Source organism: Pseudorca crassidens, chromosome 1 (assembly GCF_039906515.1).
Source record: "Pseudorca crassidens isolate mPseCra1 chromosome 1, mPseCra1.hap1, whole genome shotgun sequence".
Classification (NCBI taxonomy): domain Eukaryota; kingdom Metazoa; phylum Chordata; class Mammalia; order Artiodactyla; family Delphinidae; genus Pseudorca; species Pseudorca crassidens.
This window is the reverse complement of record NC_090296.1, coordinates 132882954-133459669: the sequence shown is the minus strand read 5'-3', so window position 1 is coordinate 133459669 and position 576716 is coordinate 132882954. Positions and strand designations below refer to the sequence as shown.

The window sequence follows — 576716 nt, the reverse complement described above, 5'->3', positions numbered from 1 at the left end:
AAAATAAGCCCTTTGCATGCTCCCTATCTACCCCAGGCCTTCTGAAAGTGCACAGGTTTTTCATGAAAAAGCTACCTCACAGACTGGACCATTTTCAGAGAACAATTTCTCTGTCCCTCAAGATCAGGGTTTCTGCCTACAGCATCTGGGAATGCTCCCTAAACCTGCAGGTAGAACTGGCAATGGGTGTAACGATGGGGAGAGGTTCTGTAGCTTTTGTTTCTCAAAGACTGTGACTTTGCTCTGCCTGGTGTAAAGGCTTCAGTCTCTCAGAGCAGCGGGAATCTTATGAAAGACTTTAAGAGAGTGTGAGCCATCTCCTCCTCTTTCCGGGCATGCAGCAGACCCTGCTTCCCAGCATCCCTTGCTGGCAGGTGTGGCCACATGACTGGGTCCCAGCCAGTGCGATGTGGGAAGGAAGATGGCGTCTGACTTGGCCAAGGCTTTTAAGAAGTGGCTGACCCTCTTTCACATCCTTTCTCCTTCTACCAGTGCTTGGAGAGGATGGAAAGTGTGTAGGGCATGTGGAACCAGAAGGCGAAAGGAACTGGATTCCTGAAACACTGTGTGGAAGAAAGCTTCCTGCCAGCCAGGAACAGCTGCCTCAAACTATGGAGCAAAAAATAAAGTTCTAAGGTGTTGAGTCATTATACATGTTTGTATAGAGTAGGCTGATCTACTTTAACACAGAAAGTGAGCAACATGGTCAGATTTGCATTTTAGGATGGGTCTCACATTTCAAATATAGTTTTTGTGGTGAAGAGAGACATCAGGCTTTCATTTTACTGAAATATTTTTTGTATTATCACTTTTCAAAGAGCCCGATACATCCCATCATTCCCAAAGCGCCAAAATCTTAGACAACAACAAAAAAGCATTTTATTTATGGATTAGCCGCTGGGTCATCTCCTTCAGATATCGAACACAAGGGCAAAGAGTCTTCCAATGCTATTTCCCTAAGTATTACATCCAATTTTCCCTTGAATATCTCTAGTTCTAGTGTCTTGACAGCTTCCTGAGCAAAATTATTCTACTGCCTGATTGACCTTCATGGTTCAGAATGTTCTCTTTCCTCCATGTCAGACTTTAGTTTTCCTTCTTCTACCTTAAGACTGGCCAGACTCCAGTGAATGAATTAGCTCTATAGTAAAACTCAGAAATATGGTTTTAAATGACTTAAATTAGTCTTGATTAAGTTCTCCCTGGATGAGATCTAATTTAATCATCATAAAAAGGGTATGAACATGATCTCCATTTGACTGGCTCTGGGATTTCAAATAACTCGGCCATGGCTACAACACAAGGAGTGAGATCATGCCAGAGATGAGGGCTGATGAACACAAGCACAGACCCATCCCAACCCACTTGGCTTCCTCCCATGCAAGTGATAGAAACACTTTGGCCACTGACTCATGTTCAAGTTCCTCAACAGTCTGGGGAGATAAAACTTTGAATTCATTGAGTATTTTAAGAAGGGTCCATTTCCCAGGGTTGGAATGACCTTGTTTTCACAAGCACTGTAATTCTTTTGAGAGTGGACCAGGGAGAGCATTTTGTAAGCAGGAGGTATATGAGGCAGTAGATTGAAAAAAAACTACTGTCTCATGGCTCAAAATGAGCTTCCAGAACTGATCTGAAAAGGAGTTGGGAAATTTGGAAATTTTATGTTGGTCTTGATCGGGTCTCTCTGTTTATGAGTTAAGAATCTGAGACTGGGGACCTGGGTGTCTCTCGTCTTCTCCTCCTTCTGTTCCTTGCCCTCCCATGAGGAAGAGGAATGGTCCCCCCAGCCTCCAGCACACCCTCACACTCCAGCAGTCCTTGTTCGGTGACCACAGCTGGTCTCTGCTGCGGGCAGGATCAGCAGCCTTCCTAAGTCAGGAGAGAGGCATTCACACCCACCACGCTCCCCTCCCAGGACAGAGGCGCCAGGACTTGGGGGCCAGGCAGCCCTCAGCAGCCGGTAGCTGTTAACGAGGCTGTTCCAAGCTCCTCGCCAGGGCTGGGTAATGAGGTCAATATGAAAACAATTGGGAGACACGTTCACCAGGAAACACAGGCAGAGTGGAAACAGCCCAAACTTATGTCGTAGAATCCAAACCCATGGAATCAATTACCAGGAAACATGACATAACCTTTCAAACTCAGGGAACATCGCTCGGAGAGCAGGCTGCCCTGCTCTTTTCCATTTCACTGCTGCCCCCGAGGCTGCAAGTCACTGTAAATAATAGTCCAGTCTCCAAATCTGTGCTCCTTTAATGAAACATGCACACGCAGCATCGAGTTTGACACTGGGGCACACACACGCACACACACACACACAAGCATACATGTGTGTATATATGCATACAAACATACATGTATATACATGTCCTGTGTATATACATTTTTTAATTTATTTCAATCCCTTCCAACTTAATATTTTATATCCTTTATTAGAATATTCATCCTAGCTTATATTTTGAACAGAAATCTTTGGGAGCCAGTGCATATTTTCAAATGAGAAAATAACCTTTACATCTTTGTACAGAGTAGGCTGATCTACTCCAATGCATATCATTCTCAGCAGAAGCCAGTGATCCCTGTATTGAGATCAGCAACAAAGCCATTTTCCAGACCAACACTGATCCAGCCCAGAAAGTCTACTCAGCCCTGCACTTCCCTTTTCTATCATCTTTCTTCCTTCCATCTTCTCCACACCCTGTTAGAATCCAGACCCAGAGCATTTTCTTCACGACCAGCAGTGTCATGTGTTCTCTCTTCAGAAAAGCTGTTTGTTAACTCTTGTGGTTGGGGTCTAAACCTCTAGCCAGGAATTCTTGCCTTGGAAACCTAAACGGGTTATACAAAGAAGCAGGAAAAAGAGCTAGAGCATTTCTGATCAGGAAACTGCTTTATGAATAATGTTAAGTCAAGGCCCACTACACATTACTGTATACCCTTCGAAAGATTTTCAAAGAATCTATAGCTCTAAACTTTTTAACAGAAAAATAGTTTCTCATAAGAAAATGGAAAATGCTAGCACTTCACTTGGAGTCTGAAAAGTATGATCCTATTTTTGAAAAAAGAAACTTGGCGGTCTTCCCTGGTGGCGCAGTGGTTGGGAGTCCGCCTGCCGATGCAGGGGACACGGGTTCGTGCCCCGGTCCGGGAAGATCCCACATGCCACAGAGCAGCTGGGACCGTGAGCCATGGCCACTGAGCCTGCGCGTCCGGAGCCTGTGCTCCACAGCGGGAGAGGCCGCAGCAGTGAGAGGCCCACGTACCGCCAAAAAAAAAAAAAAGAAAGAAACTTGGGGTGGGGTAGTTGGGGTCCAATAAGCAATTCACACAATATATTCCCTATAGATTACAAAATACTTTGAGCAATCATTAGAAAATGTAATCACTATTTTATCATATAAAGCTGTTTCTCACTGTTGGAAGTTGATTTTTGTAGGTTTAATATAGATCTAGGTCATGCTTTATGGATTGCTCTGAAGAAAGGCTTTGCTGGAAGTTTTCTATCAAGGTTAGCTCAGCAACAAGGAGGGAAGGGGGCCTGTGCAGGGGTGTAGCCTTCCTTCCCACCAAGCTGGAAGAAGATCATAATTCTTGGGCCCCCTGAGAGGACTTAGCTTTGGAGATACGCCTAGCAGAGGAGCCCTGCTCTTTGTAGGTTAGCCCCGTGAAATTTATAAAATCAGCAAGTAATGGAAAAATCATGTGGAGTCAGATTTGCCCTTGAAAATCCCATAAGTAACTTAATGAGTTGAGTAAGAATAATTGTGATAATACCTAGCACCCAGTGAGAGCCATGTGCCAGTACTATTCTATTCTATCCTTAAGAAGTAGGTATGATCATGAGTTCCATTTTATAGCTGTGGGAAACTAAGGCACAGAGCAATTCAACTACACTCACCCAAGGTCACAGAGCCACCAAGTGGTGGAGTCAGGATTCGAACACTGGGAGTCTGGCTCCAGAGCACTCTCCCTAATCCCTCACTTTATTGCCTCTTAGCACACGTGGTTGGGTGTATACTACCCAGTACATTATTGTGTTTGCATAAAGTTTGAATATCTGATCAACTGTGTGAATGCAGATGAATCCTGTGTATCTTCCAGGGATGAGTCTCTCCTTCCAAAAATGCCATCTTGGAAGGAGCTCATCGAGTTGAATTTGAGTAAGTTAGGTGTTCATCCAACAGGATTCCAGTGTGCATGATGTGATTTTATCCAGCCAGAGATGAATAAAACTGTAGACTGCCTGGGAGACAGTTACATCCTGCCCAAACTGGGGCCATGAAGTCAAGGGCACAAGGCAGCACGTGTGGTCTGAAAATGCATGATGGCTGTGACAGGGACTCTCACTCCTCCTCTGAAAAACATCAGGACCAAATTGTGACTCACGTAGGCATCCTTCTGGCTCGGGGTGCTGTTTGTTACACACCTAATGATAGCAGCATGCTTCATAAGCCCTTCTATTTTGAAGAGGTCACAGTTAACAGTGTTACCCCCATCTAACCAGGAAGGACCCCTGGGGAGCTTACAGGATATTGTATAATTATTGCTCTTGTCTTAAGACGCCAGGCATGAGGAAAAGCAAAACTCATGCCTAGTTAAAAAAAAAGAAGGAAAGAAATTAGGCCTCTCCAGGACAACAAGAGAAATATTTAAGTACTTCTTCCTTCATAGACTTACATAATTAATCTACAAAATCTTTTGCTTAATAGGAAAGATATGTTGTTCATTTGGAACACTTCCAGGAGAAAATGGAGTGGGATATCTCTTGAAGAATTCACCAGAGAGCTGTGTCATAACCTTCAGTCTTAAAGGCTCAGAGTCCTGGTCTTGTCAACCCTCATCATAGTCAAATTAACCAAGACTGATGAATAAACTCAATGCCTGTGGGTTAATGGCCTTGGCATGGTTGGACTGTTTTCTTGGGCATGGCCAGGAGAAAATACAGAATAGAAAATCAAATTACAATCAGAAACAGACTTGAAGAACATGAAATTAGAACCAAGACGTGAACCAGATCTATAGAGTGTAGCTCAGCTGAAGTGATGGAGGCACTCTTCCCCATGATGAGAAGAATGTTGCCAAAGTCATCAGCCTAAACTGCTGCCCAGTCCACAGCCCCACCAACCTGGAAACTGATTCCCTCCCTGCTGTACACATCATCCTTCAGTTACTCTCTTACCTTTACAGGAAATTCCTCCTTCTTGTTTCAGTAGGCTTCTGTCACTTGCAACCAAATAAATTATAATGATGTCAGATGGGATCAGCCATCAGCTGCCTCTATAAGCAGTGCCTTTCTCTGAACCTCTGAACTGACTGGTCCCCCTTAATATAAGTAAACACATTCAAATCAACTTCTGGTCCAGTCTGACTACACTTAGAGATACTTTCTTTAAGGTAACTGTGGGTCTCTCTCTCAGCTGCTATGTGTTGGATTAATCCTTTTAACTCTTTGAATACTGGTTATTAAACTATTGCCACTCAGCTCCAAACTCACCCTTCTGTACTCTGCCCTGTGATGCTGGGTCTAGCATTTCTCCTTTGTTTGCTACCCCTGTTAGGCTCTGCCAATGGGGGGCGATAGTAGGAGATTGCAGGGCTGGAGACAGAATAAAGGACTGGCTCCTTAACTCTTCCCATCAATGATGCCCAAGCCCTGGCACTTCACCCTGGCAGCAGCAATGGTCCCAACCTCCAGCTTTTTTGACATTCCCAGAACCAGCAGCATGCAATCTCTCTTTGGAGGTCTGAGTCCCAACTCCATGGTACCCGTTTTGCACTCTCCTGAAGTTCCATCAGCAGCCAGCTGTGCCTCCTCCTCCAAGATCTGAGTCCCAGCTCTGCAGTGCCCCACCTCTGAGCTCCTAGTTTTGATAACCTGAGGTTCTGGTAGTTGGTATCTCTGTGCTACTTCAGAATTTGTGTTTCACTATTTCAATCTTTCTGCATTTATTTAACCCCATATTAAATTATCCCTACTGAAGTATCTACTGTGATTTCTGTTTCTCTGTTTTCTTGACTGGGCCCCAACTATTACACAACTATCTTTATTTCATTTATAAGTTCTATAATGGACCTCCTTGGTTCTCCAATGTTGTTCCCAGACAATGTGATGCAGTTTGCTTGGGAATGGTGGGGGACTGAACAAGGGGAAAGAAGCCAAAATCTTGCCCTATTTCTCCATGAGATGTGTTGGATTTATGGCCATCATCCAGAGTCTTCTACAGTGGACCTATCAGAATCACCCTGGGAGTTCATTTAAACACACAGATGCCTGGGTCTCACATCAGATCCACTCACTGAGAATCTTCAGGAGTCAGACAAGGCAGCTACAGATTTTAAAAACTCCACAAATGACTAAGCTTAGTGACCTAGACTGAAAATCACCAAATGGACTGAGTTGTGCGTGGTGACTGCAGGCTACTCTAGACAGCACAGTGACGGACCCATCTCTGGACTTCAGCAGCTCACAACTGAAGACAGCTTAGACCAAACAGACTTCCAGTTCCAGCCCTGACATGTAAAGGGCTAGGAAGCTGTCTCTCTCCTTCTTACAAGAAAAGGCTGAACAAACTAAGAATCAACCTCTTTTCTTGGAACCATCAGAGAACTGAGTTCTAGAAAGACAGGCGTATCCAGAGTCACAGTCGAGATCTGCTCATCTGGAGCAGAAGCCCATGCAGCCATAAACTGGCCGCATCACTTAAATGGCAATTTTGAGGAATTGCTGGAGGCTGGGTGTAGTAGTTAAGAGTGAGGAATTCCTGGGGCTACAGCTTTGGGGGCCTCCATGCTTTTGTGCATTGTGCCATCAAATTCTCAGTATGGGTCTGAGAAAGATCCCCTCATGGCTTGGCAGTAGCAAGGGAAGAGTCATCATTGTAAAATACCCCCAAGGGTTCTGAAGGCCAACTCTCCAAGGGGAAAGAGCCTCATCCAAGCTGGGCGAAGGGCATTCCTCCCACTCCAGCCCCTCAAGACTTCCAGTCCCGCCCCAGTGGGTAGGAAGTGGGGGTGAATAATGTACACCACTGGAGAGACACTTGTGAAGGTCACAGCCCAGACACAGAGGCCCACTAAAATACTGAGATTTAATCGTAAGATTAGAGAACACTCCCCATCCCCAACCAATGGGGCTCCAGAAGAACATGAGGGGATTACAGCTGAAAGAGCTGCAAGATTCAGACCAGTACTTATGGAAGCCCAAAGTCAACAGGAGACACAAAAATAAGGCCACTGGGGGAATTTGAGGCCTCTGGTTTTTTAAAACTAAAAACATTTTTTAAAATAATATTATATACTATACAAATGTAAACAAAATAAAGCCTCTGGTACCTACAACTATAGCAAACATTAAACACAGCCCAATTCCTAGCCAGATTAACATAAAATCTCACACCAAAAGCCTATTACCCAATATGACACGTCCAACTTTCAACAATTACTAAATATGCCAAAAGACAAGAAAAACACATAATGAAGAAATAAAGCAAGAATCAGAACCAGACTCAGATATGGCAGAGATTTGGGACTTATCACACCAGTAATTTAAAATAACTACGATAAGTATGCTAAGGACTCTAATGGATAAAGTATACAACATGGCTAACATGAGCAAAGAGATTGAAACTCTAATAAAAAAAATCCAAAGGAAATTTAAAAATAGAAAACACCATAACAAAAGTGAATGTTTTGATAAGCTCATCATTAGACTGAATATGGCCAAGGAATCAGAGAGATTGAAGAAATGTCAAAAGAAATTTCTCAAACTGAAATGCAAAGAGAAAAAGGAATTTAAAAAAAAAAAAAAAACAGAACAGAACATCGAAGGGGACAATTTCAAAAAGTGTAACATGAAAATTCAGAATACCAGAAAGACACAAAAAACAGAACAGAGCAGAAATATTTGACATAATAATGGCTGAGAACGTTGCAAAATTAATGACAAACACCAAGCCACAGACCCAGGAAGCTCAGGGAACACCAAGCTGGATAAATACCAAAATAAATAATATAAATAAATAAATACCAAATAAATAAGCATATCATATTCAAACTGCAGAAAATAAAAGAGAAAATCTTTAAAGATTCATAGGCAACCTGTGACATGTGGACACAAACATTTTTAGAAATCACAGCAGTAGCATGAGAACCAAAGAGAAACTCAAAATTCCACTGAAGTGAATTAAATCTAACATAGCTCTTAATTAAATTTATATAAGTAATGTTTTGCATACCATGCTTTAATAACTAGTGTGTTTCCAAATTTATTCACACCATACTCAGATGCGCATTGAAAATGCACTTAATATATTTTCTCCCTGGTAGCAGAAAAATTTTAACATGCCAATTAACCATTCTCCTGTCTCTCCAGGTTTGAATAATCCCCTCTTGGTTTAAATAGCCACTCTCTGCAAAGTTTGACCTCACGGCAGGAGCCTTTCTGTTGACTCCCTCTCATCAGGCAGAAGCTTGTCCTGTTCCCTAAGGTGGGCCTGCAGATGTGACAGAAGCTCACTGTGTCTTCATGGGCATGGGCTAGGGAAGGAGAAAAGGTCCTTGGATACAGTGTCTTCTGGATCCTCCTTGGTCTCTGCTACCAAAGTATCAATGGTCTCATGTGGCTTTTTGTCCTCAACGTGATGGAGTCTCCCTCTAGAGTCATGGCTAGGGTCAGTTACTACCAGTCTCAAAGGCCCAGACCCTGGCCCCATCGCACCTGCACATCCCATTGCTAGGGCACAGGAACCTCTGCATACCAGCCTCTGCCATGTTCAGGCCAATCTCAAGCTCACTGATCAAGCCCCCTCCTGCCAGTACTGCTACAGTATCAGTCTGTGTCTTGTTGGAAGTGACAGAGAACAGGCAGCTCCCTAGAGGATAAGTCAGGCAGGCATGCCATTAGCCCCATCTCCTGTGAACCCCCCAAACCTATCTGGGTGTTTCTAATGCACCACTCATGCACCTCAAGGTGCAGGCCTCCATTCTATGACTCTGTCCCTTCTTTATCCCACACTCCACTGCCAGAGAAGCAGGCTTAACCTTTCTACTTCTACTGGCCAATGAGCCAGTAGAAGTAGGCTTAACCTTTCTACTTCTACTGGCCAATGAGCCTCAAGGTCTAGCCTTCATTACATGAAGGAGGACCTTCTCCACATTACAGAAAAACTATGTGATCTGACGCCTCCACTTTGTTCTAGTTCCACTAAAGAATTTGGAAATCCTTTGTCCTTTGATGATGCCAATAGCATCAAACCAAAATCTAATTTGAAGGGCAAAGTTGAGCAATGACTCATTCTAGTAAATACTCACACATCCCTAGAACACCTAGCACCCATTCTTTTGCCAGCATGAAGCCCAAAATCACAGAATAAGAAATTACGGAATACAGAAAAAGAGAACTATTCCGCATAAAACAATGGCGTGCTTGGGTAGTGCCTGCAGTTTGGATCTTTAGAAGTCTAGCATGATTACAGACTATATAATATGAGGTAAGGAAATTAACATCTTATTGAGCCCTTGCCATAAGCCAGGTACTAAACAAGGCACTTTATATCATGTTATTTAACTCACCAAAAATCTTGAAAAGTAGATACTATATTACTATTCCCCATTTTACAGATAAAATAACTGAGATCTCATCCCAGGTCTTACCTTTTATAAAAGGGTAGAACTGAGTCTTGAACCCAGGTCTGTCTGGCTCTGATGCACTACATGAAGTTGCATTTTCTTTCCTGTCATCCCCTCCTCCCTTCACAGTAGTCAAACAAGTAATAAGTGAAACAAGGCTGATGATATTTGAACTTCTGACCATTTCCAACAAATCTGGTAGAGAACCAATTTCAATACAACACTCCCTGGACAAATTTTTCAGATCAGAACAGATAATTTGCTGACTCTGTGTCTTGCACATCAGTCTTAGCTGCTGTGTTAATGGGCTGGGGATGCCCAGGCAGGGCTGACAGGTTGGCACCACCCAGAGCCCCCCAGTTAAATTGCTGGAAAGAGTAAAACTCATCTAGTTACTTTTGTGTCCTGCGTTCCTCACGGGGCAGTGCACAGAGCATAATTTTCAGAAGCCCATAATTAACACCTTCATTTGAAAGAACAAATTCTATAAATGGAGAACAGGGAGCTCCCTCAACACAGATCATTAATCCTACTCTGGAAGCCTCACCCTAATGAATGAGGAAAATGAAGTGGCGTTTACTGCAGGCTGAAATGGGAATGCCCCTCCACATGGCAAACACAGTTTCCTATTGATTATAATGAGGCAAAGTCAGCCCAAACGCTTCTTTTCAGAGCATTTGGAACATAATGTATATCTTAGGAGAAAGTGGAAGGAAAACACACCAGTACAGAACCAAGGAAAATGCCCACCCTGTGATTTTTCTTGTTACAAGACTTTACGTTTCAATTGTCCTTTTCTCTCCTCACCCTTCTGGAATATGAGTGTTGAACGATGCAAAATACACAGGCTGAGATTAAAAGTGCTCAGGCTGGAGAGTTCTGACTGACACCAGAGCCACGGAGACCCCCAGATTGGAGCAGATGATGTCACAGAGACCAGGGAGAAGGGGAGTGAAGGTCCAGGACATGCAGGGAACCTGGTGGGTCCCAAGAGTATGGGGAGCAGGTAAGCACCAAAACACCAGCAGGTGAGGCTGGCTTGGTGTATCAGGACCTGGCAGAGGAAACCAAGAAGAATAAAGGCAGGGATCCATCCGAGGGGTGCAGCCTTGGGACACACACACACACACACACACACACACACAGGAAGGCCTGCGACCTGCAGGCACAGGCAGAAGCTTGAGTGCCCCGGGCAAAGAGGTGGAAGTGCTGGTTCTCGCTGTCAGCCATGGGGCAGAATCTGGAGAAGTTCCCATCCCCCAATGCCAGGGTCTCCCCCACTGTCCTGGGATCCAGGACCTGCAAAGGGAATCCACACTCGATAACAGGCAGGACAGAGGGGCCATAGAACTGGGCTCAGGTGTCCTCTACAGCACAGCTTTGGGTTCCGTGTCTGCGAAAATGGCTCCAGCACATCCTTTCTGGAACCCTGTAATCAGCTCACTTGTATAAAGGAGTCAGAGAATAAGTCAGAGACAATGAGATGAAGAGCAGTTCTGCGTTAATTCCCCACAGCCACAACTACAGTCACAAAGAACCACAAGCCTTGTGGCTTAAAACAACACACATTCATTCCCTTATTGTTCTAGAGGTCAGAAGTGCAAAAGAAGTCTTACAGGGCTGACCTCAATGAGTCAGCAGGGTAGCAATCCTTTTTGGATATTCTAGGGAAGAATCTGTTTCCTTGATTTTTCCAACTTCCAGGGGCCACCTCCATTCCTTGGCTTGTGGTCCCTTCCTCCATCTCCAAAACCAGCTTCCTGTCTCCCTCTTACAATGACCTTTTCATTACACTGGACCCACCTGATAATCCAAAATAATCTCCCCATGTCAAGGTCCTTAACTTAATCGTACCTTCAGCGTCTCTTTTACCGTATAAGGTAATATGTTCACAGATTCTAGGAACTAGGAAGTGGATGTCTTTTTGGAGCCATTATTCATCCTACCATTTGTTCTTACATTTTTTGCATGTATTATTTTGCTAATTTTTTTCAATACAGCATATAAAGTCAAGCACACAAGTCTTTATTAAATAGCTCTGTCAGAGGTCAGGTTTTCCTGTAGGAAGCAGCCTCTGACATGGAGATTTGTGTTCTGGTAGTTTACAGGGAGTGATCCCAGATCCACACCTGAGGCAGAGCGAGGTAATGACTAGACTAATGTTATATGGGGGGAAACGTCCAGCAGATCACCTTGATGATAATACAGCAAAAGCCCAGAGGTAAACAGAAATGGCACCCAAGGAGACAACATACCTGTCATAAAGTACAAAGACTAAAGACTTATAAATGTTAAGACTGGAGCTCTTATAACCTAACTCTGTCATTTTACAGGAGGGAAAACTGAGGTCCTGAGAGATATACACCAGCAGCTCTCAGTGCAGAGTTTGGGTCCACACACTTGAGTTCCCACACAGAGCCTAATGCCTTATTCCTAACTCACTGACTCTTTATTTAACTTACAATACCAACAATATTAATTATCTATTTTTCAATCTCAAAGTTTACATTATGACTGGAGGGTGGAAGAGAGGGGAACATTAGACAGAAACAGCAGCAAAGAGAGAAAAATGAACAGCCTGGCAATGCAGGAGACAAAAACAATGAATTATAAGTTCTAGAAAGCAGCCTAGGAATGTTTAGTTTGAGAACATTTTGAAAACTCTTGAAGACATTGCTATGCTCCACAATTTAGGTTTGTAACAACTTTGAGTCATGAAGGAAAGATCAAATTATATTCATTTTATGAAATGGCGAGAAATGTGTCATTCTTATTAAAATATTTTCCAACCAATACACTTTGTATAAGGTTTAGAGTTAAAAAAAAAAAAACCTGTCCCAGTCACCCCAAAATGGACAATAAGAGGTTCAAATGCAATACCTTTACTGAATATAATGTAACTTGAAAAGTCTGTTGCTGTGGCATAAACATTTCATCACCCAAATACAACACTAAATAAAACCAGTTCTGGGAATGCAGCCCAGATTATGTAGGCCTCTAATCACATTTTATATTATTTCCCAAAGTGATAAAGAATAAACTGATCAAAATTTTTTCAAGTGAGAAAAATACAGACAAAATGAGTCTAATCATATGCAGAGCTTCATTCACTTCTTGTATTATTTACTGAGGCATAAATTTATTATGTATTTTACGTTGTTATCTGAACTCTTGGAATTTAAAAAGAAAAGAATTTGAAGCTTGGGAATATGGAGGAGACAAAAAACAGGCACAGTAATAACCATAAATCCTGAAGCATGCAGATAAATGGAATGCTGATGCATTGAAATAAAAAGCCACAATAATGTGGTGTTAAAACAAATACAGACTCCTACGTAATAGAACAGAGGTCTCAAGTGAAAGGAGATCCATTCATGTGAAAGGATCAGCAGATTTCTGCTCCAACATAACAACTGTTATTATTATTTATTAAGCACCTATCATATAATGGATGCCTGAGGCACTGTCCATAAATGAAGGAGAAAATATTTTTTTTAAAAAGTCATTGCTAAAGGCTTTATGAAATAAGAAGATTCTACATCCAATTTAGCAAAGATGGTAATTGGAGCAATGTGCTTTTCCCTTATGCTCAATTTAATGGTTCTAATCAACACCAAAGTAAGCTTCTTGTCTTTCCTGGCCTTGGGGGAAAAAAAAATCAATTATGAGTGCCTACAGTAACATGGGACTATAGGGCAGTTATCAAGGATCCATTGGATCTTCAAATATCACAAAAGTTCTACCTTTATTAATAACATGTACCTATTTATATATATTAAGAATGAATGGGGAATTCCCTGGTGGTCCAGTGGTTAAGACTTGGTGCTTTCACTGCTGTGGGCCTGGGTTCCATCCCTGGTCGGGGAACTAAGGTTCCAAGGCCATGTGGCATAGCCAAAAATCAAAACAAAATTAAATTTAAAAAAATTTTTTAAAGAATGAATGACATGACAAAAATGGAACTGAAGATAAAGACAGATCCCACTCAATATTTTTTTAATTGGGACTATGTGCTAATATTTTAGCTGGTTCTATATAACCAAAATAATTGATTTCATTGAATAACCAACAAAGTTGACAAATGAGTCAACTCTAACTTGTTTGGCAGAAGAAAATGTTCTGACAGTATGCAAGAAGGATGGATGGATAGATGGATGGATGGATGGATATAAGAACAGAGAACAAGAGAGAGAGGGAGAGAGAGAATTTCTAGCTGCTAAAAGCTCATCCAAACCTGTTCCTAATCCCAGGCTCCAGATTTGGGGCATCTTCATGTACCATGGGGGAGGTGACAGGAAGAAAAGCCAGACAGCTGTGGGCAGGGCCAGCTCATGGAGCATGTCAAATGTCATCAACAGAGAACATAAAACCAAAGCAGAGACTAAGAAGGATGAGCAACTTGACCTCAGAAGTTATTAGGGAGGAGGAGATGGGTTCCCTTAGGGTTAATCCGGGGAAGCCTCTTAGAAGGCAAGATGGGACTCAGAAGGAGCAAAAACTGCTCAGTTTTAGAGAAAAGGAGAAACTGTAAGCAAGGATTTCTTCCCAGCAAGAATACGTTTACCACCCATGGGACCACAAAGACTCAGGGAGGGACTCCTCATCTGAGAGCCCACCTCAGGGAGTGGAGCAAGGACATGGCATCATGCCGTGTCCTTCTGGCCCTGGATCTCTTCATCTCATGACCAGATGAGACTCATGCATCCCCCAAGGCAGAGCTATGGCATGAAATAGGTCAGGGCCCCGAAACGTTGTCTGAGTCTTAACTCTTACACTAAGACAGAAGACGGACCAGAAGATAGGGATAATAAAAAGTCCTGGCATCTTTAGATAACAGGAGGCAGTACTACCCGCAGGGAGCTAATTTGCTGCCATGAGAGTAGAAGGCAATTGTCAAACAGACTTCTAGCACCTTTGAGCTGGCTCAGCTCAGCCCTGGACAAGAGCAGCCATGAATCCCACGCCCCTACTCTGCCCACTACGGCATCCTGCTCACCTCTTACCTACCCGGTCTGCATCAAAGTCCAACAAAGGACACACACACGTACAAAGGAAGATCAGTTCAGACAGTGTTTAAACTCTTCATTACTAATGAAGAACCCCTAAAGCATCTTAAGGTTACCTGCAGAGGGAGGCCTGGAGAGAAAGTGACCTGGCCCCTGAGAGAAAGTGACCCAGCTTCCTGGAGTCTTTCTTGGTGAAAAGAGCATTTAAATCTCACCTCCTCAACTCTCTATTTACATATACACAACAAATTTTTTCTTCTTTCTGTCCTCACCATTTCACAAAGCTCATTATCGGGTCTGTTTTCCACACTTTGCTGAGGAGAAATGTGGCTGCAGGCTCGGACACCCTGGGGCTGGAGTCCCAGCTCTGCTCCAAAGTAGCTCTGATGTGGGCCAGATGTTTGACTTCTCCAAGCCCCAGAGCCTCCTCTGGGAAATGGGAGCCCTGACACCTACCTTTAACGTTAGTGTGGGGTGTGTACAAAGTGTTGTATTCGCTTGCTCTTGCTGTGTAACAAGTCACCACAAACCTAGAGGATTAAAACAGTGCACACTTATTATCTCACAGTGTCCCTGAGTCAAGAGTCCAGGCACAGCTAGCAGGGTCCTCCACTCAGAGTCTGAAATCAAGGCTGAGGCTGTGGTCCCCTACAAAGCTCAGGGTCTTCTTCCAAGCTCACATGGTTGTTGGCAGAAGTCAGTCCTCGTAGGGTTGAGGCCCTCGGCTCTTGAAGGCTGCCTTCAGGATCACATCACAGCAAACTTCCCCCACAGCTTCACGCAGGACAACAGGGGCACCACTCGCTCCAGTCTGCTGGCACAGTTTTATATAATGCAAACAGTCACAGCAGTGACAGCCAATCACCTCTGAAGTCTATGGGTTAGAAGCACGTCCCAAGTCCTGCCCATGTGCAAGGGGAGAGAATCACACAAAATCATGGACACCAAGAGGCAGGAATTTTTAGGGGCCACACTAGGGTCTGTCTGCCCCAGTGCCTACCACAGTGCCTGGATATAATATGTGTCCAAAAGTAGGTTTTATTTTCGTGTGTGATGATTAATTTTATGTGACATCTTGGCTAGGTTACAGAGCCCAGTTGTTTGGTTAAACACCAGTCTAGATGTTTCTATGAAGGTATTTTTTTTAAGATTTAAGATAATTTCTCCAATCAGTAGACTTTGAGTAAAGTAGATTACTCTCCACAATGTGGGTGGGCCTTGTCTAATCAGTTGAAGGCCTTAGGAGCAAAGACTGGGGTATCCTGAAGAAGAAGCAATTCTGTCTCAAAACTGTGACATGGAAATCCTGCCTGAGTTTGCAGCCTGCTGCTCTGTGGAGTTCAGACTCAAGACTGCAACATCAATTCTTAGCTAAATTTCCAACATGCTGGTCTGCTCTATAGATTTTGTACTTACCACACACCAAAATCATGCAATCCACTTTCTTTAAAATAAATAAATAAATGAATCAAAATATGTACGTATGTGTTTCTCTAGGCAAATCCTAATACAATGTCATTGTTTTCTTGTTGCTACTGTTAATGTTTTCTAAAAATCCAGTCAATAACTAAAAACCTATTCATTCAGTCATTTCAAAATATATGTACAAATTATATATACATTTATATATTATATATTCACATATATATCACATACATATATACACATAACTTTAAGCACCTACTATGTGGTAGGCATAGTGCTAGATGCTAGAAACTGGAATACTTGACTGAATTAAAAGGCATACTCCATTTGTTGAGATAAGGAAGACTCAATATTAAAAAGATATCCAGCCTTCCTAAATTAATACATAAATTTAATGCAATCTCAATATAAATACCAATCAAAAATTATAGAACACAATCTGATTCTAAAGTTAATATGGAAATACACAAAAAGCCAGAAAAAAATTGGAAATAAAAAGTTGAGGAAATACTTGTCCTTCTAGGTATTAAAATATATTGTAAAACTACAGTTAAGATATTGTGGCACATGAATAGTTAGATCAATGCAACCGGATAGAAATCCCAGAAATAGACCAAAATAAATATTAAAATCTAGCAGATTATTAAAATGGCATTGAATATCAGGTAGGGGTGGGGAATTCAATACATTAATAGTTTTGAGCAACTGAGTAGGTATTTGGGGAAAATTAAGTTAGATCTCTATCTCAATTCTTAGACCAAATGAAATTAATTCCAGATGATGGAATATTTTTAATATAAAAATGAAAATGAAATCATACTGGAAAGAACATGGAGTCTTTTAAGTTCTTAAAATGAGAAAAGCCAGTTAGAAATTGTGTTCTTGGAATATAGAGAATCACAAAAGGATAGACCTGTGCTGCAGTTGGTTCAGAATATCAATGATGTCAAGTATCAGGTCTCTGAAATTCTTTTGTCCCTTCCTTCACAAACCAAAGATGGCTGCTGAAGCTCCAGCCATGTTTTCTGCTTCCAAGGCAACTGGAAGAGAAAGGTAAATTGACTTTCACTGAAGCCCCACAGTCTGCTTTAACTACTCTACTCTGCAAAGAAGCTGGAACAATGCCCAGGGTTCTGTTAATAAGGAAGGAGGGTAAAATAAATATCAGTTAGACGGTTGGCATCCTCTGCTAAAATTGCAAATGTTTAACTTTAAAATGCCTAGAAAGTTATAGAGAGTTTTTACATATCTCCCCCACCACCCAGCTTCCACTAATGTTAATGTCTTACATAACCATAATATAATTATCAGAACCAGAAAATTCACATTGGCACAATACTAAAGACCTTATTTCAATTTCACCAGTTTTTCCATCAATGTCCTTTTTCAGTTCCAGGTCCTATTCAGGATAGCATGTTGCAGTTAGTTGTTATTTTTCCTTAGTATGAAAAGTATTACATTATTTTACATTACATGTCAAATGTTCCTCAATTTTGATTTGCCTGATGTTTTCTCATAAGTAGACTAAGGCTATACAATTGCCAAATTTGATTAGATAAAAATTGAAATTTTCTGCATGAAAGAAACACTATAAACAAAGTCAAAAGACAAACATCAAATGGAAGAAAATAATCTGAAAGACAAAACCCAACACAAAGCCTATTTCCTTAAAACATTGTGTCAACAAATCAATAGAACATACAGTCCAATAGAAAAATTGGCAAAACACACTATTAGATATTATAAATGGCTCTTAAATAAATGCAAACTTATCCATGTAAGAGAAATGCAAAATAAAACTATAATCATATCTCATTGTAGTTCTTTATCAGTTTGGCAAAGAAGAAATAAGTTAGCAATTATTCTGTGCTGGCAAAAGGCTGGAGAGAGTTATGTTGATAGAAATGTAAACTGGTAGAGTCCCCTTAAGGAACAACTTCATCATCTCATCCAAACTTAAAATGCCCACGTTGTTTTACCCAGAAATTCCACATATAGGAATTTATCTTTTAGGTAGATAATAAACGCACACATAAAATGACATGTGTATAGTATATGCATTCCATATCTGATGATAACCTAAATTTTCATCAGTACAGCACTAGTTAAATAAATTTGGGTGTATTCATATGACTGAACACTATGCAGCCATTATAAAAAACAAAGCATGTCTATGTAGAACAGTTCCTAAGACGTATTTTTTTTCAAGTGAGGGATAGTGTGTATAATATGCTGCTATTTCTCGGGGGAAGGAAAGTATAAACAGACATGTTTGCATGTGTGTAATTTTCTCTAGAAGAAAGATAAGAAGTGCATATTACACTATAATGGGAATCAGATTGCTAGGAGATAACAATGGTAAAAAGACATGGTTTACTGGAAACACAAAAACTAACCTATATAATCAAAGAAATGCAAGCATAGTATGATATTTGACTCTCCAGGAAACTGTAGTCATATAGACATAATGATATGGACAGTTTTCGTTGATTTAACTAACGGTTGTGATAGCATATAATCATACAGGGAAGAGGAGAGGAGAGACCTGGTGGGGTGCGGTGGGGAGGTGCCAGGGAGATATTGCTTGTCCATATCACCAGGAAGACGTGGACAAGACCTAAAGTGGGAAAAATCAAGAAGTAGCAGGATGAGCATATTATTTAGAAATCTGGGAGTAAAAACCAAAAGAGACAGCTGAAATAATTAAAAGTGATTGCCGGTAGGAAAGAGCAAGGCAGTGCCTCTTTTCTTCATTACAAATCTATTTGGCACTACTAGATTTTTAACAATGGGCATGTTTTAACTTTGATAAAATTAAAATGTTAATGCACAAATAATTTGTGGTAATAGGAATACAATCCAATGTTGTAAAATAATATTAATAATTGGTATGCAGGTAAACTGTCTCCTTGTTCTTACCGACCCCCCAGATAACCACACTCTCATGAATGTACTTATCTTTTTTTTTTTTTTTTTTTTTTTTTTTTGCAGTAGGCGGGCCTCTCACTGCTGTGGCTTCTCCCGTTGCGGAGCACAGGCTCCGGATGCGCAGGCTCAGCGGCCATGGCTCACGGGCCCAGCCGCTCCACGGCATGTGGGATCTTCCCAGACCGGGGCACGAAGCCGTGTCCCCTGCATCGGCAGGCGGACTCTCAACCACTGCGCCACCAGGGAAGCCCGAATGTTTTTATCTTTGCATGCATTTCTCCATGCCTATGAGAACATAAACGCAGACTCAAATCGATACACTATTTGTAACATATGAACCTGTCCATGTGTTTATACCTGTTTATATACATATTATTTACATATTTTTGTATATGTATATATTTATATATAACATACAAATACATATTACATAGGAAAAAATACATAGTACATAGGAATATAAATATAGAAAATCTTTGAAATTGAAAATTTTGTTTGTAAATTCTAGAAAATCTTCTTTTGCTCTACTGCATGCCATTGAATTGACCTATATAGATATACAGATTTAAATATAGATGATATAGCTATAGATATATGAAAAACAGGGAGAGGGAAGATTATATACCATATATATATATATATATATATAATGTATATATATGGTATATATCTCCATCTTCATCTCTCTTGCTCATTGTCTCCTGTCTCTGTTCCTTCATTTAATTCCAGTTTGCAAACCGGTATTCCTCCCTCAAGTTACAGAGCCCACTTGCACAGTTATGCCATGCTGGCCTTTTCATGGTTGTATGAAGAATAGGCACAGTTCAGGTTGTTTGGGTCTTTCCAGCAACACAAGCCAGAAAGCAGGAAGGCAAGGCAGACCTTGCTCTTCTGTTCTGGTAGCAAATGAGGGGCTCAAGCTGTACCCCTTGTAGCAGCCGTACAGTAGCTGTTCAGATGTCCCTGCAAGAACCTTCCACCAGGAGTGCAAGTAGCAGCCTTCAGCTGCAGCATATTTAGGATTTGCCACAGTGTTCAAGCCGAGGCCATATTCTCCTCAGGCAGCTCACAGCCAGTGACTGAGCCCGGCCGAGGTACTAGGACTGGCCATTTCTGTCCTGAGACACTGTGAGCAATCTTTGCGCTGCAGCTCCATACTGGGATGACTCACTTTCTCCAAGTTGCTTCTCCACCCTTCTTCCCTCCCCTCTTCTGAACAGAAACAGCCCCACATCATGGTCTGAAGGTTTTCCTTGCCTAGTCCTCCTCCTTCTCTTTGCCTTTCACAAGCATTAACTCCCAGAATACCTTGCACTTCTCACTGTGTCTTCCAGCTGCTTCCTGGAGGACCCAAACCCAACTTATTTCTCAGCTGAGAAATACCAAAGAAGCCTCACTACTCAGGTTTAGTCCATTTCAACCAACAGGTTATCTCCCAAACAGAAGCCCACAAATGGTTTCCAGACTCTTTGTGGGGTCCCTCCAGCTTTCTGGGGTCAGCACTATGGGCAACCCCAGAGCAGAAGGTTCAGGAAGATCCCTAGGGAGGGCCCAGACCTCTGCTGGCCGGGCCGTCTCAAGGAACACCATGTCTGCAGTCTTCCCTCTAGGCCACCAGGGGAGGCAGGCCTTCTCCTCTGTGCTGGTCCCTCCCAGTTCACCCCATGCCCCATGCCCTGGAGAATGCCTTGCCTGTTTTCCTCAGAGAGTGCAGACCAACTCACAGGCAGGCCTGCGTTGGTCATGGGTCATTGTGTTACTCCAAAGAGGAAGAGGGCTCAGAGATACGCATTCTAGCTGCTATCTTCCCAGAGTTCCTTAGGCATGACACAGGAAGTGACTAAGGAGAGCCCCAGGTGCCTAGACGGTCAACAACAAGGAAGGACTATGGGGAGAGTGTCAGGGGTCACCAGGACAAATGTGACCCACCACACAACGTGCCAAAGAACTGGCCTCTTGGACAGATCTCAGGCTAGCCTTCATGCCAAACAGTATGACACAGATCTTCGTCTAACAAGACAAATCTCACCAACTGATTACTTTCATTCTGTGGGTCTCCACATTCCCAAACCATCACAAGAGAACCAAGACTACACAGGATTTCCAAACTGACTTCCACTCCCTCAGAAGTTCTGAATCCTTTAAATTAGTATCTGTCAACGAGTCTTGTCAAATAATGGGGAAAAAAATAGGTAGAAAGGGAATAAAGAAATAAAAGATGCCCAACAGCAGTACTATGTTCTTTCTATTCAGTATTGATTGTACGTCATTAGCTGTTGGACTGTTTTCCACCTTTTCACTTCAAACTTATTCCAAGAAGAAATGAATATTTTTCAGCAGCTGACAGAGATCATCAAACTTCTGAACTCATCTAATGAAAGACAATTACTTTACGTTGCCTTAGGCTCTTTCCAACCAACAGAATGTCAATGTCAATTTCTCCAATTAAAAGGGACATTTTTGAAAACGACTAATAAAAATTTTAAAGAATAAAGTTGGGTTAGCAGCCATGCTAGCAATCAGAACTAGCATGGCTGCTACTGCTGTGTAGTGGAAAATACACTGAGACCTCCCAAGATCCTGGGTTTGAATCCTAAATCTGCCACATAAGCTCTACAACTTGAACAAAACACCTATCCCCACTAGGCCTTAGTTTCCTCACTTTTCAGATAATGAATTTTCAAGATACTTAACAAAAAACTTCTGTTTTCCAACAAGTCTTATCCAAAGCTCCAATGTATTATAGGCATCTGTTATGAGTTAAATAGTGTCCCCCCTAAAAAAGATATATTGGATTCCTAACCCCCAGTACCTCAGAATGTGACCTTATTTAGAGAGAGTGTCAGTACAGAGGTAATCAAGTTAAAATGAGGTCATGTGAATGGGTCCTAATCCAATATGATTGATGTCCTTATAAGAAGGGAAATTTGGACACAGAGACATGCACAAAGGAAAGACGATGTGAAGAGACACAGGGAGAACATGATCTTCTACAAGCCTGAGGCTACCAGAAGTGAGGAGAGAGGCAAAGAACAGATCCTTCCCCCTCGCCCCGCCACCCCCCACCCCGCATCCCCTAGCACCTGAGAGGGAGTATGGCCCTACCATTGACTTTGAATTTCTGGACTCCAGAACTGTGAGACAATAAATTTCTATTGTTCTAAGTCACTCATGCTGGTACTTTGCTATGGCAGCCCTAGCAAGCTAATCAGCATAAATGCCCAGGTTAAATCTTCCATTGTTTATAGAGTCCCACAGAGCACAACACAAGATCCCCTGAATGAAACGTTGGCTAAGAGCCCTGTGCCTCTCCTTGTCCATGACGGCTAGTGTTCTTACATGACCCTGAGGCCCTAAGACCTCTGAGTCCTCATCCACAGAAGGACATTTCCTTCTATAACATTCAAATGTGAAGTGTATGCTTGGGGTTTCACTGTCCTTAAAAATTATTGAAGTGTGTCTAGTTTACCTGCTATTCTTTATTACAAAATTTAATTGACCTCAGTATACTATGCCCTACTCAGGACAGATAAAAGAGAAACTGATTTGGACCCGTTATTTAAATAACTGGTGACAGAGAGAGAGAGATTAAGATTATATGTGCAGGAAATAGTTAATCAAGTCCAGGAAGCTCAGAGAGTCCCATACAGGATAAATCCAAAGAGAAACACATCAAGACATATATTAATCAAGCTATCAAAAATTAAATACAAAGAAAAAATATTAAAAGCAGCAAGGGAAAAACAACAAATAACATACAAGGGAATCCCCATAAAGTTAACAGCTGATCTTTCAGCAGAAACTCTGCAAACCAGAAGTGAGTGGCAGGACATATTTAAAGTGATGAAAGGGACAAACCTACAACCAAGATTACTCTACCCAGCAAGGATCTCATTCAGATTAGACGGAGAAATTAAAACCTTTACAAACAAGCAAAAGCTAAGAGAATTCAGCACCACAAAACCAGCTTTACAACAAATGCAAAAGGAACTTCTCTAGGCAGGAAACACAAGAGAAGGAAAAGACCTACAATATTAAACCCAAAACAATTAAGAAAATGGTAATAGGAGCATACATATCGATAATTACCTTAAATGTAAATGGATTAAATGTTCCAATCAAAAGACATAGACTGGCTGAATGGATCCAAAACCAAACCTGTATATATGCTGTCTACAAGAGACCCACTTCAGACCTAGGGACACATACGGACTGAAAGTGAGGGGATGGAAAAAAGATATTCCATGCAAATGATAATCAAAAGAAAGCTGGAGTAGCAATTCTCATATCAGACAAAATAGACTTTAAAATAAAGACTATTACAGGAGACAAAGAAGGACACTACATAGTGATCAAGGGATCAATCCAAGAAGAAGATATAACAATTGTAAATATTTATGCACTGAACATAGGAGCACCTCAATACATAAGGCAAATGCTAACACCATAAAAGGGGATATTGACAGTAACACAATCATAATAGGGAACTTTAACACCACACTTTCACCAATGGACAGATCATCCAAAATGAGAATAAATAAGGAAATACAAGCTTTAAATGATACATTAAACAAGATGGACTTAATTGATAGTTGTAGGACATTCCAGCCAAAAACAACAGAATACACTTTCTTCTCAAGTGCTCATGGAACATTCTCCAGGATAGATCACATCTTGGGTCACAAATCAAGCCTTGGTAAATTTTAAAAAATTGAAATCTTATCAAGTATCTTTTCTGACCACAACAGTATGAGACAGAAAAAAAATCTGTAAAAAATACAAACACATGGAGGCTAAACAATACACTACTTAGTAACCAAGAGATCACTGAAAAAATCAAAGACGAAATTAAAAAATACCTAAAACAAATGACAATGAAAACACGACGACTCAAAACCTATGGGATGCAGCAAAAGCATTTCTAAGAGCAAAGTTTATAACAATACAATCCTACCTCAAGAAAGAAGAAACATCGCAAATAAACAACATAACCTTACACCTAAAGCAATTAGAGAAGGAAGAACAAAAAACCCCCAAAGTTAGCAGAAGGAAAGAAATCATAAAGATCATATCAGAAATAAATGAAAAATAAATGAAGGAAACAATAGCAAAGATCAATAAAACTAAAAGCTACTTCTTTGAGAAGATAAACAAAATAGATAAACCATTAGCCAGACTCATCAAGAAAAAAAGGGAGAAGACTCAAATCAACAGAATTAGAAATGAAAAAGGAGAAGTAACAACTGATGCTGCAGAAATACAAAGGATCATGAGAGAATACTACAAGCAACTCTATGCCAATAAAATGGACAACCTGGAAGAAATAGACAAATTCTTAGAAATGCACAACCTTCTGAGACTGAACCAGGAAGAAATAGACAATATAAACAAACCAATCACAAGCACTGAAATTGAGACTGTGATTAAAAATCTTCCAACAAACAGAAGCCCAGGACCAGATGGCTTCACAGGAGAATTCTATCAAACATTTAGAGAAGAGCTAACACTTATCCTTCTCAAACTCTTCCAAAATATAGCAGAGGGAGGAACACTCCCAAACTCATTCTATGAAGCCACCATCACCCTGGTACTAAACCAGACAAAGATGTCACAAAGAAAGAAAACTACAGGCCAATATCACTGATGAACATAGATTCAAAAAATCCACAACAAATTAAGAGCAAACAGAATCCAACAGCACATTAAAAAGATCATACACCATGATCACGTGGTGTCTATTCCAGGAATGCAAGGATTGTTCAATATACACAAATCAATCTACATGAAGCACCATATTAACAAATTAAAGGAAAAAATCACATGATCATCTCAATAGATGCAGAAAACACTTTTGACAAAATTCAACATCCATTTATGATAAAAACCTTCCAGAAAGTAGGCAGAGAGGGAACTTACCTCAACATAATAAAAACCATATATGACAAACCCACAGTCAACATCTCTCTCAGTGGTGAAAAACTGAAACCATTTCCACTAATATCAGAAAGAAGACAAGGTTGCCCACTCTCACCACTATTATTCAACATAGTTTTGGAAATTTTAGCCACAACAATCAGAGAAGAAAAAAAGAAATAAAAGGAATCCAAATCAGAAAAGAAGAAGTAAAGCTGTCACTGTTTGCAAATGACATGATACTATACATGGAGAATCCTGAGATGCTACCAGAAAACTACTAAAGCTAATCAATGAATTTGGTAAAGTAGCAGGATCCGAAATTAATGCACAGAAATCTCTTGCATTCCTATACACCAGTGATGAAAAAATCTGAGAGGGAAATTAAGGAAACACTCCCATTTACCATTGCAACAAAAAGAATAAAATACCTAGGAATAAACCTACCTGAGGAGACAAAAGACCTGTATGCAGAAAACTATAAGACACTGATGAAAGAAATTAAAGATGATACAAACAGATGGAGAGATATATCATGTTCTTGGATGGGAAGAATCAACATTGTGAAAATGACTATACTACCCAAAGCAATCTACACATTTAGTGCAATCTCTATCAAACTACCAATGGTATTTCTCACAGACCTAGAACAAAAAATTTCACAATTTTTAAGGAAACACAAAAGACCCCGAATAGCCAAAGCAATCTTGAGAAATAAATACAGAGTTGGAGGAATCAGGCTTCCTGACTTCAGACTATACTACAAAGCTACAGTAATCAAGACAGTATGGTACTGGCACAAAAACAGAAACATAGATCAATGGAACAGGACAGAAAGCCCAGAGATAAACCCACGCACATATGATCACCTTATTTTTGATAAAGGAGGCAAGAATATACAATGGAGAAAAGGCACCCTCTTCAATAAGTGGTGCTGGGAAAACTGGACAGCTACACGTAGAAGAATGAAAGTAGAACACCTGCTAACATCATACACAAAAATAAACTCAAAATGGATTAAAGGCCTAAATGTAAGGCCAGGCACTATAAAGCTCTTAGAGGAAAACATAGGCAGAACACTCTATGACATAAATCACAGCAATATCCTTTTTGACCCACCTCGTAGAGAAATGGAAATAAAAATAAACAAATGGGACCTAATGAAACTTAAAAGCTTTTACACAGCAAGGCAAACCACAAACAAGACGAAAAGACAACCCTCAGAATTGGAGAAAATATTTGCAAATGAAGCAACTGACCAATGATTAATCTCCAAAATTTACAAGCAGCTCATGCAGCTCAATATCAAAAAAACCAAACAACCCAATCCAAAAATGGGTAGAAGACCTAAATAGACATTTTTCCAAAGAAGATATACAGATTACCAGCAAACACATGAAAGAATGCTCAACAACACAATCATTAGAGAAATGCAAATCAAAACTACAATGAGGTATCACCTCACACCAGTCAGAATGGCCATCATCAAAAAATCTACAAACAATAATTTCTGGAGAGGGTTTGGAGAAAAGGGAACACTCATACACTGTTGGTGGGAATGTAAATTGATACAGCCACTATGGAGAACAGTATGGAGGTTCCTTAAAAAACTAAAAATAGAACTACCATATGACCCAGCAATCCCACTACTGGGCATATACCCTGAGCAAACCATAATTCAAAAAGAGTCATGTACCACAATGTTCATGGCAGCTCTATTTACAATAGCCAGGACATGGAAGCCACCTAAGTGTCCAACGACAGATGAATGGATAAAGATGTGGCACATATATACAATGGAATATTACTCAGCAATAAAAAGAAACGAAATTGAGGGCTTCCCTGGTGGCGCAGTGGTTGAGAGTCCGCCTGACGATGCAGGAGACGCGGGTTCGTGCCCCGGTCCGGGAAGATCCCACATGCCGCGGATCGGCTAGGCCCGTGAGCCATGACCACTGAGCCTGTGCGTCTGGAGCCTGTGCTCCGCAACAGGAAAGGCCACAACAGTGAGAGGCCAGCGTACTGCAAAAAAAAAAAAAAAAAAAAGAAACAAAATAGAGTTATTTGTAGTGAGGTGGATGGACCTATATTCTGTCATATGGAGTGAAGTAAGTCAGAATGAGAAAAACAAATACCGTATGCTAACATATATATATGCAATCTAAAAAAAAAAAAAAAAGGTTATGAAGACCCTAGGGGCAGGACAGGAATAAAGACGCAGACGTAGAGAATGGACTTGAGGACACGGGGAGCGGGGGAAGAGTAAGCTGGGACGAAGTGAGAGAGTGGCATGGACATATATACACTATCAAATGTAAAATAGATAGCTAGTGGGAAGCAGTCGCACAGCACAGGGAGATCAGTTCCCTGCTTTGTGACCACCTAGAGGGGTAGGATAGGGAGGGTGAGAGGGAGACGCAAGAGGGAGGAGATGTGGTGAGATATATATATATATATATATATATATATATATATGTATGTATGTATGTATGTATAGATGATTCACTTTGGTGTAAAGTAGAAACTAACACACCATTGTAAAGCAATTATACTCCAATAAAGATGTTAACAACAACAAAAAAAGATCATATGTTTAAACTCTTAGTTGTGTGAGCAAAGTCTAAAAGTGCTTGAAGGTACAATCCCCTGCTGGAAAGAAATTTCACCATTAGATGATCATGGTCACACACAGCATTCAGTTCTTTACCTTTCCCATCCCTGCTTGACAGATCCCCAGCTCCCAGTCCACCAGATGAGAGGACTCACGAAAGATTCTTAAGAGACATCCTCTACGTCCTTCAGAATGAAACACCTGCAGGACCATCAATCATTGGTCACCTCTTACAGCACAGCTTAGACAAACTATAGTGTTAACAGACTTTTTCTAATTCTTGCCACCAAAATAATATTTTAGGAAAAAACACAAGGCAGAGAAAAGAAGGGGACAGAAAAAGCCCATCCTGCCATCAATTTTATCTATGTTATATCTGTATGGATATAAGTCTAGATAAATTTTTCCATACTTACACTCATGTCAGTACAAAGATAGGATATAAAACCCCAAGGGGGAAAAAAGTTAAAATTTGAATTTAAAACTTGGGGATCGACTAAAAGAGAGAGACTGTTTCCGATGACAATAACTCCAAGTCATGGTTGAAAGACATACATAGTGACATTAAATTTAAGCCATTGGGGGCTTCCCTGGTGGCGCAGTGGTTGAGAGTCCGCCTGCCTGTGCAGGGGACACGGGTTCGTGCCCCAGTCCGGGGGGATCCCACATGCCGCGGAGTGGCTAGGCCTGTGAGCCATGGCCGCTGAGCCTGCGCATCCGGAGCCTGCACTCCGCCAACGGGAGAGGCCACAACAGTGAGAGGCCCGCGTACCGAAAAAAAAAAAAAAAATTTAAGCTATTGGACAGTGTCATTGACACTCTCATTGATCCCAAGTGCCCTCTCTTGGGGAGGTCATTGGTTCGCCAGTGAAATGGAGCCTTGAGTGCTGCACATTTTTGGCTCAGATAGAGAGTCACCAACTCAATGAATATAAAGCATGATGGCTGCCATGTTTTTAAAGCCTCCATTTTTGGAGCATTTGGTGTTCATTGTTTCATTTCATCCACAGCATGCCTAGGGCACTATTTATCCTCATATATGGTCAAGAAGGAAACTAAGGATTGAGCCAGTGTCCCAAATTGCCTGAACAGAAGGACACTCTAGTTCTCAAGAGGCTTGGATGAGGACAAAGGCCGGCCACCCTCAACTTCCCACAGGAATTAGAACAACCCTCGATGTAGTTGTCATATTTCAAGTCCAAGCCCGGGACCCTTCTCAGACCTGGAGCTTCTGTCCTCATGGCACCCAAGCTCTTATTCAAGAGACAGTTCAAGAAGCACCAGGAGTCAGATAGCCCTGGTGGAATCTCTCAGCCACTCGTTTTCTTGTAGACAGTGAAAAATGCTTTGTACTCCTTCTGAGCCTCGGATCCCTCATCTGCAAAGTGAAGACAAATTCTGCTCCCTGTGTGGCACGTTCTGAAAATTAAATGGGATAGAAAATAACGGGCACAAAAAATGGAGGCATGACAACACAGCAAAAACAGCAATGATGTGGGATTTGTATTTATTTGGTGGGGATCTTTACCCAACCCAAAGATCTGCAACCCCGCAGACTCCATTTCACAGCAGAACCTCTCCAAGGAAGGACATATAAGAAGCCTGCAAAATTCTTTTCCAAAATTTCAGAGTCCCACCAAGCATCACTGAAACTCTTACTGAGTAGTATTAGCAGTGAAAACAAGAGTACCTCTCACTGAGTCAGTTACCAAATTCAAATCCCTTAATGTCTATTGAGGAATTTTTTTTTTTGGAGTTTTCTGAACCTAACTTTATTGACATATCCTGCACTTTGAGAGAAAATAGAAATTCTGCTTGGTTTATATGAGTTTGAATCTTATTTTAATCATTTGGAGAGGTGATTTACAATTCTTGAGGGATGCCCCATAGTATAAAACTAGAACAGAAAACATAATTCTAAACTCTTTTCTTCTATCCCATCTTTCTTAAGAGACACAGAGAGAGAGAGAGAGAGAGAGAATCTGTCTGTCTATGGAGAAAGAGGTTGTCAGTGCAGAGAGATAAGAAGATAAAAGAGCAATTAAACTCTCCATTTAGAAAATGTTTATCAAGCACATACTTGTGGCCAGGGCCCGAGCATAGAAAACAGTGACACGTGTCTCTGCAGCCACAGTATAGCAGCAGAAGCAGCCCAGAAAGTTTATAAAGACAGAACAGTGTGGTAGAAATGAAGATGCTAGGAACCCCAGGGGCTAAGGAAAGTCAAAGAAGTAATGCTTAAACCCAAGGGTGGAGACAGAAAACTGCTTCCCATCCTTTCTCAGTGAAAGTTATGTGCATAGTTCTCTGTTTCACAGGCTTATTCCTGCTTTGGGGTATGAGGTCAGCCTAATTCCATGAAAGCTCATTCCAGCCTCTAATTCTTCTGCTGCCTCCATTAAAAAAAAAAAAAAAAAAAAGCAGAGAGGGAATCTCCTTGCCAGAGAGCATTTCTCACATAGGACAGTCTCTAACAGGTTGTGATAGTCATGTTTGTTTGTCCCGGTTAATCCAGATAATGTGTTGCTATTGACCCCTGCCAACTCTCAAAAGCTTTGACTTAGTGACACTCCCAAGCAGAGCCCTCCCTGTGCTGCTCCAGCACCATGTGCCATCGTGAAATGAAGCCCTGCATGCCCGGCTCTGGAGCGCCCAGCACTGGGGTGTCATTGTGAAAAGCAGCCTGGTCCTGAACCAGACCGTGGAACTTGGAGGCTCTGCACAAGGGCTCACTTCTCCATTTACAACCAGAGCACCATAAGCCCCCACTTCAATGGGTAGATACAAGTGGTATTCTGGCTTCCAGGAATTAGCAACAATTCAGAGTCAGAAAATCCTGAAGGGTCTATGTATTTATTTTTCCTCAGTGTGGCATCATCCTTGTTAATGACCCCATGACATTAGAGCATTGGAGGAAGATTTACAGTCTATACTTGTGACAGTGCAGCAGTCCTCAAGGGGACCCCGCCTGCTTGCAATCAAGGGGCTCCCCCTCTGTGAACTGGCTTAGGCCTGGGATTGGAATGAGAGGTCGGAACTCTCCACTGCGGCACCTCTGTCCACAAGACCTGAAGTTTCCCCCGTTATACAGATGTATTTTAGTAGGCTGCCCAGCTTTTTCATTCCTGAAGACACCAGAATTTTTACCAAACCCAGGTTCAGCTGCTCGCTGCTCATAAGCCAATACTTCAAGAGGCAAGTGTTAGTAGGAAGGAAAGGTGCTTTAATCAGAAAAGTCGGCAATCTGGGGAGAAGGACGACTTGGGTCCAGAGACCAACTCTGAAGATTCTACTCAGCCATGCCAGTTTTTAAAGGGGAAAATGGGGGAGGGGAAGAATCTCAGTGAATCATCGAGGCACGAGGCTGGGTTCTGCATCATGCTCCATTGCATGCAGACTGACTGACTCTCCAGATGTTATCTTGCCTGTGTGATCTGCCTGCAGGATTGCTTAGGGGGCGCTGTTGGGGTTAGAGTGCTATTCATCATTTTCTTTTTAACTGCTTCATTCTTCATTCTTCTTTTTATCTAGGAAAAGGATCAACAGGTTAGACAAGGCAGGGTGTGCATTCAGGAGAGAAGAAGTCAGGAGTTAGGTTAAATTGCCTAGTGATCTGATTCCTATAATTAGGTTCTCTTAAGGTTAGAGGGGAACAGAAATGGGCAAACAGGAAAGGGGCAAAAGAGCTGCTTTCAGAATCATTAGCCACTGCCAAAGTCCCTGTGGGGACAGCCATCTGTTCCTGCACAGCCCCCCTTGTCTCTGGTGTTAAGAGCAGCATTTGATCTCTGCTGCTCCGGGATCCCATCGTCCCCACTGGAGCCACAGAGTGCACCTGAGCCACAGCATCTCCCGTCATCACATGGCCCACAGTGAAGACCAATCAGCAAAACTTTTCAAGAATGCTTGTGTTCCCCTCACACCTGCATTTCTCAGACCCTTAACAAAGGGGAGACACTCAGGCCTCTCATGAGAGCTGTAGTGGGGAGAGGAAAGTGAAACTTTCACAAAATAAATCCACTTCAACTTCCCCACATCCCTACTCCTTTGGGTGCCTCCCTCTGTATTATGCCAAGGAACTTCTGGCATCTCACTATCATTAAATGTGGGACACCACACCAATCCAAGCTTGAGTCATCCAACCAAATAAACCACTAGATCCAATTTCAGGTGCACATGAAATCCTGGATCTCTGATAAGTGCAACTGTGTAGAAAAATTTCTCCTCCAGGGTTGTATCCAATCTTCTTTGTCTAACATCCTTAAAATACATGACTACACATATTCCCCAGGTTTCTGGTAACATAAATTAGCAAACTCTTGCAAATCTTTTGAAATATACGCTGTTTCCTCCTGTGTAGACTTTTCACTTGCTCTCTGGAGCATGCTGAGCCGTGAGATGTGGTTAGTTAGGTGTTGGGGAGGGTGGGTCTACCTTGCAAGGCAACTTTCCCGCATGAGATTCTGTCAGTGGCTTCAAGCAATAAAAGCCTGGTCTTCTCAGACGCAGATGGCAAGTTGCTTCCACTGGAAAGGAAGGATCAAAGTGTCTCAGGGTTTCACAAGTATCAGCCTCATCTGAATCCATCTAGATGTCTCTATACCTGGCCTCGGGGTTCCAGTCCTTCCCAAACAACACCTTAAATTTCATGTGAGAGAATTGTCATAGCTTTGAATTCACTGTAGGTTGTAATTCTGCATCCCGCACAATTAAATATGTTGTCTGATTTTCAGCAAGCTCAGCCCTGGGTCTACAAGAAAAACAGATTTGGGGTGGGTGGGTGGAGAGTGGGGGTCACTCTAGAGGCTCTCTGTTTCTGTGTAAGACTTGAACTTCGAGTTTAAAGACCTGAACATGTTGATTTTCTTTCTGTAAGGGCCCCAGCACCCTGAGAAAAAGCCATCCCATCTCACAGTCCTTGAGGTCATCATGACTGCCTGACAATCACAGGAAGTAGCCTGTGATTGAGCTGCATGGTCTTTGCTTCAGTAAGCATTGCACTACAAGCCAACACAGGGGGTACATAGGTTACTCATGACACAACCACATACCACAACAAGGGCTCAGCACTTAGTCAAGTCCACGGACATATCAACTCATGCCTCAAATCCCAGCTTTAAGGATCTTTCTCTTGGGGTCACTCCTGGAACCATTTTCTGTATCATCAAGGGTTCAGTCATGAGGCAGGAGCCACACCAATTATTTTAACAGAGAAAATTTGTTTCATTATATGTTTCGGGTGCACAGCATTATAGTTTGACATCTGTCTACACTGCAAATCGATTGCCACCACATCTAGTTACCATTCATAACCATGAAGTCTACCCCTTTCACACATTTCACCCATCCCCCAACACACTTCCCCTCTGGTAGCCACCAATCTGATCTCTTTCACTACGAATTTGTTTTTGCTTTGTTTTGTTAATTTTTATTGGAGTATAGTTGCTTTACAATGTTGTGTTAGTTTCTACTGTACAGCAAAGTGAATCAGCTATACCTATACATATATCCCCTCTTTTGGGTGTTTCCTTCCCCTTTCGCTCACCACAGAGCATTGAGTAGAGTTCCCTGTGCTATACAGTAGGTTCTCATTAATTATCTATTTTACACATAGTAACAATAGTGTATATATGTCAATCCCAATATGAGTAAAATCATATGGCATTTGTCTTTCTTCCTCTGACTTATTTCACTTAGCATAATACTTTCAAGGTTCATCCATGCTGTTGCAAATGACAGGATTTCATTCTCCTTTATGGCTGAGTAGCATGCCACTGTGTATATATACCATGTCTTTTTTTATTCATTCATCCATCCAAGGACAATTAGGTTGTTTCCGTATCTTGACGACTGTGAATAATGCTGCAATAAACTTAGGGATGCATATATCTTTTCCAATTTGTGTTTTCGTGTTCTTCAGATAAATACCCAGAAGTGGAATAACTGGATCATATGGCAGCTCAGTTCTTAATTTTTTGAGGAATCTCCATACTGTTTTTCATAGTGGCTGCACCAATTTATAGTCCCACCAACAAGTGTATGAGTGTTCCCTTCTCTCCATATCCTTTCCAATTCTTGTTATCTGTTGTCTTTTTGATAATAGCTATCCTAACAGGTGTGAGATGGTATCTCATTGTGGTTATGATTTTCATTTCCCTAATAATTAGTGACGTTGAACATCTTTCCATATGCCTTTGGCCATCTGTATGTCTTCTTTGGAAAAATGTCTATTCAGATTCTCTGCTCATTTTTCAGTCAGGTTGTTTTGCTGTTGTTGTTGAGTTAATGAGTTCTTTATATTTTTGAATATTAAAACCTATTGAATATGTGATTTGGAAATATCATCTCCCACTCAGTAAGTTGCCTTTATGTTTTGATGACAGTTTACTTCACTATACCGAAACTTTTTACTTTGATGTAGCCTCATTTGTTTACTTTTGCATTTGTCACCCTTGCCTTTGGAGTCAGATCCACAAAGACTGATGTCAATAAGGTTACTGCCCATGTTTTCTTCTAGGAATTTTATGGTTTCAGGTCTTGCATTCAAGTCTTTAATCCATTTTGAGTTAATCTTTGTGTATGGTGTAAGATAGTTGTCTAATTTCATTCTTTTGTATGTGGCTGTCCAGTTTTCCCAACTCCATTTATTGAAGAGACTATCATATGTTCTTTGCTCCTTAGTAGAGAATTAATTGTCCATAAATGTGTGGATTTATTTCTGGGCAATCATTTCTGTTCCATTGATCTGTGTGTCTGTTTTTGCACCAGTTGCTATACTGCTTTGATTACTATAGCTTTGTAGTATAGTTTGAAATCAGGGCATGAGTTACCTCCAGTTCTTCTTTCTCAATATCATATTGGCTATTTGGGATTTTTCTGTGGTTCCATAAAAATTTTAGAAGTACTTTTTCTAGTTCTGTGAAATATGCCATTGGAATCCTGATACGGATTGAATTGTATCTGTAGATTATTTTGGTTAGTATGGATATTTTAACAATAGTAATTCTTCTAATCCATGAGCATGGAAAATCTCTTCATTTACTTGTGTCTTTTTCAGTTTCTTTCATCAGAGTCTTACAGTCTCAGTGTATAGTTCTTTCACCTCCTTGGTTAAACTTATGCCTAGGAGGGAATTCCCTGGCGGTTCAGTGGTTGGGACTCTGTGCTTTCACTGCTGAGGCTGCAGGTTCAATCCCTGGTCAGGGAACTAAGATCCCACAAGCTGTGTGGCATGGCCAAAAAAAAAAAATTATTCCTAGGACTTTCATTATTTTTAATGCAATTGTAAATGAGATTGTTTTCTTGATTTCTCTTTCTGATATTTCATTATTAGTGTATAGAAATGCCACAGATTTCTGTATATTGATTTTGTTTCCTGTCACTTTACTGAATTAATTTATTAGTTCTAACAGTTTTTTGTGGGGTCTTTAGGGTTTTTATATACAGTATCATGTCATCTGCAAATAGTGACAGTTTCACTTCCTCCTTTCTGACCTGGATGTATTTTACTTCTTTTTCTTGCCTAATTGCTGTGGTTAGAACTTCCAGTACTAAGTTGAATAACAGTGGCAGGAATGGGCATCCTTGTCTTGTTCCAGATCTTACATTCCAGATCTTACAGGAAAAGCTTTCGGTTTTTCACCATTGAGTATGATGTTAGTGGTGAGTTTGTCATACGCAAACTTTATTATGTTGAGGTACATTCCCTCTAATACCCACTTTGTTGAGAGTTTTTACCATAAATAAATGTGGAATTTTGTCAAATGCTTTTTCTGCGTGTATTGTGATGATCACATGATTTTTATTCTTCATTTTGTTAATGTGATGTATCACATCAATTGATTTGTGGATGTTGAACCATCCTTGCATCCCTGGAGTAAATCCCACTTGATCATGGTGTATGACCCTTTTAATGTATTGTTGGACTAGGTTTGCTAACATTTTGTTGATGATTTTTGCACCTATGTTCATCAAGAATATAGGCTTATAATTTTATGTGTGTGTGTGTGTGTGTGTGTGTGTGTGTGTGTGTGTGTGTGTGTGGTGTCCTGGTTTTAGTATCAGGGTAATGCTGGCTTCAAAAAATGTGTTTGGAAGGTTTTCCTCCTGTTCAATTTTTTGGAAGCATTTAAGAAGGATAGGTATTAAATATTCTTTGAATGTTTTGTAGAATTTGTCATGAAGCTGTCTTGTTCTGGGCTCTTGTTTGTCGGGAGATATTTTTATGACTGTTTTGATATCTTTACTAGTAATCAGTCTATTCAGATTTTCTATTTCTTCATGATTCAGTTTTGGAAGACTGTATATTTCTAGGAATTTATCCATTTCTTCTAGGTTGTCCAAATTGTTAGCATATAGTGGTTCATAGTAAGCTCTTATGATCCTTTGTATTTCTGTGGTATCAGTTGTAACTTCTCTTTCATTTCTGATTTTATTTGAGTCTTCAGTATTGCCTCTATGCTTCCTTTATATTTTTACCACCTGTGTAGGCATTCCTAAACACTATAGTTTGTTTTTTTTACCAGTTTTTAAACCTACAATATGTATGCTCTTATGCCTGAATTCTTTCACTCAACATGTAATTGCGTGTAGCTATAATTTATTCATGTTTGTTGCTGTATAGTATTCCATTGTATGAATAGATCATCATTTATTATCCATTATAGTTAATGGACATTTAGGATGTGTCCTAAAAACAACTGATTTTTAAGGCACAAAAATATACATCAGTGCACTGGAAGAGACCACTAGGATAGTTATTCTCAAAACTCCTTTACACGTTTAAAACTTATTGAGGACCCCAAAGCAATTTTGTTTATGTAGGTTTTATCTATCAATATTTACTATATTAAAAATTAAAACAAAGAAATGTTTAAAAATTTATTAGTTCATTTTAAAATAACCATAATTAAACCCATTACATGTTAATATAAAAATATATTTATATTTTTGAAAGAAAAACTATATTTCCAAAAAAAAAAGTGAGAAGAGGGGCATCATTTTATATTTTGCAAATCTCTTTAAAATCTAGTTTCAAAGAAGACAGCTGTATCATTGGGTCTGCTTCTGTATTTAGTCTGTTGCTACATGTTGTTTGGTTGAAGTATGTGAAGAAAATCCAGCCTCACACAGATATATAATTGGGAAAAGGAGGATCTTGCAGAATCTCTGAGAGTCTTGGGAATTTCCAAGGGTCCTCGGATCATCCTTCACAAAAGGCTGATTTAGAAGATGCTCTAGGAAGGTAAATGCAATTCTTAAAGATTGTACGGAGGAAGGCCAGGTGCATTTTGGCAGTCCTTATGATTCAAATGCTCTGGCTTAAGGTACCTCTTCTCCCTTAGCAAGCCTCCTACTTTGTACCTCTGCAAAAATAAAATGAATAGTAAATTCACACAGATAGACAGGCAGGGGCAGCGGGGAGGGATGTACATCATCTCACTTGTTGATCAGGCTCTGCCGTATCTCAATCCCAATTTAAATTCAGTTAGAGCATCTTCTCCAAGGGCATTTTGTGCCGTTTGTACAGAAAACACGTAATACTTTTGTAATAAGAAAATGTGTTATCTTCTAGAAGAAAATAAAAGGAGGAGGGGGAGAGACAGAATATCCAGAAACTTCCCCCACTTTTCTCCTGGACAGTGGGATCCCCAAGGCAGAGAACAAGAGGGTGGCTGGGAGGGAAGAGCAGATTAGAAAAGAACAACCGAGCAGCCGAGAAGCCCAAGGCTCTGCTCACAGATGAGAAATGCACATGATACATGTCAGAATTGATTTCCTGTTCTGAAGTAAAGAGGAAGGTATTTTTCTGAGTTCATATGTCCCCATTCATGGGACTGAAATGCAAACCTAGAGTGCCAGGAATAGAAACAATGGGCAAGAAGCACGCATTAAGACCCTTCAACAGAGACCCCCAGTGCTGCCTCCCTTTACACACGACTCAGTGTCTCAGTTCCTGCTTGAGTAAGTCTAGTAATAACGCCCAAGATCCCAAAGCCATCCAGGAACTCAGATAAAGAAACCAGCCGCAGAGTAGAACCACATCAAAGCACAAAAGGTGGGTCCTCGCTAATGAACAGCAGCCGGTTTGACAGCCTGGGCTGCTGGCCAAGCTCATTTGTTTCCAGGCCTTCGCTTGCCAACTGAAGTGGTTGAAAATTAATAGGTCCCCAAAATATTTCTTTGGATACATAATGTAAGAGCTGCCAACTCTGGCCACTTCGACTGATGTTAGAAGAAGCAAAGTTAAAATGGTAATGAAAAGGAAGTACCAGGTACCATAAAGCAGCACTCCAAGTGGAAGGCATCCCAAAAGGACAGCAAGTGTAGTTGCTGCATTCACCGAGAGGAACGTACATTCTAAATTCAGCTTCTGATCTCAAGTGTCAGCAGGCTGCTGCTGAGAGCGTGAGAAGGGAAGCCTTCTTCTACTACCATAAATAATAAATAAGGGTTCAAATTTACGAGACTTTTCACTTAAAACAAGCCCCGTAGTATATACTAACCTGCCTTGAGGGGAATGATAGAAAGTCGATTTTAACTGAAACAGAGGATAAAGGGTGAAACACAATAATGGAAAAAAAGTCCTGGAACCCTGAGAAAATGTAATTCTTTTCAAAGCGTTCAAAACCTCTTTTTAAAAGTAGACTGTTTGAAGCAAATCAGTAGCTGCACTTCCTCTCAGATTAGATATCTTCTCATTGCACACCTACTATCAAACTGCTATTTAACAACTTAAGAATCTTTGGATTTGCCCCAGCCTGTGATTCAACCCTGGAGACAAGTCTGTGCAGTTAATAAGCATCAGATCCCCAGGTGGTGGAGCCCAGGAAGCTCAGTGCCCATGCTTTACCTACATGATCACATTCTGCTCTCACAACAACCCAGAGACATGGGTATCTTTATCTCCATTTTCCCCATGAAGAAACTGAATTTCAGAAGTGAAGTAACTTGCACTGCACTCGTACATATAGACACAGTCTCAAACACACCACTCTTGGGAATCAAAACTCAATATGACTTTGAATTCTGTGAGTGTGAGTGTGTGTGTTTGTGTATGTGTGTGTGTGATGGGGAGGGTGACAGAAGGTGATGAAGACGTCTAGAGCTACTTCTACGACTTGAGAATTCTCTGTAAGCTAAGTTCAGGAAGTGGTTGCAAAAAAATCACTTTTATGTTTACAGAAAAACCCAAGGAGGAATTCAGTTTGGGGACTAAGTTATCATTAAGGGAAAATTCTGAGAGCCTAAAGACAGGCAGAATTGATAACTGGGGGCTGCAGGTTATATTCACACTTCAGTGGCTCCATCCCTAAAAACATTGCACATGTCAGCCATCTTCAGAGACATGTGGTCACAGGAATCTCAAATTGTAAGAGAATGTCTCCACAAAAAACTTATACCCATCTCAGAATATCTGGGATGTGGTTTCTTCCCACTAACCGGTCATGACTTACAAGATCCAATACAAACATTTGTGTGTCAGCAACACCAGCCGCCTGTATTGGTCAAGGTTAGTAACACTAGCTGATGTAACAAACAGGCCTCACTGGTGTGACAGACCAGTATAAGTTAGGCGGCTCCATTCCAAGACACGTCTTGGATACCTTTTACTCTGTGGCTCTGCCATTGACAATGGGACTTCTTAAAGTCCCTCTAAGACTTTAGATCCTCCACAGTCTGGGTCCTCATCACACAGGAATTTTTATTGTCCAGAACTGAAAGCAGCAGGAATCATTTCTGCCCACATCCTTGGACTGAACTCGCTGTGCCATCCAATACAAGGGAGGCCTGGGAAAGCACAGTTTAGTTGTGTGTCCAGGAAGGAGTAGAAAACTAGATGTGTGAATTCAAGCAGCTCAGGCAACAGTCCCTGTCATTCCTGGGGTTGCAGCACAGGAATGTGTGCAGGGTGGGGGTGGGGAGGGCAGGGAGCCAGTGTGGAGGCAGAGATGGGAGAAGGAAAAAGGTTCCACGGAATTCAGGCCCAGCTCTGCCTCAAAGGAGTAACTTTGAGACCCAGATGTCAAACCTCTTGCAACCTCAGTTTCCCCATATGTGACTTAAGGCTAAAAATAACTAGCTCAAGTTGTTATGAGGACCGATTAAAGCGATGCATGGAAATGCAGGCTTTAAATGATGAAAGACCGAATACCGGACCCTTCAGCCAGGAAAGGACTTTGATGTCATCCAGCAAGTGTCAGGGAGCTGAAGGTTCCTGCCGGGGGAAGAACGGTTTTCAGCAAGCACCGGCCTGAGAGCTGTTCCCTGCCCAAATCCAGGAGGGCCTTGTCGGCACACACCCCGGCACCCCAGTCCCCCCACAGAGCCAGCCCATCACAAAGAGAGTCAAGGCAGAGGCATGGCACCCTGAGAAGGAAACCCAACCCCAGATAATAAGCAACTACAGTGGATCTTTCACAGAGATGCCTGGAAGGTGGGCAACATCCTCTGGCTCAGCTTTGCCTGCATCCAAACAGCAGCATCCTAGGAACAAGAGAATCGGCCATGCAGAAATCCGGTCCTCTCTGTCTAGACAGTGACCTTTGGATATTGACAGGGAGAAGGATTGAGGGTTTTTTTTTCTATTAGTCCTAAAAGCATTGATACAACTATACCTCCTGTTCAACTCAGAATCCAGAGTGAAGGGAACTGATCAGGGCCCTGGAGGCAGCTGTGATACACCAAGGGTGACTGGAGAGACCCAGAGGGGACAAAAAGAGCCACATCCCTCAGCCACACACCAGAGGAAGCCATCAGCACCTCCTCCATTCTTCCTGTGCCCAGAGAATGCACCCCTGCGGGCCCAGCTCTTCCTCTCAGGGAAGATTCACACTGAGTCATCCCAAATGGCATCACCATGCTGCCCATGATTGGATTTCTTTTGGCTCTATGCCTGAAATCAGCAAAATGATTTTATTCTAAATCAAAAATTCATGACTTGGGGCTTGATCAGTTAAGATGCCTGATGGCAGGGCCTTCTCCTTCCCATTTGCCCAAGGAAATCACAAAGAAGCCAGGCTCCTTCTAGTTCCACCACCCTTAGGACAGAAACTTCATCCCTATGGTGACAAAATGGCTACCAACTTCCAGCCCTTCCATTGCTATTCCAGACAGGGAAAAGAGCAGAAGAGGAGGGCGAAAGGCACACGCTAGTCAACTAACTGATTTTGTCCCTTTTTATCAAGAAAAACAACTTTCCCAGAAGCCCCATCCAGTATATTTCCTTTTTTTTTTTTCTAATTTTTATAGGAGTACAGTTGATTTACAATGTTGTGTTCAGTATATTTCCTCTTGAGTTTCTTTAGCCGGAAGCATGCACACAGCCACCCCCAACTGCCAGACTGCCTGGCAATTCCCTTCTTTGGTCTGTACACTGTCCACCTGAAAAAAAATTTGTTAGGAAAGAAGAAGGGAAATAGGTAAGCAGCCAGTAGTATTGACCGCAGGTTGTATCCAAAAGGCCCACAGAACTTCACTTTGGGAAAAAAAATTAAATCTAGAGTTGGGACTAAAGTGGGTACAATGCCCTGTTCAGCGTCCTCTGACGGTTCATCTCCACCAAGGCCCAAATGCCCGGGACAAGACTATTGACTCATCAGCCACCTGACTCCCTCAAATAGCACAAAATGTGTGCATTTCCACATAATTACTGACTTCCTCAACAGATTTAGTGTCTAAGTTTATCTTCACTTTAATCCAATTTCATACTTGGAGCAGAGGGATTCCAGCAGCAGGTCTTTCTTAACCTTCTGATATCATTAATTATTGCTACACTGGGAGTTACTACATGGAACAAGCAGGTTTTTAAATAGAAATCATTTGCCTCTCAGCAGGGAGACTCACGGATTTATTTCCGAATCCTCAAACTGCTGCCCTTGAGTAATCAGTTTCATGGTGATCTCCCTGTACTCACCTCTGTGCAGGGTAAACCCTTCCTCTTTGGCTTCCAGATCAGACCAATTTGCCACCTATAGCGGGAGGCGTCCATTTCCTCGTTTAATTGTTGAATAGGGTTTTCTAGAAGGAAAGACCAGCCTTTCCCTGAGCTCTGGGCATTTGGTCATGCTTCCTGGTGATTTTCTGCTGAAGGAAATCCCCTAACTCATTAAAAAACAAAAAGATAGATTAATTGACCAGTTCAGTAACAAGTCGCTCCAGGACCCAATAAACCTGGCAAAGAATACATTCCAGTTACAACTGTGCTCAGCGGGAACCCAGTGGGTAAGCCGGCGTAATCTTTCTCCAGCACAGAGGAATTTTTACATTTTCTTCTCCATTCATGTCACTCTTTTGCCTAAGTGTGGGCCTCGGGTCCATCTGTGGTTCTCCCATCCTGTCACTCTACCTGCTGCTGTGACCCAGAGTGGATGCAAATGATTCTGAAACCAAAGGGGGTCTCCGAAAGGGTCACTGCAGGCCTGAGTTTGCAGGAGCCCTTGCAGTGGGGCATTGGGGCTGAGGAGGGACCGTCGCCCCTGCAGCACAGACATCTGGGAAGCTGTCGGGGTCCTGGCTGGCGGTGCAGCTGCAGCCCACCCTCCCCAGCAGGAGAAGGTCAGCAGGAAACAGGGACTTTGGTAACTAGCCTGATTGAGAAAGCAGGCAGAGTGGGAGCTAATGGCCTTGCTGGGAGTGTCCGCGGAGGCTGCTTCTTCATGGTGTTGCTCCCTTTAGGATATGCTCCCTATCACTTGGGAACCTTGGACACCATAAAAACATTGCCCCTGAAAGTGCACCAAGTAAAGAGTGTAAGAGATTTCACGCAAGACCAGGTTCTAAATCAAGTCAACAAATGTTTATTAAGCATCTCTTATGTGTCAGCTCTGAACCTAGAATTCATGGGTTGTCAGCAACTCAGTAAGGCCCTTGCCTGCCTCTACAAATAAAATACGATGTAGAAATAAAATTTAAAGGACAGCTAGGCATTCTAAATTCAGTCTATCTTTCCTTAGCTGTTTTCCCTCAACTTTTTTTTCCCATTCCAACTTCCCTGCGCTAGTCTCACTTACTTCTCATGTAGGCCAAGAAAAGAGCTGGCCCAGCAGTGAAGGAAGGAAATGGCTTGTTTTTTCACATGAGAAAGGGCAGAGCAAACATCTTGGTCCGTACATGGACTTGGGCATAGGTGCTCCTGTTTCTGGAAACACACAGCTCACAGCCCTTCCTTGGCCCCCAGCTATGTGTCTCTAAGTCTGCCCTTGCTGTAGCTCACAAGTTCCTCGAGGCCACTGAGCAATTCTAATTTATGTCAATATTTCCAGTGATTGGCACAATGTCCAGAGCTGGTAGGTACTAAATCAGGGTTTCTCAGCCTCAGCACTGTAGACATTTGGGGCCAGATAATTCTCTGCTGTGGGCTGTCCTGTGCACCGTAGGCTGTTTAGCAGCACCCCTGGCCTCTAGCCAGTAGATGCCATGCCAGGAGTACCGTCACCATGGTTCTGACAAGAAAGATGTCTCACTCTGGACATCTTGTCTGGTTGGGAAACCACTGAATGAAATGAATGTTTGTTAAATCAACTAAATAAACGGTTGCTGCAGTGTCTGAGACTGTAGCTGCACCAATATTGCTTTTGAATTCTAAGCTCCAATAATGTTTAGCCTCACAATCTTCACAGAAGTAAGACCCCAGGGTTGGTGGGTGGGGGTGATTTACTCTTTGTGGTCTATGGATCACAGAGTATTCAAGAGTTAAATGAAGTTCCCCTGCCACAGTGTTGATGCTACAGCCCATGAGTTGCTTATCTCAGAGACAGAGCCATCAGTGGCACTAGTGCACTTCCCCTATGGAAGATCCCTTGGGCTGAAGTCCACAGTCCTCAGTCCTTGCAAATTCTTCCATGATCTCGGGTCCCTGTGTCCTCGCCAGCCTCATGCCCCACCCCCTCCCGCGGGCCCCTCACCTGCCAGACGCCGAGCCAACGTGCCAGCGTTCCCCAAGTAGGCTCTGTCCTTCCTCCTTCCGCCTGGACCATCTGGGCTCCTCACACCCTGCAGGATGCCTCTGTGGACATTCAGCCATGGACTCAGAGCTCACTACCGCCCCCCTTAGGCAGGGCAAATACCTCTCCCAAACCCCCACCTGCTGCTTTGCTGCAAATGCTGGCTGCCCTGCTCCAGCCCAGAACTAGGAACACACGTGCTCCATGAAGGACTTCATTCATGGGTTAAAGCGTGAATCGCAGCTGCTGTGTCCTCTTCGACCTGACGTTGCACTGAGTGACGGACTCTCCCCGTGCTCCGAGGCAGTAACACAAAGTTAACTCGGTTTTTTGGCATCATTTGGGGGGGGGAAAAAAGTTGATTAACTGAATTTGGGGGGTTTTTTCTACTGGTTATCTGGGCACTGTGGATACACCATCAGAATTCTTGGTTCTTGGGACCTTACAATGGTATTCTAAGCATGCTATAGAGATTCAAAAATTACACACTGCAGTGGGAGGTGTTTAAAAAAACACGCACACATTAGTAAAATTGGATCTGCAGCACCAAGTGTTAGCAATGGTTTAAAATATTAATGCGTGTTGGATGCCAAGTTATTTTGAAGGCTCAACCAGACTTCTATTTGGCAGGAACAATTTCGCATAGGCAATTAGATACACGTGCAAATATTTAACTATAAATTGCTGCTTATACCATTGAAATATAGTGGTTCATCAGCTGGCCACCTGGTTAGCAGGGACAATTAAGGATTTGCCCAGATGACAACAAAATCTCCCCACCTTCTAAAATCCTGCCACCTTTGCAGCATGCTAGGAATACAAACAGTTGCTCTCTTTGTAGGGGGAAGGTGAGAAAGGTTAAAAGATACCTCGGAATTCTAAATTCTCAGTGGAGTCCAAAGGGCTGGAGATATGCCAGCTGTATATGCGTATCTCTAAGTCACATGTCATGTCTCCTAAAAGATCATGAATCACTGAGTTGGCTAAACACACTCAAACTCATTCTTCAGTTTGGGTGGATTTTAAACAATTGCACATATTCAAAAAACTAATTAGCATATGGAAGATCAACTTCCATCATCATATATATTAAATAGTAAGTGTTAATGTGTATATAAACACACACAGGAATGTGGAAGACATATCTGTGGAAGATACTTCTATGGAAATGTGTAAGGAAACTGGAATTCTCTCTGATGTTACCACTTATCCTGAAGAAGCACATGACAGGAAATCCAGCGTAGCATGCAGGAACAAGAGCTGGACTCGGGCTCAGAATGGGGGAACATGTCTGGCTGTTTTGTTTACTAGCGTCTGACCCTCAGTGAGCTGACCCTTCTGATCCTCAGTTTCCTCCATGGGAAAGTGGACAAAACAATATCTATCTTAGAAGGTAGTGGTGAGGATTGAAACAGACAAAGCCAAATGCTCATTTCCTTCCTTTCTTCTATCCAGAATGAAGGAACCCAGCTTTGGTCAGGGCCCCTGGTCTTCTGAGAGGCTCATTTACAGGGCAGGGAGCTTTCTCTGCGGTCCTGGAGCGTGCTGTTGAGAGTGGTCCCTCAAAAGCCACACATGTCTCCTGGGACACATTTCTGAATTAATATGACATTTTACTCCAAGTCAGCCTGACGTAGGATGAATGCTTTAACGAGTGTGATCTACAGGGAGGCAGCACTCACTTTCATGAACTATTCCAGAGTGAAGACACAGGCTTTCCAGCAATTCCAAGACCAACAGTTTCCAAGAAAGCGATGGCCCATGTTAGCCATGATGCCCGTATGCCATGCTTCTAGTTTTAAAATATACAAGCCCTTCAAATTCCCTACCCCAAGTCCATCCAAAGAATTTTCAGATACATATATTCTTTATCAGGGAGCCCAAAGCAGCCAACTTATAAAGCATTTTGTTTAAATGCTTCTGTGTCTTGCAAAGATGAATCTCAATGCTAGAATGTCTCTCATCTTTTTATCACTCAGCCATTTTGCATTCACAGTTGCATAGTTCACCATAGATAAAAGGTGAAAGCCATCCGAATGCCCACTGATGGATGAATAGTTAAACAAAAGGTCGTCCATCCATACAATGAAATGTTATTCAGCCTTAAAGAGGAAGGAAATTCTGATGCCTGTTACAACATGGATGAACCTTGAGGACATTGTGCTAAGTGAAATAAGCCAATCACAAAAGGACAAATACTGTATGATTCCACTTATATGAGATACGGAGAGTAGTCCAATTCATAGAGACAGAAGGTAGAAAGGTGGTTGCCAAGGTTTGGGGGCGGGTGGAGGAATGAGGAGTTATGGTTTAATGTCTTCAGGGGTTCCGTTTTGCAAAATGAAAAGAGCTCTGGAGGTTGGTTTACAACAATGGGAATATACTTAGCGCTACTGAACTGTACACCTAAAAATGGTCAAGATGGTAAATTTTACATTATGTGTATCTTTACCATGATTCAAAATTTTAAAAGATAAAAATGCAAATAAAATTGATTATGATCATGTAGCCTGCACATTCTGGATAAACTTTGGTGTCATCCTGAGGAGGACAAAGTATGAAAGAGCGGTTAAACACACAGCCCCTGGAATCAGGAAGACCTGGGTTCAGATCCCAGCCTGGGATATTTACCACGTATGTGGCTTCCGCCAGGCCCTTAACTATTCTGTGCCTCCATTTCCCCATCTGAAAATGGCAATAATTACAGAACATATCTCATGGGGTTTTAGGAAGATTAAATAACATAATGCTTTTAAAAGGTGCTTAGCCTGTGTTTCGTGCTCAGTGAAAGCAAGACCTTGGCTTTTAAGACCATTGCCCTCCTTGTGGGCACCCCAAGACCTTCCTGCAAGATGGGACCTGGGGGTGGTACTAAAAGGGGCCGATCACCAAGCAGAGCAGGAACCGCATTCCCAGGTCAGCACCTGCCCACTGAAGGACATGGGAACCCCAACTCACCCCAGGAGTGCTCTGACTACCCACCCAACCCACTGCAGTTTTATCACATTTCTACTGATTTTAAGTCCAGACAGTTTTGTGGGTTTGTGCCATTTGAGTCCTAAATCCCACTTGCCCTGCATTGGTAGCTTAAAAAATGTGAGAGGTCAAGGAAAATATAGGCCAATGAAAATAACATTGCAGCAAGATATTAATTGCAAAGCCTGTTTAATATGACAGGGGACTCCCTAAAATCCTATTATATCGTCCCCTGCTTCCCTTCGTCGTGTGCACTGATTCTGTGCACAAAGGCCAGGGCAGGCTCCCCAGTGCATTGCTGCATTAATTTGACATTTCTGGCTCCAATTAACCTTACATTTCAGCTATTTTCTAAAGATTGTTCTTTTAATTTGTGATAAGGTTATTTTTTTTTTCTATTGGTGTTCACTGGCTTGTGCACAAAGGCGTGTTGTAGGAAAGTCAGCCAGTTTCTACATGGTTCAAGGTAACGCGCTGTCATCTGTACTGGGCCTATTGGTAAGCAGAAGAGTTGAGTCAGTTTCCTGCCATGTATGAGCGTGGGACAGGTTTCCATTCTAGGAGAGCCAGGTGGGGTGACCCTACACTGCACAGTGGAATTCTGAGCCTGTAGCCCACACTCCAAGGCAAGACCAAAGAAATCATAGTGTACAAAGAACACTGGATTCTTACTCAGTAGATCTGCACTCAGATCGCACCTGCATCTCCTACCAGCTCTGTTGCCATGGGCAACTGGCTGATGCTATGGAGCTTCGGGGTCCTCATCCACCAAGTGGGGCAAGGCCGCCTCCCTGCTTGAGTATTAAATGAGAGATCAGGAGGAACGTTTCCTTTCAGAAGAGACCTTCAAGAATCTGTTCCCTATATGCCTCACCTATTGGCACAAACAGTTTTAGAGCAGCAGTCAGCAAACTACGGCCCATTGGCCATACCGGCCTACCACTTGGCTATGTAAATAGTTTTATTGGAACACAGCCACGCTCACTCATTTATTGTCTATGGCTGCTGGCTCGCTAGAATGGCAGAGTTGAGAAGCTGTAACAGAGAACTTCTGGCCCTCAAAAACTAAAATATTTACTATCTGGCCCTTCATAGACAAAGTTTGCCAACTTATGTTCTAAAGGAACGAAAGAGAGCAAGGAAGCCACGGATGCACACGGCACCCCTCTCTTACCACTGTCTAGTGTTGGGTGGTGGCTGGACCCTAGAGGTCTGAGAACTGGGGAAGATGCCTATGAGGTTCCCCATCTCTGCTGTACCACAGCCTTGAAACAAGGCTTCAGCCGATACTGTGGATAACTCCTCCCCACTCAGTTGGGACGCTAGGATTTAGAATTCTTAGCTTCCATCATTTATTTTCTGAGCTACCCTAATTTTTAAAAAATCATCTTTAGAGTTGAAGCCCATTACGGGACCAGGTTTAACTTTTGCAAACACAGAATGTATTTCCCATGAGATACTTTGAGTGAGGGAGTCTTCCTCCAACTTCCTCCGATAAACTGCTACCTTTCAGCTGAGAGTTGTATCTGGGAAAAGCACTACGATACGAAGGACACGTGAAGGGGAACGAAAATGAACCAGACAGGGTTCCTTTTCTCCTTGACGGCTACACTCTAGCAGGGAATATACACATAAAGTAAAACTTGTGATACAAAGTGCCACCCAGCTGGCAAACGAGGGCTCACTGTACTCAGTGTGTGGTCCAGGGACCAGCAGCCACACCTGGGAGCTGGTGAGAAATTGGGAATCACAGGCAAGTGATTAATGAGCACACGTGTCAAGAGATTTGTAAAGGGAACAGGGATCTCAGGAGCAGGATGGGAGCCTTCAGTTTGTGATGCAGGTCTGACAGCTGGGAGAGAAGATGGGAAGGAAGGAGGGAGAACTGGGAAGGAAGAGCCTCCAATCCAGGTACCGCTTTCAGAAAGTCGTGGCCAGCCCTGCAGAAGGCTCGAATGAGCTAGAGAGTGTAGTAATCATTGCAGCGAAATAACATGCCCTCCGTCTTTCTAATTGTGCTGACCTTACTTCCTTTAGCCCTGATTTCCTCACCTGCTTCTTGTACATTTTTGTTTTGTTTTGTGAGCTTCAAAATCTGTGTGTAATCACATAATTTTTTTAAGTCAGATAAATCTATTTTAATTTATCAAATTTGAGTAACCTTTTCTCAAAAGATTACCCCTGTCACTGAACATTTGGATCTTTTTTCTACCAAACCAATATTTATTTGAAACAGTTTTATGGCTGAAATGTCAGGGATCATTCCTAAATTCTTCTTGGAACAACAGAGAAGTTACCCTCACAACACTGACATTTTCTGTCAATGCTTTAGGTTCCCTGGTAAGTTAAGAAAAACTTTCCCAGCTTTTGGTATGCACATAAAGGATGAAAAATGTTTTTTTCACACCTCAGGCATCAGATTCTGGGTTTTTAAATACCCCGTCTGGTGTGAACTTAGCTTTCAACATCAAATGCAGCTTTTCCAAGTCTGAAACCAAGTGGCTGAGAAATAAGGATGTTGGACAGCAAAATGCACACCGCAGAGAGAGCATCACGGCACTACATTGACATAAGTGTGGGCTAGTGTGGCCTTTCACACCCAAACAGACATCTGGAGGTCCTTACGTGATCCTTAATCATCCCCCTCAGTGGGCATGCACACACACACACATACACACACACCATATCGGTTACCAGATAAGCCAGCTGAAGTGTTGTGTGTCTTTTGCATTAATATGCGATTCCATATGTGTATCCAACATCTGTATGGAATTGGGGCGGGGGTACTGCTGTGGAAATACCTGATGAAACAGAGCCGCTCTTCTTCCTCTTTCAGAAAGAAATCACCCCACACACTTTGGAAATCACTGTGATTATGTATCATCCTGATCTGTTACATTCAAACAACCCAGAGTATCTAGGAATAAAATTTTTTTCAATAAAAAGCCTCAGCTGAGCATCTATTGGATGGGGGCCTTGTTGGCTGCCTGGAGGAGAACCCGAAGGTGACACTGCTGGTGATGTGTGTCCCTGGACCCCACGCTCATTCCACATTCCCGAGTTTAGCCTCTGTGACGGGGCGTGTACTTGTGGCCGCCCTGTGTGCTAAGCCTCAAAGAAGGCAGGTGGGCAATGCAACAAAAAGAAACCCAACTTCGTGTCATAAGGTCTGGCACCAGTCCTATCTCTCCCCGGGACTTCCTCTGTTTACCAAGTGAACCTCAATAGCCTCATCTGGAAAATGGGCCCACGTCATTTCCTCACATGGCTTAAGTAAGGATACAAGGAATTCAGGCGAATGGGCTTCATCAACCATACAGGAGCTCACAAACCAAGGTATCCTTGGTGGCTGTCACCAAGGAAAGCGCAGACCCAGGCCTGCCCAGATCTGAGAAAATTCAGGAAGCCAAAGGCCTTTCCTAGACTCGCCTTCCAAAGTGCTTCTTCCTAGAGAAAAACCAGTTTAATATTTAATAAAGTATGACAAAACCTTTTCAATGTATTTCCTTCCAACCTTATCTAGCCCTTGCAAAGCTCAATCTTTGGGGAAGTCAGACTCCTAGTTTTTGTTGTTTTTGAAGATGATCAAATGCATCATTTTAAAGCTTTTAATAATAATACCATAATAGCTACAGTGATTGAGTGCTCACTATATACTATGAAGCACTAATAAATGTTGTTTTAGGTTCTTTAACCTTCATAACAATCCCTATTTTACAGATGAGGAAAATTGAGGCACACGAGGTGAAATAAGTCACTTTAGGTCACAGAGTTAATAAGGGGTGATGCCAGGACGTGTCTCCTTAACTATTGAGCTCTTCTGCCTTCCAAGCGCTGCTTCGGGGGGACTCAGCACTACTGCTTTACACATTTTACACCCATAGGAATATCCTGGTGGAGAACCTGAAGCAAATATCAGGATGGTAAAGGTAGAGACAAAGAAAGAAGAGGCCATGATTACACTGGTGTCTAGTTTCCTGAGAAACCGCTTCTGACAGTCCTGGTTAATGTCTGATGTCCCCACTTAATTACTAATAGCTTCCCCTTTCACGCTAAAAGTGGCCAGGCTAGGAGAGTGAACTACATGGTCATGCTAGGGTTAATATTTTTGCAGAGATATATACACTTTAAGTGAATAATAAAAGGAATTCCAAGAGACAGCCGTTATGGAAACTATTTTTTCCATGCAAAAACCCCGGGCAGACTTGACTTCATGCTGTGAGATTCTTAGGTACCAAGTCCTTGAACCTAATCTGTATTATAAATTAGAGTTATTTCTCTATAATTGAAATGTTCAGTGTCTTAGTATGCAACACCACAAATTCAGGGTCCTGGCGATTGGAGGATCATTCCAAAATTGTTTTAAAACCTTGTCACTTCCTATTTTGAAACGTAAGTTTGTGTGTGTGGCTCTGTTTTGTTTTGCTTATAAGTTATGTTCCAACTTCAGTTTACCTCTTCCTTCCTAATGTATTCCATGAGTGCAGCTAGTAAATAAAGGAGCTAATTATCAAATCTTATTCTAATTGCATAGTTTAAGACAATGTTTACACTAAAACTGGTTAATGTTTATATTTAATTTGCGTTAATAAAGAGTTCTGTTTTATAGAATTCTTTCCAGTTACCTCTGGACACTATAGCTAGTCCATAAGGAAAGTTGAACACAGAAGTATAATTCTCTAAATCTTTCCTACGTAAGAGTTAAATGTAGTATTTGGGTTAGTAATTAGCTCATTGGTGTCAGGAAGATTCCTCTCTGTGTCAAAGGCGTACTTTGGTGGGAAGAACTTCCTGGAAAACCACCCCTTGGGGATCTTAGCACAAGGGACCACAGAGTCAATTCTACTGGCAAGAGGTGTCAGGGAGAATAAAGAACCTTCTGCATACAAACCTCACAATGCGAACTGAAGCCCCCAGAGGCCAGAATTCTCTCCAGAAACCTACAGATTTGCTCCCTGAGACCTGGGAGCCAACCGATGCCTGCCCATTCCTGGTGATTAGCCCAGGACACTTGGAAACACGGCAGGGCCCCCTTGGGAAAATCGCTCTGCATGGTTCCTTGGCGGGAATGTCCACTCCTCTAGGTTGGGGAAATTGCAGACAGGTAAAGAGTTCCAACTTCATCGACCTTAAATAAAGCATCTATTTTCCAGGAACAAGAATTTTCCTGAGCTGCCTTTTACATAATGAAATTATCCACATTTCAAACTCTTTTCTCAGAGCCCCAGAGCTGGAACATTAGTTTCCTGTGAAATTGGGACCTCTGCCCTTCCGACGTTGAAGTGTATCCCAGGTTGGGGCTACTGATTATCTCTTTTTTATTTTAGGTAGTTTCACTCAAAGGACAAAACATACCGGGCCTTGGGCGCTTGACCCTCCAGAAAATATTTAACATCTGAATTAAACCGACAGGCTTTGCCAGAAGTGCTCTTCGAATTTTATGTCTGAGGCTATTTTCCCCCAGCACCAAATCACTAAAACCTAAGTAGATAAAGACAGCTCTGATAAATTGTGTTCCCTGAACTATATGCCATCAAGCAAATTCTTGATTTCCCCTTTTTCACAGCGAGTGTTATAAAGTGTTCTACACCCTATGTATCCCCACTGAGTTCAATTATTCTGGAAACAAACATTATTGTTTAAAATGAAGATCCAGGGGCTATTAGCGTGATCCAACCGCTGTACTAAGGCTGAACCCAGATGCAATGAGGCAGAGCTGTGGATGGAAGCAAGGAAGCCAGCTCTGATGGAGGATGAGAGACAGTAAAATTATACAGCCATCTTTGTTTACTGCCCTTCTGGGATTAATGCCAAAAGGCCCATTCCACGACAATCGACTGCAAAAAGGAATAATGGGGCTTACTGGACGTTTCCAGAAGGCATGCCTGGACCACCTTTTTCCCAGTGAATCCGTCAGAAATATTTATTAAGCACTTCTGTCGTATAAAACATGCTGCAAGGTGCTGTGGGGGTTAGGAAAGCAAGCAAGCACAGTGCCTTTCTCAACAGAGATGTGCACTCTTCTCACCGGTAACCTAAGTACCTATCCCATGCAAAGTGATGGGCTGGACGCCAGGGACTGTGAAGAAAAATACCATCCAGCCCCAGGCTGCAGGAAGCATGTTCCAGAGGGCCTGCCCAGCTCTCGTCCCGCCTGTGGCTTCTGTGGCCATGTTTGGGCTGGTGGTCTTCTGGCCCCGGCCACAGCTGGGCTCAACAGGGCGAAATCCAGATCCCAGGTATGAACTTAACCCTTCTGAGGTCTAGCAGAAACCAGTGGTGGTCTTTCTTAGGAAGCTGCACCACAAGACAGAGCAGGTAGATGTGGTCCAGGCAGCAGCAGTAAAACCCCGCGGAATCAGGCTTGCAGAGGAGGAGTAGGTAAACGTGGACGTGAGCAAGGTCACATGCAGCCTGCATGGCCGGAGCTGGGGGCCACCGTGCGGTCCCTGAGAAATGGGACAGGACTCCAAGTGTTGACCTCACCTGAGGCTTCAGCTGGCATGGCTCGCTGAAAGGGGGGCTTCAAGCAGATGATTGGCGAGCTAGGCAACAGCCCTGGAGTGGGGGATGCAGGGGGCTGAGTCTGGCCCATGCCTAAGGGATCAGAAAGAGAGAGGCTGGAGCCGAGGTAGAGGGTCTTCCCTCCGCAGGTGAGTCAAGGACCCAGATCGGAATCCACAGGTGGGAGCTTGTCCTGGGAACATTATTAAAGGGATCATACCACAAAGAGGTCTGTGCAGGGAGACAGGTGGAGAAACTGGGCCTGAGGAGGGACAAGAGCTGGAGGTGAGTACCACCTCTTCACAAGGGCCATAGCCTCTGAAAGACCCACATCTGCATGATGAAGGAGAGGCAGCTTTGAAGGTAGGCTAGATTCAGAGAGCTGCTAACATCTCCCAGTGGTATGAGTCAAATGCTATGGACTGAATCATGCCCACCCAAATCCACATGTGAAAGCCCTACCCCCAATGTGATGGTATTTGGAAAAGGGACCTTTGGGAGATAATTAGGTTTAGATGAGGTCATGAGGGTGGAGCCCTCATGGTCAGATTAATGCCCTTATAAGAAGGGGCAGCAGGGAGGGCAAGCGAGGTACCCCTGTACACTGCCACCCCTGCCAGAGGGCAGGCAGCTGGCCCTGGTGCCCAGAGGAGAGGTTTTAACTTCAATCAGATTCAGAACATTGAATATTACTCAAGACCGAGTGTCTTCAGTCCTGGATGGAAACTCTGTTTGCTGTCAACACTGCAGGACCTTCTATTGCTTTAGAGTGGCTGGTGAGGTCATGGAGTCCAGCTGAGGCAGGAAATGGGGATAAAATCATTGCATTTTGATCATATCCCCAAGCCATGCATGTTCAAAAGAAACCGTGAGAGATTTTGGAAAAGCCTCCACTGGAGAGGTGGCCTTTAAGTGAGGTCATGAGGAATGAACAAAGTCACGTACGTCAGTGGTGGGGAAGCAAGAAGGTCAGGACAGGAAATTGGAAGGGTAATTTGTGGCCAGAATGTGAACTGATCTAAGCAGGGAAGTGGCATGAGGTGAGTCGTGTTTGGGGACAGTATCTCTGCAGAGAACGAGAGGGTTAAGTTGGAAGTTAAACAGTTAAACAGCTTTAAAAATTCTTTAGCCAAGAAATTATTAAGGCCTGAGGGACAGAAGTACAAACAGAGGAGAGTGGGCACAGCTGAGGCATTCAGAGGTGGACTCGGCAGAACCTAGTGACTGATGAGGAGTTGGGGGAGCGGAGGTGACAGAGAAAAAACGGCCACCGGCTTTCCAGGCTTGAGGACTGGAAGGATGGGACACCATTGAATGGAGAGAGAAAAGAGCAGATTTGAGAAAAAGATCTGCATTAGTCAGGGTTCTCCAGAGAAACAGAACCAATAGGAGGTGTATAGGTATAGACAGAGATTTATTACAGAGAATTTGCTCACATTATGGAGGCTGGGAAGTCCACATCTGCATTGTGGGCAGGAGGCAGAGACCTAGGAGAGCCAATGGTGCATTCCAGGCTGAAGACAGTCTGCTGGAGAATTTTATTTTATGTTTTGGCTTGGAGAGGCCAGTCTTTCTGTTCTATCCTGGCCTTCAACTGATTGGACGAGGCCCACCCACATCATGGATAGCAACATATTTTACTCAAAATCCACCAATTTAAAAGGTTAATCTCATCCCAAAACACCAAGTTTGATACATTAAATTAACCATCACAAAGATCATCAAAGCGTCCATTGGGCTCACTGTCCCTGAGCACAGTAAGAGCTGACTGCTCCCCTCAGTGCAGAATGTTAAAGTTCCCAGCCTCCAAGGGCTGGAGACACATTTCCTTGAAGAACCAGGTGAGAGACTTCTGCTGACACCAACAGAAGTGGCACCCAGCCCTGCTGAGGTCCAACCTGCTGCACAAAATTCACAGCCTTTCAGTGGAGTCTTTGGAAACTTTCCCTCTGTATCCATGAGCCGACCACAACTCCACTATTAATTTAAGAGGGAAGTGTCCAGAGTTCACAGTCACTATGGTGAAGGAATGTGGAAGGTGATATAGATTTGTGCAAATGATGGGGACTTCCCTGAAAAAGGAATGATGTCTTACCTAGCAAATATGATATCTCTCTAGTACTCCAGGTTATCTAAACCCCTCTAGCCAGCCTGCAGAGTTCACTTACTGGGTAATCTAAAGGAGACTCGGACAATTGTATAATCTTGCATCAGCTGGATGGTTTATAACAGCTGAAATGTATGCAGGCCCATCCTCTCACTCAAGCCTTAAGACAGCTCTGACAGTTGGGTCATTATTCCCCATTTGGAAATTAGGAAAGGCAGCCAGGTTGCTAAATGAGAGCAAGTGAGGACTTCAGTCCACGGACTCTGGCTCCAACCTCAGGGCACCCCAGGCAGCAGAGCCGCTTCCAGAGGGGACACCAGGAGAGCACCCAAACTATGGGGTACCAGGGTCGATCACAGCAAAGACCATAGCTTACCATGGTACGGTAACCCCTAAAAGGAGGAAGAAGGGGGGATAAAATCAATCGGGGGGAAAAGGGCTGGGAGTAAAAATGGAGAACAATGAGGACCCCTTCCCAGTAGGTCAGTAGAAAGTGCACAGAAATGACTCAAGAGAATAATGCATTCTTCATATCACTGCAGCCCTATCTGCAGGCGACACTTTTAGAGGCAAGCAAACCCAGATTAGCTCCCCAAACAGAGCTGGAATGATACACTTTTTTTTGCTTTGTTTTGTTTATGAATTTTTAAATGTTTTCATTGGAGCATAATTGCTTTACAATGGTGTGTTAGTTTCTGCTTTATAACAAAGTGAATCAGTTATACATATACATATATCCCCATATCTCCTCCCTCTTGCATCTCTCTCCCTCCCACCTGCCCTATCCCACCCTTCTAGCTGGTCACAAAGCACTGAGCTAATGACCCTGTGCTATGCGACTGCTTCCCACTAGCTAGCTATTTTACATTTGGTAGTGTTTATATGTCCATGCCACTCTCTCACTTTGTCCCAGTTTACCCTACCCCCTCCCCTTATCCTCAAGTCCATTCTCTAGTAGGTCTGCGTCTTTATTCCCGTCTTGCCCCTAGGTTCTTCATGACCGTTTTTTTTTTTTTTGGTTCCATATATATGTGTTAGCATACAGTATTTGTTTTTCTCTTTCTGACTTACTTCACTCTGTATGACAGACTCTAGGTCCATCCAACTCACTACAAATAAATCAATTTCGTTTCTTTTTATGGCTGAGTAATATTCCATTGTATATATGTGCCACATCTTCTTTATCCATTCATCTGTTGATGGACACTTAGGTTGCTTCCATGTCCTGGCTATCGTAAATAGAGCTGCAATGAACATTGTGGCACATGACTCTTTTTGAATTATGGTTTTCTCAGGGTATACGCCCAGTAGTGGGATTGCTGGGTCATATGGTAGTTCTATTTTTAGTTTTTTAAGGAACCTCCATATTGTTCTCCATAATGGCTGTATCAATTTACATTCCCACCAACAGTGTATGAGGGTTCCCTTTTCTCCATACACTCTCCAGCAATTATTGTTTGTAGATTTTTTGATGATGGCCATTCTGACTGGTGTGAGGTGATACCTCATTGTAGTTTTGATTTGCATTTCTCTAATGATTGTGTTGTTGAGCATTCTTTCATGTGTTTGCTGGTAATCTGTACATCTTCTTTGGAGAAATGTCTATTTAGGTCTTCTCCCCATTTTTGGATTGGGTTGTTTGGTTTTTTTTGATATTGAGCTGCTTGTAAATTTTGGAGATTAATCATTGGTCAGTTGCTTCATTTGCAAATATTTTCTCCCATTCTGAGGGTTGTCTTTTCGTCTTGTTTATGGTTTCCCTTGCTGTGCAAAAGCTTTTAAGTTTCATTAGGTCCCATTTGTTTATTTTTGGTTTTATTTCCATTTCTCTAGGAAGTGGGTCAAAAAGGATCTTGCTGTGATTTACGTCATAGGGTGCTCTGCCCATGTTTTCCTCTAAGAGTTTGATAGTGTCTGGCCTTACATTTAGGTCTTTAATCCATTTTGAGTTTATTTTTGTGTATGGTGTTAGGGAGTGTTCTAATTTCATTCTTTTACATGTAGCTGTCCAGTTTTCCCAGCACCACTTACTGAAGAGGGTGTCTTTTCTCCATTATATATTCTTGCCTCCTTTATCAAAGATAAGGTGACCAGGGCTTCCCTGGTGGCACAGTGGTTAAGAATCCACCTGCCAACGCAGGGGACATGGGTTCAAGCCCTCGTCCAGGAAGATCCCACATGCCATGGGGCAACTAAGCCTGTGTGCCACAACGACTGAGCCTGCTCTCTAGAGCCCACAAGCCACAACTACTGAAGCTCACATGCCTAGAGCCCATGCTCCGCAACAAGAGAAGACACCACAATAAGAAGCCCGTGCACCGCAACGAAGAGCAGCCCCCGCTTGCTGCAGCTAGAAAAATCCCGTGCACAGCAATTAAGAGCCAACTCAGCCAAAAATAAAATAAATTAATTAAAAAAAAAAAGTAAGGTGACCACATATGCATGGGTTTATCTCTGGGCTTTCTATCCTGTTCCATTGATCTATATTTCTGTTTTTGTGCCAGTACCATACTGTCTTCATTACTGTAGCTTTGTAGTATAGTCTGAAGTCAGGAAGCCTGATTCCTCCAACTCTGTATTTATTTCTCAAGATTGCTTTGGCTATTTGGGATCTTTTGTGTTTCCTTAAAAACTGTGAAAATTTTTTTTCTAGTTCTGTGAAAAATGCCAGTGGTAGTTTGATAGGGATTGCATTGAATCTGTAGATTGCTTTGGGTAGTATAGTCATTTTCACAGTGTTGATGCTTCCAATCCAAGAGCATGGTATATCTCTCCATCTATTCGTATCATCTTTAATTTCTTTCATCAGTGTCTTATAGTTTTCTGCAAACAGGTCTTTTGTCTCCTTAGGTAGGTTTATTCCTAGGTATTTTATTCTTTCTGTCGCAATGGTAAATGGGAGTGTTTTTTAATTTCACTTTCAGATTTTTCATCATTAGTGTCTAGGAATGCAAGAGATTTCTGTGCATTAATTTTGTATCCTGCTACTTTACCAAATTCATTGATTAGCTCTAGTAGTTTTCTGGTAGCATCTTTAGGATTCTCTGTGTATAGTATCATGTCATCTGCAAACAGTGACAGCTTTACTTCTTCTTTTCCGATTTGGATTCCTTTTATTTCTTTTTATTCTCTGGAATGATACACTTATAATAACAAGGATTGCTGTGGCCGGCAGAATTCTGGGATGGTACACTCGTATGTTCTCCCAGATGTTCAGTCAAACACTAATCTAGGTGCCCCTGTGAAGGGATGTCACAGATGTAATTAAGGTCCCAAATCTGTTGACCCTAAGAAAGGGCAATTACACTGGGTAAGTCAGACCTAATCAGGTGATGCCTTAGAAGGGACAGGGCTCCTCCTGGCTAAAGAGAGTCAAAGCCTGACAGGGATTCGATGCAAGGACAGATCTCTCTGGCTGGCTCTGAAGATGGAGAAGACTGTGTGGCAAGGCATGTGGGTGACCCCTAGGAGCTGAGAGCAGCCCCTGGCTGAAAGGCTAGGCTAAAGAAACAGGGGCCTCGTTCCTACAGTGGTAAAGAAGTGAATTTGATCAACAGTCTGACTGAGCTTGGAGGCTGATTCTTGCCCAGAACCTCCGTAAAGGAACACAGCCTGGCCAAGACCCTGATTCTACCTGTCAGACCCTGAGCAGAGAACCCAGCCGTGACATGCCCGGTCTCCTAACCTACAGAACTGTGAGTGAATACATGGGCATCATGTGAACCCGCTAAGTATGTGCTCATTTATTACACAGCAACAGAAAACTAATACAATTGCTAACATTTTGTCAATGTTCCCTCTCTGCAGGCCAGTTCTAAGTGTAAATAATTCAATTAAGTTTCAGGACCCTGTGAGGTGGACACTTACCATCCCCATTTTACAGGTGAGGCAACCAGGACACTGAACATTTAGCCAGTTCTTACCCATTTCTTTTGTTTTTTTTAAATAAAAATTATATATTTTTAAGGTGTAGAACCTGATGTTTGGATTCACATACACACAGTGAAATGATGACTACAGTCAAGCTAATTAACCTGGCCATGTCCTCACATAATTACCATCTTCTTGTTGCTGTTCTCAGTCATCCGACATACCTGAAGCTTTATACTTTTTGACCAACATCTCCCCATTTCCCCCACCTTCCCGGCCCCTGGGAACCACCGTCCTACTCTCTGCTTCTATGAATTTGACTTTTTTAGATTCCACATGTAAGTGATATCATGCAGTATTTTTCTTTCTGCAACTGGGTTATTTCACTCAGTATAATGTCCTCCAGTTTCATCCATATTGTTGCAAATGGAAGGAACCCCTTTTCTAAGGCTGAATAATTTTTCATTGTACTCATATATTTTATATATATGTATATATATGTGTATATGTATACATATATGTGTGTATATATATAAATTTCTTTATCTCTTCATCCATTGATGGACACTTAGGTTGTTTCATATATTGGCTACTGTGAATAATGCTGCCATGAACATGAGAGTGGGAACACCTCTTCAAGATCCTGATTTCAGTTCCTTTGGATAAATACCCAGAAGTGGAATTGCTGGATCATAGGTTAGTTCTATTTTTAATTTTTTGAGGAAGCTACATACTGTTCTCCATAGTGGATGCAACAATTTACATTCTCACCAAGAGTACACACGGGTTCCCTTTTCTCCACATTTGTTATCTCCTGTCTTTTTGAAAACAGCCACCCTAACAGGTGTGAGGTGACATCTCTTTGTAGTTTTGATTTGCATTTCTTTGCTCATTAGTGATGTTGAGCCCCTTTTCATGTACCTATTGACCATTTATGTATCTTCTTACCCTGTTCTCCTAACATTTAGTCAGCATTGAAATTCTAGGTGGCTGCTGGCCTCCCTCCTGAGAGGCTCTGGATCACATTCCCAACTCTTCATTTTACTACTCATAATTTATCTGAGGGGTGCCTGCCTCCTGCCTCTGCCATCAGGGCTCCAGTCACCTTCTTAAGGCTAACAGGGTGCCTCATGGAATGAGGTGAGTTTCTGGCCCCCAAAACAGTGCTGGGTGGGAGACGGTTTGCCCAAATCGAGCAGAGTGAAGGGTCCTGTTCATCTGTTCAAGTGGCCATAACAAAATAAGACACACTGCGGGGCTTACACACACCACAGTTCTGGAGGTTGGAAGTCCAAGATCAAGGCATAAGCGGGGCTGGTTTCTACTGAGGCCTCTCCTCGGCTTGCAGACTGCCATCTTCTTGCTGTGATCTCATGGGTCTTCCTTCAGTGCATGTCTGTGTCCTAACCTCTTCTTATAAGGACATCAATCCAATTGGATTAGAGTCTACCCTAATGACCTCATTTTAACTTAATTACCTTTTAAAATATCCTATCTCCAAATACAGTCAAATATGTTCTGAGATACTAGCGTCAGGCCTCCAACATATGAACTGGGGGCAGGGGGACACAATTCAGCCTATAACAGGCATCAAGTGCAAAGTCAAAGGTTTGAACAAACTTGTCAGAGCCCAAGGGAAAGGTCCCCTCAGGGTTCCCAGCCAGCAATTCATCGTCTAATACCCAGCAGAGCTGCAGGTGCCCCCAATTTCACCTCTTCTGTTCCCAAAACTTCCCCACCACTTGCTCTAGGTCCCTCGGCCGAAGTCACCACTTCCTGCCCCACACTCAGAGACATGGGTGCCCCAGCGAGTACCAGGTACCAGAGCAGAACCAGCTCATATCTTCAGAATTTCAAAAGAGAGCAATATTCAGCAGTTCAAGCGGGGCCAAGGGCTGACATTAAGCAAATTTCAAGGGTTATTTGAAGTTAATTGAGTTTAATCATATAATGATTTTATAATTAGTCATAGTGCTCTTGTTTCTACATGGGTAGACCCAGACTCAGAAGGAAATGACTGTATCAGGAAGGGAAGGGGCCAGGGCAGCAGAGGAAGGACAGCGGGGCCAGGGAGAAGGAGGTGGTGTCTGAACCCATGGAAACACTCCGCTTCACTCTCTGGGCCCCCACCTGCACCAGCCACAAACTGGGGTCCCAGCGGGGGGCTCCCATACCCTGCCGGGTCTGCTGGTACTTTCCACACATTTGTCCTGCTTACTTGAGGGCATGTTCCATCTGTGTTGAGATGGAGCTTTGTAACCAAGGGGTCAGCATCAGGGAACTTCTAAGGTGACCAGACTCATTGCAAGCTCCACAAATGCTACCGCAGACCCGACTGTGTAGTGAGGTTTTTCGTCCAAAACCTGACTTAACCTAATCAACCAACAGCATTTACCTCCTGGGCAGTCATCAGAGCTATCAGGTTGCAGCAATTAAATCTCTGCACGTCTCTAAGGGGCGCAGTGTGGGTCCCCCCAGTCCTCTCACCCAACCAGACCCGGGTTTAAGTTCTGCTTCCAATGCCACAACATTAAGCCCCTTGGGACTTCACTGTGCCCCTGAATAATGGAATTAGGGTGACCCCCAGGGTGTCCTAGGAAGGCTTCTTCTCAGAGACAGCTCAACTCTATGGGGAGCATAAGTGAGGCCTGACTGACCAGTGTGACAGCATAAAATGTATGTGATTCGCAAAAACAGCAGGTACTATTTTCTCTTAATTGGGTGACCACACGGGGAGGAGAGCGGAGAAGGAAACCACCATTTCTTGAGCGCTCACCATTGGTCAGACCTGTGCTGTAGCACTTGTTTCTCACCTTCCAGGTCATAGTGGACAGAGGCTCAGAGAGGTGGTGACACACAGTGCCAGGTGTATCTGACTCCAGTGCCCAGGGACAGTCCACAGTAACACCTCAGGCGCCAGGTAGAAAGAAGGCACAGGGGGAAACCGGGGTGCATTAGCACAGAAGCCCTCAAGCCCTAGGTGAACAGCTAAGATGCCATGAGCAGGGTCCAGCCTCCTGTCCTCCCTAAGGGAAGCCCCGGGTGCCAGCTCACAGAGGATTCCATGAGAGACACATGAATGCTTTTCTTTGCCTCCCAAGCCCTTTCCTCACAGAGGTCAAATTAACTATGAGTAGGATGCCAGGGAAATGATTCAATGTAGGTAAATGAGAGTGTGGACTCTGACCTCATGGTTTTAATTACTGGATGATGGAAACACTTTTAAAAGGTACCATGCAACTCTTCATCAAGGGATGAATGGATGAGCAAGATGTGGTAGATCCTTACAATGGAATATTACTCGGCCTTGAAAAAGGCAATTCTGACACCTGCTACAACATGGATGAAGCTTGAAGACATCCTGCTTCAAGTGAAATAAGCCAGTCACAAAGGGACAAATACTGTATAATTCCACTCACATGAGTTACATAGAGTAGTCAGGTTCACAGAGACAGAAAATAGGATGGTGGTGGCCAGGGGCTGGGGGAGCGGGGCATAAGATGGGCAGTGGTGATGGTTGCACAACAGTATGAAGGGACTTAATAACACTGAAATGTACACTTAAAATGATGGAGATAGTCAATTTAATGTTATGTGTATTTCACCACCATTTTTTTTAATTAGAAGGGAAAAAAGGGTATATGCAAGTCAGGGCCTGTGCTGTTTCCCAGACCTCCTGGGCAACCACCCAAGTCCAGGAATCCCCAGTGGAACTTACATTTCTGGAACAAGTCCGGTGAGGCTGCAGAACCTGAGGGCAGGTGCCAGCCTGTCTGAATTTCTTCCTCACCCTACAGAAATGCATCTTTAATGAATGCTGAGCCCTCCATTTGGGCTTTACCTGGGACAGTTTATCCTGTACAAGCTCAGGGCCACAGGGTCCAGGGCAGATTTCCAACTAGTGGAACCACTACTGTGGGGACTGTGCTTGGCTGCCCCTGATTTCACTGTCCCCACCCCACCCCACCCCCACCTTCCCCAGGCTCCTGTCACTACCGGTCAGTTGCCCTTCTCATTTTTAGAGACAGACCCAAATTTGATGCACATTGTACGTGGCGCTGTGACTACACAAATCACATACATACGTCGCACTGTGGAATAACATAGGCTGTCTCCTCCTCTCTCTCTCACACACAGTTAACCCCTCAGTCAACTTCATTAGTCCCTTCCTTCCAGACAGCACCCTGTCATCTTCAGCTTCCCTACTGCCCCTATCACTGCTAGTCCTCAAAGTAATCATCCAAAGGCTTTATCTACAAAAAAAAAAAAAAAAAAAAAATCTCCTGGGAACACTTGTTGAAAATACAGAATTCTGAGCCTCATCCCAGGAGACTATACTTTTCTGTAAGCCTGGGGCCAGGAGTACACAGTCCCCACTCACAGTTTACGGAGGGTGAGTGAGTAGCACGGGGATCACCGCCTTCCTCGCCCCTGACCCTGAGAAAGTGTTCTCTCCCTGCGCTCCAAGTGTGGAGTTGTTCTTGATACTTGAAGGTGTTGGAAAGTTGGTCTCTGACTATTTGAGGTTCTGCTGTTCTTTAAAGCACCATTACACGTGATTCCCATCAGTCATGGGACGACAAATCATTAAAGAGTGTCACCATGTGGAACTGGTATTGTAGACCACTTTCGACTTAATGACTCGCCCAACCAGTTCTGTGGCATCCTACACTCACACTCCCTCCCTGCAGGATGTCACCCAGGAAGACCCTCCATCAGGAGATCTGTTATTAACCCCACTGTCTTCCTATGGGCAACACATGCCCTTTTTTTCAGACTTTCTGTAATTCAAACTCCCTTCCCATATCCAGTGGCCCAGATTGTGGTTTTTTATGTTAACCAGCATTATTTGACCGCAATCCAGGATCACAGCTGTACCACAATATCTGCCCAGTTTAGATGTTTTCAATTCCAAGTAACAGACAACTCAGATTCAAACTGGTTTTAAAATATGAACATTGATTACTTCCTATAATAGGGTGCCCAGGTTGGGCACTGGTTTCTCAATTCAATGGTGTCTTCAAGGATTGTGCTCCGCTGTCCACAGTCAATTTCATTATAACACTGGTCTCCAGGAAGTTGAAAGATGGTGGCCAGCAGCAGCTGTCCATCAAACAGGTGGGCTGGAAGGTAGACTCCTTATCTTGCAAGAGAGAGAACCCTTCCTCCCTCTGTGGACTCTGGAACTTTCCTCATATTGGCCAGCACAGTTCGTATGCTCCCACCTCAACTCACCTCAACCACCAGGGGACGCTACACACAGATTCCCCTGTCACACTTCCTGCTTCCCACAGCTGTCCCTGGGGCGTGGAGGAAGAGGGACTGGATGCTGGGTAGACAGCCCTAAGAGCCACTGCAGCTGCTATGTCATTGGCTCTTTCAACACAAATGCTGGACCAGACCCTCCTGACAGACACGTGATAAGAAGCCAGCACCTGCTCTGGGTGACATTTCTCTCCAGAAAGATAGCGTGGGGAGTGTCATAAGCTGTCCAAGGCAAAGCCAGCCTCCTCCATCACAGGACCCTTCATCAGTCTTATGGATTTGCAGGAGTTTTTAAAGTGCTTTGCTCTAAGCACCTGATTAAACATTAATAAAAGGTCAAGGTTATGGTCCTAGGGACCTCCTGACAAAATCACTCTTTATCTCTCTTCCTCATGAATCCTCCTGTTGCAATACTTATCTCTTCCCTACCTCCCTGCAAACCCCATGACTATTTAAGGGCTGAGGGACCCAGAGAACAAACTACCTTTGGTTCATTCAGAGGGAGCATTTCTAAAGCCTTGGCTTGAAGGAACATTGTCAGGACTGCGGGTGTTTGTGGCTCTAGTTTGGAGAGTTTTGCTTCCCTACAAAGCACTTACAGAACAGAAGAAACAGCGGGTCAACATGATGGGATTTCTGCATTCAAGGCCATCTTTCCTATAGGTTAGTGTCATTGATTACCTGCACCTCAGGCCCTGACAGGTAATCAATAGACCCTCTGACCCAGATATGTGAGTTGGCCTGTGGGGGGTTGAAAAACAAGAAGTGAACATGGCAACTCTGGTTCATGCTTTGCATACATGAGAATTACATTTTTTCCCCAGAGTAGCAAAGCCATTTCTGCTCAAATTACCCCAGCCATCTCAGGAGCGCATAATCAGAGGGTCCTGTTCATTTTTCCTGCTGGAGAAGAGTTCTGCAACCAACCCCAAGCCATTAAAAGCAAAAGTTTGGAAAAATCTTTTTATGCCTCCAGAGATCTAGGACTCTTTAGGAAGGGCCACCTAACCTTCTCTGTAAGGGATATAGGGAAACGGTGACTCTTACGGGGGCAGGAGAACAGGAAGGGGTTCGATCACCTGCCAGGGAAAGAGGATGGACTCTAGGAGCCACTGATGTTGCAACTCTCAAAAACAGAAGGATCTTGGCTGATGATAATGACACTGATCCTCAGGATATGGATTTAATGGGATGGGGTCCAGGGGTGCAAACAGTGAAAGACTCTCAAAGACACATAGAAGACAAAAAATAGTCTACAACTATTTCTGGTGTCACTTCCTCCAGGAAGTCAGCCCTGACACAACTTGGTACCCCATTTAGACCAGGAGCCGCCTCTGCAGTGGGCCCAGACTTTCCTGGACATGTCTGTAACACTTTCTGTGGGTCTATATGCATATTGCCATGCCCTCAAGGCTGTGAGTCAATTGAGGTTGGGGGTAAGAATCATAACCTGGTCACATCTCAATCTCAGCCCCAAGCAAAACCCAGCACCTAACAGCATCTCAACAAAGCCTGTTGAATAGGTGAATGAATGAATGAGTGAATAAATTTATAAATGAGTGCGTGTGTGAGTGAGGGAGTAAACTAATGAAAATATAGCATCCAACCAAAGAAAGAACATCAAGGTACTAAGTCCCCAAGGATAATAGCCCTAAGGAAAGGGGCACCTTTCATCCCTTTCCTGGAAATTTTGCAAAGGAAAAGTGGTTAGATACAATAAAAAGAAGATTGACTTTTACATCCAGAGTTGGGTCCAAATCTTGGCTCCACTAGCAAAGTGAGTTCAGGCAAGGTATTTAGCCTCTTTGTCCCTCAAAGTTATCATTGAGAATAAGACCTACCTTATGAAGCTGTGCTGAGAATCAGAGAAAAGATATGCTCAGTGCCTGGTACACGGTTAGCACTCACTAAGTTGTAGTCACTACCAACATTAACCAAGCCCTGCCATGGAGTGGCATGGCCAAAGCTGGGGCATATGTTATCAAGCCAGAAAGGTAACCACACAAAGTAGGCCAAGGTCATTCTAAGATATCAGACCACTGGGCTGAGTGGCCAAAAACAGACCACAACTTCTCTCTTCCAAATTTTGCAAAGGACAATAAATTCTGACCATCCAATAGGCCATCAGTAAAACTTCTCTCAAGGAATGTAAATTGATAAACCATGAAAGGCAAAGACATTGCCTCTGTGTAAGTGAAGTTATGGCAAATATTAAGTTGCCAAAAATTCCAACATTATGTATCAGTCAGGGAATGCTAGGTTGTGCTGCAGTAACAAACAGCTCCAAAATCTCAATGAGTTAAAAATCATGTCACATATCCTTTGCAGGTCAGCAAGGGGACTCTTCTTGGAGATCCAGGCTTACTGAACAATCAGTATTTCAAATGGTGGTGATCACCAATGCCAGGAAGAAAGTGAGCTCTGGAGGGTCTCATACTGTCAATGAAATGTCCCCTCTGTGGGTGTCATGGTCCATGAACAACCATTAGCCTGAACTAATCACTTGGCACCACCTAATCACGGGGGGGGGGGGGGGGGTGGCGGCCAGGAGGTGCAATCCCAGCATGTGCCCAGACTAGGAAGAAAGGGAAATATTTTGTGGATCATGCTAATGAGCACAATACACTGCAAGAGAAGGAGATGCCTAGGAAGCTCCATCCAAACCAGCCCTGGACAGTGGTGACAAAGACGACTGGAAGGCAAAAGCATCAAGTCCTTCCCAATATCTACAAGTTCAGAGTGGAAGGGGATAAGTGCAGAAGACAGCTTGATTTTCCATTTAGCATGGCCATCATCGAAAAGTATACAAATAATAAATGCTGGAAAGGGTGTGGAGAAAAGAGAACCCTCCTACCGTGTTGGTGGGAATGTAAATTGGTGCAGCCACTATGAAGAAAACTATGGAGGTTCCTTAAAAAACTAAAAATAGAGTTATCATATGACCCAGCAATCCCACTCTTGGGTATATACCTGGAAGAAAATGAAAATTCTAATTCAAAAAGATATATGCACCCCAATGTTCCATAGCAGCACTATTTACAATAGCTAAGACATGAAAATAACCCAAGTGCACATCAACAGACAACTGGCTTAAGAAGATGTGAGATAGATAGATAGATAGATAGATAGATAGATAGATAGATATACACATATATACACACATATAATGGAATACTACTCAGCCATAAAAAAAATGAAATTTTGCCATTTGCAGTAACCTGGATGGACCTAGAGATTATCATACTAAGTGAAGTAAGTCAGATACAGAAAGACAAATATTATATGATAACACTTATATGTGGAATCTAAAAAATAATACAACTGAATCTATATACAAAACAGAAACAGACTTACAGACATAGAAAAACAGACTTATGGTTACCAAAGGGAAAAGAGATGGGGGGAGGGATAAATTAGGAGTATGGGATTAACAGATACAAACTACTATACATAAAATAGATAAGCAACAAGATTTACTATATAGCACGGGGAACTATATTCAATATCTTGTGATAACTTATAATGGTAAATAATCTGAAATATATATGTATACACTGAATCATTTTGCTGTACATCTGAAACTAACACAACATTGTAAATCAACTCTACTTCAATTTGAAAAAAAGGCCGCTATTTTGCATTTAGGAAAGTGTGGGGAGCTCCGGATTTGCTCACTGCTCTCTTTAAAAATCAACTGTATTCATATTTTAAAGAAAGAATGTATATATATGTATAACTGAATCACTTTGTTGTACAGCATAAATTAACACAACATTGTAAATCAACTATACTTCAATAAAAAAATGGAAAAAGGAATCAACTGTACTCATACTAATGAGCGTGCACGCCATACCTCAATACCGCCTGTGTTGGGCAAGAAGAGGACAAAACGGCTCAGAGAATTTGGATTCTTGCACGGGGGTGACAAAGTGTTTCTTTCCCTAATTTGGAAGTGAGTTTAAAATGTGCAAAGAAGCAGAAATTCCTCTCGGCACATTCCTCTGCTGGGTATGGCTGTGAGTTCCCAGTAGCAACAAGAGTCCCAGCGCTGCCAGGCTCACACGGGACTCGGGAAAGGCCCTCACTTTCCAGGTCAAGATCATTAGGGAGTTTAATTAGCACCTTGGTTCCAGAATCTATACGTAGATTCAGAATATATATGTCCTCTGAGGCCCACATAAAATTGGCTGGGGACCCCTGTTCCTTGCCAGCTGGAAAGTTCAGTGCTCCCCAAATGTCTTTGGACTCTTGGGGCTTACATTCACAGGGGCCCCCCATTGTGCTGCTTCCTCTCTCCCCTGCTCTTCATCCCACCGCTAAAGGGAAATAGAAACAGGGTGCCAAGGTGGGGAAGTTCCTGGTGTGATGGTAGCAGCAAGGGTCGTGGTGCCACAGAACAAGACATAGCGTGAGAAGAACCCGGGGAGCGGGCTGGAGGCTGTGTCCCAGAGTCTCAGAACCAGAGATGGAGGCTGGATGTTATACAGCCCTTGATGGGAAGGCAGGCAGGGATTTAAGCAAGGAGTGAATGTGATCAGACATGCACTTTAGATGGATCACGGGCAACTGTATCTCTAGAAATTGGTGAGGAAGTAAACAAAAATGGAGAGCTAGTCCAGAAAGGAGGCTCCTGCAGGAGTCCTGGGGAGAGAGAGGTAGGCATCTGACCTGGAAGATGAATGACCAAGTGAAGGGAATAAGGAGACCTGTTAGACAGCCCTTGCCAAAGTTTAGGGAAGACATGTGAGGGGCTGGATGAGGGAGGAGGGAACAGAAAAGACGGGAACGCCCATGACTGCTGAAAGATGGAAACACTATGGATCTCGGTAACTAGTGGATGATGAGAAGTGTAGAAAAGAAAGATCAAGGAGATTATTCAAAGGTTTGGAGCCCGAATGACTGAGAGGGACCTAAAAGCCTTTGAAAAGGAAATTATGTGGATCTGTCATTGTCATCATAAGCATCATCACCATTGTTAGTTTGGGTATTTAGTACAGGTTTCCTTTTTAAAAATATCTTCTCAAAATTGGTGTCTTATGATTTCACTTAAAGGGGTTTCCAAACTTGTCATTTCAATGATTGAAACAGCCAAAGCATGTCTTGTTACACTAAAAAGTTTCCATTTTCGTGTCTTGCTTTCTAAAATGCTTGTAATCATCCTTGAGCATTTGAGGAACTTGAAGCAGGCATGGCCTCTTTCAAAGGTCAAATGAGGAAGATAAAATCCTTTCCAGCAGCATCTTGTAGCACTTTAACCGAGTATGTGTTAACCAAGGAGGTAGCTCACACGCACGCATGCACACAGGCACAGAGGCGCCCACTAGAACTCCCAGCTGAGATAAAATTGCAAGTATGGCATTGATTGACCCATCAACACTTTGGGCTGAGCAGAGAGAAAGAAACCCAGCTGGACACAGGGAGGAAGATGCAGGGGGTGTTGACAGAGTCTCCTGTAGAGGATTCTTGAATCAGATGGTCCTCTTCCGTTGGACATCACAGGCAGCATATGTATATGCCTTCGCCAAGCTCAAGATACAGCCAAACGCTTGGCACAAGCTGAGGTTGGCCCCCTGGATCAGGCACAAAGAAATCCATTTGCACACTCTCTTTGCCTCCCCTTCAAGGGGCCACGGAAACACAGAGGGAATTCGAGGTTTACTCGAAAAGTGGACAAAATTCAGATTGTAGGTCTGCCACCAAATGAATGCACTCTCCTACACACAGTTATTTCAAGGTGAAGGAAAGGCCAAAACAGAATAACAGGGCAGGTCATTTTGCCCCTTATCTTATTCACTGATACCTCCACCTACCTTTTCGGGCGGTACCAATTGAGAGCTTCCATGATGATCCCCCCACGTTATTAAGACACGTCTCTCTTGCACTGGAGTTTTATCTGGGGACCTGTGGTCAATCACTTTCTCAACAGGCACATACTAAGTGCCATCTGCCAGCTCCACTGGCCTGTGAGCAGGAGGTGACCCTGGAAAGACGCCACTGAGACCCTTCATGCTCCATAAGCTGGGCTGCCTGGGGAAAATTAAGTCGTCTGTCTTTCCCACTGGATCAGTGGTTCTCAAGCAGGGCAACCGGGTCACCCAGGGACACTGGGGAAAGTCTGAAGATATTTCTTCATTGTCAAAACTGTGGAGAGAAGGGAGTTGCTACTGGCTTCTACCAGATAGAGGCCAGGGATGCCGCTAAATACCTTCCAGGGCACAGGAGGCCCCATCACAAAGACTCATCCAGCCCCAAGCTTGAGTAATGTCGAGACTGAGAAACCCTGGTCCAGGTTATCACTCCATCCAGGCAGGCACTGGGCCTTTCCTTGTTCACTCTTTTGTGCCCAGTGCCTAAGACACAGTGACTGGTTCACAGATGGTGTAGAAGGTGGGAAGGGAAGCAGGCAAGGAAAGAAGAGAGGCAGGAAGGGAGGTGGGGAGAGAAGGAGGTATCGCACATTCTCTGGAGAAACTTAAACGTTGGTTAAAGGGCCATTGCTAATTTTGGCTCAACCAACGTGCTGTAGTCTTCTATCCAAGAGTTTGAACTCTTCCACAATTTCACCAATCCAAGCCCATTGATGCTATCAGACCAGACACCTCCCCCGCCCCAGCCCCAGTACCTTGGGCAGTATCACTCCTAACTGGGAGCCCCTTCTCCCCAGTCAGAGAGCTGAGCAAGAGGAACCTTTCTTCTCCGCACCGGGTGCACACTCACGGGGGCCCAGGAGAGAACTTCACCCTCATCCCTAGAACCCACACAGCTCTGACCGCCGCACAGCCTATGCGCACACACATACACATGCACACACACGTGTGTGCACACACGGAAACTAATGTACAAGGCCACTTGACTCTAGTGCCCTGCCCTGGAGCTGGTGACCTAGAATGGTCTCATTCCCAGTTGTAAACAAAACCTGGTAAGTTCTGAACTCTCACATTCCAGAGTGTGTACAATTTTTTCTTCTCCTCCCAAGTTGCCATCAGAAAACACAGAAACTCCAGTGAGACACAATGCAATGCACAGTCACCATGCCACCCTCTTCTGGAGGGGTCATCGTTTCCTGGGCATCACCAGCCCGTCCGAGGCTGGCATCCTTGGTGGCCACCCTGGTGATGAGTGTGCAAGAAAATGATGAAAGAGAGGCTCTCCACGGGGCATCTGTGAGCACTGCTCTGCCTGCCGAGATTTGTGCCATGCTGGAAGTATCTCTATTCGAATGAAAAGTCCAGCCTTTCTGCAGTCACCCAGGAAGTTTTTATTTGTGGCTGTGAAATATGCATTCTAGAAGATCACAAACACACGCCATGGCCTTGAGGGACCAGAGCACAGCCTGGCTGGGTGGGATCCCCAAAGTCAGACCTTCCTCCTTCCTGGGGATAGAAGATGCCTGTATTGACTGTGTCATTTATCCTCTGTTTTCTGATGCCCTGACATCTTGGGCCTTGCTGACCCTGGAAGGACTGCCCCTTCCAGGGTTAACCATTTCCTACAGATAGTTAAGCAATTCCGTGACACGGAGAATGCCTTTCTCATGCAGACAGGCCAATCCAGAACCCACACTCCCAGCCAGCTCCTGTATCAGGCTCTACACTCAGACCCACTCTCTGCCTGCCCTAGGGCCAGGCATCAGACAACCAGGGACAGCCCCATGTGCCCCAGAGCTCTGAAATTACTCAAACCAGCCCATCCCAAGGCTGTGTACCCTGCCTCAATCATTCCTTCCTTGGAAACCACAGTAAAGGCTCGTATCCACATTTCCCCTGCTCCCTCTGCCTCCTGACCCACCCAGTGCTTCCTCTTTGGCCCAGGGTGGAGTCCTATGCCTTCTGTTCCTAGAAAACTGTGAGTATGATCAAATTCTTCTTCAGGACAGCCATCACCTCGGTTTCTGGATGTCTTACTATACCACATTCATAACAAGTCCTGGGTACCCCACAAACAATGCCAAACAGCAAAAGTCAACAATGCCAGGGCAGTGGGAGTTTATAGACACCTGTGCCCACTCAGGCCTGGATGCAGGCGGCACACCTAGCACCTGGGCCTTCTGTTAGGTCTCTCCCTGTCCCCCTGCCAGGGGAGTGAGCAGAAAAGGCAGCCAGGAGGTGGGAGGGGGGAAAGGGCACCGCACTTTGAAGGCACCAACTGTGGGCAGACACGATGCCCATTACACACATTCTCTGTCATTGCTACAAACTTTGAACAGTGAAGAGGCTCTGGAGTACTTAAAGCCCTACATTAGTCAGATATAGAACCAAGATTTGAACTCAAGACTCAAACGTGGGCTCTCCTTCCACGTCCCCAGGCCACCTTCCCAGTGGACACATTAAAGCATCAAAACAGATGTCTTTTATCTCTCCTGGGACTGGCAAGGACCATGCAGCAAAGGCTGCCCACAAGGATGTCACTGCTGCAGCCCAGAGCCCCTGTGCCCCTGTGCCCCAGCACTCCACGATCCCTCCCCCAGGGACACTCAGGTACCGGGTCATCCCTGGTAGCCCATGGCCGGTAATAGCTTCTTGGGGTGTGAGCATTTTGGCCGCTCTCCAAGTGTTCCCACCAAACCCCTGCCATTTGTGGCATAACACACACTGGAGTGTTTTCAAAACTATGCAGTGACACCACCAAGGAGGGAAAAGGTAGATGGTTCCCTGCCTGGATCTGCTCCTTGGGGAGGACTGGCAGTAAGTCCAGAGGAAACGGCGTTTGGGAAGCGTGGGAGCCGCCGGCATCACTCACGCCTGAAGCCGGGCCTACCTGTTGGAAGCCAGGAGGCTCAACGAGGTCTGACAACCACAGCTGAGAAGAAGAATGTTCTCTTTAGAGCCCACATTGGAAAAGAGCCAGCTCCTGAGGCAACAGCATTTGCACAGATCCCATGGAAGCAAAGAAAAACAGAAGAAGGCGCTAAGAGAAGGTGCTCAAGGAAGGTTCTGACTTTAAATTTGCCTCCAGATGTTACACCTGAGAAGGAACAGCAACGGTACTCCATGCTTCAAACACGTCAATGTAATTTAAAAAAAGAAATGTGGAAACACTTAGGGTTAAAAGCCCATGCCATGTGTAACAACCTCAAATGGCTCAGACAAAAAATCACACACAGAACAAATCTGGGCAAAGGACACAGGGGTGCTCCTTGTACTATTTGCATTTTTGCAACTCTTGTAAATTTTCTAATTAATTCCAAATAAAAAGTTGATGTTTAAATCTGATCTTGAGCCTCTGCAGGCTCAAGTCATTATAGTATTAGTTGGTAACAAGGTGTGATCGGGCAGGGGTGGGACCAGTGTGGGGCCCAGGAGAGGACCAATTCCAATCTTCTCCAGTACCCACTGGGTTCCAGCATCTTCCTTAGGCCCGAGCACAGTGGGGATTGAAACGGACAGTGTCATGGAGCTTACGGAGTAAAGAGGAGCCAAATGGCAAACCAGAGAGCACACAAGTAGATTCATCATCACGAACTGTTGAAAGCTCTAAGGGAGAAGTCCAGAAAGATATAAGAAAGTAAAATGGGGACCCTGTGAGGATGTAAAATCGGAAACCTAAATTTGATCATGTCTCAGTCTTCCCTGGGACAGACCCCCTGCCCCACGTCCTCCACCTGCCTCTTGTCTGTAGAAAAACTTTAGCCTCCTAGGCCTTCCCCAAATTCCAAAGAATAAATTTAATCAGAGAAGTGAGAAAATGCAGAAAAAAAGGAAAACAGTCGAGCAAGACAAAACAGTAATAGTTCAGCCATTAAACAAAGTCAAGGACTTTAATTCCTCCTCAAGGGCTATAGAGAACATTCTTAGCCAGGTCCTTTGAGCAGTTATGCAGATACTGAATCCCCCACCAGGTGGAAGAAGTTAACTGTATGCTGCCCATAAGCATGTAGACCACAGACCGGTTGGAACCAGAAGGTTGATGAGATTGACTCCCGATTACCTCACCACCAACCAATCAAGAGAATGTCCACGAGCTGATCACACACCCCATAATCCCCCTCCCTCACCCTGTCTTTAGAAACCGTTCCCTGAAAGCCTTTGGGGAGTTCAGGCCTTTTGAGCACTAGCTGCCTGGACTCCTTGCTTGGTGCCTGCAATAAACACTGCACTTTCCTTCACTACAACCCGGTGTCAGTAGATTGGCTTTACTGCACAAGGGTGAACAGACCCGACTTCTGTTCAGTAACCCTCAGGAGGCGTGAGGGGCTAGGCATTTGGGGGTGGTCCTGACAGTCTCATGGTTGTGTTTGCTCTGAGGCAGAAGCCAGGGTGGGGCATGGGCTTGAGCAGTTAGGTGAAGGGGTGCCACCCACCAAGCTGAGACCACCTCAGGCTCCCGTGGACATGCCTGGCTCTGGCGGACTGCTTGCCCTGATCTGGGGGTTTCCACTTGCCCTCACCTGGTCTTGCCCCTGCACCTGTGGACCAGGTTCTCTTCTTGAGAAGAAGCCTCATTCTTTTTTTTTTTTTTTTTTGGGGGGGGGTATGGGGGCCTCTCACTGCTGTGGCCTCTCCCATTGCAGAGCACAGGCTCCGGACGCGCAGGCTCAGCGGCCATGGCTCACGGGCCCAGCCGCTCCACGGCATGTGGGATCCTCCCAGACCAGGGCACGAACCCGTGTCCCCTGCATCGGCAGGCGGACTCTCAACCACTGCGCCACCAGGGAAGCCCAAGAAGAAGCCTCATTCTAAAGCTGCAGCTTCATCAATGCCTCTGCAGCACAGCCTTTCGGGGCCTGAGCCCTCTAAAAGAACCTCCCTGGTGGAACCAAAGCTGTGCATTTTGGGAGCTGATACGGCTCCTCAGGCAACCTCAGGACCTTGGAGCTGATCTGGGGGAGAAGGTGGGCCTCCAGCAGAGCAATGTCACCCCACAGCGCTGGGGCCCTCTGGCTCCTCTTTGGCCCTGATGCCAGTGAGAAGAGGTGAATCCCAAGAGGCCCCAATAGGGCCAGCCCCTCCCTCAGTCAGGAGGCAGCTTCCAGGGACCACTCCTAGAGGCCAAGGGCCACCAGCCTTGTGACCAGGAAGCTCTGGAATCGGAGAGCCTAGTGGTGAATCCTGCCTCTGCTCTTCTTTGTGGTGTGGCCTGACTCACCTCTCTGTGCCTCTATCTCCCCACCTGTAAACTGGGACACAGCACTTTCTCCTTCATGGGGTGGGGTGGGAAAACCACAGGCAGTAGTTCTTTTTGAACAGCGCCCTGCACATGGTATGCATTTTATTGTCACTGCTGCTGTTGTGTTTATTACCGTTACAGCCTCATCCTCCAAGGAGACCGCCACGTCCTGGGGGGGGGGGGGGGTCGCTGGACGTGGCCCCTCTGCCACCCTGCAGTCGCGTGCAGTTCTCGGGCGCTGAGGCTGTCCTGGGCTCTGACCGCCCCACCCCCACCCCCGCGCGCCCAATCGGCCCTAAACCGGTCCCAGCCTGGCCTTGCCTGCCCTCCCTCGGCCCCCCATCCACCACAGGCCCACTCATGCACGTGCCCGGGCCCCATATCCTCACATCCGGCAGGTCCTTCTTTATCTGCGGGGTCTTCCGCAGGGCCCCTGCCAACCTACGGTGTTTTTGCTTTTACTCCCTGTCATGGTTGAATTGATGCACAGACACACAAAACAAGAAGAATGCGCTCAGATTAGAGGTCTCCCCAGAGAAGAAAATAGCCTGTCGCCACTTTTATGAGCGCTCTTCCACCCGACTGATATTAGGGCCTGTGACCAGAACTCTACCAGCGCAGGGGAGCCGTGCTGTGCGTGGGGATAGAGACCAGTAAAGTCCTAAAGGGATTTGCAGCTCCAGTCCCACAGTCCGCGTTCCCTCTGGTCAAAGCCTCCTGGCTGCATATCATGTCCTGGACATCTTAGTGAAACAGGCCTTGGCTCACAGAGGCTCGTTGTTATTTCACTTCGGGGGCCCTGGTGGGAACCGAGGAAGCCGGGAGGGAGCCCGCAGGAAAGTGCAACAGCGCCATCTAGTGGCCGTGTGGGGCAGCCGCGGAGATCCGCGCGCTGTGAGCCGGGATCTTCCCTCCCAGGGAAAATGTGGATCCGTCGCCACAGAACAGTGATACCTCCTCCGGAGCTTCTTAGACAACACGAGTGGCTACCGATGCCACATCATTAAGAGAATTAAAGGCCAAAATGTACACAAGGATGGACCTATTCGGTTTGGGTGCTGATGAAGGACCTAAAGGGGTCGCTGGAGTGGGATTCCCCGGACTCCCCAGCACCTGGAACCTCGTGCGAGACCTCTCAGGTTCTCAGGGACTGCTTCCCTAGGCTAGAGCCGGCCAGCCTGGGGCCTGTATGCTGGGTCTGCAGGTAGGTTAGCAAAGCTGTCATGGGAAGGCCTCCTCCAAATAAAACTGTTCTTTCAAGAAGAGATCATAGCAAGGCACAGGTTCTCAACCTGAGCGTGCATCAATGTCACCTGGAGGGCTTGCTAAAACAAGGATTCCTGGGCCACATCCGGAGTCTCTGAGAACCTGCATTTCTATCATGTTCTCTTGGTGACCATCGATGTTGCTGGTCTAGGGCCCCACTCTGGGACCCGCTGTTTAAGCTTAATAGTTATTTACGCTGAACCGCTTCCTCCTAACATTTGGAAAGCTCCCGTGGTCTGCACTTATCTCGCTCCAGTTATACTGACAGAGTTCCAGGGCCTCGGTATGGGAACTCTTTTAGGAAAAGCCGAGGAGGAGCTGGGGGGACATGGGAGAGGAGATAAGATAGAGCAGAACATCAGGACTATCTTTCCCACCCCCATGCCCTTGCAGGCTGGAATCCACTGGGAGACAAAGTTGGTCCCAGCCCCAGACCTGCCACGCCGTGAAGGCCCTTGGTTCTAATCACAGCATCCAGACAGTCAATGAAGTTAGGATACCTACAACCAACTTTCAGGGACAAATTTAGGTCATCTCTGCATAATGAATGTTCCTGGGTTTTCCATAACCTTTACAGAAAGACTTGTATTGGGGACATTTTAAGCTAGAGATTTATTGACACAGATGGGGAGCTTCTGTGCTGGTACAACCAGCATGATGCCATGACAGTGTGGTTTTTTTCAGCCTGCAGTCTTGAGCCACTATTTGCATTCAGCCAATCAGAAGTGAGCAGTGCTCTTAGTACCAGCCTATCACATTCTAGTAAATCAGACCAAGTGTATTCAGCCAATCAAAAGTGAGCATTACCCTAAGCCCCACCCCATCACAGTCAAGCCAATCACACCACAAATGCATTCAGCCAATCAGAAGTGAGCCAGAGATCTGTGCGCCACCACAACACCCACCCTCCCCATCGCAGTAAATCTGACCACAAATGAATTGACCCAATCAGAAGTGGTCAATGGTCTGAGCCCCTACCCACCAGAATCCACAACATTGCTTATACCTGTAAATCAAGAAATGGATCTCAGTTGATATGGCTCTTAATTGCATCATACATCAATTGAAAAAGCAACTTGCTTATAACTAGAAACTATCTGTTCATTACAAATGTATGCCCACAACAAAAATGTATACAAGCAGGAGAAAAGCTCACCCCCTTAGAGGTGACTTATCCATCAGCACAGTAGGCACCATGCCTAGGGCCCAAGGAAATGTTCTGATTTATTTTTAACTAAGAAAAAAAAAATGAATACAATCTGTCCTGGTTTAGATTCATCTTTATGCTAACACAGTAGCAAAATGGGCTTTTTGGTTTGGTTTTTCATGGAAGAAGGGGCCCACAGAGGCAAAAGTGACAGGTCCCATGAAAGTCATGTGTCAGACAAATGGGCAGAATTAGATGGTCCTGAAGGCCTGTAGAAAACTAACCATCTGTAGTTCCATGTAACCTTCCTTTTCCTTCCATTATTACAAAAGACAGAAAATTGGAGAAAAAGAATGTATCAGTCTGGACTCTTGGAAGGAAGGAAAGCAAAGAAAGGAAAGAAAGAAGGGAGGGAGGGAGGGATGGAAGGTAGAAGGAAGGAAGGGGGAGAAAACTCAAACTGGATTAGGCAACAGAGGGGGATTTTTAACTCTTGCAACTGAACACTCTAGGGATGGAGCTGGCTGGATTCAGGGACTCAATCACTGGGATCTGGTGTCTCTCCCACTCTTAGCTCCAATTCTATCTTCTGGCCCTCCTCTGTAGCCACAGTACGGCAGCAGTCTTCCCACACATTTCCCACCAGCCTCTTTTTAGTCTGTTTAGACTGATTCTATCTCAACCAGCTCCTGCTCTGACTGGCTTAGGCCTGGGTCACCCACCACACTCAAACTGCATGGGGCGTCCTGCACTCAGCACAGCCAGTGTGGCAACCCAGTTGCACATGCCTTACAGCTGAGAAGCCTCCGCATACATCAGCTTATCCGACCGCCCAACAAACCCTGGGAACCAGGATCTCATTATCCTCATTTCCCAGATGAGGAGACTGAGGCCCAGAGAGGCTAAACTCGCCCAAGACCACCTGCATGCAGAATGGCACAGTCAGAACACAAAGCCAAATCTCCAGACTCCGGGTACGTGTCCTGCCATTTTACTGCTATCTCCTTACAGTGTAAGAATTGAGGAGAAAAAATTATCACAGACCCAAGAGAGATGTAAGGGAGAAAAACAGGAAGGACGGAAAATCCCTACCAAAGTTGTACCGTGGCCCTTGCTGGTCAGTTCACTGCTAGGAGTTTAAGAAACTTCCTTCCAGGGTGAGTCTTCCTGATGTTTTCCAGCTGTATTTATATCCATATCACCCTTGCAGTTTTGCCACTTGTATTATTGCTTACTTATTTTTCTTAAGTCAACTCACCTCTTATACATAGATTTTAAACATCACCTTCATATCACAATTGTAAATCAAAACAGTATCACTTGCCTCAAATAAAAATCAACCCGGAACTATTAAACTTAAAAATGGTCATCAGCACACCAATCCAAACATCTCACATTCCAAGCAGGGTCCACAGGCTCTCTTGGGGGAATCAGAGCCGGCTGGTCACACCAGAACGCGGGCAACCACTGTGCTATATTCTGCTACAGCTCTTTCCAGTGTGCCCGCAATCTCCCAAAGACCCTGGGATCCAGGTGAGGGAAGTCAGCCTCCTCTGGAGCAGGAGGCATGGACAACCTACCCCGAATTGTGCCGCCAGCTTACCCTCCTCACAAGGCTGCTGGTTCTGCCACAGCATCTGGGAGAGCTAATTTTATGTGTCAACTTGACTGGATCGTGGGGTGCCCAGATATCTGGCTAAACATTATTTTGGGGTGTGTTTGTGGGGGTGTTTCCAGGTGAGATTAGCGTCGGAATCAGTGGTCTGAGTAGAGCAGATTGCCCTCCCCAGTGGTAGGGCATCATCCAATCCACTGAGGGGGAAGGGAGGATATTCTTTCTCTCCTCACCCCCACCCCCAGCCCCCTGCCTAACTGCATGAGCTGGGTCCTCACTCTTCCGCCCTTGCATTGGGACTTACACCATCTTCACTCCTGGTTCTCAGGGCTTCAGACTCGGACTGCAATATACACCATCACCTTCCCTGGGTCTCCAGCTTGCAGATGGCAGATCTCGGGATTTCTCAGCCTCCAGAACCGCAGGAGCCAATTCCTCACGGTAAATCTTTCTAGAGATAGAAAGGTAAGTAAGCAAGTATCAATAGATAGGGTAGGTAGATAAATATCCCATTGGTCTGTTTCTCTGGAGAACCCTGACTCATACAGCACCCTTAGCCTCCTGCCCTCACTGATACAAGATCTTATTCAGGAGCCACTAGGCCCTCGGTGGCTTCCAGCATCTTCTTTCCTGGCCATTTACTCATTAGATCCCTAACTTCTTCCATGACTATCGCTGGTTTGGTGCCCTGGGCAGAGGAAGGTAAGCTTGCACGTGGGCCCGGGCAGCCAGGCAGCCCTGGGGTGAGCCACAGTCCCACCTGCATCTTTGTCCACTGTCACTCTGGCCAGCTGTTTCTCAGGTGTATGCTGGTGGCCAGTCTCCATGGGGAGACAGGAGCCACTAACTCCAAGAACTGGAAGTGCCTTAAGAGCACCCAGAGGGAGGCCCTCACTGCTGGGACAAGAAAGCCAGTCCAAGGGACCATGTCTTCCCATCTCACTCGCCAGCTCAGGGCAGAGATGGGCTAGGTCACAGCCCCCCAGCTCTTGGTACAATTTTCCCTCTTACTTGACCAAGAATATTCCCACCCCAAATTAAACTGGGTCAATTAAGTTTCCTACCTCCAAGGAACCTCAGTGTGCCTCAGCGGAAGAATCTAGAGTCTCTGTGGTACGGCCATGTAGCCACGAGGACATTGTCTCACCTAGGAGGGTACCGTGGACCACGCACTGGTCACCTTGTAGGAAGAGAAACCAGAGGCTGGGCCATCAATGTAGCCCGAACAGTCCCCATGCCACCCTCACCCCAAAGCTCCAAGATTCCCCATCCTGTGGATGGGGATGCCCTTGCGGGACTGCATGGTTAGAACCATATTTATGGGCTAAATTTCATCTTTCTTGGGCAACAATACAGAAACGGCATGTCTGCCAGGAAGCAGGCATGGTCTGTGCCCTCTTCTCTTGCAACTGGACGTCTCTGCTCCACGGTTCTGAGCGCTGCCTCACAGCTGAGCGTCAGTCCAGTCCGTGCCTCTCCTCTCCCTGTGCTTCCCATCCACCCAGGAGGAGAGCTCAGAGCTGGGGGTCCCAGGCAGAGAGAGGCTGACGGGGGAAGGGGGTAGACTCTTAAAGCCAAAGCTTGTGCCAAGGAAACAGAATCCCCAGGAAGGGTGGCCTTGGGAGGAAAGGGTCTCAGAGATATTGGAAATCCTCCCCAACCAAATACATCTCCCCTATCTCCACGCTTTGCCTTTATTCCTTTGGATAAGATCTCTACATTTGGCAGATAGTTCTTTATAATAGCTAAAACCAGGAAGCAGCCTAAATATCCAAGAGGAGGAATGTGGTCGTGTAAATTATGGTATTCCAGGAGATCTTGGGCAGTCTTAAGTATGATGGTTAAAATACTGGGGTAAAACAACTCAGGTAATTTAAAAAGCAAGAAGCAAATTGCATGTACAATATGATCACTACTCTGGTCTTTTAAAGAAAAAGATCTAGAAGTATAAACACCAAGAAATTGCAGTGTACCTCTGGGCCAGGTAGAAACGTAGCAGGATATGACTCCCTTAAAGGCAAGGGCACCTGTTCCCACGCAGAGCCTCAGGGCTGCTGGGTCACCCAGCCCTGCCCTGCAGGCCCCACAGAGCTGTCGCCTGGAGCACAGGCCTCCTAACCTGGGTGTGTGCCCACCCACCCAGCCCAAGGGCTTCTCCACAGGGGACACCCACCAGATTTGACAGCATCCAAGTTCTCTGGGCTTTCTTTCCATCTATTCTGGCTGTCAATTGATAGTCACAGACCAGAGCCGACTGCCTCAGTGCTGTAGGGTCAGGAGCCCCCACCATGAATTCAGGGAGCTGGCAATCAAGGTGAACATCCAAGTGGACTTTCGCTTCCAGGCTGCTCCTTTAGCATCATAACAGAAAGTCCAGGGTGGCCAAACAATGCCACCAGCCACTGCCACAGACCTTATCCACCACGCCCCAAATCCTCCTCTGCTTCCTCCCCCCTCCTTCCTGCCTCCCCCTCCCTCCTTCCCTCCCTTTCTCTGCCCCTCCCTCCTCCCCCTTCCCCTCCCCTTCTCCCATCCCTCCCCCTTCCCTTTCTCTGTCCCTGCCCCTCCCTCCTCCCCCTCTCCCTCCCTCTCTCTCTTTCTCTCTTTCTCTCCCTCCTTCCCTTCTCCCCACCCCCACCCCACCAGCAGCACCCTCTTCAGAAATCCCCCCCCCCACCTCTCTGCATTCACCTCACTGGCTGTACTTGTATCTGGCCCTTGAAGCCCAGAGCAGTGGGAGGACGATTCCCCCCTCCCCCTTCCGTCTTCATCTGCGACAGGCTCTGTGCTTATTCTCCCAAAGGAGCTCTTTTACCAGCACTTTTTAATGTCATGTGTCACATGCTGATTATTCAGGCCAGGAGGAAACCAGAACCCCTGTCCCCATTACCATCATTGCTTTTTGCAATAATAGCAGCTGCTACTCACACTGGCCAGAACGTTCCAGGAGGGGAGGGGCCACGGCTCCACGTGCATGAGGCTGTCCCGGCCTCAGCTCAGCGCCTGGCCCACAGAGGGGATGAACGCACACGCACTGTTTCATCCCAGGAACAAGGACCCCCAGAGGCAGAAAGCATGCTGTCCCCGTGTGGAACGCTGGCGCTGGGCGGGCTCGGCTCCTCTGGGAGCTGGCCCAGCTTGGCTTAACTTGGGGGTGGGTGTCAGCCAGAAGGGTGTCCCCACCCGTCCCACCCGACCTGAGGGCCAGACTTGCTCCCCATCTCACCCCCACACAGCTCTCCCTCCATGGGGTAGACGGCCAGGCAGCAGCTCTGCTTGCTATTCTGCCTCCCCTCTTCTCACCCCCAATTCCATTTTTCTCAGCATTACAGCCATGGCCACCAGGACCTGGGCATCCCTGTATATAGGGCATTTAACCTTAAGCCTCTCAGTGAATCCTGCAAGGGGGACACTATTCCCATTTTATAAATGAGCAAAACTGGCCCCAAAATGTTTTAGATGCTGCTGCTGAGAAAAGGCCGAGTAGCATATCAGAAAACTAAAGGTGAAAATGGGGCCACACTGATGACACAGAACAGAAGGGAGTCCAGATCACAGCTGGATGGTGACCTGCCTCTAGGAGCACGGGCCCCAGGGCTTCCTGAACCCCTCCTCCAGGGAGGATGCTGAAGGGCCGGGGAGCTGAGAGCAGGGACGGGCAGGGGCTGCACAGGAGCACAAAGGACCCCACATGTGTTCCTCCCCAGAACCCTGCTCTGGGTGTGGGGGGGTCAATGCACATTTACCCAGAGGTAGGCATCGCACAACCCCACCCCCACCTCCCTGCAACACAGTGGTGCACAAAAGGAAGGGAACAGGTTGCATAAGAAAAATAAAATGGGGACTTCCCTGGTGGTGCAGTAATTAGGAGTCCTCCTGCCAACGCAGGGGACACAGGTTCGACCCCTGGTCCAGGAAGATCCCATATGCCACAGAGCAACTGAGCCCAAGCGCCACAACTACTGAGCCTCCGCTCTGGAGCCCGTGCTCGGCAACAAGAGAAGCCACCGCAATGAGAAGCCCGCGCACCACAACGAAGAGTAGCCCCCGCTCGGAGCAACTAGAGGAAGCCTGAGCGCAGCAACGAAGACCCAGCGCAGCCAAAAATAAATAAAATTCAAAATAAATAGTCATTTTTAAAAAAAAAAAAGAAAGAAAAGAAAAAGAAAATGCCATCAAATGCAAAAAATGAGTCTGACTGAAAGAGTCCTGCTCTGGGAGGTACCATTAAAGAGAAAGAATCAAAATCAGGATTTTTTCAAAATTTATTTGATTGAAGTATAGTTGATTTACAATGTTGTAGATCTCTGCACCCCATGTTCACTACAGCATTTCTCACAATAGCCAAGACATGGAAACAACCTAAATGTCCAATGACAGATGAGCAGATTTTTAAAAAGTGATATATATATGCAATGGAATTCTTTTTAACATCTTTATTGGAGTATAATTGCTTTACACTGGTCTGTTAGTTTCTGCTTTATAACATAGTGAATCAGCTATACATATATATGTATCCCCGTATCTCCTCCCTCCTGTGTCTCCCTCCCCGCCTCCCTATCCCGCCCCTCTAGGTGGTCACAAAGCACCGGGCTGATCTCGCTGTGCTATGCGGCTGCTTCCCACTAGCTATCTATTTTACATTTGGTAGTATATATAAGTCCATGCCACTCTCTCACTTCATCCCAGCTTAACCTTCCCTCTCCCCATGTCCTCAAATCCATTCTCTATGTCTGCGTCTTTATTCCTGTCCTGCCCCTAAGTTCTTCAAAACCTTTTTTTTCTTTTTTTAGATTGCACATATATGTGTTAGCATACGGTATTTATTTTTCTCATTCTGACTTACTTCACTCTGTATGACAGACTCTAGGTCCATCCACCTCACTACAAATAACTCAGTTTCATTTCTTTTTATGGCTGAGTAATATTCCATTGTATATATGTACCACATCTTCTTTATCCTTTCATCTGTCGATGGGCACTTAAGTTGCTTCCATACCCTAGCAATTGTAAATAGAGCTGCAATGAACATTGTGGCACATGACTCTTTTTGAATTATGGTTTTCTCAGGGTATATGCCCAGTAATGGGATTGCTGGGTTATATGGTAGCTCTATTTTTAGTTTTTTAAGGAACCTCCATACTGTTCTCCATAGTGGCTGTATCAATTCACATTCCCACCAACACTGCAAGAGGGTTCCCTTTTCTCCACACCCTCTCCAGCATTTATTGTTTCTAGATTTTTTGATGATGGCCATCCTGACTGGTGTGGGGTGATACCTCATTGTAGTTTTGATTTGCATTTCTCTAATTATTAGTGATGTTGAGCATCCTTTCATGTGTTTGTTGGCAATCTGTATATCTTCATTGGAGAAATGTCTGTTTAGGTCTTCTGCCCATTTTTGGATTGGGTTGTTTGTTTTGTTGATATTGAGCTACATAAGCTGCTTTTAAATTTTGGAGATTAATCATCTATCAGTTGCTTCATTTGCAAATATTTTCTCCCATTCTGAGGGTTGTCTTTTCATCTTGTTTATGGTTTCTTTTGCTGTGAAAAAGCTTTTAAGTTTCATTCAGTCCCATTTGTTTATTCTTATTTCCATTTCTCTAAGAGGTGGGTCAAAAAGGATCTTGGTGTGATTTATGTCATGAAGTGTTCTGCCTATGTTTTCCTCTAAGAGTTTTATAGTCTGGCCTTACATTTAGGTCTTCAATCCATTTTGGGTTTATTTTTGTGTATGGTGTTAGCAGGTGTTCTAATTTCATTCTTCTACATGTAGCTGTTCTTCCAGCACCACTTATTGAAGAGGCTCTCTTTTCTCCATTGTATATTCTTGCCTCCTTTATCAAAAATAAGGTGAGCATTTGTGCGTGGGTTTATCTCTGGGCTTTCTATCCTGTTCCATTGATCTATATTTCTGTTTTTGTGCCAGTACCATACTGTCTTCATTACTGTAGCCTTGTAATATAGTCTGAAGTCAGGGAGCATGACTCCTCCAGCTCCATTTATCTTTCTTAAGATTGTTTTGGCTATTCGGGGTTCTTTGTGTTTCCATACAAATTGTGAAATTTTTTGTTCTAGCTCTGTGAAAAATGCCATTGGTAATTTGATAGGGATTGCATTGAATCTGTAGATTGCTTTGGCTAGTACAGTCATGTTCACAATGTTGATTCCTCCAATCCAAAAACATGGTATATCTCTCCATCTGTTTGTATCATCTTTAATTTCTTTCATCAGTGTCATATAGTTTTCTGAGTACAGGTCTTTTGTCTCCTCAGGTAGGTTTATTCCTAGGTATTTTAATCTTTTTGTTGCAATGGCAAATGGGAGTGTTTTCTTAATTTCACTTTCACATTTTTCACCATTAGTGTCTAGGAATGCAAGAGATTTCTGTGCATTAATTTTGTATCCTGCTACTTTACCAAATTCACTGATTAGCTCTAGTAGTTTTCTGGTAGCATCTTTAGGATTCTCTGTGTATAGTATCATGTCATCTGCAAACAGTGACAGCTTTATTTCTTCTTTTCTGATTTGGATTCCTTTTATTTCTTTTTCTTCTCTGATTGCTGTGGCTAAAACTTCCAAAACTATGTTGAATAACAGTGCTGAGAGTGGGCAACCTTGTCTCCTTCCTGATCTTAGTGGATATGGTTTCAGTTTTTCACCATTGAGAACGATGTTGGCTGTGGGTTTGTCATATATGGCCTTTATTATGTTGAGGTAAGTTCCCTCTCTGCCTGCTTTGTGGAGGGTTTTTACCATAAATCGGTGTTGAATTTTGTCAAAAGCTTTTTCCACATCTATTGAGATAATCATATGGTTTTTATCCTTCAATTTGTTAATATGGTGTATCACATTGATTGATTTGTGTATATTGAACAATCTGTGCATTCCTGGGATAAACCCCACGTGATCATGGTGTATGATCCTTTTAATGTGCTGCTGGATTCTGTTTGCTAGTATTCTGTTGAGGATTCTTGCATCTGTTTTCAGTGATATTGCCTGTAGTTTTCTCTCTTTGTGACATCCCTGTCTGCTTTTGGTATCAGGGTGATGGTGGTCTCATAGAATGAGTTTGGAAGTGTTCCTCCCTCTGCTATATTTTGGAAGAGTTTGAGAAGGATAGGTGTTAGCTCTTCTCTAAATATTTGATAGAATTCCCCTGTGAAGCCATCTGGTCCTGGGTTTTTGTTTGTTGGAAGATTTTTAATCACAGTCTCAATTTCAGTGCTTGTGATTGGTCTGTTTATATTTTCTATTTCTTCCTGGTTCTGTGTCAGAAGGTTTTGCTTTTCTAAGAATTTGTCCATTACTTCCAGGTTGTCCATTTTATTGGCATACAGTTGCTTGTAGTAATCTCTCATGATCCTTTGTATTTCTGCAGCATCAGTTGTTACCTTTCCTTTTTCATTTCTAATTCTATTGATTTGAGTCTTCTCCCTTTTTTTCTTGATGAGTCTGGCTAATGGTTTATCAATTTTGTTTATCTTCTCAAAGAACCAGCTTTTAGTTTTATTGATCTTTGCTATTGTTTCTTTCATTTCTTTTTCATTTATTTCTGATCTGATCTTTCTGATTTCTTTCCTTCTGCTAACTGTGGGGGTTTTTTGTTCTTCTTTCTCTAATGGCTTTAAGTGTAAGGTTAGGTTGTTTATTTGAGATGTTTTCTGTTTCTTGAGGTAGGATTGTATTGCTATAAACTTCCCTCTTAGAACTGCTTTTGCTGCATCCCATATGTTTTGGGTCGTCGTGTTTTCATTGTCATTTGTTTCTAGGTATTTTTTTTATTTCATTTTTGATTTCTTCAGTCATCTCATGGTTATTATGTAGTGTATTGTTTAGCCTCCATGTGTTTTTATTTTTTACAGATTTTTTCCTGTAATTGATATCTAGTCTCATAGTGTTGTAGTCAGAAAAGGCACTTGATACGATTTCAGTTTTCTTAAATTTACCAAGACTTGATTTGTGACCCAAGATATGATCTATCCTGGAGAATGTTCCATGAGCACTTGAGAAGAAATTGTATTCTGTTGTTTTTGGATGGAAAGTCCTATAAATATCAATTAAATATATCTGGTCTATTGTGTAATTTAAACGTGTGTTTCCTTATTTATTTTCATTTTGGATGATCTGTCCATTGGTGAAAGTGGGGCGTTAAAGTCCCCTACTATTATTGTGTTACTGTCGATTTCCCCTTTTATGGATGTTAGCATTCGCCTTATGTATTGAGGTGCTCCTATGTTGGGTGCATATATATTTACAATCATTATATCTTCTTCTTGGATTGATCCCTTGATCATTAGGTAGTGTCCTTCTTTGTCTCTTGTAATAGTCGTTATTTTAAAGTCTATTTTGTCTGATATGAGAATTGCTACTCCAGCTTTGTCGGGAGCCACATAGGAAGTGCCTTTGAGTCTCAGCACGGACGAGACCCTTAGTGTCAGCAAAGCTGGTGCTGTCAGGTATAAATATGGAGAGGCAAAGTTCTCCTCTGCAAAGCTGATGCTGTTGGACATAAAAATGGAAAAGCAAAGCTCTCGTTTGCAAAGCTTCCTGAACACAGGGTTTTCTACACTCCCCCTACCCTGTTGTTCCATGAAGAGCAGCTCCCTCCTGGTGGCTGGTGCCGTGTAATTGGTCTCTCTTGCCCAGTGCTGTAAGCTGGGCCCTCTCTGGAGGAGAAACCTGGGTTCCCGAAGACATGTGATCAGAGCCGGGGCCCCGCCAGTTGGCGAGGGAATCCCAGGGCAGGTGCTGGGCGTGGAGGCCACGGGGGCATAGGCTACCAAGGTGACAGAGAACTGACCTTCTCTGGGGGCGCTGCACCTCGCTCACTCGCACACCTCACATCTCCCTGCTTGGCCCCGGAGGATGGCTGGTTAGCCAGAGACGGGTAAGATTCCTCAGGGAAGGAACAACCTAAGACAGGCACAGTCGCAGAGGGGCCATCAGGAGAGAACTTGGGGGCCAACAGAGGTGGGGCATAGACCCTCACCCCCCCAACTTTGCAGGAGCCTGAACCCTCACCCCTTTTGAGGGAGGTCTCTTGTCCCCATGGCTGCTTCGCTTCCCACGCCCAGCTCAGATGGGAACCCAGGTAGCAGATAAGAGACCTGGCCAATGGCAACTGCTCTCCCGCCGCAGCAGGGCTTTGTTTCCCATTTTCTCCGTGGACCACAGCTTTCCTCTGTGTGGAAGCAAAGCTTTGCTCTGTGTGATTCCCCTTGTTTTCCCCTGCCTTTGCCTAAGGTGATTTTTGTAGGATTGTTATTGGTGTTGGGAAAAATGTATAGTTTTAATGCAGGGGTTTAAGAAAAACCCCAAGTTAGGGTAAAAACCAAGAGAAGAATTGTAGCTACTTCGGCTCCTTTAATGATTATATTTGTTGGGGAAATACAATGGTGGGAATATTTCTGCAGTAGCCTTTGATTTTAAAAGAAAAATTGTAAGAGTCATGGCCTCCCAGTGGAGTTATAAACATGTTGGGAAATACCTGGGAATGGTGGCGAGGAGGTTTTATGCAACGGTGGGTTTATTCAATACTAAATAGAATTTAATATTAAATAGAATAGGCTATATGGCAGCTGTTTATAACTTCCCAAGGCCTTTTAGAAGTATAAAAAATAATGTACATTGTTTTGATTATAATGATAGGGTGAGAAAATCTGTGGATGAAATGTTGTATTATTGTTTTTAAGTATTAACAGAATAATGGCTTGATTGAGCAGAATGTGCAGGTACAAGAACACTTTAATCTCCTGAGAAGAACAAACAGAGTTCCTGACCTAGATGTGACCAAGATGTACCTAACCACAGGGGACGAAGGAGACTGGAAACAATAAGAAGATTACTTAACTTGTTTAACCTGCTGATGTAAATTACTTTTGTTTTCATGATGTATGTAGGGGATTTTCTGGCATGGGAATGAAGTTTTTAAGATTGAAAATGAGATTGCCTTACAGTATAAGTATTTTGGAATCATGCGAATAAATTTGGCAGATCCTTGCATCCTCTGAGGTGTCTTGTGCTCTGTCCACGCCGACTCCGTCTCCCCTTTGGGTGAAACCTGTCCGGCTGGGGCTGGTCCCCGGCACAGCTTTCTTTTGATTTCCATTTGCATGGAATATCTTTTTCCATCCCCTCACTTTCAGTCTGTATGTGTCCCTAGGTCTGAAGTGGGTCTCTTGTAGACAGCAAATATATGGGTCTTGTTTCTGTATCCATTCAGCCAGTCTATGTCTTTTGGTTGGAGCATTTAATCCATTTACATTTAAGGTAATTATCGATATGTATGTTCCTATTACCATTTTCTCAATTGTTTGGGGTTTGTTACTGTAGGTCTTTTCCTTCTCTTGTGTTTCCTGCCTAGAGAAGTTCCTTTTGCATTTGTTGTAGTGCTGGTTTGGTGGTGCTGAATTCTCTTAGCTTTTGCTTGTCTGTAAAGCTTTTGATTTCTCTGTCAAATCTGAATGAGATCCTTCCTGGGTGGAGTAATCTTTGTTGTAGGGTTTTCCCTTTCATCACTTTAAATATGTCTTGCCACTCCCTTCTGGCTTGCAGAGTTTCTGCTGAAAGATCAGCTGTTAAACTTATGGGGATTCCCTTGTATGTTATTTGTTGTTTTTCCCTTGCTGCTTTTAATATTTTTTCTTTGTATTTAATTTTTGATAGTTTGATTAATATGTGTCTTGTCATGTTTCTCTTTGGATTTATCCTGTATGGGACTCTCTGTGCTTCCTGGACTTGACTATTTCCTTTCCCCTATTAGGGAAGTTTTCAATTATAATGTCCTAAAATATTTCCTCAGTCCCTTTCTTTTTCTCTTCTTCTTCTGGGACCTCTATCATTTGAATGTTGGTATGTTTAATATTGTCCCAGAGGTCTCTGAGACTGTCCTCAATTCTTTTCATTGCTTTTTCTTAATCTGCCCTGTGTTAGTTATTTCCACTGTTTTATCTTCCAGGTCACTTCTCCATCCTTCTGCCTCAGTTATTCTGCTATTGATTCCTTCTACAGAATTTTTAATTTCATTTATTTTGTTGTTCATCTTTATTTGTTTGCTCTTTAGTTCTTCTAGGTCCATTTTAAACGTTTCTTGTATTTTCTCCAATCTAATTCCAAAATTTGGCATCATCTTTATATCATTACTCTGAATTCTTTTTCAGGTAGACTTCCTAATTCCTCTTCATTTGTTTGGTCTGGTGGGTTTTTACCTTGCTCCTTCATCTGCTGTGTGTTTCTCTGTCTTCTCATTTTACTTAACTTGCTGTGTTTGGGGTCTCCTATTCGCAGGCTGCAGGTTCATAGTTCCTGTTGTTTTCGGTGTCTGCCCCCAGTGGCTAAGGTTGGTTCAGTGGGTTGTTTAGGCTTCCTGGTGGAGGGGACTGGTGCCTGTGTTCTGGTAGATGAGGCTGGATATTGTCTTTCTGGTGGGCAGGACCGTGGCCGGTGGTATGTTTTGGGGTGTCTGTGACCTTATTATGATTTTAGGTAGCCTCTCTGCTAATGGGTGGGGTTGTGTTCCTGTCTTGCTAATTGTTTGGCATAGGGTGTCCAGAGCTATAGCTTGCTGGTTGTTGAGTGGAGCTGGGTCTTAGCGTTGAGATGGAGATCTATGGGAGAGCTTTCGCCGTTTGATATTATGTGGAGCCAGGAGGTCTCTGGTGGACCAATGTCCTGAACTTAGCTCTCCCACCTCAGAAACACAGGCCTGACATCCGGTCGGAGGACCAAGACCCTGTCAGCCACATGGCTCAGAAGAAAAGGGAGAAAAAAAGAAAGAAAGAAAAAAAAAAGGAAATAAATTTATTAAAATAAAAAATTATTAAAAATAAAAAATTAAAAAGTAATAAAAAAAGAAAAAGACAGGAAGAAGAGAGCAGCCAAACCAAAAACAAATCCACCAATGATAACAAGCGCTAAAAACTATACTAAAAAAAAAAAGACAGACAGAACCCTAGGACAAATGGTAAAAGCAAAGCTATACAGACAAAATCACACAAAGAAACATACATATACACACTCACAAAAAGAGAAAAAGGAAAAAATATATATATATCATTGCTCCCAAAGTCCACCGCCTCAATTTTGGGATGATTCATTGTCTATTCAGGTATTCCACAGACGCAGGGTACGTCAAGTTGATTGTGGAGATTTAATCCGCTGCTCCTGAGGCTGCTGGGAGAAATTTCCCTGTCTCTTCTTTGTTTGCACAGCTCCCAGGGTTCAGCTTTGGATTGGCCCCACCTCTGTGTGTAGGTTGCCTGAGGGCATCTGTTCCCACCCAGACAGGACGGGGGTTAAAGGAGAAGCTGATTCGGGGGCTCTGGGTCACTCATGCTGGGGGTAGGGAGGGGTACAGTGTGCAGGACGAGCCTGCGGTGGCAGAGGTTGGCGTGACATTGCAACAGCCTGAGGTGTGACATGTGTTCTCCTGGGGAAGTTGTCCCTGGATCACGGGACCCTTGCAGTGGTGGGCTGAACAGGCTCCTGGGAGGGGAGGTGTGGACAGTGACCTGTGCTTGCACACAGGCTTCTTGGTGGCTGCAGCAGCAGCCTTAGCATTTCATTCCCATGTCTGTTGTCCACACTGATAGCCGCAGCTCATGCCCATCTCTGGAGCTCATTTAGGCCATGCTCTGAATCCCCTCTCCTGGCTCACCCCGAAACATTGGTCTCTTGCCTCTTAGGCAGCTCCAGACTTTTTCCTGGACTCCCTCCCAGCTAGCTGTGGCACACTAGCCCGCTTCAGGCTGTGTTCACGCAGCCATCCCCAGTCCTCTCCCTGGGATCTGACTTCCGAAGCCTGAGCCTCAGCTCCAGCCCCCACCCGTCCCCGCAGGTGAGCCGACAAGCCTCTCAGGCTGGTGAGTGCCGGTCAGCACCGATCCTCTGTACAGGAATCTCTGCTTTGCCCTCCGCACCCCTGTTGCTGTGCTCTCCTCCATGGCTCCGAAGCTTCCCTCCACCCCACCATACCCCCGACCATCTCCGACGGCGAAGCGGCTTCCTAGTGTGTGGAAACCTTTCCTCCTTCACAACTCCCTCCCACTGGTGCAGGTCCCGTTCTTATCCTTTTATCTCTGTCTTTTCTTTTTTCTTTTGCCCTACCCAGGTACGTGGGGAGTTTCTTGCCTTTTGGGAAGTCTGGGGTCTTCTGCCAGCGTTCAGTAGGTGTTCTGTAGGAGGTGTTCCACATATCGATGTATTTCTGAGGTATTTGTGGGGAGGAAGGGGATCTCCACATCTTACTCTTCCGCCATCTTGCAGGTCTCTCCATGCAATGGAATATTCTTCAGCCTTGAAAAAGAAGGAAATCCTGCCATTGGTGACAACACGGATGAAACTGGAGAACATTACGCTGAGTGAAATAAGCTGGACACAGAATGAAAAATATTGCATGATTCCACTTACATGAGGTACCTAAAATAGTCAAACTCATAGAAGTAGAAAATTGAATGGTGGTTACCAGGGGCCAGGGGAGTGGGGGATGCAGGAGCTGTTGTTCAATTGATATAAAGTTTCAGTTACATAAGATGAACACATTCCAGAGAGCTAACGTGCAGCAGCGCCTGCAGTCATGACTAGCGTATTATGCACTTAAAAATTGATGAAGAGGGCGTATCTCCTGTTAAATCTTCTTACCCCTCCCCAAAAAAAAGGGACACAGGAAATGTTTGGAGGTGATGGACATGTCCATTACCTTGATATGGTGGTGACGGCTTCACGGGTGTGTGCATATGTCCAAACTAACCGAATTATATACAATAAGTATGTGCAGTTTACTGTATATCAATTATATCTCAGTAAGCTGTTTTTTTTTTTAAAAGAGAGCTTGATGGAATGATCTCCCTGTTTCTCTGCACCTAGTGCTGATGGGAACAGTGTGAATCCCACATGCGGGTGCATGGAAACCGAGAGGGAACAATTCCCTTTGCTGGGAGCACACCAGACCTCCACAGATGGTTCAGTGTTCACCCAACATTTTTTTCTTCTTTTTTTTGCGGTATGTGGGCCTCTCACTGTTGTGGCCTCTTCCGTTGTGCAGCACAGGCTCCGGACGTGCACGCTCAACGGCCATGGCTCACGGGCCCAGCCGCTCTGTGGCATGTGGGATCTTCCTGGACCGGGGCACGAACCCACGTTCCCTGCATAGGCAGGCGGACTCTCAACCATTGCGCTACCAGGGAAGCCCCACCCAACATTTTTCATTCTCTCCCTTTAACCGCAGCATCGCCCAAACGCTCACCCTGTGAGCTACCCGGGGAGCAGGTGAGCCTCACAGCCTCCTCTTTCAACCTGTGGCGGAGGGAGGTAGGGTGAATTTTAGTGGGTTGGCAGCTCCAGGTCCTATTTTTTTGCTGGCAGGCCTACCGGGTGAGTGAAGAAATTAGGAAACTTTGAAATCTGTCTGCACTCCTGGACTCACAATGAAAGATAAACATTTTTTCCTTAAAAGAAAGAAAGGAATAGAGATTTGAGCTCTCTCAAGAATAAGTCTAACTTATTATCCGTCTTGTTGCACACTGAAATGCCAGAGAGGCGGAGCGGGGGGGGGGGGGGGGGGGGGAACTAGTTCCATACTGAAACCGATCAACAGAGGCAGGCATGAGCAGTTTGCACGGCTGTTTCTTTCCCTTGTAAAGCACCGAGTTTCCAGCTGCGATTAAAGATGCCCACCCAGGCTGGGCGTCCGCGGATTCTACAGGAGGCAGGCTGGGTCCACTGCCTGGGGACACACACCAAGGGCTGCCTGCCGCCTGGGCTGAGCGGGCTTTGGTTTGTGCAAGGCTGCCATCGTGTGGCCGCCGTGGGTATCTCCCTGGGAAAACTGCCCACGCTCTCTGCAAATCTAAGATCACCGTTTTCTGCCACCAGCCAGAAGGAGGGCTCAGGACATCGATTACGAGGAAAATCAAGTTCTAAGGTTCCCATCCAGGTCTGAATCTTCTCAAAAATACCCGATGCTGAGGCAGCCTAAAACTCTGAGGGAAAATCTGTCTGAGGTCCAGTGCATAGCAATAAGTGTCACCACCGCTGCCAGACACTGAACCCCTAAGGCAAGCTTCTGCATGACCCTGGGTCCCCAACGTCCTCTGCCCACCTTGCATCTGGTTTTCTTTACTGAGCAGGATTTTAAGGTTCATCCATGTTGTAGCATGTATTAGCACTTCATTCCTTTTTATAGCTGAAGAATATTCCATTGTATGGCTATACCACATTTTGTCTATCCCCACTGCCAGTTGATGGATTTTTTAGTTGATTTCAGTTTTTGGTTATTATCAACAATGCTGCTATGAACATACGTGTACAAGTTTTTATGTGGACATATGCCTTCAGTTCTCTTGCATATATACCCAAGAGTGGGATTTCTGGATCTTATGCTAAGTTTGGGGTAGAGCAGCCCACAGGGCACGGGCCCAGGATCTGGGCATAGCTTTCTTCCAAGTAATGACTTCCCTGTGAATTTTTCTATATATATTCATTGTAGAGTCAAATAACTTCCTCCCCGTTAACTCCCTTTAGATGGGAATAAAAGGACATGCATTTATAAAACACAACTATTACTACTGCAACACAGAAAGCCACCAAAGGAAAAGCAGATAAACTGGACTTCATCAAAATGTTGCACTTCAAATTACATCACCAAGAAAGTGAAAAGACAACCCATGGAATGGGAGAAAATATCAATATTTGCAAATGATGTATGTGATAAGAGACTTGTATCCAGAATATATAAAGAACTATTACAACTCAAAAATAAAAAGACAATCCACTTAAGAAATGGGCAAAGGAACTGAATAAACGTTCCTCCAAAGAAGACATAAAAAGGGCTGACAAGCACATGGAAAGTTGCTCCACGTCACTAGTCATCAAGGAAATGCACGTGAAAACCATTACAAGATACTAGTTCTCAAGCATTAGGGTGGGGCCATAATCACAAAGATCAAAAGCAAAGAGTGCTGGCTGGGATGGGGAGAAACTGGAACACTCCCCTATTGCTGGAGGAAACGTAAAATGGTGTATCACTTTGAAAAATAATTTGGCAGTTCCTCAAAATGTTAAAAATAGAGTTACCATATGACCTGAAATTCCACACTTGGGTATAGACCCAAGAGAATTGAAGGCATATGCCCACATAAAAACACAATGTTCATAGCAGCATTATTGATGGTTGCGAAAAACTGACATCAACCCAAAAGTCCATCAATCAAGAAATGGATTTTTAAAAAGTGGTATATCCATACAGTGGAATATTCTTCAGTTATTCTGATACATGCTACGACATGGATGAACCTTAAAAACATTATACTAAATGAAAAAAAGAAAAAGATGCAAATGACCACACGTTGTATGATCCCACTTCTATGACATGTCCACAACAGGCAATTCTGGAGAGAGAAACTAGAATTTGTGGTTGCCTAGGGCTGGGTGGTAGGTGGAAAGGGAGAGGCTGCTAACGGGTACAGGGTTTCTTTTTGAGGTACTGACTGTGGTAGTGGTTGCACAACTCTGTAAACATACTAGAAACCACAACAGTATATACTTTAAAATAAACTTGATGGATTGTAAATTATATCTCAACAGAGCTGTTATATAATAACAGGCAAGAACATGGAGGAATGGAATAATAAATTTTAAAACGGTGATTTAATAAAACAACACACCAGAGAAGCAGAGTCAAGATGGCGGAGTGGGAGGACGCAGAGTTCACGTCTCCCCACAACTAGGGCATCTACCAGGTGGGGACTCCGATGCCCAAGGAAAAAGGAGGAACCCCCGAGTGACCAGGTAGGATGTGGGGGGGAGTGAGGGGGGGAGGAGAAGTGGAGATCAGACAGGACCGGCACCCCTGAGGGGTGGCTGGGAGAAGGGAGGGGTTACCACACCTGGGGGGACCCTCAGAGGCTCAGAGGATCAGGGGGTGTGTGGCTAGCGTTTCTCCTGCCCACTCGGGCCCTGAGAAGCCTGCAGGGGCCCCGGGCCTGGTCCTCCACCCTCCGAGACCCCCTCTGGCAGCATAGGTCCTAGGGGCATAGGAGGGACAGAGGAGGGGGAAGAGGAGGAGAGGCAGATGAGGTGGGGGTACCCACCAGGACCAGAGGATCAGGGAAAGTGCAGCTGGTGTTTCCCCCGCCCACTCAGGCCGTGGGAAGCCTGCTGGGCTCCCAGGTCAGGTCCTCCGCCCTCCAAGGTACCCTACAGCCGTGTGGGTCCTAGGGTTGTGGAGGTGTGCAGGGAGAAGAGAAGCGGCGACCGGGGAGGGACCCTCCAGGGTCGGAGGATCAAGGGAGATGCAACTAGTTTCCCCTGCCCACTCAGGCCCCAGGAAGCTTGCTGGGGTCCCAGGCCGGGTCCTCTGCCTTCCAGGGCCCCCTCCAGCCCCATTGGTCCTAGGGGCATGGGGGGTGGGGAGGAAGAAGAGGAGAGGCAGATGGAGAGGAGCCCTCTGGGATTGGAGGATCAGGGGGGAATGCGCCTAGCATTTCCCCTGGCCACTCAGGCCTAGGGAGCCAGCTGGGGTCCAGGACCTGATCCTCAGCCCTCTGAGGCCAGAGGCACTTGTGGGCCCCACTGGCTGTGCTGAGCCTAAGCCCCGCCCCTCACCCCCACCCCCAGGGCCTTTTCCTGCATGTGGGTCCTAAGCTTAGACCTCGCCCACCACCAAAGCCCTGCCCCCCACAGCCAAGGCCTTTTCCAGCTTATTTTTGCTTTCCTCTTTTTTGCTATTGTGGTTCTGTTTTACCTTCTGGTTGTTGTTTCATCTATATTTATTTTTTCTAACATAACTGTTAGTCTTCTAATCTTATTTTATTTTTTACTCTGTTATTGTTCTGCTTTTTTTTTGGCCGCCCTATGCGGCTTGCAGGATCTTGGTTCACAAGACGGGGGTCAGGCCTGAGCTCTGGCAGTGGGACCTCTGAGTCTGAACCAAACCACTGGACTAAAAGAGAACCACAGACCCCATGGAATATTCATCACAGTGAGGTCTCCTGGAGGTCCTCATCTCGGCACCAAGACCCAGCTCTACCGAACAGCCTACAAACTCCAGTGCTGGAAGCCTCAGGCCAAACAACCAGTAAGATAGAAACACAATCCCACCCAACAACAACAAAAAAATTAGATGACAAAAAAATATGTTACAGATGAAGAAGCAAGGTAAAAACCTACAACCAAATAAAAGAAGAGGAAATAGGCAACCCACCTGAAAAAGAATTCAGAGTAATGATAGTAAAGATGATCCAGAATCTCAGAAATAGAATGTAGGCACAGATTGAGCAAATACAAGAAATGTTTAACAAAGACCTAGAAGAACTAAAGAACAAACAGAGATGAACAACACAATAACTGAAATGAAAAATACACTAGAAGGAATCAATAACAGAATAACTGAGTCAAAAGAACGAATAAGTGAGCTGGAAGACAAAATGGTGGAAATAACTGCCAAGGAGCAGAATAAAGAAAAAAGAGTGAAAAGAATTGAAGACAATCGCAGAAACCACTGGGACAACACTAAACGCACCAACATTCAAATTATAGGGTTCCAGAAGAAAAATAGAAAAAAAAAAAGTGTCTGAGAAAATATTCGAAGAGATTATAGTAGAAAACTTCCCTAATGTGGGAAAGGAAACAGCCACCAAAGCCCAGGAAGCGCAGAGAGTCCCAGGCAGGATAATCCCTAGGATAAACACACCAAGACACATATTAATCAAACTAACATTATATTCAAAGAAAAAACATTAAAAGCAGCAAAGGAAAAGCAAAAAAATAACATACAAGGGAATCCCCATAAGGTTATCAGCTGATTTTTCAGCAGAAACTCTGCAGGCCAGAAGGGAGCGGCAGGATATACTTAAAGTGATGAAGAAGAAAAACCTACAACCAAGATTACTCTACCCAGCAAGGATTTCATTCATATTTGACATAAAAATCAAAAGCTTTACAGACAAGCAAAAGCTAAGAGAATTCAGCACCACCAAACCAGCTTTACAACAAATGCTAAAGGAACTTCTCTAAGCGGGAAACACAAGAGAAGGAAAAGACCCATAAAAACAAACCCAAAACAATTGAGAAAATGGTAATAGGAACATAACGATAATCACCTTGAATGTAAATGGATTAAATGCTCCAACAAAAAGACACGGACAGGCTGAATGGATACAAAAACAAGACCCATACATATGCTGTCTACAAGAGACCCACTTCAGACCTAGGGACACATACAGACTGAAAGTGAGGGGATGGAAAAAGATATTCCATGCAAATGGAAATGAAAAGAAAGCTGGAGTAGCAATACTCGTATCAGATAAAACAGACTTTATTTAAAATAAAGACTGTTACAAGAGATAAGGAAGGACACTACATAATAATCAGGGATCAATCCAAGAAGAAGATATAACAATTATAAATATTTATGTCCCCAGCATAGGAGCAGCTTAATACATAAGGCAAATGCTAACAACCATAAAAGGGGAAATCAACAGTAACACAATAGTAAGGGACTTTAACACCCCGATTACACCAATGGACAGATCATCCAAACAGAAAATAAATAAATAAACACAAGCTTTAAATGACACAACAGATCAGATAGATTTAATTGATATTTATAGGCCATTCCACCCCAAAGTGGCAGAATACACTTTCTTCTCAAGTGCACACAGAACATTCTCCAGGATAGATCACATCTTGGGTCACAAATCAAGCCTCAGAAAATTTAAGAAAACTGAAATTGTATCAAGCATCTTTTCTGACCACAACACTATAAGATTAGAAATCAATTACAGGAAAAAAAACTGTAAAAAACACAAATACATGGAAACTGAACAGTGCGCTACTAAATAATCAAGAGATCACTGAAGAAATCAAAGAGGAAATTAAAAAACACATAGAAACAAATGACAACCCAAAACCTATAGGATGCAACAAAAGCAGTTCTAAGAGGGAATTTTATAGCAATTCAATCTCACCTCAAGAACAAGAAAAATCTCAAATAAACAATCAAATCTTACACCTAAAGCAACTAGAGAAAGAAGAACAAAGAAAATACAAAATTAATGCACAGAAATCAGTAGAAGGAAAGAAATCATAAAGATCATATCAGAAATAAATGAAATAGAAAACAAGAAAACAATAGCAAAGATCAACAAAACTAAAAGTTGGTTCCTTGAGAAGATGAACAAAATTGATAAACATTTAGCCAGACTCATCAAGAACAAAAGGGAGAGGACACAAATCAATAAAATTAGAAATGAAAAAGGAGAAATCACAACTGACACCGCAGAAATACAAAGGATTATAAGTGATTATTACAGGCAACTGTATGCCAATAAAATGGACAACCTGGAAGAAATGGACAAATTCTTGAAAAGGTACAATCTCTCAAGACTGAACCAGGAAGAATTAGAAAATATAAACAGACCTATCACAAGTAATGAAATTGAAACTGTAATTAAAAAATCTTCCAACAAACAAAAGTCCAGGACCAGATGGCTTCACAGGTGAATTCTATCCAACATTTAGAGGAGAGCTAACACCTGTCCTTCTGAAACTTCTCCAAAAAATTGCAGAGGGAGGAACACTCCCAAATTCGTTCTACAAGGCCACCATCACCCTGATACCAAAACCAGATAATGATATCACAAAAAAAGAATATTCCAGACAAATATCACTGATGAACATAGACACAAAAATCCTCAATAAAATACTAGCAAACAGAATCCAACAACACATTAAAAGGATCATACAACATGATCAGGTGGGATTTATCCCAGGAATGCAAGGATTCTTCCATATATGCAAATCAACCAATGTGACACACCATATAAACAAATTAAGGAATAAAAAACATATGATCATCTCAATAGATGCAGAAAAAGCTTTTGACAAAATTCAACACCAATTCATGATAAAAAACTCTCCAGAAAATGGGCATAGAGGGAACCTACCTCAACATAATAAAGGTCTTATACGACAAACCCACAGCAAACATCATTCTCAATGCTGAAAAACTGAAAGCATTTCCACTAAGATCAGGAAGAAGACAAGGATGTCCACTCTCACCACTATTATTCAACATAGTTTTGGAAGTTTTAGCCACAGCAATCAGAGAAGAAAAAGAAATAAAAGGAATCCAAATTGGAAAAGAAATAGTAAAACTGTCACTGTTTGCAGATGACATGATACTATACATAGAAAATCCTAAGGATGCCACCAGAAAACTACTAGAACTAATCAATGAATTTGGTAAGGTTGCAGGATACAAAATTAATGCACAGAAATCTCTTGCATTCCTATACATTAACAACGAAAAATCAGAAAGAGAAATTAAGGAAATAATCCCATTTACCATCACAACAAAAAGAATAAAATACTTAGGAATAAACCTACCTAAGGAGGCAAAAATCTATATTCAGAAAACTATAAAACACTGATGAAAGAAATCAAAGATGACATAAACAGATGGAGAAATATACCATGTTCTTGGATTGAAAGTATCAATATTGTGAAAATGAAAATACTACCCAAAGCAATCTACAGATTCAATGCAATCCCTATCAAATTACCAATGGAATTCTTCATAGAATTAGAACAAAAAAAATTTTACAATTTGTATGAAAACACAAAAGACCCCGAATAGCCAAAGCAATCTTGAGAAAGAAACACGGAGCTGGAGGAATCAGACTCCCTGACTTCAAACTATACTACAAACCTACAGTAATCAAGACTGTATGGTACTGGCATAAAAACAGAAATATAGATCAATGGTACAGGATAGAAAGCCCAGAGATAAACCCACGCACATATGGTCATCTAATTTATGACAAAGGAGGCAAGAACATACAATGGAGAAAAGACAGCCTCTTCAATAAGTGGTGCTGGGAAAACTGGACAGCTACATATAAAAGAATAAAATTAGAGCACTACCTAACACTGTACACAAAAATAAACGCAAAATGGATTAAGGACCTAAATGTAAGACTGGACACTATAAAACTCTTAGAGGAAAACATAGGAAAAACACTCTTTGACATAAACCACAGCAAGATCTTTTTGACCCACATCCTAGAGTAATGGAAATAAAGACAAAAATAAACAAATGGGACTTAATTAAACTTAAAAGCTTTTGCACAGCAAAGGAAACCATAAACAAGACAAAAAGGCAATCCTCAGAATGGGAGAAAATATTTGCAAATGAAGCAACTGACAAAGGATTAATCTCCAAAATATACAAACAGTTCATGGAGCTCAATATCAAAAAATCAAACAACCCAATTAAAAGATGGGCAGAAGACCTAAATAGACATGTCACCAAAGAAGACATACAGATGGCCAAGAGGCACATGAAAAGATGCTCAACATCACTAATTATTAGAGAAATGCAAATCAAAACTACAATGAGGTATCACCTCACACCAGTCAGAATGGCCATCATCAAAAAATCTACAGGGCTTCCCTGGTGGCACAGTGGTTGAGAGTCTGCCTGCCAATGCAGGGGACATGGGTTCGTGCCCTGGTCCGGGAAGATCCCACATGCCATGGAGCGGCTGGGCCCATGAGCCATCGCCGCTGAGCCTGGGCATTCGGAGCCTGTGCTCCACAACGGGAGAGGCCACAACAGTGAGAGGCCTGCGTACCGACAGAAAAAAAAACAACTCTACAAACAGTAAATGCTAGAGAGGGTGTGGAGAAAAGGGAACCCTCTTGCATTGTTGGTGGAAATGTAAATTGATACAGCCACTATGGAGAACAGTATGGAGGTTCCTTAAAAAACTAAAAATAGAACTATCATATGACCCAGCAACCCACTACTGGGCATATACCCTGAGAAAACCATAATTCAAAATTCAAAAGGACATATGTACCCCAATGTTCATTGTAGCACTATTTACAATAGTCAGGACATGGAAACAACCTAAGTGTCCATCAACATATGAATGGATAAAGAAGATGTGGTACATATATGCAATGGAATATTACTTAGCCATAAAAAAGAACGAAATTGGGTCATTTGTAGAGATGTGGTGGACCTAGAGTCTGTCATACAGAGCAAAGTAAGCCAGAAAGAGAAAAACAAATATTGTATATTAACGCATATATGTGGAATCTAGAAAAACGGTACAGATGAACCTATTTGCAGGGTAGAAATAGAGATACAGACGTAGAGAACGGACGTGTGGACACAGGGTGGGAAGGGGAGGGTGGGACAAATTGGGAGATTAGGATTGACATATATACACTACCCTGTGTAAAACTGATAGCTAGCGAGAACATGCTATAAAGCACAGGAAGCTCAGCTTGGTGCTCTGTGACAATCTAGATGGGTGGGATGGGGGAGGGAGGGGAGATCCAAGGTCCAAGAAGGAGAGGATATAGGTATACATATAGCTGATTCACTTCATTGTATAGCAGAAACTAAAACAACATTGTAAAGCAATTATACTCCAATAAAAAAATAAATAAATTTTTAAAAAATAAAAATAAAACACACCACGCACACAGCCTATCTGACAGTCTTCATGCACCCCTGCCACTTGGAAGGAACCCTGCACAGAGCCCCACACCGACAGGGCTGTGTGCTGCCAGGGAGAGGCTGCTCTGAGCTCCACGTTTCTCTCTAACGCCACGTGGTTTGTTCGTACATCTTTTTTTTTTTTTTTTTTTTCGGTAGGCGGGCCTCTCACTGTTGTGGCCTCTCCCGTTGTGGAGCGCAGGCTCAGCGGCCATGGCTCACGGACCCAGCCACTCCGTGGCATGTGGGATCTTCCCGGACTGGGGCACGAACCCGTGTCCCCTGCATTGGCAGGTGGACTCTCAACCACTGCGCCACCAGGGAAGCCCTGTTCGTACATCTTTAAATGAATTACATCAACACATCAGTTTTTCTTCCTTGGGAGGATTCTCTTATTGATAGTAACTTCATCAAACCCCTGAGCCACTTTGATCAGTTCATTTCCTCATAAACAGAAAGTACCAGTGATTTGTCTCAAACAGTGAAATGTTCACAGCTCACATCTACACCACGTGTGAAAGGTTACGTCTGACGTCACACACAGCAGCCCCTCCACTACAGACTTGAGACCACTGTGCCTCCTTCCCAGAGAGCCTACATGCACTGGGGGACTTTACATCTCCGTACGGAGCTCTAAACTTTCTGTTCAGTTGGACTCATCCCTCTTTCTAACGAATGTAAGAGAGACAAGCGTATTGGAAGATTCCAGGAGGGACCCTTCCAGAAAAGTTTCCTTGAGTCCAGGGACCATGCTTCACTTATCTGTATGTCCCCTGTGCCCAGCACAGGGCTTGGCCCTGAGCAAGCATACTGAATGTCTATTGTACAGCAGGATGGATAGATGGATGGATGGATGGATGGATGGATGGATGGATGGATGGATGTGAACAAATGGGTAAATTCGTGGGTGGGAAGATGAGCGGAGAGATGGAGGGAGAGAGCAAGAGAGGGACAGGGAAATGGATGGGTGGGAGGATGGATGGATGGATGGACACATGGGTGAGTAAATAAGTAACAGAGGTCCCACCCCATGTACCCTTTAACCACTCAGGGAAGCAGCAAGTAAGTATCTTGCCAGCACTCGGCACCGGTCGTCTTCTTCCCACCCCCAGCCTCCAGGATGGACTTCACTAAATCCCTAAAAGGTTGAAACTGTCCTTCCACCCACCTCTCCAGGGTCTAGCAGCAGAGGAACAGAAGGAAGGTGTCACCCCTCACTCCTGAGGTGACATGTCACCATCCACCCCCCACCAGTTACCAAGGGCCAGGTCGGAGCTGACACTCAGCCACCCCAGGCTGACCCTGGTGGAGGCTCAGGGAGGCCCAGCGAGTGACGAGTGCTTAGAGGCCATGTGGGAAAGAGAGGACACCTGAGCTGAAACCAGATGTGTAAGCAGGAATGAGCCTGACTAACGTGTGTGCGTGTGTGTGTGTGTGTGTGTGTGCGCGCGCGCGCGCGCGCACATGCATGCGTGCAGGAGGGAGTGGTGAGGGCAGGGAAGGCAAAGACCCCCAGCAGACCCTAAGTGAGACCCTGGTGTGTCTGAGGATGGAGAGGCCCAGGCAGCCAGGCAACAGAAGACAGGGCGGGCGAGCCCAGAGGCAGGTGCGGCGTCAGCGGGGCCCTCTGTGACAGGCCCTGATTGCTGCAAAGACAGTGTCGAGCCACAGAGGGGGTGGGGTGTCCTTGGTGATACAATCAGGTTTGCACTCCCCAGAAGTCAAGGCGGCACTTGGGTTGCCCGCCCCAGGACGACCTGACCAGCCTTCCCTGGAAAGAATCCTGCTGACCCTGGGAGAGCCCATGCTGACTGCGGAGAAAGCCCATCCCGATCTCAGGAGACAGGCTCTGAGACCTCGTGAAGCTGCCTGGACTGTGCCTTGCCCTGTGAACAGGCTTCAGCACTTGCCACGGCCAGCCTCGCCTGTCCTCACTGAGGTCTGGGGGGGCAGGAACCCTGACGGCGGCTGGGCACGTGCTGGAGCAGGGCTGTGTAGGTATGTAGAAAGGGGGGCTGCTGTCACATGCAGGCCAGGATGTCACCTTTACAGTCACCTTTATTAGCACAAGCCTGTCCGCTGAAGGCACCAATACTATAGAAGGGCCATCAGCCTGAAGTCCCCTCTGGTGGTTCCCTTGGGAAGTAGGTGCTGCTACGATCCTGGTGCCCGCCTGGAGTCCACTCTGAGCGCCTCCTGCACCAGCCAGACGTGAGCCAGAGGCCTGGGTGTGCACCAGGCAGCCTGGTCCTGACCTCAGGGAGCTTCCGACGTGGCTGAAGCTTCTCCAGAAAGAAACATGTCTCCTTGGAAACCCTTCTGGTGTCTGGGGTCTCGCAGTTACAGCAGAGCTGTCATGGGCAAACCCCAGAGGGATTTCTGCAGTGTGGACGGGGCAGCCCTGGGCTTCCTTGTGCTGAAGAAAGAGGCGTAGTCATGTGGTTCCAGTGCAGTCTTCACAAATTCATCCTGAGCAAGAGAAACCATGTTAGGTTTAATGAATGGGCTTCTGAAATCTGAGCGTGGGAAAATGATTACTTGCCCCTGTACAGCACCTTCGGATTAAATGGGGGGCTTCTCAGGCTTCCCATCACCTGAGCCCACACATCAAGCCTGAGGTAGGAAGGTCTGTGTGGTCATTTGCTCCTCAAATGACAGCACAGCAAGGACAGAGGCCAGCTCCCAGCGACAGGAGCATGGAGTGGCAGGTAGCTCTCAAACCCACGTCCCCTGGAGCCTAGGCAAGCCTCTCGGTGGACTCAGCTCAGCCTCTGCGAGTTAGGGGTTAGGAGCTGGGACGCATGTGCTTCCGCCACGACCCTGGGGGCAGCCCAGCATCCACCGCCGTCCTCTTGGCTTCCTTCCCCTCCTGCTCAGCCCAGCATGCTCTCGCAAGCCACCCAGCTGCTTCTGTCACTGCGCAATCTTGATCTTTCTTCTCCACTTCTTCTCCACTGATCCTCTCCTGAAACCAGAAAAGAATCAACAGAGCATCCCAATTAACACAGGCCTGGCTGCGCCCCGCACCGCGAGCTCAGAGTCAGAGCAGGCGAGCCAGGTTCACACACCAGGCCGGCCGCGGGGACACCGTGTTCTGTACATAAGATGCTCTGAGCACAGATTTACTGATGGGAACATATATTTAGTGGTGGGACATGAAGTCCTGGCCCGGGGAGATCCAAGAGAGAACAAGGCAAGGAGGCACTACTATAAAAGTGGGGAAGCGCAGACTTCCCCAGACACACGCCCGCAGGCGTCAGGTCACACTGGACACCTCCTGCTTCCTCTAACGGCCTTCAACGTTTAAAAGGAGAGTCAGAGATTAGCACAGAGGCAAAGCACACGCTCGGTTCAGTAGCCTGACAGCCCATCTTTCCACTGTGACCCAAGGAACAGGAAGGCCCTCCTCTGCCAGATGGCTAGAACTGATGTCAGACACTAGTCAGCTTTTCTAAGATAATCCAGCACTTTCTGAGATGTTTTATGCCTTTGATGTTGAGTCTTCTATCCCAGAACCATCTGTTTTCCAATATAAGCAGCATTCCCCACAAAATGCATTTGTAAGTTTTGGAGTTTAATGTCATTATCGTTTCTTTAGGGATTCCAGAGCAAAGGCCCTTCCACGCCAGCAAATGGATGTCAGCACAATCACCTTGTGTGGACAAGTGTCTGGCTTGGCCTCAGGAAAATACTCATGGAATCGTATCACTCCAAAATCTTATAAACTACTGACGACAACAGGCCAGCAAGGAATATTCAGGAACCATCCTTACCCGCGGTTCTGTCTACCATTGCTCTGAACCATCTCATAACCTAATGCCCTATTCCATTTTCTAGCATCTGGGCTTGAGGGGCGGGGAAGGAAAGAAAGATAAATTTGTCCACACATTAGTTCTGCTTGAAAGATACTGGTCCATCACAGAATCTGAAATTCAGATTTTTCAGTATTTCCTTAACAATGCAAAATTACGGCTCATTCCCATGTGTTCTCTGTTTAGTTTTGGCTTTGTCAGAGCTTGTCTAGCTTAGAGAAGAGGACCGTGAAAAGTCTAATTGCAATGGCCTCTCCTTCCACTGCAGCTCGGAGATTCTGAGCGTAAATCAAGGGCCTACTGCCCCAGAGGAGCCCAGAGCAGAGGTGTTTAGGAAACTTCATGAGCATGACACAATGACTAGTCCTAGAATGACACACATTTGTCACTGTACCTTGTTGTCTTCTCCATTATGGGATATTCCGGGTCCACCGTCTTGAGAAGTGCACCCAAGAGCAGTCACTTCCTCCTTGGAATTTCCTGGGTGAGCTGCCCTCCCCAAGCAAGAGAGTGGGGTGAGCAAATAGGGTGACTCCCAAGGGACTGGACAGTCAAAAGATTAATAATATAATGGGGACACTTCCAAAAGCAAGGAACCCCACGACCCAGTTCTATCCTTTTGACCTTCACCCTGACACCTGCTACATGCCCCCCAAGGACAGGAAAACCTTCCAGGTATTGGGAGAGTGGTTCTATTCAAGCATTTCTGAGCTGCAATTTTGATCTATTCTCCCAACTATTCAGGCATTAAATGCAGTCAGATCTCCCATTCTATTCCTTGGCCCCCCTCTTTGCTCACTGGAATTCTTACTCACAAGAGAGACCATAATCACACATGTTAATTCAGCCTCTCTCCCCGCTCCCACCAAATCAGTACCAACTTGGAAGGGGGTGACTTTCTTATCCTACTGTGCACCTCCCCACACCCCAAAATCCATATGTGGAGGTGTGGTGAGGGGTTCAGATCCTTTAAGAAAAAAATATGCAGTTTTCCATTTGAGCTGAAAATACAAATGAAACACATGAAAATACAAATGAAACACATTTTTTGAATAAAGAATATTTCTTGTTACCTATATAAGTAAATGTTTAAAGTTGATTTCCAGACTCTATAAATGAGGAAAATTTGGTTTGGCAAAATTGAATCATAAGCATCTAAAAATGCCAGCCCTCTTTAGCCTTCTCTGATATGTAAGATTTTATATAATACAGTAGTAGCTGCCCATGTACTTTCCTTCACAAAAACCATAAGCTCATAAATGAGCTCAGATACTTCTCAGCCAGCCTCATTGACTACTGTATCCGGATCACCTGGACACTTCCCAGTGCTGAGAAATGCTCTGTTAACAGTAATCAACTGAATGAGTGAGTGAATGAATGAATGAGAGAATGAAGTAGATAATCCATTATCAACTTTCTTCCTTTCCTGATGTGTGAAACTTTGGTGTCATGTGTTATGGATGGAAGTATGTTAATAGCTATCAAACTTTCCCTTGTACTTTATTCCTAAGCAATGAAGGTGCAATACTTTTTTTTAAATTAATGATAATTTGGACTCACGAGGATGAGAATCTGAGAAGCAGTCACACAGGTAGGTCAAAGGCAGATGCCTATGATTTACCATCCGATGCTGCAGCAGATAACAGTGGCCACTAGAGGGAGCCACACAACCTTTCAAAGAGCAGCATTAGACCAAAAAGCCCATCCAGCGTGGTGGTTCTGTTCTCTGCCCTTCCCAGCCTGGCTCACCCCCATATGCTTGCTCTTGCTACTGCTCTGTGTAATGCCTGACTCTCCAGAACAAGCTGAAACAAGTTAGAGCTGCAGTCTGCTAAGCATCAGGCTTTTAGAAAAATGACCCCACTTCCTCAGCTCAAATATTTCACATCTCTTTATGTACATTCCCTCCAGCTTTAAAAATTAAATACAAACAGAAGAAAAGTATTTCCCCCATGGATGACAGCTGAATCTATTAAAACTTCACCTGGAAAGAAAGCAAAAATATAACCTAAAAATGAAAAAAAAATTCTTTTTTAATCTGTGTGCAATTACTTCCTGCCTCCAGCAACTTTTTCCGTTAACAACAACAACAAAAAAATCGACTGTTGACGTATTCAATTTCATCCCCCCCCCCCCCCAGTAAAGAAACTTAGGCATGTGCAAGCTAATGGGGAAGTCACATCGGACAGAATTCTGATCCTATTGGTCAAGTTTCAAAGGCTTCATATGTAACTGAGTATAGGAAGAAAAAAGTTTCCCACAAACTCCTTCTCTCAAAAGGTCTGAATAACCCTGTAAATATTTTCAGGGCCTTTATAAGCCACAGATGTTATCAACACTCAGGACCGTGCAAACTCTAAAATCCCCAGTCCACAAATGACACTGCTTCAAAAACAGATTTTAAAACATTTGAAAGGAGAAGTTAATTTCCCACTGAAATGTTGTGGAATATTGTAATATGTCCACACCTTAGTTAGAATGTGAAAAGCAACGGGCCCCACCGGGCTTCTGGCTTATAGTTCTATTTCTGTGGCCCATGAAATTGTAGGAAACCTCCTAAATAATAGTCAGAAATAAAGGGACAAAAGATAGAATTTGAAAAACAGAACAATTCAAGAAAGCAACTCTAAGAATAACTGATTAAAACTAAAATTAAAATAAGTGGCCTCGTGACATTTCCAAGGAAGAGAAGATTCCAGAATCTGCATTGTTTGGTGATGGGTGGGAAAACCCAGTGGGCTAACATTTGCTGATTTCCGTGAGGAGAGAATCAGACCAAAAACAGAGAAACTGCTGAGCATCTGGGCTAATCTGTGATCGCATCTGTGGCCCCCACTAGCCGGCCGGCCTGGAAAAAACCTGAATGTCAGCGTCGACTGACAAAATTGTTACAAAATGAAGCTGGTTGGCGGAAAACCTTCACGAGTGAATTAAAATCCTGACTGCTGGCCCTGGGGGGATACAGGAGGTGTGGGTGAAACTGGGAACTAGCCATGATTTACACAGGGAGTGAAAAGACCACAACTTAGAATTTTTCAAAAAATTATAGTCTCGGTAATCTAATTATATCCCTAATTATAATGATGACCCTTCTTCCTTCAAGGGACTCAAGCATGCTTCTGGAACCTTCTCTGTGAAAGTCCCCTCATTTGCCGTTTTAAGGAGAGAGTTGGTGCATCTCAGAGTGAGTTAAAGTGACAGGGCTGGCATCTGAATTCTAGCTCATTTCCTCTGACCAGACCACACCAACTCTCTCAGCTCTTGAAATAACCCCCAGTGGAATTCTCCTCAGAGGAAGCCATCTCCCCAATTATGCAAAAACGTCCTCCCCTGCAAACCCCCTCCAGCCCATGCAATTTCCACATGATTTCCACATTCTGATGGGCAAACCATTTTGTTTTCCATTTCCAGCCAAGGAAATGCAACATCCAAGCCACAAAGGCCAGGAGGCATGGGGGCTGCAGGCTCCTTTGTGAAGCCCAGTGAGAAACTCACACGGCTGGTCGGCCAAGGGCCTGGGACCCTGGCTGGCTTCCCATCATTTCCAACTTTCTACGCCACAGGGCAAGTCACTTAACTGCTTCATTAGGATCACAGTCACAGCCCTGCCACAGCCTCCTTCCCAGGTGCCCGGTCACCCCATTAATATCTGTAAAGACCCATTAAGCCTCCTAGCGGAAAGGCACCAGAGGAGCAAAACCTATCACCATCATCATCAATAAACTCCCAGGCACTCTCCCCTGTCGCCACCTCAGGGGAATCAGTCACCACGGGAAGAGAAAGCCTGGCACCTCAGCCTGCCCATGCATCCCCTAATGAGCTGCCTGCAGCCTCGGAAGTGGCACTCGACCCTGAAGGTACCTCAGCCATGCTTTCATCGTGGCCGGTGAATCTAAAGAGACGCTCCCTCGCCCCCATCTCCCCTGCAGCCCTGCCCCCAGCTGCACCTCCAGCTGCAGCTGAGGCCATCCTCCCCTACCTGGGAGAGGTGGAGGGAACGCGGACAGAAAGCAGCCTGGAGACCTAAAGACAATGTGTGTCTGCCACCCTGTTTGCCCCTCCGGCCCTCAGACCCACCACCTGGGCACAGACACCATCCATCAAAAACCCGCCACAGGGCTTCCCTGGTGGCGTAGTGGTTGAGAGTCCGCCTGCCGATGCAGGGGACATGGGTTCGTGCCCCAGTCTGGGAAGATCCCACGTGCCGCGGAGCAGCTAGGCCCGTGAGCCATGGCCGCTGAGCCTGCGCGTCCGGAGCCTGTGCTCCGCAACGGGAGAGGCCACAACAGTGAGAGGCCCGCCTACCGGAAAAAAAAAAAAAAAAAAAAAAAAACTCGCCACAAACTCGCTGAAGACGGCCTGTGTGTCTGTAACAGGGCTGCCTCACACCCACGTGAACCCTCCCCGGAGGAGAAGGGACAGAGCTCGCTCTTCCAGCAAACCCTCGTGTGTCTTAGAATTTTTACCAGATGCACACATTGCCTACGGGAAACAATGCTTTCCAGGGACCTTCTGCTAGACAGAGGCAATTAATCCTCTTGCATGTTTCAATGACCCTTTCCGACTGGAAACAGGGAACCCTTAGTCCCAGGCAGTCTCTGATTTGGCTAAAGTGGGGGAGATCTATTTGAGCAAGAGGGTCTGGAAGGTGTGGTTCGTTCAGGATGGGAGGTGGAGGAAGGCCAGGATGCCACCTCCCGGGTTTCACCCCCTCCTCTATTCCTGCACCAGCAACAAACAGAACGTCTGCGCAGCCTGACTCGATCCGCACCAGTGAATCTGTGCTTCCGTTACCGACACTGGAAAAAACCAGACCAAAGGGCATGCTTTCACCCCGACTCACAATCTGGACGCCTTGCCTGTTGAAGCTGAACCTTCAGCCAGATGTTGACTCGCTGGCCCCAGGCTCCTGGGGGCTCCGCCTCCCACAGGCGCCCCCGCTCCTCTGGATGCGCCGCCAGGAACTTCCTACAGACTGAGGGGAAGTTGCACACAGGAGTCAGGGAGGCCCACGCAGCCCTGGTGCACACACGCCGTCCCTCGTCTGCGTCCCCAGGCACGGCCACTTCCGTCCTTCCTGCAGCCTGGCCCGGCCCACCCCCAGCTCTCTGCTCTGCCGCTGGCCCACGCCAACCCCCACCACCCCGCCCACCATCCTCCTCACCTGCCTCCCACTTTCATCCATCCCATTAAGCCTGCTCAGGCGGCCACAACAAAACACCACACACCCAGGGCCTTAAACAATAGACATTTATTGCCTCGCAGCTCTGGAGGCTGGAAGTCTGAGATCGAGGTGTTGGCAGGCTTGCCTTCTCCTGAGACCTCTCTCCTCAGCTTGGAGATGGTACCTTCTTACTGTGTCTTCACACCGTCTTCCTTCCGTACCCATCTGTGTCCTAGTCTCCTCCTCTTACTGGGACCTCCTTTTACCAGTCCTATGGGATCAGGGCCCACCCTTATGACCTCATCTAACCTCACACTCAGTTACCTCCTTATAGACCCCATCTCCACATACAGTCCCCTTGGGGGTTAGAATTTGGGGGGGATCCAATTCAGCCCATAACGGCACCCCACTCGGTCCTCTCCACAGGCACTGTCCTTCCTCTTTCTGAGCTTCCACAGCCCTCTTCTCCCAGGGAGCCTTCCAGCTCATCCACAGACACCTTGACTCCAGAACCCCCTCAAGGTTGTAGACTTTTATGTTCACAGCATTTCCACGTGGCAGGGCCCCGAATCCAGCCGAATGGGAAGCTGCTCCTGGTAGTGCAGGTGCTGGGGGCTCCATCAGGCCCAGGGCAAGAGCACAGATGGAGACCCACAGAGCATGATGCTAAGTACTCAAAAGGCGTAAGCCAAGCTAGCCGAGTGCTAGAGAGAATGTTCTGCTCTCCTGTCTTGACAAATATAACTTCTTAACAGCAGGAAAAGCCAGTTTCAAATTTAGAATTCTTAGACTCCTTGGAGTTTTGCACCTGAATGTGGCGATGCCAAGAGAGCTGGCCCCCAGCTGGCAGCCCACCCCCTCCTCCCATCCCAGCTCCCAGCCCATGGCAAGGGGCCTGTGCATGCAAATATGGACACCACGCCCACGCTCCACCTACACCCCACCAGTAGCTGTCCCAGGGCCTAAGGATGTGCAAATTGGTGGCATCCTCTGCTCTTGGGGGCACAGATCCAGGACAGAGTCCACTTGGGCCCTTGGCAGCCCCTGACAGGAACCCTGGGGTTCTGGTAGCCTGACCTGCTTTAGGAGTGGCCTGCACCCAGGCGAGAACATCCTCTTGGACCCGCAGATTCCTCATCCCGTGGAGAGAGGCGCAGCTTCAACAGGGTGCTAAAGCGTGGGGCCCTGGGCGGGAGGCCCTCCGGGCCATTCCAAGGGCAGGACTGTACTGGATAAAAGGCGGTCAGTGAAGCCTGAAGCAGCCACATCCGGCCCGGCCTTGAGCCTCCAGCTGCTGCTTTGTCCTGCTTTGTCCACACTCTGCCTGCTCACGCATGAGCCCAGGCACAATCAGGGTGACGTAGAAGCTCAAGGCCCCAGCACCCTTGGCTGGGCCACTGAGACCCCAAGTGTGATTCAGAATCAGTACCTTCAGATCTTCTTTCTCTACCAGGTGGAGATACAGGCCCCTGCGAGGGTCTCTGCAGTGCTGGCCTGGGGGTGGCCCCCGCCCTTTGGAGCCTGCTCCTCCCCAGGGGAGACCTAGGTGGCTGCCCTGGGGGCCAACACACTCAAACAAAGTCTCAGAGCTGAAATGAGAATGAGGGGAGGGATAGACAGCAGGTGGGCATGGACAGAGAACCACTGCCGGAGTTCCAGAACTTTCCAAGACCTCCAAGTGAGCAAACCAGTGCAGCAAGCCTCCAGTATTCTTCGCACAAATTCAGGATCTTCAGAGTTTCGTGAGAGATGGAGAGTTTGAAAATACAAAGAAATGACCAAACCCACTTGAGGAAAATATGTTTTCGCCTGGTTTTCTTATGACTTCCGAGCAACAGAAGTTTCCTTGCCTTTCGCAGCTTTTCTCTCCTATCTGTTGTTCTCACACCATAAGGACACTGGAAACTCAATAGTAAGGGTCCAAAAGTATCTGTTTGACAAGAAGTGAGGCAGGGCCCAGTGTGGGGTGGATGTGCTTCATGGGGGACCGTGGATCCTGGGAGATGCTCCCCAGTATCTCCCACCCTTGCTGATTTGGAGTGAAACATTTAGGATAAGGGTTTTCTGAATTTCCTCTGGCAAATACATATTAAGATTTCTTTTCCAGAACCTGGAGAAGGATTGTGGTAGTTCATGTTATACGTCAACTTGAGTGGGCCAGGGGTATCCAGACATTTCGTCATACATTATTCTGGGTGTGTCTGTGAGGGTGTTTTTGGATGAGATTCACATTTTTAATTAATTATTTATTTATTTATGGCTGCGTTGGGTCTTCGTTGCTGTGTGAGGGCTTTCTCTAGTTGTGGCGAGCAGGGGCTACTCTTCATTGCGGTGAGCGGGCTTCTCATTGTGGTGGCTTCTCTTTTTTGCAGAGCATGGGCCCTAGGCGTGCAGGCTTCAGCAGTTGTGGCACATGGGCTCAGTAGTTGTGGCACGTGGGCTTAGTAGTTGTGGCTCATGGGCTCTAGAGCATAGGCTCAGTAGTTGTGGCACACGGGCTTAACTGCTCTGCAGCATGTGGAATCTTCCCACACCAGGGGTTAAACCCATGTCCCCTGCATTGGCAGGCAGATTCTTAACCACTGCGCCACCAGGGAAGTCCCAGGATTCACATTTGAATCTTAGACGGAGTAAAGCAGATTGCCCTCCCCATTGTGGGTGGACCTCAGCCAATCAGTTGAGGGCCTGACTACAAAACAAAAAGTCTGACCCTCCCACAAGTGAGAGGAACTCCTCCTGCCTGACTGACTGAGCTGGGACATTGGTCTTTTCCTATCTTTGGACTTGAACTGAAACACTGGCTTTTCTTGGGTCTCAAGCCTGTTGGCATTTGGACTGGAACCACACCATCAGTCCTCCTGAGCTTCCAGCTTGCTGACTGTAATCTTAGGATATCTCAATCTCCACGTTGTCTGAGCCAATTTCTTATAATAAATCTCTTCTCTCTCTTTCCCTCTCTCTCTTTCCCTCTCTCTCTTTCTCTCTCTCTCTCTCTCTCTCCCCCCTCCCCCTCCCCCTCCCCCTCCCCCTCCCTCCCTCCCTCTCTCCCTCTCTCTCTCTCTCTCTCTCTCTCTCTATATATATATATATATATCCTACCAGTTCTGTTTCTCTGGAGAAGCCTGACTAATACATGGACTCGGTAGGACAAGAGCAGATGTGGGGAGCCATCTTCTGTAGTAAGAGCTACACAGGTGCCCAGGGCTCAGTGCATTTGGAGCTTGCCTTCCCTCAGCTCCTGGTCCCCCTGGGGCTCCGAGTTGGAAAGGCAAAGTGATGACTAGCATCTTCCCGTGCAAGAGCAAAGGCCCTCTGAGGCCCAGCAACAACCAGCAGCACAGTGGGTTCCCTGGATTCTGCTTCTCTCTGACGCTGTGTTGATTTGGTTCTTATTACTTCTAAATCCAATTCTTCTCAGGGACTGGGAAAGGTTTGCCCCTTGTGATCAAGCTTAAAGTCTCAGTGCTGAAGCAACAGGAGATTTCTCAGAGGAAAGAGACAACTCACAGGTGTGTCATGGTGCCAGCGGCTCTGAGGGACCTCCCACCCCAGAATCATCTGGAACGCATATGAGTTACCCATCCCCGTTACCCAAGCGCTCCTCCCGATGCAGTGATTACCTTGGTACATGGCAGGGGAGATGGGCCAGCTAATGCCCAGGGCCTCGTCCTCTCGGAACGTCTGGCAGAAGTCCCTCAGCATGGCCAGGCCCAGGCCCTGGCGGCGATGGCTCCTCCGGACAAACACGGTGTCTAAGACAGGCAGCAGGTAGCACACACCCGTGCCATCACCACACAGGCTGCCTGCGGGGAAAGCAAGAGACACGTGCTGTCCCCTGGGCTGGACTAGCCTGCCAGGACCCGGCGGGACTCCCACTTGCCAGGTCACTGGTACCATCCGGAAGCAGTGCAGCCTCACAAACTAAACCACTAAAGACCAAACAGCAGATCACCCTAAACCACCAGCTCTCCAGCTTACTGGGCAGCCCACACATTGTCAATTACTGTGAGCAAGGCCACTAGGCTATTGCCCTGGAATGAAATGCAAACCCAGTGACTGAGCAGAGCGAGGCCGTCGCGCACCCATACTCCTCACACCCCTCCCTCACTGTGCACAGTTCAGAGACCCCCAAAACGAAGGAGGAACATCTGGGCAACATCAAAGTTCTCCGTGATGTGGGCTTGGAGACCCAGCCAACGCATCTCCATGGCATGGACTTGTTCAGAGTTCACCATGGCCAATTATGGCAAAGCACGCCTGACCCAAACAGCCTAAGTCCTGTTTCCCATAGAACATCAATGACCCTGCTATTGCAGAGCAAGAGAGGCTACAGCTGGCACCGCTCCCACTTTTCTACCCTGAATTTAACTTTACCGCAACCAGCACTAACAGCAGCAAAGTTGCTGCTTCTGCAACAGGAACCTACCCTTGCAGTCAGTCACCTCTGTTGTCACCCTAGCTAGAAATGCCACACACACCCAACTATATCACCTTCCTCACTTCCCAGCTGCACAGCTGCCTGTGCTCTAGATGCACTGGAATCCAGGAAAAGAAATATGTCGCATAGTCAGCTCCTATTGGAAGAGGTGGTATTTGTGTCTGCAAAGATTCAAAGGTGAGTAATTTCCCAAATAAACAAAAAAATGATTCTGAGTCTAATTAGCCAAGCTGAATTGCAGAGCTACATGCTACTGTAGTGAACTGTTTGAAAAATGGCCACAGTTATTCCCTGTCCTATATCCACACACCTTTGCATGTGATTTTGAAGGTCCTCCCATCAAGATATGGGGTCTACTTCCTCTCCCCTTCAATCTTGCTGGCCTGGTGACTCACTTTGAGCAACAGAATGAAGCTGGCAAGAGCACACCAGTTCCGAGCCTAGGCCTCTCGGGGTCCAGGGCCCCTCCATTCTTTCACAGATCCCTATCACTCAACACAAGAACAAACCCAGGCTAGCCTGCCACCAGGAGAGAAACATGGCCCAGGCACCCTCGTGGTCCCAGCCAACATCTAGCTGGTCTTAAGAAACAGGTGGGCAGGTGACCACAGACGCATAGGCCAGCCCAGCCTAGAGCAGAAAACCACCCAGCTGAGCCTCAGCAAAATCGCCAACCAAAAGAATGGTGAGCTAAATAAATAGTTGGTTTTGTGCCCAATATGAATGAATAAATAAATAATCTGTGACCAACGAGCAACCCCAATTCACTTGAGATGGTAATTGTAAAGAATTTGGAATTTACCCTAAATGTGCCTGAAATAACAGCACCAACTGGGTTGCAATTATATAACTTCCAATTTTATAGACAACAAGAACAATGGTCCCCAAACAGTGAAGTCCTTCAAAGCTAAGAATGTTTAAAATTAAATAAAGATACAATTCCACTCACAACAGCATTAAAAAGTAACTACTCAGGAATATATTTAACAAAAGAAGCATAAGCCTTAAATACTGAAAAGCACAAAACATAGTTGAGGGAAATTAAAGAAGATCTAAATAAATGAAGAGAAATTCCATGTTCATGGATTGGATCAGGGTCCCCAACCTCCAAGCCACAGACCAGTACCGGTCCATGGCCTGTTAGGAACCAGGCCACACAGCAGCAGTTGAGCAGCGGGCGAGCGAGCGAAGCTTCATCTGTATTTACAGCCGCTCCCCAACACTCGTATTACCGCCAGAGTTCCACCTCCTGTCAGATCAGTGGCGGCATTAGATTCTCACAGGAGCACTAACCCTACTGTGTACTGTGCATGAGAGGATGTAGGTTGCACCCTCCTTATGAGAATCTAATGCCTGATGATCTGAGGTGGAGCTGAGGCAGTGATGCTAGCACTGGGGAGCGGCTGCAAATACAGATTATCATTAGCAGAGAGGTTTGACTGCACAGAGATCATAATAAATCAATTGCTCGCAGAATCATATCAAAACCCTATCAGTGAGTGGCAAGTGACAATTAAGCTGCATCTTACATAATAGACTGGACATAAGCAACACACTTCAGGTGTCACTGTCTCCCATCACCCCCAGATGGGACCATCTAGTTGCAGGAAAACAAGCTCAGGGCTCCCACTGATTCTGCATTATGGTGAGTTGTATAATTATTTCATTATATATTAAAATGTAATATTAATAGAAATAAAGTGCACAACAAATGTAATGCGCTTGAATCATTCCAAAACCATACCCCACCACGGAAAAACTGTCTTCCACGAAACCAGTCCCTGGTGCCAAAAAGGTTGGGGACTGCTGGATTGGATGACTCAATACTGTTAAGTTGCCAATTCTTCCCAAACTGACCTGTAAGTTTAACAACAGTCCTATCAAAATCCCAGCAGGCTCTTTTGTGGAAATTGACAAGCTGAGAGTAAAATTCATGTGAAATGCAAAGTCTCTAGGATAAAAAAAACAGAAAAAAAAAAGAAGAACAAAGTTGGAGGTTTTATATGAACCAATTTCAAAGCTTCTTATAAAATCAAGGTAATCAGACAGTGTGATAATGGTGCAAAAGTGGGCATATAGATCAATGGAGCAGAAGCGAGAGTCCAGAAGTAAACTCTTACACTCCGAATTTCTACAAAATGCCATGGTAACTCAGTGGGGGAAAAGACAGACTTTTCAACAAACTGTGGTGGAATGACTGGACATCCATAAGCCAAAAATTAATTAATTAATTAAAAATGAACAAATTAATGAATGAAGCTGCAACAGAACAGAGCCCAGAATGAGACCCACACAAACACAGTCAACTTATCTCTGACAAAGGAGCAAAGCAAAGTGAATAGAGGAAGGACAGTCTTTTCAACAAGTGATGCTGGGACAGTTGGACATCCACACGCAAAACCATGAATCTAGACACAGACCTTAAACCCTTCACAAAACATAGCTCAAAATGGATCACAGACACAAATGTACAATGCAAAACTATAGAACTAGAAGATAACATAGGAGAAAATCTAGATGACCTTGGGTTTGGCAATAAACTTGTACATACAGCATCAAAGGCATGATCCATGAAAGAAAAAATTGAGAGTTGAATTTCATTAAAATCAAATTTTTCTGCTCTGTGAAGAACACTGTCAAGAGAATGAGAAGCCACAAACTGGGGGAAAAATATATTCAAAAGACATATCTGATAAAGAACTATTATCCAAAATATACAAAGAGCTCATAAAACTCAACAATAAAAAAACAAACAACTTGATTAAAAAGTGGGCCAAAGACCTTAATAGACACCTCACCAAAGAAGCTGTACAGATGACAAGTAACATAAGAAGATGTGCCACATCATATATCATCAGGGAAATAAAAATTTTTAAAAAGTGAGATACTACCATACACCTATTAGAATGGCCAAAATCCAGAACACTGAAAACACCAAAGTGCTGTTGAAGATGTGGAGCAAAAGGAACTCTCTTTCATTGTTGGTGGGAATGCAAAATGGTACAGCCACTCTGGATGACAGCTTAGTGGTTTCTTTTCTTTTTTTTTTTTTTTTTTAATTTTTGGCTGCATGGAGTCTTCATTGCTGCATGCAGGCTTTCTCTAGTTGTGGCGAGCGGGGGCTACTCTTTGTTGTGGTGCACGGGGCTTCACATTGCAGTGGCTTCTCTTGTTGTGGAGCATGGGCTCTAGGCGCACGGGCTTCAGCAGTTGTGGCACACAGGCTAAGAAGTTGTGGCTCACAGGCTCTAGAGAGCAGGCTCAGTAGTTGTGGTGCATGGGCTTAGCTGCTCCGCAGCATGTGGTATCTTCCCCAACCAGGGATCGAACTCGTGTCCCCTGAATTGGCATTCTTAACCACTGCGCCACCAGGGAAGTCCCAGCTTGGTGGTTTCTTACAGAACTAAACCTACTCTTACCATAGGATCCAGCAATTGTGCTCATTTATATTTACCTGAAGGAGTTGAAAACTTATGTCTACTCAAAAACTGGCACACAAATGTTTGTAATGCCTATATTCATAATTACCAAAACTTGGAAGCAACCAATATATGCTTCAATGGGAGAGTGGATAAATAAATTATGGTACATCCAGATAATGGAATACTAGTCAGTGTTAAAAGGAAATGAGCTATCGTGCCATAAAAGGATATAGAGAAACCTTACAGCACATTACTAAGTAAAAGAAGCCAATCCACAAAGGCTACATAGCATACAATTACAATTCTATCTTCTGGAAAAGGCAAAAGTACGAAGGCAGTAAAAATATTAGTGGTTGCCAAGGGGTAGGGGAGAGCAAGGGATGAATAGGTGGAACACAGGATTTTTAGGGCAGTGAAGCTACTCTGTATGATGGTACAATGATAGAACATGTCTTTATACATTTGTCGAAACCCACAAAACATACGACACAAAGAATGAACCCTAATGTAAACTATGGACTTTAGTTAATAATAATGTATTCTTATGGACTGAATTGTGTCTCCCCAAACCCTCAGTACATCAGAATGTGTCTGTATTTGGAGACAGGGCCTTTAAGAGGTGATGAACTCAAAATGAGGTCTTTAGATGGGCTCTAATCCAATCCAGTTGGTGTCCTTATAAGAAGAGGAAATTTGGACACACAGAGGGACACCAAGAATGCACACAACACACAGGAAAACCGTGAGAGGACACACTGAGCAGACGGCCAAACTTGCCTACACCCTGACCTTGGAATTCCAGCCTCCAGAACCGTGTGAAAATTAATTTCTGTTGTTTAAGCCACCCAATGTGTGCTGCTCTGTTACGGGAGCCCTAGTCAACTAATACATGCATCAATATTGGTTTATGAATTATAATAAATGTACCACACTAATGCAATATATTAATAATAGAGGAAACTGTGTGTGTGGAGGGGGATGAGAACTCTCTGCACTTTCTGCTCAATTTTTCTATAAACCTAAAACTGCTGTAAAAGGTAAAATCTGCTAATTTTTTAATGTATAAGATATTTTTAAAAATGAAGCTGGACCCTTACTTCACATCATTTAAAAAATTAATTCAAGATGTATCTAGACATAAATATAAGAGTTAAAACTGTAAAGCTTTTAGAAGAAAACACAGAAGGAAATCTTCACAACCTTGGGTTAGGCAAAGAGTTCTTAGCTTTGACATCAATGGACACAACCAACTGGTAAATCTGACTTCATCAAAATTAACTTGGTACTTCAAAAGACACCACAAAAAAAAATAAAAAGACAAGCCACAGACTGTAAGAAAATGTTGCAAATCACATTCCTGATAAAAGACATATCCAGACTATATAAAGAACTCTTATAATTCAACAAAAAGAAAACCAACAACCAATTAAAAACGGACAGATGATCTGAACAGACATTTCTTCAAAGAAGACACACAAATGGTTAATAATCAGTGAAAAGATACTCAACACCATTAGTCATTTAAAAATGCAAATTAAAACCACAATGAAATGCCACTTTTGACCTACTAAATGGCTATAATCAAAAAGACAAGCGCTGACAAGATGTGGAGAAATTGGAACCCTCATATATTGCTGCTGGGAATACATAATGGTACAGAAACTTTGTCAAATAATTTGGCAGTTTCTTGAGAAGTTAAAACATATGCTAACCAAAGACCCACCAGTTCTGCTCCTAGGAACCCACTTAAGAGAAACAAAAACATGTCCATACAAAGACATGTATGCAAGCATTTATACCAGCACTATTCATAACAGCCAAAAACTGGAAACCATACTGGTAAATGCATAAACAAAATGTGGTACAGTCATACCATGGAACATTACTCAGCAATAAAAAGGAATAAAATACTAATATATGCTGTAATTTGGATGAACCTCAAAAACACCAAGCTGAGTGAAAGAAGCCAGACACAGAAGACCACATACTGTATCTTTCCATTTATATGAAACATCCAGGAAAGGCAAATTGATGGAGACAGAGAGCAGAGCAGTCGTTCTCTAGAGCTGAGATGGAAAGAGACTGACACCAAAAAAAGGCAACTTTTTGGGGTGATGGAAATATCTAAGATCTGGATTGTGGTGCTGGTCATACAACTCTCTAAATTTGCTGAAAAACAAGTCACTGAATGGTACACTTAAAATTGGCAACTTTTATGGGATGTAAAATTATACTTCAAAAAAACTGATTTGAAAAGATACAATGAATTGTATTAAATTGTATTAGAAAGATACAATTAAATAAGGAAAGGGAAAAATAATAACTTTATAGTATAGAAAGGGGGTAGACACCCCCTTGAGTGATCAGGGTGAATATCACCAGTAGTAACGTTGGCATCTTGTACTCCACACCTGATATGACCACGTGAGGAGAAGCATGCTTCACTGTGCCCCAAACCCATAACCTTGGTAAATAATGAGATAATATCATACAAATCTAAATTAATGGACATTCCATAAATCTCCTGACCAGTACTCCTCAAAAGTGTCTAGGTCATGAAAGACAAGGAAAACCAAGAAATGGTCCCAAATTGGTAGGGGAGGCTAAGAAGACCTGAAGATTAAAGACAACAAAGACTCCTGATCAGATCCTACAAGAGAAGGACACTGCTGGAAGATCAGCCAGTGTTAGTTTCTCAGTTTTGACCACTGTGCCATGGTTATGTACGATGCTAACATTAGGGCAAGGTGAGTGAGGGTATAACAGGAACTCTCTGTCCTATCTTTGCAACTCTTCTGTAAAACTAAAATTATTTCAAAATAAAAGTATGGGGTGGGGCAGAGGAACACTGCACCAGCCCTTCCTAAAGGCTCATCATACTTTCAAGTTGGTCAAATAAAACCCATCTCAATTCACAAAGCAACAAATTGGCCTCTTAATAAGAATATTAATGAACTGTAATAAGAATATTGCAGCCTGATTGTGAACGGGGCTGAGAGAGTAAGCTGGTTGCACACAAATGGACTCCCCATTCATAATCAGAACATAAAATCCTAGGAAACCTTCCCACATACAATAGCACAGAACAGTTGGTAGGAACCCTAGCCATGATCTCATCCACTCTACCCATTTTATAGACATGGCAGCTGACAGGGGCAAGAAAGGTTAAAAACACAGGACTTGGCTCCTTTTTGTCAGTAACAGCTGCCCAACTGGCTTTCATCAGCTCATGGGGAGTGTTGATACCACAGCAAAGAAGTTAAAGGGAAGGAGACAAAAAGGATAGAAATGAATTAAAACAAAAACAAAGATACAACATAAAGTATTTTTTTTAAAATTCAAGAGTTGCTAAAGCCAGAAAGAAGACAATTCATAAAGCACATTAGGAATTAAAATAGATATATCACTACAGATGTGGCAGAAATTTAAAAGGTAAGAGAATACTGTAAATAACTGTAGGCCAATAGATTTGAACAGATGAAAAGGCCAAATTCCTAAGATAATACAACCCACCAAAACTGACTCACAGAAAAACAGAAAAACTAAACTATCCTATGACCATGGAAATCTGAACGCAGTAGTTTAAATCCCTCCCACACTGAACACGCCAGGTCAGGTGACTTTAGAGATAAGTTCTGCCAACTTTCCCAGGAAAGCCTTCCAGAGCACAGAAAAAGAGACATTAGTCCATGACTCAGCCTATGAGCACAGTGTAACCTTTTCAGAGAAAAAGATAAAAAGCAAATGAAGATCAGATAATTAAGCAAATAACAGTAGTTCCTGAACATAAGACAAAAAACTTAAACCAACAGTAGCAAACCGAACTCAACGAAGTTACTCCACTGGTAACTGGTTTCTCTGCTCATGCCCCAGGCTGTTCTGGGGGAGATACAAACGATCAATAAGGTATCCAGGGTGAAACTACCACCCCCAGGCATGAACTAACACCACACAGAGGGCTTTTCCATCAACAGCCTGGGAGGACCTGAAGAAGGAAGATCTGTGAGGATAAGATGAAGCCCACCAAAGAGTAAAGGAGGGGGCACCAGCAGGCTATCCCCCTAACAATACGTACCCCAACAGATCAAAGACAAAGAGGAAGACAGTTACTCTAGGAAGAGAGGAATATATTCTTAGGACACCTAAGACAGACGGTGCACCATAGGGCAGTGATAGCAGCAGACAGCCAGGAAGTAGCGGAATAAAGAGTATCTGCTTCAAAAAGATTTGTCAGAAGGAAGACGACATAAGAGACAAGTGGGCAAGACAAATGCCATAGTGTATTTCCACTGCCCGGATGTCTTGACACTCAAGACCCGGGCACCAGGAAAGTTAAGGTGTGGGTCCACAGAACTCAAAAGAGCCAAGCGCCCGGCCAAAGCTCTCTTCACACTTCCTTTTGCAAAGCTGCATTTGTGTTGGCTGTGAGCACCTGTCCGGGTTTGTACTGCTAATGCCCAAAGGCAATACGCTGACAGTAGCTGCTGCAGACACTTGGCTCTGTGGAGCATTTTAAGTATAATTGCTCTAAAAATCCAAATGCAGGCCAAATAGTCACAGTTGCTAGTCCAAGAGATTAAGTGCAAACTATAAAGATATTTGGGATACTCTTAAACCTGGGAAACTCAAAACAGTAGTAGCTAAAAGTGTTAACTTTTGCTAACCATTGACACTATCTTTTCATGACAATCATACTGCATGTCTGTCATGAGCCCGCTTCACAAGGTTAGAGCCACACTCCCTGGGCACCTGGGGCAGCTGAGCATCTATTGACAATACCACTAAATGGTCTGGATGTTCCCAAATTCTCCCCACCGAGGAGCATTACTAACATCAATTTGGATAAAATCTTTTTTTTTTAATATGAGACATTTAAACTGTATTCTCTAGAACAGGGGCTGGCAAACTATTTCTGTAAGGGTCAGGTAGAAAATACTTTAGGCTTTGGGGACAACCACTCACCCCTGCAGTTGTAGAGCAAAATCAGCCATGAACAATACGAATGCGCGAAGCTGTGTTTCAATAAAATTTTATTTACAAAAACGAACGATAGGCAGAATTTGGTCTATGGGCCATAGCTGCCAACACCTGCTCCAGAAAAACATCACTTTTGGGGGCTTCCCTGGTGGCGCAGTGGTTGAGAGTCCGCCTGCCGATGCAGAGGACGTGGGTTCGTGCCCCAGTCTAGGAAGATCCCACATGCCGCGGAGCAGCTGGGCCCGTGAGCCATGGCCGCTGAGCCTGCGCGTCCGGAGCCTGTGCTCCGCAACGGGAGACGCCGCGACAGTGAGAGGCCCGTGTACCGCAAAAAAAAAAAAATCACTTTTAACAAGCAAGACTAAGTGTTCAGAATCCTATTTGTATAATAATCATCTTTTCTCAAAAACAACTGAAAATAATGCATTAACATGAACCACCCCAAAACAAGATATACTGGGAGATAAGCTTTAGTTATATTGTTTCCTCTTTGAAAAGTATCATTTCTTTCTATATGTTTGATTATTATAACAGGAATTTATTTATAAGGTGCCATAAAATTAGATTCATTTTTAAAATACTGAAGAAAAACTTATTTGCTTAAAGGAAATAACCTTGGCCAAGTTGGATTTATCCCGGGTGGTTTAACATAAGAAAATTTGTACCAGTAATTCATCTCATTTGTCAATTACAGTAGAAAGAACTGCTTCAGTTTAATATAACACTGGACTCTGCACATTATCCAGTTCATATGACACAGAACATAGAAAAAAATTTTTTAAGCAAAAGAAACTACCACTGAAAATGCATGCCTTAGGTGAGTGGGTCTCAAACTCTAGAATGAAACATGAGAATCACCTGGAGGGCTTGTTAAAACATAAATTGTTGGGCCCCATTCCAGTGCCGGTGTCTGGTGCCGGGGGTCTGGGGCACAGCCCAAGAACTCCTGTGGCCCAGGACAGAGAAGCAGCACAGAGTGTGCTGCTGGAACATTCTATCCATTAGGCATTATGCAGCAACGAAGGGCTGCCTGATGGTCCTGACTGGAGGTGTTCCAGCCCAGGCTGAGACTTCATCAACTGGATCCTCCCACGGATGATTATGGGGTGTCTGCTCAGCCACGGTATTTCTTTAAAACTGCCCCTACCACAGCCCCAGTTAAAGAGCTGAGGCTAGGTGGCCATATCGGAAGCACGAAAGCCTGCCCACCAAGGTGGACCCATGATCCACAAGAACTCAATCTGCAGGCCAGCTGGATCAACCTGATTCTTTCAAGAGGTTTTGAATGAAGTGAAACTGGCACTATAATAGGTCTCAGCCCTTCAGGGCAGTACAGGTAGAGCTGGGTGGGCATCATGGCAAACTACAGTCAAGGTTATGAGGAAACAGGAAACATAAGTGAGCAAAGGAAGATGACTTGCAAAGATGAGAATGGAGCAGCAGCTGGGTACCCATCCCAGCACAGGAAGCCGGTCTGCATCCCATGAACTTCCCCTGCACCCTTCCAATACCCCATCTTGCAAGCCCTTCGCTTCCACACAACAGCAACCCCTTTCTCATCGGACAGCAGAGCTGGTACCTGAACCTACACCACACTCCCATTACTCCACTTTTGCTGCTTATGTCTCCACTAAAGTCCAGAACATGGCATGAAGGCCCCCTGCTTGAGGGGACAACAGGGTAGGAGTGGCCTGTGACATGGAGTATCAGGGGGAGGGGAGAGCAGAAGGCCCTGGTGATCAGCAGGGCAGCTGAGGCCACTTCAAGGCATCACAGCCATCTAACAGGTCACACGCTTGTCTAGATGGCAAGTCACTTAATTGAAGACTTTTAAGTGCCATTCCTGTTTTTACGATTTGCATGAGTGTTGGGCTTTCAGGAATCTGAGACACAAAGCTGTTCGTCATCTATTTTTATACAAAAGCAAAATACTTACTAGCCCTGCCTTAAATCGGCCGACTCTCCACTTACCAGTCCAGTGTTTTTTTCCTTGAATGCTGTCTTGTGGACTAATGGTTTGAGGGCAAAAGTAAAGTAAAATCCCACTAATTTTGGTTATCTAGGGAGAATTTCAGCACAAAATAATGAAATGACTAAAGTGTCAATATTTTGTAAGAAAGGCAATTATGGAACTATCAAATGAAGGGAGAAACTCAAACTGGCCCATTAACAAATGTTCCCAAAGAGAGGTCTACCTGAAAAGATCTCATTCATTCTATACCAAGGCACCCACTTGTTTCAAAACTGAATGTTCTCCTCACACTAAAGAGGCACAAACTACTGACAGACACAATGATTTGGGTGAGTCACAAAAGCATCATGAAAAAGTGAAACAAGTCAGTCTCACAAGGCTACATACGGTCTGATTCCACTACGTGACATTCCAGAAAAGATAACACTACAGTGATAGAGAACAGATCGGTGGTTGCCAGGGGTTACGGGTGGGGGGCTAAGGGGTGGAAAAGATTAGAACAAGAAAGAGTTTTAGAGGGGGGTGGAGAACTATCCTGTATTTTAATTATGGTTGTGATTATAAAATTCACAGAACTGAAAAGCCAAAAAAGAGATCAATTTTACTGTCCGACAATTTTTTTAATAATACTTAAAGACACACACATATAAAAATGAATGTGCTTAGGAACAATGTATACTCTTAAAAAGGTGCAACCTGCCCCCCCGTGATCCAGTTTATGCAATGAATCTGCATATTTTCTTTTCGTCACAGAATGAAATTATAAGCTGCAGCCTAGCTGAAACTAAATTAACAGATATTCTGAATCATGTGGATCTAAGCTAATGAAGAGAAATTGTACTGCTGCAAAGTTGGAAAGCATGCCATGTGCTACGCCCATAACCTAGGTATCAACACAACACTACATGAAGCTGTGACAAGCACCAAGGACAGGGCCACGACTGAAGAAACACCATTAACTGTTCTGAACTTTTGAACTATTAACTCCTCCTATAGTCAATTAAACCACAAGTATTCGCCAGTGATTTTTTTTCACAAATCATATGTTTAAAATAATAAAACATTGTAAATAATATCTGTTCACTATCTAAATTATTTTTTGCTTAATTTATCAGCATGTTGCTAATATCAACCATTTTTTAATTCATCAGAGCAAATCCCTCTCTCTACTTATAGAAAGGGATAGGAAAGCAAGGAATAAAATTCTATGATTCATCCCTGGACAGAGTCCCCATCAGATGATGATGGTAAATTAAGTGGTCATGCAGAGTCTCATATATAATAACTATTTTAGAAACAAATTTTAAAAAATTACTCACAGATACCATAAGGCATTCAAAAGCACATAGAAACCAGAAGAAATTTTAATTTCAGAAAATTGCAAATGAAATAGGTTAAAACCTGTGAGTTTGCAGCTTACTGGCCACAGGGTATAACTCAACCCCCAAGGCTACGGAAAATATTGGTGGGAAACGCTGCAGCCTTACCAGCTAAAGGCAACAAAGATCAAATTTTAGGACTAGGAAAGTAGTTGGAAATTTAAAGGCTCAGTAGCAACATGGAAACCACAGAATGAATGAAACCTTAATTCAGAGCAACTGCCCAAATCTCTGGCTCATAAATAATCTACACATGAGTGAAGGAGAATCCAGAGGACTCAACCAAAAGAAGTCAGAAACCAGAGAGATATCCAACCTTGAAAGATGGAACTACACATGATCAGATCTGTGACTCTGTTGCTTTTCTTAACCAAGTACATTCCTCAACTTGGGCAGCTCAACTGGCAGAAAGCTGAAACCAAATGGGTTTGACGGGTAAGGGTAAGAGCCCAAAACCAGCAGACGCAAGGAAACCACAGGGATCAGCAACGTCCATACCCAAATCTTTGTCTGGCCATCAACTTTGCAGGCACAGGGAAGACCTCTACAGAGCCAGGCTACAGAAGCAGCCATGAGACGTCATACTAACACGTGTCAGCAGTTACATAGCAAAGGAGACAGAGTTTGTGATTTGAATCCAGGCAAGCTAAATACCTCCCAGATCAAAAATCCTCAAAAACACACATAAAAAGTCAGAGTTGCTGCAATCTGCAACATCTAGCCTTCAACCAACACATGCAAAGAAACAGGAAACTGTGACCCACACTCAGGAAAAAAAAAAAAAAAAAACAGATATAGTCAATATAACTGATTTTATCTTTTTCTTTTTTCTTTAGATTTATTTTTTATTGAGGTAACATTGGTTTATAACATTATATACATTTCACATGTACAATATATTTATACTTTTGAATACCCTACACTGTGCTCATCACCAAAAATTTAGTTTTGTCACCATACAGTTGATCCCCTTTACCCATTTCACCCTCCCCCTTCCACTCCCTCCCCTGTGGTAACCACTACTCTGTTCTCCATATCTAGGTGATTGTTTTATTAGGTTTGGTTTGTTCATTTATTTTGGGGTTTTGTTTGTTTGTTTTTATATTTCACATATGAGAAATCACGCAGTACTTGTCTTTCTCCATCTGACTTATTTCATTTAGCATAATGCCCTCAAGTTCTATCCTACCCATGTTGTCAGAAACAGCAAGTTTTCATCTTTTTATGGCTGCATAGTATTCCATGGTGTATGTATGCCACATCTTCTTCATCCATTCATCTGCTGATGGGTATTTGTTTCCATGTCTTGGCTGTTGTAAATAATGCTGTGATGAACATATATCTTTTTGAATTAGTGTTTTCATATTCTTTAGAAACTCAGATGTAGGATAGCTGGATCATATAATAGTTCTATTCTTAATTTTTTGAGGAATCTCCATACTGTTTTCCATAGTGGCTGCACCAGTTTACATTCCTACCAACAGTGTATGGGACCATACAAAGGTTCCCTTTTCTCCACATCCTCACCAACACTTGTTATTTCTTGCTTTTTTGATAACAGCTATTCCAACAGGCATGAGGTGATATCTCACTGTGGTTCTGATTTGCATTTCCCCAATAATTAGTGATGTCAAACATCTTTTCATATGCCTGTTGGCCATCTGTATGTCTTCTCTGGGAAAATGTCTATTCAGATCCTCTGCTCATTTTTTTTAATCAAGTTGTTTATTTTTCTGTTGTTGATTTGTATGAGTTCTTTAAATATTTTATATATTAACATTTTATAAGATGTACATTTACAAATATCTTCTCCCATTTGGTAGTTTATCTTTTCATTTTGTTGATGGTCTCCTTTGTTGCATGGAAGCTTTTAAGTTTGATGTAGTTTATTTTTGCTTTTGTTTCCTTTGCCTGAGGAGACAGATCCAGAAAGATATTGCTAAGACCAATGTCAAAGAGTATACTGCCTATGTTTCCTTCTAGGAGTTTTATGGTTTCAGATCTTTCATTCAAGTCTTTAATCCATTTTGACCTGATTTTTGTGTATGTTGTGAGATAGTGTCTAGTTTCATTTGTTTGCATGTGGCTGTCCAGATTCCTCAACACCATTTATTGGAGAGACTATCCTTTCCCTATTGTATGTTCTTTGCTCCTTTGTTGTAAGTTAATAGTTCGTATACATGTGAGTTTATGTCTGGGTTCTCAATTCCATTCCATTGATCTATGTATGCTTTTCTGCAAATACCATGCTGTTTTAATTGCTATAGCTTTGTAAAAGAGTGTGAAATTAGGGAGTGTGATACCTCTAGTTTTGCCCTTTTTCTCAGCATTGCTTTGGCTATTTGAAGTCTTTTATGGTTCCACATAAATTCTAGAATTTCTTTGCTTAATTTCTATGAAAAATATCCTTGGTATTTTGATAGGGATTGCATTAAATCTGTAGATTGCTTTAGGTAATATGGATGTTTTAACAATTTTAATTCTTCCAATCCATGAGCACAGAATATCTTTCCATTTATTTTTGTCTTCTTCCATTTCAGGTCTTCCACCTCCTTGTTAAATTTATTCCTAGGTATTTGATTTCTTTTGTTGCAATTGTAAATGGTATTGTTTTCTTAATTTCTCTTTCTGCTAGCTCATCGTTAGCATATAGAAACATAACACATTTTTGTATGTTGATTTTATACCTTGCAACTTCACTGTATTTTCTTGTTATTGCTAATAGTTCTTTGGTAGAGTCTTTAAGCTTTCCTATATATAAAATCATATCATCTGCAAATAGTTTTACTTCTTCGTTTCTAATTTGGATGCCTTTTATTTCTTGCCTAATTGCCCTGGTTAGGACTTCCAATATTATATTAAATAAGAGTGGCAAGAGTCAGTACCCTTATCTTGTTCCTGATTTTAGAGGGAGAGCTTTCAGTTTTTCATGACTGAGTATGATGTTAGCTGTGGGTTTATTACATATGGCCTTTATTATGTTGAAGTATGTCCCTTCTACCACTTTATTAAGAATTTTTATCGTAAGTGGGCATTTAATTTTGTCAACTGCTTTTTCTAGATCTACTGAGATAATCATATGTTTTTTATCCTTCATTTTGTTTATGTGCTGTATCATGCTGACTGACTTGTATATGTTGAACCATCCTTGCATCTCTGGAATAAATCCCACTTCATCATGGTGTATGAACCTTTTAATGTATTGTTGGATTTTGTCTGCTAATATTTTGTTGAGAATTTTTACAACTATGTTTATCAGAGATATTGAACTATGTTCATCATAGACATCATCACTGTGTGTGTGTGTGTGTGTGTGTGTGTGTGTGTGTGTGTGCTGTCTTTGTCTGATTTTTGTATCAGGATGATGCTGTCCTCGCAAAACAAGTTAGGAAGCACTCCCTTCTATTACATTTTTTGGAAGAGTTTGGGAAGGACAGGCACTAAAGCTTTGAATATTTGGTAGTATTCACCTGTGAAGCTGTCTGGTTCTGAACCTCTGTTTTGTGGGGAGCTTCTTGACTACTGTTTCAATCTCTGTACTAGTGATCAGTCTAGTCAGATTTTCTGTTTCTTCATGATTCAGTCTTGGACAGTTGTATGATTCTAAGAAGGTGTCCATTTCTTCTAAGTTGTCCAATTTGTTGAATATACCTTTTCATAATATTCTCTTGTAATCCTTGGTATTTCTGTGGTATCCGTTGTTATTTCTCCTCTTCTGACTTTATTATTTCTTTCCTCCTACTGACGTTGGGCTTTGTTTGTTCTTCTTTTTCTAGTTCCTTTCAGTGTAAGTTTAAATTGTTCGAGATTTTTCTTGTATCTTGAGGTAGGCCTGTTTTGCTATAAACTTCCCTCTTAGTACCACTTTTGCTGCATCCTATAAATTTTGGTATGTCATCTTTTCATCTTAATTCATCTTCAGCTGTTCAGTAGCACTTTGTTCAGTCTTCATATATCCAATAGCTGTTCAGTAGCACTTTGTTCAGTCTTCATATATCTGTGATTTTTTCCATATTTCTTCTTGTAGTTGGTTTCTAGTTTCATACCATTGTGATCAGAAAAGATGCTTGATGTGATTTCAATCTTCTTAAATTTACTGAGACTTGTTTTGTGTCTCAACACATGGCCTACCCTTGAGAAAGTTCCATGTGCACTTGAGAAGACTGTGTATTCCACTGCATTTGGATGGAATGTTCTGTACAAATCTATCCAATACATCTGGTCTAATGTTTCATTTATCACCTCAGTTTCCTTGTTGATTATTTTGTCTGGACGATCTATCCATTAATGTAAGTGGGGTGTTAAAGTCCCCTACTATTATTATGTTGCTGTCAATTTCTCCCTTTAGGTCTGTTAATAATTGTTTTATATATTTTGGTGCTCCTATGTTAAATGCGTATATATATGCATTATATATACATATATATATATATATTAATCACTTAGTTTCCTTGATAAATTGTCCCCTTTATTATTATATACTGTCCATTTTTGTCTCTTGTTACCTTTTTGGGCTTTAAGTCCATTTTGTCTGTTGAGTATGGCTACACCCACTCTCTTTTGACTGGCATTTGCTTGGAGTGTTATCTTCCATCCCTTCACTTTTAACATATGCTTGTCTTTAGAGCTGAGGTGAGCCTCCTGTAATGTATGGTTGTTTCTTGTTTTTTAATCCATCCAGCCACTCTGTGTCTTTTCATTGGTGAATTCACTCCATTTACATTTAGGGTAATTATTGGTAAATGAGAACTTACTACTGCCATTTTATCTTTTGTTTTCTGGTTTCTCTATATCACTGTTGTTGCTTTGTTCTTGTGTTTCAGCCTGCCATCTTGGTTTGGTAGTTTTCTATGATTTTTTTCAGTTTCCTCCTTTTTTATGTTTATTGTCTCTGCTCTAGATTTATGTTTTGTGGTTACCATGAGGTTTGTATAAAACTCCTCATAGATAAAATAGTCCTTTTTCTGCTGATCACATCTTATCTTCATTTACCTATAGGGTTTCTGACCTTTTCCCCTTCCCCTTCTGCATTTTTGTTGTCTCAAATTATCCCTTTTCACGTTGTGAGTTTGTTGCCAAATTGAAGTAGCTATAATAATTTTTTCTGATTTTCCCCCTTTAACCTTTATGCTATAATAAAATGTTTAATACCTATTCTGATAAAGAGTTACAATTTTCTGATTCTATGTATCACCTTACTCAAAGTTTTGTGTCCTTTTACCTTCTTGTTTCTGGTACAAGAGCTCCTTTCAACATTTCTTGTAAGGCACATCTAGTGTTGATGAACTCCCTCAGTTTTTAGTTACCTGGGGAAGTCTTTATTCCTCCTTTATATCTGAGTGATAATACTGCTGGATAAAGTATTCTTCGGTGACAGTTTTTATCTTTCAGTATCTTAAGGATGTCATTCTACTCCCTCCTGGCCTGTCAACTTTCTGCTGAGAAATCTTCTGATAGCCTCTGTGGGTTCCCTTGTAGGTTACCATCCTTTTTTTTCCCTGGCTGCCTTTAAAAATTCTTTCTTTGTCATTGACTTTTGACAATTTTAATATGATGTGTCTTTAAGAAGGTCTTTTTGCATTGAGGCAATTAGGTGTTCTCTTAGCTTCATGGACGTGTATATCAAGTTTCTTCTGCAGGTTTGAGAATTTCTCAGCTATGATTTCTTTAAATAATCTCTCTGCTCCTTTTTCCCACTCTTCTCCTTCTGGGATACCCATAACCCTAATATGCACCCTTCTTAAAGAGCTAGATAGCTCTCGTAGAATTTCTTCATTTTTTATATTTTAATTCTCTTCCCTCTTCTACTTGCATCATTTCTAGATTTCTGTCCTCAAGCTCACCAATTCTCTCTTCCATGTGGTCTGATGTATTTCCAGTGCTTTCTAATGCATTCTTTATGTTGTTTATTGAGTTCTTCAGCTCCAGAATTTCTTCTTGGTTCTTTCTTAGAGTTTCAATATCTTCAGGAAAGTATTCCTTCTGATCATTAATTTTACTCCTGAGCTCACTGAACTGTCTTTCTGAGTTTTCTCATAGCTCAATGAACTTCTTCATGACACCTATTTTGAATTCTTTGTCAGTTAAATTGCAATATTCTGTGACTTTAAATTTGGCTTCTGGAGAACTGTCATTTTCTTTTTGTGGCATAGCGTTACTTTGGCTCTTCATGGCACATGATGAGTTGTTCCTCTGCCCATGCATTTGAAGTAGCAAATATCTTTCTGCTTGATTCTAATGATTCAACAGGTTAGAAATTAGAGGTCTTTCTTCTGTTTTCCAGTAGGTGGCGCTATAGCACAAGTTTATGGTTTTCCTTACCTGAGCTGCCTCCAGTTATGTTTGAGAGTTGGCACATTCTACCTTCCACCACCTCTGTCAGAGGTGTGGCCTGTGTCCTCATTATTGCTTCTTGTGTCTCCAGGGGTCAATGATGCCTTCCTGCTGCTAATGTCACTGGAATGATGGGCTCTTCCCTGGCATCCAGGATCCCCTGAGTTGTAGACTCTGCTGCCACAGGGGGAGGATGAGGGTGGGCGGAGCAGGGGTTGCCCAGGCACCTGTGCTATGCCCAGTGTTGTAAGGTTCACAGACTCCATCACTGTGCGTGGAGGAGTAGGGGGCCTGAGTTGAGAGCACGTCAGTGGCTGGAGGAATGGGGCCTCAGGCCCCACTGCTGCTGCTGCCCAGTTACCTGTGGCTGCAGGCACCACTGCGGCTGCGAGGCCAGAGTTGTGCTCACTGCCTCCCCTGCTGTTATGTGTTCTCTGGGGCTATGGGCTCAGCTTCCATGGCCAGAGAGCTGGGCTGCTGTTCCCTCAGTTCTGCCTCCCCTATGTGTTCCAGTCCACCCACCTTTAAATGTGCAGATATGTGGAAATCTCTGGCATCCCAGTGGGTTCAGCAGAGGCACCTTTGTTGAGCTGTGGATGCTTTACTGGCTGTTGACTGAAAGGGAGCTTTTCACTCTGTCATGTTGCTGATGTCACTCTAATATAACTGATTTTAAATAGGCCCAGATGTTGGATTTGGTAGACAAAGAACTTAAAATAGCTTTACAAATATGTTCAAAGAATTAATTTTTCAAATTAAAGGGAAATATATGCTCAATGAATAAATAGAGAATCTCAACAAAGAAACAGAAACTATACATAACAGAAATTATACAGCTCAAAAGTACAGTAACTGAAAATTTTAAATAGGTTCAACAAGAGTTTGGAGATGGCAGCTAAAGTTGGGAATATGGTTCAAGAGAAATTATCCAGCCAAAAAAGAGAAAAATGTTTGAAGAAAAATGAACAAAATTTCAGAGAGCTGCAAGACAATGTGAAGCACCCCAAGTACATATAACTGGAATCCCAGAAAAAGAAAAGAGAAAATAGCACAAAAATTTGAAGCAATAATGGCCAAGAACTTCCTGAATTTGGTAGAAAACTTTAAAGATTCAGAAAGCTCAACAAACTCCCAAAAAGATAAACAAAAATAAAATCACTCCTAGACAAATCAGTTAAACTGCAAAAGAAGCTAAAGAGAAAGTCTTAAAAGCATTCAGAGAAAAATGCCATGTCATGTAAGACGAACAACAATAGATTAACTGCTGACTTCTCACCCAAGACTATGAAAGCCAGAGGATACTGGAACAACATATTCAAAATTCTGAGGGAAAAAAGCTAACACTAAGGGCTTCCCTGGTGGCGCAGTGGTTGGGAGTCTGCCTGCCGATGCAGGGGACAAGGGTTCGTGCCCCGGTCCGGGGGGATCCCACATGCTGCAGAGCGGCTGGGCCCGTGGGCCATGGCCGCTGGGCCTGCGCGTCCAGGGCCTGTGCTCCACAATGGGAGAGGCCACGGCAGTGAGAGGCCCGCGTGCCACACACACAAAAAAAGCTAACACTAATTATTCTACATCCAGCTAAACAACCCTTCAGATATGAAGGCGAAATAAAGGCATTTTCAGTAAACAAAACCTGAGAGAATTTACTGCCAGCAACTCCACTACAAGAAATGCTAAAGGAAGTCTTTAGCCTAAAGGGCAACTGGGACCTATACAAAAAAATTGTAATGGTAAATATGTGGGTAAATATTTTTAAACTATGTATTTTTTCTTAACATCTTTAAAAGATATAACTACTTAAATTAAAACTTATAAGTCAGTAGCAACAGATTTATAACAAACAGATCTAACATATAACAATAGCAGTTATGTAAATAAAATGATGGGTACATAAAAATACACTATTGCAAAGTTTCTATATTTTAACTTAAGTAATTCAATATTCACTCTAAGTTAATTTAAGTTTAAGATGCATGTGTAATCTCTAGAGCAACAACTTTAAAAAGTACAAAAATATAAAGCTAGAAAGCCAAGAGAGAAATTAAAATGGAATAGTAAAAAATATCTGATTAAGGGCTTCCCTGGTGGCGCAGTGGTTGAGAGTCCACCTGCCGATGCATGAGACGCGGGTTCGTGCCCCTGTCCGGGAGGATCCCACATGCCGCGGAGTGGCTGGGCCCGTGAGCCATGGCCGCTGAGCCTGCGCGTCCAAAGCCTGTGCTCTGCAACAGTGGAGGCCACAACAGTGCGAGGCCCGCGTACCGCAAAAAAAAAAAAAAAAAAAAAAATCTGATTAAAACAAAAGGAGACAGGAAAGGAAGAACAGAAGACACAAAACAAATTGCAGCAGAGAAGATCTAAGTACAATCATATCAATAATTAAATGTAGGGGACTTCCCTGGTGGCGCAGTCATTAAGAATCCACCTGCCAATGCAGGCGACATGAGTTCGATCCCTGGTCTGGGAAGATCCCACATGCTGCGGAGCGACTAAGCCCACACACCACAACTACTGAGCCTGCACTCTAGAGCCCATGAGCCACAACTACTGAGCCCACGTGTCACAACTACTGAAGCCGCATGCCTAGAGCCCGTACTCCACAACAAGAGAAGCCACCGCAATGAGAAGCCCGCGCACCGCAATGAAGAGTAGCCCCCGCTCGCCACAACTAGAGAAGCCCACGAGGAACAACATAGACCCAACACTACCAAAAATAAATAAATCTTAAAAAATTGAATGTAAATAGACTAATGTTCCAATCAAAAGGCAGAGACTATTAAAACTAGATTTAAAATCCAAGACCCAGTTGTATGCTGTCAACAATACACATGCTTTAAATATAAAGACATAGACTGAAAGTAAAAAGCTAGAAAGAATATATTCTGTGCAAACAGTGAGCATAAGAAGATGAAGTGGCTGTATTAAAAACAGACAAAATAGACTTCTTAACAAGAGATATTACTAGGGACAAGTGGAAGGACACTTCATAATAACAAAATGGTCAATACATCAGGCAAATATAGCAATTATAAATTAGATGTGACTAATAACAAAGCTCCAAAATACACAAAGTAAAAACTGACAACTAAAAGCAGAGATGAATCCACAATCATAAAGATTTTAACATACTTCCCTCATAAATTCATAGACTCAGACAAAAATATTAGTTAAGAATATAGAAGATCTGAATGACACCATCAGTCACTTTACCCTAGCCAACATTTCCTAACCAAACAGGAAACCTAATACCTACAGAATACACACACTCTTTCAAGTCCATATGGAGTGTCTACCAAAATAATATACAGGGCCGTAAAACAACTCTCAACAGTTTTCAAAATATTAAAATTTAATAAGATAATATAGTTAGAGACTATATTATCTTATTACAACAGAATTAAATTAGAAATCAATGAAAAATAAAACATCTGGAACAGCTCACAAATATCTGGAAATTTAAAACTCACTTTTAAAGGAACCACAGAAATCACAAAGTAAATTGGAAAATATTTTGAACTGAATTATAATGAAAATTGGTAAATGATAAATTAGACCACTAAAATTTAACACTTCTGCTCTTTGAAAAAATTATTAAACCAAAATGAAAATGTTTTCAAAATATATCTGATTAAGAACCAATATCTAAAACACATAAAGAATGCTCAAAGCTCAATAATAAGAAAACAAATAACGCAATAAAAGTAGGCAAAAATATTTGAGCAGACACTTACCAAAAAAGATATATGACCATAACAAAAGCACATGAAAACATGATCAATATCATTAGTAAAATGCAAATTAAAACCAAAATTAGATACCACTTCCCATCTTGCAGAATGACTAAAATTAAAAATACAACACCAAGTACCAGCAAGGATGTAGAGTGATTGGAACTCTCAAACATTGCTGGTGGCAAGGTCTATATAATTATTCCATGGAAATGCTTTTATTCTGTCTCTCCAAAAATAAGCTAATCCAGAAATAGGCAGTAAAAAATGTTTTTAATTGGCAATGTATACCTGAAAAATATATTTTATTTACTTAACTTTCTACTCATTTGATACTTTTTAATATATAAATTTATTTATTTATTTATGTATGTATTTTTGGCTGTGTTGGATCCTCATTGCTGCGTGCAGGCTTTCTCTAGTTGCGCGAGCAAGGGGCTACTCTTCGTTGTGGTACAAGGGCTCCTCATTGCAGTGGCTTTGTTGCGGAGCATGGGCTCTAGGCATGAGGGCTTCAGAAGTTGTGGCACGCAGGCTCAGTAGTTGTGGCGCACAGGCTTAGTTCCTCCACGGCATGTGGGATCTTCCCAGACCAGGGATTGAACCCATGTCCCTTCGTTGGCAGGCGGATTCTTAACCATTGTACCACCAGGGAAGTCCCTCATTTGATACTTTTTAAACTAACTCAGTTGTTGAGTAACTAAGTCAATTGCCACTTAAAAAAATCAGTGCATGGATGAAAACAACAATACCTAGTAAGCAGCTTCAGAGAACTTTCCATCAAATTCGTGGAATTCGTCAGAAATGAAGAGGAGGCAGAAATCCAAGCACCTAGACTGATCTGCCTCAATTCAACACCATAATATCCTCCTTCCACTCCAAGGTTCTGGGTCTGCCTTGGGAAGAATGAGGCAGCCACAACCAGCCTCTGCTTAATTCTCACAGAACAAAGTCTGGGGTATCACTGCAACCAGGAGCAACAGCAGCAGTGGGCAAGACCAAGGTCAAGCTCCTTCTGCCCCTTAGCTGCAGTTCTCATACATCAGGTTGGAATCTGTTAACAGTTTTTGTTTCTATTAGCAGGACATCTACAGCACAAATGATTTAGCTACAGATTTAAGACAAGCCATTTGGTAGAAAATGACAACAAATGGGTCTCCTAAGAAAGAGGAATTAAAAAAATACTTCCATTTCAAGTATTCTCCAGATCCTTGGTCTATCTAAATAATGACTAAAGAATACAGCCACCCCAAAAAGTGAAACAGTACATCAAAACAAAGGACAAAGGGCTTTCATGACCCAAGGAGCTGAAAGACACAGGTGCTTCAGCCTCTGTGACTGACCTTGACAAATAAGTAATTACATGACTTGCTTGCGTGGGAAACTGGTCATCTCACACCACATCGAGGGAAAAAATTGAAACGCAGATTTACTCCACCCTGGACAGGTGGAACACATACACAATGTGAACACAGCTCAAAACCATAATCATAGCCTTTTTATCCCCAGAGAAAAACACTCAACTCAGACAACAGCATATCTATGGTGGTGTACCTGGAAATTTTATTTTTGCTAAAATTCAGAACTTTGTAAGAATTAAATGATGGGGCTTGGACCAGCTGGGTCAGAGATGTTGACAGCCTTTCAAAATCAAAGAAACTATTAAAGAAAGCATCATTAAAGAAGAGACTGATCTCTTAGACAAAATAGTACAAGTTCCACACTCCCTGCTCATCACAGCCCCTAAAAATAAGCCCCAGGATTTTACCCTAACCTCGTTATCGCGCCGACCTCCCTCTCTTCTGAGGTAATGTCTATAAATCTTGGCATCCAGTGTGCATTTGCACCACATGTCAGCTATTACCAATGGCATTTTTCCTGACAGCTAATTGGTAACATTAAAGAAAAGAAATGAAAAGCATTGAGCTTGCAAAGTCATTTTACAACCATTAACAGCAACAAGTATTTTACGGGGGCCATGGCACTGCCTGGGAATCCAAGGACCATGATGAATATTCACTCTGCCAGTAAAACGAGAAATGTGGTGAAAATGAAATCCATACCTTCGGCTTATTTACATGACAGCTGAATTAGTGATACTTCTCGTGCCAGAAGATTCTCTCCAAGTAACGCTTGGGCTCAAGGAGTCCTCCAAGGCAGGCAGACACCCAGAAGCCTCCCCCCCCGGAGCCTGAAGTGGCAGTGACCCCACACGGCCGCGTGGCCCTTACCTTTCCTTTTGGTTGTGTAAAATCCAACAGCTGCTCCGTCTCTCCACAGAATTTTAGCCTCCTCCTTCACAGAGTGAGGTAAAAAAAACATGTCATCATCATCCAAATTCCTCTCCAGTCTTCCAAAAATAACGACGTTTAGAATAAAAAGCACAATCCTTTCCCCAAATGACTGAACCTTTGAAGGAAAAACAAAAAGAACATCTAAGTGAGACAAGAGGGGAAAATCAGACACAATAAATTCTATGCTTGGAATCAACCCACACCCCGGGGCCAGGTGGGCTCCCCCACCATACAGTTCTTCTCATGCTCAAGATCCAAAATGCGGATCATAGTTTCTCACGGAGGTTTTCCCACCCCTGACCTTTCACATGCACTGGCCTCCAGGAGCGAGGAACATGGCCAGAGGGGCCTCCTGGGTCTCCAGGACCACAGACATGGAATGTGAAGAGACAGAGAACAATCAGTCACATGCCAGTGAAACAGGAGGTTACATAGAGGCAAGCAATTTCAGCAGAAACCCTGGATGTGTCCAGAGATAAACCCAGTCTGCCATTTTTAACAACAGCCCCAGAATTCTGACCCTCAGAAGGAGGGTAAATAATTGGGGATAATTATTGGTGTCCAGTTGCTACACCAAGAGCAACTGATTTTCAATGGCTTGTGACTGATTTTGAGCACATACTAGAGTCCCAACCCCAGAGAGTTACTGGGACTCAAGGCCTAGCCCATCCTAAGGCTACAAAATGGAACTGTCTCTCACCCATTGCAATGTCATGACAATTGAGGAAACTGTATTGTGGTCAAGGTCAGGCCCACAAAAGAGCTTGACCATTAACAAGTCAAAATGATTTCCTGCTCCTGCCTGTTCATATTCTCTGCATTTGTATAGCCCACGGATGGCACAGGTGTGGCATAAATGAAGGCCTCCCACTCCTACACCCACAGCAGACATAACTAATCAATCCCCACTCTATGTGGCTGAGCCTGGATATGGTCTCAGGATCCTCCTAAATGCAGTCTCCCGGACAACTACAAGCAACCGCTAAAATGTGGCACTTGAGATGAAACCAATCAGCTAGCGACAAAGTGATGGTATTGTTTTATTAGCTTTTATTTCAACAACATTGCTGTGTGACAGCCTAAGGGTGTGGGTGTTTGTCGCCCCTTCCTATGCAGCACCGTGAAATCAGCAAGAGTATTACCTGGGCTGAGATTGCCCCCCACCTGCTACCATTCGATTCTCACCACCCACCAGAGAGGTCCTAGTTTATAGGTGAGGAAATTGAAGCTCAAAGAGGCTAAGCAATTACGTGTACTGATTTCCCTGCCTTATTCTGAAGAGGCCTTAAGACAGCTGGACAAGGGCTCTGTCAAAGGCAGGCAGGTTTACAGCACCAGACCAGGACTTCTGAGTCCCAGGCCAGGGTACCTGCTACAGCCCAGCCAGTGGCTCCCTTCTGCACTTTCATCCATTAGAGCTTTGGGAAAGGGAAGTTTGATATAAATATGAAATGTTTGGTTTTGTATTTAATACTGGACCCTTAAATGTTTATTATCATCACCATCATCATTGTGGTCACGGCTTCTTGGCCTAGATTTGCTGGGAGATCTTCAGCAACTCACAACGCCTTTCAGTTTCAGTTTCCTCCACTAATCAAGGGAGAAGACTGCCTAAGTGGTCTCTCAGACATTTGTATGTTTTTCAAATGCTCCAATAATAAAAATAAGTTAGCTTGCAGCCCTCTAGCAAATGGCACAAAGTGTTTAGTGCCAATAAACTTATTAACTGGCCCAGAATGCAAAATGTTTCACCTTCATCTGGAGCCAAATCTTAGATGAGAAAAAGATTTGCAAAAGCCACACCAGCTTAACTCTGAGAAGCCACCTCAATTTTGTATCTCAGACAGTAGCAGCCAAATCAAGTTCAGAGTTTAAGAATAACTAGTTCATCACAAAACCCAAGGGGTGTAATGTGGGAGGCTATATTTTTCAACTTATAAAACCAAAAAGTTCAGAGGAAAGCCAGAAGAGAAAAACAGATTGCATCTGGCAGAAGGGAAATATCCAATCAAAAACTGGCAGGAGAAAAAAGGAGAAAAAGAAAATGCACTTAATTTGTCCAATTTCATTACAGGGGGAAAAAAATGTGTGACATGTGATTCTGACTTAGAAATGTTTCTCAAAACACAAAACTAAGAACCAGTTCTAATCCCTCAATTAGGACCACTAATTATGTTCACAGAAAGAACACTAAGAAAGTTGGTGTTTGGTTTGGTTTGGTTTGGTAATTTGTAAAGAAGAGCTGGCTAAGAAACAGAATGTAATTAAAAGAAAAAAAGGTCAAGACACCAAGTTCTGTAAATGGAGAGGGAAACTATCCCTACATACAGCTGGGGCAGACAGATCTTTACAACCTGCTTCATTAAGTGGAATCTCTCTGTTCACAACATAAGCCACATTTTCAGAAAATGTGAGGGTTTTCCTCATCTAAATTTAGAAGAATTGATACACAAGGGAAGTGACCACTCTTGTTCTGAAAAATATATATATATATTTAAAAAGCAAATCAAACTCTTCCCGGGATTCAGAACACCCAACCGCTCATACCACCTGCTTCATGCACAGACAATGACACACACAGGCAGATGTGTGTGTGTGTATGCCAGGCAGCACCCATTTGCTGAATCTCCAGCCATCGTTAACTTACTGGAAGAAAACCCTTTTCAAAATAATATCTATTGGGCTTCCCTGGTGGTGCAGTGGTTAAGAATCCGCCTGCCAATGCAGGGGACACAGGTTCGAGCCCTGGTCTGGGAAGCTCCCACATGCCATGGAGCAACTAAGCCTATGCGCCACAACTACTGAGGCTGTGCTCTAGAGCCTGCGAGCCACACTACTGAGACCACGTGCTACAACTACTGCAGCCTGCGTGCCTAGAGCCCATGCTCCGCAACAGGAGAAGCCACCACAATGAGAAGCCCTCGCACCGCAATGAAAAGTAGCCCCTGCTTGCCGCAGCTAGAGAAAGCCCACACGCAGCAACGAAGACCCAACGCAGCGTAAAATAAAATAAAATAAATAATAATAATAATGTCTATCAAGTCAATTAAAACCAGATCTGAAAACATCCTGCAATTTGTGACAACATGGATGGAAGTTGAGGGTATTATACTGAGTGAAATAAGGGGAAAGACAAACACTGCATGATCTCATACATGTAACATGAAAGAGCCAAACTCATAGCAACAGAGACTAGAGTGGTTGTTGTCAGGAGCTGGCGGTGGGGGAGAGGGAAAGATGGTCAGAAGGTTCAAACTTCCAGTTATAAGATGAACAAGTTCTGGGGATCTAATATACAGCATAGTGATTGTAGCTAATGATACTATATTACATACTTGAAAGTTGCTAAGAGAGGAGGTCTTAAATGTTCTCACCACAAAAAAGAAATGGCAATTATGTGATGTGATGCAGGTGTTAACTAACACTGGTGGTAATCATTTTGCAGTGTATCAAATCAACGCATTGTGCACCTTAAACTTACACAGTGTTATATGTCAATTATATCTCAACAAAGCTGGGGGAAAAACAGACTTGAAAAAGACAACCCATAGACTGGGGAGAAATATTTGTTAATCATATATGCAATAAGAACTTGCATCTAGAATATAGAAAAACTCTTACAACTCAACAGGAAAAAGTCAATCCAATTACAAAGTGGGCCAAGGGGGCTTCCCTGGTGGCACAGTGGTTAAGAATCCACCTGCCAATGCAGGGGACACGGGTTCAAGCCCCGGTCCGGGAAGATCCCACATGCCATGGAGCAACTAAGCCTGTGTGCCACAACCACTGAGTCTGAGCTCTAGAGCCCATATGCCACAACTACTGAAGCCCACGTGCCTAGAGCCCGTGCCCTGCAATGAGAAGCCCGCACACTGCAACAAAGAGTAAACTCGCTGCAACTAGAGAAAGCCCGCGTGCAGCAACAAAGATCCAACACAGCCAAAAATAAATAAAATAAATAAATTTTTTAAAAAGTGGGCCAAGGATTTTAATAGGTATTTTCCCCAAAAGGACACACGAATGGCCAATAAGGACATGAAAAGATATTGAACATCCTTAGCCACAAGGAACCCTCACCCTTGCCATCCTAGGTCTCTATAAAGCCACAGTGCTTCAAAGACCACCAGGCCTGCTGTCAGAGAGACTAGCATTTGTGTCCATTTAAATCACTTACAAGCTGTGTGGCTCAGCTTCAATTTCTTTGTCTGCAAAACAAATACCTTAAAGATTCTGAAGTCAGATAATCCCTGTGAAAAGTCTGGGTAATACACAGGCTAGCATCTAACGTAATATCTACCTCATAGTAAGTACCAATAAACACTACTGGAATGCAATAAAGAGAACCTCCCTACACTCTAGAGAGATGATGTGGATTAAAGTTTCAAAATTAAGATGTGAGAGGTCACTCAGGAAGGTAAGAGAGATTTACCAATAGCCAGGTATCTGTTGCATATAGCCATTTACTACTATTTTCCTTGCTGGCAGGGTGTTACAGATTGAACTGTGTCCCCCAAAAAGATGTTAAAGTCCTAACCCCCAGTACCTATGAATGTGATTTATTTGGAAATAGAATCTTTGCAGATGATCACGTCAAGATGAGGTCATTCGGGTGGGCCCTAATCCAACATGACTGCTGTCCACATGGAAAAGGGGAATTTGGACAAAGATAGACAGACAAAGAGGGAAAAGGATGGGAAGACACAGGGAGAATGCCATTGACAAGCCAAGGAAAGCTGAGGCCACCATAAGTTATGAGAGAGGCCTGGAACAGATTCTCCCTCACAGCTCTCGGAAGAAACCAACCCTGCCAACACCTTGATTTTGGACTTCTAGCCTCTGGGACTGGGAAATGATACACTTCTGTTGTTTAAACCACCCAGTTTGTTGGCACTTTGTTACAGCAGTCCTAGAAAATGAATCCACAGGGGTAGACTGCTTAAATTATTAACATGATAATAAGTACACTGACCTTTAAAACCTGTTTTGCAATGTCCACTTAAATTTGCAATACCTCACCTTCATCAGACCTTCTCTTGCAGGATCAGAGGTTCTTAGTACATCTTCAGTGGTCCACCAGGACTCCTTCATGTAAACAGCCACAACTAAAGAGGAAGCCAAGAGAAAACAATGATATACGCATGGCCAACTGGCCACCAAAGGGGCAGTTTTAGCAACATGCAGCCACTGTGAAGGTGCAAAGGAAAGTTATGTGCGGCAAAAGCAGGCGATGTTTCTAGAGCTGAGTTGTCTGAGAGCACTGACCAGGACAGAGTGACCACTGTCACCTCAAAGGACTTCACAGGTGTCTGCAGAGATGGCCTGTTGTTGACCCCAACACAGGATGGACCCCAATGCTACTGGGCGCAAGAGGCTACACACCAATATTGACAAATTCAATGGGTGAGAATTATATTTTTTTTCAAAGTCCAACTATGTGACACAACTTGGAGCTCTGCAAATTTAGTCAAACCCAACATTATCTAAGGGCATGGAACACACCATCTTCTTATCACCCTCGGTGCTGGGTTTGACGCTGGCTTCTTTCACGTGCTTTTCTTTCATTCTCATGATGAAATTGTCATCTGCCTTTTTCTGAGGACGCTAATATTCTGAGAAGGGAAGGCAAACAGCTAGGAGGGCTGAGGTCGGGTCGAACCCTCAGCCACTGGACTCCAAGTTCAGTGCTCTTTCCAAGAGGCCAGAGGTGGGTCAGCTGTTGATGAGGAATAATCATGCAGGGGTTGTGGGGGGGCTTTGGATAAGAAGACTCTGGGGCTGGGACCTGCAAGAGAGGAAGGGTAGAGACATCTCTCCTACCCCACTCATGCCCCGCCCTTGTCTAGACAGTCACTGAGGCCTGTTGATTCCACCCACCCTGAGTTTAGACATGGGTCCTGCTGCTTAGTAGAGGTGATCCTGGAACACTCTCAACCTCACTAAGCCCCAGATTCCTCATCAGAGCTGCCCAAACTGATCACCCAAGGTGGCTAACAAATTCCAATGAGGATCAGGTGTGAAACACCCAACGCAGGGCCAGGCAGGTAGGATGCCCTCAGCACCTGCTGATGAATGCGTCAGTTCTCCCCTGCTCATGCTGCAGTTGCCAGGTCCCATCATTCCACCTGCTGCCCCAGGACAGGATCCACTCCCTCCCCAACCCTGAATGCTACTGGTCCATCTCTCCAGGTAACTGAGAGCACTCCACCTGGTCCCCTGTCCCCCCAGTCTGCCCTGCCAATCTATCCCTCCTGAGGGGCCACTCCAAATGCAAATGCAATCATGGCCTCTGCCTCTTGTCTCTCCTTTCCTTGCTTAAAAATCACATTTTAAAACACTAAAGTCACTTTGGTTATTTTCTGGTATCTTTTTTTTTTTTTTAAGATTGTTTTCAAGAGAAGTTTTAGGTTCATGGCAAAATTGAAAGGAAGGTACAGAGATTTCCCATAGTCCCCCTCCCCCACACACACATCCCCCACTATCATCACCCCCCACCAGAGTGGTACATTTGTTACAACTGATGGACCTACACTGATACATCATATCGCCCAAAGTTCTAGTTTACATTAGGGTTCACTCTATGGGTTTGAACAAATGTATCTTCACATGTATCCATCACTATGATATCATACAGAGTATTTTCATTGCCCTAAAAACTCTCTGTGCTCTGCCTGTTCATCCCTCCTCACCACCCCTTACCCCTGGCAACCACTGATCTTTTTTCTGTCTCCATAGTTTTGCCTTTTCCAGAATGTCATATAATTGGAGTCATCAGATTAGTTTCTTTCCCCTAGTGAAATGCATTGAAGGTTACTCTATGTCTTTTCATGCCTTGATAGCTCAAAATTCTTCTCAGCACCGTATCTGGTGCTAAAACATTCCATTGTCTGAAGGTACCATAGTTTAGTTCTCCTCCACTATCTTTTTATACCCCTTTAATTGCCATTTTTATGCCTGTTTCTCAAGCCAGGTAACTGAGCCCAAGGGGTCCAAAAGCCACAGATAAAAAGATACATCTTCCCAGTCAAATCTTTTTGGCTGAAGAGTTGAAGGAAAATAACACAGAGTAGAAAACAAAAGTCCCTTGAACATTTACTATAAGGCTCAAGACTTTAAAACAAATTTTGTGGGGCAATCAAGTTAAGCTGCCACCACCTTCTTCCCTATTCCTCTCTGCTCTTTGAGGAACTTTCGTAGAAAACCCTATGAAGACCAGGTGATGACATTAGCTATTGTCAAGCACTAACTCTGCACAGTCCCTCCCTCCTCTCCGAAGACCAACAGCATCTAATCCACTGTCAGTTTCATACCATTGGCGAATTTTATCTTCTCCAACAATAGTTCCAAAATTGATACAGCCGACTGAGAGAGAAGTGCCAATTAAATGCCTGACATCTGCCTTCACTTATTCAACTAAATTCATGTTCCAAATGGCATCTACTAGAACTTGCAAGAGGCTTATAAAACCATAAGGATTATTTCCCTGCTTAACAAGGTGAATCAATAAAAGATGTTCAATTGACTAATACAGTGTATTACTGTAATACAGATGTTCAATTTACTAAGATAGTTTCAAACAGGAAATGTGTTATGATTTGGTGTTTGTGTGGTGCCTTGCAAGTTACACAGTGCACTGCAGAGCATTAATTAGCCACACAAGTTGTCACAAAATAGACTGAATTTTTTTCAAAACTAATAGTAAGCTGTTAAGTGTACATAACAATGAAGGTGAAGTCTGATCAAATGTAATAGATTTAAAATGAATTGTCCTCAAACAACTCTTGAAAAAGAGTCAGGCTTCCAAAGAATACCAGCTTTTGATCAGAAAAGACTGCTACCTAGTCAAGAGGAAAGGGGCCAGAGTCCTCGGAGAGAGGCTGTTTCCAGCTCAGCAAGGACAAAAGATGGACCTGGGGGACTGGCAGGCATTGCAGACCCAGCCTTGGGGCATCGCTTTTGAGACCCTGGAGCCAGCAGGTTCCAAGAGTTAGAAAGTGGAAACTGGGGCCTTCCCCGGTGGTCCAGTGGTAAAGAATCCGCCTTCCAATGCAGGGGACGCAGGTTCGATCCATGGTCGGGGAACTAAGATTCCCACATGCAGCAAGGCAACTAAGCCCACGCACCACAACTACGGTGCTCGCATGCCTCAACTAGAGAGCCTGCGTGCCGCAAACTACAGAGCCCATGCACCTTGGAGCCCACGTGCCACAACGAGAGAAAGAAAATCCCACACACCACAACTAGAGAGAAGCGCGTGCTCCACAATGAAAGATCCCACATGCCGCAATGAAGATCCCATGTGCTGAAACTAAGACAGCCTAAATAAATAAAAAAATAAAATAAAATAAAATGAAACTGGAAACCACACATCCATACTTTTAAAAGAAAAATACAATCCTGATCAGTACCCTCTGGCTCTCCACCATCTAGGACCTGGGAGACTGGACCCCTGCAAAAGGCTGAGCAGTGGTGACAGCAGTCGATGGGGCATTGTGGGTCACAGGCCAGCCTTGCTTCACTGATTTAATTCCCCTCTCCCCTTGAGTGACATGTAACCACAAAGAAGATGCCAGTAATGGATTTCATTCTATAACACCCCAAGGTCTTCCAAACATGTTAAGACAGTGAGGTCCCTAAGGCTGACTCCCAGTGGCCTGGTTTCATCAAGGCTCAGCAGGATGAACTGAATTCAACTACCTGGGGCTGAGTTCCCGAATGCACAAACGGCCCTGTCCCAGGTCTCCAGAGGCTGATGAGTAAGTCTCCATCCTTGCCCCTGGGAGTTGGTAGCCTGCAGAGAAGAGAGAGCTAGACAAACTGATGTGATATAGGGCAGGACATGATAGGTGCTAGAATCGAGCTGGGAGCCACAGAGTCCAGAGGACCCAGAGGAGGGGGTCAGTTCTGCTGAGGGGTTTGGGAAAGCATCCCTGGGGAATTTGCCAGCTCAGGCTCTGGATCACTGTGTAAGGCTTCAAAACAGGCAGAGATGACATGAGAGGGCAGAGTAACCCATGAGCAGAGGCACAGAGCCCTAAAAGTCCAAGGCCACACTCAGGGCAGCCTAAACATTGGGGGTAGCTGGGCAAGGCTTAAACAAGGGAGAGGCAGAGCTGCAAACATCGATTATAGCAAGGTTGCAGGATACACAGCTAATATGCAAAAGCCCACCACTTCCCTGTATGCCAGCAATGAACAAGTAGAATTTGAAATTAAAAACAATACCATTTACATTAGCACCCCTCAAAAATGAGATACTTAGGCTTATACAAAATGAAATACTTAGATTTATGCAATCTAACAAAAATATGTGTAAGAGCTATACAAGGAAAATTACAAAACTCTGATTAACAAAATCAAATAAAAATTAAAGAGATATTCTATGTTCTCGAATAGGAAACCTCGATATTATCAAGATGTCAGTTCTTCCCAACTTGACCTATAGGTTCAATGCAATTCCAATCAAAATCCCAAGAAGTTATTTTGTGGATTTCACCAAAATGATTCTAAAATTTACATAGAGAGGCCAAAGACAACACTGAAGGAGAACAAACTTGAAGGACTGACACTACTCAACTTCAAGACTTACTATAAAGCTACAGTAAACCCAGGCAGTGTGGTATCAGTGGAAGACAGATCAATGGAACAGAATGTAGAGCCCAGAAATAGACCCACGTAAATGTAGTCAACTTCTATTTGGTCAACTTTGACAGAGAAGCAAAGGCAACACAATGGAACAAAGATAGTCCTTCCAACAAATGGTGCTAGAACAACCGGACATCCACACACATAAAAATAAATCGCAACACAGACCTTTCACTCTACTCTTCACAGCCATCTCAACAAACGTAAACCAGTGCTGACGGAGAGCAAGACAACATAAGACATTTTGGATACATCCCTATGGACCTGGTGTAGGGAGAACACAGACTTCAGAGCCAGGTGGGGTTCAGATTCCAGCTTCTTCAAGGTGTGACCTTCACCCTTCCCCCACCTCGAGTCCCCCACCTGTCACATGGAGCCCACAACATCCTCTCACCTGGCCGTTATGCAGATTTGGTGAAAGAGCTCACTTCACCAAACTGCTTTGTCCAAAGGGAAGCTTTTCAGTGGTGTCCAAAAGCTTCCTCCACCTGCTTCAAGTGTTGCTCTGGGATTCCAAAGAAGTATGAAAAGCCCTTTGTTATTTGCTGGCTTTTGTCAGCGACACAATGGAAGCTGCTTGCTAACACTGGGTTTCTTCCTGGGAGCTCCCTCTCCAAACTTTCTGCTCTGGTTTGCAGGGAAATGTCTGTCTTTCTTCCCCAGCTTGATTGCTGCCATCCTATCCGCTGCCTCCCAACGTGAGTGGGGACACATTCCTACTCACTACGTTTGCTCACGACTGGTCCTTTTCCATCAGGGTGCATTAAGCCAACCATCATGTCCCTCACTTCCTCCTTCCAGGGCTGTGGGGACACATCATGCCTGATCAAGGCACACACTTTCACCTGCCCAGAACCTCCCAACAAGATTTTTTTTTTTTTTAAAGGGCTTCAAATGCTTGGCTTTTTCTTTGTTTGTTTATTTATTTATTTATTTATTTATTTATTTATTTATTTTTGGCTGTGTTGGGTCTTCGTTTCTGTGCGAGGGCTTTCTCTAGTTGTGGCAAGCGGGGGCCACTCTTCATCGTGGTGCGCGGGCCTCTCACTATCGCGGCCTCTCGTTGCAGAGCACAGGCTCCAGACGCGCAGGCTCAGTAGTTGTGGCTCACGGGCCCAGTTGCTCCGCGGCATGTGGGATCTTCCCAGACCAGGGCTCGAATCCGAGTCCCCTGCATTAGCAGGCAGATTCTCAACGACTGCGCCACCAGGGAAGCCCCCAACAAGATTTTTAAAACTTTCATCTTGCCTAAGATTTCTTAATGGAGCTAATTCCTTTTTTATTTAAATATTTTTAAATCAATCAATACAACAAACATTTTTTAAAAGTTAGTGTGATTTTTCCACAGTACAGGTCAGGGAGAGCTGATTGTCACCTGTCACCTTGGATGGGTGGGCTGTGGCAGTGGGGAGCTGTCCAGACAAGGACTTTGAGGCCACCGTCCAGCTCAGCAAGGAGGAGCACTGTAGAGATCAACACCCAGCGGGGAGCACTGGGCTCATGTGGCCGTGCTTGCTGTCCCTCCTCATCTGCCCAGCACCAAGGATGCAGGAGGCAGCAAAGTGGCTCAGGACCCTGCAGAGGTCACAATTCTGAAGCACATGGTGCTCATCCAACCCACATGTTGAGCAGCTATTATGTACAGAGCACATAATAAATCCACTGGAGGAATTAAATTTAGACTCTGGCTTAAGACACTTACAGCTTGGAGGAGGAGACAGTGCCTGGGACGCAAAGCACCTCTGGCCAGGGAGGGGTTGGGGGCCGTATCCTGCAGACCACCAGTGGCCGCCATGCTTCAGAGGAGAGGGACATGACCTGATTACTGTTTTAAAGTAATAATATTCACCAGAACCACATGTCCAAGCATCCACCAAGCGTCTGGCTGACTTTTTTTCAGGTGAGGCTCAGAAGGGTTAAGAACTCAAGATCAAGTGCCTGTAAACAGCAGTGTTGGGACTGGATGAGAACTGGCTCTCACTGACTCCAGAGCCCCCGCTCTAACCTCTATACTCCAGGTGAAGAATGGACAAAGAGACAAGGGGACAGAGCTGAGTCCAGACTCCATGAAGGCCGACAGAGTAGGGAAGACAAAGATGAGAGGAGAGACAAGGAGGCGACAAGCCAAGACAGCGATGAGAAAGGAGAGGCCGGCACAGAAAGACCTGAACAGAGTGGACCTCATTTTGCACGTCAAGACGGGGAGGAGGGCTGCCATTTACACAGCAAACACTGACAAGTTCAGGCACTGTACTTGGCACCAGGGATCTAGGGCAGAAGACACTGCCCAGCAGGAGTGAGACAGGCCACCAGGCCAGGACCACACAGACCATGACCAGCGCCCAAGATGGAAGCAGCATCAGGCACCTGCTCAAGGGCTACGTCTTCATCCATTCATGCTGCTGTGACAAAATACCACAGTCTGGGTGGCTTATAACAACATAAATTTACTTCTCACATTTCTGGACTGGAAGTCTGAGATCAGGGTGCCAGCATGGCCAGGTTCTGATGAGAGCCCTTCTGGGTTGCAGACAGCTGACTTCCCACAGTGTCCTTATTCGAGGGGACTCCACCCTCATGACCTAAGCACCTCCCAAAGGCCCCACATCCCAACCCCATTACATGGGCTTAGGATTTCAACATATAAATTTGCTGGGTGACACAAATATTCAGACCATAGCAAGCTGTCTGGAAGGGCTAGGCAGAGTTCCAAGAATAGGCCTGAGCCAGACGGGGCTCCGGTGCTGGGGTCTCTGGGGACCAGGTTGAGGTACTGGCTTTGTCAGTCTCTGGAGGAGTCCAATCGATGCGAGACATGATCAGAGTGGTGGTTTAGAGAGAGAACAGTTGGGTTATGCCCAGGTGGGAAGAATTAGTCCTTTAGAAATTAAGAAGAAAAAAAGAAAAAGGTTATTTGAGAAGGATCACACTGGATTCGGGTGTAGGTAAGGCTGGAGACAAGGAGGGCAATGGGAGCCTGTGGTCATCCAGCCAAGAAGTAAGGAGGGGATGAGTGCAGCAGTCATGCTGGCAGGGAGGGAGATGCTCGGGTGGCAGAAAAGACCACCTGGGAATCAAACTGGTCCTAAGGCAGAAGAGAGAGGGAAGGCAGGACAGCAGCCAGCTCCCAAGCTTGAGAAGAAGCACGCAGGTGTCTTCACCAGGAGGAAGTGAGGACGAGGAAGAGGTGTGAGGGTTTCAGTTTTGAAATGCCTGTTAGAGATAGCAACGTCAGGGTGGCCAGCAGGTGGCTGGATACACAGCCAGAGATGAGCAGAGACAGAGAAGGCCCATTCCCCACACCATCATAGCAACCAAGGAGGGAGGAGCTCTCATGCGCACGCTTGCACACGCGCACACACCCCTCCCACACACACACACACCCTACCTCCCCACAATAACTGCAAGCTGTTTACATACTGGCCCATGGTTTACACTTCTTCAGTCACAACCAAAGGAGCTTCAGGTCTGCCTGTTACCTCCCACCAGCCTCCCCCAATGGCTCCCCTGGAGTCTAAGCTGCCACTGCCCTGTTACAAATCTAAGAAATATGTACTTCCCCCAAAAAAGAGCACAGTTAAACCAAAGTGACAGGCCATCTTCCCAAAAGCAAAATACACGTAGGAAAAAAATGCTGAAAAGTTCTGGCAGAGGACAGCACATAAACACATTCCAAGGCATTGCATGACTTTTATGCAACATTGACTGAGCCGGTCAATAATTTAAGGGGAGGGGAAAAATACGCAAGTTGACATAGCAACTGTCATATCGCATTACTCGGGCTACCATTTTCATACAGATGTCTTCCTTAGAGGAAAACGCTTCCCCAGATGCCCTGTGAACTTGGGCACCTCTTTGCCAGGGAGAAGGAAACATCTGGTTTGTAGTATATCTGCATCAGCTTCCCTGTGGTTCTTAGGCCCTTCTTGCCTTCGGCGACTTTGTTTCCGTGAGTGGAGATTTTAACTCCAGGAAGACCAGGTAAGATGAGGTGCCTGGATCCTGAGGCACAGCTGGACAGCAAGGTGTTGGCGGCCGAAAGAAGCCCACACCAGAGCTAGTCTATCTAGGAAAGGCATCTTAAAATCACAGGCCGTACCAAGGCAAGTACAGCAAGTTTCTCAGGGTTGGGGGAAGCACAGAGAGGTGCAGACAGCCCAAGCTGCAGTGGTAAAGCCCTAGGATGCCTCAGAGAAGCGCCCCCAACCCCGCACATCCGTGACTCTCGGAATATTTTCCTTGGAGCTTCTCTGTTTTCCAAATACCATTAGTCCCTTGGTAAGAATGACATGTTTTTTGTTTGTGGGATGCTGTTTTCCCCTACACTGACATCCAACTCACAGTAAGTGTCATAAATTAATAGGGAATAAAGAAGGAAATCCCAAACAATAGCCAACATGTGCTCCCAAACACACAGCGCTGTCACTGCAAATAGCTCTTCCATCCGCATCCGTCACAGCCCACGGAAAACAGAACTCTCCTGGTTTCTAGCACGGAGCTCTCTTAGCTTATGTGAAGTCAGGTCCCACTCAACCTGGGGGCCACCTGACACCGGCTGAGCTTGCACAGCCACACGGGCGCCTTAGCCACCACGAGAAGCAGGTATTTAGATCGAGCCTGAATTTCTGGCCAGAACTCTTTTCCCCCAAACTGTCAAACCCACTTAAGCGGGACTCCCCCATGTAGAAGGTTGGGAGGATGGGATCCATTTCAGGCTAATGTCTACCTCTCCTTTATTCAAAATGCAAGCACAGACTTAAACGTAAAGATTCAACGTCCATGGGATCACGGGAGGCTGCACCAACGAGGCTGCTAATCAGGCGGTCCCTGAACCCTTGGGGTTCGTGAGTCCGCGGGGGTCATCACACTTCAAAGCCAGGAAAACTGTAATTAGTTCTCCACATGCTGAAACTCAGACTTCACCAGGGCAACGAGCCTCTCCTCCACTCCTGCCATATTAGCTTGGTTTTTACCAGAGATATTAAAAACCACTTCACTGACTCAGGTCCACAGGTTCATCCTGCTAACAGAGCTGGGTTTAGCCCCATCCATCCCACTCACCGGGAGGCCTGACCTCTCCCTTCAAGGCCAACAGGGGACCAGGAGCTGCTCTAGCGGGGTGCCCCCTTCCTGAAGGTCAGAAATTCACAGCGCCTCCCCCTACCCCATCTTCTGGCCTTTCCCCCAACCCCTCCCCCAAATCTGGGCAGCCTTCTCAGGGGTGAGGAACGTCCCAGAAAGGGCCTTCCAGTTCTGCAAAAGTTCTCTGGGCATCTCAGGGCATCTCAGTTTCCACCCACCCACCCCTCCTGAACCACCACCCACCTGCCCCAAACGCAGCCCAGAGAAGGCCTGGCCCCAGGCCCGCTGTGTCACAATCACCTCTCAGCCCACGACAGCCACCAGGAAGGCGGCTACACAGCGGCTCTGGTTTCAACTGAATGTTTGCCTTGGCTCTCGCTGTCACTGCAGGCCTAGAATGGGCATGCTTTTCCAGGAAAAAATCATCATTTTTTGATTCCCTGCTTGTTTTTCTCAGGGTGCACATGACACGCAATCACCAAAAGCCATAAATAAATTAGCAGCAATTTGAAGGATGAGTGTTATGCTTGGTCACAAAACGTCCTGGAAGCAGGCTGGGGGGATAGATGTTCCAATCAGGGAAGCCAGCGTGTGGTAACAAACACAAACAGCCGTCCCTCTGTCCTCTCTCTCCGCAAGGACCCCGCTTTCTGTTTCTCAGCCTCGACACTTCCCCTGCACAGGGAATTCACAACACACCCTCCAGGAAGAAAGAGCCAAGAACGGCTGCAAAGTGATGTACACCTGGGATCCAGGTCCCTGCCCAGACCCCTCCTTCAATTTGACAGCCCACAGACCCTGCAGAGGAGCTCAGGTTGCCCTCGCCCCAAGCTCTTCCTTCCAGATCACCCAGCACTGTTGCCCCAGCCGGAACCCCAGTCATTTCCAGGCCTCCCTCCTTGGCCCCTCCAATTCATCCCAAATCCTGTCGTTTCCACTATTTCACCAACCCGAGTTCTCCCCACCGGGCGAGGCCTCAGCATCTCTCCTGTGGGCGCTCCCAGACTCCTGGACACCCAACACTTGTCCTCCCTTCTCTCCATCCTTCCTTCCGATCATGACTAAGGCATTCTTCGAAGGGCTGAGATCCAAAGGCGGACCCCTCTCCAGCCCCAGTCCCCACCCATCCTCCATAACGTCACCAGGCAACTGGCCAGCTCCCCTCAGCATGGCCTCCCCACCAGGCAGGGGCCAGGAGTGTAGAGAAGGCTTTATGAAAGGAAGCTGCAAAACGTTCAGAGAAGGGGTCAGTAAGACTCAGGGCCAGAGTCTGTAAGGTGGGGCACTGCCTGGGATGAGGGGGCCTACTTTCCAGATTCCATGCGCCTCCACAGGTACTGCTTCACGTCCAGAGCACCCAGCCCTGCAGGGCAGAGGAGCAGCTGTGTGACCACTGTGTGACCACCAGTCGGCCTGGACAGTGGGAGAGGAGAACAGAGGTCCCGGTGAGCGGGCAGTGGAGAACTGCTCAGGCCTCCTACCCCATATGCTAGCCAGACAGGCACTTCCCTGCCAAGAACTCATGCTCCTCCTACACCCAGCAATACCCAAGAGTCCCCTTATTCTGGAAGCTTCCATAGCACTGTGGCATTAGGTCTCTTTCATTTGACTCAATTATAAATAGACTTTTTTTTTTTTTTTTTTTTGCGGTACGCGGGCCTCTCACTGTTGTGGCCTCTCCCGTTGCGGAGCACAGGCTCCGGACGCGCAGGCTCAACGGCCATGGTTCACGGGCCCAGCCGCTCCGCGGCATGTGGGATCTTCCCGGACCGGGGCACGAACCCGCATCCCCTGCATCGGCAGGTGGACTCTCAACCACTGCACCACCAGGGAAGCGCTAAATAGACATTTTTTAATCAGCCTCTGGACACTCGTTGCTCTGTCCTCTGATCATCAACCACTACGTTTTATGGAAGAAAAAAAAAAATCAAACAGGTATTGTCATAAGGAGAGCTGAAAAAAACCTGACAAGTTTCCTGACAAGGAAAGCAGGAAGAGATCATCTAGGAAAAGTATCCACGTGGCCTAGGAGCTTGCCAAGAGGGCTTCCATCAGAAAGGGTCAGATGTTAAAAGGACGAGTGCAAAGGGTGGAAGAGGCCTCCCCACAGCCAAGGTCCCCAGGCCCAGCACCATCCTGTAAGACCAAAGTAGGAAAAGCCGGGCACTGAGGAAGTTCAGGCAGGCTGGGAAGACGTTCAAGGAAACAGGACAGCTGCCTGGGTAGGCTGGCGGGACTCGGAGGGGAGAGCCCGAGGAAGAAATACAACTTAGCCAGAGGCTCTACTGGCCACAGAGAAGGCAAAGGGCCTCCAAATTAGGAGCAAGCAGCTGGAAACAGTGGAAAAGCAAAGGAGTGCATTAGCTCCTTTTAGAGAGGCATAAGCCTCAGTGAATGTACATCCCAGGGGCCAGAAGTCCTGCGAATGTGATCCTGAAGTTGTAACCTTTAGTCGCTGAGAGCATGAGATGCCGGAAGGGGCCAGAAAGACACATGAGCCAGTGCCATCCTGGTGTGTGTGGGGAAGGTGCAGGTCTTGGAACTAATGCCTGGTTCCCTGAACATCCCTTCCTAATGGTGGTCTAGAGTGAATTATGAAAGATGATCTGTAAGTACCCTAGAAAAGAAAGACTGGACTTAAAATCAGCATGAATTCACCAAGACCAGAAGAGACAAATTGGCCTCACTCCCTTTTCTGACGAGTGTTCTAGGCAAGTGTTAGGAGAATAATTAAACATAAGTCATCTTAATTTCAGCAGCCAGATTTCCCTCCATTCTTTTTTTTTTTTTTTTTTTTGCGGTACGCGGGCCTCTCACTGCTGTGGCCTCTCCGGTTGTGCAGCACAGGCTCCGGACATGCAGCCTCAGAGGCCATGGCTCACGGGCTCAGCCGCTCCGTGGCACGTGGGATCTTCCCGGACCGGGGCACGAACCTGTGTCCCCTGCATCGGCAGGCGGACTCTCAACCACTGAGCCACCAGGGAAGCCCTCCCTCCATTCTTAACTGCAGGCATGTATTTCATAAAGTCTCTTGACTTGCATTTTATGAAAGTCTCTTGAAATCTCCAGAAATGTATGCTAAATAATGGGTTAGGTGTGTGTTTTGTGGTATAATAATTGCATGAATTTTTTAATAAGCATTTTTAAATACTTGTATTAAAAATAAAGAATGCACACCTTCAGAACTTCAAATGATATTAACTACACAGCCAGTAGGAAGAGTTAATATAACTGGATGAAAGGACTTACTCTTCAAAACAGGCAAAGTTTTCTTAGATTTAACAACAAAAGCACAAGCAACAAAACAACAACAAAAAACAGATAAACAGGACATGATAAAAATTTTAAACTTTTGTGTTTCTAAGGACACCATCAAGAAAGTAAAAAGATAACCCACAACATAGGAGAAAATTTTTATAAATCTGATAAGGGATAGTATCTAGAATATATAAAGAATTCTTACAACTCAAGAAGATAAATAACCCAATGCAAAAATGGGTAAAGGATCTCAATAGATAGTTCTCCAAAGAAGATATTAAAATGACCAACAGATACTTGAAAGGATGTTCAACATCATTAGTCACCAGGGATATGCAAATCAAAACCACAAGGACCCCCTGACATTGGTCTTGGCGATGATTTTTTGGACTTGACACCAAAAGCAAAGGCAACAAAAGCAAAAGAAAACAAGTGGAACTACATCAAACTAAAAAACTTCTATACAGCAAAGGAAACTGTCAACAAAATGAAAAGGTAACCTACTGAATCGGAGAAAATGTTTGCAAATCATATATTTGATAAAAGGTCCAAAACATATAAAAACTCATACAACTCAACAGCAAAAAAACAATGTGGTTAAAAAATAGGCAGAGGATCTGTGTGATGCTGTGATTTACATTAAGAAATATATATATTTGGTCTTCTTCCCATTTCTGGTGTAGTACTCCTAAAACCCTTGGAATTTCTTAAGTGATGAGAGCAGGGAAGGTGTCTCTTGTTATGTTACTGAGGTGATGTTTGGACCCACCTAAGGATGGGGGCTGGTTGCCAGAAGAACCAACCACGTGATTAGAGGGTTGGAATTTTCAGTCCCATCTGCCTGGCCTCCGGGGAGGGGCGAGAGCCTGGAGGTTGCATCAGCTGCCAATGGTCAGTGATTTCATCAATCATGCCTTTGTAATGAAGCCTCCATAAAAATCCAAAAGGACTGGGTTCAGAGAACTTCTGGGCTAGTGAACATGTGGAGGTACTGAGAGAGTGGTGAGCCTGAAGGGGGCACAGAGTCATGGGAACCTCTGATTTATAGCCAGTTGGTCAGAAGTACAGGTAAAGCGTAGGCTTGAGGCTGGTGTCTGAAGTGGCGGGCAAGGGAGTCTGGTAGGACTAAACCCCTAACCTATAGAATCTGATGGTATCTCCAGGTAGTGTCAGAATTGAGGTAAATGGAAGGACAACCAGCTGGTGCTAGAGAACTACTTGGTGCTATGGGAAACCACACACTTCCACACATTGGAAACTGAATCTCAGAATACATTTAATCTGAAAAGACATTTTCCAAAGACATACGGATGGCCAACAGCTACATAAAAAAGTGTTCAACATCACTAATCATCAGGGAAATGGAAACCAAAACCACAAAGAAATATCACTTCACATCTGTTAGAATGGTTATTATCAAAAAGACAAGAGATAGCAAGTGTTGGTGAGGATGTAGAGAAAAGGGAACCTTTATGCACTATTGGTGGAAATGTAAGTTGGTGCAACCATTATGAAAAACAGTATGGAGGTCCCTTAAATTTTTTTAAATAGAACTACCCCATGATTCAGCAATCCCACTTCTGGGTATTTATCTGAAGAAAACAAAAACACTGACTTAAAAAGATACATGCATATATATCTACACAAAAACCTGTACAAGAATTTTCACAGCAGCATTACTCATAATAGCCAAAAGGTGGAAACGACCCAAACATCCATCAATTGGTAAATCGATAAACAAAATGTGGCAAATCCATACAATGGAATAGTATTCAGCCATAAAAATAAATGAAGTACTGAAACATGCTTCAGAATGGATGATTCCTGAAGGCATTATGCAATGAAGGAAGCCAGACACACAAGTCCACATACTCCATGATTCCATTCATAGGAAATGTCCAGAACAGGCAAATCTATAGAAATGGAAGAGATTGCCTAAGGCTAAGGAGGATAGGGAAGTGGGGTTGGTTCCTTTTAGGGGTAATGAAAATTAAGTGTGGTGACAGACGCACAACTCTGTGAATATACTAAAAATCACTGAATTGTATGCTTTAAATGGGTAATTGTATGATATGTGAATTACAGCTCCATAAAACTGTTTGTTTATATATATCTATATATATAATGGGAATAATAGTAGTCCTTCCTGTGGGTTCAAAACATTGGAGGACAGAGCAATGTCTTGATAACAAGTTTGTGATAAAAGCCCAGGGGCCGGGCATGCATGGTAATGAGCCGTCAGCTAGAGGTGAGTCAGCCTTGGGCTGGTTCTAAGGAAATGCCAAGGTAAACTGAGGCTAACTTTGTGGAAACTGAATGTCCAAGAAAAGTGAGGAATGCTCTCACCAGCCACCACTCTCCTCTCACGGTTCTCTAGAGCGCATTTCTCAGATGGCTTCTGGAGATCTTGTTAAAGGACAGATTCTGACTCAGCGGGTCTGGGTGGGGCACAAGTGCCTGCATTTCTAACAAGCTTCCCTGTGCGGTGCCATCTCGCTGCTAGGCCACGGGCCACACCTGAGTAGGAAGACAGGAAACTGAAGCTCAGAGGTGCTAAATAACTTAACCCAGGCCACCCACTCATAAAGGGCAGAAGATTTGAACTCAGGTCTACTTGACTCCAAAACCCAGCTTCTTTCCACCAGACCATCCATGACGTGGTATCTGCACACCATGTTCCAAGAGAAGCCAGATCTGAAAGAAGGATCCAGGATGTGATGGGCTCTGGAGCCCACAACAAAGGAGGAACAGCTAAAGAATGAGAAACGTGTGAGTGATCTTAAAAGAAGACTCAGGAAACATGGCAGCTGGCCTCAGGCCTAGGAAGATCTGCCCTGTGGAGCAGCCATGCCCACCCGTAGGGGCACTAGGCCAATGAGGAGACACACGAGCATATCAGTTTGGGCTCTTTAAGAAGAACGTTCTAATAGAGCTGTCCCGGAACAGGCCAGGCTCTCCCAGACTACAAGCCGGTGCCCCAGACAACACCTTCATGATTCTGATATATCTCTATACTACCTTCTTAGCCCTACCATAAAAGAGGCATCATTTGCTATGATTATAAAAATAAATCTTACTATGATAAATCTTTAAAGTCTAGCTAAGGGTGCTCAGCTGGGAGACCTATTTTCTTTTTTTTTTTAAAAGGAGATTAACAAGTGTTAGCTAAGCATTAAAGCCATATTAGTAGGAAACAGAATCTCTTTCCTTGATATATTTAAAATTGAAATAAAATTCAAAAGATCATCCTTTTTCTCCTTCTGAAATTCAGCTGTACCACCTAAAATCATCTTGGAAAGCACTGGACCTAATGATCTAAACACCCTTTCAACTGTGAGCTTCTGGAACCTTGTCTCCCTTCTCTAAAGCTAAATAGCCCTAGTTTCCTCGAGCCTTGTTCAAATGGTTTCAAGCCCTCTCAACCCCCCCAGTTGCTCTCCACGGATAAGCACCAGTTTGTTTCAGCTGCATCCTGAGCAGCAACCAAAGAGAATGGGGCTGTAATTGAGCTGGAACATTATGCTTCCATTAAGGCAGCCCCAGGTTCCATCTGCTTTCCAGCAGCCCACTGCAATGTCCAGGCTCACTGCGCTTCCAAGGATGACAACTGCCACCTGTTTCTTTTTAGCCAGGTGGTGTAGAGGTACATCCTCCCCAGCCCATCCTTGATCTCTGGCTGCTTTTGGATGGACTGCATGACATTATCCAACGAGGCAGTTTTGGATTAGTAGAACGAACAATGGTCTTACCATTAGAGTAGTTCAAAAACAGATTAGATTGCCCTAGTGTGGTGTTACCTTCTTCTCCGTGATGTTTGCAAGCAGAATCCATCAGGGAGGTAATTCAGTTGCCAAAGTTTGGCCAGCAGTTGACAAGAAGGCCTCCCATTCTAAAACCCTGTGCTTCTATAACACAGCACTCAAAGACAGAGAAGAACATGCAAAAGTGCACCACGATGGAAGAATACTTCTAATTTCACGCCTACTCTCTGCCCTAGATGGTCCAAAGCATCAGATTTTCTGCCACAAATCATTTCATCCTCACAACTACCTTGTGAAGTAGCTAAGATGCCCCCATTTTGCAAATGACCAAACTGAGACTTGGAGAGGCCAAATCACTTATCCGGGTCACTCAGTCAGTTGTCAGAGCCAGGACGCCAAGTCTGTTGAATCTGATGCCAAAGTCCGGGTTCATCAATTCTATTCTGCAGGTCCCAGGAAGAAATGAGAGAAGCAAAAGGCCATCAGTTGATGGGAATCTGGAATGCCAGGATAAGCAGTTTTGATTTAATATAGGAGGTAAGAAAAGACTACTTTTTTGATGAGGAGAGTTATATTTTTAATCTTTGTAAACACTTGAGTTCAGTTAATAATTTAAAAATAAGAGGAATAGTAAAACAAGGGGAAATAAATGAAAGATAGGGCCGTGGGGAGGTACAAAACAACTAAGGAAGGGAGGGTTCTTGGCAGCCTTCGGCTGTGTGCCTTCGGCTGTGTCCCCTCAGTGACAGAAACCAGCCACTGATTAGAGAAACAGTCAAGCATGAGCCCCGCAGGGAACAGCCAGACAGAACGAGGGCACGTACTTCACAAACCACCTTCACGGAAGGCACATCCCCAGTTTCTTACAGGGGAAAGCTGGACAGCTGCATTGCAGGCAGACCTCATTTTACTGTGCTTCACTTTATTGCATTTTTTTTACAAATCGAAGGTTTGTGTCAACCCTATGTCAGCGTCATTTTCCCAACAGCAATTGCTCACTTTACATCTTTGTGTCACATTTTGGTCATTCTCGCAATATTTCAAACTCTTTCGTTATTATTACATGTGTTATGATGATCTGTGATCAGTGATTTTTGATGTTACTATTACAAAAAGATTACTATGACTTGCTGAAGGCTCAGATGATGGTCAGCTTTTTTAGCAATAAAGTGTTTTCAATTAAGGTGTGTACATTGTTTTCTTAGACATAATGCTACTGCACACTTAACAGACTACAGTATAGGGTAAATATAACTTTTCTATATTTGAGAAACCAAAGAATTCGTGTGACTCTCTTTACTGCCATATTCGTTTTACTGCAGTGGTCCGGAACCTGCGCAACGTCTCTGAGGTCTGCCTTAACTCAGTAGCCCGCCAGGAATATTAACTACTTGCCACCAGGGAATTCACAACTCCAGGATGTTTTTCATTTGCTCGCAGGGTTATTGGAAGTTACTATGATGGATTCAATCAGCTTACCAATAATTAACTCATACACGGGCTTATCAAACAGCTCTGATCCCTTTAGCTTCCATCTAACCACACAAACACAAGGCCTTCACAAATATAATTGGAAAATTATAAAGTAACCAGGGACAGCCTTCTTGATGGTCACAGCTAAGCACATAACTGAAGTGGCACATGTGTCAAAGCTGTGAAGAGGCTCTATGGTACCATCGGCTGCTTCGGAGTCCACGTGTTTCAAGGCACAAGAGGTGCATTTACATATCGTGCCTGCTTCAAAATACCAGACTAAAGAGCATGAGGTGTGGATAACACCTGAGTGCTTTTTGGAAATCACACAAAATTGCAGCAACCATCATAGAGCCCCAGCAGCAGGAAAACGTTTGGAAACTTTATTTAAAGTTCTATGAAATATAAAGAAAGGTCCAGAGTGAGATTTCTTGGAGCTTATGAATATTTATTATAATACATTCTTGAAAACGATCAAAAAATTAAGTACAATAGAAATAGGAAACAGATTTTTATGAGTCAGTCATATATTTGCATTTTGCAAATTGCAGTTAAAGACCTATAACCAGAATAGTGTTAAATGCCAAAAAAAGGCAGAGGGAGGGCTGCTGATATTTGGACATTTTCTTAAAACTGGCAAATGAGGGGCTTCCCCGGTGCCGCAGTGGTTGAGAGTCCGCCTGCCGATGCAGGGGACACGGGTTCGTGCCCCGGTCCGGGAAGATCCCACATGCCGCAGAGCGGCTGGGCCCGTGAGCCATGGCCGCTGAGCTTGCGCGTCCGGAGCCTGTGCTCCGCAACGGGAGAGGCCACAGCAGTGAGAGGCCCGCATACCGCAAAAAAAAAAAAAAAAAAAAAAACTGGCAAATGATATTTTCAGAGTTTTTTGACAATCTGTTTCCCAAGGAGTGCACATCCTGTTACTTTCACTAACCTGGTGCCAGCTGGAGTCACAAATTCAAGGCAATGTCAAAGGCCTGGGGTTATCATAATCCCTTTGTTCAACCAGGGCTTGACCTGACAGGAGTAGGAGATGTCCTGAACCTTGACCAGAAAGCTCTCACACACAGCTCAGCCACCCCCAGCCCTGGAGCAAGGAGGAGGCTTCGCCAACATGCCCAAAACTCCCAGACAGCTAGCTAAGCACACTCATGTCTCAGGATTAGTAACAAGAGAAGCGTTAACAACCGTCTACGTGGTGAATAACGTTCCCCAGTCAAGGAGGTCACCTTGGGCTTTGTGACACCCATCGAACAGGGCATCCTCTGACTACAAACCCCAGATGGACATGCGGTGTTTAAGGCAAAAGTCCATCTCCAGGGGAGCTGGAGAGCTGAAAGAGGCCCCTTTGCAAATTGTAAAGACCCATAACCCCAAACTTTCACCAGACACCACAACACTGAAAGAGGGCTAACTCACTAAGGGTTTGTTTTTTTAATTTCTTATTAGGAAAGCAATATATGGGAATTGTAGGAAATCTTTAAAACACATTAAAGTATACTAAAGGAGTAAATTTCTAAATAGGATTGAATTTGAATTGGGACTCCCTTGAGGTCAGAGACGAGGAGTTTGCTTCCAGCTCACTGGTGGCCTGGGCTCCAGGTGGACTGATAGCCTGGAACCCTCTCCAACCTCACACTGCTCACTGCCAACAGCCCCAGACCCCTGCCCTATATGCAACTGAGCACAGCCATCCACGTGTGCTCAGAGCACTCACTCCAAGAAGCTGAAATTGGTCAAAAACAGGCGCTCGATAATGCAGAGGGAGAATAAATGAGTTACAGATTACATAAGTTTCACCACCAGAAACAAAACCCCACCGGATAATCACCTTGCAAAAATCCCCTACCCTACACCAGCTGACCATCAGAGGCCTCATTTCCTCATCTGTCTGGCAGGGATAAGAATGGTCCCTGTGCTTTGCAGGGCTGCGGTGACACTCCAACAAAAGGGCTCCACCCTGTGCACACAATGTTATTAATAAGAACAGTAAATGCTACCCTTAAAAGCAGCTTTGAATACTGCCACTATGGGCAAGAAGGTGTCTGGTGTCTTCAATACAAAAATCAATGTGTGTCAATAAACAGAAATCATAATGCCTTACCAGATCTCTAAAAGCTGAAAATAAACCAGTTCTGCCTTGATGTCCTTCTAAGTCCAGCCGAAGAGTACAACCATCATTTCTGAGGTGTTTGATTCCATTTGTTGTAAACAAATCAGAATCCTTGTTTATTAAATTAATGAATAACTACCAACCTGTCTTTGTGTCCTGGGGATTAACCAAGACCAAGATTTTATGTTGAGGTTCATCACAGTGCACAGTGCAAAAGCAAACAGACGAAGCTTCAAGTTTAACCTGAAAAAATAGTAAAAGCACCATTTTGTTCTGTCACCACAGTAAGGGCACAAGAAATTGCTTAACAATTAAATTAGCACAATATTCACTGAAAGAACACTGTTGCACAGAAGTTAATTTGACAGGACGGGGCTTCCCTGGTGGCACAGTGGTTAAGAATCTGCCTGCCAATGCAGGGAACACGGGTTCAAGCCCTGGTCCAGGAAGATCTCATGTGCTGCAGAGCAACTAAGCCCGTGCGCCACAACTACTGAGTCTGCGCTCTAGAGCCCACGAGCCACAACTACTAAAGCCCACGTGCCTAGAGCCTGTGCTCCGCAACAAGAGAACCCACCACGATGAGAAGCCCAAGCACCACAATGGAGACCCAACACAGCCAAAAATAAAGTAAATAAAAATAAATAATTTTTTAAAAAAATTGACAGGATGGAGGCAACATGAAAATGGAAACCTTACCCACTCTGAGCTAAACACGAGGGCAATCTGACAACGGCCCTTCCTCTATCTCCCACCCAGCAAACCTGCTCTTCCCCTTGTTCACCTGTCTGTCTATCCAAGTAATGACTGAACATTTCCTCAGCTGACCCCCTTGCGGTCTCTCCTTCCATTCACTTCCTGCCCCAGCAGCCTTCCCCACCCGAATCCCTGTCGGGCCTCCACCTGCCAAAGCAGAAGGCCACATCCCAACCTCAGGCTGCACCTGCCAAGCCGACCTCAACTGTCCCCCTGCAGCCACTCTATGCAAACAGCCTAGACAAGCCTGCGTCCACCCGCAATGCCACTCAGGCTGCCTGCTGCCCTGGCTCGGATCCCTGCAAGCAGCCTCAAGAAACCCACACCCTCTCTGGGCCCTGCAGTCTCAGCTCTGGCTCTGAGGCAGCCCCGGGGGTAAGATCCTCGGTGCCCAGCACCCGTTTGCTCATGACCACAAGGAATACCAAGCAGCACATGCAGGGTCCCTGATGCTGGGCTGCCCCAGAGCCTTCTCTCAAGCACCCACTTGCCAAGTTCTGTTCCCGGCCATCGAACCCACTGGCATCAGCTCCCAAAGCAAAAGGACAACACGCTCCACTCCAAAGTCTGTTTTGAAAACCGAGGAGAGTGTAAGAAAATGAGAAAAGGACGTGTCGGCTGAGTGAGGCAGGCAGGCTGCTTGTAAAAGTTTACAGCAGGCCTCCTTGGTTTCAGAGAATTGTTTCTTAACAAATCCTGAGACCCATAAACATCTTGGTGGCTCCCAGTCTTCAAGTCACCTTAACGAAGAGTCCCCCAGCTGGCTCCCCGTGGTGGCTATATGAAGCACAATTCACCCATCAGATGGCCGTTACAAGGCCATTAAAAACAATATGTACAAAGCATTGGATTAACATAGAAAGATGCTTATTATAGACAATATTGTACTCTGAGTGTGATCTGAATGTTAAAAAAGCATGCCCAGAAATAAAATCCAATGGAAACACATCAAAATGTTCACAGCAATGAACATGGGTGATTTTATTTTCTCTGTCCTTGGCTATAGTTCCCAAATAGTATACACTGAGCATATACTGTTCTATAACCAAGAAAAATCAGTAAGTATTATTATATTTTAAATATGATAAGACAATTTCAAGACTGAAAACAGAGTTAATTATGAAAAGAAAAGACTTTGAGGAGAACCAGAGTGATGTGGTGTGGTACATCCTTGTCTTTTTTGTTTGTTTGTTTAAAAAAATGTCTCTGGTTTCAAAAAGAAAAGTTAAATTTGCTAAAAGCAATGAGGAGGTCTATCATCATCGCAAATCAGACTATTTCAAAACCTGCTAAATGGTAGGAAACTGCTACCATTTCTTAATTAATTGCTAAATTGGTAGGAAACCAAATGATTATTTTCAGGACTCTTTTTTTAGAAAGGGGAGAAGCAAATAGGTAGAAAGACATTTCAGCATTTCTATCACATTAAAACAACTTAATTTTAGTAACTGTCTTATTTTATTATGTTTTTGCTAATAACACTAAAATTATTCACTCTGTGAGCATACTACATATTGGGGGGTTTTGTTGTTGTTAAGCGATGTAATCCATAAATAAATGTGAAATAAAATCAGATAGATGACTGAAACTGCACCCTAAAGTACTTCAGCGCTAACTCTTGTATTTCGCCACACTTCTCAGATTACCTAGCATTCCCCCCCTCCCCGACTCCATCCAACAACCCTGCAGCCCACCAGCCCCGCAGTTCCCCAAGAGTAAGCCCCTAGTCTTGACTGAGAGCTTGCTTGCTTGCTGGTTTAGCTGTCACTAGGGGGCGCTGAAAGCGTGTGAGTACAGCCACCTCCCTCGGCAGATCAACAATAAGGAATCACCCATGGGAGCTGGATTCTTCCAGGAGTTAATTACAAACTAGCATCTCCAAAATCTCAAGGAAGCCACACTATATAAACTGTACAAGCCATTGTTTTAATTAACTCTGGAACAACTTCAATACAGCAAAATAAAACCCTGTCTTCCTCAACCAACTTTGCCTGCCAGAGAGCAATGATTTCTGTTATGAGTGAAATCTTATTCATATAAAACAAGAAAATCTTGCCTCTTTCAACGGATCAGCCTCAAATCTGAAAAACAGGTAACCAATTTAGGTACAGCCCAAGATTCACATATTCTTTTTATTTACTTCAGGGGAGGGGGGAAGGCCTTAAAAATAACACAATTATTAAATTTCACCCACAATCCCACTGTCCTAACAAATAGTTTTCATTTCTGTCTTCTTCCAGCCCATATTCAAAATTCAATCTTATCATTGCTAAAAATCATAATTGATACAACTTCATTCCAAGTCAGAAACTTTTAGGACTAAGTCAAACCTTAGAGACTAAAGGTCAGTCAATCCCCTCATTTACAAATGGGAAAACTGAGGCCAGTCAGGCAATACACACAGCATCTCAATTAGTCCTCATAACAACAGTATGAAGTAAGCGCTGTTATTGTCCCAACTTCTGAGATGAGAATAGCAAGAGCAGAGAGGTAAAGACACTTGCTCAAGGTCACACAGCTATTAAATGGTAGGCATGGGATTCACAGCAGGCTATTTGGCTGACTGCTTTATAGAACTGGACTTATCCTCAAGACCTCAGAATCCCAATCCAGGATTCCTTTTGCTTCTCAAAGTGGAATTATTCTAGTATTTACCCCAGAAGGATTTTTTTTTTAATCTGTAATGCTCTTTCACTAACATTCTCCTTTTTAATAATTTAGATTTTACAGAACTCTCCACCAATGAGGAAGACCACACATACCTGCTCCCCAGTGGGAAGAGAGAAAACCTCTGGTGAGGGCCATGCTCCTTCCCCAAGAGTGGCACGGTAAGCCAGAGCCGCTTCCCGATGCCCAGCAGGGTCATCTTCCAAAATATCCACTGGGTAAATGCCTGCTAGGGGAAAAAGAAGGCAAGAAATGACATGAGCTTTCCTCTATCATTGAAATAAAAGTCACTTATTTCTTGAATATGAAAAGAAAAAAGCAGCCAATTGAAACTTGCTTTAAAAATTCTGTTCACCGGGCTTCCCTGGTGGTGCAGTGGTTGAGAGTCCGCCTGGCGATGCAGGGGACACGGGTTCGTGCCTCGGCCCGGGAAGATCCCACATGCCATGGAGCAGCTGGGCCCGTGAGCCATGGCCGCTGAGCCTGCGCGTCCAGAGCCTGTGCTCCGCAGTGGGAGAGGCCACAGCAGTGAGAGGCCCGCGTACCGCCAAAAAAAAAAAATATTCTGTTCACCTGTTTTTTTTTTAAGTGAAAAAGAAAAGAGCAGTGTAGCAGCAGGAACCAAAAGAAAATAGAAGACATTCCTGATGGTGGGGTTGGCACCAACCCCAAGGAGACATGAGGTTCAATGCGAACCCTCTTAGACCACTGCAGAAACTTCCTTTCATACCCCCTAACTATCAAATGGTTTCCCAAGTATTTTCTAGTAGTGTCCTCCACCACAGCCACATGTACAAACAGGTACCCTGAGAGCTGACCCCAGCTGCTTAGAACCTTGCTAACTTTGACAAAATCCAGCCTGAGTTTTTAGTTTGCCAGCTTACATTTGCCACGAAGTTAAGATTTGTCAATTCTTCTCCTTTAATTGGACTGCTTTATTGTAAGAGAGTTTAAACGTACTAGTTAGTATGAACTATAAAACTACATGTGTAAACCGACATGGCCATTCACAGATAGACTATTGCACCTATTAACTTGCAAGTTATCTCCCAGCTCTACTCAGCATCTCTTTCTTATCACAGTACTTTTAGAGGAAAATTATATCCTCGAATAATCATACAAATTGAGAGCATACAATTCAGCTTGGAAATGGCAGTTGGTTTTCCCAGGAGGTGCTGGCTCATCTCTGGCTGGCACATCCCTGAGTGGGAGGGGGCTCTGTAGCTTCTGCCCTTCCATGGTCCCCTCCTCTGATGCATTTCTGGGCCTCCTATGGTGGGAAGGGTGCCAAAGCAGCTGTCTTCTTCTTCTTCCTCTCCTCCCCCTCCCCCTCCCCCTCCTCCTCCTCCTCCCCTCCTCTCCTCCTCCTCCCCATCCCATCCCCCCTACTCCCCTCCTCCTCCTCCTCCTCCTCCTCTTCCTCCTCCCCCTCCCCATCCCCCTCCTCCTCCCCATCGCCCTCCCCCTCCTCCCCTCCTCCCCCTCCTCCTCCTCCTCCCCCTCCCCCCCTCCTCCTCCTCCTCCTCCTCCTCTGCCTCCTCAAGGAAGATTAGCCTGTGCATAAACACCCACTGAAATATCAGCTTCCTACTTTCTCTCAGAATCTCCATTCCTTCTGCAGACACTTTTCAGAGAAGAGAGACTGCTCTTAGCAGCAAAAAGTTTCACGTCTCCAGTTCACCAAGCTTGCCTATGATGAATTTTACTGCTGTTGATTGGGGGCAGTGCTCATAGAAAACAGAGGATGTCAAGAGCAGGGGTGGACTAGGCCTCAGTCCTGCATGAGCCCCTCCCCCTGCCCCTGACTTTTCATGGTGAAAACATCACCAGCACACACACAGTGGCAAAGAGATGAGTAAATACTCTCCCACTATTCAATTTTTTTAAGTATTTATTTGAGTATGAAGTGCACACCAAAAAATTACAACTATAAATGCACTGATTAAAATGTTTCAAATAAAGACATGAAAAATTAACAGTCCATTCAGTGACAATGAACAGTCAATGATGAACTTGGGGGTCTCTTTCTAAACAAGGTTGTGCCTCTAGGTAGCAGGGATATTCTGCTGTTCAAGGCACACACTTGTGGTGTGTGTGCGCATATGTGTTTTCTCTCTATACACACACATTCAAGGAAGCCCAGGCTCCTTCTCACTGTGATGGGCCAGGAAGCCCCCAGCAACTGATCAGACACAGCCCTCAAGCTGAACCTCTACGCCCTCCCTACTCCTTACTGGGCCCTCCAGGAATACAGCTCAAAGCCGATGGATCCAAGCCAAGCCAGATGGTTCCTTGCTCAGGAACCACTTCAAACCTGCCACCAAACCCTCAGCCTGCATCACCTATCTCCAATCGTCCTGATGCTCTCAGTTCAAGGCCTCAGCATCTCACAATAACCTCTGGCCTCACCCCTTTCCACCCATCCTTCCTCTATCTGCCACCAATAAAAATATTGTAGCTATACCCTGGCCCCAGGTGCCAGCAGGTTGCTGAGTGCTACACACCTCTTATTTCACTGAGTCCAGCCTAACTCCAATTTACAGATGAGAAAACTGAGGCCTAAAGAGGAAACCATTTGGCTAGTCAGTGGCAACACCAGGGCATGAAGGTCTGTCTGATTTCAGAATGTGTAAAACACTCAGATGATGTTAGTGACCCCATCCAGACGGTCTCCTCTACCAAGCCTCGAAGGCCCTTTACAATCACATGCCCCCTTCCTCTGCAGCACCCCTACTCCCCAGCTCCTTCTGCCTTGCCATCTTCAAGGCCCATCTCAAACTCTAGCACACCCAGGGGCCTTCCTGGAGCCCCAAAAGGCAAGGGCTCTGTGGGTTATTGAGTCCCGTGTTAGAATCCAGCTTGGCTCAGGATGGGAATTGATACACCTTGGCCACTTCCCCTGTGCTGCAGGGCCTTACACACCTGAACTCGGCCTTTCACATGGGTCAGCAGGTGAGGCAGCCTCACCCCACCAGCAACGTGAAGACTCCCTCCAGGCACACTGAGTGCTTGTTCTCTCCTCTCCTGGCCCCAACACCCCTCGCCAACAAAGGCCTCTCCCTATGCCTTTCTCATCCTGAGCACTTCGGAAATGTGGGTGGTTGTTTAGCTGAGCTCTCTGTTCAAACTGCTATTCATCCAGTTGGTCTAGTGGCTTCCCACAGGTATGAAAAAAGATTCAGTGCACGTTCAAATAAATTAAGAAAAACATACTGGGAAGTGGGCTGCTTCAGCCCTAGGGCACCTGACTCATGCTGCATGATTCTCCCATGAAAGCAACTTCAATAGCTACCTTTCTCCAGACGCCCCCAGGAATGCAGTCTTACAGAGCAAGTAAAAATCCCACCTGGACTTTTACTCTCTGGCGCTGGCCCTGTGTCTTGGGAGAGATGTTTGTCAGAGTCAAGCCTTCAGTCCACTCCAGTGAGGTTGAGGTTTGACTGACAAGCCTTATCAATGACACCCCCCCAACCAATACACACACACACACACACACACAAGCTGAGACCTCTGCTGACAGGGCACTGGGAGGACAGCATAATCGTCCACGTTTTGCGGAGGGGCACAGGGTGGGGTACCTCACCCAAGACCACTGGGCCTAGGGGCCTCTGCCTGGCTCCCCCAGAGGCTGCCACAGCTTGCCTGGCATTGGCTCTGGCCGAGTGTGGTCAGGAGAAATGCAGTGAATGTATTTTGCTCCTTGTACACCATGAAATCACTTCCCTGGCCGGGTACGCTGCTGGAGCTGTGAGAGCCCCTCAAAGAACCTGACGGACAGTATTCCCAGGGCACCCTGGCCCCTCAGGGCTCTCCTGCCTTGCAGCCCAGGCGCGGGTCCCTGGGGGTCTGCCCGCTATCAGCCCGATAGCGTGAGCATGGGGGCTGCATCGGGCCTGGCTCTGGGGATAAATTAACCCTCCACGAAAAGGAATTTCCAAAGATCTCTTAAAGGTTCCCTTTTAAAACCTTTAAGCTGGGCCAGACCCCTGCACCCCAGGGAAAGGGCCCCCCAAGCTGGCCGGGGACAGGAGGAGGCTGCTCCAGCCTTTGGGGTTTTAATTCCTTCTCATCTCTCTGGGGAAACTGCCCCATCAGAAAAGTTCGGGCAGACTCCTCCTTACACGGAAAATGTTTGGGTTAGCTTTCTGGAAAACTGGGTGGGAGTGAAAAAAATAAAAAGGGAAATGCTTAGGGCAGGAGAGGGGAGGGGGCATCCAATGCTGCAAGGGAGACCCCTTCCCCAACCCAGGACGGACGTGTACATACACACACACACACACACACACACACACACACACACACACACACACACACACACACACACACACACACACACACACACACACACACACACACACACACACACACACACACCCCGCCTCCATTGCAGGGAGGAAGGAAGCCCCGCCCCCGCCCACCCGCCAACCACAAGGGCACATTTGGGCCTTGCAGAGGGGCCCTCGGGAAGTAAACAAGTCTGGGGCGTCTTCTGCACGCGCCGGAGACCAGCCTGGCCTCCGAGCTGCTGATGGAAGGCAGACTCGGGCAGGAGCTTCCAGATGTGAAATGCTAACAGGCTTTAATGGTTTGAACCCAACAGGAAATATTTTTCCAAAGCCAAAAGAATGTAATCTTTTCAGTACAATGCAAAATGCTTTTATGAAAAACGGCACACAGTTGAAATGATAATTCATTGCAGACAGCAAAGAAATAGAAATCCCCCAACGAACCCCGATTTTAAGAATTCACTTTAAGCATAAGTTGGTTGTGGTCACCCGAAAAACAAAAGCAGAGGTCTATCTTAAAGCATTCTTCCAGGGAAAATGCTGAAATCATTCAGGATCTTTGTACCAAATCTTGAGTTTCCAGGGTACAGAATTTTTTTATTTTTGCTTTTCTTTTTCACATAAGCTATCTGGTGGTTTTCTTCACAAAATAATTTGCTTCTAAAAGGAAATTATTAGAAGGAATCCTTATTATAGAAGAAATACGCTGAGTGGGGCTAAGCGCCTAATTCTGAGCTTAGCAGAGAGTTTGGAGCCTAGTTTCTAACCCGAGAGAGGGCATCAGACAAGAAGTGTCTGAACCCAGGTGTTTTGCACACCCACGGTGGTAGGGTAGTGCCTAAAGGGAGAAGATTTCCAAATGCCACCTCAATGGCTCAGAATTCAGCACCAGGAATTCACCAGGGTCCCTGATGTCCAGTGAGGCATGCACTTCAAAGCTGCCTGCTTTAAGAAAATTCAGTATTCACAAATGCAAACTTCATCCTGACCCTCCAAAGCATTCACCACAGGATGCCTTAAAGCTGAGAACTACTCTTAAAGTATGATTACATTTAATTTTTCTTTTTTAAGAGGGCCAAAGAATCCTACGTTCCTGACTTCCCTTGTAGCATGCATTTTCACACATATATTCTGTGGAACACTAGCTTCACAAGATATGCTGTGGAAGGAGGTTTCTGAGGCCAGCAAGTTTGGAAAAGGGAAACTGCTGTGATGCTCAGAGCTCACTGCTGGGGGTTCTTTGTGCCTATCACCAATCTGGACATTTAGAAACCCTGCAGCAATGAGATTTGATTAATCCAGCATTTATTTCCCAAACTTATTTAACTAGGGACCCCCGTCCCAGAACACTGATGGACAGATGACAAACAATATCTTAGAGAAGAGTGCTTTGACATAATGTCAGGGCAAGAGGACCCATCACTATCAGACAGATAGCAAATATGCAAATACCTGGAGCTCAAGGACCACAGGCAAGGGGGCCGTGGTGTCAGCAGAACAATCCTCCACATAGAGGAGAAGAGAACAGAAGGTGAAGTAAATACACACTTGGATATTTTTGTTGGTTTTTGAAGAGCATCTGATTGCCAAAATATTCTTAGCAAAGAATTGAAAAAAAATGTTGGAAGACAGAATGTAGAAAATGTTAGAATTTCTGAGCAGATGAGCAAAGTTGTCAGGGAACGGAGGAAGCTCTGGGAGAGGTCTGCAGGTGGTGGCAGGGTAGGTTTCATTACTGGTAACTGACAGGGAGCCTGTTGCTCTGTTATCACAGATTTAGTACTGGCCAACTTGCAACTTGTCATTGCCTTGGCTGAGAATAAATCACTTGTCCCAAATCTAAGATGGTAAAATATGCAGATGACTTTGTGTGCCACCCACACAAAGATTTATGTAATCCTAATTGCTTTTAATATGAAGGTCTCATAATCTGAGCACTGGTGCATCTTACCCTTAGGCAAATGATACAGAGATTAAACTATTTTTCCCCCTGAATCATTCAAAAGGATATGAAGTGGGTCTGAAACATACTGTTCCTTTTGCATTCAAAGAGGTGTCACATTTGGGGACAAATGTGGAGCCCTATTTGGGGCAGACAGGAGGAAACAGCATCTCAAATGTCTGCTTCCTCATGAATGGTAACAGAAGAGGGGTCCTCATCTGATACAGCTGCAGGAAGCTCAGGTCCACCCTTTGCCCCTGAACCTGAACTCCTCCATCCCATGTGGTCATCATTATGATGCCCTATTTGTCTAACCTTTACCAGAAGGAAGAGAGCTTTGGCACATACTCAGGAGAACATGGAGAGCCTGACTCTTTGTATCCTGAATTTAACTGACCAGGAACTTGTAAAAATATCAAATCCCAGTGTCAGTAACATCACCACAAGATGTGGTGGTCCTGAAGCTGGTGGGGAAAGGCTGGGCGGGGTGGGGGTGGGGGGCAGTTGGCCCGCAGGAAGCAGAGCCCTAAACCACACAGCACACGAGAGGAAGACAAATAACTCATCACCATAATGTTCTACCCATTAGTCACAGAATAACATTTCTCAGAACTTACCCAAAAACTGTGGTTGTTAATGGACTTTATAAACTTTCATCCAGAAATCACATCCCTATATGTCCATCTATTACACTGCTAACAATAATATTTCTGAAGAGGACAAAGTTAGGTCTCTATCTGGTATGCTCAGCCCTGTGCAAAGCAACAAGGAGAGCTGAAAGTAGACTAGTCCTCAGTCTCCATGACCCAATTCTAGATTAAGCTGGTGCCCCCTGTTTAAGCACTCAGCCTCATCACCCGGACTACCCCACATGGAGAATGAATGGAGAAGAATGGGATTACCTTAAACCTAGACAATGAGTCGCTTAGGGAAAGTGTAGTTACTTCCCAATGTCTGGAAATGTGTTGAGAAAGCTACATTTTATAAGGGCACGGGTCTCTTCTGTGTAAAACTGAAAAGTAGATGAAGAGGTACCTGCCTAATAGAAATATTTGCAACCACGTTAGTACCAGCCCAGTTTTAAACTGAAGACATATAAAAGAAAGTTAACATTCTGCCTTCTGTGGATAAACAAAGTTTCTCAAGTACTAGTTGGGAGAGAAAGCATTAGAAAAATAGCGATATGTTCTCACATTAAAATGTACCCTTTTATACCTTACATTTGTACAGTATTTTCCAGATAACAAAAGGGCTGTCACACTTCCTCGTTTGTTTGAAACTTACATCAACCCTTTGAAGTCAAGAAAGAACAAAGAACTGACCCCATTTTTCAGAAGTGGAAACATTCTCAAAATGGAAAGTTAGTAATGGGGCTGAGATTCAAACCCAGATCTTGAGATTTCCAGAAGTACTTTCACCAATTTGTGTACTTACTAATTTATATTGTGTCAAGGACCACACATTGTGTACTAGCACCAAAAGGCAGCTAGTGCTCAGTATAGTACTGTTTAAAATACCTGCCTTTTTAAGGCTGAATAATACTCCATTATATATACACACACACCCCATTTTGCTTATCCATTCATCTGTTGATGTTCACTTGGATTGCTTCCACCTTTTGGCTATTGTGAATAATGCTGCCATAAATAGAGATCTAGAAATATCTCTTCTAGTCCCTGCTTTCACGTCTTTTGGGGATACACCCAGAAGTGGAATTGCTGGATCATACAGTAGTTCTGTGCTTAATTTTTTGAAGAATTGCCATACCCCACAGTGGCTGTACCATTTTACACCAGCAATGCACAAAGATTCCAATTTCTCCACATTCTCACCCAACACTTGTCATTTTCTGCTTTTTCTGATAACAGCCATCCAAATGGATGTGGTTTTGATTTGTATTTCCCTAATGGTTAGTGATGCTGAGCATCTTTTCACGTGCTGACTGGCCATTTGTGTGTCTTTGGAGAAATGTCTATTAACTCTCTTGCCCACATATTAATAACTTTTAACAACTACTTTAAAAGCCTGTAAGAATTAGAATGACATGAATTCACAAAGAGATAAGTGGCAAGGCTGATGTGGTCTAAATGGGCTACCTACACAGGATTCATCACAGCACCTGCATCACAGGGCAATGATGCCACCTCTGCCCACTGTCCATCTGAGCCATACTCCCAAGAAAGAGGCAGAAGCTGGGAGGTGGCAGCAGTGAAAAGAGGACAGACTGAGTGTGCATTGTCATTTGTACTTTAAGGCTTGGGGGAAAAAAAACTACTTTTTAAAAAATATAATATATATATATATTTTTTAATATAATAATAGTAGTAATAGTAAAATATAATAATAGTAGTAATAGTACTGTAGTAGTGGTGATGGTGGTAGTAGTAGTAGTAGTAGTAATACCCTGAGGCTTCTATGATATCTGCTCCCAGGGTCCCTGCCCAAGGGTGACCTTAGCTTAGACAAAGGTCTTCCTGATACCCTACGGTCCTGGAAAGAGGTCTAATCAGACCCTGATCACATTCAATACCAACACCACAGCAAAGGTTTGAAAAAACTTTCTGCTATAAAGCTATTTTATAATGTATAATATAAAACAATCATGGTCATCATTTAGGAACTTTCCTACTATTGCCAGACACTGTGCTAAGTGCTAGTCGATACAGTGGTGAAAAAGCAGAAGTGGCCTCTGCTCTTATAGAACTTACCGCCTGGGCGGGAGACATAAAAACAGTTAATACCCCCATGGCATGGAGGGAGGCGAGTGACAAGGGAGGTGGGAGACAGGACAGGATGACCAGCAAAGGTCTCTCTAAGGAGGTAACCTTTAAGCAGAAGGACTGAAGAATAAAATGTTCGCCTCATGCAGAGCAAGATCAAGAGCCACCCAGACTGAAGGAACAGCCCCTGCAGGAGGAAGAAAGGAGTGGAGGGAGTCCAAGCGCTCAAGGGTGGCCAGTGTGCCTGCAGCATGGCTGGCCAAGGGGAGAAGAGCAAGGTCACAGGAAGCAGGCAGACAGGGGCTAGAGTAATAGGACGCTGGCCAAGTTCCGACTTCAGGTTTCAAGAAGAATGCAGTAGGAGGATGCTGAAGGGTCCCCAGTGGGGCATGATAACTGGACTGTGTATTTGCTGCCTCCTCCAGATCACACTGCAGCAGGAATCCGAACCAGGGGCAGTGCAAGTTGAGTCAAGTGATGATGATGGCTTAGACTAATGATGGCAGTTTAGATGATGAGAAGGAGATGGCAGGCTTGAGCTAGATGTTAGCAGTGGACATGGCAGAACCTGCTGCTAGATGGATGTGTGAGGTGAGGGGCTAAGCTGACTTTCTGCTTTAACCCCTCCACTTCATGTAAGTCAATGAAATTCAACTAGCAGCTTTCATATTGTGACATTTATAAACTAACATTGGAAACAGTCTAATTTCTGTTAAGATCCTAGCTCTTTCCAAAGGGGGAAATTGATGAACCTGCCAACAGAAGAATAAGATGTACATTATTCAAAAATACTATTTTCCTTGAGGTATTACAAACTGAACCAGTATAAAAACACAGATGAAGCACCCACAAAATGATGCCACCTCATCAGACCTCCCCAACATCAGGCCACATAGAGAGTGAGGTTTGGGCACGAGGGCAAGAGCTTCGGGGTCATTCAGACCTGATTTCAAAAATCTCTAACATATGATGAAATAAACTGCCACAAAAGAGCACAAACTATAGACTCAGACCCATAAAGACTGCAGATACTGAAATTATCTAATACAGAAGATAGAGATATGAAATATGTTTGAAGAACTTTAAATAGGGAATATAAAGGGCCAAGATTTTTTAAATTGTCCCATAACATTCTAGGGGGAAAGAAAGTAGAGCTTCTAGAAATTTATGTCTGAAATAGCCAATGAACAGAAAAATAGATCTGAAGAAATTACCCAGAAATGCAGCACAGAAAGACAGAACAAGTGTAAAACATGAAAGGCAGGTTAAGAGAGACGGAGAGTAGAATGATATGGTCTACCAACAATGTAACTGAAGTTCCAGAAGGAGAAAAAACAGTAAGGAAGAGTCAAGATTTGATGAAATTTGTTTGAAATTTTTCCATAATTAATGAAAGACACCTGTCCTCTGACTTTGGGATCCCAACCAACCCCAAAGGAGGAAAAATAAAGAAAACTCCCCTCCTAAACACACTGTGGTCAAGCTGCAAAACAACAAACATTGGGTTGGCCAAAAAGTTCCTTCAGTTTTTAAGTAAAAATAAAAGACACATTTTTCATTTTCACCAAGAAATATATTGAACAACCTATACACCGTTTTGTTCCACTACCTTCTGCCATTTTTCAGGCAACTTCATAATTCCGTCTTCCCAAAATTTTTTATCTTTTTGAGCAAAGAACTGTTCCAGGTGCCTTTTACAGTCTTCCAGGGAATTGAAATTTTTTCCATTAAGAGAATTTTGTAAAAACCGAAATAAATGGAAATCTAAAGGTGCTGTGTCTGGTGAACACAGCAGATGAATCAGAACTTCCCAGCCAAGCTGTAACAGTTTTTGCCTGGTCATCAAAGAAACATGTGGTCTTGCATTATCCTGATGGAAGATTATGCATTTTCTTTTGACTAATTCCAGATGCTTTTCATCGAGTGCTGATTTCAGTTGGTCTACTTGGGAGCAGTACTTGTTGGAATCAATCATTTGGTTTTCCAGAAGGAGCTCATAATAGAGGACTCTCTTCCAATCCCACCATATACACAACATCATCTTCTTTGGATGAAGACTGACCTTTGGTGTGGTTGATGGTGGTTCATTTCGCTTGCCCCACAGTCTCTTCCATTCCACGTTATTGTACAGTATCCACTTTTCATCGCCCGTCACAATTTGTTTTAAAAACCGGAATGCTTTCGTTACATTTAAGTAGAGAATCACATGTGGAAATACTGTCAAGAAGGTTTTTTTCCACTTAACTTATGTGGAACCCAAACATCAAAGCCATTAACATAACCAGGCTGGTGCAAATGATTTTCAATGCTTGATTTGGATATTTTGAGTATGTAAGCTATCTCCCAGCATGGTATAATGTTGATTGTTCTCAATTAATGTCTCGATTTGATCACTATCGACTTCAATTGATCTACCCAACTGTGGAGCACCATCCAGTGAGAAATTTCCAGCACAAAACTTCACCAACCACTTCTGACACGTTCAATCAGTCACAGCACCTTCTCCATACACTGCACAAATATTTTTTTGTGTTTCAGTTGCCTTTTTACCTTTCTTGAAATAATAAAGCATAATATGCTGAAAATGTTGCTTTTTCCTTCTATCTTCAATATTAAAATGGCTATACAAAAATTCACCAATTTTGATAAGTTTTTTTAAATGCATGCTGATATGACAGCTGTCACAACACAATCTAACAAAATTGTTTCAAATGAAGTTAAAGCCAACTAAGTGCTACTAGAGCCATCTTATGGAAAAAACTGAATGAACCTTTTCACCAACCCAATACAAAAAGGTGACCATGAAAGCAGCCAGAAGGGAAAGACACATCCTCCCAATAGGACAGCTTCGTTGACAGCTGCCTTCTCAACAGCAACTATGGAAGCCAGGAGACAATGGAAGAACATTTTTAAAGTGCGAAAGGAAAATAACTTTCACCCTCCATTCAGCAGAACTAACTTCCAACAATGCAGGTGAAATAAAAAACATTTTAGAAAAACAAAACCTGAGTTTACTACCAACAGATCCTCCCTAAAGTTATTTCTAAAGGATGCCTATTATCAAGGGAAAGGAAATTGACCTCAAGAGGAAGTCAGTCAAGAAGGAATAGGAGGGACTTCCTTCATGGCTCAGTGGTTAAGAATCTGCCTGCCAATGCAGGGGACATGGGTTCGAGCCCTGGTCCGGGAAGATCCCACATGCCACGGAGCAACTAAGCCCGTGTGCCACAACTACTGAGCCCGCGTACCTAGAGCCTGTGCTCCACAACAAAGAGAAGCCACCGTAACTGAGAAGCCCACACACCGCAACAAAGAGTAGCCCCCACTTGCTGCAACTAAAGAAAGCCCACACACAGCAATGAAGACCCAACACAGCCAAAAATTAAATAAATAAATTTATATTAAAAAAAAAAGAAGAAGAAGGAATGGGAGCAAAGAAAATGAGAAACATTTGGATAAAACCCAAGCCAATGCTGACCATACAAAACAAAAACTTCTAATTTAAGGAGGTTTAAAAAAAAATAATAACAGAACTAAGGTGCTACATAACACATAGCACAGAAATTGGGAAGGAAGTAATCTGAGTGAAGGCATTTCAAGGCCCTTATATGATTCCAGAGAAAGTTTAAAACTGATTAATTTCAGAATTAATTAGAATTAACATGCACATTAAAATGTCAAACCCCTAAGAGAATAGAAATATAGATATTAAATTTCAAAATAGGAGAGAGAAAAAAATGGAATTAGAGCCAGGGTGGGGAAAATCTCAATATAAAAAAAGGCAAGAAATGAAAACAAGATGATCTGTCAATATTCATATTTAATTCTTATGATTAAAAACATATTTGTCAAATTTCACAATTTGTATGGAACCACAAAAGACCCCGAAGAGCCAAACCAATCTTGAGACAGAAAAACAGAGCAGGAGGAATCAGGCTCCCTGACTTCAGACTATACTACAAAGCTACAGTAATCGAGACAGTATGGTACTGGCACAAAAACAGAAATATAGATCAATGGAACAGGATAGAAAGCTCAGAGATAAACCCACACACATATGGTCATCTTATCTTTGATGAAGGAGGCAAGAATATACAATGGAGAAAAGACAGCTTCTTCAATAAGTGGTGCTGGGAAAACTAGACAGCTACATGTAAAAGAATGAAATTAGAACACCTGCTAACACCATACACAAAAATAAACTCAAAATGGATTAAAGACCTAAATGTAAGTCCAGACACTATAAAATTCTTAGAGGAAAACATAGGCAGAACACTCCATGACATAAATCACAGTAAGATCCTTTTTGACCCACCTCCTAGACAAATGGAAATAAAAACAAAAATAAAGAAATGGAACCTAATGAAACTTAAAAGCTTTTGCACAGCAAAGGAAACCATAAACAAGACAAAAAGAATGGGAGAAACCTCAGAATGGGAGAAAATATTTGCCAAAGAAGCAACAGACAAAGGATTAATCTCCAAAATACACAAGCAGCTCATGCAGCTCAATATCAAAAAAAGCAAACAACCCAATCCAAAATTGGGTGGAAGACCTAAACAGACATTTCTCCAAAGAATATATACAGATTGCCAACAAACACATGAAAGGATGCTCAACATCACTAATCATTAGAGAAATGCAAATCAAAACTACAATGAGGTATCACCTCACACCAGTCAGAATGGCCATCATCAAAAAATCTACAAACAGGGCTTCCCTGGTGGCACAGTGGTTGAGAGTCTGCCTGACGATGCAGGGGACACGGGTCCATGCCCCAGTCTGGGAGGATCCCACATGCCACGGAGCGGCTGGGCCCGTGAGCCATGGCCGCTGAGCCTGTGCGTCCGGAGCCTGTGCTCCGCAACAGGAGAGGTCACAACAGTGAGAGGCCTGCGTACCGAAAAAAAAAAAAAAAAATCTACAAACAATAAATGCTGGAGAGGGTGTGGAGAAGAGGGAACCCTCTTGCACTGTTGGTGGGAATGTAAATTGATATAGCCGCTATAGAGAACAGTATGGAGATTCCTTAAAAAACTAAAAGTAGAACTACCATACGAGCCAGCAATTCCACTACTGGGCATATACCCTGAGAAAACCATAATTCAAAAAGAGGCATGCACCACAATGTTCATTGCAGCTCTATTTACAATAGCCAGGACATGGAAGCAAACTAAGTGTCCATCGACAGATGAATGGATAAAGAAGATGTTCATTGCAGCTCTATTTATAATAGCCACAATGTTCATTGCAGCTCAGTTTATAATAGCCAGGACATGGAAGCAACCTAAGTGTCCATCGACAGATGAATGGATAAAGATGTGGCACATATGTACAATGGAATATTACTCAGCCATAAAAAGAAATGAAATTGAGTTATTTGTAGTGAGGTGGATGGACCTAGAGTCTGTCATACAGAGTGAAGTAAGTCAGAAAGAGAAAAACAAATGCCGTATGCTAACACATATATATGGAATCTAAAATTAAAAAAAAAAAAAACATGGCTCTGAAGAACCTAGGGGCAGGACAGGAATAAAAATGCAGACATAGAGAATGGGCTTGAGGACAGGGGGAGGCGGAAGGGTAAACTGTGACGAAGTGAGAGAGAGGCATGGACATATATACACTACCAAATGTAAAATAGATAGCTAGTGGGAAGCAGCTGCATAGCAAAGGGAGATCAGCTCGGTGCTTTGTGTCCACCTAGAGGGGTGGGATAGGGAGCGTGGGAGGGAGAACGCAAGAGGGAGGAGGTATGGAGCTATATGTATATATATATAGCTGATTCACTTTGTTATACAGCAGAAACTAACACACCATTGTAAAGCAATTATACTCCAGTAAAGATGTTAAAAAATATATATATTCGCCAACAAGTAACTAGACTATGCTTTTGCACAAGGACAGATTTTTATTAGTGTATTGACCAAGCATTTTTGAATATCTTAATAATATTTTTACTCAGTTATCATGTATTCTGAAGAAATACAGAGCAATTCTTTTCCTTCTGCATAGCTTACAAAAATGTTTTTCCAGGACGTTCTAACAAACCAAACATGGGCAACACACATGCATTAAAGAAATCATTTGCTGGAAAACATAGGTCAAAATGAACAACTGAGTATAATTCACTGCTTGAGCCTATATGCCTCGCCCCACATACATACACTCACCAAGCCTGGTCCACTAAGCAGCATTTCACAGAGCACAGTGGGCGGTGAGACAGCACTGTGAGCAGAAGTCTCTGCAATGATGGCATCCCCACAACTTTGACTTCTCAAGCACTTATCACTGAATGAAACACTCAGGGACTCCAATTAGGGGTTATTTCAGCAAAATGCACTGAGTAAATGAATACAGCTTTCTCTGTCAGTGGAACTTGCGAGTAGTGGTTAGAGACTCGGTTTCCAAGAAAAACACATTTGTCTTAATTTCTGCAAGACAAGGAAACCAAGCAGTCTAGGAGGGTTTGGGCCTTGGGAGCCCCCAACACACACATGGACAGAACCTTCCCCTCTGCCCTCCCCAGGAGCCCCCAGCCCTCAGCCTCAGGCCATTCCCAGTGGCCCCCGTGGCTGCCCAGATTCGGAGGAGCAAAGAAGCATCGAAATGATTCTGTGCCTCAACAGATAATAGGCACTGGTTTAAGCAGGAAGCGAAGCCACTGCCTGGGCACAGGGAATGCAAAGGGTCTGCTGCGAAAGGGTTCCGAGTGGTCCAAAGAATCAGGGAGAGAGACATGCCCGGATTTCGGCAGACAGTGGCCTTTATATACACATGCTGTGTGTCCCACCCCCACTGAAGGTTGCTGATCGTCGGCCTTGGAAAAGGAAACACCCACAACAGACGATGGGTGCACTAAAAGGCATGGAATTTGTAAACCACAGCTGTTACATCCTAACAAACGTTATTCAAAGGCCCTGGACCTTCAGTTGCTACTGACAGTCACTTAACCCCCACAATAACCCTGACTTTAAAAGTCACGGGACACCAGGGGCATCTGACCAACAAGTGTGCTTGAATTGTGTCCTAAAATTGCTTTCTATACCACACAACACAAAAGAAAACACAGCTCTTTTCTATAATCCTCTGTTTGGAATTTCCCAGAGCTGAGCTACAAATAAGAATGTCATCAGAGGAGCCAGGAGCCAGCTGCTGTCAGGAACCCAGCTAAGGCCAGTCAGCCAGTCACCAGACTAGGGTTTCAAAGGTCAGAAAGACAACACTTCAGTGCCCACTGCCTTCCCACTGCCCAGCCCGAGTCCTGGATGCCTGGTCATTCACTCCATCCTGCCAGGCCACGGCAGAAGCCAGAGGTCAGGACAGCAGCCATCTCTGGCCTGGCCTAGTATAGCAGAGATCCCTGTTTAATACAGACATAATACACCCCTTGATGTCTAGAGATGGGGGTGAACAACGACCATCTATAGGATGGATTCCATTATACGGCAAAGAATCACAACCAACAGACAGGGGACATACAAAATGTCCAGGCCATTAGGAGGACTCACTGCGGACCAGGCCTTCCCAAGAAGAGTGGGACCCCTAGAAAGACATTTCCCAGGGGATGGGCCGACCAGGGGCACTCAACCCCAGGGGTGGCAGGCCAGCTTGAATCACCCCACATCCTAAAACACACAATCTGTAAAATCCTCCCAGCAACCCTTCCTGTAGCCAGGGAACCAACAAAGGTCTTCACCAGCACCTGAAAGGAAATGATTCCTCCATCCAAAGCTCACAGGGCTCTGACCATGTGCCAGCGGCAAGCAGGGCACTAGGACAGAAACATCAGTAAGGGTCCTGCCCTCAGTAGGATTACAGTCTGGTTACAGTGACAGGAAGTAACTGACAAACTTCATGGCCGAGTGGAGTTTTAGAGACCATCTTATCCTTTCCCCCCCCTCCTGATGAAGGAATGGAGACTCACCTAGGGCACAAAAGCACTTAGTGACAGGAGTCCCAGTGCCCAGCCCAGCCCTCTGTCATAACCCCAGTGAGGCCCTGCCCCTCAGGAACTGAGATTCCTCCAAGTTGCCAGGTCCCTGTTCCTCTAAAAGGACACTTCTACACCTTGAACTAGAGAAGATGCAAAATGACTGATGAATATCTGATTTTTTTTTGAAGTGTTATGTTAGCATGAGGTCATCTCTGAGGAGCTAGCTCATGGATTATCACGTTCCTGAGCCTCCATTTCGGTTTGGGGCAGGGGGAAGGGGGGCAGACATCACCCTCATTTTAAGTCCCTTTCTCTGGGGAGTCAGACCACCACCACCAATCACCCCCCAATTGAAATCCCAGCACTACCACTTACTAGCCAGGTGACCTTAGGCAAGTGACTATATCTCTGTGCCTCAGCTTCCTCACCAGTAAAATGGGATAATAATAGTATCTACATTTACTATTTACTATGAGGATCAATTAAGGTAACGCTTAGAAAGGGTTTAGAGCAATACTCGGCAGGCAGAAAAGTGCTCCTAAGGGTTAGTTTACTAAAAGTGTCTTCAAGTCTCCTCCACCAAAAACGCAAGGGAAAAGCCACCTCCCCACACTCATATCACCACCTCAAGCTCAGCCTTCTCCCTCTTCTTGTCCCTGAAACATCAGCTATGCTTGACCCCCTTCAGGGTCATGTGACATGCCGACCCCCTTCCCTGCTGGCCTCTCCCTCTCCCTGACCCTAGGCAGTCAGCACCTGCCTAGGCCTCCCTCAGCCCCAGGCCCTGCCCCCATGGGCCTTTTTCTTTTCAGTCTCTCCTCCTTGGGTCTCAACATCAGGTTCTCAGAGCTTCTCCCTCCCTGAGCCTTCGGGCTGTGCCCTCAGCTCCTCCCTACCTCCCATCTCCCAGGAGATGCCCGTGCCACGCCTCCAACTGCTGTGCTCCTCCCACTTGGCAACAGGGGTCCCCAACAGGGCCCCAAAAGGGCCAGCACTGGCCTTTCTAGATTCCTCCTCTGCTCCAGCGTCAGTGTTTCTGACTAACTCTTCAGTGTCTCCAACGGGAAGCTACTGAAACATTCTGAAGTCACCGTGTTTAGACTGCATCATGTATTCCCCCTCCCAGAATCAGTTTCTTTAGTGGCATCACCACTGTCCCAACCCAAGCTTTGGAGTCATCCGGATTTTCCTCCTTGCTTGCTAGCTTTCCTGTCTATAAAGCTCTGCTTGTATTACCACTGCAAACTGTCTGGCACCTAACTTTTCAAAACTGGAACACTAAACTGACTGCCTAAATGGAGATCATAAAACAGGTAATTCTCACAGATGCTTTCATTTGCTGTGTAAACAGAAGGGGGGGTGCAAAATAAAGGGCCTTCTCTGAGTCTACTCAAAATTTCACAAGGGGCCCAGCAGTCCGCTCTGATGAACACAAGGTCTCATCTAATCCTTATGCGGCAGGTCAAGACCTTATTTTATAGATGAGGGAACTTCAAGGTAAAGGATGAGAGGAGTAACAGAACTGGGTCGTGTCTGACTTTCTTCTTCCTTTCTACTATACTCCAAGCTGAAATGACAGCAACTGATGGTCTGGTGGAACCTAAGACGGTCTTCAGTATCAGGGAAATTAAAAATACATACAGACTCAGAGAGAGAGAGAGAGAGAGAGAGAGAGAGAGAGAGAGAGGGAGAGAGAGGGAGAGAGAATGTGTGTGTGGCCCTGGGGTATGTTTTGAATTATTGAGGGTACCCCTGCCCAGACACACCAATATTGAGGAACCTCATCTAGATACAGAGGCAACTCCCACGGGAATGTCATGTGCCCCTTCCCTACCTTTTAGTGCTAGAACTAAGTGGGGACCGGGACACAGCCTTACCTGAAAGCACAATTCTCAGTTTCATGCTTCCTTGCTCAAAGAAAAAGGATTCCCACGTATGCATGGTTGGCTGAAGCCCTTTTTGGAAATGGGCTATCAAAGCTCAGGCATCGATTCAGCTATGTAAAACTCCCATCCATTAGGATCTAGCACATGTGGAAATGATTAATGTGCAACTGCTGTGTGTCATCTGGGCCATCAGCAACCATGAAAGCCACAGCAAACGCCGACATAAATACAGGAAAATCCTGAAACCGTTTAGGCCAACTACACTTTTCCAGAAGATGAAATTACCATTACTTTTCCCATTAAAACAGTAAAGCTGGGTAGAATAAGCACAGCTCTAAGGCACTAGCTGGGAGGAACTTTCTGACTCATGGTACCACTCGGAGGGGGAGGGGAAGGGAGAAAGCTAAACTGAGCAGCTTTGTGTGCAGACCAGCTAAGTGTTTAAAATATATGAGATATTTCTGTACAGTAAGTCCCGAAGTGGGCAAAGTCTTCTCCGTTTTGCAGGTGAGGAAGGTGATAGCAAAAGAGCAGGTCACTTTTTCTTCTTGCCCAAGTTCTCAAACAATAAACTGGCAACAGCACTCACTATTAACCAACTTTCCAGAAAGGACCACAGAAAAATAAAAAACGAAATAGTACTTCTCCCTCTAAAACTAGAGACAAAACCCTTTCTCAATCTCTAGACCAATGAAAACTTTGACAAGGAATGTAAGTAATTCATACAAGTGACAGTGGCCACCTTCTCTCCTTAACTCCCTCACTTGAAATCGGGAAAAACAACTAAAAGTCACAGTTTTTGAATGCAGGTCACAATAACAAGTAATCCACCGCCGTTGGCTTCTAATAAAAGGCAGAGGAGCCTCTGTAAGATTGAGTTTTTCCTTAGAGATGAGTGGTGGGAGAAAGTGGCCAATCTGCGGTTTGACTGCACGTGGGCGCAGGGCTCTAGCGAGGGTCGGACTGGACATGAGCACCCAGCCAAGGGGCCCTACGTGCCGCGGGTCCCCGGGGGAACAAAGGAAAGATGCAGGAGAGAAAGAGTCACTTCTCGGCATCAAACGCCCCTATGCTTGCTCCCATCCAAATACTCCTTCCTTTGCAGGACTGCTGGAAACTCTTTCGGGGATCTGTCCCACGTGCTTTCAAATTCAGAAGTCTCACGGTTTCGCCCGGTTCTCCGGAGAGGGGGCAGGCATGGGACGCGAGGGAGGAGGCGGGCTCCCGGGCGCGCCCGCAAATCCAGGCTCCCCTGCTGGCCTGCAGGGCCCGGGGCGGCACGCCCGCCGCGCACCAGGCCGGGGGCCAGAACTGGCAGTCCCCGAACAGGGGCAACAGGGGCACCCGCCGTCCCCCGAGCTGCTTTACCGAACCCTCCCCACCGTGCGCTTCCCATTTCACAGACAAGACCACCAAGGCTAAGGGAAGGCAAGGAGTTCGCCAGGCCAGGCCATCGGGTCCCGGCTGCTGGGGGTCCTAGGGACGGCCGGGAGGGCAGTGACGGAGACCCCTCGGGGGTTGCCCCTCCCGGGGGTGGTCTCGCCCCTGACATCCAGGGCCGCCCACTATCTCGTTCCCTGGCGGCAACAGGTGCGCGGCTCGCGGCGCCCTGGCGCCAATTCCGGGGAAAGTTTCCCTGGCCGCGGCGCGCTGTTTACAGTCTCGTTTTGCAGCGCGGGGGCCCGGAGCGTTCAGGCCAGCCCAGCCATTGAAACCCGACACGTGGGGTGGGGCCCGCGCGGCAGACCGCGAGGGAAGCGGGCAGGCTCCGGGCCGGCCTGGCCGCAGCTACCCTTACCTGCTGCCCTGCCCGCGGCCTCCGCCTCCATGCTCCCGCTTTCTGGGCGCCCAGCCCCGCCCCGCCCCCTCTGCCCCGCCCGCTGCCCCGCCCCGCCCCGGCCCCTCCTCCAGGAATGCCCCCGCTCCAGCACCGCGGCTGCCCGGCCTGCGCCCCGATGTTTTCCCTACCCCCCCTCCCCCGCCCCCAGCGCCGGGGCCACAGCCCTGCGGTCGTAGCTGGCGACCCCTGCTCCCTGCAGACAGTTTCCAAAGCGAGCTCATCACTTCCGATGAGTAGTTAGTGAGTAGTTAGTATTTCTCTTACTACTCCTGTTGGAAGAGAAGCCGTTCGCAGCCCCACGCCCTCGCCAGCGCCCCTCGGCCTGGCACCCCACTCTCTACGCCCCTTCCCACTTCCTGTTATTTCTGTTTCTATGGGCAAGAATCGCTTGTATTATCCCTTTTCGAAAACGTATACAGTTGAAAACTAGCTCAAAGACAACGAATGGCCCCCATAACGCAGGGCCCCCAGTAATCTTTTCTGCCCATTTTTTCAGTCTTTTCAGTTTTTTTCCTAACAACTGCAAAGTGCTTTTTCTGATAACTAATACCTTTTTTTAATTAAATGTTCAAGCTTTTACTCACTTGAAGTAGCAAAATTCAATGAGAAGCAATTGTTTCTCTACCATTTCTTTTGGGCCTGTTTGAAGGTGTTTTTTACAGGGGAGAGGGGGAGCAGGGGTAGTTTTAAAATGCCAATGGCCTTGGAACCCAAAGGCCTGTCAGCTGGCACCTACCCTCTTTGGTTGGCAGCTCTGAAGTTTGCCCTTCTGGACCGGCTCCCTCAGAGCTGCATCCTCAGCCCTTCTGACCCTCTGCCCCCAGGATGGGTGTAGAATTCATTTGCCTGCTTTCTCCCTGTACCCCAGCAAACCGTGGCTCAGGGGGGCCTCTCAGCTACTCCCCACCATGCAACCTCACCTTTGAAGCAACCCACCTGAGGAAGACCAGGGCACCCCCAAGCAGAGGAAGAAAAATGGTCCCAGTTTCACTTCCATGGCACATTGCTGCAGTATTTACTGTGTCCGGAGCTGGAGGCTCCCCTTAGAGCTGAAACAGGAGGGGAGGGGGCAGGGCACAGCATTTGAAAGAATGACATAGCCCGAGGACATGACATAAACTGATTAAAACCAAATGGGCCCAAGATGGCAGACAGGTCCACTTCCACTAGAACCTGAGGCTCAGTATACGCTCACTGTAACACATCTGCAAGCTAAATGACACATCCACAGGTGCCATGACAGTTCCAAGGCCTACCATAAGGATCAAAAAGTGGGCGATGGCTCAATTTCTGGATATCCCCACCCCTTCCTGAGATAGCTGGAATACTCCTCCCACTCAGCCTATGAAATTACCCACTCCTATAAAAATTGACAATCCAATACCCTGGTGCCTTTCTCACCTTCTGAGATGGCCAACACTCTGCCTATGGAGTGTGTTTCTCTCTAAATAAGTCCACTTCTTACCTATCACTTTGTCTCTCACTGAATTCTTTCCACGATGAGACATTAAGAACCTGAGCTTCATTAAGTCCTGAAGCCAGGGGTGTGATCTCAGTTGGAAGACCGTGGGTTTTGGCCGGTTTGAGTCCCGGCCACGTGGGTTCAAGTTCCAATCTGAGGTACGTGTTTTCAGAGCCACCCTGAGTCATCTCTTGGAAGTGTGAGATTTCATTTTCTACAGTGATAAAAACACAGAGCTCCTTGGGTGATAGCATTCCAGACACTTAACTCCTCCAAACACCTTATTTTCATTCAACACATATTTGTTAGCTTCCTACTATGTGCCCTATATGGTCTAGATTCTAGGGATTCCGCAGTGAACAAAATGGACAAAACCTTGCCTTCATGGAGGTTACTTTCTGGGCAGAAGTGGGCAGGAGATAAAGAGAACATAATAGTATGTTAAAGAACAGCTAAGGAAAAAAATAAAACAGAGAAATGGGATGGGAGGAGGCTTTTATAATTTTAAATAAAGTGTTAATTGTAAGCCTTGTTGAAAGGATGACATTTGAGGAAAAACATGAAGAAAATGAAGAGGCTAAACATGTGGGAAGGGAAAATGGCCAAGGCTACAGCAAGTACAAATGTCCTGAGGTGGAAGGAAATCTCTTTTTTGGCCCCTGTGCCTTTTTTGAGCCCCTGATAATCGAGGGTGCTACTTAAGCTGTTGGCACATAGGGCTAAAGATTTATTAATCTCTGGTGCAAAACATAATTGTTCAAAGGCCTTGACATATTTTTTTTTTAATTACTCACATGGTACCTGAATACATGTTCCTTTTAAAAACAGAAAGAAACAGCAATAGACTGAAAAGTTCCTTGCTTCTCAGCTGCTTATTCAACTCCTGTCTCAAAGTCAGAACTTAGTCAAATACTTCCTCTTTTCCTTTATAGTTTCTGGGTTTTCTGTCTTGCTTGGGTAGGCTGAAGCCACCCCCAAATTAGAAATAAACCCTTCTACTTTTGCTTTCAGTGTTTGTACTGTTTTGGTCTTTAGATTTGGATTTAAATCCAACTAGATGGACTTCCCTGGGGGTCCAGTGATTAAGACTCTGCGTTTCCATTGCAGGGGGTGCGGGCTTGATCCCTGGCTGGGGAACAAAAATCCCACATGCCACACGGCATGGCCAACAAATAAAAATAAATCCAAATAGAATTTATTTATGTATACTGCATAAGGAATAGATCTCACTATAGCCAATTATCCCCACACCATCAAATGGTCCATTCTTTCCTCCACTAATTTGAGTTACTTCCTTAACCATATTTTAAATCCTTATATACATTATGGCTCTTGTTTTATTGCCCTGTTCCTACAATACCACACTATTTGAATTACGACAGCTTCATAATATATTTGGAAATATAGGAGGACAAACCACCCTCATCAAATATTGGAACAAACAAATTAAGGATATTGAGGTTTCACTGAGATTGTTTCTAGTTTTAAACATTAATTTGCAAAATATTAACATCTTTAAAGTTTTGAGTCCTCCCATCAAAGAACATAGCACACCTTGGTTTAGTCAGGTCTTTTCTTTTTTCTTTTTTTTTAAACATCTTTATTGGAGTATAATTGCTTTACAATGTTGTGTTAGTTTCTGCTGTATAACAAAGTGAATCAGCTATAGGTATACATATATCCCCATATCACCTCCCTCTTGCATCACCCTCCCACCCTCCCTATCCCACTCCTCTAGTGGTCACAAAGCACCGAGCTGATCTCCTTGTGCTATGCAGGTGCCTCCCAGTAGCTATTTTACATTTGGTAGTGTATATTTGTCAATGCTACTCTCTCACTTCGTCCCAGCTTACCCTTCCCCCTGCCACCATGTCCTCAATTCCGTTTTGTACATCTGCATCTTTATTCCTGTTCTAACCCTAGGTTCATCAGAACCATTTTTTTCAGATTCCATATATATGTGTTAGCATACGGTATTTGTTTTCCTCTTTCTGAATTACTTCACTCTGTATGACAGAGTCTAGGTCCATTCACCTCACTACAAATAGCTCAATTTCGTTTCTTTTTATGGCTGAGTAATATTCCATTGCATATATGTGCCATCTCTTCTTTATCCATTCATCTGTCGATGGACATTTAGGTTGTGTCCATGTCCTGGCTATTGTAAATAGAGCTGCAATGAACATTGTGGTACATGCCTCTTTTTGAATTATGGTTTTGTCAGGGTATATGCACAGCAGTAGGATTGCTAGGTCATATGGTAGTTCTATTTTTAGTTTTTTAAGGAACCTCCATACTGTTCTCCATCGTGGCTGTATCAGTTTACATTCCCACCACAGTGCAAGAGTGTTCCCTTTTCTCCACACCCTCTTCAGCAATTATTTTTTGTAGGTTTTTTTTTTCAGGTGTCCACCTTTTATTTTATTTTATTTTTTTAACATATTTATTGGAGTATAATTGCTTTACCATGGTGTGTTAGTTGCTGCTTTATAGCATAGTGAATCAGCTATACATATACATATATCCCCATATCTCCTCCCACCCTCCCTATCCCACCCCTCTAGGTGGTCACAAAGCACCGAGCTGATCTCCCTGTACCATGCGGCTGCTTCCCACTAGCTATCTATTTTACATTTGGTAGTGTATGTATGTCCATGCCACTCTCTCACTTCGTCCCAGCTTACCCTTCCCACTCCCCATGTCCTCAAGTCCATTCTCTACATCTTCATATTTATTCCTGTCTGCCCCTAGGTTCTTCAGAACAATTTTTTTTTAGATTCCATATATATGTGTTAGCATACAGTATTTGTTTTTCTATTTCTGACTTACTTCACACTGTATGACAGAATCTAGGTCCATCCACCTCACTACAAATAACTCAATTTCGTTTCTTTTTATGGCTGAGTAATATTCCACTGTATATATGTGCCACATCTTTTCTTTCTTTTTTTTTTTTTTTAATGGCTGCATTGGGTCTTTGCTGCTGCTTGCGGGCTTTCTCTAATTGCAGGAACTGGGGGCTACTCTTTGTTGTGGTGCACGGGCTTCTCATTGCAGTGGCTTTTCTTGTTGTGGAGCATGGGCGCTAGGTGTGTGGGCTTCAGTAGCTGTGGCTCATGGGCTCTAGAGCGCAGGCTCAGGAGTTGTGGTGCATGGGCTTAGTTGCTCTGCAGCATGTGGTATCTTCCCGGACCAGGGCTCGAACCTGTGTCCCCTGCATTGGCAGATGGATTCTTAACCATTGTGCCACATCTTCTTTATCAATTCATCTGTTGATGGACACTTTACAGATTTTTCTATGATGGCCACTCTGACCAGTGTGAGGTGATACCTCATTGTGGTTTTGATTTGCATTTCTCTAATGATTAGTGATGTTGAGCATCCTTTCATCTGTTTGTTGGCAATCTCTATATATTCTTTGGAGAAATGTCTATTTAGGTCTTCCACCCATTTTTGGATTGGGTTGCTTGTTTTTCTGATATTGAGCTCCATGAGCTGCTTGTATATTTTAGAGATTAATCCGTTGTCCATTGTTTCATTTGCAAATATTTTCTCCCACTCTGAGGGTTGTCTTTTCATCTTGTTTATGGTTTCCTTTGCTGTGCAAAAGCTTTGAAGTTTCATTAGGTCCCATTTCTTTACTTTTGTTTTTATTTCCATTTCTCTAGGAGGTGGGTCAAAAAGGCTCTTGAAGTGATTTATGTCACAGAGTGTTCTGCCTATGTTTTCCTCTAAGAGCTTTATAGTGTCTGGCCTTATATTTAGATCTTTAATCCATTTTGAGTTTATTTTTGTGTATGGTGTTAGGGAGTGTCCTAATTTCATACTTTTACATGTACCTGTCCAGTTTTCCCAAAACCACTTATTGAAGAGGCTATCTTTTCTCCATTGTATATTCTTGCCTCCTTCATCAAAGATAAGGTGACCATACGTGCATGGGTTTATCTCTGGGCTTTCTATCCTGTTCCATTGATCTATATTTCTGTTTTTGTGCCAGTACCATACTGCCTTGATTACTGTAGTTTTGTAATATAGTCTGAAGTCTGGGAGCCTGATTCCTCCTGCTCCGTTTTTCTTCTCAAGATTGCTTTGGCTCTTCAGGGTCTTTTGTGTTTCCATACAAATTGTGCAATTTTTTGTTCTAGTTCTGTGAAAAATGCTATTGGTAATTTGATAAGGATTGTATTGAATCTGTAGATTGCTTTGGGTAGTATAGTCATTTTCACAATGTTGATTCTTCCAATCCAAGAACATGGTATATCTCTCCATCTGTTTGTATCATCTTTAATTTCTTTCATCAGGGTCTTATAGTTTTCTGCATTCAGGTCTTTTGTCTCCTTAGGTAGGTTTATTCCTAGGTATTTTATTCTTTTTCTTGCAAAGGTAAATGGGAGTGTTCCCTTAATTTATCTTTCAGATTATTCATCATTACTGTATAGGAATGCAAGAGATTTCTGTGCATTAATTTTGTAACCTGAAACTTTACCAAATTCATTGATTAGCTCTAGTAGTTTTCTGGTAGTATCTTTAGGATTCTCTATGTATAGTATCATGTCACCTGCAAACAGTGACAATTTTACTTCTTCTTTTCTGATTTGGATTCTTTTTATTTCTTTTTCTTCTCTGATTGCCATGGCTTAAAACTTTCAAAACTATGTTGAATAATAGTAGTGAGAGTGGGCAACCCTGTCTTGTTCCTGATCTTAATGGAAATGGTTTCAGTTTTTCACCATTGAGAGAGATGTTGACTGTGGGTTTGTCACATATGGCCTTTATTACGTTGAGGTAGGTCCCCTCTAAGCCCACTTTCTGGAGAGTTTTTATCATAAATGGGTGTTGAATTTTGTTGAAAGCTTTTCTGCATCTATTGAGATGATCATATGGTTTTTAACCTTCAATTTATTAATATGGTGCATCACATTGATTGATTTGCATATATTGAAGAATCCTCGCATTCCTGGGATAAACCCCACTTGATCATGGTGTATGATCCTTTTAATGTGCTGTTGGATTCTGTTTGCTAGTATTTTGTTGAGGACTTTTGCATCTATGTTCATCAGTGATATTGGCCTGTAGTTTTCTTTTTTTGTGATATCTTTATCTGGTTTTGGCATCAGGGTGATGGTGACCTTGTAGAATGAGTTTGGGAGTATTCCTCCCTCTCTATATTTTGGAAGAGTTTGAGAAGGATAGGTGTTAGCTCTTCTCTAAATGTTTGATAGAATTCAACTGTGAAGCCATCTGGTCCTGGGTTTTTGTTTGTTGGAAGATTTTTAATCACAGTCTCAATTTCAGTGCTTGTGATTGTTCTGTTTATATTTTCCATTTCTCCCTGGTTCAGTCTTGGAAGGTTGTACTTTTCTAAGAATTTGTCCATTTCTTCCAGGTTGTCCATTTTATTGGCATATAGTTGCCTGTAGTAGTCTCTCATGATCCTCTGTGTCTCTCTAGTGTCAGCTGTTACTTCTCCTTTTTCATTTCTAATTCTGTTGATTTGAGTCTTCTCCCTTTTTTTCTTGATGAGGCTAGCTAATGGTTTAGCAATTTGTTTATCTTCTCAAAGAACCAGCTCTTAGTTTTATTAATCTTTGCTATTGTTTCCTTCATTTATTTTTCATTTATTTCTGATATGATCTTATGATTTCCTTCTTTCTGCTAACTTTGGGTGTTTTTTTATTCTTCTTTCTTCAATTGCTTTACATGTAAGGTTAAGTGGTTTGTTTGTGAGTTTTCTTATTTCTTGAGGTAGGGTTGTATTGCTATAAACTTCCTTCTTAGAAGTGCTTTTGCTGCATCCCATAGGTTTTGGGTCATTGTGTTTTCATTGTCATTTGTTTCTAGGTATTTTTTTATTTCATCTTTGATTTCTTCAGTTCTCTCCTGGTTATTTAGTAGCGTATTGTTTAGCCTCCATGTATTTGTGTTTTTTACAGTTGTTTTTTTTTTTGTAATTGATATCTAGTTGCATAGCGTTGTGGTCAGAAAAGATACCTGATATAATTTAAATATTCTTAAATTTACCGAGGCTTGACCCAAGATATGATCTGTCCTGGAGACTGTTCCCTGAGCACTTGAGAAGAAAGTGTATTCTGTTGTTTTTGGATGGAATGTCCTATAAATATCAATTAAGTCCATCTTGCTTAATGTATCATTTAAAGCTTGTGTTTCCTTATTTATTTTCATTTGGATGATCTGTCCATTGGTGAAAGTGGGGTGTTAAAGTCCCCTACTACTTTTGTGTTACTGTCAATTTCCCCTTTTATGGTTGTTAGCATTTGCCTAATGTATTAAGGTGCTCCTATGTGGCGTGCATAAATATTTATAATTGTTATATCTTCTTCTTGGATTGATCCTTTGATCATTATGTAGTGTCCCTCTTTGTCTCTTGTAACAGTCTTTATTATAAAGTCTAGTCTGATATGAGTATTCCTACTCCAGGTTTCTTTTGATTTCCATTTGCATGGAATATCTTTTTCCATCCCCTCACTTTCAGTCTGTATGTGTCCCTAGGTCTGAAGTGGGTCTCTTGTAGACAGCATATATACGGGTCTTGTTTTTGTTCCCATTTACCCAGTCTGTGTCTTTTGGTTGGAGCATTTAATCCATTTACATTTAAGGTAATTATCGATATTTATGTTCCTATTACCATTTTCTTAATTGTTGTGGGTTTGTTTTTGTATGTTTTTTCATCTTTTGTGTTTCCTGCCTAGAGAAGTTCCTTTAGCATTTGTTGTAAAGCTGGTTTGTTGGTGCTGAATTCTCCTAATGTTTGCTTGTCTGTAAAGGTTTTAATTTCTCTGTTGAATCTGAATGAGATCCTTGCTGGGTAGAGTAATCTTGGTTGTAGGTTTTTCCCTTTCATCACTGTATTTATTTATTTATTTATTTAACATCTTTATTGGAGTATAATTGCTTTACAATGGTGTGTTAGTTTCTGCTTTATAACAAAGTGAATCAGCTAGCCTTTCATCACTTTAAATATGCCCTGCCACTCCCTCTGGCTTGTAGAGTTTCTGATGAAAGATCAGCTGTTAACCTTATGGGGATTTCCTTGTATGTTATTTGTTTCTTTTCCCTTGCTGCTTTTCATACCTCTTTCTTCGTTTTTAATTTTTTATAGTTTGATTAATGTGTGTCGTGGCGTGTTTCTCCTTGGATTTATCCTGTATGGGACTCTCTGTGCCCTCTGGACTCGATTGACTATTTCCTTTCCCATGTTAGGGAAGTTTTTGACTATAATCTCTTCAAATGTTTTCTCGGACCCTTTCTTTTTGTCTTTTTATTCTGGGACCCCTATAATTCGAATATTGGTACCTTTAATGTTGTCCCAGAGGTCTCTGAGACTGTCCTCAATTCTTTTCATTCTTTTTTCTTTATTCTGTTCTGCAGTAATTATTTCCACTATTTTATCTTCCAGGTCACTTATCCGTTCTTCTGCCTCTGTTATTCTGCTATTGATTCCTTCTAGAGAATTTTTAATTTCGTTTATTGTGTTGTTCATCATTGCTTGTTTGCTCTTTTGTTCCTCTAGATCCTTGTTAAACGTTTCTTTTATTTTCTCCATTCTATTTCCAAGATTTGGGATCATCTTTACTATAATTACTCTGAATTCTTTTTCAGGTAGACTGCCTATTTCCTCTTCATTTGTTTGGTCTGATGGATTTTTACCTTGCTCCTTCATCGGCTGCATATTTCTCTATCTTCTCATTTTAACTTACTTAGTGTGTTTGGGGTCTCCTTTTCACAGGCTTCAAGTTCTTAGTTCTTGTTATTTTTGGTGTCTGACCCCAGTGGGTGAGATTTGTTCAGTGGCTTGTGTAGGCTTCCTGGTAGTGGGGACTGGTGCCTATGTTCTGGTGGGTGGGGCTGGATCTTGTTCTTCTGGTGGGCAAGTCCATGTCTGGTGGTGTGTTTTAGGGTGTCTGTGAACTTAATATGACTTTAGGCAGCTTCTCTGCTAATGGGTGTGGCTGTGTTCTTGTCTTGCTAGTTGTTTGGCAGGGGGTGTCCAGCGCTGGTTCTTGCTGGCCGTTGGGTGGAGCTGGGTCTTAGTGTTGAGACGGAGATTTCTGGGAGAGCTCCCACTGATTGATATTACGTGGGAATGGGAGGTCTCTGGTGTCCAATGTCCTGGACTCAGCTCTCCCACCTCGGAGGCTCAGGCCTGACAGCCAGCCAGAGCAGCAAGAACCCCTTTTAAGTAGAGATGAATTGGAGTCTTTCTTTGATAATAGGTAGTCTTCCCTTGCGGTCTCATCAGTGCAGCTTTTTTTTTCACTTTTCCTTCCTGCTTCGTCTAGTTTCATAGGGTGTAACATAGAGGCTTCTTACCTGGCGCTTCAGACCAGAGTTCCTAGTGCAAAATGGCTGCACCTGGCACCTCAGGTCAGCAGATATGTGAGTTACTTTTATCTTTTTTTTTTTTGGCCAAAGTTCTACAGTTCTTACAAATGGATCTCATATATTCCTTGCTAGGTTTATTCCTATATATTTCTGGTATTTGCCAGCTATTTTGAATGGCTCTTTCTTTTCTTCAATTAGATTTACCAATCAGTTATTGCTGGTATATAAGAAAACCGTTAGCTTGGGTCAATGCCAGTCTTACATTCAGCCACTTTTATGAGGTCCAGTAATTTCTAAAGTCAATTATCACAGAATTTCTAGGTAGACTATCAGATGGTCTGTAAATCAGTTGTTGGATTTCTAAATCTTGCTCAAACTTACTCAGGCACATGGCACTCATTTTTGACACCAAAATTGCCCTTAACTCTAACAAAGAAAAAATGAAAAATATTGTTTATATATATAAACCGGAAAATAGGGGCTTGGAGCATGTTTTCAGTATGGTCCTCCCTTCATTCCAGGAGGTTAAGTGCTCTGATGCGTCCTCCATCTGGCCTCATTTATCTACACAGGAATTTCCTCAGTGTTAAGAACACAACTGTTCTAGCCATTCCCAAGATATTTGTGAAATTCAAAAGAAAAATACAGTATTTAAACAATAGGGCTAGCAAGCTACTGGATTTCAATAAATAAACCAATTCCTGTAGCTGCAGTTGTTACTTTTCAGTCAAGGAAATGTAGTCCTTAGGAAAAAAAAAAAAATCAAGACAGCAAAAGTCAAAGGGAAAAATACAAGACAGAAGAAAAATATAGGCAAAACTTTCTCCTATAAAATGTAAGGAAACTATTACCTATGATGTATCACAGCAGACTGTCAGAAATTTTAAAACACTAATTTTTCAAGCTATTAATTCATATTGCGTAGGTGAAGTTATAAAAACTTGTATCTTCTATACCAGTTTCCCATGGAATGCTAAAGATAATCCCAGCATTATTATATGATCTCTCACATAGCAATTCCCTCATTGTTTTAAACCAGTTTTAAATGGTTGTTTCAGAATGTTATAAAAGTCTCAAATTTTTTATATTTAAATAAGTAAATGTCATAAGCATTTGAGAGCGAGGCTTTAGTAGGAAGATGAATATATGGCATGAATAAGGCATGAATATATGGCACCTGAATCCTCCAAAAAAATGAAGTACAGCTTCAGGATCCTTCCTTACCTGGGTTTTGAAGCCTAATCTCGCCTAGGACAACTAGCAATTACACATAGATGGGTGAGAAAAAATATTAATTGATAACTGCTTCAATGAGCTAATTCCACAGTGGTAAAAATCATAAATACTATCATTTTGAACACAAAACTGTCTACCACATTTATTCAGAATGCTCTTCTAATTTAACACCGGGTGAACCTAACAAAAAAAGGAAAGCAATGAGGTTTTTGATGGAACATTCTGAATTACTTAATCCTTGGTTTTATTTTAATTAAAATCTACTCATTTAATTGAAAATTTGTTCATGTATACCACAAGGTCACTTTATCACCAGCTCTATCATGTTCCATACCAGAGAAAAATTATATTCTAGGGCAGGGTTTGTCAAACTACAACCCACAGCCCCAACCCAGCCCACTGCCTATTTTTGTGCAGCCTGTGGACTAGAATAATTTTCACATTTGTAGATAGTTGAAAAAAATTAGAAGAATAATAGTTTATGACACATGGACATTCAAATTTCAGCATCCATAGATAATTATTGGTACACTGGCACGCCTGCTTATCTGCATATTATCTATGGCTGCTGGAAAATCCATATGGCCCACAAAGCTTAAAATATTTACCATCTACTTCTTTACGGAAACTGTGTATCCACCCCTGTTGGACTATTAAGCTGAAAAGGCAAAGTAATAGGAGAGGGCGATTCCCAAAGTCTACCTTAGAAGACTGACATTTTTGGAGAACTGGTTAGTGCTTTGACAAGAGGCAGTTTGGCTAGGAGTTCTGTGTTTTATGGTAGAGTAAGTAGCTGATTTGGAAGCAGTGATGTTTGACAGAGGAGTGTTGCTGTTGTTGTTATTATTATCATTTTAACCACCAGTACTTCTTGCTGATTTATATTCTCCACCTCCCAAGAGGAATTTGACCAGTTTGATTACATCTCATTTATGTGAAGTGTACAAAATATGTTGCAAGAATTGTTTGTGTCAAAGACAATAAACAAACTTTTTAATCCTTCTTCCTTAAGCAGGAAGTCACAACTTGCCAGTAAGCAATTTAAAACAAACCCCACAACGTTATATGTTTGGTTCAAAACAAGAAATATTTTAGGCCTTGGGATACTGTCATCTTGGCAACCCCATTTGTCCTCCCTGGTGAGAACACGTGCATACCGCTGCTTGCTTTCCGGTTCAGTGAGAGAGGGTCACACCTTGCCCTCTTAATCCCAGAGTCAAATATGATTACAAATTTTTCCTCCCAGGAATCTAACTTGTAAGGAAGATCACTGTGCTTTTTGTTAAACAAGACATCTCTCTTTAGTTGCCCTATTCATTCTCAGGCTTACTATATTTCATCGGCCTAAAGATTATGTTTGACATTGGCAATTGTTAGAGACCATTTGTTTTTACAGTGGAAAAAGAAATAAAAGTGCAAATGTCAGACCTCAAAATCCATACTTCTCTGAATTGTTCTCATTTTCGAGAATGAGAATGTGTGTGTGTCTTTCCCTCAAGTGGGGAAAATGTCACTGTGGCTAAGTCGAAATAGTTTATGTCTCTCATTTTCTTTTTCATTAACTGCAAAATTAGAGGAAATTTTAGGACATAATAAGTGAATTATGGGAAAGTGAAAATTCTAGGACACATCCCAGTTGCAGTTAAAATAGGAATGGCTCATGTCAAATCCTGAAAAACATAGAAAAGTAAAAATTGAAGCTTCATTATCAGAAAAGTAGCACTGTTAAAAACGGACAGTCTTAGCAGTTGAGAAGTCTGTTTTGAGGTCTGATAAGTTAACATTAGTAAACTAGTAAGTAACATTAGTAAACAAGTTAGATACTCAGACCGCGTTAGTTATGTTGATATCAGAATTTGACCTTAGCAGCAACCAACTTAACAAATGTGGGCATTTCTAATGATCTAATCGCCTCGTTTATAACTGTGATGAACAAGCAAAGCCCTCTTGATAGAAGGACTAGGTGAGTGACATGAACTAGGGGAGCCATTTACCAGAGGTGGTGGTGGGGAACATCAACCGTGAGAATATGAGAAACCGGTTAATTGCTCTCAAACTTGTAATTTTGTATTGTCTAATCTCAAAATAGGGTGACATGCAAAGCTCTCTATATCCTCTGCAAAACAAGCTGGCCCCATCTTCCCACAGCAGGCACGGGAAGGCCACTGGGGGCAAATGCCTCTTCCCACCTGTTCTCTGCTGTAAATAAGCCTGCAGCCCACACCAGGGGCCAATTAAAAGGAATGGCTGGGGCTTCCCTGGTGGCGCAGTGGTCGAGAGTCCTCCTGCCGATGCAGGGGATACGGGTTCGTGCCCCGGTCCGGGAAGATCCCACATGCCGCGGAGCGGCTGGGCCCGTGAGTCATGGCCGCTAAGCCTGCGCGTCCGGAGCCTGTTCTCCGCAATGGGATAGGCCACAACAGCGAGAAGCCCGCGTACCGCAAAAAAAAAAAGGAATGGCTGTTTGTTCAGTGGCCCAGGAAGGCATCAGGTGGACTCTAGTTCCTTGGAAGCAATCCCAGTTAAGGTGTGTTGTTTATCAGGGGGCCAATTAAGAAGATGGAATTAAGAAGAGGTCACGCCCTCTATTAAGGAGTAGTCTGAACCTGGGGAAGCAGTATGATGCCGGGGTTGGTGGGGTTCTCCTGGCCGCCCCTGGATGGAGCCTCTCATGGCCATGCCCAGATGGGGAAAGAGAATGATGGTTTTTGTACCTCTTATTAGACAGCTTTTGTAAAAAGTATTTTTAATTTTAAAAAAGGTGTTTGTTTGTTTTAAGTAGTATAGTCTGAAAGGTCAAGATGTCGCATAACTAGCCCCAAATGTTAGCTCTTTTGGTTACTGTGACACAAAAAGGAGGAGGAATGGGCTACAGAGCCAGGTGACATGCGAAAGCATTTAGTGGTGCTTGTAGCTAGCCAAGCGCCCTATTCAGCACTGATGCAGGCAGAATTGGGGACGGTGAGAGCACAGCCAGGGAAGCCCAAGCAGACACCGCTGGCCGAGTGATCCTCTGCCCCCAGGGCTGTGGGAGGTACGGGGACAGTGGGCAGGGGTAAGACTCCACCCAGGAAGCGGTGCTGCGATCATCCCCATTTCGCTGCAAGGAGAAGCGGATGGGGCACAGGTTAACTTGCCTACGGAGCCACAGCTTACAGGCAGCAGGTGCTTTCAACCATCACTTTTAACTATAAGCTTCATCTGTGGTTTTGGTTTCTTCTTCCTTTTTTTTTTTAAACATATTTTGCAAAATCGGTTTCAAGAGCTACCAAATTTCATCAAGCCAAGGTCTAAACAAAACAACTTGTAAGGTCCCCACCATCCTGACTCACTGGGGCTGTACGGGTTTCAGCACCTTTTAACCCCGTCCTATCCCAGTCCCAGGCAAACTGAGACAGTTGGTCGCCAGACTCGTGGCTCACGTTCGAACACACCGACCAACAAAATGACCCCGCCCCCAAGTGGCCAGAAAGACCCTGATGGCGCTCCGACCTTCTACTTTTCTGTTGCCGCAGCCTGTGCGTCCTGAGCTGGCTATTTCTGCTTTCGGAGGGGGGTTGTCTTACACCCTCCCCCCCCCACCCCAGAGTCTTCAGTCTTTCAGGGCCCCCAAAACGCTGCGGGGCGGGGTGGTTGGTCCCCACCCCAGCGGGAGGCCCGCGACCAGCCGGGAGGAGCGCGCGGGGCTCGGAGCGCCCAGGGTCGGGCCTCTGACCTGCGCAGGCGCAGAAGCGCCCTCCCAACTCCGGTTTCATGGATTCCCAGTCCAGCTGCGTGGTGGTGACCGGTAAGACGACTTTTCTGCTTTTCCACTTGCTGCTGCTTTTAGCCTGACCATGGAATGCGCACTTGCCTGATCCTGGACATAAAGTTCCCTCATGGGGAAAAAAGAGTGGCAACTGGTGGTTCCAATAATTCCAGATGGAGCTAACTTCCTGCTATGCCCTATTAAAAAAAAAAAAAAAAAAAAAAACAGGGGACAGAGAGGCTTTTCTGTTTCTGTCCTGTCATTCACTTCAAATAACCCTTGAGTGGCATACACAGTAGGTGCCCACATGTGGCTTAGGCTCAGACCTTGTCCTTCAGCCCATCAGGGGGGAGGCAGAGGCTGGCGCCGTCTGTCCGAGTCTGGGGCCCATGTGGCATCCACTGGGGTACAGCTGCATAGCAAGGAAGGGGGAGCAGGGGACTCAGAAAGAACAGAGCCTAATAAGGCTGAGACAGTCCATCTACAGTGCCCACCCCGACAGGGGCACATAGCTCCCCTACAAAACTAGAGGGCTTTTAGCCACCCAGGGAACTCTAAGCACCCTCTGAGAGCCACCAGTTAGAGACTTTGAACACCAGAAGGTCAACTCAGAAGGAATGGTAGCCACCCACTCCTGCCTTTCACCAGCACATTCAAAATCAACCCCAGACACCCCCAGTCGTTGTCACAGCTGGTCCCTGGAGGGCTTGATTTCTTCACAAAGCTCTTTATTTTTAGACACATTTGGCATATTTTAAGTTTTTTGAATTGTGTTGGATGAAGGAAACATTGAAGAGAGAAGGGTTCCTGTGTGTGTGGAAAATTGAAAGTTACCTATCTTAATATTTTCAGACTATAATCAAACTCCTGTTAACCTTCTGAGAAAAAGAAAGTTCTTTCGAAAACCTTTTATCTCCCTTGTTCTCATTTGTGTTATTTTGGGTATTAGAGATTGGTTCAGATTACCCTTGAATTCCTAAGGAAACTGTACCCCTGATAAATGTGACACTTGTCACAAATGAAATATGAATATTGAAGCACCAGGGCAAGCCTTAGACTCACATCAACCCCTGCCTCTGTCCTGTCAACTTGTGGTTTGCTGGCAAACTCTGGATTGTTTGATGAAGTACCTGATAATCAGCTGCGATCTGGGAATACTCACTGGCTTCCAGAGTGTGGCCTTCCTTTATTAAAAATGCTCTGAGCTGCTAAGGGCAGTCTTTTCGTTTAATTGGTTTTGCTTCACGTGTAAATCTCACTAAGACAATTGGCACGTAGACAGATGGTGGGGGAACAAGGGCTCTGACAAACTGCCTTAAGATCAAGACATTCGGACTGGCACCAAATGATGACAATGGGAGAGTGAGAAAACCTGCCTCCCTCCAGAGGGCCTCTCTTGATTCCAAGAGATTTCTCCAGCCCCTTTTCACAAGTTCCACTCGAGGGCCTGCCAAGTTTAAAGTGTAAGGTTTGACCCTGCAAAACAAGAGCCTCAAACCTTCATTTGCTGAGTTGTTTTGCCTAATTGAAAACAGATAAGAAATGATCTGCATACACTGATCTGAATATGATTCTAAAGCAGCATGTGATTTTTTCTGGTGTCACTGCATTTTTAGTATTCCTACAGTCATCCCAGGAGGTACCTGATTTCTCAGTGATTTTTCCTTAATCTCAGTATTTTCCTTTTTTTTCTTTTTCTTTTTTGCTTGGCAACTCCAGTCTTATTTATTCTGTAAGATTCAGTCAAAGTCAGAAAACACCACTAGCTTCCTGGGACATCGTGTCCCAAACTTTTCTATTCCCTGAGAAAGTTTCACCCTTTGTGAGTCAAACTTGCTAGTGCTCTAGACCCAGAGGTTCCAGAATTTCAGAGGCACAGCCCTCTCCAGAACTGACTTCTGCTCTAAAGACCTGAGGTCCGGGGTTTGGGGTGGAGGTGAGGTTTCAGAGGTAGGTATTTAATTGTAGCTCCTCCCCATCTCAGAATCTGATGATTTGAGAAATACATCACGGGAATCAGATAGATGGAACTCAAAACGTCAGCTGGGTTCCAGGTAAAGCTGAGCTGGAGAAAGTCACCTCTAGCTGCAGCCCAGTGCCCACCCTGAAGTGAGCCCACCAGTCACAGGCCCACTTGATAGCGGCTGGCCTCCCCTACAGGGGCCAGGCAGGAACTGTTGAGCTCTGCGCATGGGCCACACTGAAGGAGAGATGAAGCAAGAGGCCCCCAGGGTCCTGGTCCCTCCTCCTAGCCACACCATCCTAAAAGGCTTGTGATGGTTAATTTCATGTGTCAACTTGACTGGGCCACGGAGTGCCCAGATATCTGGTTAAACGTTATATGGATGTGTCTGTGATGGTGTTTTTGGAAGAGCTTAGCATTTGAATCGGTGGGCTCAGTAAAGCAGTGCCCTCTCCAGTGTGACTGGGCCTCATCTAATCCATTAAGGGTCTGAATAGGGTCTGAATAGAATAAAAAAGCAGAGGAGGGTTGAATTCTCTGTCTGAAGGCATGATCCGGCACATTAGTCTTCTCCTGCTCTCAAACTGGTGCTCCTGGGTCTCGGGCCTTCAGCCTTGGACTGGAATTTACTCCACTGGCTTTCCTGGGTCTCCAGCCTGTGGCTCATAATCACATGAGCCAATACCTTATAATAAATCTCTTTCTATATATATGCAGATATATATATATATATATATACACACATACATACCAGTACAGACCTCTCAATTTCTGGAGAGAGAAATAGAGGCCTAAAGTACACATGAAATCTCAACATGGAAAAGTAAGGACAGGGCCTCTGACTGATAGGCACGGTGCCCAGGCAGGGGGGTTGGGGCTGAGAAATGGTGGCATCAAATGATCAGAGAGAATCAGGGCAGAGTGAGGGTCTAGCTGGAGCCCATCCCACGCTGCCCAGAGAGACAGTATAAAAGGATTTAGCATTTGTTTAGCATCTACCAGCTTCTGGAAACAATACGTGCTGTACATGGCATTGTTTAATCTGTCCAGAGGTCCCAGGAGGTATGTAACTATAACAACTATGAAGGAGAACGCTGACACTGCTTCCTGTGTTTGAGGCAGTATTACAAATGCTCCGTTTTATTCATTTAATCTGCACAACAACCCTTTTAGATTATTATAATTAGTGTGCATTTTACAGATGAGAAAATCAAGGCACTGAAGCTAAGTAACTTGCTCAACGTCACCCAGCTGCTAAGTGGTGGGGCTGAAATGCAACAACAGAAGCCTGAACCCAGACACTGAGGTCTCTGACCACTCTTGGCTGCTGTTGCGCCACGGCCTGAGCTTTGGCGGGGTCACTGCATGGTGTGGGTGCCGTAAAAATAAGCAGCTGCAACACTGAGAGGGTGATGGTGTCCTTCTCCCCAGGCAGCAGGAGACATTTCCTAAGCTAGTCTCAGAGGAGGTTTGCTGTCCTCCCCAAAGCAAAATTCTGTTTAACTGCGTTTTATTAGAAATCTTCATTGCAATTAAATTACATAATAGTACACAGTGTAAATAAGTGTTCCCAGTTCTAGGAACAAGCCCTTCCGTCCACACACCTCAGCCAGAAGCTCCTTCCCAGAGTGAGGCCTCTCCTGGGTCTCACCTTGCCCAGGCTCAGCCCCTCCAACCTCTCTGCCTCCTCCTCCCCCATGAAGTCCTGGGTCACCGCCACCTCCTCCAGGAGACTTCCCTAACCACCTCCACCCATCTTCTCTCCCCGCTCTGTATTCTGATCCTAGTTGTTGTTCAAAGCCTTGCTATTCCAAGTGTGGTCCAAGGGCCAGTAGCATCAGTACCACTGGGGAGCTTGTTAGGAATTCAGAATCTCCAGCATCACCCCAGACCTGCCCAATCAGATTCTACATTTTAATAAGATATACATGTGTATTAGCATTTGAGAAACGCTGGACCAAATCTCACACTTTTTTAAACTTTTAATTTTGAAATAATTATAGATTCACAAGAATTTGCAAAGAAAATGTATAGACTGGTCCTCTGCATCTTTCACCCAGCCTCCTCCAATGTTAACATCTTCAATATCAAAGCTAAGATACTGATATTGGTATAACTCAGTGTGTATGTGTGTGTGTGTGTGTGTGTGTGTGCGTGCACATGCATGCATAACTCTATGTGGTATTATCACGTGTGTAGCTTTGTGTAACCACCACCGTCAAGATAAATAACTGTACCAACATCACAAGGCTCCTTCGAACTACCCCTTTATAGCCACACCTACCCTTTTCCCCCAGCTCTAACTCCTGGTAACCATTAATCTGTTCTTCATCTCTATAATTATGTTTATAGATGTAAATTATAATTTACAAATATTATATTGGGTTGGCCAAAAAATCCGTTCAGGTTTTCCCATAAGAGCTTATGGAAAAACTCGAATGAACTTTTTGGCCAGCCCAAGGTAAATGGAATCATGCAGTATGTATCCTTTTGAGATTGGCTTTTTTTCACTCAGCATAATTCCCTTGAGCTTCTTATAAGTTGTTTATACCAATAATTCCTTCACTTTTTTTTTTGTGTGTGTGTGGTACATGGGCCTCTCACTGTTGTGGCCTCTCCTGTTGCGGAGCACAGGCTCCGGATGCACAGGCTCAGCGGCCATGGCTTACGGGCCCAGCTGCTCCATGGCATGTGGGATCTTCCCGGACGGGGGCACGAACCCGTGTCCCCTGCATCGGCAGGCGGACTCTCAACCACTGCGCCACCAGGGAAGCCCTCCTTCACTTTTAAAGCAATTTTTTAACAGCTTTATTGAGATATAATTCTCATGCTATACAATTCACTCATTTAAAGCATACAGTTCAATGGCTTTTAGTAGTCACAGAGTTATGCGTTTCTCAACACAGTCAATTGAGAATATTTTCATTACCCCCAAAAGAAACTCGACTCCCTAATCCTCATCCCCACTCCCCCACTACATACACACACACACACACACACACACACACACACACACAGAGTCAAGCTCTAGGCAACCACTAATCTACTTTCTGTCTTTATAGGTTGCCACTTCTGGACATTTCACATAAATGGAATCATACAGTTTTGTGACTGGCCTCGTTCACTGAGCATGTTTTCAAGGTTCATCCATGTTGTAACATAACACTTCTTTTTATTGCCAAATAATATGCCATTGTATGGGTAATACCATATTTTGTTTATTCATCAGTTGATGGACACTTGGGTTGTTTCTACTTTTTTCTTTTCACTGCTGAGTAGTATTCTGTGATCTAGATGAACCACAGTTTATTTAACCTTTCACTCATTGAAGGACATTGAGTTGGTTTCTAGCTATGAGCTATTACAAATAAAGCTGCAGTGAACATTTGTGTACAAGTTTCTGTGTGAAAATAAGTTTTCATTTCTCTGGGGTAAATGTCCAGCAGTGCAAGTGCTTGGAAGTCCACTTTCAATTTTAAAAGAAACTGTCAAACCATTTCCCAGAGTGGCAGTACCATTACATTCCCACCAACAATGTATGTGTGACCTAGTTCCTCTTCATCCTTGTCAGCTTTGGGTGTTACCAGTATTTCTATTTTAGCCACCCTGAGAGAAGTGTAGTGACATCTCATTGTGATTTTATGGCTTTTTTTAAAATTAATTAATTTATTTTTGGCTGTGTTGGGTCTTCATTTCTGGCAAGAGCTTTCTCGAGTTGTGGTGAGTGGGGGCCACCCTTCATCACTGTGCGCGGACCTCTCACTATCGCGGCCTCTCGTTGCGGAGCACAGGCTCCAGACGCGCAGGCTCAATAGTTGTGGCTCACGGGCCCAGTTGCTCTGTGGCATGTGGGATCCTCCCAGACCAGGGCTCGAACCCATGTCCCCTGCATTGGCAGGCAGACTCTTAACCACTGCACCACCAGGGAAGCCCTCATTGTGATTTTAATTTGCATTTCCCTGATGGCTAATGATGTTGAAACGTTTTTCATGTGCTTATTTGCCACCTGTATATCCTCTTCAGTGAAATGTTTCTTCATGTCTTTTGCCCGTTTTCTAACTGGACTGTCTTTTTTTTTCTTTTTAATTAATTAATTTTTTATTTTTGGTTGTGTTGGGTCTTCATTGCTGCATGTGGGCTTTCTCTAGTTGTGGCAAGCGGGGGCTACTCTTCGTTGTGGTGCACAGGCTTCTCACTGCAGTGGCTTCTCTTGTTGCGGAGCACAAGCTCTAGGCGCGCGGGCTTCAGAAGTTGTGGCATGCGGGCTCAGTAGTTGTGGCTCGTGGGCTCTAGAGTGCAGGCTTAGTAGTTGTGGTGCATGGGCTTAATTGCTCTGTGACATGTGGGATCTTCCCGGACCAGGGCTCGAACCCGTGTCTCCTGCATTGGCAGGTGGATTCTTAACCACTGCGCCACCAGAAAAGTCCCTAGACCGTCTTTTAAAGTTGAGTTTTGAGAGTTTTCTTATACGATTTACATACAATGCCTTTGTCAGGTATGTGATTTACAACTGTCTGCAGAGTATCTTTTCATCCTCTCAGCAGGGTCTTTTGCAGAACAAAAGGTTTTCATTCTGATGAGGTCCACTTTATCAGTTTTTACTTTGATGGATCACGCACTTGGTGTCAAGTCTATGGACTCTTTGCCTAACACTAGGTCCCAAGATTTTCTCCCTTTTTTTTCCCCAAAAAGTTTTATAAGTTTAGTTTTTACATTTAAGTCCATGATCAATTTTGAATTAATTTTTGTATACAGTGCAGGCTGAGGGATCCATTTTTTTTGCCTATAGGTGTCTGATTTATCCAGCCCCATTTGTTAAAAGGCTGTCCCTCTCCATTGAATTGCTTTTGCACCTTTGTTAACAGACAGCTGGGCATATTCACATGGGTGTGTTTCTGGTCCCTCTACACAGCATGCATTTTAACTGGACATGTGTGCTCACACCTTCTCGAGCCCTCCTACTTGGTGGTGGATCAGCCCCACATTCCTTTAGGGCCCCCCTACAATGCCTCACACAAGAGGACTTGGAAAATGCTTCCAGACGGGCAAGGTTGCAAGCCTCCACAAGAAAGGGGGTGTGTGGAGTCCTTGATGGCCCAGGGAATCACAAGAGGTCCCCAAGGAGGTGCGGGGAGCAGCACAGAAGCAGAGACACCTCGGCCCAAGGCACGGACTGAGGAAACCAGGCTTTCTTTGGTTTCAGGTTTCGGGCCCTTCCGGCAGCACCTGGGGAATTCCAGCTGGGAAGCAGTAAAGGTAAAAACCCTCTAAGCCCAGACCCAGGAGCGCACGACCCAGCTGGTTCCTTCTGTGGTTCTGAGAAAATCCAGCACGTAGGCTCCTTGGTGACCAGATCCACACGGGAGGGGAGAAAACACACACTGGGTGCCCTGGGACACGAGCTAGCTTTTTGTCCTTGGGTTGTGACTCACCTGCCCATAGGGGGCCCATCTGGCTCAGTGGTAAAGAAAACAGGCTGAGGGGACACCCCTGGGAAGGATGGGGAGTGGCCCAGGAAGGCTCTGCTGCCCTGAGAGCTGGGAACCCCTTCTGGCTGTGGAGTGTCAGGAAAGTCACTGCCCCCAGCCGTGGTGTTCTCATTCATGACATGGAAGGATAATAGTGCTGATGTTACAGGATTGTTCTGAGGAGTAAAAGAGGTATGTGTGTGAAGCAAGTAAGTCTGTAAAAGCAGCTTTTTTAAAGCATAGTGCCTGGCACAGGGTAAGAGCTTAATACATGGTTATAATTATAAACAACATGGCTTCATTTTTAAGAAAGCAGCCAGGAGAGAGCATGTCCTCAGACAGGGCGTGAAGAGGGGTCTCATCCATAGAACAGAGCTCTCCTCCCTGAAGCAATTGCCCCACTCCTACCAGTCCCCACACGGTGTCATTTAGAGGCTCAGAGCACAGCTGGCTACTTATTCACACTTGACCATCAATTTCATGCTTCTGTTGGATCAAGCCAAAGGTAGGATCTTGAGTCTGTTCTCAGAGTTACCCAGTCAAGCTGAAAATGCAGCAAAACCACTTGAATCATGCGTTTGCAGCCACTGTAGCATTCATTTTTTAGCCTGTCCACACAGACGCGGTCAAGGAAACTCTCCACTCTTGAGTTAGAACTTGGGTTTTTTTCAACCAGGAAAAAAACTCAGAGAACCCCAGACTCACTGCCAAGACTCACTGCTGCACACAACATGCCAGAAAGGCAAGGTCAGGGCTTTATGAGTTCCTGGGTGTTTGCAGCCAGTTCCTCGAAAAACAGGACTTTTTCTGCTGAATCCCAAATGGTCCCTGAGTCCTTCTTTTTGTGCCTCAGTTTTCTTATCTGTAAAATGGGAAGGTTGTGATGACTACAGGTATTAACACCCATAAAGCCCTCAGAGCATGGCAGGGCAACTGCTGGTTCTCACAAATTTCATTCTTATTACTAAGAAGCTATTCTACCAGTCAGTTTTCTCAGTTGCAGGCAAATAGAATTGGACTTTGGAGATCCACACAGGAAATGGAATGAGGGAGGGGATTATTTTGTAGACTCAAGATTCACCAATAAAGCTGGAGAATCAGGGCAGAAGGGCAGAAACAGAAGCAGACTGGGGGTTTCCAGGAAGAGGTAGTAGAATGGCAAACTAGGTGCTCTGAGCGGCCCTTCCCCTGTAGATAAACTAGATAAGATAGAACTTCTGTGCATTGCTGGACACGTAGTAGTAAAGGAAAGCCCATATATGTCATGCCATGCACAGAAATACATCACACATACCCAGGGCTGCAGCCTGAAGGGGTGAGGGTCAGCACCCCCACCCTAACACACAAAAGGCAGGGGGGCACGTGCCATTATCAACATTGTTTTTAGCAAAGGGGATACAATGAAACCAAGGCTCTTACTGTAAGCCAGACCCTTGAAAGGAGATCCTGTGGTCTCTAGCACCCCTGACTCCCAGCAAAGCATATGCAATTTCTCTTGAGGATTTAAAACCTTAGATTTTCCACAAACTAAGATAAACTAAACATTTATTTCCAATCAAAGATCACCAAATATTCAAAGAAACAAACTACCCTCAGTAAGAATGAGCAGAAGCAGATTTAGAACCTCAAAAACTTGAGGTTCTAAATCATTCCGCTAGATATTATCAGAAAGTAACAGAATTATATATGGAATGCTTGAAGAAGTAATGATAGAATCACAAAAACTATCAAAAGATTAGGCAAATTGAAAAAGGGAGTAATAGAGCTTATAGAAATTTAAAACACAATTGTTGAAGTGAAGAATTTAACAGATGACTTAAAAGACAGTTTAGAATTATGCTAAGTGAAAGATGCCACTCACCAAAGACCACATATTATATGATTACATTTAGATGACTGTCCAGATGAAGCAAATCTATTGAGACATAAAGTAGATTAGTGGTTGCCTAGGGCAGGTGAGTGGGGGATTGGGGGAAATAGGGAGTGACTGTTAATGGGTATGGGTTTTTTTTAGGGTTGATGAAAATGTTCTAAAATTGACTGTGGTGATGGTTGCACAACCCTGTGAATATACTAGAAGGCAATGAATTATAGACTTTAAATGGGTAAATTGTATGGTATGTGAAATACATGTAAATGGCAGTTTAGAAACAGATAAGAAAAATTAATGAACTAGAAGATAGCTCTGATGATATTGTTTAAAGGGCAGCATAAAGAGATGGACAAGGAAATGAAAAAAGAAATTAAGAAATATGGATAATAAAATGAGATATTTGAACATATGTTTATTTGGAGTTCCATAAGGAGAGAATGAATGAAATAAAGCACTAGCCAAAGAGGTAATGGTTGAGACTATTGCAGAATTGGATGAAAGACATAAATCCACAGAGATAAGAAGTATAAAATATACCAAGCAAAAACAAATAAAATCAATACATATACACATCATGGGAAAACTGCAGAAAACCAAAGACAAGGAGATTTGAAAGTAGTCGGGGGAAAAGACAGGTCACCTACAAAAGACAATACAATTAGACTGAGAGTAAATTTTTCAAAAACAACAATAAAAGCTAGAAAACAGTGGAGTAACATCATCAAAATGCTGGAAAAATATTGTCAACCTGAAATTGCATACCCAGCAAAATTATTTTTCAAAACAAGGATGAAATGAAGACATTTTCATTAAAGCAAGCATCAAGAGTTTACTACCAGCAGGCACAACCCTAAAGGAACATGTAAAGGATATCATTCAGAAGGAAGGAAAATTATCCCAGAAAGATGGTGTGAGATGCAAAGAGGAATTGTGAGCCCAAAGGTAAAATCTAAACTAGCATTATTTGTTAACAATGATAATAATAATAAATGGCTAATTGTAAGTTTAAAAATAAAAGATTGAACTAAAATATAGGACAATGAAGGCATAGAAGTTAAGAGGAGTGATTGAAGTTTAAGTCTTCTAAGGCCCTTGTATAGACAGGCATCCTGATATCAAATTCAGACTTTGTTAAATTATATATATTTATATTTATATATAATATATATATTAATTGAAGTATAGTTGATTTACAATGTTGTATTAGTTTCAGGTGTACGGCAAAGTGATTCGATTGTATATATGTATATAATAGCTGAATATATATATATATTCTTTTTCAGATTCTTTTCCATTATAGGTTATTACAAGGTATTGAATATAGTTCCCTTTGCTATATACAGTAGGCCATTGTTGTTTATATATTTTATGTATATAGTGATGTGTATCTTAATCCCAAACTCCTAATTTATCCCTCCCCACCTTTCCCCTTTAGTAACTGTAAATTTGTTTTCTATGTCTATGAGTCCATTTCTATTTTATAAATAAGTTCATTTGTATCATTTTTTTAGATTCCACATATAAGTGATATCATATGATATTTGTCTTTCTCTGTCTGACTTACTTCACTTAGTATGATAATCTCTAGGTCCATCCGTGTTGCTGCAAATGGCATTATTTTATTCTTTTTTATGGCTGAGTAATATTCCATGTGTATATGTACCATATCTTCTTTAACCATTCATCTGTTGGTGGACACTTATGTTGTTTCCATGTCTTGGCAATTGTGAATAGTGCTGCTATGAACGTTAGGGTGCATGTATCTTTTTGAATTAGAGTTTTCGTCTCTTCTGGATATAGGCCCAGGAGTGGGATTGCTGGCTTATGTGGTAACTCTATTTTTAGTTTTTTAAGAAACCTCTGTACTGTTCTCCATAGTGACTGCACCAATTTATTCCCACCAACAGTGTAAGAAGCTTCCCTTTCTCTACACCCTCCCCAGCATTTATTATTTGTAGACTTTCTGATGATGGCCATTCTGACTGGTGTGAGGTGGTACCTCATTTTAGTTTTGATCTGCATTTCTCTAATAATTAGTGATGTTGAGCATCTTTTCATGTTCCTGTTGGGCATTTGTATGTCTTCTTTGGAGAAATGTCTATTTAGGTCTTCTGCCCATTTTTTGATTGGGTTGTTTGTTTTTTTGATATTGAGCTGTATGAGCTGTTTGTATATTTTGGAAATTAATCCCTGTGGGTTGCATCATTTGCAAATATTTTCCTCTAGTCTGTAGGTTGTCTTTTCATTTTGTTTATGGTTTCCTTTTCTGTGCAAAAGCTTTTAAGTTTAATTAGCCATTTGTTTCTTTTTGCTTTTATTAACATTAGGAGATGGATTCAAAAAATATATTGCTGCAATTTATGTCAGAGAGCAATCTGCCTATGCTTTCCTCTAGGAGTTTTATCGTATCTGGTCTTACAATTTTATAGTGTCTGGTCTTTTATGGTCTTTAATGCATTTTCAGTTTATTTTTTTATATGGTATTAGAGAATGTTCTTTTTTTCTTTCCTTTGTTTTTTCAGCCACACCACACAGGCGGCATGTGGAACTTCCCCAGCCAGAGATCAAACCCACGCCCCCTACAGTGGAAGCATGGAGTCTTAACCCCTGGACCACCAGGGAAGTCCCAGGAGAATGTTTTAATTTCATTATTTTACATGGAGCTGTCAGGTTTTCCCAGCACCACTTATTGAAGAGACTGTCTTTTCTCCATTGTATATTTTTGCCTCCTTTGTTGTAGATTAATTGACCATAAGTGCAGGGGTTTATTTCTGGGCTTTCTATCCTGTTCCATTGATCTATATGTCTGTTTTTGTGCCAGTACCATACAGTTTTGATTAATGTAGCTTTATAGTATAGTGTGAAGTCAGAGAATATGATTCTTCCAGCTCCATTCTTCTTTCTCAAGATTGTCTTGGCTATTCAGGGTCTTTTGTGTTTCCATACAAATTTTTAAAAATTTTTTGGTTCTAGTTCTGTGAAAAATACCATTGGTAATTTGATAGGGATTGCATTGAATCTAGATTGCCTTGGGTAGTATGGTCATTTTAACAATATTGTTTCTTCCAATTCAAGAACATGTTATATCTGTCCATCTGTTTGTGTCATCTTCCATTTCTTTCATCAGTGTCTTATAGTTTTCTGAGTACAGGTTTTGTTTCCTTAGGTAGGTTTATTCCTAGATATTTTATTCTTTTTGATGAAATGGTAAATGGAATTGTTTCCTTAATTTCTCTTTCTGATGTTTCCTTGTTAGTGTATAGAAATGCAACAGATTTCTGTATATTAATTTTGTATCCTGCAACTTTACTGAATTCATTGATGAGCTCTAGTAGTTTTCTGGTGGTATCTTTAGGATTTTCAATGTATAGTCATTGCAAACAGTGAAGTTTCACTTCTTCCTTTCCAGTTTGGATTCCTTTTATTTGTTTTGCTTCTCTGATTGCTGTGGCTGGGAATTCCAAAACAATATTGAATAAAAGTGGGAAAGAGGGACATCCTTATCTTGTTCCTGATCTTAGAGGGAATGCTTTTAGATTTGCACCATTGAGTATGATGTTTGCTGTGGGTTTGTCATGTATGGCCTTTATTATGCTGAGGTATGTTCCCTCTACGCCCACATTCTGGAGAGTTTTATCATAAATGGATGTTGAATTTTATCAAAAACTTTTTCTGCATCTATTGAGATGATCATATGGTTTTTATTCTTCAGTTTGTTAATGTGGTGTATCACATTGATTGATTTGCAGATATTGAAAAAATCCTTCCATCCCTGGGATAAATCCCAATTATATATGTGTGGCAAAATTTCAAGAGTAACTATGAAAGAGTAGAAATAGAGTATATGGTTTCCAAGGGAGCAGGGAAACAAAACAGAATAAGGAAAAAATGAACAAAACTTTAATCAAAGGGACCAAAAAATTACCCCATAGGAAACAAGGTAGATGAATACACTGTTGTTGTCCAGCTGAATACTAGTTATTGTAGCTTGTCCCAATGGCACTGGCTGCTGCATACTCCCAGTGGCTTTACTGTTACCCTGGGAAGATGGATGTTTCTTCTATCAGAGAGATTTGCTCCTGATTCAGAGTCAAAGATGAGTGTGCCTGATTGGTTGATCCTGACCTGGCCACAGTGAGACTGACCTTTTCAGCATTTGTGGGGGGAGCCAGGCTCTATCTGCCACCAAGACCCCAATATTAGGGGTTGCCCCAAATCAGAGGAAGGCCAAAGAAATAACAATGTTGCTATGGATATAAAATATTAAGTCAACTCTTCTTAGTTCAACCTATATTTATTCAGTTCCTGATTTGGAAGACAGTCTACTAACACATGAATCTCTTCCTGTTCCTATTCCACCCCAGCCAGGTACACTGCAGTACAATTCTGACACTAACCCCCTGGAGTACACACAAATTTCACAGATTAAGGGCAAAGTTCTCCGCAAGACTGCCCCTGCTTCAGACACCAGCTGCATTTCAGGGGTCCTCAGGTCACCTGTGCTTTGGGAAAATTCAGGAATTTTCATGACCCCCACAGTTTTGATAATTTGCTAGAATGACACACAGAGCTCAGAAAAGCACTAAACTTACAATTTTTTAAAATAAAGGATACATATGGGTTGAATTCTGGATGGGTCCCAAATGCAGAAGTTTCATGCCCTCTCCCCATGGAGTCAGGGTGCATCACCCTTCTGGCACATCAATGCATTCATCAACCAGGAAGCGCCATGGAACCTCCACATGCAGAGTTTTTATTGGAGCTTCATTGTGTAGGCAAGGTTGGTTAAATCACTGGCCATGTGATTGAACTCAGTCTACTTCAGTCTACTTCCCCTCCCTGAAGGTCAGGCAGCTGAAAGTCCCCACCCTCTAGTCATGTGGCTGGCTTTTCTGGTGACCAGATCCCATCCTGCAGCTTTCAAGGGACCACCATGAGGCACCCCAGCAGCATAACAAAGATACTCCTGTTGCTCTGGAAATGCCAAGAATTTTGAAGCTCTCTGCCTGGAACTGGAGACAAAGACCAGATATACTCTTTCTCATATCACAGTTCCCTAGAGGGGTTCCTGTGTAGGGGGAGGAGATGGCTCATGAATAAGATAATTATAACCCAGAGCAGATTCTGAGAAGTGCTACATTATGAGACTCTGAAGAGGAAAAGATTAATTTCATTCTGGAGAACGTATGAAAGAAAGGAACCTAAAGCAAAGTGAGAAAAAGCTGCACCCCTGGGAGGTCACTGGGAAGGCCATCTGGAAGCAGCAGTGAAGGACAGGGTAAAGGCAAGAGGGAATAAATTCTCTAAACCACCATGCGCTGGGTGCTCCAGACACTTCATGCAGAGTGGCTTGCTGAATTCTTCCTACAGTCCAAAGAGGTTGATACTGTTATTCCCATTTTGCAGGTGAGGAAATGTGTGCTCAGAGGTTGGCTATCTGGCCTGGGGACATGTGCCATGAAATGGCCATGCCTAGATTCCAGTCTCAGGTGGTCCTGCTGAGTGAAGTCCAGGTTCAGCCCACTTGCCTCGCTCTTCCCTTGGGGGAAATTAACACTTGGTTCAGAAGAAGAGGACCTCTTCCAGCACAAGAATGGCTTTTAGGGAATTCCCTGGCGGTCCGGTGGTTAAGACTTGGTGCTTTCACTGCCGGGGCCCAGGTTCAATCCCTGGTTGGGAAACAGATCCTGCAAGCCGTGTGGCGTGGCCAGAAAAAAAAAAAAGGAATGGCTTTTAAACTTCTTAGAACTCAAGAAATATCAAGACCCACTACCCAGTGACCCAGGGGTGAACAAAGTGAGGCTATTCACCCAAATGCCTCAGCCCTACATCCACGTCATCATGGCTGGCTTTCTGTCATGAGTTCATCTTTACCGTCTTTGAAGCTCTCCCGCCAGTGCCTGAGACACAGACAAGATGATCTGCTGCTTGGTCTTCTTGCTCACAATGTGACCAGAACAGAAACCTTCTTACCAGCTGTTGAGGAAGCAAACCCAAGCCCAGCTTCGGTGCCCTCTGCCACCCATTTGCCTTCTCCACGGGTCCCTGCTATCCATCAATAGCTTCTTCTTTCTCCTTCTTTCTGGTGTTGTGCTCCAGGGCAGAGGCACTGGCAGTCTCTTTAAAGGCTACTTCACTCTCAGTCCTCAGACCAGGCTCTCTTCCTGCACCATCTATGGTTATTCAGTGACCTCCACTAATGTGTGTGTAGACTCCGCTCAGTGTTAGACCTTCTGATCCTGGTTTGGGACCTCCCTGGGAGTATCCACTGAAAGTGCCAGCATATGGCCAACAGAGCATCCGTCGTAAGGCTAATCATCTAAGTGGGGTATTAAGACAAAGGTCCAAGCTAGTTCAGATATATACATTGGACCCATTATACAGATACAGAAACAGGCTTAGATGGACTAAATAATGCACAAGAGGGCACACAGCTCCCAGAGTCAGTATAAGCAGCACACTGTGGGGACCAGCATCAACATACCCCCATCCCCACAGAGGGCCTGGCCTGAAGCAAGCCTTCCAGTGGCTATGTGTTGACTGGATACGTGAATGATTGTCATTCTTTTCTATCCTCCTGCATCCTCCCACTGGAAGTCAACCTTGTGAATACCAACGTCTCATGAGTGCCTACTCCATGCCAGGCATTGTAAGTGGGGATGTATGAAATGATAGAGAGGGAAAAGAGTGCAGTTCTACACTCAACAGCATTTCACCTCTGAGATTATTTCACCTCTAAATAATAACTTGAATGCATTTTTGTTGTGGTTGCTCTTAAATGGAAGATTGTTTTAAAAGAAGGAAAATACAGAAAAATAATATAAATGCTGAAAGTTCCCAATGAACAAAGGCATCTCCTATAAACTCCCAGAAGGGTGACTTAACGCTGTTTACCAACAGCATGTACCAAAGACTTTAACACTAGGCTGGCCTGTGCTGGGCACCCTGCCCTCCCCAGTCGTAAGCCTCATCCCCTGACTGATGCAATAGCTGAGCATTATCTCCTGGTTTCTGAACACTTTCATTTTGGAGCCAGTACCACCTCATATTCTTTCGAAAGAAATTATGTCCTGAACTCTTTTAGAAGCGCCTGAGCCTGGAAAGGCAGCAAATAAAACAAGGGTTTTGTAAAACACACCCTGGGTCAGTTGGGCTAGGATATTATATAACTGCACTTAAAATAAACCCAGCCTGGGGGGCCAAGAGATCAGAGCTCTTGCCAGATTTGATCAACTTGATATGCAGAATAGCTTCTCTATACTCCAGAGATGAGGTGGCTTTGTGCCTTTCTTACATGTTGCTTTAAAAAAGCATAATAATAAAGAACAAAAGGCAGTGAATCAGAAGAGAAAAAGAAGCACCAAGCTGAAGAATGCTTTAGAATGAAGGATGAGTTATGCAGACCACACTCAGGGACAGGCAGGTAACTGCTTGCCTTTCCAAGTAGAAGTAAATTGTTTCTTTTGATTCTGCTTTATTTTCTTTCCTAAAATCCCATGATAAAACTTTTTCCAACCTAGGGGAAAACGGACCATACGTATGACAGACAGTTTTGGACATTTTTCAAATCTGGCCCGCAGTGGGGTTTGTTTTGTTTTCTTGATTAATACAGGAAGATCTGGGATAAAAGTCACCAGCATGAGGATACAAGGAGACCCCAACATCTCCCTGTAATGTGCAGGGACCTCACCTGTGATAGCAACCAGCTCAGTGCCAATCATTTCCAGGGCAACCACTTGGATGGGTTGTGTGGAATTTGACCTCGAAGGCTGGATAACCCCAACTCACTTGAACCCTTTTTCATGATTTCTTACACCTTATTTCTTTAATCTGGTGACTGTGTAGTGTGAACCCATCTTATGGGCTGGAAGAGAAGTAGCCATATTACTGTCCCCAGTTCATGCTGGCCCCTGTACAGCCTGAAGTAAGACTGTCCTTGTATCCTCATTTTGAAATGGCACAAGGATATGGAGAATATGTGAGCCCATGATGAAGAGCCTGGCCCTGGGCAGAAGGCTTGCTCCCATAGCAGTGGGAGCCCACACAAGCAGCCTGGCCGCAAGGGCCACCCCCCGAGGATGAAGAGGAAACCCACACCTCGGTGGAGGAAGCCCCTCCCAGTCCGTGCTCATGAGGAGTGTCTGCTGTAGCTTCACAGCCCTCCCTGTAAACCGTGCTTTTATTAAGCACTCAGGCAAATGCATTTAGTCTGCTTATCTGGAGGAAAACCTGACATTTACAGACAAGTGAGTCAAATGTTTACTTCTCATTACACCCTAAATCCATCCCCACATTGACAGGACGACAAATCAGAAAAAGCAGAGTAAGATCTTTTAAAATGACACCAGCACCTTTCCAGTGTCTTACTGGCGGTCCCCCACCCCCACCCCTGCCCCCAGCAAACGTGGAGTCCTCAACTCCCTCCTGGTGCCAAAGTAGAGCAAACTCTCTGACTGGTGTTCTGTGTGTTTGTTTGTTTGTTTGTTTTTTGCGGTACGCGGGCCTCTCACTGTTGTGGCCTCTCCCATTGCGGAGCACAGGCTCTGGACGAGCAGGCTCAGCGGCCATGGCTCACGGGCCCAGCCGCTCCGCGGCATGTGGGATCTTCCCGGACCGGGGCACGAACCCGTGTCCCCTGCAGCGGCAGGCAGACTCTCAACCACTGCGCCACCAGGGAAGCCCTGTGTTCGTTTTAAATTATGTTTTTATTTAAAAATACATTGAGATGTACAGAAAAGTTGTGAAGATAGTACAGAGAGTTCCCATATACACACTCCCCCACCACCAGTTTCCCCTATCATTAACATCTTACACATCATACATTAGTATGGTACATTTGTCACAATGAATGAACCAGTATTAATATATTATTATTAACTGAAGTCCATAGTTTATTCCGATTTCCTTAGTTTTCACCCAGCATCCTTTTCCTGTGCCAGGGTCCCCTCCAGGTGGCACATTACACTTAGTCCTCATGTGTCCTTAGGCTCCTCTGATCTTTGACAGTTTCTTAGAGTTTCCTTGTTTTTGGTGGCTTTGACAGTTTTGAGGAGTACTGGTCCAGTATTTTATAGACTGTCCTTCAATTGGGATCTGTCTGATGCTTTTCTCATGATTAGACAAGTAGGCTTGGGGAGGAGGAACAGAGGTCAAGTACCATTCTTATCCCATAATATCAGGGGCACATACTGTTGACGTGACTGATCACCGTTGACGCTGACCTTGATCACCTGGCTGAGGGAGTCCTTCCCAGTTTCTCACTGTAAAGTTGCTTTCTCCCCCTCTTTATACTTCACTCTTTGGAAGGAGATCACTCGGTGCTGCTCACACTCAAGGAGGGAGGAATTATGCCCCCTTGAGGACAGAGTGTCTCCATAAATTGTTTGGGATGCGTCTGCGTGGAGGATTTGGCTCTTCCTGCCTCACCTGTTGATGTATTTATGTAATCATTTCTTTATGTCAGTATGGACTCATGGATAATTTTTTATACTTTGGGTTATGGCTTACTTCCTTATCAAAGTCCATCTTCTCCTGAAACCTTTCCCACCTCCTATACTATCCCTGCTTACTAACACACCTCTTCCAAGGGAAACACAAGATCCCACATTTCATTTTCCACCATTGAAAGTTAGACTAAGGTGGGCACTTTTTTAAATTAACTGCATTCCTTTTATATATAAATCTGCTTGGGACTTCCCTGGTGGCGCAGTGGTTAAGAATCTGCCTGCCAATGCAGGGGAGATGGCTTCAATCCCTGGTCCGGGAAGATCCCACATACCGCGGAGCAACTAAGCCTGTGCACTACAACGACTGAACCTGCACTCTAGAGCCCGCGTGCCACAGCTACTGAGCCCACGTGCTGCAACTCCTGAAGCCCACGTACCTAGAGCCTATGATCCATAACAAGAGAAGCCACTGCAATGAGAAGCCCATGCACCGCAACAAAGAGTAGTCCCCATTCGCCACAACTAGAGAAAGCCCGTGCACAGCAACGAAGACCTGGTGTAGTCAAAAAAAAACTGCTTGTACTCCTGTCCTTATCACATCACTTATCATATTTCATTGATGCAAAGAGCCATTTCCTTTTTTTTTTTTTTTTTTTTGTGTGTGTTACGCGGGCCTCTCACTGTTGTGGCCTCTCCTGTTGTGGAGCACAGGCTCCGGATGCACAGGCTCAGCGGCCATGGCTCACGGGCCCAGCCACTCCGCGGCATGTGGGATCTTCCCGGACCAGGGCATGAACCCATGCCCCCTGCATCGGCAGGCGGACTCTCAACCACTGCGCCACCAGGGAAGCCCCACTTCCATTTTTTTAAACATTTTGGCATCCTGAAATCAGACGAATCTTACAGTCAATTCTATCTTACACTTTGTTACAGTTGAGCAGAGCTTTTGCTTTCTTGGTGGTTTATACAATAATGCTTTGCGTTCGCTCTCTGGGCTCAGATTTGACGAAATACATCATGTCTTTTCTGGATTACACACTCTGTCAGCATAGGAAACACTCTGGCCTATTTATCTTGTTCTGTGGAATCCACACCAGAATCTTGAGGGCTTTAGGGTTGTATTTGTGTTGCCATAAATATGATGAAAATATATCCTGCAACACTCACAGTCTAACACCAGAGAAAAGTTCACAAACAAGTGTGACCCTGGAGATCAGGCAGCAGAATGTCAGTTTGAACTGGGATTCAAAGACAACCCTTAGCTTCTCTGGGGAGGGACAGAGCTTTTGGAGAAACAAACAAACAAACAAATGAAAGAGGCTATAAGCAATGGTTTTTCTCATCTTCATCCTCACATCCACATTAGAAGCACGTTTCACATTTTGAAAAAACGTTGGCATTACATTAGGGATGCTACACCTGGGATTCCAAAACCCATGGAGGTCCTGGTGGGCCTGAAGGTTGTGAGCCAATTTGAGACACCATTGATGGGTCCCAGGCCTCTGAACTAACATCTAAGCACAGGTAATCACGCTGCACCCTCGACCAGCCTTGGTAAGGTTGCACTTCTCTGGGATGCTCCTGACTCTCCCAGCTTTTGGTCCCACCCCCCTCACAAGCTGCACCTTCTCTCTGGGCAGGAAGATATGCTGATGCAGTGTTTCCTCTCTCACAGGCATTTGCAAAAATATCTAGACAGGGACTGTTGAACCCAAAGCATCTATGGAGGTGAGATTTCAGGCCCTGGGTTCTCCAGAGATGGGGATGTGGCTGGGGAGCCGTAAGATGCGTTCGGGGTAGCAGTCCTCAGGCAGCATCCTGGCTGGGGTCATCCTCTCTTTTGCCCATTGTAAGATCATTCCTATCCTTTATCCGTCTTGGTAACTATGTTCTAAGAGCTCATGATTTGGAGACGACAATTACATAGTAAGCAGCCAGTTAATCAAGACGACATAGCCCTAAACATTTTTGTTGTTGTTGTTGTATCTATTTATTTATTTATTTTTGGCTGCATTGGGTCTTCATTGCCACACCTGGGCTTTCTCTAGTTGGGGCAAGCGGGGTCTACTCTTCGTTGCAGTGCACGGGCTACTCATTGCGGTAGCTTCTCTTGTTGCGGAGCACAGTCTCTAGCTGCGCAGGCTTCAGTAGTTGTGGCACTAGGGCTCAGTAGTTGTGGCTCATGGGCTTAGTTGCTCCACGGCATGTGGGATCTTCCTGGACCAGAGCTCGAACCCGTGTCCCCTGCATTGGCAGGCGGATTCTTTTTTTTTTTTTTTTAATTATTTATTTATTTATGGCTGTGTTGGGTCTTCGTTTCTGTGCGAGGGCTTTCTCCAGTTGTGGCAAGCGGGGGCCAGTCTTCATCGCCGTGCACAGGCCTCTCACTATCGCGGCCTCTCTTGTTGCGGAGCACAGGCTCCAGACGTGCAGGCTCAGTAGTTGTGGCTCACGGGCCTAGCTGCTCCGCAGCATGTGGGATCTTCCCAGACCAGGGCTCGAACCTGTGTCCCCTCCATTGGCAGGCAGATTCTCAACCACTGCGCCACCAGGGAAGCCCAACCCTAAACGTTTATGCCAATAATAACAGTGCCTCCAAAATACCCAAAGCAAAAACTAATATAACTGTAAGTCCTATTATTCCACAGTTATAGAGATTTTAATATTCCCCTTTCAATAATGGATAGAACACATAGATGGAAAAATCAGCAAAGATACAGAAGACTTAAACAAACTATCAACCAACTTGACCTAATTGACATTACAGAACTCTCCACCCCAAGCAGAATACAACTCTTAAGTGCATGTAGAACATTTACCAAGATCAACCATATCCTGAGTCATACGACAAGTCTGAATAAATTCAAAAGAATTGAAGATACACAAAGTATGTTCTCTGACTGCAGTGGATTTAAATTAGAAATCAAATACAGAAAGATATCTGAAAAATCTGCATATATTTGGAAATTAAATAATACCCTTCTAAATAAGCAATGGATCAAAGAAAAAATCAGAAGCAATATTATAAAGTCTTGAAATAAGTGAAAGTGAAAACACAGCATATTAAAATTTGTGGCATATTGCTAATGCAGAACTTAGGGGGACATTTGTAGCACTGAATGACAATATTAGAAAAGAAGAAAGGTCCCAAGTCAGTGAACTCAGTTTCTACCTTAAGAAACTGGAAAAAGAGCAAATTAAATCCAAACCAAGGAGAAAAAATGAAATAATAAAGATCAAAGCAGAAATCAGTGAGCTAGAGAACAGAAAGATAATAATGAGAATCAAAGAAACCAAGAGCTGGTTCTTTGAGAAAAATCAATAAAATTGATAAACCTCTAGCCAGAGGATCAAGAAGAGAGAGAGAGAGAGAGAGAGAACATAATTCCTGTTAATTTTTAAATTCATTTACCACTGCCTGGCTTCTAGCCCTGGTTCCACACTCAAGCTACTCCCATCAAAGTCACTAAAGACCTCTTTTTCTTTGCCATTTTACTTGACCTCCCTGGGGTCCTAATAATCTTTATGGTAGACACAGTATTGTTATTGTTCCCATCATACAGGTAAGGAGACTGAGGCCCAAGCTGACCAGATCCTCCTTTCTTCTCCCCTTCTTGGTTCGAAAGGTTGCTGTTAGGATTTAATCAAATAAAATAATAACCTGTAAAGTTTTAGCTCAGCTCGTATCCTTACTAGTTCCTCAAAGATACATCAAATAAACACCAGTTAATCACAAGCTTCCCTTTTCAAGACCATACCCTCTTCCAAACAGCTGATATCCTCAGACCCTGGCCACCGGAAAAGTCTGTACTCACCACTGTCCCTGCCTCTTCCCTAGTTCCTGGTAAAATAACCACATTTAGATTGTTCTGGATTTGCAATACAGAATTTTTGTGGGAATAATTGCCATCCAAAATTCTTCTCTTTAGAAGAAAAGAACTTCTCAAATCCTGAGACTCCTTCAGTAGGCCAGAAGCTCAGACACTGTCACCTTTCAGATTCCCTTGCTGTCGTCTCAAAGACAACTTCTAGATCTTGATGCCACAGAACTCCAGAAGGCTTTTGGATATGGAAAATGGGAGGGACTTCCCTGGTGGCGCAGTGGTTAAGAATCCGCCTGCCAGTGCCCGGGACACAGGTTCAATCCCTGGTCTGGGAAGATCCCACATGCCGTGGAGCAACTAAGCCCGTGCACCACAATTACTGAGCCTGCGCTCTAGAGCCCGTGTACCACAGCTACTGAACACACGTGCTGCAACTACTGAAGCCCATGCACCTAGAGCCCGTGCTCCACAGCAAGAGAAGCCACTGCAGTGAGAAGCCCACACACTGCAACGAAGAGTAGCCCCCGCTCACCACAACTAGAGAAAGCCCGCGCACAGCAACAAAGACCCAATGCAGCCAAAAATAAATAAAATTTAAAGAAAAAAGAACATGGGAGACTGTTAAAATCCCTACCTAGTTATTAACCCTGTCTGAAAGATGGAGATGGCAGCCTGACCTAAGTGATTTACTGTGAATTTAGTCTTTCTTCAGACTGTACTTTTTAGTCAGGTTAAAAAATATTGGTGGAAAAGAGTGACGGGGAATCGACACATATTTTTTAACTGTGGTAAAATACACGTAACATATAACTTAACCATTTTAAACATACAATTCAGTGGCATTTAACACATTCACATTCTTTTTTTTTTTTTGAAGAAGGACATCAGCTCAGCTTTCATTTATTTATTTATTTTTGGCTGTGTTGGGTCTTCATTTCTGTGCGAGGGCTTTCTCTAGTTGCGGCAAGTGGGGGCCACTCTTCATTGCGGTGCGCGGGCCTCTCACTGTCGCAGCCTCTCTTGTTGCAGAGCACAGGCTCCAGACGCGCAGGCTAAGTAGTAACACATTCACATTCTTGTGCAACCATCACCACCATTCATCTCCAGAACTTTCCACCATCCCAAACAGAAACTCTGTACCCATTAAACTCTAACTCCCCATTCCCTCCTCCCTGGTAATCACCATTATACTTCCTTTCTCTATGGATTTGACTCTTCTAGCAACCTCATGTAAGTGGAATCATACAATATTTGTCCATCGTGTCTTGCTTGTTTCACCATAAATCTTTATTTCTGCCCACATTTGCCGCTGAGCCTGGCCACCTTCCCTCCCCCATTACATTCTTCTCTGTATCTGTTGCTTCTCTCTTTTCTGTCCTGGTCTCCAGTTTGTCTCCAGCACCCAGCACAGGCCTAGAACTTGGCAGGGGCAATTAACATTCATGAAGGAATATCACTGTTAATGAAACTACATTCCCGAGGAAGCAAAAAAACATACATCTCACTTTTAACAATGTGCTTTGTTCTGTTTTCCAGTTACTGAGGAGCAATTACATAAGACCTCCAAAGATCACAAAGAAACACAGAAAAATAGATTGTAATTCCCCATCTAAAAAGAACCCCAAGTATAGTGCATGTCCTCTCAGTCTTCACTGTCATGTTCTGGGTTGGGTATCTGTTGCTGGCAATCAAGCCAGCCCAGAACTTAATGGCGTCAAACAACCACCATTTTATTATCCTTCCTGGCTGTGTGGGTCAGCTAGGCTCAGCTGGGCAGCTCTTCTGCTGGTCTTATTTGGGTCTCTCTTGTGGTTGTAGTAGGAAGGAGGCTGGGACAGGATCACGGAGCTTGGCTTGGGTGCTAGGACAGCAGACCTTGCCACAGGAGGTCTCCGCATGGGGTAGCCTAGGGGAGAAGCTGCTAAGCCCTCCTATGGCTTAGGCCCTGAACTGGCTGAATTATGGTGGTAAAATGAGTTCAGGCCAGCTCGGGCACACTGTGGGAGGAGATGACAGCAGGCTGTGAATACCAGAGGCATGCTCCACTGGGGACTGCCTTAGCTCCAGCTGCTATAACAGAATACCATAGACTGGTGGCGTAAACAATAAATATCTATTTTTCACAGTTCTGGAGGCTGAAAGTCTGAGATCAGGGGGCCAACATGGTTGGGTTCTTCATGAGGGCCCACTTCCTGGTTATGACCTCACAGAGTCTTTCCTGGGTGCATGTATGCAGCATGCAGACAGAGTTCTAGTCTCATCATGCCCTTATAAGGATGCTAATCGCATTGTGGTGGCCCCACCTTCATGACCTTATCTAGACCTAATTATCTCCCAAAGGCCCTATCTCTAAATACTATCACGCTGGGAATAAGGGCTTCAACATGAATTTTCGGGGGACACAAACATTCATTCCGTAACTGAAGCCACTGAAATCGAGTAGGACCCTGCTGGGCCCTCTCCAGTACAAAAGCCCCTCCATGTTCCGTGTTTCTTGTTTGTAGAAAAAGGCTTTCATCTCCTAGGCCTTCCCAGAGTTCCAAAGAGCAGATTCAAGCAGTTACTAATTAGGAAAGTGAGGGAATGCAGAAACATAGGAAAAGCAGTCAAGAACAAAAATTAATAATAGCTTAAACAATAGTTCAGCCATAACACAGAGTCCTAGTTCCTCCTCAAAGGGTATACGTAACAATCTGACGCAAATCTTTGTGCTGTTCTGCAGAAACTGAGACTCCCTACCCAGGTGGAGGATGGTGACTACACACTGACCACAAGCCCGTAGACCCAGATTGGTTGGAACCAGAAAGTTAATAATTAAGATTCCTGAAACACCACCCTGTTACCTCACCACCAAGCAATCAGAAGAAATTCATGCCCCCTGCACCCCTCACCCCAAATGTTGCCTTTAAAAATCCTTCCCTGAAAGCCATCAGGGAGTTTGGGTCTTTTTTTTCTTTTTTTGAAGGAATCATATAAAGATCTTGTTTATTTTTTTTAATAAATTTATTTATTTATTTTTGGCTATGTTGAGTCTCTGTTGCTGCGCGTGGGCTTTCTCTATTTGTGGCAAGTGGGGGCTACTGTTTGTTGCAGTGTGCGGGCTTCTCATTGTGGTGGCTTCTCTGTTTTTTTACATTTATTTTATTATTGTTGGCTGCATTGGGTCTTCGTTGCTGCGCATGGGCTTTCTCTAGTTGTGGTGGCTTCTCTTGTTGTGGAGCATGGGCTCTGGGCACACGGGCTTCAGTAGTTGTGGCATGAGGGCTCAGTAGTTGTGGCTCATGGGCTCTAGAGTGCAGGCTCAGTAGTTGTGGCACAGGCCTAGTTGCTCCGTGACATGTGGGATATTCCTGGGCTGAAACCTGTGTGCCCTGCATTGGCAGGCCGATTCTTAACCATTGCACCACAAGGGAAGTCCAAGTTTGGATCTTTTGAGCATGAGCTGCCCATTCTTCTTGCTTGGCCCTGCAGTAAATGCTGTACTTCTCATCACTACAACCTCATGTCAGTAGCAAACTGCCAAGTTCGGTTTGGTAACACCATCTTGGAGATATGTTACCACATATCCACATAACCCTTCTGAAGGGTTATACCAATTCCCCTTTGCAGTAGCAGTGAATGAGAGTACATGTTGCTTCATTACACACCCCAACACTAGGGTGTTATGGTTTCTAAAATCTTTGCCAGTTTGATTAGTACCACAGTGTTAATATAAATCCTATTAAACCAGTACCCTTAAATCAAGACAAAGGTCATTGAAAGGAGTGGAGAGGTATCATTAACTCAATTCCTTTGAATTTCCTGACTGGTCATTTTTTTTTAGGAACTGAAAATAACCTTCATAATAATATATTGCATCTGTATATTTGAACTTTTTTTCCCAAGATTTTTGCAGATGTCAATCAAGTGGTCTGGCTTGACTAGAATTAATGACCAATATAACACACAGGAAAAAATATCTCCCACATTCGATTTTGAAAAATAAACTGAAAATGAAATTAAACACCCCACTCCCTCATTTGGACAACAAAGACTCCTGCTTCTCTATTTAGTACATGCCCCACAGGGCACTTTTTTTGTCAGTCAAATATTCAAATCTAGGTGATTGGAAAATTTGTTTGATAAAATTCCAGAAGTCTAAGTAGACAGAGTTATTATTATGTTTTGTTTGGGATAATCCTGGAATCCCAGTGAAGAATGCAATCATGTAGGATTTGTGGGACAGATCATTCCATGTCATTCCACAACATCTGGAGCACACCACTCCGGTGGTGCTAGTGCTCCATGGTGGCAAAACTGACAAGAAACGAAAAACTAAGCAAGAGAATGTCAGCAAGTCCTACGGGCCACGAAGATCATAGGGCACAGTGATGTGTTGGATGGTGACTTGGGAACTCCTCTAGCAGATGTGGGCCAGGAAGGCCTCTCTGAGGACGTGACATTTTGACTGGGACCTGAGTGACCAGGACCAGCCTCCCTGGGAAGTGGTCCAGGCGGCGGGAGTAGCCACTGTAAAGGCCATGGGTAGCATCACAGGACCATGGGTATCAGAGCTGGAAGAGGCAGAGAGGAAATTGGAGGCGACAGGCTTGTACCTCGACTTTCCAGACCCAAGTTCCTTTGACTACATGCCTCTGGGTAATTAGAAACCAGACCAGCAGGAGGAATGTTCTTTTGGACTGAGATAATTTTGGTTAATAGTTCCATCTGTAGTTCACTGGGAAAAAGTCAGATGTGCTAAATGGTTGAGGGTGCATTTCCACCCAGTTGCAGAGACAGGGTAAGCTGAACAGACCTGAGGTTGAGGTCCTCTATGGCTCATAACGTCTGGGGGGATTGACACTCAGAGAACACTTTATTTTGTAAAACGTCTCCCTTGCAAGAAAGATCATGTGACTAATGATTGCAGTCCTCAGGTACCCAGCCCCTATCAAAAGCATGAACTGCTGATCTTATAGCCTGAACAGTACCTCCCCTCCAACACCCTTGATTTTGCTTGTTATGGATCAGGTAGCTGTTCTGGTTAAGCTTCTGCTCCTGGCTGCATAGAAGACCTGGGGCCTCCTTAGGTCTGGGAGCCACAAGCAGAAGCCTGAATCTGCCCAGGCTCCCAGACGGGGACCCACTGGAGCCGAGAGCACCGTTGACAGACAATGAAAGTGTAGTGTTATCCTTGGGACAAAAACCACTGGAGATCAATTCAGAGATGAATAACATCCAACCGTGTCCCTCTGAAAAGCAAACTCCAGTGGCAATCTCTACCTACCTTCCTTTCTAGCCAGGTCTCTGGACATGGCAGACTCCCTATTGCTATTCCATAGCTAGGCGGGTGATTCCTTTCTGTCTTTTCTCTTCCCCACTCAGTCCTGTCCAGTCCTCTCAGGGCAAATACAGCTGATAAACTTCTAAGCTGAAAGGCAGTATCCCTGATATATAAAGAGCTTCTATAAATGAAAAAAAAAAAAAAAAGGTGACTGACCCTAAAGAAAAGTATGCCTAAGATACAGAGAGTCACTTTATAGAGAAAGGAATGCAAATGACTCTTACCCATGTGAAAATATGCCCAAACTTGCTCATAAGAGGAAAGCAAATTAAAGCCATGCTAAGATCAGATTGGCAAAAGTCCAAAAGTTTGACAACTAGTGTGCAAGGCTGTGAGGCTGATGGGCACTGTCATACTTTGCTGGAGGGTGTGCAATGTGGTACAGCCCCAATGGAGAGGAATTTGGCAATCCCAGCAAGATAATATATGTGTTGCTCCAGCAATCCAGAAAATTTCTAGAAGCTCCCCCAAAGATATACTGGCAATAATAAGGAAAGACAGATGCACAAAGGTGGGGAAAGTGTATATAAGAAGGGAGGGGTGCCTAAATATATGTCACATATTTGTTTATGGAAATTAAAAATGAAGGATAAATCATACAGCTAAAAAATAGTTTCTTATGGAGGGGAAAAACAAAGGAACTAGACTTCTTTGAATAAAGCTTGTTCTGTAGATTTAACTGTGGAACCATGTAGCATATTTTACATACTAATAAAGCAACGTTAAAATTTTTAAAAAGGAATCCATAGAAATTACGTGTAAATTGAGTTAATGAGCCTAACAGTGTGTCCAGTTAGTGACACAATCACACAGAGAGGAACTATGATGAGTAGTTTTGAAACCCAGCAATTTACTTTAAGGACAGAAAACCAAATAGAAAACAAAAATATCTCAAACTTTTCAGTCATCATATTGTTAAAAGTGGAGTTAGTATTGTTATTCTGAGACTATTGTGTGTTGAGTGTGGGATAAAGTGAGATGTGCATTGAAGGATATTTAGCATCTCAGCCTCTGAGGCACTGTCAGTAGCTTTCCCTTAAACACTAAGAGCACTCCACATATGTTCAGACACCCTCTGTGGGGACAGTATCCCCATGGAGAGCCACTGCAAGGGCTCTCAGTTTTACAGATGAGACATCAAAGCTCTTAAAAGTCTAAGTCATTTTCCCAAAGTCAAATGCCTGAGGTGGTGCCCAAGGGGCAAATCTGGAATTGAACTGCACCCACTAGACTCCAAACCTGCTCTCCTGACTCCTACAATGAGTTGTGACCTCCAAGGTGACCCTAGTAGTACCATCTCTCCTGCCTGCCCTCTGCCTGCTCTGAGGATGTTTACTTTCCACAGGCATTTCCCACCCATGGTAGGAACAGGGCAGCACAGCGCTTGGACAAAGGAAGGACTTGAAAAATGTTGGAAAAAAATGAATGAATGAATGAATGAAAACAGAGAAAATTGCCTTCTTTTCTGCTTGGAAAAAAAGCTAGTAGGAGAAAATAAAGAAGAAATGATTCTTAAGGAGAGGCCAGGATTCAAGAGCCATTGAGATACCTCTGTGTCAGGGGGTTTCCAAGACCCCCCTCAGGCTTCAAGATTCACCTGAATCAGGACTCAGAAAAGCTGTTATACTCACGGTTGCAGTGTACTGCAGCAAAAGGATCCATATTGAAATCACCAAAGGGAAAGGTGCATGGAGCAAAGACCAGGAGAGACCAGGTACAAGCTTCCAAGTGTCCTCTTCCAGTGGAGTTGCATGGATACATGTAACTCTCCCAGCAATGCCATGTGACAGCAGGTGTGAAGTGTTGTCAACCTGGGAAGCTCATCTGAGCTTTGGTGTCCAGGGTTTTTACTGGGGTCAGTCACTTAGGTATGCAGTGCCTGCCTGCCTGCCCTCAGCTACTCAGACTCCAGAGCAAAACAGGCATCCACCATAAATCACACTGTTGGCATAAACTCTCATCAAACTAGCACAATGTGACCCAAGGCCACAGGCATACAAAACTGTTCTAATCAAGCAGAACATCCCAAGGGCTCAGAGCTCTTTCTCCCAGGAGCCAGCCAAGGGCCAGTCCTGAAGACAGGTGTTTCTTGGAAATGTGCAGAGTTTGAGCAGCCACAGACTCCTGGGTTAACCCTTTCCTGCCCAACCTCCTAAGCAGAGGTGAGAGGTGTGCAGGCCCACCCACCCCTTGTCCTCCAATACTTCCTACATCAGCACCTTCTTGAGGATCCAAAATCATTTCCAAAATGGGGTTTGCAAGTTGATCCATTGGAAGACAGGATGAAAATATCAGGATTTCCATTTCTATGGTTTTAAAAGAAAATTGTGATTAAAATCACATAAAATTTACCATCTCAACCATTTTTAGGTGTACATTTCTGTAGTGTTAAGTATATTCACGTTGTTGTGCAGCAGATATTCAGAACTTTTTAGCTTGCAAAACTAAAACTCTGTATCTGTTGAACAACAACTCCCCATTTCCCCCTCCCCCAAACTCCTGATGACTATTATTCTACTTTCTGTCTCTATGAATTTGACCACTTTAGATCCATCATATAGGTGGAATCATACAGTATTTGTCTTTTTGTGACTGGCTTATTTCACTTAGTATAGAATGTCTTCCAGGCTCATCTATATTGTAGCATGTGCCAGAATTTTCTTCCTTTTAAGGCTGAATAATATTTCATTGATTGTATAGATCACATTTTGTTTATTCATCCATCAGTGGACATTTGGGTTGCTTCCATCTCTTGGCTATTGTGAATAATGTTGCAATGAACATGAATGTGCAAATATCTCTTTGAGCTCTTGCTTTCAATTCTTTTGGATATGTACCCAGACATAGGATTGCTAGATCACATGATGATTCTATTTTTAATATTTTGAGGAGTGTCCATACTGTTTTCCATAGCAGCTGCACCATTTTACATTCCCACCAACAGTGCACAAGGGTTGCAGTTTCTCCATATCTTTGCCAACACTTGCTATCTTTTTTTTTTTTTCATAGTGGCCATCCTAATGGGTGTGAATCTCTATGTTTTTAGTCTATAAAACTAAATTTCATAGCTGGACCAAAGCTGACCTGGCTTTGTACATCTGCAGGTCCTTGGACAGGCTTGGTTTCCTGAGGGAAGAGGGAACGTGTCACCCTTGGAGCAAGGGACACCATGGTGATAGGCCCTCCATCTTTGAATAATTTTTATTTTATTACAGAGTATTTCAGCCCAGTTAATGGGTTTCAGAATTATATTATCCAGTTTTAATTAAACTAAGCCTCAAATTATGATCAAGGAATCCTTACAAAAATGATCTTCAAAAACCCCACAGATATAACCTGATGCAAACCTGAACAAACATGTGAAAACAGCCAAGTGACCCTTTCCTAACCTCATCTGAGTTCTCTCCCAGACACATTTTGATGTAAAAACAAGAACAATCTAATAAGAAATTGGCCAAAAAAGGGGAAGAATTAAGAAAACCACTGAAAATATATACATCGACTTATTAACAGTGAAGCCCACATGCAGTGTGTATCATGCCTTAAGACATGAAGACATCAGCTAATGATTGTGTGTGTGTGTGTGTGTGTGTGTGTGCACGTGCATGCCCACATGCATGTGTGCACACTAAAATCTTTTATCAATAGGGGCATACAATCAGAAATATTTGGAGACAACTGCTCTAGTTAGAGGATTAGGAATTACGGGGTCACTGTTTTTCATACTGGATTTTTCAGGCAAGAGGCCCACTAGTTTGGAGGAATAACCAAAAGATATTGGGCGCAGGCTGGGACAGTCATCACATATAGAGAACAGAACTTGGCTTTGTTAAGGAAAGGAGAGTGACCTGGGAACTCTCCCAAGCCTTAAACAGTTGACCCCAATGTTGTGGTAACATCTCCTTTGTGACTACTCCCTGGAACTCCTCCCTTCTTTTAAACTTATCCTCGGTTTTGTCATCTGTAAAATGGTGACATCATCGGGGGGCTGGGGTGAGGTGCTGGGCATAGTGCCTGCACACAGCGAGGATGCTCCAGGGGCAGCTAGTCTGATTACTGGACTCTTTGTTAAGCTTTCAGAGCCAGAAAAATATTACATACAAAAATATTCCATTGTGAAAATGTTATGCCGAGTATGGAAAGAAATAGGAATCTCCCCTAATTCTCCCCTTAAGGGATGACCATTTTCAGTATGTTTCCATTTCCATAAATGGCTGCAGGAAACAGTCTGAGATCCTGATTTTTAAACTTACTTCTTTTCATGGGTTTTCCTATGTCAATAAATTCTTTGTAAAATCATTTCGAATGGCTACATTATGCTCCACTGGTGGCTGTCCTATACTTAGTATGCTAGGCCTCCTGTCACCTCTATAGGCTTCTTCCTGTGCCTGGTGAGCCCCTCCCAAGTTCTGGCCTTAGTTTCTCTCTCCCCGGAGCGCCTCCAGCCTGATGGGGTTGGAGGGAGCCCAGGCCTGGGTCTCAGCACCCGATGGTTCCCAGGTCCCTTCCAGCCCTGCAGGTCAAGAAGAAGTAGCTGTCATTTCCTCTTCCATGGTCAGCCCCCGGACATGCACACACAGGCACTCCTAGACCCTTAGCCAGAGCCTATTACAGAGGCTGCACGCAGGAGTGCCTAGTCCGATGACTGATGGATAAGTGAACAAGAGAAGAATGGAAGGAAGAGGGAAGGAGGGAGAGAGGGAGGGAGGAAGGGCAGAAGGAAGGAAGGAAGGGAGGGAGGGAGGGTGTTTGCACATACCTCCAAGCTCCCACTATTCCTTTCCCTGGAACGCTCTTTTAATCCTCCAAGTGCCAGTCAAAGCCCCCTCTGTGCAGCCCTCTTAGGCTGCAACTCCATGTGCACAGCCTTGCTTGACCTTCACAGCAACCCTTGAGAGGGAGGTCCTGTTATTACTATGTTTTGCAGATCAAGAAACTGAGGCTCAGCAAGTTTTAATAATTTGCCCAAACCCACGCAGTAGGGAGAGGAAAAAGCGGGGTCTGGGCTCCTTCCTAATGCCCTAGTCAGGGGTCCTCACCCTCAGGCTTCCGCAGCTGGGGGCGGCCAAACACAGCCCTTGGAACCGGAACCAGGACTCTTGTGATCACGTCCCGTTCCTGGTCTGCGTCTCCTCTGAGAACGTGACCCTCCAGGACACGCCAAGCCCTAGCAGAGGACTGCATTGCAAGCACTTGGGGAGTTTTTCTTGAATGCCTGAGTGAAGAAATGCTTTCCTGTTTCCTGGTACTAGCCCCAGACTCTCATTTGATAAGGGAAGAATTAGATTTTGGAAAAACAGCAACCGCTTTGGAACACCAGTTGGTGCCACAGTCTCGGTGGATTTTTAAAAAAATTCCGAGAGCAACTGGTGTCTTTTCTCCTTCTTTCGGTTCCCTTTGTTAAACTGCCATGTGTTCCTGGTGACCAGATCTCGGATGACATGGAGGCAGGAAGAAGTGGGAGAAAGGCAGAAGGCGGGACTCTCTGATTCCCGAGGACCTTTGTGACTGGTGGGGTTCAGGCTTTTTGCGGGATTATGGGCCTGGCATGGGTACTCAGTTCCCTGCAGAGCCTGGTGGTTCCTGTGGCTAGAACAGTACCCTGGATTCCACTTTGGTAACGGTTATACCAGGCTTTGTCCCTGCCCCCTTGAGCACAAAACACTCTGCAGTTCTAGCTGAGAAAGTGTGCCAGTCTGGAAAGCACAAACCCCTGGCTCGCTCTGGTCTGCACAGAACGGATACTCTCTTTGCTAAAACAACCAACCCTCCTTGGCAGAAAGGGTGGTGGCAGCCAGTGGCCTGCCGACTGCTTTTGCAGAATGTTCTACTCACTGCTTCTGACAGGCCCAAGCTCATCAAATTCTAATAAATATCACTTTCAATAAATCCCTCTTAAACGACTTTCTCAAATTAATATGGATTAATTATAACCATCAATCCCTCATATAAAGTCCCGATTGTGCCAGATGCTGTGCTGGGCACTTTTTGTGAATCATTTAACATTTGTGAAAATCCCTCTGGCTTTTCATTATGTCCATTTCACAGATGAGAAAACTGAGATGCACCAAGCCTAAATAACATGCCCAAGTTTGCCCAGTGAAAGGTGGCAGAGCCAGATCTCAAACCTTTGTCTTTCTGACTCCAAAGCCCATGCCTTTCCCTGCATCACTATAGTTGGGGTCTCGCTTTGTATGTGCACCCTTCTGCCCTGTTCCCTCCTCATTCCAGGCTTAGGCTGCTGATGACCACCAGCTTGGCCTATTTTTTGTAAAATGCTATTGTCTGCCATGGGTCACAGTGTAGATGGCCCAGGACACCAAGTGTGTGTCTGTGAGACAGACAGAGAGAGAGAGAGAGAGAGAGAGCGGGAGAACACATGCTTGAGGGAGCAGAATGTCCACATAAGTCAGTGCCTGGAGACTCTTTCCATGATTGCAGGTTGGAAGGAGTTCCTCAATATCCCAAATCAGATTCTGACTTCAGTCCCACATTGGCTGTGTCACTTTCAAGAGTTATAATGAGTTGGGTGGATGAACTGGCATGTATCTGAAACTCAACCAGGCCAAATCTCATTACCAACTGGAAGGTCACCTGTATTAGTCAGGTTGGGCTGCTATAACGAAATACCATAGGCTGAGTGGCTTAAACAACACACATGTATTTCTCACAGTTCTGGAGGCTGGGAAGTCCAAGATCAAGGTGCCCGCAGATTTGGTTCCTGGTGAGAACTTTCTTTCTGGCTTGCAGATGACTGCCTTCTGGTTATGTCCTCCCTCACATTGCAGAGATAGAAAGGCTCTGGTCTCTCTTCCTCTTCTTATAAGGGCCCTAATCTCATCATGGGGGCCTCACCCTCATGACCTCATCTAAACCTAATTACCTCCCAAAGACTTCATCTCCAAACACCATCACATTGGGGGTTAGGGTTTCAACATATGAATTTGGAGGGGGGAAGGCATATTTTCAGTCCATAGCTCCCCCTCCCAACACCAGTACAGCTTACCACACATACTGGTGACCTCAGGATGGCTGCAGACTTCCCGTAGCCATCCAGGCAGCTTGGCCAAGGCCCTGGGAGACCTGTAGCCAGTGGAGGTGCAGTTACCCTCCTGTCTGCCTTCTGTCCTCAGTGGTGGATGTCTATTGGCTCCAATTGTTCCTCCCCTTGCTCCAAGTACTCCAGGGGAATCAGCAGGCCCCAGGACTTCCAGCCCCACAGTGTGGGCGACAGTGGTCACCTCTTTCCAGGGGAGGCTGACTGCCCCTTAGCAGAGTCCCTAGAGCTGGTGACAGGGCAGATCTCCCTAGCTGCCAGCTCTCCCTGTAGGGACAACTGGGAGAGAAAGAGGAAGAGGGAGACATTCTAGTTAGGGAGAGAAAATATGCCAGGAAGATACTGGAGAATAATTCCATGGTAATACTTGAACAAGTTCAAGTTTATACTGGTCCACAATCCCTTATCTGCAATTCTGACATCCAAAGATTTCTAAATATTAAAAGTTTTCCTTAATCTATTTGATGGCAAAACATGACCTGAGCTGATGTGAGGCAATGTGTGACATCTGTATTTATTCCACCTAGAGTGCCTATTCCTATTTCCTGCACTGAAATGTCAAGGTGGCTGGTTGTGGAGGGCAGCCCTAGACCAGGAGTTCCACTAGAACCCAACAGTGGAGGGATTCTAATGCCAACCACTAGCCAAGGATGTTTGAGCATCAGATTAGAGGCTTGAAAGGAAACAGCTGATAAGCCGAAGCAGGGCCTTTCAGTCTCCTGGGCATTGTCTTTCAGATAAGTAAAATACACAGAGGTGTCAAGTCCAATGTCAAATGCACTCCATTCCACACCTATAGCTCTATAAAGGCCACAGAGAACTACAGTTTGGCTTCCTTGCACTTTCTACTTTGGCAAGAGTAATGCCATCAACCTTCTGGAAAGCACCGCCTTATAGAGTGTAATGGGTGAAGTGTTCTTATAAAGCGGGGAATCTGGACACAAAAACAAGCATGCACAAACGGGAGGTGATGTGAAGACTGCAGTTATGCTGCCGCAAGCCAAGGACTATTGGGGGCTACCAGAAGCTGGAAGAGGCAAGGTAGGATCCTTCTCCTACCAGGTACAGAGGGAGGATGACCCTGCTGACACCTTGATTTTGGACTTCTGTCCTGCAAGACTGTGAGATGATAAATTCCTGTTCTAAGCTCCCTGTGCCTCTGCAGCTCCCTCTGCCCGGCACACTCTTCTCCAGCTTCTTCATCCAACTCACCCCCATCTGTCCCCTAGAACTCCTCTGCATCCCCTCTGTGAACTACTTCCTAACCTGCAGACTGGGTCAGGCATGCCTTTGGGGTACGTGCACCTTGACAGAAGCAGCTCTGTGGGGCCTTGTGTGTAGGGCAGGAACCATGGCCCCCCTGTTGGCCCCTTGCCACTCCTTGAGGGCAGGGTCCAGGCCCACAGAAGGCCCTGAGAATGGACTGGATGACCCCGATGTTGGCTTTTCAGGAACTCCCCTTGACCCTCCATAAGGAAAGGTGAGTCCACCTGTTTCTTTCTGCAGGAACTCTCCAAGCTGGGTCTGGGGCGTGACATGGAGGTGGAGTTGCGGATTCTTCAACTGCCAGTGGATTACAGAGAGGTGAAGCAGAGGGTCACCAGAATCTGGGAGGATCTTCAACCGCAAGTAAATGACAGCTGGGGAGGCAGCTGGGCTGGGGGACAGAGGGCTGATTATGTGGTGGAGACCCAGAACCTGTGAACCCCAGGACGCTGTTTCTAGGGTTAATGGCTGAAGTGTACCCTGCCCCCTCATCCCACCAGTAAGGGCCCAGATGATTTCATAAGGGTCTATTTGTAAAAGTTTAAGATGAAAGACAGAGTAGATCTTGGAATAAGACTCTGGAGAGAAAGAAGGAGGAAAAGAAATGGAAGCTTTATTCCCAGCCCGGACCCAAAGGTAGTTTCCACCTAACAGAGAGGCCCTTGGGTTAGGTCCCAGCCAGGCCCTTGCAGGGCAGGTGGGTTGTGAGGTGGGCTGAGAGGCAAGGACCTCTTGGACCTAGGAGAGCAGTTTGAGGGCAGCCCCCACTGGGAGACGGGAGAGTGGCCCACCTGGGGAGGCCCATCTTCATCACTCCCAGCCTATCTTACCACAACAGAGTTACTATATAGGAAGCTGGTACAAATATCCCCCAAACACGATGACCAGATAATATTAATAAAACACAGACCACCAAACCATTAAGACAACACCCCAAATATTTTGATAAAACAATCAGCTATTTTTTCAAAGAGGAAAAATAATCAGCTCAAAAAATTCTAACAATATTTTATTAGACTGTTACTAACTTCCTTTATTAAAGAGTTTCATAAAAGAGATGGAAGCCTCCACAGAAAGGCTAAACTTCTCCTGGGACACGCTTAGATACCAGCTGGATCCCCCAGGGAAAAAGGGAATACACTACCCTGTAAGAATATTTTAAAATATAAAAGATGCCACATGGGTTTCTATCCAGCTGTTTTTCATTCCAGCACATTCATCAGGGGAAGCAGGCAGGGGATGGGGGTGATGCTGGCACATTTGGGATGTTGAGGTGTCTTGCACCCCAGAGCTCTCCCTCTGTGTGGTCTGGGGGGCAGAGCAGACCTCAGTTTCCCTGATCTCCTGCCGCCACGTGTGTTCACACAGCTCGTTGTGCATGTGGGCATGGACCCCACCGCCAAGGCCATCTTTCTGGAACAGTGCGGCAAGAACTGGGGCTACAGGGATGCCGACATCCGAGGCTTCCACCCTGAGCGTGGCGTGTGCCTTCCAGATGGCCCGGAAGTGATCGCTTCGGGAGTCAGCATGAGGGCCGTCAGCAGGCGCGCGGTGGTCGAGGGCGTGGAGGTGGCCTTTTCCCGAGACGCAGGCAGGTGCGTTTTGTTCCTGGGCACGTAGGGGAGGAGGAAGGGCTGAAGTGGCCTCTGACCAGCCTTTCTCCTGGGATGTACCATCCTGTGCCATCCAGCTGGGTGCTTGGCGGCGGGGAACAGCCCAGTCACCCTGCACACTGGCCCATTGCTCACTCACGCCCAGGCCTGGTTCCGAGTCCCCCTCCCACTCACCGGCCTGGTGGCTGGCAGAGGAGAAGGGGTAGGATGGAGAAGTTGAGAGCCACTAACATTTTATGGATGTTTTATTTTTTTTTATTGCTGGCAAAGTTGTGAATTAACTTCTGGTTTAGCCCAGATGAAGATTAATTTACCTTTTTTTCTCCAGACTCTGACCCCCTAGGAGATAGTTACTCCTCCCTGCAAAGAATGAATGAACAAATTGGTACCAAATTAAGTCCTATGAACCCTGCTCAGGTCCTAGCCTGGCCTCTGAGTGTTCTTTTTCCCTTTGGGTTCGAGCTTTATTCAGTGGCCAAAGAATGGCGAAGTGGGAACTAAGTTCACAGATCAACTTCTCACCTACCTGGTGAGAGAGATTTAATTTTAAAGATAAAGACAAAGGGAGGCAGAGTGAGGCTGATGATGGGGAGGCATATGCGTTAGTCTGCCTGGGAAGGGGCAGGGCTTTTTTGAGGGAGTGAGGTGCCACCCCCTTTTTATCCTTTTTATGGTCCTTAATCGCTGGTCCTGGACACCAGTAGGTGTGTCTTATTAAGCATATTAAGCTAGTTTAGTAAAATCAACATATAATGAGACTCAGGGTCTGTTGGAGGTCAGGTTCCTGGCCATCTTGGTCCCAGCTAGTACCACCTGTTTTTGTTTGTTTGTTTGTAGCTTTCTTTCTTATCTCTGGATCCTTTAACTTAAAGATTTATGTTAACTCCTGCTAAAGGTGGGGGTTGGCAGGTTTTGAGCAAAGACCTGGAGCAGCTCTGGCAATAAAATCCCCCTTTCCTTGTTATTGCTCCTCATTCTTGAGGGGCGTTGAAGGGCAAAGGTCTGACTTCTGAACTGCTTCCTGCTGAATATGAGCATAATTTTTGCCTGGATTAGAGGAGCAGAACTGTTCCTGACTAGGCTAAAATAAGTCTGATTTTCGCCAAGCTGCAGTCCCAGTTGCTTGTACCCTTGTGTTGGTATCATCTGAAGTTTGATGGCTTCAAGCTGTTTACTAAGGAAGTTAACAAGGCAGTTAAGGAGGCAAGGCCCGGAGATAAGCAGGAGGATAATAGCAATTAGGCCTGGGTGAGATTTTGTAGAGTGATTTCATGGTGTGCGAAGCCTCCCCAGGGAGCTGCTAGTCTGGAGCAGTCCCTATTCCTGCCAGAATGAGTCCTATTGCTCTTTTATCTCAGGGCAGGGTGATATTATGAATGGTTATGCGTAGGTTCTGAGAATTTAGCTGGTCTAGCATGCAATGTTCCCCCAACTGGGCATTATCTAAACAAGGAAGGGCTAGAGCCCACCCCAGAGAAGGGAAGGAGGAGTTGGGGTTGGTCTGATGGGGCAGTTGGTTTATTCTTGGGCCACAAAGGAACAGGTACCCAGGGGGAGCTTACGTTCTGGGGAGTTGAACCACCTCCATAAGTGGCTAGCCCAAGAGGGGGTGCCCTTGCAGTGTGGGGAGAAAGGCCCACCTGCATAGCAGGGGTTACTGAGGGATTCTTCACTAGTGGCTTTTCCATAGGCCTTAGGAGGGCCATATACTAAATGCCAGGCAACTGGCATTTTCCCTCTCCAATAAGTACATCTCCCTTCCGGTCCCTGTGTGTATTCATCAGGTTGGTTCAGAGGGCACCAAGAGGTGAGATTTCCACAGGAGTCAATCCCGGGGTACTTAAATTGTGGGATAATGGAAGAAGCATTGATCAGAGTCCAGAGCAGCCCTAAGGTGTTATTGCAAGTTCCTCCCTTTGGTAGGGGCGTTTGATAGGGGCAGTGGCAGCAGGACGATCAGAGCAATGGCACTTTAGAGTGAGTGCTTTGTATTCGTTAGAGGGAATCCAAGCAGGGAAGCTGCGTTAGGGATGGGATATGAACTTCAAGAGGGGTAGGTTTAGCCAAGGTGAGAGTGAGGTTATCATTCTTAGAGGTAAAATGTAATACCTTTAATCCATAGGTGTCACTTGGAGAGTGGGGGTGACAGATCCAGCACTGGGATAGATTTTCTCCACAGGCTATAATTCTCGAGAAATTTACTATTGCATTGAATTCCCATTCTGTGTGGACGGTCGTAAGAGATAGATAGAGCAGAGAAGAAACAATAGACAATAATGGCCACTCATCCTGCTTCCAATGTTAGTATCCCATATGTCCAGCATGTTCAGAGGAGGCGTTTGCCAGAGGGAGGGGGGTTGGCAGAACAGCAGAAGCCAAGCAAGGCAATAGTAATGATGAGGCCAACTAATAAGCCTGTCCACCACATTACTTATCTATCGGTAAGTTAGTCCTTTTCAAAAGTAACTTAAGGTGTGTGACAGGTTCACAGGTGTACTGGGTGCATGGCTCAGTAACTTCTTCCTCAGGTGTAGGTGCCGTCTTCACTCTGGTATGGTGGGCCCATGGAGTTATGCCCTGCAATTGTCAGGCTGAATGAGTGGTCAAGATGAGAAGATAAGGTCCTGTCCACTTGGGGTCTAACTGGTCTTGTGGATTTCCAGCCTTCCAGGTTTTCAAATAAACCCAATCCCCAGGGTACAAAGAATGTAAAACCATGTCAGAAGGGGAAGGCAATTCCTGATTCCCTTAGGCGTGTAAAGCTTTGATGAATTCCCCTCTCTGTAAGGCATATTTCATTTGGTCCATATCCCTAAGGCTGGCTTTGTAGCCAGGTCCTTCAGGAATGGGCCTCCTGTACATGATCTCTTATGGACTTAACCTGAGCTTTCCTTTAGGGGCTAATTGCATTCTCCAAAGTGCTGTGGGGTGAAGGGAGATCCAAGGTTGATGAGTCTCTTGACATAGTTTGGCTAAATTTCTTTTGAGAGACTCATTCGTTCTTTTTACTTTTCCTAAAGATTGTGGTCTCCAAGAAGAGTGTAAGCTCCATTTAATTCCTAGGGCTCTAGAGACTTCCTTAGTAATTTGAGAAACAAAGGCGGGCCCACTGTCGCTTTGAATGGGTTTAGGGAGCCCAAACTGATGGATTACTTTTTTGAGCAGGGCCTTAGAGGTCTCCGAGCTAGTCTTGGTTTGGGTCGGGAATGTCTCCATCCAGCCAGAGGTGTCAGTCAAAACCAGCAAATATATAAAAATTTCCTTGTGCCTGGGGCATTACTGTAAAATCAGTTTACCAGTCGTGACCTGGATGTGTGCCTCTGTACTGGGTGGGGGTCACTCCCTTGACCTTGGTGGGCGGTAAGTGTTGGGGTTATTCTGGAGACAGGGCAAGCTTCAACCACCTGTTTAAGGAGACTTCAGAAGTTGGGATTAGTCATGGATTTGGTGAGCCATTGACACAGGGCCTCCTGCCCATAACGTGTGCTCTGGTGAGCTTCCCGGATGGCTTGGAGTGCAGTAGCTGATGGGAAGAACAGCTGCCCATGATTGTTAACCCTCCATTCCTGATATTCTGGGCTTTTAAAATAGCCCCATCTCAAAGGCTTTTCTCTTTCTTCTGGGGTGTATATGGGAGTGTAAGAGTTAGGATCTGGGGGTACCAGTAGGAGTGACGTTTGAAGTCTGTCCCCACCCTCTGCTGCTTGTTTAGCTGCCATATCTGCTCTGTTATTTCCTCTTATTATTTCTGCTTCTCCCTTTTGATGGCCTCTACAGTGAATACAGGCTATACTCTTTGGCAGGAGTATAGCCTCCAGCAGCCTCATAATTCACTTCCCTCCCAGTTTATAATCTGTTTATTCCCTGAGGTCAGCATTCCCCTCTCCTTCCAGATGGCCCCATGGGCGTGCAGGATTGAACAGGCATATTTAGAGTCAGTGTAGATATTGACAACTTTCCCTTTCCCCAGTTCTAGTGCTCTGATCAGGGTAATTAACTCAGCCCTCTGAGCAGAGCAGCCAGGGGGCAAGGCTTTAGCTTCTACCACTTCAGTGACAGAAACCACTGTGTAGCCTGCCTTTTGTTTTCCATCTTTCATAAAGCAACTCCCACCAGTGGACCATTCCAATCCTGCCTTCTCTCTAGGGAAGCTCTTTAAGTCAGCCCTGCTGGAATAAACCTGTTCCATAACTTCCTCACAATCATGAGTTAATTTTGGACCTGTCTGATGTAGCAAGGAGGCAGGGTTAAGGACATTACAGTGCCTCAGAGTCACAGACAGGTTGTCTAGAAGCATGGCTTGGACTTGCAGGGTTTGACCAGGGGATAACCAGTCTGCCCCCCTTACCTTTATGAGGTGGTGTGGGGTCCAGATGGTCAGGGGCTGTCCAAAAGTTAATTTGTTCGCTTCTTTGAGAAGTAGCAGCTACAGCCTGTAAACATGGGGGCTATCCTTTAGCAGTTTGGTCCAATTGTTTAGAAAAACAGGCTACAACCTGAGTCAGTGGTCCAAGTTTTTGTTTAAGCAAGCCCAGGACAGTTTCTCCTCTCTCATGTACATGTAGATGGAAGGGTAGACTCAGGTAACATGGGGATTCTCATGAGATGGTTTTTGAGTTCTAGGAATGCCCAGTCACAATTGGGGGTCTGCTCAAAATGGTCAAGTTCCTTCCTTTTTAATTGTTCATACTAGAGCTTAGCAATTAAGGCAGAATTGGGGATCCATATATGGCAGAACTCAGGCATTCCCAGGAAACCCTGGAGCTGTTTTCTCGTACTAGGAGTGCCATCTTGCAAATATGTTCTTTCCTCTCAGAAAGTGCTCTGTGCCCCTTTTCTATTATTAAACCCTAAGTGTTCTACCTGCTGGAGGGATATTTGGGCTTTTTCCTTTGAAACTTTATATCCTCTCTCGGCCAGATGATTTAAGGCATTAACTGTGTTATGGTCGAAAAGCTCTTTGGTGGGGTGGTGATTAGAATGTCATCCACATATTGAAGTATAGTACCCTGTTCTTTTTTAAAAAAAATTAATTTATTTATTTATATTTTATTTTTGGCTGCGGTGGGTCTTCGTTACTGCGTGTGGACTTTCTCTAGTTGCAGCGAGCAAGGTCTACTCTTCATTGCTGTGCGCGGGCTGCTCATTGCGGTGGCTTCTCTTGTTGTGGAGCATGGGCTCTAGGTGCATGGGCTCAGCACTTGTGGCATGCGGGCTCACACTTGCTCAGCGGCATGTGGGATCTTCCCGGACCAGGGCTCGAACTGGTGTCCCCTGCATTGGCAGGCAGATTCTAAACCACTGTGCCACCAGGGAAGTCCTACTCCCTTGTTCTAACTCAAGGTCACTAAGAGCCTCAGCTAAAACCTTTCGGAAAAGGATGGGAGAGTTTTTAAATCCCTGGAGCAGAACCATCCAGCAAAAATGTTGTTTTCTCATGCTGCCACCTGCCATTCAAATGCAAAAATGTACTGAGATTACAGGGCTAAGGGCACACAAAAGAAGGTGTCTTTTAAATCTAGCACTGAATACCAAATCCTTTCGCAGTTTAGGGTAGAGAGTAAGGTGTAGGGATTTGGCACCCCTGGGTGAATTTCCTCCATAGCTTCATTTACAGCTTGGAGGTACTGAACTAGCCAGTATCTCTTGGGCTTTTTTTTTTTTTTACTGGCAGATTAGGAGTGCTGCAAGGAAAATGGCAGGGTCTAAGAAGCCCTTGTTTGAGTAGACTTTCTACTTAATACCTGCTAGGACTTCTCTGCTTAATGGGTATTGTTTTTTATTTGGGTGATTGTAGGCGGGTCGCAGCTTGACCATGACTGGTGCCCTCCTGGCTCTGCCCACGGTGTCGTGGGCCCATACTGAGGGATTAATCCGAAGAGGGTGGTAGCATGAGTGCTATGGAATGGAAGGGAGTCTTAGGTATTTTGATGTTAAGTTTTGTGTCTCTGAGATAAATTGTTGCTCCCAATTTATATAGTAAATCTCTTCCTATTAGAGGAATTAGGCATTCTGGGACATACAGGAAAGAGTGAGATAACTTTTTTCCTTCCAAACTGCACTCAAGGTGCTCTATAATATTGCGTTCCTGCAGCTTCCCTTTCACTCCCATTATCTTACATTTATCTTTGGTCATTTTGCCTTGTTGGGTGTTCAAGACCCAGTAGGTGGCTCCTGTGTTGACTAAAAAGTCAGCCTTTTTACCACCTATAGTCAGGGTCAGCCAAGGCTTCTTGGGGGTAATTTCCGGGGCACTCCTAGGAGACCCTGGGCCCCTTCGGTCCTCTTCTTTTATGTGTGTGACCAATGAGGGTGGGCCAGGACATGGTGGTCCACTTAGTCTCCTTCTGAGACATTTGGGGCAGTCCCCCTTCCAGTGGCCCTCCTCTATGCAGTTAGCACACTGATTGGCTTTAAGCCCTTCTCTCCACTGTGGGCATGGTCTTCGAAATTCCAGGCGACTCATTGATGTTACAGGGTCCCTTGTGTGTGTGTGTTTGCGGGGGGGGGGGGTGTCATCCCTTGGAGGTCGATTAACCCTGAATTGCTAAAGCCAGAGAACTGACAGTTTGTTCTGCTCGTTTATCTTCCTTTGTATCGGCCTCCAGATCCCGGTTGTTAAACACCCGAAATGCTGATTCCACCAGCCCGGAAGTAGGTGTGGTGGGCCCTGTCTCCAACTTTTGTAATTTTCTCCTAATGTCTGGGGCACTCTGGGAAATAAAATGGTACTTAATAATGACCTGCCCTTCCAATGACACCAGGTTTATGTTTGTATATACTCGGAGGCACTCCCTCAGGTGCTCAAGGAAGGCTGAGGGATTTTCCTTCAGTCCTTGGATGACTCCTTGAACATACTCCAATTTATGAGTTTCTTCCCCGCTAATTGAATGCCCTTCAGAATCAAATTCCTGAAATGTGTGAGGTGCTGCTGACCATTTTCCTCTAGATGGCCCCACCCAGGGTCTGTGTTGGGAACAGCCTGGACTCCAGGCTGGTATACAGCACGCCCCGTGTTATTTTGATTGGTCTTAGAAGCTTCCTCCCTTGCATTAATTATAATCAGTACCTTTTCTTCCCCAGACAATAAGATGTTTAGGAGGGTTTGTGTATCCACTCAAATGAGTATGCAGTATTCCCCAGACTAAATTAAGGACTTCCTCGGGGTCTTCCCTTAAACCCTTGGATCGATCCTTCCAGTTATAGAGATCCAAGGAAGAGAAGGGTACCTAACACAGTGGTCAGTTTGCCCTTTGCATTGGGAACCGCCTGAAGGGGGAATAGCTTATTGATTCCAGAGGGCTGGTACTGAATGCTGCTACAGGTGTGCATTGGACTAGTCCCCAAGGAAGGTGTACTGAGAGTTGGAGGTGAAAGAGTCGGGGAGGGGGACCACCCATTGGGCGGAAGAGGGGGCACCAGGTAGGGAGGTGGTGAATTTGAGGGAGTAGAGAGCATCAGGGATTCAGGAGAGGTAGGGGTAGATGTCAATGACTCAGGAGTCTCAGGTGAACTGTTGGAAGCGGGGGCAGCTACCCTTAGCAGAGGGGGGAAGTCAAGAGGATCCTCAGGCTGAGATTCCAATTCCAGGAAAGAGAAATTTGAACTAGCCTCACATTTTTTCCAGAAGCCCTTTATTTGGCTAAGGGCCATGAAAAATTGGACATAGGAGATCTCATCCCATTTTTTTTTTTTAACGCTGGCAATAGAGGTCAAATTAAAAAATAGTATTAGAATTTAGAGAGTCGTTAGTTGGCCGACTTTCTCCATCTGCCAGTTTATATTGGGGGCATGCGGTGTTACAGCAGAAAATAAGCTGTCTCCCTGTTAGTGGGCGCTACTCAAAGAATTTCCAGTTATGGAGAATGCACCTTGACAGCGTACACTGGGATAGAGGCTTGATTACCCATACTGGGGAGTCCTTATTTAGTCTGTTTCCAACTTCCCAGTGGCCTCTTCTTAGGGTTGGTGGCTATGCAGATCCCACAAGATTGACCCACACCAAGCGGTTTAGGAGCTCTAACTGAAACCTGAACCAATCTTCGCAGGGGCTGGTAGGGGAGACACTGTCCAAGAGGGCCTTAGTTATAAAGTTCCCCCCTTTTATTTTAACGTTTATTTATTTTATTTATTTGGTTGTGTAGGGTCTTAGTTACGGCAGGCAGTCCCCTTAGTTGCGGCTCGCCGGCTTCTTAGTTTTGGCTTGTGGCCTGCTTAGTGGTGGCTTGTAAACTCTTAGTTGCAGCATGCATGTGGGATCTAGTTCCCTGAGTAGGGATCAAACCCGGGCCCCCAACGTTGGGAGTACGGAGTCTTAACCACTGCGCCACCAGGGAAGTCCCTATAAAGCCCCTCTTAAGTCAGTGACTAGATGTTCCCAGACCCGCTGTGGGGCTGTAGGAGATATCTTTCAGCAAACAGTCCCCAGAGACAGGGTGAAGGGGGAGTGGGAAATAAGGGTTCTCTAATCAGATAAATTGCTCAGATAAAGAGCCTCTCCGGGAGTCAGGGAGGCTTGTTCACAAAAGGTGTGTCCCTGCTCCGTTACAGGTAATCAGACAGGGAGGCCGAATGCCCATTTGGCACGTGTCCATTTTTCTATACTCTCAGCCACGAGGACCCAAGGACTTTGGACAGTTTGGGGTCCTCTTCTTCCTTCCCCAACTAGACAACGTGATTTTCCTGAAATCTGATGAAAACGAGATTTTTGAAGGGTTCATGTCTCAGAGGAGGGATCCCTAGGGATCTGTGGTAGAGGGTAGTAGGGAGGGACCTACCCAACAGAGACGTATACCTTGCCCCAGGATGGCAAGTTAGGGCAAGAGGAACCAACACAAAAGGTGTGCTCTTGCATTTTTGACTATACCCTAGAGGTGGGAGCGCGGTAGACGTTGGGGCTGTGAACGTTTTACAGTGTGCCTGCTTACACGGACATTTGCTTCTGCTTGGCAGGGTACCCAGTGCTCATCTACGCTGGTGCATGACCAACTTATCCTTTTTGGTGGCAAACGCCATAGTGGCCTTCAAGTGCTCAACCCGTGCCCACAGTTGTGGCATGTATTTCCAAGAGCATTAGGACAAACGAAACCACATAGAACAGAGATTGAAGCTTCACTCATATCAAGAACAGAGACTAGGGCTCACGTCACACACATGAAACAAAGAGATGTTCTTTTTTTTTTTGCGGTACGTGGGCCACTCACTGTCGTGGCCTCTCCCGTTGCAGAGCACAGGCTCCAGACGCGCAGGCTCAGCGGCCACGGCTCACGGGCCCAGCCGCTCTGCGGCATGTGGGATCTTCCCGGACCGGGGCACGAACCCGCGTCCCCTGCATCGGCAGGCGGACTCTCAACCACTGCGCCACCAGGGACCCCCAAAGAGATGTTCTTTACCTGAGGAGCGCTCCACTTGATCCTTGGCTGCTTTTCAATCTCAGGCTTAATTTAGTAGCCCTCACTGGCCCAGCGGTTGAGAACTGGGGCAAACAGCTCAGTTATTTAGCCAGCTTTGTTGGCCCTGGGTCAGTGAGTAACCCTGAGTTAACAGACAGAATGAGCCCCTTGTTGGATGCCAGAATTTGTTACCAAATGAAGTTGTATGGACGCTGCTCAGGCCCTAGCCGAGCCGATGCGCCCTGCCTCAGCGGGAGAGGGTTCTTTTTCCTGCTTGGGTTAAGCCTTATTCAGCAGTCAGAGATTGGAGAAGCAGGGACTAAGTTTACAGGTCAACTTATCACCCACTTGGTGAGAGGGATTTAATTTGAAAGATAGGAGTGAGGCTAATGATGGGGTGGCATAGGCATTAGTCTGCCTGGGAAGGGGCAGGGCTTTTTCAGGGGAGTGGAGTGCCACCCCCTTTTTAATGCTTTTTTGGTCCTTAATGTCCAGCTATGGCAGCCGGTAGATGTGTCATTTAATATGCTAATTTAGAAAAATCAACATATAATGAGACCCAAGGTCTGTTGGAGGTCAGGTTTGCGGCCATCTCTTCCCAGCTAGTTCCATCTAGTTTTTTTTTGTTTCTTATCTTCTTTTTTTTGTTTCTTCCTGTCTCATCTCTGGATCCGTTAACGTAAAGATTTATGTTAACTCCTACTAAAGGTGGAGGTTGCAGTGTTGTGAGCAAAGACCTGGAGCAGCTGTGACAACAAAATGACTCAATGCAGACATGAATGAGAAAGGTTCACGGGGTTGGGGGGAGAACGTTTTGGATTAGTTGGTTGAAAATCTGGTCCCTTCCAGGGTTCAGTCACTTGCTGGACATGAGGCCAAGAGCCGGTCTCTCCATGGCTCATTCCCAGCAGCATGTTCTTTGGCAGAAGAACAAAACCTGGGTCTCCCTGGTGGCAGTCTTCCCTCATGCTTTGCGGATGCTGCATTGCCACTTCTGCTTACATTTCACTGAGGTTAGAGGCTGGTCCAAGGAGTAACTTGGCATTTTGTGTGGTTGTAGGTACGTCTGCGATTACACCTACTACCTGTCTTTGCATCATGGAAATGGATGCGCGGCGCTCGTCCATGTCCCTCCATTATCTCCTTCGCTTCCGGCTAGCCTGCTGGGAAAAGCCCTGCAAGTTATCATCCAGGAAATGCTGGAGGAGACTGAGAAAGCCAGGTCTCAACGCCTGGTTCACAGGAAACTCAGCCTTTGCGATTCCAGACAGGGGGAACCAACTGGGAGACTGCTCCTTTAGAGAAAATTAAATGTTTCAGTCCTGTATGCAGCGTTCAACTGTGCTTTGAGAGGCTTTTAAAAATTTGCTTGTAAAACAGTTTACACAGAGGAAAAAAGTTCTGAATTAGCCCAATGAAATCACAAAGGGTTATTTTATTGTCAGAAGAAAGAACACTCTGAAAGGCAGGCATTTCACAAGGGCTTAACTAGCTTCAGTTATGGTTTTCCGGACAATAAAATGAAATGCTAGTAATTTTTTTTCCTCTTAAAAGTCTATGCAGCAGGCCTGTGTGATCCTGCCCAGATTTCTGGGACCCCAGACCTGTTCTGCGAGCCCCGTGTGGTGGGATGACCTGCGACTGGCCGACCATGGGAAACGCAGGTGCAGCTGCTACTCGGGCGCCCCACTCTGGGCCTCCAAGCTTGTGCATCCAGGTGCTGTGGGCAACTTCTGAGCCACTGAGTCTTTAGTGTTTGGTTTTTTCTTTTTTAACTTAATTGAAAAATTATTGTAAAATACACATAACATAAAATTTGCCATTTTAACCATCTTTAAGTGTTCAGTGGCATTATGTACATTCACTTGTGCAACCATCACCACCATTCCATCTCCAGGATTTTCTCATCATCCCAAACGGAAACTCTGTCCCCATTAAACAGTGTCTCCACCCTTCTCCCCAACCCCGGCCCTTGGCGTCTATTATTCTACCCTCCATCTCTGAATTTAACTTCTCTAGGGACCTCATATAAATGGAATCCTTGTCCTTTTGTGACTGGCTTATTTCACTTAGCATAATGTCTTCAGGGTTCATCCATGTTGTGGCATGCATCAGAATTTCCTTCCTTTGAGGCTGAATAATATTCCATTGTATGTAGAGACCACATTTTGTTTATCCATTCATCTTTTTGTTTTGTTTTGTTTTTGTGGTACGCGGGCCTCTCACTGTTGTGGCCTCTCCCATTGCGGAGCACAGGCTCCAGATGCGCAGGCTCAGCGGCCATGGCTCACGGGCCCAGCCGCTCCGCGGCATGTGGGATCTTCCCAGACCGGGGCGCGAACCTGCGTCCCCTGCATCGGCAGGCGGACTCTCAACCACTGCGCCACCAGGGAAGCCCCATTCATCTTTTGACGGACACTGGGTTGCTTTTACCTTTTGGTTATTTTGAATACTACTACTATGAACACTGGTGTGCAAATATCTGTTAGAATCCTGGTGTGTGTGTATATGTGTGTATACTGCTGGATCATAAGGTAATTCTATGTTTACTTTTTTGGAGGAGCTGCTATACTGCTTTCCATGGCAGCTGTATCACTTTACATTCCCCCAGTAGTGTTTGGTCCTAAAGCAAAGGTTAATAGCTGGGTTTAGCTTCTCTGCCATGGTCAGTGTTATCCCTACATTTTAAGAAACAGAACCTCCCCTTTTCATCTTTCATTTTGCCTTTATGACACGGTTCTAAGCTGTTCACAACAAGGTTTTACTTGTCCCGTGTTTTCTGGGGGCAAATTTCCATTGGGAACCCCATTAGCAACACTGTATTTTGGAGAAAGAGCTTGAAGGTGGCTAAGCTCTGGGAAATTTCTTCTTATGTTGGTATGCTCACAGCTATCATTTTCCACTTAATTCCATTAAAAAAAATCGTCACTTAGTACCCAGGTTTATTCACTGTAAGAAAAAGCAGCTGCACCTTAATAACAAAGGAACTGGGCAAAGGAACTCACTTTACCATTAGCCCTCCAGCACACTTGTGCATTTGTAATAGTCTTTACAGGACCCCTTTGCAAATGAAACTGGCTCACTTGCCATAAAAATCAAAGTCCTACTGTATCAGATCAAAGGCAGCAAGTGGGGTGGGATGGTCTGGCCAGCAAGCATAGGTCCTGCTGCACGGCTGTTAATGTGGAGAGCCTTCTGTAGTTGTAGGCAAACACCTGCTACCCAGAGCCCTGGACACCCCCTTATTTTAGCTTCTGTCTCAGGACGGTGGCAAGCAGGCGTCCTCTGGGACCCGGCTCCAGTGTTAGTTCAGATTGTAAAATGCGTATGGCTTGGCGCCAAGCAAACTCTTAGATGTCATCCAGTTGGAGGCCCAGAGCTCCCTCTTGATGAACGTCCCTGTCATCTCCCCTCTGTGGCCTCCAAGGTTTTTTAGGGAGAACCCCAGAGGCCCAGTTCACATCCTGGGCTAAGTGGCCTGCCATCCCCCGTTGATACACACTGGGGTCTGTTTAGTTATGGCTGATACGCAGCAGTTCTGAGACAGTTTGAAAGCTGACACAGCTTCAAAAGGCTGAGCCCTCGGTTGGTCATTTAATAGCTGGGGGTCTTGGACATATCTGCGTGTTTGCTCATCTGTAAAACAGAGTAATAAAAAATCCTTCCTTTGCAGAGTTGTTGTGAAGATCTGGTGAGAGAATGGATGTGAAAGTCCATCAGTGATGAGAGGAAACTTTACTGAATGTGGGCTTGTTGCTGGACCTGTGAGGGTAAATATGGAAATAGCCCTGCTGGATTGTGGCCTTAAGCAGTGGCATGGTGGGGAGAGGGTCTAACACTTCTAAAGACCCAGCACCTTCATCCTCAGAAGAAACTGCAGCTCCTCTGGCTGAGGACAGGTGCAGACTGCGCCTCCACAGCCTGGAAGCATGGCATCACCCACCGGGGAAGGTGGGAATCCTGCTGGGCTCCTGTGTCCTCCCCACTAGAGCCCAGACACCCACCCAAGCCTCAGAAATGAGCCTGTTAGTCATTGGTCATCTAGTAAGGGTCCCCCGAGTGCCAGGCACTCCGTGACAATGGTAAGCAAAACCCCGGGGCAATGCCAAGCTTGAGAGTCCCCTCTTTTTTGTTTTTAGGTCCAAGTATTTGAGACTCACCAGGTCTTTAGTAAGCATGGCCTTTCATTTACTTCTGCTGCCTACACCTTGCTAATTAGCGCTTTGTCCAGTAGCCTGATTTTATTACTGGAGTATAATTTCCCATGATCAAAGTTTAATGAATGATGAGCTTGTCTTCCTGATGTGTCTCAGGTTTGATTCTAGAACATGTACAGCTTGTTTCCTTAGAACATGTATTCACACTTCCTACCATAACCATTTCCCCTGGCAAAGATAACGATGCCCAGATTGTAGAGTCCCTGGGGCAGGCCAAGTTCGCTGGCTGGAAAGTAACTAACATTTCTGAGCAGCGCCAGGGAGCTGCACCCTGTGTGCGTGTCTATGGCCTCACCTGCGCCCTCTGAGGAGGTGACCGACAAGGACATGAAAATGTGCAGAAAGTCCTTTGCCCCAGAGTCACCCAGATCAAACCTGCCCTGACTTATGTCGGCAGAAAAGTCTACACATCATTCAAAAATCAAGTACAGATTTCTATATTTTATGTATTCAAATGTTCTTCTGGCTGATTTAATGGAGTGAGAAACAGAATAGCTTCCCTGTTCACCAGCAATTTGCATGCTGAGAAGGTTCAGCTGTCAGAAATAGAGCGAAGCCTTCATGCAGAACACCTCCCAGCGATATGTGTGAACACACATGCCACACGTAGCTCAGCTTCCCTGCTCAGAAGTGTGGTGATTCTTCCAGAAGGGGTGGAGGGTGGGGCAAAATCAGAGACCAAAAATGCATACGGAATTCTTTTATTTAACTTAAACCATGTAGTACTTTAACTACTAGAAAAAAGCAGAGTAAGAGAAACTAAAGTTGCCTTAGCTTCAGCCATTCAAAATAGACAGTTTCTTTTTTTTCCATAAAGAATCCAGAGTATATCGCAGTAACAGGAATAAATTCTTACAACAGAATATACAAAAAAACCTTTTGAAATTTTTTTCATCTACTGATTTTTTATATAAACAGAGGAATTTTTTTAGGAATAATTTATACACAGAAAGTCATTTTATGTAACAAATTGGCCATGTTATTACCTTTTTTTTTTTTTTACTTTTTTTTAAAAACTTTTTTTTTTATTTAAACAAGAAAACTCAGAAAATGCATTATTTGCGATGCATCCATTCCATCGCGCCTTCTGGTTTGATTTTTTTTTTTTTTTTTGTCCCAGAGGTAGACAAACTCTGGCAAACCTCTCACCTCAACCTCACTGGCTTAGAAAGCAGACAGGTGTTTTTGCCAAGCATCTACTCCACCTGTGGATGTGTCTGTGCAACGCCAAACATCCAAATGAAAAGTTGCAAACAAAACCCAAATTGTTTCTGGATCTTTCTCCCATGTAGAGCAAAACACCCAAATGTTGCCAATGATGGGGATTTTGTGGGGTTGTGTTGACATGGCCAATAACCCATTGGGAGCTAGAGGAAATGGAGTCAAACTTAAAAAAATCTGGTGTGTGTATAGTTTTTATTAAAAAGAATTTGTTTTGTACTGAAAAAAAATCTATGTTCGGTGTTCTGCCTTAAATAAAAATAAATAGGGTCTCTTCCTTATTATAGCAAAGCATTAATCATGATATGAGGCATGTAAGCAAATGGCCTGCGTGCACCAGAATTACCATCTTTTGTGTGATAAGTCTGTATGCTGTGCTCACTGTGAAAACCATTAGCTACGCAACGGAGTCCTTCCATCTCAAGGCATTGTATAACAGTACAACTACCAAACCGACCCAACCAGGTGCCGAAGGTGCCATGGCACCACTGGGCTGCAACACCTCTGCTCTTTCCTTGGCCAGTGAGGTTCTTTCAGTCTGTTAAAGTAGCTACACTCCAAAGGGAAATGACCAGTAAAAGATGATCCCCTGCCCAACCAGAGGGTTCTGGAAGACCAAGATACTGAAGATACAGAACTACTTCTTAAATCATCATCATTCCTTTGTTATAAACTAGGGCACAAAACATGGGGGGAAAGAGGGTGAACTACGGCTTGGGTCAGGGAAAAATCCTTTTTTGGCATATTGTAAAGCTAGCTAGTAAACAGGTGTCCTAAAAAAATGGATCACAAACACACATTTGCACACACAGAGAAAAAAAGTGTCTTTAAATTATTCTCAGCAATTATAAACTACAAACATTTTATAAAATTATTCTATGTTCTTACAAAAATGCAATGAAACATTTAATTAGTTCTTGTAAACCAGATCTTCGTCAACTGACTACCCGTAATCTACTGGACTTAAGAGCCCTATTGAAAACGCTAATGAGTGACTAATTACAACGATGTTTACCAGAAAGATGTGGACACACACAAACATGGACATACAGATGAGTGATCATTATGTTCTTGCAGAAACAAAATAAAACAAAACCCTAAAGTCATGCCCCAGAACTGACACCTGACGGGTGAGATGCAGTTTGCGTTCTTGGAACAATTTGACTGAACTCCGCAGTAACAGTTTCCAAAGTAGGATGTTAGGTTTATCTGTTGAAACCAAATGCCCATGGATGACTGTTGAGCCTTGATGTGGTCTGATACCTTCAGAAACCATCAAGTTCCAAGCACAGCCCACACTTCTTCCAAGCCCTGTACCTTCTGCTCGTGCTTCCTCTCTCCACGTCATTCATGATCCCTGTTAGAATGGTTTCCTGCTGCCTTATCATTCCACCATCAAGGAGTGTTCATCTGCTTTTTCTCTAAATGACCAACTAGTCATCTAAGCTGCAGGCCAAAAACGAAACCCTCTGGCCTGTCCAAGGTCTGTATCTTCAGCATCTCTGGCAACAGAGGTTCAATCTAAACAACATCCTCTCTTGAAGTTCTCATTGGTACCACCAACTATGTCAGAGTGGAGTAAGAAAGTTTGATTTTCATCACTGGTTCTTAAAGAGTGGATCTCTGGTCCATATCTCCCAATGCTGCTTAGCCCAGGAAATGAAAAGACAGCCAACAAACACAAAAGTACCATTAACAAAAGAACAAACCCCAAACCTTAAATGCATTACTGGGACTGCTGGAATGGGCCAAGGCATACCATGGAGCTTTACTGTCAACTGGAGGGCGCCTGTGTTTTCAAAAGGAGTTGCCTTTGACACTGTCTGGCTGGAGGACCCAACAGTGACAGCTGAGGACCTTGGACCAAGCATCCTAGCCTTCTCACTGATCTAAGTGTGACCTTGCCATAACAGCGGCCTGCATCCCGTGCAGCCACCTGCCAGCAGAGGTGGGCTGCTGAGAAAGAGGTTTTGGTGGAACAAACTGGCCTAGAATTTGGCGTCATACTTGGCTCTTACATCTGTTATCCCAACTGAAACACACCACTTCATGCCAAGCATTTTGCCATTTAGTTCCACAATAACCATTTTTTCTATCATTGAAATGTTGTTCCAAGTCATAAGAAACAGGCTGGAAGGAAAGGCCAGTGTCGGCCATGAACACGGTCTTCTATCTTCCAAGGGGGAAGCACATTCCAACTGTGTCAAAAGTCAGGACATCCTCTAAGGGAGTCCTGGGGTGGTCTGGGTCTCACCCAGCTGAAGTTCAACAACGTCTCCAGAATACACCAGCTCCTGCTGCCTCAGGGAAGGGCTGTGTGTGATCATGTTTTAATGCTCACATCAGTTCAATGATGTGCCTCAGTGGTTCACGTCACTTCAAGCACTGTGAGCTGCTGTCAGGAGGCTGCATGGAGAATGCCACAACTCAGCTTAAGTTATTTGGAGCATACAAAGGAGGAAACCAAGAAGAGGTGGGAAAATCAGCATAAAATTAGGCTAGAACTGTGGATAGATGATGCCTTGGTATAGTTAAGGTGGGTGGTTTGGTCCAGTAAAATGACTGCACCATCACACAAGCAAAATTTTCTTTTATTTAAGTGTTTCTGAAGCATTTGTTATGATGGGCACTATACTGTTAGTGTTTTCTTTCTACTTAAAAGGAAAACCACTTACGTAAAACAAAAAGTGACACCAACAACTCGGACAGTTTAAACAAAACCCTTATAACCAGCTGAATGATCTGTAGAAATCCAGTTGTGGAAACCGGTAGGTATGTGCAAAAGAGAGGAGAGGCCACTATTCCAAGGGGTCACCTACAGTGTGGAAGCGGGAAACCCTGATCAAACATTATTTCTCAATGACCTTAAGATCCCAGGGGACTTGGGAAAGAGGAGGGGTGCTCTAGCAGGAGGGAAGAGCTCCTGAGTGTAACTGCAGTCCTGGGACTGTAAAGGAGCCGCCACACTTTGGGAGACGCCCACTGCGTTTCCCAGAAAAAACGCTAGTGCCTGTGAGAGCAGCTGCTGGAGGGGGTGCGCCGTCCACCCCGTGAACTGCGGGATGAGGGGGTGAGGCACAGCCCCAGCGGGGGCACGGCGCCCACCGCTGGCCCCTTCCAGCCCGAAGGTTTGGTACGTCTTTGTTTGCCCCTGGGGAGGAGGTGAGGGTGAGGTTGAGAGAACTGCCCGGAGAGGGAGAAGGGGGCTCTTCTCCGTACATTCCACATGAGACTGGCCGTCAGGTCAGGAACCCGGAGCGGGCTTTTGGCGCCCAAACGGCTGCACGAGGGGCTGAGCCGGCCTAGCCGGAAGCCCAGCACCCACCCTACGGCCACAGGGACAACGGGGGCCCTAAGGAGACACCACCTGACCCCGGCCCCAGCACTGCCTGTCCTCAAGACCTGGAAACCACTGCTGTTCCCTGTCCGCCACCCAATCTGCACCAAGTAGCTGGTTTCCAAGACAACTGGGCCGGGCCCCTCTCCACCTCTTGGGATACCGAGTCAGGAGAACAACAGAAGCGACGCAAAATGAGACGTCGCAGAAAAAGGAGAGCTGTTCGAAATGAGTGGAGAGGTGAGCTAGTGTTGCTTTGACCCCGGAATACAGCCTGGCCTCTCCCTGCGTCACCTGGTGTGTACGGCCTGTGGTGTGGATGAGGTTACCAGTATCAACGGCATATTGTCAGGTGCTGAGAAATGTGAGATGTATTCTTTTTATATATACACATATAAAAAATAAGAGTGAGGTAGATAAATGTTTGGAAAAAAACCCAACAAAAACCCAAAAACTGTCCCGTCTTACACACACACACACACACACACACACACACACACAAAAACCCTTTTCTCAGTATTTAAATTCATAAGGGGGCTTCTCTACAGTGATTGAAACTGGTATCACAAAATAAATTAAAAGAAAACTACATATAATACCTTCTTAATTAATTTTTTCTTTTTTTCATTTTTTTTTTAAGGGAAAAACTATGGGACAGAGACTAGAGAAAATAGTGGGACTGAAACTACTGACAAGCAAAAAAGCACTACAAACTTTCTTTTTTGTGTTTAATCTCCAGTCACAACTAGCAATCATTATGTTGTAGCTTTGTTCTTACTCATAATTTAAACATTTCCATCCCAGAAGCAACTCTTGTGCTGTCATCACTCTGGTGAGAAGTGCTAAAAACTAAACAAAACAAGAGCCCCCGGCCCCGAGGACGCGGCTTCCTGGCCGAGGAACAGCGCGCCTGCGCCAGGGCTCCTGTCCCCTGGAGGGGAGCGCCGGGCTTTGGCCCCGCGGCGCCTGCGCTTTCCCGTGCTGGCAGCGGGCTGGCCGGCACCCCGAGGATACTGCCCCTGCGCCCTACTCCCCGCTGGTGCCAGGGGGTCTCTGGGGAGTCCCTAGCTCTAAGGACAGGGAGGTCGGTCTGGAGGGTGGTGGCGGGAAGCCGCAGACGGGCCCACTGGAGCGCGCTCGGCTGCACCCCTGGCCTCAGCAGCTGTTTTCCATGGGATGGAAGGGTTAAATATCCATTAAAAACAAAATAGTAATCCAAATGCCTAGTGTCTGCAGTTAAAACTGCTGTTGTACCCAAGAATTAAAAAAATAGATATATGTGTGTCACAACCAAAACAAAGGCAAGGGAAAGAGAAGGTGAGACTTTTCAACAATGATGAATATAAACACTGAACAAGGATGTGCGAAATATTTAACCTTTTTTTTCTGACCTGAGTTTGTATCATGTCTTGCACTGTAACAGACTCAAATGCTCTGTGAGAGCAGGCTGGGGAGAGAGGGTCCAGGGCAGGCGCCCGCCTTCTCTCCACCTGCTCCCCTCACCAGCCTCGTGCCCACAGAGCCTATGGGGTAGAATAGAACTAACGGGGCAGGGGGAGTGGGGAGGGGTATGTATTTATAAAAAGGCATCAAACAGTTCATGGCAAATTATGTTATATAAGTATCAATTACTGGGAAAAGAGGAAGAAAGTCACGCACTCTAGTACAAAGCATAAGAAGTTTCTTGGAGTGAGCAGAGAGGGAAGAGGGTAGACCTGAAGGTTTTCATAGATTAAATCCACAAAGATAAAGAACAAAAAAAATAGCAGCTTTTTTTTTTTCTGTACAGACGTATAGATGAATATCTGAACCGTAAAAAAGTTATAAAAGTGACATTAAAGACGATGTGTATGCAAATGTTTCATGGTCTAACATAGAACTGTAAGACCCATGAAGAAGTCCTAGTAACAGAGAAAATGTCAACAAAGCTTAGAATGCTTGAATCCATTTACTGCTTTTCTTCGTACTGTTGTTGTGGTATTTGAATTTCTTTCCTTGCAAACTTGCATAAACAGTTGGGCTGAGTCCCTGGATACCCCTTCCCATCTGTGTTCTTGGGGGCCAGGTGGGGAGCTGGGGCGGGGACAGGAGACTGGCACGTGGACGACCTTTACTCAAAGCCTGTCTTCCAGGCTCCCGACAGGACCTGTTTCCTCCAGAATTCCTGGGGGCTAGAAGGTGTGGGTGCAGAAGGGGGAGCGGGGAAGCCATCTTCACTGAGAGGAAGTCTCATTCTGTCCAGTTCCCCCAAATAATAACCTCGTCAAAAGCAATCAGACCTGTGTGAATGTGAGACTTGAAAAGAACACCAGGGGATGATCGGATGGAGAGCATCACCAGCGTGGCTCTTAACGAGTGACTAGCTACCATGCTCGCTCAGGCCTCTGGAAACAAAAGAACAGTGCGGGGACGGTGCGGGAGAAAGTTCGGGGTTTTGGCAGAATTTGGCAGCGTTAACATGGTAACAACCTTGGATGAACGATGGCCCTTTGTAAATTTCGTATGTCCCTAAAAATGTTAAAGATACGGTTAAAAAATCCTGTCTCAACGTGTTTTATAAAGACCTATGGTGACCGGCAGGTGTGTTCAGGGGGGCCATGGAGGGACAGACGTTGCCTCAATCCAATACAAAGGGCGTCGGGCTTGCAGCAAATGTGTTTCCATCATGAAGCAGAAAGAAAGAGAAAGGTGAGAGAGAGGGAGAGAGAGACAGGGAGAGAGAGGAGACTTGATTCTCAAGTGTTCTGTTGCTATTAAGTGTTGTCATTAAGGTTCTTGAAGGCCCATGTCAGTTAAGGGTTTGGGTAGGGAAATAAAAAGCTGCTTGCATATTGAAAAAAGGAACATCCCAAATGTGTTTACTGCAGAGAAGCCGTCTCCCGTGGGCAGCAATGGCAGTTCTGAAGATCCACTGAGGTACAGGAGGCTGTGAATAGATTGTTAAAACTCTCCCCCCCACCCACCGCCGTGTGCGCACGTTACTGTTTGCACGGATCGGGATCCAGGATCAGCAGGTCGAGGACTGGGGCAGAGGCAAGGCCCGCTCCTTCTTGCGGCCCCCGTTCATGTGCGCATAAGGCTGTCTCTCGTCGAAGCTGGCTCGAAGGACCAGCACACCAGGGCCCGGACCGTTCTCGGCCTTGTGTCCTGAGTGTCTGTCGGGCAGTGGCAGGGAGGACGAGGATGCCGAGGGGTCCAAGGGGACACTCTCCATGTTCTCCGGCTCTAGGTCCAGCTCCTCTGGCTCAGGTGGCTTGTTCTCCTCGCTGTAGTAGAAGGAGACCTCCCGGAAGCTGGGCTCCATCTCGTCCTTGATGCTGCTGATGATTTCCAGGAAGGAAGGCCTCATCTTGGGGTTGTACTGCCAGCACATGCGCATCAGTTCAAACCTGAGGGGAAGATAGACAGAGATGGGCCCAGCCTAGAAGGGGGCCGCGGCCGAGCAGCCCTGTGGCTACTTGCTGTGGCTTCCCCACCTACATGTGTACAGCAAGTGTGCCAAAGCAGTTCTGCTGCCTGTCTGGGCCTCTGGCTTTCTATCTTGATGGCGCAAGTAGCCTCCAGCTTCTCCTGACTTAACGTCCACCAGTGCAGTCACTTCATCCAGACCCAGGACCCTCCACAATACAAAACCCAAACTCTCACTTCCTGAGAAGGACAAATACAGGTTCCACACAAGTCTGCTATTACAGGTATTATTTACATTAAAAACAAACCAGCTTTCTATTTGAAGCATCTCTTGCAGCCACTGATGAAACATTATTTCCAGAATTAGAATGCAAGAAACCTCTGGTTTCTCACTAATAAGGCTGAGCAGTGATCACAGCTTTCCCCACAGTGATCTCGCCTTCAGTTCCACCCATGCTATTTCTACTCTTCCTCCTGGTGGCAGGGGACCACTGGCAGAGAACTGAGGACAGGCAGTGCCAGGCAGCATGGCTGCAAGACAGAAGGGGCGCACGACCCATGTCTGGCGCCAGGGCTCAGGCTGCTCACTGCATGCCCTGGGGTGGCAGAGCCGGCCTGGGAGCCCGGCTGCCCTGAACCCAGTGAGAGGCCCAGGGGGTCCCTGAGCCAGATGCCAACAAGCCAGCAGGGACAGCCTGGTGGCAGAGTCCCTGCACAGGCCTGGGGCAGGCAGAGAGGGCACCTGGGCTGCAGCCCCTGGGAAGCCCTCAGAGTCACGTGGCCACAGGGAGGAACCCGGCGTTGGGCCTGAGCCCCCAGGGCAGGAGGCTGCACCGGAAAAGCAGGGTGCTGCCAGGACAGCCAGGGAAGGCCCAGGCTCTGACGAGGCTCAGAATGGCCGCAGGAGGAGAGGTGCTTCTTATTAACCTGGAATGCAGAGTGGTCCAGCCAAGTAGACCGCTGGCGCACAAAGGAGGTGGCTGAACAAAGGTCCAGGCTGGCCAGAGTGTGGAGAAGGTTCCGAGAAGGGACTGGCCAGCAGTCCTTTCTCAGGAAGACCAAAGTGCCTTCCCTTCCACTTCTGTTCTCGCTAGAAAATTCTATTCTATGTTTTGTTTTAAAACTTCTGGCTAATGAGATCGTTTTCAATAAAAATGGCCAATGGAACTACCCACATCTAGGAAGCTCAAAGCACCCCAAACTGGCTTCTGGCCCCTGTCAGGCTGACACTTGACAGACAGAGCAACTGCCTAAGTCTGGCCCCAGGGAAAGTTCAAGTTCCAAGGAGAGAAAGCCTGTGGGGACAGGAAAACTCCCATGTCGATCCGCCAGCTACCTTGAAAGATGTGGGAAAACGGTGTCGGGTCAAGTCAGAGGGAAGAGGATGTGACCTTGAGGGAGGGTGGGAATGGGAGAGAGGCCTGCTGCCTGCTTTTGTAAATCAAGTTTTATTGGAACAGAAACACTGTTTGTTTACATATGATCTATGGCTGCTTTCAAACCACAACTACGAGTTGAACAGTTGAGATGGTTTGGCCTACAAGCCCGAAATATTTACCGTGTGGGCCTTTACAGAAAAAGCTTGTCACTCCTGCTCTAGTGGAAAAAGAATTAGACAAAACATGAAGACTGACTAGTTCTTTCCCCTCCCAACTGAATCACCTACACTAGGTCACAGCACTAACCACACGGTAGTTAATTAATGCTCTCGGTAGTGTTATGGGTGTAAATGGCTTTGCTCTTCACGAGCCTGGGAAGGTGTGTATCATAATATAGCCCCATTTTATAGATGAGGAAGTGGAAGTACCAAGAGATTAAATAATTTGTCCAAGGTTCCCAAACGAGTGAGGGTGGTGCAGGGATGGAGTTCTCGTGAATGGTGTTTTTACACTTTGAACGCCACCGACCTCGAAAGAGGAATTTTCTCTCAACCTAAACAAGAGAAACCACAGTCCTGCCTGGAGGCTCTCCCTCTCCTGGCCGTCCACCGACAGTCACAGGTGTCGTGCGGGCTTTGCAGATAAACTGGCAGCTTGTTCTTGGGTCACATGGCAAACAAGCCTCCTTCCATAACCGCCCCCGCCCCCCGCAAAGAAAAAAGGGCCATAAATACATGAAATCCCTCTCCACGGCTCGGCTGCAATTTCCTCTCTGGCCGACTGACTTATCCCTGAATAGAAGCACAGCCAGGGCCAAGGACACGTGATGTGCCCTGGCTCCGTGCCCCTTGGCCTGGGGCTGAGAAGGTGCCACCAGCAGGGGAGGCATGTGAGTGACATCAGCACAAACAAACCACGTGACACCACTTTTAAACCATTCCAGAGTCACGGCCCTTCCACTGCTGCCCATAAAAGGAAGTCTTTTTACTCTGTGGGATTCAAGACCTTGTTTACACTATCTCCACAAGAAAACTTTCCAGTAGACTTTAGAAGGATTTATGAGCTGATAAAACTCCTCTTTAAAAAAGCATGTTTTTTACAACTGGTCAGCTCCGGGGAGCTGGAGTCGTCCTTTACTGAATGCCTGCATCGGAGGCGTGCGTGCACGCAGCCTTCACCTGGGGCAGGGGCAGGGGCAGGACCAGACGGAGCTGCTGCCCTGGTGTGACCCCGGAGGCCGGGTGATGGTCTCATCCGGCTCACTGTCCCCTCCCCATCCCCGGCCCTGCTGTGTGCGGGCAGGCTGCAAGCACGGGCCAAGCGGCCTAGGGCAGCCCAGCACCTAAGCGCTGGCACAGCCTCAGTCCAGGTGAGGACTCACGACAGAGAGCCCGCATTCCAGAGAGGACCTGCAGGGCTCATTTGCGCCCGTTCCTCCCCTCCTGGCAGCCCTGAACAGCCAGGACTGTCTTATGACCACTTCTCAGCCAGTAGGGGCAGTGGGACAGGGGCCTGCCTGACCGCTCACCCCAGGCTACTCTGTTTTGGGGCAGAGATCTAAGGCAGGGCCCGTGCACCAGGGAAAAGCCCACTGCAGGCTAACTGGGCATGAGTGCCATTCCTGACTGTTTGGATCCCACGCAAGCACTGGATTCCCACAAAACTGGCCCAGAATTCCCGACAATGTGGGGGCTTTAATCAGCAACGGGGAAAACCATGTTTGAAAACTGCAAAACCACCAAAGTTTACTGAGTTTTTTCAGACTCAGCCGTGAGCTGATGACTCTCTGGGCTAAAAAGTTCAAATTCCTTTCTGAACATTGCACACTGAAGGCCTCCCTGGCAGAGGCTCTTGATGTGTCACACTGTCAAAGTCCCACCCGCAGAGAACATGGTCCATGCTCAGCGCGCACCTCTGCTCCAGCCCGTGTCCCAGCATCAGAGTCCAGTCCTTCCAGTCACCGGACTTGCTGAGGGTGCAGACCACTCCCCACAGTCCCAGCTCTGGGCTGGAGCAGTCAGCACTCACTCAGAGGGGCTCAAGGACATTGGTGGTGTGAGTATGGAGACCTGTGTGCAAGAGAAGGTTAAGGACAAGCTTTGTTGTCAATTTAAAATACGGATCCACCATTGAACCACAAGCCGAATCTGTCTCATGCCACTTGCTGATCGATTCACACTGAATCTCAGGGTTGAGACCCATGGGCCTAGACACTCTGCAGCCTGGACCATGGTACCTTTCCTCTAAAGCTGTGCACCCTGTTCCATTGAGGGGATCAGGACTGTTGGCTACTTGGGAAGAGCCAGTTTCATCTGCTCCCGGGCATCGCCGGGAAATGATGCTGAGCTGAGGTCCACCAGCAGCCACTGCATATCCGCCCCCTGTTACCCTATGGGTGCCATTCACACCTCTGGAACTGAAGCACACGACCTTTCTCCCACATGGCGGCCCACGATGGCTTTCAGGCAACTCCCGAGGGCTCAGTGACTCTCCTCTCCTCTGAGAGAAACAACAGTCCATTCTTTCATTTTTTGTAATAAAATAACCCCTCTCCCAGAACACGTCTTCCTTACCTAAGCTCATCAATAAATTCACAAGGACAATACAGACACTCCTTATAAAACTGACTTGCCTCCTTTCACTTTGTTCTTTTCTTAGAAGGGAAAAAAATTTGCTAAGGGGGTTCTAGATGGCGAGGCAGAAATGCCTCCTGAATCATACACTTAATATGCCAGAGTAACCTCTCCATGTAAATTTCCTTGTCACTCTAGGCTGGGAACAGGAGGTATGCTGCCTTTCCCATGGCAGGGGGGTTGCTTCCCAGGCATATTAAATTAATATTAAAACTCCAGTCACCTGGGTGCAGATCAAGTTCAAGAGTCCCACAAATTTCTCAGAAACAATGTTTATTCAAGTCAACGAGAAAGCTCAAAAACAGTACCTCTCCTCCCACCACCCCCAAACCACACGAACAAAGCTCACACCTGCTTTCTTGGACTGTTTCTACGCTTGCTAAAACACCACCACTTCTAGTGTTAGACTCTCTTCTGGCACCGGACATGCTCAGGCCAATTCAGTGGGCATCACTCCTCAAACTCTGTTACTTATATTTTTGCTCAGAAGGAAGGCTGTTCTTCTAATGGGCTGACAATGAATACAGTGGCTGCACTGTTCAAAGTGGAGGGCAGTCACCTGTGAGGGGGGCAGTCATCAGTAGGGTGTGGTGACTGGCCTCTGACACCCCAGTGGTCCTCATTTCCTGGTGTCCACGCCTCACATAATCTCCTTTCACATCAAATAAGGCTGCCCGTGTAGCCCATATGAGGTTGTGGACACCGTGGAGCGTAACTTCCAGGCCACAAAGAACACTGTGGCTTCTGCTCTGCTGTGGGAGCAATTGCTCTGGGGTAGGGAAGGCAAGCTCTAGGCCCGCGGGCCAAATCTGGCCAGCTGTCTAATTTTGTAAGGCCTATGAGCTAAGGATGGCTTTTATATTTGTAAATCGTTTAAAAAAAATCAAAGAAGAATAATATTTTGTGACAAAATGAAAGCTATGTGAAATTCAAATTTCAGTATCCAGAAATAAAGTTTTCTTGGAGCACGGCCACACTTGTTCCTGTGATGTCTCTGGCTGCTCTTGTACAACAGCAGAGTTGAGTAGCTGCAGTTGAGATCGTAGGGGCCCACAGAGCTGAAAATATTTACTATCTGTCCTTTTGGAGAAAAGGTTTTCTGAGCCCTGCTCTAGAAGAAGCCAGCTGCATGTCACGACGACACTCAAGCAGCATCACAGAGGAACTAAGGCCTCACGTGGCAACTGGTGGCATGAGTTCTGCATCTTGGAAGTGGATCCCAGCCCTGGTCAAGCCTTCAGATGACTGCAGCCCTGGCTGCCAGCCAGACTGTGACCTCAGGAGACCCCCGGGCAGAGCCAGCCAGCTAAGCTGCTCCTGGATCCCTGACCTCCAGAAACTCTGTGAGATAATAAATGCTTATTGTTGTCTTAAACTGTTAGGTTTCAGGTAATGTTATACTGCAATAAAAAAAAGCTGACACAGGTGGAGAGAGGGAGAGTTTCCACCAGGGGCAAGAAAATGCACTAAGTGGCCATGTGCATCTCTTCCATTTTTGGGTCCTGAAGTCTGAAGAGGCTGTACTAGGGAGTCTGTTGGTGAGGGATCCAGGATGCCCACTGCCCCCTTATGCACAGCCCTCTGAGGAGTGGAGCTTCCTGTCATGCGTGGGTGTATCCTGTGCCCCCCGTCCAGGACACATGTACATTTCCTAGTCTGGGCCCATGCTCAGATGATCAGTGGGTACCCCCCCAACACACACACACAAACACACACACACACTCACACACACACACACAGACTCACACTCTCTCATACACTCACACACTCACAGACACACACACACACACATGCACACATACACAGACTCACACTCCTACACCCACACAGACACACACACACTCGCACACATACACACACACCCTCATACACACATACACATTCTCATACACACACATACACTCACACAGACGCACTCTCACATTCAGACATACACTCTCACTCACACACACTCTCATGCACTCACACACACATACATTCTCACACACTCTCACACACACTCTCACAGACGCTCTCACACTCACACACAGACTCACACTCTTATACACTCACACACTCTCACACTCACACATACACACACACTCTGAGGCAAAGATGTTCCCTTTCCTGCAGCATTCTCTGGCCTCTTTCCTAATTCCACGCAAGCTGTCCCTGGGATAGAACAGGCTTTGGCTGAGCAAATGCTCAGAGGCAGCAGTTAAAGAGCAGGATACCCAGCTGCCGTACCCCTGAAAAAGCAGCGCAGTCAGAGTCAGGAGAACAAGTTCCACCCCCACTCCCCACCCCGCCCTCTACCTGGAGCTTAGGGATTCAGTCTTGGAAGCTACACTAAAAATGCTTTAAAAAAACCCCCCAAACCTTGGTTTATTGACAGGACAATGGTTTCTGCTTCCCAGGCTAAGGCAGTCAGATTCTAAGACAGTCCCCAAGATTCCCACCCCTGGTGTAAACGCCCTGTATGATCCCCTCACTTGAGTGGGAGGGACTTGTGAATGTGATGAGATTTCACTCCTCCATTTAGGTTTCTAATAATTGACTCTAAGTTAATCAGAAGGGAGATTACCCTGGGTGGATGTGACTTAATCAGGTAAAAAAAAAAAAAAAAAAGTCAAAAAGCAGCAGAGAGATTCTCTTGCTGGCCCTGAAGAAGAAAGCTGCTTTGGAGGCTTCCCTGGTGGTGCAGCAGTTGAGAGTCCGCCTGCCGATGCAGGGGACACGGGTTCATGCCCCGGTCCGGAAAGATCCCACATGCCGTGGAGCGGCTGGGCCCGTGAGCCATGGCCGCTGGGCCTGCGCTCCACGATGGGAGAGGCCACAGCAGTGAGAGGCCCGCGTACCGCAAAAAAAAAAAAAGAAAGCTGCTTTGTTGTGAGAAGGCCAATGGAGGGGAAGTGTGGCAAGGGCTGGGAGCTGAGAGCTAGCAAGACCCTGGGACCGCAGTCCTACAGCCACAAGGGGCTGACTCCTGCCAACAACCTGCAGGGGCCTGGGAGAGGGAGCCTCCTGAGCCTCAGATGTTCGCAGCTCGGGCTGACATCTTGATCTCAACCTCATCAGACTGAGCAGAGGAGCCAGCACTCCCATTTCCTGATCCATGGAAACCTTGGGAGACCAAATGAACAGAGCTTTCTTGGCTGTTGGGGCCGATTTCCCTGGTACCCACTCGACGTGGCATCTGACTCACATCTGTAAATCACCCCACCATGACGGGGCCCTGCCCAAGTCAGCGCTCACTCAAGGCTGGTGCACGGGTAGGTGGCAGATCTGGGTAGAGCCTTCCACACAGACATGGAGACAGCCCCACAGCTCCTCTGGGGCCCTTTCCAATGTGAGGCCAAATCTGTCCTGAAAAGCACTTCTGGAAAATTCCTGCATTGGTCTTGAAGTATTAGTGGTAGCCTACCTTCTACCTATTGGGATCCAGAAGAATCTTGAGCCCTGCCTTAATGTGCATGTCGAAAGCAAGTCCACTGCTTTCTGTACCTGTCTGCACCTGACGACCCAACCACAGCACATCTGCACATCCTCACACCTGCACACCCTCACACTTTCAGCAGCTCTGACCTCCACTGACAGAGGGGCTTCTCCTAAGAACACTGAGCAGGGAGGACCACGAGGCATCACGGACTGTTTCCTATTATCTGACAGATCTTAGGAACAGAAAGCTACATGCCAGGGCTGTGCCTGCCGGGAGGCCCCCTGACCGCCTCTAGGTCAGCACAGCCGCTGGAGGAGGCTGCTGAGAGCCTGCCACTCACAGGCCTTTTATGACTTTTGTAAACACTTAACAGGAAAGAAACATGGGGGGACCACAGGTGGTGGCAGCATCCTGGAACCGCCTGCAAAAGGAGGTCTGAGGTCACCCCCACAGGCCTGGAGGAGCCCTGCTGATGGCTGGGGAGCAGCCTGGGACTGTGGCTTAAGAGTAATCAGTGTCATGTTGCTGCATTTTTTAAAAAAAACTCTGCCTGGAGCAGACCAGCAGGGATTGCTTTGGTCAAGTATTTCACAAAGACGTTTGGCCTGAGAAACCACAATGTAAACTGCAAATCCGAACCCCAGGATTAAGGAAGATGGGGAAGGATTAAGGCACTTGCCCAAAGGGACAGGTTCTTTCCATTAGGATAAACCCTCTTCTTAACTGCTCTGGTCATCCCAGCACCCGCCGGGGCCAGAGGGACCCAGCATATACATACAGCATGTCAGGACAGTTGTCCGGCTTGTCCAGAAGGCCGCCCTCCATGACGAAGCGAAGGACTTGCTCATTGGACAGGCCCTGGTATGGCTGCTCGGCCAGCGTGGCGATCTCCCAGAGGACGACCCCGAAGGACCTACAGGGAGAAAAGAAACGTGAGGTGCTCGGAAACGGGTGGACAGAGCCAGCCCTCTCCCTTTGGGCGACTGAGCGCATGTCGGGCAGCGAGCCAGGCCCCGGGCTAAGTGTGGAACATCCATCCTCGTGTCGTTGAGTCAATGCAGCCCTGGTGGCACAGCTCTGCCAGCTGAGGGGAAGGAGTGTTCAGGGCCCTTGTACAGCCAGCGAGCACGTGATCTCCAATGGGAGCCCCAGGCAAGCTGGGTTCAGGGCCCAGCCCCAGACAGGACCCTGCAGGGCAGCGTCTCCCTAATGTGCTTTTATACCACCAGTAATCGAATGCTGGTCCCCAGGCCCGGCTGGGACAGTGATTTAGTGCAAATCCCTGGACTAAATGCAGCCTGGGACAAGCAAGCTGTTCAACAAGCTCCCCGTTTTAGAAACTTCTACCTAAGTGGTTCTCTACGCAGGAATCCCTGGTTGAGTTTTTAACTCTTAAGGATGCCTGGGCCCCCGACTGATTTCACTGGTCTGGGGTGGGGGCCTGGGCCTTGGGGTGTTGAAAAGCTCAGTGGGGATCTTACAGGTCCAGGAGGGCCCGGGGAGACGAGGGGCTCAGCCTCACAGGTGGGGGACAGAGAAGGGCGGCACTGGCTGGGGTGGGGCTCGCGCACTAGGAAGAATCCTTAGGCCCAGAGTTTAGCCAAGGTGGGGGGAAGCCGGTGGCTGAGGAACCAAGTCAGCAAGGGGAGCAGGGAGCGATTCCGCCTCGCATGCGCTTCTGCCTGTAGGTTAGAAGATCCTACTACTGGAAAACAAACTAAAATAGGTATACACATACACAGAAATTTCAGACTGAGGATGTTAAAAAAGGCAGTGCTGTAATCTGCAAAATAAAGGTGCCTTCCCAGCATACATCAGCGTCTTTCACAAATTCTCCACGGTCTATTTGCCTTTCCATTCGGTTCATTTCCGCAGATTAAAGCCTGCCGCTTGGCCAACCCGAGGGGCTTCCTGGACCTTCCAAAGGCCAGGGGTGTGGGCAAAGCCGCACTGAAAATTCTGGGGCGGCGCTTCCCGCCCAGAGCTCTGCGGATCCTGGCCAAGCCGAGCCAGGAGGGCCGCGGACTTTGTATCAGAATGTTTTACTCGATGCTTCAGCTCCTTTCCATGAACAAAAGGGTTTTGTACAAATTGATGCTGAGAGCAGATGTCAGACATAAATATTTAGAATCTTAGCCCTCAGAGGACAGACCCACCCAAGATCCTTTTGAAACTCAGTGACCAAGAAATAGTCTTGGTATTGCACGAGAGCCCTAGGAAAGTTGAAAGCCTGGAGGCCCAAATGCGGTGTTCGCAGGCCCAGCCAAGGGCAGTGGGCTCCCTCCGTCGACCTGGGCTGGGGGATCTCTGCAGACTGAATTGGCCCGGTCACCTAGGTCTCTGGCTCAGAGGCCATGGCTCCCAACTCCACCTCTGAAATGTGGTACCCAACTGACGGCAGGCCTGGCCTGAGAAATAACCTGAAAATGCGGTTTCTCCCAGCCCCACGTCCCCCTCCTGCCCCACACGTTCCTCGGCTGTGCCAGCTACTGTCAGGCGGCCAGCGCCCACCGAACGGCGCCCATGCTGACCTCTCAGCACCTACCGCCCCACTCCAAGCTCTGGGTTACTGTGGACCCTTGACCTTAATGTGTCTCAACTCTGTCTCGCCACGCTGATATTGCCAAATGTCTCCTAGGAGATGCCATCAACCCTGTGGAGAACCACTGCTAGTGTAACATCACTGAAACGAGAACCACAACTCTAGTATAAAGTCAGAAGCTCATGCGTTTAGCTTCTCTCCTAAGTGAATCAAAGAAATTCTTCAGAAATTAGAAAGTGTTTCCCAACGGGTTTGGGGCAGTCGAGGAAAAAAATATTCACTTTCTTAGAGAATGCCACTTTCCTTTGTAAAGAAGGGGAAAAAAAATCCTTTTCTTCTGTCCTGCTCAGTTCTCGGCGGGGGCTCTGTATCAAAAGACAGATTAACAAGAGAAAGGGTACAGATTTTTTTAATATAAGTTTTACACGACACAGGAGCCTTCATAAGGAAATGAAGACCCAACAAAGTAGTAAAACCTAAGCATTTTTTATATTAGTTTTGATGAAGAGCACAAAGTCATGGAAAAAGGGGGACAGGACAGAAGGATATGAGCAAAGGGTACAGTGAACTGGGGAAACCCAGCAAGACTTGTTAGTTCAGATTCCTCTTGGTGTCTTAGGAAATAAGGATGCTTCTTTCCTCCAGGGCATATAAGGGTCATAAGCCTGCTTCAGGGGAAGGTCAGAGTCCTTCCTGCAAATTCCACTTCTCGACTCCTTCAGCTTAGAAGAGTCCACATGCCAACAACAAACTCCTACAGTATAGCACGGGGAACTATATTCAATAGCACCCTGAGGTCATCCTTCCCACACCTCCTCAGATAACCCCCACAGCTTGCCCGTGCAGGCTCAGACCTGCCCAAAGGTCTGCTCCTCTCCTTTCGTCCCCCCAGCACATCCTCAGTGCAGATGGTCCCCCTTGCCTGGCCTGCAGGACACCTCCTTTTTGGCACCAACATCTCACTCAGAGGAGCTTCACACTCTAGCTAACGTGAACTTCTTAAAACACGGCTCTAAGTCACTCTCCGGCTCAGAAGCCTCTCCTCACAGAAACTGCAGAATTAGTCCCAAACCCCTAACAAAACAGCCAAGGCCTCACTTGAGCTCTCTTCAGCCTAACTCCCTTGAGGAAGTCCCACCATCCTCTACACGAACTAAGCACTTCCCACCACCGTGGTTTCCCCCAGTGTTCCCACCGCCAAGAGCCCACTTCCTCACTGTTCGGAAGGTGAAAGTCCATACTTCAGGGTGCCCCACGACTTCCGCTCTTCGGGGAAGGGGTCTGTGATCCCAGCCTGTCAGGGTCGCTTCCTGTTCTCTATAAGACTTCATCCCTCAGGGACAAGGACCATGTCTGTAGGCACCCTGGTTCTTGCACACGCTGAGCACTGTGCCGGGGCCACGCCAGGTCCTCACGATCACACACATGAAAGAACACAGAAGGTGACAGAGCCGGCTCTCCACAAAGGCTTTCCCTGGAGTGACTCTGGTTTGATGTCAGTGTCACCTGTCTGTGAGGGCCACTTAGTGCTGGCATCCGGGCATCCTTCCCAGGACATGACTAGCTGAGTTCAACCATTTTTCTGCCCCAAGGTATGGAGGCTAAAGCATCTCTAACCAACACCAACGTGCCTCCCTGTCATCAGGAGTTGTCACAGGGGCCATTTAAACATCTACTGAGGGGCTTCCCTGGTGGCGCAGTGGCCTGCCGATGCAGGGGACACGGGTTCATGCCCCGGTCCGGGAAGATCCCACACATGCCGCGGAGCGGCTGGGCCCGTGAGCCATGGCCGCTGAGCCTGCACATCCGGAGCCTGTGCTCTGCAACGGGAGAGGCCACAACAGTGAGAGGCCCGCGTACCACAAAAAAACAAAACAAAACAAAACAAAAACATCTACTGAGGTTCTGCAGACATCCCCAAACAGACCTTACCTCACAGATGGAGCAGCTGAAGTCCACAGATACCCCATGGTTTGACCAAGGCCACACAGCCAGAGACGCTGAGAAAGATGCAACACCTGCATGCTTTTCCGAGCAGGTCATTTACAAGGTGGCACTGGCATTTAATGCCTCATGCAAAACCAAGCTTTGAATTTTATGGATTTAATCTTTAAACATTAGATAAATGCCTTTGTGTGAAGTCTTTTCTAATTTCGAGCATTGGGGCTGTTTTCCCAAGTAAGGGACAACTTGGTGTGAGACTCACTTCAATTCCAGTGCTGGTTAAAGTCAGCATTCAATAATTATACCTCCTCATACAAGGACGGGATCTGTCAATGTCCCACCCACCAGCAAATCGAAACCTACAGAGATATCCACATTACCAGCTGATGTGAATTCACCACTGAAGAACCAAATAACTCTAGGAGGGAGCAACCAGCCCTGGATATTTGTGGCCATTTGGAAAGCTTCTCAGTAAGTCAAGAAATGAAGACTGTTGTAGGGTGATTCAGTTGCCCAGGAAGGAAACACACCTTCAAGCCATGGATTTCCCCCTCCCCAGTCCTGTGCCTGGTTCCCTCCATGCCTGGAGGGCACACCTGTGTCTTCTAACCCAAAGGAACCATTTGCAGGGACACAGTGCTACAGGAGAGCTATAGGAGGTACCAGGACAGTGCCCAAGGGCCTGGGAATAATGTCTCCAAGGATATCTCCAAGGATATAGGAATAATGTCTCCAAGGAAAACCTAAAGATGTTCCACCTAGAGAAAAGAGACCATTTCCTTGTGACTCCAAGGCCCGTCTTATCAAAAACAGCAGGTTGTGCAACCGTGCTACAGAGAAGGGCCAGCGGGGTGTCAGCAAGAGGCCGACTTAAGCATAGCATGAGAAAGACCTGCAAAACCCAAGGATGTCTTAAGGATTAGGGCTGTCTGTCTTTATGAGAGAGGAATTAGCAGTCCCTGGAAATATGTGAGCAGAAGCTCAAAAACCAGCTGTCAAAGACGCTGTAGATGGGGTGTGGGGACGGGTCCTGACCTCAGAATATCTTCTGATCCTAAAATTCTAGGGTATCTTCTGCAAAGTCAAATACAATTCTTTGTATTTCTTTCTAGACTTTAACTATTTAGGGGTGACTGTTTTGTACCATTGAATATACTCAAAAATGATTTTCATTCCTTCAAGAGGGAGCACTTTAGATCCTGGGGACCTAAGAAGCCTTCCATATTCTCCATTGTCCTAGCCTACCCACCTTACCAGTGTTATCCTCAAAGGCTATGTTAAAAAAAAAAAAAAAACTAAAGCACTGTCAAAGCCTGAACATGGAATGGAATGAATATGAAATCCCTACTCTTGTTTATATATATTTTTTCTTACTGGTTCATAATGTCTATGTCATCAAATGGGAGAAAAATGGCAATGAACACCCTTTACTGCTGCTTGTTGCAACTGCTGCTAACCAGAATTTGGTAAACTTAGCCTGTGAGATATTAACAACTCTAGTTTTATCTTCCTGCCCTGCCTCTGTTTTCCCTGGCTCTCGTGGTTTTCTATTTTACTGCACTGTAAGCTGACCTCAAAGTTGTTGGAAGCATGGATCCTAGAATAAACAGATGCGGGTGTGGGCCCAGGCCTGTCCTCTCCCCATCATCTTGATATCTAAAAATGGTGTCGAACACTTTGATTTGACTGTGAAGAGGGAACCATCTTGAATAGGCTGATTGAAAAACAGATCTCACACTTGAGCTCAAGAAGAAATCATGCTTTGCTGGGTCATATTCAAATGCTATTTCCAATTCGCACCTGTCTTCAAAATAGGATCCAAGGCCCTTGATCCCAAGGTTCACGAGGTTAAAAAAAAAATGATGTCGGTCACTATTTAAATAGCTCCTCTATGTGCTCATCCCTACAGCTGGAGTAAACAACTACCATTTCTGTAACCCACCAGCAACGGGATCTCCTGAGAGGACAGCCAAGAAACTAGCTGACGTTCTAGAAGGTAGACGTGCCAGGGCCTTCGCCTGCCAAGAACCTCAATCGTATTTCAGAAACTGACCACCTCTCCGCAATGTTGCTGAGGAGCCGCAATAAACAATACTATCAAAAGGCCTCTGCATCCGCAGCTGATGCATCTTCTACCCCAAGATACGTCCATGACTAAGGGAGACATTTTGCTTTCCACACCATCCCTGGGTCAACAACGATAGGTGCCCATTGGAAGAGGACAGACAGCTGATGGAAACAATAGGAAAACACATCAAGACTCATAAGCATTGGGTCTAAAATAAGCAGCATCTGCAATCTGAAGGTTTAATTAGGTGAAGCAACCACCTCCCCAAACACACACATACGCACACATGTGCGCACACACACGTCGCATCTATTTATTGCGAAAGAAAATGAGAGAAGGCAGGTGGGGAAGAAGCAGAAAGAAGTAAAACTTTCTGGCTTGTCCCCATACCCTAGCCCCTGGTGGTGTGTCTCCAGGCCTCCCAACCACTCGGTGAGCAGCTAAGCATTGAAAGAAATGTTGGTCCCACAAATTCTTTGAATCCCACAAGTGCCCACTGACAACAGGAACACGTCAGTGATGAGGGGGTGGCCCCCATCACACTTAGTCAAAGCCGGAAACGGGTAACAATGAACAGAAAACAGGAGGAAAGGAAAGGACTCGTGGGGGCCGGGGGCTGGCGTTACAGGAAAGGTCTCTCGTACCAGACGTCAGAGTGCGTGGTGAAGACTCCATCCTTGAGGGACTCGGGGGACATCCAGCGCACGGGCAGCAGCCCCTTCCCTCCCTTCCGGTAATAGTCGGTCTCATAGATGTCTCTCGTCATCCCAAAATCTGTGAGGAGGAGAGAAGGCATGAGAGTTACCCCATGTGAGTAATGTTGGGGGAGAAGCGAAGAGGCACAGTGACGTCTCAGAGGGTCCTGTGCCCACAGCCAAGTCCAAGGGGAAACCGGCTTTAGGTAGGCCGATATCCATGCTGCCACCTGATGAGGCAGAAACCGTAGGGGAGGACCGGTGAGTCACATGACAAGCAAATGCCCAGAAATCTCTGCCTTTAAATATATTTACAATGTGATTCTTTTAAGAAGGTAGTTCCCTCATTGCATTTAAAATGAGAGGCATCTTACAAATTATCAGGACCCATAGTTTATCAGGAAAATATGTACTGAGTAGAGCAAAGGTCATTTGTATGTGGTTTAAAAACATGATCAAATAGCCAGGAGCATGTTGACTTTTATTTACTTAGTAACACTGCCTCATTATCAGAGGAAAGAAAGTAGTTTCACCATCTAATAAGGGGGAAAATATTGAGAGGACCAATTCACGATGAAAAAAGTACACAGTAAGATGCCTAAGAGACGGTATTTACTAGGCCCCTGAAGCTATTACTCAATAATGTTTTTCAACATAATACTCCCACTCATTTTTGAAAATGTCTTCCATTTTCCATGTCTCTAGAAGATGTCACATAATTATGTTTGATGGCAGGCTTGCTTTATAATCCTAAATTATTGCTTCTTTGTCAGATTTTGATTTTCCACTCAATCATGTAACCTTTTCTTACAGGGACTCTTCCGTTCTCCTTCCCAGGAGAAAGGGCTGCTCTCCTTTTTAAAATGTTCATTTATGTCTCTAACTCTGCCACAAAGAGGTAAGGCTACAAAGCAAACACAGAGAACAAAGTTCCTTGGACGTTAATCAACATAATTTCCTTGTACTATGCTAACGGCCATCGAATTGCCTCTGGTAAAACTGCTTGTCATATTTGTAATCCATGGGACACTGGGCATTAGAAAAACATTTTTGAATCCTAGCGAAGAATAAAAACGAAGTGCTAAAGTTTTATCTCTGAATTATCCAGTGACGTGCAAATAGAGGATCTGCTTTTCCTTGCACAAAAAGGAAAGACAGAAATCCCAGAAAAAAAGCACAGATTATTTCCTCCTTAACCCAAAAGAAAAATTTCAAATTTCAGGAAGAAAAAACACAGTACAAAGAAAACATCACTATAAATATGCCACATGGTTAAACAGCAAATAGAGTCCTTGCTGATTTGGACTTCCAATGGCAAGTGGCACAAAAACAGCTCTCCCGCAGTGAGGGCGAGCAGGGAAGTAAAGGAGAAGGAATTGAGTTAGGCCACAGACACTAACGTCTCCATTTCCGAGGACCTGCCCCACACCCAGCACGTAGGTGCCTGGTGCTTTCCTGCACCGAGTCTTTCCCAGCATCTCATGGCTCTCTTACAGCATCATCCCCATTTCAGAGGTCAAGAAATTGGGGCTCACAGAACTTAAAGACACTTGCCGCAAGCCTCACGTCTGTTAGTGGCAGAACCGGGATTTAGTTTAGTTAGTGCCTGCCTGGCTCTGCAGCTGGGGAAGGGGAGCTGGTTGGCATCTCTGTGGGAGCAATCTGGGTCCTCGCTGAGAAGGGAAGGGGAGGGAGCAGGGTACACAGAGGAAGCCCAGGCAGCAGCCATAGGGGCTCTTCCCTGAGAGCCCCAGGGCAAGACAGCCTCAGACTTTCAGGGGTGTCAAATGTGTGGATGCCTCAAAGGGCCAATCCAAGGACACACGGAATAACTGATGGCCAAGGATATTTGCTATACGATATGGCTCCATCCATTACCTCTAGCTCCTACAAAGGAAAGAGAAAGATGCCTATCCCCACTTGGGAAACCATTCTAGAGGGGATACTCATTGCTCACCAAAGGGCCAAAATATTCATTCAAATTCATTGTTAAAAAAACCCCAAAAACACTGCTAAAGGAAGGCGAGCACTTCCAGAACAGACAGTTCAAGAGCTAAACAAAGAGGTTTAAATAGTTTTTGGATGTAAAGTCTTCCTGTAGCTTCTCAGGATAAATATTCAGCATTTTCCTGAAACATCATCATCTCACAGTGGGAAGAGCAGGTGGTTCCCGTGCAGCCCTGATGTTTTATGTGTTTTATCAGGCAGATTCAAGGACCAAAGTAAAAACCAAACCTAAAGTCCAAAGTAAATTCCTAACAAGTGACCACCCCCCTTTTTTGGTGTTACAGTGGGTGGTGGCAACAAGGGGTCTAAGGAGGAGTTTAGTTAGCTAATAAGTAAGGCTTGCAACAAAGATCAAGAGCTCCGAGGTTGACCAGCTCGGGTGTGAACCCCAGAAAGCAGCGGTCTTCCCTCATCCTGTAACCACTTCTGCTCTGTGCACGGGCTTCACCATCGGGGACCTCACCTCTTAGAAAACGCCATGGACCCCCGGTTGTTGTGAGGCAGACAATGTTCCTTGTAAGCTGGAAAACTGGAAGACATACTGGTAGTATGGAGGGCAACTTTTAGGCACAAGTCAAAATCACCTGAGGACACTGTCTCAACCATTTTTGGAAACAATGCTTAGAACTGTTCTGCCAAGAAACGCCTCAAGTGCCAGTAGAGGCAACCTCACGGACCATGGCCTCAGCTCACCCTTGGCCACTGCCTGGACCACTGCGCCCATGAACTATCAGGATTACAGCCAGGCTGGCTGGGTTTGTGACTATTGACTGGACACAATCACATTATTCCAGAGAGTAAGACTCTGCAGTCACGGGACGCATTGGAAAACCTCTCCACAGGCAGGCTAATGCCCACTTGGTCCCTAAAACATGTGCGAGTTTAGTTCTTGCTCAGATCTGGAAAGCTAAGGACACACCTCCGATTTTGACTGTGAAATCTTCGGCCACCATGCAGTTCCGGGCAGCGAGGTCTCTGTGGACAAACTTATTGGCGTTGAGGTATGCCATGCCATCTGCAATCTCTCCAGCCATCTGGATCATTTTGCTTAGGCTGGGAGGTGCTAGGACTGGATTATTCTGTTGGAGATTAAAAAAAAAAAAATCCACGTGAGAATTTAGGAATTTTTCCCTCCCCGTGTTCTTTCACGGTTTGCAAATCCACCTTTGTTCAATCTGAGCACCACAGGTCATTCTGCTAAGAAACCAGGAGTGGCTCAGAAGGAGGCCATGGCACTTGCCCTCTGACCACATCACAAAGCTGCAGAGAGAAGCACCTATTAGCACAACTTGGGAGGACCAGCATCTTCGATTTTGGGTGGGGCCAACATCATTTAAAGTGAAACCAGCAATTTTTGATATTAAAAATTCTGGATACTCAAATTCCAATTAGTGTATGTGTTCCTTTTATTTCCACAATCCAACTCCATACAGGGAAAAGGAGGGAGAGGACATTACAAAGGCCATGTGGAAATAAGCAAACGGGTTTCTTGAATGGACACTGGATGTGTTATTTCCTACATTAAGTTATTTAATCCTTTTCTCTCCCTTCAACTTTCTTCTAAAGTACAAAACCATCAAGATGAATTTGTTCACCTTACAGAGTGGCATTCCTTGGATTATTATCTTCTGTGGGTGCTGAGGAAAGCAAGCCCTTGACAGTTCATTTAAGTCCAGCAGAAGCTTATTCTGGAGGGGACCAATGTCCAACAGTGACAGGTAACACGGATAAACGTTTCCTCTTTGCAGAGAAGGGCAACATACCGACTTCAGAATTGAGAAGAAATACCCCCAAATAATAAATCCATTTAGAAAAGTTTTACATAAAATGTGTGTCCAAGCCTCTTTATCCTAAAAGAAAGTGTAGAAACCAATCAGCACCCCCAGTTTAGATGCTGACCACCTCTTGTTTGTGTGAGTTCAACAGACTTTACCTCAGTTTCCCTGACTACAGAGCATCTGTCACAACACAGCAAAGCCATCCTGCTCTGACAGGTCCCACACGTCCCCTTCCCAGCTCAAACCCTGCGCCACAGGAAGAACATGCCTGGGCTTTAGGATCAGACAGTCTGGCCTCCTGCCTGGGCTCTTTCACATGGGGTCGAGGCGGGGTCACTGCTGGGAGGATGACCTGGGACCAGGCATGGCAAGTGTCCGCCAGTGCCTGGCCAAGGTCCACACCCAGGGAATGCTGGTTTCGCCCAGTGAGGTGCTAGTTTCTGCCCCAAAGCTGGCTTCTAGGAGCAGTATAACAACTCTCCAAGTACTTGGGGGTTGGTTCCCTCCACTTGAATTCTAAAGCTACTATCAGGACTGTCTGTGGTGATTTAAAATCCTCATTACTGAGTTGCCTGGGGAAGTGATGTGATGACCCAAAGGGTAAGCCAAAACTACCCCCTTCCTTTACAAAGGGGCCTTGCTTAGAGGAGCCTTTTTCCCTCAGGACCTAACATTCTCTTTAACCTTTTCAGGGCTTTAGATATGCACGGTACACCAGGAAATTGGCAGGTAAAATGTTAACTTTATGCTCATAATACTTAAGTTGTGGAATATTAAGTTAGGCGCTTATTAGAAGTGGCGCTTCATAATATTAATATGAAAAACAGAATCAAAAAAAGGAACCTGATTTTAAGTATTGAAGGAGAGGGCTGACATTCTGTCAGTTCATGGTGCTAATACTGCCATTCTTTCAGACGTCTTAGAAAACAGAAATATTTAACTTGCTTAGAACTACTTAAGACGCGTATACACAAGCATCCGCATTTAGTGAGGGAAATGAATGAATCTTCACTGGGGGAAGATGCCAAGTAGAATATAATGAAACCACAGGATAAGCATACGTATTTTTATACTTGACATGGGTTAGAAAGAACAACTTTAAATCTGACAAATCTAAAAGTGAATTTTTTGGGGGGCTTCCCTGGTGGCACAGTGGTTAAGAATCCGCCTGCCAATGCAGGGGACACGGGTTTGAGCCCTGGTCCGGGAGGATCCCACATGCCGCGGAGCAACTAAGCCCGTGCGCCACAACTACTGAGCATGTGCTCTAGAGCCTGTATGCCACAACTCCTGAAGCCCGGGCGCCTAGAGCCTGTGCTCTGCAACAAGAGAAGCCATTGCAATGAGAAGCCCACGCACCGCAACGAAGAGTAGCCCCTGCTCACCGCAACTAGAGAAAGCCTGTGCACAGCAACAAAGACCCAATGCAGCCAAAAATAAATAAATTTTTTTTTAAAGTTAATTTTTCATCTGAAAAGGACTTTAGTAGTCATCTTGCCCAACCCTCTTATTTTACACATAAGGAAACCAAGGCCCAGAGCCTGAAGCAGCCACCTGAGGACGCAGACAGGTAGTGGCAGAGCCAGGACTAGGGCTATGTGTTGCAAATTTTTATTCTGTGCCTGAAACTGGGTACGAAGGAAGTAAGTGCTTCAGACTTTTCAGAGGTGCCTTACATGAATCTGATAAGAAACATACTACCACATCTCCAGTTACCCAGCTGATGAAGCTTTTCTCCTTTGTGCTGGCTTGTGTATTACAAAGTGAGCTGGGAAAAGGCACTAAGATCCAGGGGAGTTGGGGACCCACGCTGGGCAGAGCAGAGGGTGGATGTGTTGCAAACTGCCCTGCTCAGGGCCTCAGTCCACACTGGGCCTCGCAGACCTTGCAGAACCACATGCATCATCTGCTGTGAGTAAAGGAAGCAACGTGTAATAAACAAGTGCTTGGAACAAAAATTAAGGAACTACTACTTGGGAGATGATTAAGTTGCCAATTAAAAGAAGAAAACAAAAGATTAAGCTCAAACAGAGAAAGGCTACAGACATTCAAGAGGGGTCGAGAAAGGGGAGGATCCAAGGCACAAAAGCAGACCCAAAGCTTCCTCAACAGGCAGCAAAGTCAGGGTCCAAGTGAGGACTTGAGACCCACCAAGGCAGCCAAGTGAAAGGCAGATGTTGCTGGTATCACTTCTAAGTGTTTATCTCCCAGTATACTCTTAAAAGTCGTTCCTCCAGGGCTTCCCTGGTGGCGCAGTGGTTGAGGGTCCGCCTGCCAATGCAGGGGACACGGGTTCGTGCCCCGGTCTGGGAAGATCCCACATGCCGTGGAGCAGCTGGGCCTGTGAGCCATGGCCCCTGAGCCTGCGCGTCCGGAGCCTGTGCTCTGCAACGGGAGAGGCCACAATAGTGAGAGGCCTGCGTACCGCAAAAAAAAAAAAAAAAAAAGTCACTCCTCCAAATGTTACAAAGCTGGGTTCATGGGGAGACACCATGGTAACACAAATTGATATTTTTTTGATACTAAGTAGAAATCACTGTGCAGCTGAGGTGATGATCATTCAGAAGCTCAAGCAAGACACTGATTCCGGATAAAGCCTGAAATGTGGATGCAGGGCTTGAGAAATGGGGCTCCCTCGGCTTCAAAGGCTCAGATTGCCCACAGGAGGGGAAGGGGCACACGTCAGGTGGGGGCCTGTGAGTGAGTGGGTGTCTGCGCACAGAGCTGGGAGGGAAACCACCCGGCACAAGAATCAAGTCAACCTGACAGTGAACTCTGACAAGCACGACACTGAGCTACACTGGGTCTGGGATGGACAGGAAACATAATGGGCTAGATGGGGATCCACCAAGAACCAAACAAGAGAAAGCCCGTCCAGGAGAGAAGGCAGTGGAGGAGACAGGCACTCCTGGCTGGGGTGGGGGGCAGGAAAGGCTCCAGGGAGGGAGCAGTGCAGACATGGTCTGTGGGTGGGAGTCAGAGAGAAACGGTGGTAGAGGAGGTGACTGGGGGTGGAGGGAATGATGTAGCAGCAAAAGCACACAGGGGTTTGAGTAATAGGGTACCTGCGGACTGGCAAGTGCCTCTCACAAAAGATCCAGGTATCTCTCTAGTCAGGGAACTCCTTCATATACAGGACCAAGAACCAAGCACGGGGCAAGAAAAGGGAAAGGATTTAAGGACGCAGTATTTTCTGGGGGAAGGTTCTAAAGGAAAGGGAACAGTTAACATGGGATGTCAGTGAAAATCAAAACTGACCTCCATTTCTGGCCTCAGAGACCGGAGATAACTTTTGAGGTCCCCCCGGGTCATCAGTTCCATGATGACCAGCGTCGGCTGGCCCTGGGATACCACGCCCAGCAAGCGCACCTGTGAGGAAGGACAGAGAGAAGGGCTCAGAGGGTGAGGGCTGCCCACGATTGCGGCTCTCCCACCGCTGGGACCGTCTGGCCCAGAGCAGAGCCCATACGATGGGCCACTGGGGCTCACGGGCCAGCCCTGCATCACATCCAGAACCTTCGTGTGCACAGTGTCTAAAGGAACAGTGGGGTGATGGGGGGGATCCCTACAGAAGACAGGGCGAGACAGCAAACCCACAAGTGTGCTCCCCAACACATGGGGGCCCTTCTCTTACCACGTGGTGACAGTTGAACTCCTTCATCACCGAGGCCTCGTTGAGAAACTCAATCCTCTCGCGCATGCTGGCAGCCTCGTTCACCGTCTTAATGGCCACCCTGGTCTCAGGCTCATCCTTGACCACGCCCTTGGCGACACCTTCGTAAACCATCCCGAACGAGCCCTGTCCCAGCTCCCGGCTCATGGTGATCTTCTCCCGGGCGACCTCCCACTCGTCAGGCACGTACACTGGGGAAGAAGAGGCCAGAACTGAAACAACGTGCTTTGGGCAAACTCCAGGTCAAAGAGGGCAAGATGCCACTTCCTAGAACCCACGGAGGAGAACATCAGGAGACAAGGATATGGCTTGTTCTGGAATCTCCCACAGGCTGTGGATTTCAGCAAGGCCACTGTACAGTCAAACACTAAAATTTCAAGTCCTCAAGGAGTTCTAGATAATTCAAAGATACCAACAGCATATAAGAACCAGAAAGTCGTCCAATTTGAGATGTTGCTATAAGTATAAAATTCATGCTGGATTTCAAAAAATAATGTAAATATTTCAGTAACTTTTTTACTGACTGCATATTAAAACATAATATTTTGGATACACTGAGTTAAAGAAAACCTTATCAACATGTATTTCACCTGTTTCTTTTTCCTATTTTATATGTGGCTACTAGAAAAATTTCAGGTTTCTTATGGGACTGGCCCTATATTTCCATTGGTAGCTCTGCTCTAGTCTGGACAGTTTCTCTGGCCTTGCCAGAGACCCTGGAGGGATGAACGAGGTACGGAAGCAACTGAGCTCTGGCACCGAGGGGCATTCAGTGGTGACCAGCATGGAGGGACAGCTGATGAGAAGGACCTCCCGAGGGCTTAGGCCTGGGGCCTGTGAACTCAGGGACCTCCCACCACTGGGGTGAGGGGCTGGGGGGGTGGGGCTTGGTAATGACTAAGCCTGAATATGATTTCCTGTCCAGCCTATGCTTCTGGTCAGATTCAATTTGGTTTAAGTAAATAAATAAATAATTCTAGGCAGGAGGAAGGAGAAAGAAAGAGGGAAAGGAAGAAGGGAGGAAAGAAAGAAAACAAAACAGAGGATTCATCCTACCACTCTGATGGGCAGGCGAGAACTAAAATAAAATCAACCTGTTCTACAGCTCCATAAGAAATTTCAATTATTATCATATTCTTCTAATGCTGTGTGCTTACGTCCTTGCCTGAGAGGGGAACCCTTGGCATGCTCCACTGGTAGGAAAGAGGTGGTCCTGGCTTAGAAATGCAGAAGGACTGAGAACCTGGAATGGCTTCTGTTTGCCTTTAGGCTTTCAGATGTTAACCGTGGGCCTGTAGCTGGATGTAAGAGAAGCAGTGGATTGACAGCTATATTCCGACACCCCCAAGTCCCAGGTATCTACCTTTAAGTGATATCTTAAAGCAAAGATGCCTATAAATTAGGCCCAGGAGATACCACCAATTTACACCTCTAAGGAATTTCCAATATGGACTATGTTAATCAATCTAGAATTTTCTTTCACATACATTTTTGTATTTCATAGTACGTATGTATGTGTTCAGGAATTTCACAAATGGAATTACAACCTCCATATGGCTTAGACAGTTTATAGCCCTGAAGAAGGGGCTGATGCTCACTTAGGAGAGTCAGTATGCAAGACAACCCAGTAGATAAGACTCTTCCTGATACCCCTCAGAAAGTATAAAGAGACACTGTATATATCCATTTATCTCTGAAAATCCAGGCTTGCTTTTAATCAGAATTAACGATGTAACACACCATGAAACATGGAGTTAAAACCAATCACATTCATTCCCTGGGAGGTAGCTGATTCAACCCAATAGCTCTGACTTTAGCCAGCAGTCCTAAGCCCTGCCAGGCAGGAGAGGTTTACGTGCACAATGTTATCAGCGTTTCCCTGGAGGGGATTTTCAGTGTACTCTGGAGAATGGTGACATGCAGATTAGCTTTTGGAGAGAGAAGTTTTTAAAGCATTTTTGAACTGCAATGTCATTTTGTTGCCCCTTGAGGAAACTAGCTATAAGATGCTTGTCAAAAGGCTGAATAAATTAAGTTCAAATAAGGTGACAGTCTTCCTACCTGTTGGCCTGGGTGACAATAAGTTTTGTTTGTTTGTTTTGTTTTTAAAGAATCAAGAAATATTATGAAGGCACTCTGGAAAGACACAAAATTTGAATTCAAATCGCCGTTAGAGTCTGATATGATTGTATTTGTGCTCTCTCTAAACTTCCTGGATCCTTCACAGTCAAAGCTACAAATGCCAATCTTCTTGCTTTATTTCAAAACTGAGCAGATTTTTGCAGTAGCCTTACTCCACACTGATAGAGTGGGAAGTGGACTTGCATTTTCCTTATAAATTCCATTAAGTGTGTAATGACTCCTCACCTTACTTGATTAAAAAAAAACCTATTATTTATTCAAACAATGCATAAAAATCGTCTTGCCTTTTTATTTTAAAGAAAAAGAACCTCTCCACAAGTAACTACTCTTTTAAGTTTGGTGTGTATCCTTCCAGAACATTCTCTGAGCCTTATATGTACACACACACACACATACATACAGACATGTAGGTGTGTGTGTACATATATATGTCTTTTAAAAATACAACTTTGTGGGCTTCCCTGGTGGCGCGGTGGTTGAGAGTTCGCCTGCCGATGCAGGGGACACGGGTTCGTGCCCCGATCCGGGAGGATCCCACATGCCGCGGAGCGGCTGGGACAGTGAGCCATGGCCGCTGAGCCGGGGCGTCCGGAGCCTGTGCTCCGCAACGGGAGGGACCACAGCGGTGAGAGGCCCGCGTACCACACACACACACACAAAAAAAAATACAACTTTGTGAGACCTTTATATAAAGAAGAAGAATGTCCTCATTATTCTACACTTGATTCACATTCAGAGGAGTCTGCTTTTGATTGGCTTTATTGTAAACACAATTTGAATTAGAAATTATTAAAGAAATCACATTAATAAAACTTTACACACTTATATAGTGCTTTTAAATTGTTTTCTCATTTGAGGATGAGCAATTAGAATAATCATGACTCTTTATTTCACGTCTCCTGCACACACACTTCCACTTCTGAAGCATGAGCGAGGCAAACGTGTTTTCTAAACACATCCAGCTGATTCCATGCACTTATTTATTCACTTGACAAACCCTGGCCAGCTGCTCCTGTGGGCCAGCTTGCCGGTCTCCCCAGCCCCCAGGACTTCACAGTCCTTCCCCACAGTGACTGCATCACATGTCAGCAAGATGCCAGGGGCTGCCTCATCCTGATTTCTCAACTGCCTAGTTCTGTGACCAGGGTGAGTTTCCCCTCTGAGCCTCGTTACCCCACTGACAGACAGATGAGCATCAGACAACCCATCCTATAGGGATGCAGGGATCAAATGGGATGGCATTTGTGAACGTCTCTAGCAAACTGCCAGTTAGTGGTACCCAGTGACCAATGTCTCACCCTGACTTACTTTGAAAAGTTAGGATTTTGGCAAACTTGGAAGACAAGACAGCAAATAAGGAAAAAAACCTTCCAAGTCAGACCATCTCAGACGTTTAACTAAATGGCTCTCATGAGTTACTACCAGAGGGAATGTGAACAGGCCATGAGGGTAAGAATCGTGAAGACCCCAGTCAGGAGGGAATGAACAGAAAATCTCCAAGATACAAAAATCAGAGAAGCCGTAGTGATCAAAGACAATTATAATGACATGAAACTCAAGCTCAAACTAGTTTAAAAGGACTGTTTTGTCAGCTGCAGCATATCTTCCAACTAGATGTTGACAATTATACAGATTTTTTCATTCTAGCATAAAATTTCAAGCAATTAAATAAATGGATTACTGTGCTGGCCACATTCATCTCTGAAGCCCATTTTTCCTTGGGGCAGCCCAGACAGTCCCAGAATTTTTGACATATTCAGTGAACTGCTCAAAACATTGGTTTAAAAAAAAGTGTTAATGAAGATGGATCTGAGGCCAAAGGTCCCTCAAAATAATGCAAGCCTCCTCCCCTGAATTCGTAACACTCCCCAAAGCTCCTGAGCTGGGACCCCAGACAGTGACTGTAGTTTAGAAGCTTACCATCGGCTGCACTGAAGTACTCCGGGTTCACAGAGGCATACAGCACTCCGTTCCCCAGCCTGCTGTTATTTCTGTCAAAAAGGATGAAATTCAGGTTAGAAAATAAAATCCCCACATACTTTTATATATATTTTCATCTTTGTTACCTCAGTTTTATTTGTTCTGATTCATTAAGGACCGGGAAGGGGTAGTGGAGGTACTGTCAGGACAGCTCCACCACACTTGCTAACGCCTCTTTTGGCTTCTTCAACGGCCTCAAATTAGAGCTTTTTAAGAAACATTTGTTTCTTTACTTTGTTGGAAATTACTTTGTTGGCTTATTTGATGTACAGGGTTAAAATACCATGTTTGAAAAAGCTTTGCACAAGCAGCGTTATCTGTGATGGGACAACCAGTGTGGGGATGATCCAGACTCCAAAGAAAAAGTCTTTTTCTGTTGTTGAATCATTAGAAAATATTCTCTTTTTTCTGTACATTTGATTGGAAAATCAGGTTTTCTGATCCATAAGATAATTCCTCAAACTTCTCAAAAAGTTCATCTTAACTTGGGTTCAAATCATCAAACCAGTCAGACACAGAAAGTATCTGAACTTTTCACCAAGTCACTCACCTTTTTCTATGGAAGACGTACAGCATTATAACCAACCCTCCTACTATCAACAGAACGGCAATGGGCAGAGCAATGATCAGATGGATGAAGTTTTCATACGTTGCTGCAGAAACAAATGGGAAACAAGAAAATGTCATGAGGTGAACAAACTGCTCGTGTCCTTTGTTTATATTTAGCTGGAAGTATGGGGAAAAAAATCCTTGAGAATTCCTTTATTGCCTATCATGAACTAGGAGTTCTGAAGGTAAACAGTATTGTACATAAAAGAGAAAAAAAACAAACCCTGAATTATTTGTAAAAAGATTAAATAAGTGCCGATGGAGGAGTAAAGTCATTTTTATTTTCGAAGTACAGTGTATTCTGAAATAATAGTTCAAATGATGGATTCAAGTAAAATAATCTTTGTATACAGTTTGATAACTATTGGTGGAATTGCATACATTTGCTAAAAAAGAGAATAGATTCTTATGTATTATAGTGCTCAAGCTGTACTGACTTTTATCTGTCTTAGGACAGTTCCACAGACAATTAAAAAAACCAAAAAGTAACTGGATGGCACCCCTTGCCAAAGCTGCTCTGAATACGCCCCAAACATCAGAGTCTATAGTTCCAAGCCTGAGATCACAGAGCTCCTGCCTGCTCATCACCATCCGCAGCTCTTACATGACAGATGGCAGGCTGGATGCTGATCTACACACTTGAAAATTCTGTCAGATGCTGGTGATCGGCATGTCCATAGGTAGCATAACAACCAGACAAGTGGACCACACATGCTGCAAGGATGCAGGGAGGAAGGGAGAGGGGAAGGGAGTCGGGGGAAGCTCGCCAAGCACAGAGGATGGTTGGAAATGATACTGGAGAGAAACCAGGGCCAGCTCCTAAGGGGCCTTGTCCAAGCTAAGCACTCTGAACTTCATTCTGCAGATTAAGCGGAACCAGTGAGAGCTCTCCAGCCCCACAGTGAGCTGGTGGGATTTGTGTGGGAGAGATGGCTGTGCCTGAGGATAGCCTGGAAGGGCTGGCAGCGGGGACGAGACCCTGCCCTGTCTGGGGCAGCGGGTGGGGGGGGGTGCCCTGGGCATGTTCTGCATCACCCAGCTCAGACCTCACCAAGGAATCACTGCTCCTTGTCTATGAATGAGAAAGCCTCACAGAGATAAACTGTCCTCCCCAGGGTCACACATGCAGCTGGCTGGCCATGACCTAGGGATTGGAACCCAGGCTTCCGGCGCCTCTGGCTCATATTTTCCCTACGAAGCAAGCGCCCTGGAGGCTCTGAGCTGAGGCGGTGGTGGTGGCTATAGAGGCTGGATTCCAGAGGTATTTCAGAGGCAGAATCAATGAGATGTGGGTTTGAATAAGAAATGGGTGGCAGGAGTGAAGGAAAGGGGAGGGGTGGCTGTGAGGTTCCTGGCTTGGGTGGTGGGTGGATTACGGGGTCACGGACTGAGCTGAGGAACAAAGGATGGAGAGAGATTTTGAAGGTAGCAACTGTGATTCTGGTTTTGTGCACGAGGCGTCTGAATTGCCCGTGGGACACCCACGTATGTGGAAATGAAGTTGGAACTCACTGGGGACCAAGTTACATCTATTGTAGATCACCCATCAATGATTATTCTGCCACTAAACACTACTATTATTATTACTCTGTGAGGACTATTAAAGCTATTTTAATTTTTTAAATTAAAGATATTTTTATCAAATAGCTCTAAAAATGGATACAGGCTCCTGCATTTCCTAATTCTTAAAAATACTTGCAAATTAACAGGGACTTTGGGAAGCTAGTGGAGTTTCTTTTTTGCCCCCGAGGATTATTTCTTCTATCTCTATCACTTATACTACTGGTCAAGTTGTATCCTATTCTTTTTGAGTTTCACATTTCAACGGGGACATGGAAAAAGTGGAACACATCCAGAGAAGAAAAAAATGACCGAATGGCTAGAAAATTGTCCTGTGAGACTGGGCTACAAGAAAAGGCCCCAAACCTGAGATTATTTAGTCTGGAGAAGAAAAGCCTAAGGAGTAATTTAATAGTATTCAAGCACATGAAGGGTTCCTAAAAGGAGAGCAGTTGCCAGAAAGCTTCCAAAGCTTCCATCTCCTCTGAGGATTGAACAGGAGGAAGGGAGACTCAACCACAGCAGGAGAGAATCTTGTCTGACACAAGGAAAAACTGCCCAACGGTAAAGCAGGCACGCAGATTTAATTTCCCCATGGTGTATGCCAACTCCTGCTGGAAAGATGCCATCAGAGTGGCTTTTGGGTTTCCCACTGGCTCCCGGCACTCACAGGGTTAAAAACGCGGGAGCAACGGCAGAGAGGAACCTGTCATCTCTGCAGATAAGCCAAGGTCACTGAACCCCAGAAGCCAATGCTGCTGTTTCAAAGAACACAGCATCACGCTAGACCTCGAAACCTAGGCTCTGTTCCTAAGGGATGGATGTGGAGAGGGGAGGAGAGGAGAAGAGAGAAAACAAGCCACTTCTTTGGGGAGGGCTCTGGGAATATTGTGAAAGTTCCAGCGCTGGAGTGTGTGGCACTAGCCAACTGGAAGAGTAGGTAAAATGGACCACATGGAGAATTCAGACTATTTTAGATGATGGAATTATCTTCTCAAGCATCTGTTTACCCCTCACACAGCGCCAGGCTCATCAAATGCTACCTCAAGGTCTGCAATTCTATCCCCGCACATCCTTCTTTTGGTATCTGTCACTGTGTAGACTTCCAAATACCATGCATGTCTTTGACTAGGCGCTAACCAGGTGGACTGCTGGATTGACTGAATCCTGAATTTAAAAACTCAGACTCCAGACCAGAGTAGCACAGATGTGGACACCAGGAGAAACCAGGGCAGTGGGAATTGCCCACCTGACCCCAAAGTAGCACCACTGAGCAAGGCGGGACTGCTTTTTCTTGCGGAAGCAGTCAGGAATAGTGCTATGCCAGATTTGATCCCATTATCTGAACATGAAATAATCTTAAAAGTTTGGTTTCTAATACAAAATAACAGAAACTCAAAATGTAAATAAGGGATATTTATGTCACCAAACGAAAATACTGAATTTTCTTGGCCAAGCAAGTATAGTGCCCTTGTGCTCATACATTTTACAAAACTCACTTTTAAAATCTAAAATCCTCGCCTAGAATGGCCTTCTAAGAATTCTGTCTTGTCGATGGTTTGAGCATAAACTCACCACATGGCCCAGTCTCTGTGCCAAACAGGGACCACTGTGTGCTTTCAAAGTGTGTTGCTGCTTTAAAAGTGCATCTGTTATTTTACCGCTGAGGAGAGACAGGGGTGATGCCTCAGCCTGGGATGCTGTCACGGCGACTCCTGCCCTGGAGCAGGCTGGAGCAGAAGGCCCCCAGGTTTCTGTCACCCCTTAGGATTCTAAGCCCTGAGTCGGAGCCCCAGTCAGCATCCCTGACGAGGCAGGAGGCAGAATGGTCAATTCAATGCTTTGTAAAATGCTTTGGACATAAACCAAGTTGAGAGCACGGGCCCCTTGCTGTCTCCCTCAAAAGAGGGCCTCAGACCATCTCCCTGCCCATCAGATGAGGTAGGGACTCCAGGTGTGGCAGCTCCCCAGCCTGAGCTCCTAGATTAAGTGCTGGCAAAAGTGTGACTCTTCTGAAAGGTGGCCGACAGAAATCAGAAAACCAGAGAGCCAGGATGACGACCCAGGTTTCCCCAGTCCCAGCACCACCTGCTTTCTGTTTTCCCAGCAACTCCCTCCACAAGCCTTACTTTTGGCCTGGACATAGAAGAACACAGGATCAGTCCACGACCCGTTCCCAGAGAGAGAGGTGGCCTGGATCCGGGCCGTGTAGTTCCCCGGGTTGAGCCGGTTTAGCTTGGCCCCTCCATACTTCCTGTACTCCTGTCTGGACACACATTCCCGCTGATCCTGGAGGAAATAAAACATATGTGTCAATTTCCCACAAACACACTGCCTCGCCTCTCGCCTCCCGCCTCCCACCTAACACTGACCCCAATTTGCAATAAAAGGGAAAACACCCAGGCTTACATTATGGCAGTCCTGCAGTAACTCTAAGCACGCCCGACCTTTAACCAAACCTTCTTTCTTTAACCAAAAAGAGTTCCAGAAGGATTAAGTTATTAAGCCCAATCTCTAGGCTGAAAGATCGTTTTCTGCAAAGAAACAGTTTCTTGAGGGTGAGGATAAGCCAGCTCCTCGCACACTGTGAGAATTCCCCAAAGAGCATAGAGTTGGTAAAAAGACCTGAATCCTCACTGACTTACCTCCTTATTTTACTGTTCAAAGTCTTCAGCTAACCAGGAGGTGCCCTGTGTTGAAGTGTAACACACGCTACACCTGCAACAGAAACGCACCCACACACGGCCGGTGCCCCAGTCTTACCTCGACTTGTGATCCATATTTTATTTCATACATTAAAATCAATCCATTGGGATTCTCAGGTTCTGGCCATTTTAAAAAGATGGAGTTCTCAGGCCTTGGCTCCCAGGTCACTGGCCCAGGAATGTCATCTGCTCCTTCTGCGCAACAATTGAAATAGGCGATAAAGTTAGATTCGAGTCCTCAGGGAGGGAGAAAAACACTGGACTAGCCTAAGAACACCCTCCCCAACCCCTCGTGCAGGACTGCGGACAGCGGTCGCAGCAAATCCTCCTGACCTGGCCTTGCACACACAGCAGGGGTTTTGGAACTGGAGCAACCTAATGACCTGTAAGTCTCAAGATGCCACCATACCCTCCCTTCCCCTCAGTCTCCCAACAAAAAAGCTCACTCTCAAGTGCAGGAGGAAAATCTTGGCAAATTGAGTCACTTAGGTCTGCTACTCGGCTTCTATGCGATGCCATCAAACACAAGCATCATCGAAAAGGTGCTGAGTGAGCAGAAGCAGCGGCATCCAGCCTCCAAGCCGGGACCCAGATCCTTCATGCTCTGCATCTGCACGTGACAGATGCAATTTCTGCGCAGGTGTAAAGGATGGTCCCCGAGCCCGCCTGGGAGGGAGCCGCCAGGAAGCTGGTGCTGAGCGCAAGCTTGCTGCCCTCATCAGCGATTCCTGAAGCTGCCGGGTAAGGCTGGGGTGCCTGTTCTCCTGCTTTTGCTTCTTAAAGCAGTAAGCCAAGTGGTGAGCAATGTCACTGCAAGTTCCAGCTGGGAAACACTGAGAAATCAGCTGGGCTTTCTCTCCTGGGAGGGTGAGGAGACTAAGGCCGGGTAGGCTGGCAGCAGCACGTCGGTGCCAGAACTGCGCCCAGGAGGCCCCGCCCCCAGACTGCAGACACTGTGCTCTGTGCTACCTGCCAGCTCTGCAAGGAGGTGAACCGGGCAGTTCACCCATCCTGAAAGATGGATGTATGGCTGTCTAAGCCACAGGCAGCTTCTAACTTACAAGGGGAAGGTGAAGACCAAACAAGCAGGACAAAAGGCTGCTTGGGAGCGGACCTTGAGGAGCAAAACTCAGTCTGAATCAAGGCAGCTAAATGGGGATTTCACTGAAACTTAAGAACTCAGGAGGGACCTGGCAAGAAAGGGCCATGGGAATGCACAATGCAAACCAAGGAGAAGGAAAAGAGCGGACCCTGCATCGAGCTCCCTGCTCTCGAGTACTTTGTATGGAGAGACCGGGGTGGGAGTGGGGTCACGATGTGTGAACTCCATTCCCTGGGCTGCTGGGCTACCAAGCTGCCTGCAAATGACCACCCGTTCTTTAATAAGCAGGACTGAGACTAAGGGTCATCGCCCTGGGTGTCGGCCTCCGTGTCTACAAATCACAGTCTCCGCTAGGCTGTGAGTCGGGCGTGGGGTGAGCTGGATGACACTGTACCTGCAGGCATGGTTCTTGCAAAGACAAAGTTGGAGGCGCTGCAGCCAAGCTTCTCAGCTTCGTGGTTACAGCTGTGGATATCGATTCGGTACAGAGTAAAAGGCCGGAGGTTGGAGATGACAGTTCTCTCCTTGTTATCCACTCTGCTCTCGAAGAAAGGGTACTCGGTCTCGAGCTCTTCCGGGTCTGTGATGTTGTAGGTGTCCACCACCGTGGTGTTCCTGTTCCGGCTGGACATGGTGGTGTTGGTGACCTGCATGACCTCCCTCCGCTTCCGTTCAGGTCTGCAAGGAAGAGAGAGAGAAATGTGGCTTGTGAGTGAGGGCTTCCACCTCTTTTGTCTTTTCTGTGACTCGAGTCAGAGAAAGAAAAGAAAAATCTTCACCTTGGAATAAAAGGAGCTACTCAACCCCCTTGCATAAGAACCAACAAATAATAATACAGGGATTTCCTTCCTCATTATTTATTTTGCTTTCTCTATGCTGCAAACCTCAGCCTCAACGTGCAACCTGCCCCCTGGCTCCCTGAGTGGTTACTCAATGGTATCTAGAGGCAAACTAACACCTCAGCCCCTCCAGTGGGGAGGCTCAGTAGCACCTGGGCTGTTTCCTCAGAGCTGTTACAGTGGACAGGGCCTGGGGAAGGGAGGCCACCCGGACGCTGTCGGGAAGGCAGGGGGCCAGCAGAATGGCACGTCCCGATTCTCTGTAAACAGCCGCACGTCCACGCCGTGTGACCAGCAGCTAATGTCATGGCCAGCTTTTCCCACACCCACTGATGGGACAAATTACTCCTGTCAGAAAACCTTGTTTACTCTTCAACATCTGTTGATATTTCAGTCACTTAAACCAAACTTTGTGACTTAAACTATAAAGGCAGGGATCAATGAAAGGCACTTGGCACCAGATACTGACTCCAGAAAGGAACTCATGACCTCAGGCTGCCATCCTACTTCAAGACACATGGACGTGGACGGCGAATAGCGTCATACTCAACCTGACTTGACTGGTTTTAAGCTCTAAATAAACTGTTCTTAGAATGAATTGAAAGAAATAAAAATCGTCTTTGGAGAATTTAGTTGTAAAACAGAAAAGCTTCCTTTATGATTTATTCAGCCGTTCTGTTACCCAGACACTCCTTTTACCCAAATTCTGTGGGAAATTGTGTGGACATCAGATGTACGCCTCAGTAGGAGGCGTGAAAAATCCCAAACGTGAGGTTCTTATCAACTGTGGCCCCTCACCATGGGCAAACTAGGATATTATGTCTGTCCTGTGAAATGAAAGGACAGCAAGTGCGACTAGACTTCAGACAGCGGCCATCAAGACCGCAGGGTGGACACACGCATTCATCAGGGGAATGTGGTGGAGAGGAAACTTATTTTGAACTCAACAATGCAAACAGAAGGCATTCGTGAAATCTGTGTCACCCACAGCTCTGCCTTCCTATCACCTGATCCTGTGTTCTTGGACTGATGAGGAAAACAGGCACTGTCTTGTAACTATCAACAGAAAGCTAGGGGCTCTTCAGTGAAACCTTTCCAAAGCCTGGACTCACAGCCTGAACCTCGGACAGGTCTTTGGGAAAAGACGGCAACGTAGCCGGCAGCCTCTGCTGGAGAATAAACAGATGGCTCCTGCTGGCCTGTCTGGGATGCTCTAAATCCATCCTCTTCTGTGTCCAAAGGAAGTAACACCGGCCAAGCCCCTGCTAGCACGGGGGGCGATGGACTGTGTTGAGAAGCAATGCCATGAAGGGAAAGAGCCCCGGTGTGTGGGGAAGAAGGGCTAAGCCCCAAATCCATAGTTAGTGAATCAGGGTGGTGGAGAAGCCACTGAACCCAGGTTCTAGTTTTAAAACATCTTTGAGCTCTTTTCCATCCTCAAACTTTCTGATTCTCGAGACCACACGTGATATACAGGATATCTGGACCAACACATGAACTGCAGCCATATCAATCACCCGTGAACAGGAGATGTCAACGGCGGGGCAGGTCGGGAGGTTCCATGGTTTTAAGGGCAGGAGAGGAGGGGGCAGAAAGCTGCTAAGTGACCGATAGCTTCATTCTGAAAAGGAAATAGTGCCTCCACTTCCAAAAGGTCTTGATTTCCTGTTTTAATGATTTTTCAAAGTAAGATATCTATCTTTGACTAGTATACAAATATCAGGAAGGTCACGTGACAGAAAATAAAAGTCTCTTTCAAAACCATTTGTTGCTACAACCTAAGAGAGCTTTTAAGGGCAAAGCAACTGCAGGATAAACAGAAGCTCGGGACTGCTGGTGCCCCTCTGGGTCGGGAGCTGGAAGAAGAGTGATCCCCAGGACAACGTACTGACAGGGGGCTGGCAGCTGGGGCGCCATGGGGGTCAGGAAACGGGCTCGTAGGTATAATGCTGGCCTGAATCTTGCTCCTTTGCCCAGATTTCAGGCATGAGGTTGTTTCTAAACTCTGTGCTACAATTTTTCAGGAAGACAAAGGAGCCATCAGTCACCACTCTGTTTCCATCTCCTTCCCCAGACATCACGAGGCTGCCCTGCTAAATGTCCCTCCACTTTTCTTTTCTTTCTTTCTTTTTTTTTTCTTGTGGTAAAACAAACTTTTAAAGTTAAAAAAAAAAAAACTAACAAAATTTTGTCATTTTAACCACTTTTAGGTGCACATTTCAGTGTCATTAATTACATTCATAATTCTGTGTAACCATCACCACTATTTCCAAAATCTTTCATTACCCCAAACAGAAGTTCTATACGCATTAAGGAATAACACCCTATTTCCCCTCCCCACAGCCCCTGGTAACTTCTAATCTACTTTCTTTTGCCATGAATTTATCTGAATTTATCTGTTCAAGATATGGAATCATACAATATCTCCTTCTGCGTCTGGGTGCTTTCACTCAGCATAATGTTTTCAAGGTTCATGCATGTGGTAGCCCATGCTTCAGAATCTCATTCCTTTACAGGGTTGAATAATATTCCATTGGAGGGCAAGACCACATTGGTTCATCCATTCATCTCCTGGTGGACACATGGGATGTTCTCAGCTTTTGGCTATTTGAATAATTCTGCTCTAAACATTTATCTTCCTCCGCTTTTGTCTCCACTAGGCAGAAGCAGAGGCTGGAGCAGCGAAGCAGACAGATGCCCTGGCGTCGGTCGGGCTGCTTGGCATGGAAAGGCTGTCTTTTGCGCAGCTTCACAAACTGCTTGTCAAGGGTGCCAGTGGCTCTCGGTTATGCTTTGAAGTTGGGCCCCTTTCAAAACTGACTCTGAGTCTCTCCCTCTCCCTTCGCTCCACCTTGGCCAGGCTGGGAGGCCGCAGGGAGGCGTGGGAAGGGCAACCGAGGGCCCAAACCCGGCTCCTCTGCTTGCTGGCGTGTGCTTGGCCAAGTGATTGCCGCTCTCTGCGCCCACGTGCCCCCCACAGGGGCTGGGCGGCCACAGGGCAGCTGTACCTGTCACCTGTCACGCTGACAGCCCCCCACAGCTCAGGCCGTGAGCTCCGGCCCGTTCCATGAGGGCTGAGTGGCTTGGGTAGTAACCCCACTCGCCAAGCTGGCCGCCTACACTGTTGTCCCTCCTCGACGGCCGCTGGGTCTCACCTTTGAGGCTGTTGACCTACACACCACAGGGTGCAGAGAAAGCACCAGGACCTGCCCAAGGACCCTCTCAGAGGACACGGTACCTGGGCACGAAGATGGCGTTGTGCAGGAAATTCTCGAAGACCTTGCGGTACTCGGCCTCCTCCTTCTCGGCCTGCTTCTCGGCTTCGGTTTTGGGGCAAGCGCAGCACGGCCCTTTCTCCCCACCACACACTTCGGTCTTGGGATTCTCCGTCACCTCCTCAACGTCGATGGTGCCATCGGCGTACTTCCTGATGGGGATTTTGTCTGCTTGGAAAAGAATAGCCCAACGAGAGCCAAGTTACACAGGCTGGTGAGGAAAGGAAGAGCCATCAGCACCTGGGCTCACGACCACAGCTGCTTCCCGACAGACAGCTGATGCTGGCCCCGGTGTATGCGGCCTCGGGGTTTGGGAGTCACAGCCACAGGTGTCTCCTGCCCCTCCCACCCTCACCTTTGGAGCAGTAATTGTGCCGGTAAAGGTAGCTGTCCTGGGGCTGGCGCTGCCACCTTACGATGTAGTAGCTCAGGTTGCCGTTGGGCAGGGAAGGAGGGTTCCACTTCACGATCAGCTGAGAGGAGGAGTTTGATGCTGAGAGTACATCCAGGGGGATGGAAGGAACTGGAAAGGGGGACAAAGGACATTTCAGAAAATGGAACGAACCCAAGATCCTGGCTGTCAGATACCCAGAGCAAACCCACAAGAAGCCAAAAGTCTGATCTCCACAGGAAAATGGCGGTGAACACTGAAACACAAAATGAAAACCGAACCTTGTTTTGAAATTGTATTACTTTCCCTTTATAACATCTGTTCTCTGTGATAACAAACATTACTGAGCTGCAGGTGGAAAAGGGTGGTGGGAGCACAGCCAGGGTTGGAATGGATGACTTAAAACCCACAGTTAATGCAAACACTGGACTTTCCTCATTTACTATAGCTGCCATCCTCCAAAACATTTAATGCCAGCAGTTTCAGCAAATGGTAAAACTGACTGACTTGCATTTCATCTGAGATTTTGAATCTCTGATAAAAATGGCAAAAAGCCAAAATGAAAGGGGGAAGTAAAAAGGGTGCTGGGGAGAGAGAGTGTGGGGGGGGAGGGAGAGGGAGAGGGAGAGGGAGAGGGAGAGGGAGAGGGAGAGGGAGAGGGAGAGGGAGAGGGAGAGAGTGAGTGTATGGGGGGCTTGGAGGAAAAAGTAGTGCAAAGGGCCAGTAAATCTACTGATTGTATAATCATGATTCAATGGAACTATGGAGTCATAACTATGAGAAGCAGTCTAAAAACACCTCGAACACACATAAAGCCCCGATTTCAAGTAACGGACTCTGTTACCAGCAAAAGAACATTGATTTACAGGCAAAGCATAAGAATCTGGTCAATATTTACTTACTATTGCCCCTAAACCCAAACCTGGAGCTGAACTGTGTATAAAGGGCAAATGCATCCAGGGACCACTGAAATCTTATTCTCTTTGGGTTCAGAAAAAAGCATCAATTTTGGTAGATTTTCCAAAGTGCAAAAGACACCTTCGTTGTATGTCACTTAAGCATAATGGCCATGTAAGCTGCTTTTAAAATTTAAAAGCTTAAGGTACAAAATCTTATACACAAGGGTCTGAACACTTGTAAGGAAGGAAACTTTAGGAAGAAGTTAGGACTAATACTAACTTTTTCTCGGAAAACATTTTACTGAATGCTAGGCCACTTTAGTGCTTCCTAGAATAAGTACTTCAGAAACACACAGCTCACCCCTAGATGTTTCAATAACAGTTGTCACAAAAAAGCCTAGGCCATGGACCAAGTCAGTCTCTGTCCCTACCACTTGTGAGGACAGACGCCAAAATAGAGCAAACTGACTCAATTTGTACAGTGCTTTGTTTTCCATTTTTGGTGAAAGGAAACAAGTTTCTTAAGAATTGGTCTTAACAAAGAAAGACTTTTATTTTCCCCAAATTAGCTACAATGAATTACTTGCAAATTTTTAGGCTGAACAACTTGTTGTGTTGCCTTTGAGCCTCTGTTACAACATCCCAGGCCTAGAATCAGAAGCCTGTGTCACATTTATTGATATAAACATTGTGCCATCAGTGACATGATAGCAGCCACTTAGAGGATCATAGAGATGGAACAGGGGAGGGGAGGGGAGGGGAAAGGAGGAGGGGGCAGGAGAACATGAGCAAAAGGATTTCCCCACCAACATTTTTTCCTCACCCTCTTTGCCATTTAAATTCATTTCGTGCCAGTTTATGTGTATTTTACAGCAGCCTATGTATTGTAACAATGGCCTTCATCAAAGAATGTTTATCAGTGCCTTTTAAAATGATGTGCATTTCCCTACTTCTAACCTGGTTTTTATATACTTGGAAAATATACACAAAAGTTTGCTCTCCTTAGTTCCAGATTCTGGAGCTGAGAAATGAGTTGGTTTAGAAAACGGAGATCGGGGAAAAGGAGGCACATTTTCATCAGTGAACACTTGGAATGTCCACAACATGGTTCATCTCATGTTTTTCAACTTTTGTCTGCTTTCTTGGAACCCTAGCCACTACAGGACAAAGGTGAGAAACCAGGGAGCCACCTGAGGTAACTGGAACAACAACCAGGTTTCAGTTCCCAGAGGTCCAACTGTCCAAATAAACAAGAAGGGCAGCCTTAGAGGACCGTATCCAGGCTGGGTCTCCCTAAGAAACCAACCCAGCACCCTGGAGGACCTGAGCTCACTGGTCCAGGACAGTCAGAATGATAATGGAAGATGGTACCAAGTCCAGAAGATGGCCTGGAAGAGGCTAGGGAGTGGGAAAGAAATATGATACAGTATTATATATTGACAAGACAGACAAATAAAAGACAGACTGGCCCAGGACAGGGAGAGACAACAGGCACAGCTCAGTGTCAGCCCTCTGACTACATCTTGTCATGAGTGAGGACCCTGAGCTGACGAGGCGTGGGACGGCAGGGATGGTGCGTGAATACCTGAAGCGTTGGTGCGAATGTACAAGATCTCGCTCTTGGCTCCACGGATGTGGTCATTCTCCACCATGGTGAGGGTCACAGCCTTGACGTAAACGGCATACTGTGTCCAGGGCTTCAGTCCATGCAGTAAAATGCCGGGCTCCGCGTCCTTGTTGGGTGGGAGGTCCACATCTACCATGTTCCAGCTGTTGGAGCCACAGGCATCCTGCCCGTCATACTCTGTGACGTTTTTAAAGGGTCTAAAACACAATCGATGAAGCTCAGAGAATGTTTTAGGCCGCTGACATCAAAGCTCTCAGAAACCTCCCCCCAGGGCCTCCCACATCATACTTTCTATAATGGGAATTCTAGATAAAAACGAATCATCAATTAGATCTTTGTAGAAGAATAAAATTAAGCCACCGGACTCCAGGTTTCACAGTTCTGTACACACGATAGAGTCGAACCCTCTGCCTCAGGAAGAGGAAGTTCCATAATTACTGGGATTGGAAATGCTGCTCCTTAAGAATATACGCAAATGCTCTTTCCCTCTGTTCCCCATTTTCTCACCATTAAGAAAAAACAAGAGTAGTCATTTAATGCAAACATCATTATTGATAAAGAATAACTTCTGGAGAAAAATGCCTTTGCTACAGAAAAACAACTTCTCAAATACAGCTTCTAAAATCTAATATGCTCACAAACAATTCTGATTGCTTAAGTATCTGATAACATTCAAATATTTAGTTTCCAGATTATCTCAGACACTAACGTCACTGTCAGGGCACTGGTAGACCGTTAAAGAGGATGATGATTCTGCACAGATGCGGAGTTGGGCAGGGATTCCACGCCTCTCAGATGAAAGGGCCAGACAGACACTGGCTTCTGAAACAGACATTCACACACCCCTCCCTGTCGCTGTGATGGAAGATGAGTGACTCCCACGTGCAGGGACAGTGAATGCCTGATAATCTCGCATCCTGCTTTTCTCATGGCAAGGGCACTCCCAGGGCCCCGGCTCCAGCAGGGGCAAAGGGTACCAGATGCTGCCACTGGTGGCTCTGGTTCCAGCTCCGGGGAAGCCAAGCACCTGGGAAAGGGACCTATGGCATCAAGGTGGGACCTGGGTGAGGAGGGTGACTAAGAGGCCTGGGGGAACCACCTGGATACAGGAGGCACAGGAAGGAAGGGGGAGACCAAGAAGAGCTGCCATCTGGAGGGATGTCCTGGCTGCCCAGGCAGGCAAACGCCCTCTGAAGGCACAAGAAAAGCCCCCAGTAGATTTTGGGAGAAATTCTGAAAGGTTTGAGACATGAAGGTCAGTCTCTCTCCATTCTCCGTCCCTTGTTTGGAGGGCTTATGACCTAGAGCAGAAGGCCACACCTTGGGAGGGGCCACAGATAGAGTGACCAGAATAGATGATGGACCCACCGGGAGGTCACCTCAAGGGGAGCTGAGCATCCTGAGGGGTGTTCCCAGACTATGGATCAGGGGGACCAAGGCTGCAATGATATTGCAACCAGACCCTCCAACCCCGTTCATGAACGTCTGGACTGACCTAATTCTCCACAAAACAAGTTTTCCCCTTTGGACTTATTTTATTCAAGCACCTCTAATCACCCACTGAAGGAGGAAAGGCCTCAAGCTAACACTGTTTTGTTTGTAGCTGTCACTGGCGGTGATGGATGTCACGTGACAGACAGGAGGGTGGCGAGGATGAAGCCCTGCCAACACGTCACCAAGCACAGACACTCACGCTTCCTTGTAGTAGACGGTGAAGCTGATGAGGTCCCTGTAGTCAGGGGGCCGGTACCGGTGCCAGGTGATGATGATGCGGTTCTTCCACGTGGTGGTGGAGGTGAAGTGCAGGACGTCACTTTCACCTGGGGCAGAGGCACATCCATGAGTGACACCCATCTATGTCCTTTCCCTCCACGTGTCTGAGAGGTCACCTGCCCTGTACTATGGCCCTCTCCCCCAAAGCTGTCTGTACTTGCAAAGCCCCTTTTTGGACTTCTCAGTGGCTTTCTTGTTTCTACTAAGGACCCAAACATTGCGCTACGTGGCCTCCAAGGGGCTCGGTCCTTTGTTTTAGTACACTTGGTGGCTCTGGACGTGAACCTGTGAGTGATTCCTAACCTGAAGAGAAGGACCTCTGGATGGAGCAAGGTGGCCTTGTCTCTGCTCTTCCCTAAGATGCGGGCCACCCAAGGGGCTGGGGAAGGTGAGAGTGGACCTTGATGCTGGGTGGACTCTTCTTAGACATGACGACACCTGTCTTGCAGTTGTGGATATCTGCCCGCTTGTGTCAAATTACCAAAGACAGGTAACAGAACAGCTGTGCCACAGAGGGGAACTTTTCTTAGTTCGCACACGGTATCGACACCTTCCTGTGCAAGGACACAAGAACGCCTTGGCGGCTCCAGCTAGCGCTGACGCGCAGCGGGGAATGGATTGAGCGCTGATCGGACCCATTTCACTTGGAACAGCCTTCTGCGCTCTGTGGGAAGGAAGCCTCTGCTGGTGAGGCATGATGGGGATGCTGCCCTGAGCCCCCTCGTGCTCCCGGACCTGATTCAAACTGTGATGAGAACCCGGGAAGAACTGATGATTGCCTCCCTCGTGGAGACACGAAGCTCTCCTATGAATTGTCCTTCCCCCCGTGTCTGCCCGACTCCCATTGCACCCTCAGCAGGTGAAACAGAGGCTAAAGGCAGTTAAAAACTGAGAAGTCTCTGGGGCAAAACGTGATGGATTGAGATGGGAAAAACGTTGCAGTTCCTGCTAAAGTGTTATTTAGAGAGGAAACATGATTTCATTTTCAAGGGAAAATAAATGGCTACTGCATTCATGACCTGACAGGTCAGACTGGCCCACTCTAAGGAAAACACTTTGACAGCACTCTGCTGCATCCGCTTCTGCTATGGTCTGAACGGGGAATGTGGTGAGGGCTGTGGCGCGGCATGTGAGGGAGAAGGCCCTTCAGCTCTGCGTCTGGTTTCTCGACTCTAAAAACTCTTCCTGAGCAACTCGAGTGTCTACAAGGTAAATCCAGAGCCAGCAAAACGAAGTCCAATGCTGCCGGTTTCGCAGATTCTCTTGCGCCGTGAGCGCACGTGCAAATCACCCTGGATCACGTAGATTACTCTTTTCTAATACCTGTCCCTTATCAAAAGCCGATGGTGGAGAGACTACTTTTATAACTTGATCCAGCCACACAGAACCACACCATTTTTAAAAGCAGTTTTACATACAGGGTTAGGTGAGAAACTCACCGCTCAGAGGCAAAACCTTAAAGCAGAAGTCGCATAACCAGTGTAAGATTATAATTATATTGTTCTAAATTTAAAAAGCAGTATCAATCCAGGGAGGCAGGTTCCCTCCACCTTTCATGTTGTGGTAGGAACCAGGTGGAGGCCAGGTCAGGGACGGGGGCCCCTGGCCTCCCCTCCGCTCCAGAGACGGAGGGCCGGGTTTGCTCCCTCCCGGGGCTGGACAGGACCAGCTCTCCCCTAGAAAATAATCCAACCGTGTGCCTGAGCATAAAAGACACTTAACTCTGTGTATTCTGTAAGCACCTCTTTAAAATCTGAGTGAGAACACATTTACAAATGTTTAGCACACACAAATAGATGCTACGGAAAATTTACAAATATGAATCTGCCCCACTACTGCCTTTGAAGATATCCACGTGTGAGCAAAGTGCTCATTAAGGAGGCCCCATATGAAACAAGGAGGGGGCCACGAACGGAAGCTGCTGTGTAGATAGGAGGAGGGTCCACTCACAGGAGGCTCTCTCTCCGTTGTTCCTGGTGTTTATGTCCCCTTTGCTCTGGCGCCCTTTAGTCCCCGTCACTTCCTCCATGCGGTAAATCTCGGAGACACACAATTTGGGATTGAAAGCAAAGTACATTTTCCCGGCTTTGATGGTCAGGTTGCGGTGGTCCCAGTCCCACAGCTGCTGCAAGTTCTGGTTGTCGAGGACGTAGAAGGAGTAATTCCTAGAAGCACAGAAATCAGCATCAGCACCCTTGCCCTTTGCCACCAGATATCCCATGCTGTGCCTCTTCACCACAAGGCTCCAGAAAACACTGCCTTTGCGGGTAAGAGATGTAGTTATTAATGGTATCTAAGAAAGAATAGTCACTGTTAACAATAACAACAATATGATTCAAGGACAATATCAAATAGATAAAACACTAATTAATTTGATGACCCCTATTACCAACAATAATGCCTCTCACACTGGAGGATGCTACTGAAATCATTCCCTAGAAATGCCTCTGGTTATTTCTCTGAAGCAGAGTACGTACAATGAGCTTGAAATCAGTCCATGGGAGAACAGATATGCTCTGCTACTCAACCGGAACAGCTTACAAATTTGCTGTAGAAAGTCTGCCATTATCCTTGGGGGTAAATCCCATCCCATCCGTGCTGTCAGCAGCATATGACGGTGTAGAAGAGAGAATGGGACAGGGAGACAGACTCGGGGGTGAACCCACCCTGGGTCAGCTCCCTCCTCCAGATTCATCCCACCCTGAAAAGCCTCAGCCGAAGTCCTCGGGGAAGGTGGGGGAAGATAAATGGCTCCCGATGGGCATTCCCCCAGGTCACCCATCCAGGCAACAGCAACTCAATGTCCAACAAGTTTAGGGTGCACAAAGCTTATTTTCAGAGGGCTGGGCCCCACCCCGGGAGTTTCTCATTAGGAAGTCTGGGTGGGCTGAGAATCTGCATTTTTAACTAGCGCCCAGGTGATGCTGGGACCACACTTGGAGAACCACTGCTCTAACAGACCCTGGGCACCACCGAGGGGCTGGGGGTCCAAAGCCGACCAAGTCAGACATCGGTCCTGCTCCCAGTGGGTGGACGCAGAAGCAGTAGACCCAGCTGCTTCTGAAGGAGAAGTGGGGGGACAGCCAGCATCGGCAACCACTAACACTGGCCACCCAGAGACAAACCCATACCCGGGGAGGCAAGAGAGCAGACAGCTCCGGCTTGGGGTCTGGAGAAAGAGCCTTGCAGGTCCTTTCTGTCTGGGTCCGTTGGTAAACCAGGCAGGCAGGGTCACAGATGCCATCTGAGTCCTCTGTGCTGACAGGTCTGCTCCCCACAGAACTCAGACCCTTCTCCCCCTCCTATCCCCCAGCCTGTTTCCTTCTGGGGCTCACTCAAGCACCTTCTACAAAACTGAGTCTAAGTACTGGTGCCACATTTTGAGTTATGTCTAGGACCCACTCAGGGATCCAACACATAAACAGTAGAGAAGGAAAGGATCCCAACCTTCTTTCCAGAGCCGGGACAGCTCAGACAGAAGCCCAGAGACCTCCTCTGCCCCGGGTGGTGTCCACTGGGCACCTCTGTGCATCCGGTGAGGTTCACTTACACCCGGACCAGGACCTCTACCAGGACTCTACCCGCCGGTCAGTCCACAGCCTGAGTCTCACTCATTGAGAGCAAAGCAAAAGCCGTGGTTCCAGTGCTGTGAAGCCCACCTGTACATTTCCCCGGGAATTCATGAGGCATTCAGAGACAGGGGTCCAGGACTATCAATGCCATTTATGAGCTGCACAGCCACAGGCAGGTCACTCAGTGCTTTCTGTAGCTCCGTTTACTCACTTATTGGACAACAAGGGGCACAAACGGTGTCATATGAGCTCCCTGTCGGTTTTAAGGGCCCAGGAGGAGTTACTGAGCTGAGGTGGGATCTGCTCCCCCAGCCTGAAGCCCAGCCCCTCCACGAGCACCAGGTCACGTCGGTGCAGGTGCTGGGGGTGGGGATCCTGCCCACACAGGGGTGCAATGAGCCAATAAGTCCAGAGGCAGCACCTCAGAAACTAAGCCAGGCTCCTCACAAACCCACCTGAGGCCTCGACACATTCACGGCCACCAAACCAGGTGACAAAAACTGGCAAGTCAACAAATCCTTTCCTTTCAGCAAGAGCTCACTCCCCAACATCTGCTGGAAAAGGAATGTAAGACATTGTCCAAAGGAATCTAGACTTGGGCTACGTACCACAAGGCCATGTGTGCAGGAGGGTGGTGTGGCAGGTGGAAGGTGGGGTCCACAGTGCCCCCCCCCACCATCTGCTCCCTCACTGCCAGGCTGCAGGTGATGCTGCTGGGAGAAGGGGTGTCTGCAGAGTTATACAACCGGAGGAGGGGTTCACAGGTGGAGGCAGATGTCTCCTATCATAGGCCATTCTTGCCCTCAGAATACTCCCGGCTCTGAAGGACACTCTGCGGCATCAACACGAACCCCGTGGGTCTGGCTGCTCCCAGGTTCCCAAGTAGGCCACATGGGACAAAATCTCCTTGTTGGTGCAGAAAGCTCTGGGCCGGGAGTAAAGGCCAATTACCCAGGTCAAATTGCTGACTCAACCTAGGACGAAGCTTTTATTTTAGTAAACTAATTTCACTAGCAGAGAACATAACCGCACCGAAAATACCTTCTGAACAAAACATGCTTCTCCCCAGGGGAGGGAGCATGAATTATAAATCAGGAATTTGACAAATGAATGGCAGGCACACTGAAATTCTGTGTATGTGACTAATCACTTTGAAAAGCAAGATTATCTTTTTACAGTAAACATAAACATTTTTTTACAACACTGAGAAGGCCTGGAGCCAGGATACCAATATCAATAAAACCGGGGCGTTATGGAGCTTGTGTAAGCGACAGAAAAATAAAAGTGAAACCCTCAACACAATGATAATCAAGCCATTCACGAGCTGCCTGTCAATACTGCTCTTGTTTGCCCAACCCCAGCTGGAGGCCCGGCTGCCCACACATTCCTTCCACGATCAGGTAAGGATTAAAAGACGGTAAAAGGCAGAAACTTGTCTGCATATCTTCAACACACACATATACACACTTAGATTTTATTGTTCCCTAAAGGAAATGCCTGTTTAAGTCAATTATTCTGTAAATGTGATTTCCTAATTGTTTCTAGGCTGCTGCCTTTACATTCAAAACATATTTAAAAAAATTATCTGTTTATTCTTCTGTCCCTTACACAGGCTCCGTGGTGCCTGGGTTTTATCTATATTGGTATCCTGGCCCCAGCTCTCTTCAAGGTTGCAAAAAATGTTTGTTTCTATGCTTGGGTGGGCCCCATCTGCCAAAATGTAGACCAATGTGGGAGGTTATCTCCTTGAGGACATCTATATATTATCTGCATCAATATTCTAAACGCCCAGCACATACTATACACCTAACTGTTTTATTTATGGCTCCAATCTCAGGGTTGTCCTACTTCTGAGTTGTCAACACCACCAGCTCCCCGCCTGCTCGAATGAAGGGCAGGAAGGATGGGGAAGCAAAGGAAGGCAAAGTGCTGAGGATTCGAGTGGTACTTAGAAGACAGCCCCGGGTCCAGGGCTCGGACCACTGCACGTGGGAATCCAAAGATCGGGGTGGAGCGTCATCTCCACTCTCACTAAGCAATAACTCTAGGCAAGGTATTTCTTTGGTTTCTCCCCACCTGGGACAGATGGGGCTGAGGGTGGGGTCTCCAGAACATGGGGGCAGGAAGGGACATTCCCCCCTTTCCAAACTTTGCTGACAAATTGGAAAAAAAAAAAAATCATTAGTCCCTTTCATTTCTCAGAGAAAAAACTATGGCCTCTTTTGGGCGGTCCCTCAGTGGCATCAGAACCCAGCACATGGGGGCTTGTCTCTAGCAGTCGAGCCATCTGCAACTGATGCAGGATTTGGTCTTTTCACATATGCTGCCTCCAACCTGTCTGCAACGGATTGCTTTATACCACATCCAGTCTCCCCCAAAGTTCAATATTTACACCAGCCTCGGAGGTTCAGCAAGGGTGGGAATTTATATTCAAGTGGCACTAGGCACCAAACAGATACTCTGAAAACGTTTCCTCTTTGAGGGTTTTAAAAACAGCTTTACTGAGGTATAACTTATCTACCCAAAAAATTCACTCATTATAAGTGTACAGTTCCAGAAGCTTCAGTAAATTCACACAGGTGTCTAACCATCACCACGCTGCATTTTCAGAACATTTCCGTCACGCCGAAGTTCTTCATTCCCGATGGTGGTCAAGCTCCAATTCCATCCCCAGCTCTTCACTGATCTGCTTTCTGCCTCCATAGTTTTGCCTTTTCTACAAAGCACATATTAATGGAATCACAAAATGTATAGCCTTTTGTGTCTGGCTTTTTTCACTTAGCCTAATGTTTTTGAGGTTCACTCATGTTGTTACATTATTGTTGGGCAGTAACTGTGCCACATTTTATTTATCCATTTATCTGCTGATGGACATTTGGATTGTTTCTAGTGGGGTATTTTGGTGGTGGGGGGGGTTGGTATCATGAATAACACTGCTATGAGCAATCACATACAAGTCTCGTGTGGACATGTTTTCATTTCTCTTGGGGAGATACCGGGGTAGAGCCTGGAACTGCTGAGTCACATGTCTGAGTGTATATTTTTTGGAAGTCTGGAAGAAGTGTTAAAGTATAGCCATGTTGCAACCTAATCTTAGAGTTGCAAGAAGGCAGAATAAAGCACAAAGTGTTGCAAAGTCAAGTGGTGGGAACATGAGCAGAGATGCCTAACTGCATCCAAGAATTCCAATTCTTATAACCCACCACCTCCATCTACTCTTATTCTTTTCAGGGCAACAATCCTTGGTGACACCAAAAAATGTGAAATTTTAATTCATTTATCTGATGTATCACAAAATACGGTTGTTCAAATAAGGGAATTTTTTCAGAGAACAGAAATATTCTCTTTCTTATTCAAGGGCTTAAAAATTAGCCATTTCATAGGAATCTTGTACATGTGTATTCCAAAATCCATTTCTTTCCAAAATAGCACAACCTTGATCTTTTTTTTTTTTTTGCGGTACGCGGGCCTCTCACTATTGTGGCCTCTCCCGTTGCAGAGCACAGGCTCCAGACGCGCAGGCTCAGCAGCCATGGCTCACGGGCCTAGCCGCTCCACGGCATGTGGGATCTTCCCAGACCGGGACACGAACCCGTGTCCCGTGCATCGGCAGGTGGACTCTCAACCACTGTACCACCAGGGAAGCCCAACCTTGATCTTCTTAATGTCTAAGGTTATTACTCCAGAAACACATCACCTTACACAGAGTAATGTCCTCAAAGAAGCCTTGGCCATCCGAATTCTTCTGGACAAACTGAAGACTGCCTATGTTGTCCGGCCCCTTTCTCCAGAGACCAGCAGCCCTGCTGTCTGTTCCAATGTGATTTTGCCTATGTCTGTCACCAGCCTGGACATCAAATTCCAGAATCAGCTCACTGTGAGTGAGGACTAAGAGGTCTACTCCAGGTAACGTTCTTGAATTTCATACTCTGGACTTGACTGCGTGGTCTGGGCTACTCAGGAGACATTTGGAGATGGGTCTCAGTTCCAGTTTGGAAAGCTAAGGGTAACACATACAAAGGATCTCTGTACTACAAATTTGTCTGTTCTCCATCAAAACAAAAGGCTACAAAACTTTCTTCCCACTGAACCAAATGGAAGCACTTACTTATATTCTCATTGGTTATGAGAGGTACAAGAAAAATCATACTTTAAGGAACAGTGTGACGAAAATATTTAGGCAAAAAAATCAAAGGGCTTTGGGAATATGCTTCTGAGAAGGAATAAAGGGGTAAAATAGTGGTTTCCAATCTTTGCTGCACATTGAAATTACCTGGGAATCTTTTGAAAAGCAATGGTGCTTGGATCCCACCCCCAAACATTTTGATTGAATTGGGACAGAGTGCAACTTGGGCATCAGGATTTCTTAAAAGCCCCCAGATGATTCTAATGTATAGCAAAGTGTGGGAACCCGTGGGGTAAAAGTCATCTTGGCTTACACCAAAAGCACACTCAAGTGAAATGTTCTACTGACACTCTGGTAACTCAAAAGCCCTGAAAAGGTTCCACTGCCTATCCAAATTATAACCTCCATACCTGGGTGCATAACAGCTTACATAATTCTCATACCACCTACCTCTCCAGTATTATTTGCCAAACAGGTCCCAGGATGCCCCAACTCGTTGCCTTTGCTGCTGCCGCCTGTCCTGAAATGCCTTTCTTTACCCTCTGCTTTTTGCTGTTTCTGGAAACCCTCCAAGGCCCATCACAAAGCCACCTCTTCTCAGAAGCCTGTCTGATCTTCTTCTTCTTTTGTTTTTGTTTTTTTCTTTTTTAATGTTTTTTGATGTGGACCATTTTTAAAGTCTTTATTGAATCTGTTACAATATTGCTTCTGTTTTATGTTTTGGTTTCTTGGCCAGGAGGCATGTGGGATCTTGGCTCCCCGACAAGGGATCGAAGCCGCGCCCCCTGCGTTGGAAGGCAAAGTCTTAACCACTGGACTGCCAGGGAAGTCCCCTGTCTGATCTTCTTAATCAGATACCTGACTCTTTTTCATGGCCATGGCATGTGTCTTTTCTTTCCCTGTAGCACTCTGCAAGTTCTGCTCGGCACTGCTGGCATTTACCTATTTATCATCTACCTTTCTTCTCTTCCTCCCTCTGACTCTTCCCTTTTTTTTCTTTTTTTTTCAGGTTTGAGCAGAAGACTGTCTCTTTTTATAGCTCATTTTGCATTCTTTTAAAAAATTTATTTATTTTTATTGAAGTATAGTTGACGTACAATATTATATAAGTTTCATGTGTACACATAATGATTCACAATTTTTAAAGGTTATATTCCATTTATAGTTATAAAATATCAGCTATGTTCCCTGTGTTGTACAATATATCCTTGTAGCTTATTTATTTTATATGTAATAGTTTGTACCTCTTAATCCCCTACTCCTAAATTGCCCCTCCCTCCTTCCCTCTCCCCACTGGTAATCACTAGTTTGTTCTCTGTATCTGTGTGACTCTTCCCTTCTTACAGGAATGAGGGGAGTAGGCAAAGGGGCTGCACCTAACCCTCTTCCTAAATCTGAGAAATACAGAATTGAGTTGTTGCTACTGGTCACACCTGATACAAAGCCAGTAGGGGTCTTCATCACAAGCAAGGATGACCCATACATTTTTGGTCATGGGTGAGGAAGGCAGCTCAGAGAACACAGCTCCCATCAAGAGAGGCAAGGTTCTCAAGCTCTATCTAAAGAGAGAGCCTCCAAACAATGGCAGGCAGGAATCCAAGGCTAGAAGCCCAGAATCCTCAGAGCTACAAGGGCTACTAACCAGCAGCAGGTTCACCATTGCCCTTCCCTGACATCTAAAGTACTATCAGCAGGGCAGGGGCCTGAAGCTTAGCTGAGCTTGGAAGTGGCCCAAACACCTAAGCAATGACATACATCTATAAGAAGACCCCACTGGGACTTTGGGTTTTACACATGATTCAGGTAATGAGAAATACATCATAAATATTCTTGCAAATAAAAATCACACTTTGGGCTTCCCTGGTGGCGCAGTGGTTGGGAGTCCGCCTGCCGACGCAGGGGACACGGGTTCGTGCCCCGGTTTGGGACGATCCCACATGCCGCGGAGCGGCTGGGCCCGTGAGCTGTGGCCGCTGGGCCTGCGCGTCCGGAGCCTGTGCTCCGCAATGGGAGAGGCCACAACAGTGAGAGGCCCGCATAACGCAAAAAAAAAAAGTAAATAAAAAAAAAAAAAATCACACTTTAATTTTCAGCTACACTCAAGTGCCTAATACTTTTAGTTAACACGCAACTGAAAGGTAATCACATCATGTAATAATTCCTAATAAAAATGAATTAAACTCTCCTGTTAGCTTTCCCCTCTATGTATATCACTTGCTCAGCCTGGAAAAAAAAAAAAGAATGTGTATCCTCAAGCAGCAGGAAAACTTGCAGGTATCAATATGCCAAAGCAAAAGTGCTTACCAACACCAGGGTTTCCAGAAACACAAACCTACTTGGAGGAAAAAAAATAAAAGAACTGTGCTAAAATTCACTTTAAAATTTAATACAACCAACAGTAACAACATCACCTCAAATTGGCAGAGCCTTGGTTTGCCATGTCGGTGACCTGGGACACTTGGGCTGGGCACAGTGGCAGCCTCCTTGGATTTGCCAAAAGAAAGACATTTTTCTAAAGAATCAGTGTTCCCAGCAGGGAGGACAGTGTGCTTTTCAAGGATGGAATGAAGAGCTGCCCTCTCTCTTTAGCTATATCAGATGATGGAATTTTAAGAATTTAAGACTGACCAAGAGTGAGTCTGAGAAAAAGCAGGAAGGCTGTAAGGAAACCCTTATGCGGTAACTTTATCCAGTCAGAGCACATAAATCAGCAAGGACAACCTTTCTCATGACCTTCCCACCTCTTGCTTTCCTAAATGATTTCCCCAAATTCTCTTTAGAAGGAATTAACTCATTAATGGATGTCTCCTTTTATTTCAAAGCATTAGCTTAAAGCCAGGCAAGAGCTGTATTTAAAGGGGGGGCGGGTCGGTGAAGAGAAGCACGTACGCAAAGGAACACCTGGGCTAAGTGCTGGAGAGAAATTGCGCGTGCAGGAAGCACCCGCTTTTATTCCTCCTCTGGTGAAAGGCCTCCGGCTAGTTTAAAACCCTATCACAAAGCACGTCTCTGCAGAAGGCAAAAATTCTATGAGTAGCACAAATCCTACAAGCTGATCAATAGAAACAATTCTGTGAATCAAGATTTCTTTGTAACAAAATGAACTGTTCACATGCCTCCAAATCTCTGATGTTCTAATACATCTGAAAAGATGGAATGGCTTTTACGTAGTGGACTACAGCACCCTGAGGCAGATAAGGGACCCATAAATGATGATTTCATGGAGAGGTAAGCACTTCAGACCCACTCCCAGTGCTTTTGGCAGAAACAGCCCCTACTGCAGCCCCATCTGCTGCTTTGCTGGCCACAGTCAGACACGTAACCCTGGATGGGTCACAACCCAGTCCTGAGGATGGAGAATTGTGACTACACGAGACCCCATGTGAGCAGGTGGGTCCTCACTCAGGGCGCCCGCACTGCTGTCATTTTCACTTCTTCTTTTTAATGAGAAAGGGCTCTTCCCTTAGAAACACAGAACTTTAAAATGCAGGCTGCTTACTCTGTGGTGGGAGAATGTCAGCTTGTGAAATTTGGAGCACTTACCCCTCTAGTTGCTCCTCTCCTAGGATCTGGCGAAGGTTCTTCAGGAAGGACAAGGAGACCAAGGCATGGGAGTGGCGGATCTTCACGTAGCCCGTCACGACCTCAATGAGTCCCATGAAGTTCTCCAGTTCCGAAGCGATGTTGTCTACGGTAAGGGGGGCCGTGTTACTGAGCATTCACTAAGCGTGAGCGGGGCGGACACACTTGGTTTCTCGCAAACGCGTGTGGAGAGCAATTCAGTGCGGGTCTTGTTTTCATGGTGCCACTGAGGTGCTCGGGCTTCACAGGACCCTTGTCCCTTATCAAAAGTGCGCTTCCCTAAGCTTGGCTTTCAACACCCTCGCCTGGGATGGGGCCCCCAAGGCCAGGGGAGGGGAGTTTCTAGAAGGCTGGGTACTGCAGCTCCCAGGCTGATTAACAGAATGTAATATCATAAACACCAGACTGCCAATTAGCAAATGCGGGCACATCTAGGGAACTTCTTTAATATGCTCTGTCAACAGACAGTGCTGCCTCCAAAGTACAAGGGCATGACTAAATAAACAACATTTCCTCGGTCTCATTAGGAACTGCCTTTGCCACATTTCTAGTTCCTAAGATACAGGGATCTATATTTAAAGCTTCCATCTTACTAAGACTGGAAGAAAATGCACCAAAACGTTAACAATGGTTATCGGCAGGTAATTTTAAAAAATTCATTTCTATGCTTCTACGTTTTCTACAATGCACATTCATAACTCTCACACATATAAAATAGTTGGGAACATCGTTGCTAATAGATGTGTAAAAATGACAAGATGTATAAACTGTATTTCCTTTAATTTTGTAGCCTATTTTTTTCTCATAGTAAATAAAAAACATAAACTTCAACTTCTGCCAAAATTATAACACATACTATAATGAATTGGGTGTGGTTCAACTAACAGAATTTTACTGTGTATGATTTGTGAAGGCTTACTTAAGAAAAGGTTCTCTTTTGCTTTCAATTGATAAACTTCAAAGAATAAGTGTACTGTCCTCCAGGGTAACACCCTACATTCATGGACAGCTTGATGGTTTTCCAAGAGAAATGAAGGAGAAATTCAAGTTGTAAAGACTAGCGGTTGCCTGCAGTTGATGTTTCAAGGAAAAGATCATGAATTTTAAATGTGGGGTGGGGGACTTCCCTGGTGGTGCAGTGGTTAAGAATCCACCTGCCAATGCAGGGGACATGGATTCAAGCCCTGGTCCGGGAAGATCCCACGTGCCACAGAGCAACTAAGCCCGTGCACCACAACTACTGAGCCTGCACTCTAGAGCCCGTGAGCCACAACTACTGAGGCTGTGTGCCATGACTACTGAAGCCCATGTGCCTAGAGCCCACACTCCACAACAAGAGAAGCCACTGCAATGAGAAAAGCCTGCGCACCACAACAAAGACCCAACGCAGCCAATAAATAAATAAAATTAAAATAAAATTTAAAAAAATCCTCACGGTCAAAATCTGAAAGATTTATTTTAAAAATAAATAAATAAATAAATGTGGGGCAGGACTCATGCCTTCTAGTAAGGCTGAGGAAGGACCTTTCCAATGAGATGTCTAACCAATTTCCTGTGATGGCTATAAACTGGAAGACACATTTCATCATCATGCACAAATATGTACCATTGCCTTCTCAAATTATACTTCTCCATGGATTTAATTCGTGGATTAAATTTTTATCTTGAGGATAGGAATATAAGAAAAAAAGAAGGGTTAGCCATTTAAAGGATATGTTCTAGGGAATGAGGAAAACTTTTTTAAAAATTAAGAAATCTAGTAAGTGCAAAAAGAATAAAACTGCAGAATACCATGAAAGCAAGAAAATTCTAGCTGTGTGGAAACAAAGTTATCTCTGTTGTAGAGGAGTGAAAGGTGTTGTGAAAATCAAGGGCTATCCAAAAATTCAAAAGAACTAAGCAGAAAACTTGTTGCTGCCATCTCTAAACCGTAAGAATAGAGCTCACGTATTGTACAAATAGTATTAAGGAAAAGTAAATGCGCAGAATAAATAGGACATTTTTGCCCCTCAGACTATAAAAAAAAAGAAAAAAACTTCTTCACAAAAGGATTTAGAAAAAAATTACTTTCAGCCTCAACTCCTTCTTATATTTCTCCTAGCTTACAAAATTATCAGTACCTTCACCAAGTGGTTCCAGTGGTGGAGAACTTAAGGCACCGTTACTAGAAGCCCTTGTCAATTACAGATCAGAACTGAAAGTATCACCAAATAAGTCAACAGGAAATGCTTCACACAAATGCAATTACCAGGAACGCCAGCCATCTACTGCAAATAATGGGGATCCTGTAGAGGGTGAGATCGAAGCTTTAAATGCATGATGACATACATATACTCTTATCTCTTTTGGTTCTCAGAAATAAATTTGGAGATTGGCCACTTTTGGACTGAATAAAATTTTAAAATGATATCATTAAACTCTTCCCTTGCTCAGTATCTTCAATATATCCAAGTAACCAAGACTCTGGACTTAAAGCTCTGTGGACTTGGCTCCGGCTGGAGACTGCTGAGTCACACCTTTGATCCATCGGTCTCTTCTGGGGTTTGTACGTGTTGGGATGTGTGTATCCTGCGTAAGATGTGACTTAAGAAAGATGAGGGATGACCCTCTGAAGAAACAAATGCTGTGCCAATGGCTGAAAATCAGACGGCCTTTCAATCTGTTTTTTATCTTTAAGGGAAACTCAAAGGAGGGGCATTGAGCATGAGGCTTACGCACCATGTTGTTTTTCTAGGCCCATATTTTAGTTGTGAGTCATGGATGAGTAGGAAAAGCATCAACAAAAGAAAACCAAGAGATCTGGCCCTCTCTTCCAGGGAGATGGAATACTTACTGCCGCGTCGGATATTAATGAGTAGATTGCCCTTGAAGATGGTGCATCCTTGGAGCATCTGAGCAGAAGTGACAGAATCAATGGTCTTTGTCTTTTTCTCTTCCTCACACACTTTGGGACAAGGGCCTTCGCAAGGGATGCAGTACATGCTGTTGAAAATAAACCAACCCAAAACACAGAGAGCTGAGTCTGTCTTCTTGCATTAAAAAAAATCATAAAGATATGCTTTTATTCTAGGTGTCTTTACAGTCCACATTACAAAAAGCAACTGGTGGAAGCATTCAAGTGGTCACACTGTTTCTTATCCCCAAGCCTACCCAGGATAAACCACTCAAATTGCAACCAAAAGGAGAAACTGCCTACAAAGGAAAAGCATGCTGCCTGTTTCCAGACAAAACACATGATACACCCTTGAGGCATGTGTGTATCATAGGCTGGGACTGGTGAGCCAGCTGGTCCCATGTGGGAGAAACAGCTTTGCAGAAAGAAAGCACCTGGGGTTCCCAAGAAGAACAGAACTGTTCTCTGATGTTGTGGCCCCTGCTGGCACACCCTGGAGGAGCCACGGGGAGAGTGGACAGGGACAGCAAAGGGACGGCAGAGTCTCTGCCACTAACGGGAATCTAACTCCTGCAGCCAGCGGTCCAGCAAAGTCCAATGAGGGATTCCAAAAGGCATGTGCTATAGCACAGATCCATTATTTTCTTGCTAAAGCACAACTGAAATAATTTCTTGACAGTGTTTGGCAGAAACTTGTAAATTGATCCAAGCGTTGTTTTCGCTGCATACACAATAAAAACAAGGAACTTCCATTACTTTGTAATAAGCTCCTATTTCACATGCAATCTTGAACATGCCACAAACCACCAACAGTCAGGGACCAGTGAGTGACGCTGGCACTTTTCCTGCTTACCTACCCTTATTTAGGAAACAGTGGACAAAACACTAATCCAGCTGCTGAACCACAGAAAGTTCGGTCAATTTCCAAACAAATAAATGATACAACATTATGGGATGTGTGTGTAATAGGACGGTGAATTGGAGAGCCACTATATTTACATGATGGTTCTTGAATGATCGTTCAAACTTCATGAAGTGAAAAACAGTCAAGGAAACAGTGTAAGTTATAGCTCTTAGCATTAAGTACCCCTACCCCGAACCTTACTGCATATTTAAGGCAAAGATGAAGGGTTTTGTTTAAAAGCTTATAGATAAATAAAATTTTCCTACTGTTTTCTTATTTCATATTGGGAGAACAGGAGGCAAGGTTTCCAAAGGAACTGGGCCAACCATAGCAACGGAGGTTTCTCCCTTCTCTAACATCACACTCAACATGCTCACTTCTAGAGTAGGTAGCAGCTTTTCTTCAGTACTCTTTGTTGGTCTTTTATTGCTTCTAATTTACCTACAAACCAGATAATGCCCCACCTCCCTTTTTAAACACTTTTTATTTTGAAATAATTACAGACACACAGAAAGTTGCAAAAATAGTACAGAAAGGTTCTGCGTACCCTTCACCTGGTTCCCCCAATGGTTGCATCTTACATAATGATAAAGCAATATCAACACCAGGAAACTAACGCAGGTACAATGCCTGCATATACTTACATGTCATCTTATCACCTGTGTAATCACCATAACCAGCTAGCCCATCACCACAAACATCTCCCTTGTGCTACCCGTACAGTCACCCTGCCCCCACATCTCTAACTCACGGCAACCACTGATCTATTCTCCATCTCTATTATGTTGTTATTTTGAGAATGTTATATAAATGCAATCATATGGTGTGTGACCTTGTGAGACTGGCTTTTTTCACACAGCATAATGTCCTTGAGATCCATCCATGCTGTGTGTGTTTGAATGGTTTGTTTCTTTATATTGTTGATTGATATTCCATGGTGTGATGGATCACGGTTTGCTTAGCCGTTTACCTACTGTGGAGCATCTGTGCTGTTTCCAGTTTTTGGCTGTTACAAATGAAGCTGCTAAAAATAACTGTGTACCTGTTTTTGTGGGAACCTAAGTTTTCATTTCTCTGTGGTAAATGTTCAGGAGTGTAACTTCTGGGTTGCAGGTTAAGTGTATGTTTAGTTCCCCCTGACATTTTATTCAAATAGCAATTTCTGAACCAAACACCTTTCTTAAAATGTCTAGGAATCATCCAGCACTTAAAAAAAAATGTTTTTCTAAGAAAGTGCTCTGATTACATGTTGATAGTTTAAGCGTCCTCAAATCCATTCTGGTATACACAGTATTAAAAAATAAATATTTTAAAGTAAGGGTCAAATAGCCCTTAAAGGCTGAGAGGGGGATTTATTAGTTCTTGACGGCATTTTATTTTAAAGTGTAAAAGGGAGATCTGTAGCTTTGAACAGACTGTAAGCACTGGTAGGAAAAATAACAGCTCAATTCTTTGAAAAATGAATTACAGTAGAAGAAACTGTCACAGTACACAGCACATCCCACTTTGCCCGCTACTCTGGCAGCTGCAGATGACTGAATGCCTCCAGACACCACAGGAAACACACCCGAAAGGCAAAGAAGTTATGACCCAAGGCCATGCACCAGCTGCCTCATCTTGGCCCCCACCCCTGGGGAGGAACTGTGGCTGAGCCTTAACTGGGTTCCAGGCACTGCCCAGGGTACTGGCAAAGCCTTTTTAAGTTCTAGGGCTGCCAATAAAATGTGAGTAAAATGTGGCATCCTTATTTTGGGTGGAATATGTATACTCTCCAGTTCACTGGCATCCCTGGCACATTTACCATTTTAAAGTATTTAAAGTAACTTTTACTATAATAACCGTTACAGAAATGATGACAGGTAGAAAGCTCTACACTTCATTTTATGAAATAATGTGAGCTTTACCTTTGATTTGAAGTTAAGCCTATGGAAGGAGCAACATCTCCAAATATTACACCAGAAACAGATTCCCCTTTACCAAGACTTGCTTGATGAGGTTTGCAGAAACAGAAGGCAGCAAACAGAAGGGAAGTTACACGTTATACTCAAAATGAATGTTTCCTTTTCCAATGGTATTTTATATTTGTAGAATAGTTTTATTTTGAAGAACCTCGAAACGTAAGGATCCTCTGGTGCTAATCACGAAGTAGGCATTTAGTCCATTACAACAGAATTACTCTCTCCTAAGAGTTCTCTGCTCTGCTCCAGAGGAGGAAACAGCATCCGCAAATCTCTAGTCTTCTCTTGCTTCCAGGGTTATAGTCCTGTATTTTGTAACAATTCTGGCATTGCTTTTTCAAAAACTTAAAACCAATTCACAGAAGTCCAGTTGGCATGCACGAGAGGGATGCTGTTTGCCGTAAGGAACTTCTTTGCTTCCCAAGAGAAGTCTCAATGTTCAGGAAGCAAAATGAGAGAGACAGAGAAAACTGAGGGAGGGTGAAGGGTTCGTGTGTGTGTAGGAGGTGCTGATGGAACAAACTGCTTGCTCTTAGTGGCAGCTAGTTCAGGCAGGACGGGAGACAGTGCTAAGAGACTTTGAGGCCTGCTCACTGCCTTAAGGATGCTGGTGAGCTGGCCGTGTCTTCCTTCCCGCACTCCCAAAGCCTTCACTGGTCTAGTGTTGAGTAGCATCGAGGGTGAGAAAACCTCAACCTACAGTCTCCCCCACCGGCCTGCTGCTGAGGGTGGCAGCCCTGCATGTGCACAGGGGGTCAGTGACCTCCGGGGACCTGAGCCCACAAATCAGGTACTTAATTCCAAACGGCCAGGCAGTAGGCTTTCAAACCAAAAAGACTCCCCATTGCTCTTACAGTCATCATAAACTGAAGTTATACCAGCCCTCTGCGGTGGCCCCCCTCCCTTAACCTCCCCAGGGTCCCACCCGGATGGAGCCACTGGCAGCATCAACCTTTCTGCCCCCCGGGCCCCAACACTGACCTCTGGCTGCCGTTGCGGATGAAGCCCGACGGGCACTCCTGCATGCACTCGCCGTCGTGGATCACGAAGCCCTCGGAATCGCTGCTCTCAGCGTTGGGGATGTTGGCGCAGAAGTCACGGTCCACACAACGCCAGCCCTCGAAGCGGTAGGTGTTGGGCGGGCAGCTGGGCACACAGACACCGGCATAGTAGTAGTGGCGGCAGGCCACGCAGGCCGTGTCGTTGTCGGGCGCGCTGCAGCTGCCCAGGCACTCGGGGTGGCAGCACTCGTGGTTCTCCGTGCACGCCCGCTTCCCGCACGTGCTCGGGCACACTGTGGGTGACAGGCAAGGTGTGAGGCTGGCTGAGAGCCAGATCGCTCCACCTGGCACAATCCAACCCATCAACCACAACGCGATCCCCAAATGGAACGTCACTGGGCATTGGACGTGAATCAACAGTATTACATATTGAGAATTTCATTAAGGCAGGGAGCAAATACTCTGCGTTTGGAGTCAGGTGAGCAGGGTTTAATATCTAGCCTCTCCTACTTGACTATGTTTGGTCTTGGAGGAGTCCTTACCATCTTTGACCTTGATCCTCTCTTCTCATCTACAGAATGGGGTAATAATACCCATCTTGAAAGGTTACCTGTGGCATGCGTGACACCGTGGAAGCCCTATGTGGACAATACAGTTTATTATTACCTTAGAAGGCATTATATGTGCTACTTAATCTGCATTTTTGCATATGTTCCTTATTGAAATATCTTGAAAAGCCTTAGTGTGCAGAAATGCTCATTTATTTTTGAAATGGTTAAACTAGGATATGCTGACAAAATAGCTTTATAAAAGTTTGTGCATGCCTGTATCATATCAAAGGTCTTACCCCAAATAAGCAATGATATCTCAACCTAATATATCACAGAGAAGTCCCCATGTCTGATGGTAATTCTCAAATATAAGAAAGTGGGTGGGTGGGCAGAGTGTCTCGATCCCAGAGGACCATAGGATATTATAAACTATCTACCCTGACTCCCTCTATGCTAAAGTTAAGTGAAAGCAGTGTCTAAAAACAAGAGATCCACAGTTTTTGTCCCAAATAGATGAGCTGGCATTTATTTCCATAACAATGCTGTAAGGATCACACTCTAGGGGCTGTTCGCCTTACTAGCCAGTAAAGTGTAAGTCAACAAAATATGAAATCTGGTTTGCATTATATGCTTCCTACTTTTTCCTTGAGTTGGAAAACAACAGAAAATTATTTAAATATGTATATTATTGACTCTGACATGCATTATTTAGTGAAGATTCTATTATTTTCTTTATAATAAAAAAAGATGAAAAAATCAGAGATCATAGATAAGAAAATACATAGAATATCTAGTCCACTTGATCACAATGTCATCTTAACAGTACCTCCATGGAGACCCTCCCAAATCATTTCCTACGCATGTGCATGCACATATAAATATCTATAAAAAAGGATCAAGTCATTCTGAAAGCATTTTTTGGCATAACATACTGTGAATTCGACAATAATTTAACAGCTGCGTTGCATGCCATAACACAGTGCATCGTAAGTTATAATCAGTCTCCTACTATTAGACATTTCATTTATTGCCAACATTTTATTAGTACAATGAGCACTCAATCTTCATGAGAATTCTTAATTATTTCAGTAGAATCAATTTCCAGAGTTAGCCTTGCTGGGTCAAACTGTCCTCTGGGAAGTTGGTACCAATTTACACATCCACTAGCTGCAGAGAGGAGTACCTTATTTTACTGCCAAGAGGTGCATTTAAAAACAGGTATCAGAACCTGGACATTCAAATGAATACTATCACCTCAGAAGAAACAGACAAATTCTCATGATACTGTCAGGCTTAAAATAATTTTGCAAGTTTCTTATCTGATCATCATTTTTGGCTGAGACAAATAGGTGGCCTTCCATTATTTATTCTTACCTATTTTGATAATAAAACCTTGATTTTTAATTGGGCATTTGCCACCCAGTTACATATTATATCTCCCAGCCTCTCTTGTAGCTAGAAGTGACCTAAGTTCTAGGCAGTGAGACGCTAGAAAACTTTTGGGGTGGAACTTCCCAGAAGAGTCCTTAAAGCAGAGGGGGTACATCTTTCCTCCTCATTGCTGGCTGGAATGCAGGTGTAATGCCTGAAGCTCAAGCAGCCATCTTGGGCCATGAGGTGACACATAAAGAACAGTGGAGGGTCTTCCCTGGTGGTGCAGTGGTTAAGAATCTGCCTGCCAATGCAGGGGACGCGGGTTCGAGCCCTGGTCCAGGAAGATCCCACATGCCGTGGAGCAACTAAGCCCGTGCGCCACAACTACTGAGCCCACGTACCACAACTACTGAAGCCCATGCGCCTAGAGCCCATGCTCTGCAACAAGAGAAGCCACCACAATGAGAAGCCCACGCACCACAACAAAGAGTAGCCCCCACTTGCCGCAACTAGAGAAAGCCTGCACGTAGCAATGAAGACCCAAAGCAGCCATAAATAAATAAATAAATAAAACAACTCATTAAAATCTATTAAGAAAAAAAAAAAGAACAGTGGAGCATGATAAAAGGAACTTGGTCCTTCATGACTGTGTAGCCAGTAGGCTAACCCTGGACTGCTTACCTCTAGATTTCTTTACATGAATAAGAAATAAACTTGTGTCTTGTTTAAGCACCTGCTATTCGTTAGATGCAACTGAATGAATCCCAACTAAGTGTCTTCAGAGCCAACGTATAATATAAGCAAAGAAGAAGACTGTTCCTGTTGGTCTATGTCATTTTTGTTTACCAGAACTGCCTCTCAATGACTTCTGTCTGTTTCCACAAACTAATCTACCCAACAGATTACAAGGAGTAAAGATCTCTAGTCACGCCAAAAAGGTACATTGTTGGAGGAGCTCCTAAAATGTTGGGATACATATACAGTCTACCAAGGGGATCATCCTGAAGTTGATAACACCAATTTGAATGTACAAGCTTAGTGTATTTGCAGTAAATGCACGCACACACCACACACACTTTACTCTCAAATCTCACACTTAATCTAATAATCACATAGATTAAATGACTATTTAAGTTCAAATATATCCATTACAGAAGTAACTTCAATGTCCAAGATCTAAAGAAGCAATAAAATTGCAAACCCTTAAGTTCAAGTTTTTAAACTAAAAACGAGAACTTAAGTCCGCCTATCCTTCATTTACTCATCCACTTAGCAACTATTTATTGAATGTGCACTGCACCTGTGTGCCAGGCCCTGTTCTTAAGAGATGGACAATACACCAGGTAAGAACAGGAGTGTGTAGTGGTGTACAGCCTGCCCAGGGCACCTAGGTTCCCGGGAAGGCTTCACAGAGGTGTGGAGGCTGGAACTGAAAGCTGAAAGCTGAGGAGGATAAGAATAACACAGATGAAATCACATGTAAATATGTGTAAAAGCAACTGAGTTTCTGTGGTGGGAGAACTGGGTGCTCGTGAAGATGGCAGGGGTCCCGTAACAGGTGATGCTGGGAGAGAGGAGGGGGGCAGCTCAAAGAAGCATCGTAGGCCTGTCTGAGGGGTTTAGGCTCTTTGGTGGATAATGGGCATCACAAAGCTTTTGGGCAGGAGAGTGATGTGGTCTAATTTTCATATTTGAAAGGTCATCTGGCAGCAACACAGAGGGTTATGATGACCAGAGGGGGCAGAGCTAAAAGAAGAGGGATGAAGCCAGAGGAGAAATGTTATGCTGTCCCTACAAAGTTCATGTTATATAATACATCTGTGAGGTTCACATAGTTAAAGTGAAACTAGCTGTAGAAACCATGCTCACGGTGTCACAGCACAAACCTGCCGATTGAGCACACACCCCATTCAGAGCACTGAAGTCCCCGGAGCTGCTCATCAGCCATCAGCCACCACCAGGCTTTGTGTTTGGAGGAAGGAAAATTGATTAAGAATCTTACGATCATCATCAGAGACTAACCGGGGACAATATTTACTTGTAAAACCCTTCTTTCCTTGCTTACAATTTAAATAAAATGCTGTATAAAATGACGAGTAGCAGACATCAATATTAAAAAGCTATTAATGTAGTATTAAAAACTAAGAGCATTTAAAAGAATAGAAAAATGCCCCTGTGCACTTGCTTAGATTCAAACATAAATGTTGGGCATTTCCAGTAGAAAGAAAAAAAAAAAAACCTGACAAAGTATCTGTAGATATGTTTTGCATTCCATTCCCCATTCCACTGAAACAGCATCTCTGGGCAGTGGTCCATTGCAAACCGCCCCCCCCACCGCCCCCTCCCGAGGTGCATTACTAGAATTGCACCGTCAGTCAGTTCTTGCAACAAGCAGCACACAGGCTAGGGAATTAGGGTTTTGTTTCAGTAATGGGAGCTACTTCAGAAGGAATTTCAGTTAAGCTTAAATTAGGTAAAATCCTATTCTTTAAAGATGGAACAATTCCTCTTAAAGGGATCACAAATCAAGATCACAAATCTTCTACATCACATGATGCAACTGTACACAAACATGTATCAAATGCTTTTGGGGAATAAAAGAAGGGGTGTGATAGGGAGAGGGAGAGAAAGGTGACTATTTGCTGGAGGACAAACCCCAGGGATGGAAGCCAGTGTTCCCCTGGCTGCAGCACCACCTGAGAGGACTCTGAGAGGGAGGCAGGGGAGCCGGCGGAAGTTCAGGATTAGAGAGTCCTGGAGCCAGCCCCAGAAGCCCGCTGTAAATTTTGCCTCATCTCAATGTATATAAATATTATTAGTGTTCAGGACTATTAAGGGATTTCTTGAAAAGCCCCGGGCAGTGTGTCTCGCCAGCAGACGGATGGCTGCTTCACACGAGAGCCAAAACTTAAAATTTAGTACAGTTACCAAATTTCCAATTACAGAGCTAAGGGAGAAAGGAAGGGAACTTCTTCCCTGGCTTCCATGAATAAGGAGCACACCTAGCATGATGAAAGGCATTTCTACTTTTTAAAAATAAAAGGAAAATGGAAGGTGCTATAAATTAACAAATACACAGCGGGGAAAGCAAATTGATTTTGCCCATGAGATCTTTCTATTCATTGGAATTTTTACAATGACCAACAATAACAAGCGCCTATGTAAACTGTTGGAAAAGCTAACACAGGTCCCACATCTACACTAAAAGGATTCGTTCAGGGTCACAATCCCATAAAAATGAGGCACTGCATTTAAAAGCTCATTTTCTTCATTTTGGGGGACAGCAAAAAAAGTCACATACATCAACCTTTAACTCTCTTCCTCCTTCCCTGAGTCCTTATATTTATTAAATTCTTTCTAGGGATTTTAAAAACCTTTCTTTCTGTACTTGCCAATAAGCCCTTTAACAATCTTTACCTCAGAGAAACTATTTTTAAAAGCATATTTTGGAAGAGAAGATGGAGAACTCATCCTCTTCACAGGGAACAAAAATGGAAAAGGGGCCACTTAGCCATACAACTTCAAAAAACACAAACATTCTATACCAAATAATTTCTTTTTTATTTTTAAACATCTTTATTGGAGTACAATTGCTTTACATTGTTGTGTTAGTTTCTGCTGTATAACAAAGTGAATCAGCTATACGTATACATATATCCCCATATCTCCACCCTCTTGAGTCTCCCTCCCCCCCCCACCCCTCTAGGTGGTCACAAAGCACCAAGCTGACCTCCCTGTGCTATGCGGCTGCTTCCCACTAGCTATGTATTTTACACATCCCAAATAATTTCTAAAGGATAGAACCAGTTCATGGATGTTGAAATAAGGTCAAGTTTCTGAATCAAAATACAGACTGGTATAGGGTCCTCTCAGGTATTTCCGGGTACCCTAAGGGACACACCACTGTTCCATATAAAAAGAGGGTGACTTTCCTAAGAGACAGGCATCACTATGCATTAAGGTGAACTGCTGCTAACTCCAGGAAAGCACACTTTGACTTCCCAAGTACATCAGAGAGACATGTGGTCCAGAGAGATTTTGTGGTTTTCTTGCCCAGCCAGGAGAGAAACTGATTCCATCAGACACTGTGGGGTGTGGGGGAGGAGAGGGGAGGGAAACCCCAGCTGGGTCAACTGAACTCACAGCAGCCCCCCACCCCCCAAGCACAGCCAGAAATCTACCCAGAGCTGTCGGCATTCTCCTCCAGAGAGCACTGAGCCACAGCTAAGGATGAGAAAGGCTCCTTTGACTATTAAATACATCAGCCAGGTCCTAGGCCCAGTTCTGCAGGCTCAGCAGGTGAGACAGCCCAGCCCCTGAGGACGAGCAGTGGGAATATGAGGGGCAAGCAAAGGGCCAGTAAGGAGGGCTTCCCAGGGGAAGGGAGCACCAGAACCCGGCTTGAAAGGCCAGTAGGAGCTAGCAGGTGCATGGGGGTGATGGCAGGGCTGATGGGGAGCGAGGGTCAGAGAACCAGACTCAGCATGACTGCAGGACCCAGGCTTTCGGACCTGGGTGGGTGGGGGAGATTGGGAGGAAAGATGGGTAGACGGAGGCAGAGAGCCACAAGATAGGAGTTTGGCACATTCTTAAGAGAAAAGAGATGCTGTCTGAGGATTTTAAACAGGGAGTCACATGAGTAGATATGCATTTTAGAAGGCTCACTCTGGCTGCTAAGTGGAAAAGAGAATGGAACGATGACCCGCAGGGCCACGGTTGCCATCTCTGCGAGCACCGACAGCGGCCCAGACTAAGGGGGCAGCAGCACAGATGGGGAAAAGCAGGCAGATTAATGTGGCGAATTACGTTTCCCCCCCCCCCCCCAGCAGGGGTAGAGAGAGATTGGTTCTGTTCGGGATGTGCTGTTTTCTGCACACGTCCAGATGGAAATGCCTGGCATGCGGCTCCATGGAGGTAACATCATGGGGCGTGGTCAGCAGACAGATGCAGAGGAGTCCGGGAGGGAGGGACATCTGAGGGGTGCCAACAGGACCCGGGACAGAATCCCCAGGCTACCACCACCCATGGGGGCCCCGCAGCACCCACTAGAGTCCCTGCTCCTTTCATATACCTCCACTCTTTTAAAATAACCCACACAAGTGGATTTCCATATATTCACCTATGAATTCTGGGTCCCATGTTGCTACCCCTCTCTGCCACCCTCCTTGACAAAGTTCAGGTTTAAGTAATGATAATAATATATTTATGGAATTCTTCTTATAAGCCACACAAACATCAGAGCAAGGACTTAAAGAGGAGGTTGGGCCCCACTGCTTTCTCTTTGATCATCAAATCAAACCAGTGCTGAAAGAGACCCTCGCCTTCAGGGCTGCTTCTGAAGCCTGCAGGCCCTGCTGCTTTTGGAGCTCCACGCTGGTCCTTTCTGCAAAGAAGGTGGGTGAACCACCTTGGTTGGATGTTCCAGTTGGACAGAAAGGGTATCCCATCTCCAGGAGCCATGATGGACTGCAGAGAGGTCAGGGAAAACCCACCTCAGGCCAGGGAGCCCATGGCCTTTCATCCTGTGAAATAATCTTCGATCTCTCCTGCCTTTTGACCTCATGCACACACATTCCTCCCGACCCATCACTCCAAGCGGAGACACCCATCAAAGGGGCAGACAGGTGAGGAGCAGCAAGGCTTCTCAGGCTCAGGGAGAAGCTACATTTCACCCCAGTGTATTATTCTGTAGTTCTCTAAATACGTCAGCTAGGATGGAAAAGCAAGCTTACACGAAAATGCTTAGACCCATGAAATAAATCGAAAATAAACCTGGCACAACTGTGTGTGAGCTCCACTCACACACATACGTATGAATGTGTATATATATTTATAAAACGTACATATATATAATGAGTAAAGCACAATTTTCTCAAAAAGGAGACAAGAAGAATCTTTCAGGTTTCTTGACATCTTGAGAAACTGCTACTGTAAAACTCCAGAGAACCACTGCCTAGAAATCCCAGGTGGAGTTTCCAACAATTTCAACTGGCTTCTGCCTGGAAAACTATAGCCATTAAGTTGAATTTAGTGGTAACCCTGGTGTCTTAAACATTCAGAAAGGAAAGTTGCATCTGCAACAACATTTCTCTTTTCAAAGTCAAAAGAAACCACCTCCTGTGTAGGAGAAAACATTCTATTAATACCACAGTAGTGGCCAGACTAAGAGACAATGTAATGGTTAGAACCTGAAGATACTTCAGTTTCTCTGTTTGAAGCAGAAAGGGTTAGCGCCAGCAACAGAGTTTGGGGAAGGCACCTGGGGCACACAGAAAGGTCCCAGAACAGAGCTCTCGGTGAGCCTGGAGAGGCTGGTTAGCAAAAGGGGGGCCACGGTTCCTGAACCTATTAATGTAGTGAGCCTGAAAGCGCTCATTTTCTCCCAAGACTAGAGTGTACGGACGAGTTCCTCCTTGTGATCTTTGAAGGTGTTTCCAAGACTCAGTTTTGAGTCAGCTTCCTTCCTAACAGGAAGGGTCCTGACACAAGAATGTGTCAGCAGATGGACTTTCTGCAATACTGGGTACGGAGAGGGGGCAAGAGTGACATACTTTCCCTCCGCATCACTCGCCTCCCATCACCTGTCTTCTCCAACCTTCACATTCTTTCGAGGGGCTGTGGGGTGGCAGAGACACTTCAGAACTTGCAGGAGCAGAGACCCTCTTGCAAGAAGCTCCCAGGGCCCTTAGATCTGCCCCGGTTCAAATGCAACCAGGACTTCTGCAGCCATGTTCTGCCTTTCGTCGAACCCTGGATCCTCAGAGTTGAAAGGAAGTTAAGAGGTCATCATCCCATGCCTGTCTGAGGTGCTGCTCTTCAAAAACCTAGGTAAGCCTTAAAGCAATGCTGAAGGGAGCTCTTTCTCTTAGAGAAAGTGCTACTGCCGCATGGCACCCATCTTGACCAAGTTCCTCCTTACCCCCACCCAGAATGGTGCTCTCCCCTGGCCTCGTTCAGGTGTCTGATACTCAAGGGAGGTGGATGGTTTCTTGCACATGTCAGACTTCCAACTGCTCAGACTCAAAATTCCAAGACGGTGATCCCTGCCTCCTTCTGAAGGCAATACTCAAGCCACAGCTCATGCAACATATATGAACATCACTGCTCCCTACCTGTCCCCAATCTACCCTAACACTGCAGAAGCAGTCTCCACAGTGTGGAATACGAGGACACTGAGACCAGTGGCGGTCTTCCATGACCAAGGCAGCACACTCAGGGGCTCTCTGTATGACCTTCGAGATAACTCCCACTGTCACACTGAGCTAGCTCATTCAGACCTTCTAATCACCTAACATTCCTGTCCTCCTTTCACAATAACTGCTGGAGTCTCTCCTTGAATGCAATTTGAGTCTAAATACAGGACTCAATCTTATACCTATTGTTTAACTTAATGTTAACAATTACATGGGGTCAGTATCATTATCCTCATTTGTAGATGCCTACATGGAGGCACAGAGATTTAGTAACTGTCCAGGGCTATTAATTGTTCAAGTGAATGACTGTTAAGCTATAAACCTGGGCTTCAAACCCAGCTCTATCTGACTGGGTCACAGGCTCTTCCCCTGCTCTGCTCCATGGTGGCATGATGTTTTAGCCAGGCTCTGCTGCCCAAAAGCAAAGGGCTAGGGAGTTCTTCTCATGCCACTTTTCTCTGTAAGCCTGCATCCATCAGGAAAAAATAACATCCTTTTCTTCTCTCTGAGGTGAACCACTTAGTCTGGAGGAAGGACAAAACTCACAAAACATGCTCTTGAAAAGGGTAAAGCGTCAAGGTGATATTAAGGAGATCGCATGTGCCCACTAAACTTTCTTTATTTATTGAGTTACAGCAAACAGAACCCTCAAGGACATTCTTCCAGCAACGCTGGGCCCTGTCGAGTTTATCAGCAACGGTCACCGCTTAGTTGCAATAGTGAAGCAGCAGCTCGTGTCGTGAAAGACACTTAGGGTGCATTCTGTGGGGCAAAGGCAACTATATATAAGTGACTGTGCTATCAGGAGCCAGAACAGCCAGACCCAGGGAGACTCAATGACCCACAGAACCCTTTTCACCCAAACAAGTCTTACTCATGAGATTAGATAAACCAGAGTTCATTCTCTTCACCAATTCCTATGTCTCAGCAAGACTGCAACCTTGGTCATGAAGGAGAAGAAAAAACAGTTCTGTGCCTTCCCCTTGGTTCGGCACATAAACAAATATAATCTAGGCTCACAGAAATAGCCAAGTTCCAAGTAGATCCCTACTGACTTGTATACAAGGTGCACGAGATAAGCTACGACGTTTGGGAAAACGTTTCATACTGGCTACTAAAGGCATCTGTGAAGATTTCATTAATGAGCAAAAGAAATGATCGCCTACAGAAAGTACCCATTGGGTCACTGAAGTCTCCAGGATCTAATAAGCAGTGCTGGGCAGACTATTGAGAAAACAGAAGAAAAAGAGAAAAGGCACCTAGGAAACCAGGAGGAAAGTTATACAGGACACCATTATTAAATTAAAACGTCAATAGCTAATTAGTAAGAGTAAAGAAAGAGCAGCCATCAATGCAAAGACTCAATGCAGGATTACAATTAACACCAAAAACGAAGTGAAAAGCAGAGGGCAGTCCGGGAAACTTCCTTTGGCTAAACTGCTGGTTTTGGCTACTGTGGGTGTTGTGATTTTTTTCTTCCTTCACAATTTTTATAGCAGCTTTACTGAGATATAACTCATACACAATTTCACCCATTTAAAGTGTACAAATTGAAGGCTTTTAACATATTCACCAAGTTGTGCGAACATCACCCCAAAGAGAAACTGTTTACCCATTAGCCACTTCCCTCACGCCCCTTCCCCTCTCAGCCCCAGGCAATCAGTAATCTACTTTCTGTCTCTACAGATTTGCCTCTTCTGGACACTTCATACAAATCGAATCATACACAACGTGCCCCTTTATACCTGGCTTCTTTCACTTGGCATAACGTTTTCAAGGTTCATCCATGTTGTGGCATGTGTCAGTACTTCATTCCCCTGTATTTTCTTCCATAAATTTAGACTTTCATGTTCCACAAGTGGCCACATTAGCCCTGAAGTCCTTCTATTCACGTGTAGTGACAAAATCACAGGCACATCAGTCAGAAGTTGATGCAAAGGCCCATTTGGACTCCCAAATCTATTCACTGTCTGGATTTATTTTAAAGGAAGAAAGCCTTGAACCCGTCAAACTGACTAAATTGTGTCATCCTCTGGTACTAGGCAAAAAGAGGAAAAGCCACCTAGTCTGTGGAGGAAGGTTCCCCAAGTCGGTGACCCTCCTACCTGCTATGCCTGATGGAGTATGAAATATTCTAATGATCTTAAGCTCTATAGAAAGGCCTGGCAAATGAAGTTGATGCTGCATCACAGAAGGGCCTCCGTAGATGGGGGTGAGGGAAAAGGAAAGGAATAAAGTCAGATATTAAGAGGGGAGGGAGGACTTGACTTCCCACTCCTTTTATGTTTATAAAACAGAATATTCTTTTTAGAAAATCAAACCACCCTAATGTACTTTAAAATCAATGAGTTTCTTTCTTTTAATCTCATATTCAAAGCCTATACAAAATTTTTAGAAATACAGACTTCTAATGGGAGGAAAATCAAAGAAAGAGGGTGGGGGGCACTCTAGGTGTCCAGGCAGGACCTACCCCTGCTCTGGGAGCTGTGCTCGCTTCTCCACGTAGGAGCACACAGAGTGTCTCTCACACAAAACTCACATCCCCTCCTTCACCTTTTTTTGAGTCTTTCTCAAAAAAGAAGAAGAGAGACATCACCGCACAATGGATGATTCTTCTGAAACTCTTCCCCAGTTCTGTGACCACTGGGCATGAGCACATAAGGACAGCAATCACTTACTATTGGCTGTCAAAGATGCTTAAATGGACAGGGTGGAAAAAATATTCTTTTCACACACTTAAAAATTACTCCAAGTTATTTTAAATTTGGAACTGTTTGTATATTCCTTATAAGTTTATAAAACTCACACTGTCCCTTCATGACTAACTGAAGAGGAATTGAGAGAGTATTCTATATTTATAACTTGTCTGCTTGTTCATGCTCACAGCCCTATTTCCACTCTCTGTTACTGTACACAGAGTTATGAGAGGTATTGTGGGCTCCTAAACTTTGCTGATTTCCAAACAAGGCAGGCCTGTGTCCCGTAGGGACAAATTGGGGGCTGTTTCGTCCAAGTGGAGACCAAGCTCAGAGGGAGAGGCCTCCAGCTTTGTGGTTTTGGCTGCATCTCTTAAAACCGGTGTTAGGGCCCATTTCTGGGCAATTACACGCCTTGCTGGTGTTGACCAGTATCATTGCTACTGATAGTCTGCCAGTATACCACACACGGCCGTGAGGAGCTCCATGCTATATGGCTGTGGCTACACACTTCCCTTCTGCCTATTTATTTTGGTAGATATTGTTAGTCCAAAAGGTGCAATGCTTCAACAACACATGCAAAAGCCCCTTTCCACATACATAAATATTTATGTCAACATAATTTAAATGAATCAAATGAAGGCAGCCACTCGCAGGGAAACTATTATTTAGAAACCAGCAATGTTATGGATAAAATTTTGTCGAAAACAACAGAACCATTTACCAGGAGACAGTGATAAAAGAATGAGCTCTCTACAGTGGCGGATTTTTACAGTATGTGCGGAATCTAGATTTGTACATGCACACCTGTACACGGAGATGAACTGTGGTGCAGCCTCTTCATAAGTGTTGAACAAACTCCTCCAAAGCTGCCTCCTTGGGAGGATACACACCTGGCCAATGACCTGACAATTTTGCAAAGCCCCTTCAGAAACCTCTTTAAAAAAAAAAGCTTCTGGAGACCATAGTACTTTCTTTGCTACAGCCTCTATGGGGGTACACCTTCGTAAAAAGAGGAGAAAATGGCCCCTGATCGCATTTTTTTCTTTCTTAATGTCAGAAGGGGAAATAGGTATCTCATCTCAGTTCTGTGGCTGCTAGTAAAGTTGGGTCCCTTGGGTCACCTGGATTCCCGCCCCCCGGCTGCCATTTCCCTGCCATTGCAGTACCTCTTGAATGAACTGTCTCTTAATGTCTTTGGTCCATTTTCTTCTTGGGAGCTTAAGTTTTGACCATATATTTAAATTTGTTTGAGCCCTTAAAGATGTCTATGCTTTTTAAACATAGCATTGTGCCTTGCAAAATTTTTTTAGGTGACTAGAGAGAAAAATGCCTGCCCAGCCCTCCCCCACCTCCTTCTGTAATTAAATCTACCCAAGGAGCATGAATAGCAACCACTACAGATCACAACCTTCGAGTGATTTATTACCCTCCAGCCTCTCTGGTTGTTTTTCCTTTGATCTTGTTACTTCCTGATGGCACACTTTTGGACTTGTAAACATATATTTCAGAGTATATGCTATGCTAGAATGCCACATTATTCTTTTCCGTTATCTAATCTGATTGCTGGCCCCATTTCCTGAAGTTAAATTATTTTTACTACTGTGGAGAAACCACAAAAGATCCACTAGACTTTCAAAGTATAGTAGACTCTGTCATAGGGAGAGAAGGGGGAACAGGGTATCCCAGATAATCGTACATTCTGGTTTACAGAATTACCACACGAACCTTATGAGAATCAGTTTTTGGATAACTGGACCACAGAACACCTACACCCCCAAATTCACGCAACTTACATTTAATCTATTTCAGGATTCCAAAGTGCCTCGGAAAAGCACACAAATGTAAAATGTTGCAATGTCCTTGCAAAGATTACTATTAAATAGAACAAAACAAAACTTGCTGTTCTCACAGAATTCTGTTGGTTTGTATTTATATTTTGTTTAGTTTTTATTTTGTGGGTGGTGGAGGCAGTGGTGGGGCAGCACATTTGATAAATATGTTATGAACCTTGCCAGAGTGCATGCAAAGTGCTAAAATTCCATCTTGACAATCAATCATGTTGGAATCTATCGTTTCCTCCATTTCAACCAAGAAAAACCTGGATTCAATACTTCAGAAAGGGTGACTGAAGGAGTCCAAAGTTTAAGACTCCTCCCCAGTTTTTAAACCCTAAGAGTTGAATTTTTTGGTTTTTGGTCTTTTTTGTAAATAACAGGTAAAACTGAGTTCAACTTAAGTGCCAACACAGGTATCTCCTGTGTAAAATGCTAGTTGAAAGAGTATTTCAGTATTTCAGCCCACTAGAGTTGGGCTCACAGGTAGGTACCTTCTGCCTCTTCCAATTAACGAAAAAACATCTGAGAGTGAATTTTTATTTGCTCTCTGAACCATTAAATATCTAGTATCAAAGACAACCCTCAGAATGAGAGAAAATATTTGCAAATGAAGCAACTGACAAAGGATTAATCTCCAAAATATACAAGGCAGCTCATGCAGCTCAATATCAAAAAAACAAACAGCCCAATCCAAAAATGGGCAGAAGACCTAAATAGATATTTCTCCAAAGAAGACACACAGATTGCCAACAAACACATGAAAGGACGCTCAACATCACTAATCATTAGAGAAATGCAAATCAAAACTACAATTAGGTATCAGCTCACAGCAGTCAGAATGGTCATCATCAAAAAATCTACAAACAATAAATGCGGGAGAGGGTGTGGAGAAAAGGGAACCCTCTTGCACTGCTGGTGAGAATGTAAATTGATATAGCCACTATGGAGAACAGTATGGAGGTTCCTTAAAAAACTACAAATAGAACCACCATATGACCCAGAAATCCCACTACTGGGCATATACCCTGAGAAAACCATAATTCAAAAAGAGTCATGTACCACAACGTTCATTGCAGCTCTATTTACAATAGCCAGGACATGGAAGCAACCTAAGTGTCCATCGACAGATGAATGGATAAAGAAGATGTGGCACATATTTACAATGGAATATTACTCAGCCATAAAAAGAAACGAAATTGAGTTATTTGTAGTGAGGTGGATGGACCTAGAGTCTGTCATACAGAGTGAAGTAAGTCAGAAAGAGAAAAACAAATACCGTATGCTAACACATATGTATGGAATCTAAAAAAAAAAAGTTCTGAAGAACCTAGGGTCAGGACAGGAATAAAGATGCAGACGTAGAGAATGGACTTGAGGACACAAGGAGGGGGAAGGGTAAGCTGGACGAAGTGAGAGAGTGGCATGGACTTATATATACTACCAAATGTAAAACAGATAGCTAGTGGGAAGCAGCCGCATAGCACAGGGGGATCAGCTTGGTGCTTTGTGACCATCTAGAGGGGTGGGATGCGGGGGGTGGGAGGGAGATGTAGGAGGGAGGGGATATGGGGATATATGTATACATATTGCTGATTCACTTTGTTGTACAGCAGAAACTAACACAACATTGTAAAGCAATTATACTCCAATAAAGATGTTAAAAAATATATATCTAGTATCATTTCTGATCTTAGGTATTTGTTTTTTTCCAGAGCATTAACCAGATTATAAAGTGAATTGTATTGCTGTAGGCCCAGCCAACATCACTCAGGGCTCTAAGAAAGCTGAAACGTGAAGCAAAATATGACAGAGCTTACTGTGAGCTCTGAAACGCTGTGTGGAAATTTCAGGGCTTTCCCTTCAGACACTGCCACTCATTCGCCCTGAAGTCATGGCAAGCGACCTGACCACCAAGGGCCGGGCTGAAGGAGATGATGTACAGCAAGCCTGGCTTGTGCTGGGAGGTGGGTGGCTCTGTCTCCCCTTCCTGCTTGAGCAACATTTCCCCCATCCCACATCTTCATCTTTTAATTGCCTCCTGAACATTATCTGTTGTATCCTATAGGCTGATTTTCAGGGTTCAAAAGAATCTGCTTTGAAAGATAAAAGAACTTAACACTCAGGGCTAACTTTATTTTAAAAAAACAAGCAGGGCAGCTCTACAATGCAAAACATAAATGAGGCCCAAAACTTGGAAACTACGTCTGAGGATCATTCTTTCATTCTGCCCTTGGCTTGAAGACTGAAGCAATTTGCACAAAACGTCCATAAACATAAAGGGGTCCAACTGCACCAAGCTCCAATGAGTGTGCCTGTGACGCACATGCTTGGCACACCACCGGAGTGTGCAAGGTTTGCCTGTTGTCGGAGGGGTCAGCAGGCAGCAACTTTCAGAACACAGGACTCTGCTTCCCCAAGAAAACTTCTTAACCCTTTCTCTAAATACTGTAAAACCCCAAACTGGCCAAGTCACTTTAAAAAAAAAAGGAAGGATCTCAAGCATAAATCTCTTCTTCCAAAATCTTACCCAAAATCCTGGACTTGAAAAAACTGAAAACAGATCTGAAAATGTTAAAGAGTTATCTGTTATTTCCGTCAGAGGAATAAGCTCTGTAGCAACTTCTTCGAACTTCATGTCAAAACAACCGTTGGCTCCCGAGTTCCCGGTGCATCCTCATCCCCAAACAGAGGGCCTGGCACGCCAGGGTGCGGAAGCCGCGCGGCCCTGGCTGCAAACTGGCGCACGACATCCCTCAGGACGCTTGTGTTTTACTCACAGAGAGAACAAGTGCTGGCAAGTGACAAAAAAAGAACATGTTTTGCAAACAATCGGAGTGACCTGAAACCCAGGGTAAAGACTGAAGTCAGCGTTTGTTCATCGAGGCCTGAGCCAGGCTCTGTGCACTGCTTATTAGGTGGATGGCTTGGAGGAAGGCAAAGACCTCTCAGTTTCCCATTCACCCAGGAGGACCCCTCACTTAAGGCTCACACCCCACTCCCAGTCTGTGCCTCAGGACTTTGTTTTGCTTCCCAACTGAGCTGGGAGCATCTTTGAAAAGAGACGAACGCCCAAAGGAAGGAGTCATCATCGTTTGCTGGAGCTGAAAGCAGCCCAAGAATTTGGAGCACAGATCAATGTCTCAGGCTTCATTTGGCTTCAGCCCAAAGAACTGATGCCAGTACCTGGGTCCCAGAACTCCAAACCCAGGGCTCCAGTCTCCCTGTGATGTGATATTCCCCTCCCCCCGCCCCACAACCGAACACACACACTCCGCAGAAAAGAGGAGCATCCCTCAACCTTATAAGCACAGGATCCCTTGCCATAATCTACCCACAAATCCCCTTCGATACTACCAGAAATGTTGAAGTGGATTTGTTCCTCATTTTCCAGTTCTGAAACTGCCTATTCAGGTACTTTCCTCCTAATTGCACATGTCTCCCACTGCACAAACATACCTCTCCCAGTCTAAGTAAAGCCTATTAAATGTATTTTCACTCCACCCTGCACTCCCCCCACCCCCACCTAAACAAAACCATCTAAACTTTCCCCCAAATCCACTTTCTCTTGCTCCACAGATGGTAAGACCGTATCTTCCTGAATTCCCAACCTCAGCCCAAGCCAGAGCCCTGCAGGAGCACAGAAGATAAATTTTGAACCTGTTGCTTCCATCCTCCTGCCAGCTCTACATCACATGCTCATAACTCCTCTCTCCCCAACCCCCATCCTTTGAAATTTCTAAACCCCTGGTAAAGGAAGTGCCTCAGGCTCTTAATAAGCTCAGTCATGCTCGAAATATCCGTTTCACCCACGAGGTACTGTAGACAGCAATTCCAACCGGAGCACACATTCAGGGGGGAAAGACGATCTTTCTTCAAGACTCAGTATTTGGAATTCCTAAAAAGGCCATTCCAAAAATTTTCATTAACATACCTGTGAACTTGCAACAGTCTAGGGGTTGAAAGGACGCCTTCTGCAATAGCCCATATCCACCTACGCCCGCGGTAATGACAGTGGATTAAGAAATCCCCTTCATGTCACTGTGACCACAGAGGGCACACATGCAACTCTCCTCCCCTGGAACTTACAAAACTTAACAGGAAATCTTCCACCACCTACATAGAAAACCCACTGCCAGAAAAGTGAAGTGTAAACACTTCATATTAAATTAGCCAGGTGTTTTTTTAAAAATAACATTATCCCAATCCAATACTTTCAAATCCTGGCTGGCTTTCAAGTCTCACGGCACATATGGGAGCAGAGGTGCAGCGGCCACGTGGCTCTGCCCCTTCCTAAGGGGCATGTTTTGCTTTTTGATTAATACAAACAATCTGCAAATTAGCATACATCTAAAGCAGCCAGGAGAAAGCAGCCAGTGATCCTATTTCCTTTATCTGGGGCTTCTTTCCTATATCTTTATACTGGACAATGATAGACGTCAAGAATATAAATCTGCCTAAGATAAATTTTTAACTTGGTCCTAAACTTACTGGAGATATTTTGATACTTGAAAGAAGTATCAATGAAAATGAAGAAACAGAAAGAACAGGAAAAAGTGAGAAAACTTCAATGTGTCTCAGTTTATAGATTAACACATGTCACTACATGTTTGTGAGAGATTCTGTGTATAAAGTCCACCAGCCCTTGAACATTGTCATTTACCCCAATCCCTGCCAGTGGGCAGTTTCCAGGTCTGGGCGCATATCCCCTGATGTGGCCCCAGGACACCCTCGGTTTGCCCTCAAGGTGGAGCAACACGATGGCATGTGGTAGCATTTCTCTGTACATAAATCGTGTCAAAAATATATTACAAAGCAAACAAAACTACCAGCCAAGAAGCTATGCTGACAAAATTTAAAGCAAAAATTTAGCAACAGCCTATGCCCATTCATTGCCAGGTTGGCCACATTTTTAAGGGCCGAAGGCATGTCTGTCTGTCTACCTCCTTTTTCAACACACTGGTTTTAGGGAGAGCCAGTGTTTAAAACTGTGAGATGCAGATTGTGAGATGTTCACCCTGTTTTGGAGACATGGCACGGAGAGCAAGTGGTGTTCAGATTAGAGAAGAACGTGTATGATGGGGTTAGAAGTCAGTTTATATCCCAGCTTTGTCATTTATTGGCTGCTGCATGACAAAGGGAGTTTCCTCAGTATACATCTAAGACAAATAATACCACCTTGTGCGATGGGTGCAAGATTAAATGTGGTAAACCACACAACTGTATTGAGTATTTTTCTTAGTACGTCATAGGTCCTCTGTAAATATTAGCCACAACTATTTGATCCCTAGACTAGATTTTAAGGTCCTAGGGTTCTAGCTCTGGCTCTGCCAACCATCTGCCTGCTCAGCTCATGTGTGCATGGGGTACGAGAGATAAATGGTCTCACGCTGTGACTGACCCACTGGTCTCTATCTAATCTCCTGGAGGTGACTTATGGACTGTGATACACCGGCAAGGGCAGAGAGAGAGACCAAGAGCCATGTCTCTGATCAGTTTCAGATATTAGGGATAACACAAGATTTTGTTTCAGAGGGAGAGTTATGTGGCTAAGAAAGAAAAAGAAAAGAAAACCAAGAGACAGGATTCTAAAATACTTCAAATTTCATCTCTGCTCAAACAAATTAAAATATTATAAATTTCAGATTATCTTATTAGCATTCCAATTTAGTGCTGTTCTTAAATCCGTTTGCTCCAAAATAATCTTCATCCAGCACAAGGTAGATAGTGACTTACCCAAGACAACATTGTTTGAGGGTTCACTGTAGCTTCAGTTACTGTTTTAAAGGGTCCTCAAGATGCAGGTCGGCGAGGGGTGGGTAGGGTGAGGAGGTTTGCTGAGAGCCATGGGCAGATAAAAATTTCTTAAATCTGCCAAGAAGGCTTTCACAAGCATGGAAGTTAAACCTTCAACTTTTATCAAGCGGGGGCTTCCCTGGTGGCGCAGTGGTTGAGAATCCGCCTGCCAATGCAGGGGACACAGGTTTGAGCCCTGGTCTGGGAAGATCCCACATGCCACGGAGCAACTAAGCCCGTGCACCACAACTACTGAGCCTGTGCTCTAGAGCCCGTGCGCCACAACTACTGAGCCCATGTGCCACAACTACAGAAGCCCACGCGCCTACAGCCCATGCTCCACAACGAGAGAAGCCACTGCAATGAGAAGCCCACGCACTGCAACGGAGGGTAGTCCCGCTCTCCGCAACTAGAGAAAGCCCGCGTGCTGCAACAAACACCCAACACAGCCCAAAATAAATAAATTTATAAAAAAAAGGGGCTTCCCTGGTGGCGCAGTGGTTGGGAGTCCGCCTGCCGATGCAGGGGACACGGGTTTGTGCCCCAGTCCGGGAGGATCCCACATGCCGCGGAGTGGCTGGGCCCGTGAGCTATGGCCGCTGAGCCTGCTCGTCCATAGCCTGTGCTCCGCAACGGGAGAGGCCACAACAGTGAGAGGCCCGCATACCGCAAAAAAAAAAAACACCAAAAAACTTTTATCAAGCAGTGAGCTCTGTTTAGACAAGAAAAAGAAATTTTCTATTTTCCAAAAGACTTCATTTGACTCTTCAAAAAGAAAAAAACTCCCAACACAAACTGCTCCTAAAATAACTTAATTTGACTTTACTCCAGGTTAGATGAAGACTCTCGGGGAGTAGCAAAGAGATATATCAATACAAGCTCCTTCCTCTGTGGGAAGGAAAAAACTCCGATCAAGCACTAAAGAAAGAGGTGAGGAAGCATCTCCCTTGTTAATTGCTGGGCTAAGGTGGAGGAGGGAGAGGAAGAGAGAAATAATTTGAGATAGGGCACCACCAAGCATCATCAATGCTCAAATAAACGGGCAGTGCTAAATAATACTATTCAAAAGGGCTCTGCAACTAGTTTCTGCTGTCAGTTATTGAGGTTCCTCAAATTTATGGGTTCTACAGGAACCATTTGGAGGCTTGCTTGAAAGCTGAGTAAAAATATCTGCCGCTGCGATTTTCCAGGTCAAAGGAATCTCTTCCAGGATCTTCAGGCTAGACCTCTGAGTTGCAACTGAGAACATGTGCAGGCTGTTTGAAAAAAAAAAATCACTGGCTTTGTGCACAGGCATCCCAGGCTGGCTCATCCATGTAGAGGTGGGAAGGACAGCCAGCTGGCCAGAGCACCAGTCAGACTGTCCAGTTCTCACGCCACCTGCACCTCCCTATCTAGAACCCACTGTTCCTACTTCACACAAATAATCCAGGGTGCCAGTGCCACGGGGATATTCCTGCATCCTGACCCCATCACTCCAGGCCACTGTGCTGGAAAGGGGGAAGCCAGGAGTACGACAACCACCTGCTCCTCTCAGATCTCCCTGTTCTGGCCTGTATCAAGGAAGATGCACTCATTCGTACATTCAGTAAGGATTTCTGTGATTTCCTGGTGCAGGTGCTGCCTGGAGTTCTGGGATGCACCTGGGAGTTTGGGCTCCAGGTTACAGAAAAGCTGCACACGGCTCATTTTAGTTTCGTGCCAAGGTAGGGGTGATTTTACTAAATCATGACAGAGATACACCAAAACACACAGACACACTAAACTGAAACCTTTCACCCTCCTGGACCCTTCTCTAAACACACTGCCTCCTTTCTCTTTCTTGGAAAAGGCAGACCCTTTGGTGACTCTGGGCCTTCATACAGGCTGTTCCTTCTCCCTGCTTCTGCTCTTCCTACTCTCAACCTGCCTCCCCAGCCTGCAGTGCTGGGCCTGGCTGTCTTCACCCCAAAAAGCGTCTCGTGGGTGGGTACCATTCCTGCTGCCCCATCATGTTATGTCACAGCACCCTATTCATCTCCTTCAAAGCACTGACCACATTTATAATCAAAGACTCTTTTTTTTTGGTTAGGGGCTACAGGGAAGCAGAAATGGGGACTTATTGTTTAATGGATACAGAGCTTTAGTTGTGCAAGATGAAAAGAGTTCTGCAGATAGGTACTGGCCATGGGTGCACAACAATGTGAATGTACTTCATGCTGCTGAACTGTACACTTAAAAATGGTTAAGGTGGTAAATTTTGTTATATGTATTTTACCACAGTTCAAAAAACGAGCTTAAGTTTTTGTTTAATGCCACTCTCTCTTTCTTCCACCAGTATACACTGCACCAGGGTGGGAATCCTTTTTTTTTAAATTTAATTTTTATTTTGTATTGGAATATAGTTGATTTAAAATGTTGTGTTAGTTTCGGGGGTACAGCAAAGTGATTCAGTTATACATACATCCATTCTTTTTCAGATTCTTTTCCCATATAGTTTATTACCGAATACTGAGTTCCCTGTGCTATACAGTAGGTCCTTGTTGATTATCTATTTTATATATAGTAGTGTGTATACATTAATCTCAAACTCCCAATTTATCCCTCCCAGCCACCCCCACCCCCAGGGTGGGAATTCTGTTTTTGCATCACTGTGTTCCCAGGGCCATGCCTAGAACCTGGCTCACAGCAGATGCTCAGGGTACACTAGTTGGATGACTCATGACATACTCACACATTTCCTACTCAACTACAAGCTCCCTGAGGGCAGGGATGCCATTCCTTAACTTTATTTGCCTCACAGCTCTTTCCAGAGGGCCTCACACACAGGTAGAGTCAGGTGCTAATTTAAACCTGGACTGTTACTTATGCAAACTTTCCAAAAGCAAAGCCCTTGGATTTTATACACAATATGTGTACTGGGTGGGGTATATGTGTATACATACACAGATTTTATTGTATTTCCTCTCTTGCCTTGGTTGCCAAGAATCCCAGAGGAACCAGATTCCAGGAAGACGAACTGTCCTTCTGGTGTGTTATGGGTAGCTTGCTGACTGAGCCATTCAGGTCTCCCCAGGTTTTTTTTTTCTTTAATTGAAATCTGCCTCAAATTCTAATTCTCTTGGGCATTAGACAAAATACAAATTGAAAGCAAATAAGTAACAGAAGAGAGTTTCCTGCAGGGTAAGTACTCTTCTAAGTTTTGATAGTGAATTGTTATTAAATAAATAATAATGACAAGAGTAATACGAAAAACTACTCTCCTTGCACCCACCTAAAAAGGGAAAAAAATGACAAAAATCAGAGAAGCCATTTTTTGGTAATGAGGAATAAAATGAACCATAGTCCTCTGGTTTATTTCTCGGCTGGTTTTCCCCTGAGAATGACCAAAGAAATCATCTGCCGTAACACCAAGCCTTCTTTCAGGTCACACTTGCTTCTGGGCAGATTAAAAAATTTTTAATGAAAACAATTCTCTCTCTCTCTCTCAAAGGCTTGATGTAAGTAAAAGCTGAAGGTACCAGGTGGGGAGGGAAGAAATGAATGTTTCTTATCATTACAGTGAGGCAACTTCCATTTATGGGGCACTCACTGCTCAATGTGCTAAGAGCCTGGCATACACTGCTTATTTAATCTCCACAACTTCGAAAGGGACAGCCTGCTACTTTCCTATCCGCGGAAACAGAGCCTGAGGCACGTAGAGAGCAGCTTGCCTAGAGTCACACAGCCTGAAAGAGGCAGAGGTAGAAATTCCAACCCAGGCGACCTGACTGCACGGTCCCTACTTTCTACCAGTATCTACAGCACACCTTCCAGTATAATTCTCATAACCCACTCTCGTAACTCATAGAAAGGAAGCAGCATTATTTCACTGATGAGGAGACTGAGGACCAAAGAGGCTGTGACTTGACAGGGAGCCAATGCTGATAAGCAGAAAAGTACTCAATGCCAGCAGCCCAGCACAAAGACCACACGAAGTTCAGTTTTGTGCCTTAAAGATTTATTTTTTAATTTATTTTTATTTTTTTTTTACATCTTTATTGGAGTATAATTGCTTTACAATGGTGTGTTACTTTCTGCTTTATAACAAAGTGAATCAGTTATACATATACATATGTTCCCATATCTCTTCCCTCTTGCGTCTCCCTCCCTCCCACCCCTCCAGGCAGTCACAAACACTGAGCTGATCTCCCTGTGCTATGCGGCTGCTTCCCACTAGCTACCTTACGTTTGGTATATATGTCCATGCCTCTCTCGCACTTTGTCACAGCTTACCCTTCCCCCTCCCCATATCCTCAAGTCCATTCTCTAGTAAGTCTGTGTCTTTATTCTCATCTTACCCCTAGGTTCTTCATGACATTTTTTTTTCTTAGATTCCATATATATCTGTTAGCATACGGTATTTGTCTTTCTCTTTCTGACTTACTTCACTCTGTATGACAGACTCTAGGTCCTCCAACTCACTACAAATAACTCAATTTTGTTTCTTTTTATGGCTGAGTAATATTCCATTGTATATATGTGCCACATCTTCTCTATCCATTCATCCGATGATGGACACTTAGGTTGCTTCCATGTCCTGGCTATTGTAAATAGAGCTGCAACAAACATTTTGGTACATGACTCTTCTTGAATTATGGTTTTCTCAGGGTATATGCCCAGTAGTGGGATTGCTGGGTCATATGGTAGTTCTATTTGTAGTTTTTTGAGGAACCTCCATACTGTTCTCCATAGTGGCTGTACCAATTCATATTCCCACCAGCAGTGCAAGAGTGTTCCCTTTTCTCCACACCCTCTCCAGTATTTATTGTTTCTAGATTTTTTGATGATGGCCATTCTGACTGGTGTGAGATGATACCTCGTTGTAGTTTTGATTTGCATTTCTCTAATGATTAATGATGTTGAGCATTCTTTCATGTGTTTGTTGGCAATCTGTATATCTTCTTTAGGTCTTCTGCCTTTTTTTGGATTGGGTTGTTTGTTTTTTTGTTATTGAGCTGCATGAGCTACTCGTAAATTTTGGAGATTAATCCTTTGTCAGTTGCTTCATTTGCAAATATTTTCTCCCATTCTGAGGGTGTTTCCATACAAATTGTGAAATTTTTTGTTCTAGTTCTGTGAAAAATGCCAGTGGTAGTTTGATAGGGATTGCATTGAATCTATAGATTGCTTTGGGTAGTAGTGTCATTTCCACAACGTTGATTCTTCCAATCCAAGAACATGGTATATCTCTCCATCTATTTGTATCATCTTTAATTTCTTTTTGTTTTTTTGCAGTACGCGGGCCTCTCACTGTTGTGGCCTCTCCCGTTGTGAAGCACAGGCTCCGGACGCGCAGGCTCAGCGGCCATGGCTCACAGGCCTAGCCGCTCCGCAGCATGTGGGTTCTTCCCTGACCGGGGCACAAACCCGTGTTCCCTGCATCGGCAGGCGGACTCTCAACCACTGCGCCACCAGGGAAGCCCTCATCTTTAATTTCTTTCATCAGTGTCTTATAATTTTCTGCATACAGGTCTTTTGTCTCCTTAGGTAGGTTTATTCCTGGATATTTTATTCTTTTTGTTGCAATGGTAAATGGGAGTGTTTTCTTAATTTCACTTTCAGATTTTTCATCATTAGTGTATAGGAATGCCAGAGATTTCTGTGCATTAATTTTGTATCCTGCTACTTTATCAAATTCACTGATTAGCTCTAGTAGTTTTCTGGTAGCATCTTTAGGATTCTCTATGTATAGTATTATGTCATCTGCAAACAGTGACGCTTTACTTCTTCTTTTCCGATTTGGATTCCTTTTATTTCCTTTTCTTCTCTGATTGCTGTGGCTAAAACTTCCAAAACTATGTTGAATAAGAGTGGTGAGAGTGGGCAACCTTATCTCCTTTCTGATCTTAGTGGAAATGGTTTCAGTTTTTCACCATTGAGGACGATGTTGGCTGTGGGTTTGTCATATATGGCCTTTATTATGTTGAGGAAAGTTCCCTCTATGCCTACTGCCTTAAAGATTTGTCAGAGCCATTTTGGGCCATCCCAAAGGACCAAAAAGCAATGAATTTGACTATCTAAAAAACTGACAACTTTACTGCCGTGCTTAACTTAACTTCAAAATTTTTCTCAGTTATTTCTACTTTACATGCTGTAATTCACACAAATTGATAGAGCACAGAATTAGTACCACTCCAAACACAGTGTTTAGTAACAGTGGCTTTTTAAAAAAGATACACAGAGCTCTTCTTCTGTAAGTTCTTATGGATTAAATATTTGTTTATTTAACACCTGAGTGCACCTGTCTGGAAGACACACTAGGAGCTGTGAGGGCTGATAGAAATGCACAAAGCCTTCTGTAGCCAGGCTCTAAAGATGAGATGTACACACAGATAATAATTTCAAGGTAAACATTCATGTCATAAAAATACACATCAGAAGGACAAGCATACTTCCAGGTGTGAGGACCATGGAATGGAAGGCAGAAGCACCTGAGCAGGAACTCTTAAAGTAGGCAAGGGAGCCTTGGGGTTTCAGGGACTGGGGGTAGGGGCAGGGGCAGGGTTTCTCATATCTGTTGTAATTTTCAACAGAAAATTACAAATTGCCATCTTTACTAATATATAACTTAAAGTTCTTAAAAATGACTTCGGTGCATTTTTGCCTTTATGAAAAATTTCAATTAACAAATCAAATTTGTTTAACACATCACAGGATGAGGCCCAGAAAGAAGCTTCTGTTGCTTTCCCAAGTTAATGCCTATGGATCATCTATTGCTGAAGTTGTTTAGAATAGACTAATTATGCCTTTTATCACCCCCTCCTCTTTCTCTGTCCTGGCACAAGGAAATTTTAAGCTATCTACAATCCCTCCATTAAATTAAAAAATAAACAAACAAACCTCCATTGTGAGAGGCGCCATTGGTGTCTGCCTCCTTGTCTTCCCATCACAAAAGGAGAGGAGGGCTAAAGAACAGGCTCATTGGTCAGTATTTCATGAATTTAAAAAAGTGTAGCAATGCTGCCTGGCCAGACAGAGCAGAAAAACAAAAACCTCAGTCATTTGTTTAAACAAACTCACAAAAACAAAACCACTTCCTCAATATACCCAGTGAATTCTAAAAAGGATCAAACATTTAACATGACTTTTAAAACTTCAAATTTCACAAATTAAAAGCAGGATGATGGGACCAAACCAACGGACATCACCCCTCTTCTCTGCTTATCTGCTTCTGGTTTCATTCAGCTGCCAAAACCATCGACAGCACTTCCTGTCATCCCAACAGGAGAATTTCACGGCTCCTGAAGGTCTGAGACAGACCAGAAAGCTCATGAATATTCTGATTTTCTGGAGCTGATGCAAGGAAATCACGGTAATTGATGATCAGACATAGAGTTACCTACCAAATGTTTGGTCCCCAGAACTACTACTATGAAATAATTCATCAAAAGTTGTATTTCCATTTTCAAAGTTATTAATTACGAGTCTGTTTCCGATTTTTAAGATGAGGTTTACTCTTTCGAGCCTTTCCTTCTCTCACTAAATTGTCTCTATACACTGTATCTCCATTAATAAACTCTTTTGCTTTATTGCATTTTAATGAAGGTTAATAGAAAGCAAACTGAAGAAAACCTTAAATTCCCACGCGAAATGGGAAGAAATGAGTGTGCCGAGAATATTTAAATTAGGATCTGCATTTACTGGATGCCAGGAAATTAAGAGGGTACGTGTGTGTCTGTGGTGGCGGCGGGGGATGGAGGCACCAGCGTCTTCCTGTGGAAGGAATGAGCATCTCACGCCCTTCGGACGTGGTTCCGTACCTGGCAGGAGCACATGAGTAATTAACTGGGCGCTAACGCAGAACAGTAAGACTTCAGTTTAATTTGAGAACGAATACTCTTCTTCCGTATTAATTTTTCTCTTCTGCAATCACATTTACATCTTTTGTTTTCATTTAAAATTTTCCCCTGCTTGGAAGTACTGTGGCAACGAACCTGGGCGACCTCGGCAAGTTATCTACCCTGCGAGGCTTGTCCCGCAGGAAAGCGGCTTCACTGCTGCCAGAGCTGCAGATCAGAGCACCATCTTCTTAAAACTTTAGGACAGCTGGTTTTCTATGAAAACTCAATTATCCTTAAGAAGAAACTAGGGTTTGTAGTTAAATTCTTCAGAACGATTTACTTTTCCACCGTAACATGGATCACCAACACTGGGCAAACCCCAGCCATCCCCCTTCGTACACGTTCGCGGGGAGGCAATGTGGCTCCGCTTGAGCCAGCGACCCCCACGACTCAAACCATGTTTTCGTGGAGAAACTTGAACCAGCAAGGGGTTTAGATGACGTGATCAGAGATAAATGAGAACCCTTTTATGTGTTTTCAGCTATTGGGATTTAAAAATTAGAAAACATCAACAGGGAGCTGATGAAGTCTTCTAAAATCCCAACGCCACACCGGACCACTCGCTTTTCCATGCACTCTCTGCACGCGGTGTCCGGAAACCACGTGAGGTGGTGGTGGGCGTGGCGGGAGCATAGTCACCTGGTCCAGCCCACCCTCTGGGCCTGGCATGCACTCGCTGAGTCCTGCCTCCGGCCAGCCCCGGCAGAGGCTGGCGCAACTGGCATGCACAGCAGCAGTCTGGACGTCTGCAATAATTTAACTGATTCATTGGGATTTATTCCAACATCCGGATTGGGGTCTAGAAATAACAAATGTTAAGCTATCTCCTTCTGCTCTGAGGCCAAGTTTAAAACATTCAACAAGAAATTGCAAACACAGAAGAATCTTAGTACCAGGTATTCTGAATTCTGTGCAGCCACACCTTTAAAAGACATGCCTTTAGCATCCAAACTAATTCAGAATCATCAGTTCTACTGTCAAAATTCCTACTTGGTGCTGCAAATGTGAGCCTATCCCATTGAGCATCTAAGGCTTAGGGTGGGTAAGGTTCTTCTTTCTTTTCCTACTATAACCGTTACATTTCAAACTCCTAAAATTTAATTTGCGAGAAGTTACAAACATCAGTGAGGAGAAATGAGGGCCACAGGAAGCTCCGTGTACCTAGTATGATCTTGTCTGAGTGTGATAATAAAATTACAAACTGGTGTGGATTGCAGGATATGAAAAAACGTAGCCATTCACAGTTCTTTCAAGTAGATGCATGAGCTTTAATAAAATATTACAGTTGAGTATGGATACTTTTTTATTATTTTAAGGCATAAGTAAAAAGAATATAAAAGATCATATAGGTAGGATTAAAATCAAAGAATAAAATAGCCCAATATATTTTTTAGACCCTCTCTTTGAGATTAAAGAGTAATTTTAATCTCTTAGTGATGGAGAACTCAAAATAATGATTTCCTCATACGAATTTGATGTTGGGCCGCTGAAATTTAATTAAATGCGGGGGCTCCTCCAAATTGTTCGCCATGTCAGTCATAGTGTATATTTTAAAAGAAGAAAACAGTATCTGGAGCACCCCTTTCAATTACAGCTTAAAAAGCTCAGAGATAAAAATTCATACTATTAATTAAACTTCTTATGGTGGCGTAAGCCTTCCTAACCCATCCAAAACATTCAGGGCTGTGCTTCAGAGTCAGCCCTCTAATTGTGTCCTCTCTTTGAGTCCTCAAAAGCAACAGACACTTGCAGCCAGGACCAAAATTAATGGGACCTTTTTTTTTGGCAGTTGAGATCTCCTCCCTTCTCCTTCACCTCCTCTGAAGGGAAAGATGGCAACGATGTTTCAAATAACATTCATATTTGAGATTGCTTAGCCTTCTGCATATTTTTCTGCTTCATGTCATTCATAATTACCCTTCCAGAAAAAGGGGAGCTGCTACTGCTATTTAAAAAGTTTTATGTCCCTCATTTTAAAAATACATAACGTCCTCAGAGTAAAATTCCAATTACTAAGTGAAATAGAAATAGAAAAATAGAAAACAGGAATAGAAAACAGAAATAGAAAAATCACCATTTGACAAACACCACAGTAATGGATGTTAAAATTAGTGGGTGAAATAATGAGGAATAGTATGAACAGGATAGTCTCAATTATCTACCCCTAAAAGATGCCTCTTAATTACAAAGGGAGAAATAGTAATGATAACGGAGGAACCTGCAGAGACCACTTTAACCAAGTGATCAAAGTTATCATCGTCAGAAATGATACACGTGCGCATGATGTGTCTCCTAAAAATGTATAACCTGAGTTTAATCAGGAGGAAACACATTCAGATTGAAGGAGATTCTACAAAATAACTGGTCCCTGTATGTATACGTATAGATGATTCACTTTGCTATACAGCAGAAACTAACACAACATTGTAAAGCAACTATACTCCAATAAAAATTGAAAAACAAAAACTGGTCCATGCTCTTCAAATGTGTGAAGAGAGTAAGTGTCTAAGGAAGACTGATGAAAATGTCCCAGATTCAATGAAACTGAAGAGATATGACACATGTGAGGTGGGATCCTCTACTAGATCTAGGACCAGAAAAAGGACATCAGTGGAAAACTGTATAAATCTGAATCCAATCTAGAGGTTCGTGGTACTGCATCAGTGTTAAAAGTCCTGGTTTTGATAACTGACAATATTACAGTCATATAAGATGTTAGTATATGGACAAGTTGGGTGAAGGGTGTTTGGGAACTCTTGGTACTTTTTGTAACTCTTTTGCAAGTCTGAAATTATTTTAAATTTAAAAGTTACAAAATGATCTTATTAAAAAGTTCATGATGGAAAAGAAAGCAACTTATAATGTTATCATCAGCTAAACTGAGGGACTCTTGAGCTGTCAGGATACATGCCAATTGATCATTGGTAAACTCCAAAATTTCACAGTGTGTGCTTTCCACTTGAACCGGTTACTAACAACCCCACCCTCCAAGACAGAGTTTCTTAAGTAAGGTAAACACCTAATTTGGAGATAAGGCAAATCTCGACTCCCAGAGAAATACTGTTGCTAGAGGCCGACAAGGCTGGTGGAGAACTGGGCATGCATGTTGCGGGCCCTTTCCATCCTGCCATATTGCAGAACATTTAATTCCTCCAAGTAGGAAGTAAATGGTTGAGGGATGCAAAGAAAAACAATCAAAAAACGGCTGGGAGAAAACTGCGTGACTCTCCTGGATCCTTATAACAACTCTTTGTCTTTTTGTTTTAAATGTAGTGAGAATTTTTCTGATTTGAACATATACTCTGTTCTGTCATCTGCTACAGATGATATAGGCTTCTGCTCTTTTCGTGTTATGCAGAAAAGAGACCAAATTCTTTCAACAGCAAAAATCTCCACTGCATTAGCAGCAATTTCCTAGCATCGTAGTCCTACAGTTTCCTGATCCACCACTATGTGGTAGCGAAGGCAATAGAAAGAGTTTGTTAGGGTTGCACTAAAATCTCACTGGAAAAGCTTGATCTACTTTTTTTTCCCCAGGTACTGGCCTCAAATGAAATGATCTTCATTGGGGAATAATAGAAGATTGAGGCCAAAAATGAATGTGCAAAAGCTATCATTTTTTACTTTGGCGATCCCAGCATTTATGGGGTGTGCAAGAAAAGGTGAGAATTCTGTTGTCAAGAAATGCACGACCCTTTTAAGTACACGAGCCACATCTATGCAAGGTAATTGAAAGGCAGGAGTGAGGTGCACTCCTGCAGGCATATTTATCTGACAGTGAGGGACACAGGGACCCTCCTAAAACACTGTGTCATTAAACATGGTACGAGGGCTGGTCTAGGATCCAACAGTGGGGACAGCATGCCTTTCGAAGATGGTTTTTGATCACTGTGTTAGGCTTCAACGTGGATTAATGTGTCCCAGTCATCTTAATTATTCCAGCAATTGTCACATTGTGAGAGAGACAGAGACAGAGATGGAAGGAAGAAGGGAAGTAAAAGAAGAAAATTATCACGTGAAGGAAAAAACTGCTCACAGACTAACACCTCACCTTTCCGGAACTCAGCTATCCAGCAAATCCACATTTGCAGGATATATAGCCAAGGACCAGAAAGAAGCTACATTGCACTTACTGCCTGTTTACTCTTACACACAATTCTGACGAGTTTGCAAATCTATGTTTGAAGTACTTGCAGCAAAGAGGAAGCTGACACAAATCACCGGCAGAGGGGCTGATAGACAAAGCTTTCTTGCCTTACTGCAGAAAGTCTATTAAAACAGAAATGGAGACATAAAAATGATAAAACCAGACCATAAGAACACAACAAGCACGAGAAATCGTCAGTATAGCGCAAGCTGCCTCTTACTAGGCCTTGAGGCTATCACTGTATTATGCATAATATTACAGCAACTTCTGCTCACTGATGTCCCCGAGTCAGCCAGAAATAATTAAATCATATTCATAAGCGTGAGAAGCAAAGAAGGACATAATCTACGTTGGAAAGATTTTCAGATTGAGAGTGTACAAAAACTGGTGCCGTAGTCTCAGCTTTGTTCACTGGACGGATATTTACTAAGCACACCGAAGAGACAGCTGTGAGAGAGGCAAGGCCCCTGCTCACATGCAGTTCACCATCTGGTAAGGATCTGAGATACCCAAGACCCCAACTTCTACCAGGAGAGCCAGCACAAGTGTCTGGACTCTTGTACTCAGTACTGAGACCAAAAGAAGCTTTGACTTATTTTCAGATACGAGCAACCAAAATTGGTCTAAGACTATGATCAGACAGGAATCAAACAGTCAATACGTCAAGGACCAGTACCCACGACCAAGTTATACAGCTACGCCTGCACAAAAACATAACAACATGAAAGGCCCATGGAACTACAGTTCCTGAATTTGCCAGCTGTTTCTCCTTGTTGAGGAAAAGAATCCTAACACCTATGCATTCTTATATTTCAGCTGTAATACCCTGTAACTGAACCACTGTGCATGTAATCAGTGCATTTAAGAATGTGACATGGGGCTTCCCTGGTGGCGCAGCAGTTAAGAATCCGCCTGCCAATGCAGGGGACACAGGTTTGAGCCCTGGTCCAGGAAGATCCCACATGCTGCGGAGCAACTAAGCCCGTGCGCCACAACTACCGAGCCTGCGTTCTAGAACCCACGAGCCACAACTGCTGAGCCCGTGTGCCACAAATATTGAAGCTTGCACACCTAGAGCCCGTGCTCCACAACAAGAGAAGCCACCACAATGAGAAGCCTGTGCACCACAACAAAGGGTAGCCCCCATTCGCCGCAACCAGAGAAAAGTCCGCGCACAGCAACGAAGACCCAACGCAGACACAAATAAAAAAATAAAGTAAAATAAATAAATTTATTTAAAAAAAAGAATGTGACGTATGTTTTAAGTAGTGACTCAATTTTTAAAGGAAAAATCCTAGATCTCCTGATATTGTTTGAAAAATTTCCATGATCATCAAAATATAACTTAATCAAAAAACCCAGATACAATAAAATTACTTTTCATCTTATTGCTTTAGAAACCCAAGGGTTTTCTTTCTTTCCCCTCTTGAGAGAAAAGCTTACAAACTGGAAATTTTTGTTTAATGGGCTCTTACTTGGGAGAAAACATGAAACAAAATTTCCTCTAATGTCTGAGGGCAAAGACTGTAGATGCAGTAGAGCATGTGAAAGCATACATTTAAAAACTGGGCAGATCTTGGTTCCAATCCCATCTCTCCCACCTACCAGATGTGTGAACATGGACAATTTATTTTTTCTGGGCCTTCCTTTGCTCATCGGTAAAACAATGTTGGTAGAATCTACCTCATAGGCGGTTGCAAAAAACTAAATGAAATGTGCCTGACCACTGTGCTGTAAGCTCTCTTCGTTATGCAGGTATGTGCTGAATTTTTACACAGACACCAATATTCATGGGCTTTGCACACTGGAGCTCAAATTGGATGTGTCTGTGTGTTGGACAATTTTTTTCTTTGAGTTTTTACTTTTTCCTTGGAAGAGAAGCTCACCTTCCCGAGGCTGGGCTTCCTAGTAAGCTGAAGTCACTAAGGAACAAAAACAAAATAAAGAGGTAGAGTGAAGGAACAAGTCCACCCTTGAGAGGGGCTTGCTTGCCTCCATTCCTTAAGAAAGGGGTGAGCCACTCTGTGGCGTGTTCGAACACTTTCTAGAAAAGCTGGTCCCAGATGTCAGATGGGGTTTGGAAACAGGAAGTTTCAACATCAACTGGCCTTGGCAAACACTTAGAAATTGTTCAAAATAAAACAATGATGATGGTTTAAGATGGAGTGAGATTTCTCGGTGGCAGGCCCAGAGCTCAGTGCTGTGTTGGTCTGCTGTGCTACTGGGGGGAGAACCAAGGGTCTAGGTGGGGGCCTCGCCCATGTTTATTAGCATCCTGAAAGGCAGTCTGTGCCTCTATACCCCACCATTCTCTGCTCTTTATATCTCCATTAAATGGCTGAGATTGTCCTTGTGTACTTGGGTGGATTGATGTTATTTCTAAAGCATGCAATTCATTTCAAGAGGGGAGAGGGAGGATTAAGTTGGAAATATTTTTCTATTGAGAAGAAAAATTAAATATAAGTGGAAATGTTTTCATGAAAATGTTTTTATATTTCAGTGTTTCCTGGGAGCACTCTGATCTCAATATATCACAGAACTGTGCTCTATTAGAAGGAATGAAGACAAAATGAATTTAAATAAAATTGAAACTGACCAGCCAGGCTTTATTCTCACAACCTGATGAAACAACAAAGCAGGAGGGAAAAAAACACAGATGAGCCAGAAGAAGAAATAAAAATCAACTCCACTAAAAATTTAAACTTAAATGAGAGTTTCAATTTTGTTTCAAAATTTCTAAAATCCAGCTTATTTTCATAGCCACAAAAGTGTTGGAATGTCTAGGAATCAACAGCCACTCCATAGAACCCTGAAGATATTCTCGGTTGTTGTCTCTCAACCAAGAAACCCACTGGTATTCCATTACAGAAGATGACTTGCTTGTTTTATAGTTCTCAGGTCACTAGGAGTATTTAGCACTTGCCAATAATCACCATCAATGGCTCCAGAAAATGTGTGCAATTAGACAGCTGGTCTAATTGACTGTGCTGCATTTAAAAAATTTTGTACGCCCCCTTTATTAACCTGAAATATGACAGGAAAAATGAAATACACAGGTCTTAGTTACCGTTGTGAGAATTAACACATACTTTTTAAGGGGAAAGAATTTTGTCAGTTAATCTTGTGTCTAGAACTGTACGGCCTTATGGCCACAAACCTCAGCCACATGTGGCTATTTAAATTTAAATTCATTAAAAATTAAATAAAATCTGAAGTTCATCTCTCAGTCCCAGTAGCCACATTTCAGGTGCTCCACTGTCACATGTGGCTGGCGGCTCCCTTATCGGACAGGGCAAATGTAGGACATTTCCATCACCACATAAAGTTCCATAGGACAGCTCTGGTCTAGATCAAAGAACAGATCTGTGAGCTTTGGGTATTTACATTTATTTTCAAAAGTGTACACAAAATGGTTTACCTGAACTTGGGGGTCACTTTGGGGTAGCTCCTTTAAAGCAACAATTTTCCACTTGCACATCAACTGCTTTCCCTAAGCAACGCCAAAGCACGAGCCAAGGAAAACCCAATATATAATCTCTCCTCCACATCATCTCTAGTTTACTTTCAATTGTAAAACCCCTTATTCCCTATCAACAGAACCTCTCACCCAAAACTTGAATAAGGATTCCTGTTGCCTACAGAGAATGGAGGCATTTGCAGGCAAAAGGGTAAATCATTATTTTCAGATGGAAAAACTTTCCCAAGATTTATTTAAATATTAAAACACATAGCAGGTGTTACATATTAGAACACATACCAGGCTTCCCCCTATATGGCCATCATGATACTTCTCTTTATTTAATGTCTACACTCCCTGTCCAACTGTCAGCTTGATATGAGCAGAAAGCAAGTGTTCTGTTTGCTGTTGTAAACCCATTACAAGCACAGTGCCTGGGACAAAACAGATGCTCAGATTTTTGTGGAATGATTGAATGAAACTGAAGAAGAATGGTATTTTGCTGAAGAACAGCAAACATCCTTTTAGAGACTGGATCCAATTCTTTTATATTTGGAGAGCAATCCACCCTTTATTTTCAGATGCAAACTGAAAATAACTCAGCAGACTGATTCATGCAAGTATGCAGGCTACAGTTCAGTATCTTCCATACTCAGCAATGGCTCCTTCCAAAAGGCATAGCACTAAGCATTTTACACGTGCTATCTCATCTGCCCCTCGCTCTGATATTTTCTCAGCCAGGAGGAGGGGGAAATCAAGGCTTAAGGAAATAAAGTGACTTGCCCAAGGTCACAGAGCTGTAGTCATACAGTTGGAAAAGCTCCCCTGGTGACGATTATGGACCAGGCCCATCATAATGCCGGGTTATACTATTCTTGCTTGGGTCAGGAAGGCTACAATGGTCCTGGGCACTCTTTCAAGGAAAGAGCTGGGCATGGCTCTGCATCTTTGTACCCCAAGTTTAGCTGAGCGCTTGCCCTCTGGCATCTCACAAATGTTTGCTGAACAAAACTCAATAGTCCTTAAGGCTCAGGGCTACCCAGCATCGGGGAAGGTGCCTACTAGGGTCACAGCAGTTGGCAGAGCTCAGCACACCCCACCTCCCTCCAAAGGGGCCGGCAGGAAATCACAGTAACCCTGTCCCCTGCCCATTATACAGTGGATTCATGCTTTGGCCACCCATGGCCATCCCATATCAGGGGCCAGCCTGCCACTGCAGTCTAACCAGCTGCCTAACACTGGGAGGAGCTGGTAGCTCCTCAAGTGTTATCATTTTTTCACTACTCAGAACTCCCCATTTATTTTAAAAACATACTTGAACAATGGTTTAGTAAGGACCCACGGGGCCCCAGGTGTTTATCAGACAACTCTGTCTTCAAGGGGCTCAGACTTTCCTGTTTGGCCCAATTTCTTCAGATTAGGGGTTCTAGTCTGACCTGTAAGTATTTATTTTCATAAAAAATCACTATTGACAGAGCAACAGATTTTAAATTTCTACATATGAAAAGCTAATTTTTTGTTTAATAAATATTTATCAAGGGCTGGCCAAGTAGAACACAAAAGGGCGTAAGTATAGTAAAGGGCATCTGTCCTCATGGAGGAAAGGTAGCAAACATTAACAGGTTTTCTAGTAAGTGATTTTGCATAATTCTTAGTTATTCTCTTGGAGGTCCTTTAAAGTTGGTAACATCTCCTTCTACGGCTGATAAAAAACACTTACAATAATGTACACCTCCTGAACGCCTACTAGGAGCAAACTCAGTGCCAAGTACAGTTAATCCTCACGGCTCACCCAAGGGACAGGTATTACCACCTCTTTTTACAGATGAGGAAAGAAGGGCTCAGAGGGTCAGTCATATGTCCAAGGTGCTGGTGTGTCTGGCTCTATAGCCCAGGGTGCAATTATATGACACTGCCTTTCACCCAGGCTGGGATACGCACAGAAAGTAAAAGATGAACCCGAGCCCATGGAGGACACAGCACGGGACAACGCTGGAGTCCCACAAGTGGTGAGGACTGGGGAGGGCTTCGTGGAGGGGCAGTCTGAAGTTGGTTCTGGAAGATGGAGTGGGTGGGCCTACAGGGGGCATCCAGAACTGGGGAGGGCAGTCAGGAACGGAGACAGGAGCCCCACATACCCAGGAACACTGAGTAGTCTGGAGGCTGACAGACTCTCAGGCGGGTGGGGGGAGGGCAAATGTCAAGGACAAGGCCAAGGCAAGCTAAAGTCAGATCACCAAAAGCTCACGGCCTAGTCATGTGGGAAAGAACAGGGGAACCCGACACTGGGGTGAGGATTAAAGGTGATTGAAAACTGGCCTCAAGCCACTAAGGAGCAGAGCAGCCAGGGCTCTCCTGCTTCCCCCACTTATTTGAACAGGAGAAAGCCGCTTGGCTCCCAGACCGGCCTGCCCTGGCATCCTCCAGCAGGGAAACATGCTTTGGTTATTCAGACGTGACTTACTGGCACATAGAGGCTGTTGGCATGGAAAAATGAACAGGCTGACCTGACCAAGGAAGAGCAGGTGACGCAGAAACCCAGCGAAAGATGAGCTCAGCATGCCACCCTGAATCAGTAGGAGGCCCACGGGAAGGGCCCCAGAAGAAGGAAGATTTAGCAGAGAGGGCAAGTGGGGTACCTCCGTGGGCCCCTCAGAGAGCCAGACACACTTCCTAAGGTGTTTCCTTTAGTCCTCACGACACTGCATAGGACATCACTCTTTCCTTCTCATGCAGGGGGATGTGAGGCTCACAGAGGTGAAATGAGTTGCCCCTGATGAGCTCAGAAGGGCCAGGAGCTGGAGGACGGACCATGACAGCACACTTCCTTATACTGCACTGTCTTTCTGTCTTCAAGCAATCACCCTGTTTGTAACTTCACAAGGTGGTGTGATGATGCCACCAAGAACTTCAGGGCCCGGAGGCAGAACTCTGCCCTGTCCCCTCCCTCATCTCATGGTGCCCTAGAACCACTTCTGTCAAATCATGAAGTGAAAGTTGAACCTATCCTAACAATAATACCATGATACACATTAATTAGATCACCTAGGAAAATTATCCTAGTCGGGTAGAGTACAAAGGGACAACTAGAGGAGGAAGAGGAAGAGAGAGAGAGAGAGAGAGAGAGAGAGATTGAGAGAGAGAGAAATCCAAATCAGATGTGGTGGCTAAGTTGAAATAGGACATGTTTCCTGGGGTTTAAGCGGTCTGAAAGCTGCTCTTGCAAATCATGACCAACATGTGCCATTCCTTACATTTAGGAATGTACATTTACATTTGCAGGGTATCTTTCCCCCTTTTCATTACGTATAAGCACCTCAAATGTCCCACTGCTGAAAAAGTACACAGGCTGCAGGGCTGAGATGGGAGGAAGGCTCCATCCGGCCCCCACGGCTGCAGCTCTGCATATGTTCCTGCAATTCCTAGAAACCAAGAAGCGGAGGCCTTCTCTCTCTGTGACTGTGATTCAGAACACGAAGGAGGCCTAACCTCCATTCAGCAAACCAGAACCTCAAAATCATCATTTTTCTGTTGATGGAGCTTCTCACAAAATATCCCAAACAAGCTATCTTTATAGAGAACTTTTCCTTTCTTTTGAAAAGAAGAGCTAAACAAGACTGGATGTCCTCTGCAGCAGCAGCTCCTAAAAAGGGGGGCATTTTTGAACCGAATGCCACATGCTGTATTTTGCCATTTTGCCTGCGTTTCCTGCTGGGAGCTTCTGTAGCGTAACAGAGAAGCCTCAGACATTGGAGCTGCTCCGGGCCACGCAAACTCCACTCCGCATTTTCCAGGCAGCCCTGTCGCAAATAATTCCTGTCCACAACGCCCCTATCACACTGAATACAACCACATTGTGCAGCTTGAAATGGGAAACCTGATTCAGATCACAGAAGAAGGTACAAAAACATTTAGTTCAACACAATGCTGTCTTTTTTTGGGGGGTGGGGGGCACATATCTCAAACCTACGAGTGGGTGAAAGATTCAAGACCCATCTTGGAAGGAAACGCAGAATTGAAACAGCATTCCAAGCGTCCCCAAGCAGCAACAACAACAAAAAACCACCGAGTTCTTCCAGAGCTGCGCCCGTTTCGGCTGCAGTGTTCTTAACCAAAATCAGTCTAACCCAAGCACGCAATTTAAAAAGGAAGCACGATCTCCGTAGAAAATGGTGCATGTTGACAAAGCGTGACTTGTCCCACATGGACAGGAATAAAAGGAAAACAATCCTGATCGCAACGCAGCCTCCTTTAGTCTGCAGACCATTGGGACGAAAAGAAAAAAGCCAGAATGAGGGCAGCGAGGCGCGGGCAATGGAGGACGGGGCCAGGAGGACGTTTGTGCCCTACGAGATTTTGGTAAACAGCAGCCTGTAATGGCCACTGTTAGAGAGAAGGAAAACAGACATGGAGGGAAACGTGTTTACAACTGCAGCGGTGGGCGGGAGGCTGACAGAGGAGGGAGGGAGGGATTCCCCGACTCTGCGCTCAGCCCGCTCGGCTCCGGTGGGGCCCGAGGGCTGGGTAGTGCTTTGCGCCCCCACCCCCCCCCCCGCTTTACTGGGGGGGGCCCCACATCTTGTTTATAGAGAAGGTTACTCCTCCTCCGCTCTGGTGATCGCGTCCCCAATACTCTTGCTGCATCCTTGCGGGATGCCCGCTTGACTGACAGCTGCCCCAGCCAGTCGCCGCCCGGGCACCGCGGAAAGGTGGACGTTCCCAACGAGCCGATTGGACAGGAGGGAGGGCGGGTCCTCGTGATTGGCGTGCTACTCGGAGTAGAAAGTAGTAAACAACCTTGGTCCACCGAGGCGGGGAGGGCGCGGGATGCCCGCCGCAGGTCCTCGCCCTGAGCTGGGGCAGCACCGAGACAAAAGGAACCCACAGCGGGAAGACGACCAAGGGTCCCCCAGAAAAGCAAACACGAGTGAGCGTCCTTTAGAGCCCCTGGGCGAGAACTGCTGACTTGCAGTTTCACATCATTTTTGTTCTGTGGAAAACCAAAAAGGTTTTGTTTCTAAATACAATTCTTACTCTCCTTCTTAGGGTTTAAAAACTCTCTAAAAGGAGCGAAAGCCAATTTAGTTGCTCCTCCCTCCTGCCCCCTTTCTCTAAGTTTTACAGTTCTGTCTTTTCATAAGTGGATTTAAACCCTTGTACTAAAAATTGTTTTCTTAACACAACGCGCCCTCATGGCACAAAGGTGAATCAGATACCTTTTTAGACCTTCTCATCGCAAGTTTAGGGACCTGTTATCTCACTCAGAGCTGACTGTGTTTGGAAGCACATATATAAAAAGAAACTGAGATGATGGTATTAAGCTCAGTTGACAAGAAATAAGCAGTTAACTTGCATTTTCCATAAAGGGAGTAGTTCACCCAGGACACAGCATCCCATGGTAACTCCCCATCTGGTTTGACTTGAATCACAATCCACTCCTCGTTCTGACCTCACCATCCTCGTGGGACCTGCAGCTTCCTGCATGGAGGCGCTGCTCCCTCAAGCTAGACAGCTCCTGGGGCTGCCTCCAGGAGTGGCATAATCACCAGAGGTCCCCACACACCAGCTCCGAGAGAGGTTCCAGAGAGGCCCCTCCCTGTACTGATGGAGAAGGGAAACAGGAGGCTGGGCTCAGGAGGGGTCTCCACTACAGTTGTTTGTCTGTTGACTCTACACTCTGATGGTAAGCCATGCTGCCACCCGTGGCCAGACAGCCAGACTGTGCAAGCTTTAAACATAAAGAAAGATACAAAGGACTCCTTGCAGGACGTGACTTAGGGCGAACTGACCACCTGGGGGTCCTCTTCATCACCCCCAGGCCCCACTGTCTGCCAGCCTCTGTTGTCTGCCCGCTCCAATAGCGCCTCGCCTCCAGCTGTCCCGGGGAGCCCCATAATTCACCCCTTGAGTCGCCCCCTTCTGTAAAAAGCCTCCACTGCCTGCGGCATGGAGTTAGTGCCCCTTGGCCCTTCCAGCCTGGCCCCAGCCCCCGGGTCGACAGCCTCCTTCCTTCCAAGCACCGTCCCTCCCTCCAGCCACTCTGTTCCTGTCACTAGCCCCTGTGCTGGCCACACACACCCTTCACTCACTGCCCCTTCTGCTTTCTGTGCTATCCCCTGCCAGCCCGGGAGAGGCCACTGTTCTCCACAACTTCCCCTGCCCCTGCAGACCGCTCCTGTCAGTGTCCCTGACAGCACGTCCAACACCGCATCTGGGCTCTGCTCGCAGCTCTGGCCACCTCATTAGACCCTGAACTTCCTGAGGGCAAAAGTGGTGTCACCTTCTGATGTATGTATCTACTGAGATGCAGGCCCGCAATAAGCATGCTCCGGACTTGCCAAACCTCTGAACGCAGTCCTCATCCTCTCCCCGCCCAGAGCTGACTCCTCATGTTCTCTGAACTGGCTCCTTGAAGATACGTACCCCCAGCCCCCACCCCCACCCCCAGGCAGAGGCCCTGACAGCTCTGCCCCTGCCCCTCTAAGTGGTTCCCTGCACACACACAGCTGCTCCTGCTTATGCTGTTTCCTCTGCCAGTTAGGCCCTTTGCTGCCCACCCTACTTGGCAAATTCCTCTTTGCCTAAAAAATTACTTCCTACCTTGGGCAGCAGACCTTTCACAAGCTCCCGCCACCCCATCCCCCAGAGCATCTCAGAGAAAGAGGCCTCCGGATATCTGCTCCTCGCTCCGCCTGGCCAGGACAGGGCATAATGACAGTCCCACAGCTGGCATGGTTTGCTGGAAGAACCAAGAGCTGAAAGGCAAATCCACAAAGTGGTGCCCCGCCCCCAGGTGTCTATAGACCAGTATATTCTGGTCTCCAGACCTGACAGTGCACCCACTTTCAAGCTGGGCTCTGCCACGGGGTCCTTCCCCCTCCCTCTTCCTGAAGGCCTCCTCTGGACTATGGCAGGCTCCTTCTCACCTTTCAGCTCTGGCTCAAATGTCACCGCCACCCCCACCACGCCCACCAGCCGGCCACTATCATGCAGATCTGTTTGGTTTTCGTCATGAGATTTAACTATCATCCTTCTTATCTGATTATCCACTTGCAGGCTTTACAGTCTGTCTTCCTTTTCATCTGTTGTACTCACCACCACATCTCCAGTATACCTAGAGGATGCCTAGTCCAAATGAACTTTGGGCACCGTAAGGGATAGCACAGAACAAATCACTCAGCAACACACATCCAGGCAAAGGGAAGACTAGTTTTCTGGGAGGGTTTGCTTCAGAACCCTCAATCTGACACTCACAGAAACATACAAGGGGGTGGGGGGGACAGGGCTTAGCTCTGTGGCCGCACTTGACCCAAGGAGTCCCAGTCATCCTGAGAATCCCAGGTTCCACAGCTAGAACCTGGGGTCCCTGGTTTGCACCCCATGATGCACATGATACACGTTATATGTATCATCCTTTATATGCTTTTCCCAAACAGACACAGATAAATGGTAGGAAAGGATAAATTATTATTGACAAATTTCGTACTTTCAATAATAAAAACTGAAATTTTTGGTATAGGTAATAACTATGTAGCTCAGAAATGAAAAAATATATATATAGGAGATACAACACAGAATCTTCCTTCCCATACTTTGCTTTCAGTATGTGGCAAATACAAATATTTTTATTTCTCCCTTTTCACACCAGTAATAACCTTTTGTACACACGGTTCTGCTTATTTTGTTCACTTAATATATGTTGAAGATACCTACTTCAACAGCTAAATTATATTCCACTGTATGGATAAACCCTAATTCAATGGTTCCCAAACTTGTCTGTACATTGGAATCACTTGGGGGGACTTCAAAAAAACATAAAATCTGTGTCCCACCTTCCAGAGATTGATTTAATTGGTCTGGGGTATGACCTGAACTTTGAAATTAAAAAAAAAAAGAAAAATCTCCAGGTAATTCTAATCAGCCAACAAGTTTGGGAGCCATTGCCCTTAACCTAATTATCTATTCCATTACTGATGGATATTTGAGTTATTTCCCATCTATTGCTATTTCAAACAATGGTATAATGAATAACTTTGCACAACTGTTACTTTGCATGTGTACAAGTATATCTGTGGGGTAAATGCCCTCCTCAAAGTTGCTGAGTCAAGGGTATATGGATTTATAACTTGAGAGATATTGCCAAATTCCCCTCCACAGATGTGGTACCATTTTGCAGAGCTTCCAGCAGCTTGGGGCTGTTTCCCTGCAGGTTTGCCAACAGAGCGTGTTATCAAACATTTTGAATTTTCTCCAATATGAGAGGTGAAAATATGGTATCTCTGTGTAGTTTTAATTTCCATTTCTTTTATGAGTGAGAGTAAAACATTTTTTTCATATGCTTAATAGTTATGTGTATTTCCTTTTCTGTGAATTATCTGTTCAATATTTCACCCCAAATCCTTTGGAATTGGTAATCTTTTCCTTAACAATTTCCAGGAGCTGTTTTTTTTCACTAGGAAGATTAGCTCTTTGTCTATGACAGAAGTTGCATATATTTTTCCTAGTTTGGCATTAGTCTTTGTTTATGGTTTCTGGCTATGCAGGACTTTTTTTTTTTTAAATAATTTATTCAATTCTTATGAATGCTTTCTTTTCTGGCTTCTGGATTTTGTGTTGAAACTACAAAGGCCTTACCCACTCCAGGGTTATAAAGGAGTTTCCCTCGTGTGTTCTTTTAGGACTTTTATAGTTTTGCTGTTTACATTTTTACCTTGGATCCATTTGGAATTCAACGCAGTGTAGGGTATGATGTATGGACCCAACTTTATTTCTTTTCCAGGTGGTTACCCATGCCCCAATGCCAGTAAGTGAAGAATTCATCTTTATCCCACTGATTTCAGAGGCTGCCTTTATCAAATACTCAATTTCCTTATGTACTTGTATCTATATTTGGACTGTCTATTCTGTTTTATTGGCCTGTTCATGCACCAGTACTTCACAGTTTTAATTATTTAGACTCTATGGACTATTTTAATATCTGATAACACTAAGGCTCCTCATTGCTCTTATACAGTCTTCTTGGCTATCTTGTTTGTTTTCATGATAGCTTTAGAATTAGTCTAACTGGTATTTGGATCACATTAAATTTACAAGTTAACTTGAAAAGAACTGATGTCTTGATAACGTTGATCATTCCTGTTTGATGATATGTCTTTCCATTTATTTGAGTTGTCTTTGTATTTTTTAATAGTGTTAAGTTTTGTTGTTAATTCTTAGGTGTTTTCTCTTACTTTCATTGACAATAGACTCTATTCTTCTATTATTTCTTCTAACAAGTTAGTTGCATATTGTAGGGTTGAATTATGACAAATCTGTTTATGCTGTTTCCAGCAGAGGACATTCTATTCTCTGCCCTTAGAAGAATACAGTGGGATGGAAAATTTCAAAGGCTGAATACTCTTTAACAATAAATAAGGGTTAAGATCCTAATCAAGCATCAAAGTTACACGTTTTGAGTTGGCATCCATAAAACAAGTAAGTCAAATGGTGTGGGGCATATTGCTGGAGAGGCCAAGGCAGGATGCTGGCAGAGAGAAGATGGTATCCTTAAGCTTTGGACCCAACCAATTCAGAGGTTAGGGGAAATACACAGGAAAAAGAATTAAGGACTGATTCTAACAATTATGAGCAGCTGACTTCATACCTTCCTGGGGGCTTGAGGAAGATGGTACTGTCTTGGCTAGGTTGACTATATTAGCAATGCATATGTCTAAACCAGCTAACATCCAAGGAGATTGGCACTTAAGTGTGAACATGTGGGTGATGGCCTGTACTTCCCATGAGGTGATTACTGCAAGGCTCTGCTGGTATAAGTCAAGAAATCGTTTCCTCTCCCATAGCCATATGTTTTAAAGATATGTCCCCTTAAGAATAACCAAACTCTCACTGAAAACATGTATTTTTCAAATCTAGAGACCCCAACTTTAAACATTAGGGCTGTGTGGGCAAAGAGTTGCACAGTGTGGGTCCTCTTCCAGAAGGGACTAGACAGTGATGTCTAGCTGCAGAGTGTCATTCACCCACGGCCTCCAGCTGCTACGTCTTCTAGGGTCACATTCTTTTAGGGCAGCCCCTGGCCAGAAACTGAGCATGGCAGTGGTCCTCCATCCAACAAGGACTCCTCAAACGGGCACTCTTTGCTCTCAGCTCCCCAAGGGCTGGCACAGCCTTTGTCAGATCAGAATCCCTGTCAGACGCACACATGTCCTGCCCCTCCCCCACCATCATCTTCCTCCTCTCTCCCTTTCACAGTGTTCCTCCTTAGTAAACCTTTTGCATTCCTAACATCTCCTTGGAGTCTGTGGAGAACCCAACCTGCAACAAAGGTGCTTAGAAAATATTTGGGGGGTAAAGAAAGGGATAAAAATCCCCACATAATGTAGGATGAGACAATTCTGAGACCAGAAGTAGAAAAGCCTCAAATCACATGAGTCAAATGAACATACTTCAAAGGTTACTGTCATTAGATTTTAGACATTCTCCAACCTCCATGGCTATCAGTGAGCATTTACTACAGGCTGGGCAGTTATACTGTTTGTCCATCTAAATTTATCCTCACTTCCATCTGGGCAGCAGGTCTGATCATTTCCATTTTACAGACAGGGAACAGTTGATGCAAATAAGTGGTGGAACCTGGATTCAGATGCAGGCAGGTCTGCTCCGTTCCAAGGCTTTTCTTTCCTGATAGTACACTATCCAGCACTCTTAGTTTATTAGCACAGTCAAGGAGCTGGTGTGATTTGGGGCTGGCAAGGCATCCCCAAGTGCCTCTGCACCTATACTGAGACATTTCCCGGTAAACAATGGTGTGTTGCGCCTTTGTCTCACAAGCTGATATAATAATTGGTAGCCATGTAACATATTCCTGAGTCAAGGCTATACTTCATTTATGCCAAGCCATAAACTGAGCATTCACACATTTGTTTAAACACATCCTGAGAAAGTGTTTCTGTAGTTTCCCTTAATCATACTAATTCACTGAATTGTTAATCTTGGGTGGAGGGGCAAAGGGCTTTATCCAGTGGCTTTCAAACATTTTTTAAGGCAGATCCTTGGTGCATTGGGTCACTGAGTCCATCAGTACCAGCCTCTTCTCCACTGTGTGTTTCCCACACAGAGACCTCTGGGGAGCCCTGGATGCCCCAACCAGAGACTGGACAGTGCCTCTGGTACCAGCACCTTGCAGTAGTGCTAAAGGACAAACCAACATATCAGACCAAAGGCAGCCAACTTGCTAGTGGTGCTACTGGAAACGGATCTTAACTTTTCCTGTCTTTATATTCTTCCCACTGTAGTTTAAGCTATAGGCACAAAAGTAAAGATTAATTACACTCAGCTAAATTACCCTTAAATTCTCTCCTAACTCATGTATTATTTCCAAATTTAGTAAAGCCACACTGTTGTGCCTTCATGTATCCCATGGTACCCTTGATAACTTTATCAGAGCCAGCTAGCAGAAGCACTAAGGAATCAACAGAAGATGTTACAACTGCTAAACAACACAAGATATGAATGGATCCTTGGCAACCGTACAAACCTGCTTTTTATGCATGGCTTATGCAACTGCTGTAATTTTAAATTTTTATAAGCCATTTGAAAGAGCAAACATCGATTTTAAGGTCAATGAATGGAGGGGAGAAAAGTATATATAATCAAAAAAAAGTTTCTTTGGTTGATATCAAAGAAGTTATAGGAAAATGAATATATCTTTTAGAAAAACAAAGACTGAATGAAAACAGCCACTTACAGTAGTCATACGACAATAAGATAGTCAAGGCAACCTAAGGATGCTGTCAGGAACTGAGCCTTCACCAACCCCATACCTCTAACCTTTTACTCTGTAAAGCTGCCAATTCAATTTTATAGTACAGGAGTGTCAGTCAATTAGGGGACATTTAATATTCACTATATCTACTATGAAAGAAGAAAATATCTTAGGAGAGTTTTTAAAAGTACTACTTTGGAACACTTATGGGCAAACAAGAGTTGGAACACTAATCACTGTAATTTCCCCACCTTGATCACTAGGTGAGGCATTCAGAAAATTGACAGAGGCAAGTGATGATTCAGCTGCAGCAGCAGAAGGGAAACAGAACATTGCCAATCAATTACAAATAGGGAACTTCACAGACTCACCTCAACTGACAGCAAAGGCTGCAAATCAGGGGGTCCGGGGTAGGATATACTTGATAGGGAGCGGGGGTGGGAAGAGAAAAGAAGAGGGAATATATGTGAATGGGGGAGAGGAAGCCAGAGGGACTAACTCAATTTCCATACTGCACACACACAAAGCTCCTCCGAGGTTTTCATGCCAGCTTTGATCCTGAATCAGGGTAAAAGAAAAATAAATTCTAAGGCACAATTCACAGGGAAAGTCAGAATGTCTAGTCTGTTAACAGCACACCCTGAATAAAGTATTAGAAGAGTATTTGTTATTCTTTTCCCTACTCTCAGAGTCACTGAGTATCTACTGATATGAGATACAAGAAGAGTTTGCAAAGTTTTGGGCACTTCCCAGATCCTTCCAGGTTTAATTAGGCAAAAATATTCATGGGAACCTCACTTTAAGTGAGGTGATGGATATGGTCACGAGTTTAATTGTGGTGAGCATTTCACAGTGTATATGCATATCAGAAACTCAAGTTGTATGCCTCAGTCAAGGTGGTCAATTTTCATTTGTCAATTATACCTCAGTAAAGCTGGGGTAAAAAAAGCATCGGGCTTCCCCGGTGGCGCAGTGGTTGAGAGTCCGCCTGCCGATGCAGGGGACACGGGTTCGTGCCTCGGTCCGGGAAGATCCCACATGCCGCGGAGCGGCTGGGACCGTGAGCCACTGAGCCTGCGCGTCCGGAGCCTGTGCTCCGCAACGGGAGAGGCCACAAAAGTGAGGGGCCCGCGTACCGCAAAAAAAAAAAAAAAAAAAAAGCCTCATAAGAAATCCTTTGGTGGATCAGCATGTGGTATGAGGAAAGGGTCTCCAGGGTGCCTGATGATGTCTTCAAGCTTTTACTTTTACACTTCTCAGCTATCTCAGAGGTCTGGCTGTAGAATTACTAATATTTTAAACAATGCAAATGTAATTATAGTTGAAGCATATTCTCTCACAGAAGGAAGGAAAGATTGGCATTTAGAAGCTTCATTAAACTTTTGGCCTTTTCAAGGCTAAATGAATCTTAGGGAAGAAATAAAAAGTTCCCGTTGATTAATTTAAAAACAGACTTCTTACAATTAACAGATCTACATCTATGAAAAAGGGAGCATTAATCGTAATTTGAATAATCTCTCACTTTCTCTGGATATTTCAACGAAGGTACATCTCTCTACATATAAAATATGGGTGTTCTATATGTAGTTACTCAGCTAAACTTAATTTTCTAATATCAGGGAAATGTCAGTTACCTTTGCACAAACATGACTAGCCCAAGCAACTTATTTACAAATGCAGACATGCCTGCTAGAAGATTAGGAAAAAAAATATATAAATGTATTTGTCTGTATGATACCACTCCGGTCCCCAGATACATTTTTTTTTTTGGTCAGCACAAGAGTTATAAAAGCATCTTTGGAGTATATTAAAATGTTCAGCACTTAGAATATTCTTTTTCTCATGGTTCTTATCCCAACATAGAAATGGGGATGATTTGTTAAATAGACATAACTAAATTATCATATTCTCTTCATCTTCCAAATTTATTTAGACTTGCTACCCTGTTCTTTCTCTGGAATTTCCTTTGCTTTTCCTTTTGTCAGTAAGCTAAATTACTTCTCCTCCCACATGCATAAAAGCATTAATTTATAAAACACATAGCCATATGTCATATCTCATGTAATTCTATTTTACATTTCACTGCCCCCCAGACTTATCTAACATGAACAAATAGATATTATTTACTGGAGTCAGAATGAGAATTATCTAATGCCACTTACATAGCCATAAATTGATTTTTGATTAATGTTTAAGCAAAAAGCAAACAAGCCCATCTGCTCTGAAAACAAACAAACAAAAGCAGCGCACATAGTTCACAGGAATTTCTTCAGTATTAGTATGTTTCAGCTGCTGGTAAAAATTTGTTTTTTCCATTGCTATTATGAAAATGTACTGCTGACAAGAATGTAATTCTGTATCTAGATGTAGTTTCTCTTCTAGCAACTGTTAATCTGATAGACTTACTTACGGTAAAAGAAAAAAAAAACAATCCCACTCTGAAAAAAGCCCAGAAGACCTGTAAGCAGCAGCAAATGTTTTCTGGATTGCTCAGTGACAGCAAAGGGAATCTTCCATGGACTCGTTTTTCTTCTTTAAGGGATGCTCTCTGGTTGGATTAAGAATGAAGAGGCGTCACATGGCACAGTAGCATCCTGGGTGCTGAGCAGGGGGCCACCAGGCATGGACCCCTGGCTTTGTCCCAGCTGATCACTCCGGTCAGGAGAGAGAGACTAAGAAGGCCAGGGATCAACTCGCTACTGGAGCACAGAGCATCCCTTGTGATAGTCCTACCCGTGGTGATGGCACCCATTCTGAAGAGGAAGGCTTTGCTGTGGATGACGAGGATTCTGATGGGGAACCGAATACCTGCGAGCTGTCAGAAGAGGTGTCCGGCTGTCCACCCGAGGAACAGGCTGCTGATCTTTTTAATGAAGATTGGGACCTGGAGTTGAAGGCAGGTTAAGGGAATCCATAGGGATGCTGACATTCAGGGTTGCCTTTCTCCAGAGGTCAGACCTTGGGTGTGCTGTGCCCCACAAGGAGACATGACCTATAACCCAGCTCCATCCACCTCCACTCATATCCCATTATTCCAAGATCTCCTTTGAAACGGGACAGTTTGAGGGTGCAGAAGACTGAGGGTGCAGCTTTTGCCTGGCAGGTGGGTGAGTGGACCCTCCAGACCCAGGGTAGCATGGGTCTCCTTTCTTTGAGGTGAGATGTCACATCTGAGGAAACATTCCCAGTGATCCCAAGTTGGGCACACAGACTGGTGTTAAATAAGGTCCACTATCCCCAGTTCTGTTGTCATTGTTGTGAATGGGCTCCTCCTTGGAATGTCTGTGTTTATGTCTGTGTCAGGAGAAGTTGTGTTCTTTATAAAGGTAGAAAAAATATTTAAAGAGAAAAGAATGAAGAAAAGCTAGGTATCCACCTGCACAGGGCAAGTGAGTGAGTGCCAAAGAGGAAGACTAACAATATTTTATACTGGCCATCTATTGGGCGCATATGAAATTTCCTTTTAGATGCCACCCAGAAGCGGCAAGACTCTAAACCAACAAGAAAGTAAACAAGAAAAGGCTCCATCCTGTTTATTTCTGTCGTCTCCAGGGCTCCCTCAGTGTCTGGCACACAGTACATCACACCCGGGTCGGGGATGACGGACAGCTCTAATCCACTGAGAGTGAATTTACCTGACCTCTTTACAGAGACAAGAGAACGCACAGCCACATAGGTGGGAATCTCACTAATACCAATGAGTTGACAATATTCTAATTTTCAGGGGGGGAAGAAAAGATGAGATAAAGAAAAAGAAATCTGAGAAAACTGAACAAAACCCCCCAGCCAGTTAGTGGAAATGGAACACATGCTAGTGAGTGAACAAAAGACACACCTTAACAACTACAAGAAGATATGTAACTTTCTAAGTTAGATCTCAGACCGCATAACAAAAAGAAAACTTTAAATCTCACCCACCATGTTACATATATACTGTCATTTGTTAATAAAGACAAAAGAGCACTATTGAGTTTCTACAGAAGTTTCTATAAATGTTCACTCCCAGACTAAGAGAGATACTGTCAAAGTGAACAAGTCCTGTTATGACTGTATTTCCACTTTGCTTGCACAAATCCTGTTGCACCTCTGGAACAGGGTTTTGTCCTAAGAGTTCATTTCAAAATTGTTCTTTAAAACGTTCCACACATACACGCACTGGCCTGGAGAACAAGGACCTTCGTCTTTCTTTGCCAAAAGACAGTGTTTCTTGAGGGCTGTTTTTGCCTTTGATGGACAGTTCTGATGTTGGCTTCAGAAAAATAAGTGCATGACTGTCCTAAGTGGGAGAGAGAAAAACCTCAGAGATTGTTAACATATCAATTACATCAACCTTTTCTAATTACAACTCTGCACTTCATTATTCTTCAGGCAAAATGAGTCCCTTAAGTTTAGAGTGCCAGGTAAACAAAGCCTTGCAGTGTCCTTGCTTCAAAAGTTTGTTTTTATAAACATTCCCCCTGTCCCCCAACCCACAGGGCAGCAGCACAATGGTCCTGTTGTTGAGCATGGCCTTGACCTCTACAGGACAATAGGTTGTTTTTCTCTTAGCCCCCTCAGAGCAAAATCCGTTTTAATAAGGAAGTCTCTTCCTTTGCAAAGGAAGTGAAAACCAAAAACTGAACATACGTAATGTAGATTTCTCAGCTTAGACTGTGCAGCGGTGGTGGGTACTCGGCTTGCCAGGAAAGCACATCACCTGCTTCTGCTCCTGTCTAGGGGCAGAGATTAAGGGGTCTGTTCTGGAAGTTTCCAAGGAGGCCATTTTAGGTATCATAACTGGGAACTTTCTAAGCAGGATGCTACTCCTATCTATGGGAAAAACATAACAAAAGCAAAACAAAGCACCCAGAAAATCGCTTATTGAAGGCGTCCTAGTAAGGAGTTTATCTGGAAAGAAGATACCAGGAGTCACCTCCTTCCAGGAAGACAGGAAGGGTAACAGTTCTGCTCAGGAAACCACCCATGTAGAAGCAAACATGCTGCAGTGTCGGTGGAGAAACCCCTATTCTAGAACCTTCCAAGGCTGAACTTCTTGTCAGATGTACAAGCACAGCAGAGGAGAACCCCCACGGGCTGAGGAGAAGCACCCTGCAGCAGATGACCAGAATGACATGGGAGGAAACGGACTTCCCCCCTGCCCCCAAGGCCAGGCAGCTTGTCTCTCAAATACTCTTCGCCAAGGCTTCCACGCTTTATCTGGGTCTGTACTGTGAAGGCACTCGATCCGCAGAGGATCAGCCACACACAGGTAGGGTGACCAGTCAAGTATCCCAATGGGGATATGGTAAGACTGAGGAAATAGCTTTCTTGGTAGCCTGTAGAACGCACTAGATAACTTCATTATGATGGCAGTAAGGCTAATTTCCAACACACACACACACTTTTTAAAACAACTTATTGGTAAAACAAGACCTTCAGTACATTTTCTCCCTCTACCTTCTTTTTTTTCTAAAGGTTACTACTTACTTACTTTCCCCCCACTAGTTTAGATAATACCAGAAGAAACAGGACACTATAAAAAGCTTATTTTGCTACCACAGAAAGCAATGTTTTAAGGGCAGTCAGGTTTGATAACAGCACACACTGTTTTTGCAATATCTTTCATCAACACCAGCTTTCACATCATGTGCTTTGGGCTCATTTAACACCCCTCCCCCCAGAATGCCCCCATTCAGGGGTGGGGGTGGGGAATCCCTGACAGCCTGCCGGCCCCAACTGAGCTAGCAATAATGTCCAGGAAGACAGCAAAGACTGGAACGTGTAGTTAAAACTACAAAGGAGAGTGATTTAAGTATAAAGTTAAGCACAAGGGCCACGTCAAAGTTTGGTGGAACAACTAAGCTTTTGGAAGGGACTTGAAAAGAGTAACTGACAAATAAATAATATGGTAAAAAGTCTGGATTGTAATTTTTTTTTTTAATTATAGATAAAATGACAGCAGGCAAATGATTTTCTTTCCAAAATGAAATGAAGACCCAGGGACCATTTGAGCAGAGACATCCATGCAAGATGGGGGTCCCTGGACCTGTCATTCATGGGGGCAAAGCAGAATCAGGGGGCTGTTATATCTCATCTACCACTAGCATCTCCACCATCCAGGAGAATGATCTTGCCACTAAGTCTAGGAAGAAGGGGAACACAAACACAGAAAGGCCCTCCTTCCTCTACACAAAGCCACCAGAATATCTGAAGTCTCAGTGGCATTTGAATCTAACATTTTCATATCTCACGCATATAGAGCTGAGATACCACTTCCAGCCATCTGAACATCTGAACCATCCAGCTAGAGTCAGTGTGTGTGTTTGGCAGTGGGCTGGGGGTGGGTGGGTAGGTGGTGGGACTTGTAATAAAAGGCAGCAGAGAGTAGCGTCTAAGATATGTCTCTAGGGCCAGATTGACTGGGTTCAAAGCCCAGGTCTGCCATTTACTAGCTGTGCTTCCTTGGTCAATTCACTTACCCCTTCTGTGCCTCAGTTTTCTCACCTCTAAAGTAGGGATAGTAATTCTATGTGAAAACTGAGTCAGTTTGTGCAAAGTGCTTAGAGTAGTACCTAGCATATGTTAAATGTTGAATCAGTGTCAGCTGTTGTTGTAATCTAGGTGTAAGCTCACCTTGCAGGAGGAACGAGAGTCCTGAAGGGCTAACAAGCTACAGCTTGGTTGGCAGTGCTGCTGTGAAACCCAGTGGCCTCTTCACCCTTTAAATGCCCTCTGGTCCTCCCCCTGACCTTGGTGGCCTTGGTAGGAGTTTGGGGTTGAGAGAGCATTGAGACAACAGAAACTCTCCCAGCACAAGCAGGAGCCCATCTCTCCAACAGACACTAAGAAACAAATTCTTGTATTTTTCCAAGGTCCGCTGAGTGGTCAGGAGAAGAAAGCCGAGGGACAGGAGGGCAGAGCTTCAGGCAATGACAAAGGAGCCTGAGCAGCTCCCCCAGGACTGTAGCCAGCCGCCTCTGGCTGGAAGCTGATTTAAGTTGTTCTAAGTCCCATTCTAAAGGGATGCTCTGGGCACTGGGACCTACCGATAAATAGAGATGAGTCAGTCAAGGGTAATACTATGCTCAGATCAGCACACTGCCCAGCCCTTTGACCTTGGGAGTGCTGGGAAGGTCTTGATGGGCAAGAACATGAGAAGGTCGTGTGCTGCAGGAGCACAGGCTCCCAGTGGCCATTCTGGAGCCTTGCCCAGCTGTAGACAGGCTGCCATCTATCTTCTGAACAATAAGTTTGGAATTCAAGAAAGCAAAGTAGGCATCCCTACCATTCCCATCTCCTAAATATTCATACTCCAAGGAGTCGTAGAATTGTCTTAGTTCTTAACATTCCAGACATCGTTTTTAACTGCAAAATCTAGAATGAGGGGCAGAGAATTTTCAGGGTCATGTGTCAGTTTTCATTGCTTTACATACAAGATGTAGAGGGCATTTTAATCTTCTTGTAAGTATAGTTAGTTTGGATACCATCTCTGCTGAGGACTCTATCTTGATCCCACAATTCAAGTTGCTGTACATCAATAACATATTATCATCATTTGGTAGAATTTATGACAACCTATCTCTCTTATCTCCTTGCCGGATGGCCAGCTTTTGATAATCTGCGGTAAGCAAGGCCAAAGAGCATGGTTAATTGAAATCTAGGTAATCTTAGAAATTCCCTTTAGTCAATAATGTCAACTTCTTGTATTCTAACCTATAGCTTGTATTTCTGATACAGCTCCAAAGAGATATATTTCATTTTATTCACCGACCTTTCAATATTTGGTGAGGACACTAAGAAGCACTGAGATGATCAAATGCAGACAGACGATAAACTAAAGGGTCTGGATAATATCTTTAAATGCTTGTAGAAAAAGAAAAGGCTTAATAAGAAAAATCTAAATTCTTTCCAATAGGCCCAAAACATGCTCTGTAAAATCCTACTAAATGAATGCTGTTTGTAAAGAAACACTAAAAAAACAAAAAACAGTATCAGAAGGACTCTCAAGCCATGGAAACTATTTTGCAAATGCTCTAACGGGTTTGGCAATCCAATGGATCCAAATCAGAATGGCGGTCAAGGCAGTTTGTAGATTCGCAACGGCAGGTGAAGAAGACATTCTTGGGACCCAGTACACTGCTGTCCTTTCAACATTTAAGAGACATTTCCATTCTTTGTAAATCACTTTCAGCCACCCAGAAAGTTACCTGGAGAAAAATATGGTTAGAGAGCCTGTTCAGGGGAAAAGGGACAGCTCAACCTTACAGAAAAATCCCAATGAATACATATAGAAGGAAACAGAAACTTGCCGTTAGAACATCATAGTAATCATTGTTGCAGGTAAGCTCCACCAAGGGATTCCAACATCAGTGAGTGATGAGAAACAGGACATTTGTACAGTCTCCAAGTATCATCCTTCCACCCCCAAGATATTAGGTTACAAAGAGGAAACTCTACAGTGGAGAAACTTGCCCTTGACCATGTCACAGTAGTAAACATACTGACATGACCCTGACATGATGCACTGAGAGGAACACAACCTCACTCCTGTGGTCTTCTTCCCCCACATGCAGAAACTGAGTCTAATTAGGAGAAAACATGAGAGAAACTCAAGTGGAGGAGCATTCTCTAACATAACTGATCAATAATCTCCAAAAGTATCAAGGTCATGAAAAACAAGGAAAGACAGATGAACTGTCACAATTGGAGGAGACCACGTAGATATAGTAAACTAACGCAATGAAGGATCCTGGGCCTGAAAAAAAGGACATTCATGGAAAAACTGGTGAAATCCAAATAAAGCCTGTAATTAATAGTATTGTGCCAATGTTCATTTCTTGGTTTTGATAATTGGATTATGGTTATGTAAGATGTTAACGTTAGGGAAAACTGGGTGACATTTCAGGAACTCTCTGTGCTGTTTTTTCAACTTTTTGGTTAGGTCTAAGATTATTACAAAGTTATTAAAAAAAAAAAAAAGAAAAGAAAGAGAGAGACTGTTCAGTTTAGCCCTGGTGAGTGGGGTCATCCTCACTACAAAGGTGCTGGCTTTGGTTCTAGCTCTCCAGATTCTTCTCCCTTAACGGATTTTATAATCTTCAGTACCACTGATATTACATAGCTGAAATTCAAATTCAATAGACTGAAGGAAGAAGGTGAATAAAGAAGTCACACTGACATTGAGGAAAGTGTAATTATTGAGAAAGTACTTCATACCATCCTCACAATTCATTTAACCCCCACCCCTTCATGGGCACATCTCCCTCAACAATACTGCAGTAATTGGGCTAAATTCCAAAGCAAACACTCCTTATTCAGAACTTGGCTGTGTAGAAAATGCAGTCCTGACAAACTTTTAGTAAGTTACTTAAGGATGCAGCGACTTCGTTATACAGAAGTTAGAGGATTTGGAGACCAGTGCTCTTCCCAGACTGCAACTGCGTGGAGTTGCTGCGGGGATGGCTCTGGCTTTCCACTCCTTTCCACTCCCTTACAGACTAAGTCAACTTCACATGTTTCTAGGACGTGTAACTCCCCCCTCCCCACTTCACCCACTTTGACTAGTTGTGCCTAAAATTTAACTAAAATTAACTTAACTGAAGAGGGTCTACCCTGCTTGCCTATGTCAACCTGTGGGGTGAACACAGTCTTAAACAACTATGGAAGCCTACCTCCTAACTGAGAGGAACAATTATTCCTGGAGGAAATCTCCACTTTAAAGCCACAATTAAAATTGCATCCCTCCTCTGCAACTTTCACTGAAAGGGTAAGAATGGAAAAAAGATGAGTGCTTCCACCTTGTTGGTAAGAGTTGGTCAGAGTTAATGGTAGGTAGTCCTATTGTATTCCTTCTCACCAGTTACCTACACAAAAGAACAACAGTTGTATTAGTTGTATCCTCTCAGCAGAGTCCTCAAATCCTGTGTGTGTTGTGTTTTCTCTTGCCCTGGCCACCTAAAAAGCCTGAGTTACTTTTGACAAAAATCACATTGTCTTGGCTCAACATAGCCTATGAGACAGCTCAATACTTTCCTACTTACAAACACAGGCAAGCATTTAGGTGTGTCCCACTGGCGCCCCCCCCGAAAACCCCCAACCAAAACTGTTGTAACAGTGACAACAGTCTAAGTGCAAGTAATAGTACGTACCCTAGTATTCTGTGTTTATGTCTGCTAGTTTATGAGTACACCCTAAATGTCCTTTCCCAATTAATACCCTTCCAAGTCCATGGGCAAAAGGTCCCCTTGATCCCCAACGCCTGAGCCAGCTGAACCATCCAGGACTGCTTTGCCTGGCTCATCTAGCAATGCTGTCTTTCAGAGCTGTTATAAGGGTTTGCAAAGTTAAGAATTCTCGGAGATCCCCACCTAACACTAATTGCTCTGTTTTCTGATATTTCTGGTAACCCCCAGAGTTCAGTGTCTTTTCCAGCTCTATTTTTGCCAATAGGGCTGGGGCCTTATTGACCCATGCATCAATTCTGGTGGCTAAATGGTGAATAAGGCAGAAAAAAGCAGAAACAAGCATGAAGCCAAGAGTTTTCATCAGAATCTGATCCTTTAGTGAAATAAACAAAGAAGCACATAGATTATATTGTTGAAGCTAGAGGGTTTTAATGGCCTCCATTTTCTTAAGGGTATTTCCCCCCTGCCAAACAGATAGATGGTGACTACCATGGCCAGAGGAAGTGACTCTTCCTGATATTTCTATCATGAACATTTTGTGTTTCTGCCGTAAGCGTAAATCCTACTGTGTGCCAGGCATATGGTGATGTTGGAGATACAAAGATAAATCAGAATTAGCTTAAAAGTCTTAAAAACCCTTAAAAAAGCCACAGTCTAGCCAAAGATCAAGCTGTAAACATATAACAACACAAACTGTTACATGCTATGAAGATAGATTGGATTCATTTCCTGGGGGTAGGGGAGAACGGTGGCAGGGCAAAGGGGGTTTTAATTAGGAGATACCATTTAGCAAGTCCTCATAAACCCAGCAGAGTAGACATCTGGCCATAATAAATCAAACCCTGTATTCAGGGTCCATACTATTACTCAACAAGGATAATTCAAGCAATTACCAGATATCATGATCCAAGACATAAGTTCACTTGAGGACCCCGACTATGCGAGCATGAATATTTTTTTGGCTGCCTCCAGCTAGCACGTTTATGAAAAACAGGTTAAGTTACTGGCTCCAAATTACTTTTTAATAAAAAAAGCAAAAAAAAAGCTTAAGCTTTTAAGATTTCTTTTTTAAAAAAACTGGAAAATAATCTCCCTGTCAGGAGCATGCATGATTAATGATTTGTGTGATATAAGCTTGCGTATCTGTGTTTCTATTACATGTACTTCCTAACAGCGTAAAATTGCCCTAAAGACTCTTGTGGAACTGATATGCCCCCTCCTCACTCCCAGCCCATTTTAAAAAATCCTTTGTAATTTCTGGAAAATTTTAGACGACAACTATCAATGGGCCATTCAATAATGGGAACTATTGTCAAGTCATTCATATGAAGTTCTGAAGGTATTACCATCAATAAAGGATCACTCACTTCTACAAAACAGTTGATGCAAATACTGTACTCCAGCTGCTTACTTGCAACAAACATTAGAAAGCTGTCTACTTGTAAATCCATTCTGAGGTTGGACCAAACCAGGTTGACCAGGTCAACAACTAAGATTGAATCAATCAGTCAAGTCCAAGTCCGTATAACACTAAAAACTATGATTTATATCACTTTATAGGACTCATTGATACTACAGGCAAAGGTCTAGAACGGAGAGTATGGTACTCTCCGTTGGCAACTCCATAAACAGTGGTTCTTAAATTTCCACATGGGGAGCACTGAGGTTGACTATTCAAAACTCTGTTTGACAGATGAGGAAATTGACGTTGATGGCGATCAAATGAGTTAATACAAGAACCTAAGTTTGTTCGTTTGCTTTTCTGGTATGGTCCAACACAACATGTCATTCTACTGAGTTTCAGGAGAGGGTACCAGTAGACACTTCAACCCAAAGTGACTTGTCTTTGACAGTTACGATTTGGAGGGAGGGTCCATAATGTAGTCCCCACCATCTCCTCCTAGTAATGGCTAGCATCATTTAGCCAACCCAAGCCCATCACACTAGGTCAAAATTCAGATCCCAGTCAAGGCCACAAATGAATGCAATCACTATCACAGATACAGACTGTTTAGGATCTGAAGCAATTAAACAGATAACAGTACTATTTGCAATAAGAAACTGGTTTTACAAATCTGTGAGTAATAGGGACCAGATGAATGTGCCAGAAATTCTGTAAGCCCTGGCTCACATTACATCAATTTTTTTTTGCAGACATATAGCAAGTAAACAGAGTTTAGGAAGCCAATTTCCATTTAGCATAACGTAATTAATTGTGTCTTAAAAGAGAGAAGAGAAAGACGCCTAAATCTTCATGAGGCATCCCACCTAACTTAAGTTTGCTTTTCGAGAGAAAACTGTGCACCCACGAAAGGCAATCAAGATTTACATAGCTAATTCATATTCACAGAGACATGTCAACATATATCTGTAAAAGGATTATCCTTAATCTTTCTGCTGCTTGAGTAGGAATAAAATGCCTAGACTGTGGCTCAAAACATCTAGCTTGTGAGGAGGTTAAACATCTCAGTGATAACCTAATAATGTAAAATATAAAAAATTTCCTTCCTGGCCTCTCTCCCTCATTCAGTCATTCATTTAAATATGTAATGAGCTCCCAGAATGTCCCTGTGTCTGCGCCAGGTGCCAGGGACCCATTAGGGTATAAGACATGTGTGATTCCTACACCTCTGAGTGCAACAGGGGCTGTAAGAGTGTATTAAGATGTCTGTCTACCCTCCAGTGCTGTAAAACCTAATCCCTGCCCTCCAGGAGTTTACAATCTCCTTGGGCACACAGAAGCTGTACACAGTGATAAAATTAAACAGACGTAAACCACCAGAGGGTAAAAGCAATGTGAGGTCTGCGAGTTGAGAGGAAAAATTTCCTGCAATACAAAGAAAAGAACCCAGACACACAGGCAAATAGAAGAGGACGCGATGTCGTCAAGACACGGTAGAGGTATGGACAGCACACACCAGTGTAAGTGGGGGGAAGAGGTCATGTGAGCGGGGTGTGGGTTCTAGATCCGGTAACAGTGAGCGACCTTCTGGCCTGAGCAGGATCCATGCAAAAAAGTGTTAAGCTGGCAGGTGGGAAGGCAAGATGGATTCAGACGTGCAGAAAGTGGGTGCAGGAAATTCACTCAGGATGCTAGAAATCCTGGGGTCGGATGAGGGTGGAACAAATGGAAAGGTGAACTTTTAAGTAGAAAGGAAGTGGCAGGATTTGGTGCCTGATGACAGATTTCAAGGTTTTGAGCTGAGGCCAGTACATCACTGGTAGAGTCCAGAAGCCAGGCTGGCTTTGAAGAAGCAAAAGGCATGTGGTGTTTCACAGGCTGAGTGTGAGGTGATGGGAGGCTTTCCCAATGCATGAGTCTGGTGGATATGGGAGACACGGGGCAAAAAAAAAACCAAAACAACTCAGGGGAAAGGCAGGTCCAGGCAGAACGCACCTTGCAGCCATGTTAGATAAAGCCATGACGGTGATGAGCTCCCGGGGACTCCCACCCAGGCAGAAAGGAGGAAGATAGGAACATTGCTCCAAAAGCTCGGAGGAGGGTCCAGGAGTCAGTAGTGATTCCATATAGGAGTGAGGCTGGAGCTGAGCCCAAAGGGTGGGTCAGCTTTGCTGAAGGGAGGGGAAAGGACATTCCAGGCCAGGATACAGTGGGGACAAGTGAACAAACAAGGCTTCAAAGGACGGGCTACCTGCCCCTGTTGTCTCAGTATTGAAAAACCACCTTTAACATATTTTATGATAGACATCTGATTAGTCAATTAGTTACAACTCTATGGAACGGCCCCTTAATTTCAATTATACTTTGCTTTTCATATTCAGTCATTTTCATAAATAAATTTTTTTCCAATAAAATACAAGGTACACAGAGAAAAGCGAGGGCATCAGATTTCACCAAACCACCGTGGTCCAAACACAGCAGTGGTCAATTCTGGTCCATCCGAGACGATCTGGTCTCTGGCACTGGTGCATTAAAAAAATTTCAAGTCGACGAATACCAACATTAGAGTCACCCACTTTCCAGGTCATAATTGCTGCATATAAAAAGACGTAGAATCACAGACTGTCCCCAAACAGCAGGAGCTCTCGTGGCCTGCCTCTCCCGGGATCCAAGAACTACAGTGTTCTCCTGCTTCTATTTAGAGCATCATGAATGCTAAATAGAAATGTGAAAAATTATCCCACAAAATGAAGCAAAGTAGACATTACCCCCCCGGTAGACCCACACCCCGGAGCGGTTCACCACTTAATTTTGGCTTGCAAATGCGTTCTTAAATGCGGACTTGCTGTTTGCCATCTGTAACCCCCAAACAGCCTAAATATATATTTGTGTAACACCTTGATACAGGGGCAAAAGAACTCAAGTTATTTTTTAAGGTAATAGCAGCTACTGCTGTGGAAAAGTCATGGAGCAATTCCATCAAATCAGTGCTACGGTTACTTAGCATCACATAATCTCAGACATGGATAATGCTAGAGATGTGGAGGGAACTGATCTCAGGAACAACAGGGAATCTAGCAAAAATAGTCTTCTCTTACTAAACACATCAAATGTGGTTAAAAAAAATTTCTTTGAGCTGGACTTGCTGGTAAAATGCCTTGTTTGAATACAAGCCTGAATTGTAGATTATTTTCAAATTAATGAAGTTTTTCTACTGGTAAGGACTTATAACAAGAAGGACTTAAAATAACAAGGCGCAGTATCCTAAGAAGCCCTCAGGAACTTGTTTCACTGAATAAGAATAATGTGCAATTAGGCCAACAATTGTAACTAAGTGTTTCTGAGGGCTTGAAAGTAGTTGTTCTCAAGTAGTTCAAATATCATCAAGTTCATATAAAGGACTGTATGGCATTTAACTGAATTGGTCAACTTTGTCATGCACTGTGATATTAATATGAGCAAATGTACTAAATAGCACATAGTAGGCCTTCCCTAGGTTAAAAAAGAGAACTTCAAAATAGAAAAAAAAATTCTCAGTAAATACATTAGGACAAATATGAATTAAGAAATACTCATTCAGGATTCCTTTGAATAGTAGGTCCTATTCATGCCTGTAAGTGTTTCTTTGCAAATTATAAATTACTTCGCAGAGGAGGTGGGGTACAGAGACCACCCGGCCAGCAGGGGCACAGGAACTGAACATCAATGTGATTAGATGGGTTTCAGAAAGTGTGTGTGCTCTTTCCAAAACGGATCAACTACCCTTGTTCTCCCCAAACGTTTCCAGAGGCCGTTCTGTCTCCCTGTTAGAATCCAACGAGTCAGAAGTACAAGATGTCAGGTACAGGTGAGTCATTTTGCCCGTTCTGTCTCTCAGCCCACCCCGTGGCAGGGACCCAACCCAGGTGCCGTGTCTAACATGACTGGGTGAGAGAGCTCCTTTTGGGATTCTGGTTGAAGTCTGACTCCCTAGGAGTCAAAGGAAAGTTCCCAACAGCCGCTCTTGAGGGTGAAGGAAGGACTGTGAGAATTTTAGGCCAAGCATCTAGAGCGCTGGGAGGAACATGAGAACTCACTCCTTTCTAAGTCAATAAAGAGTCAAACTGGGCAGTCTTGTTCATGCGAGAGGGACCATTCTAAAGGGCACACTTGTGCAGTGTGGAATACTCTGGGCGACGTGTCTCCTGACTGCCTTTCTTTCTCAGATCGTCCCCCGCTCCACACCCGCAACCTTTGCCACCAAATTTTGGAGGCCAATTTACCACCAGTAGGGAAAACTTGATACCTGGCTGATGCATCAGCTTTCAGCAGGAGAGATGGGGATGGGAGGAAAAATTTCTTTTCAAGCCTCCCTCTCCACTGCGGAATGCCACAATGAGAACCTCTTTTTCCTTCTGATTGTTGCTAGTAGTTTAAATGACCACATTTAATCAGCTAAGCTAGTTGGTTTAAAAGGCCATTTACAAAAGGAGGAGTAAATGGCCTTTTAAACCAATTCACACTACCTTCAAGTGCCCAGTTCACCAAGTCAGAGGGTTTCCTCCAACTCTCCTCATAAGCATTAGAATGACACCTAGTCCAGCAGTTTTCCCATAACTGCTTCCTCTTCAGTTCATTAAGGATGTTAATAGCACTTAAATGCAACAAAGCAATCTAGACTAGGGGTCTGAACGGAGTTGTGTACTGAGGTATATATTCAGACACCCACTGCCATATATTCTGCATGTTTTCCAAGAGCTGTTCACTCTCAAACTCCTGAACACAGGTATGAAAATGCCAATGTCAGACTCCACTGTCATGTTCATTTGTTATTTCTTCTTTTTTCTTGGGTGGGTGGGGGGGCGGTGCTTGCAGACTGAACATTTTTAGCCAATCAGCTTCTATAACAGATAATGGTTTATTCTCAGTACTAAATTCAAATCTTAGTAACATAGCAATTGCATTTTAAAATAAACTATCTCCTTGTTCTTTCTTCTAAGGATAGTGTTTAGTGTGATATAAAGAGAGGGTAATCGTAGGCAGCTGTATGGTCTCCCATTATAAACCCCATAGACACATCACAGTGAGCAAGCTCCGGGCGTGGTTCTCAATGTTTTATTGCCTATTCAGGTGCTCCAGCACTTTCAAGATACCCTTGTCAGCAACAAAATAGAGCACTTCCTTCTATCTTTATCACACAGGTTGCCAGACAACTACACAGAGCTAGGGTGGGGAATGTTACAGTAAACACTTCCCTAAAATGGTTATATGTGTCACTGATAAACAACAGAAAATTTAAAAGAGATACAACTGTACTCCCGGAAACTTAAATCTTCCTCCCACCGAGGCCTAAGAACTTAAGATCTTCATATACCTGGCAGAGAAGAAGGAAAACAAATTCCCCAAAAAGTCTATAGATTTATAGTCTAAATGTCTTCCTCTAGAATGTTTAATACATACACTTAAGCTTTAGTCATTCCGTACACTTTGAAAATACTCCTCGGTGATAAATTACAGTAGCTGCATCTTTCATTGCAGCTCACATAAATATCATTTTGCTTTCAGGAAACCAATTATAGAAGAGTAAATCATTTTTACATTGCTTTCCAAAAATCTTTAAGTTGCAACATGGATAGTACGTAGAATCACAAGAAAAATACTGCTTACCTATTCTATCATTCTTCTACATTTAGCAAGTTAAATCCCTGAAGGAAATGTACAGTTGGGCTGGTTTTAAAAGACTCAGCTAATTTCAGTGAATGTACACAAGTAACGGACGAAAAAAATATTTACTGAACTTCTGCAACATGCAGGTGTTCGGACGTGGGAGAAGGATTGGGGATCTCCATGTTTCCAGGAGTCCATCACTATCACAACGACCAGTGCTTTATGGGCACTTAACACACCGGGCACTGCCAGAAGCACTCTACACACACAGGCCACACCATTTCATCCCCACAACATCCCTGAGAAGTAGAGATGATCATTCTACTTGAAAGATATGGAAAGTGACAGTGAGGGCCACAAAGGTCACACAGCTGATAACACCAGGGGATCCACCGGGCTCCCAAATCCAGGGAGTTGACCGTTATGACATCCTCCAGGTTATACCAAGTTTGTGAAGTTAAAGAAAAAAACAGCTCAGTGCATGATCAAGTCTTAGGGGAGGGACTGAAAATTACAACTTAGGGAAAAAAGAGACCTTAGTTAGGGAGTGATGGTCAAGGAAAGAATGTGGGAAGGAAGTCCAGTCACGTGGGAGAAAGCATGAATGGAGGATTGAGGGTGGGAGACATCTTAGCAGGAATTTCCGGAAAGCTGCAAAAAATAAGCCTAGGCATGGAGCAGGGAGAGCTAAGTCTAGCAGTTAGGACTTCACATCAGAGACAATAGGGAGCCTTTATGAATAATTTTGAGTGGGCGAGTGTCTTAACCAAAGCAGTGCTTTAGCTAAAACAGTTTGGCTACTTTACAGGATGGATCAGAGGGGAGGAAAGGCTGATGGTGAGGACTCTAACCAGGAGACCACATTAGGGGAGAGGCAGGGGGACCAAAAGAGGGAGGGAAATGGGGGGCATCTGCCTAAAAGAATGAAGGAGAGGAACAGAGAGGAAAATTCCTTCCAAGTCCTGCCTAATTATGATGAGCCACTTGATACACATGGGAAAGTAAGAAGAGACAGGTGGGTGTGCACACAGGCGGTGAACTTGCTCTTTCCTACCTGGGGAGAAGCAGCGCCACCTGGGTGGCACAGACTACTGTGCTCTCCTGTTACCTCCACTAGTTAGTTCCATCCGAACACAACAAACATATTTTCGGTGAGAAAGACTATTCTCATTTCAGTTTTGTTTGAACCACATCATTCACAAACGACTGAATGATAAAAGATGAGTACAGTCTTCTTGCTTGATTTTAAGATGTCTAGTCTCTGAGAATATGCCTGAAAGTAGTAGTTCAACCAAGCTGCTTTTGTTTCTTTGTCATGGTTATTATGTTTTTTTAAACCAGGGTGGTCCAAGTGAGAAGCATGTCCTTAGAGAGTTTTAACTATTAGGTCACAAACAGAAAATTGTGGAGGCTGTGCACGATCTCCCATGCTAATGAAACCAAGAGGGTATTGCTCTAAGCTCAGGAAAAGTAATGTTAGCTTAAAGCCCCAGGGGTCTGTCACCTGGAAAGGTGCCACAGGGCTCACAGACCAGCCCTGCTCAGCTCCCAAAGGTCAACTGGAATCAAAGCTGACCCTATCCCAGTTCTCACTCAATAAGAAATGATTTTGGCCATATCGGTAGGGCAAAAACAGAAAATAAGCTTTGAATTAGTCTTGATGCTTTGTGAGATCCTACTATCTTGCTAAGACGGAAGCTCCATGGGAGGGGGAAGGGTAAGCTGGGACGAAGTGAGACAGTGGCATAGACATATATACACTACCAAATGTAAAATAGATAGCTAGTGGGAAGCAGCCGCATAGCACAGGGAGATCAGCTCGGTGCTTTGTGACGACCTAGAGGGGTGGGATACGGAGGGTGGGAGGGAGGGAGATGCAAGAGGGAGGAGATATGGGGGATATATGTATACGTATAGCTGATTCACGTACAGTTAGATTCACAGAAACTAACACACCATTGTAAAGCAATTATACTCCAATAAAAATGTTAAAAAAAAAAAAAAGATGGAAGCTCCATGAACTGCTCAGCCTGGCTTAGTAACTGCTCTGCCTCTGTTCTTTGGAAGTCTGCTGCTGACTGGAGGCATTGGGGCGGGGAGGGGGTCTGAAGCCCTTACTCTCGTGTGATGGGCATTTGAAGTCGCTGCCAGGCACATGATGTCAACTGTTCCAATTGGCTCCTGGTGACATCACTTTGTTATTCAACTTTGTATTTCAGCTTCCCCCTTGTCGGGGACTTCAGGACCTCACCAGGCCAAGTCATTTAGAAGAGAAAGAGAGAGGAAGAAGCATGTCTTATGGAGTCATGAAGTGTCAAACATCCTCTGTTTAACTTCAGTTTATTACAGAACTGGCGAGATGAATGTTTCAACCAGCACAACCACCGTGTTAAGACCTTCCTCCTGGCACAAGGAGGGGGATGGGAAGAGGAGCAAAGCTTGCTGCTGAGCCCTGAATGAGTTAAATCAGATCAACTTAAATAAAAATCCTGACAGTTTGTTTTCAAGCAGGAAAACTGTAAAATGGAAACCACATGCAATCCTGTGCTGGAGCCGCATTTAAATCATTCACACGTCGAAAACTCAGAGAATGTTTCTAATTTAGTCAAACACTACCTCTCTTTCTCCACAATAAGTCATCTTAATTTATTTCACCTAACTCTACTGTTTTTGTGTTAACAATGTGACCACCAGAAGTTGGAACAACTCCTTTCTGATTTGGAAAATAAAGCAGTTTGTTCTGTTTTTTTTCCATCTTCTATACAGTGAGTGATCACACAAGTCCCAAAACAGTACAAAGAGTTCAAGGATCTGGTGCAACATTATTAACTTTTTATGTTCAACTCAAAGCAAAACGCTTCCTTTTAGGATAATGTGTTTTAAAAAAATTAACAGGCTTTACAAACCCAAACCAATGAGAAGCCCAATGACTCACCAGCTTCCAATACCCACAGGTCAAAATGCATTTTAAATTTTAAGTTAGGCTCACTGGGCTCTTGTAAGACAGGAACTCCTATCACTCTAGAACTTGATCATACTGTGCCACATTAACCAAACATACAAAGGCCTCAAGATTAAAACATGCCTATGACCCCAATCTTGTACTTACTTGCTCCCTGCCAGAAACATCACCAAAAGATGCGTGAACACACTCAGGAGAACTTGGCCCTGGCCTGCAGGCCAGGGGTAGGACCAAGCCCCATACTCCATCACTGCCCTGGGTGCAAATCTCAGGAAGGCAGGGCCTCAGGAAGGGTTTCTCTCTCAGGGCCGTCTTTGTTGTGGAACACTCACTATAGAAAACTATTTGAGGATGGCTCAACCGCTTTACAACAGTTCTTGCAGAGATGAAGGGAATTTTCCACCTTTCTGAAGGCCTGACTTTTTTTTTTTTAATCTGTTTTATTGATTTATTTTTGGCTGCGTTGGGTCTTCGTTGCTGCACCCGGGCTTTCTCTAATTGCCGCGAGTGGGAGCTACTCTTCGCTGCGGTGCGCAGCCTTCTCATTGCAGTGACTTCTCTTGTTGTGGAGCATGGGCTCTAGGTGCACAGGCTTCAGTAGTTGTGGCTCATGGGCTCTAGAGCGCGGGCTTCAGTACTTGTGGCACACGGGCTTAGTTGCTCCGCAGCATATGGGATCTTCCCGGACCAGGGCTCGAACCCGTGTCCCCTGCATTGGCAGGTGGCTTCCAGGGAAGCCCTCTCTTTTCTGTGATTGCACTGATCTGCTCTACCCAGACTTTCCCATCAGTTACTACTTATCATTTATAGAGTAGTTCAATATTTGCAACATACTCTGCAAATATTTTTAGCACTTCATACACCCTTTGTAGGTTCATGACTACCTGTGGTGGGGAAGGGAACTGAGCTGGTCTGGAGTTGGAATTCAGAAGCCACTGTGAATGTAAACCTGTGTGTGTGTGTGTGTGTGTGTGTGTGTGTGTGTGTGTGTGTGTGTGTGTGTGTGTGTGTGTGTGTGTGTGTGTGTGTGTGTGTGTGTGTGTGTGTGTGTGTGTGTGTGTGTGTGCGCGCGCGCGCGCACATCTCTCCATGTGCTAGGCCAGTAACTAATTCCCTTCCACCCTATGACACTTCAAATCTTGGCCTATTGGTCCCAGGCATCCTATTCCTAAAGCTCCTTGCAGGTATCAAAGCAAGCAAATTTAGTAGTTTGAGACTGAGTTTCATGAATAAATCAGTAGCACTCCCATCACTAACGAAGGTCAGAGAGCTACAGCTCATTTCTCTGCCTTGGCTTCATCATCTGTGGTAAAGAAGTCATACTAGGTGTCAAAATATTTGAGGCATGTTAGAGTACTATGCACATCTAACACCTACCTTACCCATAACTCAATTAGCTAGCAAGCCACCCTTTCCCCTTCCACTCCCTTCCAAAATGGTTACACATCCAAAATCCAGCAAGGAAGGGGCCATGATGACTATGTATTCACGATTCTGTTTTATTCATCTAAATTCATGGTCTACTGAACATTAACTTGCATATACTTTTAGCAAAATTAAATATTTAAGTTCTAAGCCTATAGTAGATCAGAAGCAGCCAATTTTAGGGAGTAAGGCTGGAGGTAGTGATAAAATCAGTTAGAACAAAAGCAACATGAAGAATGCAAAAAAAGGCAACTATACAAAAAGCCAACACAGGATCTCAAAAACCAGGCACTCACAGGCCATTTACATATTGCGGTGCTTCTCACACCAAAAGTTGTCAAGCACACTCTTGGGGGCTTGAGAGTTCCCCTTAATAGTTTTCATTTTGTTTGTTTTCATTTTGAGTATGATCTATTTTTCTAACTTCTAGTTCCTCTATTTAACCTTCTTAGAATTTAGTGCTGCAATTTTAGCATCAGCATTTACATCAAAAACACACTGGAAGCAGACTGTGTTATTCTAGTTCTTGTACACCAAGAGGAAGAGAAAAGGTGCATTTAATATACGAACACGTGTTTACATACTCATGTGAAGACCAAATTATGTCATGGTGTTGTGTGTGAACTGAGGCTCTTCGATACTTAAAAAGAAAAGCTACCTGAAATGCCAAAGAGAGGCATCCCACAACTGAAAGGTACTCATGCCTCTGAGGTCAGTTATTTATTCACATTCTAAGTGCTGATCTGGTTTCAGGAAAGTATCACCATGTCATGAAACTGATGTTTAGGTTTGAATTTTGGGGTCTTATCTGCATCTAATGTGTACATTTATTTAATTTATAGCTATAAAAAATCCAGAATCATAAGACATTTATGCCTAGTTTAATGATTGTAGTATTTAGGTATCTTTATAGCAGAGCAATTTATAAATGACACTGAGGGGCAGTGAATATCTTTTACCTTTAAAGGGGGTCTCAATTGCCACAGATGAAAAACTCTACTCTGTCCCCCTGGGAACTTCACTTTATTATCTCATCAGAGAATGAAGCTACTTTCACAGTGATGACCTTGCCTACTGAGAAAAGTGAGTTTACGTTCATTATATTCTCTTCAATGCAAGCAATTAAAAATGTCCTTTAGAAATATTTCCTTTAAAAATAATTATTTTATATGTTGCTTAAAAAGGATGACTCACTACCCAGGTAACTCAGTTATTAATTATATAATTAAAACTTTTCTTCATATTCTTGGAACGTTCTGCTGTTTAGGACATATTTCTGTGATATGAAGGTACCCATGTACAAGTCTTTGGATGAGCAGAGGGTAAAGCTAAATTTATACATATATGGAAATGGCTTCAGCAAGTCTCTAGTTAAACAGGGCCAAACTGAAATATCAGCTTGGGGCATGGAACTCATTGTCTGTAAGGGAGTGTTGATGAGCCTCAGCCACACTCTGAACAGCATAAAAATCAGGGAATTGAATCTCTGGATCAATGGCATTGAGAGAATTTTACAGTAAATACCCAAATACCAACCACATGGATTCTACATTTTATTCTACATGTTTTAATACTTATCCATCCATGTTATTTTTATGATGCTTTTGCAGACATCAGTATATATCCCCCTAATACTTCAAAAGGCATATCATTAAGTAGGGTTTAGTATGGTTTCATTTTTTTAATTTTTAAGGTACATTCACATGCAGTGTAATGCACAAGTGTTAAGTATAAATTTGCTGATTTTTCCCAAATCCATACACCTGTGTAACCCAAACCCTTTTCAAAATTTAGAACATTGCAATCATGCCAGAAAGTTTCCTCATGCCCCTTCCCAGTCATTCCCTACCCCGACTCTCAGATGTAACTACTGTTCTGATTATTTTGCCTCACAGATTAAATTTTTCTATTCTAAAACTTCATATAAATGAAATCATGCAAAGCATAATGCCTCTTTCACTCAGCATGTTTTTGAGATTAATTGATGTTGCCTGTATCAGTGGTTCATTCCTTTTTATTGCTGAGTATTCTCTTGTATGAATATGTCAGTTTGTTTTTTCCATTTTCCTGTTGGTGGACACCTGGGCTGTTTCCACTTTTCTTTTCTTTTCTTTTTCTTTTTTTTTTTTTTTGCTGCTATGAATAAAGCTGCTATGAACATTCTTATACCAAAAAAAAAAAAAATTCTCTCAGTGTGGTCTGTGGACCCCTGGGGGTTCTGCAGCCCTTTTGCCCAGGTCTGGGGAGGCGGGGAGCAGGGGGTATGAGATTAACCAATTTTCATTAACACTGCGAAGATATTACTTGCCTTTTTCACTTGCACCGTCTCACGAGTGTACAGTGGACTTTTTCAGCGTGTGATATTGATAGCAGATTGAATGCGGAAACAGATAACAGAACCCAAATGAATTCTATTATGCCAGACATTAAAGAGATTTTCAAACACATCACCTCTCGCCTCACTACTTTGATGGAGGGGGATAAGGTCCCTCCCCCACAAAAATATGTTTACATGTAATGGGTTTATTATTTTTTAGATGAATTAATAAATATTTTTTACCTATTCAATAAATATTTTTTACCTATTCAATATTACTTTTCCATAGATATAACTCACATAAACAAAAGCTCTTTGGGGTTCTCTCAATATTTAACCAGGTAAAGGAGTCCCAAGACTAAAGAGTTTGAAAACCCTTAGGTCATTTCATCCTTCCTCCAAGGGCAGCAACAGTAGATGATCCCAAATGCTTCCTTCATCCCTGACTGCTGAACCCCACACTCCGATATTCAGCTCCCTCTTAGCTCTTCCCCTGGGTGTCTAAGAGGCATTGCAGACTGAGCAAATGCAAAACAGAGATCCTGCTTCTTCTACACGCTTCCCGAACAGACCTGTTCCTCCCCCACTCCCCTTCCAGCTCAGGAACCAACACCTCCATCCCCTGTTCTATCCAAGCCAAGAAGTCTCTGTTATCTTTATTTTTCTCCCTCCATTCTTCATATTCTATACATTTCACAAATCCCCAGATATTCCTAGATCAATTCACTATCAGTTGCTATCACTCTGATCCCGAGGTGATCAGGGGACGATTTTGCCCCACCCCAGTGACCCCCATCCCCTTCCCAGGCACATCTGGCAACTGATTGTCATAGGGAGGGAGTGCTGGTATCTAGTAGGTATAGACTAGGGATGCTGCTGAACTCGCCACAATGCACAGGACAGCCCCCCTCCCCCAGCCAAGACGTATCTGACCCCAAATGTCACTAATCCCAAGGTTGACACCCAGCTTAGTTCAAGCCACCTGTATCTCTCCACTGGGTTATCCCAACAGCTTCCTCACTGGTCTTACTGCCCCTCCCCAGGCTCTGGTCCATTCTCCACACAACAGCCAGAGTGATTGTTATAAGATATAAATCAGAGCGTGTCTGTTTCTAACCTATCACTGGCTCCCTGCTGCAGGTCAAGTAAGTTGTCACTCTTGCCACAGCCTACGGGCCCCACCTGCTCTGGCTCTTGCCTACCACTCTGGTTCATCTCATAACTCAGTGCTATGGACTGAGTTGCATGCGTGTCCCCCACCCCCATTACTATGTTGATGCCCTAACCCCTGCGTGACTGTATTGGAGTGGCCTTTGAGAAGGTAATCAGGGTTAAAGAGGTCATCAGGGTAAGGGCCTGATACAACAGGATTAGTGTCCTTATAAGAAACACCAGATCTCCCTCTGCCGTGTGTGAACACAGCGAGTAGGCAGCCATCTACAAGCCAGAAGAGATCCTTCCCCAGGACCCAACCATGCCGGCACCCTGATCTCAGACTTCCAGCCTCCAGAAGTGTGAGAAATAAATGGCTCTAGTTTAAGCCACCTAGGCGCTGGTATTTTGGTATCACGTCCCAAGCTGTTTAACACACCGTTTCCCTCCTCTGACAAGTTCCAGCCTCCTGGGCACCAGTCTGCATCCACTTCACGGCTTTTTCTTCTTGCTCTTCTCCCTTAACGTCCCATGGCTGACCCTAGCAACCACCTTCTCAGAGAGGCTTCCCTGACTCCTCAGCCTAACACAGTACCACCCCATCCCCAACCCAGTAGAAACCGATTCCATCTCATTCACTGCTATATCGGGACAGGACATCGAGTAGATGCTAAGTATCAGTTAAATTGATAAGTAAGTGGATGAACCTGCCTTTGCAGGTTTCAAACTTAAACTGGGCATTTCCAGCCACTCTCTGAGCCCGGCCCACTCCCACCTCCCAAAGAAAGTCATCGTGTTTGTGCCAATCTCAGAGTCCTCTGGGGACCAAGTGGGACAGGAGAGAATAATTAATGGTAATACCTACAGTGAGTAGTTATTCATATTTGTTCACTCCGGGGAGCATCAAGTCTCAGTGTTATGTTAAAGCACAGGCCTGGGGAACAAAAGCACGCAGGCCCAAGGAGAGGCAAAGTTAGTCCCCAGTGTGCACGCAACTTCTCAAGGGCCCAGGCTTGAGCTGCTCCAGAAACCTAAGGCAACTCGTGGAGGCCAAAGAAGGGGAGGACAGATGGGGAGAGACCCGCCAACCAGGATCGATGTCTTTTCTTTCTACCATACTCCATATACACAGGTGCTTCTGAATTACTGGATCTTTGAAAAGGGCGGTCTGCACACAAATGCAGTATGAAGAATGATGATTCTATAAAGGAAAATGTATAATGGAACAGTAAACACACAAATTCCTGATGGCCTGCTATGGGCAAGGTACCAATCAGCTCTTGGAGTTATTGATCGGAATTTCTGGGAGAGTCCTGAGGAGAGCTGGGCGCTCAAATCACAGATGGTCAGGGAAATCAGTGAAAGACCCCTGATTAGGGTCAGGGAAGCTTCAGAGGGAGAAGGGCATGATGAACGCCACAGGAGAGAAAGGCAGATGTTTGAGAGGGGAGATGAAGTGGGCACAGGCAGGAGGGCTGTAATTGTTAGAACATGAATTCCAATCGGAGAGGACTGGGAATGTGGGCTGGGGGGTCAGAAACAGCGTCTCAAGCAATGCCCGTTGTTCAGGAGTGTGGGACACCCCTTTGGAGGAGGGGAGAGCAGCCAGCTTCAGGATGCACACTGAGGGTGAGTGGTGATGCTGCAAACATGTTCTCATTTTCACTAACGTTTAGTTAACAATCAACACAACAGGTCCAGACTTCAGCCAGCGTGGAGGGAGTGTGGGCAATAGTACAAGAAAGCATCAAAAAGTCAGAGGGACTGGAAGGCTCAAAGGGAACAGAGCTGCCTCCCATCAGCCTTACGTAGGGGAAGGTGAACCCCTCTCTCATTCCTGTGACCAAAGCTGGGGATGCTTTGAATTGCACTGCCCCAACACCTGGGATCACGTAACACTCTCTCCTACACATTGAGAGTTGGGGAATGGATGGCACAAGAGGTGAGTCTCCCTCCCTCCCACATCCCCACACACCCAACCTCTTCCAAAAACATCAAATCTTTTCTTCCGTAAATAATTGCAATAGGATGCTGTAGCTTTTCCCAAACAAACAATAGCTGGATTGTGCCCTGTTTGCCATGGGCCCAGCCCAGAGCACACAAAGGCCTGCTTTCACGGCCTGGGCCTCTCTCCGCTGCAGAAGGATGGGTGTGATTCCCCCTCCTCATTTATTCAGTAACTTCACTGCAGTGATTCCTTTACGAAAGGAAGAGGCTGTTACCAGGAGGAAAAGGAACAGCACCCATTAAAGACAATGGCCATTGTTCCCCAGGTTTTCCCTTGCCTTTGGCTTTATCCAGGACGCTCTCCTTTCACCAGAAGAGAGCTGTTTGCTCTAAAATTCCAATCACACAATTTTATGCTGGTGATTTCTTTTAAACTTTCTATGAAATGTCATCCATGATTTTAAATTGTAATAAGCTGAAACTTTCAAAATGTTCCTGTTTTTATATCTTATATCTTCATACTCTTTCGGAATTAAATAGAATTTAAGTGAGTGCCTATATTTTTGTACTAATTCCTATTCCTGGTTTAAAAAAAAGCATGAACTAAAGAATAAAGCTCATTACTTTATAGGTGCTGCTTGAAAAAGACATCATTTGTGTTTAAAAATATAAAGCATTATGATTCCCTTTCAGAATTTAAGTTTGATTTTCCCCACAGGTACAAGAAAGTGCCTCAGCCAGAATGCCCTTATTTACCAGTTAGAATATTTCCACTAAGAAAGCTTAAAAATCATCTTTCTATTTCCAGTAATTCAGAATGGCCACTCTCCCAGTCTGAGCCACTGACATTTGACACAAAGAGGTTTCTTCTCCTCCTGTTTTAATGGTCTTTCTCCTACTCACCTCTTTCACTCTCCCAATTTAGATGAAATGGAGTTTCAAATGGCCAAGATACTAATAAACCCTCTGAAAGCCATCTGGAGAGCTTATACATTTTTGTTTTTCAAACCATGTCAACAAACCATATAAGGCTACAGCAATCAATGCGACATCGGGGCAGAAAAAGGACCTTTAGCTGCATGGTAAAGTGTTCTTCTGAAGGGATTTATCATTCATGCCAGTAACTTAAACTAAAATGTATTTTAAAGTTTAATCTTGGTTTCTCGATAGGACCTAGTGAGGCGAGCAGTCCACAATCATGTGCTTCATTTGTTATAAGGCTCAAGTAGGAGATTCCAGTTTATTCAGCATTGCACCGACTTTGCTTATCTCACGATTGACACAACACTTGAGGGATGCTTTCGCATTTGCCTGGGCTTCAGCACTGAAAGTAAAAAACCTCGACTATGCCAGACCAGAGTCTATTACGAACCTTTTCCCATTGGATGGAGCTAGGTTGTCAAAACTCATTGTGATTTTCAACATATGGAGTCATAATGATGGAGCTGGGTTGGGTATCTCCAACCTACTTCACCAGAAGAGGAATTTCTCAGTACTCAGGCTCCGTTACACCTTTTCTCCAGTCTCAGAGCTCAGACATAAGGAATTGATGGGTCCACTCTGCATCCAGTAAATTGCCCTAATCTTCATCCATTTCTCAGCATATGACAATCTCAACATGTTTTATAAGGGTGGGTTTATTGTTACTCACGTATGGTGAGACCAGCAGATTGGGAGACGACTGCCACTGAAAAGACAGTTTGTTACCTGCAGTTCCCAAGAGGAGTGCTGCACCAGGCCGCACAGAGCCACACAGGGAAGCACCAGGTCAGTCAGGAGGCAGAGGGAAACATGAACAAGAGCTTTAATTGTGGCTTCTGCAGGAAGGAATGGGTGAGGCAGGGTAAGCAGGCTTAGGATTGGCTGGAGTTGAATACTGCAGTGGGCTCTGGGGTGTAGGGGCTGTCCCTAGTTGGCTGGTACCTGGCCCTGGGGTGAGGAGGGCAGGTGGATAATGGACCTGAGCGTGAGAGCCCTATACGGGAGCTGGAAGGACGGAGGAGGGCATGGCCTCTGGATTGCTTAGTTTACACATGAAAGGTGTACTCACTTACTGTCTCTAGATATTAACTAGTTCTGGGAGGGACAGTCTCTCCAGAGTGAGCAAGGCCTCAAGATATCAAAGCACCAGAATCACAGTACACAAAAAGGCATGATTAATAGAGAAAGGTAGCACAAGTCAATTAAGTCAAAACTTTCATGGCCCCAGGTAGTACCCTTCGTTCAAGTCAAGAGGATGATGAGAACATCTGAAGAGGACCTCCCAATTCATCAGCACTGCCAGCAAAGCCACTTAAACCACTGCTTTTCAGCTGAAGATTAGAACAGCATAAGAGAAAGGAAGTGGGTCTATGGACTTAAGATAATGGGCTGATGGTCGCTTGCCAACAGTAGTACATTTCATGACACTTGTGAAGGCAGCTCATCTGGAGTCAAGTCCACGGGGATGATCCAGGGCTAAGCCCAAGGACAAGGCCTCAAAGAGGGACCTGGACAACATACATATGAAATTCAAAGATAAAGTTGAGAGCAAGGGCAAATAGATAAAACAGGATATAAAAAGATCAGGTTGGAAAGAGGGTCCAAATCTCATACAACAAAGTTTTAAAAAGTTCTAATGAGGGCTTCCCTGGTGGCGCAGTGGTTGAGAGTCCGCCTGCAGATGCAGGGGACACGGGTTTGTGACCCGGTCTGGGAAGATCCCACATGCCGCGGAGCGGCTGGGCCCGTGAGCCATGGCCACTGAGCCTGCGCGTCCGGAGCCTGTGCTCCACAACGGGGGAGGCCACAACAGTGAGAGGCCCGCGTACAGCAAAAAAAAAAAAAAAAAAAAAAAAAAAGTTCTAATGAAAAATAACAACAATGTAAGCATAATACACTGGTGACGTGGCTAATAGCTGAAAGGGTCAGAGAGTCCAAGGTGCTTTGCTGGCCCATGTCAATGAGTTCCAAAAAGATGACACAGTCTTCAGCTGCATCCCAGGGGCCACGGCATCCAAAATAAGGCTAGTCAACAGTCTGGGTCTGATTTCTATTGGCTACAACCCTCAAAGATGGCATTTTAATTCTCTGGGACATGGTTTAGAGGGTTGTTAAACTAGAATTTATCAAATGGAGTAAAGAACATGTAAAGGAACAGGAAATGTTGAATCTGGAGAAGGAAATATTCAGAGGGTACAGAATAGCTGTCCTCACATATTCAAAAGGGCAACTATCTTGAAGGGATATTTGCCTTATTTTTTATGGTTCGTAAGATACAAATAGAACCAACACAAAGGAACCAGGTTATAAGGAAGTAGGGTTTTGTTTGTTTCTAAAAAGGAAGAATCTTCTAGCATTCTTAAGTTGTCTGAAAATGAAACAAGTTGCCTCATAAGATGAAGAGGTTCTTGGACATGAAGGTGTTCAAGGAGAGACTAGTTATTCCTCTACCAAATACACTGGTGTTCAGTAAACTTTTTCTGTAAAGAGATTTGAAAACTGTGCTGTTTGTGTCATATAGCAAGAAAGCAGCCACAGAGGTAAGCAAAGGAGTATGAATGTGTTCCAATAAAACTTTATTTACAAAAACAGGTATGACGGGCTTGCTTTGGTGGCATGGGCTATTGTTTTTCAAACCTTGAGTCAAACTTAAGAAAATTATTTGGAATCTTTGTTTTACAAGAGAATTGCTCACTTATGAATAAGATATAAAGGGATGGCCATATACATACATAAATGTTCGATAAATATTGCTCTTCTCAAGATTAATTTATCCCAGAAGACTAAAATAAAACATTTTAACTTTTCATTTTTAAATGGCAGAGTGCTGGTTTGGGGATGAGGTGGGGAATCTTATCTAAAATATGTCACACTGTAATTTGGCAATAGTTAGGTTCTAACACACCATATTGATATAATGCAGATACTAAGCAAACAGCATGGCCACTGACCACTAGAAAGCAGAGAGCAGGGCGCTGGTCAGGTTACACAGAGAGGCAAGGAAAAAACTGCCCCCCCCGCCCCCTACGCCTTCCACCATAAAGTTCAACACCCTGGGCCCCATTTTCTAAGGTTGGCCTTCACTCAAACCATAAAACTGACTTTCATGACCTCTCCTGACCTCTTTTTTGCTTAGTGCACCCAAAATCCCCAAAGTGAGGACCAGTTTGGATCCCCCTCAGGATGGAGCACACCTACAGAGCCCATGCCAAGCCCTGTATTAGTCCTGGATGGCCCAGTCTTCTCCCACCTAGACCCCACAGTAGGGGTAGTGGGTTCTCATTACATTAACAAAACACAACACAGGGAACACAATTTTAGCAACAAAGATGGAGGATGGGAAACCCATTGGAAACATTTCCCTCCAAAGCAGTTGAGTCCACTGCAGACACTCCCCGAGGGCTGTGTGGACACGTCTGGCTGTCACAGCAGAGCCCTTATGCAGCACTCTAAGTGGGAAAATGGAACTGACCAACATTTTCTTTAAGTATTCCTCAAAACCAAATGAGTCTTCTCTGGGGTTGAATCCAGAAACTCTAAGACTATGTGCACAGGATTTATAATCTGGTGTCTACGCAGCAGAGTTATAAAAACACAGAATGGAGAAAAAATGGCAGTTTAAGAGCCTGCTAATTCACTGCCAGTTCACTGCGGTGGTTCGCATCTCTTGGCTGGCAGGCAGGCAGCACTCCCAACGCCCAGAGCCTTGGCGCTGGGCAAGCCTCTTGAGTCGGCAGGACCTGGGAGGCATGGAGCTCACGCTGACAGCTCTTCTCCGGGATCCACCTGAGCATAAGCCAGCACTTCCAGCTCCTGACCCTGAGGTGGCAGAGTCCAATCTCAGCTGCTCTGGAAAAAGACTAATCCAAGTTTACAACAGGAGGTCGGTAAGCCTCCCAGCACCCTGAAGTGCCACTAGCCGTGCCCCGAATCCCTGTGCCACCCTGAGGCTGCCTCCAGTACGTGCCCGGGCAGAGTCAGAGTCAGGGCCCTGTGGAATGTCAAAGGGGCTCAGCCAGAACCTTGGGACATGTGCCCTGCTCAGAGTTTCATTATCCACACCAGATCAACCCTGCAGTCACCTCACCTAGCACCTGGAGGGCCTGGAACATTCAGAATAGGTTCGCATCTAAAAAGCCTCTAATCTTAACTGTCTGATAGGAATCTTTCAAGAACATACTTCCCCTATACCTGCACAGACTATAAGTGAAGTCCATGTCACATTCATCATCATGACTCCAGTACAAAAACCCATAAGGGCCTATAGCGTTCTCAGTGGATGGATAGTAAACTCACCAGCCTTTTAAGTTCCCATGTGTTGTTGGCAACACAGGTATACACAGTAGTCCTGGAGGGCTAAAGAGTCATTCCTATAGCCACTGTTCTTTCATTGCAAAATTGCTGCATTGGTAATATTAAAAATCAAAGTGAAATAATTCTTCATAATCTATCCCACAGCTGGAAACATTTTTGAGGGAGATAAACATATTGATGAGGAAAATGGAAATCTTTCAACTTCAGGTTTCAGAATTAATGAAAGGCTATTTAGTTGTAGTTATCTAATTTGGTGCTAACTGATATCCCAATACCTTATTATTATTTTTAAATTCTTTCTAATATTAATGGCTCTTACACCAACAAATGTGACTTTCCCTTGGGTTGATCTAAGCTCCTCGTGGGGATACCCAACATCACTCTGTCCCATGCCATGCTGTCACAAATGCCTGTCCTGAACAACATGTATTTGGTGTCTTTGCATCACAGCTTATTTACCACACAAAAGTGACACCTCAACCATCAAAAAGGAATGTTCATTGGAGCTGCTCTTAGAGAATTTTCCAATTACAAGACAATATCTATAACAAAAACTTGTAGATCAAACATTCTGACTAAATCTACAAATAATGACTCTGCAAGGAACATTACTATTTTCATACAGCTGCTGTTGTTTCCTCTGAACGTACACTGTGTGAAACATAGAGGCTTTCTTTTGTTTGACAGAAAATCCTAACTGCTGGATGAAAGAAAAAAAAGCCAGGGGACAGTGCATGCATTAATGACTGGTGATGTTGACAAAAGTGACGATGGCTTACACTTCCACGGACAGTGTTCTACTGTGGTCCAGGCACCACTGTAAAGTCCTCACGGTCACTGGTTCACTTTAAACTCACAAACCCTCGAGGGGGCACCACTGTTCATGCCATCTTACAGAGGGGGAAACAGAGGCACGGGTGTCACACCCAGTAAGCAACAGAGCCAGGACGGAACCCCATCTGGCAGCCGTGGATGGCTTTAGCCCCTACCCTTTCTCTAAGCATACATCCACATCTGAAACTATGCCGGGAATCGAAATTTAACAAGCTCCATACAACCCAAATGCCTCAGACGGCACAAAGGAGTACATTTCTTGTACAGGTACATGTTGCATAAGGAAAGTCTCTAGAAAGCTGCCTAGACCATATAGCATTCGGGGAGGCAAAGGGAAGCTCCAAGGGACAAAGAATCCATCACACTATGTGGTTCCTCTGTCAATACATCCAGGATGCAGCCTGTGTTCAACGCCCTACTTGGGAGAATCTAAGCTTTATGATTAGTATGTTTTTAGCTGTTAAAAATGTGAAACTACCTCCAACTTATTTGAATCTATAAAAATCCCACCATGCTACAATGAACAAAGCATCGTATTGAGGAGCTGTGAGCCAGGCACAGGGGTATGATCTGCGAGCGCTGGGGATGAGCAAGGGAGCTCTGACTTCAATGCCCACAGAACGCATCACATCAGAACTTACAAAACTTTCAACTTGCATGATATTAACTGTCGTGTCAGGTTTAGGGCCAGCTGTACCCTAAAACACTTACGTCAATATTTTGTGGATGCCTGATGTTGGTAAATACACACCCTTGTCTATCACTTACTAACACCAGAGAATGGACTTTTCCAGGCACAGGACCACTCCTGGCTTTCAGCACATGTTCACAAGAAGGACTATAGGGCAAGAGACATCCTTAGCCTTTCTCCTCTCAATGCTGAAAAAACACTGTGAAAGAATTCCCATAGGAGTTCTGGTAACACCTATTAGAAGGTGTTTATTTAATATATATTCCCACACATGCCAATTATAGAGGGAGGCTCCTATTATTCAACCAGAATTTAAAGAAAAAAATTTTTTTTAGCTCTTATCAAGAAAAAATGAAGGGAAGGGAGGGGCAGAACTTTCAGCTGGGAGATACTAGCACAGGCGCTGCAAGATGGGCTGGGCCCACGCTGGCCTCACAGTGTCAGCGTGGCACACGGAGCTGAGCCCACTTCAAGGGGGCTTAGCAGATGGACAAGGCATTGCGGTTACATTCTTACTTTCTTAGAGCCTGCACGCCTCTGACAGAAGCATCATTCATTTGCTCCCAGTTCTTCCTCCTGCACCCCGTCTCCCACTTTCTTGCCAGGCTAGCCCCAGACTTTCCAAATATAGGAAGGAAGAGGAGAGGGGATGGGGAGAGAGAGACTGCATTTTGTCCTGAGGTGCTTGTGGACTAGCTGTACAAGTGGAGCGACAACCACAGGAAGGAGGCCTCCTTGGAGAGTTCCCAGAGCCGCTGCTGCACTCAAGGAACAGCTGGTCAGGGGCAGCAGGGAGGCCTTCTTCCCTGGAGCCCAGAAGTGAGGAGCGGGGTTGGTGGGAGGGGGCAGGAAGGGCTGACAAGAGGACATGTGACGACTCTTTCTGCATCTTCCTCTGATACATAAGACAGTCCTGGACTGTTGGCCTACTCTTGGGCCTCACCAAAATCACTGTGCCGACCCATCCCAGCCCTCCCCACAACATTCCTAAGTAGCTCACCAAAAGCACCGAAAAGATTAAGACAAAGACAGACTCTAACAGAAACCTGAAACAGGTAAGGAACCAGAGACTGGACGGGAACATGTGTAGGTCCACGTTGATTCTGGCCCTTTGCAGACACACATCTGCACCTGCCTCCTGCCCGGTCCCCTAACAAATTCTGTCTAATACTCACCCTGCAGAAGGGCCGTGGGAAGTGCATGGCTAGTGCTTTCCTAGTTCAAAGGACCAAAAGTGCACTTTGTCTTCCCTAACAAGCTGACAAAACTATTAGAAATGGTTTTGGTCGTACAGCCCACCAATCAGAAAGAAAAGGGTATTTGAGGCCTTCATGTTAGCTAACGAAAAATAATTTATGATAACAACTTATCAGAGCTACTTTAGGATTTTAGAGGTTCTTTTAAGGGCCACGGTTAAAGGTTTTATTCGTTAAGCAAGACAAGAAAAACAAATCCTTCTTCCTGACCCTCCTGGAGTTATCACAGGTCACCACTTACAGGGCAACTAAGAGAGACAAGAGGGGCTGCATTTCAGGGGTGCTGGAGGTGAGGGTGGGCAGATGCAAAGTGCCTTGAATCACTCCCACACACAAAGATACCATATAAACACACCGACACCTTCTGGAAAGGATGAGCACAAAAGCACATTAACATGCAGACTGCCATTTGGAAGACTGGTCTTGTTGCTCTGCCCAATTTTAGGGTCTATGAGTGCCCGCTTTGGGGAAAACAATCCTCGAGGAATATTAGCCCTGTAAAAAATGAGAAACATTCCACCCAAAGTGAGTATCAGCTTTGGAAGGGGGTGGGGAACAAGACCTATCCAAATTTCTTTCAACTTTTCACTTGCCTGCCAACTCTGGCAGCAGAAAGTTTAAACAGGAGTATCCTCAAATGCAATTTCCGTGTACCTTAGATACTCCACTAATACCCCAGGATTTTGAATCATGCATCATCTAAATGCAAACCTTAGATATAAAACCACCCCAAAAGAAAATGTCCTTGAATATGGTGATGATTTCAAACTCTGGTGAATAATTATCCTGGATTTCTTATCTGCAAGAATCTCCCATTTTTGTTTATCCTCTCCAGTTCACTGTATCTTCAAACAAATGGATTAGCGAGTATTGTCTGAGTGGCTGTGACTCAGAAAATACTCTTAGCACTCTCCTTCCCAACTCACAGTCACAATACTGTGTGTGCCCCGTCTACCACCCCGTAACCTCCCCTTCAGGGTCTCCCCCTACATTACTTACCCTGCAGTGCAGGCTTCATCCTCCACAGTCTCGAAGCTAAATCAACAAGCTAACTACTACCCTTCTTTTAAGAAGAAAAGGCATGTGTTTATTTCTTCCCTTTCACTTGTGCCTCCTAAATCCTTTGCCTTAGTCCCAAACCAGCCCTTGGGATACTGGCAACATGTAACACCATTCAGAAGAGGAAGATCACCCTGTAAAAATGGCAGGATAATGCCTCAAACAGACATTTCACGGCATTCTAGAACTACAGAGAAAAGATTTTTTTATTCCTCTAAATAAATAATAACATAATAAATATATAAAACAGGCTACTCATTACCATTTATCAGTGTTCGTACATCCCATCCAGCTATTATACATGAGCACTACTTGGTCAACCCATGACTATGGAATATAAATACATTCCTGAGGTCTGTACATTTTTAATTACCTTCAAGTTACTGAACCAGCTTAAGGGAAAAAAGCAGTAGGAAATCACTTTTTCATTGTGTTTCAAGCCAGGTACAATTAAAAAATCATTAGTTCAGTGTCAGCCTAAAGTAGAAACAAACAATTACCAACAGAACATTACATATTACATTTACTTTTCAATTCAAGTAGCGCAATTCCTGTCTGGGAAAACATAAAGAGCTATGTGTAAAAAAAATATAAGATAAACGAACCAAAAATTCTTAGGGGATCTGACTTGCTGAAGACCATGAATATGAGAGACAAAAATATAGCGATATAAACAGAAGTGGCTCAAAAATCTAAAATCATTAAATAAAAATCTTTCCCATTTGGAGTTCATAGCCGAGTATGTGTTTATATGAGTATGTGTTTAATGCTCCATGGACCTGATGAACAGGATTCTAGTACCTCAACCACGAAACACTTGGAACCTGATGCTGACATAAAAGCAAAGCAAAAGTCCTCTGAGCTTCAGCAAAAATCATTTATAAATATTCACAGTTATCTACGTTACCGAGAGACAGATAGACTAAGTCAGAATTCGCAATCCCTGCATACAAGGAGAATACACCAAATGCATAAAATGTAAACATGCATAGATGTCCAAGGCCATTTAAGTTAAGGAAAAATTGGAGCCCCACATAGCAACAGATTCGGAGGCATCAGCTTTCACAATAGTGCCCTGGAATGCCAAGAAAATGATCCACATTAAAGACAGCAAAGTGCTGTTAATGAACAAAAATTAAGAGAAAAATGTAAATATCTTGCACTCTGAGAAGGGAGCTTTGATTACTTGGGAAATCAACTCAAGCAAAAAACTTCTGTTCCAATGATGCCAGACAAATACAATGCATACAGAAGATGTCTGCACGTAGACAAGACCATGGCGATGATGGGATCCATTCTTTCAATGTGAATTTGTCTAGTCTTTCAAGGAGGTAAGTTCAAAGCCTGTATACACTTTGCTCTCCAAAGTTGCTGTTGGTCAAAACATCTGAGACGCTTCTTGAATTTGACAATTCTGGCTTCCTTGACCTCATGGGTGCAATCCTCCACCCTCAAGCCAAACAAAACAAAACCCCAAACATTCCTCAGTCCTGTGTTATCTCCCCTCTTCCATTTTCTACCCATCTTTCAGAAGGAGGAGGCTACAGTCCCTGCCTCTGCTGACAACTTAACCACTGGGCCACCCAGGGTGTGCTCCTTCAACTAAAATGGTTTTGCCGCCAGTGGCACAGTCATCCACTATAATGACTCAATCTCCTAAATAAGGAAATACCCCTTTGGAAGTGTTCTGCTCCCTCTCCTTCTATGGCAGTTCTCTCTTGTTCCTTGTTTTATTTCTTATTGCAATCCTTCTCTATCCCTTCTCCTTCCTTAAGTCCTGAAGTCCTCCAAGGGCCTAGCCTGTGGACTTAAGTGACCTACCAATGTTAGTACTAAGGCTCAGGCCAGAGTCACATCTTAGAACCAGCCAGCCATGCCCTGGGTCAGCTTACCCCAAATTTTTTCTAATCAGGACCCCAACTGAACTTCAAAGCCAAAGCCATCGCTGTACCCAGAGCTGGCCCATGCAGTGTGCCTTTAATTCAGACCCTCAGGACGTGGACACAGTGACATCATGTTGGCTGCTGGCCAAAAAGAGAAACGGGACAATTAGGACCCAAGACTAGCTGTTTATATCAAGTCCTTAATGCATTCCTTCTCATCCCTTCCTTTGGTATAATTGCAATGAAAGACTTTCCTTTTACAGTTAAAAAAAAAAAAAAAAAGAAACCGAACTCATATCACCCATGCCTAAAACAGCCCAGATGTGGCATTCTAGGCTGGGGAGGGGCATGTGGTGTTAATGGGACACACGACACCCACACAGGAGAGAAACCAGGGCAACCAGGAAAGCGAGTCAGGCATGCAATGGTGAGCTTCCACACTGGTGCTGGGCAATGGGCATTAGGGGTATTGCCAGTTGTGTTTATACAACATCAAAACATGGAGAACTAAAGAAAGACGCTTGGCACATCTGGAGAGTTCGTGACATCAGGCATTAGGTGCCTTAAAGCACCACTAGCAATGGGGAGGGAAGGGTCCTATTTAAAAGCTGGAGCAAAAAAACAGCCTAATCGTCTCTATCTCTGTTCTCAGTGTCCACGTTGGAGAAGGGTGTGCTTAACCTCTCTGGCAGAACAACTTTACAATAGCGTTATCCTTCATATACAGCCATGATGCCTCGGGGTAATTCTCTTCCCCCAACCATGCTCAAGGACACAAATCCGGCATTTCTGATATGGGGAATCATTTTGAGGGTGGTGTGGATGGCCCGTCGGTTTGGGGTTCGCTCTTTGAGCACAGGACAGTCAGCGAGGACACGCCTCATCCAGGCTTAAAGCGCTCTTTGCGAGGACGGCGGCCCTCTGCCGGGGCTCACAGGGGCAGCTGTAACCCAGCCGCCCCTCTCTCTGGTGTTTGTTTTGATAGAGGTTCATTTATGCCCAAGACAATGCCTGCCCTCTTCTCTCTGCTCCCAGCAGGAAGCGGTGGCAGGGAGGGGGGCCAGCATTGTCACACAGCTTCCAATTCACACAACCCTGTGACCACAACAATGAGGCTTCAAGTGCCACAAATAATGAGCTGCCCACTGGGAACAGGAGAGGGGGACAGGGCAAGGGAGCCAGCACGTGCAGACCTGGGGCACCAGGTAATAGGTGGCCCATAATCAGCGCTCCACTCTCAGGGCTGGGCACAGGGACCCCACCTGCCTCCTCTTGGGTGGCTTGGGGACAGAGATGTAACCAACGCCCCCAGGGATGACAAGGCCTTTTTTCCCTTTTCCCAGTTCACTTCTCTTACCATTTCCTCCAACTAAATGAGCAAACACTCAGAAAAAACAAAACAAACGAAAAAAAAATTAACGCACACAACATGCTTAGTGTTCTAAGTTACACACAGTTGCACAAGGGGCAGAAAAGTCTAATTTGAATCGACAAAAAATGAACAATATCCTTTAAAATACAGCCGGGGCTAGATGGCTGGGAGTGAATGAAATGCATTACCCAACTAACTGCTGCTGTAACACAAGCCCTCTCCTCCCCCTCCTGGGCCTCATTCATAAAAAGCCTGCTTTGCCTCAGCAGCTGCAGGAGCCGGACTGGATTTGCGTCCGTGTTTTCCAAGACAGAGGGAAAACAAATGAAACAAAGAGAATCCCTCAGATTCCACCACCGAGTCTGCCTCCTCTAGGGAAGTTTGGGCTGCCTCTCTCGGTCGCCAGGTCTGTCCCCAAACAGGCGGAGGGCATTCTGCAGAGCTGCTTGTGGGGAGCAGGGCTAATGCTTACACACCCAGTGTGTTATTAAAGAAATTCCCATCTGCTGAGTCACACACCGTATCTCTCACCACCCTGCTATTTAAAAGATAATAATAAAAAACAAAAATCGAAGGTTCTTCCTTGTTGGTAAATGGGGGCTGTCAGTTTATCTAAAGACTGCCGAATTGGGGTAGAGGTGGCAACAAATTTCCAAAAGAGGTGGAATTTTTAAGTTGTCCACTTTTAAACTGATAGCACCATGCTCAAACTTTATACAGCCATGGTAGAAATCTTAGGAGGTTTTGTACAACTTTAATTCTTAATATTACTTTTCAAATTTCCAAACACACCAACAGTTGATATGCTGCATCCTGAAGTCCCCCAAGTCCAACCCTTTGCCATGGCTCCCCTCCCAGCAGAGCATCTTTCACCACTTCCCAGGCCCAGGGAGGCTGGTTCTTACAAAAGAACAAGCCTCGCTCAAGTACACAGTCCCTTAGGAAAGTCAGAAATCACCATGATAGATGGGAGGCTATCAAATTTTTTAGACTCAAAACCCTTCTTCAAAACAAGGCCTGAACACAGAGCATGTTCTAATTTACCAGGAATGTTTTTTTTTAAAAAACATCTTTATTCGAATATAATTGCTTTACAATGGTGTGTTAGTTTCTGCTTTATAACAAAGTGAATCAGCTATACATATACATATATCCCCATATCTCCTCCCTCTTGCGTCTTCCTCCCACCCTCCCTATCCCACCCCTCTAGGTGGTCACAAAGCACCGAGCTGATCTCCCTGTGCTGTGTGGCTGCTTCCCACTAGCTATCTGTTTCACATTTGGTAGTGTATATATATGTCCATGCCACTCTCTTACTTTGTCCCAGTTTACCCTTCCCCCTCCCCGTGTCCTCAAGTCCATTCTCTACGTCTGCGTCTTTATTCCTGTCCTGCCCCTGCCCCTAGGTTCTTCAGAACCATTTTTTTTTTTTAGATTCCATATATATGTGTTAGCATACAGTATTTGTTTTTCAAAAATATGAACGCTTCACGAATTTGCGCATCATCCTTGTTCAGGGGCCATGCTAATCTTCTCTGTATCGTTCCAATTTTAGTATACGTGCTGCCGAAGCAAGCACACCAGGAATGGTTTTAATGCAAGAATTAAATAGGAACAGAGTGCAGGAAGAGGAAACAGGAATAAAACCATTCTTGTTGCCCTAATACCAGAGCTGTCTTCTGGTAAATTGAGATATAAATTCTCTCCAGAGACAAGATGATCAGAGCTATTAACTGGTCCCTTCTCGGCTCTTGCAAAACAGAAGTAGGGTTTCAAAATCTCAAATGGCAAGGGGTGCGGGGGAGTCTGCTACATTTCCAGAAAATCCTAACTTTAACACTACAGTCCCTCTGTAATCCCGCCCTGCTCATCAGGGCTGGGGCCCAGGAGGTCACATTCCTGCGTGCTCCCCGCCACTCCCTCCCCCACCCCCAGACTATAACAGAAGCCCTGAGCGCTCTTGTGCAGTAAACATTCATTGCTACCACATTCTCTCCCCTCACGAAGGCCTCCCCCTCCCACCTTCACCCAGGGATTGACAGCCAAAGAAATGAGAAAATGATGTGGAGATAGCAAATGAATCTTGTAAGATACCTGGTCTGTAATTAAATCACAATAACCTCTTCAAGGCAACAATGTCAAGATAACCAACTGAGAGCAAAATAAACGAGTCTTACAGAAATTACACCAACCTTTATAAAGAGATTACCTAGTGGCTGCTGCCCGGATTCCACAACCATTTTTTTTTAACTAGTCTCAGACCTTCTGACCATAGTGTGAGAGTTCCCATGTAGAAACCTGCAGACCTGTGGTTCTCTATGTATTTTCTGTGACCATGAACATGCTTTACAGGTAAGGGGAATGTACCCATGATCATTTTTTGAGGGGGGCCCATGGAAGAAGGAGATAGATGAGTCATATAATGGATACAGATTTAGTGAGATTTTAATACCTAAATTGTCTCTGGCCCCATCTGCAAACAACTGGTAAACATCAAAATGTTTCTTAACCCCTTGGGTGTGGGCATGGTTACCCAAAGACATGGTAACTTCCCTAAAGGAAAAATAAAATACACCCTACAACGCACATCAATTAATCAAGTTTGGCCCTAACTAAATGTGTGGTATATAGGGCAAGATACCTTATAAGCTCTCTGTCCATCAGCGTCCTCATCTATAGAATGGATATAACAATGAAGCTGACTCTTGCAGGGTTGTCATAAGGGCTGATACAGAATAAGTGCTCAATAAATATTAGTTGCTTTGCTAAGCTGTCACTATGTCACCTCACCCCCCATCTAAACTCTCTGCACCGACTTTCCAACACAGAGAACAAAATCCTTTTTTTTTTTTCTGTCCCACGTGATGATCTGGCTGTGCCCACCCTCTACCCCTCCCTCATGGGCTCCAGCCCCACGACTGTCTCTTCCTCTTTCTCTGCTGTCCCATATGCATCCCATATGCATCTGCCAGTCCTGCTGGCGCTTTGGGATTCCAACTGCATCTCCCAACAACCTTCACCATTATCCTGGTCTAAGATGCACATTCTCTGCCCTGGATCATGGCAACTGCCACCTCCTACTGGTCTCTCTGCTTCTGTTCCGGCCCTAGAGTCTACTGGCAACACAGAAGCCAGTGTCACCCCCCTGCTCAGAATCCCGCCATCTCCTGTCCCTGTCAAAGCCAAGGTCCTCACCATGGCCCCCTGCCCTCCAGCCTCCTGGCTTTCCTGCAACCCTTCCTTTAGGTCTCTGCCCAAATGCCACCTCACTAGAGACCCCCTCTGAGTACCCTACAGAAAAGAGCACCCCACCCAGCACAGTCCCCAGGCCGCCCTGATTTAACAAAAACTCCATGAAGGCAGAGACTCGTCCATGGCTCTGTTCCTGTACCGAGAACAGCACCTGGCACAGGGCAGGTGCCCAGAGAGTGTGGGGTGAATAAACAGCCCTGCTCCCCACATGCACACACCCCAAGATCATCCCCACCTTGGGGACTTTCCACCTATGGTCCCCTGCCACCACGTCCCCATGTCTCCTCCTGGCTGACTCATACTCTCAGGGCAAACGTCCCCTCCTCCGAAAGCCCTTCTCTGAGACCCCAACCCCAACCCCAACCCCACCCCCCACCAGTTATTCATCTATTCTTGCTCACAGAACTCATCACTGTCTGACACTGTGACTTGATTATGGTCTGTTTCTGCCACTAGAACGTTTCCATCACTGGGCCCTCAGTGGCTACAACAGTGCACCCGAGCACCTGGCCTGTGTTTCTGAAGAATGGTGGTGCTTATATTGATGTTCTTTACAAAGGAAATCTGGGAGCGGGGCAGGAGGGCCAGTTCTTCCCCGTGCCACACACTCCGAAAGTTCTCTTTCAATGCAACACCTCTGGAGCCTGCAAACGCCTGCCGGCTGATGGGCTCTGTGGTCGCCCGCAGAAACACTCAGCAGCTAAGAGGTTATTTGTGTGCAAAGGAAAACAAACCTAAGTTACTAAATAACAGCTCAACATCTGTCACCACAGATGAGCAACTCTACGCACAGCCAATGATCCTGCACGGCATGACCTGTCCAAACACCAGGTGTCAGCTCCGCTTCTCCTTGAGCGGGCTTGAGCGCGGTCATCACAGCTGCCTGGGGACACCGCTCAAAACCAGCACCCCGACCCCAGCGCCCAGCCTCTTGGCCTCTGATGCACTCACTGCCTGCGCAGCAGAGACATCAGGTGACTTCCCTGAACAAGAAAAATTGCCCGCAAGGCCGCAGGTGGGACTTTAATGGTGCTGCTGTCATGACCTCGGGGAAACCAGGACCACAAAACGTGACTGTGGGCACTACACACATAGGGCGGGGGGAGAGCTGTGGAAGATGTGGGGGACCCACTCCAACACGAGCACCCCGCAAACGAGGTGGAAGCAAGCTCACCCACCCCAAGAGACCCCGGGCCCCCGGCCTTGAGAGTTAGATGCACCGTCAGAATTCCAATAGGATTCATTAGCGAGTGTGTTCAAACAAACCCAGTGTGAACACACACTCAGCAAACATTGACTGGAGCTTTGGGAACGGAGGCTCTGTCTAGGTGCTTGGGAGACATGGGGAAGAAAAACAAAAAGATAAGATCCTTGCCCTTGTAAAGCTTGTGTGGGTCTAAGGGAGACACAGAGAAATATACCAGAGAAAATATACCAAAGACTTAATTATTAAGTAAGTTAAAATCATATGTTAGAAAATAATAAATGGAGAAATCCAGATTAAGATCACCAATTACCAGTCACGAGACCTCAGCAGCTCAGACTGTGGATGTGGGGTTCAGAGACATCTGAGAAGTTATGCTATTTGCCAGACAAATGTGTTCCCATTGTAATGTAAACTGCAGGACCAAGCTATCCATGTTGCGCTTGTTCCCTGCAGGATTCTCAGCTCAAGAAGAACACCAGGCACAGGTCAGAGGCTCAGCAGCATTTGCTGAAGAAACGAAATGCTCACCACCAAGTTCTCACTTCTGTGACAGAACCTCCCAAAGGTGAGGGAGGGCCTGGGCTTTTACAACAGATCCCAAACAAAACCAAACACACACACACACAGAGGCACCTTTACCTCTCCTCCACCCCCATCCTCCCAGGGGGGCACAGGAAGGTCCACTACAACCTGCCAGCACAGTGCCCAACACAACACCTGGGCCCCGCAGTCCACGTCCCCTGCTGGCCACCTCTTCCTGGGCTGGGGTGCTCACGGACCCTGTCCAAGCTGAGCCCTGGGCCGCCTGCAGGGCTACACGGTGGAGCACAATACATCCACGAGGCAGAGATGGATGAGCGTGCAAGCACTGTCCTTCAATACCTCCAGTATTTCAGATATCCAAAAAGCACATTACAAACCTCAGTGGTGATCTAGTTAGCTTGTTTGCAAAAGATAATTTAAATAGGTGTTTCAAATTACTAGGAAGAAAGCATGACCAACACAAAGGCATGTTCCATCTAAAAGCAGCGGTTCTCAGGAAATAGCATTTGTAAAATATGCTTATTAAAGTTAGATCATTTCTTCAAGAAACATAATTCTAACATAATTTGTGTTCTGTTAAATTTTTAACTTACTAATACATGTGGGTATGTTTTTTAAGACCTAAAGTACAGGACTATTTAACCGAGCCTGGAGGGCAAAGTTAAAATAACACAGCATACAGGTTAAAGTGAGCTTTCTTAATGGCTCTTTCCTTTCCCACCCTCTTTCATCCCACTTTCAGAAACTTAAGTTAAATAAAAACTTACCTGTTAGCTATTTCCTAGATAACTTACAACTGCTATAAAACATTCAATTCTTTTCCCACTACTTTATTACTTAAGGAGTTGAGGGTTAAATGTTATTAATTTTCACATAATTTAGTGCTTATACATCAGCAGATCCAGATTCTTCTTTAAGCCATTCCACAGTGAGGTTAAGGTCAGGGAAAGATTCATGACTTCTGGTCCAAACTGATAGCAACACTAAGGTATAAACAATCAGGCCATAGCTTAGAAGAGAGCAGAGAAGGTCACAGATTACACGGTGCTGACGTCTGCACAACAAGGTTGAGGACTCAAGCCCAAAATGATGAGGGTCAAGAGGTGAGGGATTCTTGCTTCAGGGAGACACTAGGCACATTTTCCAGTTGAGTTCGCAGTGAATCAAGGTCACTTGGTATTGTGTTTCCCGAACTACTGTAGAGGAAAGGCTCTGAAATGATTCCACTTTGAAGTTCACGACTGATTTCGTTACAACCAAATGACAGCAAACATTGGCACAGCGGTTGCACATAAAAGTGCTTCAGAGGACGTCAGCTAGGAAACGGAACTTTTTACAGACAAATCAGAACGTCACTTATCTAAAGGAGACGGTTTGTTTACTAACTGATTTTCAAGTCCATTTTGTGAATAAAAACTGTAGTTGGCCTATCCTGGAGAACTACTCAGCTGTTAACAGAGCCGTGCGGGACATACAGGCTTCTTCCTCTACCTCTGCTCCTTTCCTTCTTCCACACAATCCACCTGAGGCCCACCGCGGGCAACTGCTCTCCACTGCAGACCGTAGCCTACACACCCACCCATATTTAGGGAAAAACATCTCAGACAGCTGGCACGAAATCAATGTCCACCTGAAAAGTACCTCTGAGAGCCATCTAATAAAGTCCAAAACCATGGCCATGAATACCAAACCATGGAAGTCTAGACTGGTTTTTCTAAATGAGACAAGGAAAGTACTCCATGTGCAACATCTTGTAAACCCACAGCTGTTGAACAACGTCTTTCAGTCACAGAGCTGAACGCAGAGAAGACAGCCATTTTCACAACAGCGTTTCTTTTCTGGATGGGAATGCATAGGGCACTTGTCATGGCCGTTACGTAAGCACTGAGATCAGGTAACTTACCATCGTGCACCTTGCTTCATCTCAAAACCTAAAACTGTGCACTAAAGTCACCCTCATTTTGTGCCTTTCTGCAAAAGTGAAGCTATTAAAATCTGAGCAAAAGAATAAATACAAATATTTCATAACATTCTACCTTTAAGGGTCCCAAAGATTCAAGGGTGTTCCCTCTTAGAATAGTTTTATCTTCGTTGAAATTAAAGGGTCTTAATATAGTCTTTTTCCTACAGATCTCTGGGTGTAAATTACAGATTGATGTCAATGAAGTGGAAGAAATTTGAGGGAAAGGATGTTTCTTTCATAAAATATTATGCATCAGAGTATACATTCTAAGCTATAAATATTTAGCAAGGGATAATATGACTCATTTACTAATATTTCTGTCAAAATAACAACATCTGAACTGTCACTTTAACAAGCTACCTTCTCCTCATGTTTTAGTATAGAGAAGTGTTGGGATACAATCTCTTTTTAAAGAGAAACATACTGTGATTGCAGCTAAAACTGGGAGTAACCTGAGTCCGTGACTTAAAGGGCAGAACTAAGCCCTATTACTACAGTGATAACAGTAACAGGAGCATTTGATTACGTATGGCTCTCCCTAAGCCCTGAAACATTAGAAGGCCTCCATTTTCATTACAAATGTTTGAAAATGCTTTTAAAACGGATTCATTTATTGACAATATAAGGTTTTTTTTTTTTAAAGTACTTGCGTTCCTTTCCTAAAAGGAAGACATTTTGCTGTTTGTTAATTTTCACATCTGTCAGCAACTGACAACTGGATCTGTTGAGCAACCATTTATTCTTTTTGACAAAGAAATTTCATATAAAATTGGAATGGAATTTTATGATCAAGTGCAAGAGAATCTGGAGCTACTTCACAGATGGTAACATCTAACAGTGCACAGACCCCAGAGGTTCTCGTGCAGTGGCCCTGGGGAACAGGCCAGCCTTTGTATTGGTATAGAACAGACAGGCCTGGAGCTTTTCAGGAGGAAAAAAAAAATCAATACAGCAATATACAATGGCAGACAAAGCTACAAGTGTTTACAGAGTTTTAGCACATAGAAACATCCGGTTCAAAAGCTTGTTGAACTCAAATCTGTACTTGGTCTGTCACAAGCAACCCACCACCACCTCTCAAAACATCAACTCTTATTGAACACACAAAAAATTCCGTGTTTAGGCACAGAATATTGGTACAAAATATCCAAAAATGAAAGTGAACTTTTCCAAAAGTAAAACCCAGTAAATTCAAGGAAACATCCAATAATTAAGAGGAATAATAACTGTTTAAAATTTGGGGTTTGGGAATTTGGCCTCCCACCTGTCCCCATCTAGGGATGTAAATAAAAAACATTGAAGTTATAATGTAAAAAATATATATGAAAAGATCTTATAACGTGCGCCAGCCATAATCATCTTAATATGGTAACCTGGGTAATAACTTCCCGCCAGGATTTAGCCTTTGATGGTAATGGTCACACATCGATAGCTTTTACTTTAAAAGCCTCTTTCCAAACAAACAGACATCAAATCAAAAAGCACATTTTAAAATTAGAAAGATTTTGCTAATTTGTCTTCTATATTTCCAAAGATGAATCTCACTCAGAAATCTGGGTGCTCTTATCTCTCAAGATACATGAAAATGCCTCAGAAATGCTTAGTTCACATAATGGTGGGTATGTGTGTGGGTGTCAGTCACTTTCCCTTCTCCTGAGACTAAGCAGCTACCATTTGAAGTCTCCAATTCCACCCCCCCTACATTTACAATATTCTACCAATTAACACTCATTTGGATCAGCAAAGAAACATTGGTGGTGGGGGGGGTTTACTGTCAGCCCTTCATACCTTAAAACTGAAAGTCAGGAAGACAATCTGACTCAAGAATTCTACAGGAAGTGAATTTGGGGATTTTTAAGGTAATAGGGAGGACAAAAAAATTTTCCCTGAACTGCCTGGTTGGCCCTTCCAAGGGGGAGAATTATATAAACCCTACCCAGCCTCTTCCACCGAACCCCTTGCCAGGTGAGGAGCTATGCCTACAGTATGTACAGAAGTTATCCGAGCAGATTTCCACTTTGCCAACGTCTCTCCTTCCACCTTCTGCTTCCCCAGCAAACCACACCACTGAGACCCTTCATTTGTGTTTGTGTAAAATAACAGGCACCTTAAATGTGCTACCTTCCATTTGTGCATCATTGCTGTGCATCAACAAAATACTGACTGTGTACATCATTAACTACGTCACGCATGCCTGTGCATTTTTAACTCATTCTAGCACCACAACTCTGTTTACTAAAATACACTCAGCATTTATTGGTCACACAGCCTTTCATCAACTTACAACTTAAAAATGGGATCAGACAATAGGCGGTCTTTTGTGACTGGCTTCTTTCACTTGGACATTGTCTCCAAGATCCATCCATCCATTTTACTTTTTATCAGGTGGCAAAATAGTTTGTCGATCTATGATATCAATGCTTTAGGTGGGAAAACTGTCCTCTTTCACAGCCCACCAGTCACACGTTACATGGTAGGTGGTCATAGATAAGGACTTTAATGTTTGAACAGATCGCCACTCTTTTTGGCTTCATTCTTATACAAGTAAAATTTAATAAAAAGAAAACTGCTTACTAGGTTTAATAATAAGTTACAAATAAGTTAAAAGTCAATTATTAGAGGAAAAGATACAAAGTAAGTTGGTTGTTGCTTTTTTAAGTCTTTTGAGATACCAGAGTAATATGTGTTGCATTTGCCAAAGGCATAGCAGCCTATAATAAGGGCAACCACACACATAAGGCTTTCCTGGCACCACAAAGATGTGATTTAGGCACTAAAAGAATATATGTTAACATTTATTAGTCAGTAGTTCATTAGGCATTGTTAAGTAATTTCTAATCAAGAACCTATCATCATGGAGCCATCTGAGCAGGCACCAACAGCTATGAAAACTTTAAAGGAAATTTTGGTACAAGCTTCAGTCTCGTGAAGGCTTGCACATGGTTTTGTATGTGACTCTAATTACCTGGCTAGGAGGCATCAAGAATATAAAAAAGGAAATGATCTTTTCTTTATGTTTACCCATATTATTTTCTGCTTTTGTTTTAAGCATTACAAGGTAAATGAACACACATACTTAGGGTGGTAAAAACTCTATAATTTGATTAGCTTGACTATATGATTCAACATGAAGTGAAAGAAAAATAGGTTTTATAAGATGGCAGAAGTTTTATACTTTGTTTTCATGTTGTTAAATACTGTTTCCTCTTACCTCTGTGAGGGGAAGACTCTGATCAGCCCCTTCTCTGTTTTTCCCTCAGGGCATAAAGAGAGGTCCTACAGAGGGAAAAGACCAGGGAGGCCAGGGGCTTTGCTGAGCCAATCAAAACTGCAAGGCCCAGGGCTCCAGGCTCCCAGGCCAGCATTCCTGCCAGGCCCCTGGACAGTGGCTCCCTGTTCCACCCGCTGCACCACAGCACCTGTGCACGGGGCAAACTGCATTTGAAATAAGCTTCCCCAGATGTGCTTCCATGTGGAAGTTAAGGTTTTCTGTGCAGGTCTGTCACAGCCCTATCGAGGGACAGGCCACCTGGAAAAACAAGGGGGAGAAATGATCCCTGACGGTTCCGTCACATGCTTTGTTTAAACGAAAGAAGTGATGATCTTTCTAGGCAAGGATACGGGTCACTCAGGTGCCCCCTTCACTTTGCACCCCACTTCCCCTGTGCACTCTGACCTGCAGCGTCACAGCACACGCCGCACCCCAACATGCACACTGAGATGACCGAGCAGGATGCCTCCGGTGTTGCCAAGACTCCTCCTCCAGTCACCTGCCCAGCCCTTCTCAAACCCCAGTGGCACAGAGCCTCCTGTTCCTTCACAGAGTACCCTCATGGGGCAAAGTCCCAGAACACAAGCCATGGAAACTCAGCGGCTAATATGCATTTCCTCTGGCTAAGTCACAGATACTAAATGTTGGCAGATGAAGTGTACCCAGAGCAACTCAGGGCTATTTTCAGGGTATGGGCTTTCCTTTTACTTTATTTTTTTTAATTGATTTTTTATTTTTGGCTGTGCTGGGTCTCCGTTTCTGACTGAGGGCTTTCTCCAGTTGCGGCAAGCGGGGGCCACTCTTCATCACGATGCGCGGGACTCTCACTATCGCGGCCTCTCTTGTTGCGGCGCACAAGACGCGCAGGCTCAGTAGCTGTGGCTCACGGGCCCAACTTCTCCGCGGCATGTGGGATCTTCCCAGACCGGGGCACGAACCCGTGTCCCCTGCATTGGCAGGCAGGCAGACTCTCAACCACTGCGCCACCAGGGAAGCCCTGGACTTTCCTTTTTCTCTGAGCTCCAGGAGCAAACCCCCACGTACCATTCTCCCTCCAATGGTGCTTCCCCCGGGACTCCCCTCCTCATCAAAGTGGGAAGACCCTCCCAAGGCCACAAAAGAGCCCCTGGGTTACATTATGGGTCTTGGTCACAGGATTTAAGAATGTATCCCTGTACAGCCTGTTGTTTCCCCCCCCCATTATTAAACTGTAAGACCATTCAATGAAAAAGCTCCTTCCCCAAAGAAAAAGTTCAATGGCATAAATTTAAAGGTCCACTTCAAGTCACGGTTGCATTTAATTACATTGAAGACATGGCATGTCGCCTTCTTTGTAAGGTATGGAATTTTCACTTTTCAAATGAAAGACAACCCATCCTCCAAGGAGAAGGACTAGACGAGGAGCAGGGAGGTGGTAGGCAGAGGAAGGACGAACCAGAGGCTTCGACCACAGAGACTGAAACCGCGACGTTTGCTTTTCTGAGAAACATACTACAAACATAATGAAAATGATTACAGTATAAATTAAGACTATGGATTTTTGCCTTAAAAAAAAACGGCTAGCCAGCTGACATCTTTATCGCCCCCGTGGTTCCAAATGGAAAAAGCGTCACAGATGCAATTGTACAGCCTAGAACAACGAGTTCTTGTAAACAGTGTAAAGGTTTTTCTTTTTTCTTTCAAAGATAAAGAAGGCATAACCTAGAAATAATATAACTACACAAAGAAAATATTACACACAAAGAAAGAAGTTGGCAATCATGATCTGAGTTGGATTTAAGGGTTTGCTTGTTTGTCTTTCCATTTTACAGAAAGGTAAATGACCAGAAAAGTCAACTGGGAAAAGTAAGCCATGAGCTCACGTGTTCTCTTCTGTTATGAGCAGGATCTGCCTTCAGAAACTTTAAAAAAAGGGGGGGAGGGGGTTAGAAAAGAAAAAGAAAAAAGCCACTGTAAAACTAGTTTCTAAGTTAAAAGAGAAAATAATATTTAACTGACTCCTGAGCACAAAAATTCTTTAACCGCTTTAATCGATTGAAATTGATGCTAGAAGTAACTGCTGAGAAACCACAAGGAATAAACATGAAGCCCACTGCTTTGCTGAAAACCAGGGAGATGTCAGGCAGAGAGGAAAAAGGAAAAGGACAGAGAAAAATGTGTTTTGCACAAGGATGAACAGAGTTGCTTCTGCACAGCCTCCACACTGAGTGGAATCACCTGATGGTGCCCAGGGGACAACACCACCCCTCACCACCCTCCCGGGGCTGTCAGGGCTCTGCATGGGCACAGCATCCTCAGGGAGTCCCGATCAAGGCCAAGCAGTAAACAGTTTGAGAAATTACACAAAGTGCAAAGTTGACATCATTATTTACATGCAATCAGGAAAAAGATCCCCTGACAGAGGGAGACTTGCATTAGATAAATGCCTTTAAAATCCTTTAATAGAAGAGATGCACATACTATGTAAACAGACACTGGCACCTCTGACTAAAAAGCACCCTGGATAAGTGACTGGGCTCAGAGCACAGGAAGAGAGTTTGTAATGTAGAAGACAGCAGGACAACTCTTCCCTTTGACCTTTCACTAGTCCTAGCTCATGACTCAGAGATGGTGGCTGCCCTGCCCACCAAGGGAGGTGCCTGCATCTCCTCCTCCAACGTTGTCCGTGTCCAAGAGGCTCACTTGAACCCTGGGATGAGGGCAACCACCGCTTCCATGCAGGTCGCTTTCTAACTTTGGAAGTGGCACAGAATCTGATGCTTTCAGATTAAAATCTATCCATTCAGAGGGCGTATAAAACATCTGCTCCTGCACAAAGCCCCTCAGTCCAGCATCAGCACATGCAGGTCACCCCAGAGTTCTTCACCAACCTACAGCAGTCACTAAACCAGTTACCAAAACTAAAAAAACTGCAGAAGAAAAAGAAAATCCCTAGCCATCACTGGAACATGAGCCAAGGCTCCAGAGGTTAAATACACAAACTGAGGACCCCATTGTCCCTCACAAAGAGGCAACCTCAAGAATCATTCCTGTTGCCCTTCTGCCTCCTTTGCCCTCTTCAAAGAAAAGGTTCTCATGCCACAAACGGCCTCCAGGCACATGTGCAAAATACTTGTAACCCATTCAAGAAGCAGACACATACCCTTTCCAGAAACTACCACCTGATAACGCCAATTTTTTCCTTCTGAGTTGAGGATTCTAAAAGTTTCTGCAGAGTGTTTCCAATGTAGAACTGATTTTAGTTAGAAATACAGCTGGGTTGAGGGTGAGAGGTTGCCTTTTTCAGGCTCAATAAAAATAGGACAGTCGATGCCCATCTTCTACAGGTTCAGCGTTCTAGTAAAGGTGGGGGAGAGGGCTGGGTAACGTTTAACTTGGATGATGAAAGGCAATGTCTCCTTAACCATTTCTACATGCTCAAGGCCCTACACTGTCTCCTGGATTCAGTCAACCTGACAGTGTCACAATTTTGAGGTGGGTGTTGTAACAGTGTTTGGATTTGTCTGAAGGCATTTATTTGGAGGGCTACAGGGGCGCCTTCCACTCAATCCCCAAATGCAGAAAACTCTGGTTGGCCAGGAGTGGCCCAGATGGTGACTTTCTTCTGCTCTACAGGCCAGACAGATTCAGGCAAGGACAGAAAACGGGTACCACACTGGAGTCTCCTGCCATGCAGTGACTCCTTCCCAGGAACCAGGACAGGAGGCTCTACCTGACTCCCTCCCATCAGGTCTCATGACCGAGGACTCACTGGCACATATGGATCCAGGGCACTCCTGAGGATATTTAAACTGCACTGCAGCCTTCGTGTATGTCATCAACAACCAGAAATAGTGCCATTTTCATCCCGAACACAGGTCCTGCGCAATCCTCAAGTGGGTGAGAGAGGTAAGGAATGCCCACGTCAGGATCAGTTCTCCACGACTGAGGAAAAGGTTAGGATGGCAACAAGCTGGGAGGGTGTTCACATTTCAGAGGCAGCTCTGAACGGCCCAGCTCACAGTCTACCTGCTGGGTCATCTTGTACCATCTTGTACCAGCTGTGCCCAAACCATGCCAAATAAGCCCTATGAGTGAAAAATACATACACGAACCTGGACTTTTTTTCCCAACATGGGCAAAAGGGGATGGGTGATTTCACTGTAACATGCAACCTATAAAAAGGCAGCTTGGAGGTCCCCACACTGTGAGACCTGGGCCCTCTCTTGCAGCTAGCAGCTTTCTTTCAAGTGGGAGATCTGTTCAAAAAGGTCAAGATGTTAGTCTTCCTCCTGGTCGTCATTGTTGTTGTTTTAACTCCCTGCTTAACAATTAGACCACAAAGTAAGGACCATTTGCAACAATGATAATTATTCTGAGTCTCCATTAGATGAGCCAAGGAAACCATGTTACACCTTCAAGTTTCCCTCCCCTTGTTCTGAGTCTCCTGGCCTCACAAGTGTGCCAGCCCTGAATGGCTGGAATGAACAAGACCTGTACTGAGGTCATTTGCTGGGAAATCTAACGCTCAACCATAGACCTCAGCAACTTGCTTTCGACACCTGTGATTAAGGAGACTGTACTTGGCGAAGCTTACAAGTACAGTCTGGGGCAGCCACGGACCACGCATGGAAAGGGCAGGGTGAGAGAGGGCAGGGCCTGCAGGGGAGATGGGCTGGGCACAACTAGAAGGCTGGGCATGGAGAAACCATCCATAATTGGATTAGACAGCCGCCAGCAACCCATGCTTTCATCACATCAGCCCAGTTAGTGTGCTGTGTCTCAGCTAGTGGCCATGCAGGTGTGCTTTGCGTAAGCAAACCCAAAAGATATCCACATTCCAGATTTACAATATGGATACCGTATTGGGCATCCCACATGGTCCGACCTCCTGCCTCTCTTTCCCTTATTGCCTGGGGAGGGAATCATGCCAGAAGGAGCCCCAAGGGGAAAATGACACAGGCTACTGAGTATTAACATTAATAGTATAAAAACAGCAAGCTAGACTGCTTTATGCACTTATCTATTTCAATCCTCAAAATACCTCTAAAGGTGTGTCTATTCCCAATGTACTGATGAGGTCTCCAGACATGCTCCATAAAACCCCTGGGAGATACCTGCTCACAACTGTCAGAATGGCTATTATCAAAAAGACAAGCAATAAAAACTGTTGCTGAGGATGTAAAGAAAAAGGAACCCTTGGGTGCCGTTGGTGGGACTGTAAATTGGTACAGCCACTATGAAAAACAGCATGAAATTTCCTCAAAAATTTAAAAATAGAAAATATGACACAATCCAGCAATTCCATCCCTGGGTATTTTTCCAAAGAAAACAAAAACACTAATTTGAAAAGATACATGCACCTCTATGTTCATTGCAGCATTATTCACAATAGCCAAGACAAGGAAGCAACCTAAGTGCCCATAGATAGATGGATAAAGAAGATGTGGTGTATATATATACAATGCAGTATTACTCAGCCATAGAAAAGAATGAAATCTTGCCATTTGCAACAATATGGATAGACCTAGAGGGTATTATGCTAAGTGAAACAAGTCAAAGAAAGACAAATACCATGTGATTTCACTTATATGTGGACTCTTAAAAAAAAATGAAACAAATGTACAAACATAAAACAGAAAGAGTCAGAGAAGAAACAGGTGGCTGTCAGAGGGGAGGGGGTGGGAGGATGAATGAAATAGGTGAGGGAGATTAAGAGGTACAAACTTTCAGTTACAAAATAAATGAGTCACGAGGATAAAATGTACAATGTGGGGAATATAGTCAATAATAATGTAATATCTTTGTATGGTGACAGATGGTAACTAGACTTACCGTGGTGATTATTTTGAAATGTATAGAAATATCAAATTACTGTGTTGTGCGGCAGAAACTAACATAGTATTGTAGGTCAATTATACATCAAAAACAAACAAACTCATAGAAGAAGAGATCAGATTTGTGGTTCCCACAGGCGGGGGTGGGGAGAGGGGCAACTGGATGATGGTGGTCACAAGGTACCAACTTCCCGTTAGAGGATAAATAAGCACTAGGGATGTAATGTACAACATGGTTAATATAACTAACACTGCTGTAAGTTATATATGAAAATTCCTGAGAGTAAATCGTAAGAGTTCTCATGACCAGGAAAAATATTTTTTTCTTTTTCCTTTCATATTATACCTACATGAGATGATGGATGTTCACTAACTTGTGGTAATCATTTCATGATGTATGTAAGTCAGATCACTATGTTGTATACCTTAAACTTATACAGTGCTTGTATATCAATTATATCTCAATGCAACTGGAAGAAAAACAAAACCCTAGAAGCCACAAATTCTGTTGGATCTCAAAGCCCATGCCCCTAGGACTGATCAACACCACGTCTTATAATTAGTATTTAAACGTAAATTTTGCTACTCCTCCCCAATAAGGACATTGTTTTAAACTCTGGATTACCTAGCACAGAAATCAGTGAGTATTTTCTATGGATGCTATTACTTGATGTTCCCAAATTCAGCACACACACCCTACTTTCACGTGTTATAGTGAAATAGGGAATTGTAGCATCTGAGAGAAAGAAGGATGAAGAAACTCACATGTCAAAAGGAATCTGCAAGTACCTGACTGGGTACATTCAATTCTTGGTACAAACAAGATATACACTGTATTGTTTCTAAAAACATCCTTTATATAAGAAAATTAGATTCAATTCCTTGTAACAAGATGTCATGCTGATGAGTTGGAGGTTAATTACTACAAGACACTAACCAATCAAGACAAATTTCAGTTGCAAACTGAATTGTAACCATAAAATTACGAACTACTAGGAACTGTTCCCATGTTTAACTGCTCGCACCCTTTTAAATGTACACACACACACATACACAATGTATGCGTGTTCATATTCTTTCTAGTTTAATAAGTTGTCCAAAAACTAGGCATGTTATAAACATGCAGTTTTAAATGACAAGTGATTAGAATTATAATAACTCAGGTAAACGATTACCATAAACTAGGACATGTTGTCAGGTATGAGTTAGCCTGGCCTAAAGGGCTCAGCAGGATAATCTGTGCTTTGGCCAGCCCCAACCACCGAGGTTCATGCCTCATCCTGTACGAATAGGTTCATACACTATTCTCTCTAGCAATAAAAGCAAAGGAAAAAAAAAAAAAGGATTCTCAGATATTTTGTATTTACAAATGGGAAAAGATTCCCCTAGGCCTCCTCTGTTTACTGCCATGAGGAGGAGAATGCCAGCTCTCTGCACCATATATCAACTAATCCCAAGGTGGACAAAAACTTATACTTAAAAACTGGACTTAAATGCCATTTCATATGTGACAGACCAATCAGAAACTGTGCATGCACATAGTACCGAAATAACTTCTAATCTTTCCCAGGAAGAAGGAAGGAATTTTACAAAACAAGTTGTTTTAAACACATATAAACTCACTTTATGACAAAAGTGCTTTTTCTGGGAAATAGCATCACTATGCTACACAAAATTTATGAGGTGGTTCCTAATAAAAATAATATATTGAGCATAAACTAACTCCTCTACATTAAATTAAAGTTAAAAGCCATGGTATGGTGATAAGGCAGATGTTAGTACTATCTAGTACAAGAACATGTTTTGAAATAGAAAAATATTCTACTCTAGCTTTAAGAAAAGTAAGATTTTATTTTAGCTTAAGGTTTAAAAGAAAAAATATGGAAATCCTTCTAAGATCATAAATAAGGCAAGGAATTCTCCTCTCATCATCCTTATTCAGATACTGCAATAAGACAAGAAAAAGAAATAAAAAGCATACAGACTGGAACGAAAGAAAGAAAACTGTTCCTATTAGCAGATGACATGACTGTCTATGTAGAAAATCCCAAGAAATTCTAAAACAAAGCAAAACAAACAAAACAAAACAAAACCCCAACCCACCTCCTAAAACTATTATGTGAGCTCAGCAAATTGTATTTCAATATACTAGGAATGGAAAAAAAAAATACTTAGGTACAACTCTAACAAAACATACACAGGAATCGTATGTTGAAAACTATAAACTGCTAATGAAAGAAATCAAATAGAAACTAAAATACATGGGGAGACACACTGTGCTCAAGGAATGAAAGACTCAAATCATACACATGTCAGTTCTCCCCCAAATTGATACACAGGTTTAGTGCAATTCCTGGCAAAATGCCAGCAAGATATTTTAAAATGTAGACATGCTTATTCCAAAATTTATATCAAAGGCAAAGGACTAGAATAGCTAAAACAATTTTGGAAAAGAACAATGAAGTGGAAGGAATCAGTTTACCTGATTCAAAATTTACTATAGAGCTACACCAATCAAAATTGTGTGATACTGGCAGAGGAAGAGACACAGATCAATGGAATAGAATAGGGAACCCAGAAATAAACCCACACAAATATGCATGACTGACTTATGACAAAGGAACAAAAGCAAGTCAGTGGAGGAATGACAGCTTTTTCTACAAATGAGGATGAACTAGATATCCTTTGGGGTGAAAAAAAACTGAACCTAAGTCTCATACCTTATACAAAAATTAACTCAAAATGGGCCATGAACCATTTAAAATATAAAACTATAAATCTTTTAGAAAAAAAATAGAAGAGAATCTTTTGGGGTCTAGCACTAGCCAGAGTTCTTAGACACCAAAATCACAAACCATGAAAGAAAAAATTGATAAATTAGACATCAGCAAAATTTAAAACTTCTGCTTAGCAAAGACCCTGCCTATCAAGTAGATAAAAAGATATGCTACAGACTTGAAGAAAATATTTACAAACCATAATCTGGCAAAGGACTAGTCTCTGGAGTACAGAAAGAACCCTGAAAACTCAACATTAAAAAACAATCCAGTTAGATAATCAGCAAAACACATGAAGAGATGTTTAACCGAAAAGGATATATGGATTGCAAATACAGGCATGAAAAGGTGGTTCAACATCATTAGCCATCAGGAAAATGCAAATTAAAACCACAATGACAAGGGGGACCTTCAAAATGGCAGATGAGTAAGACATGGAGATCACCTTCCTCCTGAGAAATAGATCAAAAATACTTCTACAAGTGGAACAACTCCTACACAACACCTACTGAACGCTGGCAGAAGACCTCAGACTTCCCAAAAGGCAAGAAAATACCCATGTACCTGGCTGTGTGACTGACAGGGTCTTGGTGCTCCAGCCTGGTGCCAGGCCTGAGCCTCTGAGGTGGGAGAGCCAAGTTCAGGACACTGGACCACCAAAGACCTCCCTGCCCCACATAATATCAATCGGTGAGAGCTCTTCAAGAGATCTCTATCTCAACGCTAAGACCGAGCTCCACCCAATGGTCAGCAAGCTCCAGTGTTGGATGCCCCATGCCAAACATTTAGTAAGACAGGAACACAACCACACCCAAGAGCAGAAAGGCTGCCTAAAATCATACTAAGTTCACAGACACCCCAAAACACACCACTGGACGTGGACCTCCCTACCAGAAACACAAGATCTAGCTCCACCCACCAGAACACAGACACCAGTCCCCTCCACCAGGAAGCCTACACAAGCCACTGAACCAACCTCACCCACTGGGGGCAGACACCAAAAATAACGTGAACTATGAACCTGAAGCCTGTGAAAAGGAGACCCCACACAGTAAGTTAAACAAAATGAGAAGACAGAGAAATATGCAGCAGATGAAGGAGCAAGGTAAAAACCCACCAGACCAAACAAATGAAGAGGAAATAGGCAGTCTACTGGAAAAAGAGTAATGATAGAAAAGATGATCCAAAATCTTGGAAATAGAATGGAGAAAATACAATAAACGTTTAACAAGGACCTAGAGGAACAAAAAAGCAAACTGTGATGAACAACACAATAAATGAAATCAAAAATTCTCTAAAAGGAATCAATAGCAGAATCACTGAGGCAGAAGAACGGATAAGTGACCTGGATGATAAAATAGTGGAAGTAACTACTGCAGAGCAGAACAAAAAAAAGAATGAAAAGAATTGAGGACAGTCTCAAAGACCTCTGGGACAACATTAAATGCACCAAAATTAGAATTACAGGGGTCCTAGAAGAAGAAGAGAAAAAGAAAGGGACTGAGAAAATATTTGAAGACATTACAGTTGAAAACTTCCCTAACATGGGAAAGGAAAAAGTCAATCAAGTCCAGGAAGCGTAGAGAGTCCCAGGATAAATCCAAAAAGCAACATGCCAAGACACATATTAATCAAACTATCAAAAATTAAATACAAAGAAAAAATATTAAGAGCAGCAAGGGAAAAGCAACAAATAACATACAAGGGAATCCCAATAAGGTTAACAGCTGATCTTTCAGCAGAAACTCTGCAAGCCAGAAGGGAGTGGCAGGACATATTTAAAGTGATGAAAGGGAAAAACCTACAACCAAGATTACTCTACCCAGCAAGGAACTCATTCAGATTTGACAGGGAAATTAAAACCTTTACAGAGAAGCAAAAGCTAAGAGAATTCAGCACCACCAAACCAGCTTTACAACAAATGCTAAAGGAACTTCTCTATGCAGGAAACTAAAGAGAAAGAAAAGACTTACAAAAACCCCCACAAAACAATTAAGAAAATGGTAATAGGGACATGCGTATCGATAATTACCTTAAATGTAAATGGATTAAATGCTCCAACCAAAAGACAGAGACTGGCTGAATGGATACAAAAACAAGACTCGTATATATGCTGTCTACAAGAGACCCACTTCAGACCTAGGGACACATACAGACTGAAAGTGAGGGGATGGAAAAAGATACTCCATGCAAATGGAAACCAAAGGAAAGCTGGAGTAACAATTCTTGTATCAGACAAAATAGACTTTAAAATAAAGACTATTACAAGAGACAAAGAAGGACACTACATAAAGATGAAGGGATCAATCCAAGAAAAAGATATAACAATTGTAAATATTCATGCACCCAACACAGGAGCACCTCAATACATAAGGCAAAGGCTAACAGCCATAAAACGGGAAACTGACAGTTAGAGAATCATAGTCACCCCACTTTCACCAATGGACAGATCATCCAAAATGAAAATAAATAAGGAAACACAAGCTTTAAATGACACATTAGACAAGATGGATTTAATTGACATTTATAGGACATTCCATCCAAAAACAACAGAATACACTTTCTTCTCAAGTGCTCATGGAACATTCTCCAGAATAGATCATATCTTGGGTCACAAATCAAGGCTTAGTAAATTTAAGAAAACTGAAATCGTCTCAGGTATCTTTCCTGACCACAATGCTATGAGACTAGATACCAATTACAGGAAGAAAATCTGTAAAACATACAAACACATGGAGGCTAAACAATACACTACTAAATAACCAAGAGAGCACCGAAGAAATCAAAGAGGAAATCAAAAAATACCTAGAAACAAATGACAATGGAGACACGACGACCCAAAACCTATGGGAGGCAGGCAAAGCAGTTCTAGGAGGGAAGTTTATAGCAACAGAATCCTACCTCAAGGTACAAGAAAAATCTCCAATAAACAACCTAACCTTACACCTAAAGCAATTAGAGAAAGAAGAACAAAAAACCCTCGAAGTTAGCAGAAGGAAAGAAATCATAAAGATTAGATCAGAAATAAATGAAAAAGAAATGAAGGAAACGATAGCAAAGATCAATAAAACTAAAAGCTGGTCCTTTGAGATAATAAACAAAATTGATAAACCATTAGCCAGACTCATCAAGAAAAAAAGGGAGAAGACTCAAATCAACAGAATTAGAAATGAAAAAGAAGAAACAAATGATACTGCAGAAATACAAAGGATCATGAGAGATTACTACAAGCAACTATATGCCAGTAAAATGGACAACCTGGAAGAAATGGACAAATTCTTAGAAAAGCTCAACCTCTGAAACTGAACCAGGAAGAAATAGAAAATATAAACAGACCAATCACAAGCACTGAAATTGAAACTCTGATTAAAAATCTTCCAACAAACAAAAGCCCAGGACCAGATGGCTTCACAGGCGAATTCCATCAAACATTTAGAGAAGAGATAACACTTATCCTTCTCAAACTCTTCCAAAATATAGCAGAGGGAGCAACACTCCCAAACTTATTCTACGAGTCCACCATCACCCTGATACCAAAACCAGACAAAGATGTCACAAAGAAAGAAAACTACAGGCCAATATCACTGATAAACATAGATGCAAAAATCCTCAACAAAATACGAGCAAACAGAATCCAACAGCACATTAAAAGGATCATACATCATGATCAAGTGGGGTTTATCCCAGGAATGCAAGGATTCTTCAATATACACAAACCAATCAATGTGAAACACCATATTAACAAACTGAAGGATAAAAACCACATAATAATCTCAACAGATGCAGAAAAAGCTTTTGACAAAATTCAACATCCATTTATGATAAAAAACCTTCCAGAAAGTAGGCATAGAGGGAACCTACCTCAACATAATAAAGGCCATATATGACAAACCCACAGCCAACATGGTTCTCAGTGGTGAAAAACTGAAACCATATCCACTAAGATCAGGAAGGAGACAAGGCTGCCCACTCTCAGCACTGTTATTCAACAGAGTTTTGGAAGTTTTAGCCACAGCAATCAGAGAAGAAAAAGAAATAAAAGGAATCCAACTCGGAAAAGAAGAAGTAAAACTGTCACTGTTTGCAGATGACATGATACTATACATAGAGAATCCTAAAGATGTTATCAGAAAACTACTAGAGCTAATTAGTGAATCTGGTAAAGTAACAGGATACAAAATTAATTCACAGAAATCTCTTGCATTCCTATAGATGAAAAATCTGAAAGAGAAACTAAAGAAACACTCCCATTTACCACTGTAACAAAAAAAATAAAATATCTAGGAATAAACCTACCTAAGGAGAAATAAGACCTGTATGCAGAAAACTGTAAGACACTGATGAAAGAAATTAAAGATGATACAAACACATGACATATACCATGTTCTTGGATTGGAAGAATCAACACTGTGAAAATGACTATACTAACCAAAGCAATCTACAGATTCAATGCAATCCCTATCAAACTACCAATGGCATTTTTCACAGAACGAGAACAAAATATCACACAATTTGTACGGAAACACAAGAGACCCCGAATACCCAAAGCAATCTTGTGAAAGAAACACGGAGCTGGAGGAATCAGGCTCCCTGACTTCAGACTATACTACAAAGCTACAGTAATCAAGACAGTATGGTACTGGCATAAAAAAAGAAACAGAGATCAATGGAACAGGATAGAAAGCCCAGAGATAAACCCATGCACATATGGTCACCTTATATTTGATAAAGGAGGCAAGAATATACAATGGAGAAAAGACAGCCTCTTCAATAAGTGGTGCTGGGAAAACCAGGCAGCTACATGTAAAAGAATGAAATTAGAACCCTTCCCAACACCATACACAAAAATAAACTCAAAATGGATCAAAGACCTAAATGCAAGGCCAGACACTATAAAACTCTTAGAGGAAAACATAGGCAGAACACTCTATGACATACGTCACAGCAAGATCCTTTTTGACGCACATCCTACAGAAATGGAAATAAAAACAAAAATAAAGAAATGGGACCTAATGAAACTTAAAAGCTTTTGCACAGCAAAGGAAACCATAGACAAGAGGAAAAGACAACCCTCAGAATGGGAGAAAATATTTGCCAAGGAAGCAACTGACAAAGGATTAATCTCCAAAATATACAAGCAGCTCATGCAGCTCAATATCAAAAAAACAAACAACCCAATCCAAAAATGGGCAGAATACCTAAACAGACATTTCTCCAAAGAAGATACACAGATTGCCAACAAACACATGAAAGGATGCTTGACATCACTAATCATTAGAGAAATGCAAATCAAAAATACAATGAGGTATCACCTCACACCAGTCTGAATGGCTACCGTCAAAAAATCTACACACACGGGCTTCCCTGGTGGCGCAGTGGTTGAGAGTCCGCCTGCTGATGCAGGGGACACGGGTTCGTGCCTCAGTCCAGGAAGATCCCACATGCCGCGCAGCAGCTGGGCCCGTGAGCCATGGCCGCTGAGCCTGCGTGTTCGGAGCTTGTGCTCCACAACGGGAGAGGCCACAACAGTGAGAGGCCCGTGTACCGCAAAAAAAATAAATAAATAATAATAATTCTACACACAATAAATGCTGGAGAGGGTGTGGAGAAAAGGGAACCCTCATGCACTGTTGGTGGGAATGTAAATTGATACAGCCACTATGGAGAACAGTATGGAGGTTCCTTAAAAAACTAAAACTAGAACTACCATACGACCCAGTGATCCCACTACTGGGCATATACCCTAAGAAAACCATAATTCAAAAAGAGTCATGTACCACAATGTTCATTGCAGCTCTATTTACAATAGCCAGGACATGGAAGCAACCTAAGTGTCCATCGACAGATGAATGGATAAAGAAGATGTGGTACATATATATAATGGAATATTACTCAGCCATAAAAAGAAACAAAATTGAGTGATCTGTAGTGAAGTAGATGGACCTAGCGTCTGTCATACAGAGAGAAGTAAGTCAGAAGAGAAAAACAAATACCGTATGCTAACACATATATATGGAATCTAAAAAAATATTGGTTCTGAAGAACCTAGGGGCAGGACTGGAATAAAGACGCAGACATAGAGAATGGACTTGAGGACATGGGGAGGGGGAAGGGTAAGCTGGGACGAAGTGAGAGAGTAGCAGTGACATATATACACTACCAAATGTAAAATAGATAGCTAGTGGGAAGAAGCCGCATAGCACAGGGAGATAAGCTTGGTGCTTTGTGACCACCTAGAGGGGTGGGATAGGGAGGGTGGGAGGCAGACGCAAGAGGTAAGGGATATGGGGATATATGTGTACATATAGCTGATTCACTTTGTTATACAGCAGAAACTAAGACAACATTGTAAAGCAATTATACTCCAATAAAGATGTTAAATAAATAAGTAAGTAAATAAATAAGAATAATGACAACACCAAAGGCTCGCAAGGATGTGAAGGACCTGTGTCATTCATATGACTTTGCTGGTGGTTATGTAGAATGGCACAACCATTCCGGAAAACAGTCTGGCAGTTTCTTAAAAAACTAAACATGCCTCTCGTATAAAACCTAGCAATTGCACTCCTGGGCTTTTAACCCAGAGAAATGAAAACACATTCACTCAAAAACATATATATGAATGTTTATAGTAGCTTTTTTAAAAAAAATAGCCCCAAACTGGAAACAAATCCAGATGTCCTTCAAGGGTAAATGGTTAAATTAACAGTGGTACATCCCTGACATGAAATACTAGTCAGCAATAATACGGGACACACAGAAACCTGGATGACTCTATAGAGAATTATGCTAAGTGGGAAAAAAACTAATCCCAAAATGTTACATATTGTATGATTCTACTTAACCTTCTTAAAATGACATTTCAGAGATGGAGGATAGATTAGTTGTAACCAGGGGTTAAAAAGATTACAGAGGTAGGGGCAAGTGGGTGTGGCTATAAAAGGGCAACAGGAGATACCCTTGTGTTGATGAAAATGTTCTGTATATTGACTATGTTAATATTAATGTCAATAGCCCTACTGTGATATTGTAATATAGTTTTACAAAATATTACTATGGGGGGAAACTAGTGTATAGGATTGCTCTGTATTATTTCTTATAACTACATGTGAATCTACAATTATCTCAAAAATTTTTTTTTATTTAATGGAAAAAAATCTTTCAACAACAATACGTTCACTTGCCATCCTGAGGCAGCCTAAGCAGACAAACGGCTTCTTGCAAATCACATAATTTCCCAATATAGGCTGTCCAGATGTAGAACATATCCTGTCCATGTGTTACCACTTCATCAGGAAGTCACAGCTCCAAAGAGGTTAATTTTTAGGTCTTTATTTAGAAATCCCATCTTTAAGCTAAACTGCATTCTTAGCAGAAGGACCACTTCAGTTATAATAGTTTAGGATTATATACTACAAAAATAATAAACTAAGGGAAGAATTCAAAAGTAAGCAATCACAATAATTAGCACAAAAGAATTCCTAAGCCAATTATTGAGCAACTTTCTGAAGGAACAAGACTATTTTAAACTAAAAGAATGCATATCCAAGACATGTTTATTGCAGGGTTATTTGTAATACTAAAAAACTGGAAACAACCTAAATGCCTAATTTGGAGTGATTAAACAAATTGTGTCCATCATTCTAGCATTATGCAATGGTTAAAAATAACAAGGTAGATCCACATGTACTGCCAGTAAATGATAATCAAGGTAAATTATTAAGCTGAAAAAAGGTGCAGAACAATGCAAAAGAATGATCCCATTTCAGTCTTCAAAACTATATTAGAATATGTGCCTATAAATAATAATAAGATGTCAATAAATGAGATAGAGTATTTTCAAAGTTATTTGTAATGATTCGGAGGAAAGGGATGATGACTTGGATGGATGAAGGAGGAATGACTTTATGCTACAGACATTTTAAAAATGTATCTTCACCGTAATAAAAAAAAAAAGTCAATCGGAATGCAAATTTAGATTTCTATCAATCAACTGTGATTAAAACAACGTGTGTTTTCCACTTAATTCAACTTGGTAAAAAAAAAAAAAAGTTACTTCTTTTCATATCATCTCATATATCAGATTCAGGTATTTATCCAAATCTGTCACTGACTTGTTCCTTCTTAAGAAGTGACTAGAACAGGGACTCACAAACTCATGTCTTTCAAGGAACTCTACATATTAATAGGAAAGTTATTTGTTCACACAGATTCAAGAAATGCTGTTTAAAACATAAACAGGGAGGGGATAAGATAATCAGCCTTTTACTTGGCCAGTGTATGAATAGATGCTTAGTGGATTTCGAAGTTTGAGAAACAGTGAACTTGACCCCCTCACCTTTGCAATATCCCAATGTTGTCTATATTATCCATCAAGTAGACAAAGACAGGAAATGGACTCAGTATGACCTCAGCACCTGGCACTATGATAGCACAGGTCATCATATATAAGGAGTATGTGATGTGCATATGCAAATAGGAGTTATAAAATCTGCAAGGTAGTTATAAAATCTCCAAGTAGTTTACATATTTGCCTTACAATCTTGTTTATACTATCATATTTACCAAGACAGAATAAATGTGATACCTCATTATTTCTATTCAAAAATTATTTGATAAACAGTAAAAATAAAGCCAAGTACTACTTTGCAAAAAGTTCAGTCAAATAAATCTAACATAACTGAGAAATTGGGTTCCACAAATGATAAGCAGTGTCTTCCCCAGTTATTTGGTAGTTCCCCTTAAAAAGTAAAAATCTTATAATGGACTTAAATAGGAGCTGAGGTGAGAGGACACTTAATTCTAGCAAAAGTGATCAGACAAGTCCCCTCCACATTCCAACCCCAATTTATTCCTCTTTTTTTGCCAAAAAATTTTAAATTTGTCGCACCTACTGAATATTCCAGATAAACTTTAGAATCACTTTATTAAGCTCCAAACAAAGTGCAGAAGCAGTGGAATTGTTTTTAAATTATAAATCAATCTGGAGAGGAGTGACGCTGGTAATATTCCAGCTTCCCACCTAGGAAAAATGACGTCTCACTATATTTAAATTGTTTTTCTATATTGGTCAGTAAGATTGGGTGGATTTTTCATAAATACGTCCTGCAATTTCTTATTAGAGTTATTCTTTGTCATTTGGATTATATCATTAAAAAGAAATGCAACGTTATTAATTTCAAATATATTAAGCAATTCAATTAAGTTGTCCATCTAAACCTTAAGGGGATCCTTCAGGAGCCAGCCTGCTTGAGTGAACAGTGAAGGATGATTTGTAATTCGCATGTTAATTTCACCTGTAAATAAAAAATTGTAAAACTCTTCAAGGTACTTAAAAGAGTTCTATCAAGTAGGCTACATATTCACCTTACAGTCTTATTTACTGTATTAATTTACAATACTGAGAATTATTAAATTACTAAAGTTAATTATTAAATCAGATAATATATTGCAAAGCACTTAGAATAGTGTCTGACACAGAGATATATTTTTAATAAATATGAATGCCTGTTGTTATTAGAGAAAAATGTCCACCTGGCTCCATTCTTGGCCACTAACTTTGAATAGGTGGCATTAAAGTGTATGAGGTATGTATTTTGAGTAGACCCTGCTGCACCAGCTGTCTGGAGGCTGCCCTCTGGTGCAGGGCTCTCTAGATGACAGCCCCATAAAGCTGCATACAGGTCGCTACAACAGCTAAACATCCCCAAGCCAGAGAACTCCGTGAGTGTTTTAACGATCACAAAAGAACAGGGGACTCCAGCTCCGCCCTCAGACTTGCCCCACCAAGGCCTGGTAGGAAAACTCCACTGCTAGTGAAAGCATCTCTGACCCTTCTTTGCTTGGGTTCCCTCTGGCCATCTTCATCTCTGTTCCACCGGGATATCCTGAGACTGGCAGAGCTACTGGAGGGTTGTGGTCCCAGAGGTGCTGCAGCCCTTGCCTCAGCTCCCGTGGATGCATCCTCCTCCAGGGACAAGCCCAAGCCATGTGCTACTATGTTATCACCGTGTTTGACTCCAGAGAAAGAGACAGTATTGTTTAAACGGTTGGTCTGCATCAGAAACGATTCTGAAATGTGCAGCTCAAGATAAGAAAATTTCACAGTGGTTATCTGAAACTTAAAAAGTAATCAAAACCTCCAACTAGCCGTGCCACCTGAGTAACTTACTTTAACCTCTCTGTGGTTCAGTTCCCGTATCTGTAAAGTGGGCACAGCAGTACTTACCTAATGAGGTTAAGATTAAATAAACTGATATTTGTAAAGCACTTGGGATGGTACCTAGCACAGAGCAGTGCTCTGTAACTACTTCTTGAACAAATGGAAAAAAAAAAAAATTCTACCTTAAACCTTAAGAGAATTTTTTTAAACAAGTCAAAATTTTTAAAAGCTAAATTTTAGAATCAATTGCATTTTTAAAGTCATTACTAAACATGAGGTACTGCATTCACTTGTGTTGGATTATATAACAGACAAAAAAGTTATTCTCTTGGGAATTTCCAGAACCCTGCAGCACAGCCAAAATACACTGACCTTGAATACATTGTTCTTGAACAAAGTGGCTGTACTGAACATGGAATTGATGTTACTAGTTCGTACCTAGCACACAGTGCCTAATGCTCTCATGCTCAATTATCTGACAGTGATGCCAGGATGGAAGAATAATACATAATTTTTAATCTTATTTAAAAGGTATTATATACTCCCAGAGCACTTACAAGGAACCACTCTTCTGTTCTTCATGGTTTGCTCTCTGTTCATCAGCAGAAAGACAGCTGGTTTGGGAGCTGGTAATGGGTTTTTCCATTGTTTTCAAAAGGCAGAGAACTACTCACATGCTAACTTCCAGAGACACCACAGTGATCAGTCACTGGAAATCACACAGCAAAGGTCACCGTCTGAGATCCGACACATGGCTCCAGTGGCTCCCACTGCAAGGCCACTACCAGGCTGTGGCTCCAGACAGGACAGATGTGAAAGGGAATGCTGTCAGTCAGAAGGGAGCAGCCTCACCTCCTACTCCATCAAAGGGAACAGACTCAGGGGTCAGGGAGGGGACCTGCTCAGTCACTGGGCCAGTCAGAGACCAGCCTTTGCACACCCAGCCCAGGGCCGTCTCCACTCCCTACTCTGTTCCCCTGGAAGGCATCCTTCCTATTGTCAAGGAGCCTGCGGACTAGAGAGAGTCAGAGGCTCAGCCCCTGTGCCCACTGGGCTTCTGCACCATGTGACAAACTGTAAATCACAGCCCCAGTCCAGGTCTCTGTTTTCTCACCTGTGAAGTGGAGGGGTGGGACCGGATGACTTCCAATAGGCATGTAGGTCATGAATAATGAATAATAAAATGAGGAATTATGAACCAATAAACGAAGTCTATCTATACCTTAGCACCAAGGATTGTGAGAAAGGAGCCAAAGGAGCGAGACACTCTTAATTTTTCAAAGAACAAAACTGTCAATACAGGCAGATTGAACAGACCTTACAAATTCTCCATTCCCCACTAGTTAAGATAACCAGATGTCATGCACCACAGGGGTGACGGAGCCCTTGAGCAGATGCCCCTGCTCTGTGAAGCCTTCAGCAGCCCACAGGCAGAGCTGGTCATGATGCCCCTCTTGTGTTCTCAGAACAGGGGGTATAACTGCCCATTTCTGCTCTCTTTTCCCCCACAGACTTGTCCAGAGCTGCTTTTACTGAGTTCTGCAGTATCCCTATGGAAAATACTCCACCCGGCATGCAGTAGGTGCTCAATAAATGACAATATCCCCCACGCTCACCAAAACCACAATAGCATGCATGGGTCTTTGTACTGTCAGGTTCTCCTCTCCTCTCCTCTCCTTCCCCACTGTCAGTCCTCATGTGGGTCTTACTGTCACAATCTCCATGTGGGATCCTGACAGGGAACTTACCCTACTTTTCTGAAAAACAATGCAGCCGCTCCAAGCTGCTCCTCTCCAAGTCTAGGGTGTGTGTCTGTGGACTCTATGATGCATCTGTGTCCCTTAAGCTAAAATGCCATTCTCTCCATGAGCTTTCAGGGTGTGCTTGCGTCACCCTCCCGCCCGCCACAGCATCCCCCGACTCTGGGTGGCCCCTGCAGTGTACATCATTCCTTAGGTGCTCTTCTCATCACTGACATGTGCAGCCTGAGATGCCACAGCCATCTGAACCCTTGAGATCCCTTTCTTGCATAGGCCACTAAAGACTTCCGACGTAGGCCACAAGGCTGGCCCCTTGACCTCCTAAGAGCCTCCCTTGCCCCCTTCACTACCTTCCTCAAACTTCCAAACGCTGAAATTGAATTCAAGGCAAGTTCTTCTCTCTTTGAAAGGTTATAGCTAACAGCTTCTAAACTTTAAACGTGGAAAAGCATGTGGACCTACCCTACCCAGCTCCAGGGTCACGTGAATTAAGAGATGGCCCATTTCAAACAAACCACACTGAGCAGCTCAAAGGAATGTCTCCATCTGTGGCAAGTGCAAAATTCAAACAAAGGCCATGATCAGGAATTGAGTGCGCTTCGCGACCCTGCCCCCCAGGCCCCCTGCTGCCACGGCGACACACGTGGGCTGACACGGTATGTGAGCGCACCCCAGGAAGCAGACCGCAGCCCTTCCAGGCGCCCAGTGATTACAGGGCCAGGCTGAGTGCAGCCACGAGAACCCAGAAACAAAGCCTTCTGTGAAACCAGACACCGCACAAGGTCACAGAAACAGCAAGAGCTTGTCAAGCCCGAAAGCCCTTTGGTGAGGAATTTTCCTAAGCACCTGTGTCCAGCGTCGAAACAACAGCAGTCTGGACGCATACCTGAGGTGACAGGAGCACATATCCGGCCACCTCTTGGGAAAGACCATTCAAGGTCATGGGCATTTAAGACGTGAGTTCTTTCGGGCTTTTCTGTGGACTAACAGCCAGGCACAGACCAAACAATCAGTTTGAAAACACTCTTGCGACAAGACAGACCCCCATCCTCGCTCACTGACGTGGCCTCAGGTGAGTCGAGAGGCAAGGGCAGATCAGCATCCTGACTAGGTGCCTTGCCGGGTGGCCCCCACATGTGCCTCAGCTACACAGAGCCCCTAACTCAACCCAGGGGGGCCTGAAGGGGCTCCTGAAAGTAACGCTTCTAAAGTCAAGTACTTAGAAGGCAACTCTACTAGTAACTAATATGCCTTTTGTTTTGTTTTTAAAGAAATACAATCTCTCTTGCCCTACCTGCCCTCCCTTCAGGAGTTTAAGGAAAATCACCATAAAGAGAAACCCAAAGTCAGTCAAAAGCTGCTTAAAGGATGTGTAATTACGTGTGATTTAGAGACTCTATGTATGATTAAAGCCAGAAAGAAGGCTGTGTTCTTGGCAAATGCTCAGCAACGTATTCAAGCAAATACTCTTTCAACTCTAGATACACTTCCTCCCATGACACACCTCCCTAATTTGCAAAGATTTGTTCAACAGGCCAGTGGTTCTCCAAGTGCACTCTAGGTCTAGCAGCAGCAGGGTCACCGCAGAACTTGTAAGAGAAGTGCTGGGTCACGAAGCCCTGTGGGGGCGGGGGGGGGGGGCCCAGCCAGGTGAAACTTCACAAGCCCCCCAGGGGTCCTGTTCCCAGAATCACCACACAGGGAGATGGTCCTTCCCTGGCCACCCCTGCCCAGCTTCAGCTGGGGCTTACGGGCGTCACTCTCACATCTCAGAGGGGGCAGAGGACCTTCCCCAGGGTTTTCCCACAAGCGGGACCTTGGGACAGTCCATAGGTGGCATAACTGTGGTGGTAGCAGTGACGGGACACCAGGCTGAGACATAAGAAGAACACTGTCCAGGGCAGCATCCCTCAGCTTGTTCGCACACAGTACTCACCTGGGATGTCCTCACCACAGCTGACCATCAGGGAAATGCAAAGCAGAACCACAGTGAGATATCACCTCACACCTGCGGGGATGGCTATCATCAAAAAGACAAGAGACAACAAGTGTTGGCGAGGATGTGGAAAAAAGAGAGCCTTTATGTACTATTGGTGGGAATGTAAATTGGTGCAGCCACCATGGAAAATAGTATGGAGCTTCCTGAAAACATTAACAGTGGAACTACCACATGATCCAAGAATCTCACTTCTGGGTATAGACCCAAAGGAAACAAAATCATTATCTCAAAGAAGTGTCTGCACTCCCGTGTTCACGGAAGCATTATTCACAATAGACAAGATATAGAAACAGCCTAACGTCCATCTACAGATGAATGGATAAAGAAAATATGGTGTGTCTATATACACAATGGAATATTTTTCAGCAGCAAAAAGGAAGGAAATCCTGCATTTACGACAACATGGATAAACCTAGAGGTCATTACACCAAGTAAAACAATCTAGACAAAGCTTAGAGAAAGGCAAATACTGCAGGGAATCACTAACATGTGGAAACTGAAAAATAATGTTGAATTAAGAAAAACTTTCACTCTCAAGATAGTAGAATGAGGGTTGTCAAGGGCTGAGGGCATGGCGGAAATGGGGAGTGGCTGGTAACAGGGTTTCAAACTTTCAGTTTTAAGATGAATAAAGTCTGAGGATTTAATGCATAACATGGTGACTATATTGTATAAATGAAATGTGTTAAGCGAGCAGATCATAAGCATTCTTATCAAAAAAAAAGTAACTGTCAGATGATGGATGTTAATTAACTTGATGTTGGGAATCCTTTCACAATGTATAGGAACATCAAATCATCACCTTGTACACTTTAAAGATCTACAATTTTATTTGCCAACTATACCTCAATAAAACTGGGGGGAAATACCGATGCCCTGTCCCACCGCAAGTGGTAATTCGACTGGTCTCGGGGGAGGGCAGCCTGGCTCTAGATTTAAAAAGCTCCCCAGTGATTACAATGAACAAACAAGTTAGGGCTTCCTGCTGATCCATGACTGATAAAATAGAGACATGGCAGCACATGATACCTGACACAGGGCTGTAGAGGGGCCGTGGCATGAGGGGGACAGTAAACCTGAAGTCTAGCCTAGGACAAGTCAGGTGTCACCTATGCTGAGGGCTCCCAGGGACCTGGCACCGCCAAAGACTTGATGAAAATGCCTCAGATATTATCTACCTGTTTTCCTTATAAGGAATCTGGGGCTAAGGCATGTTAGTAATCACACAGCCCCCAACCCAAGTCAGAACTCACACCCAGGACCATCCGGCAGGCATGTGAGCTCAGCTCCAGGATTCCCTGAGCTACAAAATGAGCAAGTGAGACCCCACCTCCTGCTTTCTGATCTAATATCCAATGACTTGCTCAATTAATTTCTTCTTTTTAAAAAAAAAATTAACTTATTTTAATTGTGGTAAAATATATATAATATAAAAGTTACCATTTAAACCAGTTCTAAATGCACAGTTCAGTACTGTTAAGTACATTCATATTGTTGAGCAACCATCATCAACATCATCCATTTGCAGAACTCTATTCCTCTCAAACACCTGAAACTCTGTACCCATTAAACACTAACTCCCCATTCCCCCCTTCCCACAGACCCTGGCAGTCACCCTTCTACTTTCTGTCTCTATGAATTTGACTACTCTAGGGACCTCATACAAGTGGAGTCAAACACTATTTTTCTTTTTGCGACTGGCTTACTTCACTCAGCACAATGTCCTCAAGGTTCATCCATATTGTAGCATGTAGTGGAATTTTCCTTTTGAAGGCTGAATAATATTCTACATTTCTTCTTAAAGAAACAATTATCAGTCAAAAAAAACTATACTCTATAGTCAAGCTCTGTATTTTCCATGCCTGAAAACCCAGACATTGCTCTCATGCAACAGACAGTTCTCATGCGATTTGTGGTAAACAAATCCTTCAATCCTTTGTGGGAAAATGTGCATGACATTCTCCAATTTTCAATCTCTGCCTTGTATCTTGGCCCCACATTTGGACCAATGAATCCAACCTGAATCAAGAGGGATCCACGATGGCACTGTGGCCAACGTGACTTAAGACACAACATTCCTAAGCACAGAAGACTTGGAGGGGAAAGAACTAAAATCTGATTTGAAGGGACTGAGGGAGGGCTCATAAAACCTCAGTGAATGGCCCTCCTCTTTTAAGATCCTCTCTGTTTTGTCATAGTGTTATTATCTAACCCATAGCCTAATTCTTCAGCTATTTCCAAATTGGCCATTGACCAACAATCAACTCCAAAGGAATAAAAATAATTGATTTAAATGGATTATACAATAAAGAAGATTTGCTCAAAACTGAAACATACAGAAACAGGGTGGATTTCTACTCCACCCAGTTTGCTCTGGGCTACTGCTCCATGTTTCAGTGATTCTCCCTGTCCTGCCCCCATCTCCCCACTGGCTTCGTCTTCAAGTTGGCGTCCCTTGTGGTTACAAGATGGCTCCAGCACAACTGCAATGCGCAAGCTTATTCACACTGCTTCCCAGAACCACCAAACCAAAGTCCTGAGTAGTGTTCTAATGAATCAACCCAAATTGTACTGTTAATGGTGGCCAGGAAATGCCTCCCCCTGATTATAATGTGGGCCTGTGTGACAGCCCATCCTTTGGGGATGGGAGGATGCTCCGATCCCCTTATGCCAAGTTTGAGATTAACGTCATCCAAAATGTGTGACTACTACACAGTGCAGATAGGGTCCTCAAAGGAAAACCTGGGTGCTGTAAGCAAAAGGAAATGGTTGCTGGTCCATGTCCCCCAAGGCACCTCACAGCTTAAGCAACACTCCATGGGAACCCTTGTGTCAATATTTCACATACTTCTTAAGAACTTTTTCATTAGAATATTAAGCTATCTAGCATTACAGCTTCCCGCTCTCCCCACTCAGGGAATTGATTCAACCCTTATGAGCAAGTTAAGAGTTCACAGGTACCTTGATCCTCCCTAATTATATGTATGTTTATAAAGCTGAACTTCCAGGCCAAGAGCAGCCACATGTATCTTTTAGAAAATGACAGTCACTTCAAGCCTCAAGTTTTGCACAACCCCCAACATTCTGGATGGGAACGTGTGATTGGGGGTTGGGTTGAGATCTTCTGAAACACCAGCTACTTACCTAGCATGGCAAAAACAATGACACAAAAGTATCTGAGTACTGTAGCCAGGGGAGATGATGATAAAAGTTCCCCTACTGGAAACAATTTTCTGACTTTATCTATACTTGACCTGATCCTAACCAGTATTTATTCAGAAAGACAGGCACGCAAATGTGAGGCAAGATTCTTTAATTCTGAGCTTAGAACATAAATCCATGTATTTATAATGTAAGGAGCACTTTGAATCAAGGAGTAGCAATGGCTCTAGCCAAAGGGGAAGGAGAATGATTCTAACTATCGGCCTTCAACATCCCCCTCGCTCACAATCCTGAGACCAGCACGCACTGTGTATGATCTTTACTTACCTGCCATGGAAAGAATAACAACAAGTCACGACTGCTGCTACTGGTCCACATTCCCCTTCCCCTTCCCTACCAAAAAAAGGACCTTTTGAAGTCTTCTTCCATTCTAATTCTTCACAAGCCTTGGTGTTCAGAATAGCCTGTTCAATAGTAATTCCACGGAACAGAGCCTACTACTACTCCATGAGGAGTCAAAAAAAGAAAAAAAGAGAAAGAAAAAGCATAGCAAAAATACCAGCCACTGTCAAAAAGTTCCTCTTTTTCCAGAGGCTAGAAAGTATTAATAAATCAACTGTAACAAAATATTTACACATGTAAAACAGCAATTTTTGATACGGTTTATTTCACAAATTTATAAGTCAGAAAACTGATCATCAAACACCTGTTTCATGTTTTCAGAAATTTTCAAATTATTCCACAATTGCCATGGGGTTATATCTTAAAGAAAAAAATTCACGCTTTTAGTTCAACTAAAATTCTATGTTTATTCACAGTCTGGGGGTCTCCGTGGAGAAGCACTCGATGCATGCATGTAAAGAACATGAGCAGCGTGTTCATTTGAGAACTCAGCTGTGCAAACTGGTCTTTCCACACCTAAGCTGCTATGAATACACCACTAGAAGGGAGGACCTTTAAGCGATTCCCATGCTGTTAAAAAATTAAAAGACTTCCTGCCTACTTAAAAAAATTGTAGGCAGAGCAGGAGAAGGAAGGAGGAAGGGCAGGAGGGAAAGTCAGCCTGAACGGGTCCGTAACCTGATCAGCACGCTGCTGGTAAACAAAGAACACCCTGGGCTTTACAATAATTGCCAAAAACCAAACAAACAAGCAAACAATCCAAACCTAACTGTGCCCTTAAATTTTTTCCTCTCCCTTTATCATTGAACGCGTCTCTTGCATAAGTCATTGCTTGTTTGTAGATGAACTTCAGTAAGCAGCCCAAGCCCTGGCCTGAGAGCTATTCTCTCCAGGATGCATTTGGGCCCCACCAGAGTTCACTCTGGGGGCACATTCTGGCCCAGACCAACTGCCTCACCTTCCACTGCACCGTTTTCTTGTCCCTTTGTCTCATCAAATACACATGCACATGTAAGCACACACATCTGCAGGTGGGTCTGCTCCATTTGGGGGAATCTGGGAGCCCCAGGCAACAGCGGTGAGGACAGAGAAAGAGAGGGAAGGATGGGCGAATAGAGGGGTGGAGAATAGGAGGGTAGCATGCAGGGAAAATACTCACGAATCCTACTTAGCCTTGTTCTCCAGACTAAACATCAACTGTCCCGCCACACGTTAGGAAAGCAGAGCAGCAGCAGGGTCTATAGATCAGCCCCTTCCTGATCTCCACGTCAGGGACTTGGACAGAAGGATACACAACGGATGGATGGAGCCGATAGAAACAGCAGGGCCACCATCGTCCCGTTCCACGCCCCCCACCCGCTGCACGCTGAGGGCCCCATTAGATGGAGAGTTGTGCTTCCTTACACAACAGGGGCCCAACTCTCATCAACAACCCCCACTCAAAGCTTCATCAATGGGATGAAGCCAGACGGAGCCATTCTCCAACTTTTCTCCATTCTCTCTCCAAGAGACTGCCATGGGGACTAATAAGACACAACTGGAAACTTCTTATTGACTGGTGGTTTCTAAAGGTTTAGGGGTCAGAAATATAGTTGAGAATCTGATGACTGTAGGCATCCCTCCAGCCCAGAACAAGGCACATAGACAAACTGCTGACACAATATTTCACAGTTTCATGGACTCCCACACCCTGAACCTACCCCTCCATTCCCTGGTTCAAAGGTCCTCAGGATAAAAATCTGCCCAAACCTCTCTTCCCCTAACTTCTAATTGCAGCAGAAGGACATTTAGTCAGTCTATGGTGACTCACCATCACCTCCAAACTAGGAAGTCCGCCGACGTGGTGGAGACCCCAAATTCCATATCCGAGAGGAGTTACACAGAGCTGGGGTACAGCTGGGAGGGGAAGGGACTTGAGAGACAGCTAATGGCCCACTGGCACCCAGAGAGCCACAGAGGACAGGAAAGACCACAGAAGGGCTAAAACAATGTGCCCTAGGACAGAAGGGGCAAGTACCTCAAATCCCGCTTCAGAGGAACTGTGTCTGGGAAAACCTTTGAGCATGTGCCATGATGTGTAAGTTTAAAAACAAAACAAAACAAAACGGCCATGGTTAATAAGTGTAAAAGCTGTGCTGCTGGTACACTCATCAGAAGGTGGTAGAGACTCATAAGTTCCCAAGCAAAACGAGATACAGAAAATACCCATGTCAGTGCCGGCAGATAAAAGCACCATTAAGCCCCCTTAGTATCCTGGTCTAATTGAACCTTTTCTACAAACGCCAGCAATCAATAAAAAATTATTTCTCGGGGCTTCCCTGGTGGCGCAGTGGTTGAGAGAACGCCTGCCGATGCAGGGGACACGCGTTCGTGCCCCGGTCCGGGAAGATCCCACATGCCGCGGAGCGGCTCGGCCCGTGAGCCACGGCCGCTGAGCCTGCGCGTACAGAGCCTGTGCTCCGCAACGGGAGAGGCCACAGCAGTGAGAGGCCTGCGTACCGACAAAAAAAAAAAAAAAATTTCTCCTTCAATTTGGGCTCCAGTTTTAATTACTAGTAGTGTAACACGCTGAGATTCTGAGAGCATCTGATATGCTGGGACACATTTCTTACCAAGTTTAAAAGAAAGGGATGACGGGAGAGCACCTTCCTACTTTCCCTGCACGCAGGCAGCTCTGCTGCTAGATTGAGGGCTGAGGAGGCTCCTGGGAGTAGGCCTAGGAGTGGAGCTCTAGGAGTTTTTACAGAAAAAGAACAGAAGGGAGCCAGCAGAAAAGGGAGAATATGAGTTAACTTCCATTCATTTTCTGACGCCTTATACTTGTCAAAGCAAAGATGAGTGAGTTTGGCAACGTTTTCAAGGGTTTAAGTGATTTAAACCATATCACACAAAACATATCCCTTCATGGACAAATTAGCCATAAGATGCAGCCTAGAAAGGCAGAGAAATGTTATTTTTTGATGCTGTTTGCTTACAAAGAAAATATTAAGTCTTTCTGTTTAAAAGTTTTCACAAAACAGAGCAAAACATTTATTCACACACTTAAAACTCTTGCTGACTCTTTTGATACATTCTGTGCCAAAAAGAGTTAAAATAAGAGATGAGATAAACTATTTTTTTTTTGCAACAAACATCAAATGGGCTTATATTTCACATTGGCTAAATGTATTAATATGTAAGCTCTGAGCGGCCAGAATGGTGCACTTTTACTTTAAAACCTGATACCTCTTGCACAATGCCACGGTGTAGAAAGGGCATCTGATCAATATTTTCTTTGGAGAGACTACATATCAACTGAAATCAAAGTTACGGGGGAAAAAAAAATCTCAGTGCAGCTGAAGATATCAGGAGACCTCAGTCCAATTTCCTGGGAAAATGAGCTCATCCAAGGTCCTGAAGGGTGGCCTGTGTGGGAAAAGGACCTGTGGATTTCCAAAGAGTCCACCCCCTCCTCCAGGAGGATGGTTTTCTAACTCTAAGTCTGGCTGTCTCCCCAGCAATATGAATTTTACCTCATTGCTAGAAGAAACACACACCACTGGGCTGCAGGCTGAGGAACTCTTGGAATTCCTGTTATTTAGCAGCATTCTCAGGAAAACATCACCCCCACACAAACACACAAATATTCAAGCAATGCTAAGGATCTGAGCTGGGAGATAAGACAGGCACAGTGATCCCCACCTCTCCCTATCCTAGCAGTACCAGCAGGAAGTGTGGCCCTCACCAGCCAGGATGCTGGCTGCCTGGAATGAAACAAGCTGGGTGCAAGTATGAAGTTCTGTTCATGCGCAACATCCCGTGACAACCTATTTTAACTAAGAGCCACACATTTTAATATATTAAGTACCACCATTTCTAAAAACATATCAAGGTAAAACCTACCTATGAGATCATTATACTTGCAAATTATTGAATACCGACAATAAAAAATATTTTCTGGGTTATTCGAAGCAGTCATAACATTAACAAATGTAACATTCATTACATTTTTTATTTTAAAACAGCTTTTAGAGGGGAAAAAGGAACCTCGCTTTTGGTCTCAATTTTTCAAAATTTCATGAAGAGTCAGGAAAAAATACAAGCCACGCCCAACCAGGTAATTACGGTTATGCCTTGTACACTGACATACCCTTTCTTACTTCACAGGGGTAGCAACCTTGACAAAAACACCACTTCCAAACAAAACCACAGCACAGAATTACAGCCTACCTGGAAAAGAAAGATGGAACAGAAAAATCCATGCTCAGAAAAGATATTTCCTCTGAACTATTAAAAATAATACTACTGAGATGGTTCTTCCCCTAGTGCACTTATATTAAGAGATCACATAAAGAATCTAATACAAGCATGTAAAAATGAACTATTTACAACTAATAATCCAGAGAACACAGAACAAATATAGATGGGAAAATTAATGATTCCCATTGACCAATGCAAAACACCTATCTGGGTTTTCCAATAGCTCAAAAGGCATCCTGGGAGGGTAGGGGTCAAGGGCACACCTGGAGGAAGCCCACTCTTACAACATGCAGCCCTGGAATAAAGTGGCTGGCTAGCTGAAATGGAGTCTTTCTACAAATAAAATGATAAATTTCTCACTTGCTTAAGTAACCTCCTGTTGAGTAACTTGAATTAACAAAGTAACTGACTTAGTACAGAACTATGGGTACAAGATGATCATGACAAAACATTTTAAAGTGGTGCTGCTTCTGATGCCTGCAAGAATAAATCAATAGGTTTACTTCCTACCACCCACAGTAACTGCACCCACTTTGGCAGAGGTTAACATTGTGAAATTTTTAAAAAGAGGACTTAAACAGGGATATAAAGACAGGTCCCTGTAGACCCACAGAGAGTAAAATAATCAAGAAATGAGTTATTCAATCACCAACTCAACTACTCAGATATATGAAGATATATTAAGAATAACCACCCCCCCAAAAAAAAATGAGAGAGAGAAAACCACACCGTCACCTCCACAACTACCATAAAAACCCATTAAAAACCCATTAAAAAGTAATGCACAGCATGGCGACGACCACAGTTAACAACACTGTTCTGCGTATTTGAAAGTTTCTAAGAGAGTAAATCTTCAAAGTTCTCACCATGAGAAAAAAATTCTGTAACTAGGTGAGGTGATGGGTGTTAACCAGACTTATTGTGTGATCACTTTGTAAATATATACAAATAATCAAATTAGTATGCTGTACAACTGAAACTAATATAATGTTACATGTCGATTATACCTTAATAAAAAATGAACTAAGGGCTTCCCCACTTGCCACAACTAGGGAAAGCCCATGTGCAGCAACGAAGACCCAACACAGGCAAAAATAATTAAAAAAAAAAAAAGTAATAAAGGACTGATACATGCTACAACATGGATGAACCTTAAAAATATGATAAGTGAAAGAAGCCAGAAACAAAAGGTCACATAGTGTATGATTCCACTCATATGAAATGTTCAGAGTAGGTAAATACATAGCGACAGATCAGGGGTTGTGAGGGGCCGGTGGGAAGGGGGAACAGAGAGAACTGCTCAATGGGTACAGAGTTTCCTGTTGAACTGATGAAAATGTTCTGGACTAGATAGTTAGAGACGGGGGTTGCAAAACATTGTGATGAACTAAATGTCACTGAATTGTTCACTTTTCAAAGGCTAATTTTATGTAATGTGAATTTTACCTCAATAAAAAAAATAATAAACTTTTTTTAAAAAAAGCAAATGTCCCACCACATACATCAGAAAGGAAGTCTTAAAACAGACTCTCAATGGCTCTGAAAACACAAGGCACCTTAGTGGAGCTGTGGATTCGAAGACAATGTAAAGCATTATCATTGAAACAGTGTTGTTAAAAAATACACTAGAAATTGGTTGAACTGGTTTAGTACTCTCTATTATTCTATTACCTCTAAAAACTCTTCACAATATTTATAAAGTGTACCCTTTCTCTGTGTTGAAAGCCTGTATTTGTAATGAAATCTAATTTCTCTTATTCAGTAAGTCCCCAGCATTCTCCTGTATGTAATTCCTTTGTTGTAAACACTAAACCAACTGTATTACTCATGAAGGTCGATGATTTTAGCAAATGAATAATTTATTTTTACTTTCAAAAGTCCTCTTTTTTCTTGTGATAAAAGTAGTGTAACCAAAAAAAAAAGGGAAGGAAAAGAAAAAAAAAAGCTTATTTGTGAATATTCCTCCCCATTATACACTGTAACATTCTTGGTGACTTTTTCTGATTAATAAGGAGAAAAGTTATATCCCAGTTAAGACAGAAAAGCCCCATGTAATTAAAAGCTCTACCAAGCAATGAAAAGCTGATCCTGTAGTGAGGAGGTGTGGGCTGAAGGAAGACGTGGTGTTAAATATGCAAACTGAGTACCTATTTATTACTAATACAGCAGCAGCAAAAACAAATCAGATGCAATGCCAAGCGTTCTCATTAGCAACAATTATGTTCTCCAGAAGAATAAAAAAGCTGAAACACGTACCCATACCTGGCACATGCACACAGCAAGGACCACTCCCTAAGGGACCCACGAGGGGAAAAAATGCTTTAAAAACAGGACACTCTCTCACTAAAGGCCACTCATGTTAACAGGGTCACACTGGGCAGGACAGTATCACTGCTGGGGAGCACTGCTAGAAGTGTACGGCCATTATTGAAAGTGCACCCATGTTCGTTGCAGCATTATTCACAATAGTCAAGATATCCACATCTAACCTAAATATCCGTTGACAGATGAATGGAAAAGAAAATGTGAGATATCTCTATATCACATATATATATACGTGTGTGTGCATGTGTGTGTGCATGTACATACATATATATATATATACGTGTGTGTATATATATATATATACACGTATATATAATATTATTGTCATAAAAATAAAGGAAATCCTGTCATTTGTGATAACATGGATGAACCTGGTAGACATTACGCTGCGTGAAATGAGCCAGACAGAGAAACACAAATACTGCACAATCTCACTTATATGTAGAATCTAGACATTCAAACCCATAGAACCAGACACATCTGCCAAGGGTCGTAGGGTGGGGCAAATGAGGAGATGCTGGTCAAAATGTACAAACCTTCCATTATAAGATGAATAAGTTCTGAGGTTCTGATGCACAGCACGGTGACTATCCTTAATAACACTGTATTGTATACTATCAACACCTGAAATTTGCTAGGAGAGTAGAACTGAAGTGTTCTTACCACCAAAAACAAACAAACAAACAAAAACCCTCACATAACTATGTGAGGTGGTAGATGTGCTAATTACGTTGGTTGTAGTAATCATTTCACAATGTATACATATATTAAATCATAACATTGTATACTCTTAAAAAAAACTAATTGTGGTGATGGCTGTGTAACTCTGAAGGTACTAAAAGCCACTGAATTGTACACTTTAAATGGGTGAACTGTATGGTATGTGAATAGTATCTCAGTAAAGCTGTTACCAGAAAAAAAATCCCCAAAACTTGTATGCCATTTGCAAGCACATGTGGATGACCAGGCAGGTGGTCTCCAAGGGACTCTCCAGCCCAAGCATTCAAAATGAAGGCACAAAAGAGGTTAAATCCACTTAGACCAGTTTTAACAAGCAAGTGTGCACCAGAATTTAAGGTTATAACTTGGATGAGACTAAGACCCAGGGATTTCCAAAGAGAACCTGCATCCTTCCCAGGGTGGGAAGACGCTGTGCATTAACACAGTCACAAGGCCTCACAGACAAGGGAAAGGTGGGGGGGGGGGGGCACCTGCTCCACATGAGGATGACAATGACACAGTGCTTTGTTGTAAAAACACAAAACAGAAGTCCCAGCCGTGTCAGTTGTACCATGTCAACTGTTGCTAAAAACAAACAAGCAAACAAACTATGGCCCTCAGGATGTCTGCTTGCTTTCAAAGATCATTTGTGACCCCTAATTCACATCCGAAAACACAACACTGAAAATTAACACAACAGGATGGAGAAAGGTTTAAATACAGTGAGAAAAACAAAGTTGGAAAGAAAAGAAATGAAAAGATTTTCCCTAGCTAAACTATATCAGATGAACAGCAGAAAATGTTAATATTAAATAACAAGAGATGGTCAAAGCTGCATTTCTACACATTATGTTGGTTTTCATTTTCTCTCAAATGTCTACTTTTTCTTTTAAATTTAATTTACATATTTGAACGAATATGATCTCCATAGCAGAAAAATTAACTTTTGGAATGTGTGCATTTTTTAAATTCAAAACATTTTTGTAATAGGTGATATAATCACATGGTTCTAATATCAAAATAATACGAAAAGGTACATATTTAGGAGGTAACAATGTTCCTGAGTTTCTTGGATATTCTTCAACATTTCTTTATGCAAATGTAACGGTCACTGTACACATGCAAGAATTATTGTCATCGTCAGACAGGTAAGTGGGATCATTACAAAAGGTGGGGAAACCCACAGTGCAGTCTCTGTATGGAAGTGCCACATGACTCAGACACACTCTAAACAGGGAATAAATGATAGGAAGGCAAGACTGGCTGATAAAACAGGTGAGGAATAAAAGGCTGTGTGGCTAAGATGTAAGTTTTCTCTGTATCTCCCACTAGACCATGAGCACCCTGAAAGCACAACCAAAGGCAAGTTCATCACTATCATCACCCCACCACCCCATGCCTAGCACAGTGCCTGGCAGTTACAGGTGGCAAATACATGTTTGTTGAAAAGATGCATCCATGATAGCCATCATAGAGGAGTTAGGACTGAATAGGACCTACAGAATACCCCCAGGAGTAAAGGCTTGTCTGGCAGGGGCAAGAGCTCAAGCCCAGGGGTGAGACCACTGGACTACCAGGTGGGAGTGCAATTAGAGGGTCCACCTCAAACCTCAGCAGGAAAGGGCAGGGTCCCGCAGAGCTAGAGGCTCACGCGGGCTCTCCTAGCCTAGGACGGGGAGCACATCTAGCCTGTACCCCTGGCTCTGGCCCCTCACCCGGGTAGCCAGCCCTGGACCAGCTATGAAGTCAAATCACGAGGGCGTCACCCTTGGCTGGGCCCCTCTCTGTGAACTGTGCGATGACATCACTTCCCTACCTGCTCTGAATGCTACACCTTCCACCCCATCCTCCCATGACTGTAGACCCTTTTCTCTTCCCCAGTTTGGCTCTGGATTGTGTTCCTTCTCCCTCTCTGCCTCTGTGAAATTCACTTGGGACCCAGCAAGACCTGGAAAGCTGTGCGCTGGCAGACTGCAGGGAGTGACAATGGCATGTCTCCCTGAGACCCCAAGCCATCAAAGCCAGTGACAGCCAATAACAGATGTACAAACAACCCAAGCGCTAGGCCTCGCCCTTGCAGCCTTTCCCACAGGAGAACACTCTGGAACTCAGAGCCAGGGGCACCTTCCACATAGAGCTGCAGAATCCCCACTGTAGGGTGGCCACATGGCACCTAGGTCCAGACTCTCCCAAGAGGGTGACTGTCCGTACAGCTCTGTGCTAAACTCATCTCTAGTTCACTCTGCATTTGGCACAAAGAGACTGTTCAGAATATATGTCCCTTTAAAATGTCGAAATAACTTAGACATCAAGAAGCAAATGATACCCGCAAGAAAAGAGCTGAGCAACAGTTCCCTTCCCCTTTCATCACTGAAGTGTTCTTTGTTTGGTCTGTATCAAATGATGGGCAATCAGAAAACAGAATAACTCCTTACATAACACTCTCCAAACCAGGCAGTGCCTTAGAGTTCCCAAAACAGAAGCTCTCTTCTTCCAGAAAAGAAGATATCCTAAAACCTCCTCCATGGCAACAGGGAGCTGGACTAGCCACAGCCCAGGCATCACAAGATGGTGGTAGGCCAGCCTCCTTCCGCTGGCGGAGGGCTACCCTGGCAAACACCCATCACAGGAGCCAGCACACACGCGTCTGCGGTGATGTTCCCTCAGCTCAGCTGGAGATGCACGAGGACCCATGGAAATGGTCAGAGTGTTCAAGTCTCCCAGTAAATAATGGCACTTGTATTACAGCTATCGTTATAAAAATCTGTGACACTTCAAGAGACCCTTACGGAGCTATTAAAAAGATTTTGCATTCAGTTTTCGAGGTAACTTAGGCGGAATGCCATCGCTGCAGTAATTACTTTATTTATCACTATGTAAACGGACCTTAATGCTTCATTAAAAAAGACAAAGATGATGGTGCTCTCTTGCAGAAAACAAGTAAAAGTGGCAGCAAAGGCACTGGCCCTGTCTGCAAATACTGGTCAACTTAGATAAGAAGTAAGTCTCAAAGTGCTTTGGGACAGGAAGGCAGATAAATCGTTTGAGGAATAAAAAGCTAGCAACATTCAGTAACCCTGCAATTTGTACTGTGGTTTAACCTCAGCTGGCCAGAGCAGACACCTATTTTATTAGCAGGTTACAGGCACTTTAACTTTGAGACCTGATACACAGAGATATTTTAAACAGAATATGTACCTAAGCGTCTAAAAATGCCTTGAAAATAGTCAACTTTGTCTGACATACTGCCCCAGATGCCTACAAAACTTGAAAATTTTAAAAAATCTTTTAGAAAATTCAGTATGGAAGTGGTTAAGAAACCTGATATACATGCATAGCAACAATTTCCAGGTTCTTACTTGTGTTGGCAATTTTGCAAGGACATGAAGCTATTTCTATAGCACCTCACTGCAATAATCCGTGCGTTCATCAAATGGACCACACAAGGGGCCCTTCTGTGATGCAAGGGAAGGTCTTTCCCACGTTGGACCAAATCCTGGATGTACTTGGGCACTTCCATTCTAAGATACTGGAAAGGAGGAAAACACACTAATTCCAAAGATAAGACTCATTAAAATGAAGCATACATGGCCTTAACCTAATTCTGCAGTCCTTTCTGGGACACCCCAGTGCTACTTCATATAACTAGCCTGCTAATATAAGCCACAAACACCTATCCTAAGATGCAGATGCTAACACTCCCCAATTTGGGCCGAGCAGGTTAGGTATCTTGCTTCAAGTTTTCCACCTGTGAAGAGAGGAAATTCCACCTTTCTCTCGGAGGGGGGGGTGGGGGGGGGTGGGGGGGGGTGGGGCGGGGGGGTGTGTATGTGTGTGTGTACACTTATAGGTGTATAATTGATGTTGATTACTCCATTGGTAGGATGTCTTACTCTCTGTACTGAGTGATGTGGGGGCAAAGGTGCTGGGGATGAGGGTAAGAAACACAGTCCTTTCCATAAGACAAACATACTGTGCATGTCTCCTTCACAGAAGTATCCTGATTTCAAACAGTTAAATTAAAGCCAATCCTGCCCCACTGATGTATCATCACTCTTAACAGCTGCTTCCCAATGCAGGTATGCATTTTTTTCTATTTCTATCTCACAATACACAGAGCAAATAAATTTCTACTCTGACGCATTCTCTATGGGGAAGATGGTGGCCTGAGCAAACAGACTTGATCCTGCCTCCCTGCCAGGTCTTCCTGAAGTAACAAGGACAACTATAAAGCTTGCTGGCATTGCCTGGGGTTGAGGGATTTCTAAGGGGTGGGTAGGGCAGGGAATAGCTCCAGAAGAGAGAGCAGGTGTGATTCTCCACAGTCAGTGTAGCTGAGGGTCCACGTGAAGGGGAGAAGGCTTTGGACCCCGCTGAAACCCCAGGGAAGGTGGCTTCAATGGGAGGTGGCACAGTTCCCAAGCCTTGTGGCCAGGAGACACTGGGGACAGAGAACGCAGCAGTAGACTATCTGTTCCCTCAGTTCCAGCATCTACCACTTGCTACTTTGCCACCAGCTGCGTGACACAACCTGGGACCTGCATGGCTGCTGAGGGCAGCTGGAAGCAGGCAAAGGGACAAGGGGCTGAGGGAGGGTGAACGAGCTGAACTGCAAGTGCCACTCACGGAAGTAAAACTAATGAAGCAGAGGAAAATTTTAACAAAAAAGTAATGAGAACACATATGGAGACGCGATCGTAGCTTAAAAACTTTCTGAATTGGGGCTTCCCTGGTGGCGCAGTGGTTGAGAATCTGCCTGCCAACGCAGGGGACACGGGTTCGAGCCCTGGTCTGGGAGGATCCCGCATGCCGCGGAGCAACTAGGCCCATGAGCCATAACTACTGAGCCTGTGCGTCTGGAGCGTGTGCTCCGCAACAAGAGAGGCCACGATAGTGAGAGGCCTGCGCACAGTGATGAAGGGTGGCCCCCACTTGCCGCAGCTGGAGAAAGCCCTCGCACAGAAACGAAGACCCAACACAGCCAAAAATAAATAAATAGTAAAAAAAAAAAAAAAAAAAAACTTTCTGAATTAAAAAAAAAAACAATGAAAAACTTAACAGGAAAGCATAAAGTCTCAGTTAAACAAAATGACTAAATTCTAAAGACCTGCTGTACAACATTGTACCTATAGTCACAATACCGTACTATACACTTCAAAATGTAAGAGGATAAATCTCATGTCAAGTGTTCTTACCATAATAAAATAAAATTTTAAAAATAAAAAATTAAATTAAATGAAGAGAAAATACCTATTGCTCTAGAGTATCAAATTAATGTTCTGGAGGATTAAGGAGAAGAAATGTAGGCATTAAGAAGCAAAGGACAAGAACACAGAATTGGAATTCATGAGTGAAAGGATAAGAGATTTGGAGGACAGACCCATGAGATACAGAGTTATGGGGACAACACGAGTTCAGCAAATGTACATCCAGGTGGACAAAAGATTTAATGCTGGTATGTTACGAGAGTTTTACTTTCAACTGTTAGGCACTGGCAGGATTAAAAATAATGCAACTTTTGGGCTTCCCTGGTGGCACAGTGGTTGAGAGTCCCCCTGCCGATGCAGGGGACACGGGCTCGTGCCCCGGTCCGGGAGGATCCCACATGCTGCGGAGCGGCTGGGCCCGTGAGCCATGGCCACTGAGCCTGCGTGTCTGGAGCCTGTGCTCCGCAACGGGAGAGGCCACAACAGTGAGAGGCCCACGTACCGCAAAAAAAACCAACAAATAACAAAACAAAACAAAAAATAATGCAACTTTTAAATTAACAATTCCATAAGAATTGAGAAGAACAAAACAAAGTAAAATAAGAGACAACCACTGAATAAGATGAAAGTAATAAAGCAAAATTTATCAGTTATCACAATAGAGACAAGGCAGAATTTCCCTGTTAAAGGACAAGACTGTCACCTTGGATTTTAAAAGTCCAGCTCTATTTAAAACAAAAACAAAACATGGAACCTGCCCAAAACAAAGTGACAAAGAGTTTAAAAATGAAGAGTTGAACAAAAGTATACAAAGCAAATACAAAGAAAACAAGGGTGGCAATATTAAAATCAAATAAAGAAGAATTCAAGGCCGTAAGTACTAAACTGAACAAAATGGGATATTACATAATGATAAATATGTAATCTGAGGCAAAAATAAGAATTATACATCTTTATGCATCAAACAAAATGGGAGGTGAATACATTAAGCAAAAGCTCTTAGAAATATGACAGCTTAAAAATTATAAAAGACACTTTAACATACCTCTCAATTTGACAGTAAAAACAAACAGAGATTTGGATGCTCTGAATATAATGCAATCAATAAGTTTGATTTACTAAATATAGAAAATGAAAGCTTTGTATTTTATCAAGGATATAATTTTTTTTATGTCCCTGGAACAATTAAAAATTGATCATGTACTTGGACACGAGTAAACTTTAATAAATCCCCTAGATAGATATTTCAGAGCCACATTCATAGATGGTAATAAGGTATCAAAAGATACCCCAAAGAAAATTTAGTGACATGCTCCTAAATAATCTCAGAATCAAAGTGCAAGTAAATATTTTAATTATAAACCATCTAGAAAATAACAAAAAGGAGACGGATCTTAAAACCAAAGGTACATAACTAAAGCTGTTGTTAAAGAAAATTTATAGCCTTAAATGCCATTAGTTTAAAAGACTAAAAGTAAAATGAGACAGGCATTAAACTTAAGTCAAAAGGAATAGTAAAAGTGAATTAATAAAGATTACATACTGAAATTAAATTAAAAAGTAATATTGAATATAAAATTAATATACCTAGTTCTTTGAAGAGAATAAAATATATAAACCTCTAACAAGCCTGATTAAGGGGGGAAAAGGACAAAAGCAAAAATATGCATTAGCAATAAGGAAGGGGTTATTACCATGAATATCAAAAAAATTTTAACAATATTATGTACAATTCTGTGCAATAAACTTAAATTTAGGCAAACTAATTTGCTAGCAAGTAGGAAATATCAAGATCCAGAGAAAATGTAAAGAGATGAATAGAACAACTGTAATATATTCTAAAAAATTAAAGAATGTGCTTTAAAAGATTTTGGGATAGGGTTGGGGGAGATACCAAGCCCAGGTGGTTTTCCAGCCGATTTCCCCTTAATATTTAAAAACTAGGTATTTCCTGTATTATGCAAATGCTTTCAGACTTTAGAAAAGGATGAATTCTTCTTAAATCATTTTAAAAACATAATCCTAGGGGCTTCCCTCGTGGCGCAGTGGTTGAGAGTCCGCCTGCCGACACGGGTTCATGCCCCGGTCCGCGAAGATCCCACATGCCGCGGAGCAGCTGGGCCCGTGAGCCATGGCCGCTGGGCCTGCATGTCCGGAGCCTGTGCTCCGCAACGGGAGAGGCCACAGCGGTGAGAGGTCCGCGTACCACAAAACAAACAAACAAAAAATCCCATAATCCTAATATCAATACCTGACAGAGTGCAAATAAGGAAGAAACTCCAGACCCATCTCAAGACTGCAGTCATAAAAATTAAATAAAGTATTAGCAAATCAAATTTAGCAACATATGAAAGGAATACCACACCATAACAAATCAGGGTTATTCTAGGAATCCAAAGATGATTCAGTATTGGGAAATCTAATCAACATAATTTATTACACCACAAAATAGAGGCAGCTTACAATTATCGATATATCATGACAAAAAGGCATTTAATAAAATTCATCAACTTCTTTCAATAAAAACTAAAACATGAATGGATATACGCTACTTAAATATGATCAGTTATATTTACCAAAACTTAACAAAGGCATATTCAATGCTTAAAACACTGAATTTTTTTTTTTTTTTGCGGTACGCGGGCCTCTCCCGGTGCGGAGCACAGGCTCCGGACGCGCAGGCTCAGCGGCCATGGCTCACGGGCCTAGCCGCTCCATGGCATGTGGGATCTTCCCCGACCGGGGCACGAACCCGTGTACCCTGCATCGGCAGGCGGACTCTCAACCACTGCGCCACCAGGGAAGCCCTGAAATATTTTTATTAAAATCAGGAGCAAGGTAATAATGCCCTTTCCCACAGAAACAAAAGTAGCAGCAAACAAGGATATATATGTATATATAAGTGAATTTACTGTAATCCTGTTTTAGTAGCACAACAAAACACAGAAAAAAAACAAACAAGAAGCAACATGTTGTCCATCAGTATAATATGGCTGATTAAATTACAGTACATGCATATTGGAAATTGCCATCATTTTAATACATGCAATTGACCTAAAGTGACATCCATATTTTAAGAAAAATCAACAAAAATGCTACAGAATACTATTTATAGAATACTCTTTATATTAATAGATGATCCTATTTTTATGAAAACCCAAAATTATACTGTACAAATGTGCATATTTTCATATTCCTAGAGAAAGAACACATTGAGATGTGTTTTATATATATAGATATTATCTTTCATGTGCATCATTTTTAAATTATCTTTATTCTGTTAAAGAAAATTTTAAAGAGACCCCCACTCCCCCGCCAAAATCTGTTTTGATGGCACAAAGCGCCTTCCAGGCACAGACAATTTAGAAAGGAAGGTAGGAAGGGAATACCTTGCAGCAGCTGGCCTCAGATCAACTGTTTGAATCCTGACTTCACATAGTAGCAAGTTCCTTAGCCTCCCAGAGCCTCTGTTTCCTCATCTGTAAAATGGGGATAGCTTCTCCCACCCGTCTTTGGCTTGTTAAGAGGGTTAACTGTCTAACCTCACCTACGAAGCTCGTCATTACTAGTGTCTTTTTATTAGCTCATTCCTCTCAAAAACGAACAGAAACAAGGAACTAAACTTCCCCCTGTGTGTCTCCAAGGGCTGCCTGGCAGTACCTAAATCCACAGCCTTTGCTGCTTCCAACTATAGCCAAGGTTCTGTTCGGATTTCTTTTCAATGTTACCACTGCTGCCAGTTTGAGTCAAAGGTGACCTGAAAACGTTTGCAGTCCTCAGTCACATTGGGAGTTGGTCACAACCACAACACCAGCCTTGAACTTCTTCACTGCTATTTAAAAAGCAGACACTTCTCTCAAATATTCACAGGCAGACTGCTGGCAGCAGCTAGGGATTTCCTGGAGAAGATCTCTTAAGACTCTCTGGACAATAAGAAAAGGACAAAGGAAGCACTGGTAGAACCCTCTATATACAAATCCCAGATGGAAATGTAGAAAGAAAACATCAGGAAGAGTCACTGCTACTGCTTCCAAGCTGCCTGGATTAATTAGGGATCATTAAAAGCAGAAAAGAGGGCTTCCCTGGTGGCGCAGTGGTTGAGAGTCTGCCTGCCGATGCAGGGGACACAGCTTCGTGCCCCAGTCCGGGAAGATCCCACATGCCGCGGAGCGGCTGGGCCCGTGAGCCATAGCCGCTGAGCCTGCGCGTCCGGAGCCTGTGCTCCGCAACGGGAGAGGCCACAACAGTGAGAGGCCCGCGTACCGCAAAAAAAAAAAAAAAAAAAAAAAAAGCAGAAAAGAAAAAGGGCAATGTTGAGACCTGGTCCCCTCCCTGTCTTGATACTGGTCCCATTCTGTAAGACAGTATTCATTAAGAACAAAATATGAAGAAGGAAAAAGTAACAACAGGGAAGAGAGTTTAATTGGGTGTTAAAATACGTCTAAATTTTTCCAAAAAAGAAAAACTGGGCTTCCCTGGGAAACGAGCTGGCCAAGAGGGTGGGGGGAACACTATAATGTCAAGAAGCAGACACTGTCCTCAAGGAGAAAGGCACAGAAGCTCCTCTCAACAAAGTCACAGCCAAGAGTGAAAACGAGAAACATCTCAGCTTAAACTAAAAGTAGCCTTTCTCTATTACAGAAAGAGCTTACATGCAAGAGAGATCACTCAACTCACATCTTTGTATCTCACATTTTCCAAGATACTTGTTTCATGATCCAAGCAATATCACAAAAAGGAAATAAAACCATCTGTAAGAAACCATGGTTTCACTAACAGGGAATTCCTCACAGTCCCCTTCCAGATGATAAGTTAAAAACTAAATGAAGTAATTCAAAAACTACGTTAATGTAAAATCCTATCAACTTTATAAATATACTTAGAAAAAGAAACTCTGCTTTCCTCTAAGAATTTATATCAAAGTTTATCTAATTTTCCAGTCCCAAACATATTCCTCAACTCATCTGAGTAACTTTTATTTATTATGATCATAGGTTTTTCTTTTTGGAGGTTTGATATTGATTGAAATAATACATTTTACTTAAAATATAGTTATGTATCATTTATAACTCAAAGTAAATTTTATATATATATATATATATAAAATCACTAGGTTGAGCTATATTATTCACATGTAAATATATTTAGGGGATAAAATTTAAGTATGGTTTCATTCATAAACACTCCATTCCTTAAAAATGGATTTAAAGCAAGACAATTCCACAGACAGCAGGACCCACTGGCTAAAACTGCCCCATGCCCTGAGTTTTCACAGTTGTGTGTCCTGATTTATACAAAATGACCTGGTTTGGGGTTCAGAAAATAGTTATAAATGTCAAAAGTCCACAAATGCCGAAAGAAAAAAAACAACAACTATACTTCGATAAAAAAAGAAAAACAAACACAAAAGTCCACTAGGGAATGTTTAATTCAAAGCTCCGACTTATCGTTGACTAATATTGGGGGCAGGGAGATGTGGAAGAGCCAACGATGAGGCCAGGTGTGTGGGGAGATGTGTAAATGGGTTTGGGGCCACCCCAACTCAGTCCCCAAAGAACTAAGACTGTACACACCTGGGCATGGAAAACCTCCTGAAGGACACAGCCCGATGCTCTGATTCCCATGCAACGAACACTGACAGCGGGGGGGGGGGGGGGGGGGGGGTGTTAAAAATAAATGTATAATATAAACAGTAAAGAGTTTACATTGTGTATGTTGATTATCTAGAATGAGATTGACTTAGGCTGGAGGGGGAAAGAGGTAGGAGGAACCCACGTGAACCACAGCATATACCCAAACAGTGGTGCTAGTCTGTCTTCTCATGGTTTTCTTATTTGTGGGGTACTTCTCACAAACTGAACGTCACCATCTCACACACGGGATTTAGGAGCAGGAATCAGAGTTTAAACTGGCAATAGCTTGTCTGGGAAGCAACAGGGCAAGAGCCTTAAGTTCATACCTTTCCTCAGAAACCCTATTTCAGAGGATGTATCCTAAGGAGTTCATTTGAAGTAAAGGACAAAGATTAAGGTATGGCAGTTTTCACTGCAGTTTTATTTATAATCATGAAAAATTATGAAAAACTGGAACCAGTACAAATGGCCAACACTGGGGAATGATTAAATACATTGTGACACCTTCATCCCATGCAATGTTACATCATCATTAAAAAATAAGGCTTAGAATGACTTCATGGCACTGAAAGACTTTAAACTTCCAGGAAATAAACGTGTTACTAGAAGAGGCTTGACTATGGTAAAATATGCTTTAAAAACCTAGAAGAAAATGTACTCAACTGCTCTCAGTGATGAACTTATGGGGCTTGACTTTTCTGGAGTTTTTCCAAATTCTTCAGCTGAGAGACAAACTTTTATCCCTAGATGCTGAGTAGTTATAAGCAATTTAAAAAAAACAGAACAGGGCTTCCCTGGTGGCGCAGTGGTTGAGAATCTGCCTGCCAATGCAGGGGACACAGGTTCGAGCCGTGGTCTGGGAGGATCCCACATGCCGCGGAGCAACTAGCCCCGTGAGCCACAATTACTGAGCCTGCGCGTCTGGAGCCTGTGCTCTGCAACAGGAGAGGCCGCGATAGTGAGAGGTCGGCGCACCGCGATGAAGAGTGGCCCCCGCTTGCCGCAACTAGAGAAAGCCCTCGCACAGAAATGAAGAGCCAACACAGCCATAAATAAATAAATAAAATTTAAAAATAAAAAAGGCAAAATTCCTTTAAAAAAAAAAAATTAAAAAAAATAAAAAAACAGAACAAAGTGGGAACAAGGTGTGATAGAAAGAATACCATCCTAGGCTCAGAAGACTTAGGTTGTGTTCCCAGCTCCACCCTTAGACAAATCATTAAATACCCGAGTACGGCAGTTTTTATACCTGGAAGATGAGAAGCCGGACTAGATAATATCAGGGTTCCTCTCAGGCAAAGTGCACCTGACCTGAGAGACCATCCACCTTGCCTGAGACCCACAAAACCTCAGGGGACAGTGAGGGCTGCACAACAGGCCAGCCCGGGACCCCAGTACAGGCATGGTCAGGTGCTCCAGAGTCACCTGAGAACCCCTCAGCCTGTCCAGTCCCTGCCTGCACCTTGGACTTGCAACTGCTCCATGTGCTGGAGGAAGGGGTGCCTTAGATCGGAGGTAAAGTAAGAACTTTCTCTGGAGTCAAAGTGGTATCGCTGTATGCAGACAATTCACTCTCACAGCTCTTGTCCCTAATAGGTAAGGAAAGAGAAGAAAGGATGGCCCCTCTTGGATGAAAATCCAGCAAATATCCTTATGCACTAAAAAACAGGAAGAATAAACCACCCAAGTAAAAGCGGTCCTCTCTCCCTCTCCCTCTCTCCCTTTAAGCAGAAAATCAAAAGCCTGAAAATATTTCTTTTAAAAATCTAAATCAAGTGATTTTCCAGGGTCATACGGTGAACATGACAGTGGACTAGCCTCTCCAGAAAAATGAGAAGTGTTACACCACACTGTCACCTGCCTAGCCCAGCCTAGTCACAGCCAAATCTAATCTCCTAGGTGAAATAGGGTATGATAGGATTACATAATTAATTTTCCTGTTAGGCATAATTGTTACTGACTTTATGTCATTACAGTGTCAGCTCATCTGATAGATGATTGCTATCACATTCTAATTACAAAAACACACAAACAATTTGTAACCATTCATTATTAAATAATGAGTGAGGCCACAGTTGCTAATGGAAACTTAGAAAAAATGAAAATTAAAGGCAAACTGGACAAGAGGTGCTTAAGAAATTAATAAATTAATCCTGATAAAATTTCTCAGCTGTTTACTAGTTATCAAGCTCTCAGATTACCTTCTAGACATTTTTTCTACAAGCCACACTGTTTAACTTGATTAAATGTCAGAGTGACTCAAATCACTTTATGTCACCAAGAACAAACAGAAATACAAATAAATATTTAAGACAGTTTAAACCGTTACCTCTGCACTTGAAGAGATAGCATTCCCCCTTGGTTACATATAAGGCGAGTACAAAAAACCCAAGTTTTAAAAATAGGTAAATTAGAAGCTATTCATTTAATAAAAGGACTTATTCTGTGGTTCCTGGTAAGTACTAGTATAAGTGTCTAAAGCATTAATAACAAGGAGGGTGTCACAAGGAGGAGAGAGCATCACAAACTGAAGTGTTAATATCTCTTGCCGGTTGCAAAGCAACCTCAAATTGAAACTAAAGCATCTCTGAAATCAACCTCTAGGTCATTAGCTCCCAACGTTGCTTATATTGACCTATAGGTGTTGACCTGTAGGATGTGAGCCAGTTGGGTAGGTGGTATCAGTCCCATCTTACAGATGAAGAAGAGTTTCAGAGAGGTGGTCAATAACCTATTAAATTATACTGCTTCAACATGAATCCTACCTAAACTCAATTTTTTAAACCAACTGGAAAAAAAAAAGAGGCAATGTTATCCTCCAGGAACAACAAATACTTGTTGAATAATGGGTCAACAGGAAGCACTTCACTAATGCACGTTTGGGGCCTCATTGAAAGAAAAGAGATGCATCCAAAGGGCCTTCTTCCCAGCCTGACCCTGCAGCACAGAGCCCCTTAGACACCCCACACGGAAGATGTGCGCATACCCACCCAGCCTAAATGGAACTTAAACAGCATCTCCCTCTGGCTCTTAATTCTAATAACTCCTGGAGTAGCCACTGTAGCTGCCGAAAATCAGGTCCTAGAGTACAGCAAGGATGGCTCAAGAATAAAAGCAATTAACTAAATGTTTGTAGCGATAGCAAAAGGTTTCAAAACACTCAGAATGCTGAAAAAGGCAATCACTTGTAAGTGAATATTAGGAGTCATAAACAGGATTTGTTTTAGATCCTACAGTTTTCAGATTTTACAATGAAAGTCAATAGAAAAAGACGATTTGCATACACATTTGTATTTTACATATAATCGCTGAGGAATGCACCTAAATGGATAAAGAAAGGACATGCAGAAATATATATGTGAAAGCATACTTTGATCATGTAAGAATCATTCCCTGGTAGCAATAAGCAAATCAAATCAAATCAAAATTAAGCAGGGGGGTATTTTTAGTTTTAGAATTATTCAATAGGCAAACATTTATCTCCTACAAATATATTCCAAACATCTTTGGCCTAACTCATCCCCTCCCTACAACACCGCACAACACCCACACACACCCACACACACATACACACCACGAGTGAAACATTCTGCTGCTAAAGCAAGTATTATAGGTGATATTTTTCAGAGTCGGTAAGGAGCCATTTTCCCAACAAACTAGTGATACCCACTACCATGGGCTGCAACACAGCTGACCCAAATTTATCATAGCATCATTTCTCTCTTGCTCTGGAGAGATGCAGCAGAACTTATGGACTCCTCCGAAAGTCCCAACCACAGAGTGGCGATCCACCAGTCGATTCATTGTCTAAGGGCCACAGTTTGGAGTAGCTTTTTTTTAAATCTCAAAATCCCCTTCTAATCACTACCAAGCCCCCACATGCCCTCCAGGACCACACAACACGGTTCTCATGCTCACACACCTCTTCTTATGAGACTGAGTTGTCAGAGGGAATCTAAGATGCAAACTAAGCCATATTCAACTTAGCACCCAAAGTGACATACTCTGATTACAAACTGAGTGGTTAAAGGGTGGCTATAAATGGGAACCAATAGAGCTATAATTCAAAGGGTAAGTTGCTGGAGTCAACAGCTTGAATTTACATTACACCGAATTTATATTATCTCCTGAACATTTGGCATTAGACAGCTAAATAGCTGATAGCTTGAAAAAGTAATCATAGTGATCCATGAACCTGGTGAATTACATATTCATCCATCAAGAGAACTTAGGATCAGGGAATTCCCTTGCGGTCCGGTGGTTAGGACTCAGCACTGTCACTGCTGGGGCCCGGGGTTCAGTCCCTACTTGGGGAACTAAAATCCTACAGGCCGAGAGGTGCGCGGGGGGTGGGGGGATGGGGAAGAGAGAGCAAGAGAGAGCTTAGGATCAACTCAAGAGATGTAGAATAACACTGCTCCAAACCAGCGTTCAAAGCGTTTCTTCACCAATGCTTATTAGTGAAAAAATCAACACCATTCAAGTGCCCAAAGAGGGTAAGAGAAACAAGTAACGAGACACATCCATGTGGCCCTTTGAATTCCTTACCATATGCACGTAGTGGCCTCAACCCTCTATTAAAAGCAGAACAATCAGAAAGTAAGTTCTTTTTAAAAATGGGAGTATATTTGATCAGCAGACCTTGTGACTTGAATGATGAGAAGGATAAGGAAGCCAAAAGAAGATGACAAACATGTCTAGAAATACCCCTTTCTACAAACTAAGAAAATGCACAAGTTTCCCCTCTACTGGTGTAGGTGATGTTAGAAGGGTGTGGACTGTGGGAGAAACACCCATGCAACAAGGAGTGCCAAGGTGATTTCTTAGAAGTGGCGAGAGGCAACCACCCAAATGATGTGTAAGTTACAGAATAAGGAAATCTATCCAAGGGACATGGACTGGCCTCTTCCACTCGGTCTTCCTGCAAGAGGGGAATGCCATCCAAGATCAACATAGAGGGAGTTCCAGAGCACACTGCTACCTGAGCAGGAGAAAGCACAGCAGTATTTTTTTTTAACTTTTAATACATAATATAAGCACAAGACAAAACTGAAAATAATACAAAAATGTACACTGAGGTGTGTCACTTCCACCCTGTCCCTACCTGGTTTGTTCCCCGCCTGCCCCCAGGTGTCCTCACATTACTCACTTTCTTGGTTTTCCTTCTGGTGTCAGTCTATATAAACACCAGCAAATGCAAAGATATAGTTTTATTTTCCACTCCTTAATTTTACAAAAAAGAAGTAAACCTTGCCTTTTTTCAGTTAATATCCTGGAGATCTATTCACACAGAGAACAGAGTGTCTTTGTGCTTCTTTAAGCTACAGAGTATTCCATTCTGTGCCTATATCTTAGTTTATTAACCAGTCCCTGTTGAAGGACACGTGGATTGTTCCCAGTCTACTACAATCACAAACAATGCTGCAATTTTTATGTGTGCAGGTGTATCATACGACAAATTCCCAGAAGTAGGACTTCCGGCTCAAAGGTTACCTGCATTTACATAACTTTCATAGATACCACCGCCAAACTGTCGCAACCGCAATGTATTAAGTGTTGTTGTTTTTCCAAAGTCTTGACAATAGAGATTGTTGGACTTTTAGATTTTAGAGCAGCTTTAACCTTCAAACAGGAAAGGAAGAGAAAAGAGAAGTTTCTCCGAAGAGGAATTTGAACAGCTTCCAGGATTTTCAGCCTGACATCTCTCACACAGCATCTGCAATTCCTCAAAGACTTTTTTTTTTTCTCCTTTATCCTCAGGACACCATAACAGGACCAAAGAGAAGCACAGCCCTCTTGCCCCACCAGGGCCCCCACACAGGCCAGTTTCCAAGTCCCCTCTCATTTCAAGGGAAACGAGAGGGGAGAGAGAAGAGAGAAGAACCCGGGAGGGAGAGACAGCTCTGCCACTGAGGAGCTCCTGACGGGTCACTGCCTCTAGGCCTCTGTGCCTCCCAGCTTCCTCACCTGCAACAGGTGTCAGTGGCAACACACAAACCAAATGGGGGTGCCAGGAGCATCAAATGGGGGTCATGTAGGCAAATGCGTAATGCAGCCAGTGGCCCAATGCATGTATTCCAAAAAAGAGTAACTGGTACCATTTTATAATAAATGCATGGCCATCATTTCATAACACCAAGAATATAAAAAAGTGTAAATTAACGCCAGTAATTGAGGTGAAAGCTCAGTTGAGTAAATCAATACACAGATACTGCTGTTTTACTCCAAGAGTACTTAGCTTTCCTCTCCCTACACTAGTTAATATTACTAGGAAAAGAACTAACCATGAAAATAAATGCAACCATCCCCGAAAGCATTAAGTTCATGCTAACTTTTACTGGGTAAGAATGTCACGACACGGTTGCCATTACCCCCAGGCCTTTGGGTCAGAGCACAAGGCCACCACTCCAGCCCAGCTCCTCGCCAAGGCTACGGGCTCATGGAAAGGAAGTGCCGGGGTCGTGTCCTGCACTAGGTTGTGTCCCTCCTGGGGGACTACGGGCACGGTTCTGAAGCCTCTCCAGGACTCAGCGTCCTCCTCTATGAGCCGGTAATGGCAGCTTCTACTCATAGGGTTCTGCCAGGATGAAATGAGAAAACATACACAAAGTCCACAGTAAATGTCATAATATGGCATGAAACAGGGAACAGTCAGCATTACTGTCACCTCTAAGGGACCATCTGCCCCCTCTCTTATCTGAAACGAATCCCTGCATCTGCACTTTGGAGCCATCCTCAGCCTCCAGATCCTTGCTGGGCTTTCCCCTCTTCTCTCATTGACCCCCCCCTCCCTCTCAGCAGGGTCCCTCCCATGGACTCCAGGCTCTGTTAAAGAAAACAAAGTCCATGGGGAATTCCCTGGCGGTCCAGTGGTTAGGACTCCACACTTCCACTGCAGGGGGCCCGGGTTCGACCCCCCACCCCCGGTCAAGGAACTAAGATCCCACAAGCCACGTGGCATGGCCAAAAAAAAAAAGTAAAGAAGACAAACTCCATCCTCAAAGTCTCCAGCTGCCATCCCTTCTGCCTCAGGCACGGCCACCCGTCTCTATGTCCTCGCCTCCCACCATCCACTTCCCCTCCAACCACGCCCCTGCATCAGCTCTCAGGTGACATACTCAAAGCCTCCCTGTGGCAAGACCCAGTGGCCCTCTTCCTTTCTCTTCCTCCGTGGTGGCTTTGGGCACTTTTGACCAACCACTCCCTCCTAGAAACCTCTCGCCTGGATCCTTGACACCACACTCCCTTGCCTTCCTCCCTGTGCTTGGACCACTCGGTCTCCTTGACAGGTTCCTGTTCCCCAATCCGGCCCTTGACCGTCGACGTGCCTCCAGGCTCCATCCCTGGCACAGCCTCTTCACCCCAAACCCCCTCCCCGGATGCTGGACTAGGAACTTCCCAACTAAGCTGCCATCCCAGACCCCGCTCTGAGCACCAGTCCACATTCCAAAGGCCTGTCTGACTCGGAGGTGCCTCAGACTCACTGCCTCCAAAGTCAAACTCACACTCGTGATCCTTGCCGCCTGATTGCTCCGGCATCGCCTGGCTCAGGGACAGGCACTGCCACAGCCGCCGTCCAGGCCAGAACCCTGTACACTATCCTTGAGTCCTGTTCACCCACCCGCTCAGCAGAGTCTGGGCCACTTGCCCTCCTAACCTCTCCACAACTCACCTCTTCTTATCGCTGCCACTAGTCCAAGTTCACTGCACGCTTTGCCTCGGCTCCTCCAATAGCTTCCTAATAGGCCTGCTCTCTAATCTACTCTGCACACGGGGACCAGGGTGATTCTTTATATGACATTCTCAATACTATATCCTCTCTCTCTCACACATGCGCACCCCACATCTGATTTCCCTTCGTGACATGGTGAACACAAAGCCCTCGACCTGGCCTCTGGGACCCTGCCGTGGCCTGGCCCCGTCCCTGCCCCCCTCCATTCCCACCATGGGCCCTGGACACAGGCTTTCCTCTCCCTCTCAGCTTCACAGCACCACAGCTGGCCTTGGTGGCCCTCGTCACAGATGCCATGTTCTACAGTAGCCCTCTCTTATCTGCGGTTTCACTGCCCACAGTTTTGGTCACCCTCAGTCAACCACAGTCCGAAAATATTAAATGGAAAACTCCAGAAATTAACAATTCATAAGTATTAAATTGCATGCTGTTCTGTGCAGCCCAATGAAAAAGCAGGCCCTCCTGCCCCATCCAGCCCAGGACGTGAGTACCCCCCTTTGTCCAGCGTATCCGCCCGTTAGTCACCTAGTAGCCGTCTCAGTTATCAGATCAATGGTATCACAGGAGTTGTGTTCAAGTGACCCTTATTTTACTTAATAACAGCCCCAAAGCCCAAGAGTAGTGATGCTGGCAACTTGGATGTGCCAAAGAGAAGCTGTAAAGTGCTTCCTTTAAGTGAAAATTGAAAGCTCTAGACTTAAAAAAGAAAGGGAAAAAAAAATCATATGCTGAGGTTGCTAAGATCTATGGTAAGAATGAATCTTCCCTTTATAAAATTGTGAAGAAGGAAAAAAGAAATTTGTGCTAGTTTTGCTGTCACACCTCAAACTGCACAAGTTATGGCCACGGTGTATGGTAAGTGCTTAGTTAAGATGGAAAAGGCACTAAATTTGTACCATAAGATATTTTGAGAGAGAGAGAAAGACCACATTTACATAAATTTTATTACAGTATATTGCTATAATTATTCTACTTTATCATGAATTTTTGTTGTTGATCTCTTACTGTGCCTAATTTATAATTAAATTTTATCACAGGTATATATGTATAGGAAAAAACATAGTACATATAGGGTTCAGTACCACCCACAGTTTCAGGCATCCACTGGGGGTCTTGGGACGTATGTATCCCCCTCAAATAAGGGGGAACTAGTGTATTTGTTTGTGGCTGGTGTGATTAATGCACTTCCCAATAGTCAGTCCACATGGGCAGGCACCAATGTATGCAAATGACTCTTCGTGCCCAATGAGCATCTAATACGTGTTTACATAATGAATGAACCAATGAAAGAAGAGATGAATGACTCACTGGCCTGCCCTCCTCCAAATGACATGAAAATCCCAATTACCTCAAGGTACATTGTAAGACCTTGATGATACATCTGTGTTGTGGAAACACTGTTTTGTTTGTTTCTAAATCCTATCAGCAGCAAATTATAAAAACAGAAATGCATTTCCATCTTACCTCCCTTAGGTTTACAACCTTCTAATTTGTACTTTATTTTCAAAAGGCAGACACAGAAGTGCTAGTTACTGGAAGAAGGGGCAATAAAAAAAAAAATCTAAAAATAACCTATTTACCATGAATCATAATTAACATGTGTTTCCTTAAGGGATTCATTATGAGGGCAATTATTATACAGGTGAACTTAATTTTTGTAACAAGTGAAAATAATATTATTTGAAACAATCCCAATGATCACTACGTCTTTTTTTAAAAAATAATAAAATTACATTGAAATTTTGAACTTCAGAAAATCTTACGCTAATCGTATATCACAGGAGTTGTGGCTGGGACTGGTTCAGATCAAGCCACATTAGCCTAGAGGTAATGCTACAAAATTATCTTAATCCCTTCAGGAATGTTTACAACATCTCCACAGTATCAGAGCGCACAGATGCCCCATGCGAGGGCCCACTCGTCCCCTCAAGCATCTCACCTCTCAGGCAGACCAAGCTACCCTCCGCTCCTGCCTGCTTTAACAATGACCAGCACTAGTTCTGGCGGGTTTATTTTCAAATGTTACTCAATTCCTCATTTATCCACAAAATGATGTGTTTTAGACCTAACTCCGTGTTGTCCACACTCCAGGTGTGGGCTAATTTTAAATGGATATTTCCACAGGATACACAAGCGGGACAGCTGGACACACTCCTCAGGGAGAAGATCTGATCTTTGAAGAGAATGTTTCCCACCCAGACAAGAGTAGGGTGAACCATTTCAGGACCCAGCTCTGGGAGAGAATGCTTACAGCCTTAGCTTTCCAAGGACAGACCGGTTCTTAAAGCACCAAGTTCCCCACCTCACACCGGCTCACCTTCTGCCCCCCACACCTGACTTCTCAGAGGCTTCTGTAAACTAGGCATCTCAACCCTTTCAAACACGCTGGAAGTCTGTCTGAACACAAGTGTATATATATTAATATGTATCCACACGAACATGAATAACAGAAATTTAGATAAATAAATGTATACAACTGTATTACTAACCACATAAAAATCCACATGTAGGAAGAGAATGACAGGACTACGCCTTTAAACCTACTTACTGAAAGCTTTAGACCAAGACCTGATTTTGCTTCTTTATGACGATCCTTCACAGTATCTCCTGGAAAAATCCAACAACTCCGAGAGTCCCTCTAGTCCAAGAAGAACTACTCTACAGAAACTGAGGAAATACAGGACTAGGATGCAGTGATGGACTGGTGTCAGCCAGCAGGTACACAAGTGTGTCTGTTTTCCAACACAGGGTGATGTGACACCTGAAGAACCCTTCAGCGGCCTGGAAAGGACTTGGCAGTTTCTTCTCCATGAGGGGATGCTTTTGGTAAGAGTCTACTATTTTTTGGCATGACACTCTGGGTACCTGATAAAAGGCCAATATAGAGCCTCCTGTTGCTGAAGAAGGAAATGAGCAAACCAGGCAGAAAGACTGGACAGCAAACCTCATCCAGGAAGGAAGTCTTTTTTTCCTGCTCTCAAAACAGATTTATTTATTTATTTGTTTGTTTGTTTATTTATTTACACCTGTGCAATCACACTGATTTATTTCCAAAAGCTTAACTCTAATTCTTTTTAAAATTATTAATTTAATTTTAAAATTTTATACAATTTTTAAAGGTTACTTTCCATTTATAGTTACTACAAAATATTAGCTATATTCCCTGTGTTGTACAATACAACCTTGTAGCCTATCTTACACCTAATAGTTCATACCTCCCACTCCCCAGCCCCTATATTGTCCTTCCCCTCCCACTGGTAACCACTAGTTTGTTGTGTGTATCTGTGAGTCTGCTTCTTTTTGTTATATTTACTAGTTTGTTGCATTTTTTAGATTCCACATATAAGTGATATCATACTGTATTTGTCTTTCTTTCTTTTACCTAACCCTAGAAGAAAGTCACTTCTCTATGTAGCGTCTAAAAGTTTTAGGAAGTGATATGAACAGAGAAGCCAAAAGTTTTTTCAGAGTGCACAGATTCCTGGGTACCCCCAATGCTCAGGAAAACCACAGTGAAGCTCTAGCAAAAGTCCTACAATGGAGGCAGCTTAATGGAAAGCAAAATGGACAGGTCAACACAACAGTTCAGGGTTATTCTAAAATATGGGGTCTAGAAATGTGAAGTCAGACTGGGAACTACAGAGCATATAAAACTTTTTTAAAAACAAAAGTTGAAGCAATATTAAATACCATCCTTTGAATATTTCTACTCAGGAAGGATTTTTTTGGACTACAGATATTCTGAGATGTGCCCACCAGAAAGACTATTCCTGTGGAATACAAAGTGGAGGTTTCCCTAGATAATTAAATTTTACTCAATCTCTTTAAAGAGCCAATTCAGATTCCTAACAGGGAAGTGGGGGAGAGGCACTTGGGGGGGGCCAAGGAGCAGGAAGGAGTAATTCCTAAATCAAACACTTTGTCTAAGCTGTGTGAATTCTAGAATGTTTTCACACATGCAGCCCTAATGGGAGCTCCGCAGCACAGACATTTTAATATCCTCCCCTCTCCTGCCTCCCAAACTCGAGCAACCAAGCTCTGCCCTACAGAGACGCAAGCCGCGTATTTACTGTAAATAAAACATTTCCCTCTGTTGTCCTTTTCTCCTCAAAAAGAGAACCCCTCCTTCTCTCAGACACATCGATTTCTTAATGTCACACATAACCAACCACAAAAGCCTTTTCAGCTCTTAGTGTGAGTTGGCAGCAAGGCTATGGTTAATGCTGAAACCCTGGTTTTGATGGGTTGTGCTTCAGGACTGTGTTTTGGCTTTGTTTGGGTTTCTTGTTTATTGTTTTTTTCTTCTCAAAAGCTTCAGATTCTTGACCTGTTAAATGCTTTTTTTAGCCTTCATTTACTCTTGGCCTCATTTATCATCTTCCTAACTGCCGCCCTGACATTCTCTAAAGGAAAAACTGGAAAGAAGAGTTCATAAAACCACACACATCCCACGGTGAATTCATCACCTGCACAAGGTATGTAAATTAGGGCAAAACTACATCGCAAGCCCAACAAACACAGGAATGCTAAGACATTTTCAAACATCAAGAGAACTAACCCAAAGCTTAATAGAACATTGAGCCATAATGCTTTTACTCTCTGAAATACATAATGAAGACAAAATATTTCAAGTAGAACGTGACACTATGTAAGCATGCTCTCAGGTTTGTTCTCTAGGCTTGAGTTCTTCACAGAATTGTTAAACCTCGTCCCCCATAAACGTACATAGCAGAGGGGACAGGATGAATGTCAGATACAGTCACAAGACTCCCGTCCTCTCCTTCAGATCAAGTTTCCAGTCACGAGGTTAATATTTTCTTTTAGCAAAGATACCCTTTTTCAGACTATTTTCATAATAATCTCATGCCGGTAGTATAGGTTCAAGAGACAAATTTTTAACAGAGGGTCTGATGAAGCACCAAGCAAATGCCATTTGGTATCAAAAGACATAATGTCTTATCAATTTATAATTTTGTTTTGATGAATACCCCCAGTTACACTTCGACTCTGGAAAAGTCCCACAGTGCCATTTTGAGGAAAATGATGGAAAAATAATATGTGTGCATAAGATTCGCTGACAGGGCTGTTGACAAACACAAGAGCAGCAGATTCTCTCACACTAGACCTTCACCAGGTCACCCAGATAACACAGCACGTGAGCCTTTATTTCACAAAACCAGGAATGGCCAAGATCAGCCACCACCATTTCCTGGATGTTCTGCATAGTTCCTGAGTCAAGCATTAATCAAGGTCAGTTCTGTCTAAAATGCAGAGTACAGCCCCCAGATGGTACAGCTACAGCATAAAAGCAGCGAGCATGTCGTTTCCACACTCAAAGTTATAACTCATTTTTTTAAAGCAGTATAAGCTCTGAATTTTTAAGTAGGACAAAAGGTCATCTAGATCTGGTTCTTATTTAGTTTTGTTCTGTTTGTGTTTCAGGATATGAGTATACATCCTGGCACTGGAAGGGTGTGAGGGCTCACTTAAGAAGCTTGGGCAACGACACTGCACAACATTCAATCTTCTAGAATGTAAACTGCAGTTAATTACACCCACCTAAATGGCCGTTGGGAGGATCAAGTGAGTATGCTGGGCAAACTGTAAAACAGGATTCAAGAGAATGTTGGACATCATGAGGTATTCAAGTACAAGTCCGAATTTCCAGTCATTTTGGTCTTTTATAACCTTAATAGAGAAATTCACCTGAAAATGAAACTGAGGTTTATGAATAGGGAGGTGGGGGATGGGGGTAGGAAGAGGGGATGGATTGTGACTTGGCCTCAAAAAGGCACAACTGCCTAATAATGAACAAGTCAGGACTAAAGTTCTGTGGGGCAATTTTCTAGCTCACATACAATACCTGGAACATAAAGAAAATGACCACACATGTTCATAAATAGCCTCTCTGATATTTATCAGGCCTGAGCCATGTGCCAGGCATGGTCTCCAGCAGCCAGGGTGGGCACTCGGCCACGTCCAGCAGGACATCACCACGGACAGACAGCATCTGAGACAAGGGCCTTGGGCACGGGCACCGGCAACTTGGACAAGCCTAAGTCTGAATAGGATATCCCATCCCACCGGTCATTTTAAAGCTCTTCAACAGCCGGCCCCTCCCCTGGCCTTACAACAGTACCAAACTGAGGAATAAACCATGGTTTACTCAGATGGAGGGTAATTGCTGCCTCCGTCATCGTTTTCTATCGTCAGGCTCCCTGACCAAATTTAGGCATGAACCGGATGGACTGTCATAGGATTTCAGTCCAGACACACGAGCGTGACCCAGCACACAGAAACACCTGAATGACAAGGGCAGCCAGAGGAATTGGAATGACAGCCCTCATCAACAAGACTGGAGGGGCTTCCCTGGTGGCGCAGTGGTTGAGAGTCCGCCTGCCGATTCAGGGGACACGGCTTCGTGCCCCGGTCCGGAAAGATCCCACATGCTGCGGAGCGGCTGGGCCCGTGAGCCATGGCCGCTGAGCCTGCACGTCCGGAGCCTGTGCTCCGCAACGGGAGAGGCCCCAACAGTGAGAGGCCCGCGTACCGCAAAAAACAAAACACACAAACAAGACTGGAGGAGCTCAGATCAGGACCCAGAAACACTTCTGCGCCCACAACAGACATCAAGGGCCTGGGCAGGCCCTTCCCTGTCAGCGCCATACAAATGGCACAAATCCTGAAGGGCTGGCCTGAGACTCTTTGAGAGCCAGAGAGGAGGTTACAGACCTGCCGCCCCTCCCCACCCACACACCCCCGAGACCTCTCCTCCTCTTCTAACTCCATCCCTCTGCTCCACAGTGGATCTCAGGTCAACGGTGATCAACATGGATCTCAACAGGCTCAGAATGCTGAAAAATACATGATGAAAAAAAGTATTTCTAAAACCTGCTCCTCTTCATCTTAGGATACTGGTGAGGAGGGGAGAGGAAGGAAGGAGGCAAGATCATTTTTTTAATTCTTCTAAAAATGACTTTTTGGGAAAAATTCCAGTTGAAAAACTTAGCCGAGGACCATTTGGAATTTATCTGAACGACCTCATCCTCAGATCTTACCAGATTTCCAGCCATCAACTTACTCTTACCATCCCTCTCAGGCCAGAGAGAGACAGTCATGTTCTCAGCAGAACAGATCCACTCTGGGCTCCTAATCTCAACACTGAATGACACCGAGGAACCAACTGGTCACCAAAGTGTCACCAGCCAAAAACTTCAACACACTGCCCCAGAGAGAAAGCCACCTGACGGTTCCCAAGACACAGATAGCATAGAACAGCCGAGGGCTCTGCCAATTCTCATTGTTCACCACTGAGTCAGTCACAGGAAAGCAGGAAACAGTTACACATAAGGGAGCACTGCAGGGACCATGTGTGTGGGCAAGAGACTGGGCCATGTAAGTCCCTGAAGGTGAGGTGCCCCTCCCAGAACACCTTGCTCTCCAAAATGCTGTCTTTTAGGGGCTGGCTGGTTCCAGAGAAACGACTGACATTTTAAGTATTGATATATTGTGCTGTTAAGTCCTGGTAATTCATAGATGCTTTTAAAACAGGAAGTCTGTTAGCACTGGGGGGGTGAAGTGATTTGTTTTTCTCTTTTAAAATACCCCCACTACGAAGTGAGAGAGTAGCATTGATATATATACACTACCAAATGTAAAATAGCTAGCTAGTGGGAAGCAGCCACATAGCAAAGGGAGATAAGCTTGGTGCTTTGTGACCACCTAGAGGGGTGGGATAGGGAGGGTGGGAGACGCAAGAGGGAGGGGATATGGGGATATATGTATACATATTGCTGATTCACTTTGTTGTACAGCAGAAACTAACACAACATTGTAAAGCAATTATACTCCAATAAAGATGTTAAAAAATAAAATAAAATACGCCCACTGATCAGGAAGACATATGCAGCCCCCTCACCACACTTTTAAAAGGAGGGAGCACCTTTAGTCACGTGGTCTGCTATGTTACACGCCAGATTGCCCCGTAAACAGACAGCATCTAGCACTGCCTGCCTAGCACCCCGTCAGACTCAAAGAGAAGAAGAAAGTATGAACCATCTCTCACCAATAGCTGTTTATTCAGTGAGTTACAAAAGAAGCCACTGGGTTTTTATTATCCAAGCTTTTAGGACAGTTCAAGTTCAATACACACAATGTTTCATTCATGCTGTTAAATTGATAATATTAACCTTTCTTGCTGAGACACATTAAAAATTCTGGCTTTTCAGAGCAAATGTAATTAGTTCACATTAGTAACTTCACCAGTAGCAGCGACAGAAGCAAAGGGAACTAACAGGATATGGATTAATGTAATCAAAATATCATCTCCCATCATCTCTACTCTTTAGGCAGCTGCTACACTTCCTCTGTTGGTTGGATTTTTTTTTCTTTTTAATAAAAACAATAGATCAATGAAATGGATAAATAACTACTTGCAATCCCCCCTCAGGGGAATATTGTACAGGAAACCATTTTGGTGAGTGAGCCCAAAAGTTTTTAATTTGATGTGCCTGTTCAATGCAATTTTGACAACAGAGCAATGGCACCAGGCCCTCCTCCTCCAGGGCAGAGAGCTCTGGGTAGAGTGGGCAGGAGAGTTAGGAGGGAGAAGCTAGAGGCCGTCTGTGCCCCACAATAAGAAGCACCTCATGAAGAAAGAGTATCTGCCTCTAAACTCACTAAGAGAAAGAAACCAAAGTCCTGTTTGCCCTTGGAAGTACCTCCAACCTGTTCACACGCTGAAATGTATTCCTGTAAACCTTGTGCTGCCTATATACAGTGGGTGGGTGTTGTTTCTCGACTTTCTTTCTTCTGATCAGAACATCCACATTTTCCTCGGGGAGATCACCTTGCCCTCTTCCTCCCTGAGGCTCAGGGACCACGTGGCCTGGGCTTGCCCATCAAAGCATCATTTCCCTGGAATACACTGGTAGAGTGCAGGGACCAGGGCCGAGCTCAGCCAACAGAGATGTAAGGAAATGAGTCTGAGCCATTAGAACAGACCACTGGCTCTTGGGCACCAAACCCAAAGCTGGGCGGATGCAGGGTTGAAGCTGCTAACAACCCTCTCACCACCATATGTATCTTAAGAATGGAGACAACGTGGCAAGCAGGCGAGTCGGGGGAGCGGGGGAAGGCAGTGCCCAGGGGCTCTCCTGAAGCTTGATCCATTCCCAAACTTTCCCATTGAGATGAAAATGGCTTTTTTTTTTTTTTTTTTTGCATTAACCAGTTGAAATGGGTTTATCGCCCCTTGGAAATGAAACTACATTTTCATTTCCATACAACACATTTCCCATGAGGTCAAGAAGCCCTCCCTGAATTGGAAGAAGTGGGAAGTGGCCGCTGCAGGAGCCCCTGGCATGAGAGCACTTCCGTAAACAGCACCCCCATCTCCCCCAACCTTGGAAACCACAGTGAACAGAGCCACAGTCCAATCAGCACTGCCACAAGGACATGCCAGCGTCTCACATGTCACCAGAAAGCAGAGACAAGAAGAAAGGATACTGCTACCAATGCATTTTTTTAAATGCAGGAAATTGGGTGTAGAGTTATAGAGTCCTTCCCCCAGGCTGGTTTTCACATTTAGGTTGTACAGATTTTTTTTAAGTCTAACCTATAAATTTGTCTTGGCATAGATGGGAAATGCCAAATTCAGAACAACAACCGTAAAAAGTAAACAATGCAAAAATTGCCCTTAGAAGAAAGTGATTCATGGCCCCCCAGAGTCCTTTAAAATACAAAGGCACCATATGAATTTAGTTCTTGTCCAAACTCAGGGAGGTATTCAAAGGTTACACACAATCAGCCTCCTGGAATCCAAGGGCAGTTAATGTTCAGAATGGTGGTCACCAATTAGTCCAAAACACACATTGATTTATCAAGCTCACACCTCTGTTTAAGTTTTAAGGTGCCTGGTTAGCGCTTGACCAAGTCTGAAGTGACACAGGTCTGGGGTCACTTACTTTACTGCAAAGTTAATGCCACCTTTACAAAGCCTCCATGGATGCAAACTCTGTATGCCATTCTGGGCAGTACCAGGTGAGCCAGAGGATAGAAACACGTGACTTTCTCTCCATGTGTTTCCACTTGAAGGAAAAAAGCATGATGAGAAATATTGAGACTTGATTAAGGCTAACCTACTTTGAAATAAAAAAGGATGCATTTATAGCCAAGTATTTTAAACATTAAAAAAAAAAAGGTTGAATGAAAACATCATGTCCTGTGACTGTAGGTTAACAGGACAGGAAAATTGCTAAAGGAGAATGAATACCTGTTATTATGCCCAGCCACGAAGCCTGAGTGATCTTTACATTAAGTGATACCATTATGGAAAATACAAAATCTAAAGAAATTACAGTACAGCAAAAACCTCAAATGGAAACAGCAGTATAGTTTACATGAATTGAATGCACACGCTTCCATCTAAGAATGGCAACATGCATGGCCAGCATCCGAGGGTCCCATGAGGCAGGCTAATGTTACCTGCTGCTCGGGAAACTATTGTTATCACCACCATGGTATGTTTGTAAAGGACTTTCAGGGTGTGTAATATCAGCCCCATTATGGTCCCACCCGCTAGCAGATCAAATGTACTAAATTATCTGGACATAAGACTTGTAAGAAAGGAAGAGGTGATCAGAGGTAAACCAGATAAACCCCTAGGCGTTGCCTCCCAAAGACCCTTTTCTGGTCATTGTTTAGGGGTCCCTAGCATGGTGATTTTGGAAGCAGAAGTAGCTCACAAGCAGTCCTGTGTTACATCCACATCTTGTTAAGATCTTACTGGGTAGGGTGGAGGGGGTTCCATCCCTTCTCACCTTTATCAGGTAGTTTTGCTCACACTACTTATACTGAGAATACGCTTAAGGCTTCTGGAGGATTATTCTCTCAAGTGATAGTGCTGGGGGAAAGGCAACAGTAGGGGAGGCCTGGCTCCTCCAAAGGCCTTGGATGAATTTCCCTTCCTGAGATACTGTGGCCTCCTCTGGACCACATGGGGCTTAACCTAAACTTTCTCTGTGGTTCCTCTATCTTTGTTTGAAACCTGACAGGAAGAACCTGGGCCCTTCAAAACAGCCTCCTCCCTTGGAGACTCAGAGCTGCCATTGGACCCAGTCCCCAGGTCACTAGGGGCTGGGGGTTCCTGCTGCTACAGGGGCTCACTGAGCTCTCCTCCAGGGAATATGCCAGGTGCTTGATGATGCACAGACATCCTTCTGTGTATCTGCTGCTCTTTCTTATATAGAATATTTAGAAGATGAAGATTTATCCTGAAAAGTGGGCCCAGGGACTCTCTTCTTCCCACTCCACACACCCCTCCAAAGTCCTGGGATGATTTCCAGAACAGCATCCACTGCTTTCTCTCTCTCTAGCCATGTTGGTGTTTCCAGAAACCTCCTAGACTGGTCCACCTGCTCACACCAAGCACCCCAAACTTAACACGTTGAAACTGTAAACACTCTCCCTCCCTCCCCACCAAATTTCTATCCTGTCTTCCTCTATCCTGGTCAATGGCACCAGCGATCACTCAGTTTCTTCAACTGGTCATGCTTAGGCTCGTTGCTTTTCTTCTGCTGTCCCCATCACCCTCATCCTTCACCAGGTCCTGCTAAATCTTTCTCCAAAGGCCTCTGGCACCCTTTTCTATGCTCGCTCTCCACCCACCGTGTCTACCAGCTTCTCTTCCTCCCTCCCCCAATGACTGTCAGAGAACCTTTACAGAACACAAACCTGCTCTTAGCATTCTCCTGCTTCTCAGCCACCACCTGCCTGTAAAGTCAGGTCCAATCTCCTCAGTCAGGCAGACAAACTGGCCCAGCACAACCTGGCTTCTGCCAGCCTCCCCGCCCCATTCTTTGAGGCAATCTGCCTATCCAATTTATTCCTGTACTGCCTTTATTCACTTCATCCCTCAATCTCTGGTACCTAACAAACTCCTCTGCATCTGCTGAGGCCCTGCTCATGTGTGACCCATCCCTGACCCCTCCACGCCAACCAGCCCCCTCCCAGGCTCCCATGACACTTCACACACAGCCCTGATAAAATCCACGCCACACTGCTGTGTAGTTTATTAACACCTCAGTCTGTGCCACTAGGTGAGTCTCCTCCAGGAGAGCAGCTATGCGCCCTCATCTGCACGTCCCCAGAGCTGAGCTCAGTGCCCGGCAGAGGCAGCAACCAGCCAATGCGTGCTGAACCTCAGTGCTGCACGCATGGTACTGAGAGCTTGGAGGTGAGGACAATGACTGTGAAATACACACAGTCGGTCTAACGCTACCCACTTGGCGGAGTGAAGCTGGTCTCCCCCCCAACCCCTGCCCCCAGTGACAGTAACTCCAGTCAACACATAGAACCAACAGCACAACTGTGTGTAAACATGCTGTCAACTGTCCCTGCCGACCACATTCTCCAGCGGTTTGCCTCACGTCCCAGACCATTGGGTTAATCGCTATTTACGAGTCGCCAACCTGTATTCCTCTAACGAGAGAAGGGACTAATATAGACTCTTTTAATTATTACCCTGGGGTTCAGAAGTGAAAGGGGCAGCACAAAGCTGAAAGGGTGTTCTGTCCACTGAGGTGCCCACAGCACATTCCAGGAAACAGGACATAATTGGTGCCAACTCCCAAGCCTCCTCGAAGAGGCGCCACGACTGGCGGGGTAAGAGGCCAAAGTCCCAGCCACAGGACCAAGGAGCACCAGACACAGTTAAACAAACCAATCTATGGAAGCTATATCAATAGTCATTAATCTTTTGTCATAACCCAATTTGAAAAATTCACTGGGAGAAGGAAGCAAGGGACAAAATAACTGAAGTCATCAGATGAGGGAAAAATTGAACAGTTTTTTAAACGCCATTCATTCCAACAGGTTAATGATTATGCAGATCAATGACCTGCGTCACGAAGAAAAGAGGTAGCAGAGCAACAAGCCCCTAATAAGTATTCTAGGATCAACTAAAATATTCCTTCAGTTGGTATAGACTATAATCTTGAGAAAAGGATTCACACATTCCATGACACCTATTTTTATAGCACACAGCCCAGAGTTAGCCATATCACTTTTAATGGCTTGAGATTCCAGAAGAATTATCACTATGGTAACATTTCAAAATGGCCGTCAAAGTTACCAGGGACTGGTCCACAGGGTTTGGATCACATAGAGCCTTTCAGAACAGACCAAGTTATTTTCAAAATTCGTCTAATGATTTCACACGCCCAACAAAGCTTGGCTAGAACTTAGCTAATGGGGTTATTTGCAAGTGTGAGTTAACAGAAAGAGCACCCAGTACATAATAAGCGCTCATACATTATCTGCTGTCACTCTGAATCAAGCTCCCTTCTAATAAAAAGCCTCCAGTATAAAATAATACACTGGTGGTTACAATGACGTAATAAATTCTTTAGTTTTTTGGTATGTATTAAAGTAGTATGAGGAAAAACAGGAAGGTATAAAAGTCAGTTATTGAAGTAACAAAAATAATGGCAAACTTAAGTTATTTTACAAAGTAGGAAGTGATATAAAGTACATAAGATACAATTGATCACAATATTCAAAAATGCTTGTGGATGGACAACAAAATACACCCTTCCACTAGGAACATACACTCAAATTCTTATAACCCTCCCATCCTTGGGGGTAGCCATTAAGAAATAAGTAATGCTCTTCCCTCCTCATTTTCATAAGAAAACAGAAAGCTGACCTCAAAGGCCAATTCCATGTGTACTAAGTTCAGGATTCTCAACTCGGAGCCAACACACTCAAAATCAGAGCTAGAAAAGACCTTAATCTCAAAATCAAAGCTAGAAAAGACCTTAATCATGTGTTTTTCAAACCCCAAGTTGCCACCCAGTGACAGTTCTCAAAATCAGTTGAATACATCTCTTACCAGCGTTAGAATCGAATAAGAAAATATTATGGTATTTCTTGGGTAGGAAGAGTGAGCACTGTATCAGATAAGAAGTGTTTTGGAAACACTTATCTTAGTTATATCCTTATTTTGTCCTGGGGCTAGGATGTAAATCTACGTCTTACTGTGGGTCTGGTCAAAAAACCTGCAAACCACTGATGGGGTACAATGCCTTTTCCTGTTTCCAAGAGAGGCAAGGTGACCTGCCCAAGGTAATGCCCGAGAAGCAGTGATGCACTCAGACATTAGAATGTGAGGCCACCTGGTTTCCTTAGGTAATCTTGCCTCTTTCATCAATAAAACACTGAGCACAAGCATCCAGTAGGAGGCACTTACAAATAACCATATTTGAGAAATTAAAGGAACCAATGACACAAATTCTGTTTTTACCTAGTCTGTTAAGACCAGACGCCCTTTAAATGGGCCCCTGGGATCCCATAAATTTTTAATTACAAAATCATGGAACTGCAGAAACAGGGTGTTACAAGTGAGAATTGTTCTTTTCAAGGGTTACGCAGGGAATACCTTATCCAAACCTGCCAAAAGTACACGGCATTGTCAAGGCCATTTACCAAAGAAACACACACACACACAGTCCCAAGGGCATTCCGGACCAAGGTCCCTGCCAGCACCTACTGTGTGGGCTCTTATAGAGGATGAAGGTGAATCCCAGGCTTCTATTCCTGAGAAAGCCCGATTCTCAATAGGAACAGCAAGGAGCTTCCCAGCTACTGTCTCCAGAGAGCTGAGGATTTCACTAAGTCCTCACACAGAGCCTGCTCTCACAGAAGGACAATCAGATGTGAAGAAAAATAAAACAAAACAGCAAAAAAAAAAAAAAGGGGGGGGGCTTCCCTGGTGGCGCAGTGGTTGAGAGTCCGCCTGCCGATGCAGGGGACACGGGTTTGTGCCCCGGTCCAGGAAGATCCCACATGCCGCGGAGCGGCTGGACCCGTGAGCCATGGCGGCTGAGCCTGCGCGTCTGGAGCCTGTGCTCTGCAGCGGGAGAGGCCACAACAGTGAGAGGCCCGCGTACCACAAAAAAAAAAAAAAAGAAAGAAAAGAGATAAAACAAAACAAAAAACTACCTTAAAAAAAACCACATTACAGTTTTTTTAAGGCAAAGAAGTATAACAAAGAAAATTAAAAAACGGACCATAATCTTATTGTCCAGATAATACCCGCTGACCTTCGAAAAGAATAAAAGCACTAAATGCACATGGTCAGAAAATCCACACAGTGCTAAAAGAGCACAAGGTGAACAGTGGGGGTCACCCAGCATCTCCAGCCTCTTCCCACAGAGTATAAGTGCTTATCACTGTCTGGGAGTCCTTTTGGAAAACTATTTCATGGTTGTACAAGCATTTACCACCATATATGCTCTTTCTAAAGGCAGACCTGAAGGCTCACACTACCTACAATGGTCTGCACCTTTTTACACTTAATTTCTATCGGCATATGAAGATCTAACTTCTAAGAAAACAGCGGTGTGGTGAGAATCTCACTCTTTGGAAATGTATGAACCCAAAGCATTCAATATGCAATATTTCTGTGCCTACTTTGTAATCCTCTCATTCTGTAACACTTCCACCCATGGGAGTAAAAGCATCACGACGGCGTCTGCTGGTATTACACTGAGGAAGGGTCCTGTGCCAGGCCCTGTGCTGAGCCCTGTCCTTTACCCCCTACAGCCTGGGAAGGAAGCCAGCACCCGGCTCACAGAAGAGCCACAGAAAGGGAAGCTCCGGACCAAGGTGTCGGAGCCAGGAGCTAACACAGCCAAGACTCTCAGCTGGATCTGTCTGATTCTACTATCTCCTTCTAGAAGGAGCTTTCTGGACACAGGGTAAAGGTGTTGGCTTCCCCACTAGAGTAAAGGAAGCCACTTAAAAATCTGTTCAGAGAAAAAACTACCAGCCATACCCTGGGGTTTCACCCAGCAGCTGACTTTGGGGGAACAGGCAGGATGGGCTCAACAAGCTGGCACAGGTAAGACTGGGGGCCAACCCTCATCCTTGTTCTGCTGTCCCATGAACAGGGGTCTCGAGGGAAGCCCTGGATGAGGAGACTACCCAGGCTGAAGAAGCCAACCTGACCGTTCCCACCCCCACCAAAGCTGGCCAGCCTTTCCCAGAGTGACAAAAGGACAGGTGATCCAATGGGGAGAAATTCTTGCCGGAAACATCGCTTTTCACTAACATGCCTAGCTTGAATAGCCATGGGTGTGTTTACAGACCCAGGAATGTGCAAAACAAAAATACGCATTTAAAAAGTGAGTTGAAGGGTCATATCCAGGGAGCACAGTGCTAGCTCTGGCTCCTTTTTCCTTTGATGGGAAAGCAGAGGAGGGGGCTTCCCTTGGCCTCAGCGGGGCTGCCTGTAGGAGACCTTTTCCAGCCCAGCAGTTGGGCAGCGGGCATTCCTTTGGGGTGACAGCAGCCGCAGCGGTCTCGGTCTCACCATCGTCCCGCGGCTGCACGCCTGGTGACTAAGTGCACAGGAATTCGCTGGTGCCCAGCCCACCCAGAGGACAGGAGGACAGGCGGGTGGAGGAAGCAGCCCAGGGCCCCTTCCCCAGAGAGAAAACCTGAGCTCTGCCCTCTAGCCGGGGTGCAGCGCAGGAGGGGCAGGACAGTCACTTCTGCAGAGGGTGGGGCCACCTGAGCTCCAGTGACAGCCCTCTGCCCGCCCCCCACCACCACCACACACACACATACACGGGGCTCACAGAGCATCTGGGCTCTGGACTCAGGCCTAACTTTGCTAACGGATCGTAGAGCAGAGTTTCATGGTGCACCTTTATCTCTTTGAGTAAAACTCTGAGTAAATGATGGTTGCCTGAGGGAAGCAGAACTAAACACCGGACAGGCAACAAGTTTGGTTTACCCAATAAATAAAAGAAAACTGAAAAAAAAGAAAAAAAAGGGCTACGTGGCCAACTCATCATTCAGGAGTCTAATTCATGGTGAAATCGGCAATCCAAGATTTGATTTCAAGAAATCATTTCCTGACACTTCATATTACTCCCTGCATGACTGTTACTTCTTTTTTTAAATAAAAGAATAAAAAGTTTCCTGTAAATCACATCCCTTTAGTCCTTTATCACAACCTGCCCTTGACCAGAGCTAAAGCATCCATTCATTTAAAGATATTTTTACAAGATTAAAGAAGGGTTTTAAAAAGAAAAAAAAAGTCTCCCAGTTACAAATCAGCCAAACAAAGGTACCTGATCACTGATCAGCTCAAAGTTTTGCTCCCTATGTGAAAATAATCCATCAATGTAAAAATAAATCCACCCTAAGTGGAGGGGAGGGGAGGGGAGGGGGGAGTAAAGTCTGAGACACAAGTATTTAAAATTCAGAAACAAGTCATTTCATAATTAAGCATCTGTAATTTGACTATGCTTATGTTACTCTTTCATTTTCATCTTTCCTTTATCTTTAGAGTCATACATTTTCTGACCATGTAAAGAAGGTGGGTTGGGGGGAGGGGGAGGAATAAGAGGGAGGAGGTGGGGAGGCCGCGCTAACAGAACCCTCACCACCTTTACTAGGTGGCTGTGCACCGAAGCCCCTTGGCTAGAGCAGGATATCAAGAATCGGTCAACCGTGGGGCCTAGCCTTCTCCAGCGCAAGACAGGCCAGCCGGTCACTGTTGGGTGTATGTTCACTGGACAGCACATGGCGGCTCCCTGGAAAGTGGCATGGTGTGATGGGGAGAATCACAGGCTATGGAATCAAAGAAAAGCAGGTCTGATTCCAGGTTGGCAGCTTAGCTGCATGAAAACTTACACCTATTATGTCATTCTCTGTGCCTCAGTTTCCTCATCCATAAAAAATGGAGGGGATGGGAATGGCTACATACACCCTACAGGCTTCGACAAAGATTGAAGGAGACCACTCGAGAGGCGCCTGGCACGTAGTAATTGCTCCATGAAGGCTGGCTGCGATCATAAACACAGTCCTTTCTAATTGCCACAGGGATCCAGGAGGCGCAGGGGTCAGTTCACCTGTACAGAGATCTCACGCAGAAGAACTCCCCTCTGAGCTGATCCCGCTAGACCCCAGGGTCCACCACGGTTAGATCAACAGGCTCCTTGGAGGGCCAGCTCATTTCGGGATTTGCAGAAGCATGGTGGGGTTCTAATCTGCAAAACCTCCAAATGTAGGGGGATCTGCTAACAGGTTTTGAAGAGCTTTAACCAGAGATTAGCAAAAATGCCCTTTTGTCAATATTGTTAGATGCCTGGGATTTAGATGTGGATTTTTTTCCTATCCCACAGAAAACACTGAATCACGTAAAGATACTGAACAAGGAGACAATGACCCAGACCTAATAAGATGCTGCAGCTATGTTTCTACCATCAGGTGAATACCTTTCTCTTGGCACTGTTCACAATGTTATCGGTATGGCCTAGGGCACTCACCCACCCTCTCATCAGGCCCAGAGCCCTTGAGAGTGGAAAAGGGAGCAGGGCGGATGATGGCAGGGGAAGGAGGGAGTGTGCCCAGCTGGAGACGGTGGACAGGGGAGTGTTCCAGGTTCTAAAACAGCTTGACCCTCAAGAGCCGTGGGGGTGGCCTTGGCTCAATCTTCCAGACCTTTTTCAAGTCGAAGTTTCCCTCTAATTCACCATGACTTTTCAGGGGGATTAAGCACGGCATGTGAAGCTAGTTCCTACAAAGTCACATGGAACACAAAGTTCTAATTGAACTTCTATATATTCCAGGGCCCATGACTTTTCTTTTGCTCTAATGGCACCACACCCTTGAATAACCGAATCCATAGATACCTGGGCAGGGCTGAAGGATCCTGCTGTGAGGACAAGGGGTGAGACCAGGCGTCTCAGCCTCCTGTTGCCTCCTTTCTCCACTGAAGGAAAAGCTCTCTTCTCACTTCCTAAACCAGAACATGTTCTACAAGGGCAAAGCGCTCTGGAGCCATCACAGCCTGTTCGCTCTAACCCAGGCCCCTTCTCAGCTAGAAAGCCCACCCCCAGTCAAGCATACGTTTAGATACAAGGAAAAATGTCAAGGGTGCATCTACTACAGAGGTCTTAGCTTAATGGAAAAATGAAGCTGTGGGTCCAGGAGAGGTTCACCATGACAGCTGTAACTTAGAGTGAAAATGGCCAGACACGTGAGAGCACATGCTGAGGTGCTTGGAGACGGGATTTCTGAACCAAGTCAGGGGTCAGACTAGATGATCTCTAAAGCTTTCTTTCCACTGTGAGATCCACACAGACATACTGCAGCTCCCTGAACCGGCTTTTTCATCCTGCACTAGTAGCCCCTGCTTCAGAACTGCCAGTGCCTAGAAGACAACGCACAACAGTCCTTCACTGACCCATCTGGAGAGACGGTCTCTACCTCCCAGGAAGCTCTCATTTCTGGGGCCCACACCAAAAACTTCCTTACCATGGAAATCCAGAAAGTTGAGCCTCCTTAAAAATTAATCTTGTAAGCGCATAGGTTCTTGGTTCACAGGTGATGCACATGGAATAATCTGGGGTGTGCTGGAGGGTGATGCATAACATGAACAGTTAGTGGTTACCTGCTATAGTTTGCTTTAGTCTATTAGTTCAAAAATTAACTCACTTAGTATAACCTTAAATAACAAAATAAAATCCTAGAAGAAATGGAAATTTGTTTAATTCTTCACATTTTCTCAAAATATTAATCACTGAGTCAATTAACTGTGGACAGGCCTAAACTGTTCCAAAGCTTTTCAAACCTACTAATTAAATGTGCTCTCACTACCACAATAAAAATTCTGGGAAACCTTGGGCTTCTGAGCATACGACACAGGATGAGAGAATCAAATCCATTCAGTTCCAATCTACTGCTCCACTTAATAAACAAAAAATGTTAACAACATGCATTTTTTAAAAATCTAAGTGGTTTCATAATGTAGATATTGTGAGTCTTCCCACGACGCTAAATGAAGGCTTATGACAAGAGTTTAATGAGCTGTTATCCAATATCTTCCAGGCCTGGGGATTTCTGCTTCTTCCCCTCTGGAACAGAAGATGCTCAGAAAGCAGGGAGTGTCATGATCCGTACTAAATGGAACTGCCCTCCTCAAACATCTTCACTTTTATAGTCTGTAATCCAAGTCACTCTATTAGCAGGCAGGAAAATCCCAGCCAGCTTCAAAATTCCCTCATCTTTCTATTACTTCAAGTGACAACCTTTTCCCACTACTTTATCTTTGCATTAAGTACCAGGAGCTGAAAGATGCAATCAATTTCACATTTCTTTCTGCCTATTTACATGACTTATTTGTTTCAGCAGATCCTCATTGCCACAAATCCTTCCTTTGCCCATTCATGTCTGCATACTTAACATAGATTTAATATTTCTCTAGGCCAAAGATCATAGGCTGAGTTTTTCTCTGACTAGAGGACAGAGACAGGAGAGAGGGAGGAGGCTGTCTGCGATCCCTTTGTTGTCACAATTTACAAAGAACAGTTCACAATAAGAAAAGTGATAAAAAGCTTAAATCAGCCCCCCAAACACATCAGATCCAAAGTGGGAAAAAGAGGAGGAACTAAAATGTCCTGAGACTGTTCTGGTTCCAGAGACTGTCAGACACTTTACTGACCTTATGTAATAAAACTTGCTTGGTGGCCCTGGTGGTGGAGCAGGGAATCTAACCCAGACATAGGTCACAAATCCGCACTTCATAAACATCATGACGTGAGTAATGAACCAAAAGTCCACCACCACAGAAACCAACTTGAGTCCTTCAAGGGCAGAAACTGCACCTTCTGGTGGACGTGTTCTGGATTCAACTTAGAATCCTCCCACCCAGCCAAGTGGGACACCAGAATGCTGAGTCCCAGCTCCTGTTCCCACTGCACACTCCAGCCTCGTCCCGCAGGCCTGTCTGACCATCTGGGAAAGGCTGAGCCCTCAGGGAGGGATTCTTTTTTTTTTAATCAGATATAAAGTGGAAACCACCAGCTTCCCATCACCACCCCTGCCTCACCCATCAGTCAGCAAAGGCACCACCTTCTGGGATAAAGCTCAACAAGTCTCTTCTACAAGCTGTCGGCAGGAGTTACACACAAATGATATCTCAGCTGAACAGGCTTGGGGCAGGGCTGCCGGCTGGGACCTCAATCACCACTCAGACTTCTGTTTTTGTGAAATAATACCCTCCACCTTCCATACGGCTTGCAAAGTGCAACCCATTCATGAGTTGAGGGCCGTGTATACAGTGCTAGGCAAACAGTACTGAGCAAGTGGGAACGTTCTGCATGAAAGCCTTCCATTTCACTTGAGGCAAATGCTCTTTCCATGCAAAGCTCCAAATACAGAACTCTCCCCCCTTGGAGCTCTTAGCACTTGCTGCCTCTCCTTCTCTTTAGGCAAAAAATGTGGAGTGCCTCATCACACGGCATACGCTGTGTGTGTGTCTCTCTCTGCAATGCCACGTTTTTATCTTCTCTCTTAACAAAATACTAAGTTTCTATCATCTCATTGCCTGTCATGGGACTTGCACACAACAGGCTGACCGAAGGAAACAATGGGAATTTTGCTTTTCTCTCCTTCTACCCTTTCACTGAGATGCTTCGCCAGCCTATGCTCTATCTGCTACCCCTCGGTGAGCTTGTCAGAGACCACTACTCGCAGCCCACTCTCCAAGGACTGCTCTCGGAGCCTGTCCCTAAGGGTAGGGCCCATCCCAAAAGAGGTCAACTGCTTCACACCACGGCGAGTCTAGAACACCTGTTTCCATTCTCCAGCAGTGTTTCCTGAAGGCCAGGGCCAGTGGCTCCATCCCAGGTCCCCAACACCTTACTCTGCAACAGGGAAAGATGAGGAAACCGAGGAGCAGGGAGGGGAAGGGCTGGCATTGGGCCGCTCAGCTACCCGGCAGCAGAGGAGTCTCGTCAGTGCTTTCTGCAATAAACAATGATGCTTGTGTGTTCACAATTTCCATGCAAATTCCATCTGATCGTGAGGCAGGGCGGCCCCCTACTCCTCCTTGCCTTTTGATTACCCACCACCTGTCTCTCCATCCTAGCTTCAGAGATGAGAAGATGCTGACGAGAGGTCTGCATTTATTTTGATAATGGTGGAAGAGTTTGAGACTGGTGGTTGAAGAGTTGGCATATGAAAGTCCACACTTTACACTTTTAAAACTGCACGATGTACACCAGGCTTGTTTACGAAAAGAGAATCTGCACTGGCTCAGGCTAAACCAGTCACCAAAACCACTCACCTTTTATTTACTAGTGGAAAGGGGGTCTGAACACCATCCCGATCACCATTTCCCTCTCACAACCACTTAATCCCTCCTCACACATCTTCAGTGGCTCCTCTCTAAGCTCTGAGGCTTTCCATGTTAGAACAACAGTGCCCAACAAGACAGAGTTGCAGTTACCCAAAAAAACAGTATAAACCTTCCCATGGGACCAAGTCAAGTTGAGGGTCTTAAGTCCCCTGACCCCACAGCGTTAGCATGAAATTCAGTGAATCTGTGGCTGCAGCCTAACCATTTCCTCTGCCTGGTAACAGGCAGAAGCAACAGTGGGGCCCAGAGAGCTGTTGTATCTAAAATGTAAAATCAAATTAATCCTGCAAAACAAATTCATCTTAAAATGACAGTCTGTTAAGTTGGCTTTGGCTGTTTTATCAATTGCCTCTCAATAAAATACTGCTTTATTTAAGCAGACCCAGAAGTTCACCCCCGCTCCTAGTCGCCCATCTTGGGCATCCAATGACTTTTCCAAGGAATTTTTTCTTAGCAAACAAGAAATATTTGTTGAGCTAAAGAAGCATTCTTCTGAGAAAATGATACATTCTCAGAATTCTATTCATAAGCAACGATGGTGTCAAGATCCTTCGAGCCTTGACTCCCACAGTGAATGTGAAATGATGGCCACAAAGAGGGGGCGGCTGGGGTCAGAGGGGCAGGAAACCCACTGATCTCAGAAGATGATACCATGTCACCTAGACTGTACCACCTGGACGGTGCACCCAGCCCATGAGTGAAGTTACAAAGAGGGAGCATGAAATGCCCCATCCTGCATCTGGGCTGCTCTGTCTTCCCTCATGAGTGGAGGAGAGCACGAGGGACATTTCCTGCAACACTGCTTAAAAACCTGTTCCAAAGCTTCTTTGACACAGTTATGCAAATGCTTCTAAAAGAAGTATCAACGTATTACAAAATAATCCAATCATTTCAAGTCCCCTGAGGAAGGGAACAAAAATACATCCTATAACCTATCTGAGGAACAGTCTAATAAGACCCTAATAACATTGTCGATTTAGCAAAGCATAAGGGGCCATTTGGAGGTCAAGAAATCAGGACAGAAACATCACACTGGGAACCACAGGAATAAAGCTTGCATTTTCTGGACCTAGGAAATCTGACTAGTTTCCATTTGTCTCCATATTACCACTAATACCTTCTGGGGTTAAAATAAATAAATAAATAAATAAATAAATAAATAAATAAATAAATCCTAATTCGAACACTTCGGCTGCCCAGGAAGTGTTTCTAATATCAACCTTCATCTTGCCTTTTTTTGTATTGCAGGCTCTACGCTTCCTAATTTTCTTTTATTTTTTCACCCTTTTTACTACTAAGCCCTACTCCCCGGTCTTGGCAGCTGCTAAAAACCATCCAAGCACTTTGCATCTATCCAGAAACCCAGAACGGCAGCCTCGGTTCATAGATCTGCTGCTAAGGGCAGATGGAGGCGCGTCACAGCTGGGCCCTGCTTCCCAGGGGCCCCGGGCACAGACGGATCAGGGCCCAGGGGCTGCCCAGCCTCAGTCCCTGCACTCAGCGGCCTGCCTGCCTGCACCAGCTCCAGTAACCTCACAGCCTTCACCCGAGTCCCTTCATTAGGATTTGCAAAAACAAATGGGAGGCAGCTACACATGGGTCGGGTCTGTCTGCACCGTCTTAATGCAGAGTCCCCAAACACACTGCCTCTGTTCCCATCCCACGTGGATGCCGTGAAAAATGGCACAAAGAAAGGAAAGAGGACCCGGTGGTTGCTTGTGACCACGGCAGAGAAACAAAAAGCGATTTCTGTCAGATAATGAGCTGAAATAGAAGTTGGGCTTCCGGGAGAGGGCCTGACATTCCTGCACAGCATTTTCCCACCCACCTGATCCCCTTGAACGGAAGGAAGATCTAAGGGAGGACAGAGAGACCCAGTGTTTGTTTCCTGCACTGGGGGTGAGAGGATGGAAATAAAACAAAACAGCCAAAGCAGAAGAGGCTGGGTGGGAGAATAAAGTGGTATGCACGCGCACACGTGCACGCACACACACCAAGTTAGTATTACCCAAAGAAGAGAATAAACAGGCACATGCTTCAGCAGGGAGCAGGCAGTTAGCTACCTTTACCCTGTGAGACCTGCAGTTGTCACAAATAAAAATGTACGTCCTTGTTATCTTTACCCCAAATTGTGCCCACTCTGCTGCTCTCTGCGAAAAACACATTTTAAAAAGATAATATTTAATGTTAGAATCAAACAAGAATCTTGTTGTTGATATTCTTAATTCTTCCCAACACCAAGCCTGCAAGCGGAATAAATTCATATGGTTTGATAACCAAATAAATAGAGTTTACACGTAACTATAGAGGCCCCACTGGCATCCCCATATAGACATATGTACCTCACCGAATGTCCTTTAAAGATATGGCTTATCTGGACAGACACAGCAATTTGAACAATTTGGATTAAACTAGCAAGAACCACTCCTACACTATGCCATGCTATTTATGATAATTGAATTTTTGCAATTTAGAAAAAGCAATAGAGAAAGACCATATAAGACATGGCAGTAAACATACACAGTCAATCCAGTTTAATGCTCAGAATTTTAAATAACCTCAGAATGCAGCTCTTAGGTATTAAGTTCGACTTTTAAAAATAATAGCAGCTGCTACCATTTTCCAAGAACCTACTATGTGCTGTACCCTCTGTCCAGTGCTTTACAAATCCCAAACCTGCTCATTCCTGTTTCAGAGATGGAAGATGGGTCCTGGAAGCCTCACCCCAGCACCTGGGAACACAGAAGGCTAATGTATGGAATCCTCTCAGTTCACAGACTGTTCCTTTTTTTAAAATTTTTACTTATTTATTTATTTTATTTTTGGCTGTGTTGGGTCTTCGTTTCTGTGCAAGGGCTTTCTCTAGTTGCGGCGAGCGGGGGCCACCCTTCATGGCGGTGCGTGGGCCTCTCACTATCGCGGCCTCTCCCGTTGTGGAGCACAAGCTCCAGTCGCGCAGGCTCAGTAGTTGTGGCTCACGGGTCCAGTTGCTCCACAGCATGTGGGATCTTCCCAGACCAGGGCTCGAACCCGTGTCCCCCGCGTTGGCAGGCAGATTCTCAACCACTGTGCCACCAGGGAAGCCTCACAGACTGTTCTTAAACCTTTGCCATATGATGTCATTTGTCCATACTGGAATGTAGGGTTTTTTTTTTTTAAATCCTATTTTGTACAAAATTATATATTCTTGCAAATCTCAATCTTAAATACCATAATGGTCCACAGGGGAAACCCACACCTTCCAGGTGTGAGGCCACCTAAACATGCCTGAAGACCAGTCAAGTAGAAGGTGGCAGGCACGTGATGGTAGCTGCTGCCTCCACAGTGTTGTCAGGGATGCATACGCTGGGAAAACCAGGAGTGAGGTCCTGGCCAGCAACAAGACACCCTGAACACTGCAGAAGAGTGGCCATGCTGACCCTGAAGGAGCACAATCTTCCCTGGACACTCTTCCCTGCCTACACAGGCCCCAGAAGCCCCCATCCCTCCCTGACCTGAGATGGCAGCTGTCTCCCCCGAGCTCTAAGAAGTGCTCAGCCCTCGCCTCCTCCTGCAGGGCAGCTCACACAGCTACGAGGGCTCTGCAGGGAGCTATTCCTCCAGAGACTGAGAAGACAGGCCTGTCAGGAACTAGACAAAACCCCAGCTCTCATGACAACGTCCAGCTCACATGTGTTAGCCAGTGGCAGAACCCAGAATGGTCTAGCTTTTGGATTTCCATAAAGCTAGGGGGTTTATGGGGTTCCTTCTTCCACATAAAAGATCTGTACATGTCTTAAGTCCAGATTCCGAAGTTAGGCACAGTGATAAACAGATGCCTATTCTGTATCCTGTGTGTTGCAGACAGAGATTCCATCTCCTGCCCCCAGCGTTCCTGGAACACCTTGGCTGTCTCTTGCTTCCTCCAAGTCAGGGGGGCACTCCATCCCAGGATGGTGTCAGAGACCCCACCTCATGCTGCCTGAGTCCCGGCATCACACCATGTGCTAGAAGGAGGCGTGTTTCCAAGTCATGGCTCCCAGCTCCACTGCGAGCCAAACCTAAGTCCCAAGCCACCCTATGCACTCAAGTTGAGCAACGCAGTCCAGGACAGGATTAGCCACGGGCCCACACGTTCCACGTCATCCCCACTCTAGCAGAGAATGTCACGCTGGCACACACACAAGGAAAGCAAGATAGAAATATTAACGCAACAAAAGAAAGAGGCTTTTTAGGAGTAGGAAGAAACCAGAATGGTCTTACAAGTAGGCTTAACTGATGAGATGGGAAGGGAGTCCAGAATATTTTCCAAACACCTAGAATTGCAAAAATCACCCTAGGAGACTTATTCTGAAAGCTTTTTCATCTCTAAGATGAGATCCCTATTAAAAAACAAACTTCTGAAGGGAGCGCAGGAGAGTGACACCTTAATTAGGTGACACTTAGCCGAGAATGAAGCCTTTCAATGACAAGGCACGGGAACTAAGAGGCGGGGTCAGCTAAGAGGGTCCACGGGACAGAGGGGCACAAAGTGCCTCTCCATCTTGGTAACAGGGTCGCCAGTCAGGGAGAAGAGAATGCTACCTTTATGCGTGACTATAGAAGGCAGAGAAGTGAGGCCCAGGGGCATGTGACCCCCTTCTAAATAAAGAAACCCCCACACTGGGAGCAGCCAACCAGAGCAGGGGCCTTCTAGGGGGAGAGAGACCAGCTCCGAGCTACACACAGGCCGGAGCCCTCTGGACGGTCTGCCCCTTCCTCTCGGATGCTCAGGCCTCCCTCTGCCCCATGCGGACACGCAGGCCCCTACCCTGGTCCACAGTGGCAAGAGACTACGGTATTTCACAGGGGGAAATCTCCCTCACAAGAAGCTTTAAAAAAGAAAAAGAAGAAAAGAAGAAGAATTAGCCAGAAGTGTTAGGATGAAATAATGCATGGGGTCTCAGGGCAGAGAAACTGTCTCCCCACCTCATCTCAATGCAGCAGGTGATTTACAAAAACTTAAACAAGCCCCCCACTTTTACCTGGCAGGCCTGACATATCAATCTGTAAGCAAATGAGGAAGGGGTGCAATTCCGCCCCACACACCAATACCACCCTTGTGAGGAGTGTCCGATAAACAAAAACAGAAGAACATGTTTGGGGGGAAAACACGTAGAATTATCTTTTTTACACCACCTGCCTTCATTTGAAGTCCCTGACCCCATCAGTGAGACGGCAGTATAATGTGTTCCTTTTGTCAATAAAGGGAGCCATTTCCTGCCTTGTCACTTGAAGGCTCCGCTCTGCTATTTTTCTGGTTTCTCATCTCGAAGGCAGTAGGAAATGCAACAAGCTCCGGGACAGCTGTTCCCAGTCAATGCCTTTTTAATTGCAGTAAGGCTGCACCACCAGCGAAGCCAACTTCCAACACGGCCAGGCTTGCAGGCTTGGTGGATTGCCTGGCAAAGACCAGGCCTGCTCACAGGCAACATAGTGATCCGAGTGGACCACAAGCTGTTCACCCTGACGGGTTACAAAGTACTTGGAGACTAACTTCAGCAGTAATACCTGAAATCAGGTACCAGAAAGCCCCAACGCAAGCAAACACCACACACAGTTAGGCAACACACTGGGTGGGGAAAGAAGCACAGGTGCCCAGAGAAGGTTCACCCCATTCCCTCTGTGGACGTGGCCGACCTCCAGCGAATAAATGAACAGCACCCCAGGCCAAGCTTCAACTTTCAAGATGGTTCCCACCCTTCTCCATCATCTTTGGCTTTGAATCATTCTGACCGGGGCAGGGGAAAGAAGAGCTCCCACCCATGGTTGACCCTCCCAGCCAGTTATGAGCTGGGGACGGTCTGGGTGACTCCCTGGGAGCAACGACCATGAAAATTACACAGGAAACATCCGCATTTCATAATCCTCGAGGCTTTTGGCTCGCTGAGGACTGTTACTCCACACCCTTCTCTGCGCAAGGGGGAAAATGTATTTTCCTGACAATCAATCTTTCACAAAGCAGGTGCGTGCTCACCCCTGGGGGGACAGCCACGCTGACCAAGCGTTGGAAGATATGCCCAGAATTTACTCAGCACCACAGACAGGCTTCTCCTCTTCAGGAAGGGCTCACCGGAGTCCACAAAGCCCTGCAGTCCTCCAGCAGTGGGCGGCCAGCTGGTCAGTGGGGGAGAACACCACCGCGGTCAAGGACCTGAAGGCACAAGGCCAGGTGCACAGCCTGCTTCATGGGGTTTCACAGGCTCCTCTACAGGATTTTAGGGACAGGAGCCTCTTGGTCAGCATGCGTGTGGGGAAGGTCACTGGGCCGAGACAGAGAGGCAAGAAGGCTGGGGAGAGGCCGTGTCACCGAACACGGGGAGAGCAGAGGAAGGCAGACTAGGGAAACATTTCAGATGGAAAGGGCTTGGTGTCTGGTTGGAGAAGGAAGCATCCAGATGGTACCCAAGTGTCCGACATGGGAGCTTGGAGAACAAGAACACTACCCACAGGAGTGGAAACAAGGAAAACCCTGGGCTATAAATGAGGAGCCAGAGAAGACCACCAGATGCTGAAACGCCCATGGGGGTCCAGTCATGACAGCAGACGGGGTCGAGAGCTCACACAGAGGTCAGAGCTGGAGATGGTATTTGGAAGCCAGATGCAGATGGGAGGATGCTGAAGCAGTGGGTGAGATATTCTGGGGGAACAGGACAGTGGAGAGAGGGCCCAGGATGTTACTCTGGAAAACAGCTATTAAAGACTGGACGAGGAGCCAGAAAAGAGACAGCTGCACAGGTAGGAGGAGAATCAGTGACGCTGGCAGGCAGGGATGAAGGAGTCAACGGTGTCGCATCTCAGGGGGCACCAGTTACACTGTCATGGAAGGAAAAAGCCATACTCCATTTTTCTAAGGGTCAATCACTTTCTAGGAATGAGTAACTCAAGCCTGCATAAAACCACCCCTCAAAATTGTAAGACAACAGAGAAATACAGAAGCGGGCAGAGAACCCACAGCGTAGTAATTTCCTTAGCGGGGCTGTAGACGAAGTTGCCTGCCACCGCAGTCAGGATCTACAGAGGGAGTTTAAAGGAGAGCGTCAGGTGAAAACTGCCTATCAGCACTGCATAACTGAGTGTTTCTCCGTTATGTCAAAAATGTCACACATATCCCTGACTGGACATATCTCTCCAGATGCTCCCCCTCCGTCTGTAGCCAGCCCTGGGAAGAAAAATAGAATGGGATTCTTCTATGCTTAAATCTTTTAAATTGGCCATCTTAAGACTAATGTGGACCCCAAGGCAGACATTCTGTTTGGACTCAATGCCCTCCACCTGGCTCCTTGAATCGTTCCTAAGCTCTCTGGCTGGAGAGCTGTGGAGCACCACAGCACTGCAGTGCTCAGCCAGAGAGATGATGCGGGCAAGAACCCAGGGCCTTTGACGGCATGATCTAAAGCAGCATTCTCCAAAAGAATTAGAATGCGAACTACATCTGCAATTTCAAATTTTCTAGAAGCCATATTAAAAAGTAAAAAGAAACAGGTGAAATTATAGGAATATATTTTACTTCATCTCAAGCATCATTTTTAACATGTAATCAATATACAAAATATTAAGGAAATATCTTACTTTCTTTCCCCCATACTACACTTTGAAATCCAGTGTGTATTTTACACTTAAAAATATCTCAATTTGGATAGGCCACAGTTCAAGTACTCGACAAGACGTGGGGCTAGTGGCTACTCCACAGGACAGAGCAGGTCAGAAGGGAATCTATGCAAAGGGAAAGAGTTCTGATTCAACTAGAAAATCTCCAAGAAACCTGCCAACGCTTGAGTTTTCAGGACAAGCTGAAGGGGAGACAATTTCCCTGAATGCTGTTATTAATTTTAAATAAATACTCCATTGTGAAATCACAGAAAAACATCAGGAGGCCTGAGACACTGGCCTGGGAGAAGGCTGCAGGGTGTGGCCTTGGAGGAGAGGGTGTCTGGCCAGCAGGCCCATCAGCATCAGTTGTAGAAGCACCAAGGCCCCATTTCCATCTCCTGGTCCTTTCTCATGGAGCTCTTCCTCTTTCTCTTTCTAATCTTCCAACAGCCCTATGGGGAAGGCAAGGGGCTATCACATTTTGCAGATGAAGAAACTGAGGGCCAAGCCAAGTTTAAGTTACTTGCTCATTTCTAGTCACGGCTACTAGACTTGGGCCCAGAACTCATGCCTCGCCCCTGCTCCAGGCTTCTTCAACAAGCAGCTGGCCAGAAACAGCCCAAAGTCCATAGTGAGACCTAAATATACCGACTGAATCACTGAACAAGTGCCCACCTAACGACTTTTTATGTAACACCTCCCTTTTGTACAGACCTTACGAGTTTTCAAATCAGTTTTGCACACACACGTGATCACCACTAAGGAATAGTATGGGGCTGCCCAATGGAACATTCTAAACATATCCAACTACAGCCCAGAATGGCTGGCTGGCCCACGGTCACCCGGGCCTCTTATACCACATCCAACATCTTTCCACGACACATGACACCTCCTTTGATGATGGCTTTTTCTTTTAAAATAAAAGTTTTAAATGTCAAGACTACTTGAAAATATTTTTTGTTGTTTTCTCAGAACTAGCAGGTAACCTAATGATAGGATACTATTTTAATCAATCACAAATATGACTTCAGCACAGTATTTCCCCCAACCTTAGCCAAAAGGGATTCTCCAAGTGGCCCAATGGTGTTCTCAGCTCTTCAAGGTCCTGGTTTCAGCCAGTGGGATCCCTCCCTTACCGAACCAGTGTTCACCTACCCGCTGATCCAATGACAGAGGGCAGGAAAGCGTGTGCTCTTCAAAGCAAGCATCCTTTCTCTGCTTCCACCCTCGCTGGCAGGGAACTGAAACAATGTTACCTGTGGGCTCTGGCCTTTGGTCTGTTTATTTTACACGCATCACGGTTTAGGCAAGCCTACCAATTTGGGATTTCTTGGCTCTCCGTGACTAGCTACAGTACATGGGCTCCTTGGGTCTCTAACTGGGCCAACCATTAAACAGCTATTTATAGCTACCACACTGCCTTCCAACCAGTGAGGGGAACCCTCCTGGCCAACAGACCTAAACATTGCTGAAAGCAAGAAGACAAAGGCCCAGAGTCACATTTCAATACCCAACAACCCGGCGCTCAAGGTATCGATCACAATCAGGCAAGAGTTCAGTTATACTCAAAGGAAAATAAGCACACACAGCAGATGAATAAACGAGAATCTTCCAAATACCACCACCTGACCCCCAAGACCAGTAAACACATTGCAAAGTTCTTTCAATAAGTGATTCACAAGATTTGCACAATTCTTCAAGAAAGAGGTAGAAAAGAAAGGAAGCAGTAGCCTGGGGTGTACAAAGCCTGCAAGGTCGACCTGAACCTGGGACTCCTAGAAACTGGTCCAGGGTTCCCCTGCCCCCACCGCCTTGGGGTGGTGCTCCAAGGATGCTCCATCATAAACCAGGATGCCCAAGCACTGTAACGTCATCATTAAGGACCAAGGACTGGGTGCGGGTCACCACTTTCACAGGATGTGAATTAGCCTTTACCTTTCCTTTATTCCACAATATTCCAGGTGTACTCACGCTAAGGAAGCCCTGCGTTACCAAAAAACATCCTTTCACGCAAAGGATGGAAGAGCTGATACGTATGCAGCCTCTGACTGCCAGGGCTTAGGCACTTTCAAGCACACCAGGTCACCCTTCTCATCAGAAATTCAAAGCAGCAGTTCCTCAAGCCTCTAGCCCAGGAGTGCAGTGAAGGTTTCTAGTGTGTGACTGGAATGGTCTGACAGAAGCCGGGATGGCCTGCAGCCAGGCCACAGTCCTGCACCTACCAGTTCCCAGATGCAAAAGGAAGCCCCTCAAGACCCCACATCCTAATTGCAATACAGCCGTACCCACCCGTCGGAACCACGCATTCAGAAGAGGAGGGAGGGCGGGGGAGGGGGGTAGAGAGAAGCAGGAGGGGAGCCACGGTCATATCCTCATCTTACTTTTCTGACAGCGGTTCGTGGTCCAGCAGCGGTAGTTGTACTCGTTGTTGATGGTCGTCTTCTCACACAGCGGCTTCTCCTCCATCGTCCCCGGGCACAGGTCCCCACACTCCTTTGGGGGTTTATTCCCCACGATGTAGTTATTGGACACGGCATCCAGGATTAGGGACCAGTCCACCGTGGAGAGGTAGCAGAGGTCAGCATTCTTCTCGATCCGGATGGCCCCACGGGTAATGTTTCGCAGGTTGTAGAGCCCAATATCCTTGAGGTTGGTCATCTCGAAGATGACCAGGGCGTAGTTGTAGAAGAGCTTCCAGCCACGGATGACTGTGAGGTTGGGGAAGAGGTCACCGAGGCTCTCGAGGCCGGCCACGCGGAACAGCAGCAGGTACTCAGTGATGACCGTGAGCTTGGGGAAGCGGTAGCTGCGGTAGTCCTCAGCCTTGGAAATGAGCAGGATGTGGAGGTAGCCCTCGATCACCGTGCAGTTCTCCAGCCGCTTCAGCTGCTGGTAGTCGTTGCGGATGTCGATGCCTGGCCCACAGACTGCAGGGAGACAAAAGGGGAGGGCGGGACAGGTCTCAGTTACAAGGAAACCACTTTTTAAAAACTATTTCCCAACCCATAACATGACCAGTTTCCAGGAAACCTATATTATTATTAAAGAAATAAGACCCCATTTAGGAGTGGCTGCAGGTGGGCTATCTGGGGAGCTCAGCAGCCAGCCGTCCTTGGGGAAGTGCCCAGTCTGGGCCAGATGCTGTGCAACACACTCACTGTCACGGGTGGTGCCATCCCCATCCCACCAATGTGCAAACCACAGCTTAAAGCCCAGGGCCGCACAGGAGCACAGGGGAGGGTCAAGGTTGCAACCCAGGCCTGACTGCACAGCTGCCAGGCTGCACATTCCCCACCCCTGCTGCAGAGCGTCAGTGCCCTGCACCTGAACACAGAGCTCAGGAGCCAAGGGACAACGACTCACTCCTGCAGCCAGCCTCAAGGACACCATGCAGTATACACTGGAGAACAGTCACTGTGACCTAGAAGGTAGGGACCCCAAGAAGCACGCTCCCATGTTTCCTACCACCATTTGACATGGGCAGGTGGCCTTGGGCTCTCCCCAACACTGCATGAGTGTAGACAGAAAGGCTAACTTAGCAGCAAGATAAGAATATGTGATTTATATGAATAAAAGAGGTATCCAATTCCAACTTTAATAAAGTGTTTTCTTAATCAAGAAAGTATGCTTCCTGCAGAAAGGTTAGGTAACAGATAGCAAAAAGATAGTAAAAATCATCAGTAATCCCAACATCCAAAGATACCACTACCTATGCCAATTATCCTTTCTTTATAATTTAAGGTAAAGGAAATCGGACAATAATATGTTTTCAAACATACTTCCTTCATTTCATATGAACATTTTACCAAGTCATTGCCTTACTACATCATTATTTTAAGGAGACAGTAATTCTAGGATATGAATATGCACCGTGAGTTCTTTTCTTTTTAAACCAATCCCCTATTGTTGGATATTTAGGTTATCTCCATATTTTCACATCATAAACAACACTGCAGTGGACATTCTCTGCAGATATTCAAAACTGTTTTCTTAGGACAAATCCCTAGAAGTAGAATTGCTGGGCCAAGGCATCTGCAGATTTTAAAGGCTTTTGATAAAACAGCCTCAATACTGGAAACTTTTTTTTTTAATTCTAAACATACACACAAAGAAAAACCCTTGGTTACTATCCTCTCTTAAAACTTAATAATCCCCAAACCTTCCATTACAGCTTCTCAAAGTGACGTTTTTTGATTGATGTAATTTGTTAATTTGTGAAGCACCCAACATGCATGGCACTGCAGGAGATGCAAAGAAACCTCAGAGGAGGCTCGTGGTGGAGGCGGGAGCTGAGACCTGTGATAAACAACTGTCAGGTGAAGCAGGAGGTGGTTGGTGTGTGCACATTGCAGGCCCACTCTAGATGTGAGTGGAACTAAGCAAGGCAGACAGGAGTAGCCTTGGAGTTTCCTGCAGAGAGATGGTCCTTTGTATCACAGCACCAAGGGGCACTGCACACGCACCAGCTCCTGAGGGACAGGCGGGATTTAAAACTGGGTATAACATTCCAGAGGCCAGAGAAAAGGCAGAACAAGATACATTCAAGCGGCGGCCAATCTGATGGCCAGGGGTGCAGAGGAGAGCAGAAGTGAGTCTAGCACAGCTCAAGTCATAAAGGATCACAGGTGGGGACAGGTACATTCATCTCAAGAATGAGGCCCCTCTCAAGACTCTTGGGTGAGAGAGAAGGCTAAGCAAGGTGTTGTGGGTTTTTTTTGGAGAAGTAATCTGGTGATCGAGTGCAAGACAGAATCAAAGCAGAGTAGATGTGGGAAAAGGGAAGAGAGTCCAGTGGGGCTTACAGCCACAGGCAGAAACTGGACAGAGGCAGTGGGAGAGGGGGAAGTGGGGAGCCCCTGGGCTGAGAAGCAGGCAACGTGTGAGAACCTAGAACTGGAAACTTCATTTGGCCTAATTTCCTCCTTTTACTGATGGGAAAATGAAGCCTCTCAGACAGAGAAGAGCACGGGAGAAACAAGCACTCTGAGAACATCCACAGTCAGGCAAGAGGTTGTGCTGGAAGCTCTGGATGCATCAGTGTGCTTCATTTCCTGCGATGCTCTCAACAGTACCTCACATTATGTAATCCCATCACCAGCTGGAAGGTGAGGAATTCGATTTGAGGAGACAAGTACTTCACATAAAGTCACATACACAACACACCAGCCCCTTCACAGCCAAACTTCACATAGTTCTTGGACAGTCCCATCTCTTAGCATCTTCACCAACCGGTTACCTCCAACCCACTCCAACTACCCTTCTGCCCTGGTCATGATACCAAATAGCTTAGCAAAGCCTCCAATGACATTATCAAAACCAAGGACAGGGATTCTGCCGGCAGCCTTCGTTTGGGCTGCAACTCTTCCCACAGTCTCCGGCCTGCTGGCCTACTACATCAGATTTTGGATTCACCAAGCCTCCACAATCACAGTCTTGGTGCTCCAGCCGGCTGTCAGGCCTGAGCCTCTGAGGTGGTAGAGCCGAGTTCACCAGAGACCTCCCAGCCCCATGTAATAAAAAACGGTGAAAGCTCTCTCACAGATCTACATCTTGAAGCGAAGACCCAGTTCCACTCAATGACCAGCAAGCTACAGTGCTGGACACCCTATGCCAAACAACTAGCAAGACAGGAACACAACCCCACACATTAGCAGAGAGGCTGCCTAAAATCATAATAAGTTCAGAGACACCCCAAAACACACCACCGGACGTGGTCCTGCCCACCAGAAAGACAAGATCCAGTCTCATCCACCAGAACACAGGCATCAGTCTCCTCCACCAGGAAGCCTACACAGCCCACTGAACCAACCTTACCCACTGGGAGCAGACACCAAAAATAACGAGAACTATGAACCTGCAGCCTGCAGAAAAGAGACCCCAAACACAGTAAGTTAAGCACAATGAGAAGACAGAAAAACACACAGCAGATGAAGGAGCAAGATAAAAACCGACCAGACCTAACAAATGAAGAGGAAATAAGCAGTCTACCTGAAAAAGAATTCAGAATAACGATAGTAAAGGTGATCCAAAATCTTGGAAATAGAATGGAGAAAATACAAGAAACGTTTAACAAGGATTAGAAGAACTAAAGAGCAAACAATGATGAACAATATAATAAATGAAATTAAAAATTCTCTAGAAGGAATCAATAGCAGAATAACTGATGCAGAAAAACAGATACGTGACCTGGAAGTTAAAATAGTGGAAATAACTACTGCAGAACAGAATAAAGAAAAAAGAATGAAAAGAACTGAGGACAGTCTCAGAGACCTCTAGGACAACATTAAATGCACCAACATTCGAATTATAGGGGTCCCAAAGAAGAAGAGAAAAAGAAAGGGACTGAGAAAACACTTGAAGAGATTATAGTTGAAAACTTCCCTAATATGGGAAAGGAAATAGTCAATCAAGTCCAGGAAGCACAGAGAGTCCCATACAGAATAAATCCAGGAGAAACACGCCAAGACACATATTAATCGAACTATCAAAAATTAAATACAAAGAAAAAATATTAAAAGCAGCAAGGGAAAAGCAACAAATAACATACAAGGGAATCCCAATAAGGTTAACAGCTGAACTTTCAGCAGAAACTCTGCAAGCCAGAAGGCAGTGGCAGGACATATTTAAAGTGATGAAAGGGTAAAACCTACAACCAACATTACTCTACCCAGCAAGGATCTCATTCAGATTCGACAGAGAAATTAAAACCTTTACAGAGAAGCAAAAGCTACGAGAATTCAGCACCACCAAACCAGCTTTACAGAACATCCTAAAGGAAGTTCTCTAGGCAGGAAACACAGGAGAAGGAAAAGACCTACAATAACAAATCCAAAACAATTAAGAATATGGTAACAGGAACATACATATCGATACCTACCTTAAATGTAAATGGATTAAATGCTCCAACCAAAAGACAAAGACTGGCTGAATGGATACAAAAACAAGACCTGTATATATGCTGTCTACAAGACACCCACTTCAGACCTAGGGACACATACAAACTGAAAGTGAGGGGATGGAAAAAGATATTCCGTGCAAATGGAAATCAAAAGAAAGCTGGAGTAGCAATTCTCATATCAGACAAAATAGACTTTAAAATAAAGACTATTAGAAGAGACAAAGAAGGACACTACATAATGATCAAGAGATCAATCCAAGAAGAAGATATAACAATTGTAAATATTTATGCACCCAACATAGGAGCACCTTAATACTTAAGGCAAATGCTAACAGCCATAAAAGGGGAAATTGACAGTAACACAATCATAGTAGGGGACTTTAACACCCCACTTTCACCAATGGACAGATCATCCAAAATGAAAATAAATAAGGAAACACAAGCTTTAAATGGTACATTAAACAAGATGGATTTAACTGACATTTATAGGACATTCCATCCAAAAACAACAGAATACACTGTCTTCTCAAGTGCTCATGGAACATTCTCCAGAATAGATCATATCTTGGGTCACAAATCAAGCCTTGGTAAATTTAAGAAAATTGAAATCGTATGAAGTATCTTTTCTGACCACAACGCTATGAGACTACATATCAGTAACAGGAAAAAATCTGTAAAAAATACAAACACATGGAGGCTAAACAATACACTACTAAATAACCAAGACATCACTGAAGAAATCAAAGAGGAAATCAAAAAATACCTCGACAAATGACAATGAAAACACAATGACTCAAAACCTATGGGATGCAGCAAAAGTAGTTCTAAGAGGGAAGTTTATAGCAATACAATCCTACCTCAAGAAACAAGAAACATCTCAAATAAACAACCTAACCTTACACCTAAAGCAATTAGAGAAAGAAGAACAAAAAAACCCCAGAGTTAGCAGAAGGAAAGAAATCATAAAGATCAGATCAGAAACAAATGAAAAAGAAATGAAGGAAAGAGTAGCTAAGATCAACAAAACTAAAAGCTGGTTCTTTGAGAAGATAAACAAAATTGATAAACCACTAGCCAGACTCATCAGAAAAAAAGGGAGAAGACTCACATCAATAGAATTAGAAATGAAAAAGGAGAAGTAACAACTGATACTGCACAAATACAAAGGATCATGAGAGACTACTACAAGCAACTCTATGCCAATAAAATGGACAACCTGGAAGAAATGGACAAATTCGTACAAAAGCTCAACCTTCCGAGACTGAAGCAGGAAAAAATAGAAAATATACACAGACCAATCACAAGCACTGAAATTGAAACTGTGATTAAAAATCTTCCAACAAACAAAACCCAGGACCAGATGGCTTCACAGGAGAATTCTATGAAACATTTAGAGGAGAGCTAACCACCTATCCTTCTCAAACTCTTCCAAAATATAGCAGAGGGAGGAACACTCCAAACTCATTCTATGAGGCCACCATCACCCGATACCAAAACCAGACAAAGATGTCACAAAAAAAGAAAACTACAGGCCAATATCACTGATGAGCACAGATGCAAAAACCCTAAACAAAATACTAGCAAACAGAAACCAGCAGCACATTAAAAGGATCATACACCACGATCAAGTGGGGTTAATCCCAGGAATGCAAGGATTCTTCAATATATGCAAATCAATCAATGTGATAAACCATATTAACAAATTGAAGGAGAAAAACTATATGATCATCTCAAGAGATGCGGAAAAAGCTTTCGACAAAATTCAACACCCATTTATGATAAAAACTCTGCAGAAAAGTAGGCATAGAGGGAAACTACCTCAACATAATAAAGGCCATACATGACAAACCCACAGCCAACATGGTTCTCAATGATGAAAAACTGAAACCATTTCCTTTAAGATCAGGAACAAGACAAAGTTGCCCACTCTCACCACCATTATTCAACACAGTTTTGGAAGTTTTAGCTACAGCAAACAGAGAAGAAAAAGAAATAAAAGGAAACCAAATGGAAAAGAAGAAGTAAAACTCACTGTTCGCAGATGACATGATACTATACATACAGAATCCCAAAGATGCTACCAGAAAACTATTAGAGCTAATCAATGAATTTGGTAAAGTAGCAGGATATAAAATTAATGCACAGAAATCTCTTGCATTCCTATACACTAATGATGAAAAATCTGAAAGAGAAATTAAGGAAACACTCCCATTTACCATTGCAACAAAAAGAATAAAATACCTAGGATTAACCTACCTAAGGAGAGAAAAGACCTGTATGCAGAAAATTATGACACTGATGAAAGAAATTAAAGATGATACAAACAGATGGAGAGATATACCATGTTCTTGGATTGGAAGAATCAACATTGTGAAAATGACTATACTAACCAAAGCAATCTATAGATTCAATGCAATCCCTATCAAACTACCAATGGCATTTTTCACAGAACTAGAACAAAAAATTGCACAATTTGTATGGAAACACAAAAGACCCCAATAACCAAAGCAATCTTGAGAACGAAAAACGGAGCTGGATGAATCAGGCTCCCTGACTTCAGACTATAATACAAAGCTACAGTAATCAAGACAGTATGGTACTGGCACAAAAAAAGAAACAGAGATCAATGGAACAGGATAGAAAGCCCAGAGATAAACCTATGCACATATGGTCACCTTATATTTGATAAAGGAGGCAAGAGTATACAATGGAGAAAAGACAGCCTCTTCAATAAGTGGTGTTGGGAAAACTGGACAGCTACATGTAAAAGAATGAAATTAGAACACTTCCTAACACCATACACAAAAATAAACTCAAAATGGATTAAAGACCTAAATGTAAGGCCAGACACTATAAAACTCTTAGAGGAAAACATAGGCAGAACACTCTATGACACACATCACAGCAAGATCCTTTTTAACCCACCTCCTAGAAAAATGGAAATAAAAACAAAAATAAACAAATGGGACTTAATGAAACTTCAAAGCTTTTGCACAGCAAAGGAAACCATAAACAAGACGAAAAGACAATCTTTAGAATGGGAGAAAATATTTGCAAACGAAGCAACTGACAAAGGATTAATCTCCAAAATATATAGGCAGCTCATGCAGCACAATACCAAAAAAACAAACAACCCAATCCAAAAATGGGCAGAAGATCTAGACATTTCTCCAAAGAAGGTATACAGACTGCCAACAAACACATGAAAGGATGCTCAATATCACTAATCATTAGAGAAATGCAAATCAAATCTACAATGAGGTATCACCTCACACCGGTCAGAATGGCCATCATCAAAAAGTCTACAAACAGGGCTTCCCTGGCACAGTGGTTGAGAGTCCGCCTGCCGATGCAGGGGACATGGGTTCGTGCCCCGGTCCGGGAAGATCCCACATGCCACGGAGCGGCTAGGCCCGTGAGCCACGGCCGCTGAGCCTGCGCGTCCAGAGCCTGTGCTCCGCAGCAGGAGAGGCCACAACAGTGAAAGGCCCGCGTTCTGCAAAAAAAAAAAAAAAAAAGTCTACAAACAATAAATGCTGAAAGGGTGCGGAGAAAAGGGAACCCTCTTGCACTGTTGGTGGGAATATAAATTGATACCGTCACTATGGAGAACAGTATGGAGGTTCCTTTAAAAACTAAAAATAGAACTACCATACGACCCAGCGATCCCACTACTGGGCATATACCCTGAGAAAACCATAATTCAAAAAGAATCATGTATCACAATGTTCATTGCAGCTCTATTTACAATAGCCAGGACATGGAAGCAACCTAAGGGTCCATCAACAGATGAATGGATAAAGAAGATGGGGCACATATATACAGTGGAATATTACTCAGCCATAAAAAGAAACGAAACTGAATTATTTGTAGTCAAGTGGATGGACCTAGAGACTGTCATACAGAGTGAAGTAGTCAGAAAAACAAATACCGTATGCTAACACATATATATGGAATCTAAAAAAAAAAAAAAATGGTTCTTAAGAACCTATGGGCAGGACAGGAATAAAGAGGCAGGTGTAGAGGATGGACTTGAGGACACGGGAGGGGGAAGGGTAAGATGGGACGAAGGTAGATAGTGGCATGGACATATGTACACTACCAAATGTAAAACAGATAGCTAGTAGGAAGCAGCCGCATAGCACAGGGAGATCTGCTCGGTGCTTTGTGTCCATCTAGAGGGGTGGGATAGCGAGGGTGGAAGGAAGACGCAAGAGGGAGGAGATATGGGGATTTATGTTTATGTATAGCTGATTCACTTTGTGGTACAGCAGAAACTAGCACACCATTGTAAAGCAATTATACTCCGATAATAATGTTAAAAAAAAAAAAAAAAGAAAAACAAGGACAGTTCCAGTCCTCATCTTACTTGACCTCTTCAGAGTCTTCTGGCCTCGCCTCCTTCTCTAGGCCCCTCTGATCCCACATACCCACTGTCCACCCTTCCTCTTCAACCTGACCTCTAAAATGTCAGCCTCTGTCATTTCACGTGGGCAACAGGCTTCGTGTGCCGCCTCTACACTGGTTCATTCTCAGTGGCGTGTCATGGTCCCGGAGCTCTGAGCTCTGCAGTTGAAAATCCACCTGCCTACTCCATGGCTCCACTTAGGAATCTAATAACTCATGTCCCCCACCCCCACCTCAGTCCGCCTCCCAAGCTTCCATATTTGGTCACTGACACTCCCATTCCCTGAACTGCTCATATCAAAAACCAAGGAGTCATTCCTGATTCTCCTCTCCCCCCCATACCACATGGTATCCAGTGCAGCCACACATCCTCTTGGGCCTCATGCTTATTGAAATGTCAAACAGAGAAAGGCAAACACTATGTTCTCACTTATATGTGGAATCTAAAAAAGCCAAACCCATAGAAATAGACTAGAATGGTGGTTGCCAGGGGCCAGGGGAGATGTTGGTCCAAGGGTATAAACTCCCCAATAGGACTGGAGGAGCGAATACACAGCTTGGTGACCATAATGAACAATACTGAATTATATACTTGAAAGCTGTTAAGAGAGTAGATCTTAAGCGTTAAAACCACAGATGTGCAGAAATCGTATTTTTGTGAGGGGATGGAGGTGTTAACTGACCTTATGTTGGTGATCATTTTGCCATGTAACTAATCACCACACCATACACCTTAAACTTATGTTTATGTCATATTTTAATGTCAATATCATCTCAGTAAAGCTGAGAAAAACGGTCCTCCTGGCTCCAGCTCCCAAGCCTGTGGGAATCTCAGATGTTCTTCCCACCACAGCTCTTTGACCATGCCATCCACTCCCCCCCCCAGGGCGTGTCCACCCTCCTCAGGACCAAGCCCTGGCCTTTCTTCTCACGCTGACCACTCCCACTGCGACATCAGCTCCAGGGGGACAGGAAGTGATTTTCTATTTAGCTCACAATTCTATCTCCGGCGCCTGAAACAGCAGCTGTGCACAGTCCACACATCATTAACACACACGCACAGCAAGTGCCTTTCTCCACAACCACCTGTCTCCGTCCACCGCTCTCACTCTGACCTGAGCCACCGTCATCTCCAGCCTGGACAACAGCGACAGCCCGCTATCCAGCCCGCACCACCCAGGCCTCCTTCTACCTCTTCTCTAGTATGTTCTCACTCAGTGCACTTAGGCCCCCAAGCGCCTTCCTTCATGCCCTGCTGTCTGGGGTCCACCTCCTGTCACATGTCTGCCTCATTCCCATCATGAGGCTCTGCATTCAAATGTCACCTCCTCAGAGCTTTGCCCAAACACCCTAGCTTCACCAGCACTCCCCTACTGCCTCTCCCTTCCTCATTTCTCCATTTCATCGATTTCAGAGCACTTTTCATGTCTGAAAAATGTCAATACCTGAACGGATGTGTTTAGCTGAGCGATCAGTGTCTATTACCCCCACTGAAAGCACAGGCTCTGCCCTGTTTGTTTACTGCTTTTTCTCCCAGGCCTAACGTCGGGCACACGGCAGCTGCAGGAAAGATGTGCTGCCCGACTGGGGCCAAGGAAGCCTTGTATCCTGCTTCCCACTCCTGCTCCCCTTTCCTGGTGAAATGGAGAGAACAAGGTCTCCATCAGGTATCTGCCCCCAGAGGACTCTCCAAATCAAGACATACGACCCAGCTTCAGGCCAATGACTCAATGAGAAAGTCTTTTTTTTTCTTTTGTACTATTTATTCCTTCCTATGCCCAGTCTAAACATTCATATTCCTTCCATGCTATTGTAAATTAAGTATATTAGTTTCCTCCTAAATAGTAAACAGAAGTTTTTATAGAGGAGTACCTGGATGCAATCTATTATTGTTGTATTCATATTGATATTCATATATTGATGATACTAGCAAGTGTTAGCATCAATAAATGTTTGCTATCCTCTCCAATAGACCAGAAAATTCAGTACCCAGGGAAAGAGCATAAAGACACAAAACTAAAGTTTGCTTAAGTTTTCTATGGCCACCAAAACAGACACTAGGGAAGAATCCCTTTTACTCTGCCTCCTGGCTCCCCTCCATAGCCAGTATAGACCATTCCATTCACAGAGGCCACACTACAGGGCCAGAACCAACAGCTTCTTCAAACAAAAGAGGTGCCTCCACACTGGACACTTTTTCCCCATTTACAGAAGAAAAGTAGGAAGAAACTACCCACTTATTCCTGAAGAAAAGACAAGCCGAAGCCACAAAGTGCAAGGCAGGACCCGACCGCCAGCCATTTTGGATTCCATCAGTGACACTGTCAGTCTTCGGGGTGTTTTGTGATAGGAACTGAAGAGGGAAAACCCAGTTGGACCATTAATGATAGCACAGTGCTCGGAAGGCACAAGCCACAAACAGGAAAGAGAATACAGGATGCTTCATTTATGCCGCGAAATAATACAAGCTTTGAGGGAGTGAGTATTCCACACAGTGTAGGAAGGAAAGGCATACCCTTGCTACTACTCATTGGTGATTAAAAGGAAATTGTAAAACACCGCTTCTCCCTTTTCAAAGCAACAGAGAGCCAAAGAACTCGCAAACGTTAGAAAAGGCACTGGCATGTGAGATCGCAGGCTGGCCTGTAAAGAAATAATCATCGAAGCTCATGGAATTGAAGGCAAGCAGGAAGCAGAGGGAAAGAGCACAGCTGGAAGGTACGGATGGGGGCCTGGGCCGGCAAGGGGGTGGGGTAGAAGGCACTTCCCCCCAAAGACCATTTTAAATAGTCTTTCCATTGAAAGAAATACTATTCCCCCAAAATTCCTAGGTATTTTTAAAACATCAAAAAGGCAGAATTTCTGCTCTAGGGACTTGAGTGAATGGCATAAACAAACTACACATCTTTGGAAAATAAATCCCTAAGAACTGCTAATATAAGAAGGGCTAATGAAAAGCATTTATTGAGAAGCCCCCCAAAAGCTGTGTATCTAAGTATTTGGAAGAGCAAATATACAAGAAATTCAATTACAACTCTATCATATGCTCAATATTAAACACAATCTTGGATCCTAGAAAAAGAAAAATGGGGTGACTCAGGTCCAAGCGCTGGAGTGCTATTGCCTGGCTCCTGACCTCAACGGTTCACATCCCTCCCGTCTCTAAGCCTCATTTTCCACACCTGCAAAATGGGCTGTTCATACCTACCACACAGAGGCTGTCACAGAATCAGATAAGGGCTTTTGTGTTCCTATCGACGGTAATAGGCTTGAGGCAATATTACTACATAAATTAAACATTAATAAAAACATTCATCCATAGTGTTGTCCCCATCTAAATATTACTAATATATAAAAAAGGGGGGAAATGAGCAAAACTGTGGGTTAGCCTTCTGACACCAATTCCATTAAAGAATAGCAGAGGTAGTTATCTAATTAAAATGTTCTCCACTTTGATCAACTCTTCTTTAAAAATATGGGACATGGGACAGTCTTCGCTGTACTTGGAAATAAAAGACATCGGGAAGCATAATTAGCATCACTTTCCTGCAGGTCTACAGGCAAATAATGGAAGAAAAACATATTCGTGAACCAGTTGTCATCTCTGGTTCTGGTGGTAAAACACGACATAACAAAACCGATGTCTTGGGCATCGGCCCAGGATAAGCGTTCCTTATTTCCCTTAAAATTAACTCTTTGGAACCAATCACTTAGTAATGCAAAACTCCCTCTAGACGCTATCACTCTATGAAAGCCAAACAGATTCAAGAGATTAGGAGAGGATTCATGTATAGCTGAGTTTTGTGCAAGGAGACATAGCAACCACCTCTCAAGCCAGTGGAAAGTAGAACAGAAGTTTTAATAGTCAATGAACAGGGCTCAGGAACCGCAAAGAAGGGGGCCCATGACACCCCACCTCTGGGGAGATCAGGAAGCCTTCTCAGAGGAAGGGATCCCGGAGGATGACCTGAAAGATGAGCAGGGTCTTGCCAGAAAGGCAGGCAGGGAGCGGGGAAGGGGGGCACATACCTGGAGGTGGCTGGTGGCAGTTCAGGGGAACCCCAGGGGTATAGCCTGTGTGACAGGGAAAGAACAAGGGTAACAGCAGGGCAGATGCTAGAAAGCAGACTGAGACAAGTGCTCAGTAGGTCAATTTCATTTTGCAGGTTGAAGGACAGTCTTCAAAATCGTGAGCATGCATCAGAACCACCTGGAGGGCTTGGTAAAACACAGAACACAGGGGCCTGAGGACTTGCATTTCTAGTAAGTGCCTGGGTGATGCTGATCCTGCTGGCCTGGGTACCACCCTTTGAGAACCACTGCCCCAGAAAATAATACTTTAACCCCCCCCTTACCTGTCACTACCCTCCCTGCCCACTGCATTTGCTAAGTGATGCAGGAAAAGCCTGTGCACCTGTAGTTCTTAATGTGATCTTCACCAGAAAATCCCCAAGCATCCCACAGACACAATGTAGGAAGCACAGCAAAGCAGAAGGAAAAGGTGGTGGAGTTGGAGTGTCCCTAGTGCCCCCCAGTCCACCCGTGGCTGTTCAGTCTGCGGCCCCTTCCCTGAGTAAAGGTCTCAGCACACCCTCTATTGTACTCAGGGAAGGCAGGGCATGGGTTTCTTTCTACCAGCTTCTCCTCTGTAGACTACAACTAACCAAAAAGTCAGAGATGGGGCTTCCCTGGTGGCGCAGTGGTTGAGAGTCTGCCTGCCGATGCAGGGGACACAGGTTCATGCCCCAGTCCGGGAAGATCCCACATGCCGCAGAGCGGCTAGGCCCATGAGCCATGGCCGCTGAGCCTGCACATCTGGAGCCTGTGCTCCGCAACGGGAGAGGCCACAACAGTGAGAGGCCCTCGTACCGCAAAAAAAAAAAAAAAAAAAAAAATCAGAGATGGGGAAAAAAAGACAATGTTGTGATAACAAACACTACTGATACTCCCAAGTTTGTTAAAGTAGAATTTTCTGTGTAAATGTAAACAGACACAATTCATGTTAAGCCTTTTTATCTTTCTGTATCAATGAGGATGTATTTACGTTGTGTATGTACATTTATATTTTACACAGACTGCAGTCCGGCCACCTGACACATTAAGTAACTAAAGGCCATCTTAAGAATGTAAGGGATTGCATTACACAGGTGACTGTGGGGACAGAAATTAAAAATCAAGTGTAATTTTCAATGTGTAGTGAACAAGTTCACTGCCCCAAATAAGAGCCATGTCTACTATACACAACCTAAAAACCCATGCACATATAATATGTAGTCCTGAAGGCTCTGAACTTGAAAACAGAGTGCTACAATGTGGCACAGAACTTACAAAGACAAGTGAGATGTTTACATCCTGCCTGCCAATGAAGAAATGGAAACTTACCGGGAATTAATTCAAAGGCTGTAGGGAACACAAGCCCCAGCGTCCCCATCACATACAGCATCTGGGGCCAGACAGATTGGTAAAGAAGGAAGCTGTATTTGTTTCAACAGAGGCGCACCAACTGTTTTCCTGGGTCTTCATTAAAAACAACTTTGCCTGCTCTGACGGTTACTCCAAATCCCTTTCTGATCTTAAAATATCGAAAGCCCAATATTCTTTCTAAGTCTCTGTATTTCAAAAGCGCCTTTATGAAAGCCTCCCATCCTTTCTACTTATTTCCAGTTCTGACGGCTGGTTGCCTTTTTGATGAAGCAGCACACGGGGACTAGACTCCCTTGGTTATAGCCACCTGCTCAGGCCCCCACGGGCCCTGTGGGAGCCTCACCGCTAACCAGGCACACCACAGTGCAGGTGTGAGAGCGCGTCAGCCTCCGAACCCTGAATCCGTGCAGCCAGTGGATGGCGCTATGGGGCTCACGCCCTGCAGGAGGTATACAGTAGGATCAAAGAGAGGCAAGCAGACCTGCTGCAGCCTGACCTGGAAAATGTGTTTCGTCTGCCTTCTCTTCCCTCTTCCTTATGACTTTGGATTTTCTACTCAGAAACAGGCAAGTCTTCTAAAATAAAAGTCGCCCCTGTGGCCCCCATTCTATCTCACTGGCTTTTGTAGAACACGTATCATTGCACTTAGAATTCACATACTCATTTAAAAAGTATTTTACTTGGCTCTACGATGCTCCAGTTCCCTTGAGTGACCTGTACTCTTTCAATTAGCCAATTATCTAAACAAGCTGATAATCAGTGCGGAAACCCCACGTATCTGTTCCCCCCTGTACTTTGAGGCGATTCTTCATGGATGTGGTGTTAAAGGTCAGGCCCTTGAATGGCTGAGGCTTTGAATATGATTGGGGGCCTTTGATGGAGGGGAGGGGCACCAGGTCGGTCTTCAGGGACCAGATAACTCTTGGTTCCATCTCCAACCAACCACCACTTGGCCTGAGATTGGTCCTTCACTGCCGTGCCTCGGTTTCCTCCTGATTCAGATGAGGGTACGGGACTAGATGTATTCATTCTTCCAACAAATACTTATAAAACACCTCCCAAGTGCTAACGTGTACTTTCCAGGTTCTGGGAAGTCGGCAGTGAACAAAACCAACACACTCCTGCCTTCACGGAGCAGCCAGTCCTGATGGGCTCTAAAACCACACACTCCGTGACCCCCAGGGCAGAGCCCAGGGCTCGCCTGCAGTGACCCTCACACAGCCAGCACCGCGGGCTGGATGCACACTCAGACAAACGTTAACACCCCGTGGATGCCCGAGGAGCCAACGCATACCTGCTACAGAGAACCATCACACAAAACATAACAGGACACCCAGCTCAGATGCCCAGAGAGGGAGTTATCCCATTAAAAGCAAGCAAGCGCTCACCGCAAGCTACACACAGCAGGGGCTCCAAGAAAGAAGTGTGGTCCACCTGTTGACTTCAGCAGGGACCACATGGAGCTGGGCCCAGGGCCGGGGAGGGGGCGGGGGGGGGGTGGGCAGGGGCAGCAGAGATCTAAACAGAGGAGAAAGGGGAGGGAGAGGTCTGAGGGAGAGCAGGGGGGCAAAGGGCAAAGCCTGGAACAGAAGGCACTAAAGCAGCCAAGGGAAACCCCAGCGGGAGCCAGCGTCCCAGCATTCATAAGGCAATGGAAAAGTGCAACCACTGAGGGGTCTGGGCATATCATAAAAATATGGAGTTTGGGAATGGTCATTCTGGCAGTGGTCAGTAACCAAACCAAAGTATAGAGGATTATATGCCCATGTCCATAGCAGCATTGTTCCCAACAGCCAAAAGGTGGAAGCAACCCAAGTGTCCATTAACGGATGGATGGATAAATAAAATGTGGTCTGTCCATACAATGAAACAGCATTCAGTCTTAAAAAGAAAGAAAATTCTGACACCTGCTACAACATGGATGAACCCTAAGGGCATGATGCCGAGTGGAAATTAGCCAACCACAAAAGAACAAATACTGTATGATCCCACCACATACACTAGTCAAGTTCAAAGAGGCAGAAAATAGAATGGTGGGGGTAGGGGGGAATGGAGAGTTGTTTAATGAGTACAGTTTCAGCTTTTCAAGATGAAGAAAGTTCTGGAGATTGGCTGTACAACCCTAACATGACTGTACACTTAAAAACAGTTAAGATGGTAAATTCTATGCTATGTGTATTTGTACACATATTTTTTAATATGTGTACACATATTAAATTTTTTAAAAGCACCAGTTTTTAAAAGCATAGGGGAGAATTTTCACTGTTTTTATTCTGCCCCTCATGGGTCACACAAGTGTAAATGAACAGGCCACACAGCCCATCCACCACCCATGACCAAAGAGAACCCAGTGGGAAGAAAAGCAGCTCTGCCACAGATGGGTGGGGCATTTAGAAATAAGCTGCCAGGCCAGGCATAACAGGGGGGGCTGCACCCAGTACAACCAGAGACCTCAGGGCACAAATCAGGGGCCTCATAAGAGTCCTGCACAGACTCTCCATGAAAATGGGCTCTGAGCACACAAGGCAGGTATTAAGTGGTCAGACAGGTGGGCACCTGCAGACACCTCTATACGAAGTGGGAAGAAGCTAAAAAACCCACTTGCAAGGCCCCACCCCTGCCAACTAGACTGTGGCTGACCTCTCCGTCAGATGTGATTCAAGGGCAGAATTCTCACACTAGTTTATCAATTTTCTAACTTTTGCTGTTCCCAGGTCATTTCCTATAGCCAGATACAGCCGTACCTCCACGCAGCTCTTGCCTTGTAAAATGTGGTGAGGTGAGCACGAGAAAATTCCGTCACGCTCCAGCCTGTCCCCTTGCCGCAGCTCCTGCCCTTAAGTCCTCACTCCCACTTTTGCCAAGGCCTTTGTATTTTCTACAGCTTCCGCATTTATTATGCTGCTCTAACACCTCCAGATTCACCTCCTCTCCAAGGGACAGGTATTTCTTCCACTGTGTGCTTATCCAAGCAACTGGAGGCCAATCGTATCCTTGACTCCTTCACTGAGCGATGCTGCAACTTTACCGAGGCCTGGTACGCTCTGCATTCAAAATATCTCTATCCATGCCATGGCTGCCTAGCCAGCAGCCTCCAGGAAGACACTCCCTGCATCCTGCCAGGAGTGGACATCCTAAACCAGTGCCCTCCCAGACCTTGGCTCCCCAAAAGATCAGTTAAATGCCTTTCTCCCAAGCAGTTCAATCCCACTCTGCTCCAGATAACAGCCCAACACCCAAGCCACCATAGTAACATTCCCTCCCTGTACTCTCGTATTATCAACCAAAGGCAGAAACAGAAGAAAAACACTGCTGCAAAGTGAAGCCATGGATCATAAACCATAAACCATCATAAACCACAATGACTTGGAAATTTGGATTTATTTTTCCTTCTTGGCCTGAGGACTTTTTAAATTGGTAGACTTCGGGGGCACAAGACTTCATCTACAGTGCCGTGTTAAAATTTCATCATACCCTCGTCAACAAGGTGAAACAATACGAACTACATTTGAATAGCTTCGTAAATGCACAATTCACCCTCCGATGTGCTGACTCATGAATGGCACAAAGAAGGTCTCTAGTGGAAGGCCACGAGGCTCTTTCTGTATGTTTCCACATCTTTATCAATTACTTGAACGATGGCACAGATAAAATGTTTATCAAATTCAAGGATGACAAGTTTCTTGGAGAGATGGCAAATACATTGGATGACAGAGTCATGAGATAAAAAGATCAACAGATTGGAATTGCAATAGAGGAAATAATGTTATTTGGACACTTGGATGCAAAAAAAGAAATGCACAAATGTAGGAGGTGTGAAAAAGACTTAGGAGATTTAACTGGATACAATTTCTGTATGTGACGATGGGGCGTTTTGGCTGCCAAAAAAAAAGTCAGCCAGCCTTAGACTATACTCGGGGAGGCTTTGTAAAGTAAGAGGAGAGGAGAGGTCCCCAAAACTAGGTTTCTGTCTCCACACTTTAGAAGAGAAGAGAGAAAATGGGAGAGGATCCAAGTGACAGCCAGGAGGAAGAGGGACCTGAAATCCATCTCATAGGTAACAGCTGCAGAAAACGAGCATTCGCAGGTCCACAGGAAGGAGGGCTGGCTGGGTTCTATGTGAAGCTGCTGGGGAACGGGAACACAGAATGTAGAATCAACACAGGGCAAAGGCTTTGGGTTCCATATAAGAACACACAATAGGATTTATCTGAAGTCAGAATGGGCTGCCTAAAGAGGTGATAAAGATTTCTGTGGACCTGCACATTTCAGAGATTTTATAAGCTTGATTTCACCGACTGCTAGTAACTCTGTGGGGGTGATATCTGCCCTGTTTACAGCCGAGGACACTGACCAACAAATGACCCACCTGGGATCGGTTCGTCACTATAGGGGCCAGAGCTGGGGCTTACATATGGATTCCCTCACATGATTCTGAGCAGAAAATTCCTTTTTAGTGATACTGCAAGGCTGGCAAGGATGCTACTGCCCGGAACCTGAGACCAGAAGAGAGGCCCTTCTACAGCCTGTGCACCTCGAGAGCCATCTGACCAAGCTCAGAGGGTGGACACCTCTGTCAACCCCCAAGCCCCGACCCCTCACATAAGAGCCTTACAGATACCTCAACCCACGTGTAAAGGGATGAAAACCCTGCCTTGGGGGGAAACTGCTATCGTTTCTGACCTCTTATCCCACGGAAAAGCATATACTGCTGCCACAAGTTAATTCCACTGCAGAACGTCAAATTCTTGTTTTTGTTCACAAACCATGGCGAAAAAATAAAGAGAGAAAATACACTTTCGTCGAACTCCGAGAACTCTTCCTGCACAGGCAAAGTTTTCCTTGGAGGACATAGGCGGAGCTCACAGATTCGGAACGCAGGATTTCAACTCCATCAGACAACTGCCACTCATCACCCCCTGTGTTCCCATGAAATCACATACCCACTTTTATCTCAGTTCTCAAACAAATTTCCCTCCACGTATCCGTTGTTCTTTAAAACAATTCTACTCAGAAACGGGTCAAACTTTCCTCTGCAAGTCACAGAGAAGTCGGCCCCCTCAACCTTAGCGCACACAGTCTTTATTTGGTGCTGAAATTCAGATCACACCAAGAAACCCTAATGTTAAGAGAGTTACCACCCAATCAAAAAATCTATATGCTCTTTCACAGCAGTTGAGAAGCTCTTTTTTTTTTCTTTACAAGTTCGGGTTTATAACAATATAATTCTCAAGTTCCTGGAGAACTCTGAGAAACTGAGCGGCACTTGCCTTTAAAGCAAACTACTTAGTGAGGTGCAAGGGGCCAAATGCAGCCACAGCATCTGCATCCCTCTCACCCATGCCCTTCAGGTGAGTGGGCTCAGGGGTGCTGGGGACAGGGGAGCACTGCACACTGAGGTCCCAGGGGAAGGGGGGAACGCCACGCTGCCACCACCCCTCACTCCAGGGAAGTGGCAGATATTCACAAAGCCACCCAGCAGCACAGCTGGGAGCCTGGAGCCTCCCAAGGCTCCTTCTCATTGGTTTAGGGGTGACAGGCATGCCCACTTGCTAGGCTGTCACAGAGGATTAAAGAGCCTACCATGGAATGGGTGGACGTGAACAAACGATGCAGTGGGTAACCCCTCGAACAACCCTCCAATTCAGTCTCCCTGCATCCTTACCCAGCCTGTACTGTTAGTTTGCTTAAAAGTCAGCAGCATGGTATAGACAAGAATAATTATGCTTTAAAACAAAAACAAAACCTGGAGACATAAAAGTATGGCAATTAAGTGCAATGGGATTCCTTCGAGTGCTCCTTGGTACTGGATAATGGACATGTTTCTAAATGGAAACCAGAAACGAGACAGGTGCTGCTGGGTGGTCCCACCTTAGGCGCTCTGAGAGAGTCCAAACTTTCTCCCATGTCTCCTCTTTAGGATAATGTACTATGCCGCCTTTAAGAATTCTACCCTGGACAGCAGGGAAACATGGAAAACAGATGACCCTCTCTCAGAGGACAAACAAACCCCTGGGAGGGGGAGTCCTCTGCAGCCGTGTTCCCCGCGTCACACGGCTGGAGGGAGAGCCAGCTGGACAGCAGCCACGCTCGGGGGCTGCACAGAACCAAGCTACGAGTATGGGATTGAAGTGAAGTTGATCTGCAAGGGAGAAAAAAGGCTAGGCCAACGTCTCAAGTCCCCACAGTCAGCAAATCCTGTCTCCCCACGTGCGGGTGGCACCACTCACAGGAAGGGTCAGCATCTGCCCGTGGCCATCCCCACCCCCGTGCCCACTGCATTCTGCTCAGCCCAGACCCAGCCTCTGAGGCTTAACATGCCTCCCAGTCACAGCACTGTGGCTGGAGCTGGTGGGCAGCAATTAGGGGGGGCAGTAAGAACAGGGTGTTCGCATGGGACCAGGCCTGCTGGTCCACCGGGCCCCAGGGTTAGGGAACACCACTGCGCCTACGTGCTCCAGGGTCAATGCCCTGAGAGAGGAGACACAGGTCAAAGGAACCTGGGCCAAAGCCTGGGCAAAATGTAATGACCCTGAAGACCGAGGATCCAGGGTCCTCCCACTGCTTGAGCACTCCTGCATCCACCAGGCCTCCCTCACCCCGGGTCCCCTGGTGCTCGAGACAAGATGTACTTCTTCCCATCAAAACACGCACACACCATCAGGCAGCAGCTCTCGCAGATGTATCAGATGGAAAACAACAAACTTGGTGTAACACATCTTGAGTGCTTTCCACTTTTAAATGCTGGGGCCTGTGGGAAAGATTTCAGATAAAGGCTCTGATTCCTGCAGAAGAGATCTCTATTTTGTTTATATTTCTAGCAGAGCTTGGTTTCTCAAATGCTCCTCGACAGTCCAGGATTCGTGGTCATCCATCTACAGCAAGACTTCCAGGGCATCATGATTAGACAAATGAGAACTAAAACATTTTATCTTATCAGAATAGCAAAAAGTATAAATCTCCTAACACCAAGCATGAGTGAGAACAGGGGCACAGAGGCTCTCCTACTTTTGGTAGGAATGCAAGCATGTAGCCATTTTGGAGGGCAACATCCAGCCGAACATTCAAAAATGCCTGAAACTCGTTGACCCAGTAACTCCTTTTCCGGGGACCCACCCCTCACATAAGGTGGGGCAGAGAGATAAATGTGAAAGCATTCCCTGGAATCTTATTTATAGAGTCAAAAACCAGGAAACCACCTAAATGTCCATCTTTTAAAGAAACTGCAAGGTCTCCTTACAATGATCAATACAGAGCAATTAAAAAGAACAGAGAGTATCAATATGTTGCTGATTTTTTAAACCCCTTTACAGTAGAGAAGTCCAATAAACACCACCTCAACCAAGCAGTCAAGATTAACATCACTGGGGGGTAGGTCATGTTGATAGTGTGGTTCCCTGGATACACTGACAGAGGGCAATTCACCTCTGGGGTCTCCCCCACCGCCCAAACCCAGGATCCCAGTCTAACCACAGGAGAACCATCAGATGAACCCAAATTGAGGGACACTCTGCATAAAACCTGACCAGTGTTCCTCAAAACTGTCACAGCCACCAAGAACAAGGAACGTCTGAGAAACTGTTACAGACCAGAGGAGGTGACAGACACACAACAACTAAATGAATGAACGTGGGATCCTGCCTGGGATCCTGGGACAGAAAAGGCACACGGGGCAAAAACTGGTGAAATCTTTCAAAAGTGTTGAGTTTCATTAATGAATAGTGATGTGCTAATGCTGGTTCCCCAGTTGTGGCACACACACCATGGCAACGTAGCATGTTACCAGGGGAAGCTGTTAAGGGGTATATATGGACTCTGTACTGTCACAGCAACTTCTGTGTAACCTAAAACTATTCTAACAGAACAGGCTCACTTAAAAAAGAGACAGACAGTGACAGAGAGAGGGAGGATGACACTCATGACAATAGGGATCGTATTTACGTTTTTTGTTGTTGTTGTTAAACTATCGGTATTGCTCTGTGGCTGCTTCCCTCCTCACCTGCCGACAGGTGTATAAACACACAGGAGAGAATGCCTGGAAGAGACATACGGAGTTGTTAGCAGTGGTTACTTCTAGGGGCAGGGGGAGTGGATTCAGAGATACCAGGGAGAGAAGAGAGAAAGCTATCACCTCTACTCTGTGACTCTGGGCTGTTTTAATTTTTACAAGGAGCACACATTCATATATTACATGTACATGCAAAACCATTTTAAAAACAAAGTAGATAGATCTCTCTGCTACAGGAAGCTATCCAAGATACATTACCTTGAAAAACCACAAATTGCACATTTATGTTTTAAAAACGCCCAGGACACGACGTGTTCGCTGCATGTAGTGAGTATCTGTGAAGCTTACCTTTGGGAAGTAGGATGGAAGAAGGAAGAGCCTGAGAAGAGTGGAGACAGGAGAGCTCGGCGTTTTTGCTCCTTACCTTCTGTTTAAGTGTTTTACCAGAAGCACATATTTTTTAATAATCATCATCATCAAAATGACGATAAATCCTCGCAGTTCATTCCGTACTTGCTCCATCTCCTTGGCCCCAAACCACACCCAAAGGAACCGACAAACATTTTGTGATTCTGATCTAGGGCCAGACACGCCCACTCCTCTGCCCACAGCCTAGAGGTTGTGGGAGGTGTTGGGGGAGGGCATAATCAAGGAGCACCCTGGCCGTGGCCCTCAGCCCTCACTCACCCGTAAGCTGGACCGCTGGTAACAGAATCTCTCTGTCCAACAGGGTCCATGAGGATGGACGCTGCTCTCCCTGGAGCATCCTGGCAGAGCTAGGAGAACATGGTAACTGATACCCGTTAACAGCAGGAAAGTATGGCAAGACCTTAACCTGCCTTCTGAATCACCTTTAAACTATGCAAGGTCTCCTCCTGAGTAAATAATTTCTAATATTTTAGATTAATACCTTCTGATTAATCAACCTAGGACAGAACACTGGGTCCCCAACTGGAGTATCCAAATACCTACTGCAACTATCCAAAGCTGCTGCTCCTTGAAAGGACTCAAAAGCAAACGAACAGAAAGAACTGTAAGATATCTAGACGGGGGGAATAATGCAATAAAGATGAAAAACTGTTATTCCAAGTTGCTTTTAAGATCAAGTGGCTTAATTTCACTAACATTGATTTTTTTTTTGGAGTGATTTAATTTTGCTAACACTGGCTGAGGTTCTGCTTACTTGACACTGACAACTGGGCAAGGCAAAGTCACACCCACCACACAGAGGAGGGGAGGAGGAAGGAAAGGCCAGGCCATGGAGGAACCGTCCAAATGCAGATGCTGATGCATGGAAGCACGAGGGCTAAAAGGGAGCCTCTGAGATTAATCATGGTTTCTTTTTTAGTACCTGGGTCTCAGAAAGTCTGATATAAACCGGAGCCTTTTCTCCAAAAAACTACAGAGCTTGCATGCAATTTCAAAAAGAGCTCTGAACCTCATCTTCGGGCCTCCTGAGTCACAGATAACTAACCAAGTACTCTTGAGCCTTAAGCATCTATAAACGACTTCACAGATGAATAAACCAAGGTCTAGAGAGATTAGATGACTTTCTCAAAATTCCCCCACTAGCTGGTGGCAGGGTAGAATGAAGCCCTCATCGCATGCTGCCAAGCAGAGATGTTTCTAGAGAACATGCAGCACACCCAGCAGAGGTAAGCCTTGCCCCCCCACCCAAAAAAAGGGTTATAAAGTCATCCCCATATGTGCCAATTCCACACAATGGTACATACGTGAAATAGTAGCGTCATAACACCCCCAGGTAACAATCTGCGTAGTAAGCCAGAGTGAGAGCTCTGCACAGCTGCTCACTATGAACTCAGGCCAGGGCTGGAGTCACAATCCAAACCCTGCACTCTGCTCACGAAACAAGAATCCACGTTTAGATCACCAGAGAACACACTGGCAGCCCAGCCGGCAGCCTCCTCGTCCTCCTCTAAATACCAAGCAGGCACGCAGAGCCCTCAACCAGTGGGACCCTACGCCCTGTCCAGCAGCCCCTGTTTCATGCTGGAACCACAGAGCACATGGTACCTGCTGCGGCTCCACAAGCAAACATCTCCAGGTGAGCCCATTGTGCCGTCCACATCCACATACGCTCAAGTCGCATCACCAAACCAGGGCCAGGGATCATGAGGAACTTTAACTCCAGCTGAGAGATGAGTAGCTTCCATCTTCCCCATGAAGCCAGAGAGAGCAAAGCCAAAATGTGAAGGCAAAATGAGACAGAGTTCTGCAGCTATAACTGTTAAGAGCTTTATTTCTTTGTCCGAATTTAACCATTACACAATGACAGCTTTGGAGCCCAATGGCATCGATGCCAAGTCCTGGCTGCTGCTGCTGCCACCTCTTCCCTGATGACAACACAGCACCTGTCTGGGGGCTGGGTCCCCGGCCTAACCATCTACAACGCACCCCCTATCCTGCTACTACAGCGGTCTTCCTAAAACGCAAATCTGATGGTGCCCATTCTTCTATTTCAAGTCCTTCAAAGGCTCCCTGTGCCTTCCAGATAAAACCCAACCTCCTTAGAATAGCCTGTGAGGGCTGTGATCTGACCATGCCAATACCTCCAGCCTCAGCTCCTGGACTCCCCCTCCAAGGACAATACATGGAGCCACCCTGGGTTCCCAAACTCCAGCACATCAGGTACACAGGTTTCCCAGAAGCTCCTTCTAACAAAACACTCATCTTCTCGACACCAGCCTTCGACACTCACCTTGGTGCCAACTTGACCCTTCCCTCTCTGCTCAGCCGTGGGACACTGGCAGCACTCATCTCCCTAAACCTGTGGGTTCAGATGCTCACTTGCTACTGGATTATGAGCTCCTGGGCGGCAGAGACTGTATTTATTCTCTGTCTTTCACAAGGGCCCACCCAGCCCAAGTCTAAGGAAGAGCAGGTCTCAGTAAACACCGGGCAAATTAATAACAAGTACAAAATCAGCTGCTAACTGTGGTTCACACACTCTCTCCCCTCTCCTCCTACCCAAACCGTCATGTTTAAGTCCGTGTGTGTCCATAAAAAGTCCAAACACTTCACCAAACTTTGCTAAAACTTTAAAGTGTCCTCAATCAAATCCACAATAAGATAGCACCTCATACCCATTAGGACGGCTACTACCAACCAATAAACAAGTAAGCAAACAAAATAACAAACGTTGGGCTTCCCTGGTGGCGCAGTGGTTGAGAATCCGCCTGCCAATGCAGGGGACACGGGTTCGTGCCCTGGTCCGGGAAGATCCCACATGCCGCAGAGCGGCTGGGCCCATGAGCCATGGCCGCTGAGCCTGTACGTCCGGAGCCTGTGCTCCGCAACGGGAGAGGCCACAGCAGTGAGAGGCCCGCATACCGCAAAAAAAAAAAAAAATGTTGACAAGGATGCTGAGAAACTGGAACCCTTGTGCACTGCTGGTGGGAATATAAAATGATGCAGCCTTTATAGAAGCAGTACTGTGGTTCCTCAAAAATTAATCACGGAATTACCATATGATCCAGCAATTCCAGCTCTGGGTGTACACCCAAAAGAATTGAAAGCAGGGTCTCCAAGAGATATTTATAAACCCATGTTCATAGCAGCATTATTCACAATAGCCCAAAGGTAGAAGCAACCCCAGTATCCATTGAGATGATAAACAAAATATGTCATATACATATAATGGAATATTTTTCTGACTTTAGAAATTCTGATACACGCTACAACGTGAATCAACCTTGAAAACATTTATGCTAAGTGAATAAGCCAGCCACAAAAGGACAGTGTTTGATCCTACTTATATGAGGTTCCTGAGAGCAGTCATGTTCTTAGAGACAGAAAGTAGAATGGTATTTACCAGGGGCTGAGGGGAGGCAGAAATGGGGAATTAGTGTTCAATGAGTACAGAGTTTCAGTGTGGGAAGATGAAAAGCTCTGGAGATGGATGGTGGTGATGGTTCCAGAACAATGTGAATATATTTAATGTCAATGAAATGTATGCTTTAAAATGGTTAAGATCATAAATTTTATGTTATGTGTAGGTAATTTTGTGTTTTGTATACAATTAAAATTAGAAAAAAAAGTGCCGTCAATTGCTCCTGACACTGCTCTAAGTAAAGTTCAAACTATTGTGTTGGCCAAAAGGTTCGTTTGGTTTTTTTCGTAAGACGGCTCTAGTAGCACTTAGCTGTCTTTAACTTCATTCAAAACAATTTTGTTAGATTGTATGTGACAGCTGTCATATTAGCGTGCATTTTGAAAAAAGACATCAAAATCGGTGAATTTTTGTGTAGCCGTTTTAATAATGAAGATGGAAGGAAAAAAGCAACATTTTCGGCATATTATGCTTTATTATTTCAAGAAAGGTAAAATCTCAACCAAAATGCAAGAAAAGACTTGTGCAGTGTATGGAGAAGGTGCTGTGACTGATCGAACGTGTCAAAAGTGGTTTGCGAAGTTTCAGGCCAGAGATTTCTCGCTGGACACTGCTCCACAGTCAGGTAGACCAGTTGAAGTGGATAGCGATCAAATCAAGACATTAATTGAGAACCATCAACATTACACCACGCAGGAGATAGCCAATATATTCAAAATATCCAAATCAAGCATTGAAAATCATTTGCACCAGCCTGGTTATGTTAATCGCTTTGATGTTTGGGTTCCACATAAGCGGAAAAAAACCTTCTTAACCGTATTTCTGCATGGGATTCTCTACTTAAATGTAATTGAAGTTGTTCCGTTTTTAAAACAAATTGTGACAGGTGACGAAAAGTGGATACTGTACAACAATGTGGAACGGAAGAGATCACGAAGCAAGCGAAATGAACCACCACCAACCACATCAAAGGCCGGTCTTCATCCAAAGAAAGAGATGTTGTGGATATGGTGGGATTGGAAGGGAGTCCTCCATTGTGAGCTCCTTCTGGAAAACCAAATGATTAATTCCAACAAGTACTGCCCCCAATTAGGCCAACTGAAAGCAGCACTCGATGAAGGGCGTCCAGAATTAGTCAACAGAAAATGCAAAAACTTCCATAAGAATAATGCAAGACTGCATGTTTCTTTGATGACCAGGCAAAAACTGCTACAGTTTGGCTAGGAAGTTCTGATTCATCCGTCATACTCACCAGACACTGCACCTTCAGATTTCCATTTATTTAGGTCTAAAATTCTCTTAATGGAAAAAATTTCAATTCCCTAGAAGACTGTAAAAGGCACCCAGAACAGTTTTTTGCTCAAAAAGATAAAAAGTTTTGGGAAGATGGAATTATGAAATTGCCTGAAAAATGGCAGAAGGTAATGGAACAAAAGGGTGAATACGTTGTTCAATAAAGTTCTTGGTGAAAATGAGAAATGTGTCTTCTATTTTTACTTAAAAACCGAAGGCACTTTTTGGCCAACCCAATAGTTTTAGACACTGGTAGCTGCCCCACCATGCAAAAAGGCTGCAACCCCAAGGTTTGGTGATCAGGCTGCAAGGGGTGCAAGAGAGGGTAGCTGCTGACCACTGGGACCCACTGCCAGCCCTGAACAGATTTGCACACCAGGAGCACGCTGGTCTCTTGCACAGTCTTCTCCCATCTTCCAGTCTTCTGGAGGCACCACCTGGGGGCCCAGCTCTCAAAAGGCATTTTTAGAGAGACTCCGGGCAGACAGTCTGCAAATACAGACACTGTTCGAGCCAGACAAGGCTGCTCCTGGAGGCCCAGGAAAGAGGTTGTGCCTGGCCACTGGGAAGATGCCGAAGGGCAGGCACAGAGCAGGTCAGAGGAGGAGAGGCCCAGGAGGGTATCTGGAAGGAGAGTCCAGCAGGAAGCCAAGCATGGAAAACCCCAGAGGAGCAAGGGTCTGGGTTCTCTTTAACCCCCTGCACTAATCAGCTCAAGGAGGAAGTTGGGGGTCTGTGACCTTTTAAGTTGCAGCCTCAGCAAGGACCCACAGGGCCAATTCCCGGTGGTCTAAAGACCACCATGCACCATTGCTGGGCTCACGTGCCTGCCAGCCAAGTTTCCATTCACTTCCCGGAAATCATGGTGAGGTTAACCATGAATTCAAACACAGCATCATTCTTAAAAGCCAAGAGTTCCTGCTTAAAAGTTAAATGGAATCCTGAAATGCTAGGAGCCAATCAATCTTCAGATTTTCAATCTAGTGAAATTCGATCCTCCAGTATACATCAGGTGGAATGGCAAAGAAACAGATAAACTAAAATAATCTAAAACTGGTTTCTATTTAGCTTTCTAGTACGATTTGGGGCCATAAAACTGACTTTCCTCTTTACGCTTGACCTAAGATATTATTAAAATGAATTTGCAATTTTCAAATTATGTTAACAAATGGCACCCAGTTATCTGCAGAGTGGCAGGGCTAAAATCAAGGCTATGAAAAATCATGCAGGAAAGAAGAGGAAGAAAAAATGTATATGTGGAATGCATGCTGTGGGACCTAACTCTTCACAGGGTTTCCCAAACATCTAGAAGCTCGGGGGGGTGGGGGTGGGGGGCACTACATAATTTGCCCCAAATAAGTCACTAAATGGTGGAATGAAAGCCCAGATTTACCAAAGCCCACGCACGCTCTCAGCACACGGAAGGGCTCCTCCAACTGCAATTCTCCTTCTATTTACTAAACGGTAGCATCACGATGGCCAAACTTGCTCCTATTAAAAAGGAAAATAAAGCAAGCTCCCTGCCCTCATCTGAATAAGCTTTAGTTATGTTTGTAAAAACATTCAGAAAAGGCCATAAAAAGATCTTCACTGAGGACTGTGCTAAGTATTAAGTATTATTCAATAAACCACAGCTTGGAGGCTGCCAGCTGACGTCTAGCTATAACCTGGAAAGAGCTTTGGATGAATACATTGTGTTTCTTTTTTTCCTGTTTCAATTCTTAGGTATCGTTTACATTCATCTGCACCCCTTCTATTAAAAAACATAAAACAAAGGAGCAGAGCTACAGTAAGACACAACCAGATAGGTGGCATATTATGATAAACAAAGATGACAATAAAACATTTTTCCAGCTGTGATAAACATATTTTAGATCTATCACAGAGGTTGTTGGAGCCACAACTGAAAACGATCAAAATTACAAGTTGTTTATAACATAGAATTTATGTCTTTAAAGCTTTCATTTTTTAGGCAGAGGCTGTCTCCCTAGGAGATCATTCCCTTACATTTTTTTCAAATTTGAACTTTTTTTTTTAAAACTTTGGTTCTTTGTTTTTTTAATATATAAATTTATTTATTTTTGGCTGTGTTGGGTCTGCATTGCTGCGCATGGCCTTTCTCTAGCTGTGGTGGGTGGGCTTCTCATTGCGGTGGCTTCTCTTGTCACAGAGCGCAGGCTCTAGGTGCGTGGGCTTCAGTAGTTGTGGCACGCAGGCTCAGTAGTTGTGGCTCACAGGCTCTAAAGCATAAGCCCAGTAGTTGCGGCGCACAGGCTTTGTTGCTCCGCAGCATGTGGGATCTTCCCGGACCAGGGCTCAAACCCGTGTCCCCTGCATTGGCAGGCAGATTCTTAACCAATGCACCACCAGGGAAGTCCTGAACTTTTTTTGTTTTCTTTTAAGTTGTGACCTTTTTTTTTTTTTTTTGCCGTACACGGGCCTCTCACTGTTGTGGCCTCTCCCGTTGCGGAGCACAGGCTCTGGTCACACAGGCTCAGCGGCCATGGCTCACGGTCCCAGCCGCTCCACGGCATGTGGGATCTTCCCGGACCGGGGCACAAACCCGTGTCCCCTGCATCGGCAGGCGGACTCTCAACCACTGCGCCACCAGGGAAGCCCTTAAGTTGTGACTTTTTTGAGGCTGTCAACACATCCAAAGTGATTTAAGCAACTGGCTAAGGAATGGGCAGCACCGTTTGCAAACGAACAAAGCACTTGGCTCAGCTCAGAGGCTGAGTTGGTAAAGATGCTGCTCGGAGTGGCTTCATCAGCCTCCAGGGCTCTTCTAGGGATCCATACCCACCAGGTGGTCACAACACTTGCCTTTCATTACATCTTGATATTTTGAACAAGGAGTTGAAGTAACAGGTGTCTCAGTGTCCCAGAGATCAAGAAGGAAGAGAGTAAGAGGAATGAGGAATTATGTCCAGATTTCTAAACACCCATGTCTTCGTGCCATTTCTTGGCCTCTAAAACCATTTGGTTTCTACATAGAGGCTTCCCTCCCCTACTTAAAACACACACACACACAACAAAAAACTTTGAACAATAAACCTTACCATCCAACTGTGACTGATGAGATGTGCTTGTGAAATTGGCTTGTCACATGCACTTACATAAGAGGACACCCACTTGATTGCAGTTCATAATATCCCTGACATCTTAAAAACTTCAATAGACAGCAATTTCCTCAACAAACAAAACTACTGTATATGGAACTAAGCTGAGCTAAGACTACCTCATCCTTTAAAAACCGACGGCAATAAACAAGCTGCAACCCAGCTGGTCAGTGCCCAGGGAAGACACATCCCTTTGCAGAATCCAGGGGACTTGCCAGCCACCTCCCTGCCTTGTAAGCAGGAACGGCCCCCAAATCTGGGACAACAGAGGAGATTCAACAGAACTGGGTAACATCAGATTGTGAAAGACTTAGACTACTAAACGGAACACTTTACTTTTTGAATCCTAAAGTAAACATCCAGATCACTTGAGGAATCGCTGAGCTGTACCTTTGAAAAGGCACTTTATCTCCCTTTGAAGTCAAACTAGTCAGATCCTCTAAAACCTAGTAATGCCAACCCAATTCCACCTGTCTTAATGAACACCTACTATGTGCCAGGCACTTTGTCAGGCCCTAGGGAAATAAAGAACGTTTTCCCTGCTTTAAAGAACCCCTGTAACAATGACAGGAGAGAAAAATAAACCAATCACCCCAGTACCGTGTAGTGCATACAAGATGCACTGGCGGGGAAAGAGGTCACTGACACAAGAGGTTAATCAACTCTAGGGAGGGAAGGGCTGCCCAAGAGCCCACTTGGAGCAAAATGCACAGCAAGAAAAGTTCAGTATTACCGTCCACTGCATCTGAGACCCCAAAACAAGCCATTAAATATAAATTTTAAAAGCAACCTAGAGAAAGATATTAGTTTCTATGTCCCTAAGGAAAATGTAAAAATGTAGACAAGTTCTTCAATTAAACCTCTAACATTTCTGAATCAACTATTTAAAGAAAAAGACTCCTCTTATATTTGATACTTTTCCCCACAAAAAAATAATCCAAGAGCACAGACATGCTTTTTCAATGTTAAGGTTGGTCCCCTTGGGCCCTAAATGGAACACCAGCTCGCCCAGCAGAATACCTTCAGCAAACATTTCTCCTAGAATATTCCCAGCCCTTCCTGGAGAACAACTCAGATCACCTTTGTAAATGCAAGATCCCTGGTATCAGCTGGAGACGGAAGTTACTCAAAATCATGTCAAACCAGATCACCACTGAATACTCTGTGTGACCAGATGGCAATGGCAGGCCGCTTGCATGTTTCCAGGGTGCAGGTTGCTCACATATCCACCCTGTCGTTCATTCATCAATCCTGCCCCCACCAGATGATCCTGTGACTGAGAGCATCCTCAAGGGCAGCCAACTCCTTCCTAATCACTCTCCACCCTACATGGAGAATCAACCAGCTCAAAAGAAACAGTATAAAGGCTCCATCAAAATTCCAGATCGATTTTACGTGACCCAACAGAAATCATAGCATTTATCCTCCCTCACCTCACCCATGCTGAATAATGACAATCTCCTTGTGGTCACGTGTACCAGATAATAATCAAGATGCCACCAGAGAAATCCTAAATTCAAGGATCTTGGCTTGATACAGGTCTAAATCAGAGACACGAGCCGAATTTTCAAATTAAACTGAGCCAGACTTACATAGGACAAGATTCTCCACTGAGGTGAAGGGCATGTCACAGCACCTGTAAGAATAGCTCCGAGGCTGGAGCATGAGCCCAAGAGGATCCAGGCCGTCCCTCACATAGAACATCACCTAGGTTGATGGTGTCCCAACTCTGCTCCCACCTCTGCAGCCAGGAACCACAGGAGGTTATCCAAGCCACCCTCTGGAGTTCCCCAACTACCCAGCAAATTACAATGCTACATCAACCTGGAGGTTTATCCAGGGGCTAGCTACCCCGTGGGATGAACCCAAATATGCAAGCATCTTCCTCTCCATAAAGCCTGCAAGGTCAATGCAACTCCACTGCACAGATTACAATCAATGAAAACCTCCCTTCTAACAACAGCAACAGCCGATGGTGGATGCAAAGCAAGAATTAAACAAGCAGATGTGTGTCATGTACCAGGTGGACAGACGTGTGTAAGAAATAGAGTGCAGAGAAAGGAGACAGAGTGCTTGGCCTCAAGCAGCTCCTGATCTTTGCTCCTGATAAGCAAGGTAGATGTGTAAAGAGACAAAATCCTAACATAAGCAAAATACTAAGAAAGCTTAAAGGAAGTAATTAATTCTGGTTCTTTGGGGGAGGGAAGGAGCCCCAAAACAAAGAAAGCACTGGCAGGTCTAACCAAGAATAAAGGAGAAAAGTAACTAAAAATAGAAATGAGAAAACACATACTGAAGAAATAACACCAGAAAGAATATTCTACAGACAACTAAGCTGTAATTTTTGAATGTGATTAGACTGATTTGTTGGAAATCTTTAACCTACCAAAATTGATTTTTAAAAAAAACCAGAAATCTGGAACAGACCAATAGCCATGGAAGAATTTTTTTAAGTTGTCACAGAACAATCCATTTTTTAAAGCATCAGCCTCCAAACTGTTTAACAAGTGAGCCCTTTCAAGCCTTCAAAGGACACTGTATTGCCACTATATCAACTGTTGCAGAGAAGGTAAAAAGGTAATCACTGGTAGTTCACTTTACAAAGCTAGCATAATCCTGATAGCAAAACCAGGAAAAGACAGCATACAAAGAGAACCATAGAGTTATCTCACTTAAATATAGAGATGAAAAAATTTTAATGCAATGTAAGCAAACCAAATTATGAATCTAAACAGTCACCCACCACAACCAAAAACAGTCTATGCCAGGAATTTGAGGAATGACTACCAGGTAATCTATTCCCACATCACCTTAATGGGTATAACAACAACAATATCTCAATCTAAATGGATACCAAAACAACATCTGATGACAGTCAACACCCATCCCTAATTAGTCACCCACGAAAACTAGACAGGTAATTCTTCAACATGATGAAAACCTCTCTTAAACCAAAAGATATCATACATATTGAGGAATACCAGGAACATTAGCATTAATATAAGCCAAAAAGGGCCAACATCCCCATAAACAGCATTTAATACTATTTAGATGAACCAGCCAATGCAATAAGACCCTGCAGCCAGTGAATGCTGCTTGATTGACCCACCCCCCACCCCACCCCCACAGCAGGCCCACTAACCACCTCCCACCTTCTAGCCAGTGGTGGCCATTGAGGAAGCGACAGTTGGCTACGCAGGACTTGCTGGCAAGTCATTCTGCCCTTTTGCCCTTTGCCTTTATACCTTCCTCTTCCTGCCTGCCTGAAACACAGATGTGATGCTTGGAGGCACAGGGGCCATCTTGTGACGTGAGGACCAAAGACACAGTGATGGATGGAGAAACAGAAGCCTGGACTGTGGTCCTCCATGCCCTCTTTGAGCACACTGCAGTGGCCACAGACTGCTTCCCTCTAGACTTCTTAAACTGGAAAAAAAGCAGTCCTGACTGCTTAAGCCTTTATCAGGCAGATTTCCTGTTATTTGCAGCCATTTATCTTCCTAAATGATACATACCTGAAACAAAGTACTGAAAAAACTGGAGACAAAGTTATCCTTATTGGTCATCAGCGACTCTCTGTATAGAAAAATCAGGAGAATCAACTGAAAGAAACTATAACTAACAAGAGCAATCAATGAATTGGGTAAATACAAGATAAATATACAAAATTCCATAGCTTTCCTCACACAAAAGCAATAATCAGTTAAAAGATATAAAGGGGAATAAAGATTCCTTCCACAATAGCAACAAAAGAGTGTTAATTACCTAGGAATAACCCAAAGGGAAAAGTATAAACCTCTATGACTTTCTATGATTTCTTAATAGATAAATAAAAGTTGAATAAAGAGAGCCATGAAATGTCCTTGACTGAGAAGTCCGAATATCTGGTAATGTTATCTTCTCCTTAATTGATTTATTAACAATCACAACCAAAATCCAATGGATTTTTTCTTTTACAGGAGGGTGATGGAGAAGATGACCTGCAAAACAAAACAACACACACACACACACGCAAAACTTCAGGTGGAAGAATGCTTCTCCAAAAATATTTCACTGAGTAGAGATTCTTCCTAGAAGATATTAATATATATAATGAAGCTACCATGTGTGAGACAGTACGATTTTACCACAAACAGCACACAGATCAGAGGGAAAAGATAGTTTTTAAATAGATCCTATAAAACAAAATATATTAGATAATCCAGGGAAGGTAAAAAGAAAACATCACCATGTTCAGAAAACTGAATAATCAACGGGGGAGGTATCTCAATTTACTGAAATACAAAATAAATCCTCGAAGCATTAAAGAACTAAAAGAAAAAGATGAAACAAACTAAAACAGTGAGATTAAATTTTTTAAATGCCAAAACTGCAAGGCTCAATTTAGCATTCAATACTGGTGAAGAACATGGGTGACAGGTACTGTTGCTGGGAGCTTAAATTAGGAGTTTTCTGGAAAGCAATTTGGCAGTATTTATCTAGGATCAAAAGTATGCACACTTAAAGAAGTCCTAATATTCCATACTTTCAACTTTTAGGAGTCTAACCCAAAGAACTAATAAGAGTAGCACATGAACAATAGTACACATGATTTTATCACAGTATTTTTAATGGCAAAAATTGTAAAATGCTTAAATTTATCAATTATACAATTATAATTTTAATTATTTAACTAAAGACCATATTCCAGATGATAAAAATATAATGCAAGAGACAAAAATTCACAATGTGATGATAAGCGGGGAAAATGAGGATAAAAATCTGTGTAGACTGAACACCCATTTTGTTTTTAAAATATACAGGTACACACATAAGTTGAGGGGGAATAAAAGACCTTAGGAAATAACAACAAACTATTAACAATGTTTACCTCTACACTGATTGACTACAGATGATTTTTATTTTCCTTTTTTCCCAATGATAGTTTCTGATTTTCCCCTAATAACCATTTATTACTATTATAATTGGAAAAAAGCAATAAATGTAATAATTGTAGCATAGGTGGCAGGCATATTTGCCCCTAATTAAAGGTTCATTGTTCATCACAGTGGCACATTATCTTTAAACAGGTCAAATATGTGAAATGGTTGTACTGCCATATGCACATGTGATTGTTGAATCAATTCTCACAGCTATTATGAACCCTCTCGACTGCAGGGCTCATCTACAAGAGGCAATGGGCTCTATCGGGAGTGCAGTAAGTGGAAGAGGGCAGGAAGCTTTGCTTTGGTTGTGATCTTAGAACTCTCTGGTCTCCGTTTCTTTGCATTTCATAAAACCCACCACGTGACAAGTACCATGGACCCAACAGTGAACACAATTCTTGCATTCATGGAGCCTTCAGTTTCTCTTTCCAAAATTTTAGGTTAAAGCAATCATGATCACTGTTTTGTCCTTTTGGCATGTGTAATTATGATTTGATAACAAATTCTGTCTCAATACAAGAATTAGATTCTGTAGTAATTATTTTAAAGCACGACTAAAATCCACTCTCCCCCAAAAGCTGAAAATTTATCATTACTTTTAAACATACAGGTTTGCTATAGATAGCATTAACGTTTTGACCATTCAGAGACCACCACCAACTCATTCTGCCAATTAAACTTGTCTATGGCCCCCAAGACAGCATTCACTAGACAAGAGAAACATGGTTCCACAGTTGTACAAATATTTTTTAGAGAAACTGCAATGACAATGGGAAGTTCACTGGATGAGGAGAAAAGGGAGCTCTCTAGATTTCCAGAGAGAAGAACATGCTGGCCTCAAACACGCAAAATTCAAAACTAATTAGCAGAGCCCGACACAGAGGGGTTGCTTATTAGGTATTTGCACATCAACTGTTTCACAGAATGAACAGCAATTTTAAAAAGCAGTTGCTTCATCTGCTAATTCAGAGCACCCTGCTCCCAAGAGCTCTCTCTACCACCATTTTTTTTTTTTTTTTTTTTTGCGGTACGCGGGCCTCTCACTGTTGTGGCCTCTCCCGTTGCGGAGCACAGGCTCCGGACGTGCAAGCTCAGCGGCCATGGCTCACGGGCCCAGCCGCTCCGCGGCATGTGGTATCTTCCCGGACCGGGGCACGAACCCGCGTCCCCTGCATCGGCAGGCGGACTCTCAACCACTGCGCCACCAGGGAAGCCCTGGAAAGATTTATTCATCAGCCAGAGGTGAGGCAGGTGTGTCTAACCGTAACCTCGTGTGGGAGAATCCAGCAGTTACCACCTATTTTGTTATAAACGCGGTGTTTCCAAAGATGATGTGTAAGGCTACGGAGAGTCAAAGGTCTTTGTGCTTTAAAAAAACAAAATCACTAAAAACTAAAAGTTATACCCAGGGATTGAGTACTTTTTTCCCCAATTTTTATTGTTAAGAGAGCCCCCAAAAACTAGAGATTAGAGCTGTTATTCCCCCACTGGATGGGCAGTTGAAGAAAGACAAAACAGAAAGACACCTCTCCTGTTTATGACCTCTAGGAAGAGTCCCCCAGAAGATGGGCTGTTCCACCAATATATCAATTAACCAGATTGTGTAAAACCACCTGCCCTCCAAACAGATGCTACCATAACCCCAGAGAAGGCAGGCAACAGCACTTTAACATGCTCCTAGATGAAAACACAGCCCAGCATCTGCACAGAACAGGTACTGAGCTACACAATGGGAGCTGGACATTAGGAATTCTACCCAGAAACATTTTCATTAATCTTCATGAAAGCCCAGATCAAGTATCAGTAGATATCTGCTTCAACTTTTTAGGCCCCTGGATTTGGGGGTGGCGGGGGGAAACCATTCACCACAGATGAAATGATTCTGGGCCAGAATTAGTTAACACAATGAGAACTACTTCAGTGGCTAAGATATCTTCCCTTAAAGCCGAAAAGGTTCTTCTGTTTCTCAAAATGTTGACTTTTATCACAAATTACATCAGAACTTTCAAATAGAAGGAATAAAATTTGTAGCACGGAAGCATTTGAACTTGAGACACTTTTGCTGATCCGCACTTTTATTTAATGAAAAGTGTTGGTGGGAAAAAAAATGTGAAGCCTGACATTCCATCGTTTTGTTGATTACTTTGGATCTTTCTCCCTTGTTGCAGGAATTATAAATATTCCCACTTCTTTTATATTCACAAAGTGTAATTTGTACCTGAACAAGTCTTTCAAAAATAAACATTAACATTATAAGGGAAACAAGTGGCATTGTTGCAAATGTCTGTGTGCCCTAGAGAACTCACTATTGCTTGGGTTATATTCACACATACACCATAAAGCTAAGAAAGAACCTAAAATTTCGCCTGTGCACTTCTGTGCTGATTAAACTGAAGTTCTTTTAACTTATCACCTTCATACTGCCTGTCCAAACAAAAAGATCTCAAGAATTCCTTTGAAATAGCCCAAACAAGAGCCTAAACTTGTGAAGCCATTTTTCAGAGCTCAATAGTACAACAACAGGAAGTAGAACTTCTGGGATGGAGATTTTGCTATTTATTTTTTCTTTCAATGGCTGCTTTTAAACGAGAGAGAGAAAAAAAATGTCTACAGACATTACAAATCCTGGAAGCTATGAATCAGGAAGTGGGAAATGGTTGATGCTGAAATGGCCAGCCTGAAAACCCTGGCTCTTTCATGTCCTTAAGTCTCCAGGGCCAGGAATTTCAGAAATCTCAGGCATTTTGCATTATTTTCTGAATCTTAAAAGAGTCGAGACTTGAGAGAGAAAGGCCAGGGAAAATTAACCAGTGAGTAAGCCCCTAACCTCTGGCTTCATGCCCCTACCACCACACATACCTTGCCCCCATAATTAAAGGTTCAGTGGGGACTTACTGTCTACAAATGGGGTTTTGTTTAAGATGTTGCTCAAGAGAAGGGGGTGAAAGGTCCTGGGGGGCATAGACAGAGCCGGCCCCATGCTTCAGCCTCCTTGTTCCCTCCCAGTGTGGAACCTGCAATAGACTCAGGACCCTAAATATTTCACATCTCAAAACACACTACAATTGATGGATATTGATGCTCACTTTTGTTTTCGGGAAAGACTCTACCTGATAGATTCTACTAAATCTAAGTAAAATTCAAAGGCCCACACAACAAAACTGCGTGAACGCTTTCAGCCACGCCGATTTGAGGGGGACATCGCTCCCTCACCTGTTTCAAATGGAGCTCGAGCAACAGTGCAGGGCTCGCTCCTCTGCAAAGACACCCAACAGACGTCTGCATAGGAGTTTATCATGCTGATCGAGGGCAAAGAGCGCACCATCATCCTCCTTCCAAAAGTAATGACAGCTCAATCAGAAATGCCTTTCCATTCCAAAGCCCTCACAGTCCAAACACCAGAAAGCTACCACGGCCTGGAAAATATTCCCAATTATTTTCTATAGGGATCAGACATACCACCTCCACTAGCAGGTTGTATGCGATGACATGTATAAAGAAATGTTGATCTGGGGTGGAAAGCAAAGGAAAAAAGAATGGAAATGAAGTCATTTCTACTTATTCCTATCAGATGTGATAATTTGGGAGGCCTTTGTCTGGCATCACAATAAATCTGCCATAATCAAATACAGGCAAATACACCGGAATGTACAATGCGATGGCATGCTCGCATACAGGAGGGACTGGCCTCCTCCATCTCCCCAAAAAAGGTCTGGGTTATTTCACAAAGACCAGTGGCCTCCAGTGTGTTTCTTTAACTTACACGAATAAGAGAACCAGTCTTTTTTTTTTTTTTTGCGGTACGCGGGCCTCTCACTGTTGTGGCCTCTCCCGTTGCGGAGCACAGGCTCCGGACGCACAGGCTCAGTGGCCATGGCTCACGGGCCCAGCCGCTCCGCAGCATGTGGGATCCTCCCGGACCAGGGCACAAACCCACGTCCCCTGCATCAGCAGACGGACTCTCAACCGCTGTGCCACCAGGGAGGCCCTTTTTAATTTTTTTTGAAAGAAGATGTTGGGGGTAGGAGTTCATTAATTAATTTATTTATTTTTGCTGTGTTGGGTCTTCGTTTCTGTGCAAGGGCTTTCTCTAGTTGGGGCAAGCGGGGGCCACTCTTCATCGCAGTGCGCGGGCCTCTCACTATCGCGGCCTCTCATTGCGGAGCACAAGCTCCAGACGCACAGGCTCAGTAGCTGTGGCTCACGGAACTAGCTGGTCCGCGGCTTGTGGGATCCTCCCAGACCAGGGCTCGAACCCATGTCCCCTTCATTGGCAGGCAGATTCTCAACCACTGCGCCACCAGGGAAGCCCGAGAACCAGTCTTTAATGAACTATTTTTGCCCTCGAGACTCACCCACATCCCTCAACGTGGCTGGCCTCTGAGGACCCCCAAAACCATTCCCAATCTGCCTCCAGCCTCATCCTCCACTACCACCTCCACAAACCCTCCTCTCCAGCCTTTTCTTCAAGCCCCACCGCACGCTGTTAAGGTCCTAACCTCAGCTCACCCCATGCCTAGTGAAATCCTGGTCCTCCAAGCACCTCTTCCAGGGAGCCTCAGGATCTCCCCCTCAATTTCCACCACCCTTTCCCACTCTGCTCACCCTGTTCTCATTCATTCCAGTGCCCAGGCCTCTCCTAGCAGCTGTGTACGCCGGATCTTCTCAGCCGCACAGTAAGCTCTTTTTAAGGCTGGAGCTGCATCTGTGACACCTTCCTACCACTGGCAGGTCCCTGAACATCCAGACACTCCAATTTGTCTCTCTTCAACTCCTACAAAACCAGATTCTCTCTATCGAGCTCAGCTCAACATCCCTTAGGCCCCTGATTGACCTGTTCGCCTCCTCAGCTCTGCAGTAAAAGCATCTCCAAACCCTTCCACTCTGCTGCTCACTGTAGCCACATCCAAGTGACGCCCTCAGCCCCTGCTCTCACAGGCGCCCGGGGTGGGCCTGGCATCAGAGAGAAAGACCCACTGCCCCTCCAGGAGCCAGATCACCCTCCAGGCCCCACGCAGCTTGGTCAGCCTCTGGGACCACGCTCAGGACTCGAAGGTGGGCCACCAAGCCAGCTGCACGGCCCAGCGCAGGCAGCCTTCGGCTTCCACACCTACCTGGCAGGGCTGCTGAGAGGACAGAGGGAAGGTGGGTGTGAGCTCTTCGGCCACTGCCCTCGTGGGAGTCGGGGCCTGAATTCCCAGGGCCGAGAAAAGGCTGATCTCTGTGGTCCTGCTGCTGTCCTGCTCCCACCCCTCTGCCCATACATCTAATCCTGGACCTTTCTCTGTCCTTTCATCCATAAGAATCCACAGCTGCCACGCACACATGACCCTCAGGGCAACTTTCTGATCGAGACAAGAAAAAGGTGGCAAATCGGCCTTCAAGTAGGAGTCCAGGGCGGCAAGAAAAGGATCATAAATTCCCCACAAGTAACTGGCACACGCTCACTGAACATTCAAACGGGTGGTCAGGGTGGAGTTCGGGACAGGGGAGAAAACCTCACATGGGCTTCTATCCCCTTCACTTAAGCACGCCCCATTTTCAGGCAGCGGAGGATCCAAGAAGCATGGTAAACGTCTCCTGCAGGTTTCAGATCAGCAAATTAAAGGGGCTAACCGAGTCCTAAGGAAGCCCAACCCGCAGGCAGCAACCCGCACGCAGGGGATCCTCCTAGCAGAAGTCTTAAGAGGTCTCATCCGTCTCTAAACTGCTCACAGGATTAACGGAAGGTAATGGGAAGGCTTGATCGATACTGATTTCACCGTCATGGGAGTGACTCATCCTTAAATCCTACCCAGCTTAAAACTCAGCTGTGAACAGAAACAAAACAACATAATAGCAATGTCAGATTGAAAATAGCAAGTATGACTTGTAAACAGTTCATGCTTATAAACAATTAACAGTCACCTCCCCAGTCATCCAGCCTTCTGGATGTGCTGAGAGGAAGTACCGCTCAGACTCCCAAGTGGGCCAGAGGCAGGACTGTCCTCAGCACAGCCCGCATCAACCCCTCCCCACCATGCTGGAGTCAGGTTTACAAAATAGACCCTGAGGAAGTTAAGATGAGTGCCTCTGAACTGCATTCCATGCATTTGAAAGATGAGTGCTCACCAAGGAACCCAGCTTTCAAAAACTCAAAAGTTAAGCTGTCCTGGAGTACAATTCCCCCCAGGAGCTACTGCAGAGTTTAAAGGCAGCAACTTCTTTGTCCAAAAATGGCAGAAATGGGGTCATGTGAGATTTCCCAATAACTGTATTCCTCTCAAGAAGCATTCACTTTAAGAGAAGCAATCAGGTGCCCAGAAGACAAACTATACATTTTAAGCATTTGGCCGGAGCATCAGAAGGCAAATGTGCTTAGTGCCATCTTGAAAGTATATACTTTTAGGTACTGAATTTCACTTAGTTTTTCAAACCTAACCTGTAACCAACTCTCAAAACTGGCCAAGAACAAATATATATATGTATTATATTATAATAATATAATGTTATATATATATTATTCCATCATTATGGGATGCATGTTTGTGTCCCCTGAAAATTCATATGCTGAAGCCCTAACCCCCAGTGGGATGGTATTAGGATGTGGGGCCTTGAGGGTCATTAGGTTTAACGAGGTCATGAGGGTGGGGCCCCTTGGTGGGATGAGTGTCCTTAAAAGAAGAAACCAGAGCATGCGCTCTCTCCCTCCCTCTCTCTCCACCACATGAAGATACCACGTGAAGACGGCCATCTGCAAACCAGTAAGTAGGCCCTCATCAGACACTCGATCTGCCAGCACCTTGATGTTGGACTTCCAGCCTCCAAAACCGTGGGAAATAAAATGTCTGTTGTTTAACCCCCCAGTCTATGATAATTTGTCATAAAAGCCTGAGCCAATGCAGACATCCCTCCAGCTCCATAAGAGCACATCACCAACTTGGGAAAGGGGTGCACCACCCTCTTGTCATGTGACAATACCTCCTGCCCAGGGGAAGACAAGAGTGGTCCCTCGGGCTTGCTTCCAAGATGCAGGGAAAATACCAGTCCAACTTCCAAACCTGGCTAAGCTGCCAGCAGTGAGATTCCTCCCACAGGGCCCACACCTAGAGACTGCTCAACTGAGCAGGGTGGAGAAAAGTCCTTTCACTGCCAAACAGGCTTGCCTACCTCCCGGTCTTGTTGGAATCCAGCAGGTCCAGGCCTGAGCCCTGACTCCTGGTTAAACTAGAGGGTGACAACTTAGGACAAAGAACCAGGCCCAGAGAGCATCTGCTGGAATGGTGGGCAGGCGGGCCTGGCCTTGGACATGCAGCACATGCCCTGTGCCCTCAAGCAACACACCCCTTGGGGCCTCCATTTTCTCTTCTGTACAGGAAGGCACTGGCTCTTTTCTACTTCGGAGATGCTCCCATTCTTGCTTGCAGAGGTCAAGCCCTTTCCTTCAGGGCTCCCTATGCCGTGGGGGAGACAGTGTGCAGGAAGAAATTGAGTTGTCAAAGCAAATGAAAAACTTCCAGTCTAATCAGTGAGGAAACCAAATATCTAAACAAATCTCTCATCTGGAAAAATAAGAAAATGAAAAAGCAATTACACGTCACATGGCTGATTAGTAATAAATTTCATTTGTGAGTCGACGGCATGAGAGTCTGACTCCTGACTTGCTTTCCCTGAAAGGAAAACATGATCTGTGACACTCTCTCATTATGGAAAACGAACCCATCCCTGGTGACTCAGCTCAAATCTACATTTGCTGGTGAGGCCTCCCTTGACCTCACACACCCTCCACTGTGCTCCCATGGCACCTGTGACACCCTTGGCTTGCCTTCTCCACCGTGGCCACCACGGGCAGGGGTTGGCCTTCTTCAGTCTGTCTCCCCCACTCTCCCACATGGCATATACTCATAGTTGAACCAATCAAGAAATAAGATTTTTTGAAATTTTGGTAAAATAAACACAACATAAAATGGCGCAGTGGTTGAGAGTCTGCCTGCCAATGCAGGGGACACGGGTTCATGCCCCGGTCCAGGAGGATCCCACATGCCGCGGAGCGGCTGGGCCCGTGAGCCATGGCCGCTGAGCCTGCAAGTCCAGAGCCTGTGCTCCGCAACAGGAGAGGCCACAGCAGTGAGAGGCCCGCGTACCGCAAAAAATAAAAAATAAAATTAAAAAAAAGTACCACTTTATCCATATTTAAGTGCACAGTTCAGTGTCATTAAACACATTCACACTGTTGCACAACCATCGCCACCATCCATCCACAGAACACTTTCCATCTTGAGAAACTGAACCTCCAAACCCATCAGACACTAACTCCCCATCCTCCCCCCTCCCCCAGCCCCTGGTACCCACCATTCTACTTTCTGTCACTATAAATGTGACAGCTCTAGGTACCTCATATAAGTGGAATCATATGGTATTTGTTTATTTGTGTCTGGCTTATTTCACTTAACATGATGTCCTCAAGGTTCATCCCTGTTGCAGCATGTGTCAGAACCTCTTTCCTTTTTAAGGCTGCATAATATTTCATTGCTTGTATGGGTCACATTTTGTTTAACCATTCATCCATTGATGGACACTTGGGCTGCTTCCACCTTTTGGCTATTGCAAACAATTATTTGCTGCTATGAACATAGGTGTGCAAAATATCTCTGACTCCCTGCTGTCAATTCTTTTGGGTATATACTAACATAGGACTGCTGGATCAGACTGCAATTCTATGTTTAATTTTTCAAGGGACCACCACACTTTTCCACAGTGACTGCACAATTTACTTTCCCACCAGCAATGCACAAGGGCTACAATTTCTTCACATCCTTGCCAACAGTTGTTGTTTTCAATTTTTTGATAATTGCCATCCTCATGGGTGTGAACTGGTATCTCTTCGTCATTTTGATCTGCATTTCCCTAATGACTAGTGATGTGGAGCATCTTTTCATGTGCTTATTGGCCTCAAGAAATAAGTTTTAAACCAAAGGAATTAACTCCTCCCCCTAAGAAAAGCACCATCTCTTACTGTGAGTTGTTTCATCAAGTTCGTTGAGTAAGTGGTTTGGATTCAAGACACATGTCTCTTAGAAACACCACCAAAGGTTATGGCCCCCTAGTGAGACCACCCAACCCCACCTAACAAGCTCTTGAAGCAGGACTAAACCTGGATCCCCATTCTGATAAGCAGAGACCCCGTTCAACCCAAGAGAGCAGAGTAAGAGGGCAATTCCTTCTCTCTGTCCTAGGGGAAGCTCTCCAGTAAAGCATTTACTAACCAGGCACCATTTCTGTGGCTGGCTTCCCACCCCCTCGCTGAGACCTTCTCTGGCAGCCGGGGACCCAGGCTCTGGGACTCCCATTCCTGCAAACAGCCCTTGACCTACAAGGGCCACAGGTTCTCAATTTTTCCACACTCTCAATTTTAAATATTTTAATTAGTTTTTCTGGATAAGTAGATTCATGTGTTTCAGATCCTGTGTCCTAAATTTGGGCAGGGGCTATGACTCCCACCCTCATTTCTCATGCAGATCTGCTTCTTCCCCAGAAGGCTGCCTGACCCCTAATTACCTGAGCTATTCCTGAGGAAGGAAGAGAGTGCAGGGCTGTACACGCTTCACACTATTGTGGGAATGACTCATTTCTGTCCTGTAGTGCTGACACCTGGGCTTTCTTGGGATTCAAATAACTGCCTCTCCTGGAGGAGAATGTTTCACACCCTTCCCCGGAGGCAGAAGGGATAACAGGAAGAGAGAGGAACAGAAGGGAGGGAAGTGTCTTCCATCCCCAAAGACGAAGGCTGGACCAAGCACTCGTGAAACTCCTCTAAGTAAAATGAAGCTCAAGTCTTAATGTAAAGGTCAGAGAAGGCAAATGATGCTAAAAGCAGTACATCAGCATCCATACACACCAGGAGGGTACCAATTATTCTTTAAGGAAATAGACAACTTTTCATGTGTATTTCCTCCATCCTTAGCAAAAATAAGAAGAGCTAACCCCTAGTGCAAATGACAGGAATGTCATACATTCAAAGGAATGTATGCGTATTTGCTCATGAAATACTTAGTCTTGTCCTCTGAAATGGGTACCATTATCAACTCCCATTTTACAGATGAGAAAACCGGGGCAGAGAAGGAAAACAAGGTGTCCCAGGAACAGCCCATCAGTAGACTTCTCATTTTGAGAGACTCCAGGCTCTAACTCAAATCTCTAAAGGGAATCTGGACCATCAAACATGACCGGGGAGAAAAGCAGTCTGTGGCACAGCAGAAGGCCTGCTTTCCAACTGAGGAAAACGGACACTCTGAGACGCTTAGGCTCTGCTTGCTCCAACAGGTGAAAAGAGATTTAAAATTCAGAATTCACTATGCTGATAGCAGGAACGTAGCACCAGAGTCCCCAGGCCCTTCAGGAAGCCTCTGAAACTGGCGTGTTTTTAAGGTTATTTGTCCAGTGAAAACAGCTGCAGAACAGGCAGCAGGAATCTTCCAGCACCAAGCCCCAGCTAAGGACCAGCAACTGCTTCTCAGGAGAACTACAACGTGCCTGGTCGAGTTAAAAGCATAAATCAATACGCGTTAAAAAGCACCAGTAGCAAAGCCCAGACCTGGACACAGAGCTGGCATCCCCTTTCAAACAAATCATTCCTCACTGCTCCGGGTGGTGCGGTGAGGCCTGGAAACGGCCCTGCGAGGTCTGCCAGCACTGCAGGGGGCCAGGCCCTGCCCACCCCAATCGCAGCAGGCCAAGGCCACGGCCAGCCGGGCCCATGACCTAGCTCAGAGGGGAACCAGGGTCATCACTCGACTGCGTTCCCTTGGAAAGCTGGAAAGCAGCATATGGCAATGAACGCACAAGCTCACCTGAAGAGGTTTCACTTTTATTTTTAGAGGAGAGGAGTAAGTCTGGAGGCCGTGTTGGCTCCCCCAGTTTCAGCTTGGTCCTCACCCTTACCAGGTACCCCTGATGCCCCCAACAAAGATGAGGTGTATGTGTGTGTGCACTTCTAAAGTCCAGGGCAGCTGTTTCTGAAGGGCTCTGCTGTGTGAGCCGCCTCCTCCTGGGCCTCCCTCACCTACACCTTCACCGGTTCATGCCAGGGACCCCATCAAGAGGCCAGAGAGGCCTCCCTTGCACACTGTCTCCCAGGGAACACGCTGACGCTCAAAAGGCTGAGTCCCCTCACAGAGCGCTTGGCTGTCCTGCCCTCCCCACCTCCATGGGCCCCGCCCCACCAGGAACCTTGCCCCTGGGACCCTGAGAGCCAATACATTCAAGGAGCACTGAAGTCAGACGTCCCCCTACAGCCTCTCGTGCTCTTCAGCAGCTCGACGTCCCCACCCCTGCAGCCCACACACTTCATGAGTTCAAAACTTCACTGTAGATATAGGAAAGAAGGTCAATCCTCCAGTGGTTAGCATGTGGGGAAGGCCGGAGCCTGGAGCCCTGGGGAAAGGCCGGCAAGGCCACCACAGCATGTGGAGAAAAGACAGACAAAAACATGCATCTGTTGGATGCTTTCTACAAGCTGGTTCTGCTGAGCACCTGAGATACAGTATTGCTAATCCTCCCATCATCCCAAACTACAGATGGGGACACTGAGGCCTGGAACTCCTGCTCCAATACCTGCCTACACCTGAGAAAGGGAGGTAGAGGGGTACGTGCGGGGACGGGGGCTTCAAAGGCAGGCAGCGCTGCGCATAGGCAGCCCCACGACAAGGACAGATGAAAGGCAGGCACTGTGCTGGCTTGTCCTGGTGGGTTCACATCCACTCTGTTCAACGTTCGCATGGAGATTTTACAAAACTCTCTTACAATCTATGCTTGAAATTAATGTGCCAGGTTCAAATGATTATGTTTACATTTTCTATAAGAAATATCCCGTCTTACGAGTCTCCTCAGGGGTATGACGCTTTTAACGATAATCTCTTAGGTGTTAATTATGTTCAGGAGTCCTCATCACACCATCCTAGACAAGTAAACTTCCGGGGGAGGGGTGGTGTGCAGGGAGCAGGCTTCACCTCCAATGGCCCTACGATGAGGCCGTCAAAGGCCTTATCCAGACCCCTAAAGAAGAGGGAGCACTTAAGTGACAGAGGTCTTTAAGATTAGCTACTGTCCCTGCCAGGATCCACTGCAAACGTCTACTGGCCTCACCAAGAAAACAATGCAAGAAACAGAAGCAAATGTCTGCTCACAGTGATGCTGCTGCTTCCAACTAGACCTTCCTAAGAACTCCATCTCTCTCTACATTGTCTCAGGATCTGAGGACTAGAAAAGCCATAAGAAACAGCCTAGAGGGTCCCTGTCATTCAGAGGGAAGAGTGTGAGTGGTCAGCAGCTGCAGAGGAGGCAGTGCCCACCGGACCCCCTGAGGCTCCCCCCTGCTCCCCTGCATCAGGCCAAGCCAGGCACACCACACAGCAGAGCCCAGCCCGACTGCTTGCCTCCAATCAGGAGCCCAGCTCCACATAGTTTGAAGCCTGCCACGGACAAAATTGGTGCTGATGAGTGATTCATTAAACCCTACCTATAGGGAACTTCTGGAACAAGGCTTCCCTCCAGAGGGATGAGGCAGCCTTGACACAGGGCTAGAATCACAAGTGACCTTTCCAGGGGTTCTAAGATTTTTATTCACCTCAGTGTACAAAAAGCCTGATGAAACAATGATTTTAAAGATTGCTTTCAAGTTCTATGTAGTAGTAACTGGCCTGATAAAATGTTTCACCTGGCAGAGTGATCATGACAAGATGAAAATAAATTCGTTGTAAATAGTGTTGTAAAGAGTGCTTCAAAGTGAATGGGGGAGTGGGGAGAGGGACGGAGTTTGTCCCTTTAAGAAGTCTTCTGTTTCTTGAGGTCTTCCTATGTGCCAGGCACTGGGCCGCATCCTGGGAATTCAAGGATGACCAAGGTACCATTCCCTTCCCCGACCAGTGGGATAAAACAATTTGGGGGTGATGCACTAATAGGGGTATAAGGAGAGAGCTGTGAGGCCAACCAGCATGCAGGATCAAGGCCACCAGAGAGGGGGAACTGTAGCTAATTCTGAAAAGAGTTTGCCAGAGGGCAAATTGGTAATATAGTTGTTCCAAGCAGAGAGGCTCCCACCTGCCAAGGCAGAGAGACTTGAATGGGTACAGCCTGTTTCAGAAACAGCCGGAGCTGCTGTTCAAAATGTCTTAGATGATGGCAGGTTGCAGTCCTGTATCAGACAGCCAAACCAATGACTTCCAAATTAAGAATAATAAAAAGCAATCACGGAGAGACCAGTCTAAAACTTTCAAAATATAAAACTGAAGAACTACCTATACACTAACTTAGTGTAGCCTCAACTAAGGAAGTGAGAAAGTGGATTCTGAAAATACCCAAGAAGTATGAAGCCAAATATAGAAAACTGTCTAACAAAATACAACCAATGTGAGACCCAACGCCAGCAATAACAGTGTTTGTTACTATTCTCTATTAGGATTTCTGGCTGGTAAACACCTGAACTACATAAAAACTGCCCAAGGGCACACATTTAAGAATAATAATTAAAGTTTTACCACATATTTTAAGTAGAACAATGGGAAGTAAATCTTCCTTATTTTTAAAAATGAATCAATAGGTTTTTTAAATCTCTAACCTCAAAAGAAGTATTTTAGAAGTTGTCATTTTCTAAAGTCCTGTAAAAACATCTTAAATCCCAAATTGTAAAAGGCACACTAGATATAACAACTTTGCCAAGGTTGCTTACATCACTTAGGAAGACCCTAATTCTCTCATGCTAGCTCACTGTTGCAGTAGAACAATCTTAATTCAAAACCATATCCCAACGGTTCCTACAGAAGCCTGCAGTCTCCACATTTTCCTGCAAACCGGATTCCCAGGAACCAAGCCAAACAGCAAAATCTAAGAAGGGCAGTGGGGTAATTGCTATCTTCATCCATAGGGCACTGTTAATTCAGGACCCAAGAGGCTAAATTTCCTTTCTGGCCACTAGATGGCGCCTATGCGTTAGTGAGGTGGGCAAAGTGCACACTGGACACTTCTTGGGCACCAGCAAATATTGACAAATGAAAGAATTAAGAGAGAAAGCATAATAAGCAGATCTCTGAAATGGATGCTGCACTGCAGGCACTGGCCACTGTTTACTGAAAAAAGGTAAAATCACACAACTGTGTTTAAGAAGCAAATTGCAATCCTGTTAATAAGCACCTTAGCAAAATAAAGCTTTATTACAGAACATTTATTGAGCACCTACTATGTGCCAGGCTCTGACAATGGCAGTCAAATGTCAAGTGCGTCCTATGTTTCTAGCACTACCCAAATAACATCTCTGTTCATGGATGTCATGTCATGAGCAGTAGCAAGCTAAAGTCTGAGGGCTCAGTATATGCCAGCCTCTGTTCTAAGCACTTGACATATGTATCAGTTCACTTCGTTTTTATGAATAAATGTCTGGAATAGGTTCTATTAAAATTATAATATTACAGGGCTTCCCTGGTGGCGCAGTGGTTGAGAATCTGCCTGCCAGTGCAGGGGACACGGGTTTGATCCCTGGTCCGGGAGGATCCCACATACCGTGGAGCAACTGGGCTTGTGTGCCACAACTACTGAGCCTGTGCTCTAGAGCGTGCGAGCCACAACTACTGAAGCCCATGTGCCTAGAGCCCGTGCTCCGCCACAAGAGAAGCCACCACAGTGAGAAGCCCGCACGCAGCAACGAAGACCCAACGCAGCCAAAAATAAATTAATTAATTAATTTAAAAATAAACTATAGTATTGCAGATGAGGGAACTGAGGCACAGGAAGATTAAACAATTTGCTTGAGACCTTAGCTATTGAGCAGCTGAGATTCAAACCCAAGCCCTTTGGCTGCCCTGCTCTCTACAGTCTCATAAAATGACAACAGCTCAGGTACCAGACAAAACAAATCACTGTTTACCGGCACAGCAGGGGGTATGACATCAAAAGGAATAAGGGGGAAGTCAGGTCTATAGAAATGAAGGTAATCAAGAAAAGCTTCAGGAAGGAGAAGGAATCTGAGTTAGAAATTAAAGGATGGCATCTCAGATGTACTATAACCACAGGAAGGTATTTGAGGGACAGGAATTAACTGACTTAGTGTCCCATCTTTAGACAGTTACAGTATTGTCCCTATTTCACAGATCTGAAACCTAGAGATTTTTTTAAATGAAAAAATATTCCTCTTCCCCCAATTTTTCTGACCTTAATTTTCTAAATATATTAGAAGATGGTTTTATTTTGTTGTTTAATGAGAAAAGGAGAAAACTCTCCCCCAATTATTTCAAGTCTCTACATTTCTGTTGAGACTCAGAAAAGTTAACTTGTTCAGGGCCTGGGAACTAATTGGCAGCGAAGGAGAAACTAGAACCAGGTGACCTTGCTGTGCTCTAGAGTAGCACTTTCCACTATTCAGTTTGGAGGGGGGAGGGGACAGGGAGCAGTAAAGAGGAAAAACATGCCAAGCCATGAACACAGCAGGAGCAAAACCATGGAGACAGGAATGGGCTTACTTACCGCACAGCTAGAGCCCATTGCTGGAGAGTGCTGGGAATTCACACGGGATCCCTACAGCACAGTCTCAGTAGGACGGATTACAGCCCTAGATGGGGGCCCTTGGACCTGATTCCTGGACCATGATGCGGCACATGCTGAGTATCTGGGGCTGGCAAGTCCATCAAAGCAGAGGGAGGGCGCAGGAGTCAGAGTGCCCGGCCCAGAGGCCAACCAAGCATCTCCTCTAAGAGTCCATGCAGGTCTGGACTGGACCAGGGTGGAGCCAGAAATGCACAAATCTGAACAATTTCAAGTGACTCAGTGAGGTAGAAAGGAAACATTCAATGAATGAGTCTCCCCAGAAAAGGGCTGATGAACTGAAATTTAACTAGGAATTCCATCCTGATCCAACATTTGTTGTTGAAATTCTTACTGAGGTAATGTTAGACAGAAAATCCCAAATATATCGCTCGACAAAGTAAAGCAGCAATACAAAAGAATTTCCTGTGATTAAACTATACCATGCTGTGACCTCACATGTGCCATGAACTCATTATCCACAGAAATCAGACAACAGAACTACAGAAGCTGAACAGCAGATCTTCCTCTGTCGCTGGTCTCTTTGTTCGTTTGTTTTCATGACAATGTGTTCCTCTTTCAAATTCGGAGTCTGTGAGCTATTGGTAGGTATTACCCCACTACTGTGAGACCCCAGAAAATTAGGTGGGGAGAATAAACACAGGATGACACTGATAATCTGAGCACAACTGCTGAGGGTTTTGCAACCTAAATATAATTAATAGCTGATGACTTAAAACTATTGCCAGCTGACAGAGGAAGGTAGATCATGGACCTCTCACCTGGGCTTTCTTTCTATGCTTACTACTTTTCTCCAGGAGGTTATTAAAGGTCACTAGTATGCTTCCAATTTCAGAAAAATTGTTATAAACTAATCTCTCCCTAATCATCATCAGACTTTTCTCCCTTAAAGTGTTATTAACTAAAATTTGCCTAACTCAAATTGGTACTGTCTCACGTACTTAGTCTAACATGTATTTCCAATAATCAATTTTATAGAGACAAACCACTGACTGTATTTTATATGAGAGGATAAGCTGAAAGTAGGCATCCAAAACATCTAAGGAAAATTTTAAAGTTCTGCTCTATAAAACATTTATGCTTTAAGACTGTCAACATATATTTGTTCTCTCACGTCAAGAGTAATTTAGAAAGCAGCATGCATACACCTGAATTACCAACCTGACAAATAATTCCGAAGCCAGTTTAAAGAAAGCTCGTGATAGGTTTTAAAAAAAAAAAAAAAGTAGCCATACAAAAGTATACAAAACAGCAACAATAATGTACTTGAAACTGTCAGAACTCAGATGAATGGATGGAAATACACACACACAATTCTGAACAAGTGGCATTTTTTATCATATAACTATTACTAAAGTAGATGCTTGTCTTGTTAAGGGAACTAAGAGGCTAAAGAGTGATATAAAAAATAAACTTTCAAACCTCCCTCCCCCAAGAACTTTCTGGACTAGGAATAGAATACTTCCTCAAGAATAGAATAGAATACTTCCTCTTTAAAATATAAATGCTTAAATTAAAAAACAAATTTTTAAGGCTTCCAGACTATCACAATGTGAACAATTTAAAGCAGGTATAGCTATCTCTGCAGCATTTGGTGGTACCTGTCTTATGCATGCATTTTCCCTATGTGGCTAGCCTCCAATCTATTTCAAATAAGAAACCATCAGCAATCATACATGGGACACTCATCTCCATGGACGCATCCCCAGCAACTGGCCAAGTAGCCATCACCAGTACTAACCAAGGAGAGGACCAATATGAGAATAAAGGCAGTCCCTGCATCCCTACCTACCTTTCCCCATCACAAATAGTAGCAACAATACACGGTAAAAGTTATTGCAATCATAGGCATTCATCCCTCATCATAAAAGAAACTTTCTGCTGTGTTCCAGTAAAATCTGAATAGCAACCTATAAGTTTAAAAATTCTTCTAGTCCAGGGCAGAAAAAAGAAAGAAAAATGAAAGCCTCATTTACTAGTTTGTTTTAGTGTTTTAAACAAACATAGCAAGTAACTTCTGTGTTTTGACTCATATATTTAAAATCATATGTAGAATAGTTTATGATATCAGAACAAATTTTTAAACTTAAAGAATTGAGTCCAATAAGTACTCAACATGTATTTATTGAGGAAAAGAGGAAAGAGAAAAAACCATTTAATTCAAATAAAGAAATATCAATATTCCCTTCAGATTTTGAAATTAATCAATTTCATAAGCCCTAAGTGAAGCTGGCATAAGTGGAAAAAGTAGAGAAGTCTTCTAAACATATTATTTGGGATTTTACAACATGAGTAAAACTGATGATTTAAAAATGGGAAAAAAAATAGAAAACAATTTAGTCTTCAATCTTCAAAAGTCTCAAAATCAAAGACACTGTTAATATTTTGAGTCGAATATAACCAAAACAATTTATCAAAAGAAACGAACTTCACCATGCCCAGGGAATGTGCATCTATTGAGATAACGACCTAACTTGTTTTTAAAGATCTTCTGTTTACCAACCGTTTTACACAAAATGTATGCCCCTTCCTCAGAAGAAATCAGTTCTTTCCAGATCCTTGGGGGTTGGTATAAGGGTGGTACTTATTTCAAAGTTTTAATCTTTCCAAATACTGAAAATCCTCCCCAAATGTCAACAAGTCTCAATGTGCAAAAACATTGGGACTGTTGTTCCCCACTCCACCCACCCACCCCACCCCCCTGCCACCTTAGTTTAAGCCAAATCATTTCTTTACAAATAACTGGAGAAGTTCCTCTTGATAATCGGATGCCAAACACCATTTTCAAGGAGAAGTCAGAGTGCTTCATTCATAATTCAACTTGTCTTTAAAGTGTTCAGAATTTTCCTTTGGAACATCTCAGACAGAGAAATCAAGAAACTATATCCCAAGCACGTGTGCAACTATTATATATTTAGTACAATTGAGAGGCATGCATCTCTTGGACTCAGATAGCACCTGTCATAAGTTGGCTAAGAACAGCAGTTCAAAGCAAGTTGGCCTGTGGGCACAAATACCTCTTCTATGAACTAGGGTTGATTTTTAAGTGAGTTTTGAAAACAAATCGAAAAAAATCACAACCCAGAGAGAAACATGGCTTGGACATTTTACAATTAAAAAACATTTCAAGATTTAATTGCCTCCTCAATCTCTTTCTTAGCCCCTCACACTTTTAAAAGCAGTCAAGTATTTTAAATTAAATAAGGCCTTACAATTATGAAAGTTCTCTAAAGATTTCCAGAAAGCTAACTAAGCAATGTGTAAATCCAAAAAATGTAAACCAAGTAAGTCCCATCTTCCTCACAACTCAAAACGTGCTGTGAAACATTCATGTACACACCTGTAACTCCTACTAAAGTTCTGGCAAATGGTAACTACGACACTGTCCATTTTTAATCACAATTGTCATAACCAATGTTATAAACAAGGCAGTGCAGCTGATCGAGATGGGTGACTGTCTCATGGATGCCACAGCCTGCCAGCAACAATGCAATAGGAGGGAAGGTATTAATAAGGCAAGCGGTGCTGCACAGGCCTTCAGAATATCAACAACAGTGATTTGCTTCCTGTCTTAAGTCTACAGAAATGTTTTTAAAGGGCCTTTAAAATGTTATTTGAGAACTGTGTACCCTGTGCTGAGTCTGAAAAAGATCTGAATTTTCCAGAAACTTTGTTTCATGCACGATTATACAAAAATGCCCCAAGGACAAAAGTGAAGTTCTCTTTCTGTGCAGGCTCGGGCATCACTTAACAAAGGATCCAGCTTCCATACAGCAGGTGCTCAATAAGTGCTGGCTGGATTCAGTTGCTTCTTACAGCTCATTCTTACAAAACAAATGAAACCAGATTTAAAAGGAAGCTACTGTCCCTGGAGGGCTCTCCTTGGCAAAACTCTAAGGCAACAAGTGAAAACGATACAGTTGATATTCATTACTGCCCTGATCTTGCAACAATAAGAAGAACAGGAAACATTTTTATTAGTAAACTGAGCCTCAGATGAAGACCAAAAACAAATATAAACAACAACTGAATTTACGGTCTTTTCCTATTAAAAGGCCAAGGTAAATCTGGATAAAGACAGAACAGTTTGAAAACAAAAATGCCTTTGCTATGTTTTTTAATCTTTTGTTCAATAAGAAATTTTAATTAAAAAATAAAATAATCACTGTATACCTGAAAAAGCTGCTGTATCCTACAAAGATTCTCTTTCCTGCTCAGATTCTGGAGCTATTTAAGAAATAAAACAAGCAACAAAGAAGAAAAAGAAAGCCCACTGCATTAAAATGAACAGTTCTTCCTCAGTTTTTACTACCAGGTTGGTTAATATGGGATATCAAAAAAAGACAGTGGAAATTCTTTATCATCTTAAACATTACATTCTTTCTTGTTCGAAAACATATGTAAGAAAACTGGAATAGAAAATGCCATCCAGATTCGGCTCCTAAACTCTCATCTTGGAAAGACCAACATCGTTTCAGATTCAGTTAAGGATTTTACTGTCACAAATCGGACCTTCACTACTAGCACTTGCGTTTTTTTAACCCAACCCCTTAATCCTTAATGTGAGCTATGTCTAACCAAGATTCTTTTTTCCTGTCTGTCTTTTTCTCCTATGGCACTGAATCTCTGCTGTTAGAGCTTCAGCGATCAGTTTGTAGTTCATGGATCGGAAAAACTCCATAAATTAAAAAAAGAGAGACATCAACCTGCTGGACAAATTTACTTAATAATTTTAATCTAGATTCTATGTTCAGAGTAACACAACGCATTCTTTTCAACCTTAGCATATTTCTTTAAAAAAAAAAATCCCATATTACATTTGGGATATAATTCACATAGCATAAAAATCACTCATTTAAAGTGTACAATTCAATGGTTTTTAGTATTTTCAGAAGGTTGTGCAACCATCGCCACAAACTAATTTTAGAATATTTTCATCACCCCAAAAAGAAACCCTGCATCCATTAGCAGCCACTCCCCACCCCCTCCTCCCCCAGCCCTATGCAACCACTAATCTACTTTCTGTCTCCATGGATTTGTTAATTCTGGACTTCATATAAATGGAATCATATAATACGTGGTCTTTTGTGACTGACTTCTTTCACTTAGCATGTTTTTAATGTTCTTCCAGTCAACCTTAGCATATTTCTTAACGTTGGACTTTTCTAATCCTTCTGACAAATCAAATATATACCCTTTTAAACTTCCAACCCACGCCCCACCCCTCCGCAAAAGTACCGTTTACTTGCTATTTCCCTCTAGAGAGGCTAAACTATAATTTGCTATTCAGGTTCTTTCCAAACTTCTTATTCTGGATTCTTCTCCTGGTAATAAAACAGCAACTTCTTTTAACACCAACCTTTCACATACCTACATTTCCCTGACAATAAGATATGACTGTGCCTAGGGCAGAAAGATGACACATCTTTTTAATGAGATGGCCACAATACATTTAAAGTGCACATTGACTTTTTTAATATAAAAAAGCATCATATTATTTGGCTATCACTCCTAACTCCCAAACCTCCCTTCTTCAGATGCACTGTTCACAGTACATTGATAAAAAATTCTGTATGACTTCATCTGCTTCAAAACTTCTTGATTTTCTAAGTTAAAGATTTAAAAAATCATCCCTACTGCTATCACACTGTGAGAGAAAACACTAATCCCTAAACAGGCCAACACAATATTAATCAACAGCACCCCAGTCTTTATTATATTATACTAGACAGCCAAAAGAATGTTGGTCTCTGATAGGACTCAGTGGTTTATTTCTATCAGAAGTAAGCATTCCAGCACCTTTTGGACTAAGGACTGAACACACGCTGACACTGAGCATATCATTTACTCCTGAAAACTTCCAAGCTGTAGGTAGGGAGGGGCAGGTAGTGAGTTTGAACTTCAACAAACCATAATGAGGATTGGGGTGCTTTCTGGCCATCCATCAAGTTTTCAGAAACCAACCATTTTCAAGGGACCCTTGAGCAAAGCTTTGGCATCTAGAACTATAAAAGTATGTTAAAATGCCCCTACCCCTCCTGTTTTCTCAGGGGAAAAAACCACCTTTCGCCAAGATATTTTTCACGAAGAACTCCAAACATGATATCCTATTTTTTTACATTTTTTTTTTGATATCCTATTTTAAAATGCCGGAGTCCTGCATGGGAGAAGCAAGGCCATTCCTGCTGTTGTGAACTTCAGAACTTACTAACATTAAACAATAAAACTAGAAACACGACACAGTTCAACCACATGCTGTAGTAAAATGGATTAACTCTCCTGTGTCTCCTAAGCTATATTTAGCTTTTAAAGGCTAGAAACCCTCCTCTGTCCCCCCAAACACCATCTGCGAGCCTTAGAAGGGAGCCGAAAGCCCTTCGCCCAATCCAGCCAGAGGAAAGTTTAGAAAACAAAGAACAGGAGAGTTCAGACTTGTAGAAGGTCCAGACTCAATCAGAGTCTTACTCCATGAAGTAAACACGCTAATTCTATAAAAATCTGCTCTTACTCCATCATGGACTCATTTCTTACAAAACGTTTAAGAAGGGCTTGTTTACAGGAACAGCCTTTCCGAACTGCCCCTATGATGGGGACAGACAGCCCCCGCTGCCTCCCGATTCCCCCCCTCACTCTTCGAGGCTCCGTCGTGATTTTTCAAAGTTAATTGGCACCACCTGCATACCCTCGGCAAGCATTACTCACCAACACGCCCTCGTCGTTCCTAGCCCCAGTTCTGTGGCTGCATTTAAACTTTAATCGTGTTCAAGTTACCCTGCCATCGCGAATGTATCAGTAAGCCTCACTTTAATGTTTTGAGAAGAACAGGACTCTCTCCTTTCCTCCCTCCACACACCGCGGGGCCCTAAGTTCTCACTCCCTCCCTCCCCGCACTTCCCTACCCCTACCCGACACTACCAAAACAAAAGCTATCAGATTGCAGGCGACAGCGTGTGGAGCGATATTGCTTATTAACTATGTACAAAGGAAGTGCGGGGCAGCGGGGGAGGGAATGCAACAAAACTCTGGCCACGAAACCCAGCCCAAGGTTGCGCGCTAGCAAAACAAAACACCCTCCTCCGCACCCCCGCCGCCGCAGATCCTGGCGCCCCTTAAACGACGACGCACGACACCTCTCGCCAGGGCCCGGCGTCTCGGTGTCCCGGAGCGGCCGTGTGGCTGCAGCTACAGCCCCGCGTTGCGAGCACGTGTATGGAAATGCAAGTCGGCTCCGACCACACACCCACTCCCGCACACTCGGATGCTGCCCTACCACCCCTAGCACTGCCAGGAGGAGGAGAGCGTCCACCCGCCGGTAGAAACTGGGCGAAGCTCCCAGCACCCTCTGAACTGGGGGTCCGGACGCGCTCCCCGGAACAGCCCAACTGACGCAGGGCCCCCGACCTCGCACTTTTCCAGGGGCTTCGTGGAGGCGTGGGGGGCCTAGGCGGGAACGCTCCCCGCACCCCCAAGCAGCACTGAGCAGCCCCGGGAAGCCGGGGACTAGCGACCCACCGCGGGTCCGGCGAAAGCGACATGAAAGGCCAGGAACCCAAAGAGCCCAAGGGACAAAGCGCGTTGGGCCACAGAAGGCCGCGCTGGAATGTTTGGAAACCCATCCTGGGGCTGCGAAGCCTCTCCGCCAGGCACCTCCTCCAGGGCACCTTGCATCCCCAAAGGCCAGCAGGCTGCCCGCTCCCGCCACCGGTCACCGAGTTTGCCCCAGCCGCGAGGTGGCCGCGCGAGCTGTCACCGCCGCCTGCGCGGTGCGCGGCTCCGCGCACCGGGAGGGGCGCGTGGTGCGGGAAGCCGGGCGCGAACTTCCCTGCTGGAGCCCGCGGGCCGCCCGGGAGTGAGCGCTGCGGAGACAGCCGACCCCCGGGGCAGGGCTCTAGGGACAGCGAAAGAGAAAGCCACCGAGGCCCTTCCCACGTGGGGATGCGCTGAGCTGGGGCCCGCGGGGCTCCAAACTAACGAGCCTGGGCCCCGGGGCCCCTCCGGCCTTCCGGCCGAGCCCCTCGGCGCCCCGCCCCGCGGCTCCCGAGATCGGGAGCCCAACAGCTGCGACGGTGGCAACTCGTGTTTCGCAAACAGGGCGCAGCCCCTCAGAGGAAAAGTTCCCGCAGTGGCCGCGGGCGGCGGGCACATACTCACTTTCTCCACTCGTCGGCCAGAGCGAGAGCGCGGCGGAGAAAAATAGGAGCCCCCACAGCGAGGTCGGGGACCCTCCTCCGGAGCCAGACTTCATTCCTTTTATTTGGGACGAAATTCCCCTTTCTCAAAAAAAAAGGGGGGTGGGAAGGAAAAGAAAAAGTCTCAAACTCAGTCTTCGCCCCCCCCCTCCAAAAACAAGGGCGAAGGCAACAATATTCCAAAGGCGGCGCCGGCCGGGGGTCCGCGGGGCTGCGCGGACGGGGCGGGCGGCGGCGCTGGGCGGCCCCTCAGCGCCGGCAGCCGCGGCCGAGGACTCGGCGGAGTCGGGAACCCGATGCGCGCCGGGGCGGGCTGTCGGCGTCGTCGGCCTCCATTTTCAAACCCAAAGAGACAGGAGGGAGGAAAAACTGCAAAGAAAGGGGGCAAAGCCCAAATCCGTCTCGGCGAGGAAGGACAAAACCGGCCCCAGACAGAGGAGGAGGCTGTCCGACGCCCGAGCCTCCGCGGCGGGAGGGCGCGACGCAGTTCGCAAGATTGCCCCGAAGTCCGGGTCGCGGGCGAGGCCGACCGGGGGCAGAAATACGGAGTAAAAATGAATGAGCGGCTCCCCCTCCTCCTCCTCCTCCGGGCTCCGCTCGCCGCCGCCTCCTCCCTCAGCTCCGCCGCCGCCGCCGCCGCGAGCTCCTTCCCAAATCCAGGACACACACAAAGCGGCGGGCCGACCGCGCCGCGCTCAGCACTCCCGCCGCGCCGCCCGGGCTCCGCGCCGCCGCCGCCCGGCCCGCGCCGGCCCCCGCCCGCCGCCGCCGCCGCCGCCGCCGCCGCCGCCGGCTCCGCGCGGGGGCCCCGGCTCGCTGAAGGTCAAAGCCGAGGCGCGCGGCGCGCCGTGGAGCTCCCCTCGCGCGGGAGGGGCGTGGAGGGCCCGGGGAGCGGGGCCGAGGGTCTGCAACCTCCAGGCACGGGCGCGCCGGGGGCAGGCTCGCTGGCGGCGTCCCTCTCTCTCGCTCGCCTCTCGAGTTCGCCTGGTGCGCTCGCTCCTCCTCGGGTTTTTTTTCCTTTTTTTTTTTTTTTTTTCCGCTCAGCAGAGTTAATGCTGGTAAACAAGAGCCTCAGCCTCGCCGCGCCGCTGCCGCCGCCGCTGCCACACACTGGGGGCTCGCGCGCGCGCGCTCTCGGGGCCGCGCACACTCGCCCGCGCGCACACCCGCCCGCGCGCACACTGGAGCGGCCACAGCCGCAGCCGCGGCGCGCGGAGGGCCCGGCCCAGGCCGGCGCGCGCCAAGAGCCGGAGCCTGGGATCTCAGGGCAGTGCGGAGCGGAGCCCGAGCGTGGGATGCGAAGCTGCGAAGCACCGCCCCCGCCCCCTGCCCGCGCGGGCACACGCGCGCGCGCCCACACGCTCTCGCCCCCACCCGCACTGCGCCGGCCACCCTGCACGCGCCCTCCCCTCCCGCAAGACTCCAAAAACAATGCCCCAGGCGCCTGTCCGGGCACAGCGGAGGAGCTAGCAGGGGAGGGGAGGAGGGGCGGGGGTGGGGGGTGGGGGCGGGCGGGGAGTGCGGGGCCCGAGAGGTTCATTGAAAACAACAACAGGAAGGCTGGAAAACGCGTTTCCCCAGTTCTTGAAAAGCTTCATTGTTTCCTGCAGCTGTTGCAAAAGAAATAAATAAGTGCGTGCATGCGGCATTTTTTCGCAGCCTGCTGGAAACCTCGAACGTGGCGGGAGGGGCATACCTGGGAGAAAGGAGACCCCCAGGCTACTAAGTGGGCACATTCGCGCAAGGTTGGGGCAGCCACGGCGTCGCCATCGGGGAGCCCACAGTTCCAGGGCTCGCGGGCAGCTAGGGCGAAGGGCGCGGCTCCCGTGGCTCGGCCCCGGGAGCAATGGGAGACGGCCCGCTGGGGCCCGGAGCCGGGGAAGGGGAGCCCAGACAGGCTGCCCCGCGTGCCCAGCGCGCGTCCCCGCGGCGGCCGCCAGGGGGCGCGGCAGGAGCCGGGGAGGGCTGGCCCGCGGAGTGTCGCCTCCCTCCCTCCGGGAGAGGAAATATGGGGGCCCGGACTGGGGGCCGGCCGGGTTGGGTAGCGCTGGCCCGGCCTCCGAGACCCGCGGCGGGTCCAGAGAGATCCTCGCGGATTCGCGCTTCTCCTGGCTCCACCACGTGGACAGCTGAGGGGAGCGGCCAGGGCGCGTGCACGGTGCGGGGCTCCGGGGGCCCCGAGGCTAGGGGGCGTGTCCGAGGGGTTCCCCGAGGAAGGGGTGGGGGGACCGGGGCCGAGACGGGTCTCCCGGTTGGGTTCGCGACAGGCGAACACGCCTCACACAAGCACAATGAGTGGTCACTGCGGAAACCCACCCGCACCTGCCTCGGGTCCTCCCGGGCACGTCTCTCTTGCCTCCTTCGCTCTGTAAGTGACTAGAAACTTCCAGTCCAGTGTCCTCTGTGGTTTTCTTGAATGTGCCCAAGGAGAGGTTTCCCCAAAGAGAGACTTGCCCTAGGACTGACATCTAATGAATAACGCTGCGGAGACCAGGTCCTCAAAGCGGGAAACAACCCCGCAATGGCTAGAGAGAGGAGTTTGAAATACGTGGACTTTTAAAAATAGTGATTGGACCACGTGTCGCCTTTAATGTGGTCCGGTTTCATGACTCAGGCTAATTGCTGTCAATAATAAGTAAAAAGAAGATGGCTAACAAAGAGTTGTGAATGTCGAGATTGAGTAGAAGTGTTAGTCTCATAAACAATCAGGCTGTCTGGTAAGAGGGGATCTGTTCCAAAGGAAAGTAGTTTTCTTTTTTTTACTCTAATTGTAAAAGGTTTCCGCGTTACATTATGCATCCCATCGTTCGTAAATAATTTTTTAAATTAAGAGCTGAAAACAAGTCAAAAGCTATTATAATGGAAACCTAGCCCTTTTCCCCCTATATTTATTCCCTAGATCATTTTTCCCCTTGGAAATTTTTAGCTCAATTCAGTAAGTCAGTTGGATAGAAGGGAAATAAATCTTTTTTTACTTAAGAAAGTCATTCATATGGGATTGTTTTGTTTAACTGAAATTCAGCTGAATTTTTAAATAAAATGTTCCAGTTTTAGATATTCCTGGACATTAGCAAAGAAAGAAATATATTTGAATCTTTAAAAAGAAATTTAAATTTAGCATGTATCATTTTAAAAGTAGGCACTACCATATGAATAATTAAAATTTGGTCTACTAATTTTTAAATATTTCTTCAGACAATTCCCTATATGAGATTGGTTTCAATGCCTACAGATCCACTCTGCAATTAAATGTAAAAGAATATCAATATTATATTTTCATTATATTTAATATTCAGAATTTTGTAATACATACTTGTAAATTAAGACAAAAGTTTAGAGCTGATTTTTTAAAAGAATGATGCTAATATAAGATCTTTAAATACTACACAATATATATTTTAGTATTAGTAAATTCATTCAGTTGTCCCTGAGAACATAAGGGGGTATATGGAATAAAGAGAAATGCATACAGTTATTTAAATTGTAGGGTTTTTTTTTTAACCAAAATGAGTTTTCATTTGTGATTTTTTTAAATGTTTTTTTTCCCTAAAGTGCTAGGACGTCAATAAGGTTAAATTATTTTAGACAGTGAAGTTAAATGTTTTTTATCATATAGCTTAATATTTAGAAAAAAAATCAAAATTTAGGTTGCCTTTCAGCTCTACCTTGATTACGCAAAGAAGGTGATTTGCATTTTCTTCAATTATTACATTCTACATACCAAAGTCAAGCTTATTTTTTCAACCTTAGAAATAAAATCAGGTAGTAAAACATTAATTGGAGTATTTGCTTTACAACTGCACTGCCAATGCATCACACATTTTGTTTTATGCAATTTTCCCCAGGTATCTTATAAATTTCCCTTACTTTGGAACTGAAACTGGTTGGTCATTTTCACTTTATAAAAACTGTTTACTTGAAAAGAGTTATATCTCAAATTACTGTGCTAAATGTACCAGATCCCACCCCCCCCCCCGCCAAATGTAATATATACCAAGTGAAAAATATGAGAAACAGCACAAATGACAGTTGACAAGTAATACAATATATTGTGATATATTCCCAGAAAGGAATGTCATTCAACAGCGAGTGAATAAACTACAGCCACATACAACATGAGCAGATCTTTGAAACAATATGTTAAGTAAAGAAATGTAAGTTCCAAAAAACTATACACATAATACCATTCTGATAAAGCTCTTAAAAGCAGGGAAAACAAAAACTATGAGGCAAATTTTAAAGCAAGACCATCAAATACATGATAAAATATTTTTGTTTTGTTTTGTTTTGCTTTTGTTTTTGTCTTAGCAAGAGGATTCATAAAGAGCACAAAATCCAGACCTTGGTTACTTCAGGGAGGAAGTGGGGAGAACCCCAAAGGCACATGCAATGTTCTTGGAAATATGTTCATCCTCAGATGGGGTGGTAGATTTACAGATTTCCATTTTATAATTATGCTTTATAACTAACACATATGTTACACATATTTTTGCATGTATAAAATATTAAAGTAGATAAGAAAGAAAAATATGGGAGAAATTCATGAAAGAGATCATCCCAGCTTTCCAATATGATTCTTCTAGATTCCAAGCTGTTTGTATAAACAAATCAGAAGCATTAAAGAACCACTAAAATTGTATAGTTAATCAAGGTCTTACCCTTAAGGATATATTTCAAGGAATATGTACCCATAGCCTATCAATGCAATTCAAGACAAAAACAAATCATGAAACAAACAATGTCAAAGAATTCACTCCATAGGTAATCAGGTTCATTAAGAGTGCATTCTGTAAATTGTCTGGCAGTTTCCTATAAGGTTAAGTAAACATACACCTAACTCATGATCCAGCAATTCTACCCCTAGCTATTTAACCAAAAGAAATGAAAATATATCCACAAAGAGACCTGTATGGGAATGTTGATAGTTGCTTTATTCATAATAGTAAAAAACTGGAAACAACCGAAATGTACCTCAAAAGGGAAAAGGACAAACAAATCGTGATATAGCCATTCAACACACTACTGCTTACCAATAAAAAGGAACAAACTATTAATACATACAAAAACATAGATAAGCCTCAAAAGCATGGTAGTGTGTGTATTCATCAAAAACACATTGAACTGTACATTTAAGATGGATGCACTTCATTGTGTGTAATCATATCTGAATTTTAAGTTTTAAAGAGTGCATTATGTAATTTAGAAATTTTGCAGCTGTTCTAAAAAAGCTTAGCAAAATGCTTTCCATTTTTGCTATTATGTGAGTTAGTAGAGCTCATCTCCAACCTCCATGCCCACAGCTGTCTCTACAAATCAATACACTTTCAGAGATACATCTGCCTAAGTTCTCCTGCGAAGGGCTTTAGCTGGAGAAGCCACCAAGGGGGTCTCCACAAAGCAATCCGGGGGCAGGAAAGAGACAAGGGATCTCTAGATGGTTCCAGTCTCTGCACAGCCACAGCGAGGTGAGTCCCAGTCTCCTTGAGATCTGTTTACACTCAGCTTGAAAAGAGTTTTCTATTTTAGATGTGCACAGATAGCCAGCTCACGGGGCTGCAAGTGCTACATTCCTCCCTAATACTTTAAAAGCAAAGTGGAGTTTTCAGAAACCTCCACATTGGACAGGGACAGTGGGACATCTTTTTGTGACTACTTCCAGAACCATGTTCCGGTGTAACATCAGTAAGGGAAGTTCCTGGAAAACCCAGGCCTGGGCCAGGAGTGACAGGCACCCTCATGCTCGCCATGGATCCAAGGTGGAAGCTGGAAGTCTTCTGTTGCTGCACAGCCTTCCACAAACTGTCACTAGCCTGAGGGTGAGGCATATTCAACTCTCCTCGCAGTAATTTGTGGGAAAGTAAGCAATACCAGGAGCGCTGTACTAGCTCCATCTTTTTCACTTGTCTGTTTCACTTGGGTCTCTGAGATGGCTGTGCCATCTTTACTCTTCCACGTAGTTAACTTTCAATCTTAAGGATCCTTGGCTGGTAGAAAGCACAAAAGATGCTTCTTCATCTTTGAAATGCATCTTAGAAGTACCTGAAAAGTGGGGTTAAATCAAAATTTCTCTTCACTCTGATTAATGCCACCAGCTCTGAGATGTTTTATCAGCAACATGCCAAAAGGTGACAAGCGGCTCTGCCCCACTCTGCAAAGCTGTGTGACTCTGTGAAGGTAGCTTTACCTGTTTTCTCCTCTGTGAAATGATCATATTGGAGTAGACCTTTCTGCTCTTAAAATACCATGATTTCTTTCTTCGGTTTTTAATTGAGAGTGGTACCTTGGTATCCCATACTACAGCTCCTACCTTTAATTTATTTTTCAAGTAATTAATAGCCTGTAAATCAATGCACAGGCAACAGAAGCCAGACTCAAGGAATAATTGTTTCCTAACTTGTTTTATTAATGCAGATTTTTCACACATTAGGGTTTCTTAGAGCAGAACACTTTTTTCCCAGCAGTTCTTAATTCCCATATGTATTCCAAGAATGTAAGTATGGAAAGACAAGCAAAAATATCACCACAGCAGGGGCTACGCCAAGTGGCCACGGGTGACCCACAAAAGGGATAATCTCCTCATTGATCACTGAGAATGTTCCCGCAAAGTGTTCTCTTCTGGATACTAAGTTCTAGTGGAGCCTTATTCTATAGAATATATTGGTACATTTCTTCAGCAAAAAAAAAATCCATGTGTCAGGCTCCTTAATAGTGCCAAACTCTGTTGCTGGCCTCATGGACACACTACAAATAAGTGAGATCTTAAAGTTATGTAGATGTCTGCTGCTCTGCAGTGTGGAGACCACACGTGGAGAATCAGGTTGTTTATACATTTGTCCGTGGAGGACCATTGATCAACAAGAGAACTCCATACTGACACAGGGGCAAGAATGGGAAAGGGATGCTTCCTGTATCCCTTGGGGAATGATTAAGACATACAGACATGAAGACTTATGTGACTTCTGTTTTCATATGCCTGGAAAATGACTATAAGACTTGACCCAGGTAATTCCAATGGGCAGAGCTAGCCCAATGGGAAGGAAAGCAGATATCAGTTACTTTTAAGAATGTTTCTTCTTTTCCAGTAGAAACAAATAAGTAGCATTATCTTTCAGGCTCTGCTTGCAGCACTGCCTTGTGTGGGAAAGAGCTCATCATCGTAGGCATGCAGAGACTGGATCCACACCTGCTGGGGAAATCATCCAAAGAAGCACTGGATTGACTGAGAGGCCGGCAGGGTAACATCTGAGGTCCCTTCCAATTCCATGATAACTGGATATTTGGAGTCTACTTCTGGGCTTGGATAGCTGTGTGTGATGGCCACTGAAGGAGCCTGCCTTTGCTTTAAACGAATAGTGAACAGCTTCAAAGTTGAAGATGTATTAGTTTAATAGGATATTGCATGTATCATATTATAGAAACTCTGATGAAATAGCTTCTGAAAGAAGTCCAAGGCCCAGTTCCAATAGGCTGAAAAGTCAAGTTAGAAGGTCAGGGATTGCTTTCAAACCAACCATATTGTGGGAGATGGTTGAAGCAAGTGGGAGTCAGGTGGAGGTTAAGATAACTGGTGTGCTTGTGTGTCCAACAATAGGCTACATGGGGTGGGTACTGGGAGCCCTGACTTGTAGAGCTTGCCAATTTTCCTTGTGTAAATATTTCACCATGGCTAATTTAAGCAACCAATGTGAGGTCACTAAGCACAGAGTTCTGAAGAGATATACAACTGGCTTTTGCGAGACCCTATGAGCCCGCTTCAGTACATCATTGGGTTAAGTTATCTGAGAACCTTGTATTACCTTTGTAACAAATTAAATATGTATTCAGTAGGAAATTTATGAGCAACTCAGTACAAAAAAGGCAATAGCTATAAATAGGCAATTCACAGAAGAAACCAGAACAGCCAATAAGCATGAAAATATACTCAGCAACCTGGTTGGCAAAATTAAGAATTAGACTGTACCAGCTGTTCACAGGGATGAATGGCGGAATTGAATTCTTAGTCACTGCTACTGGGAAGACGAATTAGTACATCCACTTTGGAGAGCACTTGACAATATCCATAAGGCACCTACCGCAAAACCCAACGATGCCACTCAGAGAGAGTATACCCTAAAAATTGTTGACATACACACTGGAAGACACATACAAGAGTGTTCATTGGAACATTATCTTCAACAGTAAAAAAACTTTCCCTAATTGTCCCTCAGGGGAAGGATGAAAAATGGTACATTAGACTTACAATAGGATACTATACAGAGGTCAAAATAAATGAACTAGATATAAGTGATCAACATAGATGAATTTAACAACCAATATCGTGTGAAGGAGCAATTTGCAAAAGTTAAATAACCACATGCTACTGCTTATGTAACTATTAACACAAAAACAATAGCATATCTTGTTAATGGAAATGTACATATGTAGTCTAAGTATAAAATATGCATGGAAATGATAAACAACAACTTCAGACATTATCTCTGGGAATGAGGAGAGAGGAAAGGGATAGAGAGTAATTTTAACTACGTTGGTAATTATATTTCTTGAAAAGACAAAAGAGATCTGAGGCAAATGGGGCAAAATGTTAGTATCCGTTAAGCCAAGATAATAGGTACATCATGTGTGTCTATTCAATTATTTTCTGAACTTTTCTTTACACTTGAACTATTTTATAATTTTCATTTGCCTTTTCTTAAATACACTTTTAATTTTAGAACAGTTTAAATTTACAGAATTTTTTGCAAAGAGTACAGAGGTCTCCTGTATACCCCAAACCCAATTTCTTCTATTATTAACATCTTGTATTATTATTGTACATTTGTCACAAGTAATGAACAAATACTGATATATCATTTTTAACTAAAGTTCATACTTTATTTAGGTTTCCCCAGTTTTCCCCTAATGTCTGTTTCCTGTTCCGGGATCCCAGCTAGGATCCCACATCACAAGGGATGTTATGTCTCCTTGGACTTCTCTTGGCTGTGAGAGCTTCTCAGAACTTCCTTGTTTCTGATGACCTTGACAGCTTTGAAAAGTACTGGTCAGGTATTTCGTAGACTGTCCCTCAACTGGAATTTGGTGTTTTTCTCATGATCAGACTGGGATAATGCATTTTGGGGAGGAAGATCACAAAGATGAAGTGGCATTCTTGTCACATCATATCAAGGATGCATACAGTCATCCTAACATCACTGTTGTTGTTGACCTTGATCACTTGGTTGAGGGAGAATTTATCAATTTTCTCCACTGTTACTCTTCCCCCCCCCCCACTCTTTCCATACTCTCCTTTTTGAAAACAAGTCACTATGCTTAAGGAGTGGGAAGTTATGCTCCCCCTCCTTCATGGTGGAGTTTCTTCATAAATTATTTGGAGTTCTTCTGCATGGGAGATTTGTCTATTCTCCTCATTTCTTTCTTTCTTTAGTCATTATTTGTATCAGTATGAACGCATGTATATTTATTTCATATTTTGGGTTATAATCCAATGCAACTTTATTTTGTTTTGCTCAGTTTTTTTCCAGCTTTGGCTATTGGGAGTTCTTTCGGTTGGCTCCCGGGTCGCTTTGACATACCCCCATCATTGCATTTTGTTGGTTCTTGGAGGGTTTTCTTCAGCTCCTTTTTATTTTCTGGCATTTCAAGATACTCCAGTGTCATCTTCTGTATCTCCTCCCTAGTCCTGGAAGCAATCATTTCTCCAAGAGATCTGGTTCCTTCTGGAGAATTCTATTAGAAACCAAAATCTGGGTACTGGGTGTGCTTGCTGCTACTGAGGTGTCTTTTCTTCCAGGCCCCCTCAGCTGACAGAATAAGGAAATATGTTGTGTGTATACTGACTTGTGTCTTTACACATATCTGTGTCTAGATTAAACTAAACATGAAATAATATTAGAGTCTCATACTGAGTCTCCAACTCTAATCCATTAGCACATGGGTCATTCTGACCTCCTCCCCTTGCTGCCACTCCAATAGTGAGAAACCTGGCTCTCACCATCTGCCATCCATTTATTTATTGCTCCATTTATAATTTTTTAAAGAAGAAAAGCTGTAGGGAAATGCTTCAACTTATTACAGCATCCAGAGCAAAGGTACAGATTAATTACAGAGCAGACATCTGAAGGAGAAGATATATCCATTCAGAGCACAGATCTCCCTTTTGGTGCCTTGTACCCTTCCGGGGGCAGTCTTGGAAACATGGACAAAATGTCCTTTCAAAACGAGTCCCACACAAAAAGGATGAAGACCACCAAAGCACACCTGGAGGGATTCTTGATGATTGGGCAAGAGGGAGAGTCATGGGATGGGAGCTAAAGAGAAAAACAAGATTGGAAACATTCATTCCCAAAAGCAGTTCTTACCTTCTTTTGAATAACGGATTCCTTTGAGACCTGTGAGGGCCAAGGACCCTCAACCCAGGAAAACATTTACATAGCTCAAGCAGCGTGAAAACATTGTCCCATGGTGGGGAAATCTCACCTCTGAGCCCATACTTGCATCTCAAGTTAAGAAAACCTTATGTGTATGATATGAATGTCAAGTTTATTTGCCTGTTTGTCAGTAGGGAGGGGTGAGCAGGTGGGCTCAGTGTGGATGCTGCATTGTTTTAGCCCGGCTGTTTTCAGAATGGGCAAAGCTCCTGCCTTCCAGGTGTGGGCCCAGGATCTGTGACTTTTATGGTAAACTCCCATTTATAGCAAGTAGCAAATGACATTGGATTTCTATTTATGGAAGTAAACATTTTTTTCTTTTAAAATAAATCTAAATTTTATTTTTAATAAAATCATTTTAAAGAAACATATGAAGTGACATTTGGGACAATAGGGAACTAGAGTTTTGGAAACAGGTACAGAGAGACAATATCTTGAGTATAATGAAAAGTGTACATGCTTTGAAGCCATAAGGGTTTGGGTTCAAATCCCCTCTTTGCCAGGTGCCAGGGGTGTGATCTCAGGTAGGTGAGACTTTCCCCATCTGTAAAATGGCAAGAATAAAATTTGGCACATCCACCAGTGTTTCTCCAAGTATGTTTTCTGTGCCACCCCCCATCAGGATCAGCTAAAGTTCTTGTAAAATGGAACTTTCCAGGCTGCCACCCAGAACTTTTATTATCAGATAGAATCCCAGGGGGCAAAGCCTAGAATTCTGCATTTTAACAACGGCCCCCCAATGATTTCTATGATGTCTGCAGGCTGTGGAGAGGATGAAATAAGCTGAAATAGGTAAAGTACTTGGCACACAGGAGCAGGAAAGACATTGTTGTTCTGGACTGCCTACCATATGAACATCACCTCCCAATGGATCCTAAGGGCCCTGCTTAGGCTTGTCATGGATGGCTGTGCAGGTTGTACACTGCACAAGTCTAGCGATTGGCACCCTGGATTTGTGTGGTATATAAACTCTATGTTCATGCATGACCTTCTCAGAATCTCAGCTGATCTAGACCCTTCTGGTTCTTTTTTTGAGCCTGGTTCTCCCAGCCTTCCTTATAATTCTCAGCTATGCAGCAGCCTTCCAATGAATTCCTTCACTGATCAGGGGGCCTAGAACTGGATTTTGCTGTTTGCGATCAAGAAACATGACAGGGTGAGTGACCAGTGACTGCTCTGTCCCCTTCTATCAAGTATTTCTCAGTGATGTTCCTGGGATTTGTGGGGTGCTGTAGAGCCCCTCTCTGGCTGAGTTCAGTCAGTAAATATATGACCAGTTCCTCATCCAAACTCTGTTTTCTGCTTCAAGCTGTTTTATAGGTTGGATTTTGGCTCAATAGTTCTTTTGGAAAGAATAATTCCACTACTTAAAAGAAAAAGTTTGAAAATCACTGCCTGTTACCAGATACCCCCGAAGAGACTGTGCCGTGTGGATGGCAATGAGGCGGAGAGTGAGGGCGGGGGAGGGAGGAGCCTCAGGTTGATGAAGGCGGAGGCCGAGCCTGGGGTCTGTAGGGCTCCCTAGAGGCGAAGCAGCCAAGGCCCTCGTTTCAGAAGTAAATACTGCTGCTAGGTAAAATCCCATTACCAGAGTAGGAAACTTTTGAGGCCCCTCAAAGGCCGCCCTACCCTGCCCATGGGAAAATTGACCATGTCCAAGAAGAAAAGGGGGTGTGGATGTGACTGGATGACCTTGTCAGTCAGAAGCCTCCTGACCTCAGGAGGAGGGAATAGGTGAGAACTTCTGAAGAATCTCCAAAGACCACAGCCAAGAAAGGCACCAAAGTCATCACTGAGGGACCAAGGGAAAAGGACACAGGGCACTTTCTTTTGGTCTGAGTATACCAGCCTATGGGAGTGAGAGTGAAGAAACATAGAGGGGTCTGGACATTTTCCATGGGAACCAGAACTCCCTCCTCTCCTCCTGGATCTGCAGCACTTGGAGTGCAGAGACGTTTCCTTGCTCTCCAAAATTTGACGTTTGCAATAGAGACATTAAATTTTCATTAGACATTTCCTCTTGGTTCATGACTATGACAACAGAAAAATGTATACAACAACAACAGCAAAAAAGATGATATGTTGAATATTCTTATAAATATCATCCCTTTCACTTGCTGATCATGGATCCACTGCCACTGGGCTGCTGCTTCTGCTTGCTTCTTGCTTTTCAATGGGCCACAGATGAGGCAGTGGGGCTGTTCATCCCACTTTTGTTGTTCTGCACCAGACTCTTCTCTTGATTTACTGATTTATTCTCTTTTATCACCATACCCCACTCCTATCCCCGTCCTTAGCCATTTTTATTATCTTAAAGGTAGGCAGGAAATTTTACATTTTGTATATAATTGAAAAGCTGGGTTATAGTGGAAGGCACACAATATAAAATTACAGGGGTGGCTGGGGCAGGGGGGTCATGTGATAAAAGCTGTGGACATTCTCCCTGCAATAATCTACCTTTATTTGAGCATACAATTTTGCAATTTCTGGGCTTCAAGGATCCCTAAGGCCCTCTGTGGGCATTCTCTGAACTGCAAGTTCATTTACCTCTGTGATATAAGAAAATTGTGAGAATTAGGAAAGTATTTGAAATGCAGATACTTTTAAATGGACTGTATCTTTTATTCTTTTCAAAATTATAAAAATAAGTTTTATTGGGTAAGAAATTGCAATGAAATAAATTTTACATTAATGAACAGATAATGACCATTTGTAATTAGTGTAACATACACATTTCTTGTATAGAAGTAGATTCTTCTAAAAGAGGAGGAAGAGGACTTACCTTTGTTGAGTGCTTACTCGGGGCCAGCATTGCACCTGATGTACCATCTCCCTTTCCTGAACCCACAGAGGTGGTCATTACCATGGCCACTTTCACAGATGGGGAAACTGAAGTGCGAGGAGAGGGTAAGAGGTGTTCCCAAAGTGGTAATATTATAGTGTTAGAAGTTCTGTCTTAAACAGACACAGAGAACACTTTTTTATATACTACTTACAAAATGAATTTATTTAGCAAAGGAGAATTAACATTTTTCCATGGATGGACTTGAATTCTGCCTCATTACAATAACATTTTAAATTAGTAGAATTAGGGTTTCCTGTGCCATTTCTGATTACACCACTGGGTTCCTTTGTCTCATGTGATTGGGTTTTCATTTGGAAAGGAGTTAAAAAACAAAAACAAAGCAACCCCCCCAAAACTTGTATTTCTACAATAGGTCATACCTTAAAGAGAGAACTTCCCCCTGAGCACTACTCAGTCCAGAGCCTCACATCTCTCAGGAACAAGCCACCCTGGGTCCCAGAGGTGAAATCAGCTGTTCACCTCCATACCCTCACACCCTTCTTACCATCGCACATTGCAAAGGATTTGCAGGCAGAGTTTGTGTCACTCCTTTCATCAGTGTTACTCAGGGATGTATGTGCGCATATGAAGCATTCAGTAAATTATCTGCTAAACTGTGTTAAATTCCTACTTTTTAAATTGGGGAAATTTTTAATGCAGAAAAATAAGGAGAAGAGTTTTGAAGAGACGCATTACCCACGAGCCAGGATTTG

General features: G+C 44.5%; 3 protein-coding genes, 1 long non-coding RNA gene and 1 other non-coding gene across 17 annotated transcripts; 1 reads left to right on the top strand and 4 right to left on the bottom strand.

The window, feature by feature from the left end:
- Positions 1 to 16509: 16509 nt before the first annotated feature.
- LOC137201653 (uncharacterized) lies at positions 16510 to 81740 on the bottom strand. Its single transcript, XR_010932277.1, has 4 exons — positions 81487 to 81740; positions 80378 to 80493; positions 79618 to 79764; positions 16510 to 17101 (listed from the first exon to the last, which is right to left on the bottom strand). It is a non-coding gene; the product is annotated as an uncharacterized lncRNA (long non-coding RNA).
- Positions 81741 to 102635: 20895 nt separating this feature from the next.
- LOC137201523 (protein FAM169BP-like) lies at positions 102636 to 169321 on the bottom strand. The gene is given in 8 exon segments (XM_067695484.1): positions 102636 to 105790; positions 107032 to 107126; positions 111481 to 111612; positions 115422 to 115604; positions 140282 to 140459; positions 145361 to 145446; positions 169192 to 169216; positions 169218 to 169321. Coding segments are annotated over 8 exon segments (957 nt in total). The 5' UTR covers positions 169296 to 169321; the 3' UTR covers positions 102636 to 105610.
- A 35048-nt stretch (positions 169322 to 204369) lies between these two features.
- On the top strand, positions 204370 to 253552 carry PGPEP1L (pyroglutamyl-peptidase I like). 11 transcript variants are annotated; one of them, XM_067695456.1, is made up of 7 exons: positions 204446 to 204534; positions 209521 to 209599; positions 211662 to 211714; positions 216322 to 216419; positions 240957 to 241078; positions 242084 to 242310; positions 252781 to 253552. In XM_067695456.1, the coding sequence occupies exons 5-7, from the start codon at positions 240986 to 240988 to the stop codon at positions 253019 to 253021; spliced, it is 561 nt and encodes a 186-aa protein (XP_067551557.1). In that variant the 5' UTR covers positions 204446 to 204534; positions 209521 to 209599; positions 211662 to 211714; positions 216322 to 216419; positions 240957 to 240985; the 3' UTR covers positions 253022 to 253552. The 11 variants fall into 11 exon arrangements, with proteins under 11 accessions (XP_067612232.1, XP_067612214.1, XP_067551549.1 ...); XM_067695473.1 differs by lacking the exons at positions 209521 to 209599; positions 216322 to 216419 and adding an exon at positions 207660 to 207764 and having other exon boundaries at positions 204434 to 204534; positions 240956 to 241078; XM_067695440.1 differs by lacking the exon at positions 209521 to 209599 and having other exon boundaries at positions 204456 to 204534.
- Positions 253553 to 256622: 3070 nt separating this feature from the next.
- Positions 256623 to 564485, bottom strand: IGF1R (insulin like growth factor 1 receptor). Of its 3 annotated transcripts, XM_067756082.1 has the most exons (22): positions 563647 to 563876; positions 562697 to 563103; positions 503433 to 503978; positions 322959 to 323271; positions 319056 to 319204; positions 316184 to 316328; positions 306893 to 307107; positions 304863 to 304989; positions 303128 to 303366; positions 300608 to 300775; positions 300216 to 300423; positions 296533 to 296816; positions 295095 to 295231; positions 294461 to 294620; positions 290713 to 290815; positions 290103 to 290173; positions 286002 to 286231; positions 285626 to 285736; positions 281509 to 281668; positions 278532 to 278661; positions 272112 to 272246; positions 256623 to 263884 (listed from the first exon to the last, which is right to left on the bottom strand). In XM_067756082.1, exons 2-22 carry the CDS (start codon positions 562788 to 562790, stop codon positions 263503 to 263505), a joined length of 4107 nt encoding a protein of 1368 aa, XP_067612183.1. In that variant the 5' UTR covers positions 562791 to 563103; positions 563647 to 563876; the 3' UTR covers positions 256623 to 263502. The 3 variants fall into 3 exon arrangements, with proteins under 3 accessions (XP_067612183.1, XP_067612202.1, XP_067612192.1); XM_067756101.1 differs by lacking the exons at positions 562697 to 563103; positions 563647 to 563876 and adding an exon at positions 564431 to 564485; XM_067756091.1 differs by lacking the exon at positions 563647 to 563876 and having other exon boundaries at positions 300216 to 300420; positions 562697 to 563444.
- On the bottom strand, positions 410530 to 410636 carry LOC137208223 (U6 spliceosomal RNA). Its single transcript, XR_010935544.1, has one exon. It is a non-coding gene; the product is annotated as a U6 spliceosomal RNA (small nuclear RNA).
- Positions 564486 to 576716: the final 12231 nt, after the last annotated feature.

What these genes read in the sequence shown, in the direction of transcription:
- PGPEP1L (XM_067756113.1), top strand. Translation starts at nt 204,501, where the DNA reads ATGGATTCCCAGTCCAGCTGCGTGGTGGTGACCG. An exon ending in CAGCTGCGTGGTGGTGACCG is followed by an intron (nt 204,535 to 211,661) that starts GTAAGACGACTT and finishes CTTTGGTTTCAG; the next exon opens with GTTTCGGGCCCTTCCGGCAG. An exon ending in TTTTCCCGAGACGCAGGCAG is followed by an intron (nt 242,311 to 252,780) that starts GTGCGTTTTGTT and finishes GTGTGGTTGTAG; the next exon opens with GTACGTCTGCGATTACACCT.
- IGF1R (XM_067756082.1), bottom strand. Translation starts at nt 562,790, where the DNA reads ATGAAGTCTGGCTCCGGAGGAGGGTCCCCGACCTCGCTGTGGGGGCTC. An exon ending in ATCCGCAACGGCAGCCAGAG is followed by an intron (nt 319,205 to 322,958) that starts GTCAGTGTTGGG and finishes TATTTTCAACAG; the next exon opens with CATGTACTGCATCCCTTGCG. An exon ending in TACGTCTTCCATAGAAAAAG is followed by an intron (nt 290,174 to 290,712) that starts GTGAGTGACTTG and finishes CCTTTTTGACAG; the next exon opens with AAATAACAGCAGGCTGGGGA.